Source organism: Dunckerocampus dactyliophorus, chromosome 16, assembly GCF_027744805.1.
Source record: "Dunckerocampus dactyliophorus isolate RoL2022-P2 chromosome 16, RoL_Ddac_1.1, whole genome shotgun sequence".
NCBI lineage: Eukaryota > Metazoa > Chordata > Actinopteri > Syngnathiformes > Syngnathidae > Dunckerocampus > Dunckerocampus dactyliophorus.
The window spans coordinates 24586049-25085599 of NC_072834.1; the positions used below are offsets into that span (position 1 = coordinate 24586049).

Below are 499551 nucleotides of genomic sequence, written 5' to 3' on the forward strand. Positions count from 1 at the left end.
TTTTCCGGGTACTCCCGTTTCCTCCCACATTCCAAAAACATGCATGTTAGCTTCATTGGAGACTCTAAATTGTCCATAGGTATGAATGTGAGTGTTTGTCTATATGTGCCCTGCCATTGGCTGGACACCAGTCCAGGGTGCTTGTTTGTCTAGTAGAGTTAGACCAATATGTTTTTTTTAGGACTGATACTGATACCGATTATTAATAGCTAAGGAAGCCAACCAATTATATTTGGAGCCGATATTTCTTTGCAGTAAAAGTGTAAAAATGTTGAATAATACAAACACTTAAGTTGGTTTATTTAACCAAAGAAATATAAAAATAGCTCCAGAAGAGCATGATGTTCTTAGACTCAGAGGCATCTTTTAGATTTTGAAGAAAAACGTACACACGGTGCCCTGAAATGTTTCCACAATAAATAAAATAACATTTATATCTAACTTATCTTTTGCGTGCTTCCCTGCAATAAAACAAGTGAATTGAGTTTTTGACGCAGTCTCTCTCAATAACACGCATGCTTTTACTGTTTGACTGTCCACATTATCAGCAGCCTTCTTTCAAGTCATTCACAGACATGTCAGGGGGTGCTATGAGCTAGCAGAGCTGCCGCTAATGTGTACTCGGCTCTTGACGGTATTGTGCTGCTCGCTGTAAGGTTAGTAGTACTTGTGAGATGTAGAGCCCCGGCATGTTTATTACAATTTCCAGAGAGTTTTCTGCGTTTACCTGGACATGTGTGTTTGCTCTCAGGATGTTCTCCACATGAGAAAACTTCCCTCTTCGCTCTGGCTCTGCCACTAACGCGTGCTGTGGCTTGCTTAACCTATCAGATAGCGCCATGCAGCAATGGAGCAATGCCGGAGACAGAAGTTGTAGTCAGTTGCAGGGAAGGAGGGAGAGAGCGGCGCGGCTGCATCTGAGCCGAAATAACCCCGTTTTAAATTGATCTCCTGATATCGGCCAGTTGGGTTTAAATAAAGTAAAATTCCCAATATTGGCCCCTATTGTCTATATGTGCCCTGCCATTGACTGGCCACCAGTCCAGGGTGTACCCCACCTCTCACCCAAAGTCAGCTGGTATAGGCTCCAGCATACCTGGCGACCCTAGTGAGGATAAGCGGCATAGGAGATGGATAAATGTTATCGCGTTAAGACATGTCTAAGAGCCAGACGTGGTCATCGAAAGAGCCACATCTGGCTCCCGAGCCATAGGTTCCCTACCGCTGTGGTAGCGCTTGCTGACAAAGTGCATGTTGCGTGTGCACGTGGGCAGGTCAACATGCAATCATGTTCAACGTGGAGTCTAATGAACTCTGGGAACGGCATGATGGCTGCCAAACCTTGAGGGAGATCTATTGAACTTCCTTTGGGTGCAGTGTGTGTGTGTGTGTGCAAAGGGAAGGAGCTTATGTGCACGGTGGCATGGCTCAGGTGGCACAGTGGTCGTCTCCCAACCTGATGGTTGCTGGTTCAATCCTTAGGTGGTGAAGAGAGTTCAGCACATTTTGAGGATATTTCAACAATCATTCGACATTTCAGTTCATCTTCAGCATTTCTACACAAATGGCTTGATGGAAGTGGAAGTAGTGTTAGTACGCCAGAAAGACGTGAATACGGTGAAGGTCACGCTTGTATTGAATGACATGAACTGATGGAAGAGAAAAAACAGAAGTAAAAGGGCAAACGTAGCAGTAGAATAAGTCAGGGTCACAGAGGGGTTATTCCTGAATTTGCGTTACTGACGCAGCCTTTTCTTCACCAAGTCATTGTACTCAACACAAGCATCTGTCCTGTTTTCATGTCACTCTGCCCTTCACTACACTTACGTTCTCTGTCATGCACACACACACACACACACACACACACACACACACACTCTCCTTGCTCTGAATGTTTGACTGGGGCTAATCCCATCAGATTTCCAGAGATTATGAGTCATGTCCAAACAGGAAGTATTTCCTCAGACTAATGCTCAAAGGTGGCAAGGCACACACACACACACACACACACACACACGCACACACAAACACACACACACACACACACACACACACACACAAGCAATCTGTCTCCTGTCCAACTTTTCCTGGCTGTGCATGTGTGTGTATATGTGATGCACATGCACAAACAAGCAGCATGTTTATCCGTCATATCCTGTCTGTGTCTCGGAAGCTTAACTTTGGCGAGTGCTGAAATAAACACGGCCGAGTGAGTCAACGTGCAGTCACATGACCTCGTAAGCAGTGTGTGAGAGTGTGACAAAGGTGTCAGATGTCCCGTGGTAGTTGACATGATTGAATTTCTGCTTCTTTGTGTGCGTGCTCACATGTAGAGGCGTGTAGTTGGCTGCGAAGGATGTCCTCCTGATCGTCCCATGCCAGTCCTATTTAGCCACTCAAACGTGCCTCTCTCTAGCCCTGCTTATGTAACCTGCTGCAACACTATCATGCGCAAGCCGGAAGGCGGACGTTCTGTCTCTGTAGTTCATGACCTCTCCGCCCAAGAAGGGTGGCTTCATTTTTTCTGATTTGCAACTTCCAGCCAACAATTTGTGGGACATCAACTTGGATTTTTATAATGGCTATCAAGTCTTCCAATGATCATAGCACCCATTGGCCCATCTGGATCTGGATCTGGTCAATTTAACCTTTTACTGTGTTCAATGTCTTGTATCTCTGTCTCCTCCAGATGAAACGTAACCTTATTTTTCTATGATTGGTGGGCTTTACGTGACAAATGTTTAAACCTTGATTTCCCTGCTTTCAGATGTGTCAAAAAGAATAAAGCGCTCCTGAATATGCAAGTCAATGGGAACGGGCATGAGGACATGCATTCTCGCTACCCAGTTTTACCCCTACGAAACCTTGGGGGCCCCCCGGCTGCAACCACCGCGCCTTATACCCTCCCTGGCACGCCCACCCTGTTGGAAGAGCATAGCATCATTAAGAGTGAGTCACGTGCACTGTACTCTACGTATACACATACTGTACATCTATTTCTACCTTGCTCATCTGGCAAACATGACTTCAAGGAAAAGTACACCCATCCTTATGTGTGACATGAACACACGTCTTTCTCTTTTCTGTGCCTTCTAAAGATATAAAAACAGGTCAAAAGAGGCAACTAAGAATGGCGCACACCTATTCTGCCTATGAAGCCTTCTGAAAAAAACTCCAAAAAGCACCAACAAGGCTCCTTTTTCATAATGTGAGCTGCATACTAACCAAGCTACAGTCACATCGTTAGGAGATACATCATGAATACTTTATTCATCTCCAAGAGAAATTCACGTTTCAAGCAGATCTCCAAAAATGTCATAATAACTTAACTTAAACACTCAATCACAAAATAAACCAGTCAAGGCCAGACAGGAGAGATAAGAAAATAGAATAAATTCATGAATAAATAATATGCTTCACTTCCAATTTGTAGTGCAATAATAAATAATAAATAGCAATAATATTACATAATAATAATAATACATAATATGGTTAAAAAGTCCAGTCTTGGGTGTGTTTTCATCGCTTGTTTTTATCTGCTGTGTTGAAAAGCTGCCTGCTGTTGGGGAGGAATGATCTGCTCAGTCTTTCAGTTCAGCAGGACAGTGATAGTAATCTGCCACTGAAACTGCTCTATTTTGTTGTTATTAACATTGTTACGCCTGAGAACTACGTTACTGGCGTAGTGACACCTTGCCACACCACAGCGGCTAGCTACTAGCTTCACCACACACTCGCTCACAATGCCTCAGGCCACTAGTGAAAGGTAACGCTACATATTGGAATGTTTTTTTCTGACGCTAGGGTTAGTGTTCCTTTCTATGTGAAATCAATGCACCCAGGAAGGAAGTTCCCAAAATACTACAAGTATGACATGTTATCATGGATGTACCTGTTACTACACGCTCACAGCATGGATGGAAAATCACTAAACCTTCTTGGAGGTGTTTTCATAGGCTGGATAGATGCGTCCCATTACGTGCATTCATTAGCTGCCTCTTTTTACCTGTTTTTGTATCGTTAGAAGGCACAGAAAAGAGAAAGACGTGTGTTCATGTCTCACATAAAGATTGTGGATGATAGGCCTTTAAATGTACCGTGTTTTTGGATTATAAGTGAGTGTCATGGCGACGAAATTAAATTCATAAGAGAAGAAGACAAAGTGTAGAAACGTTTGAAATATTTGTATTTTAACCAAAAAAAACATAATTTTTGTGGAGGAGGAGGAGGAGGAGATATTGAAAAAAAGGACAAATGGTGGTGGTGGTTAGACTCTTCTAAAAGAGGTCGTGTTCTGTGGGTGGTGTAGAATTAAACAGGCCTATTAACTCTTCATCAACTTTAATCACACGCTCTGTCCGGGTTGTATCATTTAGCTTTCCATTTAGCTTTACACTGTATCTCCCCAGTCTAACTCTTCCTCTGTTGGTCCCATTAGCAGTGTCACAGTGCCCTCTACTGGTCAAGCATGTACAGTAGCAGTAGAAATACTGATTCAGCGACTACAAGGCAAAATAAAATAAAACATTGACCAGTCGGCTTGTGTTCGTATCCGCGAATGTTCGCTAGTCAGGTGTTCGTAAGTTGGGGACCTAGTGTATTCCGTAACAAAAAGCGTCCAATCTAAACTACAGTCCAAGATGTCTTTTATTATGTAAATAATCTATAAGTGGATTATTTTCTAATGTGCACAGTGAGTGTGACCACATTTCCATGGTCACTCGCGTTCATTGATTCATCCTTTGTCTTATTGCTGCAATACAACACAATTGATTTCTGTGCACATCTCTTCATGGAATAAACCTCCTGTCTGCTTTTGGAACATTTTTCATGAAAATAGTTTCTCAACGTCTAGATCACGTACCAGTACGCCGGAGCTCTCCCCAAGCGGTGAGGCGGGACATAGGCCTGGCAGTCACTCACAGGTGAGCCCTCGTCCCTCACGCCATGCATATTCTAATACACATACGTCTATGAGGAGTTTATCTAATAGAGCTAGATCTATGAGGAGGAGGTTATCTAATACAGCTAGATCTATGAGGAGGAGGTTATCTAGAGGAGGTAGATCTATGAGGAGGAGGTTATCTAATACAGCTAGATCTATGAGGAGGAGGTTATCTAAAGGAGCTAGATCTATGAGGAGGAGGTTATCTAGAGGAGGTAGATCTATGAGGAGGAGGTTATCTAAAGGAGCCAGATCTATGAGGAGGAGCTCACACATGGCCCGTGTCTCACTGTGCAGGTTCTCCACCAAGTCGTGGCTGTCTCAGACATGTCAGGTGTGCCAGAAGAACATGATGTTCGGGGTGAAGTGCAAACACTGTCGGTGAGTGGATGCCTTTGACGTTACGGTGAAATATTGCAAGGTCAGGTTGAGTCATCGCTGGCTGGTTTGCGTGCAGATTAAAGTGCCACAACAAATGCACAAAGGAAGCCCCGTCCTGCAGAATCTCCTTTCTTCCAAGTAAGTTTTTCTGTGGGGTCGGCAAGTGAAGCACACCAGCGATCATGTCTTCATCTTCTGTTTCAGTTGCCAAAATCCGAAGGACGGAGTCCGTGCCGTCGGACATAAACAACCCGGTAGACCGGCCGCCCGAAGCGCCGCAGTTTGGCACGCTACCAAAGGCCATTACCAAAAAGGTAAAAAGGACGAGGCAGGGAGGTGCCAGACCAGACTCTTGTCTAGCACTTTCGTGTTTGTATGTGTGAAATTTCACAACACTGTGGCACAGATGTCCTCTGTGTCTGACTCTTCCCCGTCTCTTTGCTTCAGTGTGAAAGACAAATACTGTAGCGCTGCAGGTGACGCATCTCCGCCTTCTCCCACTGCTTTGCGAACGCCACAGAAAGGTTGCAGCTCATACGATACTTGCATCAGTTCAGACTTCAATATTTCATACTTCACATGTTTAAGTGTTGAATGTGAATTCATATTGACAAGGCGTGAACATTACCGTCGACAGACACAAGAGGGCGCTCTAGGCTTGCTAGGATAAAGATTTGACAGCGTTCAGTGATGTGCACTGAGATCAGGAGCTCGGTGAACTTGCTTACCGGTGACTTTCTTGCTGGACTCGCAGACTTGTTATATTCATTTATCCCGTTCAGACCCCCAGGTATGTTTTTATGCTATTGTGTAGCTGAATCACCGTTAACGTGTCAACACACCAGACACTCATTCAGCCTGTTGTTCTGTGTGCTGTTATAATGTATTATTATATTTATATGTGTTCTATATTATACTGTATTATAATAATCTATTCCTAGTCTTTTCTTTTTACATGAAGACATGAATGCAACTTATACTCCAGTGCGACTTCAATGTTTTTTTTCACCTTATCATGACACATTTTTGACTGATGACTGATGCAACTTGTACTTCAGAGTGGCTTATAGTTGGGAAAGTACGGTAGATGCCGTCGCACGTACACACAAAACAGTCTCTGAGAAGCAACAGTTTGCAGTCATGCTTTTGCACTTCGTGACGGCTAATGTTAGCTGAACTTTGACAAACTGCTATCATGAGCTGACAACAAGCATAGCTAATGTGCGTGCGTGTGTTATGTGCGGCGTGGCTTACATGCTTGGAGGGGGAGGATGATGCTAGAAGGTTAGCAGCAGATTTGTAGATGCAGCAGTTTGTATGTTTTTCCCATTGTGAAGGCGTACCTAATAAAGTGTCCCGTTAACACAATGCGATGTCTTAGCTGAGCAGAGTGTCGCTTGTCACCCAGGATCACCCTCCTGTCCTGAACCAGCTAGACTCCAGCAGCAATCCGTCCTCCACGACCTCGTCCACGCCCTCCTCGCCAGCACCCTTCCAGCAGAGTAACCCTCCGAGCGCCACGCCGCCGCCCAACCCCTCACCCAAAGGCCATCGGGACAGTCGCTTCAACTTCCCAGGTGCGTCTTAGAAAGGAAGTCCAACATGCACGCTAGCATGCGGTGTACTGATGTTTTTCCTCCTGTAATAAAAAATATACTTCCACTCTATATGGAAATAATTGATAACTGATGATGCCTTTTTTCTTTCAAATAATGTCTCTAACCAAGAGCCTCTCTCCCTTTCCTCTGCCATGCTTGCTGGCCTATCCTTTTTTTTTTTTTTTTTTTTTTAACAAAAGCTGCCTGCTACTTTCAGCATAGACAGCAGTTTATCTTCCCTGGTGAGTCCTGACATGTCACACTGCATTGTTAGCGTCCCATCATCCTACATGCCCTCTAGCTGCATCTCTTGTGCACCAGCGCCATCATGCTTGATGCTTTTAAAGCTCTCACGCCATCTGCTGGCGGTAGTGGGAAACTTCATGACCACGCGGCGTGTCGACTTGAATAGGAATACTCGTGCTTAAGTTTCCCATTTCTCTGCAGATGTTTCCAGCCCCGCTACGTTACAAGCTGATGTTCTCCAAGACACCGTGTAAGGCTCTTATTCCCGTCTCACACATATTAGCTCTAATAATTAGCATTCCTCTCACGGAAATTGTCTGCATGGCAGTAGTGAGATGGAGCAATCGGCGGATGACGTTCATGACGAGCTGGTGGAAGATGAAGATGAAGAGGTATGACATGCTAACATTGATTGTAATGTAAACCCATTTTAAATTCACAATCTCCAAACCCTTTTAGCGGAAGACTCATGAATGCATCGTGTAATGCCACAGCACTTGCACGTAGACGAATGATTACCAACATAAAAGTATTGCAAGCAGCTAGCGGTGGCACAAGATCGACATTAGATGTCTCATTCAGAAAAAAACAAGTGTGGCGGGCACGAGGCCTGGGACGATGAATAAGTAAATAAACAAATGAATCACACAATAAATGAAAATTAAGTGGCTAATCAATATATTGCCATGGTGTGTGTGTCAGGCATTGCTTTCAGCACCTTGGCACATTTGTTTCGTAGAACAACTCCATGAACGGAGTGAACACTTTTGTCAGTCATACGGTCTTTTGGGTGGAGGCGGGGCTGCTAGCATACACACAGAGTGCACAAGGGTGTAACGTAGTAAATGATATCAGTTGATTGTAATATTTTGGCAAATATTTTGAACTTTTTCTTTCTTTCTTAAAAGTAATGTTAAAATCTTGTCTGCTCTCGTTCTCAAAGGCCCAATCTTGTGCATCGTCGTCTCGTGACACCCCTACAAGGAACATGAAGCAAAAATTTGCCTTCAGTAAATTATCTGACTTTAGGGTGAACAAAAGTCCTGTTTTCCCAGGATGTGTGGTGTTTTCACATCCTGTCCTGCTTTTAGGCCTGTCCCGATAACACATTTTGCAGGTCAATAATTGTTCTACAAATTATCATTGATAATCGATATTGTCAACTACATTTTTGTACCTGTGTGAGCTGCATTAGCTTGACATAGAAGTTATGTGTATACCGCCTCGCAAAGCTAACTGCTAACCCTCGGTATCCACTCGCTAGTAGCCCCGCCTCCACAAAGAGGCTGAATGAAAGGACAGGAGGGTTCACTCTCTCCATTCATTCCACTATGGAACCAACACGCACAGACGCATGCGTCGTGAACCCTTTTGTCATCCAGCCCGTGTGGCACAGAGAAACGAGCAGAAGGAACACACGCATACATGCACATGTCCATTCATCAAGGACATCATCATAATTGATCTGTTTTTTGAATTATTTGAGTAATCGATTTATTGATTATCGTGACAGGCCTTCCTGCTTTTGTTTTCCATTGGCTCATGAAATTGCCGCATGTGACACATTCCCTGAGAGGCCGCTATGTGGGCTCACCAAACAGCCAAAGAAAAAGAAAAACACATGCATGCATGCACAGCGGTGGTTCCAAGTCCCAAGGTCTTGCAACTTTCAAGGGCACATTCTGCACATGAGTCCAAAACTTCACAAGCATTTGACCTCAGGTTCCTGCGTCCTTCTGCCTTTGGAATCATTTTCCTGCCAGTTTATATCTTTGGGTGTAGGTAGTTTTTTATGATGTAACAATGTTCTATTGCTCTTCTAGGAAGGAGAGGAGGACATTGAGGTTGAAGATGAAGACCCTGACGTTGAGGAGTACAACGAGGATGAAGAGGAGGAGAACTGCGATGAAGGGGAGGATGAGGAGGACGGGGAGGACATGCGGATGAACATGGGCTCTGACGGCGAGTGCGAAGGCGACAAGCTGGACGACCTGCCCTGCTCTCGGGGGAACCAGTGGAAGGTCCCCATCTCCCGCAAAGCCAGCCAGACCAGCGTCTACCTGCAGGAATGGGACATCCCTTTTGAGCAGCTGGACCTGGGGGAACTCATAGGGAAGGTGAGGATGCACTCATACGCCACACGGTGTGAAAAGATGCTTTGAATTTGGATGTTTGCGCCTCCAGGGCCGCTGGGGCAAGGTGCACAAAGGTCGGTGGCACGGCGAGGTGGCCATCCGACTCCTGGAGATCGACGGGAACAATCAGGACCACCTCAAGCTCTTTAAGAAGGAAGTGATGAACTACAGGCAGACGAGGCACGAGAACGTGGTGCTCTTCATGGGGGCCTGCATGGCCCCGCCCCACTTAGCCATCATCACCAGGTGAGCTCACATCTCAAAATGCATTCATTAAACATTGAAATGACTCAATACTTCCTTCTTTTTTGTCTGCTCAGTTTCTGTAAAGGCAGGACGCTGTACTCCGTGGTTAGAGATACGAAAAACACTTTGGATATCAACAAGACCAGACAGATCGCCCAGGAAATTGTCAAGGTATTTTTTACTGTCCCACCATCAAAAAGAAGTACTATTCACCTTCATTTCAGGTACAGGTGATTGCTTTCAGTACACACTCCAGTAAATATGACATTCCCGCCATTTTTAGTCAGCTAAAAACAAATGAATTGCTGCCGCTACTGGTGAAAAATCATGTAAGGGTTTGCATTACAGTGTTCCCTCGTTTATCACGGGGATAGGTTCCTAAAATATCCCGCAATAAGTGAAATCCGCCAAGTAGCCAACTTAATTTGTCTCCAATGATTCAGCATACACTTTGTACAGGTCACTGGCATGGTTGATCAACTTTGCTTAAATACCTTCTATATTTGTTTTTCTTTAAGCAAACAGTAAATTTGTACAAATTACATTTGTGTACATGGCGGGCAGCCGTTATGAATTTACGGCCCAGAAAAGGGGCGTTTCCAGAAGTGACGTCGGTGAAGGCGGAGCTCTCAGCTAAAGCCTCATAAGCAAGTTTATAGTTGGTAGCGTTAGCTTGTGTTTGTTCAGTGTATTTTTCATCAAAATAGTAGTCATGCCAAAACATTGTGTTGGTGCTGCCGGTTCACAGTGTCTAAGTATACCGTTTTCGTTCCCAAAATACGACAACTTTAGGACTACAGAGAACAGCAGCCAAATGGACGCATCACCTTGCATTCTGTTCTTTGCAATGTTCATTTCACTGAAGCCTGCTATTAAAGGGGACCTATTATGCTTTTTCTCTTTTCTGACCTGTAAATGTTGTTCCAATCTTGTATTCTGGTGTTAAACGATGCCAACACGTCAGATAATGAGGTTTGCATTCGGAAGTGACCACTGATAGCAGTTTTGGATGGCTCTGCACGCTGTGTTTAAAGAGGTTTTTCTTTTTAACACCGAGTTCCACTGACGTCTCCGCAACCCGGACTCCCTTGTATGGGCATGCACTGGCAAACGCTGTCAGCCTGCCTTCCCCCTGCTTCGCTCTGCTCTGTTTACCCTGTTAGCACGTATGGCTCCCAAGAAATGTTTGTGGGGGTCTGCCTAAAGAGGCAAACATCAGGCAGGAGCAGTTGGAGTTGCTGATTCCTGGACGGCAAGAGAAAAATGTGCTCATGTGTCAACGGCACTTCACACGGGACTGTTTTGTGAACATGGGCCAATGTGAAGCCGGACTACCTGCCAAACTGTTGCTGAAGTCCGACGCCTTTCCGACGTCACTTGGTCGTGTTGAAGAGTCAGAAGAGCAAACTATAAGTTACAATTTATCAGCGTCCTAACTGTGTATTTTGTGTAAGTTACAACCATGTTGTAGTCACTAGGTCACTATGTATTCTTTACTTGCGTATCTTGCTTGCTGCTGTAACAAGTGAATTTCCCTGCTGTGGGATAAATAAAGTACAATACAGTACAATACAATACAATGGTGAGTAGCTGCTCTATATTAGTATAAAATTAGTATAATTAAGGGACACCTTCACAAGAAGGATTTGTCTTGAAAGTACGCTATAAATGCATTTGGATGCTAGGATGCTATTCCTGATGCTATGCTACACACGAAGGGACAAGAACAACCACGTCAAAGTTGCCACAGAACAATAAGTCATATTTACATTTTGTAAACACTATGCCACCATAGCGACAAGCATTCCACAAGTTGGAAAACACATTTTCACAGCCACAGTGAGGATGAGCGCCATACAAAATGGATGGACGGCGGGGGCAGCAGTGACAATGAAATACAGTCTAAAAAAGGCTATCAAGAGGCCTTTACGCTCATTAAGAAGCCCATTGAAAACAATAAGCAACTCCAAGGTAATTCCTCATCAGACACGCTAGTTTTATCGTTCAAATAAATATGGCTTAATTCCATGTTCTTCAAGTTCTCTACTTCATCTCCAGATGTTTCTTCCTCCTTGAAAAGTATCGACACCTCGCTCAAATCTGTGCTAAAATCTCTGTAAACGTGTGGTACGCCGCCATGTCTGTTTACGTGTGAATGCGCCTTCACCGACGTCACTTCCGAAAACGCCCCTTTTCAGGGACGCGACAAGTACTTGCTCCCGCCATGTACTAAAAATGCAATTTTTATGAATTTACCATTTGCTTTCAAAAAACAAACAACGTAGACATAATTACAAACAATATAGAACCTGATGAATCATGTCAGTGACACTTTAACATTTTCTCACATTTCTCTCTGGTTTAAACTCAAAGATCAAATTTCTTTTGAATTTTAATGATCAACCGACGAGCTTGAACACAAGAAATTATCAAGAGACTCAACGTTTCGTTGACATTGTGGGTTTTGTTGGGGAGAAAACATGCAAACATACAGCGTTCAGAGTCACATGTGCTTAGCTTCTTCTGTTTCTTCTTTTGTTTACAGTATTGGGTTAGCAAGCAGCTCACACGGTTAGCTAGTTTGCTAGCCATGACCACAACAGGAGACAGCACGAAGGAGATTAGCTGTAGACCACTGTCACACAATCAATCAGGATGCAGAAGACAATGGGCGGTGGAGGCAGCACTACACTCAACTTCTCACAATGCAATTCTTCTTAAAGGGCCAGGCTTGGCCTGTAACAGTGTTCATACACTGTAAAACAAAAAACAACAACAAAAACACTAAAATTGCACTAAAAAGTCCATCAAAGGTGAACCACGATGGAGCGTGTGAACACGGTACTGTAATATTTCCACTTGTTCTACAGGGTGACATGACCCAGGTGGTAGATTGGTCGTCTCCCAGCGTGATGGTTGCTGGTTCAATCCTCAGTCTGTGAACATTTCTAGGATATTTCAACATTTATTTGACATTCTTTAGCCTTCACACACCCAGACTTTACTGCAATCTCTTCATCTAGTTGAAGTCTAAGATCAGACTTGCACCAAAACCCCAGGAAGGAAGCTCGTACGCAACCCGAGGAGCGGCTTGGTCGTTTAGAATGCAGATGATGCAGCTGTCCATGTCTGTCTCCCAATTCAGGGAATGGGGTATCTGCACGCTAAAGGCATTGTCCACAAAGACTTGAAGTCAAAGAACGTTTTTCACGATACCAACAAGGTCGTGATCACAGATTTCGGGCTTTTCGGGATCTCTGGAGTTGTTCAGGAAGGAAGGTAAGGAGGCACCACACGGTGTGATTGACCTTTCTGTTCTCACTTGAACTTTTCCTGTCCATTTCTAAATTGTTTCCAGGCGCGAGAATAAGCTGAAACTTCCACATGGATGGATTTGTTACCTGGCCCCTGAAATTGTGCGCAAAATGAGCCCAGGCAACAACGAGGACCGCCTGCCTTTCTCCACCGCGGCAGACGTGTACGCCTTTGGGTAAGTTGACTTCCGTGCACCTACGCCACACCGCCTGTCCCACGCCTGCTTAAGCTGCTCCCCCTTGCATTTTCATAGCACCATTTGGTACGAGCTCCAAGCGAGGGACTGGCCAATCACCAATCAGCCTGTAGAAGCAACCATCTGGCAGGTCGGGAGCGGAGAAGGTATCAAAAAGATCCTGGCACAGATCAGCCTGGGGAAGGAGGTCACTGTGAGTGCAACATGTCAAAACTCTCGGGCGCTTTGTCGAGCGTGCTGACCCGCAGCCCCCCCCTCTCGTCTCAGGAGATCCTCTCGGCCTGCTGGGCGTACGACTTACGAGAGCGGCCCACGTTCACGCAGCTGGCCGACATGCTGGAAAAGCTGCCCAAGCTCAACCGCAGGCTCTCTCACCCCGGACACTTCTGGAAGTCTGCAGAGTAGGTATCTTCCAGGCCGTGGCCAGGTGATCCGCATGGACGCTTCTTTCTTTGGTACATTGGCTCCGTCTCAGGAATGATTCATTAGCCATTTTTATTCAATATCTGTATTCCCTTTAGCTTTTCCTTTCATGACCTCACGTCTGTCCAAATGGACCAGACCAGCAGAAAAAGCACATTATGACTTCAAATGAACGTATATTTGCTCAATAGCTGGGATTGAAGTGCATCTCTGCAGGTCGCTGTGGTGTGTGAGGGATGGGAAGAAAAGCTCTGCTCGCACTTGTTGGCTTGCATGTATAAAGCTCAAGCTCCAATCCGTTTATTGTGTGGTCGTATTGAGTACCTGTATGTGTCCACTTTCTTATCTTCAGACATTCTTGTAAGGTGTATGGTAGCATGATGGTGTGTGCTGCATATATTACGCTACATGGCGGGGGTGTGCATGTCTGGTGGCCCTCTGCACTTTATAAAAACATGATGAAACAAAAAAATGAAAAAAACAAAAATGGAAAAAAGAGCAGTCATTTTACAAGAATAAAGACAAAATATTAAGAGAAAAGAACATAAAGTTGACAAATGAAAGGAAAGAAGTTTTAATCCATTTTTGGATGATTACTTTGGGAAGAAGTTATAATTTTACAAATAGTTCAAGTCAAACTATTATGAGAATAAAGGGGTAATACAGTGTTCCCTCGTTTATCGTTGGGATAGGTTCTCAAAAGAAGTGAAGTAGCCAACTTGGTTTGCAGTGATTGTATATGTTTTAAGGCTGTAAAAGCCTCACCGTACACTTCATACACTTTTCTCCGACAGGCATGAACATTTCTGTCTTCAAAGTTCAAATTTTCTTTGAATTTGAATGATCAACCTACTAGCTTGGACACAAGAAATGATGTCATGACTCCCACGTATTTCACTCCTCTGACCGTGCCTCTGCGTCCAGTTTGGCTGTACTGCAGTGTTTTTGTATCCTTGTGGAAACTTATTACTCCTCCTCGTCCGTGAACCGAAGATTAATTTGCAGTATTCCGTAACGGCGCCCTACAGCCGCAACGTCTACATTCCTTCAACATGTCCTGAAGTCCTACTTTTTGTGTGATGGCTGGCTTCCTCTGCCTTTTGGGTGCAGAACGTTTCATTGACATTGTGGGCCCGCGGGCACCACGTTGGTGACTCCTGCTCTACAGCCAATCAGGATGCAGAAGACAATGGGCCGTGCAGAAGAGAGAGAATAGAAGGAAACACTTCCGCCTCGTGCTAAAGCACAGAACTGCAACACTCAACTTCCCCCAATGCAGTTCTTCTTAAAGGGCCAAGCTTGGCATTACCATCCATCCATTTTCTATACCGCTTCATCCTCATTAGGGTGGGGGTGTATGCTGGAGCCTATCCCAGCTGACTTCGGGCGACAGGCGGGGTACACCCTGGACTGGTGTCCAGCCAATGGCAGGGCACATATAGACAAACACTCACATTCATACCTATGGACCATTTAGAGTCACCAATTAACCTCACCTGCATGTTTTTGGAATGTGGGAGGAAACCGGAGTACCCAGAAAACCCCCCCACACACACGGGGAGAACATGCAAACTCCACACAGAAATGCCCAACGGAGATTCCAACCCAGGTCTTCCCATCTCCTGACTGTTCCTGTGTTGGCCAACATGCTAACCACTAGACCACCGTGCGGCCCGCTTGGCATTATGCTGTTAAAATAATAAAAAAAAAAAAAACAGACTAAAATTGCACTTAAAAAATCAGTGAAAGGTGAAGCACGATGGAGCGAGGGAACACCGTACTAAGAGAAAGATGGTCAAAAAAGATTGTCTAATTATAAGAATGTATAAAGATCACACAAACTGGGGTGTACAAGTGTTGGCCCCTTCCTGTTTTCTTATTTCTTTGCATGTTTGTCCCACTTCAATGTTTCAATCATGAAATAAATGTAAATATTAGTCAATGACAACACAACTCAACACGTGATGCACACAGGGCCGTGTAGGGGTTCTCCCTTAGTAATAAAATCTTTCATTTAAGAAGTGCATAAAGTGTTGTCACTGACTAATATTTCAATTAGCTTGAGGATCTGAAACATTTAAGTGTGACGAAATCAGGGAGGGGGCAAGCACTTTCCACACCACTGTGTGTCCCACTAGCCTCATGATTGTGGGGAAAGAATACCCTGGAATATTTGGGTCAATGCAGTCATTCAAAAAAACAACAATAAATTGAATTTGTAACAAAAATTCCATGTGCCAATTTAATCATAGCCTTTCTCTAACATGTCCAACGTTGCAAATATGTAAAGTCAAAAAGATCACGTAGTGCTGCCAATCAAGTTCTGTTTGTTTACTCCTTTGTGGGCGCTTGTCTTCATTCAGTGATTATCTTCTGTCATGCCCCCCCGCTAATATCTATCTATTGATCTGTACTGTACAGCCTGAACTGGAAACTGAAAGCAGGAAAAGCAGTGAAGCATACAAGCGTATTCAGGAGTCACATTGCATGTTGAGTACAATAAATTTGTACAAGTTGGCAGGTCTGAGCTAACATCGAAAGTACTCCCTGCCTCTCACGCCCCCCCCGGCAGTTCAATATTTGAGAAGTACTGCGTTAAATGAAGTGGATTCTTACTGGGATGCAAGCACTTTTTTCACTTCCAAAGACGTGAAATACTGTAGTTGTTTGCAGATGGAACAATTGTCTTTGAATGTGTGCTTTTAACAGAATGACTAGCAGACTAACTAACTAACTAACCATGGCCTCTTCCCTTGTGCTCTCTTGTCTTGTGTTGCCTGCAGGTTGTAGCAGCAAAGCTAAGCAATGCAACACAAAGCCTGGGTCTGCCTTGCATGCTCCTCAATCCTTAACACCCACAGGATTGTTCAAAGCGTTGCCTCAGATACTCTGCTTCCACTTCCTGTCTGTCTTCTTTCACAACCAGAGCATCAGCAGGCTGCACATTTGCGTCTTATTTCTCCTTTCTTCTGTTCTCTTTTGCTCTGGAGTTCTTCTTTGAGGCTTTTGAATGACACGTTCTGTGTTAAAGAGTGTGTGCACGCTCACCACCTGTGTGCTGCAGTGCTGTGGTCGGGACCACACCGCTCCTTCCCTTTGCACGCACGCGCACACACACACACACACACACACACACACACACACACACACACACACACACACACACACACACTGCACCCAAAGGAGGTTCAGTAGATCTCCCTCAAGGTTTGGCAGCCATTGTGACGTTCCCAGAGTTCATTAGACTCCACGTTGAACATGATTGCGTGTGATTGCATGTTGACCTGCACACGTGCACACCCAACATGCACTTTGTCAGCAAGCGCTACCACAGCGGTGGGGAAACTATGGCTCTGGAGCCAGATGTGGCTCTTTCGATGACCACGTCTGGCTCTCAGACATGTTTTAACGCGATAACATTTCTCCATCTCCTCTGCCACTTGTCCTCGCTCGGGTCGCGGGGTTATGCTGGAGCCTATCCCAGCTGACTTTGGGCAAGAGGCGGGGTACACCCTGGACTGGTCGCCAGCCAATGGCAGGGCACATACAGACAAACGCCATAAAACGTATTTATTTTAATTTTTTGCTGATATTTTAAAGTGAAGCATTCCAGAAATCAGTGTTAAAAAATAAGAATCAAAATATAAAACTTTCTTATGCATTTGAATGCATTTTCCAGCACAATGCGGGTGGCCACAGCCAATGCCAGCTGCTGTCCTTATATTCATATTTTCCGGGTCAGACAGTAAAACGTGATGATTATTGGATAACGTGGTAACCTACCCGGGCCACTGAGAGGTCAAGAAGTCAACTTGCTCATTTTGCAGAGCAAACCCTTTGGATGAAGAAGATGGAGAAGAGAAGGAAAGAAAGATGCCATGCAAAAGCACCAGAAGGCGCATTAATGAAAAGAAGTATTTTATTGATTATTGATTCTCTACAGCATAACAACGTTATTAAAAACAATAACTTCAGAGACGTATTGTTTTCTAATCATCGTTGGCCTTGCTTAAAAATGCTCACATTTAGTTGTGCTAAATGTGAAAGAATATGAAATGGCTCTCATGGAAATACATTTTTAGAACTGTCTTTCATGACTCTCTTAGCCAAGAATGTTCCCGACCCCTGATCCCTGACTTGCCTGCTCTTTTTTTGCTTTCTCATATTGCAATTTCAAAGTACAGTAGACGCCCCTACAACATAAATAATCCGTTTCGAGAACCTTTATGTTATACGAAGCGTAAAATACATGTAAATAGCTAATCCGTTCCAAGATCTTCCCAAACTCACCCCTTTGGCACTTCAAAATATTCAAAGTCCACCAAATATGGTGGGAAAATGTAAGAAAACGTTAGAATAAACATAGTAGAGTAACATTCCAATATAAAATAAGGTAATAAATAAGATTACTGTAAATGAATAAAACTGAAAAACAAAAACAATCCTACCGTTCACGAGATGTCTTGATCAGGAGCGCAAGTGGAGGCAGGAAGGAGGAGGAGGACTAGCCTGAGTCGAAACGCGACTCAAAGAGTCTAAGAGTCAGCTGGTCTCAGACAAACGCACACGCACTACACGATAATGCTGTGTGCAAAATTTTAATTTGTAACTTAACTTAATTGTTTAAGTTAGTTTCAGGGGGACTACGAAGAGGAAGGAGTTTGAAGGGAGCAGCCTGTCTCTCACACAAACTCACGTACGTGCTGGATAACTCAGCCAATGAGATGAGAGCAGAGGCGGTGCCCCGATAATCAGCCAATGAGAGCGTGATGCGTCAGAAGGTGTCACCAAGTGTTAGACTGAATGTGCACCGACGTGAGGCATTAATAAAGTTGATTGGGAAAAAAAAAAAGACTTGCACTGACTTGACGCTTTATGTTATATGGAATTTCTTCTGTAATACGAAGCAAAAACTTTACATCAATTCTTTATGTTCAGTGGAATTTATGTAAAAGGAGGTTTACGTTATGCGAGGTACTACTGTACAATCCAGCCATCATGCTATTAAAAAAATTGCAAAAAATGTTTATTTTTTTTATTTTTGGTCATTCGTGAACCAAACAGCATTTTTTGTGGCATTTTTGCATAAATTTTTTTTTTTGTGGTAAACCAAGCATTGCAGTTTATTCTTTTTCTTTTTCCCATTTTGGGGACTGATATTTTATACATATATATACACATATATATATATATATATATATATATATATATATATATATATATATATATATATATATATATATATATATATATTTATTTATTTATTATTATTATTATTATTATTATTATTATTTTGAATCCACAATGAATTTCTTATTTTAGGAATTATTTTGTACCATATTTATTCAGCGTCCCCCCAGGAATAAAAAGTACTGTAAATTGTTTTCACGCTGTCAAGTGAAGCTTATTTAAAAAAAAAAAAAAAAAAAAGAAGAAGCAAAACCAGGAAGGTGGCACACCAGTGTGGTGTATGTTGGTCCAAGGTCACCCGTGGTGTGTTTTTGGTTCGTCAGTGAGGGTGGTGTCCAGGTGGGCGTGTGTTTTGGTGTATGTGCGTGTGCGTGTGTGTGAGGTTTTGTGTTTGCTAAGTGGTGTAAATACTTTATTTCATGTACAGCAATCTTCTAATATTTGTACAAACATTTTCTATGTAAAAGGCATCACCACCTTTTTTTGGGTACGTCCTGCCGGGACCGCTGCAGATGTGTATATATATTTATATTTTTCTCATGTAAAAAGGCTGTACAATTTTTTTCTGCCCTTTTTTTGAATGTTTTTTTATGTTGTAAAAATGGATATTTTTGTATTGCATGTGACGACTGTTGTTGTGTTTTCATCCATGGAAGACAATAAAATGAGCCTTGTCATGTGACCATGCAACGGCGTGTGGTTATTACTGTAAGTTGGAGTCACATGAGCATTTGCTCCAACTCTAGGTGGCACAAAGACCCCACAGAGGGCACCTTGCCCTCTCCAGCGTGCAAGAGGGTCATCCAAGTATGGATGGGACAGAATGCGCATTGATCTAATCTACTGCGCTTGCATTGGAGCAAACTTTCAAGCGTTGGAAATTCCTGGCGTTTCACCTTCCGACAGCCTCGTCCAATCAATCACGCGTCCCGGTTGCTGTCGGGAAAATGACAAACACTGACAAGATAAGAAGGATGGATGGATTTCCACGCACTTATACTGATCCCTTCTGCGGGGGAAAGAGGGCGGGGCTAGATCATATGACCTTGCAGGGGGGCTGAGGCTGGACGCAAAATGGCATCTTTCTCTGCTGGGCTGTAGCGTGACAAATGGTGATATTATGTGCTGCTAAAGGGTGTAAAGGTGATAAATGCTAGCTTGCATCTATCAGTTAAGCCCCTTTGATGTCCTCCGCTACTGACGCTCTCAAAAGGCCACCACAGTCATGATACTGTCCTCTGATTGCTGGTACAGTCCATCGCTCCAGGGACTCTTCACTTCCTTTCACATTTATTATGCAGTATTATGTCATTTAGTATCATTCAGTACCACCTCATTTAGTATCATGCAGTATCACGCTGTATCAGATCATTTAGTGCTATCATGCGGTATCAGGTGATGTGCTGTGTGAAATGGGTGTTGAAGTGTCAAACGGGCCAATCAGGGAGCTGATGTTGCGTGTGAGGATCACGTCCAGCATCACAGGACTCCACAGATGTTAAAAAACCCCAAGACTTCCTTGTGTGTATTCTTGACCAAATGGAGAAGTGAGAGCGAGACAGGTTTTGCATGCCGCAGGTTTGTTTCAGTGTAAGTGAAACATCTTTTTTACACGTCCTTCAGCTTTTCTCTTACACACAAAAAAACACAACACGCTTGTCATATCGGAACAAAGCAACGTAAGTATCTCTCTTCTTGTTTTCACCTTTTATTCCATATTTTTCATTTGTCTTTTTAGGTTTTGGTAAGGAAAACTAACTCTTTCGCTAGTACTGTAGTATTGTAGTACTGTAATACTGTACACTAATCCCTCCTTTATGGCCATTCATCATAGTTTCATAATTGGAGCATAGAAAACCTGTTTATCACCTTCTAAATAACATTATTACTATTTTAACATGATTAGAGCCCTCTAGACACGAAATAACACCCCTATAGTCACCTTTACACTCCTATTACCCAATATAGTAGACATAATAGGAGAAAATAGGACATAATATAGACTCACAAGTTTTAGTGTTCCTTTTTTGCTTCCTGTTCTGTGCAGGTTATTGCTTCATTGATGTAACATTACTGACACTTACAGTACTTACTGCCTTCTGTTTTGCTTCTAACACACAGCAGCTGCAAAGCAGGAAGCTAGGCTATACTGTAGTTATACGTTCGTTAGGTATTGATATCTAAACATGTGGTGTCCAGTCATCACAACTGGTATCACTGTCATATACAGTGCCGTGAAAAAGTGCTCTCTTCCTGATTTTTTTTTTTGTTTGCATGTTTGTCCCACTTAAGTTCCAGATCATCAAGCAAATGTAAATATTAGTCAATGACAACACAACTCAACACTTTCTATAGTTTTTAAATGAAACTTTAAATTGTTAAGGGACAAAAAAAAATCCAAAGCCACATCTCCCTGTGTGAAAAATTGCCTCCTCCTGTTAAAACATAACTGAGATGAATTGAGATCTATCAGTGTGAAAAAGGTAATAAAGCCATTTCTAAAGCTTTGGGACTCCAGCCAACCACAGTGAGAGCCATTATCCACAAATGGCCAAAACATGGAACAGTGGTGAACCTTCCCAGGAGTGGCCGGCCAACCAAAATGACCCCAAGAGCGCAGTGACGACTCATCCGAGAGGTCACAAAAGACTCCACAACAACATCCAAAGAAGTGCAGGCCTCACTTGCCTCAGTTAAGGTCAGAGTTCATGACTCCACCATAAGAAAGATACTGGGCAGAAACGGCCTGCCTGGCAGAGTTCCAAGACCAAAACCACTGCTGAACAAAAACAACATTAAGGCTCGAAAACATCTTGATTATCCCCAAGACCTTTGAGGAAATATTCTGTGGTCTGACCAGACAAAAGTTGAACTTTTTGGAAGGTGTGTGTCCCATTACATCTGAAAAAGAACATCATAGCAACAGTAAAATGTGGTGGTGGTAGTGTGATGGTCTTCAGGACCTGGAAGACTTGCTGTGATCAATGGAAGCATGAATTGTGCTGAAGGAGAATGTTGGTGACCTCAAGCTGAAAACAACTTGGGTTGTGCAGCAGGACAATGATCCAAAACACACCAGCAAGTCCACCTCTGAATGGATGAAGACTTTGGAGTGGTCTAGTCCAAGTCCTGACCTGAATCCTATTGAGATGCTGTGGCATGACCTTAAAAAGGAAAAGCCTCCAATGTGGCTGAATGACAACAATTCTGCTAAATCCCTCCCCAGCGCTGGAAGAGACTCATTGCAAGTTGATTGCAGTTGTTGCTGCTGAGGGGGGCCCAACCATTTTAGGGGGCCATCACCTTTGCCACACAGGACCATGTAGCTTTGGATGTCTTTTCTCCCCTAATAATAAAAAGTTTCATTTAAAAAGTACATAAAGTGTTGAGTTGTGTTGTCATTGACTAATATTTACATTAGTTTGATGATCTGGAACATTGAAGTGGGACAAACATGCAAAGACATAAGAAATCAGGAAGGGGCCAACACTTTTTCACACCACTGTACAGTCAAACCTGTCTTAGCGGCCACCTGTATAGAACGGCCACCTGCCTATAGCGGTCACTGAAAAATCCCCCGCAGGAAATGTACATGTTATAGACCCTGTGTATAGCAGTCACCTGTCCAACGCGGCCAGCGGCCACCCATTTTGTCTCCCTTGGTCAATATCTGACCACATATAGCGGCCAAATTACCGACTCAAGTAGAAGCCTAATGCACAAAAAAGTTTAGTTTTTCAATCAATGAAGCCGTCGTGTGTAGACTTTAATTACTGAGTCCTAGCTCAGTCACAATCATTCACAAGATCCACACAAACTGTCAGTTGTTCCACATAAAAAAGCCGTCTTCTTTTGAGCTTGCTATTTCCTGGTCAAACATGTAACTTTAAGAGCATTTGCACCAAAACATTACCGCAAAGTAGGCTGGGAACAGGACGTGCTCCCAGCGACGCTACAATAAAAAAAACATACGCTAGCATGCATGCGGCAGCGGGAGCAAAACTGAGTTGGGTTGTACTTAATTGAAGTATTTTAGAATGTACTCACGTTATTTTTCATCAATCCTCATCCACAAATCCATCAAAGTCCTCATCTTCTGTCTTCGACACAAACAAAGCCGTCTTCTTTTCCGTTCACTACTAGTCTGTTAACTTGTCAGTGTTATTCAGCTCCGAAGCAAAGAAGGAAACTTCTCCTGTTGCTTCTGCCAACTTTATTTATTGAACGCGGCCACCAGACAGCAGCTCAGAACACACACACATCTCTCAGCATCGTCTCTCCTTCCTGCTTGCCCACAAGGCAAAGGTTAAACAAGCCCCACTACATAGCTGTCCAGCCAATGCCTGTAAGAAATGACACCGTTTATTTCCTGGTGTGCACTGGTCAATACTGTAATGCCGCTTGTTGTGGGGAAGGAGAGACTCACGTCGCCAATGCACTTTAATGGCTTTATTAACAGCGGAGAACACTGCAGGACTTTACATCCACGCCAACATAAACACACTTCCAACTCTCTCCAAACTCACAGCTAGCACTGAGCCTAGCTCTCCTGCTCGGGACGCCCACCGTCACTTCCCGTCACTTCCTGATGAACTAAAGCTGTAATGACACTCTGCCGTATAAAAAGTAAAATATTAAAAACAAGCGTAAGACATTACTAGCATAGCTTTGTTCTGTGGGTCGTGGATAATAACAAGCCTAGTAGTGCTGTACAACTTTTATCCGCAGTCCCATAGTGCACTCTATTGGTCAACACTATTTTTTTCCCCCTTTTTTCTTTTTTTTCCCTCTACTGGTCAACATTCAAAATGGCCACCAACCTGTCTATAGAGGCCACCTGTCTATAGCGGCCACTTTTGCAGTCTCCCTCTAGTGGCCGCTATAGACAAGTTTGACTATATTTTGGTTTTATTTGCCACAATTGTTTGTGACGGAGCACCAATTTTTAGTCAGCGTGTGTCATATTCTTGTTTACATGCGTAGTATTTTGTTCCATATGAGTGCTTGGTTCAATGTGGATTGATTAGCATGCTTGCCAATGTGTTATGTATGAAATGCTAGTATTTGTTGACCTACTTAGCTAACCACTTGTAATTGTTTTCAGCAAGCATGAAGGGCCCCACCATCCTCAGCGTCCTCAGCGTTCTTATCCTCAGAGCGCTGCTGTGTGGTGCTCAGAACAAATCCTCGAGTTTGCCAGCCTTCACCCAAGGAGAAAAGGCATCCAGCCGCGCTACGTCTCCAGACCCAACATCCTCACCGGCCACCTCTCACCTGGCGCTTCATCTCACCTCTGCTGCCAGCAGTACCGCACCCGTCAGCATGTTGGAAAGGAAGGAGTGTCTCCCCCTCTTGATGCTAGCGGCGGGCCTGTCCCTCGTCTGTGCCCTTCTGCTGCTTTCCACTTTCACACTGACCTGCAAAGTATGCCAGATGAGCAGACGCATCAACGTGCTGGCCACCAAGTCCCTAAGCTGCACCCAATCGGCCGGGGGGAACAAAAGGAACTTGGAGATGGATGCCAAAGAAGCCGGCATGTTATTGGCCCGCTTGGAGGGAGGGGACATGAGCGGCCCCCAAGCAGAAAGGGAGAAGGTGCAAGAGAATGAAGAAAAGGGAGAAGAGAAGCAGAAGGATGCAGAAGAGAAGCAGAAGGATGCAGAAGAGAAGCAGAAGGATGCCGAAGAGACAAAGGAAGCAGCTAAAGTTGATGAGTCGGCATTTCCAAAGCAGCAAAAAGGAGAGGAAAACACCTCAGATGACCCCTCCTCTCATGGCACAGAGGAAGCATTGTAGATGTGGAAACTATACGACCTTTTAGTGCTGCCAGGCAGCTTTGGCTTAATGAATAAACAAAGTTGATCAACATTAAATTATGCAGCTTTTGCACAAACCTTTTAGCCCCAATAGCTTGCAACTGACACAAATAAAGATGCTAGCAAACAATGTTTAGCGTCTTTTCCTACGCTGTAATACACCTTCCATATACCTCCATATACTTTTATTTAAATAATATACCAGTACACTAATTGATTTGAAAATGGCTAAAGATATATGTCAGATAGCATTTCAGTTGTATACTTCTATTTTATGCTAGTGTAGCATGTGACCAGCCTCAGGGCTGTTATACAACACAAATAAACAAACCCATGAATATTAGGATTCTTTTGACTTAAAAACAAAGCTACATTCTCACAGCAAACAACCCCGAATTTTATAAAAATCGTAAGTTTTTAAAATCATATTTCTAACAAGGATATAATATAATGATCACCATGCATCACCATACATCACTGTACACCACTGTAATCACCATACATCACTGTATATCACCATACATCACTGTGCATCACCATACATCACTGTACATCACAGTGATCACCATACATCACTGTATATCACCATACATCACCATACATTACTGTGCATCACCATGCATCACGGACATCACCATACATCACTGTAATCACCATGACTCAAAAATAAAACGATAAAAAATACTAAATATCATAGAAATTTGTGGTGTGGGCTTCCCTACTGGCACTGCTGCCCCGCCACCCAGATAAGTGGAAGAAAATGGATGAATTTAAATTATTCAATTTACCTAAGAGTATGCAGGTACGTGGTGTATTTATTGTCAATATATATATATAATTTATATTTAATAAATATAAATCTATTTAAATGGCTTATACTTATCTAGATATTTTTATGTTATTATTGATTTTGCTGCCATTTTTACAATACAATTAAACTGCACATTTTGGAGTGGCCTTTTATTGTGGCCAGGCTAGGTCTGATCAGCATCATGAATTACGCTCTTTCAGCATTGGTTATTCAATGCAGGAATAAAATGCCACACTTGGCAAAGTTTGACACGGAGTTTCTCTCCATTCCAACACCCCGACCCCTGCCCCCCACCCCAATACCCCTCTGCTCTGACAACACTCTCCCCACTCAACCCGCCAAGTAACACAAGAGAGAAACTCCAGAGGAGCACAGTTTGATCACAGCCTCCACAAAGGATCCGTACCAGTAAAGACCAGATGAGTGTGCAGGGGTGAGATAGTTCTAGTGGCAGCTGGTCCCAGGCTTGGGTACATCTGTGGCGTGCGACAGAGCTGGGATGTTACAATGAGGAGGTGAGTGGACTTTTTCTGCATGAAAAGCAGCTGAATGGTTGAGGAGCCCCCACCTGAGATGTTCAGGTTCTTGGTGATGGTTAGTATGCGGGTACGTGGTGTATTTACCTAAGAGCATGCAGGTACGTGGTGTATTTACCTAAGAGTATGCAGGTATGTGGTGTATTTACCTAAGAGTATACAGGTACGTGGTGTATTTACCTAAGAGTATGCAGGTACGTGGTGTATTTACCTAAGAGTACGCAGGTATGTGGTATATTTACCTAAGAGTATACAGGTACGTGGTGTATTTACCTAAGAGTATACAGGTACGTGGTGTATTTACCTAAGAGTATGCAGGTACGTGGTGTATTTACCTAAGAGTATGCAGGTATGTGGTGTATTTACCTAAGAGTATACAGGTACGTGGTGTATTTACCTAAGAGTATGCAGGTACGTGGTGTATTTACCTAAGAGTATACAGGTACGTGGTGTATTTACCTAAGAGTATGCAGGTACGTGGTGTATTTACCTAAGAGTATACAGGTACGTGGTGTATTTACCTAAGAGTATGCAGGTACGTGGTGTATTTACCTAAGAGTATGCAGGTATGTGGTGTATTTACCTAAGAGTATGCAGGTACGTGGTGTCTTCCAGGAGTTTATTGTCTGCATTGCCAGTCCACATACGTTGCAGGCATCAATCAGCGTAAGACAAGGGGTCATCTTGTGTGTTTCAGTTGGCGTGCTGTGCAGAAAGTGTCCCCTAACGAGGCCCCTCTGGGGCTGCTGCTTGACTTGTTGCTGGGGTTATGAACCCTCGCCGTGTGCCCCACCGCCTGCTCCTGCAGCCGCAGCCACAGGGAGGCCGACTGCTGCTTGCAGGCCCTGTGAGAGCTGCCCGCTGGCCTCCAGGACAACCTGCGTCGTCTGGACTTGTCCCACAACCCACTTTTCGACCTGGACGGGGCGCTGGTCGCCTACACGCACCTCCGTGTGGTGGACGTGTCTCACAACCTTTTGAGTCGCCTGCCGGCACGCTTGCCTCACTCCCTCTGGTGGCTGCACGCCGCCTCCAACCGCATCGGCCGCCTAGACAAGAAGGACACAATGCACCAGTGGAACCTGAGTGTGCTGGACATCTCCAACAACCAGCTGGAGAGGACGGTTTTCATCAACAACACTCTGATCAATCTGTGCACAGTCAGCTTGAGCTCCAATCATCTCTGGACGTTGCCCACCAACATGCCTGCATGCCTGGAGATTGTGGACATCTCCCATAATTGGCTGGTGAAGATGTTGCCAGGTTCACTGGACCGACTTCCCAAGTTGACCTTCTTCTATCTTCACATCAACCGCCTCTCCAACCTGCCCTTTGGAGCGTTGGACAAGATAGCTTCCCTTCAAGTGCTCACTCTGGGAAACAACCCCTGGGCCTGTCACTTCCAGGAGGACATACGCTACCTCCTCTCCTGGTTGCAGCGTACCCCCGCCCTGGTCGTGGGTTGTCCTTGCCACACCAACCCCATCTGTGGAGGAGTGCACCCTGGTCAGGATGGAAGGTGGAACTTCTCCTTGTACAACTTTCACACACAAGACGCGAGCTCAGCATCCCATGAAACACAAGCCACCACAACAAGAACATCCACACCTCCAGATCTTTGCATCTCCACCCCATCACCCACGCCACAACACGCCCGCCGCCTCACTCATCACCAAAACACACTTCATCACCACGACAGAAAACACTTCCATCCAAACCAAGAAGTGTTAGGAAGCATAACGACCACTTTACTTTCTCCTGTCCAGCCTGGGCAGCCTTCTCTGGCTCGCTCAGCCACCAGAACACTTCTTGACATGACATCCCTCCTTTACATGCCTCCTTTACATCCTTCCTTTACATGCCTCCTTCAACATGCTTCCTTTACATGCCTCCTTCAACATGCTTCCTTTACATGCCTCCTTTACTTCCTTCCTTTACATGCCTCCTTCAACATCCTTCCTTTACATGCCTCCTTCAACATGCTTCCTTTACATGCCTCCTTCAACATGCTTCCTTTACATGCCTCCTTTACTTCCTTCCTTTACATGCCTCCTTCAACATCCTTCCTTTACATGCCTCCTTCAACATCCTTCCTTTACATGCCTCCTTCAACATGCTTCCTTTACATGCCTCCTTCAACATCCTTCCTTTACATGCCTCCTTTACATCCTTCCTTTACATGCCTCCTTTACATCCTTCCTTTACATGCCTCCTTCAACATCCTTCCTTTACATGCCTCCTTTACATCCTTCCTTTACATGCCTCCTTCAACATGCTTCCTTTACATGCCTCCTTCAACATCCTTCCTTTACATGCCTCCTTCAACATGCTTCCTTTACATGCCTCCTTCAACATCCTTCCTTTACATGCCTCCTTCAACATGCTTCCTTTACATGCCTCCTTCAACATGCTTCCTTTACATGCCTCCTTTACTTCCTTCCTTTACATGCCTCCTTTACATCCTTCCTTTACATGCCTCCTTTACATCCTTCCTTTACATGCCTCCTTTACATCCTTCCTTTACATGCCTCCTTCAACATGCTTCCTTTACATGCCTCCTTTACTTCCTTCCTTTACATGCCTCCTTCAACATCCTTCCTTTACATGCCTCCTTCAACATCCTTCCTTTACATGCCTCCTTCAACATGCTTCCTTTACATGCCTCCTTCAACATCCTTCCTTTACATGCCTCCTTCAACATCCTTCCTTTACATGCCTCCTTCAACATCCTTGGTCCTTCAACATGCTTCCTTTACATGCCTCCTTCAACGAGCTTCCTTTACATGCCTCCTTCAACATGCTTCGTTTACATGCCTCCTTCGACATGCTTCCTTTACATGCCTCCTTCAACATCCTTCCTTTACATGCCTCCTTCAACATCCTTCCTTTACATGCCTCCTTCAACATGCTTCCTTTACATGCCTCCTTCAACATGCTTCCTTTACATGCCTCCTTTACTTCCTTCCTTTACATGCCTCCTTCAACATCCTTCCTTTACATGCCTCCTTCAACATGCTTCCTTTACATGCCTCCTTCAACATGCTTCCTTTACATGCCTCCTTCAACATCCTTCCTTTACATGCCTCCTTCAACATGCTTCCTTTACATGCCTCCTTCAACATGCTTCCTTTACATGCCTCCTTCAACATCCTTCCTTTACATGCCTCCTTCAACATGCTTCCTTTACATGCCTCCTTCAACATGCTTCCTTTACATGCCTCCTTCAACATGCTTCCTTTACATGCCTCCTTCAACATGCTTCCTTTACATGCCTCCTTCAACATCCTTCCTTTACATGCCTCCTTCAACATTCTTCCTTTACATGCCTCCTTCAACATGCTTCCTTTACATGCCTCCTTCAACATGCTTCCTTTACATGCCTCCTTTACTTCCTTCCTTTACATGCCTCCTTCAACATCCTTCCTTTACATGCCTCCTTCAACATCCTTCCTTTACATGCCTCCTTCAACATGCTTCCTTTACATGCCTCCTTCAACATCCTTCCTTTACATGCCTCCTTCAACATCCTTCCTTTACATGCCTCCTTCAACATGCTTCCTTTACATGCCTCCTTTACTTCCTTCCTTTACATGCCTCCTTCAACATCCTTCCTTTACATGCCTCCTTCAACATGCTTCCTTTACATGCCTCCTTCAACATCCTTCCTTTACATGCCTCCTTCAACATCCTTCCTTTACATGCCTCCTTCAACATGCTTCCTTTACATGCCTCCTTCAACATCCTTCCTTTACATGCCTCCTTCAACATGCTTCCTTTACATGCCTCCTTCAACATGCTTCCTTTACATGCCTCCTTCAACATGCTTCCTTTACATGCCTCCTTCAACATCCTTCCTTTACATGCCTCCTTCAACATGCTTCCTTTACATGCCTCCTTCAACATCCTTCCTTTACATGCCTCCTTAAACATCCTTCCTTTACATGCCTCCTTTACATCCTTCCTTTACATGCCTCCTTAAACATCCTTCCTTTACATGCCTCCTTTACTTCCTTCCTTTACATGCCTCCTTCAACATGCTTCCTTTACATGCTTCCTTTACATGCCTCCTTCAACATCCTTCCTTTACATGCTTCCTTTACATGCCTCCTTCAACATCCTTCCTTTACATGCCTCCTTCAACATCCTTCCTTTACATGCCTCCTTCAACATGCTTCCTTTACATGCCTCCTTCAACATCCTTCCTTTACATGCCTCCTTCAACATCCTTCCTTTACATGCCTCCTTCAACATCCTTCCTTTACATGCCTCCTTCAACATGCTTCCTTTACATGCCTCCTTCAACATGCTTCCTTTACATGCCTCCTTTACTTCCTTCCTTTACATGCCTCCTTCAACATCCTTCCTTTACATGCCTCCTTCAACATCCTTCCTTTACATGCCTCCTTCAACATCCTTCCTTTACATGCCTCCTTTACATCCTTCCTTTACATGCCTCCTTCAACATGCTTCCTTTACATGCCTCCTTCAACATCCTTCCTTTACAAGCCTCCTTCAACATCCTTCCTTTACATGCCTCCTTCAACATGCTTCCTTTACATGCCTCCTTCAACATCCCTCCTTTACATGCCTCCTTTACATCCTTCCTTTACATGCCTCCTTCAACATCCTTCCTTTACATGCCTCCTTTACATCCTTCCTTTACATGCCTCCTTCAACATGCTTCCTTTACATGCCTCCTTCAACATCCTTCCTTTACATGCCTCCTTCAACATGCTTCCTTTACATGCCTCCTTCAACATCCTTCCTTTACATGCCTCCTTCAACATGCTTCCTTTACATGCCTCCTTCAACATGCTTCCTTTACATGCCTCCTTTACTTCCTTCCTTTACATGCCTCCTTTACATCCTTCCTTTACATGCCTCCTTCAACATCCTTCCTTTACATGCCTCCTTTACATCCTTCCTTTACATGCCTCCTTTACATCCTTCCTTTACATGCCTCCTTCAACATCCTTCCTTTACATGCCTCCTTTACATCCTTCCTTTACATGCCTCCTTCAACATGCTTCCTTTACATGCCTCCTTCAACATCCTTCCTTTACATGCCTCCTTCAACATGCTTCCTTTACATGCCTCCTTCAACATCCTTCCTTTACATGCCTCCTTCAACATGCTTCCTTTACATGCCTCCTTCAACATGCTTCCTTTACATGCCTCCTTTACTTCCTTCCTTTACATGCCTCCTTTACATCCTTCCTTTACATGCCTCCTTTACATCCTTCCTTTACATGCCTCCTTTACATCCTTCCTTTACATGCCTCCTTCAACATGCTTCCTTTACATGCCTCCTTTACTTCCTTCCTTTACATGCCTCCTTCAACATCCTTCCTTTACATGCCTCCTTCAACATCCTTCCTTTACATGCCTCCTTCAACATGCTTCCTTTACATGCCTCCTTCAACATCCTTCCTTTACATGCCTCCTTCAACATCCTTCCTTTACATGCCTCCTTCAACATCCTTGGTCCTTCAACATGCTTCCTTTACATGCCTCCTTCAACGAGCTTCCTTTACATGCCTCCTTCAACATGCTTCGTTTACATGCCTCCTTCGACATGCTTCCTTTACATGCCTCCTTCAACATCCTTCCTTTACATGCCTCCTTCAACATCCTTCCTTTACATGCCTCCTTCAACATGCTTCCTTTACATGCCTCCTTCAACATGCTTCCTTTACATGCCTCCTTTACTTCCTTCCTTTACATGCCTCCTTCAACATCCTTCCTTTACATGCCTCCTTCAACATGCTTCCTTTACATGCCTCCTTCAACATGCTTCCTTTACATGCCTCCTTCAACATCCTTCCTTTACATGCCTCCTTCAACATGCTTCCTTTACATGCCTCCTTCAACATGCTTCCTTTACATGCCTCCTTCAACATGCTTCCTTTACATGCCTCCTTCAACATCCTTCCTTTACATGCCTCCTTCAACATCCTTCCTTTACATGCCTCCTTCAACATTCTTCCTTTACATGCCTCCTTCAACATGCTTCCTTTACATGCCTCCTTCAACATGCTTCCTTTACATGCCTCCTTTACTTCCTTCCTTTACATGCCTCCTTCAACATCCTTCCTTTACATGCCTCCTTCAACATCCTTCCTTTACATGCCTCCTTCAACATGCTTCCTTTACATGCCTCCTTCAACATCCTTCCTTTACATGCCTCCTTCAACATCCTTCCTTTACATGCCTCCTTCAACATCCTTCCTTTACATGCCTCCTTCAACATGCTTCCTTTACATGCCTCCTTTACTTCCTTCCTTTACATGCCTCCTTCAACATCCTTCCTTTACATGCCTCCTTCAACATGCTTCCTTTACATGCCTCCTTCAACATCCTTCCTTTACATGCCTCCTTCAACATCCTTCCTTTACATGCCTCCTTCAACATGCTTCCTTTACATGCCTCCTTCAACATCCTTCCTTTACATGCCTCCTTCAACATGCTTCCTTTACATGCCTCCTTCAACATGCTTCCTTTACATGCCTCCTTCAACATGCTTCCTTTACATGCCTCCTTCAACATCCTTCCTTTACATGCCTCCTTCAACATGCTTCCTTTACATGCCTCCTTCAACATCCTTCCTTTACATGCCTCCTTAAACATCCTTCCTTTACATGCCTCCTTTACATCCTTCCTTTACATGCCTCCTTAAACATCCTTCCTTTACATGCCTCCTTTACTTCCTTCCTTTACATGCCTCCTTCAACATGCTTCCTTTACATGCTTCCTTTACATGCCTCCTTCAACATCCTTCCTTTACATGCTTCCTTTACATGCCTCCTTCAACATCCTTCCTTTACATGCCTCCTTCAACATCCTTCCTTTACATGCCTCCTTCAACATGCTTCCTTTACATGCCTCCTTCAACATCCTTCCTTTACATGCCTCCTTCAACATCCTTCCTTTACATGCCTCCTTCAACATCCTTCCTTTACATGCCTCCTTCAACATGCTTCCTTTACATGCTTCCTTTACATGCCTCCTTCAACATCCTTCCTTTACATGCCTCCTTCAACATGCTTCCTTTACATGCCTCCTTCAACATGCTTCCTTTACATGCCTCCTTTACATCCTTCCTTTACATGCCTCCTTTACATCCTTCCTTTACATGCCTCCTTTACATGCCTCCTTCAACATCCTTCCTTTACATGCTTCCTTTACTTCCTTCCTTTACATGCCTCCTTTACTTCCTTCCTTTACATGCCTCCTTCAACATCCTTCCTTTACATGCCTCCTTAAACATCCTTCCTTTACATGCCTCCTTCAACATGCTTCCTTTACATGCCTCCTTCAACATGCTTCCTTTACATGCCTCCTTTACTTCCTTCCTTTACATGCCTCCTTCAACATGCTTCCTTTACATGCCTCCTTCAACATCCTTCCTTTACATGTCTCCTTTACATCCTTCCTTTACATGCCTCCTTTACATGCTTCCTTTACATGCCTCCTTTACTTCCTTCCTTTACATGCCTCCTTTACGTCCTTCCTTTACATGCCTCCTTTACATGCCTCCTTTACATCCTTCCTTTACATGCCTCCTTTACATGCTTCCTTTACATGCCTCCTTTACTTCCTTCCTTTACATGCCTCCTTTACGTCCTTCCTTTACATGCCTCCTTTACATGCCTCCTTTACATCCTTCCTTTACATGCCTCCTTTACATGCCTCCTTCAACATTCTTCCTTTACATGCCTCCTTTACTTCCTTCCTTTACATGCCTCCTTTACTTCCTTCCTTTACATGCCTCCTTCAACATGCTTCCTTTACATGCCTCCTTTACTTCCTTCCTTTACATGCCTCCTTAAACATCCTTCCTTTACATGCCTCCTTTACTTCCTTCCTTTACATGCCTCCTTCAACATCCTTCCTTTACATGCCTCCTTCAACATCCTTCCTTTACATGCCTCCTTAAACATCCTTCCTTTACATGCCTCCTTTACTTCCTTCCTTTACATGCCTCCTTCAACATCCTTCCTTTACATGCCTCCTTCAACATCCTTCCTTTACATGCCTCCTTTACATCCTTCCTTTACATGCCTCCTTTACATGCTTCCTTTACATGCCTCCTTTACTTCCTTCCTTTACATGCCTCCTTTACATGCCTCCTTAAACATCCTTCCTTTACATGCCTCCTTTACATGCTTCCTTTACATGCCTCCTTTACTTCCTTCCTTTACATGCCTCCTTTACATGCCTCCTTAAACATCCTTCCTTTACATCCCACATTAGGATTCCATATTTATAAATTGAATATTTTGGTAGTTGAAAATAGCATAGTAGCATAGAAAAACCTGTTTACAACCTTCTAAATATGCTTTTTAACATGATTAGAGCCCTCCAGACATGAAATAACACCCCTATAGTCACCTCTACCCCCCTATTACCAAGTATAGTAGTATACTTCATATATTTTTGGAAAAACTGTGATGTCTGCCTTGTTTATCATGAATAATTGCTTCCAGATCCAACCGTGATAAGTGAAATTTTTCCCAAGTAGGATTCCTTAATTATAAATTGAGGATTTTTTTTATAGTTAGAACACAGAAAACCTGTTTACCACCCTCTAAATATGCTTTTTAACATGATTAGAGCCCTCCAGACATGAAATAACAGCCCTATAGTCACCTCTACACCCCTATTACCAAGTATAGTAGACATAATAAGGCTTGTGTTCCTGGAAGTGATGCTGGAGGTTGAGAGTTGAGTTTTATCTTGGCGTGGGTTACAGGTGCAACAGTAGTCGTGTTAGGGATTACTGTGTCTGTTGTGAGATCATTCAAACCTGCAATAAAAGCCATCGAGTCTGGTGCTTGTGTGTCTCAGCCAACATGACAGTAACATGAATAACACCAAGTGGCCAGTGTACAATACTACATATCATCACAGCATCTTTCAGTGATATTTCAAGATATTTTTGTGCTTGCTAACGCTTCATTTCCGCCAAAAATATGTCAAATTTGCTCAAGTTTGCACAAATAATCGTGCGTATTCAACCTTCATTTCTGAATGAATCTATTTCTGAAGAAGTGTGATGGAGTGAAGCTGTGAAACACGAAGCAGGAAGTAGCAAGGGATTACTGTATTCATCTTGGCTTTCTATAAAATTGTCCCTAATAATAAAATATCCTAAAATGGTCACTGACTTGTGAGTGGCGTCCTCACTTTTGCGAGATAAAGTGGTTCCCAGCACATTGGCAGTTCCAAATTCACAACACATTGGTGACAATTTTTCATTTGGATTTATTTCTGGAATAAACAAATCTGTGATAATGTATCTACTGTTTCTGCATGTTTATGTCAAGTATTGACATTTTGCTCTTTATGTGGCGGTCCTTGAACACACCATGGTTTTTTGGCTATGTTAGCATTAGCTTCCACAGTCAAAGGTGAGGTGAACACAAGCTAACCTGTGATGCTAGCCTGTAGCGCAAGCTGGACGAGCAGGCTAAAGGCTACATTCCACATGTTCAATCATTATCATTGAGGAGTGGTGAGTATCTGTACATTTTATACGCGTGTGAGGAATATTTACAGATTAAATGTGGATTGTGAGGTGAGCAAAGAGAGAAGGGGAGGATTTTGGAGCCAAATCTAATCTAATAATTCCAACAATCACATTTATTGCAAATGTTGGGAGGAGAACATCAACACCAAGCTAGCAGGAGGGTTTGTAGGGGCAGGTCTGAGCCGTGTGTCAAAAAGAGACATTTTTATGGGAGTTCTGCTAAAAGCGGGTATCTGCTGTACTGTCGGTACTCTTGGAAGTAACCCAGTTCAATCCAGTAAGTGTGATGCTGGTGATCTGGATCATCTTCTGGCTCCAGGAATTTTTTTTAAAGGATTCTTTAACATTGCGAGGTAGGAGCATTTTCAGCATTTGTGCATATAACTCCACAAAAAATGGTCAGAGGACTTGGGAAAAAAATACAGGACACGTTTCCAACAGGCTGTACAAAATATCAAAGACTGATCCAGATAATGGATTCATTCCGGATGCTATGATCCAGAATATGAAAAAATAGGGGAACTTTGGAATGTTCATCCTAGGAAGACAAGAAATGAAGCTATAAAGATGCAGCAAACACCATTATATGTAGCCTATATATATCATAAATATGTATATAGTATATGTGCCTCCTGCATCCCTGGGCAGGGTGGCCCTGTGTCGGGGGTCGGGCGGGGGTTGGCCCGGGGCGGGCCGGGCTCCGCTCCCTGGGGGTGGGGGTGGCAGTGGGCGGGATCTGGCGCTTCCGGTACGGGCGGGCTTCTTTCCGGTTGTGGAGGCGTCTCTGGGCCTGCCGGTTTGTGGCCCCCGCTACCCGTCTGCCTTTGTGGGGTGTGATCTCTCGCTGGTCTCAGGGGTTGGCAGTCCTCCGGCCCGCCGGCGCCCTGTCCTTGGCTGGGATTACCTCTCTTCGGCCCCTTGCTGGTCTTCCCGGGGGGGAGGGCTCTCTGGGCTGGCTCTTGAGGAACTGATCTTTGTGCTGCCTGCCCCTGTGGGCCTCGTGGCCTTCTGGCGGCGGGGGCTCTCTGGGAGGTGGAGGGCGGCCCCTTTCCTTTCATGCATTCTCAGTGACAATTACACGCCCACACATTCTTGCACCTTTATATATATGAAGACTTCCCCACATACAGAGATACCTGTACATATGCACACTCACAGTACATACGTACTTCCCCACATTACTCACTGAGTTATCCAGGGTGTTATTATGTTGTTGCTTTTATTACAGCGACGGTGATATCAGCAGTATGACTATAGTTTTTTTTACAATGATGTGCATTACGGTAATTATCATTGTGATCACTATCATAGTTCATCATTTCATTACTACTATTATGTGTGACTGTTTCAATGCAGTATTATCATTGTGATCACTATCATAGTTCATCATTTCATTGCTACTATTATGTGTGACTGTTTCAATGCAGTATTGTCATTGTGATCACTATCATAGTTCATCATTTCATCACTACTATTATGTGTGACTGTTTCAATGCAGTATTATCATTGTGATCACTATCATAGTTCATCATTTCATTACTACTATTATTGTGATTGTCATTGACAGCGTTATCATTGTGGTTGTTGATATTGTTTTGTCCTTTGTCCTTATGTCCTTGTTCGTCTTTATAGTCATCACAGACATTTATTTGCTGATGTCGTTCTGTATGTTTCTGTTGTTCTGTTCTTGTTGTCACAATTGTTGTTGCTGCTGCTGTCCTTGTCTCTCGTCTCTCTTTTTTTGTCCCCCTCTTTTCTTTTCTCTTCTTCTCTGTCCCCTCCTGCTCCGGTCCGGTCGCTCCAAATTTGCTTAATAACAAGCATCAAAGTCAAATAAATTCTGCAGAGTAAATCTGTTGAGCACTTGGGGGCATTTAGATCTACAATTCTATCTGCTTTAAAGGCTGGACAGGACAGGGGGGGAAAAAATAAAAAAAAAATAAATATGTATATACATAGCCAAGACACTGTGGAATCAAAAGCGATGGAGAAAGATCCAGAAGAAAACCACCATTATGGAAAATGCCATTTTTGTGAATAACTACTGAACTAATATTGATATCATTATGAACCCAATTGCTAATGCTATGTCTTCATGGTCAAGGAATGTAAATATGTAGACCAAATACATGTCGGACTAATATTTATGCTGATGATTTGGGGGGAACTGTGGCGCTTGGTGATCTGTGCTCTGCGAGTGCTTTACTAGTTAAAGTGTAGAAAACCTGTTTATGATTTTCTAAATGCGCTTTTTAACATTAGAGCCCTGTAGACATGAAATAACAGCCCTATAGTCACCTTGTAATGGCCACATGGTTCCATAAGTGGGTCTCGAGATGTCACTAGTGATACTCAGCTGGAAGAAAACTTTTACAGGTTATCAATATCATATACCATCATCATCTGGCTAGAATAGTTAGCGTGTCCTGGGTATAATGTGGTTTTCAAAAACGCGCTGGGGGGTGGTGGTGGTGGGGGTGTATTTAAGCAACGCAGGTGTTGTGCGCCCCGGCCGGGCGCAAAAAGAGTGACGTCACACGCCAACCTGGGATCCTGCTTGTCGGTGTTGATGCCACGTAGTGTAACTACTGGCATACGTGAGACCAGTGGAATACTGGGACATTACGTGAGACCAGTGGAATACTGGGACAATACGTGAGACCAGTGGAATACTGGGACAATACGTGAGACCAGTGGAATACTGGGACAATACGTGAGACCAGTGGAATACTGGGACAATACTTGAGACCATTGGAATACTGGGACAATACGTGAGACCAGTGGAATACTGGGACAATACGTGAGACCAGTGGAATACTGGGACAATACGTGAGACTAGTGGAATACTGGGACATTACGTGAGACCAGTGGAAAACTGGACATTACGTGAGACCAGTGGAATACTGGGACAATACGTGAGACCAGTGGAATACTGGGACATTACGTGAGACCAGTGGAAAACTGGACATTACGTGAGACCAGTGGAATACTGGGACATTACGTGAGACCAGTGGAATACTGGGACATTACGTGAGACCAGTGGAAAACTGGACATTACGTGAGACCAGTGGAATACTGGGACAATACGTGAGACCAGTGGAATACTGGGACAATACGTGAGACCAGTGGAAAACTGGACATTACGTGAGACCAGTGGAATACTGGGACAATACGTGAGACCAGTGGAATACTGGACATTACGTGAGACCAGTGGAATACTGGGACATTACGTGAGACTAGTGGAAAACTGGACATTACGTGAGACCAGTGGAATACTGGGACGCAGGGACGGACGCCAGCTGGATGATCAAGTGGATGCGAATGTTGGTGAGTGGAGCTGCGGCTTAGTTTCACGTCCTCTGTATGAACTATATCTAGCTTGCATCACCTTACTGGTGGGACTGTGGGGACATTCGGGTGGTACACTGGTGGGTCATTGGTTTCATGGGGGGTTGACTTTTATGTTTGACTGTGGGAAGTTGGAGGTGGGCGGGGTGTTGATACGTTGGTTTCCCAGGAAGGGAATGTCGTGTCTAGGATGGATTTCTTGGAAGTGAACAACCTTATTGGAGGAAATCCAACATTGTTGTGTTTTTCACTCCCATCTCATATGTGCTCCTTCATCTGCACTTGGCATTGTAGCTGGGACACTTGCAGAAGGAAGCGCACTTGTTCCAGCCTTTACACTCCTATTATTCTTCTTTATATTACATTGCAGCTCTTATGCTACAGGGACTCGAGATGCCGCCCCCGCATCCTTTAGATCCGTGATCCCCAACACCCGGTGTTTGCTACCGGGCCGCACAAAAAGAAAAAATAATTTCCATTATATCCTTTTTTTAATGTTTTATTTTGAAAAGTGGCCGGATTCTCTCTGTTACATCCGTCTCACTTGACGCATGTCCATTGTGGGTGTACTAACTTTATCTCATGCTGCACAGATAGACTACTACTGTATTTGTACCATTTTTCTTTCACCTCATATGTGGTGTAAATGCTGATACTATGTGGGAATGCATGAAGGTAAGTTTGATGACTTATTGACTGCTAATGTGCACATTTGTCTCAAGTGAATTCATGCTAGCACTGCCTTTTAGCACACACGTCAAACAGCCATGTCATCATCTCTCTGGAAACACTCCAGGCTTGAACTGGTGGATGGTGGGTCGCCATTCATTTTGTGCTTTTAATTTGATGTTATCGATGTCTTAGTTTTACACAATATATCATAAATAAGATAAATTAGATCACTATAATGTACGACCCCAAGCCGGTCCGTGGGTCAAAAAAGGTTGGGGACCACTGCTTTAGATAGATAGATAGGCTTTTTTAAAGCATTTTTTTTTATTGGAAAAGGAGTTCCTTTTTAACTTCCTGTTCTGTACGGTACTTCCTGTGGTGGATATTGTCTCATCAATGTAACATTACTGCCACCTAGTGGCCAATGTACAATACTAAATATCATCAGCACCTCTTTGAATGGGTCTTCTGAATGCCTTATGTTTTGTATTTTACTTCATTTAGACATTTTTATGCTTGAAAAGCCTTAATTTAGGGGAAAAATAATGTAAAATGTGCATATTTTTGGGCTAATAGGGCGTATTCAACCACAAAACTGTGTTGATTTATTGATGAATTTAGAAAAGCAGTGAGAGTGAAGTGGTGAAAATCAAACTGCAAAGCAGCAAGGGGCGACTTCAGATGTAAAGAAGAGCACCGAGATTGCTATTTGAAGCTGTGCGGTAATCCATTTTAGACATTTCTGCATAAAACAGCAAAACAACAGAAGTATACCTTCCATAATGAACAATGCTTGATTATCTATATGAGTAAGGTTCCCTTCCATAATGAACAATCTTTGATTACACGTGGCAATACATTAGAATATTTCACATGTGAAGTCCTTCCTTCGCAAGGATGATTGACTGTACAAACAAACGTATGCTGCAATGTCCACTTTTAAACACATGATGGCGCTATACATTCATCTTCCACTGGGTGCTGCCTTCAATTAGGTTCCCACGTGCAACAGCAGCCTGGTTGCCATTTTAAACAGCTTAGAATTATTATTATTATTATTATTGTTATTATTATTATAGTTATTATCATGCATGTTTTATCTTCATTATTACTGTGGTCATTTATTTGACTTCATTTACGTCCAATCTCAAGCTGGAAGTGTCCCATCACTCCTATTTCATACCTTGCCTTTCAAAATAAGAGACATTCTCTGTAAAACACGGGAAACATTGCCTACCGACAATATAATGGCGATAATAATAATAATAATACTAACAATAATGATAAGGACAACAACAACGATGATGATGATAATAAGTCACCATTCCTACCTGCATTAAAGCCATTTTGGGTGAAAGTTAAAATAGTGTCAATTTACAGGGAAATATTTCAAGAAGAGTTTCCTGGGTGTGTTTTGCCGGCATGACGTGGAGAGCATCTGACAATATGACATGTCCTTATAGCGTCATGTCTCATTTAGCGTGATGATTGGCTTTCTAGCCACGGCGGTCGCTTGCATGTTGGATGCTGGATGGGTTACAGCCAAAGAAAATGTCTTTTTTTTCGGTTTTGTCGCTATCGTGTCGCAAGTTCTTTGCAGAAGACCTTGTTGTGCTTCACAGTGTGATGAATGATTCAGCATTTCCATCTCCCATGACCAAACATAAAAGCATTCATCCTGGCCACAGTAATCACAGCTTGCTACGTATAGTATATCTACACGCTTTAAAAAGGTCATCACGCAGCACTCACTCCCAAAAACTGGACACAAATGAAGTAGCAATAGAGAGCAAGCACGCCCCTGTTAAAATGGGAATATGATTTCTCTCATATATTACATGGCTGCAGAATTTACTTGCAAAAAATATATCACCACCAAGCTCCAATCACCAAATAGTAGAGTAAACCCTCCCCCCACACCCCACCATGATAAAGTAGCCTTCCTTATTTATACATACAGTATATTTTCAACCTGTTCACCACCTTCTAAATACACTTTCTAACATGATTAGAGACCCCTAGACATGAAATAATACCCCTATAGTCACCTTTACACTCCTATTACACAATATAGTAGACATAGTAAGAGAAAACAAGACGTAATATTGACTCACATATTGGCATTGGGAGAGTGACATTATCACCGTAACATGACTGCCACCTAGTGACCGGTGTAGAATGATACATGTGGTTATGAATACATCTTCTTGTACTATGCTTCTTTTTTTGCTGAAAAATGCTTCATTCAGGGAAAAGTATGTGGTTGTTGGAGTAAAATACAAATATAAGGCATTCAGAAAATCCACTCAAAGACTGAAAGCAGCCTCCATCTGAAACTTTGATAATGTCAACTTTTTTGCTCATGTTTGCAATAAAAAATATATTTTTTCAAATATTTCCTTTATTGTTGTGAAACTTTTTTTTTCCTCATAATTTTATGCCGTTCTCCCAAATATTTGGACTTTATTGGAACATTTTTCCCAGCCTTACTGAATATGAATTCCTTTTTGTACTTTCTCTCCTGACATTACGGCATTTGGAAAAAAACCCATCATTTTTATCTTTAATGTTTCAACTTAATGCTTTTAAAATCATTTTTTCCCTCTGAGCATTCTGACTTTATTCTCGTAAAATTGTGATGTTTTTTTCTTTTAAGATGACCACTTTTATCATAACTTTATTCTCCTGATATTTTAGCCCCATTCTGCTCTTTTCTTCCATAGTTGCTGTTTTGTTTTTAGAATTGTTTCTTTGAGGGCAATTTAGAAAACATCTGTTGGCACCCAATGGACCCCGGGCCGCACTTTCGACACCACTGAAGTAACGGCATCACCTCCCTCTTAAACGTCTTTGATTGACGGGAGGATTTGTGTGCATTCATGCAAGGCTGCTATTATTGCGAGAGCATATAAAACAGATTAAGTGCGAGTGGGATTTTATTTGCATCTTTTTATGCTTTGTGGTTTTCCACAAATACACCCCAAGGAAAAAAGGACACCGTAGATGCGCTGAAGAATTGTAATAAAATATGATGATGTTGCATTTGGATGCATACAAACATGCATCGCCGTAACCCTTTCATAAATGAGTCTTATTGTTTTTTCCAGCCTCTTTTAGCTTGAAAAGTTGATGACAGCGCCTTGAAAGAGTAAGAGTACTAAAGGAGTGCAGGCCTCATGCTCGCCAATTATTTTCCTTCTGCAGACAACACAAAGTCATGTCAGATTTCTCTTCTGGCCTCTCCTAATAACTGACAAGGTGTAGCGAGCTGCTATCATTTACTGCTGCCATCTAACCCCCCCATTTCTCCGTCTGAGGTTGTTTGCTCGCCTCCATCACAGCGACCATCACGCTCGACGTCTTCTTTCACTTTTCACTGAAATAAAGCAGCTTTCCCTACAACATGCATGCATACAACACGCTATGCCAGGGTGCTCTTCCATTGGCATGCAACACATCCACACGGCGCGTTCTACAAGACCACTACAAATGGAAACATTCAAGTCTTTTTTTACATTTTTATACATCAGGGAAACAAATCTAACAAGAAAATCTGTAATTTTCTGAGAATAACCACGGGAAAATAACTTCATTCTAGTTGCATAAAGCTGAAATATTAAAGAAAAAATGTATTTTCAGTCTTAATATTATGAGAAACAAGCAAAACAATGAATAGAGTTGGAATCCTTGGAAAATGGAGTTGCAAAAAAGGTTTTGACACAAGAATCAAGTCCAAATGTTCTGGGAATAAAATCATAATTACAAGAAGAAAGTTGGACGTTGGAAAATTAAAAACAACAGCAGGAATGGAAAGAAAACAGCTGTCATTTTAGAAAAATTAAGTCAAAATATGAAATAATAAAGTTGTATTCTAGCAGGAAAAAAGTCCCAATTTTACAAGAATAAACTGGTAATTGGATGAAAAAAGTAATGTCGTCTTAGTAGCGTGGAATTACTACAGTATATTAAAAACAAGCTCTATTTTAAAAGCTGTTATTTTATGAGAGAGAAACAAACAGAATAAAGTTTAATCCCTGAAAAATTAGGTTGCAGAAAAATGTATGATGTCACAAGAATCAAGTCCAAATATTTTGGGAATAAAGTTACAAGAAAAACATTTGCAAGATGAAAGTTGAAATAGTTGGAAAATTAAAAAAACAAAACAAAACAAAAACAGAAAAGAAAAAAAACGGCTGTAATTTCACAAGAATTAACTTTACAAGAACAAACTGGTAAGATAAAAAATGCTGTCATCTTAGTAGCATAGATTTACTACATTAAAAATAAGTTATAACTTATATATTTTAAAAGTTGTCATATTATGAGAAACAAACAAAACTAAATTAAATAACAATTGGGTGGGGGAAAAGTTTTTCAACAGGTTTTCTATGTCTTATATGTCTTATTGTCTCCTATTATATCTACTACATTATATTGGGCAATAGGAGTGGAAAGGTGACTATAGGGGTGTTATGTGATGTCTGGAGGGCTCTAATGTTAAATTGTAACTTGCGAGTCTATATTATGTCTTATTAATGTCCTATGTGTCTCATTGTCTCCTATTATGCCTGCTATATTTGGTAATAGGAGTGTAAAAGTGGCTATGGGGGTGTTATTTCATGTCTTGAGTGCTTTAATAATGTTAAAATGTGTATTTGGAAGGTAGTAAACAGGTTTTCTATGTCTTATGATGTCTACTATATTGCGTAATAGGAGTGTAAAGGTGACTATAGGGGTGTTATTTCATTTCTAGAGGGCTCTAATCATGTTAAAATGTGTATTTGGAAGGTGAGAAAATGGTTTCCTATTTCCTATGTCTTATTTTGTCTTATGATGTCTACTATATTGCTTAATAGGAGTGTAAAGGTGACTATGGGGGTGTTATTTGATGTCTGGAGGGCATGTGTACATCCATATGTGCTTAACAGTTGTCCATATTGCCATTTTTTAATACTTTTACTTTGATGTCATATTCATATGTGTAGACATATTTAAATACTACTTTTATTTTGATGCGTCATATGCAGCAATAAAGATGTGATGGTGATAGTGGTCCATCATGGGACGTCCCACAGGGCAGCATGGTGCAGGTGCTTAAGAGTTGGTTTGTTTGTTGGATCGTCCATCGTGCCATGATCATGTAGGTATCGTTGTGCAATGAAGATAGTGACCCCCCCCTCGTAGGTGGTGATGCTGTGTAAATGTGCTAACAGTATCAAAACGCTTTGAGTACGTCGAAGGTAGAAAAGCAGTAGAGAAGTGAAAGTGATGTACATTGAAAGGTATTATTGTTATTATGATATCAAAGTTGAAGGTTTTTTGAGGCAGTTGCTGAGTGCCAATATCAATGGGAAGCTAAAATCAGGCTGTTAGCCAAGCAAAGGACGCTCCAATGTTGCAGATAAAGTTGATCTGATAAAGCTAATCTGTATCGACAGCTTGGGTCTATATGCCAAGGCTCGCCATCGCTCTCAGCCAAGAGCAATGTTTTCCCGTCTGGGTGCTGATCAAGTGAGAAAGGGAAAGTGTAGGAATTGGGAAATAACAAGGCGTGCTCCAGCAGCAGCAGCAGCAGCACGGAGACTGATGAGACAGGCAAAATTCAAGCCTGCAGCATAGTTGTGGGGGTGGGGGTGGGTGCTGTGGATGCGGATGTGGTGTATCTCGCTTCTTGTCTGGATGGCGCAGACAAGGCAAGGTCATTGTTAAGGTCATTGCTTGCAGAATGGGAAGGGAATGCATGGTGGCAGTCAGTTAGCGGGGGAAATAAAGTCCAAAGGAAAGAAAAGGCCGGGAGTAGTCAAAAGTCAAAATGAAGCACAGGACATTTCAGACGTGTTGCCTACAGAAGCTGCTTTCAATTTCCACACAGCCGACACACTCTTATACCAACTAACTCCAAACACGCGTGAAATTGGCAACAATATTCCTACAAGCTATCAATCCATGCTACCACACTTTGCACAGAACAGGAAATTATTATTATCATTTTGTTTCAAGATTGTGTGAAAATGTCTGTATGCTCTAGAAATATACTTCTAGAAAGACTCTGGTCGTCATAGTGCACAGTGTAGATGTAAAAAAAAAAATAGTACAAATTTACATGAATGTCAGTAGAAATTGCGTGTGAATGCAGAATGAATGCAGAAATATCCTCAACATCTCTTGAAACCGCAACCACGCACAGAATGGTACACACATTTAATATCAACTCATTCAAACATTTAAAATGGCATAGAAAATATCCAATGATGCAATTTTTAGAGAAGTCTTGAATGAAGTGAACATTTGAGATGTCTAACGGAGATTCCAACCCAGATCTTCCACATCTCCTGACTGTGTGGCCACCATGCTGTCATATAAACACACACAAAAAGTCCATTTTGATCATTTAGGATTAATAATCCATACAAATGAGCACAAATTTAAGCAAGATTACATGCAAATTAAGTCATTGTTTAAAGTAAATCAACATTACTACTTTGTTTTTGCAACAGACGCGCACACATGTAATGAATTGTAAATGGTGCTTTTAAAAAAGATGATTTATCCAAGTGAAAAGAGGCACAAGTGGATGCTAAATTGTATAAAAAAAATTCTATGGTCAGTCAGATAGAAAAAAAAAGCATAGAATTAAGAACGTAATCGTCCATAATCCTACTTTTTAGCAACAACAGTTGCAGAGACACGAAAGTGGTGTAGCTTTTGCTGTGAAAGGAAATGCATCAAGCAGAAAAGCGCAGCAAATAGATGCTAAATTGCATAGAATTGGGGCGTGTATTCGAATAACGCAGAAAAGGTGCTGCATTAGCATGAGAATAACATGCAGGACAATACTCTACATCAGGGGGCCCCAACCACTGGGCCGTGGTCCAGTACCGGTCCATGGGTGGGGCAAAACCAGACCACGGGAAGCTTTCAGGTGCAACGATAAATTAAAAAAAGACACTTGTAAATAACTACATCTAATTTTATGTAAATGCATATCAATTTCGGAAGTAAGGGTCATTATTTAAAAAAAAAAAATAATATACAGTTACAAATCCCATAGTTTTGGCATTTATATCTTATTTGTTGCAAGCGGCGACCCGTCCCACATTGTTCGACGGTCCCTGAACGCACCATCATTCGTGTGCTAACTTTGTCTCATGCCGTACAGATAGACTACTATACTGTATTTTTACCGTTTTTCTTTCACCTCATATGTGGTGTAAATGCTGATACTATGTGGGAATGCATAAAGGTACGTTTGGATGACTTATTGACTGCTAATGTGCACATTTGTCTCAAGTGAATTCATGCTGGCACACTGCCTTTTACCACACACGTCAAACAGCAATGTAATCATCTCTCTGGAAAATAAACTCCAGGCTGGTACTGGTGGATGGTGGGTCTGCATTCATTTTGTGCTTTTAATGTGATGTTGTTCCTGTCTTAGTTTTACACAATTAAAAAATTGTCCGCGGGAGATTTGTGGGAGCACCAGCCGGTCCGTGGGTCAAAAAAGGTTGCAGCCTGCAAGCCACAATAGGCCCACCAAACGTCTTAATCCTTTTTATTAAATCTTCAACATCAAAACTGCCGCAAGGCTTGCTGGGTAGCTTGAGGCATTCTTTCTCCAAACATGTCGCCGTGTTTGTCGCATTTTTGCTTGATTGCAAAACATGTTGAGGAGGCCGTCAGGGAAGTAAACAAGCAGAGACGTTCGGTTTATCATTCATACGTCATATTGTTGTTGCCACAGGACTACCCAGCATGCCCTGCGGCCACTTGCCAAAACCAGTTTAACTTACAAGTTATTTTTAGTGCTTAGTTGTTGTTCATTACCCAAGCAGTAGCAGTAGTTGATTTATGCGATACGTTAACTCGCTGTGGATGTGTTGCGTTTAGGCCTGTCATGATAAGCGATAAATCGATTAATCAAACGATTAAACAAAAAAACAGGTCGCTAATTATGACGCCCTCAATAAATTGGCATGCTTGTATGCATGTGTTTGAGTGTGCCACACAGGCTGGATGACAAGAGGGTTCACTCTGCATGCGTCTATGTGCATTGGTTCTGTAGTGGAATGAACCGAGAGATTCAGTCTCTTTGTGGAGGCGGGGCTACTAGCTACTAGCTTACTACCCTAGCAGCAGTTGGCTTCGTGAGCCAGCATACACATTAACGACAGCACAAAAAGGATAGCTTTTAAGGTGAATGCCACATCCACAGTGTGGGAATGTTTCAGTTTTAAACAGAATGAATACGGTGAGCGCATGAACACAGACAACCGACACGGACGGTTTTCTCAACTGGGAAAAAAACTACCAATGGAGGTGCTCGGGCAGCGGCGCCTTCGTCCTGACAGCCAAGGTGTACTGAGGCGTTTGGTCTACAAATATAAACAAAACAGTGGAAAATGGTGCTCGCTCACAGACAGTGTTGCTCCAACATTGCAAAAACATACATACAGCAACTTCTGCGTCAAGCTAATGTCTCACACAGGTACACAATACTTGAGTAACATCTAGTGGTTCAAATGGGAATTACACCTCTCATAAAAATAATTGTCTCAAAAAATGTTTCCGATTAAATCGATAATTTGTACACAGTTAATGACCAGCAGAATTTGTTAATGTGGCAGGCCCAGTTGTGTTTTTTCGTTGCACCGTGAATAAGTATGTCTTTCTGTTTGATGACCGCCTATATATATAGAGATGGCACCTCGGCCAAATTTTTTAAGCCAACGTGGCCCGCGAGTCAAAAAGTTTGCCCACCCCGCTCTATGTGCATACATATACATACTCTCTGTACACATTCTAGTCCAAAAACAACACTTTGACAGGAAAAAGAACACAAAATGATGCAAGGCTTTACAATTTTCCCCAGTGAGTCAATGAATCTCTGACTGACGCAACCACCTCCAGTCTCTGCATGCAGATGTCCTCCATCTCCACACGCGTCTCCAAAATGTCCCTCACGCCGCCTCCTGCACGAGGGCTGGGACGACTGCAGGGTTGGAACAGCGTTCTCCATTACGCTCTCGCTGGAGTCATCAGAAGCTCCAGGAGCGGTGGGGATATGGTGTGCTTATCTACCAGCCCAGTGGAGCAGCTAAATGATGTCATTCTCATACAGCAGGTACGGAGCAGCGCTGGCGCTGGTGATGACTTCCAAAGGAAGACATCTTTTCAGATGAAGAACTTCAGGACTACTTTGACTTCACTTACGTTGTCTTTTAATGCAACAGCACTTTACACTGTTTTTAAAATATGTTTATTCGTTTACAAAGCATAGAAAAAAGAAACAACAACCCCAGTCCAGCTCCACAACACCCCAAGAGACAAAAATCCACACAAAACAGTCAAAAAGTGAAATGACCACCACCAAAAAATACAAACAAAAGCAATTATAACGACAACAAGAACAATAAAAATAATAACAGCAATAACTTAAGCATTAAAAAACCCACAGTAATAAGAGAGGAAAAAAACTCCATCAAAATAAATGACAACTGTCTTACAATCCTCATCATGACTACGTTCCCACCGCCATCATTAAGAACAATAATGGTCACAATGGCTGACACTTGGGGGGTATTCTGCCAACGTGGCTCAACCCACCCAGGGTTTGCTTTGTGCTCAAGATGCAACTCAACAAAATTTAAATTCCCCAAACAGAACTGAGGGGTACTTCAACGGTGGTTATCAACTTACTTTGTCACGTCGGGTTTTGGGCTTCGTGCGAAGTACGCACGCTCATCAAAGGGGGCGTCTCACATCATATTATTCTACTTCCGCTAAAAAATGTAGCCATCTGGGGTTGTTCTGTACAAAAAATGGGGGAACCAATGAGATTCTGATCAAAAGCCTCAAGACAGCAGAGAAGGGCCATGATTGTGGAGGAAGTGGCTCGAGCAGAACAAGAGCAGTATCTCATCAAGGCGGTGTCCCAGGGAAAGCAAGGGGCATGGACCAGGTGGGAGGACACCATCCACAGGGACATAACCTGGCAAGACATCTGGCAAGCCCCACAGGCACGGCTTAGCTTCATGGTCAGGGCAGCGTACGGCACCCTCCCGTGCCCTCAGAACCTCTCCACATGGTTTGGGAGTGAGGACAGGTGCCCGCTGTGCGAAAGTGACAAAGTAGGCCTCCAACACATCCTGGCATCATGCAAAGTGGCACTGTCACAAGGACAATTCAGATGGCGGCACAATCAAGTGCTGAGGAAGTTGGCAGAGCTCCTGGAGACAAGAAGAACAGCTGCTAATGCAACAGCAAGAAGCCAAACGACTAGCATCTCCTTCGTACGACCAGGGGAGACCCAGGAAAAGGCGCAGGGCAGTCAGGCAAGATCATTGCTAACCCTGGGAAGTCGTGGGAGATGCATGTCGACCTGGACAGGCAGCTCATCTTCCCAAGCGAGACTGTGCAATCAACCCTAAGACCAGACATCGTGACGTGGTCCACAGCTGCCAAGCGCGTCCTCATCATTGAGTTAACCGTGCCGTGGGAAGAGGGAATACCGTCTGCACACGAGACCAAGTGGCTCAAGTACACCGAGCTGGCAGCAGAGTGCAAAAAGGCAGGGTGGGCAGCATCCATCCACCCAGTGGAGGTCGGGTGCAGGGGCTTCGTTGGCAGGTCAGCGATCCAGCTTCTCTGCGCTCTAGGAACAACAGGGGAAAAACTATAGCGAGCAACCAAGGAGCTAGCAGAAGAGGCAGAAAAAGCAAGCTACTGGTTGTGGTTAAGGAGGAAAGATAGTAAATGGGGTCAGACACCCCATTAGGGTCAGATGCAGGGAGTGGTAGGGAGACGTCCCAAGATGCCACTTGCCCCCCCCACCTGGAGATGTACTGGCTAGGGGGCGAAACATCAGTGAAAGGTGGCACCAGCTGACGACCCTGCATCTGACCCAAAGTGCACTGGAGGAGGTGCGACAGGCAAAATGTCCAGCAGGAAATACCATCTCAACCTGTATATACTACTCCTACTAGTCTTCATGGATCAACATCATACTAGTATATCCTACTAGTCTTCATGGATCAACATTATACTAAGTGTATCCTACTAGTCTTCATGGATCAACATTATACTAGTATATCCTACTAGTCTTCATGGATCAACATCATACTAGTATATCCTACTAGTCTTCATGGATCAACATCATACTAGTATATCCTACTAGTCTTCATGGATCAACATTATACTAGTATATCCTACTAGTCTTCATGGATCAACATTATACTAGTATATCCTACTAGTCTTCATGGATCAATATTATACTAGTATATCCTACTAGTCTTCATGGATCAACATCATACTAGTATATCCTACTAGTCTTCATGGATCAACATCATACTAGTATATCCTACTAGTCTTCATGGATCAATATTATACTAGTATATCCTACTAGTCTTCATGGATCAACATTATACTAGTATATCCTACTAGTCTTCATGGATCAACATCATACTAGTATATCCTACTAGTCTTCATGGATCAACATTATACTAGTATATCCTTCTAGTCTTCATGGATCAACATCATACTAGTATATCCTACTAGTCTTCATGGATCAACATTATACTAGTATATCCTACTAGTCTTCATGGATCAACATCATACTAGTATATCCTACTAGTCTTCATGGATCAATATTATACTAGTATATCCTACTAGTCTTCATGGATCAACATTATACTAGTATATCCTACGAGTCTTCATGGATCAATATTATACTAGTATATCCTACTAGTCTTCATGGATCAACATCATACTAGTATATCCTACTAATCTTCATGGATCAATATTATACTAGTATATCCTACTAGTCTTCATGGATCAACATTATACTAGTATATCCTACGAGTCTTCATGGATCAATATTATACTAGTATATCCTACTAGTCTTCATGGATCAACATCATACTAGTATATCCTACTAGTCTTCATGGATCAATATTATACTAGTATATCCTACTAGTCTTCATGGATCAACATTATACTAGTATATCCTACTAGTCTTCATGGATCAATATTATACTAGTATATCCTACTAGTCTTCATGGATCAACATCATACGAGTATATCCTACTAGTCTTCATGGATCAACATCATACTAGTATATCCTACTAGTCTTCATGGATCAATATTATACTAGTATATCCTACTAGTCTTCATGGATCAACATTATACTAGTATATCCTACTAGTCTTCATGGATCAACATCATACTAGTATATCCTACTAGTCTTCATGGATCAATATTATACTAGTATATCCTACTAGTCTTCATGGATCAACATTATACTAGTATATCCTACTAGTCTTCATGGATCAATATTATACTAGTATATCCTACTAGTCTTCATAGATCAATATTATACTAGTATATCCTACTAGTCTTCATGGATCAACATTATACTAAGTGTATCCTACTAGTCTTCATGGATCAACATTATACTAGTATATCCTACTAGTCTTCATGGATCAATATTATACTAGTATATCCTACTAGTCTTCATGGATCAACATCATACTAGTATATCCTACTAGTCTTCATGGATCAACATCATACTAGTATATCCTACTAGTCTTCATGGATCAACATTATACTAGTATATCCTACTAGTCTTCATGGATCAACATCATACTAGTATATCCTACTAGTCTTCATGGATCAACATCATACTAGTATATCCTACTAGTCTTCATGGATCAACATTATACTAGTATATCCTACTAGTCTTCATGGATCAACATTATACTAGTATATCCTACTAGTCTTCATGGATCAACATTATACTAAGTGTATCCTACTAGTCTTGTCATGGCTCAATGCTCAGCATTGCACCACTTTGACATAGTAACACTTAGCCTTTTAAAAAATAAATACATTGGAGCCACAACTTTCATTTTTCATCTTTCATTTTCATGAAGTATTTTTAAAATGCTTCATCTGGTTGTTCCTCCCACATTCTAGAAGCATGCATGTCAGGTGAATTGGCGTCTCTAAATTGTCCACAGGTATGAACGTGGGTGTCTATATCTGCCCTGCCATTGGCTGCCCACCAGTCCAGGGTTTACCCTGCCTCTCGCTTGACGTCAGCTGGGATAGGCTCCAGCACACCTGCGCCCCTAGTGAAGATAAGCAGCATAGAAAATGGATGGATGGGTGGGAGGATCTGGTTGTGACCACTAGATGTCAACGTTTTGTGTGTAACGTTATCAGGTGTAAATGTCACAGGAGTCCTTGCGTGAGTACTCAGCCCGTTAGTCTTCTTATATTACGATATTTGAGGGAGGAATAAACATGCTGAGGCATCAATCAGCTGCAATAAAACACTTGTTCTATTAGAACAAGGAATACATTGAAAAGGTCGCCACAAATACATTGCCCCAATGATTCATATTTCATGTTGCATTTTATTCCTGGTGCTCCCCTCAAAAAGTGAGCATATCTTGCGTGTTCCCTCGTCTGAAAATCTATCTCGCTTTTCGATGGATCATATCATCAGGGAACATATCATCTTTTTTTTCTCCATGTCCCATCAGGAACCTCGTGGGTTCTCAAACGGTGACGCCATCTCCGAATTAGCTAAGCAGTGAAACAGCGCCACTTTCATAGCTGAAAGCATGGATGTAACCTGGTGGCACCAGGTTATGAGTTTAGCCTAAGTTGCCATGGCGATACAGCTGCGTTTAAAGACAGCTACCTCCGCTGAACAAGCAAGTCCGGCTTTCCACTCAACACAGCTCGCTAACCCGCTAAACTCACTTGGCGGAATCTCTGCTTTCATTGCATCCCACAAGCACAGCACATTCATTCATTTATATTTAAAAATCATACAATTCCGCTGACATAAGGAAGAAAACTTAGATTTGAAGTCTGTTTAATAATTACAATAAATTCATATCATGGATCCCATGTAAGACTCCCGATTTAATGCCGTTCTTTCCAATGATATCACCTCCGTAGCGTGTGCACACCCGTCGTTAGGAACTGGACTCTCAGCGTCTATCCATTTTTTCATTGTTATACTTTTTGTCATGATGCATATTGACAAAAATGCATTCTTCTTATTCTTTGATGGCACGTGGCTAAATTGATGCAGCTCTCCAAGATTACGGGTGTGTGGAGTCATCGGGATGTCTATATTTAAGAATGAAATGGCCTCTCTTCCTGTTCTAGAGCACAGTTCTTTTATTCTTCCCACCATGCCCTTATGCCACATTATGCACCACTTTCCATCTACTGTGCCCATTTGAAACAACTGAGAAGATGTCAAATCCAATCTATTGAGAATTTGACACTGACACAGCCTGTTTTTAACGCACCTACAAGATATCATTCCATCATATATCATTTTCTAAACTATGTAAAGGGGTGATCCATGTCTTATATATTATTACACTATTTTGAAAAAAGTCAAACATTCATTGTGATCTGCTCCCTCATTCCTGTCGGAGCGCACGCCGCTGATTGCATAAACTACATAAAAGCTACGCTGCGTGTTATGAACACCTCGACCTTGACAGAGGTCAGTGCTATTCCAGCCTAGAAACACGATGCCGCCGTGCAACCGTGTAGATCTGACATACCGTGGAACCTCCAAAGTCAGACGTTTGCTCGGGAAAGAGAAGTAGTAGTATTTTGCCTCATTTCCAAGATGGTCTTTAGCCTTAGATAGGCTTCAAGTCACGGTATCACTCATATCAGACTCTTTCCTACTGTATATCCACATTGCCTCACGTCCCCGAAAAAAGCCAAAGAAAAAGCTAAACATTTATGTAGTTCATCCATCAACATGCAAGTTTGTCTTGGACTTTCGAGGAGTATTTTTCCGGAAAATACTCCAAGCCAGAGCTGGCCAGCTCATTAGGCCATGCGGTAGTCAGCGCGATACCGCTGATATTGTTTCTGATCCGGCACCTGATGTTTCAGGTACATTTGTGTGCAGTATTTCATATCACAGCAAAAAGAATACATTACATTATTGCAATACATTATTCTTTCAATCAAATAAATGCAAGAAGTACAGTATATGAAGGTAGTGAGGTGTTTACAATGTAGCCAAGCTGACATACAACCACACACAAAATCATATCAAATAGGTATGTGAAAATGTACAAATAGGTCAAATAAAAATAGCATAAAAAAAAATGATTCATTGTGAACTACTTCAAGAATAAAAACTTTATTGACTAGTGACACACGGCTCCGTTTACCATCGATCATCCTTCCAACACACAAACATGACCTCAAATGACTCAGGTATCAAAATAGCCATTTTCATTTCAGAGCATGAAGATCTGGTATCGGAAGTATCGATATTTCAGTATCGACCACACATCATGGGGCAGATGCTAAGGGTGCTCTGGCCTCTGGGGGGCAAAAAATCAGGGACATTCACCTCGACGATATGGCTATTAAAATGAGTCATAAAACGTCTTAAAATGGAAAAACTCACATTCAGTCGAATGCAAAGCAATTGATATTATTATATACTTCTTATATTTATGATATACTACAAGATTCAAGATTCAAGACTCAAGCTTCTTTGATGGTGTAAACGTAGCTGTTGTGCCCTATAGAGTTATTTTGTGTCAACTGCTTTAAGTCTCGACTTAAAACTCACTTTTATTCTCTGGCTTTGAACTCGGCGAGAGTCGTGTGGTCATCTGTGTCTTTTATTCTTGTTTTAGTTTTCATGGTTTTATTTCTTTTAAGTTAATTAAATTAATGAATTTATTTATTTATTTTTTACCTACTTCTTGAATTTATTGCTTTTACTGTTTTTACTTCTTGTTTGAAATATTTTACTGTTGTATGTTTGTTTTTATTTGATCTCTTAGTTTTTACTGTGGTCATTTTTACTTGTACTTATTATTGATGGTTGTCTAGCCTGTGCAGCACTTTGGAGACGCTGTTTAGGAACTCTGCTATATAAATCAAGTGGATTGAATTGGATTATTTTCATGTTTGATGTTGAATGTTGTATTGAGAATTTCACTTATGACTTACTATTATTATTATTTTTTGTTTTAGTGCAGGATTTTTATAAGGTAAGATGTTTTTTGTATTTAGAGTATTTGTCATTTTTTAACCGTGTAAATTGGAGGGCGGTGCCCTGTAAAATCTCACCTGGGGTGCCACTTTGGATAGGACATATTTGAAAGCATGTAACCATATAAGCATATAAATTGGAGGGGGGTGCCACTTTGGTTAGGGCCAGCTGTGCGCTGCAGCCAACTTTTTTGTCCATAGTTTTGCATATAATGGAAAAGGTGGCATGTAACCATATAAGCATGTAAATTGGGGGAGGCGCCACATATAAAAGCATGTAAGTCAGAGGGGGGTGCCACTTTGCATAGGTCTTATATCTAAGCATGTGAGTTGGAGGGGGGTGCCTCTTCGGATAGGGCATACGTAAGCATGTAAGTTGGAGGGGGGTGCCACTTCGGATAGGGCATACGTAAGCATGTAAGTTGGAGGGGGGTGCCTCTTCGGATAGGGCATACGTAAGCATGTAAGTTGGAGGGGGGTGCCTCTTCGGATAGGGCATACGTAAGCATGTAAGTTGGAGGGGGGTGCCACATAAAACCCTCAGCCAGTTTTTCCCATCAACATTGGACTTTCATTTCTTAATAATGCGAATGTGTGCATATCAGAGTGGCCTCATCTACACGGAATGTTAGCGTGTAGCCGCTGGCACAGCTTAATGAACTCGTGTGTGTCGTTAAAGCAGGAATAATGGAGGGAATCATTTATCACCAGAACATCCTTGCCACTGATCCGCCTTCAAATAGTTTCTGTGCTCTAACAAAGGTGTGCACGGGAAAAGCAACACATGGGGGGTGAAAACACAAATGACTCCTTCCATTCGCCAGCTTCAGCTGATCATTTATGGCTAAAATGGGCTTTTTAAGCAAGATGAAAGGGCTGACAGACTGCAGTTTGGTGGGTGGCTAATTCCTGAAATAGGACTGTCAATTATGCATGTTACAGCCTGACTTCCTCCCTGCAGTCGGGGGCTGGCTGGGTGAAGTTCAGCAGAAAGGAGAAGACGCTAGAGGGAGACAGTTTGTGCACATCTGCAGCTTTCAAAGCTTCACAGATTTTCCCCCTACCCCGTAATAAGCCCTCCAGAGGAAAGCATGATGACTCAATCCATAGTGATCAATGGAAAAGCACCAAAGGATAACATTCTATCACATTAACAAACTCATGAAAGGTGTTTTTGGAGGGTGTGCACAATGTGGGGAGCATCTGCAACAATTATGCAAATGACAGTGAAAAAAAATCTGTGAAAAATCCTACTCTTTTTTTTTTTTTTTTTAAATCCAAGCAGGAATCAATGCAGAGAAAAAAGTCACATGAGTCACACATGAGCCCAGAACAATTGGGCCAAGGTCAAAGTAATATTGAGAGGGTTTAAAATGATTACTGCAAGAGGAAAGAGGACGCCTGCTCTTGAAAACGCCACCTCATAACTCTGTTGCTTCTCTCGCTTTCATTCTCCTCTCAGCTCCTTCACACGCTATCAATTTGACTTCTCTCTAAAGACCAAATCCTCCACTTTTCATGCAAAGGCTCCATTACGTACAAGCGCTTCTCCATGCCGGGTCCCCCCCGCTTCTCAAAAGAGGGTTCATCTTTTTGGCAGTGAATGCCTTTTTACACTGACACAACTATGCTTTCACAAGTCCTTGCAATCCCAAAATATGTCTGTAAATGTTTTATTATGCTGGCACGCACGCACTCAGGATTGACCCTTCACTCCCAACCAAATGTTTGCTGAGGATGAATGGTGTTCATGTGCTAAAATATCACATGCTAGCTGCTGCTGTGCATATTAAAAATAAGGTGTGCTGCCCCCCCCCAATCAAATATTGTGAGATGTCACACTTGCTGCACCATCTCTTGTCACGTTTGGCTTCTCCCTCACTGAATAGAAAGCATTGATAACGATGTTTAAAAAACACACACACACTTATTCCAGCATAAAAACAAAGATGCTTTTCTTGAACTGCTATGAAATCATCTTTTTTGGGGAATGTAACCCATCATGCACAATCCTTATGTGAGACATGAACACACGTCTTTCTCTTTTCTGTGCCTTCTAAAGATACAAAAACAGGTAAAAAAAAGGCAGCTAAGAATGCACGTAATGGGACACACCTATCCCGCCTATGAAGCCTTCTGAAAAACTTCCAAAAAGCGCCAGCAAGGCTCCATTTCCATCATGTGAGCCGCATATGAAGCACATTGTTATTATTATTGTTATTAACATTGTTACGCCCAAGAACTACCTTACTGGCGTAGTGACACGTCGCCACACCACAGCGGCTAGCTACTAGCCGGCTAGCGGCTAGCCTCACAACACACTCACTCACAAGGCCACTAGCCAAAGCTAACGCTACGTATTGGATCTGCCGCCACTGCTGCTGTGTTTTTGTTTCTGACGCTAGGTGTAGCGTTCCTTTCTATGTTGCTATGTGAAATCAATGCACCCAGGGAGGAAGTTCCCAAAATACTACAAGTATGACATGTTATCATGAATGTACCTGTTACTACACGCTCACAGCATGGATGGAAAACCTTTTTACCTGTTTTTATATCTTCAGAAGGCACAGAAAACAGAAAGACGTGTGTGTTGATGTCTCACATAAGGACTGCGTATGATGGAAAAAATTCCAAAAAAATGTGATTTTCCTTTCAATGTATGAGCATAGAAATATAGAAATCTATCATAGAAATATGGCATAGAAATCTAAACTGAAGCTTTTCATCTTCTTTGACACTCGTGTGCTTCAATGAATTGCTTTTCTTTTCCAAGACGGCTGCAATGTGCGGCCACCTGACTGGCGGTATCGACTCAAATGCACACCCCCCGCCCCCAAAAGAAAAGTCATTGTTTGGGAAACATGCTGCCAGGCAAGATAAGCAAGAGTCTGGTATAAACTCCGCATAAACGGACCTATTCACCAAAAACTTCTGTGGATGTAAACGATAGCAAGCGAGCAGTCGTCACGTTTCAGCCAGAAGCTGTGAGTCCAAATAGTCTGAAGATAATTTGGGATTGTGCAGTGCCAATCTGGCATGGGTACAAGGTTGCATTTTGCATGTACAACATTTCAAACATCAATGGGGGGGTTTGGGCTGTCCGTCTCAATGTCACAATTATGCAAATAACCTGCAGGCATGCTGGAGGGGTACCACAAGGGCCAAGGAATACTCACATCTCTTCTTTTGGTGCATCCGCTGGACTTCGTAAAACATGAGAAAAAAATAATATTCACTAATCTCTCGCTTCATTTGTCATGTTTAATCCGTTCCAGACTGGACCCAAGTAGGACTAGAATATTTTGGTAGTTAGAGCATAGAAAAACTTTGTAAATAAGGTTTTCAGCATGATTAGAGCCCACCTTGACATGAAATAACACCTCTATAGTCACATTTACACTCCTATTAATATGTAGACATAGTAAGAGATAATAAGACATAATATACTGTAGACTCACACACGTTAGCACTGGAAGAGTGACATTATCACTGAGTACTTCCTGCGGTGGCTCATGTCTCGTCAATGTAACATTACTGACCCCTGGTGACCAGTGTAGAACACTACATATCATCACAACGTCTTTGAATGCGTCTTCTGAATGCCTTGTATTTGTCTTTCACTTTATTTAGACTTGCTTAAGTTAGACCAAAAATATGTAGTTTGCTCACATAGCATATCACATTGCATATTTTTGACTAACGAAAGCACAGAAAACCTTCTAAATATGGGTTTTAACATGATTAGAGACCTCTAGACATGAAATAACACCCCTATAGTTACCTCTACACTCCTATTACCCAATATAGTAGACATAATAAGAGATAAAAAGACATATGAGACATAAATAAAAATATAGTCTCACACATGTTACCATTGGGAGAATTTTTTGTTGTTTGTTGTTTTGTTGTCTTTTTTTTACCTCCTGTTTCTGTACAGCACTTCTGTACCTGCACACTTGATGACCAGTGTAGAATACAGTAATCCCTCCTTTATTGCAGTCAATTGGTTCCACACCCAACTGTGATAAGTGAAGATCTGTGAAGTAGGATTACTTATTGATAAATGGAATATTTATGTAGCTACAGCATAGAAAACATGTTTCCCACCTTCTAAATGCACTTTTTAACATGATTAGAGCCCTCAAGACATAAAATAACACCGCTATAGTCACCTTTACTCTCCTATTAGCCAATATAGTAGACATAATAAGAGAAAATAAGACATACAGGATGTATATGTTGAGGTACACATGTGTATCCCCCGCAAAAAGTTGGGTGACATTTCAGGATGAATCTAAAATGCACAAAAAATGATTGATGTGTTATAATTCCATTAGCATTGTATTGTGTAGAATGTAAATGTGATCTGCACATGCACGGTACACAGTACACAGTACACACTTAACAAGTACATAGTCTGTGTGACGTAATACATTCTCCACAGTATCGATCCCCGTGGGAAAACGCTAGCTACTTGTTCCTAATGAATATAGATGTGAAAGGCCGTGCCTCAGGGTCAGCAGTAAGGATTTGATTGTTAAATCTTTCGTACACTTTAGACTTGCTTGAATTTAGGTTGGAAGGCTCAGGGGATTTACTCAATAATCAGCTAACCCTGTAAACTAAAATGAGGTAACATTTTGCGCTGCTTCCCAGTATATTGCAGGCTGTTTTTCAAGTGTAATCATTTGTGTTATTGGTTTATTGAGGCGTTGTTATGTTTTGATTTAATGGTGTACATGGCGTGGTTAATAAATACAGGCTTGCAGCAGAAATATAGCATAGCACGCTGCGTGCTTAAATCTGGAAGGCCCATTATGTGCACATACTGTAGTATTCAAATGCACAGCCGACGATAGCAACATCACTACTTTAATCATGCTAGCACTTTCACTAAATGTCCTCTCTCAGTTGCAGCCGAACAGAATGTATACCAGCAATGTGCAAAACCACCAAAGCACACCTGGAATGACGCTCAGTAGACACACAGACCTCCGCCAAAGTCAAACAAGCCAAATTTAAAGGTCCGCTATTATGCATAATAGACTTTTTAATGATGTCCTCACAGTAATATATGTCCCTAGCGCCTCCAAACGTGAGAAAAATCCATCATCTCCCCTCACTATTTTTTGAGAGAGGAGGCGCTCGGGTTGTCCGTTTTGAACTTCTAACCTCCTTCCTTATGGACATGATACTGACTCCGCCCCACGCCCTCTCCTACCCTGCGGATGCACCCACCAGTTCACTGTGGAAAGCTTTGTAAAAACAAAACAAAAGTGCAGGCTTCGTTACACTCCGTAAAGTAAATCCTGGAGCTCTGCCAACTACCAGTCCTTAAGGTTTACCATGCTGTTTTCCTTAAGTGAAGGCTAAGCTAGCATGTGATGTTAGCAGTGTATAGCGCACATAGCGATGCTAGCGTTTGTGTCTTACCTTCCCACTCCTTCATGTTACGTTGAACCAATGCAGAGTTACAACCTCCGAGTTTTTTGTCCACTGTAAAAAAAAAACAATGCTTTTGCCCTGCACTGTAAAACTGAGTGCCCAAACAAAGCACCCTACACGCTGCTGACTCACTGTCAGTGTTTTCTTTCAGTGAATGTGGACTGCTAAATAAATAAGCAAATAACTAAATAACACGCCAAGAGGCCAAAAAATGCTGCCAGGGCCAGTTATTTCTCACCGGGATATACGGGAAGTCCACATCAACAAGAAGTTCCATCTATTGGCCATTTACAATCATTTTGCATGTCAACTGTACTTGTTATTCTCTGTAACATGGATTTTCTTTTGTTGATATTTTTGGCTCTCTGGAAAGGATTCTTTTCTCTGGGAAAGACTGCCTATGCATTTCATTTTTTGTCCAACCTTTTGGAACAAATTAATCACAAAAAGGGAGTAACCACTTGCTTCTTGGTTGGGCAAACACGGCTCATTAGCATTAAAGCTGCAGACACACAAAATAGCGCGTTCCCTGTTGTGCTTCGCAAAGCACGTTTAAAGTGCTAAATTCCAGCATCCAGCTTAGATTTGGTGCAACACAACTTGAATACTTTTTAAAAATGCTTGAAAAATAGTATAATATGAGACCTTTAAGCCCACCTGACCTGTACCGTTCCACTCCAGTCCTGTAAATGGCAATAATGTGCTTTTACAAGAGTGGTTTTCACTGCCGGCCGCACGGTGGTCTAGTGGTTAGCACGTTGGCCAACACAGTAACAGCTTGGAGATCGGGAAGATCTGGGTTGGATTCTCCCCTGGGCATTTCTGTGTAGAGTTTGCATGTTCTCCCTGTGTGTGTGGGGGTTTTCTCCGGGTACTCCGGCTTCCTCCCACATTCCAAAAACATGCAGGTGAGGTTAATTGGCGACTCTAAATTGTCCATAGGTATGAATGTGAGTGTGAATGGTTGTTTGTCTATATGTGCCCTGCCATTGGCTGGCCACCAGTCCAGGGTGTACCCCGCCTGTCGCCCAAAGTCAGCTGGGATAGGCTCCAGCATGCCCCCGCGATCCTAATGAGGATGAAGTGGTATAGAAAATGGATGGATGGATGGTTTTCACTGCCACTGCAGCACCATCTTCTGCCTCTGTCATCACTGTCTTACTCGGTCCCCACTGCAAGCAGACTATAACAGCTTTCATCTACCGCTTTACAAAACATGTCATACATGTGTCAAACTTGTAGCACACATTTATATTTTGGTGCGTTTTTAACCCCAAAAATACGAAAATAATGGTGTTGTTCGTATTAAACGGGGACTCTTTTGTACAGCAGAAGCCTGGGTGCATGAAAATGTTACATTCCACGCTTGTCCCTCCTGTTCTGCACTTTTTCTGCCCTTTCCTTCTCCTCCGCTTCCTGATTGTTTGCAGCTGGGGGATGCCGGTTCTTTCTTACATACCCCGAGGACGCTCTCGGTTGGATTTCCTCTTTTTTGGGATATTTAATAGTTGTTGCGTCTTCTAGTAGTACGCCTTGTTGTTGGACTGCCTCTGTTCTGTTCTAGCTAATGACTTTTTGTCATCCCGTTGGAGCTTCTCATGCTTAGCAAATGTTCTGTTGGGTGTTTGAGGGAGCCGTGGTCTTGCAAAAATCCTCATAATGCGCCATGAGGTTGGTCCTATTAAACGTCCACCGTTCTGTGCCACCACGGGAAACTTGTGCATAACAAGTTTTGCACTCAGTTGCAACGTGTTTTCCAGACTCTAACTTCTTGATCGTGTTAGCATGTTAGCACATGCTGATCACATGAGCTCTATCCGGACGCTGCTGGAGTCTGGAATGGACTGTTAGTATCGGAGTGCCAATATCGGAGGTTTTAGTTGCAGGACGATATAATCTGATACCTGTTTTTGTGCTGATGTTGGACCAATATCAATATTGGATTGGGACACCCCTATTGTTTTCTGTTGGGTTGTTCAAATATATTGTATATATTGTTACAAACTGAGAGAATAACTTCTTGGGCACAGGAGGGGATTTGGGGGCAAAAAAACAAAGAATAAGTTGTAGCTTTTGTTGACTTATTTTCTAATTGTATGTAATAAAAAGGAATAATTGTATTATCATATAACTCTAATTTAGTTACATTGTCCTATGTATTGTAAAGTCATACAAGTGTTGTAAAATATTTGTCCACAAAATGATTAAATGATCTTGAAAAATGTCCAAGTATCGGTATCCGGTATCGGCAATGCTGGCCTTATACACGGCATTTAGAGCTACATTTTTTTGCATGTTTTTATACTCAACATTTCATTGAACAAAAACTTGTAAACAAAATGTATGTGTTTTGAAATTCAGTTTATTTTAATACGGACTTAAAACATTCTGTTTGCTAAAATATGGTGTTATAAAAATCAGTTTGTAAAAATTCAGTGCCAAAAAATGGAGTGCAAATAAATTTGTTGTTCCAGGATGGTGTTTCAGGGCCAGCCAATCGGGTAGAAGGTGCAAAGTCACGTGACACGGCTCTTCAACAAAACAGAAGTGTCTGTGGGAGTGAAATGATTTGCACTGATTTTATTTGTTTTATTTTTATAAAGTGAAATTGTATGAACGGAATATTTTGAAACAAATTCTTCAAACACACACGTTTCATATGAATTTTTATTCAATTACATTTTCAGCATAATTTGCAAAAAAAAGGCAAAAAAATGTAAATACATGAAATGAGAGCGTAAAAAACAATAAAGAAAGTAATTAACCTTGATATCGGATCGATAGTATCGGCCAGTGGCTTGGAGGAGCAGGAGGACACGTTCACCCCTCAGGGTTTAATGAAATGACAAATAGGAGGCTTGCTTTGCAGATTGTCTGAATTGACGTCAATTGGATTGGTTAGGTGACAGCTGTAGGCCCCGCCCCCTGTGGGCCAAGGTAGCGTTGTGCGTGGAGAGAGGGAGGGGAGGAGGGAGCAGGGGGCTGAGCTGATCCCACGTGTGACGCTGTCGTTCCCGGCTCAGTAATATTCTCATAGCGGGGCTTTGCGTATCTCCTGCCTGGCTCTGTGTCTCGCACTCTCTCGGTAGTCCCAGCCGATAGTTTTGGAATAGCTATGGAAGGAGACGGGAGTCAAGCCACATCCGGAAGCCTAAATGACTCACACCATGACCCGGGGTAAGAAGATTTGCTGTTTTTCCCTAAACGTAAGCTTCGTGTTGTAGTGCAACATCTTGGAGAGGACTTGGACTGGCGAGCTGGATGGATTCGTCCTACACAGTACGCACTTAGTGCCTTTCAAGGGGGCAGTTTAGAGAGCTTTTAGCGAGAGTGTCCTTCCCCCTTTTTTATACACCAAGCGAGACTGTTATTACAGCCTCGCTTTATCCTTTAAGGTCGCTCTTAGAAGTAGTTAGTCGTCAAAATGGCCGAACTGACATCTGGACTGACTTGTGTTGTGTTTCCCCCTTACAGTAAAATGTTTATCGGTGGCCTCAGCTGGCAAACCTCACCAGGTGAGACCGTCGTAGCGCCAATTGTCCTCTATTTCTTCTTCTTTCTCTGCTCTTGGCACCGCGGTTGTGTGCGAATGTGTGTGTGTGTTCGCTATGGGATGTCTCGGTGTGTGCGCGCGTGTGCGTGTGTGCGTGTGAGCGACGTTATTCCCGATCTTCGTCCATCTCAAGTCCTCTATTCGACCCCTATGCGCATCGCGGCGGCGCTGTGGTGGAGGGGGAGTGTTGTCTTTTTTTGAAACGCGGTGACAACATCGCGCACGTATGTGTTGTCTGTATTATGACCCCGTGTGTGTGTTTCCTGTGTCCACAGACAGCCTTAGAGACTATTTTAGCAAATTTGGAGAGATAAGAGAATGTATGGTGATGAGAGACCCCACGACGAAACGCTCAAGGTAAATAAAGGACTCGTCTACTTTGCCTCTCCAGTGCATGCAAGCGATATCGCTTTACTTTGTTTCCTTGCTTAATCCACTGTGTGTGTGTGTGCGTGTGCGTGCGTGTGTGTGTGAGTGAGAGAGAAAGAGAGAGAGTGCGTGTGGTTTCGCAGCGAGCCAGATAAGCTTAAATGCTCACTGCTGTAAAGCTGCGACCGAATGCAATTTGACATTGACTTTGTGACTGCAGCACAGTGTGGCGAATAGCCTGCTCACTTTCAGTTTCTTCCACAGGACGTCCGCAATCTGGATGTCTAAATGCATGTGCTGTGCCGACACAAGAGACAATATTGTCATGAAATAGTCATAATAAGCACACTAAGGTCAACCCACGGGAACAGCAGGACAAGCGTGCATGTTGTTGTTTTGGCACGGGTGGGCTTTGGAGTCGGTCACAAGTTGTGTGTTTTGGTTTTGCAGGCATGCATTGTATTATTTTAACCTTGTTGTTGTTGTCTGTGTGTTTGTTTTGCAGAGGATTTGGGTTTGTTACATTTACAGACGCTGCCAGCGTAGATAAAGTCTTAGCTCAACAACACCACGAATTAGACTCCAAGACGGTGAGTTAATTTCTTTTACACTTTTCTCATTTTTCAAAGTTGGAGATCCCCTTTGAGTGTGTGTGTGTGTGTGTCTGTGTGTGTGTGTGTGTTTTATTTTGTATTTTTTTTAGCGCTGCCCAAGGCCTTATGGGAAAGCCCCGTGGGGTGTTTGCGCTCAAGGTCATGAATAAGGGCTAAATGCATGATGGTCCTTCAGCACTAATCCTGGTAATAAAACACAACTCCAGAATGAATATTAGATGAATGGGACAGACATGCCCCCCTCTTGGCTCTGGTCACACACACACACACCACGTACATTGAGGAGCGTGCGTGCCCCCCTCACTTCTATTTGACCCGTGTGTGTTCACACAGGAGGTTTCACGAGGTCGCTTGATGTCTGAAACGTCGCAAGACACAAAGTCTGTTGTTTTTACCAGCACCATTTATAATTAAACACACACTTGAACATATGAGGTCATTTTCCTGGCATTAATTCAGATAAATAAACACGCTCATTCATGAGGAAGCGCCGCACTATTGTGGATTCTTCCTGCCGTTTGAAAATTTGTCAGCAGATGAATAATTAAACAGGCGAGTGTTTTTTTTTTTTTTTGCACGATGTCTGCATAGTGACGGATTAGATGGGTGCATTTCTACGCGGCTGGGATTTCTGCTCGGCATGTGGTAATATCTGTAAATTCCCACATAACCCTGGAAATTGAATAGCGCATGCTGAGAAAGCATACTGTTTACTTTGGCTAAAAAAAGCATAGCGTATTAAAATAGGATGGAAAATGGTGGCAGTGTTCGTATAGATTTTAAAAGATAAATAGGTTGAAGTCTGTGTTTGACTGGCAGGTGTTTTTAAGAGAAATATAATGATTTTCACCAAACATTTACAACCACACCCTTCCTGTTTTTGTCTTTTTGGTCTCAGATTAGCCGTTTGCCCACACTAGTTGCCTTTATGTAGCGACATGGCCTTCAGCTCCACCTATGACGTTGATAAGATCACACGTTGGTCCACATGTCTCCAATTAGTGAGACGAGAGACGGGGAAGTTGTGGTGAGCTGAATGAGCAGTAAGTTACAACTGATGCTATCACCAAACTGTAAAACAGTCTGGATTTAGAGGCTGCCTGAAGAAACAAGGTACTCTAACTCTCCTGTGAAATATTGAACAATATCACAGCCCCCGGACCTGACGCTGTTAGAACTTTGCCAAGACAGAGTTGTTTCTGTGCTGAAAGCAGTCGTGGAATTCCAGGAAACAGTTAAATTCCATGTGCACTTTTGAATTATTCTGGTAAGCTCTTCATAGGATTTAACCTGAGGACCTTGTGCTCGTTCTTTTTACCTCCTGCTGACTTACTGTAATAGCTGCCCCTGCAGTAAACATGCACTTCACATGGACAGAAGGACCACAGCTACCATCCTACAAAGCAGCGCTCATGTAGCCCTTTGGTGCTTTCACTTGCTTTGGCTTTGTCATAATGGTAGCGTTCCTACCAAGTCTTCATTTACTTAGCTGACTGATGTCATACGACATCCACAAAGTGACGCGTACGCGATCGACCCAAACTACCTTCGTGGTCGACCGGTAGCTGGTGATCGATGTAATGGGCACCCCTGGTCTCGCCTGTATTGCTTTAAAAAGGGCCATCGCCATCTACTGGTCGGGCGTACGTATTACAGCATTTTCAGCTCCTGTTCAAAAATGTCATTATTAGGAATATCAGAATATAACACAAAATTACTTGATTAAATAGGTTCAGTTATTTTGCCGAATTATTGGCAAGCCACACATCTCTGTTATGACGGCAAACTGATTCTGACCTGAACACATCAACAGCAGTGCAATTCCAACAACATGTAATACGTACTCGTGCTCCACCGCACTACCTCGAGGTGCATTCACAGACACTCCCAACATCTTTCTTATGCTTTAAATCAAATGGAGGGCAAAGAGAAGCAGTAAGTGGATGTCCTTATCACCCACTAATGCAGAACTCCTAATGCAGAGGTACAAAGTGCTGCATTAAATCTCCAAAAATACACTCAAAACGTAAATTCAACTTAAATGACGTGGTGTCTTTGAACGCAACCCCTCATTGCTCATAGTAACAGGATGAAAGTGTGAAATGTTGTGCTGCTATTAAAGAGACAGAATAGATTGTCAGACGTGTGCTACCTTTTAGCTTGTTTTAAATTTTCACATCATTTGGAGATGTTAATGCTTACAAATAAAGTATATATAATCCTGTCCTGTCATTTATCTTTCTGTTAATACAATGCAGGAAAAACAGGCATATTTCAGACATAATTGCAAATGGTGATTAATCGTGATTAATTCATTTGAAAACTGATTAACTGGATTTACAAATTGTAACAATTTGACAGCCTGCCTAACTCTATTAAGTCTACTGTACAAAGGACGTTTTGACTCTTTGCTGGTTGCAAGTAGTACATTTTCAAAGAAATATAGAAATAACAGACTTAAAAAAATCGAGTTAAACGTATTGGCAGTGAGTGGTGGCATTTCAATGTATTCGCTGCACTCAAGGCTCTTTTCTTTAATCCTTTGCATTTTTGAAGCTAACACAAATAAATAAAAACAATTGCGTGATTTTTCCCTGCACGAGGTGACATGCCAGAGACGAGGAAGAGACGCTCAGCTGGACTCGAAAGGAGAACACATTGTGATTACACGGTCAGCGTCTTAAACTGCTATTCCACTGGGCTGCTTGAAATTAATTGTTTTTAATGAGCATTATCACAGTCAAATTGCTGACTTTTATAGAGTCTGGAGTTAAAAAAAGACCACATTTACTTGCTGTCCTGTGAAATATGGCCTCCGGGATATGTACATTGCTCAGCATCCATAAGAAAAAAATAATGTGATTCTTTTCTCAGTCAATATGAGCACATGCTTGACTGAAATGAGTGTAGGTAAGAGCCGCACGATGGCCTAGCGATGGTTTCAGTCGCCGTTTGGGCTTCTCAGTGTGGAGTTTGCATGTTCTCCCCGTGCACGGCTACTCCAGCCTCCTTCGCCTTTCCAAAAAATATAGAATAGGTGCAGGTTTGTATACGTGCCCTGTGATTGGCTGACGACCAGTCAAGGGCGTACCCCACCTCTCGCCCGGTGTCTGCTGGGATAGACTCCGGCATACCGTGACCCCAACGAGGACAAGCAGTACTGAAAATGGATGAGTCTTATAAAAATGTTATTTTATGTACTAGAGCTGCAAGACTTCATCTATTTTGGTATTCAATTAATCATTGTTTATTTACAAATGTAAATATCCTCTGATTTCTCCGAATATTTTTGAATGCCCGTAGTCATGCATGAAAGCAGAGCTAATATGTTGGTGTTTTAGGTCAAACAAGATATTCCCACACATCAGCTTTGACTTTGGAAAACACTGAAGGACATTTTTGCCTCTTTTCTTGACTGTATGTTGCGTACCAAAGCACTAACTGCTTCACATTGGTTAGGTGGGCGTAGGGTCTACCCATTACTCCATTCATCCAAACAACAAGCTTCAGATGATTAGATGCAGCCCGATTATGTCCCGTGAAGGTGCAGTCACCTGCCATAACTACGATAAATATTTACTATACTCATTACTTGGCCGTTATTTTAAATAATTTTATCTTTATCGGTGCTATGACGCGCTCTTTGACTCCAAATGAGACTACAGTATACAGTATACAACCCATGAAGGTTCCAATGAAGAACATGAAGGTTCCAATGGAGTACATCTCATGAATCATTCTTTCACAGTTCCACATGTCCAAAAGGAGTAGGAAGAAGCAAAGCTTATTTAATCCTACCCCCCATCTATTCTACATCTAGTACAGTACATGTTGTTCACTTCCTGCATTCCATGTCATGCTTTCAGTGATAGTCAGGATAACACATAATAGATAACGGTAAGATAGCCCTCCCAAAGAAAAAAAAAAAATATATATATATATATATATATACACATTAATAATAATAATAATAATAGATAAATAAATAAATAAATGCTTAAAATAAATATGAATAAAGAACAAAACTTTTTTTTTTTTTTTACAAAAAAACCCCCAAAATAATAACAAACCTGACAGAACATCATTGTGATGATCAAGACTCTTCTGCCTTGTATTTAGCAAACATCAACTGCTTGTATTGCTTTTTGAATGTGCTCATCTCTGTACATTGTTTGAGTTCTTTACTCAATCCGTTCCATCATTTAATTCCACACACAGAAATGCTGTTTTAAGTTTAATTTTCCTCTAAGATCATATTTCTCCTCTCTGATTGAGAAATACTGTATTAGGTTTTTGGGTAACGAGTTGTTATTAAGTTTATACATTATTCTAGCGGTTTGAAAGTGTACTAAATCTGCTAATTTTAATATCTGTGATTTTAAAAATAGAGGGTTTGTATGTTGTCTATACTTGGCATTATGAATTATCCTCACCATCTTTTTTGCAGTACAGTGAGTGAGTAAAGATTGCTTTTGTAATTATTTCCCATATCTCCACACAATACATTAAATATGCTAATACTAAGGAACAGTACAGAGTGTGGAGTGATTTATGATCAAGAACATATTTTGCTTTATTCAATATAGAGATATTTCTCACCACCTTTTGTTGTATATTTTTAATATGAGATTTCCAACTCATTTTTTCGTCTATTATGACGCCCAGGGATTTATATTCTTCCACTTTTTCAATATCCACTCCATTTATTTGTATTTAGTCGTACGTATCCTTTCTGCTATTACCGAATAATATTATTTTACTTTTACTTAAATTCAGGGATATTTGCTTATCAACCCATTCAATTCCAGCCATTTTTCCTAAATTCAACCCCCTCAGTAGCGGCCATTTTAGATGATTCTGACTGATTTTTCAGGGCACACAGAATATTGTGTTGTATGGTTATATAAACATGGAACCTACTGTACCACAAGAAACATCACACTCCCATCTTTCATCAGAAAAAAAGGTGTGTTTCTACCGTATTTCTGTTCTTTTAGTAATCAGCAGTAGAACATAGGTAAGGTTCAGGAAAGTATCAGAATTCCAACTAACAAAAAAAGGGAGAAAAGCAGCTTTTTGTGAAAAGATACATTTCAAGCATAACTTTCAGTTTGACACAAATATTTTTTGCTTTTGTGACCGCTGAAATATCTAAACAACTACACTAACTACACAACACAACAACGGTTGTTTTACATCCAAATAACATCTTTTATAACACCATCAACTATTTACAATTTTTACATTTGGAGCTAAATTGTGTGCACACAAGTGCACACGTGTGCACACAAGTGCATGCGTTAAAGTTTCCTTACAATGCGTAACCTTCTGCACGCTACACTCCTGCATGCTCTTCCACGTCCTCCTTGCTGTTGAGTGCGTAAATACATGCAAAAGATCCATGCCGAGCTCTTATCAGATGCACTTCTCCCACCTTGTAGCCGTGTTTATGGCTTAAAACTGCATGAAACGTGACCTCTTTTATTGTGCACTTGCGTCATCACCTCTTTTTGCCTCTTGTGCAAAAAAACCTAAAAGATGTGTAAATACGTCTTTGGGAGTGAGCGTGTGGGTTTAAGAAAACATACAAATACGTCTATGGTATTGAATGAGTTAAGAGAGGCCCTTTTCCATTATTTTCCATTTGTTTATCCTGCGGTTAGAATATGATTTGGAATATGATTTATTTGTTTGTTTGTGAGAAATATTTTACGTAATGTTTTAGATTGAATGCTGATATAACGCGATGACGGATGAAACGATACATTCTATGGTGCCTTTTATGCCGGTATTGCAAAAACAAAAGAACTGTGTAAACGAGCACAATCTCTATCTTCTAATTCAGATGAATGTCTGACCCTGTGATTGACACACCGGCGTTGCGACAGGATCCTGATGACTTACAATTTGTTTAGAAATAGATTTTCCCAGCTGCTCAAGTGTTGTGGAAACGTGCTGCAGAATGGAAGAAACCCGAGGCGGTTTTTCTGCGTGCACTTCCTCGTCATTCGTCACTGGCCACTATGTTGCTGTTGCGTTAGCACAACAGTCACACCAGCATCAGCATGCGTTAGCATCCCTCACATCTCCAGCAAAAAGAACCAGGCTTGCAAGCGTTCTTGATTTGTCCGTTTGATTCGATAGAAGCGTAGGACTTTTGCGCAGCCGTCCGATGAATCCCTCCTCGCCGATGTCTCTGTCGCGGGTCACCTTGAATGGGCGAGCTGTGAGAGGCCGCAGGGGCTGTGACTGTGAACAAGCTGACTCATATTGTGAGCCTTCGCAAAGGGAAAGTGGAAATCATCCCTAATTTACATTTGTTTTAAGATATAATTGGATCTGTGCATTAATTCAGTGAGCACCAATCATTTCTGACTTTCTTTGCATCCGCACTGCAAACAGGATTTCACTCTGGATCATCAGGTTTGTGGTTAGGAGCTATGGAATCAATCATAACGGGAAATACTGCATAAATATAGTCTCAGCTTCACAATCCTCGTGTTATTCTTTTGATATTGTGTTTTTTTGGTGCTGCTTTTTTCCCAACCGGTTATGAAAACACTTGGATAGAGATATGAAGGAGACATATGGGGAAGCACAGCCTCGGGCTTCACAACACACATGCTGGTAATTCGGAACATATTTCTCATTTTCCCCATTGCTTTGTTGGAAATATGTTTGCCCCTGATGATGTTTGCAACACTTGAAGATGTAGCACTTTGAATGTTTTACTAGGCAGGCTGCTCGATTGATTGTACATTTAATTGTGACACAACCCTCACTGAAATGATATTTCACTGTAAAACATACAATAATGTACAGCTGCAGCACAGCCAAAGGACTCCATCTTATCTTATGCTAGATTGCACATTTATCTTTGGGAGGATGAAGGGTGGATTCTAGGCTGCTGATTGACCTATGATTTGTTCAGATTAAAAACAAAAAACAGACAAAAACATTAAATACATCATGTATATACAGTGTTCCATTGTCTATCGCAGGGGATAGGTTCCTAAAACAGCCCGCAATAAGTGAAATCCACGAAGTAGCCAACTTGATTTGTTAACAATGATTCTATATGTTTTAAGGCTGTAAAAGCCCCCACCATACACTTCATACACTTTTCTCAGACAGGCATGGACACTTTCTCACATTTCTCTCGTTGAAACGCGATCAAAGTTCAAAGTTTCCTTTGAAGAAATGATTAAGTGACATGCGTATTTCACTCCTCTGGCCGTGACCTCTTCATCCTGGCACTGTTGCACTGTAGTGTTTTTGTATCCTTGTTAAAACATATTGCTCCTGTCGTCGTATTTTCCTCCTCCTCTTCGTCCTCCATGAACCGAAGGTTCATTTATTCCGTAATGTCGCCCTACAGCCACAACCTCTACCTTCCTTCAGCTGTACTGAAGTCCACATTTTTTTGATGGCTGCCATCTTTCTCTTCCTTTTGGGTGCAGAACGTTTCGTTGGCATTGTGGGTTTTGTCTGGGAGAAAACTTTCAAACATACAGTATTTAGAATCACACTGTTAGCTTCTTCCGTTTCTTCTATTGTTTATTGGCGGTTAGCAAGCAGCTCACAGCGAGACCGCACAAAGGAGATTGATTGACAATGGTCTACAGCCAATCAGAACGCAGAAGACAATGGGTGGTGCAGACAGAAGAGAGAGATCAGAGAGAGACACCGACACCTGCTGCTAAAGCACAGAACTGCAACACTCAACTTCCCACAATGCAGTTCTTCTTAAAGGGCCAGGCTTGGCCTGTAACAGTGTTCTTATGCTGGAGCGAGGGAACACTGTAAGCATAATTTAACATACAATCATCCCTCGCCACTTTTTGGACTTTTTGACTTTTTGACACTTTTTGATTTTGTGGATTCAGTCTATCACAGCTTTTCAAAAATACATTACTAAATCATGCTCTTTTGTGGTTGACTACAGCCTATTATTAGTCCAAAAATATGTATATTTAAGCACATGGAACATATAAAAATGGCAAAATTAAGTCAAATACAAATGCATTCAAAGATTTTGTGATCATATGTTCATATTTTTGCACCCTCGATATTCTTGTAAATAATGCTGTCATTCTAGGCTTCTGTTTTGATTTGTGTCTTATACTTTTTATTTACTTTGGTATTTCTGGCATTGCGTGAACTATACCTGGCAGTAAATAATATATTGTCATTCTGATGTAGTATTGTGCACTGGCCGCTAGGTGGCAGTAATGTTACTTTCATGCGACAATAGCCACTGCAGCAAGTACTGAACAGAAACGGGAAGTGAAAAAAGAACAACAAGGAACCTTTGTCTTATTTATGTCTAAGTTTGGTAATTGAAGTGTAAAAGTGACTATAGGGGTGTTGTTTCATGTCTAGAAGGCTCTAATGTTAAAAATCATATTTAGAAGGTTGTAAACAGGTTTTTTAATGCTAACTATGAAAATATTCAATTTCTAAATAAGGACCCGGAAGGAAGGACCAAAAGGACAAGATGGCGGTACAAGCGCCCAAAATGAGTTTTCTCCGTAGGGTGGCTGGGCTCTCCCTTAGAGATAAGGTGAGAAGGCGATGTCATGCGGGAGAAACTTGGAGTAGAACTGCTGCTCCTCCGTATTGAGAGGAGCCAGATGAGGTGGCCTCGCTGACTCCTCCCTCGGGAGGTGTTCAGGTACGTCTGACCGGTAGGAGGGAATGCCTCGAGATCTGCTGGGAGGAGACGGAAGTTCCTGCTTAGGCTGCTGCCCCCGTGACCCCACCTCAGATACGCAGAAGAAGATGGATGGATGGATGGATGGAATCCTGTTTTTTGCTCTGACCTATGGTGCCGTTGCCGGTGGGTTATGCTAACATCTTGAGAAACATCAGGTCTGATGAGGTTTTATCTTGCAATGTCCTTGATGTGGTGACCCGAGGTGACCTTGAAAGTTGTAGCTGGGAATTGTTGTTCAAGTAGAAAGTAGAGAAAAGGGAGCGGATGAGCCGCTGCCCTAAAAAAAATAATCTAAAGCTTATTCATCACATAGGATTTGCAAGGAAAGTCAAATCAATGATGTGAACTCTGATGTGGCCTTGTGTTAGCAGGAGCGCTGTCTTGTGGTTAATTATGGCTGAAAGTGTGATTAGTTCATGCTGGCTGTGTGTCTCCTCCGTACTTTTAGTGGATGGCTGCAGCTAATGACTATTTCTGCTGTTGATTCATGTCCACGTCATTTTGTCTTTGTTAAGTTGTCACCAAAACACAGAAATGTGTGGTTCTTAAGCCCGACATAATGGCCTCAAATCAGTTTTATTCAAAAGACAATGCTTTAAATTAAATGTGAGACTGAGACAAAAACCGAAGCGTCATCACACCCACTAATATTATATTTAGTTTGTTTTAAAGACAATACCCAAATGGATTTATGCATAGAAATTGTCAACTCTGTTCATTGTAAGACATGACTTGTCAGGCTAGATGTGTAATATTTAGCAGAAGAGCAAATATCCGTCATTCTGATGCAGATTTTTAGGAAAGGTCAGTGTGTTTGTTGTCTTTGACTTTGGTGAAATTGCCCTGATTGATTTAGGAGCATAACAAACAGCCTCTTTCAGCTGTTATTTGGCCACAAAGATCAGCAAAGATTGACAGTCTAGATAGGAATCATTTATGCTTGAATTCCATGTCTATTCTGCATGGTATCGCACACACACACCTGTGGACCTTCTCAGAGGCCTAAATTGGGAGAAGCTGCACACTTTGATAAGCGCTTCCCTGTAAGCTTAAACAGCAAGGTGTTGTGCGAGGGCAGATATGTGTTCATCTGGTGAAATACTGCCTCTTTTTGTGGACCGTTTTTTTCCATTTGGGCTGTTTCCCAACGCTGATCTCACACAGCGCCACACAGCCTTTAGAGACCTTTCTTGTCCTAAAACGCTGTGGAAGATAAAGGATGGGGTAGCTGGCGGTGGAGGGAGGGTGTCATGACCTCTTGGTCTCTTCTCATTTTTTTATTACTTTGACACTGCAGGTTGGGAGGATGTCTCCAGGGGCCCCTCTTTTCTTCCGATCATTTCCATGAAGCACAACTATGAATTAAGCGCGTCATGCAGCTTTCTGAACCAATAGACTGGGCTCAGACTGGGAGTCTCAGACTACTCACGGTCCGATACAACACGTGATATGGACGTACTGTGCTTGCAAACACTGAAAACTGCTTCCTTGCTTCAAGGAAATGTGAACCTTTTGGGGGAATTATGCTCCTCATCCACAAACCTTATGTGAGACGTAGGGGTGTCACAAGACCTCTTCAGATTAACAAGATTGACAAGATTTCTCATTCAGAAAAAGGCCTGCGATGATAATAAATTGATTTTATCACGCAATAGATGAAAATAAGGTGGATAATCAATATATTGCCATGCACATGCGTGTCTCTTTTCCTCTAAACACACAGGAAGAGCTTTTTGGAGGTGTTTTAATAGGCGGAATAGGTGTCCCGTTACGTGCATTCATTAGCTGCCTCTTTTTACCTGCTTTTATATCTTTAGAAGGCACAGAAAAGAGAAAAAAGAGACGTGTTCATGTCTCACAAGAGGATTGTGGGTGATGGACAACATTCAACCAGAGCGAAGGTCTCAGAGGGGTGAGATGTCTCCTAGGGTGCAATCAAAGGTATACTGTAGATGTGTGTCCAACTTAAAGAACACGACAGGTTTGGTGGATTGATTTGCAAGCCGTGGTGACAAGCTGTGGTAGACAGTGCTCTATTTGGCATGCCGCCAGCCCAACCACGCCAAAACAACATCAGCAAACTCAACTTTCCTCTGTGCACGCACACACACACACACACACACACACACACACACACACACACACACAGTCAGGACATGTCACGTTTACTAAACATGTAACTTCCAGGTTGCTGATTCTCTGCAAGCGACAGTAATTATCCAGCAGTGTAGTGGTCTTATTGTTGACATGGAGAGGCTGCTCGGGCTTTTATTTTGTATTACTGTTTCATGTCATTGTTTTGTTGTATTATTTACCAGTTGTGGATTTGTGTCTTTCCACTGAAATGAAATGTAAAGTTGCAGTAAAGTATGAAAGAATTCTTTGAGAACATCTTGCAGGAAGGCCATGTTGTTGCATGCCAATGAAGTCAATCAAGTTTTTAAAGTTTTTTTTACCCCCACGTTCCGAAATGAACATTGCAACCCAGTGACCTTCACACTTCCATGGCATGAAAACAATAAACAAAAGGTAAATGCTAGGTGTTAAGCTTCTTAATAGCATTTCAGCAGCTAATCCTGCAAGCAATAAAAGCTAATGTTCACATTCACAGCACATTCTTCCTTCTATGCTGCTTACTTTACTGCACCAAACCTTCTGTTCAAGTCTAACTCACTTTTCTAGTCTACTAATTGAATATGTTCATCAGGAATCATCGTTTTTTGGTGTCCACATTAGCCAGGGGTCGTTCACCAACGATCCGCCTTAAACGATCGGCTCTTTGAAGTGAAGCGTATTTTGCTGTTAAAGCTGCACATGATGGGTGACAACACACTACCACAGTAATGACATAATAATGATATTCCTAATAATGACATGACCAGGCCAGGGTGTACCAGGATCCAGCATGCAGAAAATGGATGGTTGGATATTACAGTAGATGACATCAGGTACAGGATGGTGACTATACAAGCCGGAAAGCTGAGCAAAAGGAGCAGCAGGAAACAAAAGCTGAGGCACTTTGTGCTTCTCAGTGCCAGTCTTTGCTAGAGATGAGGAATGATGCTTACCTTTTATTTATACTTTTGCACATTTTCATTTCTATTTATTTGTTGATGTTGTGTTGCTTTACTGTAAATAGGATTCAATGCTATAATATAACATATAATCATATGATAATACTATATTATGCAGTATAAATACTGCACACAATCAGAGATTGGACCCTTTTTTGTTTTTGTATTTTATGATTAATCTGTTCCATGTTGAGCATATGAATAATAAATATTTGATATTAAATAATCCCTTGTTTATGGCGGGTAATTGGTTCCAGACCTGACCGTGATAGGTGAATTACTTATTTAGAAATGGCATATTTTGGTAGTTATGCCATATTAAAACTGTTTAAGACCTTCACTATTTAACACTATTAGCGCTCTCTAGACATTAAATAACACCCCTATAGTCACCTGTACACTCCTATTAGCCAATATAGTAAGAGAAAATAAGCCATTTAAGACATAAATATGACACATGCTTGTGCGTGTTGCTATAAATGTCTTCCCTAGGGGAGTTGAGTGGGGGGGAGTGGACGGGATGTGATGTCGTGGATTCAGAGTTGAGTTTCAACTTGGCATGGGTTACCTGTTATGTGTTTTTATTTGGGATTATTGTATTAATGAAGTACATTTACATAATTGAGATCATTGAAAGCGGCAATAAAAGCTTGTCTTTCCAGTGATCAAGTCTGGTGCTTGTGTGTCTAACCAAACATTACTGCAACATTACTGCCACCTAGTGACCAGCATACAATACTACATATCAATTTGATGACTTTGAATGTGTCTTGTAAATGCCTTATATTTGTATTCACTTCATATACTGTAATATACTTTGGAGTGAGTCCCACAAAGTTGGAACTGTGAAGTGGCGAGGGATGACTGTAATTATTTCTTTACATTCAAAATTCAATAATATTAATAATAAGTAATCAGAGGAACCATTTGGGGGCCGAAAGAGTCTGTTCTTTTCAGGAAGCTGAGCCAAAAGAAAAATTCCAATCACTAGCCCACCTTTTCTGTAAAAATGTGACATCTGTGCAGTTTTTTTTGTTTACTAACGTGTACATTTAGGAGAAAAGGTTCCAGGTGAAACGGAGAGGACGTAATTGGTGGCTGACGGGTTAGCCAGTGCAAAGGGGTGGCGTATTTCATATTTCAGCTGAGTGGCCTCAATGGGGCAGACAGTTTGGAAGCAGCAAATCAAATACATGCCATGTGATTGGATGGCGACCAGTCCAGGGTGTACCCTGCCTGTCGCCCGAAGTCAGCTGGGATAGGCTCCAGCCTGCCCCCGCAACTGTAATGAGGATGAAGCGGTATAGAAAATGGATGGATGGATGGATGGAAATCACATACAGTATGCACAAGTATGTAAAAACACCTCAACTGCCCTTGATTTCAATGTTGTCAAAGGATTCATTCATCATAAGTTATGACCTGAAAAGGTGCAGCTGCAGGAGTTCTCCAAAGGTTGTCCTTGCCTAATTTGTCTGCATGGTTTAAACCCTGGTTAGCTAGCTGGTGCAAGATGTGTATGAAGCAGGCGCACCTCCCTACCTGACTACTCCGTCTGAAGGGTTAAATCTCCCCCGTTGAAGGAGACACCTCTAAGTCACCAGGCATTCACAGCCGGTTAGTGCAGAGGTGGCCCCGCTGCATCCGGACCAGAGAAACTGCTTTATGTTATACGTGACACACTTTGTTGCTATTGACAAGGACCTGTTACATATGTTGTATTCTAACTGTGTTTTTTCCTCTGAATTCTCGTCTGTTAATTAGATTCAAAAAGACTTTGAGCACCACTATGACTCTGTCAAAAAAGAAAAGAGGTTGTCAACATGGCAAGACAGTAAACAGTGTGTGCTGCCTGACCTCCCAGTCAGATCCAGGAATTTAGAAAGTACTGGAATTTGGTATTCCAGGCATGAGGTGTTGTCTTTGCTCAAACAAGGTGTGCAAAGTAATTGAGTTTCAATTGGTTAAGCCTGAGGCTAAGTGCTAAAACAAATCTTTAAATGAAATTCATTACAGGCAGGGTTGCCATACTCGGCTCTTATTGAATTCATTTCTCATTTTGACCTGATTTACACAGATAACAGTAATAACTGACGGCATCATGGCTTCCCTTCAAACACATTAAAAGCTAGTCTGTCTCGTTGGCTTAATTGAGCTGTGCAGATGCTTCTCTCCTTCACTTCATTTCTGCTCTTTTCCCCAGAAGGGTATGCATTTCTTAAATGGGATCCATCTGCGCCAAAGGAATAACTTTTATGAACGCTCACGAGCGATGTCTGAACGCAGTACAGACATCAACATTGCAATGAAAATAAAAAGAAAAGATCACATATACAGCACTGTCTATACAGTATGTGTGTGTATAAATAGCTCTGCAGTATATGTAGGGGTGCAGCGGTACAGGTAACGATGCTGATGATCAGCCCGCACCTCGGTGTTTGGCCTTCAGTTTTGGTACTTCTTTATGCATAAAGAGAACCAACTTTTTTCTCTCTTTATTTCGTATTCTTATTATTATTCCATCCATCCATCCATCCATCCATTTTCTTCCCCATATCCGGGTCCGGGTCGTGGGGGCCGCAGTCTCAGTAGGGAAGCCCAGACTTCCCGGTCCCCGGACACCAAGGTGTTCCCAGGCCAGCTGTGAGGCATAATCCCTCCAGCATGTCCTTGGTCTCCACGGGGCCTTCTCCCAGCCAGGTGTGCACGGAACACCTCACCAGGGAGGCACTAGATGCCCGAGCCACCTCAAATGGCTCCTCTCCATGTCAAGTAGCAGCAGCTCTACTCGGAGCCCACATGACCGAGCTCCTCACCCTAATTACAGTATTAATAATGAACCCTAACTAACCCATTATTATTATTATTGTTATTATTATTATTATTATTAAATGATTGGTGATGAAGCATGGCAATGAAATTGCAAGTTTTCCAATAACAAAAATACAAATATTGAAAAAGCATATGTGCATGGCTCAGATCAAGGGTACCCAAGTGTTATATTTTGGGTAAAATTTCAAACTGGTGGATAGACCTTGGTAATGTTATAAACACAAACTTCAAACATTGCAAAACACACACCCAACATACCAGAGCTCGAGACATCTTCCATTTCCCAAAGCAACCCTCCGAAGTTCACTCTTTCTTAAATGTAAAGTACATAACTCGGTGTTTTTTTCACCGCTTCGTGCACGTACATAACTAGGACACAAACAGCTAAAATTTGTAACTCACCTGACGAAAAAAAAACATTTCAAAGTGCAAAAAGATCTTCTCCAATGTATATAAAAATGAAAAATCTTACCTTAGACTTGACAATGGTTGTTAAACCGCTGATTGCTCGCCGAATTCAATGATACTGCTTCTCTGAAATTGTGACTAAACGTACATTACGCTGACACAAAATGGCGGACACTATTACACATTCCCCTGCTGAACGCGTATTTGGCGAATAACCGGTGGAAGGACACAAGTTTTGTTTGGCCCAAGACGGCACTTTTTATTTTCTAATTCAATATTTACTAGCAATACGCAATTTACACTGTGAGCTCGAAGTGTACGTACATAACGGGCCGGACACAAAATTTGGGTGTGTTAGACTTTTGTTCAAATAATCTTATTTTACTCTTTTATACACAAAAAGTCACTTTAGTTGCAGAGTTGAGTAATTATTCCATGAAAATATACCATTGTAATCATCATAGGGTTTGTTTTTCCATGGAATTATGTTCTTCACAATTTTCATCGGCAGGCGGACACGAAGGTTATGTACGTTTCACTAATGATTACACGACAGTTATTTTTTTTTATATATTTGAATAAAACACATTAGAAACCAATTTCAGTCATCATTCTTTAATTCTAAGTAGAAATCATAACAAAATTATCAGAGAAAATATTGTTAATTTCACAACAAAAGTAGACATGCTTTACATGTAACATTTCAATGTCCAAATATAGACACTTTTTTACAACATAGCCGTGCTAGCTCAAAATAAAAACATGAACAGGCTTAATTTATGGTTTGGTAAGCTTCCTGACTCTATAAACGTCAGAGTGATAGGGATAGTACACATTGTTAGAGCAACAATTTCAAATACTACTCAAGTGAAGTTGAAGACAGCAAAGGGTACCCTTGATCTGAGCTGTGCATATAGAGAAAAATGAAAGGATGTGGGGCCACTTTAAAGATGCTAAAACCATTCCAATGTAGGCCAGTATATTGTACTGTAAGCTGTGGAAGACAGTCATATCTAATAATATATCTCATTAGCAAGAACAACATCTGAGGCAAAAATGGCCCCTGGTCTGCAGTTTGGACATCCCTGGAATACAGTGTTTCTTTTTAGTTGAACATAGTTGAAGAGATTCGCCAGGGCTGATTCGCCTCAACACATGGCTGACACAGGCGGGAGGGGCCACGCGGCTGTTGTCACCTCGACTCTCGGATCTCCACCCTGTCCTATACTGCCGCCAATTGCAGTCATGCTGGTGTTGCAATAGGCGATACAGTCATCCCTCGTTGATGGCGGTTAGTTGGTTCCAGACACAACCACGATAAGTGGACTTCCTTGAAATAGGATGCAATATTAAGAAATGGAATATTTTGGTAGTTGGAGCACATACCTGTTTATGACTTTCTCAATACGGTTTTTAACGTTATTAGAGCCTACGTTATTATGCTTTATTCTAAACTTAAAGTCTTTCAAAGGGAGTGGGAAGGAAGGACAAAGAAGCCAAAAACGTACCACTTCCGCACAGAATGAGAGGAGAACCTTGATGTGTCCGTCTCGGCCATGGCATGTCCATATTGGCCATGGCACATGTGTCTCAGCCATGGTGCGTCCATCTCAGTCATGGCATGCCAATAGGCCACAGTCAACCACCAAACGGCATCATTTATTCCTTCTTTTTTGAATATACAGTGAGGGAGTGATGTTTGCTATAGCAAGGGATGATTGTACTTTCAGTGGTAGCTGACATTAGTAGCATGGCTATTATTAGCTGACAACAAACATAAGGAATGCGTGTGTTATGTCATACGTAGTCCAAGCAGGTAGAGGCGGGATATATAAAACACTATTGTTGGAGGAATGCGCTGCATACAGTCCCTTTAATTGTCAGTGCAAAGTTGACGAGACCCCCCCCGTCCCCCCCGTCCAAAACCTGCCATACCTCCATAGCAATTAAATTAATGGGTAAAACGAAGCTAATAACATAACAAGCAGGAGACGGGAAACGCGCTCATGTGATGCATCCTGCTTATTATTTGGAGGCGTCACCAGCCTAGGATTCTCATTTTCTCGCTGTCATATTCAATCAGCGATTCCTGGTCAGAGTAACAGCCAGTCTCCACCATCATCACCACGGCCAGTCCAATGCTCCACGTGCCAAACTTATTCCTTTTCTAATTCTTACTTGAACATTCACTATTTGACTATTTGATTATTTTTACATCCACTGGCAAGTGGCAAGGCATGAATTGTGGAGCGGAGATTGTTAGACACTGATCAGCAGTAATGAACGTGATGTTTCTAATGCTTCATTGCCCAGGCAAATGAACGGATGTTGTGTCTTGAATGCGGTAGAGCTTTGCCATGGAAGGTAACGAACAGACACAACTTGGCCAGCAAATGGTCTGAATAAAATCTAGCACTCAAGATGTAAAGTTTGCGTAAAATGAAATGAAACTTGAAATGAAAAGCATTAGGTGTTCATATAAATAGGAATTCATCTCATCAGCCAAAAGTCAATTGGATTGCTGGCTGCTTTTTCATCAGGCTTTGTGTTGTAACGTGGTTGAGTCAGTGCGTATGAAATGATGTTTTACGAACCACCCGCTCATTTCGATCATCGACCAAGTCTCAATGATCAAACAACATTCAGTCAGATGGGGGGCAGACACACGAATTATGCTTGTATTGTTCAGCAAGCGTCTTGCATTCTTCTACACCATGAGCCAAAACAAACTAGTCATCCCTCCTTTATCACACCCGATCGTGATATGTGAATTTCCCCAAAGTTGGATTCCTTCCTAGTTTGAGCATAGAAATACTCTAAATACTTCTAAATACTAATTTTAACATGATTAGAGCCCTCTAAATATGAAATAACACCCCTATATCCACCTTTACACTCCTATTAGCCAATATAGTAGACATGATAAAAGACATACATAAGACGCACACACAGAATATGCTAGGTCTGCTTATTATAAGCGACTTTGAGCTTGTTTTTTTGTAAAGTTGCTTGCAATTTCCCAATTTCCGTGTTGTTTTGGGCTCTTGTATTGGGTTCATTGGTTCTAGACATGAGTGGGATAAGTGAATCATCCCCAAGTAGGATTCCTTTTTTATAAATGAAATATGGAACATAGAAAACCTTTTTACCACCTTGTAAATACCTTTTTTTTTTAATTATTGGAGACCTCTGGACATTAAATAACACCCCTATAGTCACCTGTACACTCTTATTACCCAATAATAAGAGACAATAAGCCATATAAGACATAAATAATATAGACACACACAGGGTTACTACATGCTTATATAGTAGTCTTACACACAGCCACTAACCTGTGAAAATACTGCAACCTGATGATGATGATGATACGAGTCAGTGATACCACTTATATTCTTATTGGAGTAATCTGAGGCTGTTCTGATGACTGGAGGAATGGGGGACAGCCTGGACAGAGCAAGTCAATATGACGCAAACACAAACAGTTAGCAACATATCATATCAGAAAAGAGGTTAAAATGTCCAACAGTCTTTTCCACATGTGTGGGAATATCTTGGTTGACCTCAAACACAAACATAATAGCTCTGCTTTCATGCATGACTAAGGACATTTGAGAAGCTGAAATTGGAGAGATTAATCTTTATTTATTGATTAATTGCAGCAGCTCAACTTGAAAATGCTTCATTTAGGTCAAAACACATCAACTTTGCTTGAATATGCTTATTTCTAATCATAATAATTAGAGATGCTCCAATCAGGGTTTTATGCTGCCGATGCCGATGCCGATGCGGATACGATCATCCAGGACTGAAATCACCTGGTACCAATACTGATATTGATCACATGAATTAATTATTGGGACGACTGTAATCTCAATTTTTAGTTTGATGAGTTTACCTGCCCTTGGCCAATTGAAGCAAACGTATGGTGGACGACGGAAGGAAGTCGTGATGTGGTATTGAGCAGCCCTTCTGTCATGTCTTTTAGTGTACTTACTTAGAGAGTGAGTGATTGGGAATGCAGCCTTCGTTTTCAAAGCAGATTGCATGTCTAACCACCTCCTGATTATGCAGCATTTCCCAACCTTAAAGGCTTGCCCAAGTTATCAGTGTTCATAAAAAGTCCCATTTGAATGTGCTGAAGAATGAATATTTATTCTTGCTTACAGTCGGGTGCCCGTGTGACTGATTGCACTCTGGGGATTTTTGTGGGATTAGAGTGAAGAAATATGAAGTTGAATATCTTAACATCACTGTTTCCTTTCTTTTCCCTCAGATTGATCCTAAGGTTGCCTTTCCACGTCGCGCCCAGCCTAAGGTAAGAAGAAATTGCTCAGCAGGCCAGCTTGGGGAAAATGATTATGTCTCATGTCACCAGCGTACCTAATTTTCTGTGGCCACACAGCAGATTCAAAGAGGCAGGGCTTGTCTGTTTGCTTTAGAGAAATACCTTGTCTGGCTCCATTGTTCTCACCTGCTCTCTTCCTTTTATCTTCACTCTCTTCCTGCTAGCCTGCATCCTGGTGCTTAGACGTGAAATGCAAATGGTTGTATTTGCATTGGGGGACTAAATGGTGCACGCATTCTTAGGGGTGTCCCCACTTTACCACCTCCGACACAATACACATACTGTATTGCAGCCTTGAGTGTCGGCCGATACCGATGTCAATCCGGTCCGATATCAGCACAAATCCTAAAACATGCATGTAACAAACCCAGGAATAGTCAGCAACAGTAAAACATACTTTGTCACGCTGAGCGGATGTTTTGGACAGCAGTGGTTGTTTGGGGGGGTTGTTTTGAGAGGATCCTCATTCTGTTTTTGTGGTGCTGCTTCAGGTGCACGAAGGGGTTGGTCCTGTTGAACCTCCCTGCTTCTGTGCATGGCGGGTTTTGCATTCGGCTGTGACGTCGGTCCTGCTCCCTCCTTGCTAGCGCTCTTGTTGCGATCACGTGGGGTCTGCATACTGGAGGTGCTGAAACACAAACTGAATCCTCGTCTTGCCTGTTTGGAGGCGGGAGACGAGGGAAACAGACAACATCACGTGGGGTCTTCACACTGGATAGAAGTGCTGGAGCCCGTTCTGGAACGGACTTGATGCAGGCCTATATAATCAGATACTTATTTTTGTGCTGATATTGGAGCGATATCAATATTGGATTGGGACACCCCTAGGCATTGTTTGACTTTGGTGTGAAAGAAAAGAGCGTTCATGTCCTGTTTGTTGTCTTCAGCTTGAGAGGAGCACATCCACGTCAAACATTGTGGATGAATGGCTTGGTATCGCTTGGTATCACTGGTAGAGTGTATTTCTTTAATGTTCAGAGTCAAAGGGGACAGAGTGGACTGACATAAGTGATTTAGAAATAAATCCAATGTGGAGGCTGCGTGTAGACGTTGTCACAATTAGCGTGGAAGGAAAGGTGCAATCAGGATGCATATCTTTTCTTTCTTGATTGCTGGTCTTCAGCAGCTCTATTGACAGTTAAATATGCAACGCGTGCAGATGGTGCAGCAGTACAGTCAAGGGCTTTGTTGACATGCCCTCTCACACCACACCACCCCCCCAGCGTTGAATGTGAAGGCTGTGTGGTGCAGCGTTTGCTGCTCAGGGCTTTTAACTGGTAAAAAAAACCCCAACAGATTTTCTTCTTCCCTGTGCATCAGAAAGTAGATTTATGAAAGAGTCGTCAGGTTTCATGTGTTGTCATCAACATTGACTTTTAAAGCCAGCCAAGATGGTGATTTCATGGGAGATTAGTGGCAAGTTTTGCACTTGTTCTCCACTAAGCCAGACTTATTAGCATCATCCTAAATGCAGTAGATCAAGCACACTGAGCTTTTTCTTGAACAGAAATATGTTGCGTTTCTTAAGACAGATTAGCATTGTCTTTGCTGTTTTCCAAGAAATTGTAGCTTCCCATTTAGGAAGTCCTGCCTGTTTTGCATTTTTCCTTCCAGCGCCATGCACCTCCCCTCTCCCCGCTCCCTGCTCGCCTGCTTGGCTGCTCACATGCAGCTTTTGAATTGACCCCGTTCCAGTTTAAAAGAGCTCAGCTCGGCAGGTGCATGAACGACACGGGCTTCGGGATCCACATTGTGACGGCACCAATCAGCTCTAATGTTCTCACGGCTACCAATGACCTCATCAGTAACCCTGACAATATGACAATAACCCCTTTAGCAGCCGGCGCTGCAGCAGGGTAGAAGTCTGCATTATGTACGGCACGTAGACTAATGCTGGAAACAGACAGGAAGTGAAGGTGAACACAGAGGACATTTGGCTGTAAACAAGTGAAGGTGTTTGCACCGGGATGACAGGATCACAGGAAAAACAACTTTTATCAGACGCTGCTGCTCCCTGCGGCCAAAAACATGGACGCTTCCACGCCAAGGAGGAAGACAAAAGCATTTGGGCAGCAATTATTAAAAGATGGAGAGAAAAGCATGACGCTACCTCACCTAAGGGAAAGATACAAGAAGGAAAATGGTCCAATCCAGTGGTTAAGGAATGAAAATGATGAAAGCAGGCTTCTCCTGTGCATTTGCAGCCGGTGTATACGTCTGATCACGTGTGACCTTCAGTGGATCTGAATCAGTAAAGGTTAAAAATGGGAGACAAGCCCATATCCTGCACATCCAGTAAGACGCTAAAGAAATGCAGCCTGTCGTCCATATTACAAAGAAACTGTCACAGGACTCAAGCTTATCTGCAATATTTCTAATAAGAAATAGCTGATGCGCTGGCGGGGCAGGTCTAAGGTATCAATGCTTCTGAGAGTGATTGACAGATTGATTGGTTGGCTTGTGAAGGGATTGCACCACGATGTGAAGTAGTGTTTTACAGCTACAACAACTAATCAACAATTAATCAATTAATCAACAACTATTATGGTTTTCAATGAATAGTTTTTTTATGTAAAAATGTAAATATCCTCTGATTTCATTTGTTGAATGTCCTTAGTCGTGCATGAAAGCAGAGCTATTATTTTGTCTTTTAGGTACAGTAAAACAAGATATTCACACACATTTGGAAAACACTGATGGACATTTTTGCCTCTTTTCTGATGTGTTGCTAACTGTTTGCTTGCTTCATGTGGCTTTGCTCCGTCTAGGACATAACCCATTACTCCATTCATCCAAACAACAAGCTGCAGGTGAATCAACCAGGAAAATAATGGTTACTTGCAGCCAAAGAGTGTTTTGTATATGTGCAGGAGGGTTTAAGCAAGGCTTTATTCTTGAAGCAGCCTTGATAAAATACCCGAAAAATGTTTTCATTTCTACTCTAAGTGGCAGCATTTCCATTCTTTTAGTGAAATAAATAAAAAACCTATCCCTGTGTTAGGTTCAAATGCTACTGGCCTTTTTAGAAATATGCTTAGGAATACAGATATAGTATTGTTATACAGTATTGGCATTATACTTGCTAATGTTCAGGAAATTGGTGTGTAGATGTGGCAAGTAGTCGGTGACAACAACGGCTGGAGGCTTTTCTAGTTTTTCTGATAAAGCCACGTCCCTCTCGCCCCCCAAGTAATGAATGTGAGGCAAATGTACACTACAGTAGATCAATTAATCACCTGCTAAGCTGAAGCCTGGTTCATCGCATCTCATCATTATGATGGCTGGCACAGTCACATGGTTGTGTGAGTTCCCTGATGCTCAGTGGGGGCACTGCATTTTAAAGTGCTTCCTAGCGGAGTGGGCGGCTCCTTTCTTCCTTTTTCTTTTACTCTATGACGCCTGGAAAGGCCACCATTTTAGTGTTAACATTTGTCAAGGGTTCACTCTGTTCATGCCGTTGTTCTATGGAACAGATGTGCTGAGGTGCTGACAGTAATGCACAGAGTGAACTTTCTTCCTGCCTGACACGCATGCACATGGCAATATATTGATTAACCACTTAAATTTTCATTTATTGTGTGATTCAGTCATTCATTTAATATCGTCCCAGGCCTAGTGCCCACCACACATTTTTATTCTTAACAGGAACTCTTGCCAGGTCTTAATCTCGTGAGATCTTGTGACACCCTTCCTATCTACCCTTCCACAAACCTTTGTAGTGTGTAATCCTGATCCCAATCAAAGAAAGACATGGGGATGCTTCTCGTATACAATAATAAATGTAGATCCTATGGGGGAAACCCAAAGCATGTCCAAGAAGGCACAATAAGTTGAGCAGAAATGCACTTCACAGTTCTGAGTTGATGTCCAGAAAACACATTTCGATTGCGAGGCTTTTTCCTGCCGCTTTGCCTTGCTTGATGTTTCCCTGCAAGTCTCTCGGTGACACGTGTGACAAGGCCCGCTCTGTGTTTCCTGCAGAAATCAAAGCAGCATCTTCCAGTGACATTGCTGGAGATTTACCATTCAACGGTAGGTGTCATTACCGCTGCTGTTGCTGCTTTTGTTTGCCACAGTACAGCGGCACACAATCATGACAGGTCCCAGCATGATTTTAATTGCCAGTGGGACTGTGGCCACTTGAGTGGGAGATGAGTTGTGATGGCTTGTTATGGAAATGAAAGGACGGAGTGGCATCTTTTTAGAGAGCAAGGGGCGTACCTTCCCTTTTCCCTGGCACCTCACTAAGGGATTTGCCTGGGAGGCCCTCCTGCTCTGCTTGTTGCTGTGTCTTTGGGAGATTTTGGCATGCAGAAAGGAGACGTGCACAAATAAACGTGACCTGAGCAGGGCCAGCTGTGACAACACTCAAAGATACAGTATGTTTTCTACTTTGTTTTTCCCCCTGGAAATGATTCTGCATGTTATTAATGTCAGTTAAGATAAAGGCTTAGCATGCTTGTACATTGATTGAGGTAATTCAAGGACATAATGTCAAAGCGCTGTCCTATATTTTACTCCAGGCTGACACCTGTGCTTCCTTTTTTAACAGCAGACTGTCAGAGCTGCTCCATTGCTGGCAGCTATGTCTTAGTTCTCCTTTTTCATTTCACACACTGCTCTTTTTTTATCCATTTGCCTATTTCATTTCCTCTCTATCTTGCATTCATTTTCTATGACTGGCAAATTGACTGGTCTCCTCACTTCCTCCACTTGCCTGTGGTTTGCACATCGCTCTCTGGGACTGTTTGCTTTATGATCTAACATGCACAAAAGCCTCTCCTGTGGATTGTGGTTCAAGAGATTCACGCCTTACATTTTAATACATTCTAATAACCATGCTGTGGGAAGTAAATATATCCCCTGGCTTTCTGTGTTGGTACAGTTTTTGTGACTAATCCGTCTTAAACCAAATTGTACCAAAACTGGAAGAATTTTTCCCATGGGAATTGCAATTTATCTGTTCCAGACACTCAAAAATATTAACACAAAACTAAAAATAATCCTAGTTTTACAGGCAGAAAACGAAAACTCTTGTTGGCAAAGACACCTTTGTGTTTTGCTATGACTTCTTTTTTAGCAAAATGCTTGCAACTTTCTTTGGCCCCATCTTGGCTTATTTTGCAGCCATACACTATAAAGGAACAGAGACTTGTGGTGTAGCTGTGTTAGTTAGCAAATAATTACAGAGTCAACCTGTGACGACGTCATAGATGGGCGATGCAGCTGGGGGACAATGACTTCCGGTTACGGTTTCCATGCTAACATGCTGCTAACAGGGACAATTTGTCATAAAAATAACTTACAAACACAGTTGGATCCATGCAGTGTATCAATAACACAGTTGGACTCATACAGCGTATCAATATCACAGTTGGACTCATGCAGTGTATCAATAACACAGTTGGACTCATACAGCGTATTGATAACACAGTTGGACTCACGCAGCGTATTAATAACACAGTTGGACTCATGCAGCGTATTAACAACACAGTTGGACTCATGCATCGTATTGATAAGACAGTTGGACTCATGTAGTGTATTGATAACACAGTTGGACTCATGCAGCGTATTGATAACACAGTTGGACTCATGTAGTGTATTGATAACACAGTTGGACTCATGCAGCGTATTGATAACACAGTTGGACTCATGCAGCGTATTAACAACACAGTTGGACTCATGCAGCGTATTAAGAAAACAGTTGGACTCGTGCTCCGTATCGATAAGACAGTTGGACTCATGCAGCGTATCAATATCACAGTTGGACGCATGCAGCATATTAATAACACAGTTGGACTCATGCAGCGTATCAGTAAGACAGTTGGACTCATGCAGCGTATCGATAAAACAGTTGGACTCATGCAGCGTATCAATATCACAGTTGGACGCATGCAGCATATTAATAACACAGTTGGACTCATGCAGCGTATCAATAAGACAGTTGGACTCATGCAGCGTATCGATAAAACAGTTGGACTCATGCAGCGTATCAATATCACAGTTGGACGCATGCAGCATATTAACAACACAGTTGGACTCATGCAGCGTATCAATAAGACAGTTGGACTAATGCAGTGTATTAATAACACAGTTGGACTCAAGCTGTGTATTAATAACACAGTTGTACTCATGCAGCGTATCGATAACACAGTTGGACTCATGCAGCGTATCGATAATACGCTATGAGTGAATCACCAATGCGTGGGATTCTTTGTTTGGGCAGTGGAGCTGGTGGAATGGTATGCGGGCCAACAGACTGGTTGGTGTAATATCGGTGTGTATATTTGCGTTTACCAAACGAACGGGCCATGCAGGATACCCTAGTATGGTAACATTTGGTGTGGTGTGTGTGATCCAAGGTGGCTGAATACACAACAATGCTAGGAGTAGTCTGTGTGTATCTGTGGTAATGCCACATGTGAAAGTTTGTTTGCTGAAATATTGTACAATAACCAAGACAGTGTGCGAGACCCGTGGCAACATTTTGTTGGAAATGTTTGAGGAACCCTGCGTTTACCGCAGTTGAATATTCTTGTCTTTCTTGGTCTCACAGTAGCTGACTCTATTGCACGCTTCTTTTGGGATTACACCAGCATGTCTTACACCTTGTTGAGTTATTTGTTGTAGACTTAGCATTATGCTATTCCCCATCTCCGAGTGATCTTTATTTGGAATGACATAGCTCACTGCTGGGTAAATGAAAGCTGCGTGGCTGCCACCCCCTTTCAATGTCTCTGGGAGTTTATTAAAAGCACCAGTTTGCCGTTCCGACTCTTCACAGCTGCATGAGTCTGAAAGAATAATCAAGGACAAACGTCCTGAATGAAGAACAGTGTGATATCAATATCTTTTGTTCAACTTGACAATGAGCCCTCCCAGATATTTGTCATGTGAAGAGGGATCGTTTTTTATTAGACCTTCCATATTTCAGTGCATATTCACTCACAGCAACGAGATGAATGCAACAGCATTTTTCTTTTTTCCAAACTTGACATAGCATTTCAGGCTGTAGGGCACAGCACTTGTAGTGTAGCTGCAAATAACCAAGATGTCCCACAGGAAAGACATTGCTTTCATTTCTCAGGATAAATGGGATTTGAAATGGCTTTTACATACTGCACTGGAACCAACAGTCCACAGTGAGGAAAGGCATGCCAGACACAAGCTGCTTGATAGGAAATATTCATTATCACAAACACGTGTGCAGCTATTGTCCATAAACTCTCTGCCAGATGAAGAATGGAACCATGAGTGAGACTTCCACGGAAAATAAGTTGCTGGGTGAAAAAGGGTGGCTTTAATAGCGCTCTGACTTGGCACACACCTATTCAACTGTCAGCCTTTCAACACACAAGTGGACACGAGACATGACTTGATGTAAAGGTAAAATACCACTGGTTGCCTTCTGCAGCCTACCTGCTGCACAAACAAAAGATATGTACAGTAGTCCCTCGCAGTATCGCCGTTCAGTTATCACTCCCTCACTATATTGCCTTTTCAAAAATGAATGAATGGATAAATGATCACTGTTTCATGGTTGAATATGACCTATTATGAGTACAAATATGCATATTTAAGTACATTGTACTTATTCTTAGCCTATATGAAGCATTTTCAGGCTTTTTGCGGACTTGCTGACGTCTGTGTGAGCATTGACATTTATGTTGTGTTGTGTTGTGTCTGTAATAATCTTTTCTTTCCAATGTGGTCCAAATACTTCATAATTTTGCAAAATATTTGGTGTTCCACCTGAAATTAGTACCGCAAAAACCACACCAAACTTGAAACACCCATGCATGGATTTATATTCCTACCATCCAACTACATCCATCTGAGTCCAGCAAAGTTTCCATTCAGGACGGCATATATCCATCTAGCATCCTTTAAAAGGTAATCAATCGATGGAATCCATACTAGGAAATAAAGCCTTGGATTTAAGCACTGCAGGCTTTATGGATGCATGTGTGTGGTTTTCATGATAAAGACGTTGAACTCGTGGCGTAAGAGTGACTCTAGACGCCGTACACTTCAGATGCTACACTCCATTCAGTCTGCCTGTGATGTCATCGCCAGGCGTTGTACTGAATTTATACTTACGTACTTTATAGTTATATAGTTATGGAACATATCGAGTCAGTTTGAAAGTTAAGTCCAACTTTAGATATGCCGTATCTAGTACATACATCGCAGATATGCAGTATCTAGTACATCACAGATATGCAGTATATATGTATGTATGTATAGTACTTTATCAATCCCACAGCAGGGAAATTGACTTGTTACAGCAGCAAGCAAGATACGCAAGTAAAGAATACATAGTGACTACAACATGGTTCAGGTGGTGCAGGTGTTGTAGAGCCTGACAGCGGTCGGTATGAAGGACCTGCGGAACCTCTCCTTCTTACACCGTGGGTGTAACAGTCTGCTGCTGAAGGAGCTGCTAAGGGAACCCACAGTGTCATGTAGCGGGTGAGAGGTGTTGTCCATGATGGATGTCAGCTTAGCCAACATCCTTCTCTCCCCCACTTCCTCCACGGAGTCCAGAGGACCGTCCAGGACAGAGCTCGCTCTCCTGATCAGCCTATTGATCCTGCTCCTGTCCCTGTCCGTGCTGCCCCCTCTCCAGCAGCCCACAGCATAGAAGATGGCTGAGGCCACCACAGAGTCATAAAAGGTCCGTAAAAGAGTCCTGCACACACCAAAGGACCTCAGTCTCCTCAGCAGGTGGAGACGACTCTGGCCCTTCTTGTAGAGGGCGTGGGTGTTGACGGACCAGTCCAGTTTGTTGGTAAGGTGAACACCCAGGAATTTGTAGCTGTCTACCAACTCTATGTCCACTCCCTGGATGTTCACCGGTGTGAAGTGAGATGTTTTCCTCTGGAAGTTAATGATCATCTCCTTTGTCTTGCTGGTGGTGAGTTGTAGGTGTGTCTAGGTGTGTGGAGGTGTGTGGAGGTGTGTGGAGGTGTGTCTAGGTGTGTGGAGGTGTGTGGAGGTGTGTCTAGGTGTGTCTAGGTGTGTCTAAGTGTGTGGAGGTGTGTCTAGGTGTGTCTAAGTGTGTGGAGGTGTGTCTAGGTGTGTGGAGGTGTGTGGAGGTGTGTGGAGGTGTGTGGAAGTGTGTGGAGGTGTGTCTAGGTGTGTCTAGGTGTGTCTAGGTGTGTCTAGGTGTGTCTAAGTGTGTCTAGGTGTGTCTAGGTGTGTGGAGGTGTGTGGAGGTGTGTCTAGGTGCGTGGTGGTGATGCCTTGAAGTCGGTGACCTGTCAGCTGTTTATCTTTCAGTGGCCACAGTGGAAGGGCTCCAGATGAAGGTGTGTCTAGGTGTGTGGAGGTGTGTGAAGGTGTGTCTCGGTGTGTCTAGGTGTGTCTAGGTGTGTGGAGATGTGTTTAGGTGTGTGGAGGTGTGTCTAGGTGTGTCTAGGTGTGTGGAGGTGTGTGGAGGTGTGCCTAGGTGTGTGGAGGTGTGTGGAGGTGTGTCTAGGTGTGTGGAGGTGTGTGGAGGTGTGTCTAGGTGTGTGGAGGTGTGTGGAGGTGTGTGGAGGTGTGTCTAGGTGTGTCTAGGTGTGTCTAGGTGTGTGGAGGTGTGTGGAGGTGTGTGGAGGTGTGTCTAGGTGTGTGGAGGTGTGTCTAGGTGTGTGGAGGTGTGTCTAGGTGTGTGGAGGTGTGTCTAGGTGTGTCTAGGTGTGTCTAGGTGTGTCTAAGTGTGTCTAGGTGTGTGGAGGTGTGTGGAGGTGTGTCTACGTGTGTCTAAGTGTGTCCAGGCGTGTGGAGGTGTGTGGAGGTGTGTGGAGGTGTGTCTAGGTGTGTCTAGGTGTGTGGAGGTGTGTGGAGGTGTGTGGAGGTGTGTCTAGGTGTGTCTAGGTGTGTGGAGGTGTGTGGAGGTGTGTCTAGGTGCGTGGTGGTGATGGCTTGAAGTCGGTGACCTGTCAGCTGTTTATCTTTCAGTGGCCACAGTGGAAGTGCTCCAGATGAAAAAGAGGCCAAAGCGCAGACAAATGAAGGAGTGTTTGTTTGGTGGTCAAACACAATCGGCAGCAGAGTGACCCAGTTAGCGGCCAGTCAAAGCACTTGATTCATGCGTGTGTTTTTGTGTGTTTTGTGTTATTTCTGTGCCAGCGTTTCTGCTTGCACAGAGGGATAAATCATGTGCAAATGTAAAACCCTAGTTACTGTTTCTTGTGTGGATAATTGTTAGGTCCCTTGAAAGTGGAGTGCACATTTGTGTGATTCCTCTTTCCTCAACCTCCTTTCTGCTCTGGTCTCCTTGGTTGCTAGTGGAGAGTAATTAGGTTTTCTAGGGGATTGAGGGGGTTCTTACAATGCTTAGCAATGGCAGCAGTCAGGCAGGGAAGCGCTGGCAGGGCAGAGAGGACAGGGGGCTGTGCAGGAGCCTGCCACTGCTAAACCTGATGCTGACTGACAGTAATGAGGACAGCGATCCAGTTAGGACGCAGGGTGAGCAGCACAGAGAAGGACGTGGTCTTTGACGACACCTCTCAAGACCTCTTCTCAAAACCTTTTGATGAACTCCACATGACCCCGGAGATACAAACAACACATTCACGCACGCATCAAAACACAAGTTGAATGTGTTGGTGGGGTGTGTCGGGATGTGTGGTATTTATTAGCATACTGGTGTTATACGTGGAAATGGCAAAATACACGCTCGACTTTCTCTGTTGTCTCCAAGACAATTAAATGCAAATGCTTTTAGTCAGCACAAACTCCAACAGCAGCACTGACCTTGGCCCTCTGCACTCCAGCAGTCCTGAGCTAGCTTATATTAGCGTGCTACGTGACAGGTGGTAAAGTCAGCCATTTTCTGCTTTCGCAATCTTAATTATTGTTTAATAGAAGCACGGGATGGCTGGCTCTTAAAAAGGCTTCCCTTTTCCTACGTGTTGCCTTAAGACCATGCCTTTGTGCAACCTTTTTCATGTTGGACCACAGCTGCAACAATTCATCAATTCATCACTGATTCATTGAATAGTTAAACAAAAATGTTTTTTCAAATGAAAATATCCTCTGATTGCAACAATTCATCAATTCATCACTGATTCATTGAATAGTTAAACAAAAATGTTTTTTCAAATGAAAATATCCTCTGATTTCAGCCTCTCAAATGTCCTGAGTCATGCATGAAAGCAGAGCTGTTATGTTTGTGTTTTAGGGCAAACAAGATATTCACACACATCAGCTTTGACTTTGGAAAACACTGATGGGCATTTTAGCCTCTTTTCTGATATGTTGCTTACCAAACCCATCTACGACATAGCCCATGACTCCATTCCTCCTAACAACAGCATTCACATTCACTGAGTTAGTTAGTTATCTAGTTAGTTAACTGCAGACTTTGTGTTTAGGGTTGGTATCATTTACATTTGATCCGATACTGGTGCCAAATGGGTACTTTGAAACAGTCCCTGAAGTGGTACTGGAATTTGTGACATGCAAATTGAACTACTGCTAAAATAAAATGCACCTGTGTTCATTGGCCGTGACATACTGCTGCCAACCGTAACCCCGCCCCCACCGTGGGCCAATCAATGGGCAACACAGGTGCATTTTATTAATGATGCGTAGAGATACCATGATGAGATCCTGAGGCTGACTGTTGTGTCATTCATCCATAGATGAAGCGCTCCGGTTTTCATGTTGTTTTCACCTCTAAATGCATCCAACACAGGTAAAACCTATCCCACCCAGTGTGAAAGCGAGCAGAGACGTTCAGTGCTATTGACTGATTCCAATGCTTTTGTCTCACATGAAAAATGGGTGTCTTCTAATTTGCGGGATGTAAATACCTGGAAAAAAAATCTGAAATGTTGTCTTGTCTCATATTCGTCTTATGACATCACACCCAAATGTTTTCATTCTCCAGCCAAAGCGAAGGAATTGATCCAGGACACTGTATCAGTATCACGATCCCTTCCTGATAAAGTATTGATACTGTACTTGATATTGTAGCTGATATGCCCACAGATCACCATTGGCTGTGTGATTTGTCCATTAAAATTGAATTACGCTGGTTTGAAGTTAAATGAACGTTTTTTTTCACTCTGATCCCATAGACTATACACCATGCAAATGATACAGTACATACACTATATTTACTATTAAGTGTATATCCATAGAGGTGACTATTTCTTGCTAGTGAGTTTTGTGCATTTCCAGTTGTCATTCTGCATTGGTACCATTTCTACCTGAAGCGAGAGCCTCATCAATGCTCCTCTTCCTACTGCTGGAGCGCAGCACAGTCCTTGTTTAATAGCTTCCAAAGTGTCCCAGTGACAGACATGTGCACTGACTTGTTGGTAATAAGCAGCGGAGGGTTGAGATGTAAGAAAGCAGGGTGAGATGGATATGCACGCTTACAGAGCGTGTGGCGTGTCGCTCCACATTTAAGGAGGACAACCTCAGCATGCAGACTTCCACCACAAAAGAAGCAAACAATGCGGAATGCTTGGCGTGTGACTTTACGATAAGGGTGATAGACTGTGTGCTTCACGTGGAAAAGAGCCTTAATGGCGTCTTACTGGATCGACGCGGGGCGCTAAAGAGCTTGGCTGTTTCCCAACATAATGTTGCGGCCCTCATCTGTGACCTTTATCTTCCGCACATCATTCACCATTTTACTGCTGACATGTTGGCTCATGCCAATCATTTTTCATCGTCATCCCCATCATATTTTATCATCTCTATACATTTGTGTCATGTTCTCACGTAGCCCGCCGTCATCTCCCAGAGATGGAGCTTTGCATTTAATTCCACTTCACAAGTCCACACAATCTGGCAGCTGTGGAAGAGCACTGAAGTAAACGTGTGCGGTGTCGCACACGCCAGTAAATATACACCAGTGTATTTATAGAAGCACATTTGTGCACACACAACCAAAAAATAACAAATGAGAGGAAGGAAATGCTTTGGAGGAAAAAAGTAGGATTTAATGTGTGATTGTCCAAGCAAAATTATTTTCCAAGTAGGAAGAAAATGAATATTTGTTGCTATTTGATTGGAAGAATTAGACTACATAAGCCTGCCTTGTTCTTTGGCTGCTAAATCTACAGGGAGTGTATGTACAACAGGCTGCTAGCTGATGTTTAATGACGGAATTAAGCGTGTTTATCGTGGACAAATACAAGTCCTATGTTTCCTTAGCAGCACATTTTACCCAAATGTGCTGCACAAATGGCAAATGTGTGGCTGTACCACTTATCTATTCAAAATGTAAAAACTAGAAACATTTTGTTGGCAGTGTAGGACTTCAGTGCCCTCATTTGAAATGAAGTCATTACGGCACATGATCCATTCTAAGTCATAGGAGTTCAGCTTGAGAGGAGCTGAAGCGGTTTCTGTAGCAATTGTGTGTGAAAGCTGAAGCTGAACCGAAATGCTGGAGAAATGTTCTAATCTTGAAATGGAGAATGAATGTAGAAATACAGTACTAGAGTCAATCTCGCAATGTTGGAAACATGCTGGAATGTGAACAATATTATGCCAACAGTTTTCCACCAGGAGGGGGCAACAAATAAGCAATGTGCAACTGGTGAAAGTGTCCATTGACTTTCAATGGGGAAAAGTCCTGATAAATAGCCCATTTTTTAAAAGATATTGCAGCTCTTTGCTGCTAAAATGACATTATTTTTTCTCATAGTTGATTCTTTTTTTTCACAATACAGTTTTCATTTACATTTTTTGTCTAAATATTTTGACTTAATTAGCATAAAATTACAACTGTTTTTTTTCTATTTTTGCTGGGGTATTTTTTTTTCATTTTTCCCAACAATTTCCGTGTTTTTCTTGAACATTTTCTTCTTGTAATTATGACTTTATTCCCATAATATTTGGACTTTATTCTTGTAACATTATAACTTTTTACACAACCTAATCTTCCAAACATTCCAACTTTAGTCGTTGTTTTGTTTGTTTCTCATAATATTTCAACTTAAAAAAAAACAGCTTTATGCTAATGACGTTATTTTTCCTCCTAATATTACGACGTTATGGTGATCATGTTTAGTTTTTTTTCTTAAATTCTATTTGTGGAGTGTGAGGTGGGCCACAGGCTGCAAATGGCCCCCAGCCGCACTTGTTAAAATGTGAAATGATTTTCCACCAGTAGGGGGCGCCAAATAAATGGTCACACCGACTACTCGGAGCGTGTGTCTGAATACAGTGCACCTTGCTGGGCCACAGCAGGGGGCTCCTCCCGCTCCTGATAGCGCCTGGTTCTCCTGATAGTAGTGATGTCATTATATTTGATTAGGACAAATCAATCAAATCCTAATTAGTTCCAATCCTTCTTACCTCCAGGTGTGCACAAACTACCTCTACTTTTTAAAAAGTAGTTATCAGTATCAAGCAGAAAGTTATCGGTATCGGTTTGAAAAAAAAAGCAGCTATCATGCATCTCTAGTGTGAATTGTTGTCAGCGTGGACACGGTGAGAAATCATGTGACTTGCCATGGTGGTTGAATCCTTTTCCAAGGCAGGTGCTTTGGCCTTTTGGCTGTCATTTAAATTCTGGTGAAAGTGTACGCATGTGCAACACGGCGTACAGTTCATCGAGTGTGGTTGACACAGGCCCGGCCACATCTACCCATCATTTATTCCATTCAATGCATCTTCTTTTACAACGGCACTGCAGGTGTGCCGCGGCCGTGGGAGCATCTTCGGCCACCAGTGACCCAAAATGGTGTACAACATTGCCGTTGCTACTGTACGTGCTCCGAATGCAGGCTTCCTCTCAGAAAATATCGTAGAATTCTCTCCTATTGCCAAAGAAACCCACAAAGAGCATTTATTTGTGTCCTACTGAAAAAAAGTGTCTAATGGGGAATAATCACACAGACTTAATGCATAAGCAAGTCAAGTCGAGCTTGTTACGCCGATTTTACAACTCCATTTTCCTCTGTGTTATCAGACAGTAATGAAACGTGTTGACAGATTCATTTCCTGCCTGCTACTGCCCAACGCCATCTCGTGATTTGTAATTGATTGCTACATGCAGCAATTTTACAGCAGCGCAGCATTTTATAGCCTTTTTAATTAGTCCAACTTTGACCTTATAGGCTCTTTGCATTTATATTGGCCCAAATTATCTTCACCTTCTTCCCTCATTATTTTTCATTTTAAACGGATGCAACAGTCCACATCTGCGCTGTGTGGAATATGATGAGACTGTGGGAATGTGTCACTTTAGGTGAGGCATAAAAAAAACTCATATTGGATTCATTAATTTCCCATTGAGTACATACCTGTGTGTGTGTGTGTGTGTGTGTGTGTGTGTGTGTGTGTGTGTGCGTTGGAAATGAATATTAGGCAGATGTTAAGTGAGACAAAGTCAGGGACAGTGTTAACTGAAAAAGGCTAAAAACTTGTTTTTTTTGCTCATGTATACGACAAATAGCATTTTGGTGCTGGAAAAATGCACTTTTGGATACGTTTGGCAAGACATGAAGATGTTGCAGCTCCGTAGCTTGGCAAGGTAAATGTGAAAAACACTGCTTTGTCAGGTAGGGGTGTCATCAGAAGAGACAGTACACTAGATCGGGTCTACCAGAACGAGACGAGCCCACTTTAACACTACTTTGAAGAAAAGTACAACATATGACAATGTATTGCAATCTACTAATATCATTTCTACTACCTTACACTCTTCTGCACTCTGTTTGTATGCTAGTGGGCTCGCCTCCACCCACCGAGACAAAGAGACTGTATGACTTATAAAAGGGCTCACTCCGTTCATGCTGTTGTTCTGCGGAACAAAGGTGCCTAGGTGCTGAAAGCAATGCGCAGAGTGAACCTTAAACGACAAGCAGGCAAACGCAAGCCAAGGCAAGATTTTAGCAAACACTTTGGTTGTTAACCAAAAAATGCACTAAGCGGGGAGGACATTAACTGAGGTACCACTGTAGTTGATATCATTCACAAACAATTCACAATTGCATTCAGTATGGCAATAAAGATAATGACACGTCACCAACAGTTCATACCTGCCAGTGAAAATGGCCACGTAGCGTTCATCAGGCGCACGCTTCATGTGTTACGTCCAGTTAGCATTTGCTATCAAACGTTACACATATACAAGAAATGAAAATGATGTCAAGGCGACATATTAAAAAGGTTTCAGCAATGAACACATTTTCCAAGTCATCATGAAATAATAGTTTAAGCAACATTTCTATAGTGGAGTTCAGGATGTGAAGCAAAGCCATGGAACTATTGGCTTTGTTTCTATATAACTAGCCGCTACAAGTCAACACATAACTTTTCTTATAGATGTAGAAACCTTACCGTTCACTTAGTTTATCCGTAATCACTGTAATATGGATGAAAGTTGCATCTCCGTGTGTAGACCACTGAAAAGAAATCTGGAGTAACATTTCCTTAAAAAAGCTCTAACTTTTTCCACAAAGACAATCTACAGTAAGTCATTCTCATGGAAACTATACATCATTCTCAAGTAAGCTCTACTTGCTTTTTAAGAATGATTAAAAAAAACATTTATTAGCATATTGCTTTACCTCATACAACTTCAGAACAATGTGTAGTTATTTTTACTTGCTTTCAAATTATTGACATTTTTTCAAGTAATCCCTACTTGCTTATTAAAAATGTCCTACAAAAATGTCTTAATGAATATTTACTTTAATTCCCAGTGTATTTTTCTTAAACTTTGAACCCTGTGGCTTATACAGCGGTGCAGCTAGTTTATGACCATGTTGTAATCTCGTGATATCTCATAGACTTTAGAACTACAACTAATCCTGTAAATGTTGTGCCGCTCGCAAGTCAGTAGCTCATTCTTCAGCAGGGGCCAATCCTGAGTTATAAGGGAACCCTCAAGGAGCTTGTCAAGCCATCAGGAATTGCAGGAGATCATAGACTCAAACAGCTACAAAGAACGCTAAAATCATCACACGGCAACTTAACACTCAAAAGGTAGCAAGTAAATATACAAGACAAGTACACTGTAAAATCCAATCGCACTCTCAACTCAGATAAAAAGTAGAACAAACTTATTTATAATAAAAAGTTCCTCTCACGAGTGTACAAAGTAAAATGTAAACTTCTATTGTGCTCAGCTAGAATTATTAAATTCCATTTACTTGGTTTTTTTCAATGCAATCGGTTTGCATGTTTTTTTTAAGTGAGGTTAACTCATGGATTTTACAGTTATCAATATGAGTTTCAAGGAACAACAACAACAGCTATTTGAATTTTTACCCATAATGCATTAGTCCCAGCAGAGCAGTTCATTGGCCAACGGTAGCTCCCTCTGGTGGTCGTCACCATATGAACTTTGTAGTACATTTTACTTGGTATTCTCAAAATGTGTTCTTACTATCATTGGTAAAAATGTACATCACAATGGACTACTTAATACTACGTAAAAACATTCATATTACAAAGATTTCTTCAAATAAATACATTAACTACGGTTTTCTCACATGGTTTCCATGTATAAGTAAAGTGACATTTACTGTGGCAAAAATCCTTTTTTCCAGTGCTTGAAAGGTCTGTTCACCACTTCATGTTTGCCGTGGGGGAGCAAGAGCGAATCAGGAGGCGAGATTAATGTCACATGACATCTACAAAGTGATGTTCATGCGGTCGACCCACATCGCCTCCGTGGCTGACCGGTAGCTTGTGATGGACGTCATGGGCACCCCTGGTGTAGAGCACGATGGACGAAAAGTCAAATGTATGATATCTGCCTTAGCTAAAGTATCCAGTCGTTATCCAGCCTCTTGCTTTTATAACTGCCATTCTTTCATTTCCTTACCTTAATTGAAATTCACATTTTTTATCACCATCTGTCTGGTGGCTGTGTGTGTGTGTGTGTGTGTGTGCGTGAGGCGGGCGGATATTAGTAGAGATGTATTTTCATTCTGCAAGTGGCAAGTGATGGACAGAATCTCCCGGACAATGGCACCCTTCCCCGCCTCTCAATCTTTTTGTCTCGCACACCTGTCTTTTAGATACCTTTCAACCTTTACTCCGTATTCCCTTATTCCCAAGTCTTCTCCTGCTGGATTGCAGCTGCCTGATAAAACCGATGCTAAATTTAGAGACACATTTGTGGGACTAGACGGAGAAAAGCACCAGGCCGTGGGCCGCCATAATCCATATTTATCATCTTTTATTTTGAAAAACGTGAGGTCTTGGTCCCTTTGTCTCTTGTACTGGCAGAACTATTGCAGTTTTCACTTCTGTTATCCATTAAATGTCAGCGGCCACATTTTAGTCTCAGAAGACTGAATTGAAGGAGGCAAAGTGTGTGCATATTTAAACGACATCATTCCAGCTTCGGGAGATTAGGGGCTTGTTGTGGTTGCAGTAGAACATCTTGGCCGTTTCAATGAAAGCGGATGTCATCGAACACGGCCACCATTAAACTCCTTTTATTCACCAAAGTCTTTGTTCCACCGAAACATTGTTCAGTGACAATATAGCTCTCAGTGATGCGGGCAGAAGCAAAGTGTGTCTGCAGTGGAGAGGTTTCAGCTGCAGCCTCCTCTCACTTATGAGTAGCGACATGTGGCGTGTTATCAGATAAAGCACCTAAACATAGACATGGATGCACAAAAACTCTCTAATCTCTCAAGCACCATTACTCTTTGCTATAATTATTTATTTTCCACACAGTCAAAGAACATATTGAGCTTCCCAGATGGCACATTGTCTGCTTCTGTAGTATGCTAGGCCTACACAACAACCATCACACAAAATATAATACAAGGGAAAGGAAATCCTGATATGAGCAGCCATCCACACGGAGACCTTCCTGAGGTTTTTTTGTTTTTTTTGGCAAGTTGAAAAAAAATGAGCATCCACACTGTGGCCGATTAGTAGATAGTTGCATCCGGACGTGAACGGATGACTGGGTGAAAAGGATGTAACACACAAGGCACACCTACGTGTGGCGCTGTAAACACACACACAGATGAAACCACGTGACACCAAATGATGGAAGAAGAAAGAGCGCATGCGCATACAGTATGTCCGTCCAAGGCTCATCTAGACTTACGACCAAGTGGAATGACTTCTACGAGTCATTTTGGAGTACAAGACAGCAACATGTCGGGAGGATGTGGACTGGGGTGAGTCATCCCAGACCAGATATTCACATATTATGTTGGCTTGTCGTCAAAGCTCACTTCTGGTCACGTGACGGTGACGTCATCGTTTTTGTAAAACAGCGGTTCACTTGTCTATGCGAAAATGACAATCCAACTTCATATTTTCCCAATTTCCCAAAAATACCCAGATCGCCGTTTCCATGTGGATGAAAGGCTGAAACCATCAAATGCCGTAAAAATGGGTTTGCCGTTTTGACCTGAAAACATTTCTGTGCGGACAGCGCCTCAGATGGAGTGGAACCTTGGTTAGCATGGCACGTCTTGTCTTTATTAATACACTGCGTGAGTCCGAGTGTCTTGGTGGCATGTTTTTATCATAAAACGCTCTGTTAGCGGCATGTTACCATGGACACCAGAACCAGAAGTCATCGTCCCACAGCTCCGTCGCCCGTCTATGATGTCACCAGCGGTTGACTGGAGTCAGTGTTTTGCAGGTCTCAAGTCTTGAGTCAAGTCTCAAGTCAAGACATGCAAGTCCAAGTCAACTCTCAAGTCAAGAGAAGACTGGTCAAGTTGAGTGTGAAGTCATGGGAGTCCTTCCAAGTCGTAAGCAGTGTTTTGTAAATAAAATATCATTTGAATCATTTACCAGTCCAGTCTAGTTTATTTTTTATTTGGAAATCAAATAAGCGGTGCGACAAGACCTAGTCACAGGAAAATCGTGCTGACAGTGCATACAGGATTTATGTAAGCCACACCCTCTTGTTTGTTCTCAACCCTGATTGGACAGAGGCAGATTCTATGGGGAAATATGGAAATAATGGAACACTTTGAATGGGGACACATTTTACTCAACACACTCGCTGAAAATCTAGTTAGGTATTTTCAAGTCATTGGACTAAAGTCCGATTCAAGTCTGGAGTTATTTGGCAAGTATTTGATGATATTATCAAGCCCAAAGTCATCAAAATTGTGACTGGAGTCTGACTGAATTCCAAGTCATGTGACTGGAGTGCCCGCCTTTGGATGACTTGGTTGCTAACTAACGCACTTCCCAAAAATAAAAGAACGCCAAGAAATGGTCCACGGATAAGAAAAAACAACGGTGGTGTCCGTGTGGATCTCGCTGCCTCATAGCCAACAATCAAGTGGTCCATCAAGGCACAAGTGATGTTCATCTTTCAGTCATCATTTGTATTTCTTGTTCAATGGTTTTCTGCGTATAAAAGAATAATAGTGAAACTATAAAAGGGGTTTTTGTGTGTCTGGAAGGGATGAATTGGATTTTCATGATTTCGTATGGAAAATGTTTGGGATTGAGTGGGAAGGGTTCTGGAAGGGAATAATGACGCCAACCAAGGTGCCACCGTGCTCGTGCCCATCTTCAGCTTGGTGGAATATTTCATACTTGAACGAAAGCTCTTCCAAACTCCCCTACTTGAGCTGCTGGTGAGAAGTAGCGTGCTTGGAGGACAATGATACATGAAGATACAGTATGCATGAGGCTTGTGTTTCCACAGAGATAGTTTGTAATTACAGTGCACTTTCCCTGCCTTGTTCTGGCCAATATAGTGATGGATCAATTGCCACAACAATGCACACATTCCTCGCTGTGGTGTCTCCAGCAGCAAGGTAATGGCTTGGACAGAAAAGCCAGTCCTCTCTCCGTCTCTTTTTACTCTCTCTCTTTCCCTTCTGCCTTCTTATCTGCCTGTTGCCAGTAATACTGCTCATTTATCCTCTATAGCCCATCATTTGCCTCTTGCTTATGTAGAATATGAAGGGTGGAATAGTGAAGTGGCATCCAGCAGGGGCCCTCCACTGCTGCACTGCACATTTTTCAGAGATGGAGTGTAATTAGTCCGCGTGCTATATGGATCCAGCGTGGAGCTATCCGTGAGAGTGCTGCATGGTCAGTCTCTCTCTACTTCCCTTCCTGCCTGAAAAACACACAAAAGCAGTAAATACAGTGCATCCACAGCTCACATTCAAGAGTTTGCTGCATGGATGAAGATAAAGCCACATTGTACGCAAACTGAAGCAACATTTTTGCGTGAATTTGACACTCTGGGTCGACGTTCCACTGTACCCATGTAAAAACCAACAATTGTATGGAAATCATCTTGTTATTTGATGTTATTCACTTCTTAAATGTCCCTAAGGACATCCGGTAAACGATAAATACACACACAAGAACACAACCAGCAGCTAGCATCCTGTGTGTTACCAATAGCCCTTTCAAAGAACACACTCAACAAAAACATGTTTCTCTTTTGTACAATTACAGTGGAATCTCAGTTAGCGTATGCCCAGGGTACCTTGTCTTTTGGCTGACGTCAAAAGTTAACACCAAAATGATGCCTCAGTTTGCATACATTTTCCTTTTAAGGCACACGTCTTGTCCTGCGATTGGCTGGCGACCAGTCCAGGGTGTACTCTGCCTGTCGCCCGAAATCACGTGGGCAAGGCTCCAGCATGCCCCCGCGACCCTAAAGAGGAGAAGCGGTATAGAAAATGGATGGATGGATGGCACACGTCTTGTTGCATTATTAATACACTGCATGAGTCAAACTGTGTTCTTAATGGGGTTTTTTTTATCACTTGTTAGCATCTATTAGCCTGCTAATTCATGGAAACAGAAACCGGTAGTCAGCTACAGTAGAACCTTGGTTGGTGTTGAAAATTTACAGAAAAAAATTGCCTTGGTTAGCGTATATGCCCTGTGTCTTGTCGTTATTAACGCATTCAATCGCAGCCGTTTTTGAAAAGACAATCCCTTCAGTAGCGGCACTTTTACACCATTTGGACTGATCTTTCAGGGCACACAGGATATTGTGCTGTATGGCGATATAAACATGGAACCCACCAAAACAAACATTAGACCCTGTCTTTCATCAGAAAAAACAGTTGTTGCTACATTTTTCTGTTCTTTAGTAATCAGCAGTAGAACATAGGTAAAGTTTCAGGAAAATATCAGTTCCCGACTAAAAAAGGGAGAAAAACAGCTTTTTGTGAAAAATAAACCACAATGGAGCCAAAGAAAGTTGCAAGTGGCAGCATTTTGATAAAGAAGGTGAGAAACACTATTGAATTCAAGAATAACTCATAGCAAAACAGGAAGGTGGTACCACATGGTGTCTTTGCCAACAATCACATCTTCAAAGAAGGTGTTCATTTATCCCTTTCATACATCATTTTTATGCCTTTACATTTCTTTTCTGTGTTTTGGCTTTGTGGAACAGATGAATTGGATTTGTAAAAATTGATTGTAAAAGTTGGAGTATTTGTTTACAATTGGAGCCTGTGGAAGAGATAAATGGCGCTAGCCAAGGTTTTAGTGAAGTACAGCAGTAACACTGCATAAAAAGTTGTGTATGTTTCGGTTCTGTCCGAATAAGATGATTGGTGGGTATTCATGCACGTGTTCGTACAGCCAAAGCCGTGCCAGAGAGGCCATCAACAGTTGTTGCTGAACGATGGATAACTTAGCCACAACAAACACGTGGGGGGAGCGGGGGGATACAACACTTTCATGAGCACCCTCCAGGCATCCATCCTTGTCCATCCTTGACATCCAGCCGCTTTCATTCTGTGTTTTACAGGAGAGGCGTCGTTGAGCTGAGGTGTAGACTTTTATGAAATGGATGCTAAGAGTTTTTTCTAATTGGACGAGTGACAATGAAGGCATTGGTATTCATTGCGCCATCCTCTGATGTGCAGTCGCCGCATTGAAAACTGGCCTTGCACTTGACGTTTGGCATTTCCCAGTGGTTGATCGATGAGCTTTCCACCGGCTCCTTCTCTCTGTCACTGACGACTCTGCAACGATTGCGGAGTTAGTGCCCCCTTTTCCCTGAAGAGACCAGGCTGATTCCCCAGAGGCCGCATGCAAAGCAGACATGCACCACGGTGAATGGCTGCACATTAGCACCACTGCATTCCTGCCAGAACACCAATGATTGACTACCTTGTCATCATTCCCACTGATTGATTCACGTCACCATCCTACCTTTCACTGGCAATCAAACGTTCAAAAGAGCAGCACAGGACAACTTGTGAGGGAATCATCCTAATCTCTCATTTTCAGGCTATTTGACTTTTTAATCCAGGGCTTGAACAGGATTTTGTTTTTTGTGGGAAGAGGAAAAGCTTAGATCACGTACCATCAGTCTTTCTCATGTTCAATTCAGCTTTGTTGGACCTTTTAGAAAGACTTTAATGAGCTTAACTAAATCGTTTCATTGACACACTTAGCTCAATTATTTCATCATCTGTAAAATTCCACCAGTAGCACCCCCTCATACTAATACTGCATACGACATGCAGGTGCAAACATACGTGACTTACTGCAGTAATCCCTCCTTACTTCACACTTTCCATTTGAAATAAATCATTGCTGTTTCCTGGTTGGATGCGGCCTATTATTAGTCAGAAATATGCATATTTAGGCAAATTCTGACACATGTTTTGCCTAAATGGAGCATTTTCAAGCATAAAAATGTCTATTTGAACTAAAATACAAATATTAGGCATTCAGAAGAATCATTGAAAGAGAAGGTAAGTCATAAAAGATAAGGGTATTTCTGCAAAATAGGATTACTTTGCATAGAAAACCTGTTTACCACCCTCTAAATATGCTTTTTAACATTATTAGAGTCTGCTAGACATGAAATAACACCCCTATAGTCACCTTTATACTCCCATTACCCAATATAGTAGACATTATAATAGACAATAAGACCTAAATCAGGCATAAATAAAACTCATACTCATGTGTGTTGCTGTAAGTATGTCCTGATGGCACGGACAGGAAGTGATGTCGGGAGTTCAGAGTTGAGTTTTAGCTTGGTGTGAGTTAACAGTAGCCGTGTTAGGGATTATTGTGCCTGTTGTGAGATGATTCCAAGCTGCAATAAAAGCCTGTTGTTCTGCTGCTTGTGTGTCTCAGCCAACATTACAGTAACATTACTGACACCTAGTGACCAGTGTACAGTACTACATATCATCACAGCGTCTTTCAGTGCGTCTTCTGAATGCCTTTTACTGTATTTGTATTTTACTTCTTTTATTGAGGAAAAAATGTTGTACTTTGCTTAAATATACATATTTTGTCTAATATTAAACCACAGTTTAGTAGTGTGAAGAGCGAAGCTGCAAATGTATTAGTAGTCCATTGGGTAACACTTTACATGAAGGTGCTTGTAATAAGCTTTAACAAGCAGTAATTCAAGTTAATACCTCTTATGATATAAATAAGATTATATATGGAATGTTTATTTGCATTAATAAGCCTCTACATACAGGTTTATTCAAGAATGTATTGATATTTCAGGTAATGGATAATAATGCCTTATAAATGCTAATAAATGCTGCTATTATGAAATGCCTCACAGAACATTGTTGGGGCAGCCCTCCCCTCACTGCAAGACATTTATAAAACTAGAGTCCTACGAAGAACACACAACCTCATCAAGGACAGCACACATCCACAACACTCATTATTCACACTCCTACCGTCAGGCAGACGCTACAGGAGTTTGAAGTCCAGGACCACAAGGCTGGCAAACAGCTTTTACCCACAGGCCATCAGGCTTCTCAACGAAGCACTCACACACGCCGCACACAACACACGCACACACTCATAGCACTTTATTTATTTATTTATTTATTTATTTATCTGTATTAATGTCTCTTCTGTTGTTGTTGCTTAATTTATTGGTATTTATGTTTCTTATGTTCTTATTCTTTTTCTTGTGTTTTTCTTTGAATGAACAGAATAAGAATTTCATTGCTTAGTATAACTGTCCGTTTTACTATGCTGTGACAATAAAACTCTCGAATCTTGAATCTATTATGTTCTTATTAACAGGTAGCAATGCTGCTGTGCACCTACCAAAACATGGGACTCTTATGAGCTATCTTTGTTGTCATTGTTATATTTGCCCTAACAAAGGTACCTTTAGTTTTATCAGGCATGCAAATGAACAAGAAACTGAACAAACAAGGGCCCTCTAATCATTGTTTCCATGATGTCATATTTTCATTTTCTCTTAAGTCTACTATATTAGGAGTGTAAAGATGACTATAGGGGTGTTATGTCATGTCTAGAGGGCTATAGTCATGTTAAAAAGAGTATTTAGAAGGTGGTAAACAGGTTATCAATGCCATTTAGAAAAAGGGAATCCTACTTTGTGGAAATTGACTTATGACAGTCTGGTGTGGAACCAATGAACCCTGATAAAGGAGGGATTAGTCTAGTCGTTTTTAGCTTTGGTTCTCTAAGTAGTACTTGTAAGGGCTGGTTGTGTATGTAACACTAGTAAGTGTATGTAGTACTAGTAAGGGCTGTTTATGCATGTAATACTACATGTGTATGCGGTACTTGTAAGTGTACGTAGTACTAGTAAGTGTATGTAGTACTTGTAAGGGCTTTAGAAAGTGAGAGAGGAGTTGTGGTAGATAGATGTTGTTGATGTAGAGCAGGTAGCAGGTAGCAGGTAGCAGGTAGCGTAGAGTGGGCGTGAGGTGTGGTGTGATGCAGTGCATTGTGTTGTGAGTGAACATACTGTAGTGGAAGAGGAAATGCAAGCGTGTGAGTGACCTACATTTCAAGTGTGTGTAATAGTTTTGTGGTCATTCCATCCAACGTATGCATGTAAACACTGGGCTTTACTGTTGTGGCCATCCAGATCATCCAGCCGTTTAGAGGCAGATACCCTGCAGAGAGGAGCAATAAACATGACCTTTGCCCTTGACAGTGGACAAAGGGACAGGAAGTTGTGGTTTTCATGTCTTTTGTGCAACATTGTTTCCCTAACATGGGAAGCAGGAGGCAGCTGAGAAAGCAAAGAGGATTTCTTTTGGGCTCCTGCGTGGGGCTCGGGGCTTGGAGGATGAAACGGGGGGGAAGTAAATGCCAGCACCCTGCGGTGCAGCAGGCATGAAGCCCTTTTGCCTCAGTTGCCATGTTACTGGCCTTTGGTCACAGGTATCCTCTCCCTGAGGCGCACAAATGGAGACCAAGGAAGGCGAGGGACGAAAAGGGGCAAAGTCCACGGCACAGAAAAGGATGACGGGGTGGACTCCCAGGGTCTATGCTTAGTTGGGTTTTATACCTGTTTTTTTCATCTCAGGCCCGAAGCGCTAATAAGAATGGAGCGATTGAAAGCACAGCCACTACATTGCATCTTCCCCTGTGTGTGTTCACTGCTTGGAATCCAAGCATTTGGTAACGCAGATAAGCTTGCAGCATTCAAGAGAAGTCTATTGTTCCTTTTGTCTGAACTTAAAATACATTTTAATAACGGAGCGTGATGTTTGAAAGGACCGGCTGACATCTGGGAGTAGTGTGGAGATGAATGTACGCAATGATTTATGATGCTACCAACATGCAGAATGTGTGTGTCAATAAGCCAATACCTTACTTTCACACACATCACCATGGAAATCATCATTTGATTTTATTTATTTGATTTTCTTGCAGGTAGGGGACTGAAATTGACAAGCCCAGAATGATTTTACACCTGGGGTGTCACGTTTAAATGCTAGAGATGGTCTCTCAACATTTACTTTGAGCCACTCAATCCAAAAAGGTTCCACAAGGCACCGTCTCATGAATCAACTTAATCCATGTCCATGTTGACAGTTCATGTACTTGTTGTTTATTTCCCACTGTAGTACTGCTTGTAGTAGTACTTGTAGTTGCCCTCTTTACTTACCTCTTACTTACCCTGTGCTGTCATGTTTAATGGCTTGATCGACTTCACTGTGTGACAAGCTCACTGCAAGGTCAAAGGTCAGCATTGGCTATTCCTTGCCCAATTAAACAATGATAATATGAGACATGAACAAACACATCTTTCTCTTTTCTGTGCCTTCTAAAGCTATACAAACAAGTAAAAAGAGGCAGCTAATGAATGCACGTAATGGAACACACCTCTTCCGCCTATTAAAACACTTCCCAAAAGCTCCAACGTTTAACACGAGCGTCAGTTAGCACTTTGGCTTTCACGTAGTTGAAAGTAAGAATGAGTTGGACAAGAGTCTGACAATATGCAAGCTTTGTCAGACAAGCTTCAGATATTTTGGGAACACGACAAATATGAGAAACCACATAGCACGTTTCCACCCCAACCAGGAGGAAAAACAGCCAGCTGAAGTTGAGAACCATCCAGCAGGTGGTGATGCACTACACTGCTCATGGGGATGTCATGCAACTCCATGACAAAATATCCCAGCTATGCCTTTCCTTTAAGCAAGCTAAAGTGCACATTTCCACTACAGAATATAGTGGACGGTGGGATTGAGACCCCTGGTTTACACGGTGGTTAGGTTCTTCAGGGTCATGGTGGGGTGAAGTGACTACAGCAGTGGTTCTTAACTTGGGTTAGATCGAACCCTATGGGTTCGGTGAGTCGGTCCCAGGGCTTCGGCGGAGCCTCCGCCACGGAGGTTAAGACACACCAGACCCATCGTGCCAATTCGTGATGACACGCCCGCTGAGCCATCACTGGCTGCAGATAATCACATGACATTGCTCGCCTTGGCCAATCAGTGCTGCGAAGAATTTAGCTCACTCATGGTGCGTTCCATTTGAACTTGGAAGTCTGAATTTCTGAGTTCCTAGCGGGAACACCTGACTGAAACGCCCCCCGAAGTCGGAATGTTCAACTTGGAAGTCAGAGCATCCACACCACCTCTGAGTCAACAATCAATGATGGCTGCCTCGTGTGTAAATGCTAAATAATCAATAAATAATTTATAAAAAATATTGCTATAGTGTGAAGTTTTTCTGACTTGGCATCTGGAATGCTTTTAACTCGGAGATCACGTCACTCTCATTCCGACTTCCCAGTTCCGAGTACAAATGAAACGTACCATCAAGTAGTCAACGTGTGACTGATGTGGTAGCACGTCCTGTGATTTCCTTCTTAATATTTGTATCCATACTAACCATGTCCAGCAAAAAAAGAAAGTGGTGGGATGAATATGTACAGCATGGATTCACATGCATCACGGACCGTGATGGGAGTCAGCGTCCTGTCTCCGTCATTTTGTGCACCAGTAAACAAACATATGCCTATGTATTGAATTTAAAAAAATAATATTTTATTTTTCACTAGCGAAGGGTTTGGTGAATGGGCATATGAAATTGATAGGGTTCGGTACCTCCAACAAGGTTAAGAACCACTGGACTAGAGCGTGTGTGTGCAATCCTGAAATAGAAGCACATGAATATTGTGTGATGAAATCATCACTACATGGAATACTGTAGTCTTTGTTTGTTGTGAAGACTCATTATCCTGTTTGCAACGTGTTCATCAGCAACACAGATAGTGTGTTATTGTCAAGGTCATTAAAATAGTTTGTTAGGCGTCTTTGTGCCAATGAGCTCCATTTGTATCACCAATAATTGGACTGTTGCTAATGATTACGACTTATGAATGATGATTGCCTTGAAAGCAATTAATAATGTGATTTATCTGATTGTTTTATTGCATATTGCTGTGATTACAGCAGAATATATCTTCAGTCTTAATTAGTATTCATTTTCAGTTCGTTTGTGGAGTTAGTTCTTCTCCTTTTATTGCGTGATGAAAAAGGTGGTGGTGGTGGGGGGTGGGGGGCATGAGTTGTCATGCATAAAGCAAAAGCAAACGCGTTGTTTAAATAGCATCCATCGCTGAAACATCATTTTCATCTGCAGTCACCTACAAATTGCTGTTGAAGTGGGTCAGCCTATTTGTTGTGTAACGGAGTATTGTACAGTATGTATTTACATCATATCTCACATATAATATGTTTATTACTCTATGGCCACGTTCACTTTTGATCAAACATTGGACTCTCCTTCAGTTTTTCAATATTGACACATCTTGTTTCTAAATGTCAAGCGGCATGGGAGTAGGAATGTTGAAGGTGTAAATAGTTTATTTACGCTTGCGCTGGTCACCACTCAAACAAGAAATGCTGCAGACATGAATATTCACATGGAGAGTTCGCCTGCAGGTCCTCCACACCCTCAGTGTGTCAGCACGCATGCAATATGTTCCCTCAAACGCACGCCACACCTCAGGCAAGAGCACAATCAGCCTTACTGCCTGACTTACCTTCAGTTATTGCAGAAAAGAATCGTATCTTAGTATCTTATGGAGGTGTGCTTAAGTGCACATAAGAGGTACTGCAAACACTCAATTAGACCTTACTTAAAGAAAAGATTTGCAATATAAGATTTACTTACCAATCCTGTTTAGATTTCATGTAATAAAAGCAAAGACATTTACATCATTTACACTTGGAAAGTTTCATTACGAGGTCTTTGTGCAAAATCTTACCAACACGTAAATGTTACTAGTTTTTTTTCAGTGTATCAAATGAAAGAAACCATGGGCAAGGTGTGTGTGTGTGTTCATATTACAGTATTTTCTCTTATGATGTCTGCTATATTGGCTATTGGGAGTGTAAAGGTGACTGTAGGGGTGTTATTTCATGTCTAGCAGGCTCTAATAATGTAAAAAAGTGCATTTAGAAGGTTGTAAGCAGATTTTTTAGGATATAACTACAAAAATATTGCATTTATAAATAAGGAATCATACATTGCAGAAATGTCTTTAAGTGATGAAGCGTGATAAAGGAGGGATGACGGTATAGGTAACTTGAAGAGTTCTAAGGCTCAGAATGCAGCTTGAAAGCGTCTTGTGGTAATTGTACTTATGAAGTACAGCAGTGTGTACAGGTACTCTATGTAGATAGATAGATAATAGACAGATGCAAAGGTGTCCTACGAAACGTGATCACTTCAAAATAAAACAAAGGAAAATAGGAGAGTTAAAAAAATAAGAAAATAGAATAAGAAGAAATCAATAAATATGTCACATTTAACTTCAGTTTAAATAATACATAATAGTTATAACAATAATAAAACGTAATAAGTTATGTGTGTTTTCATGGCTCCCCTCTGTTGAGTTGAAAAGTCTTAAGGCGTGGGGGAGGAGCAGAGCAGTGATAGTCATCTGCCACTGAAACTGCTCTTCTGTCGGGAGATGATGCTGGCTGTCCATGATGGAAAGCAGCCTCCTCTGTGTCCTTTGCTCTGCCACCGATGCCAGGCTGTCCAGCTCAGTGCCGATGACAGAGACCGCCTTCCTCACCAGTTTGTCCAGGCCTCCTTCCTCTTGAATATCTTGTTCGGGAGTGAATTCACGTTTCCCATGATGGTAGAAAGCACCGAAGGCTTGAATCTCCACTTCCTTGCTTCGATCTTAGGTCCGGCTCTGCAGCCTCGATATGGCGCCTTTACCTCACTGGGTGCACTGGGAACCACACCCGTGTGGGACCTCACTTTCATGGCACGTAAACATGTGCTTGAATAGGCAAGTCCAGACGTGGATGAATGAGTCCATATCCACAGGAAAGAATATATTACTTCAAAGAGGAGAAAAGCAGGAGAAGACACACAGCTGCTGCAAAGGTGGCCACTGCCAGCGACGCCATTTTGAAGAAAAAAAAAGTTTATCGTGTACCCTCCTTTTGTTAGGCGCATGCAAATGTTTTCATTCATTCATTTAGTACATTTTCTACAATTCTGTTTTCATGTGAAAAAATGTGTTTTTAAACGCAGCTAATAACCAAGAAGCAAGTATTCTTTGGTTTTTGTTTGACCTCCAGTGTATGAGTGTATGTAATGCTTCTTCCAGCCTGTCAATAAGCACACGGCTTGTCTCGTCTTGTCCGTTCAGGGACCAAAAGGAGCAGGAATATTAACCCTGACGGTGTGTTTCTGTCTCTAACCTTTCACCTTTCACCTGCCCTTTTACCCACACGCGTGTTCCACAGGGCTAATGAAGACAAATGCAGCCTTTAATCTTTAGTGGCACAGCGTTTGATGATGCATGCTAGTGTGGCTTTGGCTTCTGTACGATATGCCTGGAATGGAATGAGATGCGCAGTAGCAGAGGTTAGAGAGTGAATCTTCTCAGGTGAATGCTGGCTGCTGATAGTGCGCCTTTCAGCTTCAACCTCCTGTCAGCCTAAAATCACACCGGCTTTTCTTGGCATTTCTTTTCCTAATGCCGTACTAACTGAATTACACTTTTTTGGGGGATAGAATTTCATGTAGGACTCGATGTAAAGGTGATGGCTGTGGATAAGATATTTCACAGCGGATTACGGCACATGCAGCACCTTTTATTCACCCACAGGCTACTTGTTCACGACTGACAATAATACCTTCATTCTCACTCACACGCTGACTTTATTGACATAATAAGCTCAAGTACACGTGCAACAATTCATGGATGATTCACCAATTAGCCAATTCATCAACAACATCCACACACATTTGGAAAACACCGATGGGCATTTAACAAGTGAAACAAACAACAAATACAAAATAAAACAACAACATAAAACATGGCAGACATTTAACTGGAATAATGTCAAAATAAAAGAGAAAAAGTAAAGAGAACAGTACGGCTGTCACGAGACACTCGGTTCACGAGACAAGATTTGTCATTATGTTTAAGAAATGTAGAAATATATGACAATATATTGCAATCCACTTATACCATTTCTACTACCTTACACTCTTCTGCACTCTGTGTGTATGCTAGTGGACCCGCCTCCACCCACTGAGACAAAGAGACTGTATGCCTGTTCTATGGAACAATGTCACCAAGGTGCTAAAATCAATGCACAGAGTGAATTCTCTTCCTGCCTGTGTGGGGGCGAGAGACACGCACGCGCATTGGCAGTATATTAATTAGCCACTTCATTTTCATTTATTGTGTGATTCATTCATTCATTCATTATCATCCCAGGCCTGGTGCCCATCACACATTTTTTTGAAAAATCTTGTTGCACTTTCATCTTGATCTTTTGACATCCCTAGAGAATAACCTAATGTTATGAGGAAAAATAGCATCACTTTCCTAGCATGAATACAGTATATAAAAAAATGCTATTTTTTTAAGTTGTAATATTATGAGAAACAAGTCAAACAAAATAGTTGTCATTTTTGGACAATTAGGTTGTCAAAAAAGCTCAAATATTATGGGAATAAAGTCATAATTATTTAGAAGATTTACAAGCAGAAAGTTGAGATAGTTGGGTAAAAGAAAACAGTAGAAATGGAAAGAACAGCTGTAATTTTACAAGAATAAAGTCAACATATTACACAGTCTAAAAAGAAAGAAAAGTTGCAATTTTACGAGAATGAACACGTAATATTGTGAGGAAAAATAATTTCATTTTAGTAACATAAAGTTCAAATATTAAAGAAAAAATGTTATTTTTTTAAAAGTTGTAATATTCTGAGAAACAAAACAAAATAAAATTGTCGTTTTTGGAAAATTAAGTTAGTGCAAAAGTCAAAATAGTATGGAAATAAAGTCGAAATATTTATGGGAATAAAGTCATAATATTAGGTCAAGAAAATGCACCAAGATGATTTAAGAAGAAAGTTGAAATATCAAAAAACAAGAGCCAAGCGTGAAGTTGATGAAATATATCCTAATCTAACTTGTTAGCATATCCACACATGTTGCTCTATAAAATATCAACTATGTGGCCCTCGTCAGGGGGTAAAAGTTAGGACCCCCCGGGTGTAGGGCTGATTCGTGATAAGTGGATGAATGCCTGAGGTGAATGGATGAAGAAAAGAAAGAATGGTTATAGGCAGGTCAAGTAGTTGGTAGTTTGAAGGCCTTTATTGTCATGCTTGGGACTAAGCTGAGGTGCAGTGGGAGTGTTTAGCGCTCTGCTGTACTTGTAGGAATTATCAGCCAGGCTCAGCGTTGTGGCTTTCCCGCTTTAGAGAGGACAGACGAGGAGAAGGGGTGAGAGGTGGAGGGAGTCCTGTGTTGTTGGCAACGGTAGACCATATCCAAGTGGTCTTCAGAGACGGCCACGCTTTGTCTCCAGCGTCATTTTCCTGTGCAAACAAACAGGTGTGATGCAAGCGCCTCTCAAACAAACACAGAAGTGAAGGAGGCAGACTGAGGAATTGATGGGGGCGCTTTGGGCAGCCAAGGGGGAAAAAAAAGGATATGTGAGAGGGCGGGGGGAATAAATTCTTCTTGTGTTGACATCAACTTGAATCTTTTTCTTCTTGCTTTTGTGTTATTCCAAGGTGTTGGCTTTATATTTTCTTGATTTTCACGTTCACAGTTTAGAAAATAGATGTTTTTTTTCTCACCTTGGCTAAAAACGCCTGTTTTCACTCTCGTTCACTCTGGTGTTGACAGCCTCTTACCTTCTCTGCCGCTTCATCACACCTCTCTCTCTCTCTTGCACTGTCACATAAGTCAGTATTCGAGTCTGGGCTAAGTGAAGGGGGTCTGTGCCGTGGCTGCTGTAGACAAGCCTGAACGGTGCTGCACTGCTTTACTGCACCCTGCTCGCCCTCTAATCCCACCCTATTTAACCCTTGCTGCTTGCAACAGAAAGCAGAAAAACACACACAGACTCATGCAGTGAACCCATTTACATCACACACCATGCCGCTTTTTGAGGACCTTAGAGTCATTTTTATACCCCCAAAAAGAAATAGAATTCCTAACTATCTTCACATGAAGTCAATCTGTGAAAATGAATGGATACAAACTTAGGCTGTCAAATGACAATGGCAAATGTTCATCTGATTAATCACAGTTTTCAAAACAATTAATCATGATTAATCACCGGCTGCAAGGTGCCCTAGCAATTAGCATGTTGGCCACACAGGAGATCTGGAAGATCTGGGTTGGAATCTCCGTTGGGCATCTCTGTGTGGAGTTTGGATGTTTTCCTCGTGCGTGCGCATGGGTGGGTTTTCTCGTGGTGCTCCAGTTTCCCCCCACATTCCAAAAACCTGCATTTTAGCTTCATTGGAGACTCTAAATTGTCCATCGGTATGAATGTGAGTGTGAATGGTTGTTTGTCCGTACTGTATGTGCCCTGCTATTGGCTGGCCACCAGTCCTGGGTGTACCTCGCCGCCTGCCCAGAGTCAGCTGGGATAGGCTCCAGCATACCCCCGTGACCCAAATGAGGATTAAGTGGCATAGAAAATGGATGGATGGATGATTAATCACCATTTGCAACTGTGTGTGAAATATGCCCATTTTTACTGTCTCTTACTAACAGAAAGCTCAATGACAAGACATGATTAGTGCTGCAACTAATTAGTGCTGCAGTATTCTTCAATACAGTAATGGCTTTGGGCCTGCACCACACACGAAACCATAGAATTGTTAGCACATTTACCTACGGATGACCTTTGGCACTGTTAGCACATTTACATACTGATGACCTTTGGCACTGTTAGCACATTTACCTACGGATGACCTTTGACACTGTTAGCACATTTACAAACAGATGACCTTTGACACTGTTAGCACATTTACGTACTGATGACCTTTGGCACTGTTAGCAAATTTACCTACGGATGACCTTTGGCACTGTTAGCACATTTACATACTGATGACCTTTGGCACTGTTAGCACATTTACATACGGATGACCTTTGACACTGTTAGCACATTTACATACTGATGACCTTTGACACTGTTAGCACATTTACCTACTGATGACCTTTGACACTGTTAGCACATTTACTTACGAATGACCTTTGACACTTAGCACATTTACATACTGATGACCTTTGACACTGTTAGCACATTTACATACTGATGACCTTTGACACTGTTAGCACATTTACTTACGAATGACCTTTGACACTTAGCACATTTACATACTGATGACCTTTGACACTGTTAGCACATTTACATACTGGTGACCATTGACACTGTTAGCACATTTACCAACTGATGACCATTGACACTGTTAGCACATTTAAATACTGATGACCTTTGACACTGTTAGCACATTTACAAACTGATGACCTTTGGCACTGTTAGCACATTTATCTACTGATGACCTTTGGCACTGTTATGACATTTACCTACTGATGACCTTTGGCACTGTTAGCACATTTAACTACTGATGACCTTTGGCACTGTTAGCACATTTACATGCTGATGACCTTTGACACTGTTAGCACATTTACAAACTGATGACCTTTGACACTGTTAGCACATTTACCTACTGATGACCTTTGGCACTGTTAGGACATTTACCTACTGATGACCTTTGACACTGTTAGCACATTTACATGCTGATGACCTTTGACTCTGTTAGCACATTTACATGCTGATGACCTTTGACACTGTTAGCACATTTACATACTGATGACCTTTGACACTGTTAGCACATTTACATGCTGATGACCTTTGACACTGTTAGCACATTTACCTACTGATGACCTTTGACACTGTTAGCACATTTACATGCTGATGACCTTTGACACTGTTAGCACATTTACCTATGGATGACCTTTGACACTGTTAGCACATTTACCTACTGATGACCTTTGACACTGTTAGCACATTTACATGCTGATGACCTTTGACACTGTTAGCACATTTACCTACTGATGACGCAGCATCAGGAGCAACTGGAGGTTCATTATCTTGCCCACAGATCATGGGAGGATGGAGGATTGAACGTCTACCACCTAGCCATGTGCTGGTATGTATTCACAAAGCATTGAAATCGTTAGTACACATGTCTGGAAATGAATAGACGTCCAGTCTGTTTAGTAGCAGCAGTGCATTGGAATCACACAAAAGAGTGTTATTATTGACAGCCCTGATAAAAAGACTACAGGTTATTTAGGAAGAGCAGTGTAACATGAGATAGACTTGCTGCTGGGTCTCGTTGTGTGAAACTTTGAGTGGGAATATGAGCGGGGACACGTGTAGGAGTGTGGCTTTTCATGTAGGGATGAGTGGTGTGTAAGTGTGACGTGCTGTAAATAGTCAACAACAGTAAACAAGCAGCAATGCAGCACCCAGTATCAGCTCAGCCCTTCAATTATCTTCATCATTTGCGATGTAGACACTCACCTGTACTTCTACTTAGACAAACCAATAGCTAGCCTGTGGACAGATGGGACCGTATATACTGTACATGTACAGTATAAATTGTTTTATATAGACATACATACACACATATACAGTATCTATCTATCTATCTATCTATCTATCTATCTATCTATCTATCTATCTATCTATCTATCTATCTATCTATCTATCTATCTATCTATCTATCTATCTATCTATCTATCTATCTATCTATCTATCTATATATACAGTGGTGTGGAAAAGTGTTTGCCCCCTTCCTGATTTCTGTTTGTCATACTTGAATGTTTCAGGTGATCAAACAAATGTAAATATATTAGTCAACACAAATGAACACAAAATGCAATCCAAAGCGACATGGTCCTGTGTGAAAAAGCAATTGCCCCATATATATATACAGTATATATAGATAACTTTATATAGATATACTGTGTGTATATATATATAGCTTTATATAGATATTATACAGATATTATATATATACAGAAGATGTGATAGGAGGTTATACTAACATGCTTTTCTTGGACCAAAACAATAAAAATGCCAGTGCCGGCATAATTAACATGATCATGGAAAGCAAACAAAGATGGCGTCGGTGTGTGTGTGTACATACTATATGCTGTTGGACTCTATGGAGGTAATTCCATGATATGATATAATGATACGTCAGGGAGCTGTGCTGGGACAAGAGAGGAAGGCAGTGCGGTCGGTAGAGCAGGGGTGTGATTTATGGCCAGGATAAATGATGCAGTGGGTGTCTGCCTGTGTAATAGTGCCGGGCTGTGCACACCTCACTTTCGCTCAGCTGTAGTTTATACTGTGATATGTGATGGGGATAAATGTCAGCCTGGCTTACCTAAGAAGATCTGATGTGACTTTTAGCTCCTCTCAAACATTGTGACATTTGTGCAAAGGAGAGAAAAAAAGAATAGTGTAATGTCATAAGTGAAAGGAATACACTTGTGGATGTTGATGTTAGGCCACATGAATGCATGCATGGTACTATATGTTCTATATGGTCAACGCAACTGCCATCATAATATGCACTTACAGCACATGCCTTTTTAATACGGCTTTCAAAAATAACATTCTATTATTTCATTGATTACATAAAACATTTTTGGAAAGCCACACCTCTCTGTCATGACGGCAGACGGAAGAAGAGTGTAGCATCCCCACAGTCTTGTGTAACTTTCTTCCTATCTTCACTCATCAACAGCAGAGCAAGTCCAACATCATGTTTGTATCCCACCTGGCAAACACATCAGTCCTTGGAACAACACTTCCTCATTCTCCACCACACTACCACGAGGTGCATTCACTGACACTCCAGACATCTTTATTATGCCTGGTTGAAATCAACAAAGTAACTCACTCGCCTATTGGTCCACACAACGCACACAAAGCATGAACCCCTCCATAATGGTCTCCTTCCTTTGTGTCAGGACAGGATTGAACTAGGACTGTGTGCTCCGTGCCGACTAGGTGCTGTTCACGTGATGATGCTGTCGCTGGCACTATGTGACCCTTAACATAGAAGTACAATTTCCCATAAATACACTCAAAACATCTGAACTCAACTTAAATGATGTGGTGTCTTTGAACGCAAACCCTCATCGCTCATAGTAACTCACCCAAACGGTGATTCAAATGCTCTGCTTCTATTAAAGAGAGCTAGTTTGAAATATTCACAGCTCTTAACATATACAGTACACATATATGGTAATGGCAATGCTAATGGTTTAATTCATCCTGAGCATGCACACAATTTACCACAGCACATTGTTTTGGTTTTACTTAGGTTTCGGGATAGGCTATTATTATTGAACCATCTTTGTATGTATATACATACTGTATGTGTACCTATGTGTGTGTGTGTGTGTGTATATATATATATATATATATATATATATATATATATATATATATATATAATCTTGTCCTGACAAATAAGTCTATTCATGAAATACAGTCAAAATTGGCATATTTCAGACATAGATTACATTGATGGTAATTAAATAAAAATGGTGATTCATCTGATTAAACATTTTAATGATTTAGCAGCCCTAATAATGTATAATATTCAAGATTCAAGAGTTTTATTGTCATATGCACAGTAAAACTGGTGGTTCTGCTATGCAATGAAATTCTTGTTCTGTTCATTCTCCCCAAAAAAAAGAAAGAAAAACAGAAGAAAAGAATAAGAACATCAGAAACATAAATACCAATAAATTAAACAACAACAACAGAAGAGACATTAATACAAATAAATAAATCAATAAATAAAATAAATGAAGTGCTATGAGTGTGTGCGTGTGTTACGTGAAAATTTAATGATGCTGGTGTTGTTCTGGGAGGCCACGCAATCGTAGGTGAAGAGCGTGTAGAGGAGCGAACTCAGCACACACCCCTGTGGGGTCCCAGTGCTCACAATTCTTGAGCTGGATGTGCGGTTGTGGACTCTGACTGACTGGGGCCTGCCTGTTAGAAAGTTAAACACCCAGTTACAGAGGGAGGGTGACAGGCCAAGTGTGAGGAGCTTATCTGTGAGTTTGTGGGGGCTGACTGTATTAAAAGCAGAGCTATAGTCTATAAATAGCATTCTGACATATGTGTCCTGGCCCTGCAGGTGAGAAAGGGCTGTGTGGATGGCAGTGTTGACTGCATCATCCGTGGACCGGTTCTGGCGATATGCAAACTGTAGAGGGTCCACAGTTGCCGGGATGCTCTTTTTGATGTGGGTCATGACTATTCTTTCAAAGCACTTCATAACAATAGGAGTGAGTGCTATAGGGCGATAGTCATTCAAGCAGGTCACGTTGCTCTTCTTGGGTACGGGCACTATGGTGGTGGACTTAAAGCAGGTTGGTACAGATGCTTGTGCAAGCGACAGGTTAAATATGTCAGCAAGCACATCAGCTAGCTCTGATGAGCAAACCCGAAGTGCACGTCCTGAGATGTTGTCTGGCCCTGCTGCTTTTCGTGGGTTTGTTTTGTTCAGAACCCTGCGCACATCAGCTGATGTCACCATGAGAGGTGAGTCCTGTGTGCTCCCCAAGTCCAGCCACCCTCTCTGCTCATCAGGAGTTTGGGTGTCAAAGCGGGCATAGAACTCGTTCAGCTCATCAGGAAGTGTGGTTTGGCTGGACGTGGCTACGCTACTCCGCTGTCGATAGTCTGTGATGTGCTGGAGCCCCGCCCACATGCGCCGAGGGTCTGAGGTGGAATAGTTGCCCTCCAGCTTCTGTCTGTACTGTCTTTTGGCCTCTCGTATGGACCTCCTCAGGTCATATCTGGCCTTTTTGTAGTCCTCAGCGGTGCCCATGACAAATGCAGTCGAACGAGCACGTAGCTTAGCCCTTACATCACAGTTCATCCACTGTTTTTGGTTAGGGTATTTTCTGTAATACTTGGTGGTGGTAACAGGCTCTATGCATGTGCTAATGTAGCCAGTAACAGCAGAAGCATATTCATCCAAATCAACAGTACAATCTTCCCTCCCCGCTGCAGTTTTAAACACATCCCAGTTTGTGCAGCCAAAGCAGTCCTGAAGTACTTGATCAGTTTCTTCATTCCACACTTTAACTGCTGTACTTACAGGGGGAGCTTGCTTTGGACATTTTGGACATTCAACGCACTCACGCAGTACATTACAACAGAGAGACACTCTTGAACATCGGCAGGGTTCATCATGAATTTTCATTCAGCCTCAAAGACTTTCTTCTGCGCCGGGAGAACGCAGCAGCCTGCGGGGCTTGGTGAGCTGAATGCCCGGCGAGCAAAGCATCCAAGGCGGAAACAAGGGGCGGCCTGCATGCTAGGCTAAAAGCTAGAGCGACGAGGCCACCGCTACCAAGCCTGCTGCTAGCCAACGTCCGCTCTCTTGAAAACAAGATGGACGAACTAAGAGCAAGGATTACAGCTCAACGTGAGATCAGGGAATGCTGTGTCCTCACCTTCACCTAAACCTGGCTGAGGATATACTGGACTCGGCGATCCAGGTTGCAGTGGTTGAAATCGCTAGATATAAGGAATACAGGTTTTTTGAAAATCACTGTACCTTTTAACAAATACTTACTTTCTCTTTATTTCAAATCTTTTTTGAAAATTAATTGGCATGCTTTTTTACAAGCTTACAGCATCATTTGCAATATGTTATATTTTACTAATTCATAAAATTTCAATAGTTTTAACTGAAGAATAATGGATTTGTTGGGTCTCTGTATTGTTTTCTACTGATTATTCTTATCGCTCTTTTTTGCAAAATAAATATTGACTGAAAGCATTTCCCCATACTTCAATACAATAAGTCAGATGTGGAACAATCATGATGTTGTACAACATATACATTGCTTTGTTATCCAGTGAATCCTTTACTTGATGTAACAATGCTATTATTTTAGATATTTTTACCTTTGTGTACTGTATATGTGATTTCCAACACAACTTCTCATCCAGAATTACATCCAAAAACTTGATTTCTCTTACTCTACTAATTTCAATACCATCTATATTAACTGAAGCACCAGAGTCTATCCTTCTGTTACTGAATATCATGAAGTTTTTTTTTTCCACATTTACTAATAATTTGTTTACGTCTAACCACACTTTTATTTTTTTTTAATTGTATGTATTGTATGTTGTATGTATGTACCTATCTATGTATGTACAGTGTACGTATGTACGTATGTATGTATGTATGTATGCATGTATGCATGTATATATGTATGTATGTATGTATGTATGTACGTATGTACGTAAGTACATATGTATGTACGTATGTATGTATGTATGTATGTACGTATGTATGTACGTATGCATGTATGTACGTATGCATGTATGCATGTATGTATGTATGTATGTATGTACATAAGTACATATGTATGTATGTATGTATGTATGTATGTATGTACGTATGTACGTAAGTACATACAGTATGTATGTACGTATGTATGTATGTACGTATGTACGTAAGTACATACAGTATGTATGTACGTATGTATGTATGTATGTATGTATGTATGTATGTATGTATGTATGTACGTAGGTATGTATGTATGTATGTATGTATGTATGTATGTATGTACGTATGTACGTAAGTATGTATGTATGTATGTATGTATGTACGTATGTAGGTATGTACGTATGTACGTACGTATGTATGTATGTACGTATGTATGTATGTATGTATGTATGTACGTATGTACGTACGTATGTACGTATGTATGTGTGCATGTATGTATGTACGTATGTATGTACGTATGTATGTATGTACGTATGTATGTACGTATGTATGTATGTACGTATGTATTGTCGAGTGACCTAGGTACAACACCTCATAAAAAGCCAACTTTTATGCCAAAAGTACTTGTAATAATCAAGGAACAAAGCACAGTCCAGCATCAAACACTCGCTTTTAGGAATGTAACCATATAATACACAAGTTAGTTGTTACCTCATGATAATATACATGTGCATTTATAGGGACAAACACACACACCATTGCAATACACAACATTAGGGATACTTGCATAACTATCGCAAAGCTAAGCACTTATATTATAATAAAGTACTAATCAGTATTATTCAGCAACATAATTTAATAGAAGCATATAGTCCTATGGCCTTGAGATGTATGTACTGTATGTATGTTTAAATGTGTATTACCTGTGCGTGCCTTGAAAATGGTGGATTTCCCTAGGTTGTGTGGAGATGAGGATAAGCAGGTGTGCCTTCAGGGATCAGTGTTTTCTATTTGGAAGCCCATGCTGCCTTTTATTGGCAAACAATGGGCTTTGGATTTGTATTGCAACCCGTTGTCAAACTTGACCTGGACCGGTGTGAGGACTTAGTCGCTTAGTCCCCCGTCATGACCAGCAGCATTATTTGTGGTCAGAGGGGAAGACATTGGTTTTGTAATCCTCTCCTATGTGCTTGTTTGTGCGCTAATACTGAAATCAAAATCAGTGAGTGCCAAACACGGCAGATGACCTGGTTGCTTTGCTTTCCTTGCACTTCTGTGCGCTAATTTCTCTGCCTTGGCCTCCCTCATGCCTCTTGGTAATGAGAAAATGCGATGTTGTCTTTGTTTACTGAGCCAGCCTGTCTCGCTGCAGCTCTTCACATTGTTTGCATATAAACAGGAGCAAAATGACTTGCTAAGTTACATCAGCACACAGCATGTCAGGAAAGTATACACAACATGCAGTACAGTATGTACACCCTGCACATAGTCTGGAGATGATTAATTGCTAGAAGGTAATCAGGCCAAATGCAAAAATGCAGACAATCCCTGCAGTATAGCGTCTGACGTCTGAGATAACTGTGCTGCTTTTTTCCTCCGTTGATTGTCAGCAATAATGAAATCAACCCCCCCCCCCCCCCCCCCCCCCACACACACACACACACACACACACACACACAGAACATTCCTGATACCTGCACTTTTAAAGGCAAAACGTATTTGGCACCAAATGTGAATCCAAATATTTGAAATGGTTATTGATCTTGTATAAACATGCGAAGGCATCTCATGTCAGATAGAAAGTGTCAAGATAAACCCTTGGAACAGACTTTTCAAGGAAATTGCTGACTTGACATTTAAAGCTTTGATTAAGTTTGCTGCTTTTTTCTTTGGAATAAAGTTTCGTCGGAAATTTGCCTGTCAAGATGATATCTTCCATATAGCACTTTATAGATTGTGCTATATTTCTATGTTCCTATATTGTGCATATCCACAGCAGTTTATGTATGACTTGATTAGCTTTATTATACTCTGAAAATGAAATGTCTTTCATACTAGACGTTATGATGATACAGTATGTAGTATACTGTATGTATGGATAGTATCACAGCCTACCAGTCAATCGCAAAGGTCGTTTGGTTCGATGGCGTAAAAGTCAAACAACGAGGAACTCTCCCAATGCTAACATGTATGCATCTTATTTATGTCTAATATGTCTTTTTTTCTCTTCTTTATTCATGAATTATGTTCAAATTTGTACCCATAATTAACACGTCATAGCAAGCCACACAAGGTTAGCGTCCTCACAGATGTTTTTTCTTTTTTTACCTTTATTCCTACCTTAACCCTTCAACAGCAGTGCTCAGTTCCAATTCCAATATGCTGTACGTACAGTAGCTCCAGCTCTCCATCCTCGGAACAACGCTTCCTCCTCATTCTCCACCGCACTAACGCGAGGTGCATTCACAGACACTCCCAACTCTGAACGCCAACCAAAGCAGCCTGGAAGAGACCGTTGGACATCAGTGAGTTTAAGCTCATTCAGGCGATCTCCTATTGGCCACACTAAAAAGACAATGGCTGAGATGGCCTAATTTAATTGTGTAGAATATTGTGTTTTTTACACAGTAGTACTGTTGGAAACACACTAGCTGTAACTGTAGCCTATTGCCAAGGTCAGGGATGCAGTTGATGTTATATTACATTTTAGATTGACTTCCACGTTCAGTTCGTTTGGAGTTATTAATAAACATACATTATGTATGTTAAATATGATCATTCTGTTATGTTTGTGTGAAGAAATACAGCTATAATGGATGTTTTGTCGATATAGTTGAAAATGGTGATTAATCATTTGTAAACTGGGATGAATCCGATGAAAACTGTTGACCAGCATGCACATTTCCAACAACTGGAAGGGTAATTCTTTGACACAGTGAACATAGGTAGCTGCAGGGGCAGTGTAAGAAAATCCATGCAGTTAGATGAAATATATTTATACCGTGTGCCAGTGTATCAATAACATTATTGGAATATAACAGCGCATTGATTTTTTTTTTTTTTGGTCCTGACCCTGATTAACACGCTGACGTCCAACTGGAGTGAGGAGGTAAATGAATCACCCTAGCGGTACTTAACGCTCCATCTCACCCATTTCCAATGTGAAAGCCATCATCTCCTTGCCTGCTGTCTGTACTTCCAGAAAGCTCGTGTTTCATGCTAGCAGGCTGTAAATGCAAGTCATCTTCTTTTCTTTACTCCCGTTAGTAGTCCTTATTCAAGTGCATTGGGCATCATTTGGGAGCATTTCTTTGACTTTTTAGATGAATTTGACAAATGGAATGGACAAATGGAATGAGTATTAGCATGTATGAAGGTATGCATGTGTGAGTTAGTGCATAGATGACATTTGAGTGTAAAGGTAAATGACTTTTTATTGGATTATCTGCATTGTCCTCCATTTTATTGATTTATTTTTTATCACACGGTTGGAAACATTTCCCTGAAGGATAATCCAAAATGCCTCATGCCTCGCAAGTTGTTTCCGTTTTCTTTCTTGTTATTAGCCGTGATAAATGTTTGGCCAGGTTTCTTCATCTATTGTGTCTTGGATATTAAAAGCACTGCCTTTTTCCAATGTGCTGTATTTGCAGCATGTCTTGCCTTATACTGTGTCTACAGTACTGCGCTGCATTCATTCCAAGTCTAAACATGGAATGTAACAATGCAGCTAACCATTACTTTCTTAGTCCATTCATCTCAAGCTTGTTTGGATCCATGGCATCGTCCTTCGACCCTAGACCAGGGGTGCCCATTGCCAAATGAGAAATAAACATGTAGCACCAGTCCACATTTATTGAAAGAAAGGAATGTGTGAGAAACATTGTGGGTGAAATGTCATATTGCCCTTAAACTCTCAGCAATTATTGCTCCATGAAGCTGTTATATTTGCTTTTATTCACTTTGGTTCGTTGATGGATTTCTATGACAGATGCTCCGATGCGTGTGCTGGAGAGCCAAGAGGAGCGCTCCAGATGAACACCACCTGTGGTGTGACTTTGTTATTTGAAGCCGTGATCTAGAGTTGCCTTTCCGACCCTCTCATCAGCACTCGCTGCTGACCCTCGCTGGTCGTGTCCTCCGACTGGTGCAATTAAAAAGAAGCCACTTGAATTCACTTACCTTCTTTCTGTGTCAAGAGCTGCCCAATCATTGTACTTCATAGCATCTTTCACAGCAAACGCTGCATCTCTCCTACTCATAAAATACCCTGCTTGTGTGTTGTTGCTCTCTTCAGTTTAGAGCTGCAGCAATTCATCCATGAATCCATGATTCATTGATTATCCATCGACTTATCAAACACTACTTTGGTACCTTGGTACTTTGGCCCTCGCAGTTCAATGATCACTCCCTTGCTGTCCAGAAATGTCATGGGGGGGGGTACGTGAATAAAAATGAAAAACAATTTATGCCTAATACTCAAAATTACGAGTGCACCTGAACAGCCCAGCTTCATGTCAGATGTCTGAAGGGGAACCATTGTCCCACATGATAGAGTGAAAAGTTATCCTCCCATCCGTGTGGAAGTGGTAAGTTTTTCGCTTCTTAGCTTGAGAAGAAATAAATTCAAGGCTTACTGGTTATCTTGCTAGCTAGCTAGCTAAGAGTTGCATTGTGATGTAAACAAAGAATAACAGGGGTGTAGAGGTAACTATAGGGGTGTTATTTCATGTCTACAGGGCATGTCTACAGGCTAATAATGTTAAAAACTGCATTTAGAAAGTCATGAACAAGTTTTCTATGCCCTAACTACCAAAATATTCCATGTATTAACATCGAATCCTATATTGTGGAGATTCATTTAACGGGAAGGAGACAGGAGTGGAGGATAAGCGCTAGAAAGCAACAAGCACTTAACAACATCTCCGTTGCTAACAGCAATCACATGACCTGCAAACGCAAGTTTGTGGAAAAGTGTGACCTGCCACGATGAAATAAAAACATAACATTAGCAGTCTTTTTATCATTTTTGTTGGGACATTCTTGATTGCTTTTATTTGCATTTTGCTTTCTTTTCTTTTTCTAAGAAAATATTTAGTTGAGGTGCAGGATTAGCCACACTAGATGATTTATTTAGAAAGATTTCACTTATTTGTTCTTATTTATTTCAAAAACATATGCTCCACTTCCATTGTCTTATATTATATGGTTTAAAAATGACTCTTTTAACTTTGACTTTCGTCTCTTTTCAATAAAGATGCAGTCATGGAAACAATGATTAGAGGGCCCTTGTTTCTTCAGTTTCTTGTTCATTTGAATGCCTGATACAACTAAAGGAACTTTTTTGGACAAATATAACAATGACAACAAAAATAGCTCGTAAGACTTCCATGTTTTGGCAGTGCAATCAGTTATTATCAAGAAAAGCATGGATGTTGCTAGATATCAGCTCTTATTATGAGCTGCAGTATATTTGTCCAAACAAATATAGCTTTGGTTGTAGCAGGCATTGAAATGGATCAATCAACTGAAGAAACAAGGCTGCTCTTGTCATTATGTTGTAGCTGTAATGATATTTTAGCCCAAGGGTATCTATCATACCATCAGCTCATGCCTCGTGTCCACACAGAAACAACAATGAAAAGTTGGGGCTGAGTGTTTGGCATGGAAAGTACTAGAAGTAGTTGTGCTATCCCCATAGGTGTGTGATGAATGTGTGTCTTACATGTCCTACATGTGTTTGGGTTTGCAGGAGGGCTGCTCAGGGCCGGTGTTCTGTATGAGCTACGTGACTCATGTGGCAGGACCAAGCACTCCTGGTTAGCACCATCAGGTGGCGCTGTGTAATCTCAGCGCTTCAAGGCTCCTTATTGTCCTTGTCCGCATAACCTCAAAGTCACTTAACTTCATGAGTCATCCCATTCTGCCTCTTGATGGAATTCCTGCTCTATGTTATCTTTCCTGCTTCCTCTGCTTCACTCTTTATTTACACACAAGTGGGGCACCAAGACTGCGCCCAGATAAGAGTGCTTTTTAGGACTTAGCACAGGGAATGCCTTTTTTCTTTCGTATTTTCACGACATGCAGAAATCATTTCACTTCATTCCTGGCAGACGTGGAACAATATAGGACAGTCAGCATTTTATTAGTCAGCGCTAAACTTTCAGATGGTTTTTTGAGGACTATAAATATTGACTCCTGGCTTTTAACTTAAAAAAAGCATCAAGGTCAACAGCTTCAAATGCACAACATGACACGCCTGCCTTCAATGTGTCTAACCCCATTTGTTCAATACGCGCTTCCAAATGGGCTTGGCTAAAAGCAGAACAAAGCCGGAGACAGTAATTCCATCTTGTTGGGAACACTATTACAGGTGAGGGAATGTACTGAGTGGGTCCTGTGGGAATTCCATGACGCAGTCGTCATCAACACCACTTAATGCTGCCAAATCAACTGGGCTGCTCCAAGACAAAATCATGCGAGAGCTGATTGTGTTAATTAAGTATGTGGGCAGGGTGCTTGGTTTAAATGGCCTTGTTAATTGCGGCTGCCTGGCTAGTGGCTTCACATGCAATATGCTGGCCTACGTGGGGCACAACTGGCTGCCGTTCCAAAACACCAGCTCGGGACCACATATAGCTCAGAAGAGATTACATTTGCAACACCTTATACCTCGTACTACCACGTAGCCATTAAAAAAGCCACCACCACCGATACTGTATGTACTGCATATTCTTGGGATATAATCAACATATGCTGCTTTTAATACTTGGGTGGTGTGTTCCACTTTATGCACAAAGCTAACGCACCCTGAAGTCCATTATGGAAATGTGCTTTTCTACACTTACTTGCTAGTATTCATTTCATTTTATGAGCAACTGAAAACAAAATCCTTATTTTGTATGTGTTGCCTGGACCTGGCTTGTATTGTTATTAGAGTTATTTCATAATGGTAATGTTGAATAGCAAACTCAATGTGCACATGAAGTGTGGAAACAATGAGCGCTATCTACTTGGATTGAAATAAAAACTGAAACTAATGCTCCTCATTTCAGTCAAACACAAGTTAAGAAAAGTATGTATCACACTCATGGTGATGAAAAAGTGAGCACTAGGCCTGGGACGACAATAAATGAATGAATGATTCATCACACAATCAATGAAAATGAAAGTAGATAATCAATATATTCCCATGTGCATGCGGGCCAGGCAGGAAGAGGGTTCACTCTGTGCATTGCTTTCAGCACCTTGGCACATTTGTTCCATAGAACAGCAGCATGAGTGGAGTGAGCCCTTTAGTCAGTCCAACAGTGTCTTTGTCTCGACGGGTGGAGGCGGGGCCGCTCGCATACACACAGAGTGCAGCGTAAGCGTGTAACGTAGGAGAAATGAAATGAGTAGATTGCAATATACTATTGTACTTTTCTTGAAAGTAATATTCAGATCTTGCTCTGGTGAATTTGTGAACTGAATGAACACACTTAGTTTTCAGTTAAGAGCGCCTGAAGGACGATGCAAGCTGACATGTGTCATGAAAAAGTTAGTCCTAACATGCCATCCGTTCCCAAACCGATGCAGGCCGATGCTGATCATGCAGGGCATGTTGCAAATGTTTGCAACTCCATTGTTTCTGCAGTTGTTGTCTGTGAGGATTTAGCCAACGTTTGGAGCGGAGTGCTCCTCAGGCAACAACTCTGCCCCACAAATGGCCTTGCCATGGAAAAAGATCTAAATATAGCAAGTGCGGGTGAGGCTGGTACTGTAGCTGTGATGCCAGTAAGAAAGAACGGCACCCCCACATGCAGTGGCTACCCCAGAAAGATGTGAATGCGTGTACAGGATGGTCGGTGTCACACCTGTGTTACGTCTCAGAGCCAAGCTCAACAAGCCCATCAAGGAAGGAGTTCTTGGTGGCGTAAAGGGCTGGTATGCTGCATGATGGTGAGGTACTCGGTGTCAGGAGGCCTAATTATACCAACCAAGACTCATCATGTCAGATAAATGAAGCTTTGTGGCCTCAGCCAGCCCATGCTGGGGAAAGCATAGTTTTCTTTGTGTGTACTTGCAGGCTAATGGGACTATAAGCTCTCCTAGCTACTACGCTGGGTACCATCATTCATCACACACCACTGGACACAATCCTGTGCAGCCTCTAACTCAAGTTGATCCTGTGGGATTCGTGGCACTTTAAAACCTCGTAGCTGAACATTTAATACAGTCTCATTGTCTGCCTCGCAACATTAAGAGGTGTCGTGACCTGGGCTGGCCACTAAGTCAGTCTGTGTTCTGGTATTCTTGCTTGCGCTGCCACTTTGGCTTTTAATGACCTGCTATCATCCTTCTTCCAACTTTGGACAAAGCAGATCTGTTGTGGAAATCCTCCTTCTATAAATAACTTGGCTGGAGTTGGGCTCTCAAGCGGTGCTTTTGTGATGAAAGAAATACTTCTATATAAGGCTGGAGGAAAGGAAAGAGGAAAACCTGGAGGGAAGGAGATGAGCGTACGCAGGTGAAGATGAGCTCATCTTTGCCTTTCAACTTCATCTGCTATGTCCTCTCATTGACTTGAAGTGCTGCTTAATTGTCATTGCCTCCACGGCTGTTTCAAGGTGATGACAGATGACCTTCACCATCGCATTCTTTTCTCTAAAAGACACATTACATTTGGTTTGAAAGGAAAAGTGCACTTTTTTGGGAATTTTGTCCATCATCCACAATCCTTATGTGAAACGTGAACACACACGTCTTTCTCTTCTTTGTGCCTTCTAAACGTATAAAAACAGGTCAAAAGAGGCAGCTAAGAATGCACGTAATGGGACACACCTATCTTCTGAAAAAACCTGCATTTCCATAAAGGGACCTGCATATTAACCAAGCTACTGCTACAACAGGGTTGTGGGCCCCAGAGCAGAGACGAAGGCAAACATGGTAAAAAGATATTTCATGACAACCAAAAAAACAAAGTACAACAAAAGCGGGAAGCTAAAAGTACAAACAAAAGCAGAAAGTAGCAAATAAGGACAGACTAGATTGCGCAAGTACTTACAGGGAAGAGTAGGCAGCAAGGAATACAAGTACACAAGGTACATTAGCAAAAACACACAAAGCATGCACTATGCAGTCAAGACCAGGCAACAATCTGGCGAGCAATCAAAGGGGCATGGCTTAAGAAGGTCTAATGCAGGGGTGTCAAACTGGTGCCATGGAGGGCCGAGACACTGCAGGTTTTCTTTCCAGCCAGTCACTAAAGCAGGTGATTTTAATGATCAACACCTTCAGTTTGAGGGAAGGAGCTCATCAATTAAATCACCTGCTGAAGAAACTGGTTGGAGAGAAAACCTGCAGCGTCTCGGCCCCCCAGGGCACCAGTTTGACACATGTGGTCTAATGGCTGATGATTTGCAGGTGCGCAGTCCAGGCGAGCGGGGAGGAGTTTTCTGCAGGACAGCAAAGACAGTCAAAACAAAACAAAACAGAGTACAGATCATGACAGCTACAGCAACATTGTTATTATTATTGTTATTAACATTGTTACGCCCAAGAACTACGTTACTGGCGTAGTGACACCTCGGCACACCACAGCGGCTAGCTACTAGCCACCTAGCCACTAGCTTCACCACACACTAGCCAAAGGTAACGCTACATATTGGCATATTGGCTGTTTTTGTTTCTGACGCTTGGTGTTTTTGTTCCTTTCTATGTTGCTATGTGAAATCAATACACCCAGGAAGGAAGTTCCCAAAATACTACAAGTATGACATGTTATCATGAATGTACCTGTTACTACACACTCACAGCATGGGGGCTTTTTAGAGGCGGAATAGGTGTGTCCCATTATGTGCATTCATTACCTGCCTGTTTTTAGCTGTTTTTATATCTTTAGAAGGCACAGAAAAGAGAAAGACGTGTGTTCATGTCTCACTTAAGGATGACGGGTAACATTGAAGTAAAAGTGTAGTTTTCCTGTGAGACACAAATGATGAGCATATAACATCCTACCCGCTACATCACGTGAAAAAGGTGAGAGGTTGGATGAAAGACGCTCCTGATGAAACGTGACAATGTTGTCTTGTCAGGTTGAGGGTGGAGCGTGAAAGTCAAAATGGGAATGCCAAAGCAATGTTTTCTTCAAAATATGACACCTCACATGTTTTATGTGAAGCAACTATCCATTATCTTCTTGAGCCTTGTTTACGCTTGCACGCCCTTTGTCTCCTCAGTGGTACGCAATTTCGTGTGCCAATGGCGTGCCAACGAGTAAATTGGTGGTAAGCGGGTGTGAAGTATGTGTAAAGTGGGGGGGGGCTGCAGGCCAGTGCGCAAACAAAATTGTGGAACACATGATTTCCATGAAGTAGTCGTGAATGTAACATGAACGCACCGTGACCTGTATGTCTAAACAATGTGGATGCGTATCATAGCATGCCTCAACCTTCCCACCACCTCTTGGAACAATTCTCAAGTCATTTTTGTAGCTTCTTGGATCTTCATTTTAACTGTTAATAAGTAATCATAATGCCCAAAGTCATGTCTTCTAGTCAGCAATTCGCTCTCCCACACGGCCTGCTGCCTCTTTTTTTCCTGGTTTATTGCCTCCTTCCTGCTCTTTGCACATTCTCTACCTGCAGACTTACCTTCATCTTGTAGGCTCCTCACCAATGGAGGACTTAATGAGGGTATGGGGGTGATGCCTGCCAGGTCTGCTTCACGGATGCAGGAAGTGGTGGTGACAATTAGGGATGCCTTTATGCTGCCGATACCGATACAGATCATCCATGAGTGAAATCGTCCAATATCGATACAGATGTGGATCACATTGATGAAGTGTAAATGTTAAATGTGCTAAATTAATGGTTAGCTTTAATTGGCTATATAATGTCCAAGAGTTCCTCATCTTTGTAACATTTCTTTTCATCGCTTATTTCAAGCCAAGCAGCCAATATGCTTGTTTTAGCACAACATCAACAACATGCTGCTACCCACAACTCACACTTTGCATTTCTCGACCGTTGATCACATTGCAAGCCGTGAAAATTCACCACACCATCTTCCGTCATGAATTGTGTGCCAAGTGCATAATTTATGCGTAAACAGAAGACAAAGTAGTCTTTACACTGTTCAGGTGTGCCCGTCATACATAAATACGGTAGATGACGGAAATTATTACCACGGAAAATTGCAGGACAGTGTGGAGGCAAAATGCGTGCAAGTGTAAACGCCGCTTTAGTCAATTCATCTGAACCTTGTTGTTTGGATTCATGGAATAACGACTTAGACGCAACATAGGAGGACATGTCCATCGGTGTTTTCCAAAGTGGAAGCTCTTCTTCTTCTTCTCCTTTGGGCTTTTCCCTTCAGGGGTCGCCACAGCCAATCAATTGCCTCCATCTAAGCCTGTCTTTTGCATCCTCTTCTCTCACACCAACTACCTTCATGTCCTCTTTCACTACATCCATAAACCTCCTCTTTGGTCTTCCTCTAGGCCTCCTGCCTGGCAGTTCCAAACTCAGCATCCTTCTACCTACAGTATATATTCCCTATCTCTCCTCTGGGCATGTCCAAACCATCTCAGTCTGGCCTCTCTGACTTTATCTCCAAAACCTCTAACATGTGCTGTCCCTCTGATGTACTCATTCCTGATCCTATCCTTCCTGGTCACTCCCAGAGAGAACCTCAGCATCTTCATCTCTGCTACCTCCAGCTCTGTCTCCTGTCTTTTCCTCATGGACGCTGTCTCTAGACCAAACACCATTGCTGGCCTCACCACAGTTTTGTACGTGGGTTTAACCCAAAACATACTAGCTTTGCTTTCATGTATGACTGAAAACATTGAAACACTCACATTTGAGAGGCTGACATCAGAAGATATTTACATTTTTACATGAAAAACAATACATCCAGTACCAAGATGGTGGTTAATTGGATCATGGATGAGTGATTGTTGCAGCTGTAGTGGTTTGATCATCATGAAAACACGCTGATGATAAGAAATAAAGGAAGAGAAAAGAAGTTCATTTGTTCCTCTTGCAGTGTGACGTGAAAGTGGTGCTTTTGTACGCTGCAATTCCAATTATTTGGAGCTAACAAAGCCCAGCAAGCATGTGTTCCAGCCTCTTCTCACATATGTTTACTGTAGTACAATGCTGTGCTAACTAATGCCCTAATTAGTCAACAGCTGACACTTGCAAGTAATTTGGGCTTCATGTCAACTATAAGGCAAAGTAAGGCAAAGTAGTGCGTTTATGGCCCTATGTACTGTACTACTTGCTTATATGTGTGCATGTGGACACGGACAATGAATGTAGCTGGAGTGTTTTGTGGTGAAACTTGTGTCGTATGTAGCACAGCACACCCTTCCTTTTAGCTTGAACATGCTAGCTCCATTCACGAGGCAACATGCACTGGAATAGCAGTTATTGCACAGATTGGTAGAAAGCAGCTTTTTAAAATGCACGTGGCTAATGGCTCCAGATAAAGAAACAATCGATCCTACACAGGAAAGAAACCCTCACCACTTCTTGCTTCAAATTTCACAGCTTCACTCCATCACGGTTTTTCAAATATGTAGCAATAAATCATGCTGTTTCACGGATGAACACAGCCTGTTCGTAGTCCAAAAATGGCTGATTTAACCAAATTCTATGTATTTTTTTTGCCTCAATTAAGCATTTTCTAGCATAAAAATGTCTAAATGAAGTCAAATACAAATAAAAGTCATTCAGAAGACGTGTTCAATGACTGTGATGGTATGTAGTATTCCACACTGGTCACTAGGTGTCAGCAATGTCACATTGATGACAATATCCACCAGCAAGTACTGCACAGAACAGGAAGTAAAAAAACAAGAACAAGGAAGTAACGTTTGCGTCTGTGTTATGTCTTCTTTTCCCTTATAATGTCTTCAAATGCGAGTGCAAATGTCTGGAGGGCTCTAATCATGTTTAAAACATCTATTTAGAAGGTGGCAAACAGATTTCTACTTGTATGCTCTAACTATGAAAATATTCACTTACTACGGTCAGGTATGGAAGTCATGACCTGTGTTGAGGGATTACTGGACAATCAAACCTCATCTTTTGTATGATTTGGTTTTCATGAAAAATTTGCCAGGTTTTGGTAGACTGTTTTGATTTTTGCCTGGTAGTGCACGCAACAAACTCGTATGTCCTTCCACCGACTCAAGTGCCCAAACAAAGCACCGTGCATTATTTATAGCATGCCTCCAAAGAAAGTTGCGATCGTATTGAATTCCATCTCGCCAGGATGTACGATAAGTCCACATCTACTCTACAATAAGTTCCACCTGTTCCTCATTTATTTACCTCACGTTGCTTTCCGCTGGTAATTACAATTATTGGCAATAAAGTGTATTTTGTGTTGATATTTATTATAGATTTATATTTCAAACATTTCTGTAGCTTTGTTTTTTTGTGGTTCAGACGTCATTGAGGTGGAATCCATGAAAAGTGTTCAAACTAATTCACCGCGCAGAGGAAATAATAATAGTTAGTGTCAAACTCACCATCAAAAATAATAATACTTATGTCAAATATACAATTAATAATCATACTTATGTCAAACACATCATAAATAATAATACTACTTTTGTAAAAGACTCCCTTTCATTCTGGTTTGAAGAGTGTTTGGTTTTATGTTATAGTGTTTTAATATTGTTTGTTTTCTTCTTTCTTGAATGGAATAAATGTTTCAATCAATCAATCAATCAACGTAAAACACACCATAAAAAATAATAATACTTATGTCAAACACACCATAAATAATAATAATACTTATGTCAAAAATACAATAAATAATAATACTTATGTCCAAAGTATAATAAATAGTAATAATTATGTCAAAGGTATAATACTGTAAATAATAATAGTTCTATCAAAGGTGTAGTAAATAATAATAGTTCTATCAAAAGTATAATAAATAATAATACTTATGTCCAAAGTATAATAAATAATAATAGTTGTGTGAAAAGAGTCATTCTTTCTAACTCAAGGAGCTGTGAGGAGTGAAAGTGCAGTGAAACTTAAGTTTATGTGTTGTGTTAATGTCAGGCTGATGATGATAATGATGATGATGATGATTATGATGATGATGATGCCTTCATGTACAGTAGCTGCAATGTGGACGTTATCATCTAAAAGGGACTACTTTGCATTGCGGATGGATACTATGGAACGCTAGCTGATAACAAGCTGCATGTGAATTGAGTGTGTTTGCCATCCAGTTGGACTAAGATGTTAGCATCGGGACATTTGGTGTGTGTGTGTGTGTGTGTGTGTGTGTGTGTTAGCGTGCATGGTGGCTGGTTAGATGAGTGGGTACGTTTTCATTCACTCTGTGATGTGGAAGGTGTTTTTAAACTGTTTTCCAGTGTAGAGAACCAACAGTATTTTTATCTGCTATGAGTTGATAGAATTATGCAAGCTTTTATTTCAATGTGGAGGTGCGGGTGGGGGCGGGGCTGTGTCTGTTGTTCCCGTGTGCGTCCAAGCGTGCGCTGATTCACTGGGCCTTGTTCAAGGTGTTGTCATCCTAAAATAGAACATTCTAATCAGCTTGCCTCAGCGTAGGGCATAGATGCTCCGTCCATTTGTCTCACAAGAGACCAGCGTGGGACACACTTTTGAGGCATCACCGGACCGCTAGTTTGGAAACATTTTCTGTCGTCCAATACTCAACCGGGCTAAAAAGCTAAACAAGTGTGGATGAAAGGGCAGAAGTGGAGAAGGTAAAAAAAGAAGGCGGCAGCTGCAGGGGAGCCTCTCTGACATGATGATGCAATGTATTCATTCTTACTTATGCAAGACTCCAGAGGTGATGGTGATGGTAAAAGAGCTTGTGTTTGCACTGACTAGCGTGTGTGTTCCGTGCCGCCATGTCGCTTGGTCAGCCCCATCTGCAGGGACGAGGCAAAATGTAAAGCAGGACCACACACCCCCGTGTGTTTGTTTTGCTTTGACTGCAACACGGCAATGCCTGCCCTTTGGAACGTGTTTGTTTGCGTGTTTGCACAGAGGAAGATCTCAGATAGGCAGGATCTCCAGGGAGGACCCCAAATCTTTGACCTCAATACATATCTCAATACTTCATATTTCACATTTCCACCTATGAACTGGGAGCCAGGGAGCCCTGCTCAAATGGGACAACGCCTGCTTTTATGCTTCCTTAGACAATAGATACACCCTGCACCCACATTACTGCATACATAATATACCCTACATGCTACATATATAATATACCCTACATGCTACATACATAATATACCCTACATGCTACATATATAATATACCCTACATGCTACATACATAATATACCCTGCATGCTACATACATAATATACCCTACATGCTACATACATAATATACCCTACATGCTACATACATAATATACCCTACATGCTACATATATAATATACCCTACATGCTACATACATAATATACCCTACATGCTACATATATAATATACCCTACATGCTACATACATAATATACCCTACTTGCTACATATATAATATACCCTGCATGCTACATACATAATATACCCTACATGCTACATATATAATATACCCTGCATGCTACATACATAATATACCCTGCATGCTACATATATAATATACCCTGCATGCTACATACATAATATACCCTGCATGCTACATATATGATATACCCTACATGCTACATACATAATATACCCTACATGTTATATACACAATATACCCTACATGCTACATACACAATATACCCTACATGCTACATACATAATATACCCTGCATGGTGACGGTAAAACTATTGGGATGTTTATCAATCTTAATTTTCATGTAGACAATTTCTGACAAACAACTGTCAGCACAGCTCCACTAATAAATCGTCCACTTGGAATATTCCAAAAAGTTCATCATCTTCCTCAGTGTTCTTCATGACTTTATTCCCATTATTATATTACTTTTCCCCCCACCTAATTTTCCAAAAGTTACAACTTTTTGTTTTGCTTTTCATAATATGACTTAAAAAGCATATTTTCCTGTAATATTTCAAGTCTGTGCTACAAAAATGACATTTTTCTCATAATATTGCATGTTTATTCTCATTAAATCAAGACTTACAAGTAGTTTGTCATTGGAATATGACTTTTTTCTGTTAATACTTTGACTTAATTTTCGTAAAAATTCCAGCTGTTTTTTTTAAAATCAACTATTCCAACTTTCTTCTTGCAAGTGATTCAAGTCCAGTGAATAGCTTGAAATGGTACAAAGGTGGCACAGGTTAAAACAAAGGTTAGCTTAGCCAAAAGTGAAACATAATGTGTATTTCAGAATGATGCTGTTTCAGGGAACACAAAACGGGTCAAGAATTGAAAGCTGTTGTGCAGAAATGGAGGTTGATCAAGCCTTGGCAGTTGGTGAAAGTCATTCCTACAGGAGCGCTTACTCCCTCCTCTGTCTGCATTTAAACATGCTGTGGTACTTCACCCCCGTGAACATTAGGTGAGCAGCAAAGTACCGCAGAAAGTCATTTCTTGCTACAAAAATGAGAAGAACAAAGGCAATAAACAATGGAAGAGAGACACACCATCTTAACACTTCAAAATGGAGATTTTCCCTCCACACGAATTGGACGGTTGTAAAACTTGTGAGCCCTAGTGTACATTTACCACACCGTGACTGACTGGGGGATGTACGCCCAACGGGGCAACATTTAAAAAAATACGCTAAGAGTGTGGCTTAAGGAAGTTGTCCTTCAAGCCAGCCACATTCAGCCCGTTTAGCTCCGCCCAAATACTCATTTGCGCAAAATAAATGTGTACAAATAAATGCCTGCAACTTTCTGCAGTTGTGTTAATAAACACTTCTCAGCCACAGGACTGATTGATGTTGTTGATGTGAAGCTGCTGCTGCCTACTGGCTGCCACAAGGGAGCACGGCCTGGAACAAGAGGCCTTTATGTGTGTGCAGGTGTGATGGTCAGAAATTGGATTGAAGGGCCTGCCAGCTCCAAGCATGACCTCATTAATGACATCTGTCAGTGATTCCCCGCAGACGTGTCTCCTGCTCTTTGCATGCTGCCACTCACAAGCCCACCAGTCAGTCAGGAAATTCTCTGCCCGGGGTTACACAACCTGCGGGTGTCTGCCCGTGGCGCTGGCACGGGGTGGGTGGGGATGGCGGGGGGTGGGGAGATAAAGGTGAGCCGGCCGTGGGTGTACAGTAGATGAGAGATGAGCAAATTCACGTGAACTCGCTGGAGCGTGCACACTCACGCTCACAGCCAGACGCCTCAGCGCCGTGCGGCCGGAAGAAGTTGATCTTTATTTCAAATCCCAAATTATATCTGATTAAAAATGGATAGAAAGGCGTTCATATGAAAGCTGGCTGCTGCGCAGGCCGCCCTGTGATGTCTAATTGGTCTGAAGGTTGCCAAGCCTTTGAACAAGGCAGGACGGAGCATCGAGGCTGCCTGTGTGATTAGAATGAAGATGTGCCTGTTTACCACCCACCCCTCTTTACCCCCCCACCGTCTTGTCTTTCCACAAGAAAACACAAACAACAGCAAAACGTGAAACATCAGCACTCATTTTGCAAGAAGGAAGTCAAAATATGAAGAGACAAAAGTTGTAATTTGACAACAAATCATTTCATTCTAGTAGCAAACAGTTACAGAGAAAAGACATTATTGTTTATTATTATTATTGGAATAATGTCATAATATTATGGGAATAAAGTCATAATATGATGGGAATAAAGTCATAATATTATGGGAATAAAGTCATAATATTATAGGAATAAAGTCATAATATGATGGGAATAAAGTCATAATATTATAGGAATAAATTCATAATATGATGGGAATAAAGTCATAATATTATGGGAATAAAGTCATAATATGATGGGAATAAAGTCATAATATTATAAGAATAAAGTCATAATATTATAGGAATTAAGTCATAATATTATGGGAATAAAGTCATAATATTATAGGAATAAAGTCATAATATTATAGGAATAAAGTCATAATATGATTCAAGAGTTTTTTTATTGTCATGTGCATGGTAAAACAGCAGTTATACCATGCAATGAAAAACTTATTCTGTTCATTCTCCCAAGAAAAGAAAGGAAACACAAGAAAGAATAAGAACATAAGAAACATAAACACATAAACATATATACCAATAAATTAAGCAACAACAACAGAAGAGACATTAATACAAGCAAATAATACAAATAAATAAATAAATAAATAAATAAATAAATAAATAAATAAAGTGCTATGAGTGTGTGCGTGTGTTGCGTGCGGCGTGTGCGAGTGCTTCGTTGAGAAGCCTGATGGCCTGTGGGTAAAAGCTGTTTGCCAGCCTTGTGGTCCTGGACTTCAAACTCCTGTAGCGTCTGCCTGACAGTAGGAGTGTGAATAATGAGTGTTGTGGATGTGTGCTGTCCTTGATGAGGTTGTGTGTTCTGCGTAGGACTCTAGTTTTATAAATGTCTTGCAGTGAGGGGAGGGCTGCCCCAACCATGTTCTGTGAGGTCTTGATCACCTGCTGGAGTGCCTTCCTATCACGTGTTGTACAGTTACCGTACCAAACAGTGATGGAGGCGGTAAGGACACTTTAGATAGTGCATCTGTAGAAGCAACTCAGGATTGTGGTGGACATGCCAAATTTCCTCAGTCTTCTCAGGAAGTACAGTCTCCTTTGGGACTTCTTCAGAATTTGTTGGGTGTTGTGAGACCAGGTGAGGTCCTCGCTGATGTGTGTGCCAAGGAACTTGAAGGTTTTCACCCTCTCCACCTCAGTCTCATCAATAAACAGGGGTCTATGCGGCTCCTTTTCCCTTGTTCTTGGGTCAATGATCATCTCTTTAGTCTTATCTGTATTGAGAAGGAGATTGTTATCACGACACCAAGCTATGAGGTCCGCCACCTCTCTTCTGTATGATGTTTCAACACCACCAGTGATCAGTCCGATGACTGTAGTGTCATCCGCAAATTTAATGATGCTGGTGTTGTTCTGGGAGGCCACGCAATCGTAGGTGAAGAGCGTGTAGAGGAGTGGACTCAGCACACACCCCTGTGGGGTCCCAGTGCTCACAATTCTTGAGCTGGATGTGCGGTTGTGGACTCTGACTGACTGGGGTCTGCCTGTGAGAAAGTTAAACACCCAGTTACAGAGGGAGGGTGACAGGCCAAGTGTGAGGAGCTTATTTGTGAGTTTGTGGGGGCTGACTGTATTAAAAGCAGAGCTATAGTCTATAAATAGCATTCTGACATATGTGTCCTGGCCCTGCAGGTGAGAAAGGGCTGTGTGGATGGCAGTGTTGACTGCATCATCCGTGGACCGGTTCTGGCGATATGCAAACTGTAGAGGGTCCACAGTTGCCGCCGGGATGCTCTTTTTGATGTGGGTCATGACTATTCTTTCAAAGCACTTCATAACAATAGGAGTGAGTGCTATAGGGCGATAGTCATTCAAGCAGGTCACGTTGCTCTTCTTGGGTACGGGCACTATGGTGGTGGACTTAAAGCAGGTCGGTACAGATGCTTGTGCAAGCGACAGGTTAAATATGTCAGCAAGCACATCAGCTAGCTCTGATGAGCAAACCCGAAGTGCACGTCCTGAGATGTTGTCTGGCCCTGCTGCTTTTCGTGGGTTTGTTTTGTTTAGAACCCTGCCCCCAGGTTCAGCCACCCTCTCTGCTCATCAGGAGTTTGGGTGTCAAAGCGGGCATAGAACTCATTCAACTCATCAGGAAGTGTGGTTTGGCTGGACGTGGCTACGCTACTCTGCTGTCGATAGTCTGTGATGTGCTGGAGCCCCGCCCACATGCGCCGAGGGTCTGAGGTGGAATAGTAGCCCTCCAGCTTCTGTCTGTACTGTCTTTTGGCCTCTCGTATGGACCTCCTCAGGTCATATCTGGCCTTTTTGTAGTCATCAGCGGTGCCCTTGACAAATGCAGTCGAACGAGCACGTAGCTTAGCCCTTACATCACAGTTCATCCACTGTTTTTGGTTAGGGTATTTTCTGTAATACTTGGTGGTGGTAACAGTCTCTATACATGTGCTAATGTAGCCAGTAACAGCAGAAGCATATTCATCCAAATCAACAATACAATATTCCCTCCCCGCTGCAGTTTTAAACACATCCCAGTTTGTGCAGCCAAAGCAGTCCTGAAGTACTTGATCAGTTTCTTCATTCCACACTTTAACTGCTGTACTTACAGGGGGAGCTTGTTTAAGAAGTTGTCTGTATGTTGGATAAAGGAATATAGAGATGTGGTCAGCCTTTCCAAAGTGGGGTCTTGGAACAGCCTTCAAAGCACCTTTCATGTTGCAGTAGACTTGGTCCAGGATGTTATTTTCCCTTGTGGGAAAGCTCACATGCTGGTAATATTTGGGGAGGACAGTCCTGAGGTTACAGTGGTTGAAATCGCCAGATATAATGAATACAGCGTCTGGGTGTTTGGTCTCGTGTTTATCAATGATGTCATGCAGGAGGCCTAGTGCGTTAGCAGTGTTAGCTCGTGGTGGGATGTAAACAGCAGTTAAATACACAGCGCTAAACTCACGAGGCAAATAAAAAGGTCTGCATTTCACCATCAGCAGCTCAATGTCCTGCGAGCAGTGCTTTTCCATCGTCTGTACGTCTGTGCACCACCGTTTGTTTACGTAAACACAGACGCCGCCACCTCTGTGTTTACCAGACGCTAAAGTCCGATCTCCCCGGTAAGCAGCAAATGATTCCAACTGGATCGCCGAGTCCGGTATATCCTCCGTCAGCCAGGTTTCTGTGAAGGTGAGGACACAGCATTCCCTGATCTCACGTTGAGCTGTAATCCTTGCTCGTAGTTCGTCCATCTTGTTTTCAAGAGAGCGGACGTTGGCTAGCAGCAGGCTTGGTAGCGGTGGCCTCGTCGCTCTAGCTTTTAGCCTAGCATGCAGGCCGGCCCGCTTGCCTCGTTTACGCCTCGGATGCTTTGCTCGCCGGGTATTCAGCTCACCAGGCCCGCAGGCTGCTGCGTTCTCTCGGCGCAGAAGAAAGGCAAAGTCTGAGAGGCTAAATGAAAGTTCGTGGTGAACCCTGCCGATGTTCAAAAGTGTCTCTCTGTTGTAATGTACTGCGTGAGTGTGTTGAATGTCCAAAATGAACAATAAAATAGCAAAAAATAGAAAAACACGGGAGAGTGTCACAGAGACGTCTGCCACGGAGGGCGCCATCTTTGACTTTATGATGATGGGATATGGGATATGATGGGAATAAAGTCATAATATGATGGGAATAAAGTCATAATATGATGGGAATAAAGTCATAATATGATGGGAATAAAGTCATAATATTATAGGAATAAAGTCATAATATGATGGGAATAAAGTCATAATATTATGGGAATAAAGTCATAATATGATGGGAATAAAGTCATAATATTATAGGAATAAAGTCATAATATTATAGGAATAAAGTCATAATATGATGGGAATAAAGTCATAATATGATGGGAATAAAGTCATAATGTTATGGGAATAAAATCATAATATGATGGGAATAAAGTCATAATATAGGAATAAAGTCATAATATGATGGGAATAAAGTCATAATATTATGGGAATAAAGTCATAATATTATAGGAATAAAGTCATAATATGATAAGAATAAAGTCATAATATTATGGGAATAAAGTCATAATATTATGAGAATAAAGTCATAATATTATAGGAATAAAGTCATAATATTATAGGAATAAAGTCATAATGTTATGGGAATAAAGTCATAATATTATAGGAATAAAGTCATAATGTTATGGGAATAAAGTCATAATATGATGGGAATAAAGTCATAATATTATAGGAATAAAGTCATAATATGATGGGAATAAAGTCATAATGTTATGGGAATAAAGTCATAATATTATAGGAATAAAGTCATAATGTTATGGGAATAAAGTCATAATATGATGGGAATAAAGTCATAATATTATGGGAATAAAGTCATAATATTATAGGAATAAAGTCATAATGTTATGGGAATAAAGTCATAATATGATGGGAATAAAGTCATAATATTATAGGAATAAAGTCATAATATGATGGGAATAAAGTCATAATGTTATGGGAATAAAGTCATAATATTATAGGAATAAAGTCATAATGTTATGGGAATAAAGTCATAATATGATGGGAATAAAGTCATAATATTATGGGAATAAAGTCATAATATTATAGGAATAAAGTCATAATATGATGGGAATAAAGTCATAATATTATGGGAATAACGTCATAATATTATGGGAATAAGGTCATAATATGATGGGAATAAAGTCATAATATAGGAATAAAGTCATAATATTATGGGAATAAAGTCATAATATTATAGGAATAAAGTCATAATATGATGGGAATAAAGTCATAATATGATGAGAATAAAGTCATAATATTATAGGAATAAAGTCATAATATGATGGGAATAAAGTCATAATGTTATGGGAATAAAGTCATAATATTATAGGAATAAAGTCATAATATGATGGGAATAAAGTCATAATATTATAGGAATAAAGCCATAATATTATAGGAATAAAGTCATAATATGATGGGAATAAAGTCATAATATTATAGGAATAAAGTCATAATATGATGGGAATAAAGTCATAATATTATGGGAATAACGTCATAATATTATGGGCATAAGGTCATAATATGATGGGAATAAAGTCATAATATAGGAATAAAGTCATAATATTATGGGAATAAAGTCATAATATTATAGGAATAAAGTCATAATATGATGGGAATAAAGTCATAATATTATGGGAATAAAGTCATAATATTATAGGAATAAAGTCATAATATGATGGGAATAAAGTCATAATATTATGGGAATAAAGTCATAATATTATAGGAATAAAGTCATAATATGATGGGAATAAAGTCATAATATTATAGGAATAAAGCCATAATATTATAGGAATAAAGTCATAATATGATGGGAATAACGTCATAATATTATGGGAATAAGGTCATAATATTATAGGAATAAAGTCATAATATGATGGGAATAAAGTCATAATATGATGAGAATAAAGTCATAATATTATAGGAATAAAGTCATAATATGATGGGAATAAAGTCATAATATGATGGGAATAAAGTCATAATATTATAGGAATAAAGTCATAATATGATGGGAATAAAGTCATAATATTATAGGAATAAAGTCATAATATGATGGGAATAAAGTCATAATATTATGGGAATAACGTCATAATATTATGGGAATAAGGTCATAATATGATGGGAATAAAGTCATAATATAGGAATAAAGTCATAATATTATGGGAATAAAGTCATAATATTATAGGAATAAAGTCATAATATGATGGGAATAAAGTCATAATATGATGAGAATAAAGTCATAATATTATAGGAATAAAGTCATAATATGATGGGAATAAAGTCATAATTTGATGGGAATAAAGTCATAATATTATAGGAATAAAGTCATAATATGATGGGAATAAAGTCATAATATTATAGGAATAAAGCCATAATATTATAGGAATAAAATCATAATATGATGGGAATAAAGTCATAATATTATAGGAATAAAGTCATAATATTATAGGAATAAAGTCATAATATGATGGGAATAAAGTCATAATATGATGGGAATAAAGTCATAATATTATAGGAATAAAGTCATAATATGATGGGAATAAAGTCATAATATTATAGGAATAAAGTCATAATATGATGGGAATAAAGTCATAATATTATAGGAATAAAGTCATAATATGATGGGAATAAAGTCATAATATTATGGGAATAACGTCATAATATTATGGGAATAAGGTCATAATATGATGGGAATAAAGTCATAATATAGGAATAAAGTCATAATATTATGGGAATAAAGTCATAATATTATAGGAATAAAGTCATAATATGATGGGAATAAAGTCATAATATGATGAGAATAAAGTCATAATATTATAGGAATAAAGTCATAATATGATGGGAATAAAGTCATAATTTGATGGGAATAAAGTCATAATATTATAGGAATAAAGTCATAATATGATGGGAATAAAGTCATAATATTATAGGAATAAAGCCATAATATTATAGGAATAAAATCATAATATGATGGGAATAAAGTCATAATATTATAGGAATAAAGTCATAATATTATAGGAATAAAGTCATAATATGATGGGAATAAAGTCATAATATGATGGGAATAAAGTCATAATATTATAGGAATAAAGTCATAATATGATGGGAATAAAGTCATAATATTATGGGAATAACGTCATAATATTATGGGAATAAAGTCATAATATGATGGGAATAAAGTCATAATATAGGAATAAAGTCATAATATTATGGGAATAAAGTCATAATATTATAGGAATAAAGTCATAATATTATAGGAATAAAGTCATAATATGATGGGAATAAAGTCATAATATTATAGGAATAAAGTCATAATATGATGGGAATAAAGTCATAATATTATAGGAATAAAGTCATAATATTATAGGAATAAAGTCATAATATGATGGGAATAAAGTCATAATATTATAGGAATAAAGTCATAATATTATGGGAATAAAGTCATAATATTATAGGAATAAAGTCATAATATTATAGGATAAAGTCATAATATAATGGGAATAAAGTCATAATATGATGGGAATAAAGTCATAATATTATAGGAATAAAGTCATAATATGATGGGAATAAAGTCATAATATTATAGGAATAAAGTCATAATATTATAGGAATAAAGTCATAATATGATGGGAATAAAGTCATAATATTATAGGAATAAAGTCATAATATGATGGGAATAAAGTCATAATATTATAGGAATAAAGTCATAATATGATGGGAATAAAGTCATAATATTATGGGAATAACGTCATAATATTATGGGAATAAAGTCATAATATGATGGGAATAAAGTCATAATATTATGGGAATAAAGTCATAATATTATGGGAATAAAGTCATAATATTATAGGAATAAAGTCATAATATTATAGGAATAAAGTCATAATATGATGGGAATAAAGTCATAATATTATAGGAATAAAGTCATAATATGATGGGAATAAAGTCATAATATTATAGGAATAAAGTCATAATATTATAGGAATAAAGTCATAATATGATGGGAATAAAGTCATAATATTATAGGAATAAAGTCATAATATTATGGGAATAAAGTCATAATATTATAGGAATAAAGTCATAATATTATAGGATTAAAGTCATAATATAATGGGAATAAAGTCATAATATGATGGGAATAAAGTCATAATATTATAGGAATAAAGTCATAATATGATGGGAATAAAGTCATAATATTATAGGAATAAAGTCATAATATTATAGGAATAAAGTCATAATATGATGGGAATAAAGTCATAATATTATAGGAATAAAGTCATAATATGATGGGAATAAAGTCATAATATTATAGGAATAAAGTCATAATATGATGGGAATAAAGTCATAATATTATGGGAATAACGTCATAATATTATGGGAATAAAGTCATAATATGATGGGAATAAAGTCATAATATTATGGGAATAAAGTCATAATATTATGGGAATAAAGTCATAATATTATAGGAATAAAGTCATAATATTATAGGAATAAAGTCATAATATGATGGGAATAAAGTCATAATATTATAGGAATAAAGTCATAATATGATGGGAATAAAGTCATAATATTATAGGAATAAAGTCATAATATTATAGGAATAAAGTCATAATATGATGGGAATAAAGTCATAATATTATAGGAATAAAGTCATAATATTATGGGAATAAAGTCATAATATTATAGGAATAAAGTCATAATATTATAGGATTAAAGTCATAATATAATGGGAATAAAGTCATAATATGATGGGAATAAAGTCATAATATTATAGGAATAAAGTCATAATATGATGGGAATAAAGTCATAATATTATAGGAATAAAGTCATAATATTATAGGAATAAAGTCATAATATGATGGGAATAAAGTCATAATATTATAGGAATAAAGTCATAATATGATGGGAATAAAGTCATAATATTATAGGAATAAAGTCATAATATGATGGGAATAAAGTCATAGTTACAAGCTAATCATTTACAAGAAGAATTTTGACATTTTTGGAAAAAAAAAAATGAATGCAATAAAAGCTTTAATTTTGTCAAAATAAAATCTAAATATTAAGAGAATATTTGTATTCTAAGGAGGAAAAAAACACTTTTAAAAGAATCAACTTGTAGTATTATGAGGAAAAATAATGTCATTTTAGTTACAAAAGAATATTGGGATGGGGAAAAAGCCATAATGTTTTGGGAATGAAGTCATAATTATGGACATAAAATGTAGAAGAAGAAGAAGAGAAGAGTGAAGTCGATATGAATATGTCTATGACAAAGCTGAGATGAAATATGCAGTATATTTATGTATAACTTGTTAGCATATCTACATGTGTTGCTTTACAAAATATAAAAGTGGCATCTTTTTATTTTTCAGTACGTGGCCCTCGCTGGAGGGACGGCGGTGTGACGCTTGAGATGTTCTGTGTGCATTTGATGGTTGGAGCAGCTGCAGAAGCTCATTTAGTGGGGTAGAGAAATTGGAGGTCCATGGACTGGGGGTGTATGGGCTTGCATGAGAAGCTGTATTTGCCACTGGTGTTGTACGTGCGTACACAGACATACAAATGAGCGTGCATGAAGATGTGCGGTTCTAGCGCTCAATGGCAGGCCCTCCTGCTGGCCCAAAGCACGGAATAGCACATTTGTTTGTTTATGCCTGCTTTTCCTTCCCTGAACTCTATTAACATTTATATTGCAGCTGAAGGTGTTGGAAGTCCCTCCTGCAGTGGAGGAAAGTCAGCTTAGATGGGAATGAGCTTCGGTCAAGCCTTCCTAGGCACACTTGTGTGTTTATCCAGCTATTCCCCAACTGCCTCTTTTCTCTTGCTAGCTTTTTTTCCCCTTTCTTTTGCCACTTCATATCACCTTTTCCTCAGCGCGCCTCTTATGTGACTCTTTAAACATTTATCTCTCTCCAAGGTAAATTGATTGCTTGGGGAAAAAAAAGAGAATGTGGTGGGAAATAGTTTGGGATTGGGCCGCCTGATTGGGTATTAGCATATGAATAGCACAGCCACTGCTCATCACGTTGGAGGAAACATCCGCTACACGTCTGTCTTTCTCATGTTTCCCTGCTTGCCACACTTCTTTCTGATGGAATATTCCAGCATGCAGGCTTAGTCTATACACTCCTCATCCACATCTTAACAATGTACATTTTGCACTGCTGCATCCTAAGGAGGTTCCCTTCTAAGTAGAACTTCAACATGCAAAAAGAAGAAATGGGAGTGAGAGAAACAAAGAAGCATTCAAGTGAAATAGGCTGTTCATCTGATCATCAAAAGTTTAAGACCACAGCTCAAAAAAACCCTCAACCCCTCCCCTAAAAAAGCCAGTCAAAACCACCTTTCAGTGTCCCATGTTTGGTGCTCTCCTGCACATCCCAAACCTTGAAGGACACAAGCCCTTTGAAGATGTTTCTTCTGTGGCAGATGGCTGATGGTTATCGGACTGCACTCGGCACCAGTAACAACCTTCACTTGGGCCGAGGATGGTCCCGTGTCTCGACAAACAACCACTCGGGTCCTCCAGTGACATTTTTTTGAGTCTACCAGTTGAACCTCAGGATGTTTTTCTTAAATTTAAAGACTGTCAACCTCAGCAGCAATGGTGCGCTGCGAGATAGATGCCTTGCTTATGCGGCTCAAGTATCCCAACGCCTTCAAAGAGAGAAAGCGTTTTTGCCTTTGCCATCAAGAGATTATGACGACACTAAATCGCATTCAATCCACATTTTTACCAACGTTTTCCCTTATAAAGGCTGTGCTCTTCAACTTTTGATGAACAGCCTTTTTCTCATAGCTGGAAAATGTTTGGACACCCCTGACTTAGATGTAGCAAATCAATATGAAGCAACGACAACATCAGAAAAGAAGCAAAAATGTCCAAAGGGAAGGCTGATGTGTGTTTTACCTGGAACACAAACTTAATACTGTAGCTCAGCTTTCAAGCGTGACGAAGGACATTCAACAATATTCTCATTGGAGAGGCTGAAATCACAGGATATTTTTCCATGAAAAACCATCAATGGAATACGGTCATAGATGTGGATGAATTGCTTCATTGTTGCAGCTGTAGATGAGACTGATCTCCAGCAGCCTCCCTGCCATTGTTGCATAAATACATAAATACAGAAATGCACTGTTTAAGAAGTAATTATGCCTGGCACGCTTATTAAACTAATTCCTTTAAAATGCTAAAATGTGTGTGTGTGTGTGTGTGTGTGTGTGTGTGTGTGTATATATATATATATATATATATATATATATATATATATGTATGTACTCGCTTAAGATTATTGATAGAACAGTAAAAAGTAAAAAAAAAAAATTAAAAAAAACAATATCGATGTGAACAATCACACTTTTATGCCAATATTTTGTATTTATAAATGATTACCAACTTAGCGTTTTTGTGTGTGGTCGAGAATAAAAATATATATTTTTGGACCAAAATTCTGCAAATTTTTGGGGATGCAAAAGGTGAATGGTGAATGTGTGGGAATGACATATAATGTCATCTGATGTGACAGCTACAGGATGTACTCATGTACTCATGTACTCATGTACAATGTAAAGTAGGACAACACACACTATAATAGTTATCATAATCATAATAATCATAATGCCATGCCGGGCACAGCCATGCCTCTATTGTAACAGTGACATGGATGGATGAGTACGTATTAGTAGTAGTAAAATGGATGCATGGATGAGTAGTAGTAGTAGTAAAATGGGTGGATGAGTAGTAGCAGTGGTAGTAGTAAGTAGTAGTAAGTAGTAACGTTGAGAAGAGGCGGGTGGGTGTGAGAAGTGACAAGTGAGAAGCTGGCAGAGTTTGGGTGAGTGAAAGGGAAGCAGTGAGGGTTGTTGTCAGTGCAATTTAGTGTTTCCAGCAGTTTACTGCGCTCTCTTAAAACTCTTTCCTTTATTGATTTTTCCACAAGATTGTTAGTAAACAGCAAATTATGGGCCCTCAGAGGAGTCATTGAGAAATGATTTGTACTTGGAACATTTTTCTATTTACTTTTCATTCTCAATCTATCCTCCACTATCTACATCTCTTCTTTTTGAGTGTAGCCACACCGTGCACGTCATTATGGCGGGGGTGTCAAACTCAATCCCACAGGGGCCTGACATTTCAGGTGAACTTAAATATTGATAACATGTTATCTTACTGCATTATTTTTATTATTCATCCTGATATTTCTGCATGTTGAAAGTAAGAAATGAATGTACAGTTGTACACTCATACAGTATGCATCATCAGAGTACACACACACACACACACACACACACACACACACACACACACACAGGAGAGCACACCAAGAGCCCATTTTTTGTATTTTTGCCCGCGTGCACCGCTGCATCATTTTGCTGATGAATTCCTAGCGCCAGCAGCAAAGTGTTACTTTTCTTGACTTTGCTAATTTGCATTGGTTCCGTTCCCCGGCCTGATTCTGGGCATCGGTGCCCACGAGCTGAATGTCAGCATCTCCTCCCAGAATACAAATATGCCCCTGATATCATACGTCATGTATACTCGCAGACACCTCGAACATTTGATAATACCCTTGATATTATTCAATACCGTGTGATGTACCCTGAGCACATCTTCCTGCGCTAGAATCGTCTTTAATGCCCGCACCTGGAAGACCTGCCAATGCTGTCAAAATCACCTCTTTTATGATGATGGATTTTGCAATGACGACAGGTATTAACTTTGTTGCATCTTGAATAAAAAGACAATTAGCTAAACGCATGGACGTGTGGTGTCCCAAAAAGCTCTTGTCTTGAGGATTTGGAGGCAGCTGGAGACTGAGCGCGGTATAGGTGATCTGCCATGGCCCCGTCTAATCTGATTTGCATGCCAGAGAGAATTATGTAATTGGCATTTATGCAGAACAAAGAAGGATGAGCGCATGGAAAAGAAGGCTTTTCATGTACAAGTGTGTGTCTAAGCCTGTTTTCTACACGTCTACACTGCCTACGGTTGGCAGCCCAGCACAGCCTGTGTGTGTGTGTGTGTGTATGTGTGTGTGTGTGTGATACGCATACACTACGTGATATGTTGTATCGGTACCAGTCCAGCTGGCACATACAGTATCTTCCAACAAGGGAATACTTACTAATAAGACACCACATTTCATTCCTAAAGATCCAATGATTCCATGCCAAAGTGTGAAAAACATCAGAAAGCATACGTGGACGTTGGAATGGTGTCACATCATAAATGTTCAGCTCATTCCTTCAATTCCCACGTTTGCTGTCATTTCACAATTTGGCTGACAATTGGAAATGTGGAAAGTGGAAAATAGTTGTACATTTCCCTTACTGTAACATTCAGGGGTGTCCAAAGTGCGGCCTGGGGCCATTTATGGCCGAAGACGCTGAAGTGTGTATACTAATAACACATAATAAAACAAAGCTTTTTCTTTCAATCTATAGTAAATACAGAAGAGTTTGACTAATTCTTTGTAACCTTTGCAGTCAAAGTTTCGACACCCCTGGTCTATAGGGTGATGTGAACTGATGGTTGCTGGTTCAGCGTTCAACATATTTATACATATTTAGGCGCGCTAACTCCTCCCACATTCCAACATCAAAATGTTGCACTCATTCCGGACATGTAGGCTATCCAAACTTCAATGTTTTCTCTGACATTTTTTCCCATTAAAAATGAATGCGCAATTTCATGTTGCCCCCTGTTGGTGGAAATGAATGTGACATTGCACGTAACAGTCTGCTCATCCCGTGCATGTAGAGTGGCTGACTCCCAGCCTGAGGGTTGCTGGTTCCATCCTCAGTCAGTGACGAGATTTCGAGGCATTTCTATAAAAAAAAATCATGTTTGGGTGTCGGGAACGGACGAGTCGGACTTGCATGACTTCTTAAGGGGAAAATGGATTCAGTGAAAAGTAGCTTTCAGTTTGAGTTGGACCTTCTGAAATGGATTCATGAGGAACGCATACGTTCCGCCAAATCTCAGTCTCATCACACTTTATGGGATGAACGACACTCTTGGGATCAATTCTGTACATACGGGAAAGAAATCCAAAAATGTATGCCACCCAAGAGCTGCAGTGTGAAGTCAGCAGCAGCCGTGAGTGTTAGTTCATATTTGATCAATAAAGTTGTTTGTTAATAGATGAAAGTCTGACCTTCCTATTTTGCACTTGGCAAGATGAAGACAAGTATATGCTGTTAGAACCTTTTGTCCTGCATGCCATGCTAATAGAATTATCTTGATGAATTTCACACTAATTATCACATTTCATATGCACGAGGAAATGAAATTCACGAGGAAGACACTTTGGCAAATTAAATATCGCAAATGACCCTGCGGGAAGACGTGAAGAAAGAGACATGATATTTTTTCCTAAAGATGACAACCAATTCTTTTTCCATGATTATTTGATTTCCACAGAAAGAAATAACTGCTTTGTTGGGTTGAGATGAGTTTTGCTGCGTGTCAGGGAAGAACAGAAGCACGACCGCCGATGCAGGATTGATTAGCTTTACAACGCTGCTGAGTAACACCTGGAACTCCCCCAAATCTGGAACATGGCCCCTGGCCAAAGCTCCCACGGCGAGTGTGCACGCTAATTGGACACACTCTCCCAACACCTCCTATTTCACATGCGACTGTTGATGTTTACGTTGGTGCTCTTGTGTGCACGCGTCCATTCAGACGCTAAACTCCAACTAGCAGTAATGCTAATGCTTTCATTTATTTGGAATTACAATTTGATCCAATGCAAAGCCACTTGTCACAGGCAAGCTGCATGAGTCTTATTAGTTGGTCTGACTGCTGTGTGTTCACCTGCCATGTGCGTTTATGCAAACGATGCTGCCCCGCCTGGCCCAGGAAGTTGAGCCAAGCAAAAGGTGACAAAGAAGCTGTGAATTCATAAATAAGGATAGTTGATCCTCCGCAATAACCGTGCCGCCTCTCAAGCTCCGTTTTGTAAAGGTCAAAATATTTGCTGGACAAAAGGGATCATTTTTCTCCCAGAATCGAAGAAGTAAAGGTGTGTTCTGGGGGGGGGGGGGGGGGGCGTCAGACCAATGCATCTCCAAAGCTCTGATAAGCTTTTATGACCCTGTAAAATTGGGGCTTCATTCTCATTTGGTTTAAAATTGCTGGATGTTAAGACTGTGCAGAGGAAAAAAAAAGAGAGCACTGTGGCGGCCATTGCTTTAATGACTGAACTCACAGGAGACAGTCCAGTCTGTCTCGTCCTTGCAAATATAAAACGCTCACTTTGTGACTCCAATGCTAATGTTCTTAGGATGAGTCTGAGCAGTTCAACATCTGACTGAAACTGACCACAGATCAAAAGGTGTGGAACTCTCAGGAATTCAAGTATTTTCAGTGTGGAGTGGAAGCTGGCGTAGTCAGTACACCCTGGTTGGCATTCTCAGTGTACACCCTTCCCTCGCCACATCGCACTCCCGCTTTCACGGCTTGACTAGCACGGTTGATCCAACATATAATCGTTCATAAATCATGCTGACCTAGGAGAATCAAGTCCAAATACTAAAGTCATCATTACACAGAGAAAATGTACAAGAACAAAGTTGAATTAGTTGCAAAAAAAACTCGCAGCAGCACAAATGAAAAAACAGCTTTCATTTACAAGAATAAAGTCAAAATATTTAGAGAAAAAAGTCATGTTGAAATGAGAACAAAGTTGCAGTTGTACAAGAATAAATTGGTACTAATAATAATAATTATCCAAGACTTTTTAAAAAGTTGTAATGTGAAACACAAACAAAACAAAATAAAGTAATATTTGGAAAATTAGGTTAGAGAAAAAGTTCTGATATTATGGGAATAAAGTCTTTATATTTTAAAAGAAAGTTCAAATATTAAAAAAAACAACAGCAAAAATGTGGACAAAAAGCTGAGGGTGAAATGAATATTACAAATCTCTTTTCACAGATGTGACAAGCTGAGATGAAATCTACCATACATAACTTGTTAGCATATCTGCATGTGTCGCTTTACTAAATGTCCAAGTGCCAAAGTTGCAACCTTTCATTTTTCATTATGTGGCCCTTTGGGGAAAAGTTTGGACACCCCTCGTTTAGGTTGATCCATCCATCCTTCCGTCCATCCATCCTTCCATCCATCCATCCATCCATGCATTCATCCATCCATCCATCCATCCTTCCATCCATCCATCCATCCATGCATCCATCCATCCATCCATCCATCCATCCATCCATCCATCCATCCATCCATCCATCCATCCATCCATCCATCCATCCATGCATCCATCCATCCATCCATCCATCCATCCATCCATCCATCCATCCATCCATCCATCCATCCATCCATCCATCCATCTTCTACCGCTTATCCGAGATTGGGTCGCGGAGGCAGCAGCCTCAGCAGGGAAGCCCAGACTTCCCTCTGCTCAGCTACTTCGTCCAGCTCCTCCTGGTGGATCCCGACCCAGATCCTGACCCAGGCCTCTCAGCTGGCCTGGGTCTTCCCCGAGGCCTCTTACTAGTCAGACGTGCCCTGAACACCTCCCCTGGGAGGCATCCTGACCAGATGCCCAACCCACCCCATCTGGCTCCTCTCAATGCCAAAGAGCAGCTCCGAGTCTCTCCCGGATGACAGTACTTCTCACCTTATCTGTAAGGGAGAGTCTAGCCACTCTACGGAGAAAACTCATTTCGGCCGCTTGTACCGAGCTCAACTCCCTCTTCCCCACAACGGACCGATGCAGAGTCCGCATCACTGCAGACGCCACACCAATCCTCCTCTCCATCTCGTGTTCCACTGGTGAACAAGACCACAAGGTACTTCAACTCCTCCACTTGGGGCAAGATCTCATTCTCGACCCGGAGATGGCACTCCACCCTTTTCCGGGCGAGAACCATGGACTCTGACTTGGAGGTGCCGATTCTCATCCCGGCCACTTCACACTCGGCTGAGAAGCGATCCAGTGAGAGTTGAAGGTCACGACTACATGAAGCCAGCAGAACCACATCATCTGCAAAAAGCAGAGACCCAATCCTGCAGCCACCAAACCGGATCCCCTCAATGTCCTGGCTGCTCAGGCTGTTGGGTCAATGAAGCGGTATGAGGGAATTAGGAATGAATAATCTCCTATTGTGAGGAAATTCTTTCATATTTTCATGAGTGCGCGCCAACAACGATTCAACTTTTTGCTTTAGTATAAATGTGCGTGTTGGTACTTGACACCAATCAATAAGCGAGACCTTTCTCAGCAATTTTTTTTGTTGTTTATTTCTTAAACTTTTTCCTTTACGATGCACCATCTTTTTCCAGAATCCTTATTTGAATGATTTCCACATGCAAGAACAGAACGAATGCGCTTGCCTGCATCCCATCAACAGGACGTGACGTGATGTGCGACCCGGCAATTCCGACATGAAGTACCATCAGCTCCCGTGTCTCGGCCAGGCCAGAGGCAAACAAGAAACGAGGCCATCCGATGAAGCTGTGACCCTTTGTTGATCCTGTATTGCTCTTTCAAATGCTGAGCTGTCAGCAAAAGGCAGGTGAGGCACTCACCACTCATGGACGCGTTTCATCTGCACCTTTCTGGAGGTCAGCAGTGAATGACAGCTGGTGTTGGGGTCACGCCCACCGTCCAGCTTAAGCTGGAGAGTGAAGTGTAGGTGTGGCAGCTGGCCTGAGTCCAGGATGGGTGTTGAAATTGCATCCCAGCAGCTTGTTAAAAGACTTTTTTGCACTTTTTAAAAAATTATGCCCATCATCCACACACAGTTCCTTCCCTTTTCCGTGTGCTCTAAAGAGAGAAAAACAGCTAGCATGTGGGAGCTAACAATGCACATAACAGGACACGCCTATTTTGACTATAAAGCCCCCAAAAAAGCCCTCAAAAAACACCCCCAATGTTGTATTTACATTGGTGACACCATGTTGCTACGGCCAATCAACGCACCCAAGAAGGAAGTTCCAGTAATGTTTGAAATGATGGAAATAGGGAAAAATAGTGTAAGTATGACATGTTATCATGAAGGCAGCTCTTACATGGATAGAAAACCAGGGCTTTCTAGTCAAAATAGGCGCATGACGTGCATTGTTAGTGCCCTCATGCAACTGTTTTTCTCTCTTTAGAGCGCAGAGAAAAGAGAAAGACGTGTTCATGTTTCACATAAGGATTTGGATGATGGGCAAAATTCACATGTGGATTGTGTGTGGGAATCTGTCAGTGTCAGTGGTGTGATACATGTGATGTGGAAGAGCTGCTTGAACACCCAGCAATAGTCTTCAGCTTCTTTGGACAGCACATCCTTGAAGGAGTAGGACTGGAGCTCGCCAAAGAAAAAGGCTGCAGTGTCTAACGTGCTACTTTCATATGACGAAATGTTTCAAGCCATTTCTCTTTCTTGGAGGAAATGAAACAGACACAACAAGTGGAGGAAGAGAATTTTGTTGGGCTCTAACACTGCCCAGGGGGCATAGATAGAAGATTGGGAGATTGTTTTTGGAGCGAGGCATTTTCGGGTCCGTTCACTCCCCAGCTGTGTCCTCCACTAGCCCACAAGGTGTTTATTTAATTCCAGAGAAGAGAGCTCAAAATCTCTTCAAGCCCCTGAAAGTGGAGATTCTGTGTGCCGTATTCTCCAGTCACCTGCTGACAGTGCTAGCTTGGATGCTACACGCGCGCAAGCATTGCCACACGCAGACAATCGTGGTGTAAACACGTACTTTTACATGACACCCAGCCCCGCGGATTGGGTCTGCTCTTTCATGCATCACCGGCTGCTCAATGATTTTGTTTGGTGGGAGGGGTGTCCTTGTAACTGGACCCTGGTCATGGGGGTGAATGGAGCCACACCACGGTGAAAGACCTTGGAGGAGTTGAGCCTTGCTGCTGAGTTATTCTGAGCGTTCTGAAGAGCTGTGAATTATTCCACTCATTTCTGGATTCCTGTGAAGCATGACAGAAAAACCAAGTGCTTCATGCCCTCCCGCTTCAGCTCCTGAGACTTTGCTTTCAGTTCAGTAAACACTCAACTTGATGAGCATTCATTACATCAATTAGGTTGACCCCAGCTTTTGGCTGAGGCCGCTAAAACCCCTGTGCCAAAAAGACACTGGCAGGACACAATCATGTAACACACACACAGGCACACACACGCACATGAAATGACTTTTAGAGGATGCGAATGAAATGGTAACACAGTGGAACCTTGCTTTTGGAACATCTCTGTCTTTGCATGAATACCTTCAGCTATTCAAATGAATTCTGCTGCTATTTGGATTGGTGGCGCCAAATTGTGGAACCAGATGACATCAATCAGCCAACTGAGCCAATCGATCAGTCACTCTCTAGTCATCCTGTACCATCTTATCAATCCACAACTTTAGTGACTCTCATGTCCTATTTCTTTTTTTTTATTTATTAAAATGTATTTTACTTTTGTCCATCCATCCATTTTTTTTCCGTATATCCGGTCCGGGTCTCGGGGGCAGAATTCTTGGTAGGGAAGTCCAGACTTCCCAGTCCCCCGGCCACATAATCCCTCCAGCGTGTCCTCGGTCTGCCCCGGGGCCTTCTCCCGGCCGGGCGTGCCCGGAACACCTCACCAGGGAGGTTTCTGGACTAGATGGTTTCTGGACCTCGACTGGCTTCTCCCCATGTGAAGGAACAGCAGCTCTACTCCGAGCTCCTCGCCCTACCTCTTAGGGGGAATTTAGCCGCTTGTATCCACAATCTCATTCCTTCCGTCACGACCCGACACTCATGACATAGGTGAGGGTGGGAACGCTCACGACCGATAAGTTGAGAGCTTTGCCTTCCTGCTCAGCTCTCTCTTCACCAGAGCGGTCTGGTACAGCGACCGCATTACTGCAGACGCTGCGCCGATCCGCCTGTCGACCTTCCTTCACTCGTGAACAAGACCCTGAGGTACTTGAACTCCTCCAACTGGGCCAGGACCTCATTTTCAACCCGGAGGTTGCAATACAAGGGTGGATTTTAGTTTTAGTCTAGCTCAAGTCAGCTGAGTTTCTTAACGTTTTAGTCAACAGAAATGACACACGTCGTTTCATTCCCAAGGTATCATTGGGATGTAAATCCTTCAAATATCTAAAATTGTTTTTAAATCTCATAAAATGCTGTAAATATGAATTTGAAAGATGTTCTAAATGTATTCATGTTAGTTTTATTGAAAACAAAGGCATAAACGTCATTCTAGCTTTGAAATGTTTGTACTTATGGGGATGCTACGAGAAAAACACCGGAATAACGGAAGTAAAGTACCTGTGCATCCTGGTCACACTTCATGTGTGTCCACCACTTTCCGCACCGACCTTCCTTCGTGTCTTTTGTACTTTTGTGCCACTATGGATGTGAATGATTTGCTGATGAAACTGTCATCATAGGTCTTATCAACATGCATTTGTTTTCATGAGTTATGAAATTGCCAACCAAATGAAGACTGGTCCCTTGTCCTAATTTTCCTCCAAACCTTTTGGAACTGTAGTAGTTTGACCGCCAGGTGCTAATAGCTTGGAAATGACGTTAGAGGGTTTGACATTGGAAGGATAATAAGCTCATTTCAAGGCTGATTCCGAGCTGCGTAACAAGGTCCATTTCAAGTCCAGTCGGGTTGTGCAGTGTCTTCGTATACGTCTTCTTATTCTCTGGAAGAGCAGGTCCATATGAGGTGTGTTATGCTGCCATCTACTGTACGGAATCGTAACGACAAGCTACATTCACAGGCAGTCCCATCATAATGTGTTTATGAGGTAGATTCAAATCTATTTGTATTAGTGGCAGGTAACCACAAAGAGAGTGCAGCTTTTCTGGTTTACATCAGTTATTTGTTCCAGAAAGTCAAAAATGTTAACACAAAACACATTTTCATAGTTTTACATGCAGAGAGCATTGACAACAAAGGCGACATAGCAGACTTCTGGTCCCTGTTACCATTTGGTAGCATGCCAATAGGCTGCTAACAGGGATGTTTTGTTTGTACCGTATTGTATGCTAACTGGGAAATGCATGCAAAAATGAGGCAATATTTTAAGTTTTTGTTGAAAAATTTGCCAAGTGTAGCGTATGCTACCCGAGGTTCCACTGCAAGTGAATGCATGGAAACCACCATGCTGTGCTGTCCCAAATAGTTTTGTGATGTGGACTTGCGTAGCCCGCTAGTGCTGAAGGTGAACTGCTGCAAGAAAAGTGGTGTAAAATCCCCCAACGCTGCTGAAGGCAAGATGAAATCATGTTTGTGAGGATGCTGAATGATTGATGACCTTGGTTGTCATGCATAATGATGTGCACTTAACCGTTTATTTTTGGAACACAATGATCCACATAATTAACTTTGTAGTACAATAAATTGTGCTTCCATCATCTTGACACTTGCCTGAAGTTTGTTTTACGTAGAAATGATTAACTGGGTTGGGATGGGTTAGTCAATTTTGGCTGCTTTTACGCTGAAAAACAATGATGCTGCTGCCTGTGTGTGTCCTGCTAGCCTGTCCGATTCAAGTGCTTGCTGATACTCTTTCCATATCGCATCAAATATATGGGAATTTAGAAAAACAAATTACTCTCAGAGCTGGCTTTTTGTGTGATTGTGTTTTTGATGAACATTTTTGTCATCATTTTGGTAAAAAAGAAAAGAACAGAAAAGAAAGGTATTGTTTTATTATGTGACTTTACCCTCCCCTGTTTATCTGTGGTGTGTTTATCTCCTCCTCCTGCCTTTGTGCTTGTGTCACTCACACAGACACAGTTGCAGAGATGCAAGATCCAGGATCATTAGCTGCATTGTGTTCCCAAAGTGTGTGTGTGTGTGTGTGTGTGTGTGTGTGTGTGTGTGTGTTGATCAGAGAGAGAAAGAAAGAGAGACACACAAGGAGAATGTTAAAGGTGCATTGTTGGAGTGCCTGTCAAAAAGCCATTAATGTAATTGGAACTTAAAATCCCATTCTTTTCTCCTCTGGAGCTTACTGTCACTGAGCGTAAAAGTTGAAAATCAACTTTTGCTATCAATATCAGGCGTCATGGAAGAGAGCGTCATCTTATTGAAAATGCTGCCACTCAAGTCGCGTTGTGGAGGCAGCAGAGATTTAGAGCACGGTGATCTGCTGTCATATTTCTGTTTTATAATATCCCCCCAGCCCACTGTCAATATTGTTCCTCATTAATACATGTTTGACTGGTGTGTTTTCCCATTCGAAACATATAGTGTGTACATGGAACCTCCTCTGTTGCCTGTGCTAAGCCACCTCCACCCTGCAACAGGAAATACAACAATAGCACTTCATCATTCTCACCGATTCCTTATCTGCTTTGGCTACAAGAAAGGTGACAGGCTATGTTTGCTCTTACACTCAGCAAAAATATCAGCGCAACACCCATTTTTCATGAGCTGAACTCAAAGATGTAAAACGTTTTCTGTGTACACAAAAGGCCCAATTTTCTCAAACAAACTCATTTTAATTCATCTTAATTCATCTCATTCATCATCCATCCACCTCACAGGTGTGGCATATCAAGATGCTGATTAGTCACAGGCGTTCATGAGGCTGGCCACAATAAAAGGTCACTCCAAAATGTGCATTTTAATGTGCATTTGGAGGTCTGAAAAACAGTCAGTATCTGCTGTGACTCATCCAGCACATCCCAAACATGCCGAATGGGTGACACGTGGGCTTGGTATGTGGGCTGAGTATGCTGGCATGTTTTTTCAGCTTCCAGGAATTGTGTGGAGATTCTTGAACATGGGGCCGTGCATTATCATGCTGCAACATGAGGTGATGCTTGTGGATGATTGACACAACAATGAGCCTCAGTCTCTCATCACAGTGTCTTCAAATACACCTGGATGTCTTGGATGGACCGGCCCATGGTGGGGGTGGGCTTATGGGATGGATAGTGGGGTTATGGGATGGGCAGTGGGGTTATGGGATGGATAGTGGGGTTATGGGATGGGCAGTGCAGTAATGGGATGGATAGTGGGGTTATGGGATGGATAGTGGGGTTATGGGATGGGCAGTGCGGTAATGGGATGGGTAGTGGGGTTATGGGATGGATAGTGGGGTCTTGGGATGGGCAGTGGGGTTATGGGATGGGCAGTGGGGTTATGGGATGGGCAGTGGGGTTATGGGATGGGCAGTGGGGTTATGGGATGGATAGTGGGGTTATGGGATGGGCAGTGGGGTTATGGGATGGGCAGTGGGGTTATGGGATGGATAGTGGGGTTATGGGATGGATAGTGGGGTTATGGGATGGATAGTGGGGTCTTGGGATGGGCAGTGGGGTTATATACCCTCTGTAACTGGGTGTTTAACTTTCTCACAGGCAGACCCCAGTCAGTCAGAGTCCACAACCGCACATCCAGCTCAAGAATTGTGAGCACTGGGACCCCACAGGGGTGTGTGCTGAGTCCACTCCTCTACACGCTCTTCACCTACGATTGCGTGGCCTCCCAGAACAACACCAGCATCATTAAATTTGCGGATGACACTACAGTCCTCGGACTGATCACTGGTGGTGTTGAAACATCATACAGAAGAGAGGTGGAGGACCTCATAGCTTGGTGTCGTGATAACAATCTCCTTCTCAATACAGATAAGACTAAAGAGATGATCATCGACCCAAGAACAAGGGAAAAGGAGCCGCATAGACCCCTGTTTATTGATGAGACTGAGGTGGAGAGGGTGAAAACCTTCAAGTTCCTTGGCACACACATCAGCGAGGACCTCACCTGGTCTCACAACACCCAACAAATTCTGAAGAAGTCCCAAAGGAGACTGTACTTCCTGAGAAGACTGAGGAAATTTGGCATGTCCACCACAATCCTGAGTTGCTTCTACAGATGCACTATCTAAAGTGTCCTTACCGCCTCCATCACTGTTTGGTACGGTAACTGTACAACACGTGATAGGAAGGCACTCCAGCAGGTGATCAAGACCTCACAGAACATGGTTGGGGCAGCCCTCCCCTCACTGCAAGACATTTATAAAACTAGAGTCCTACGCAGAACACACAACCTCATCAAGGACAGCACACATCCACAACACTCATTATTCACACTCCTACTGTCAGGCAGACGCTACAGGAGTTTGAAGTCCAGGACCACAAGGCTGGCAAACAGCTTTTACCCACAGGCCATCAGGCTTCTCAACGAAGCACTCGCACACGCCGCACGCAACACACGCACACACCCATAGCACTTTATTTATTTATTTGTATTATTTATTTATTTATTTATTTGTATTATTTATTTGTATTAATGTCTCTTCTGTTGTTGTTGCTTAATTTATTGGTATATATGTTTATGTGTTTATGTTTCTTATGTTCTTATTCTTTCATTTGTTTTCTTTCTTTTCTTGGGAGAATGAACAGAATAAGATTTTCATTGCATGGTATAACTGCTGTTTTACTATGCACATGACAATAAAACTCTCTTGAATCTTGAATATTAAGTCTATTATCAATTTAGTCTATTAATTAGTTATTAATTCTATTAATAACACCCCTATAGTCACCTTTACACTCCTATTACCCAATATAGTAGACATAAAAAGGGAAAATACGACATATGCGACATACTGGAAATAAGATGGTGTGCGTTACTGTAAATGTGTTCCCTATAGGACCTGAAAGGGATGCGGTGTATTTACCCCCAGTTGCGTAATACCCCACATTGTTTTATTGTGTTGTTGTGAGTTACTGATGTTTGTGTGATTGTTAGGTGATGGTGGTGGTATTAACAGGTGAATTTGGTCCCCACTGAAGGTTCAGGTTGTAAATGCACCCCCCACCACTGTCGGGTGAAAACAAAGAGGTGGAGGTAATATCATGATCATTCAACTCTCAGCAAATTTGCTTTCCCTCTCCATCCAAATAAATATATCCTGTTCAATTCAATTCTACGAATGTTAAAGCACTTATTTGAATGTTTCTGGCAGGTCAGGATGGAGTCAAAAGGAGCTTGATCATTTCAGTATCCACCGTGTTCCCATCTCCACATGGTGAAGCCTCGCTGTGTCTCACAATCTTTCAATATTCAGGCTGCTTCACAATCAATCATTTAGGAAATGTTATTCAATTTGCTGCAGCGTGCTCTCTCCAATGTCCCACATTCGTCCACAAGATAGCATCTAATTAGCATAACATTCATGTTTGTCTAAAGCTCCTCAGACCACTGCTGGCATGGTGGCTTTCACATTTACACGTAGTACTGTAAGGCCTGGCATGTACCAGTTTCACATTTACACGTAGTACTGTAAGGCCTGGCATGTACCAGTTTCACATTTACACGTAGTACTGTAAGGCCTGGCATGTACCAGTTTCACATTTACACGTAGTACTGAAAGGTCTGCTCAGTGCCTTGCCCGTGCCTGGTGATGGCATGCTGCTCTGATTGCGAATGCAGCGTGAATGTGCAGTTTGGGTGCGGGCCCATGCCTCTCCAGGGCCGTATAATCAGCTCTAAGCTGCTTCTATCAATCTTCATAAGAGTTGTGGGCTGAGGAGGGAAGTGCAGCTAATCACGTCTAACTGGCCCCATGTTCAGCCTGCCTGTCGGCGTTCTAGCAAGGCCATATGCAAACACGTGTGTCCCTGACTTACTCGGGGGGGCGATCCGCAGGTGGTTTGGAGCGGCGTGTGACTTTGAGTGAGTCGCTGTTAGTGTAGGTTAATGTAGGACTGGTGGCCCTGCAGCAGTGGCAATCACAGCTCTGATCAGAACGCTGCTTCAAAGACGTCTGTGCTAGTTGAAGCCAGAGTTGTCATTAGCTTCTGCCCTGTGCTTGACAGCCTTCACCCTCCCCCATCTCTCTCTCTCTCCCTCTCTCCCTCATTGTCTCTCGCTCTTATCGCTCTCATTTTCTGGCCGTGTGCAAATGGCTACTGTAATCCTGTCTGCTTGCTTGGGCCTGTCACTCCACATTTGCACTAAGCATGTTTCCTTCCCTCATCTCCTTTGGCCTAATTGTATTGTAATAAGCAATTACGGATCTATTTATGCACACTAGAGCTGAGATTGGACCACTTTTTAAAAGGACATGTCGAGGAGTGGAAGCGGACCTCATCTTTAACTTGTTGCTGGACAAAGACACTGCCGCTGCTAATCACTGCGCTTCCTCTCCTTCGCCTACTGATGCTCTAATCCGCCTCCCTATCATGTGTTTTCTCTCCAAAGCAGAAGCGATTGTGCTGCTGTTTGTCATTTATTGGCTGTGTTTTCTCTCGGTGGGTCTGCTCCAGTGATGCAAATGAGCAGTGGCAGTGTTTACCTGGCCATGTTTTGCCTGCGTATGTACGTGAGCGTGCACACCACGCCTGCACGTCTCAGGCTCCGGCTTTGATCATGCGACATTGCATTGACAGATGCTCTCCAGTGGTTCCTGCTTGCTTATGATGCGACAGACGGGCTCTGAATGCCGGTAATTATATCCCAGCACAAGAAGCATAACTATTGTGGCTCCTGCGACAATGCGCCGTGGCTTTTCACTATCTGTCCCATTATTTTCCAATATGAGAAACGACCTCCAAATCTCCCTGCCGGATTCCAGCCTATCAGAAGCTCTGTGTTTACAGCTGTTCCTGACCCAGTGTGTGGAAGAGGTGAGGGCTGTAATAAAGGCTTACACCTTGTAATCATAGTTTGATGTGCAACCTCAACAACACAGGAGCACCGGGGCAGTGGGTGGCTGAAAGATCCGCAACAGCAAATTAGCATAAAAGAATCCATCTCCACTTTAGCACACAAGTGGCATTTCTGAGCATTTCTCTGCTCGGTCATACTATTGGGGTGTGAAAACCCAAATGAGCCTCAACCAATGGGTGCAGCAAAAAGCAGTAAAGTGCTAACTGCTCTCGGAGAAAGACTTTCCTTTGCAGGGTTACAAAGGTTGTTGTTGGAAAGTCTGTGTAGCTTAGATGTCTTTAAGTAAGGCCGTGTGATTTAGACTACTTTCCTCTCGAAACGCAAGTGAAAAGATACCAAGCTTTCTACCTGTGTACTGCATGGGGGCGCTAACGTTTCCACAAAATAGATCCCACCCTCTCCCCGCTCAGCCATTACTGCTAATCGTTGATATGTATTGTACGTGCGAGTCACAAGTGACTGACTCCTTTGAATGCCACAACACCAAAACTCATTTAGTTTACCTAGGAATTGTGAAAGGTCGTTGCGTTAACTGCAGCCTGTTACCCATCCATCCATGTTCTATGCCACTTGTCCTCATTAGGGTCACGAGGGCATGCTGGAGCCTATCCCAGCTGACCTCGGGCGACAGGCGGGGTACACCCTGGACTGTTGTCCAGCCAATGGCAGGGCACATATAGACAAACACTCACATTCATACCTATGGACAACTTAGAGTCTCCAATGAAGCTAACATGCATGTTTTTGGAATGTGGGAGGAAACCGGAGTACCCGGAAAACACACACACACACGGGGAGAACATGCAAACTCCACACAGAAATGCCCAACGGAGATTCCAACCCAGGTCTTCCCCACTGTGTGGCCAACATGCTAACCACTAGGCCACCGTGCGGCCTACAGCCTATTATTTGTTCAAAAATATGCATATTTAAGCACATTTTTTTGTATTTTCAGCCTAAATGAAGCATTTTCAGGCATAAAAATGTCCAAATGCAGTAAAATACAAAGATAAGACATTCAGAAGAGACAATAGCCACTGCATGAAGTACTGTACAGAACAGGAAGTAAAAAAAGAACAGTAAGAAACTTCCCCAATGCTAACACGTGTGAGTCTATAATATGTCTTATTTTCTCTTATTATGTCTCCTATATTGGGTAATAGGAGTGTAAAGGTGACTATAGGGGTGTTATTTCATTTCTAGAGGGCTCTAATCATGTGACAAACCGTATTTAGAAGGTTGTAAACACGTTTTCTATGCTCTAACTATGAACATATTCCATCTATTATATATATTATATCTATTAATATATATATTTGCGCAAATTCACTTATCACGGTCGGGTCTTTAAAGGATGTGCGCAGGTTCTGAGAAGGGCTTATGTTGATGCTGGACTTGCAAGTGATGTTCCTTTTGTTTCAGGACATCCTGTTTAACAAAGCAATGGAGAAAGGCTGGACATCCCCAAATAGATAGAACAAAAAGAAATAGATAAATCAGTCTTTCCTGGTCCCAGCATAAATGGTGTGATCTTAGATGTTTGCCAATAAAAGTGCTAAATGTCTTTATCACCATCTGCCAGTGATTAGCATGATTAGCATGTGGTCCTGAGTGGAGTTTAACATTCTGCTGCTGCTCGGGTGCAAAATCACAAGATTTCTACAAATATGTTGCACGTTTTTCTCCTTGCGCTCCGTCTCCTTCTGTCATACATTTGATTTAGTTTCACACTATAATCATCTGGTCTCATCCTTCTTGGGGAGTTAATAACATTCACAGCTTCCCTTTGCGCTTCCCGTTCTCCATGTTCAAAACACTAATAGCTTTTTGTCGCTGCGTCGCCGAGGCTCTTTGAATTTTGTTTGCTGCCACAGGTCGAGCTCGTGAAATTTCCACAAATAGTAATATTATAGTGTATTGCAATATCAGCTGCAGGCTTATCTTTTTCATCTTCCTGGGCACCTGCAGCATTTATATCCCACTGTTATTGAGCACAGTCAAAGCAGCGGCTCAGTATTACCAGAATGTACATTGCTTATTCAATATGGCAAAAGATAAGGAGAACAATGACCTAACTGTCTTAACTTGCAATTAATAGTCCACGACTTGGCTTACAGCAAGTTTCTGCAAAGTAGGTGAACACAGAACATAGAGCATGGAGAACATAGAGCAGTGTGAGGTATACTACCAAATGCTTCTTTGGGGTGGCCAAGGTGAGACCATTACTCACATAAATTGATACCTGAAATGTCTAGATGGCCAGGGGGTGGCCGGAGAGTGACCAGGGCGGGGGTGGCCATATACTAAGATCAAAGATGGCGCCCTCCATGGCAGACGTCTCTGTGACACTCTCCCATTTTTTTCTATTTTTCTCTATTTTATTGTTCATGTTGGACATTCAACACACTCACGCAGTACATTACAACAGAGAGACACTTTTGAACATCGGCAGGGTTCACCATGAACTTTCATTTAGCCTCTCAGACTTTGCCTTTCTTTTGCGACGGGAGAACGCAGCAGCCTGCGGGCCTGGTGAGCTGAATACCCGGCGAGCAAAGCATCTGAGGCGGAAACGAGGCAAGCGGGCCGGTCTGCATACTAGGCTAAAAGCTAGAGCGACTAGGCCACCGCTACCAAGCCTGCTGCTAGCCAACGTCCGCTCTCTTGAAAACAAGATGGACGAACTAAGAGCAAGGATTACAGTTCAACGTGAGATCAGGGAATGCTGTGTCCTCACCTTCACAGAAACCTGGCTGACGGAGGATATACCGGACTCGGCGATCCAGTTGGAAACATTTGCTGCTTACCGGGGAGATCGGACTTTAGCGTCTGGTAAACACAGAGGTGGCGGCGTCTGTGTTTACGTAAACAAACGGTGGTGCACAGACGTACAGACGATGGAAAAGCACTGCTCGCAGGACATTGAGCTGCTGATGGTGAAATGCAGACCTTTTTATTTACCTCGTGAGTTTAGCGCTGTGTATTTAACTGCTGTTTACATCCCACCACGAGCTAACACCGCTAACGCACTAGGCCTCCTGCATGACATCATTGATAAACACGAGACCAAACACCCAGACGCTGTATTCATTATATCTGGCAATTTCAACCACTGTAACCTCAGGACTGTCCTCCCCAAATATTACCAGCATGTGAGCTTTCCCACAAGGGAAAATAACATCCTGGACCAAGTCTACAGCAACATGAAAGGTGCTTTGAAGGCTGTTCCAAGACCCCACTTTGGAAAGGCTGACCACATCTCCATATTCCTTTATCCAACATACAGACAACTTCTTAAACAAGCTCCCCCTGTAAGTACAGCAGTGAAAGTGTGGAATGAAGAAACTGATCAAGTACTTCAGGACTGCTTTGGCTGCACAAACTGGGATGTGTTTAAAACTGCAGCGGGGAGGGAAGATTGTACTGTTGATTTGGATGAATATGCTTCTGCTGTTACTGGCTACATTAGCACATGTATAGAGACTGTTACCACCACCAAGTATTACAGAAAATACCCTAACCAAAAACAGTGGATGAACTGTGATGGAAGGGCTAAGCTACGTGCTCGTTCGACTGCATTTGTCATGGGCACCGCTGAGGACTACAAAAAGGCCAGATATGACCTGAGGAGGTCCATACGAGAGGCCAAAAGACAGTACAGACAGAAGCTGGAGGGCTACTATTCCACCTCACACCCTCGGCGCATGTGGGCGGGGCTCCAGCACATCACAGACTATCGACAGCGGAGTAGCGTAGCCACGTCCAGCCAAACCACACTTCCTGATGAGCTGAACGAGTTCTATGCCCGCTTTGACACCCAAACTCCTGATGAGCAGAGAGGGTGGCTGAACCTGGGGAGCACACAGGACTCACCTCTCATGGTGACATCAGCTGATGTGCGCAGGGTTCTGAACAAAACAAACCCACAAAAAGCAGCAGGCCCAGACAACATCTCAGGACGTGCACTTCGGGTTTGCTCATCAGAGCTAGCTGATGTGCTTGCTGACATTTTTAACCTGTCGCTTGCACAAGCATCTGTACCAACCTGCTTTAAGTCCACCACCATAGTGCCCGTACCCAAGAAGAGCAACGTGACCTGCTTGAATGACTATCGCCCTATAGCACTCACTCCTATTGTTATGAAGTGCTTTGAAAGAATAGTCATGACCCACATCAAAAAGAGCATCCCGGCAACTGTGGACCCTCTACAGTTTGCATATCGCCAGAAACGGTCCACGGATGATGCAGTCAACACTGCCATCCACACAGCCCTTTCTCACCTACAGGGCCAGGACACATATGTCAGAATGCTATTTATAGACTATAGCTCTGCTTTTAATACAGTCAGCCCCCACAAACTCACAGATAAGCTCCTCACACTTGGCCTGTCACCCTCCCTCTGTAACTGGGTGATTAACTTTCTAACAGGCAGGCCCCAGTCAGTCAGAGTCCACAATCGCACATCCAGCTCAAGAATTGTGAGCACTGGGACCCCACAGGGGTGTGTTCTGAGTCCGCTCCTCTACACGCTCTTCACCTACGATTGCGTGGCCTCCCAGAACAACACCAGCATCATTAAATTTGCAGATGACACTACAGTCATCGGCCTGATCACTGGTGGTACTGAAACATCATACAGAAGAGAGGTGGCGGACCTCATAGCTTGGTGTCGTGATAACAATCTGACTGAGGTGGAGAGGGTGAAAACCTTCCAGTTCCTTGGCACACACATCAGCGAGGACCTCACCTGGTCTCACAACACCCAACAAATTATGAAGAAGTCCCAAAGGAGACTGTACTTCCTGAGAAGACTGAGGAAATTTGGCATGTCCACCACAATCCTGAGTTGCTTCTACAGATGCACTATGGAAAGTGTCCTTACCGCCTCCATCACTGTTTGGTACGGTAACTGTACAACACGTGACAGGAAGGCACTCCAGCGGGTGATCAAGACCTCACAGAACATTGTTGGGGCAGCCCTCCCCTCACTGCAAGACATTTATAAAACTAGAGTCCTACGAAGAACACACAACCTCATCAAGGACAGCACACATCCACAACACTCATTATTCACACTCCTACCGTCAGGCAGACGCTACAGGAGTTTGAAGTCCAGGACCACAAGGCTGGCAAACAGCTTTTACCCACAGGCCATCAGGCTTCTCAACCAAGCACTCACACACGCCGCACGCAACACACGCACACACTCATAGCACTTTATTTATTTATTTATTTGTATTAATGTCTCTTCTGTTGTTGTTGCTTAATTTATTGGTATTTATGTTTCTTATGTTCTTATTCTTTCTTGTGTTTTCTCTCTTTTCTTGGGAGAATGAACAGAATAAGCTTTTCATTGCATGGTATAACTGCTGTTTTACCATGCACATGACAATAAAACTCTCTTGAATCTTGAATCTCTCTTGTATACTAGCACAGTTGGCACCGTAACAATGCTGGATGGTTCTGGTACCATATGCAATAAAATGCACACACGAGAGATTGTGTGTTTATTATATCCGGTTGACCCTCACCACTTGACACTTCTATTTCCCAGCTTCACACTATCACAGTTTGACAAAATATATTCACTCATAAATCATCGCTTATTGTGCTTGACTATGGTGTATTATTAGTAAAAAAATATGTATGTTCAAGCAAATTGCAAGTATTTTTGGCTTAAATGAAACATTTTCAAGCATAACAATTTCTAAATGAAGTCAAATCCAAATATAAAGCATTCAGATGATAGGCTGTGCAGTATTCTGCACTGGTCACCAGGTGTCAGTAATGCTATATTCATGAGACAACGGCCATCGCAGGAAGTACTGTACAGAACAGGAAGTAAACAAATAAATCTCCAATGCTAACATGTGTGAGTGTATTTTATGTCTAATATGTCTTATTTTCTCTTATTATGTCAACTATATTGGGTAATAGAAGTGTAAAGGTGACTATAGGGGTGTTATTTCATGTCTAGAGGGCTCTAATGACGTTAATATGTCTTATTAATGTTTAATATGTCTTATTTTCTCTTATTATGTCAACTATATTGGGTAATAGAAGTGTAAAGGTGACTATAGGGGTGCTATTTCGTGTCTAGAGGGCTCTAATGACGTTAATATGTCTTATTTATGTTTAATATGTCTTATTTTCTCTTATTATGTCAACTATATTGGGTAATAGAAGTGTAAAGGTGACTATAGGGGTGCTATTTCATGTCTAGAGGGCTCTAATGATGTTAATATGTCTTATTTTCTCTTATTATGTCAACTATATTGGGTGATAGGAGTGTAAAGGTGACTATGGGGTGTTATTTTACGTCTAGAAGGCTCTAATGATGTTAAAATGTGGATATAGAAGGTGGTAGAAAGGTTTTCTATGCTCTAAGCATGAAAATATTCAATTTCTAAATAAAAAAATTCCACTTTGGGGAAAGTCACTTATCACGGTTGGGTCTGGAATGGATTGTAGCCGTGATGAAGGAGGGACGACCGTACTGCTTAACTGGTCACCAATCACTCGGCCCACCAGACCCACATAGTGAGGGTGTTGAGTAATTGACCAGACAAACAGCTATGATGTGATTGCTTCAGTGTGCTCATCATCAGGGACAAGTCTTGAATATTCAACATGAACACTTGAATTTGAACGCACATAATACATAATACATAAAAGGAGGCTGCAGCTCGTCATGTGCAATGATCTCTGACAGACCAAAGCTAATCGTGTGACTCGTCTGCTCCTTCCACTAGTCTGACTAGTAATGGCTTGTCCTTATCATTTACTATACTTTTAAATCTTTATGTACACTTCTGACAAACATTCCAGTCTTGCAATGGGGCCACGTGGAAATAGTTGTCAGTGGTACAAGCACACAGTCCAATGTAGAAGACGCAATAAGACATACATAAGACTTGTGTTGGTGTGTGTTGAAATAAATATGTTCCGAATGTGTACAGGACAGGGAGTGATGTCAAGGGTTCAGAGTTGAGTTTTAGCTTGGCGTGGATCACGGCCCGAGTTGCCTGTCTTATTATTAGGATGATGATTATGATGATTACTTCTGTGCCTGTTGTGAGAGTCTGGTGCTTGTGTGTCTCAGCCAACATTCCAGTAACATTACTGACACCTAGTGACCAGTGTAGCATACTACGTAACACAACGTCTTTGAGTGCACCTTCTGAATGCCTTATGTTTGTATGCTCTGAAATGCTTCATTTGATATCATTTTTGATGAACAATAGAACCTTTTCAATTGCGAAACAGTGATGATTTATTCATGTTTTTGAAAAACCATGATAGAGTGGTTATTATACATGCAATAACAACCCTAGAGTCACCTCTACACTCCTATTACCCAATATAGCAGACGTAATAAGACATAAATAAGACATATTTTGAAAAAGCATGAATGAGTGAAGCTGTGAAATCGGAAGTGAAATGTGGCGAGGGGCGACTGTATGCCTTATTGTTCTCTTTGGGAGCTAAAAATGCAGCAATTTTGCTCTACAAATAGATCAACATGATGGGGATTTGCAGCTTAAACGTTTGTATTTACTTTTGTGGAGCTGCTGAAGTGTCTTTGGTTGGAGTTTTTTTCTTGAATTTGCAGTTAAGAAACTGCCAGGAGAAACTTTCTAGCCCAGAACGCAGCATGAGCTTCTCCATGGAGGACACACCCAACATTTCTTGTGTTTTCACGTTTGCTTTGCACCAAAGTGGCGTTCCACACACTGTGACCCACCACTCACTTGCACTTTCTCTACGTCTCCTTACGGCCTCTTTGGGACGTGCAGAAATAGCTCAATGTTTGGAAAATTGGGTTAAGGAAAAAGTGGGTTGAAGACCTTGTTCAAATATTGTTATAATGTTAATATTATAATAATATTCCTTGTTCAAATATTACAGCAGTACTCAAATGACTTGCTTGATCTCAGTTTTACTCTAAAGTATGGTCGGGCCGATATGAGGGAATTATGACGTCAGACCGATAAACTGAATAGCACTAAAAATAGCTCAATCAAACTTCATTGATGTAGTCCCTTACATCGGCTGCAGCTGAACCAAAGTGCAATAAAAACAGCCAAACACCCCACTCTTTGTACAGGAATTGGACCGAGGGACCTCAAGCAGCTGTTGGTCGGCAGACGGCAGAGCTCTGCTAGGGCAATGAATGTTTCAAAGCTCACAGACATAAGACGGCGCAAAAACAAAGATTCAATGTTAAAAATCAACTCTAAAATGGACTGGAAGCCAGTGCAGAGAACTGGAGTGATGTGGTTCTGTCTACAAGTGTTGGCCAAAATCTGCACAGCAGCATTTTGTACCAGTCGTAAACGTCAACATACACGCCGTCACAGTCATCAGTGCGAGAACTAATGAACGCGTGCATGGCCCTATCAAGCTCAGATAACCCATCATTTCAAAAAGGATCCAATCAGGTGAGATTACCCGTACTGTACAGGTTAGAAAATCAAGTGCTCCCTTTTTTCTCCCACCTGTGTCGTAACTTCCCCTGAGCCTACTTGTACACAAACGTCCACATTCCAAGGAAGACATTTTGCGTGCTCGTTGTGGCAAATGCTCCTTGATGAAGGGAAACAACCCCATGGAGCACACAAAAGACCTTATCAGCCACCTGAAATGTTTTAAAAGTTGCCGGAGACCTCTGCGGCGTCACACCGGCTGCTTGGAGCATGTGCCTGAATACAGTGCACCTTGCTGGGCCACAGCAGGTGTCTCCTCCCCCTCTATACTATACAGGAAGACTTGTCTCCAGAAGCAATACATCGTTCAAAGATGCTAACCCCATTAAGTTTTACCGTATTGCACCATGAGCCGTAATGTCCTCTGTCACCACAGGAACAAAGAAGGAAAGTAATTGTGTTATTACAGCAAAGCCATCAGCTTCTCAGGAGAGACACAAGGTTGAAAAGTTGACAGGTTGGAAAGAAGAAGATGGAAAGATGACCAGCGAACAGGCTAGCCATGAGGGAAACATGTGATGTAGAGGGTCAGCCCAGATGAACATTGGCGTGTTTATTTATCTCTTTCTTTATTTTACCTCGATTTGCACAGATAAAAGTGAGTGATGGTGATAAATAGTTGCACAGCCGGCTTATCAGCAGCTGTCTGGCCTGGGGTTGCCGGCGGTTGGCATCCAAGGCTGATAACCCCCAAGGCCTGAGGGATGATGTTGGCGAGGAGGAGGAGGAGGAGGAGGATGCAGCTGCTGGGTCTATTCTTGTGTACAACCCTCAACCAGCCAGTTGATACATTGCAAAGGGGGGTAAAAAAGATGCCAGCCATTAGCTTCAGTGTGAGGAAGCTCAACCTTCAGGAGCTAGTGATTAAGATGACCGTGTAAAGTCAGACGTGGGTCATTTTCTCTAAAGGCAGGATGCAATCACACAATAACGTCACCCTCTGCTGGTCTTTACACATACAGTCAAACTTGTCTATAGCGGCCACGAGAGGGAGTCTGCAAAAGTGGCCGCTATAGACAGGTGGCCTCTATAGACAGGTTGGCGTCCAGTTTGAATGTTGACCGGTAGAGGAAAAAAAAGAAAAAAAAGGAAAAAAGAAAATAATAACAATAATGTTGACCAGTAGAGGGCACTGTCGGACTGCGGATAAAAGTTGTACAGCACTACTGATGTTCTTATTCTTTTTCTTGTGTTTTCTTTCTTTTCTTGGGAGAATGAACAGAATAAGAATTTCATTGCTTAGTATAACTGCTGTTTTACTATGCATATGACAATAAAACTCTTCAATCTTGAATCTACTAGGCTTGTTATTATCCACGACCCACAGAACAAAGCTATGCTAGTAATGTCTTAGGCTTGTTTTTAATATTTTACTTTTTATACGGCAGAGTGTCATTACAGCTTTAGTTCATCAGGAAGTGACGGGAAGTGACGGTGGGCGTCCCGAGCAGGAGAGCTAGGCTCAGTGCTAGCTGTGAGTTTGGAGAGAGTTGGAAGTGTGTTTATGTTGGCGTGGATGTAAAGTCCTGCAGTGTTCTCCGCTGTTAATAAAGCCATTAAAGTGCATTGGCGACGTGAGTCTCTCCTTCCCCACAACAAGCGGCATTACAGTATTGACCAGTGCACACCAGGAAATAAACGGCGTCATTTCTTACAGGCATTGGCTGGACAGCTATGTAGTGGGGCTTGTTTAACCTTTGCCTTGTGGGCAAGCAGGAAGGAGAGACGATGCTGAGAGATGTGTGTGTGTTCTGAGCTGCTGTCTGGTGGCCGCGTTCAATAAATAAAGTTGGCAGAAGCAACAGGAGAAGTTTCCTTCCTTGCTTCGGAGCTGAATAACACTGACAAGTTAACAGACTAGTAGTGAACGGAAAAGAAGACGGCTTTGTTTGTGTCGAATACAGAAGATGAGGACTTTGATGGATTTGTGGATGAGGATTGATGAAAAATAACGTGAGTACATTCTAAAATACTTCAATTAAGTACAACCCAACTCAGTTTTGCTCCCGCTGCCGCATGCATGCTAGCGTATGTTTTTTTTTATTGTAGCGTCGCTGGGAGCACGTCCTGTTCCCAGCCTACTTTGCGGTAATGTTTTGGTGCAAATGCTCTTAAAGTTACATGTTTGACCAGGAAATAGCAAGCTCAAAAGAAGACGGCTTTTTTATGTGGAACAACTGACAGTTTGTGTGGATCTTGTGAATAATTGTGACTGAGCTAGGACTCAGTAATTAAAGTCTACACACGACGGCTTCATTGATTGAAAAACTAAACTTTTTCGTGCATTAGGCTTCTACTTGAGTCGGTAATTTGGCCGCTATATGTGGTCAGATATTGACCAAGGGAGACAAAATGGGTGGCCGCTGGCCACGTTAGACAGGTGACTGCTATACACAGGGTCTATAACATGTACATTTGCTGCGGGGGATTTTTCAGTGGCCGCTCTATAGAGGTGGCCGCTAAGACAGGTTTGACTGTACTTACTTCACTCTACTGGATGCATTCATAGACCAGCTCTAGATCCAATACAAAGAATTTACCTCCTCCAAAATGCATTCAAATACAAAAACAGCTGGAAAATGGCAAGAAGGTACATTTTGCAATGTGGGATTTTAAAGGAAAAATGCCCTTTTCTTGGAATTTGTCATCCACAGTCCTTACGTGAGACATGGACACACATCTTCCTCTTTTCTGTGTGTTCTAAAGATATAGAAACAGCTCAACAAAGAGGAAGCTAAGAATGCACGTAATGGGACGCACCTATTCCGCCTCCAAAAAGCGCCAACAAGGCTCCATTTCCATCATGTGAGCTGCATATGAAGCACATTGTTATTATTATTGTTATTAACATTGTTACGCCCAAGAACTACCTTACTGGCGTAGTGACACCTCGCCACACCACAGCGGCTAGCTGTGTGTGTGTGTGTGTTTGTGTGCGTGTGTGTGTGTGTGTGTGTATGTATTTTGGCTTTGTTTTGGCCAAAAGTAACCTGTTGATTTCAATAAAGTGATTGTTGAGGAACCACCTGGTCTGGGCAAACGCACCAGTGTTTTCTGTGGCAGACGGCATGTAGTGCACGTGTGTGTAGAATACAGCACACGGCAGATCCCGGGTCAGTCAGGAGCACAGCAAAAGAATTGTTCAGCCCTCCCTTTGAGCCATTTGGGGTACCCACTGTAATTTTGCCAGGTTTGGTAGACATGGCTAAAGTGTGATGCTATTGGACAGTGCTCAACAGCGTGTGTTTTTCTTACGTGTAAAGCACGCCTGTGAGATGTGAGTGCGCTTGGAAAGCCCTTGACAGATGTTGGCTTCAGCTGGAGCTGAATCTTGCGTCTTTTCCTCGCTGTTAAACCTCTTTCATGCATTGAAAGTGTTTGGGTCAGCGTTTTGATCTAGCGTGTTTGTCTCGTCCATTCATCTCTCTTGCTGTGTTATTCCACAGAATAGTTATCAGGTTAGGTGCTTTTTGAGGGGGTTTGGGGGGCAGTTTACTGGATTACCAATGCATGAAAATCTGCTAATGCAATTCCCATCGCCAATTCATCAAATGGGAAATGTTAAGAATTCATTGAAAAAGGTTGGGGCAGGAACACAGGAAGAAGATAAACACAGCATCAACACAGCTGAGCTCTACTTCCAGGATGCCAGCGTTCGGCTCATCTTTCACTTGATTTCATGCTTTGTTCGTGGCAACATTTCATTTGAGCTGACATCACTGACACCTGATTGGTTTCTTCACTACGTAACAAAAAGGGCCACACTTTGTTGAATGGAAGGACTAAGGGCAGACGCGCTGTCCCGTCATGCTCACCTGGCATGAAGAACCACACGAGAGCGGCAGCTGGCAATCCGGGAATCCATGATACAATTAATCAACAATGATTTTGGTTTTCCATTCATCGTCTTTTCATGCAAACATGCAGATATCCTCTGATTTCAGCCTCTCTAATGTGAATGTTTGTTCAAATGTCCTTAGTCATGCACGGAAGCAGAGCTCCTATGTTTGTGTTTTAGGTCAACAAGATATTCACACACACCAGCTTTCACTTTGGAAAACATTTTAACCTCATCTTTGCTATTACTGAGATTATACTTTGGGAATATTACCACTTTATTCACATCAACTTTTTTTCTTGTTATAATGACTTTTTTTTCTCAATATTTCAAATATTTCACTTTAATCTAATCTAATCTAATCTAATCTAATCTAATCTAATCTAATTTAGTTTCCATGATATTTGTTGGATTTTATATTTGTAACATAACTTTTTCTGCAGCCTAATTTTCCAAAAATTACAATATTATTTGTTGTTTTGATTGTTTATATGACTGCTTTAAAAAAATAAGATCTTTCTTTAATATTTCAAGTTTATGCTACTGAAAATGGCGACATTGTTCCTCATAATATTACATTATTCTCATAAAAATACAGATTTTTTGTTAAGGTCCATCTTTTATTTTGACTTTATTCATGAAAAATGACTGCTGATTTTTTCTTTTTCTTGTTAAATTCTATTTTTAGAATGTGCCACCGGCCAATAAGAAACCAGCCGCGGGCTGCCGTGTGGAATGTTGCTAGGGTGTGGTTGTGTGTGCCCACGCGTGAGGGTTTGCTGGTGATTGTATGATGGTCATGTGGAAGACAATCAACTCATCAGCAGTGATGACTTGTTACCATTTTGGTGCTGTGGGTGATAATCCTTCATGTGGTTGCTGTTTGGAATGAAGCGAGGCTTTCATGCACCCTGGTTCCATACTGCAGCGCTCATTCAGTGTTTCATAAATGATTGTACCTTTGATTCTATCAAACTTTTGGAGGATGATCTTGCTGCCTCCTGGGACAGAGAACAATCACCAAGTGTGTTTATTCTCTTCTCCTGTCCAAAACGTCCAGGCTTGTGACCTTCACCGTCACCAGTAGTGCTTTGGAACTTGATGTAGTTGTTTGCATTCGCTCCTCATCAGCCGTGCCGCTCATTACAAGTGTGGTGCCATGCAGTCAGAGCTCTACCGCACTAATCCCAACCTTTTTCTTTTTTTCTCTCCCTTTCAGATGGTCACAAGAACAAAGAAAATATTTGTGGGTGGCCTTTCAGCCAATACGGTAGTGGAAGACGTCAAGCAGTATTTTGAACAGTTTGGGAAGGTAAGGCTGCTTTTCTACTATACCTGGAAAGATGAAGCTGTTTGTACTGGTAATACCTGGAAAGATGAAGCTGTTTGTACTGGTAATACCTGGAAAGATGAAGCTGTTTGTACTTGTAATACCTGGAAAGATGAAGCTGTTTCTGCTGGTAATACCTGGAAAGATGAAGCTGTTTCTACTGGTAATACCTGGAAAGATGAAGCTGTTTCTGCTGGTAATACCTGGAAAGATGAAGCTGTTTCTGCTTGTAATACCTGGAAAGATGGAGCTGTTTGTACTGGTAATACCTGGAAAGATGAAGCTGTTTCTACTGGTAATACCTGGAAAGATGAAGCTGTTTGTACTGGTAATACCTGGAAAGATGAAGCTGGACAATGTGCTTAAAGGAAAAGTGGACTTTTTTGGGGGGAATTTTGCCCATCATCCCATCCACAATCCTTATGTGAGGCACGAGGGCACATGTCTTTCTCTTTTCTGTGTGTTCTAAAGATATACACACCTAAGATAGATATACACACCTAAGATAGATATACACACCTAAAACATGTCCAAAAAGCTCCAAGAAGGTTTAGTGGTTTTCCATCCATGCTGTGAGCGTGTAGTAACAGGTACATTCATGATAACATGTCATACTTCCTTCCTGGGTGCATTGATTTCACATAGCAACATAGAAAGGAACGCTACACCTAGCGTCACCTTTCGCTAGTTTGTGGTGAAGCTAGTCACTAGCCGGCTAGTAGCTAGCCGCTGTGGTGTGGCGAGGTGTCACTACGCCAGTAAGGTAGTTCTTGGGCGTGACAATGTTAATAACAATAATAATAACAATGTGCTTCATATGCAGCTCACAGGATGGAAATGGAGTTTTGCATTCTTACCTGCCTCTTTTTATCTGTTTTTATGTCTTCAGAATGCACAGGAAAGAGAAAGACGTACGTGTTCATGAGGATTGTGGATGATGGGTAACATTTAAATCAAAGTGCACTTTTCCTTTAAGAAGATAAATGAGTGCACTAAATGAGGTAGTTGGACTTGCTGGGTTCATGAAAAAGGGTGCAGCAGGGTTCTGTGAGTGTGGTCGGGTACGGAGAGCTGAGGGAGGCATATTTGCGTGCCCTTTAACACAAGGACATGCATGCCACACACAAACAGGCTTTGATACAGTGGCAGCATTTCACAGATAATTTCCTCACACTGAGTGCAGATCCATTTCCCTCATGTCATATTCCACATCAGTCAAGGTCACCTTCAGCTGATGCGGTCTCAGAGACATCGGCACTTGACCTTGAGTTGAAACAGTTTCCGTGAGGATGGATTTTTCACGGGCACATAATGCAGCGTGTCCTCAAAGAGACAAAAGAGCTGTTATGAAATAATGGAAAGAGTTATTTTTGGTTCAGACCCAGTATGCGAACGACGGAGCCCCTCCCTCCAAAGCCAAGTGGCAGGAAGAGAGCAAGATGTGTGAGTTTGTTTCGATGCTTAGAAGGTCCTTCCAGGCGAGGCATGCATGCTTTTATTTGCGCGGTACAAGTCAGCACGCGAGTATGCAGCACGACTTTGCAATCAATGGATCTGAGAACGGGCTCCAAATCATTTTCGACTTGATTGAATGACATAATTGACTTGATTATACCAAGTTTTTCCCTCCTTGAGGAAACCTCAAATGCTTAGGAGGAAACAAACAAATCAGGCTGATTGAGCGAGATCTTGCGCATGCTTTCTAGTCTACTTGTACGTGTATCTGCCAGGATATGTCTTGCCTTGCCGTCAAGTGTATTTATACGTGCACAGGTCTGTTGGAGCTCCTCAAAAGAAAAACCAGAGTAGATGTTGGCGGGGCCAAAAAACACATGTGAAGATTGAACTAAGGTGTCTATCGGTGCTGTCTGTGGTCTGCATACACACCGTGCTCCTGTATACACAATATACATGCAGTGCGTCTCTGGAGCCACGGTCTCATTGGCCAACACGTTAGCTGCCACGACACAGTCTCATGGGATGCAGGCAAGAATCATGCTTTATATTCATGATGGGGAGGTGTTTGTGTAACAGCATGCTAGTCGTGCCATCCTAGACTGCGTACCGTGGAAACTCACTCAGCGTCATTAATCTGTTCTGGAAGGTCCGACTCAAACCGGAACATACCGGAACAAACCCAGTCAATGTTTCCCATAAGAAATCATGGAAATCCAATTACAGTAACTTTGCACTGCAAATATATTCATGTATAAATCACCACTTTTCGTGCTGGACTGCAGCCCGTTATTAGGCAAAAAACATGTTCAGATATTTCTGGGCCAAGTCGTAGCCTTTCAACTTGTGTGTCTTGTTCAGGGGTGGTGGGGTTTCAGCCTTTCTTACCTTGGCCATGTCTCTGAGCACTGAACACCATGTGCCGTACTTCTGGACACCCCAGGTAGATTACAGTTGTGGAATATGACAGCACCGGAGGAGAATGGCAGCTTCCTGGCAGCTTCACCTTTGATTTTTCTCAAATGTTTGGTAGTTGTTTTGCAAGTTTTTTCTCTCCACACGGGTCTTGCGACCCTTTTGTGTACTTGCAACAAAACATTGAATGATTCTGTGGTCACGTCTTGATATCTTGGCAAGGTCAGGTGTGCTGAACTATGAAAGATGTTTTACACTTCTTGACTTTTCAGAGTTAAATCTCTTTTCTGGCCCATTTTGCCAGAGGAAAAGAAGCTGCCTGATAATCGTGCACCTAATAAAGGCTGTTTATCTCCTAAGGCCACACCCTCCCTCAGTACACACATGCCTCAGCTAGTAGGCTTAAACCCAATATGCATTCAAGTTTATTCAACTTGGGCTTGGAAAGTATGTATAAAAATGACAACATGCCCAAAACACTGACTTGCATAATAATTGTGCAAGTCAGGGATGTCCATGGTGTAAGGTGGGATATTTACACAGAAAGACACACTATAAACCTTGCAATTCACTGCTCCCAGCATCACTTGTTAGCTCCGATGATGAGATGTCAGATGTTAGCAGAAGCTGTCATCATTCTACGCTTCATCAATCTTACTTAACATTTGTCACACCGAAACGTCATGTTAGCACGTCATATATCGCATATCGCTGTTCAACAGTCTAGAATTCATAATACCAGTCACATGTTTTTGTAATGTGAACAACTCCATGAAAAGATGGGATGTGAACATAACATTCAAATTGGGCATCACAGCCTGGAGTGTGAACGTAGCCTCTGACCTCCAAATGGCACACTTTCGGAACGCCTGAGCCTAACGTTAGAAAAATATGTTTAGAATGCAAATGTTTTGTCGTATTGCGGTCGTCCCTCGCTACTTCACGATTTAAACATCGCTCCTGCACTGTATTGCCGTTTTTACAAAAAACATGAATGAATAAATGATGGCTGTTTGGTGGTTGACTTGGGCTCATTATAAACAAATTTTATGTTTTGTTTTTTTAATGCCAAGTCATATGCTTGCCATATGCAAGCCATGTCTTGCTTGCTTGCTGCTGTAACAAGTAAATTTCCCCGCTGTGGGATCAATAAAGTATATACAATACAATGAGTAATCTTACACTGCTGAGACATGATCTTAGATTAGATTACCTTCATACTGCTTGTAGCCATGGACGCAGAGTGTTCTCCCATTCCACGTGGAAGTGGTACATTTCTAACTTCTTGCTTTGTAATTCTTCCGCACTCAGTTCCAAAGCCTTTCTTAAGTTTAGAATAGATCAACTGGAGTTAGCATGGTAGCTTGCTAGGCTTAAAGTGGTGGCCATCTCTTCTGTCCCTGCAGAGATCCTGTAAGATCATGAGTGTAATAGTTGCACAATGTGGTGTGCAGAAGGAAAGTCGTATTGCAGCAGTGCCCATGTGTGTATGCATGTCACATTCATGTCAGATGGCTGTCCTGGATATCAATCAAGTGACAAACATTACAGCGAGGATGGATGATAGGCTGACATCAAGCTCTTTTTTTAATGCCATGTGACCCACATTACGCCACAGCAACAATGCTAACATGTGAGTTATGATGTCTTACTATTGCTTACCATGTCTACTCTATTAGGTGACTGTAGGGATGTAAGTTCATGTATACAAGGTTCTAATCGTGTCAAAAAGCATATTTAGAAGGTCATAAACAGCTACAGCAATATTCCATGTATTGATATAGAATCCTACTTGATGAATTCACTTATCACAATGGGCTACCACAAAGGAGGGGTGACTGTCATGAAATGAGAAGTGGGACTAGTAAGGATTGAAGCGATGGTGTTTTTAAGTCCAAACGTGTTGCTTTGAAAGCACGAATGTAGGCAAACAGAAAAATAAATCCTTCTGCTGCTCCTGAGGAACACAGATGGAGAACTTTCAAAAGTCATGCCTCTTCTTCAGATGGTTGAAGGAGAGCTTTACATTGACGTTGCCATCAGACTCTCTTCATTGAGTGTTTAGTCGCCATCACATCACACTTCTTCAACACAGAATCAGGCCTTTCCGTGTGCGTGTGCATGTGTGTGTGCATGTGTGTGCGTGGGTGTGCATGTGTGTGTGTGTGTTTGTGTGTGGCCGCGTGTGCGTGTGCGTGTGTGTGTGTGCGTGCGCGTGCACGTATGCGTTTGTGTGTGTGTGTGTGTGTGTGTGTGCATGTGTGCGTTTGTGTGTGTGTGTGTGTTTATGGCACCATAAGCCAATTAGCAGGATGTGGTGTGCAGCGGTGTCGGGGGTTGGGAAGCGGTGGAGAGCAAACAGCTTGTGTGGCCACAACTGGGTCACAGGTTCTGTGGGTGACCTCAGCACCCCCCTCCTCTCCCCTCGCTGCCACCTCAGTCCCCCCTCCGTCTATCTCCACTCTGTCTCCACTCTGGGGATGTGGGGGTTAGCTTGATAGTTTTCCTCGGATGTGAGAGAGTGCATCGGTCTCCCCCCGCTGTCACCTTAAGGATGCAGAACCCGCCTGCTGTTGGCACAACTTGAAAGCCATCGCCGCATCTTTGTGGCCTTCATTCCACACTGAAGGCGTGCGTATGAAACGCTGATTTGAGCAGAAGTGTGCTTGTGTTTGAATGATTGTCATGCCTCTTCCATGGATCCTAATACCAGGGTAATGCTGACCGCATCCTCCCCCCAGGACAGTACACTGGGGGTCAGTTGAGAACATCATATCAGTGTCTATAGAAGCAGACGTTGCCTGTAGACTTTTTCTCACATATTTTGATGTAATCAATGACTGATATTGTTATTGTTGTTCATTTATCACTGACTAAGTCAACAAACACGTATGACCTCCAGCCGTTTTCAATTCAATGATGAATCCAAAAAAGCTACTTTTGCTGTTAATAGGTCTATTTGGTACCTTTCTACCCACTGTGATGCGTTCAGGCGTCATGTCACAAATTAAAAGTGTCTTCTTATGGGTTTCTATTGTAGCTATTTACTTTAAAAATACAGGTGTCCCTCGCTATATCACGGTTGATGATTCATGAATAAATGATGGCTGGTGGTTGACTATCATTAGTCCAACATCTGCAGTTGTATGTAGGACTGTGGTCACTAGGCATAGATTACATTACCTTTCATACTGCATGGAGACCCTAGCTCACATACCATGGCTGCGACGGGCATGCCACTATAGGGGTGTTATATCATGTCCAGAGGGCTCTAATAATGTAAAAACCAGTATTAGAAAGTCATAACCATGTTTTCTATGCACTAACTAGGAAAGCATTCCATTTATAAATACTGAATCCTACTTCCTAAATTCACTTATCATAGTCGGATGTGGAACCAATGAACCGCCATAAACGAGGGACTGTATTGTCCATCCATCCACCTTCTACACATTATCCAAGGTGGGGTCAGGGGGGCAGACTTCCCTCTACTTTGTCCAGCTCCTCCCAGTTGAGAGACATAGTCTCTCCAACGTGTCCTGGGTCTTTCCCGAGGCCTACCGGTCGGACGTGTTCCCAGATATAAATAGGATTCGTCCCCCCATCCAGACAGATAATATCCAGTGACATAACGTGTCTGGGTTCTTCACACGGTGGTGGGGTTCCTAATCAAGTGGCCCGTTTTCAACTTTGTTGATCCGATGAATTACATCGCCACGGTTACACAGACCCTGCGATTGGCTGGCGACCAGTCCAGGGTGTACCCCGCCTGTCGCCTGAAGTCAGCTGGGATAGGCTCCAGCATACCCCCGCAACCCTAATGAGGAGAAGTGGTATAGAAAATGGATGGATGGAACGGATGGATACACAGAACGTTTGACACTATAAATAGCACACTGGCCGCCATCCTCACCTTTCCAGCCGTGTAACGTGTGCTTTGTTCCGCATGTCTGGCAGCGGACTAAGATGGAAGAATGACAAATATATCTCGTATGGTTTGAGAAATAACAGGCGGTGCTGGGCTTCACTGGCAGGCCCATGATTATGTGAGAAAGATACATCCCCAGAAAATCAAACAACCAATTTCAAATGTGTGATGGAGCTGATTTTGGAGCAAGAAAATCATAAAAATACCCGATAGGAATCAAACACCTGTTAACATCCCCACTTCCACATCCCCCACTCGATTAAAGATGCGTGTTGGTGTGAAGACACCTTGTAAAATGGGATGTGACGTAGGAGCTGAGAGAAAGTATCATTAGCTCTGTGACTAATGCTTCCTCATTGCTTTATTTTCATCAGCTTGGAGAACATCTCACACTGGTCTTTAGCCCCCCCTTCCACTTCAGTCACTCAGCGGGGCTTTGCAGCGCAGGCCTCGAGCAGACTTTTATTTCCATCGGAGCTACTTGCTTCCATGTCACTCGCCTTCCACAATCGTCTCTTTATGTCCGAGCCGCCCCGCTTCTCATGCTCCACTGGTCTAGAGCCAGCCAGAGGTGTAGCGGAATGGGAGGAGGAAGAGGAGGAGCTTAACCAGTTGACTGCCACTGGGCTCAGGAGGGATCAAGGTAGACACAAAGGTCAGCAGTGAGTCAGACTAGCAGAGCATAGCCTTCACTCCTTAAAGATGACATTGATATGATAGTTGAAGCAAATGTCAGCACAGCAAATATACTTCGATGGGAAAAGATCACACAGCACATATTCTTCCCTCACACTCCAACCCAAAAAGGAGGCAGCTGGGACAATGAAGTGAAATTAGAAAAGCATCAGAAACAGATTCATTGCTTAGTGCGTGACATTTGTTCTGGGGCTTTGGTAATCTAATACCACAGCTGACATTTTGCATGCTCTTAGACTTTGGAAATGGCACTAAAATAACTCTGAGACCATCTGTGAAGATTCCTCGTGCGTACCTGTCTAGCCGTTTTGCATCGAAAAATAGCAAAGGTTGTCAGGTATGCCACATAAAAAATGCATTCACGATATTTTTATATTTCACCGATCTCTATCAATTGTTACGAGCCGTCATTTGGAGCACCATGGCAATGCTGTGCTGCCACAGAGGTGGAGCTACAGTATGAATGAAGAATAACATGTGAGTTTATTTTTAAGATGCAGTAGCTGATGACAGGGACAGGATTCATTTTTATCTACGTGTTACGTCAGTGGCTAATTCATCAGTGGTTTCCTTTGTTGGGCCGCCATGACGTCACTCTCTCTCTGCGGAGCCAACAGAGCTTTCCGCCATCTGGACCGGACGTCATGCGAGGGCCACAGTAAAAGGAAAAGTGACTTTGATATTTTGTAAACTATGCTAAGACGTCACATATATTTCAAGGAAAAGCAGCTGTGTGACATTGGTGACAAAGCATACTGCAGTGTTTTTCCCATTTTTTTTTTTTTTTAAATGTTCCAAATATTTCCACTGTCTTATGAAATTATCTTTGTAAATTTTCTGGTCGTAATATTAGGACTTTATTACTTGAATATTTTTATTATATTCCCATAATATTTCCCCAACCCAATTTTCCAAAAATGACTCCCAGATTTATTTTGTTTGTTTTTTTCTAATATTACAACTTCAAAAATATTTAATGTTCTACTAAAAGGACATTGTTTTTCCTCATAATATTACAAGTGTATTCTTTTGACTTTATTCTGCTAAAATGACAGCCCTTTTTTCCATTCCTGCTGTTGTTGTTGTTTGTTTAATTTTCCCGCTATTTCAACTTCCTTCTAATACATTTTCTTCTCGGAATGATGGCTTCCACAACATTTTGATTTTATTCTTGTTACATTACAACTTTTTCCACAACCTAATTTTCCAAAAATGACAACTTCATTTGTTGTTTTCTTTGTTTCTCATAATGTTATGGCTTTAAAGAAATACTCTATGCGACTAAAACGATGCAACAATATTACATTATTCTTGTAAATTTACTTCTTGTTAAATAACTTTTTCTGTCTTATTCTTGTAAAATTACTGCTGTTTTGTCCATTTTTGCTGTTGTTTTTTTTTTTTAGAATTCCCATGAAATTATATTTTTAGAATGTGCTGCCACGGGCCACAAATGGCCCCCAGGCCGCACTTTAGACACTTGACAGTACTCCATACTACACACTATCACTCCATAGTACAATGGAGAGCTGAAAACAACTGCAGTCATGGAAAAAGTGATGAGAGCAGCCTTGTTTCTTCAGATGATCGATCAATTGTAATGCCTGCTACAACTGAAGCTACATTAAAGCTACAAACAAATATCATGATAACAAATATAGCTCATAATAAGAGCTGATCTCTAGCAACTTCCATGCTTTTCTTGATAATAACTTCTTACATGAATAGCTATAGCATTATACTGTCAAAACATGGAACTCTTATGAGCTATTTTTGTTGTCATTGTTATATTTGTCCAAACAAAAGTACCTGTAGTTGTATCAGGCATTCAAATGAACAAGAAACTGAAGAAACACGGGCGCTCTAATCATTGTTTCCATGACTTTATATGGTTTGATTATTGCAAATTGCTAAGCGTCTTATTGCCAAAATGGTAGCTGAATGTGCACGTAAAGGGCTTCAAGTGACAGGTGCTCGAAGGAGAGCGACAGGCGAGTGTGTATCACGTTCAAGCGGCGAAACGGTAACACACAAATGACAAATGCATAAAAATGCACTTTAAAAGAGGGAAAGGAAGCTAATCAAAAGGCCACAGTCCTTCACGGCACTTCCTGAGCTGGTGCAGGTGCACATTTGCATGCCATCTACATGGCAGCTCACAGTGACCACCAGCTCTCCAATGACGCCGTGTCCATCATCAGCTGACGTTCTGTGATTGTTTTTCCTGCTGCCGCGAGTGACCTAATCAGTCGGGTGATATTGTGTGGTTCCAGTGATTATAAGGAGTGATCAGAGCGGCCGTGATGGAGCTCGTGCCGCTCCTTGCCGATTTGGCCGGAGGCTTCAATCTCATTGCAGTCACTTGTAGTTAGTGAGGGAGACTAGCGGAGAGAAGGGCAGAGCAATATAAATGAATTGGCTATGAATGTGGATATGCTAGCGGTGCTGCGGGGACACATGAGAGAAAAGGGCCGGTTAGACAAACCATTTTATACCCCCTTTGACCTTTATTTGCCCAGTGGCCCAGCAACATTTCCAACAGCTTTTTAAACGGCCGCTGAAGAATTGAGCATGGTGCACGACTCCCATCCTTCTTGGTCTCGGTGCATGGCTGATTGCTTGTGAGGCTCTCTTGCTGACAGTATTTTTACCTTGAGGGACGGACCTTTCATTTAACATAAGACAGATTTTTGACAATCCTTAGAATTACCTATCACACACAGCCTCCTAGTTGACGCTGTGCACTATAGGCGGCTGACAAAGAGAGGAGATTGACACCTTTCTGTAGGTCCCCAGTCTCATCTCCCAGCTGTCGGTCCTGAAATGGCTCCCGTGGGATAAGCTGGGATTGGCTTGATTGTGTTATCGGCGACCGATCGGGTGATTGAATCATGAAATTCTGAGCCCGCTGTTCTGCTTAAAGAATGAAATGTTTAAAGAAGATTGGCTGTGATTGGATCAAAGCCGGCACCTGCTCAAAGGGGTCAATCAGGTGGCGGCAGGAGGCTGTGGCGCCATTGTGACATGAAATGGGGGGGCGCAAATGCACAGTCTGGGTTTATTGTTGAGGGTTTTGGGCGGATGCTCGCATGCGTCGTGGATGCCGTTCAAGCAGGCAGCAGTTGAAAAATGTCATAAGAGGATTTGCCCAGGTAATTTACAGCAGCCTCAACATCATTAATGCACAGGCGTCCGTATCATCACCTCCACCTCCACCGCGTGGGAGAACAGGTAGCTGGGAATTGGAAGTCAAACAAGTCCAGTGGCGAGAGCTTGGCAGAGGATGCATCCAAATGGCACAGAGGGAATGTTTGACTTATACCCAACCCAACGATCCTGAAATCATCTAAAAAACTCATTTTAAGAAAAGTACAATGAAAAATATGACTAAATAATTTAAAGGAGTCACAAAACAATGCAGGTGTGTTTTCAAATGTTTATTGTCCCACAAATGAATGCTAAACAGTATTGCTGTCAACATTTTTGGAAACCAAATGAACTACTGTGTGATCATTTATAATAAACGTAATGAAGGACAGGCTTCTTGAGACGTCATCTGTACTTCTGTGAAGAAGGTGTCGGACGTTTCGCTCCTCATCCGAAGCGCTTCGTCAGCGAACTAACAAGTGCTGGTAGCCTAGGCCTTAAATACAGTAAGAGTGGGCGGAATTGGTGTGCCAACACCCTCCCCCTATTGGTTCCTTACACTAAGCCTGGGAGGAGTTGTGGTCTAACCCTCTCCTGCCATTAGCACCTCCGATAAAAGGGAAGTGTCGCTCCCTGAGTTGGGTATGAACGGCTCTGATACTGGCTTGTTAGCATCTATTGTTCTGGCTCGGCCCTGCCTTCACCTCATTTGCAAGACTAAGAGCTGTGGGTTTTGGTCTCAGTAACCTGCTGAACACAGGGTCCAAATTAAACCTCAAACCACCATTCCGATTCAATGATGGGTTCTGTTGTTTGACAAAAATAGCTTCCTTTACTCCTCTTTCAAACCATCTGTCTATAATAAACGTACATATGATAATAATGCAGTATTTCCTTTCATGTGTCTTAAGTTCCACAAGTTGTGGAAGTGCTGTTGGTGACATGCATGTTCTCGCAGGCAGTCGGTACTGTTTGTCAAAGGTTTGCAGCATTTCTTGAAATGCTGGCTTTTCAGTTGTTTTCTGTTGCCGTGAATTTCTGTGAGTGCACACCAGTTCTCGCTGTTCTGTTTGTATTTAATTTGTCGACCAAACGTTGCAGTCAGTGTTGACTGTCGTGACAAACCTCTGCACTGCATCTGCATGTGGAGTTTTTTTTTTTTTTTTTTTTTTTTTCCCCAGATGGCAAAACTGGATCGGATGGGTTGGATGTGTTTGAGGTAGACAAGTTTGTTTCGTTGCCTTTTATGCTGCTACCAGGTTTGAATAAATCGGGCATACTGGCTCGTTGGTGTTGATGGGCTGACCTTGCTCGTGATCAATATTCCCATACGGGGGCTGTGGCATTTGGCTTTGCAAGCATTTTTTTTTCCTAACTGCTACTACGTTACCTTGCATTCCTCCTCAAAAAGCTCAATTCTTTTGCTGTGTGTGTATGCTGGCGGCCCCGCCTTCCCCCACAGAGACAAAGTGGCCACCTGACTGACAAGAGGTCTCACTCTGTTCACCCTTGTTTCATGAAGTGTCTAGGTGCTGAACCAATGTACAGAGTGAACTCTCTTCCTGCCTGTTTAGAGGCAGGAGACCAGGAAAACAAACACACATGCACATGGCAATACACAGGGGCCAGCAAAATTCTTATTGTCATTTATTGTGAGATTCATTCATTTATTTACTATTGTGAGACAGTTTTTTTCTGAACAAGAAATCTGCATTTTAAAGTTATTCCTGCTGTAATTGTGTGAAGTAGCACCATGCCTCGTACCCTTATGTCGAAAAAGTACCTATTAATGGCCATCTTTGAACGTCAACAAAGCGTAGGTTGAGAGAGAATGTTGTGGAAGTGGTTAGAGTTGCTTAGACATAGACAAATGATAGCAGCGTATGAGTGACGGACCTTTTGTCTCTGCATGTCACAGCCAAATGAGAAACAGCATAGTGGTGTCAAATTTCCAAATCTTATCTGATAGACTTTCAGGGACAAAGCAAATCTTGATAACCCTTTTTCTATCCAAACTACACATCTGGTCCATCTAAGCATAGTACTGTAAATGTTACACTTTTGGACCATGACTCAGCACCACCTGGAGGGCAGCAAAGATACGACTGTACATTGCTCTCATTGAACCCAACCTGCGCTGATACAAGCTGTTTGTTTTGTTCTTGTGGGTGAATTATCTCAGTGAGACGGCAAAGAATTCTTCCAATTGTAATGTTTATGTTTGTGTTGTGTTTTACGCTTATAAAACAACGTATCTTCCAAGGCTTATTGAGCTTTTTGGCACCAGCCGTGGATCTTGCAAAATGATTCCAAAGCTATCCGCAGAAATCCAGTATGAAGAGAACACGTGCAGACTTGTCTAGAAAAATGGGCTCAGCAGATTTCCTACCAAACAGCAGCGTTCAAATGGGATGGTATCCTCCATATGTGCTTTTCTTTTGCCAGTTAAAGTTGCAATGCAGCAAAAAAAAAGTGTAGTTCCCCCAAGTGTGTTCTCTAAGTGATGAACTTAAAGTGTTGAAAAATGTCTGAGTAGCCTGCTGACTTTCTTCAGCCACCTACAGGAGTGCGATCAGGTCCACAGGCAACTCCAGCTCCAGTCTGACTTAAAGTGCCTCCTACACGTTGCATTGTCTTATTCAAATCAGCGACTAAATGCTCTGCCATAGAAATGTTCACTATGTGCTGTAGTTTGATGTGAAGGGCTAATGGTGTCTCAAAAGTTTCACTGATCTGAATCACTTGTGTGCATGTCTACATCGCCTCCGGTTTGGTGAAATCATTAGCGCCTTAAAGAAATCCATCACCATAAATACACTTGTTAGCTGAAGGTTCGACTCAGACCAAAACCAACTCTTAACTGAATGCATTTTTCCCATAAGATAATCCGCTTCAGACACCCCAAAATATTCACACAAAACATGATACATTTATACGTTTACTTTTTACTTTTGATAGTTTTACATGCAGGAAACAATGACAAATTAATATCAATGACCAATGAAAAGGACAAATGAGCGTCTCACAACGCTTTCAATGAGGCGGTGAAGGGATCACAAACTGGCAGACCACTGCCTGAGTTCAGACCCAGACGCTGTCCTATACGAACCTGGACCTCTGGTCAATCAGTATTTGAAATTTTGATGGGGTGCTTCTATTTTCTTTTTTACACTTTACGGTACTAATTGATCAGCTCAGGAAATCCACTGACCGATTGAATGTGAGCTATGCCATGCCATGAGACACAGAAAAAGAAGTGAAAGTTGTGGGGAAAGCAGGTAGAAATGAGTGATAGATACGGATAAAGAGGACAGAGAAACAAGTGAAAGTTACGGTGAAATAAGATAGAAATGAGTGATAGATACGGATAAAGAGGACAGATAAACGAGGGAAAGTTACGGTGAAAGAAGATAGAAACAAGTGATAGATACGGATAAAGAGGACAGAGAAACGAGTGAAAGTTACGGTGAAAGAAGGTAGAAACGAGTGATAGATACGGATAAAGAGGACAGAGAAACGAGTGAAGGTTACGGTGAAAGAAAAGTAGAAACGGGTGATAGATACGGATAAAGAGGACAGAGAAACAAATGAAAGTTACGGTGAAATAAGATAGAAACGAGTGATAGATACGGATAAAGAGGACAGATAAACGAGTGAAAGTTACGATGAAATAAGATAGAAACGAGTGATAGATACGGATAAAGAGGACAGAGAAACGAGTAAATGTTACGGTGAAAGCAGGTACAAACGAGTTATAGATACGGATAAAGAAGACAGATAAACGAGTGAAAGTTACGGTGAAAGAAGGTATAGACGAGTGATAGGTACAGATAAAGAGGACAGATAAACGAGTGAATGTTACGGTGAAAGAAGGTAGAAACGAGTGATAGATACGAATAAAGAGGACAGAGAAACGAGTGAAAGTTACGGTGAAAGAAGGTAGAAACGAGTGATAGGTACAGATAAAGAGGACAGAGAAATGAGTGAAAGTTACAGTGAAAGAAGGTAGAAATGAGTGATAGATACGGATAAAGAGTAGAGAGAAACGAGTGAATGTTACGGTGAAAGAAGGTAGAAGCGAGTGATAGGTACAGATAAAGAGTAGAGAGAAACGAGTGAATGTTATGGTGAAAGAAGGTAGAAACGAGTGATAGATACGGATAAAGAGTAGAGAGAAACGAGTGAAAGTTACGGTGAAAGCAGGTAGAAACAAGTGATAGGTACGGATAAAGAGGACAGAGAAACGAGTGAATGTTACGGTGAAAGAAGGTAGAAACGAGTGATAGATACGGATAAAGAGGACAGAGAAACGAGTGAATGTTACGGTGAAAGAAGGTAGAAGCGAGTGATAGGTACAGATAAAGAGTAGAGAGAAACGAGTGAATGTTATGGTGAAAGAAGGTAGAAACGAGTGATAGATACGAATAAAGAGGACAGAGAAACGAGTGAAAGTTACGGTGAAAGAAGGTAGAAACGAGTGATAGGTACGGATAAAGAGGACAGAGAAACGAGTGAATGTTACGGTGAAAGAAGGTAGAAACGAGTGATAGATACGAATAAAGAGGACAGAGAAACGAGTGAAAGTTACGGTGAAAGAAGGTAGAAACGAGTGATAGGTACGGATAAAGAGTAGAGAGAAACGAGTGAATGTTACGGTGAAAGAAGGTAGAAGCGAGTGATAGATACGGATAAAGAGTAGAGAGAAACGAGTGAAAGTTACGGTGAAAGCAGGTAGAAACGAGTGATAGGTACGGATAAAGAGGACAGAGAAACGAGTGAATGTTACGGTGAAAGAAGGTAGAAACGAGTGATAGGTACAGATAAAGAGGACAGAGAAACGAGTGAAAGTTGTGGGGAAAGAAGAGCGAGAGCACTGGACTGGACCTTAGCTTGAGGACATTTTCTGTGTGTGTATGTATTTGGAATTTAGTTGAATCCCCCTGCAATAGTGTTTCTGCCACTTGCTACTTTCTTTTGCTCCATTGTGGCTTATTTTGCAGCCTTGATCAATAAGAAAAGAGAGAGTCAACCGGTGGTGACATTGGTCTCCAGTTCCGACAAAATACGGTTGGACTCAAGCAATGTATTAATAACACAACAAAACACACTGCAAATTGTGCAGGAAATGTACACAAACCCAGGCCAAATTGTTGCGTACATTTTTGACGAAAGAAAAATACGCTACGAGTGCCGACCAATACTGGCACTGGCAGGCTCATCGCCTTCACACACATTTAGGTGCCAGAGAGAAGGTAGGTTAAACAAAATGCAACACTTGTAAAAAGATGACATTGCAGCGCCTCCCACTACTAGTCCCCTTCTCATCTCTTATGTAGAAACTTTGTATTTTGCTTTTTACACACAGGTTTTGAACATTTTGTGTGGAAACTGGCATTGTGCTACATGCATGTGCCAGGGCATCATTGACGGAGACTTTAATGAACAAGTAGCAACAACTACAACTACTGCAAAAAAAGTGGAAACCTTTCATTCCTTCATCCTGCATTTCACTATTATTTACTCCACATAGTAAAAAATGAAAGGATGCAACTTTGTCACGGTAATATTTTGTAAAGTTACATATCTTTCAATATATTAATTCTTACTTTGCCGCTTGTCCTCTTTGGGGTCACACTTGGGTATTTTGTAATATGCTAAGAAGTTATATATACTGCATATTTCAAGAAAAAACTTCATTCTTGACTTGTTTCCCATTTTTGTAATGAGTGCTATGAGTGTGTGCGTGTGTTGCGTGCGGCGTGTGTGAGTGCTTCGTTGAAAAGCCTGATGGCCTGTGGGTAAAAGCTGTTTGCCAGCCTTGTGGTCCTGGACTTCAAACTCCTGTAGCGTCTGCCTGACGGTAGGAGTGTGAATAATGAGTGTTGTGGATGTGTGCTGTCCTTGATGAGGTTGTGTGTTCTTCGTAGGACTCTAGATTTATAAATGTCTTGCAGTGAGGGGAGGGCTGCCCCAACAATGTTCTGTGAGGTCTTGATCACCCGCTGGAGTGCCTTCCTATCACGTGTTGTACAGTTACCGTACCAAACAGTGATGGAGGCGGTAAGGACACTTTCCATAGTGCATCTGTAGAAGCAACTCAGGATTGTGGTGGACATGCCAAATTTCCTCAGTCTTCTCAGGAAGTACAGTCTCCTTTGGGACTTCTTCAGAATTTGTTGGGTGTTGTTACCATCATTGTCTGGGAGTTGCTATCATTGTCTGTGATTTACTATCATTGTCTGCACCAGATGTACATACATTATGAAATAAAGTGTACATTAGGAACAAGCTGGTAGTAGCCTGGATATCACCACACTGCATTTCAAGGTACTCTTAAATGTAATGCTGATCCATCTAATAGCTCTAAAAGGCATTTAATGAGTGTGTAGAAGTGTACAAATACCACTTGGAAATATCACAGGCGCTCTAAATTTTTATTGCACAAAATGGTGACGATATGCAGAGGAAGGCAAAGGTTAATTATAAATGTGGTGTCAACACCACGTCTTAAAAATGCTGAGGTGCTCTCTAATCACGTTATACAGCCTTATTGGCTGTTAAAACAGAAAGCACTTTTATTGGGTTCTAATGGGGGGTAAGCATTGGATGCAGGTGATGCATTTTGTTACGCATTTTTGTCGTGTTGCTTCGATCAGTGGGAAGCTGTTTGGTTGCCTTTCTCTGCAAATCAATATTGTATGTCTCCTCAAGTCATGTTTCAATATGCAAAGCGCATTTTGGAGCACATTATTAAGAAACTACAGTAAGCACATCAAATAAATTGCACAAAACAAATAAGATCTGATATTTCCATTACATATCTGAATTAAACACACATTGGGAAGGAACAAGTCAACTGCAAATACAACCAGATTATGCAATTTCAGTCGGAATTGTGTGAAATGTATTAATGTTGAATGTTGACTGTTGTGGAATGCATGTAGGAAGAGTTTGAAAGCAAAAGAGCAGAAGCTGTGCTAAAACATGAAATGTATGAAAGGTGAAATGGAGATATGGCAAAAATGCTAATATGCTAACTGTTAAAATGATAGCACCTCGCATGATACTGCCAAGTAACTGTCAAAAATGCTAAAAATGGCTAAAATGCTAACAAATAGCTAAAACGCGAAAACGCTAACAAATGTTACCAAAGTAGCACTTAACATGTCAACACTAATTATTGATCTAAGTTCATACCTATGAAAATGACAAACATGCTAAGATGCTAACTATTAAATAAGTTATTTCTTGAAGAGTTATTTCTTGAATCGAATGGTGTTTCTCACCTGCTTTATCAAAATGTAGCCACTTGCAATATTGTTTTTGCTCCATTGTGGGCTATTTTGCAGCCGTGATCAATAAGAAAAGCAGAGACTTGTGGTGTTAGCAAAAAACTGATGGCGTCCTAGATGGGTGATGAAGCTGGGGGACAATGAGTTGTAGTTCTGGTTTCCATTTTTTTGTGTGCTAAGGGCATTTTGTAAATATGTTTACGAACTCAGTTGGACTCACGCAGTGTGTTAATAACACCACATGACGTAGAAAATGTACACAAACCGAGGCACAATTTTGGTGTGGATTTTCCACCTTAAGTGCTGCACGTTTATGGTGCTTGCCTTTCAAAATAAAATGAGTATCAAAGTAAAGTCTGAGATCAGATGTGCACTGAATATTTGAAATGTATTTGGCCAAGTGTTCTGAAGTGTGCTTCCCCGCAGAGAAGAATAATGCATCAGCAGACATGCCTGCCAAGTAATATATATCGTGAAACGTTATCTCATGGCTGGGCTTGAAAAATCTGCAATGTAAATAAGTCAGCTTGATTGAAACAGTGGCACGGAGCCAGGATGTGGCATCCAGTCTGGCAGCCTAATCTTTTGGTCACGGACACATTGACCAGGCACAATCACACCCACTCAAGCCACTTCCTGATCAGGAAGCTTTGAACCCAACGTGTGGCCCATAAGTCCTATCCACAGGTAATTAGGTTTGATGGTTAGTTGAGCAGAAGCATGGATGTTATCCTTTTCCAGACTTGCCACCTGGAGGGTTTCCTCAAGTTGTTTTTTGAGCCCCACTGCCAGCCCAGCATCCTCTCTTCCAGCTCAGCACACATTGTAAACGCCACCAAGGAGCACTTCATTCCCTTTGAAGATAAATTATCCACTAAAATAACATGATGGAGACTGAAAATGAATTCAAATCCTTGTTAAACAAACAGCATAGCCAATTCCAAACAATCGCTTTAACGCAGCAGCACCTCCGGAAACCCAAGTCATGCATTAAGTAGCTATGTCAGCTGCTGCTACCTCGTCAGGGGAAACACATCAATTACATTTCAAACATATTTGAATTGGATTTGATTAGAGTATGATTTGACTGTGATGCACTCGCATGGACAGGCGGTATCATGCTCGAGTGACGGGTTGATTGCATTTCATCATCTGCCAGCAAGTCTTCCAGCTGCCAACTCACTGCGTTCAATGACATAATAAGAATTGGTAAAAGTTAAACAAAAAACAAGAAACAGAATACAATTCGGAATTCAACCAATGCAGTGGTCAATAAAAGTGACCCTATTTATACCTAAATGACCACCAAAGTCACTCACACTGTACACAGAACTAGTAGAGTGCATACAAAATACACACATGCAAATATGAAATGGTTAAGAATGAAATGTGCTTGCTTTGCGCACGGGAAGGGGCGAGACACAGGCTTCTTGAAAGTATTTGAGGCAGGAGGAGCTGCAGGAGACTCTCAACGCACGAGCAACCTCTCCATCTCAAGAACGAGACCATGTACCTGCTTCTCCAGCGATTGTCATATTTACCAAGCAGGCAGTTTTCAAGTACAGTTGGCCCTCGCCACTTGCACAGCTTCACTCTATCACACAAATACAAATACATTCATTCAAAAATCATATTGCAGTTCCTCGCTCTTTTGTGGTTGACTACAATTAGTCAGAAATATGCACATTTAGGCACATTTGACATATGTTTGGCCTAAACAAATCATCTTCAAGCATAAAAAGGCTAAGTGAACTAAAATACAAATCTAAGGCATTGAGTAGACATACTGTACTCGTGCATTCAAAGGCAAAGGCCTCGGGGCACGTATCTAACGGAGCATCATCAGCCAACTAGTTGCAGTATTTTCACAGGGTAGTGCTTGTGTGTAAGAACTATGTGTGTGTGTGTGTGTGTGTGTAAGTCTATCTTATGTCTTATTGTTTCTTATTATGTCTACTATATTGGGTAATAGGAGTGTAACGGTGACTATAGGGGAGTTGTATCATGTCTAGAGGGCTCTAATCATGTTAAAAGAACATTTAGAAAGTGGTAAGCGGGTTTTCTATGCTCTAACTATGAACATATTCAATTAATAACTATGTCATTCTACTTTGCGGTCGAGTCTGCAACCGATTAACTGTGATAAACAAGGGACTACTATGGGAACAGGCTGTAACCGCAAAATCTGATGGTAACGCAAACAACGATGGTAACTCTGGCAGACAATGACGGTAACCAAGTACCCCCTGTACTTAGCTGTTTTTAGGTTTTTCACAGGTATTTTTAGACCTGCCTGCCCAAAGATGTATGTGGCACATCATTAAACATGTTATGAATAACATCACTAATCAATATGGATGAATGTTAGGGCTTTCACCTGCGTTTACCCCACAATGGCAAACAGGTCAAGGACTAAACATAGGATTTGTAAAGAGGACTTGCCACTTTTAAAAAGGGGCTGATATTTTTGGAAGCAGTGATCGTCAGTGACGGTGCATCTGCTGCAGCCAAGGACTCTGCAGGGCTCTTCGTACGTGTACTTCCCTACATGGGATTTAACAAAAACACATTTGCTTCAGTCTCTAAGAGGCGCATGACTCTTGATGTTTCTTTTCCCCAAACAGCAAATAAGGCAGCTGCTGCATGCGGCCACGCAGCCTGAAAGAATGCAAAATGCATATCAGCGTTAGATGATGATGACTAAACATGAGATGTGTGTTTTAATATCAAGTTGGAACTCTATTGTGATGTATGGTGTAGATATGACGCACGGCCTTGCTTGTTCTGGTTCCGCCAAGCGAGCCGCTGAGTGCTTGGGCACACATTTGGCTGCGAGCAACGCTGGCGATGACCACTTCAGCTGCACACACAGAAGAGTGCACTTGCTATTATTATTATGAAGTGTTCCTGAAGCTGGTGGCCATTTATAGACAGTGGATAATAATAAACTATTTGATTCCATGTTGGACTTGCACAGTTCCATACCATTTGCAGCTTATCAGGAGCATGATGTTTCACAATTAATCCATCAATATCTATTTTTATAATGCATTCTGAATCATAATCATAGTCGGCTGTTTTGCTTTTATAACGCAAAACAAAATGGGTTTTGCTTTATTGCTGAAACTCAACCAGCAGTGTTCCTCTTAATTAGGAATAATTTAACTAAATTACCCCATTACCATCTGGTTTGCACATAAACCACATGCAACAGACACACATCTCCCATGTCTAAAAGTGGCAAATGAGACCATTTTATGGAGTTTTTAAAGTTTATTGTGTGCCGTAGAGCAGGTTGGGTAAAAAGAGTCCTTTGTATTGTCTCCCAACCAACCAAAAGCTCCCCTGTTAGGTACTGTATGCTATGATCTCATCCTCCACTAACAGTCAGAGAAATCATGGTGTCAACAGCAATCATTTCTAAAGGCAAAATGGAAAGGCTTTTCTCTGCGTTCTGCAGCCTCATGGACAAATGAACCCTCTGCCTTTTTGCCTGCCTGCCTGCCTGCCCGGTTGGCAGGATGCCCGTTCATTGGCAGCTTGCACATGTGACCCAGCTCTAAATCAGATTCAGACTTTCCATTGAAGTGTCCCACTCAGGGGACTGGACTGGCCTTTAGTCTGTCTGACCTTGCTTAGGAAAAAGCAACACGAGGGAGATAATGTTGCACCCAACGGAAGGGTGCTGTGTCACTTACATTTGATTAAAATCTCACCTCCTGGCATTTGAGATAATTTGGCCATCTTTGGCACATGTTTTGATCTTTGTGTGCGCCATAAATCATCCAGTGTCCTTTTTATGTGTCAGTGTGTTTTAGGTTGGACTCCAGTGTGCTGTTGTCTGAGCCCTGTTTTGGTCTTTGTGCTCCACACAGTGGAAGACTTTGGCAGTCCTTGAAACCCCCTCGGCCCCTCCTCCTCTTCCTCATCCTTGCTCTTCCCTTCACATCACACCTGATTGCATTTGACAAATGCCCCTATTGGCTGGATATCATCAGGTGCGGTGGAGGCAGCCTACGACTAGCCGTATACCACATCTGTTCTCCATTTTACATGGGTGGCACACCTGCTTCTGCCAGGTTTAAATCAGGCCAAGACATTGTCCATGGACCAGCTCCAAGACTCCTTGCCCCTGTTGACAAAGAAAGATCTGGTCCTGCAGCAGATTGTGCATTGCCTCTACCGATCATTATCATTTTCTTCTTTTTGTTGTTGTTGCTGATTTAGTGATATTGTACTGAGCAGCCAGGACAAAGATGTGTGTACAGCTCACCTTGGTCACAAAGAGCTCCATATCCAGTTTTATGCTCATCCATGGTCACATGTCTGTGGTGGTATAATGCTTGTGGATTTAGACCATTGGATCGGTGGCCACCGACCTTTTTGAGTCAAACATCCCTGCTCTCGGCCATAAGCCAATGTGAGATCTACCTTTCTTGGAGGTGTAGGTTGCCGCCTCTGGGTATCAGGGACTGGGCTCAGGGCTGGGGCTGGCTGGGTCCGTGGTTGGAGAGCAGCAAGGCTTACTGGCGTATTCGTGGTCAAAATGCATTCATGTTGACAGTTGTGTTAGTCACTCTTCTGGAGGGAAGGTCACAGATTCAAGAGTCAAGATTCAAGAGAGTTTTATTGTCATGTGCATGATAAAACAGCAGTTATACCATGCAATGAAAATCTTATTCTGTTCATTCTCATGTGATAATGCATGTAGTTTTCTCAATATGTTTGGCCTCAAGCATCAACCTGTTGAGCGTGATCGACGGGTTGACGACATCTGCTTTTGATGGTGAACTGACCTCTGGATTATTGTGCAAGAAATACCTTCTGGTTGAATTAGAAATTGATTCCGGAGGTTTGTAGTACTATTACCAGTAGTAGTACCAGTAGTTTTCACTGTTGAATTCCTCCAACCTTGTCTACAATACCGTAGCTTAATATGTTTACTGGTAGCTTGAAGGTAAAGACACTGTATGGGAGATTGAAGAACACTGTTGTGCTACCTACCAGGTAGAATCCATGATGGACTGTCATGGCTGACGTCTCATCAGCCGCTTGGCTCCACCATCACCATACAGTGGCAAGGTTAGGTCACATCATCCCAATGAAATGTTCATGCTGGAACAAGCCACCACACACGATGTGGTCACTTTACCGTAAGTTGAATCCAGAGTCGTTTTCATTGTTTGTCGATTAGTCACATCTGTCAGATCATCTACTAAGTTGTTGTGGCTAACTTTGTGGGTAAAATTACGTTTTGTTTTGTCATACATTCATTGGTTTGACGTGTCTTAGGTTGTGTTCACACTTGTCATGTTTCATTTGGTTCAAATAAACTCTAGTGTGTATTCTCTGCTCCAAACTACGGTGCACACCAAACAACCAAACAAGGACCACAAGTGCTTGAAGAGGTGGTCTAGATCCACTTACAAGCCAGTTCTGGTGTGGTTTGGTTCACCTCAGCTCAAGTGTGCGTGATGCATGAGTCAGCGTATGAATAACAGAAAAACACATATCCACAATATCGAACAGTAAAACTTGTCTGTGGTGGATGCGTTTAAAAAAAACAAACTGTAAAATAATAAGAGGATATAAACCTACAGACACACGTACTCTGCCTAGAAAGGCAGCTATGAAAACACGTCCAAAAAGCCCCAAGAAGGTTTAGTGGTTTTCCATCCATGCTGTGAGCGTGTAGTAACAGGTACATTCCTGATAACATGTCATACTTGTAGTATTTTGGGAACTTCCTCCCTGGGTGCATTGATTTCACATAGCAACATAGAAAGGAACGCTACACCTAGCGTCAGAAACAAAAACACAGCTCCAATATGTAGCGTTACCTTTGGCTAGTGTGTGGTGAAGCTAGTTGCTATCCAGCTAGTAGCTAGCCCAAGGGTGGGCAAACTTTTTGATTCGGCGGCCACATTGAGCTAGCAAAATTGGCTGGCAGGCCAGACTATATATTTGATACACTAGTTTAAGTTTATAATTCCAACAGTCCACCTGGAATGAATTATTTGCCTTATTTTATTTGTAAAAGTGTCATCCAATCTGCTATATGTGCTTGTGTCCCTTTTTTCAGCAGCACGTTAAACATCAGACCACATCAAATTACAAAATTGAATTTTACAGTGTTTTTTTTACTGAGTAAGACACCCGGAATGTACATGAATAAAGGATGTTTGATGTACAATATGAACTAGGAAGGATAAAACATGGACTATTAAAGAGTATGTGAACATCCTTCTTTTTTTTTGACGTCCCAGACAGTGCAGTGGGTAGGTTAATTTGAGTGTCAAATATTTGTTGACTTGTGTTTGTTTGGCACCATGGCAGAGGTAGTTGTCTGGATGGCTGCATGTGGAAAGCTACTTTGACTCTTGTATGTTAACACTTTAAATTAAATACTTTGGAAGCAACTGGCGGGCCGGATTCAAACGCTTGGCGGGCCGGATGTGGTCGCCGGGCCGTAGTTTGTCCACCCCTGAGCTAGCCGCTGTGGTATGGCGAGGTGTCACTACGCCAGTAACGTAGTTCTTGGGCGTAACAATGTAAATAACAATAATAATAACAATGTGCTTCACATGCAGCTCACATGATGGAAATGAAGCCTTGTTGGCGCTTTTTGCAGGTGGAGTAGTTGCATCCCTCTACGTGCATTAATTAGCTGCCTCCTTTTATCTCCTTTTATATCTTTAGAAGGTGCAGAAAAGAGGAAGACGTGTGTTCATGTCTCACGCAAGGATTGTGGATGATGGGCAACATTCCCAAAAAAGTCCACTTTCCCTTTAAGGCTCTAAGGCTTAGATTTTTGTGTTTTTGTTGATTTATTTTCCAGTTTTGTCACACATGAGGTCAGGTTGTGACTATGTTGGTACAAATCTTATGTGACGATACGCTAGAGACAAAAGAACTATGCCTTTTATCTACCAAGTTCCTGATTTGAGTTATGTTCTCTCATGAGTCAAGCAGAAACAGCACTGCTGGGTGCTAATTGACGGGCTTCTTGGGGGAGATGTCCACAGCTCCGCTTTGCCTCAGGGTCATCCTCACCAGCCTGTGCCTGTTCTAATTGGCACAGCATATTGCCTAGTTCATTGTACACTCCTACTTGGGCTTTAGGGATGTTAGCAACTTACTGCTGATTGTTTAACCACCCTGAAGACTTGAAACTAATCAGAACAATTGTGTATTTCCTAAAAGAACAGGTTAGACACAACGTCTGATAGCATTTGTGTTTGTGTATCAAGCGATAGAAAAAAGTCTCGTTTGGAGCAAAGGGGGAATATCACCGTTAAGGCACACACACTGTAGGCCATCCATCCATCCATCCATCCATCCATCCATCCATCCATCCATCCATCCATCCATCCATCCATCCATCCATTCATCCATCCATTCATCCATCCATCCATCCATCCATTTTCTATGCCGCTTCTCCTCTTTAGGGTCGCAGGGGTATGCTGGAGCCTATCACAGCTGGCCTCGGGCGACAGGCGGGGTACACCCTGGACTGGTCGTCACTTTTGACCCGAGCCCACATCACACTCATCCTCAAAACTCTCCACTGGGTACCTGTCCCGCAGCGCCTTCATTTTGAAATTCTGTACAGGGCCAGCAGGCCCCAGCGTACGCTGCTACCCTGATCAGTCCTACAGCTCGGCTCGTAGCACCTGCTGATGCTCCCTCGCACCTTTTGTAGCACACGAGGCGACAGATCCTTCAAAGCAGAATGACCTCCCACTGTCTCTCCTGGTCGAGGACTCTGTAGAGACTTTTAAAGTCCACCTCAACACATTTGGTCAAACAGGCATTTTCAAAGTCCTAATCGAGTCACGTCTGCGAAAACCAACTGCACTTTGTTTCTATTGCACTTTTCAATGTTTTTATTCATTTGAGTATCTTTTTTATTATTCTGACCATGTTTTTACTGATAGTATCTTCACTGCTGTTTTATTGTATCCTGCAATGTAAAGCCTTTTTATGTGAAAAGTCCTGTAGAATTAAATTGGACTTACTTACTTACTGACAGTAGGTCGGGGTATTGGACGGCATCTGAGTCCGAAGTCGGACCGTGGTGGGCCAGTTAGTGATCCCTGGTCTAGCGTCTGCATTAATGATGATATTGGACACGCTGGTTGTAGCTTGGTATTTCTCACAGCCCACACACATAGTCCAAAAGGGGGGCTGGGGGTGGGGTGCACATGGCGCCATATGGTAGGCCCTTGACTGTGACAGACTGACACATTAGTCATTGATGGCTGCCAGCCTCTGCAATGATAAGCAGTCGAGCTCCAAATACGCACACAGATGCTCACGCACCTAATTGATCCTGAAAGACGGCTATTGAAGGTACAGTACACACGTTTCTTCATGTCCGTGTAGTCAGCCGTGTGTATAAAAATGGGGAATGGACATTGAGGCGCATGATCGTATTGACCACTTTGTTAAAAAGAGCAAACTATTTCTCCAACATCTGAAATGGAGGGACTTGAAAAACAGCTTTTACCTTTTCTTTTCTTCTAAGCCCAAAGCACAGCCAGCCAGCGCATTAGCACATGAGAAAGCTAACAGTCGGTTTGTCTCCTCTGGTTTTTACTGTATGTGATGAGGTCAAAGGTGAGCTCCAGCTCAGGTGGCCTGGAGCAGCGTATGAGCAGCGTACGGGGTCACAGCTGGGATGAGTTGTGCAGAGGTGGATTTGATTGACATCAGCCTTGGAGAGCTTTAAGCTGTTTCCCTACTTGGAACTCTCCTCAACAGCAAACTGGCCGCTCGCACATCCTGTTTGAAATGTCTCATCAGCTGTCCTGGCAGGTGTGCTGTCACACGAGCCTCTGAGGTGACAGCACTTCTTACCTGGAAAGGTCACTGTGGGACTGGGTTAAATGTCCCCTGAAGAAAAGAGCAGCAACCCCCACCATTTCATTTCTGACTTCTTTTACTGTGCAGCTGAGCAACTCTGGATGACCTTGACCAATTCCACACCCTCACTTTAAGTTTAGAAAAGTGTTGCACCACCATGTGCCAAATGTACCAGCAGTCATTAGTGCCAGTTTGATTGGGGATCTGAAGAAAGTAAAACAAAATTAAAAAGGAGCTGATTAGAGGTCAAGTCATCAGAGCAACAACACACAAAAGTCTGTCGTCTGTTTTGCTTTAATCCAATTAGACATCCACTGAAGCTTTGCTTGCTTTCAGGCAAGCTTGATTAACGTTTTGTTATGCGTGTTCCTCTCTCTTCCTTCTCCTTTGTTGTCTTTGTAAATAAATCAAGAAATAAAGAAATAAGCCTTTCCTGACATGAATGTGCTACGTTGAATCTGGTTTACTTTTCCCACCACAATTCATATTGGGCATATTGCTCTTTCATTCATTATGAATTCACCTTGTCAATAAATATCCATGCTCTGAAGCCAGTCAACTGAACCGACAGTGAGAGTAGTTAGCATATAAGTTCAGCACTCCAGTGGTTTGCACAGAAAATAGCACGTACAGAAAAAAACTACAGAAATAACTAGAAAGAAAAAGACATTTCCAAAGCACTCAGAAATGGGAATGACACAAGATATTCAGGAAATATATATTTCTATGTTTTTTTTTCATTTATGAATTACGATCTATAACTTCTAACATAATTATATAATCACTTTAAAACAGAAAATATGCCTGTATTGAAAAATACATGAAGCCTTCATTTTTATCTTTTGCCACTGTCTAGTCATTTCTATGCATAATTGTAATCAATATGTATCACTTTGCTCTTCTCATTTTCATTCATCCATCATTATTTAAGAAACTATCGCTCTATATCCTCATGCGTCACGATCCTTTTGTATTCTTTGCAGTGAAAAAAATCATTAAAACAATCAAATTGACCTAAGACTTTTGCACAGCACTGTATTTTATAACATTGATAATATTAATTAATACTTAAGTGTCATGGTTTGATACATTTTTATACATAAAATACATTTGCAATGCCTTTTTTAACTTGCATTTTATTGAAATCGCCAACATTTGTTTCAACTGAAACGTAGAGTATTGAAATGAAATGAAATGCATGCGATGCTTCACTTTCTGCTGTGCTTACTTACAAGTTGGAAGCATATCAAACAAAAACAGTACCAACGGTACTACAATGAATTCAACATGGCAAGGAAGATATTTACAGATAATTCATCAGTAGTTGTGTTGATAGATTCAATATTATTTCAATGTGTTTGCTTTTTCCACACTTCATGTACACATCCTGTTTACTATTAAACATGACAATTGTGACGATTATTGGAGTGGCTACAGCTGAACCCACGGCAACAGTTAAGTGTAGAAAAGCACATTTCCGTAATGGAATTCAGAGTATGCATGTCAGCTGACTAATATCATGTAACATCAACATCTAGGTTACAGTATCGTTCAATTATGTAAAGGCTATTTCTATGCTATTGTTTGGACTGTGTTGAGAAGTAGTCAATGATCACACAATTGAAAAGGTTTTAATTTGTATTAACAAATAGATACTGTATATAATATATTTGGTTACAGTGCTGGACTCTTATCATCAATGAGGAAGATTGAGGAAAGAGCCCAGAGGGAAAACACACAGAGTATACCATATATAGCAATTTCCACACACCCCTACAAAGTGAAACTTAAGCCTGTGTGCCTGTGTGAAAGTGACAGTGAAGCTGGTGTAAGTGAGAACAGCTTTTGGCAACATGTGTTTCCCAGTCATTTCCATGAGTGTTAAGTCTTAAGACCTGTTGAGTCTTAAGTGTTGCACAACTCTGATTGTGCTAGGTGAGTGTCTATGTGTGTATTGTAAAGGCTTCCTTCATAAGCAAATGACAGTGCACTGACTGAGCTATTATCTATATATATATGCAATGGTTCGATACAGATGCATGTATTGTTGCACCCCTAGTAATAACGTATAAAATATGATACTTCAATCTTGTTGTTTGTGTGTTAGATCGTTTGCTATTAAATGATTTGATATCATAGCCAAGAGAAATGACATGATAACATATAAAGTACAGTAAGTATTGCACGTGCAGCCCCATAGCACGCTTTCTCTGAAAAAGGGTTCTGCAGAGCATTGTCACCTGTGTCTACCTGTCGGTTTACCTCCCTGTGGGAGCCACGCATGCAGCGGTCAGCTCCCACACGTCTTTGTGCGTGAATAAAGCAGATGAGATGATGGCTGTGATTTGCACTCCTCGCTGAAATAGAAGTGGTGCCATCAGTGCAGCTCACTGATTGCCAGGAGAAAGAGCGGCTATTTAACCGACTGTGGTCAGCCCGATCGGCTGAGGTCATTTGGTGATTTGTGCTGCTCAAGTATGAATTCATGATTGGTATTTTTGCTCATGATGATGATGGTAATTATGATGTTTTGTGCCACTCGACTGTGTATTGGTCGGAGGTATTTGTGTTTGCGATAATGATCGCGTTAGACTCATTAAGAGCAATTTAGCCATTCTTCTCATGTGGAGGAAATCTGATTTGAAATGGCTATGAAAGCCAAAGTGGTGATTATTGAGGACACTGTCTTCTGTTGGATGTCTTGATTTTTGTCATGTATCTTCTTCGTCCTCGTGTGTGACGTGTCTCCATGGCGCGCTCCCCCCTGCCTTTTAAAGACGCCGTTTGAAATTCATGGCCAGAAGCCGGCATGCAGATTTGGAAAGGCTTTGATTAAAGCTTTAACAAGCACTTGATGGTTGAGGATATCACATTTCCTTTTGTTTTAATGCACTCTGTTAGGCTCACTCACAGTTAATAAGTCACAATCAATCTACCTGCTGTACGCAGTGAGGCTTTGTAAGAGCTTAACAGGACCCCTGAGAGATGGAATAATTTCACTTCTGTAACAGACTGACAGAGCGAGCTCGCACATGCATTGATGTTTGTGTCTGTGTGGGAGCATAACAGCTTCCATTGTGTGCTTTTCTGCCGCTCTACGAGGGTGGAAGGGAGCTCTGTCAGTGCGAGACAGGTGCGCTATGCTGTCTCCTCTCCATCTTGGCTTGAAAGAGTGGGTGCAGCCGCCTCCAGCTATTCTATCATATTTGATGACCTCAGAAGCAGCATGCTTATTGTCCAAGTCATCCCATTTCTTGCAGGGAAAATGGGAGAGCAAACACTGCATGTGACAGACGTTCAACAAATGCCATGTAGCACGCTCATATCTCCAATATGGATGCCAGAACACTACAGGTGTTTGCATCCACATGTACTGTACATCTCCAAGCACAGGCCACAGGACATCACTCCATAGTTCCTTTGTAAAAAGTATGTGCATCATTTTTTTTGACAGTCAAGATCTAGACCACAGGTAGTACCAGGAGTCAGAACTGGATGGTACGAGACACCAAGGCACGGCAACGCTGCTCTGGGAAGGACTTCATTGCTCAGTGGCACGGAAAGTCATGATGTCAAACACAAAATGAAACATTTGCGCAAGCGTCAGAGACTTAAGGACAGTTTCAGTTTTCATGTTGGCGTGAAATGGTCTAGGCTGGTCATCCTCAACCACCCTACGAAAGAAACAGTCAGCTGCTTGTATCCGTAACCTCGTACTTTTGGTCGCAACCCAAAGCTCATGACCATAGGTGGGAGAGGGAACATAGATGGGGGAGTAAATTGAGAGCCTTGCCTTCCAGCTCAGCCCTGCTACCCTCGTGACCTTGATCCAGATAAGCGTAAGAAAATGGAATGGGTTGCAGCATGATGTGCGTGCCTATGCAGTCGTGTAACCGTTGCAAACAGTGCCTTTACATTGATAATTGAGAAGTTTGAATTGAAAAATGTACGCAGTGTAGCTCACTGCTTGTCATTGAGGGGGGATGGTGGATCCCACATTCAAACCAGTTAAGAACCACTGGGCTAAACAGGTAATTGCTGGACTTAATGATGCTCAAATTCTATGAGAATCTAACCCTTTAAGTGTTTTAAAAGGTCCTTTCCCAGCTCAAGGAAGCTTTTCAATTGAGGTATTTTTATTTAACAAAACCATCAATTCATAAAAGAACCTCAGTGTTGAATTCAAATAGAGAATGCCCGTAGCTGCAAAACCAGCACTAATATTGCAGGGCCATTATTTACATTCAGTTTGGTATCAATAAAACAAGCAAACAAATACTGTACATGAACACTTTCAACTAGTCATGTGTATTTTTTTGTGTAACCTGCAAAGAAACAGTTGGGTTTTGTATCAGCATACACACATCCTATTAGAAGTGTTATTATGTGTCTCAGACAAACACGAGACTCTTCTCAGTTAAGCAATTAGTCACAGTGGCTTTATGGGCCATGATTGATTCCATCTCTAATGGAGGCCATGCTCACACAAACATGTTTTTTCTGTTTTTATGTGCCCGAAAGGAACCGGAGTGTCAGGATTTGAACTTTACATTCCAGTATGATAGTCAGGATTCAAGTATCAGCCAGTATCAATCTACATTGGAAGTTCACTTAGCTTACACCCGTGTTAGCATAGTTTCTGGTTTATGTTGAAAATTAACTAGAGCAGCAAAAATGAATTGATAAATTGATGATTCATTGATTATTAAATTAATCCAACTATAAACTATTTTGATATCAGATTAATTGTTTTTATGTAAATATAAATATATTTAAATGTAAATATCGCCTGATTTCAAATATGAATATTGTTGAATGTCCTTTGTCATGCATGGAAGCAGAGCTAGTATGTTTGTGTTTTATTATTCACATACATCAGCTTTCACTTTGGAAAACACTGATGGACATTTTTTTGCACACCAAAGCACTAACTCTTAGTGTTTGCTTCATAATGATTTGGTCCATCCCGGGCCTAACCCAGGTTTCGGCAACCTGTACTATCAAAAGAGCCATTTTGCCGCCTTGGCCACTAATGCCTTGAGAAATGTGCAGTACACGTTTTATTTTAGCTCACTGGCTAGCGCTGCTCGACTCAACTGTCAATCAGTGGACTTACGTGGACGCCGGTTCAAGCCCAGCGGGTACAGGACTGGACTGCAGGGATGACCACTGTTACTGGCGTTGCCCCGATCGATCGGCCACCCGTCAGTATCGGACGATTCCCATAAAAAGCAAGTATTGGCAGATGCCTATTCATATGGTAACCATAAGCAAGCAAGTATGCCAATGCTTGCTTTTTAACCTTTAGCCTTTCAGCTCCGCCCCCATTGCAGCATCCAGCCAAGGTTGGATGCCACAAAAAACAATATCTGGCCGGGGTGGTGCCTGAAAAAGTTTTCTTTTGGTGCAGCATTTGGGGGGCACTTGGCAGGGTGTGGTGAATTTTCGCAGCTTGTGATGTGATCATCGGTCACAGCCAAATTAGCCAAAACGCAGGACACGTGCCCTTGTGTGCGTGGCCTAAGGCGGATAGCCCGAAAAGTGGTTGGATTTGTCGGATCGGATGGCTGGCCGACTGCCTGGAGGTCCTGCTGGAACCTTACATCCAAAGTCTCCTAAAAGAAGGTGCCTGATCGTCAAAGTTTCACCAGTGATTTTGAAAAAGTAAGTCAAATATGTTTTTGTCACGGTTCACCTTTCACATCATGTAGCCCGGGGGTCACCAACGTGAGCCCCCCCACGACCACATGAGGCGCCTGCAAGCCTGCTTTTCATTCCGGTTTTCAGTTAATAATATGAGAACGCTAGAAAGAAATGCTAAGTGTGAGATGTGTGTAGCAGCATGATGTTGATGTGCTAAAACAAGCATATCTGCTTGGCTTGAAATAAGCGATGAAAAGAAATGTTACAAAGATGAGGAACTCTTGGACATTTTATTGTTGCAAAAGTAGCTCTCACAAGAAAAACCCTTGGTGAGCCCTGATATAGCCAACAGCACATTTAACATTTACACTTTATCTATGTGATCTATGGTATGGGACGATTTCACTCATGGATGATCCGTGTCGGTATCATTCCATTCCATTTTCCTCCGCTTATCCGGGTCCAGGTCTCGGGGGCAGCAGTCTTAGTAGGGAAGCACAGACTTCCCGGTCCCCGACTACCTCCTCCAGCTCCAACAGGAGGACACCATGGCGTTCCCAGGCCAGCTGTGAGACGTAATCCCTCCAGCATGTCCTAGGTCTTCCCCGGGGCCTTCTCCCGGTCGGGCATGCCCGAAACACCTCACCAGGGAGGCGTCCGGGAGGCATCTGGACTAGATAACCGAGCCACCTCAGCTGGCTCCCCTCGATGTGAAGGAGCAGCGGCTCTACTCTGAGCTCCTCCTGGATGACAGAGCTCCTCATCCTATCTCTTAAGGTGAGTCCTGCCACCCTACGAGGAAAACTAATTTCAGCCGCTTGTATCAGCGATCTCGTTCTTTCGGTCACGATCCAAAGCTCATGACCCTAGGTGATGGTGGGAACATAGATCGAACGGTAAATTGAGAGCTTTGCCTTCCGGCTCAGCTCTCTCTTCACCACGATGGTCCGGTACAGCGACCGCATTACTGCAGACGCTGCGCTGATCCGCCTATCGACCTCACGCTGCAACCTTCCTTCTCTCGAGAACAAGACCCCGAGATACTTGAACTCCTCCAGCTGGGGCAGGACCTCATTCCCAACCCGGAGGGAGCAATCCACCCTTTTCTGACTGAGAACCATGGCCTCGGATTTGGAGGTGCTGAGTTTCATCCCAGAAGCTTCACACTCAGATGCAAACCGTCCCATTAAACGCTGCAGGTCACAGCCCGATGAGGCCATCAGCACCACGTCGTCCGCAAATAGCAGAGACGAGATCCGAAGGCCCCCTAACTGGACTCCCTCGACACCTTGGCTGCGTCTAGAAATTCTGTCCATGTAAATTATGAACAGAATCGGTGACAAAGGGCAGCCTTGGCGGAGGCCAACGTTCACCGGAAACAGGCTTGACTTACTGCTGGCAATGCGAACCAGGCTCCTGCTCCGATTGTACAAGGACCGAATGACACGTAGTAGCGCGCCAACAATCCCGTACTCCCGGAGCACCCCCCACAGGACACCGCGAGGGACACGGTCGAATGCCTTTTCCAGGTCCACAAAGCACATGTAGACCGGTTGGGCAAACTCACAAGTACCCTCCAGTACCCTTGCAAGGGTGTAGAGCTGGTCCAGTGTTCCGCGACAAGGATGAAAACCACATTGCACCTCCTGTAGCCGAGGTTCGACTAACAGTTGTACCCTTCTCTTCAGCACCCTGGAATAGACTTTCCCAGGGAGGCTGAGGAGTGTGATTCCCCTGTAGTTGGAACACACCCTCTGGTCACCCTTCTTGAAAAGGGGGACCACCACCCCAGTCTGCCAATCCAGAGGTACTGTTCCCGACTTCCACGCAATGTTGAAGAAACGTGTCAGCCAAGACAGTCCCTCAACATCCAGAGCCTTCTCTGCCGCCCGTGCCTCCGCTGGGTGGGTGGAGGGTGTGCCTCCTGCATCCCCGGGCAGGGTGGCCCTGTGTCGGGGGTCGGGCGGGGGTTACCTCTCTTCGGCCCCTTGCTGGTCTTCCCGGGGGGAAGGCTCTCTGGGCTGGCTCTTGGGGAACTGATCTTTGTGCTGCCTGCCCCTGTGGGCCTGGTGGCCTTCTGACGGCAGGGGCTCGGCCTGGCTATTTGGGGCGGGGCTCTCTGGGAGGTGGAAGGCGGCCCCTTTCCTTTCATGCATTCTCAGTGACAATTACACGCTCACGCATTCTTGCACCTTTATATATATGAAGTCTTCCTCACTTCCAGAGATACCTGTACATATGCACACTCACAGTCCATACGTACTTCCCCACATTACTCACTGAGTTAACCAGGGTGTTATTATGTTGTTGGTTTTATTACAGCGACGGTGATATCAGCAGTATGACTATATATATATATATATATTTTTTTTTTTTTACAATAATGTGCATTACAGTAATTATCATTCTGTTCACGATCATGGATAATCATTTTCATTACTACAATTATGTGTGACTGTTTCAATGCAGTATTATCATTGTGATCACTATCATAGTTCATCATTTCATTACTACTATTATGTGTGACTGTTTCAATGCAGTATTGTCATTGTGATCACTATCATAGTTCATCATGTCATGACTGCTATTATGTGTGATTGTCATTGACAGCGTTATCATTGTGGTTGTTGATATTGTTTTGTCCTTATGTCCTTGTTCGTCTTTATAGTTGTCACAGACATTTATTTGCTGATGTCGTTCTGTATGTTACTGTTGTTCTGTTCTTGTTGTCACAATTGTTGTTGTTGCTGCTGTTGTCCTGGTCTCTTGTCTCTCTTTTTTTTGTCCCCCTCTCATCCCCGCACCCCCCCCCCCCCCCCCGTTTCCTTTTCTCTTCTTCTCTGTCCCCTCCTGCTCCGGTCCGGTCGCTCCAAATTTGCTTTATAACAAGCATCAAAGTCAATTAAATTTTGTATAACAGGGGAAGTGTATATCACACTTCTCCCTGGCAGAGTAAATCTGTTGAGCACTTGATGGCATTTAGATTGACAATTCTATCTGCTTTAAAGGCTGGACAGGACAGGGGTAAAAAAAAAAAAAAAAAAAAAAAAAAAAAAAAAAAACATCCAGAGCCTTGAGGAATTCAGGGCAAAACTCGTCCACCCCCGGAGCTTTGCCACTGGGGAGAGTTTTGACTACCCCAGATACCTCAGCCACGGTGATGGAACTGTCCGCGTTCGTGTCCTCAGCCTCTGCTTCCTCTATGGAAGGTATGTCAATGGGATTGAGAAGGGCCTCAAAGTATTCCTTCCACCGCCCAACTACTGTATATCCTCAGTCGAGGTCAGCAGGCCCCCGTCCCCACTGTAAACAGTGTGGACTGGGCACTGCTTCCCCTTTCTGAGGCGCCGGACGGTTTGCCAGAACCTCTTTGAGGCCGATCGAAAGTCGTGTTCCATAGCCTCACCGAACTCCTCCCACACCTGAGTTTTTGCCTCGACCACCGCCGAAGCCGCGTGCCGCTTGGCCTGCCGGTACCTGTCAGCTGCTTCAGGAATCCCACAAGCCATCCATGATCGATGGGACTCCTTCAGCTTGACGGCAGCCCTGACCTCTGGTGTCCACCATCGGGTTCGGGGCTTACCGCCACGACATGCACCGACCACCTTGCGGCCGCAGCTCCGATTGGCTGCCTCAGCAATGGAGGCACGGAATAGAGCCCATTCGGACTCAATATCCTCGTCCTCCCCCGGGATGCAGGCGGAGCTCTGCCGCAGGTGAGAGCTGAAGACTCGACGAACAGGAGACTCTGCCAAATGTTCCCAGCACACTCTCACTACACGTTTGGGTCTCCCGGGTCTGTCCGGCATCCTCCCCCGCCAGCTAATCCAACTCATCACCAGATGGTGATGAGTTGACAGCTTAGCCCCTCTCTTTCCCCGCCTGTCCAGAACATGCGGGTGCAGGTCTGATGATACGACTACAAAGTCTATCATAGACCTGCGGCCTAGGGTGTCATGGTGCCATGTGCACTTATGGACATCCTTATATTCGAACATGGTGTTTGTGATGGACAAACTGTGGTTCGCACAGAAGTCCAACAACATCACACCGCACGGGTTCAGATCGTGGAGGCCGTTCCTCCCAATCACGCCCCTCCAGGTCACACTGTCATTGCCCACATGGGTGTTGAAGTCTCCGAGCAAAACGACGGAGTCACCAGTTGGGGTGCTCTGCAGGACCCCTCTGATGGACTCCCAAGAAGGCTGGGTACTCTGAACTGCCGTTCGGCACGTAGGGCGTGGGGGGTCTGTCACGTCTCAACAAACACAGGCAGGCAAACACTGGCTCCCCCTCCCTTCCTCGCACTCATCCAATCACCAGTCAGAACTCAGCCATGATCAATTCATGGTCTTACAGAAAGTCCGATAGTTTTAACTCTTTTGCACATTTTCCACGCTTGGGTGTTTAAAAATAATTTAGCATTACGAAGGGAGCCACAACAAAGAGGTTCTGTAGCCGCGGGTTGCTGACCCCTGGCGTAACTGATAACTTGATTCATGGAAACAACAAGCTTCAGATGGATTGATGAAGAAAATCATTGTTAGTTAAAGCGTCAAAGCGCTTTGGGTGCCTTGGCGGTGGAAAAGCGCGATACAAGTGAAAGACCCTTTACCATTCAGTCGCAGCCCCAACATTTTCACAAAAATGTTGCCTCTCTGTGCGTACCTTTCCCAGTTAGCGTTCAGTGTGATCGCTGATGCCATTTTTATGCCATGATGGGACATCTCTGATGAAAAGCTCTTATTGCCATTACTCGTGCTTTGGCACATTTTCATGTTTATTTGGCAACACGTGCATGTGTGGACGTGCAGTAACAGCACCTTTTGTTCATCTCACTGCACTGCTGTGGTGCTTTGTGGATCTGGTCGAGCGACACCACACGGTGCCAGTCCATGCTTTGTGCATCACACACCTTGCCCTGATGACTGCACTCTGTTCTCACACGTTGGCTTCACACCTGTAAATAAGTTCTCCATCTCCGTGTATATCGCCGCTGGATGCAATCTCCCTGGTGCTCAGAAGTAGGATTTCATCCATTTACACTTCAAGTGTTGTGTCAAACAACAAGGCTGTTTGCGGATAAAGTTCAATGCTGGGATGTTTTTGTTGAAAATTGTGCATAGTTCTACTTTATACAAGTTCTTGTCTGATCCTTCCCTCACGACACAAAGCAGCCAAATGCAACACTGAGCTGGATTTTTCTAGTTCTGTCAGAGGGAGATTAGAGGAGGATGTGATCTTTTCAAACCTTTCCCTCACATCATTACTTCAATCCTGCTTGATGGACGCTGGAGGAGATAAATGAGAGAGTGAGATGGATGCTGTTTGTTGGGCCAGTCAGCATGGACCTCAAATTCCCACAACCAAATAGCACAATGATGGCATCACCTCATGGAAAAGGTTCACATGAATGAAAGGCCATGGATTTTTTCCTTCTCTGGCACGTCCCCAGATGCTCTTTTCCTTTTTCAAGATGAAACCTGCATGTGTTCCTACGTTATTGAGAGAGTTGATGTCACAGCTTGAGCAGGGAAGGTTGCTTTTGATTTTCAGGAAGGTTTGGTGACAATTTGACAGAGGCCGAGAGGACATGGAAGCAAATCCTTTGATACTGACTGTCGACAAAAGGCAGCTGCCACATACAAATAGCTATTTATCTTCTCCTCTCCTCTCCTCCCCTCTTCGTCTCGTCTCCTCCCTTCATCTTGCGAACAGTTAGTGCTGGGCTTGTCTTCTCACGTTGTCCAACTCATCACAGTCATGCCACAGCAAGTGATGCCACGTTGCATCCGTGCTCGGTAAACTAGACTTGATGGGTAAGGTTATAGCGGTCAGGAGAAAAACCTGCAGCAACTAATCTCCTTGCACGCCAGAGGAGCTTTGCACGCTTTCCCTCACAACATTTTTTATGCACACAATGTCTTGTGTCACACCACACCCTGCTCTTATTTGGAGATCACTGAAGTTTGACCCTTTTACTCACATATGAATTGCTGTGTTATCTAAAGCTGATTATTCCTGACAAAGATCAACATCGTGGGGCTCACAAAAAAGATTTGAAATCAGGCTCACAGATGATGAAGCCTATTTCTCATGTTAAGACTTCTAGAACGTCTCATCCTGATGCTCATTTAAGCTTGCTTTTGTTGAGCAGAATTGGGCGAGAGAGAAAAAAAATAAAAAATTTGGATTCCCCTGTCCCCTGGGATGTCCTAAATTGCGACATGTTAAATATAGCCCAATTAAAGGACCCTGCACAGAAATTCCTCCTCATTTCTAGCACAGAGCTTGCTCTTTGTTGAGAAATATTTTTTTATGAACAAGAAACCTTTACACTCAAGCCTTGAGTGTAAAGGTTAAAAAAAGGTTAAAAAAATATTTTAAAACCAACATCTTGCATTGCGTATTTTCCCCATCCTTGAGGTCATTAGACAGGTGAACATCGGCAGCAGGTTTGATATGTGTCGTATATACTCTATACCTTTATGTTCCATGTATGTATACAGTATACATATGTATACATATGTATATATGTATAAGTGTTCCCTGGCTTTCCTAATGGTGTTGTAGCATTAGACAGGTGAACATCGGCAGCAGGTTTGATATGTGTCTCTGTTGCTTTCCTTGTATTCCACGTCGGCCGTATGATCTCAGATAGCGTTTCAACTAGCAGATTACATCTTGCTTTGTTAAATCTTACTTTCAATGAGAGGAACAATTAGGAGCAGTGATGGGATTTGTGTATGAAACCACACTTGAAGATTTTCTGTCTTTTTAAGAATTCTTTCAAGTCCCCCAAAGCCCGCTCGGATTGCAGTGTGATTACATTGGGCCGTGCAGAAATGGCTGAATTGGAATCTTATCTTCTTCCATCTTTCCCATTACGGGCAGATTGAAAGCCCTGCAGCGGTGCTCTGGCTCAGTCCCCAGTCAGGACTGCTTTTTAGACTATAATTTGACAGCTTCTAAAAATGTCACATTTTGTTGTTAAGATGCACTGCCAAGCACTTGAGCCATACATGTGATGCGGTGGCATCAGCACCACTTCACTTGTGAAGCTTCACTGACCTTCCCTTCTCTCCTGGGTTCACCCCTGGCAACATGCCTGTCTCCCGATGGCACCATGACATTATGAACTGAAGAGTCGGATCGGTACCAGGCGGCCTAAAGCCACGTTTACAGCCTCATGGAAGGAAGAAAGACAACGGTGTCATACATATTACACTGCTACCTCGGTTTTTACTCTGTTCCAAAAGTTCCGACAAAAATCGAATCATATGAAAGCCAAAGCAGTTTTTCTCATGGGAAATACTGTCAATCCAATTAATCCGTTCCAGACACCCCCCAAAAAATACCTTCATACCTTTAAAACCATCAGCTTCCTTGATTTCTTTTTTTTCCACCAGGATAGAACTTACTTTTCGTACATCCTGGTGGGATCCTAGTGTGGTGCTTTGCCATGAGTTCTTTCTTCAATTTAATTTCTCACTTCTTTATCAATTTGCTGGCACTCACAAATTTCTTTGTGTACTCGTCTCTTCCGAACGATACAGTGCAGGGCAAACGGATTTGTCTGTTACCTGCAACTTGTACAATAGCCGAGAAAACCAAAGAAATGTTGGTGAAAATGCTCATTGATAACAGAATCATAGAAACTGGACCATTCAAAAAGTGAGGTTTGAGTATATACTGTATGTGTTCCAGTTACCTTAACCTTGAAAAATACAAACATACCGCAATAATTCATTCCTCAAATGTATTTTGTAAATGTGCTGACAGTATAAAGACACTTTGAGTACCTTGAGGCTGGAAAAGTCCACTTACCATTTTTTTACCAAAGCTTCACTGGAGCCCTCAATGCGTAATATATTATTAGCATTCATGTAGTTATTTCACACAAGAGCATAGATATGACCCTTCATGTCAATAATACAACTGCTGAACACAGACCCTGGAAAGCCAACTGGGTACGTGAAATTATCCTAAAATATCTGTCATTTTATCGTTGATTTCATTTGGTTCTTTGTTTTGATTTGGAAATGATGATGTCAGGGTAGCATTCCTGAAAGAGATGTTTGAAATGGACAGAGATGTGCAGGACCTGCTTGTGCCATCTTTTGGTGGATTGGAAGGAAAGTTTCTTGCTAACAAGATGAGTCTTCCTTGAAAGTGAAGTTGTTTGTGTTTCTTTCTTCCACGTGGAACTGCTGTTCGTATACATTGGTTGTCCATCATTCTGCTTTAGTCATTCTCTCCGAGGGACGTATGGACCAAAACTGCATCTTAGACACCCCAGAGGGACTTCAGTGACACAGGACGTGTTGGGGGCCCCCTGCTGTCCACCATCTGTGCAACTGGAAGGCTTATTTTATGCCAGGATGGTAACCGCTGAGGAAAGAGGGCACGGGGGGCATAGCGGGAGCCTGCGAAGAGAGACAGAAGGGGGCATTTGCAGACACAGGTCATTCTCTCTTAGTAAAAGAGGCACTCAGTAACACCTGTGCTCCCACTCCCCTCTGCCCCACTTAAGATGTTCTGTCAGAAAGCCTGTGCTCAGCAGAACTACAGGCTCCAAACAAAAGAGTTTGCAGGCTTGGCAGCGTGAATGCAGGTGAATAACAATAACCACTTGTTCAGATATTCATATATTCATATTTGTGCTCAAATTTAGCCTTCGCTGTGAGGGTGATGAAGAGCGTGCCATGCTGACAACAGGGACCTGGCATGGTTTTGGTCTCGTTTAGTGTGAGGTAGATACTGTCAAGTGACAAGGCTGACTGGTCAAGGTGTCTTTTGGGAGGAGTTTTGTCTTTGACTTGCAGGGTAAGCATTCTTTGGTCAGTCAGTCACGTATGTTTGACTGGTAGATTAGCCACTGAAGGCTAACTCACACTATCGGAAGACAGACAGCAGTTACCCATAAATGTAAGAGCTACTCAAACTGTGTTTCCTGGCTGGCTGCCCCCTAGAGACCATATCTATACCCCTGCCTCTGCAAACCACTGCTTCCAATCCTGTATCTCTCAGTCCAGGTGAGGCTTGGCTGGAGTCCAGTGCACTGTAAGAAACAAATCGATCCCTCTGAAGCAGAATATTCAATATTCAAGATTCAAGATTCAAGAGAGTTTTATTGTCATGTGCATGGTAAAACAGCAGTTATACTATGCAATGAAAATCTTATTCTGTTCATTTGTAAATGTCCCGAGCTGTGTAGCGATCCAGCAGCCCCGACCGACGTTCATGGATCAAGAAGTACGTAAGCACCAGATAGCATTTAGCCTAGGTTTTAACTAAAGCACTCAGACATTCACTTCTCTGCAGCCCTGTAATTCCCGCTGAGTGGTCGGTGCGAAAGTGAAGCACCATTATCAGCCTCTACCAAATGTGTTAGACCTCCTTTAGCCTGCTGAAACGGAGCGCCTTGTTGAACGGAGGTAATGAAGAACTTTACAGTTTCCTGCCCCCTAATGGCCGGTAACTCAATGGCTTCATAGTCATTCCCTGTAATATTGAATGAAAAGCAATATATCGCTGTCAGTCAAGAAGATTAGATTGATATCAGCCACACTAATAAGATATGTGATGACACTGCAGACTGGAGGACCATTGAGCACTTTTTTCTGCATGGATTGGGAGCAATGGGCAAGGATGCATACTTTGGAATTGCACAGAGCCCGACTGATTTACATGTTTTATCTAAAGTTGTTATAAATGTGCTGGATGTATACCATGTGGTTTTCAAGCATGTACAAAAGGGGAATGTTGTACAATTACACTGTAAAACATTTTAGTCCATTCAAATAGCAAATATAAGTTCACCTGCTCCCTTGAAATTGCTGTCTTTGGTTTGACTAACAAACATTGACATTTATAAAGTACCCAGACCAGGATTTGAACCCTGTTCTCCCGTGCCTTAATGTGTTTATATACCCAATAAATCACGCAAATGAGCAACCGACGACCAGAGCGTGCACGGTGGGTATGTGGAAAGCCAGATGTCCCTTTGAACTCTTAACATCTTAGTCCAACTGGATGAGAAAAGAGTCAATTCACAGGTTGTTATCAGGTAGCGCTTCATATTATTCATCTGCAGTGGAACGTACTGTAGGTCACGTCCACATTGTAGTTAATGAAGGCATCGTGATCAGCCTGAGGTTAACGCAACACATAAACTTGAGTTTCACTTCAGAAAACATGCAAACTTAAGTTTCAAATCCAAGCCCTTTGAGTTAAGAAGAATGATTCATTTGACATAACTATTATTATTCGTTATGTATTTGACATAACTAAAACAGGCTGCTGTGTTTTCCAGTGTTCAAGTTTTGTAAATGGCATCAAAAGTCAAACAAAAACTGCTATCGTACATCATTTTTCACAGACACACAGTACACTCATTTATTTAATCAACATTGATAAAATAGTATCACTGTTACTTGATTAGATTTGTATTTACTTTCATTTTCTCGTGCTAGTGGTCAACAGCACATTACACTTAAATGACAGTGTTGGGAATGTTAAACGGGTACTTAGAACTATGGCTGCGGCCGTCGATTATTTCCATAATCCAGTGATTTATTTTTTATTTTGTTCGCTTAATCAAGTCATCGGATAAAACACACTTCATAGCAGGGGTCCTCAATTAGCTTTGTCCAAGGTCCGGAATTGTTGTTGGCAGACACTGTGAGGACCAAATGGTAACGTACATGACATGCATGTTAGGTTCATTGGAACCTAAATTGTCCAAAGGTGTGAATGTTGTTTGTCTATATGTGCCCTGCCATTGGCTGGCCACCAGTCCAGGGTGTACCTCGCCGCTCAGCTGGGATAGGCTCCAGCATACTCCCACGACCTTAGTGAAAACAAGTGGTATAGAAAACGGATGGATGGTATATTTTATGTCCATTATTATTTTATGTTCCGTGTACAATGTGTAGTCGGCATGGGTCGGTATGGGATTGTGATGGCATGATAACCTTTGACGCTTTCACAGTATTATAATTACAGCTCTAAACTGTGCCATTTTGAAATATATTTATTGAAAAGAGAAGTCAAAACAGTCCTTTTTAAAGCATATCATATAACACAGTATGTAGTGTAGTGACTGTGCTGGACCTCCACTTTCTCTCATGTCGTAGTGACATTTCCCTGCTGTGGTATACCTGGAAACTGCTAACCGGCCCATGCCTACTTAGGAGTTAATTTAGCTGTAATTAAGGTCTAAGATCTGACTTACACCAAACGTGGCCTTACATCACAGTCTAGGAAGGGAACCCGAGGACTGTTTCATATTGAATTCATGGATAATATTTGTCATACAGAGACAACGTGACAAAGGATACATTTGAGTCCAGTGGAGGTTGTTGTCTCTTATGTGATAACAGTTTCAGGGAGGTTGTGACCTTACAAAGATAAGGTGCCGGTGGAGGTTTTCCTCTCTTCCCTATAAACATGTCTGGAAAAGCAAATCAACTCTGTAGTGTACTGTGTAGTGTACTGTTTGATTTGGATGAATTATATTGACAAGCTGCTAAAGCACAGAAAAAATGGGCTTATTTTCTCTTTTTGTAAAAGTTGACAACAATAAAAGTGGATTGCAACAATAATGGCCGCCATGGATCAACACCTCGAAATATTTCACTCTGCTGATGTGGACATGAATGAGATCCAAAGTCATGTCTCCCTGTGGCTGACTGCCAGGACCTTCGCGGGCGCTTTAATAAATGGTTTGTACCAACAGACGGTCCTTGGCCCGCGTGTGTGTGCGTGCAGGTGTCATTGTGTGTTTATGTGCTATAGGAATTTTAATAAGGACTAAGTGCACAAGAACCCCCCAGGGAGAGAGAAAGACCAATAACCTACAGTAGTGCATTGTACTACTAAAAGGGTTTGAAGAACACGGAAGGGGAGGAAGCAGAGGTGTATTAGATATTTATTCGTAGCACTGGGGTGCACATGAATTATTCAGACTGACATTCATTCATAATTAACTTTTAATGGGTAAATAAATAGACAAAATTGTAGCACAGGAATGTTCTTTTACATGACTCATGTGGGTATGACTTAAAGTCATATTTAATGACACAACTCAAGTGTGACGTTAATGAGGGGAAAACTATAGTCGCTGTTAACCTAATGCATAAAACAAAACAGCGTGAAAGGGCCGGGTTAGTGATGCTCGGCATGGAGACGATGGAGAAATTAGTTCAGTAGGTGGGCTGCCTCAGGGACAGGAAGCTGCCGCTTGAATACTCGCAAAGTGTATGCAAGCCTGAGGTATAGCTGTACCAAGACCTTGAAGTGGAGCACACATCTCTGCTGCATTGTCTAGATAGCTTGGGAAGTGGTGTTCATGGCCCGTCTGTTTTTAATGGCTGCTTTTAGCTTCAAAATCCATATGTCATCTCATACTTCCTTATGTTACAAACTGCCCATGCAAATGCCAAACCCCTTGGCATCCAATTAGATCAGGGATCGCGAACCGATTCCAAATTCAGAAGCCGTCCAATATGGACCCAGACCAACAGTATCATCAATAAAATTATTTAAGTATTTGAAGTTTTGATGGAGCGCTATACGGACTTTACGGTACTGGTTGATCAATTGGTCCCACGTGATGCTACTCAGCCAATCAAGTTTGTGAATTGCCGCTAAACATTGCCACTCTAAGTACAACAGCAACAGATGAAAGAGGAACACAGAGGGAGTTAAACGTACAGGGAAAGGAGATGCAAATGAGTGATAGCTACTGGTAAAGAAGACAGCGAGAAACTAGTGATAGCTATGGATAAAGAGGACAGCGAGAAATGAGTGAAAGTTAGGAGGTAAGAAGAGATATCTGTCTCCTTTCCGGACTGGATTGGACCTCATCTTGAGGAAATGTTCTGTGTCTGGATTAAAATTTTTGTTCAATACTTCTATTTAAATCATCACAACTGTTCCTTGTTGAGATAAGTGGGAATTGTACTCCTACAGAAAATCTAGTCACTATTTTTAATATTTTAAGCAATGACCCAGAGAAGAGCATTGGTACATGTCAGGTGATTAGAGAATATCTGTTTTTTTCCCTCACGAGCTGTCCTTACCAGAATCATAGTAGCCAATATGTCATTCAACAGAACACACGCTATTAGTGTGGACCAGCGGTGAAGCTAATCAGTGAGATCGGCCAGTCAGAATCACAATCAATGAATCACAATCAATGAATCAGAAATGTCACACATCACAAAACATTGTTCATCTTTCTCATCATTTGTCATCGCATGGGATGATTGCAAAACATGAATATTTTCACACTGACAGCCATCTGTTAGGACCATGCAGGCCAAAGACCAAAAGGTCCAAATGAGCCAAATGTTGATACCAGTGGAGTATTGACTGGAATATTTGCAGTTCTTTAGCCCACACACACGTGACACAAAGCCTTTGTTGACTGACACGTCTTCTTTGGTGTACAAAGGGGTGTACAAAAACTGAGCCTCCACTGTACCAGAGTTTCACTTGAGTTCCACTGTACTACAATTTCACTTGAGGTTCTACTGTACATAAATGTGCTAGTGGATGTAAGTAGCGAAATAATGAATATATTTTTAAATAATTACAGTCCTCCCACACCATGGTTCATGGTTGACTACGGCCTATCGATTGTCTTACATTTGCATATTTGTTGTCTACTGATAGGCCGTAGTCAACCATGAAGCAGTATGATTCATTGTTTCATATAATATTATTACAATTCATATATTTCTGCGAGAAATTGAAACTGCAAAATTGGAACCGCAATGTGGCGAGGGAGAACTAATTATTTAAAAATGTATTCATGATTACAGTACTGAATGAAATATTTAATTGATCTGACTTGAAACATTTCATGACTTTATTTAGTCCCATTCATTGATGAGACATTTAACAACACGTCTATGCTTTTGTATTGAATTGATGGGACATTTAAATCATCATTCAAAGATGTATTCCATTGTTTGATTGTGTCCCAGTTGAGTCTGCATATTATCCACATCCTCGTTCTTCCTTGGTCCGTGTGCCACACCTCTACAAAGTCAGGTGGGAATATGTTTTTACTATAATCCTGCAAATTCGATCCCATCTACTCCTATATTGTGTGAAAATGATCGCGTTGAAAAAGTCCATTCCGAAAAAACAATTTGAACCAGTCCTGTACATTTATGTCACCGAGTTGTCTAGTAACGGGTTTATGGTGTGTTGTATCATAAAGTACTTTGCTATGACATCCACGAGTACATTTATGAATGAATATTCACGTATTCTGTTCCAGTTGCACGACCTTTCAGTATTGGAAGTTCTCTTCTAAATAACAACGTTAGCAGGTAATTGCTTAACAGTGGTGACATTCTTATCAGGAAAAACAGTTAACGTGTCAGGGATTCCAGCCTGGTGGGGGGTGGCGGGCAGGTGTTCGGGTTCCTTCGGGAGCTGGAGGTCACATTAGCATACAAAAGCCACTCTGCTGGGTAACCTTTCCATGCGCTGCTCCCCAGCCGGGGGGCCAGCGGTCACATACTGGCACTGCCACAAGAGCTGCATCACCACCCAACACACACACACATAGATGTACACAAATCTCTCATATTCAGCCCCCCCGTCCTATGTGACAGAAACATTGCTTGTATAGTGACATGATATATTTGTCTCCAGGGGACATAAATCAGCAGGGACAGCTCTAAAGCAAAACAAATACTATGATATGGTCCATTGCCATCATAATGCACACTAAAGAAAAGGCATTCATGTGGAATTTAGATCCAAAGCCTAACATTTTATCTTCACCAGCAGTGTTTCGCACAAATCAGCACCTTTCCCCTCCCTAAATCCCCACGGAAGAATGGCTGTTGTCATTGAAGCTCCACTCTATTTACAAGCGTGATGCCATGTGTACAAGGCTCAGCAGCCAGGAATGGTCGTACACGGGAGACAAGAGATCTACATCGACTTGGTCTGCTAGCATGTGGCGCTTTTCCTGCTTGAGAGGAGGAGGAAGTGAAGCGAGTCGGAGAGTGGAAAGTAGAGGGAGGTGCTGTATCGATATAAGGGGGTTGGGCTGCCGCTGCAGGTGGTCGTATTGATGGACGGCAGCACAAGCAGGGATATAAGTGACTGTTAAAGATGCAGTGTTGTTCCGTGGGGGTGTAGTGTATGAATGTTAAGAATATATCATTTATTGTAAACCTGTAAAGTAGTATTTAAGAGTATATAAGATGTAGTATATAAGAGCATTTTCGTGTTCCAACAACATTTCAGCTTTGGTTTCATTGTCAATGTAGCTTGTTGTTGTCACCTTTCTCTGTGTTTTTTGGTTGTACCTTCAACCTTTACTTTAGTAATAACTTTATTCCACTATCCACATTTCAGTGATTTTTACTCTGACTTCACTTGACGTTTTGCTACGACTATGCACGTGTGGCCCCCGTCTGTTTGCAACAGCATGTAATGGCACATGCAGACCAGCAATTCCTTTCTGATACGGGAGTGATGGGCGATACCAGGTGCTTCCATTCCATGCCGATACCAAATAAAACACACGAGAAATACTGGCTCTTTGACAACTTTAATGCGTATCTTCCGTAACATATTAGTCATATATCTTTTATATTTATATTTACTTTCTGTATTTATTGTTGCACCATCCCACCAGAAGAAATATACCTGGCAATAAACCCGATTCTGATTCTGATGCTTCATTTTTACACGGTGTAAACTACTGTAAATAGTTGAATAATAAATATGTCATCTTCAAAAATCATAACAATAATAATTTTCATATCTTTGGTCATCAGTTTGGTCATGGATGAAAGACTCTCTTCTATATATGAAATGATTTTATGCTAGCGGAGGGTGTTGCAGCACAAAAGCCTGCTTGTAATAAGTTACCCTCAAAGACAGGGAAGTGTCACATGCTTTTTTAAATTTATTAGTTAGTATTGGGGCTGCACGGTGGTCTAGTGGTCAGCATGTTGGCCACACAGTCACAGTCTGGAGATGGGGAAGACCTGGGTTCGGTTCTCCCTTCAGTTCTCCCTTGTGGAGTTTGCATGTTCTCCCTGTGCATCCAACATTCCAAAAACATGCATGTTAGCTTCATTGGAGACTCTAAATTGTCCATAGGTATGAATGTGAGTGTGAATGCTTGTTTGTTTATATGTGCCCTGCGACCAGTCCGGGGTGTACCCCGCCTGTCGCCCAAAGTCAGCTGGGATAGGCATGCCCACGCGACCCTAATGAGGAGAAACGGTATAGTGGATGGATGGATAGTTAGTATCCATACTTGATGAGAATCTTTGATAGTTATTCGATTCATGTGTGAGCCATGGCCATGGCGATACGCCCATCACAATTGTAAAAACGCCATTACGTATTCATGCATAATGGCGGCATGTTCTGTGACATGAAATAGTCCAACAGCCACAATTGCTTTCAACACAACATGGCAGGGGAAGTGAATGTTGGGCGTTGAAATGAACAACCCGGTTCCAGGCTTTGTGGAATACCTTTAGTCTTTGTTTCCACTCTGTTACTTCCACCAAAGACAGAATATTGCCAGGTCGACTGAACAGAACTATCTAGAACAGTAACACAGAAAAAGGCAATAGCCTCATTCCTCGATGATGGCAAGTCATTGGTTCCAGACCCGATCCTGATCAATGAATTTCCACAAAGTAGGATTCCTTATTCATACATTTTTGCAGTCACAACTTAGAAAAGCTGTCTATGACCTTCTAAGTACACGTTTTAATATTATTAGATCCCTCTAGACATGACATACCTGTATATCATATATATCCTATATCACCTTTACACTCCTATTATCCAATATAGTAGACATAATAAGAGAACATAATACATATAAGACATACTTGTATAAATAATGTCTATGACCTTTTTTATGCACTTTTTATTATTATTAGAGTTCTCTAGACATGAAATAACACCCTGAGATCATTCAAAGCTGCAATAAAAGCCTGTTGTTCCGCCCATCAAGTCTGACGCTTGTGCGTTTCAGCCACATGACAATAACATTACGGACACCTATCGTGGCCAATGTACAATATTACATATCATCACAACATCTTCCAGTGCATCTTCTGAATGCCTTATATTTGTACTTGACTTCATTTAGAGATTTTGATGATTGAAAATGCTTAATTTAGGCCAAAAGTACATAACATTGGCTTAAATGTGCATATTTTTTTACTAATAATACACTGTAGTCAACCACGAAACAGAATGATTTATTGGAGGGATTACTGTAATCGGGTATATGCAGTGTAAAGGTCAGGTAAAAAAATAAACAGTTCATTTTTTAGCAGACCTAATAATCCAAGAGGAAGCTAACTGCACTCTTCAATTAACCTTCAGTGTCAGCATGGATATGAAATACAAAAATGAATCAAGGAAAAGAAAAAAATCCCAATATATTTTTGCCTGTTTGCACCAAGGTTCCTACGCAGGTGTGGGAAGTATGGAACATGGAAACAAGTATGGAAAAATGTTGATGTTTTCAAGACTGTTTCCACTATTCTGTTTTTGAAAGGATAAAATTGCCAATAACAAACAAAAAAAAAGGATCAGTCTGTTTCTCCAAGACGTTTGCTAGGGCAGCTAACATGTTTGTGTGAGAGCACACAGTGGACGACACATCCTGAAAAACGTTTGGGAAGAAGCTGAGGTATGTGAATATCTTATTTTACCTAAAGCACGAACACAATAGCTCTGCTTCCATGCAGGAAGTTGAAGTCATACTATATTCACTATATTCACAACTATATTCACATTTGATAGGATGACATCAGGATATTTACATTTTTACATTAATAACAACTGATCAAATGCTAAAATAGTTGTTGATTACTTGAATAATTTATTAATCATCCATTCATTGGTAAACGATTGCAGCTTCAATGATACAGATACATTTACTGAGTCTGGAAAAAGTCAGAAATTTTGAAATGTGTAGGAACACTGTTGCAAGGTGAGGTTTGACATACCCACCTCCTGTTGCAAGGTGAGGTTTGTCATACCCACCTCCTGTTGCAAGGTGAGGTTTGACATACCCACCTCCTGTTGCAAGGTGAGGTTTGTCATACCCACCTCCTGTTGCAAGGTGAGGTTTGTCATACCCACCTCCTGTTGCAAGGTGAGGTTTGACATACCCACCTACTGTTGCAAGGTGAGGTCTGAGATACCCAGCTAGTGTTGCAGGGTGAGGTTTGACATACCCACCTCCTGTTGCAAGGTGAGGTTTGACATACCCACCTCCTGTTGCAAGGTGAGGTTTGACATACCCACCTCCTGTTGCAAGGTGAGGTTTGACATACCCACCTCCTGTTGCAAGGTGAGGTTTGACATACCCACCTACTGTTGCAAGGTGAGGTCTGAGATACCCAGCTAGTGTTGCAGGGTGAGGTTTGACATACCCACCTCCTGTTGCAAGGTGAGGTTTGACATACCCACCTCCTGTTGCAAGGTGAGGTTTGTCATACCCACCTCCTGTTTCAAGGTGAGGTTTGTCATACCCACCTCCTGTTGCAAGGTGAGGTTTGAGATACCCACCTCCTGTTGCAAGGTGAGGTTTGACATACCCACCTACTGTTGCAAGGTGAGGTCTGAGATACCCAGCTAGTGTTGCAGGGTGAGGTTTGACATACCCACCTCCTGTTGCAAGGTGAGGTTTGACATACCCACCTCCTGTTGCAAGGTGAGGTTTGACATACCCACCTACTGTTGCAAGGTGAGGTTTGAGATACCCACCTCCTGTTGCAAGGTGAGGTTTGACATACCCACCTCCTGTTGCAGGGTGAGGTTTGACATACCCACCTCCTGTTGCAAGGTGAGGTTTGACATACCCACCTCCTGTTGCAAGGTGAGGTTTGACATACCCACCCAGTGTTGCAAGGTGAGGTTTGACATACCCACCTCCTGTTGCAAGATGAGGTCTGAGATACCCAGCTAGTGTTGCAGGGTGAGGTTTGACATACCCACCCAGTGTTGCAAGGTGAGGTTTGACATACCCACCTCCTGTTGCAGGGTGAGGTTTGACATACCCACCTCCTGTTGCAAGGTGAGGTCTGAGATACCCAGCTAGTGTTGCAGGGTGAGGTTTGACATACCCACCCAGTGTTGCAAGGTGAGGTTTGACATACCCACCTCCTGTTGCAAGGTAAATTTTGAGTGATTCTCAACTGGTGGGTCGTTTTTCGTGGGTCTCGGGTGTTTTTGTGGGCGAACAATAATAGTAATAATGACCTGCTGTCTGTGAATGCACGTGGCGTTCTTGTCTGTGCTATTCGCTTGCTACGTCAGCACGAGGTGCACCCCAGGCAGACACGTATGCTTGAAAGCAGTCCCTGTGGAATGCAATGACTGCAATGTGGGTCAGCCCTTGTCACTGATGGGTTCTGGTGGATCCTGCAGAAAACAATTGAGATTTAGCTGAACTTATACAAACGCACTTTTCAGTTTGAGGTGCTTTTGTGATCCATAAACGGAGAAAGGGTGTGTGTAGACGCCAGCTCCAGGTAACACATGCTCACCACGTAATTACAGTCATTACACGGCAGGCTGTGGATCTGCATGATATGATAGTAGACACTAGAGGAAAAATGTGTGGATTGTTGACAGCCTCGTGGCTCAGTGGCTCTGACAGTCAAGCACATTGTTTATGCTGCAATTACCAAGACTCAATTCAATCAGTCAGGCCAATACACTTTTTATTGCAATTATGCAAAAGACCTCAGAGCTCACTGTGTGCAAAAGCTTGGATGTATGACTTTATTTGGAAAATCAAGTCCTTAAGAAGTCTGCGCCCCGCCCTTGTGACAGCCTAGAACAATACAGTAATCACTCGCAAGATCACGGTTCCATTATTGCCTCCTTGCTATTTGGAGGTTTTTCAAAAATGTATTCATCAATAAACGATCACTGTTTTGTGGTTGAATATTGCCCATTAGTCGTAAAAGCAAATTGTACTGATTCTTGGTCGAAATGAAGAATTTTCAAGCATAAGAATGGCTAAATGATGTGAACAAAATGAACTGAAATGAAAATACAAATACCAGGCAGAACAAGCTTCGTAATTGAGAATGTAGTGCTGCATTCTACATTGGCCACTCGGTGTCAGTGTTTGGTGAGACAGGCACTAGACTCCTCACTAAGGTTCCCCGGGGAACACATTCATTGTGACACTGCTCCAGCAGGAGTTTATTTATGCCTTCCACGGTTTATTTACTCTTATTCTGTCAACTATGTTGGCTAACACGAGCATAAAGCCATTTAAAGCCGCAAGGAAGTTTGCTGAACGTATGCTGACCAGATAAAAAAACAACAAGAAACTGCTCATGTGTGAGTCTTTTATCTTCTTTATGTCTAATATGTTTTATTTTCTCTTATTATGTCAACTATATTGAGTAATATGAGTGTAAAGGTGACTATGCGGTGTTATTTCATGTCTTGAGGGCTCTAATCATGTTATTTAGAAGATTGTAAAGAGGTTTTTTATGCCAAGACTATGACTATGAATATTCCATTTATTGCTATTGACTCCTAGTGAATCGAATTCATTTCTTTGCGGCCGGCTCTGGAAACAATGAACCGTGATAAAGGAGGGTTTACTGCCTAGCTAACCTCTTTATATCACTGACGTGATACGGCACATGACACGATACGGTAACACAAAACATGTTATGAAATGAAGTAGCCATTGCCGAGCTGTAATGAAGCACTTTGATCCAGCTAATTACAAAGCGTAAATGAGTAATGGAGCTGTTATGAAAATACTAATACACTCGTAGATGTAATTGCGAGGCATTGTGCACTTAGTGTGATTGTCTTGTATCAATGTTATCCACACATTGACCACAATGTGCCACAGAAGGAACATGAATATGGCAAGATGGAGCCCTGCTCCACTTTGTCACGCCCCACTACACATTCTAATGTTAACAGTGGGACCCTGCAGTCTGACTGCGCTAATGGGGTGCCATCCTATCTGGCCATGCACCCAACCACAACATTCAGATAGATTGTCCACATCAAGACTTTTGGAAAATGAGCTAGCACGTATTAAAGTGTGGCATTCTACTTAAGCTGTCGAAATAGAAGTATTTTCTTAGTGGCCACTCAACATCCATCTCTACTCCACAACCACCACACGCAACCATAAAGCTCTCAGCCGTGTCATTTACATGTCACAACAGACCAGTGTGGCTGAATTATAGCATAAAACTTACCATCTAACACCTGACTGAACGTCAAGCTGCATTCATTGAACCAAAGATGATTGGCGCCTGAATCGATGTGCCGCCGCTGTCATGAGCAACAAATGATGGGACGTGGAGTCAGTGCCACTTGTCATCAGCTTTACACACATTACACTTTACATTTCCTTTCTAAGCCACATCACGTGTACCAGTGTGTACTTTGGTACCCACACTTACACTCCTCATCAAACTCTTCAAGGAAAAGTGCACTTTTTGTTTCAAAGGTTACCCATCATCCGCAATCCTTATGTGAGACATGAACACACGCGTCTTTCTCTTTTCTGTGCCTTCTAAACGTATAAAAACACTTCAAGGAGGCAGCTAAGAATGCACGCAATGGGACACATCTATTCCGCCTAAGAAGCCTTCTGGAAAAACCTCCATTTCCATCATGTGAGCTGCATATGAACCACATTGTTATTAACATTGTTACGCCCAAGAACTATGTTATTGGCGTAGTGACACCTCGCCACACCACAGTGGCTAGCTACTAGCCGGATAGTGACTAGCTTCACCACACACTAGCCAAAGGTAACGCTACATATTGGAGCTGTGTTTGTGTTTCTGACGCCAGGTGTAGCATTCTTTTCTATGTTGCTATGTGAAATCAATGCACCCTGGAAGGAAGTTCCCAAAATACTACAAGTATGACATGTTATTATGAATGTACCTGTTACTACACGCTCACAGCATGGATGGAAAACCACTAAACCTTCTTGGAGCTTTTTGGACGTGTTTTCATAGGTGGGATAGGTGTGTGTCCCATTATGTGCATTCATTAGCTGCCTCTTTTTACCAGTTTTTATATCTTTAGAAGACACAGAAAAGAGAGACGTGTGTCACATAAGGCTTGTGGATGATGGACAACATTCCAAAAAAAGTTTGTTTCCCTTTAAGAGCAGTTGAAAAATGTCAATAATTTACATTTTATTTTTTAATGTGCATTTAGTTAATGTACATTATTTGTACATTCATTTTTAATATGTATTTTGTATTTACACAAAGTATTGGTATTGGATCGGTATCACCGATACTGTCACACTCCGTGACTCTGTTTGCTGTTCGGGGTTTTCCTTTTGTTATTTCCCCTTTATACACTCCTATTTTGTGTGCACTTCCTGTTGTCATGTGCAGCCGCTTCACACATTGGAAGGGCAGTGTGATACAGCTGGTTGCAATCATCAATCAGTGTGACTCTTAAGCCCAGCAAAGTGTCAGGACTTTGCCGATCCATTGTCAATGCCAGATGGATTGTGTGATGTCACCAGCCTGGAGGATCCCATTGGCTGTCTGTCGAGACACTGGACCATCCTCGGCTCAAATGAAGGTTGTAACTGGTGCCGAGTGCAGTCTGATAGCCATCAGACGCCATCTGCCAGAGAAGAAGGCCTGGTCTCCTTCAAGGTTTGGAATTTGCAGGAGAGCACCAAACATTGGGCTTTGAAAGGTGGAAGAAAGTTTTCTTCTCCCATGACCGTCCTGATGGCTGCCAACGTTGCTGGCATGACAAGGAGATCCCACCGGAGATGTTTTCCACCATCATGGTCCTTCAGTGGAACAATGGAGCTTCAGGTTGCGCAGGGGCGTCAAACGGCAGCCGGATATGTGGAGATGTCGCAGGGGGCATCCCTCATGACTGAAGGTCCTGGTTTGTGTGGTGATGACTGGCTTCTTCAACAGGACAACGCTACACTTCACTAAGAGGAATAAGCTCACTCTTTTGGAGCATCCTGCGTGTTCCCCTCATCTAAACCCAATGTGGAACATTTGGGGATGGATTTACAAAAATGGACATGAGTTCCATACAGTGGAGCAACATTCCCAGCAGCCTCCTGGAAACACTGGCATCAAGCATGCCCAAAGCCATGTTTCACCTCATGAACAAGACTGGCACAGCAACTCATTACTCACTCCTTTTTAGACATTTGATTTCTATTTTAGGGGAAGATGTTTTGTTTTGTAGCTGTGGACTTAAACGTTTGATCAGCTGATGAACAGCCTATTTCACTTCCTTGCAATAATTGGCTTTCTTGTTCCTCTCCCATTTCTTCTTGTTGCATTGTGAAGCTCCACTGAGAACCTCCTTAAGATCCAACAGGGAAAAATGTACATTCTTCACATTTTTCAACTTTAACGTTTTTAACATTCTTATCAGGAGCGTGCTTACACCAACCTTCTGGGATCATTTTGAATAAGTTTGCCTTTTATTGGAAGTACTTTGGCGTTTATACTGTGCAGCCAGAACATGTTTAATAATTTGTATCCTTATTAATAATTGACATCAATAAACATTGAGAAGTAATAGCATAATTGTCCAATCTAGAAGTCCAATTACTAAAAAAACGTGACTGCCATGGTATATTGGGTTTTTGCAGTGATGATTCCAGTAATAATTCCTCCTAAGCCCAGTCCATTTGTCTGCAGGATGTTCAGGTCACCTTTTGTATTTACAATGGAATCTTGAGATGAATAAAGAAGCACATTTTCTCCACAAAATTGCACAAGTATGAATGGAAAAAGGAGGCTATCTGGTCGGGTGAATGATGTTTGACTGTAGCTAGCACTTGTGGCTTGAAGTATGCTAAAGAATAGAAGACACATGCAACCATCCTGCATTGGTCACCTTCAGGAGACGTAACAAGCTGTAAAAAACTATAAAGAACATTCTGCCAACGGCTGTTATTAGACAGCATTAGCACCAAAACTTAACCATATTTATGTTCTACACCTGCTTCTAACTAATGGTTGCACATTTTAAAGCAGACTTCCATTCATCTTAGTGTCAGAATGAGGATGCAGTATATGCAGTATATGAAGTATATGCAGTATATGAAGTATATGCAGTATATGCGCTATATGCACTATATGCGGTACATGCGGTACATGCAGTACATGCAGTACATGCGGTATATGCCGTATACGCAGTATATGCGCTATATGCGGTACATGCGGTACATGCGGTATATGCCGTATATGCCGTATACGCAGTATATGCGGTACATGCGTTACATGCGGTACATGCGGTACATGCGGTATATGCCGTATATGCCGTATACGCAGTATACTCTACAACACCTGCACCACCTGAACCATGTGTAGTCACGATGCTTTACTTTACTTTACTTTACTGTTCTCTTTACTTGTCTTGCTTGCTTGCTGCTGTAACAAGTAAATTTCCCCGCTGTGGGATGAATAAAGTACATACAATACAATACAATACAATACAATATGCGGTACATGCGGTACATGCAGTGTATGCTGTAGAACCTTGGTTAGTGTCATTAATCCCATCCAGAAGGTCCGACTCAAAGTTAAACGTATGCTAACCAAATACATTTTTCCATAAGAAATCATGTAAATCCAAATCATCCATTCCATACAACGTTAACATAAAACATTTGATTACTTTTACAATTGGAAATGCATAAACATGACACATGAAAGAGTCCAATCTTTTCCCAATGAGGGCCACCGAGTGCAAAATGAAAGGATGACGTTTTGTAAAGCACCACATGTAGAAGAAGATATGTAGAAGTAGATATTTCATCTCAGCTTTGTCATGTACAGTAGCTGAAAGACTTATTAATCAGCTTCACTCTTTGCTATTGCTCTTTTTTCACCATTGTTGCTTAATTTTTCAAATACTTCAACATTGTTAAGTAATCTTCGGGTTTTTTTTTTCATATTTTGACTTTATTGGCATAATATTCAGATTTTTTTCCTAATTTTCCAAAAATTACAACTTGATTTGGTTTTGTTTGTTTCTCATAATATTACAACTTTTCTTTCATTTTTCAATTCAGTGCTACTAAAATCACATAATATATTGAAATAGCAGCACGGTGGTCTAGTGGTTAGCATGTTGGCCACACTGTCGGGGGATGTGGAAGACCTGGGTTGGATTCTCCCTTGGACATCTCTGTGTGGAGTTTGCATGTTCTCCCCGTGCATGTGTGGGTTTTTTTTCCTCCCACATTCCAAAAACATGCATGTTAGCTTCATTGGAGACTCCATAGGTATGAATGTGAGTGTTTGTCTATATGTGCCCTGCCATTGGCTGGACACCATCCAGTCAGCTGGGATAGGCTCCAGCATACCCCCGCTACCCTAGTGAGGACAAGTGGCATAGAAAATAAATGAATATATTGAAATATCTCTAACTTTACAAAATATCAGAGTGGCAAAGTTGCATCATCTCGTGTTTCACTTTGTGGCCCTTGCTGGAAAAAGTTAGGACACCCCCGGGTCTGGGTCTAGACAGAGCGAATCAATATGAAGCGAACACAACAAAAATGTGCATCAGTGTTTTCCAAATGTGTGTGAACATGATAGCTCTGCTTTCATGCATGACTAAGACTTTATAAATATTCACATTTGCAGGCTGAAATCAGAGGAAATGATTAGTTGGCAATGAATCGGGTCATGGATGAATCATGGATGAACTGATGAATTGTTGCAGCTCTAACTTCCATCGGCGGCTTTTTATGCCAAAGTGATTGTTCCCATGCACGTGCAGATCTCCGATTGACGTAACGATGCCTGATGCAGCAGCAAGGCAAAAGAGGAAAAGAAAGTGGCGTAGACGTATGGTTGTCACTGACATGTACCCGTGTTCCACTCCATTGCTTCCGGAAAAGGCGCGATCCTGGTTTCTGTTTGCCTATGGCGCAGTTCTACACTGGAGTTGTGGGCAGCCGGGAGTGCTTGCAGATGAGCGGAGGATCACAGAGAAAGAGTTTTTACATCAAACAAGGCTTGTGTGAGCTCAGGATTTTCTCGCCTTTTGTTGTAGAGCCCCGTTTGTGGAATAGCAGATCAAAGCTTCCCTCGGTGTGCCTCACATAACATCATTTACACATCTGTGAAATCTACAATCACCCACAAGACGGCCAAACCTCTCCCGCATTCATGAATGGACCAACTTTGACCAGAGACAAAGGTTAGGCGGAGGACGGAAGCAGCGGTGTGCGTTCTGAGCGGCATTCAAAACATTCACCAGCGCTCATTAATTCCATTTCTACATTGCCTATTGGCCGTTTGCTTTCTTCTTTTCACACGAGCAGCCTCTCAGTTCATTAGCTGATCCAGGACGGAGCGTGATGAGGGTATTATTCCATGCTAGATTGTCAGTGGCCAAGGCCACAACTCATGAAATATGTATCTGTTGAAAAGGTGTTCATCTCAGCAGCTGCTTGATATGGTCGTGATGGAGATCGGGCCTGGCAGTTGCCGGCGTCACTCAAGGACGAGGCCTTGTTGCTGTTTTTGCTCACATTGATTGTCGTGTTGATTTCCTTCAAATAAATGCTGCACTGTGCGGAGTCAACAGCAGGGTGTGTTTTTGGTTTCAGGGCTAACTTTAAAACAAAAAATAGAAATATCAAAGCAACTGAACAATGAAATAGCCACCGTTTCTCAGGTAGCAGCGAGGCCTGGACATCCACAAATCCAGAAAGGCATTTCCACAGACGACCTCCAAGGCTGCAACTTTGCTACTTTCATATTTTCGATGAGACATGCTAAGAAGTCATATCCAGCGTATTTCAAGACAAGATAGCCTGCGTCTAAGCTTTGTCACATACGTTAGGTGGAAAAGCATATACACCAAGTCCCCAACTTACAAACACAATTGGTTCCAGACGACCGTTCTTATGTCGAATTGTTCTTAAGTAGGGAAAAGGTAATATTACCAATGATATAGGTACTACATGTACGTGTATACATATACAGTATATGTGTATGTATGTATGTAAATATGAGTTTGGATGCAGTAGTAATATTAAACCAGGATAATGAATGAAAAAAACTATAATAAAAGTGATATAATAATACGTAATGATAAATGTTATTTACCTTTGAAGAGGAGTGGTCCAGCATGGAGGAGGAGGAGGAGGAGATATTGAAAAAAAGGACAAATGGTGGTGGTGGTTAGACTCTTCTAAAAGAGGTAGTGTTCTGTGGGTGGTGTAGAATTAAGCAGGCCTATTATCTCTTCATCAACTTTAATCACACGCTCTGTCCGGGTTGTATCATTTAGCTTTCCATTTAGCTTTACACTGTATCTCCACAGTCTAACTCTTCCTCTGTTGGTCCCATTAGCAGTGTCACAGTGCCCTCTACTGGTCAAGCATGTACAGTAGCAGTAGAAATACTGATTCAGCGACTACAAGGCAAAATAAAATAAAATACTGACCAGTCGGCTTGTGTTTGTATCCGCGAATGTTTGCTAGTCAGGTGTTCGTAAGTTGGGAACCTAGTGTATTGGTATCAACTTCACACTTTGCTCTTTTTTCCTTACTTTTGCTCATTCCAAGTATTTCATCATATGAACACACTAGTTCAACTCCATGCTGCTAACATGACATTATTTTTCTTCATAATATTACTATGTTGTTCCTTGCTGTAAAATGACAACTTTTTCTCATTAAATTACCAATTTTTTCTCTTAATATTTTGTCTTTATTCTTGTAGAATTACTGCAGAGTTTTCCAGATTTGCTGTTGTTGTTTCGTTTTTTTAGTTTCCTCGTTAAATTCTATTTCTAGATTGTGCTGCGGCAGCTGTGGCCTGCAGTTTGGACACCCCTGCCTGAGACGGAGCAAATCATTGTGAAGCAAACACAAAGAGTTGGTGCTTTGGTACGCAACATATCAGAAAAGAGGCAAAAATGTCCAACAGTGTTTTCCAAATGTGTTGTTTGACCTACAACACAGGCCACATGGTGGCCTAGTGGTTAGCATGTTGGCCACACAGTCAGGAGATGTGGAAGACCTGGGTTGGAATCTCCCTTGGGCATTTCTGTGTGGAGTTTGCATGTTCTCCCCGTGTGTGTGGGGGGGTTTTCTGGGTACTCCGGTTTCCTCCCACATTCCAAAAACATGCATGTTAGCTTCATTGGAGACTCTAAATTGTCCATAGGTATGAATGTGAGTGTTTGTCTATATGTGCCCTGCCATTGGCTGGACACCAGTCCAGGGTGTTTTCTACAACGCTGTAGCTCTACACGAATGCCTGCGTTTTGTTGGAACTCTGAGGTTGATTTAATTGACTCGAATTAAACCTAAGCCAGGTGGAAATGGAGACAGAGAGAAAATCTATCATGCTGATCTATAAAAGCCTTGAGGGCTTCGATTGGGATTATGTAGATGATTTTGCTGTCTGGTCACAGTCACACTTCAGTCTTATCGCTGGAGTCTACCCTCTTTATTTATTGTTTAACAACTGGCAATCCAGCCCATTGCCACCGACTTTCAAAATGTTTCATTTGGATGTGAAGTTTCATGATACCCCACCATCCTTTTGTCTTGTCACCAAGCTAGTAAGCACCAGATCGGGGGGATCAGAACCACAAGTCAGTAAATGACCTTATTGAGTCAAAGAGGAGGTGTTTATTTTGTTCTCAGATCGGAGGAGGACTCCACTGGATCTGCCTTGTCCCTTTCTGTACAGTTGATGTACAGCATGTTTCATGTATACAGTACGTTTAATGTATACAGTACGTACATTTAATATATACAGTACTACATTGCATCAGTGCATCATACGCATGCTAGATTATTTCCACTGGCCGGTTTCCATCATTAGACCCTGATAAGATCAATGGGCCTCATTCACGAAACGTTCTTACGCACAAATGTGTTCTTAAAGCCTTCTTACGAAGATTTTTGGCATTCACGAAACGTGTTCTTAACTCCCAGTTCTTAGATCTAAGAACAAACTCCACGAACGCTCAGGAGGACTCTTACGCACAAGCAAAGCTTGCCTTTCAATGCGCAATCGCCCTCATGATGGATTTTGCAACCTGATCCCAAAAAATGTAGTGCAAATAAAATATCCCAACAATGATTTATCATCAAAACAACTAAAATATACTCCATGGATAAATATATATGCAAATCCCAATTCATCAAAAAAAAAAGGCTGGCTGGACGTGCGCTGCGCAGAGAGAGAATGTAAAGGGACCATTAGATTTATTTGCTGAAAGCCACCAATATTTGATGTCCCGCTTCAGGCTTCAGGCTTCCCTCTCTGTTCTTGCAGGGGTGCAGGATCATCAGAATAACATCGCAATGAAACGTGGTGTGTCTATTGCGCACGGAGCACCCCCAGATAACGACATGCGCCCCCAGCCACGTCTTGAGCCAGAGCACGGGGCTGCTGTATTAATTAGGCAGCGTCTAATCAAATGTAACCACAGAAAAAATACATTGTCACACACAAACTATGTATTTTGACTTTATTTTTCCATCATGATTGTGTAAATATTTTCTAGAGTTTCTGAAATGGTTTGGTTTCTGATTGATGGCCCACCTCCCGTTTCCTCCAGATCCCTCCGGTGCAGTCCAATCTTTTTTTGAGTCTATTTTAAGTCAAAGCACTTTTTTAACCTCTGCGGTGGCGCGTTTCTCCGTGGAAACGGCATTTATGTTTCCTGCAATGGTGCTCCATGCCGACTCTTTTTGGATGGCCTGATGACCGGTGGATACACGTGAAAATAAGGTGGTCTTGTGTTCGCTCACTCTTTGTAAAAGCACCTCTATTTCAGTAGAATTGAAGTTTTTCTTTCGTTTGTTGTCCAGCTGCTCCTCAGTCTTGCCCTTGCGCGTTGCCATCTCCGCCTCCAGCTGCCTGTTGCGCACGGCACATTTTTTACCTTGTATGGGAAATAATAGGCGGTGACCTATGCAAATTAGGCCTCACATGCACGGGCATCGCAGTTGGCATTCATCAACCTAAGAACACCGGTGCGAACGATTATCCCTACTTAAGAACGTGTCGTGAATGTTTCGCAGTTTCCAACCCGCGCCTTCTTAAGTACACTTCTTAAGAAGACTTTTAAGAAGATTTTTGTGAATGAGGCCCAGTAAGAATAACATTTGACACTTGATTAAAGAAGAACAGCAGAAGAATATGTCTAAAAGCATGTACACACAACCAACATAAGTTTGGGGAGACAAAGTGCTAAAGTGCTAAATTGCTAGGTTGTGTGTAGTAGCTGTTTAAATCCATAGTGTCTTACGCTGGAGGGCTAAATCATATAAAATCCTGTGTGTGTTTCGTTGTTAATCACATCTTGAATTGGCACAACACCTTCCCACACATGTTCCCAGCATGCCTTGCGGGCACACAGGTTGTTGTTAGCACTTAGTGGTTGAATGGTAGTTGAGTGCTGTTGCATGTTGTGTTGTTTATTTGTTGGTTCATACCGTGAGTAAGTCTGTGGTTGTGTTTGAGGACCGTCTGCCTGCTTTACACTGTTGTCAAGCTAGTTGTTGCAAATTAAAGAGCACCTCTCTTGTGCATGCTCACATGACTCTGCAACTCAAGAATGCCACAATGTTGATGCACAGATGCCTTATGATGCGCTGCCACGTTACCAGATGTGTAAGTTATTTGTGTGGGGCGCGTAGGAGGTGTGTACAACAGCACAGTTAGCATGCCATCAAGCTATGCAGGTACACGGATGCTTCCATTCCAGTGTTTTAAAAGGAGGGCATACAAATGTAAACAAAACTTCAAGCCCACCTGATTATGAGAAATCCAATAAATGATTAAATAATCCTACACCTTTTGAGAGCATTGATTTTTGGGGGTACACAGAGATTTCTTGACAAAAAGTGCAGTGAGAAATGACGCTGGGCCGTATTGATGAGCTGTGTGCTTTCAAATGGGACGGATAGCATTCGTCAGATCACTTTCAAAGTGTCTGGTCTTTTCTCAATAGTTTCTATTTGTTCTTCAAGTCAAGTCAGTTTCTTGATAAAGCAGCAATTCACATCACAGCTGATTTGGAGGCAAGCACAGAACCTGCGTGAGCCAGGAAAGCAATAACCTTCACCCCAAACTCAGTGCTGTCTACCTGCATCAGGTGACTAGCAGGGCAGTGATGGAGGAGGACAGAAGGCTAGACAAAGAGAGCAAAAAGGGTGAGGGGATGAGACAGTGCTTAGCTTACTTGCTTTAAGACTCATGCCGGCACGGCGTTGGGCCCACTAGGGTGACCAGACGTCTTGGCAGCGAGCGGCGGTCACGTGGATCCGCTGGTGGTTGTTGTCGACAACGTCGGACCAGCGGGTATGCAGTCAGCCACACGCTGTTGTGCTTTTGGCGTAACGTGACAAGGACGTTTCCTCGTTACCATCATGGACAGCGGCCAACGGTCAGTCTTTGACGGGGCGGAGGGGCTGCGACTCTTGATGCCAACGGTCTGGAGCGCAGAAGCATCAAGAGTGTCCTCATGCCGTCACAGTGAGCCAGAGAACCCTCACAGACTTGAGTGAAAAGATGGCAGCCCCGTTGTCTGCCTGCTGATGTTTAGTGGCTGTGCTGCATAAAAAAGGCGTAGAGTAATCCTGCCATCATCAGCAGGTTGCTGACACACGTACGTTGATGGCTGCCAGTGCACACAAAGTCGTGCCGCCAGTTGACCTTTAAAAGCAAGTACAAGTAAAGGAGCTTATCTCAATGTGCTGGGCTACATTTTGGCATATTTACACAAAGGCAGGAGCAGGATCTCGCCACGTCTTTCCTAGTCTGTATTTGTCTTGCTGTCTTGATTGTGTGCTCTTTCTCTGTATTTCATGGCTGTTTCAGCCCTTTGCTCCCCTCTTAGCCCACTTTTCCATTCTACTCCCATAACAGGCGTGTCATCTCCTAAGAAATCACCTCTTGTTCTTGACTATTTCAAGATGACACATTGAGATGTTTCAAATGCTATGATTAGCTGGCATTGTTGGAGGGTTCCCAGAACAAAGCAGCTTAGGGGCCAAAGATAAATCCATGCTGTATATTTATCTGCTTCTATGCAAGCCTTCTTGCTACTGTGACAGCAGGAATGATCCAAGATGCTCCTTTTCTGCTGTGTTCATATCGTCTTACACTGTCAGCTGGTCATTGCTGCTCAACCTCTTGATGAAATGAAATATTACGCAGCTAATGTTGATTAATGTATATGCCACAGTTAGCTTTGCTTTGGTCTACAAACACATTGTGTATCCTATTAAATAATACAAGACGTGCTTGGTTCAGTTGGGGTGCCATCGGGTTTTCATTGCCTTTGACCACCCCCCCACCTGTATACAACTGTAACTAAATAAATGACCTACACACATAAAGGAAATAGCACATATAGCTATATAAAATATCTGTATACAACTGTATGCAAAACTAGGTGCAAAAAAAGACTTCTTTGTTATTATGTAGTTTGTCGTAATAATTGGGCAATGCTTTACATTTCATTCAATGACAGTTTTTTCTATTTTACAAGTGAAATAGTAATAACTAGTTTCAGCCCTTGTTTATGCTGGTTAATTGGATCCAGACCCGACCGTGATAAGTGCATTTCCGCAACGTAGGATACCTTATTTAGAAATGGGATATTTTGGTCGTTAGAGCTTAGCAAACCTGTTTACCACCTTCTAAATATCGGGAGAATGACATAGTGACCAGTGTACAATACTGTGTACTGTTGTCTTTGAATGCATCTTCTGAATGCCTTATATTTGCGTTTGACTTCATTTAGCCATTTTCTATGCTTGAAAATACTTCATTTAGGCAAAAAATACATGCGATGTGCTTCAACATACACATTTTTGGACTAAGAATAGGCTGTAGTCAATCACGAAACAGCAATGATTTATTCATGAATATATTGAGATGGAGTGAAAGTGTAAAATTCCAAGTGTGGTGACTGAATTTTTAGTCGTGTTTGGATAAAGTCAGTGTTTGTCACATGACCATAGCCTCCAGGAAGCTTCATGACATTAGGATGGAATCAAGGAATGAGGAATCTTACTTGTCAGTGTTTCCATACAGCTATATGCATTGCGTGTAAAAATCAAATAAAAACATACAAACATGTAAGCTATCTTAGTGCACATGAGTAGCGGAAGGAGAAAAAGAGGACTTTCACTCTGTCCTGAGCTGTGCAGCTGCCGTACCACACTATTTCACCAAGACAGGATGCTTTCTACTGTGGGGTGAGACCAACACGTTTCAGCTTCTTTGTTGGGTCCTCTTCGCTAGGTGAGCTGTACTCAGGCGCCAGGTCAGGTCAGATGTAATGTGGACGCCCAGGAACTTGATGCTGTCAACACACTCCACCGCTTCCCCTTTGATGAGAAGAGGAACATGCTCTGTCCTCCTGGACCTCCTGCAGTCCACAATGACCTCCTTGGTCTTGTTGGCGTTCAGAACAAGGTTGTCATCTGAACACCACTGAATCAGGTGCTGGATCTCCTCTCTGTAGTGGGTCTCATCATTGTCCCATATGAGAGCCACTCAACAAGTGTGTTTGTGGAGTGGATGGCCGTGCAGTCGCTGGGCTGTGGACGATGTCCTGTGTCCCATTGTCACCCTCTGAGGCCTACCGTATGCAACTAGGTCACCAGACAAAGACCATTAGCAGGTTCAAATGCTTTGTTTTCATTTCTAAAACCATACATTAGCAGACATCACCAGCAGCTACCGTATCCTTATGATTTCTTCCAAGAAGCATTTTAACTTCTGTTCGCTTCTTCTTTTGTTTTCTTAACTGCCTCACTTCCTGTAGAGTCATTTCTAATGGTTGCTTTTCCTGCAGGGGACATGAGGTCCTTGACTGTAGCTTGACATGTCAACACATGAAAAATGGTAAGCTAATGTGCATCCATTCATTTGAATCAAAGCTAAATGAATTCCTGTGCAGATGTTGGCGCACCTGTCACTGAGGTGGAAGAACACCTAATGTCGTCTGGCTTTGCACATTTCAAGAGCCACCGCTATCCATTTGGAAATATTACATGGCTCTCCCAGACTCAGCACATTTGTGTGCCTTGGCCGTGCCATCTTTTTTCCACTGAATTGAAGTGAGTGATGTGCATGTTGGAGTCATATGCGAAAGAGTGTGCAGGCACTTTTTGCTGCATTGATAAAAGTCCATGCCACGTATTACGGATTAGATGTTTTTTTGCCAACCAAAGCCAAATTTATGTTAATCTCTTGAATGAAAATTCATATTCACTTGCAGAACAAGTGGATTTGCATCGGTGTTGCCTGGTCAAGCTTGGGTAATAACTTGAGTGCATATTCCAGGCATGGAAAAGGCAAATACTCTTAAGATGGAGCTAAATCACCTTGTGTTATGAAAGTGTTGATGTGACTAGACCCGCACCTTCAGGATACATTAGATGATACAATCGTCATTCTGGACAAATTCTCAATGACTTTCTTGTCAGGTTTTCATGAAGCAGTTTTCGGGAAGAAATAGAAAATAAAACCACTGTGTTGCTGGTAGGGCTGCAAGGGGTGTCTGAGAATAATCAATTATTCGGAGTGTGGAGTGTGAATTGACCATCAACCTCGCAGCTGAATTGTATGAAAATGTCGCGTGATCAAGATTGTAGCATTCTGACTACCTGGGGGTGCCCACGGCTATGTTAATAAAGAATAGAAAATGATTCAATGTGTTTATAATCACACACTTTAAACACAAGACCTATGCAGTAAGCCCTCGTTTACGGTTCTTAATTGGTTGTGATAAGTGAATTTCCGCAAAGTACGATTCCTTATAGAGGAATGGAATATTTTCAAAGTCGGAGCATAGAAAACCCGTTTACCACCTTCTAAATGTGCTTTTTAACATTATAAGAGCCTTTGAGACATGAAATGTAGTCACATTTACACTTCTATTACCAAATATAGTAGACATCATAAGAGAAAATAAGACTTGTGCTTGTTTGTGTTGCTATTTGTGTTCCATGGGGGAGCGGAGCAAGTGGTGGGCAGGAAGCGACGTAAAGTGTCCAGAGTTGAGTTTCAGCTTGTGTGGGTTGTGCCCGCAACAGCAAGCCATGTTTTTATGAGGGATTATTGTGCCTGTTGTGAGATCATTCAAAGCTGCCATAAAAGCTTCAAGTCTGGTGCTTGTGTGTCTCCGCCGACATTACAGTAACATTAGTGACACCAAGTGACCGGTGTGCAATACTGCCTTAGCATTTTTGAATGTATCTTTTGGAAGCTGGCCGCACGGTGGTCTAGTGGTTAGCACGTTGGCCAATACAGGAACAGCCTGGAGATCGGGAAGACCTGGGTTCGATTCTCCCCTGGGCATTTCTGTGTGGAGTTTGCACGTTCTCCCCGTGTGCGCGTGGGTTTTCTCCGGGCACTCCGGCTTCCTCCCACATTCCAAAAACATGCATGTTAGGTTAATTGGTGACTCTAAATTGTCCATAGGTATGAATGGGAGTGTGAATGGTTGTTTGTCTATATGTGCCCTGTGATTGGCTGGCGACCAGTCCAGGGTGTACCCCGCCTGTCGCCCAAAGTCAGCTGGGATAGGCTCCAGCATGCCCCCGCGACCCTAATGAGGATGAAGCGGTATAGAAAATGGATGGATGGATGGATGGATAACATTAGCTTAGGTATACATAGGTTTTGACTAATAATATTCAACCATGAAAGAGCATGATTTATTCTTTCAAATTTTTTGGAAAAACCTTGAGAGTGAAGCTGGAAAATATGCACTGTGGTGAGGGATTACTGCACGTGCATGAATGAAGTCACTTGCTGCAGTTGCACAGTCCAAAGGACCACCCCCAGCATTGACTGACTTACTGGCCCATAATAGCTACTAAAAAAAACCCAAGTATTTTGAAACGGTAAAGTCAAGTGCAACTTGTGTCAGCATCTTCTTACATAACAACCAACATGGCGTATCACTTCAGTCGGGTAAGGCTGTTACGCCATCTTGCGTTTATAACCCCATGGTGGATTTTAAACCAATACATGAGGCTGCTAACGGAGATTTCTGGCAGGTTGTTTTTCAAGCCACGTAGTTCCTATTTGATGTGCGCTTTGCTGACGTGTGAGTAGTTGCTGCTTCCGCTGAAGCCATTTCTAACCTAGCTCCTCGGGGGTCCAACTGTGTCGGAAGATTATGATGATAGAGTTTAAGTTTTAGCCAGAGAAAAATGTTGCACAAGAATTGTGTGATGATGGAAACCCAACAGCTGCAGCTAGGCAGGAGAATGCCAAGCCCAACTGTGCTGGGAAAGACATTGCCAACAAAGTGTTTATTGCGTCTCAGATTTGTTGAAAATAAAAGAATTGCAATTAGAATGGATGCAAAGAACATTAATCACAGTCGAGACTGATAACATGTAAATGAAATCCCGTCAGCGCAGACGTTACGGATAAGTGCATTGTGGTAAATGAATAGAAAACGTGTATTTTTACAGCGTTTTCAAGTGTCTTTAGTTTGCATGCATGTACGCACATTTGTGCATTTATTTGTGTGTTTTGCTGGTTTACGTGTGTGCATGCTCCCAGAGGGGAAGCAGGCTGTGTGGGGTGTTATCTGCGTCTGCAGAGGGTGACAGCTAATCACCAGCCCTGACAAACACTCGGGGAGAGGGGAGGGAGGAGAGATGACAAACGAGAGCGAGAGGGGGAGATGGCACCGGGCAGGGGGATTGACATTCGAATTCCATGGAGTAACCACAGAGTGCCTCGTATCCTGTCATCACGGCGCCGTAGAAGTTTGCAGTGGCGGTGGACAACTGCGGAGCCTCCAAGCTGGCCCACTGACAACTAATAAAGGCCATCAGTGCAGGCCCACACCACCAAAGAAAGCCACTAAGAAAACAGTGATGACTTGAATAAATCTTTGTGTTTGCCAAGTCTGTCAGCACCAGCTTTGATCTCCTACCTGCTGCTCGTAAATTCCCAGCCTCACTGAGACTAGCAGGAAAAGGCTCGGGTGGCTGCCTGGTGTCACCACCAAAGCCACCTTATGGAGCGTTACCTTGTCAGCTGAACATCACCTCTGATTCTGCCTACTTAAAGCAGACGCTGGAGACGTCTATGTAGTCTGCCCTGCAAGTGGGGGCCGTGTGTTGACACAGAGATCACAGGGCTCGGGAACATGAGTGATGCTGTCATGAGATAGACAGGAGATGAAGGAAGACAATTTTAGACGTGTTCCTTATAGTGGGTGTCAGGAAGCAGAGTATTCCCATAAAATCATGTATCAGTGATATGATCAAAAGAGCATCCCGGCGGCAACTGTGGACCCTCTACAGTTTGCATATCGCCAGAACCGGTCCACAGATGATGCAGTCAACACTGCCATCCACACAGCCCTTTCTCACCTACAGGGCCAGGACACATATGTCAGAATGCTATTTATAGACTATAGCTCTGCTTTTAATACAGTCAGCCCCCACAAACTCACAGATAAGCTCCTCACACTTGGCCTGTCACCCTCCCTCTGTAACTGGGTGTTTAACTTTCTCACGGGCAGACCCCAGTCAGTCAGAGTCCACAACCGCACATCCAGCTCAAGAATTGTGAGCACTGGGACCCCACAGGGGTGTGTGCTGAGTCCACTCCTCTACACGCTCTTCACCTACGATTGCGTGGCCTCCCAGAACAACACCAGCATCATTAAATTTGCGGATGACACTACAGTCATCGGACTGATCACTGGTGGTGTTGAAACATCATACAGAAGAGAGGTGGCGGACCTCATAGCTTGGTGTCGTGATAACAATCTCCTTCTCAATACAGATAAGACTAAAGAGATGATCATCGACCCAAGAACAAGGGAAAAGGAGAGGGTGAAAACCTTCAAGTTCCTTGGCACACACATCAGCGAGGACCTCATGTGGTCTCACAACACCCAACAAATTCTGAAGAAGTCCCAAAGGAGACTGTACTTCCTGAGAAGACTGAGGAAATTTGGCATGTCCACCACAATCCTGAGTTGCTTCTACAGATGCACTATCGAAAGTGTCCTTACCGCCTCCATCACTGTTTGGTACGGTAACTGTACAACACGTGATAGGAAGGCACTCCAGCGGGTGATCAAGACCTCACAGAACATTGTTGGGGCAGCCCTCCCCTCACTGCAAGACATTTATAAAACTAGAGTCCTACGCAGAACACACAACCTCATCAAGGACAGCACACATCCACAACACTCATTATTCACACTCCTACCGTCAGGCTGACGCTACAGGAGTTTGAAGTCCAGGACCACAAGGCTGGCAAACAGCTTTTACCCACAGGCCATCAGGCTCCTCAACGAAGCACTCACACACGCCGCACGCAACACACGCACACACTCCTAGCACTTTATTTATTTATTTATTTATTTATTTGTATTATTATTTATCTGTATTAATGTCTCGTCTGTTGTTGTTGCTTAATTTATTGGTATATATGTTTATGTGTTTATGTTTCTTATGTTCTTATTCTTTCTTGTGTTTTCTTTCTTTTCTTGGGAGAATGAACAGAATAAGATTTTCATTGCATAGTATAACTGCTGTTTTACTATGCACATGACAATAAAACTCTCTTGAATCTCTTGAATCTTGAATCTTGAATGATCATTAAACATTTACTTAATGGACATTCATGACTGCTCACTTTGATTAACAAAAGCTGGACTGAAATATCAATCTTCTCCTGGTGGTCCATTGGCTTCTGGCCTCCATATGGGTTCTGGGGTTCTTCCCAGAACCAGGCGTGGGTGGCATTATTTTGACCAACTGTCGTCTGTCTGGGAAGCCGTGGTGGGTGTCATGCTGGGGGCCTCCACACCGAGAGGCCCTCATCTGCTCACACTGTCACACCTCTCACCACTTTGCTCTCTCAATCTGACCCTTTCACCGAGGCACCGAGTGACAGATACAGCGAGAGAGAGAGAAATCGCGCCAGGAAGTGAAAGAGTGGGCGGTGCATCCTTTCAGACGCAGACGAGGATGAAATCCTCTCTAAATAAAATCAAAGATAACTGTCAGATGCGTTTACCGAGCACGCTGCTTGAGTGCATGCAAATGGCGCCATCAGTTAACAAGTCAGAGGTCCAAGGCAATTCACGAATTGAAGTTGTCTTCCGTTCTTCTAAGCTTCAGTGTTAGCCGTGTGTTTCACTATCCCACTCTTAGAAGTCCATAGAAGACTGATGGGACAACACAATCCCTCCCGTGCTGTTCTTGTGGGCTTGGAATCTCATATCTTATCCACAGATGCTTTGTGGCACTTTAGTATGTGTGACCGCATATCACGGACGTTTGGGTGTGTGCTTGTTTTGTGTTGGGTGCTAATGACTGTTGGCATTTGGCCGCTATCAGTGGATTGTTAATTAGTATTGAGAGGTTTGGGGGAGATGCACAGATTCTCTTCTATCTCAGAAGCAGATGTGAGTTTGATCTGTTCACCCCACTCACCAACTCATAAAAGTGAGCCCTAGGGAAGGCCTAAAAGCTATACCACAGCCTCTAGCCACAGCCAGACACACTCATCAAAATGTTTAGAGCAGTTGAAAAATGTCAGGAATGTACATGTTGCACTGTTGGATCTTAAGGAGCTTCTAAGTAGACCTCCAACATGCAAAAAGAAGAAAAGGGAGTGAGACAAAAAAGCAATTTATTGCAAAGAAGCAGTGAAATAGGCTGTCATCAGCTGATCAAAAGTTTAAGACCATAGTAAAAACAAAAACACCCCCCTAAAATAGAAATAAAATGTTGAAAAAGTGTGAGTGATGAGTAGCTGTGCCATTGTTGTTGATTGATTGATCATTTTGAGCCATCAAAAAAACACACATTGTACAATGCTGTGCACACACCGGTACTGGTAGAATAAACAGGGGGAAAGGATCTTTAACTCTATTTGTACATATATAGCAGATACACAGAACATCATCAAAATACACATCCATCCATCATTTTCTATACCGCTTCTCCTCTTTAGGGTCGCGAGGGCATGCTGGACTTTGGGCGAGAGGCGGGGTCCACCCTGGACTGGTGTTCAGCCAATGGCAGGGCACATATAGACAAACACTCACATTCATACCTATGGACCATTTAGAGTCTCCAATGAAGCTAACATGCATGTTTTTGGAATGTGGGAGGAAACCAGAGTACCCGGAGAAAACCCCCCACACACACGGGGAGAACATGCAAACTCCACACAGAAATGCCCAAGGGAGATTCCAACCCAGGTCTTCCCATCTCCAGACTGTGACTGTGTGGCCATCATGCTAACCACTAGACCACCGTGCGGCCCCAAAATAAACAGAAAATAATTTGGCGTTTATTATTTACACCCACCCCCTATTTGTACCACAAAAACTAGTTATATTAACATATACATATGCATTACATACGTTATAACACATATTAATATCAACATAATACACATGCACACACATATGTAATATGTCTTCTTATTATGCCATCATACATCTTAGCAATAGTCTTATGACATTACTCATTATTACATCACAGAACATCATCATCATATCAATCATGTGTTCTTGGGGTTATATATATGTTTATGTATACATGTGAAATGTAATGAATAAGTATATTGGTTAGTCGTGTTGATGGTTGGGTTGGAGCATGTTGTGCATTAAAAGAGGCAAAGTGTTTGTGGACCTGCTGAAAAATGGCTTTGGGCATGCTTGATGCCAGTGTTTCCAGGAGGCTGGTGGGAATGTTGCTGCAGGTGCTGAAGATGGCTTCACCAAGGGCATCCACTGTCTGCAACTGATAAACCTTCCTTGCCATCCATCCCCAAATGTTCTCCATTGGATTTAGATGAGGGGAACACGCAGGATGGTCCAAAAGACTGAGCTTATTCCTCTGGAAGAAGTCCTTTGTGAAGTGTTGAAAAAGCCAGTCATTGCCACACAGACGAGGGCCTTCAGACATGAGGGATGCCCCCTGCGACATGTCCACATAGCCGTTTGACACCCGTGCACAACCTGGTTTACAATGACGTTTATCGGACTGCACTAGGCACCAGTGATGACCTTCATTTGGGCCGAGGATGGTCCCGTGTCTTGACGGGCTTCAATGGGATGCTACGGCTAATTCTTTTTGGGTCTCCCGCTTGACTTTCTTGCTCCATGAGCCTCAGGATGTTTTTCAGAAGTTTGAAGTGATCGTCTTACTGCGTCCAACCTTAGCAGCAATGGTGCGCTGCAAGAGAGAGAAGCCTTGCTTATGCAGCTCAACTATCCCACCACCTTCAAAGAGAGAAAGCTTTTTTGCCTTTGCCATCAAGACATCATGACAGTGTGAATACCTGACACAAAGTCACATTCAATCCACATTTTTACCAACCTTTTGCCTTTTAAGGACTGTGCTCTTCAACTTTTGATGAACAGCCTATTTTGTTGTGGTGCTTCTTTGCAATACATTGCTTTTTTGTCTCACTCCCATTTCTTCTTTTTGCATTTTGAAGCTCTACTTAGAACCTCCTTAAGATCAAACACTGCAAAATGTACGTTCTTGAAATTTTTCAACTGGTCTTAACATTTTGATCAGGAGTGTAGTAAGTCTCACTCACTCATTCATTTATTCATTTATTCATCCATTCATTCATTCATTCATTCATTCATTCATTAAGCAGAGCATAAAATATATCATTAATGCATTTGGCTTGCTGCTCTCCAGCTGGTGCTGGTGCTGTCAAAAAGGCATTATACAATGTAATGATATGCATAATCTGATATTTGTATTGATTTATTTCTATTTCTTAAGTGAAGGTAAGTGTCTTTGTCAGTAGCAATACAATGTAGGTCAGTTCACAGAATCCTTTCCAATGTCTCCCATAATGAATTTCTTTGTAGTCATTCACCACAGAAAGAAAGAGAAATACAATTAAAAAGAATTCCATACATTGAAAGCCAACCTTTCACAAATCTCTACAAACTCTGAGACAGCTAAAATATTCTTCTTGCGCTGCGTAATGTCAGATCCTTTGTCTATTCAGTTAATTGTAGAATAGCTGTCCTGATGGAATTGCTCTGTGACCTTTTAGTATTTTTATTTCCTCAGCCCATATATTTGCTAAGTGATGGTATTCTGGCTGATTAGCACACCATGGTCCTCCAGACACACACATGGATACACACACTATTACCAAACACAATGTATTCACTCCCAGAACCCTGCTTCCATTGTTCTGCTTTATAAGACTGGCAAAGGAGCATCAGTCAAGTATATTAGCTGGATCCTATTACTGTCACCAGATTGCCTCTCTGAGCCATCTTAAAGAGCCCCCAGACAAAACTTCCTGTCATGTTAATCCAAGCTTTAATAAATAGAGGGATGTGTAACCGTATTCAAATAGGGGCTCCCGTATTTGTGCTGACAAAGAGAGACTGGCTATCGCAAAATAACAGATGAAAGTGGTTTTCATGAAGAAAAAACTTTTCTATCATTGCTCATTGTATCAAAATCTGTGGAGAATTGTCAAATTCTCCAAATGTCCTCGACAAAAGGCTTGAAAGACCAAGTATTCATTAGGAACGGTGGCCATTGTGAGTACAATACGTGGTATTTAGCTCACCTGGTGTGTGTTTACTATTCATCTCCGAGTACATCACACACATCTTGAATAGAGCTGTTATTCAGTCCTTGCATTGATTGCTTTTTTTTACAAATTTATTTTATATTTTTTTTCCCTGTCCTGTCCAGCCTTTAAGGCAGATAGAATTGTAGATCTGAATGCCCCCAAGTGCTCAACAGATTTACTCTGCCAGGGAGACATGTGATATACAGAATTTATTTGACTTGGATGCTTGTTATTAAGCAAATTTGGAGCAACCGGGCCGGAGCAGGAGGGGACAGAGAAGAAGAGAAAAGAAAACGGTGGGGGGTGTGGGGGGAATAAGAGGGGGACAAAAAAAAAAGACAGACAAGGACAACAGCAACAACAACAATTGTGACAACAGAAACAACAACAGAAACATACAGAACTACATCAGCAAATGTCTGTGATGACTATAAATACCATGATGAAAAGGACAACATAATATCAACAACAATGATAATACTGCATTGAAACAGTCACACATAATAGTAGTAATGAAATGATGAACTATGATAGTGATCACAATGATAATACTGCATTGAAACAGTCACACATAATAGTAGTAATGAAATGATGAACTATGATAGTGATCACAATGATAATACTGCATTGAAACAGTCACACATAATAGTAGTGATGAAATGATGAACTATGATAGTGATCACAATGATAATTACTGTAATGCACATCATTGTAAAAAAAACTATAATCATACTGCTGATATCACCGTCGCTGTAATAAAAGCAACAACATAATAACACCCTGGTTAACTCAGTGAGTAATGTGGGGAAGTACGTATGTACTGTGAGTGTGCATATGTACAGGTATCTCTGTATGTGGGGAAGACTTCATATATATAAAGGTGCAAGAATGTGTGAGCGTGTAATTGTCACTGAGATTGCATGAGAGGAAAGGGCCCCCCGACCCCCCACCCAGAACCGCCCCGCCCAGGGACGCAGGAGGCACCCCCCCCGCGCCCACCCGGCGGAGGCCCGGGCGGCAGAGATGTATCGCCCAGCACCTGACCCCACGGAGCAGACCCCTGTATGCCCCCTTCCCCCAAAATAAATAACAAAAATAAATAAATAAATAAAAGAACCCACACATACGCATGGACGCACATATACACACACACACAAACACACACACATACACGCACGCATACACACACACACACACACACACACAGTGATCGACTGCCCGACACCCGGAAGCCTCGCTCCCGGACATCCCCCGTCGGCAACCCAGGGCGCAGCAGAGCCGGGGATCCCGGGGTCCCAGACACACAACCCAGAACCTGTGGCGCGGAGAACGCGGACCACCAGGGAGGAGGAAGACCCCAGGCCACCCCATCCCAACAGCAGGAATGCCGCCAGCAAGGCAGACAGAGGAGCCGGCGAGGAGGAAAGCGTGCAAATGAGCAAGCGGGCGGGCACACGGGCGAGCAGCCGAGCGAACCACCACACAGCTCCAGCCGACACCCGCGGGGCAGCAAACCCCGGGGAGGGAGTGGGAGTGTCGTACCCCAAGCCGCAGGGAGGCCAAGCACCAGAGTCGAGAAGTCCAGACCAGTGGCAGACCAGCAGCCGGACCCCACCAGCCACCGGGAGCCAGACCGCCACATGCCACCAGAGCAGACGGCGCACCACCCGCGCACCGGAGCCCCGCCCCTGACAAGCCTGCAGACAGACAGGGGGAGGCAAAGACAAAGACAACGGCCCAGCAGAGCACACAGACCGGCGGCGACCAACGCCCGAGTGCCCGGCAGAGCACCCCCCCCCCCCCCCCCCCCCCCCCAGCAGGCCTGGCCCCAGCGCGCACGTGCTGGGACTCAGTGTCCCTGAGTGGTGTGTCTGTGTGCATGTATGTGATAGGGGTGTATGTGGGTGATAGCTAATGATGCAATTAAAATGGGGGGACAGCTGCCGTCCAGTGGGCCCCTCACCTGACCAGCCCCCCCAAACCCTAAGTGTCTACTGTGCGATTAAAATTGGGAGGCGACAGGTCAGTGGCATGGCAGGTACCAAGTAGCCTCCGCAAGGCAACTCCCCCCCGACCACGTCCGACCGTAGACCACCCCCCAAAGTCCTATATGTATGTGAGGTGGTGCAGCGGAACAGGAAGGACGAGGGCACATGCCCACGCACATGCCCACGCCCCAACACCGCCCAAACCGAGCAGGGGGGGACCAAGGACACATATATCATATCAGGACAGGATAACACAAACAAAGTACTGTGGAACCTTGGTTAGCCTCATGAACCCAATCCAGAAGGTCCTACTCTCATTGCAGCTAATGGAGACACAAAGCCTGTGTTGATCTCACTGCCACATTCAGTGAATGTATTTTTATATCCATTTACAATTGTTTTACGCATGTAAAACTATAAATGTGCAACTATAAAAAGGTGTTTGGTGTTAACATTTTTGAGACTTTTGACCGCGATTTTTTACATTATCCGAAAAATTGGCGTACGCTAACCAAGGTTCCGCTGTGCTTGAACCTATCCCTTAGAAACTTTATGAAGAATGGCAATGACGAATAACTCATACGATTTTAGTTTTGTTTTTTGTTTTTTAGTAATGCAGGGGTACTGATCAATCACCATGCTACCATCACTAGCCTGCATGCTAACTTTACTACCCAGGCTGTAGTCATGATATTCAGTTTGCAAAACGTATAAGTGCACACCTATAAATAATGCTGTTTCTTTGTACAACAAAAATGCTACAAAACTGGACTAAAAATGGCCAGAACACCCCGCTATCCTCACTTGAGGGCTGTTTCATCAATAATGGTGGCGATTACCAGTAGCATCCTTTGTGGCCTGCACAGACTTCTTTCATCTCATTCCACTATGTAAAGCCAAGCATCCTTTGCTTTTTTATGCCTAGGATACCCTCAATGTATCATAGTATCTTCTGACCTCTTTGGCCCCTCGCTCATTCCTTCCTCAGGCTATTTTGAAATGAACAAAGAAGAGGGAAAAACGTGCATGACTTTGTAAAAAGGTGTTGTGTGTGTGTAAGAAAAATCAGATCGGCTTTGCGGGGAGGAAGGAAATCATTTGAAATAAGTTCTCTGTGTTAAACGCTTTGCTCTGGGGCTTAAGGATCGCTCACCTCTACAAATACTATTTTAGCTTGAAAGCCCAATATTTCCCTGCCTGAGCTTCCGTGGGAGAACCAGGGAAAGCCCAAGTTGAAAGCTGCAGCTTCATGGAGGTGGCTTGCAGGCATACTCTCATTCCTACAGAAAGAGGAGACCCTATTAATAAAACAAGTCCATAATGGCGAGGTCTCGCTGCTTGGCAAAGAAAGACAAGATGATTGATGGGTGGGACCGAGGCCTGCATCCTCAAACATACAGAGTTCAACTCTGGAAGGCCAAACGTGGGAGCCAGCCCCCCGACGTACATAGGAAGACACGGCCTTCAAAGTCATTTCCAGCTTTGTATTAAGGGTCAGAGTGACTTTCAAACACACGTGTGCGTCCTGCCGGCTGGTTGGATTGGATTTCATGTGAAAGGTTCAGACACAGTTGAAATATGTCAGGGTGACCAGATGTCCGTTTATGGGCTTTTTATTTGTATTTTTTACATTTCTGTTGTTTGTTTGTTTTTTGTTTTTTTTAAAGGAACTGCTAATACAGCCACCTCACACTTTACATTTTGCAACTTCACTCATGTTTTTTTTTTTATATAAATGTTATAATACATTATAACTGCAAGAAATATTCATGTCTAAGCAAAGGTTACATATTACATAGATATACAGTATATGGACAAGTCCGCAGAAGATAGGAACTAGGAAGTGTTGATTGCCGGGCCATTGCCGGGTCAAGTGTCCTGGTTTTTGGACACACCAACCCTAACCCTAAATCCCATAACAATAAACGTGCCAAAATAAACATGATTCCCTGAAGGGGAAGAAGTGATTTATGATTATATAATTGGGATTACTTCAGGGTTAAGGCGCCCGTAAAATGATATTTGGCAGAAAAAAGGAAGAATAGAGTGTCTCTTTTTCAGCAGTATTATATTTGTCTAACTTGGATGGTATTAAGTCATATTTTACCAAACAATGTCCTCTCCTTAAAACTGTAGCCTCCTCCTAAAGGCATTTTCCTTTCATAACATTTCTTTGTAAAAGTACAAAAGCAGAGAGGGTGGCTGAACCTGGGGAGCACACAGGACTCACCTCTCATGGTGACATCAGCTGATGTGCGCAGGGTTCTGAACAAAACAAACCCACGAAAAGCAGAAGGCCCAGACAACATCTCAGGACGTGCACTTCGGGTTTGCTCATCAGAGCTAGCTGATGTGCTTGCTGACATATTTAACCTGTCGCTTGCACAAGCATCTGTACCGACCTGCTTTAAGTCCACCACCATAGTGCCCGTACCCAAGAAGAGCAACGTGACCTGCTTGAATGACTATCGCCCTATAGCACTCACTCCTATTGTTATGAAGTGCTTTGAAAGAATAGTCATGACCCACATCAAAAAGAGCATCCCGGCGGCAACTGTGGACCCTCTACAGTTTGCATATCGCCAGAACCGGTCCACGGATGATGCAGTCAACACTGCCATCCACACAGCCCTTTCTCACCTACAGGGCCAGGACACATACGTCAGAATGCTATTTATAGACTATAGCTCTGCTTTTAATACAGTCAGCCCCCACAAACTCACAGGTAAGCTCCTCACACTTGGCCTGTCACCCTCCCTCTGTAACTGGGTGTTTAACTTTCTAACAGGCAGGCCCCAGTCAGTCAGAGTCCACAACCGCACATCCAGCTCAAGAATTGTGAGCACTGGGACCCCACAGGGGTGTGTGCTGAGTCCACTCCTCTACACGCTCTTCACCTACGATTGCGTGGCCTCCCAGAACAACACCAGCATCATTAAATTTGCGGATGACACTACAGTCATCGGCCTCATCACTGGTGGTGTTGAAACATCATACAGAAGAGAGGTGGCGGACCTCATAGCTTGGTGTCGTGATAACAATCTCCTTCTCAATACAGATAAGACTAAAGAGATGATCATAGACCCAAGAACAAGGGAAAAGGAGCCGCATAGACCCCTGTTTATTGATGAGACTGAGGTGGAGAGGGTGAAAACCTTCAAGTTCCTTGGCACACACATCAGCGAGGACCTCACCTGGTCTCACAACACCCAACAAATTCTGAAGAAGTCCCAAAGGAGACTGTACTTCCTGAGAAGACTGAGGAAATTTGGCATGTCCACCACAATCCTGAGTTGCTTCTACAGATGCACTATGGAAAGTGTCCTTCCCGCCTCCATCACTGTAACCAATAACGGTGCTGTGATTACAGCAGAGTGCTATCACTATACGAGTCGCATCGCTCCAAAAATGCCCCACCACAAGGAAAAAACATAATAAGTCGCATTTACCCGTATTTATCATCATATCGAAAGTGTCCTTACCGCCTCCATCACTGTTTGGTACGGTAACTGTACAACACGTGATAGGAAGGCACTCCAGCGGGTGATCAAGACCTCACAGAACATTGTTGGGACAGCCCTCCCCTCACTGCAAGACATTTATAAATCTAGAGTCCTACGCAGAACACACAACCTCATCAAGGACAGCACACATCCACAACACTCATTATTCACACTCCTACCGTCAGGCAGACGCTACAGGAGTTTGAAGTCCAGGACCACAAGGCTGGCAAACAGCTTTTACCCACAGGCCATCAGGCTTCTCAACAAAGCACTCACACACGCCGCACGCAACACACACTCATAGCACTTTATTTATTTATTTATTTATTTGTATATTTATTTGTATGAATGTCTCTTCTTTTTGTTGCTGCTTAATTTATTGGTATATATGTTCATGTTTCTTATGTTCTTATTCTTTCTTGTGTTTTCTTTCTTTTCTTGGGAGAATGAACAGAATAAGAATTTCATTGCATGGTATTACTGCTGTTTTACCATGCACATGACAATAAAACTCTCTTGAATCTTGAATCTTGAAGTACGTTGCTGAATTGTTCCTTTGCTGGTCTGTGCTGGGATGTGTGGAAGCAGGCGTTCCTTGACACAAGAACCTCTCTGCATGAACATCGCTTTGTATCACCATAGCGACCTCCTTGGATGCAGAGCAGGGGACCTCATAAATATGTAATTGTGACACATTTGAGGAATTGTCTTCCTCAAGTGTTTCTCTCAAGCCATTTTGTTAATGTCAACATGAAGGAAAGTCACTTGAATAACTGTTGACATTCCGCCCATGGTGTATATCATTAATAATTACACAAGCATTACTGTCACATGATTGCTTGAAAAACATGTTTTTTTCTACACTCCACAGTAATTAGCTTTTGTATACGTGGCCTGTCAGGAGATGTGGAAATATGTGAGCTCGAATCACCATTAGGCATCTCTGCATGGAGTTTGCATTTTCTCCTTGTGCGTGTGTGGGTGGGTACTCTGGTTTCCTCCCACATTCCATAGAAGCATGTTAGCTTCATTGGAGACTCTAAAGGGTCCATATTTATGAATGTGAGTGTTTGTCTATATGTGCCCTGCCATTGGCTGGACACCAGTCCAGGGTGTACCCCGCCTGTCGCCCGAAGTCAGCGGGGATAGGCTCCAGCATACCCCTGTCATCCTAGTTAGGATAAAGCACAGAAAATGGACGGATGGATAGCTCTTTCATACAGTATATGCTCTCATCCAGAACCATACAGTGGAACCTCGCTTTTCATCATCAATTCTTGTTCTTGTGTTTTCTTTCTTTTCTTGGGAGAATGAACAGAATAAGAATTTCATTGCATAGTATAACTGCCTGTTTTACTATGCATATGACAATAAAACTCCTGAATCTTGAATTTGTCCAACAAAAAATGGAAAATGTCTTTTGACTTGTACACTAGGTCCCCAACTTACGAACACCCGACTAGCGAACATTCGCGGATACGAACACAAGCCGACTGGTCAATATTTTATTTTATTTTGCCTTGTAGTCGCTCAATCAGTATTTCTACTGCTACTGTACATGCTTGACCAGTAGAGGGCACTGTGACACTGCTAATGGGACCAACAGAGGAAGAGTTAGACTGGGGAGATACAGTGTAAAGCTAAATGGAAAGCTAAATGATACAACCCGGACAGAACGTGTGATTAAAGTTGATGAAGAGTTAATAGGCCTGCTTAATTCTACACCACCCACAGAACACGACCTCTTTTAGAAGAGTCTAACGACGACAACGATTTGTTCGTTTTTTCAATAACTCCTCCTCCAACTCCACCACAACGACGTATGCTCGACCACTCCTCTTCAAAGGTAAATAACATTTATCATTACGTATTATTATATCACTTTTATTATTGTTTTTTTCATTCATTATCCTGGTTTAATATTACTACTGCATCCAAACTCATATTTACATACATACACATATACTGTATATGTATACACGTACATGTAGTACCTATATCATTGGTAATATTACCTTTTCCCTACTTAAGAACAATTCGACATAAGAACGGTCGTCTGGAACCAATTGTAGGGAGGACGGAGGATCGAACCAGCAATGCTTAGGTTTTCAAGATGACTCTGCCACCTGTGCCGTGCCGCCTCGAAAACCCAAATGTACCTAAACCCAGGCCATTTTTCTAGTAGGAAATCATGTAAATCCAATTACAGTCTCCCCTCTCCACTTTGTGCTTTGAATTTCATAGCTTCACTCTATCACGGGTTTTCAAAAATAGATTAATAAATCGTGCTGTTTTGTGGTCGAATATGGCCTATTATTAGTCACAAATCTGCATATTTAAGCAAACCTTACACATTTTTTTTTTCCGAAATGAAGCATTTTTAAGCATACAAATGGCTAAATGAAGTAAAATATAAATACAAGGCATTCAGCAGATGTATTCAAACATGTTGTGATGATACAGTATGTAGTATTGCACACTGGTCACTAGGTGTCAGTAATTTTACTGTCATGTCGGGTGACACACAAGCACCAGACTTGATGGGCAGAACAGGCTTTTATTGCAGCTTTGAATGACCTCACAAGTGACAATAATCCCTAATGAAAATCCCAAATAAAAACACGGGCTACTGTTGCGGCTGTAACCCACGCCAAGCTTCTGAACCCCTAACGTCACTTCCTGTACACGCACTGAGCTCCCTCTAACACCAGAACACATTTACGGCAACACACACAAGTCTTATTTGTGTCTTAAATGTCTCATTTCCTCTTATTATCTCTACTATATTGGGTAATAGGAATGTAAAGATGACTATAGGGGTGCTAGTTCATGTCTAGAGGACTCTAAGGAATAAAGAACCAATTAACCACCATAAACAAGGAATTATTGCAATCCATTCCAGACACTCAAAACTACATATTTGTAGTAAACGATACAAGGCAGGCGGACTAGCTTGAGTCCAATAATCTGCAAAAACCGAGGCAACAACTTAGCAAAGATGTTTGATGAAATGCAAATTGATGAAAAGCCAGGTTTGACTGTACTTGCCAATAAATAGAGGACTGGATGAGTATCATCCCAAATGCGGTTGGGGGTGCAAGATAACTAAGATGATGCATCAGGTGATGAAACTACCACCACTGCCACAATCTACTTTATTAAACAAATCTGTTTGACAACTCGCACAAATAAACATTTGGGCTTTCCTGAGAAACATTAGAGCTTTTCTGTGTGCGCAGGTTCTCAGTCATCCAGGTCATGGTATTCCAGAAGCGCTTGAATGGAGGCGACTGGACTCTTCTTGTTGGTTGAAGACGTTTCACCTTGAATACAAAAGGCTTCTCCAGTTCAAAAGTTTTTCCCGTGGGGGTGGGTGTTGTAGTGGTGGTTGGTGTGGCCCGCTGATATGGTTGTCCACCAGATGGGAGCATGCAGAGTGGTCTCCGGGATGGGTTGGCGGAGTGGGACACAATGCTGGTGGCCTTGCAAACAGACTAGGAGCTGAAGATATGTGTTCCATCCCAGATAGTGAGACAGCTGGTTGGAACACTGCTCATCGTGACCTTAGATACGGTGGAACCATGAGTCAGCAACACGTTGGGTGCTTAGTCTGGACACAGTCCAGGGCAATCGGACTGTTTGTTACGTGCAATATTGAAAATGAAGACAGTGTAAGAAAACTGAGGCATACGTTTTGACGAAAATGGGGGCCATGAAAAGCGAGGTTTGACTGTAGTTGTGATGATGAGTGAAAGGAGCATCATCAATGGCGGGTAAGGACATCTGTGCCCAAGAACCTGGTCATCGTCGTGCGGTTGATTCTGAGAAGGACTTCTTCCTCCTGGACCTTCAAATGACTTGACTGCCTATTTCCTTGCAGCCTGGGATCTCAGTTGCATGGCCAAAAGCCACCCGTAGGCGCACAGAAGCCCAAATGTGTAATTAAAGGAACTAAAAGGAAGCACAATTTTTGCCCTCTACATTTTTTTCAAGACAGCACTTGTTAAAGCACTCAAGCGTGGATGCAGAGCTGCGCACAATTCAACATCCTCAGACAGTGATATAGACTCTCTGTGCAAAAGAACAATTGAAAGGGTTGTTACAAATTTGTCCATTGTCACTGGGCCGCTATCATTTCTCTCTTAATTGTCATCATTGAAATAGAATATCGGCTAATGTACTTTGCAAAGACAGTGTTGATGAAGGGGCAGTGCCAGCTGAGCTTTCTCCTTGACCATGACCCTTATTTGTCATAATGCTAATGATCCTAATAATGGGACACTTCATTGAGCTCTCTAGGGAGGTTTTTCACCCCCTTTTGCCTCTCCTCTTTTGCAAAGCTGCCTTTGTTGCAGCAGAAGCACGCCAGAAGCCGGGGAAGGAAAATGGATGCTTGACAACAAGGAGGCTTAGAAGTGTGCCTTCTGAATTTTGTGCAGCGTATACGTCGGGGTTTTGTTCTTGATGGTCTGTGTCAGTATTAAATGTAGATCAATAGCAGAAAGCAACCAGGATTCTCTTTTCTGAACCAGGTCTGGACCAGTCACAGTGGAAAAGGGGTACACTTTTCTTGACAGAGCATATTCATTATCACTGCATCATTGCAACTTTTGAGGATACGCGGCTAGAAATGGTGACAATAATCACATAGTGTTGGTTTAGCCGTGGTTCTCAAGTATCTAGAAGCCGAAACCAGGAAAACACAACAAAATGGAGAGCTGTGAAGCATACAAGCGTATTCAAGAGTCAAATTGCATGTTGAGTACAATAAATCTGTACATGTTGGCAGGTCTGTGGTAACACTGGAAGTACTTCCTGCCTCTCATTCCCCCACCCCACCATTTGAGAAGCCCTGGTTTAGGTTGTTGCTGCGGCTTACCACTGCCCGCTGCAGTATTGGGACTCCACAGTCGCGGCTTTGCTGCAGGGGTTCGTGTTCTTGCTGCTCCCAAATAAGTTTGTTAGCAATTTAACTGATGTGTTAAATGTGCTGTGCTTTGCACAGTTTCCTGCAATTAACAAGGTGGTTATTCTAAGTGCAGGAACAGCAGCTATTACCAAAGTTTGCAAACTTGAATGTGTGTCGTGCTGGCAGTCCAAAGCCCCTCATCACAAGGATGTCGCCAGGTCACCGTGTGTGAGGTTTAGACCCGCCTTCGTTTGCCATCAGCAATGACCAATATCAGTGCCACCCCAAATTGCAGAGAAAGCCCCTCTGCTAGCTTTCCACCACGGCTTGAATGTAAATGTGCAGTTGACACCTATCCCAGTGGCTGTCATAATTCATTTGTGCAGCTCTTCAATCTCTCCCTGTCACCTGGCACGTATGCTGTTTTCCGATCCAAACATAGCCGTTATTGATGCCTTTGTCCTTTGCTACATAATTCATCAGTCACAAGACATTTTTTTAAATCACCGTATATCTGTCTGTTGATATGGATTTGCTATTGTATAAACAAAGTAATATCAGCTAAGACTTGTCCGTTTTTCAGGCCATGACTTCCTAAATTCTTTGATATACTTAAACACTAATCCCTCGTTCGTGGCTGGTAATTGGTTGCAGACCTGACCGTGAGTGAACTTCCACCAAGTAGGATTCCTTATTTATAAATGCAATATTTTCATAGTTAGAGCGTAGAAAACCTAACTATGCTTTTTACCACGATTAGAGCCTTGGAGACATTACATAACAGCCCTATAGTCACCTTTACACCCCATTACCCAATTTAGTAGACATAGTAAGAGAAAAATAAGACATATAAAACATAAATAAGACTCCTGCTCATATGTGCTATAAATGTGTTCTGGTGCTAGGAGAGCGGAGCGGTTGGCACACAGGAAGTGACGAGGGGTGTTCTGTGAACACACACACACAGACAGATGAATGGATGGACGGATAGATGGCTTTCAGTGGGAACTTAAGTGACCCAATTCACCACTTAGCTGACCCTGTGAGGTAAATCTGAAATCTGATTGGTGAAAGAAACAGCCCCATTTCTAATTTCCAATATCGTTTAAGTCAAATGGACCAGCACTCAACTGGGAAGATTAGCTTGACATAGCAACACATCGAAGCTGAAATGTGATTGGACAACCTCTAACATCCACATACTGGGAACAGTCCTCAGAAGGCAGAAGGTAGACTCAAGGCAGCTGGACTCTTGTGGGAGCGGTGCAGCCAAGAGATGCACGAGGAAATGAAGATAAGGATCGGCTGTTGGGAACAAATGAATGCAATTTCATAGAACAAAAGCTAGAATTCTACATTAGAATTCTACATGTAGGTCAGTGCTGAGAAGGCCTTCCTGGCCCTGACAACCTACCACTGCATTTGCATATCAGAAGAGGAGTTGGGTGGCTAAGTATTCTTAAACGTTGACTTTTTCAAATGAAAAACAGGACAGCAAAAAGTGAATAAGCCAACAATGAGAGAAATATGCTACGTTCTGCCCTGAGAGACACTGGTATCAGCAAAGAAGTGGGAGCCAAGACATAGTTGGACTTATGAGACAATGGAAACGAGTACACATGGAAAGGAAAGGAGTATATTGTAGTCGTAGTACTCAGTGTGTTACATAAGATGACGTGTGCTCCCTGCACTTCTTCCGTTTCTGCTATGTGGCCTTTTCATCCTCCTGCTGCGACTGTGCTAGCAGCTCACAGTCATTTGGTACAATCAAAGAAAATCCATTTGTTGGCTTCATTGCAAATGTGTTGAAATGTTGATAAAAGCTAAACGTTGACCATCAAATCCCACGTGGTTTGGTGGGGTTTTTTGCCGCAGGTTTAGTTAAGGAGCCGCCTGGCCCCCTGGCAGCAGTTTAAGTGTTCATGGATGGTTCCAGTGCATACAGCGCAGCAAAATAGACTTTTGCTCTTTTCTTCATTGTCACAAAGGCCAGCCACTTTGCTGGAGTTCCCTCTCCCCTTTTACATAGTGATAAGACAGCCATTATCCTTTCAACCTTTCTTTTCACCCAGCCCGCAGAAAAGGAAGAGAGAAAGAGGAGGAGGACAGAGAAAGATTTCTTCCCTGAGGTGAGCCCGGCCTCACCTCCGTGTGGCGGGCTTTTTTGTGAGCAGTGAAGAGGTCCTTAACCTTCTATCAGATGGAGGCACACAGTTGTGTTCTGCTTGAATAACTACATTGAAAAGCCCTCAAGCACAGGAGATGCTTCTATAGAGTCTGCTAGCGCTGCAGAGAGAGACGACCTGCCGGAGTGTGACCCTCGCATGATGCACATGTTCTCTCTTCAAATGCCCGTCAGTGCTTCACTGTGAATCAGTGTTCCTTCTTGTATGACAGCCTTTCTAATGAAATCACAGCAACATACATTCATACAGCACTAATCCACTTCCTTTAACACCTCTCACTCAGCTCTCTTACGACGCCCGCATAGCGTCACTATCACAAACACTGCAAGCCTTTCTCCCGTCAAGGTCTCTTGGTGTTGACATCGTTCAAGCCACTTACATTCACATCCAATAGCACCTTGATACTCCACCAGCGCTGTCCAAACCCCTAGCCCCCCACCATGACCACGTAGTGAAAAGTGAAAGCATGTGACTTTGCCACGTTTATGCTAACAAGTTATATATATTTCAAGAAAAAAAGTGCATCTCAGCTTTTTCATATAGGTGAAAAAACATGTTTCCTATGCATTAACACAAAAGTTCAAACCTTCATTTTAGTTATTTTAGTCCAACCTACTAGGTTGGACACAAGAAATAAGTGACTTGAGCGTATTCCACTCCTCTGACCGCGCCTCTTCATCCTGGTGCCGTTTGGCTGTAATGTAGCGTTTTTGTATCTTTGTTAAAACATACTGCTCCTGTTGTCGTATTTTCCTCCTCCTCATCCTGCTCCTTTAACCGCAGATTCATTTAGCTGGTTAGCTTCTTCTTCTTCTTCCATTGTTTATTACTGGTTAGCTAGCAGCTCACACAGTTTGCTAGTTTGCTAGCAACTATTGACCACATCAAGAAACAGCACGAAGGAGATTGACAATGGTCTACAGCCAATCAGGATGCAGAACACAATTCCGGGTTCACCCTTAGCCCATAAGGACTGTTGCGGCTCTATATTTAGCATGCTATTGTCTACTGTGGGTTCCTACTATGCTGGCACAGGCATGTAAACACATACTGAGACCAGGTAGAACTCTCACATGAGTATGCAGCACCCTCTACTGGTAGGAGTAGTAAATACAGTAACAGACACATACAACAGTGCACCCATAGATGGCTCTAATGTACCACAAGGACGCACAGCACAATGCACGTTCATATGCAAAATTGCACAGCAAAATTTGAGGGAACACTGTGTTATGAAGTTATTCCCATAATATGAAAACCCTTTTCCCATCCTACATATCGGAAAAATTATACCTTTTTCGCCTTTCTTTTGTTTTCGTCCTAAAATATTTAATTAAATATTTTTTGTTTAATATTTCATCTGTCATTATGCTACTAAAGTGATATTTTCATAAAATCCTTGTTAGAATACGAGTGAAATAGAAGAATTTTCTTTTAATTTTTTATTTACTATTTTATTCTAAAATTACAGCTGCTACTTTCTTTTCTGTTTTTTTAAAATATAATTTTCCAACTATTTTAACTTTTTTCTTTTACATTTTCCTCTGGTAATTATGACTTTGTCGTAATATTTTGGCTTTATTCTCATAATGTTTTCACAACGTGATTTTTCAAAAAGTACAAATGTATTTGTTGTTTTGTGTGGTTTTCATATTACGACTTTTAAAAAAGTCTTTCTTTAATATTTTATTTTATGCGATGTCGTTATTAAACTCATTCACACCCTTTTCAAAATTCAACCCCTTCAGTACCGGCCATTTTAGATGATTTGGCACACAGAATATTCATTAGTAATCATCAGTAGAACATTGGTAAATTTCAGGAAAATATCAGCTCCTGACTGAAAAAGGGAGAAAACCAGCTGTTTGTGCAAACATACATTTCAAGCAGAACTTTCATGTTGGCATAAATGTTTTGCTTTTGCGACAACAACAATACCAACGTAAACAACACAGAAAATGGTTGTTTTACATCAAAATAATAATGTATTTACAAATATAACACCATCAGCCATTTACAATTTTCACAATTGGAACTACTGTGTGTGTGCACGCATGTGTGTGCGTGTGCATGCGTTAAGATTTCCCTACGATGCCTAACCTTCTGCAGGCTACATTCCTCCACGCTCTCGCGCTTCCTCCTTGCTGTTGAGTCTGTTTTATATATATGTATGTATGTATAGTACTTTATTAATCCCACAGCAGGGAAATTCACTTGTTACAGCAGCAAGCAAGATATGCAAGTAAAGAATACATAGTGACTACAACATGGTTTAGGTGGTGCAGGTGTTGTAGAGCCTGACAGCGGTCGGTATGAAGGACCTGCGGAATCTCTCCTTACACCGTGGTTGTAACAGTCTGCTGCTGAAGGAGCTGCTAAGGGAACCCACAGTGTCATGTAGCAGGTGAGAGGTGTTGTCCACGATGGATGTCAGCTTAGCCAACATCCTTCTCTCCCCCACTTCCTCCACGGAGTCCAGAGGACCGTCCAGGACAGAGCTCGCTCTCCTGATCAGTCTATTGATCCTGCTCCTGTCCCTGTCCGTGCTGCCCCCTCTCCAGCAGCCCACAGCATAGAAGATGGCTGAGGCCACCACAGAGTCATAAAAGGTCCGTAAAAGAGTCCTGCACACACCAAAGGACCTCAGTCTCCTCAGCAGGTGGAGGCGACTCTGGTCCTTCTTGTAGAGGGTGTGGGTGTTGACGGACCAGTCCAGTTTGTTGTTAAGGTGAACACCCAGGAATTTGTAGCTGTCTACCAACTCTATGTCCGCTCCCTGGATGTTCACCGGTGTGAAGTGAGATGTTTTCCTCTGGAAGTTCATGATCATCTCCTTTGTCTTGCTGGTGTTGAGTTGTAGCTGGTTAAGCTCACTTCAGCTGACAAACTCCCTGATGACCGTCCTGTATTCCAGATCATTCCCCTCTGAAACACAACCAACAACAGCTGTGTCGTCGGAGAACTTCTGGATGTGACACTGTGTGGAGTTGTGTGTGAAGTCCGAGGTGTAGAGGGTGAAGAGGAAAGGGGAGAGCACCGTACCCTGAGGGGCACCTGTGTTGCAGAGTACCATGTCAGACACACAGTGATGGAGCCTCACATACTGTGGTCTATTGGTGAGGTAGTCTATAACCCATGCAGTCAGGTGTTGGTCAACTCCCACACTCTCCATCTTCACTCTGAGTAGTGACGGCTGGATGGTGTTGAAGGCACTGGAGAAGTCAAAAAACATGACCCTCACAGCGCTCCCGCTGTCCTCCAGGTGTAGCAGTGATCTGTGCAGCAGGTAGATCACTGCGTCGTCCACTCCGATCCCAGGCCGGTAAGCAAACTGCAGGGGGTCCGGCTGAGTGCCCACCAGGGGTCGCAGATGCTGCAGGATAATCCTCTCCATGGTCTTCATAAGGTGAGAGGTCAAGGCAACAGGCCTGAAGTGGTTAGGCTCCTTGGGGCGCGGCGTGTTTGGTATTGGGACCACACAGGAGGTCTTCCACAGGGCCGGGACTTTCTCCAGGCTCAGGCTGAGATTGAACAAGTGCCTGAAAACTCCACAGACACACACACTTTTACATGCTAAAGATCCCTGCCGAGCTCTTATCAAATGCACTTCTGCCACCTTGTGGCCGTCTTTATGGCTTACAACTGCTCTAACAGTGACACATATTAGTGTGTAGTTGCATCATCACCTCTTTTTACCTCTTGTGCAAAAACAACCCTAAAAGACGTATAAATACGTCTTTGAGATCGGACCTTCGGGTTTATAAATACGTCTTTGGTACCGAATGAGTTAAATTACGTTATAGTTCCTCATTCTTGTAAAATTGTCTTTTTCTGCTTAGATTACAATGTTTTTTCTTTTAATGTTTTGACTTTATTCCTGTAAAATTACTGCTGATTTTTCCATCTTCGGTTGGGTTTTTTTTCTTGTTAAATTTAATTTTTGGAATTTGCTGCGGGCCAATTAAAAAAAAACAGTTGTGATCCGCAAATGGCCCTCGGGCCACACTTTGGACACCACTGTCGTAGATGAAAAAGTCAAATCATGCACATATTTCCTTCATGTTGAAATAAACACCTTCTGTCAGCACTGATTTTTCCAAATAAATCTTGGTTGGTTTGCAGGCTCTTCCATGGTTGCAACTCAGCCGTGGTCCTGTCACGCTGGCATCATGCACGCATGACATGCATATACGAACCAAAAAAACAAAATATGTTCCCACATATAATTTAATGACAGTATGCTCACTGGCTCACCACTCAAACACTGGCTCGTGTTTCTTTCTAGCCGAAACCAGAAGGGTCTTTTTTTATCCAAAAGGCAATGAATTCACCATCTCCTCAACTACAAAAGTGCACTTATCACACTCTCTCTCTTTCATGGGATTTGTGGGCGATAACGTGAGGCAGACGTTAGCCCAGATGACATTAGAAATAACTGCTGGTGTTCTTGCTTGCTAGTAATATGAGATGATTATTTTCTACTCGAGTAATCGGTTGTGTCCTAGACCAGGGGTGTCCAAAGTGCAGCCTGGGGGCCATTTAAGACTTTTTTATTCACCCTTAGCACATTCTACAAATTAACCAAAAAATGGAAAAAAGAGCAGTAATTGTACAAGAATAAAGACAAAATATTAGGAGAACAAATAATATTAAGAGAAAAATAGTATTAAGTTAAAATATGAAATAGTCACCCATTCATCTTCTGTGCCGCTTCTCCTCTTTAGGGTCACGGGGGTGTGCTGGAGCCTATCCCAGCTGACTTTGGGCGACAGGCGGGGTCCACCCTGGACTGGTGTCCAGCCAATGGCAGGGCACATATAGACAAACAGTCACATTCATACCTATGGACCATTTAGAGTCTCCAATGAAGCTAACATGCATGTTTTTGGAATGTGGGAGGAAACTGGAGTACCCAGAAAACCCACACACACATGGGGAGAACATGCAAACTCCACACAGAAATGCCCAAGGGAGATTCGAACCCAGGACCGAACAATCATTGTAATGATCAAGACTCTTCTGCTTTATAATGATTGCCCCATATCTCCACACAATACGTTAGATATGCTCATACCAAAGAATAGTGATTTGTCATCAAGAACAAATGCAGCTTTATTCAATATTGTAGTATTTCTCGCCACCTTTTGTTGTTCCATTCCATTTTCCTCCGTTTAACCGGGTCCAGGTCACGGGGCAGCAGTCTTAGTAGGGAAGCCCAGACTTCCCGGTCCCCGACCACCTCCTCCAGCTCCACCGGGAGGACACCAAGGCGTTCCCAGGCCAGCTGTGAGACATAATCCGTACAGCGTGTCCTAGGTCCTCCCCGGGGCCTTCTCCCGGCTGGGCATGCCCGAAACACCTCACCAGGGAGGCGTCCGGGAGGCATTCGGAATAGATTTCCGAGTCACCTCAGCTGGCTCCTTTCGATGTGAAGGAGCAGCGGCTCTACTCTGAGCTCCTTCCCGATAACCGAGCTCCTCACCCTATCTCCTAGGGTGAGTCCCGCTACCCTGCGAAGAAAACTCATTTCAGCCGCCTGTATCCGCGATCTCGTTCTTTCGGTCACGACCCAAAGCTCGTGACCATAGGTGAGGGTGGGAACATAGATCGAACGCTAAATTGAGAGCTTTGCCTTCCGGCTCAGCTCTCTCTTCACCACGACGGTCCGGTACAGCGACCGCATTACTGCAGAAGCTGCACCGAGCCGCCTATCGACCTCACGCTGCAACCTTCCCTCACTCGTGAACAAGACCCCGAGATACTTGAACTCCTCCACCTGGGGCAGGACCTCATTCCCAACCCGAAGGGAGCAATCCACCCTTTTCCGACTGAGGACCATCAGATTTGGAGGTGCTGAGTCTCATCCCAGAAGCTTCAGACTCAGATGCAAACCGTCACAGTAAATGCTGCAGGTCACAGCCCGATGAGGCCATCAGGACCACATCGTCCGCAAATAGCAGAGATGAGATCCTAAGGCCCCTGAACTGGACTCCCTCGACACCTTGGCTGCATCGAGAAATTCTGTCCATGAAAATTATGAACAGAATCAGTGACAAAGGGCAGCCTTGGCGGAAGCCAACATTCACCGGAAACAGGCTTGACTTACTGCTGGAAATGCGGACCAGGCTCCTGCTCCGGTTGTACAAGGACTGAATGGCACGTAGTAGCGTGCCACCAATCCCATACTCCCGGAGCACCCCCCACAGGACACCGCGAGGGACACGGTCAAATGCCTTTTCCAGGTCCACAAAGCACAGGTAGGCAAACTCTCAAGTACCCTCCAATACACTTGCAAGGGTGTAGAGCTGGTCCAGTGTTCCGCGACCAGGACGAAAACCACATTACACCTCCTGTAGCCGAGGTTCGATTAACGGTCGTACCCTTCTCTCCAGCACCCTGGAATAGACTTTCCCAGGGAGGCTGAGGAGTGTGATCCCCCGATAGTTGGAACACACCCTCCGGTCACCCTTCTTGAAAAGGGCGACCACCACCCCAGTCTGCCAATCCAGAGGTACTGTTCCCGACTTCCACGCAATGTTGAAGAGACGTGTCAGCCAAGACAGTACTTCAACATCCAGAACCTTGAGAAATTGAGGAAAAGGAGCTTTGCCACTGGGGAGCGTTTTGACTACCCAGATACCTCAGCCACGGTGATGGAACTGTCCGCGTTCGTGTCCTCAGCCTCTGCTTCCTCTATGGAAGGTATGTCAGTGGGATTGAGAAGGGCCTCAAAGTATTCCTTCCACCGCCCAACTATATCCTCAGTCGAGGTCAGCAGGCCCCCGTCCCCACTGTTTACCGTTTACACTGCTTCCCCTTTCTCAGGCGCCGGAAGGTTTGCCAGAACCTCTTCAAGGCCGACCGAAAGTCGTGTTCCATGGCCTCACCGAACTCCTCCCACACCCGAGTTTTTGCCTCGACCACCGCCGAAGCCGCGAGCCGCTTGGCCTGCCGGTACCTGTCAGCTGCTTCGGGAGTCCCACAAGCCATCCATGCTCGATAGGACTCCTTCTTCAGCTTGACGGCAGCCCTGACCTATGGTGTCCACCATCGGGTTCGGGGATTGCCACCGCGACAGGAACCGACCACCTTGCGGCCGCAGCTTTGCTCGGCTGCCCCAGCAATGGAGGCACAGAATAGAGCCCATTCGGGTTCAATATCCTCGTCCTCCCCCGGGATGCAGGCGAAGCTTTGCTGGAGGTGAGAGCTGAAGACTCGACGAACAGGAGACTCTGCCAAACGTTCCCAGCACACTCTCACTACACGTTTGGGTCTCCCGGGTCTGTCCGGCATCCTCCCCCGGCATCTAATCCAACTCATCACCAGGTGGTGATCAGTTGACAGCTCAGCCCCTCTCTTTATCCGCGTGTCCAGAACATCCAGGACATCCTTATGTTCGAACATGGTGTTTGTGATGGACAAACTGTGGTTCACACAGAAGTCCAACATCACACCGGGTTCAGATCGGGGAGGCCGTTCCTCTCAATCATGCCCCTCCAGGTCACACTGTCATTGCCCACATGGGCATTGAAGCCTCCCAGCGAAACGATGGAGTCACCAGTTGGGGTGCTCTCCAGCACCCCTCTGACGGACTCCAGGAAGGCTGGGTACTCTGAACTGCTGTCTGTTGTTGTATATTTGATATGAAATTTCAAACTCATTTAGTCTATTGTGACCCCCAGAAATGTATTTTCTTTCACTCTTTCAATGTCCACTCTGTCTATTTGTATTTGTATTTGTATTTGTACTTTATTTATCCCGCAGCGGGGAAATTCACTTGTTACAGCAGCAAGCAAGATACGCAAGTAAAGAGTACAGTGTAAAGAATGCATATTGACTACAACATGGTTCAGGTGGTGCAGGTGTTGTAGAGCCTGACAGCGGTCGGTATGAAGGACCTGCGGAACCTCTCCTTCTTACACCGTGGGTGTAACAGTCTGCTGCTGAAGGAGCTGCCCAGGGAAACAACAGTGTCATGTAGCGGGTGAGAGGTGTTGTCCATGATGGATGTCAGCTTAGCCAACATCCTTCTCTCCCCCACTTCCTCCACGGAGTCCAGAGGACCGTCCAGGACAGAGCTCGCTCTCCTGATCAGTCTATTGATCCTGCTCCTGTCCCTGTCCGTGCTGCCCCCTCTCCAGCAGCCCACAGCATCGAAGATGGCTGAGGCCACCACAGTCATAAAAGGTCCGTAAAAGAGTCCTGCACACACCAAAGTACCTCAGTCTCCTCAGCAGGTGGAGGCGACTCTGGCCCTTCTTGTAGAGGGCGTGGGTGTTGACGGACCAGTCCAGTTTGTTGGTAAGGTGAACACCCAGGAATTTGTAGCTGTCTACCAACTCTATGTCCGCTCCCTGGATGTTCACCGGTGTGAAGAGAGGTCGTACGTTTCCTTTCTGCTATTTCCAAATGGCATTATTTTAGTTTTACTTAAGTTCAAGAATAATCTGTTTTTATCAAACCATGACTTTAATATGACCTTTTCATCCTTGACCTTTATAATGAGTTGTTGTGTGCTTTCCCCACAACAAATGGCAGTGGTATCATCTGCAAATAATACCAACTTTAAGTCCTTTGTCACTTTACAAATGTCATTGATGTACAAATTAAACAGTTTTGGTCCCAATATTGACCCCTGGGGTACTCCACATGTGATATTTAAACTCCCAGATGTGTATTCTCCTAGCTTTACAAATTGCTTCCTGTTTGCTCGGTAGCTTTTAACCCAATTCAAAACGAATCCTCTAATTCCGTACCTTTCTAATTTTGATGATAAAATATTGTGATGAATTGTATGGAAGGTTTTTGTAAGATCCATAAATACTCAATCTGCACACCTTCTGTGGTCTATAGCATGAGTCATTTCCTCCGTGATTTCCATCAGTGCCATAGAAGTTGAAATGTTAGCTCTGTATGCGTATTGACTACCTGCTAGTACTTCATTCTTATTAATGCATTTGTCCAACCTGTTATTAAATAGCTTCTCCATCATTGTAGAAAATGGGGGTAAAAAGGAAACTGGTTGGTCATGAGTAAATTGATGTTTATCTTCATTTTGGAAAATTGGAACCACTTTAGCAATTTTCATTTAGTTAGGAAATGTTCCAGTCTGAAATGATAAGTTACTAATATATGTTAACGCTTCTACAGTAGCATTGCTGAACCTTTTCATTGTTTCCAGTTCAATTCCATGACAATCAGTTGATGTTTTTGCTTTGAAATTGTTGACAATGTCAGTGTTTTACTTTTTAGTTCCATCAGTAAGAAACATGGGATTGAGTTCTATCTATGGTTTCATTCCATTCCTCCATTGTCTGGAGGTTTGGAATGTCTTCTTCCAGTTTAGCTCCAATATTCCCTAAATAATTGTTGAACATTTCAAGTAGCTCATTCATATCATCCTTATTAGTGTTTCCCAGCATAAAATAGTCTGCTTTCTTAGTGCTGTTCCTTAGAACACTATTTAAGATGCTCTCATGTTATTTGTATTCTTATCTATTAAATGACTAGAATATTCCCTCTTGCACTCTCTACATTGTTGTCAGCTTCTTTCTTATACAGTATATTTGTTGTGCTTCTTTAGTTTGTAGAATGATGAATGTCCTGTATGATGTCTTCTTCTTCTTACAGGCGTTTTTTAGTCCTTTTGTCATCCATGGCTGCTGGTTTTTCTTTTGCTTCTTGGACTTTTTGTGTTCTTAAGGTAGAGCTCGATAGAAAGTTGTCATATGCTTCACCCACATCTTTTGCACTGTAGATACTCTCCCATCTTTGTTCTTCTAGATCTTTCCTGAGAGCGCTGACGCTATCCTCTGTGTGCAGTCTTTGTAGCCAGCACCAGTCTTTTATGCTAATGTTCATTGTAAATGATAAACACTGGAAGATGATGATTGATGAACAGGCCACTAGTTGTGGTCTGATCCAAGTCATTGGTGAATATATTGTGGATAAGGGTGGCACAGTACTCTGTTGTTCTGCTTGCTCTAATCAGTTTAGGATATACACTCAAACTGGTCTAGGCGGAGCAAATGAAGATGAAGCAAAGACAAAGAGTTACTGCTTTGCTACGCTACCAAAATGTCCATCAGTGTTTTCCAAAGTCAAAGCTGATGTGTGGGAATATCTTGTTTGACTTGAAACACAAACATAATAGCTCTGCTTTCATGCATGACTAACGACATTAACAAATATTCACATCTGAGAGGGTGAAATGAGAGGATATTGACTTCAAAAAACGATGAATGGAATACCAAAATAGTTGTAGATAGTTGTAGTTGTAGAGAATTGGATAATTGATGAATCGTGGATTGATAGATTCATTGTTGCATCTGTACAACAAGGTAGAGGTGGTGCCATGTGGCTTATGAATGAGTTTGACACCAAGTTGAATTTGAATGGGGACTCATGAACACACAGAAATAAAAACACTCAATAAACTGCAAAAACAGCCATACTCGAAAGAAGCCCAAATGATATTAAAATGAGACAACTTTTCATATTTCAAGCAAAAAATTCTGCCAGTGGGGTAAGCAAAAGTTGCTTGGCTAGAATTCTTATAACTAGAATATTCTTCTTGTGACTTTTAAGAATATAATGAGTCCTAAAATAAGCAAGTTGTTCTTAATCACATAGCTAGATTGAAGTCAAATGTTCTTATGACAAGGTAAGAGAAGAAGATTCTTAAACTGAGATCGAATTTGCTTTTCTGAGTTCTGCAGGACCAGCCAAACTACAAAAAAACCTGTGAAAAATAGGCTATTTCGTTTTGTCAGTGAAGAGAGTGAGTAGTGAGTGAAAAAGGTTAAGTGTGGAGGAAAAGGGGCATCATTCATCCATCCATCCTTCCTTCCTTCATTCATTCATTCATTCAACAAATTCCATGAGCTCGTGAGGCCAATCAGATGATATAAATGAAAAACAAAGGCTTTGACAAGTTAGAAAAGCCAAAGTAGTCGGACTTAACTGCCTCTGTCAGCTCCTGCAGAACAAATTAGGAAATGACAGCAATAACCCTCATTTGTCATTGCGACCTAAAGCGTGACAACGGAGGAAAACTGCCCTAATCAGCAAGTCTGGACAGATAAGCCCCTCCACTAGAAACATTAAAGTCGTGTGGAGAATGGAAGAAAAAGCTGGTTGTAGACAGCCAATCCTGGCCGCATATCAGCGAAAAGCCTGCCTCTTTGGTTTGTGAGGTGAAGTGTCTGCAGTGTTAATTGTAGTTGTATTTATACTTTTTATTTATTAGCTATGCCACGTACATCATGCCTCAGCCTCATATGAGAGCTACATTTGCAAATATTTTGCAGAGGCGCTGAAAATACAAAAAAAGGCCCTGAGAGCTGCATGCAGCAAAGAAGCAGGTTGGTTCCGCAGCCGTGCCAGCGCCGTGCCCGGCAACGTCAACATGTGTGCCAAATGTGCAGCCAGAGTGTGGCGGGAGCGCTGTGCCAGTCTGCCTGCCAGCCAGACTACTTTTTATCCAATCAGACAGTTCTGCTTGAATGAGACTCTTATTCTTTTCTGGTCCCATCTTCTCCCAAAGCTTTACCAGCCTCCCATGAAAAACACAGACACAGGCCTGTGCTCACGCATTTCCCCTTGCACGGCAAGAAGCCTCGGAGGTACGTCGTCACACTTACCTAGAAACCACAACCAGGAAGAGAAGAGTGCAATTTTCTGCTTGCTTCCCCGTCCTTTTTTATTCCCCTCAAGACAAAATTAGGGAGTGAATGAGCATGCCTCACTCTGTTTTTAAAGCACTTCTTCAAAGATATAAAAATCACAGGTTGTCTGCAGATAGGAGACGTGTGAAGGAAAAATGCAGGCTGCCTATCTGTGTGTGGCTTTATTGGACATGATGAGGGATGATATTATGGTGGATGCTCCTGCTGCCGCGCCTGCGAGATGAGGACGGATGGCCATTTGTCTCACTTGCGCGTAGCGTAATGCATTTATCTGTCTCCCTCCCCAAGACTGGACATTGGTGTTCATCAAACAAATTGTCCAAACACTTCTCCATTTTCCTCAGCGCTTGTCATTATTGTCATTGTGTGCCACTTTTCTCTCACATCCTTGCTGCATCATAAGGGGGAATGTTAACCAATAACGGTGCTGTGATTACAGCAGAGTGCTATCACTATACGAGTCGCATCGCTCCAAAAATGCCCCACCACAAGGAAAAAACATAATAAGTCGCATTTACCCGTATTTATCATTATATGGAAAGTGTCCTTACAGCCTCCATCACTGTTTGGTACGGTAACTGTACAACACGTGATAGGAAGGCACTCCAGCGGGTGATCAAGACCTCACAGAACATTGTTGGGGCAGCCCTCCCCTCACTGCAAGACATTTATAAAACTAGAGTCCTACGAAGAACACACAACCTCATCAAGGACAGCACACATCCACAACACTCATTATTCACACTCCTACCGTCAGGCAGACGCTACAGGAGTTTGAAGTCCAGGACCACAAGGCTGGCAAACAGCTTTTACCCACAGGCCATCAGGCTTCTCAACGAAGCACTCGCACACACCACACGCAACACACACTCATAGCACTTTATTTATTTATTTATTTATTTATTTATTTATTTGTATTATTTGTGTGTATTAATGTCTCTTCTGTTGTTGTTGCTTAATTTATTGGTATATATGTTTATGTTTCTTATGTTCTTATTCTTTCTTGTGTTTTCTTTCTTTTCTTGGGAGAATGAAAAGAATAAGATTTTCATTGCATAGTATAACTGCTGTTTTACCACGCACATGACAAAACTCTCTTGAATCTTGAATCTTGAATTTATGGCGGAGTGCCGCTCCTCACATTAAATTCACAAGAAGACAAAGCCAGAGGGAGGGGGCAATGTTCAGCAAGGAGACACAAGCTGATAGAAGTGCTGAATCAATGCCAGAAGACACTTTTAATACGAGATGTGATGCCTGGATGCATCCCGGTGTGTGGAAACCTGACAAACGAACATATTTTAACACCAAAACTCAAATGAATGCAAATGCAGTAATCTCTCACCACCAAATTGTGCTATTGTGTTGCCACCACTGGCACGGGTGCCAGGTGACAAAGGCAGGAAGGTGTCAAAAAGCTATTTGATAATAATAAAGGCTGCGCACACAGGAGAAAAGACAAAGTACAACAAAAGGCACTGATGACAAAAGGTCACCGGGAAACTACAAACAAAAGGACAAAGTAGCAAATGAAGGGAAAACACTGGAAATCCCCAACAACTTACAGGTAATAGTTGGCAGTGGGGAAAAATGGCAGAAAGAGAAATACTAGCAACACACGACACTGGTGAAGGTTCAACAACAACCTGGCACCGACTGACTAGGCAGCACTGCTTAAGAAGAGCTTGATTGCTGATTGGAGGCAGCTGCGCTCATTAGGAGAGCAGGAGAGCAGATCCCTCTGCAGAGCTGAAACGAGACAGCAGAGGGCAGCAGACCAAGCAGAGTGACATATTATTAGTCCAAAAATAGGCACATTTCAGCAAATTTGATGCATTTTTTTCCTAGGTGAAAAAATGTCTAAATGAAGTCAAATACAAATGGAAGGCATTCAGAAGATGCATTTAAAGACATTGCAATGATGGTCACTAGGTGTCAGTCATGTTACAATAGCCACTGCAGGAAGTACTGCACAGACACAAGAAAGACCTCTCCTGATACTAAACGTGTATCAATTTATCTCAATCAAATCAGCTTTATTGGCCAAATCTGCTTACACAAAGCAGGAATTTGACTTGGGTTAAATTAGCTCTCACTGTACATAAACACACTTACATTAAAGAAGTCAATAATGAGGAAGCAATTAAAGAGTAAGATTGAGATGTGCAAAGGGATAAGAATGATATAATGACAGTGCAATTCAAGTAAGTAGGTGTGTGATGAATCACTGAATAATAATGACCTGCATTTAAACAAACCGCAGTATTTACATTGAAGAAAACCTGATGATCAACAGTGATGTGTTCAAGTGTAGAACGGCCTGGGAGAAGAAAGTGTCTCTGTGCCTGGCTGTTTTGACGTACGGTGCTCTGTAGCGCCTACCTGAGGGGGGGAGTTTGTGTCCGGGGTGTGAGTTGTCTGCAGTGATGTTCCCAACAGGTCACAGGCCACTTATGGAGGGAAGGTTGACTCCAATTATTTTTTCTGCAGATGTGATCTTTCTTTGTAGTCCGTTCCTGTCCACTTTGGTTGCAGATCCAAACAGGACAGTGATGGAAGTGCACAGAACAAACTACTATATTGGGTAATAGGAGTGTAAAAGTGACTATAGGGGTGTCATTTCATGTCTAGAGGGCTCTAATCATGTTAAAGTGTATTTAGAAGGTGGTAAACAGGTTTTCTATGTCTTATTTTCTCTTATTATGTCTACTATATTGGGTAATGGGAGTGTAAAGGTGACTATAGGGGTGTTATTTCACGTCTAGAGGGCTCTAATCATGTTAAAGTGTATTTAGAAGGTGGTAAACAGGTTTTCTATGTCTTATTTTCTCTTATGATGTCTACTATATTGGGTAATGGGAGTGTAAAGGTGACTATAGGGGTGCTTTTTTTATGTCTAAGGGCTCCGATCATGTTAAAAAGTGTATTTAGGAGGTAATAAACAGGTTTCCTATGCTCTAACTACAAAAATATTGTATTTATAAATAAGCAGTCCTATTTTGTGGAAATTCACCGACCACAGTCAGGTCTAGAGCCAATTAACCACCATAAATGAGGGATTACTGTAAACTGAAAATCATATGTGTGTATTTAGTTCGTCAGTGGCTAATGCAGCAGCTACAATCTCCAAACTAAACAACACTGCTGTGTAAAATAGCACATTTCTCAATGATGTATGTATTATGTTGCACATTACTTACAGACACATAGAGTCCAAGGCAGAAGTGTAGCAGAAAGTATTTTGTAACAAAAAGCATCCGGTACGTTTTGTATCATTCAGTTTGCACGTCAAACTGTGTGACAAATCAATGAATGATTGTGGCCACTAGTTGTCACCAAAAAAACCCCTTTAACTTCAGGGCAGCGCATGTTGAATTGTGTATTGCATATGTTGTGATAGATCAGTCACACCTGACTGGAAGTCACAGGACCAGCCAAACTATGACTTCTAGTCTGGAAAACACGCGATGACTTGATGAGAAGGTGATGCCAGACACTCCAAAGTAAAACCAGGCTGTCTTGTCTCTTGCAGGTGGATGACGCCATGCTAATGTTTGATAAGACTACAAACAGACATAGAGGTGAGTACACAACATATAGTCACGGTGTGGTAACACACAACGCTTCCATTTCACATGATATTAGATGTTCCATCTGTTGAACAACGGGAGCGTGTCAAACTGATCAATAAGCTGCTGGGACTGGGTTTGGAATGTTGCAGCATTAGCTTTGGTGTGTGTGTGTGTGTGTGTGTGTGTGCTTAAAGGATGTAAGATTGGGAGATGCCGGGTGCTGTGCAGTCAGATAACAGTGTCAGATAACGGCCAGGAGAAGCACTGACGTTATCGCACGCTCATCACCATCTTATCTTTAGATGAGGGAACGTTTCTCTCTCAAGCAGAGGACTTTCCAAAGACAGGTTTCCTCCTCGCAACGTACGCCAGCGCTGTGTGTTTAAGCCAAACGGCACACTCCAAGGCTGGATTTAACCACCGCTTGCCACATATAGGCCTGTCATTTATCTCCACTGCTATTGGCTGTGAGAGCAAGTTTAAAGAAACAGCTTGCCTCGCGCCGTGTGCGTGTGCATGTTAGTGAGTAAGTCAACATGCACTGACGGGTATTTCCACAAGAGAAAGATGCACATCACTCAGTTTCCTTGTTTACCATCGCAGCTTCACATTGAGCTGAGCCAAAATGAAAAAAGACTCATCTTCAACGCCATCAGCACACTTGTTTTTGGTAAATGGATTGATTGGGGCAGAAGGTTGACGATTGGGAATCAATTCCAGGATTTTGCGATCACGCCAAATTTAACCGATTCTCACAAAATGTGCAACCTCTCAACTTTGTCCAATCCCCACAACTTCCCCGCACTCTTCAACAGCAGATTAAGAATATTTGTCTTAAATGAACAATAAAAGTGGTTTCTAAATGTTCTAAATTTAAGAATGGACTCACACACAGAAAATAAATGTAAAGATTTGCTGATTTGGGACCAATGTGAACGCTGCACAGCAAATTTCGTGATTTATTAAGATTTATTTATTTATTAAGATTTATTACATGAAATCTCGTCATAATATCTGTGTAAATGTGTACAATTATTCAACTTGATTCAAGAAAATATGACTTTTCATCTAGTTTAGAAATGTAAAAACGAGTGAATTCACATGCAGATCATGCCAGAAAAGAATTGTGATAGCATTTATGCCAACAGGTTAAAATGAATCTTAGATACAATTACACTTTTTTCTTTTTAAATAAAAAAAAAATCATATAATTTGCTAAAAAAAAGAACACTTTTCTGGCAAAAAATAACTTCATAAGAATTGGCTAGCTATACTTTTTAAATATAAGATTATTTTTCTGATGTGAAAATTGCAGAGTTGGTCCGAAATCAGCAAATCTTGTGTATGAGTCCATTCTTAAATTTAGACAGTTAGCACTTTAATTTAAGGCAAATATATATGAATCTGTTGCTGAAGAATAATGAAAATTAAGTTTTCAGCTTGTTATTAGAAAAAAATGAACTAATTTATGGCAAAAAAATATATCTTGAAAATAATTGGCTAGCTACACTTTGTTAATATAAGATTATTTTTCTCAAGTGAAAATTGCTGGACATTTTTTTTTTCTTTTTAGGAAAAAAATAAGAAATGGTTGCTTAAAATAGGACTTTTCACTGTCTTGAAGGTTTTGCAGTGCAGGGAGATCATGCAAACTCCACACAGAGGTGTTCCAATGGAGATAGAAAGCCAGCTTGTTTCCACGACGCAGTAGTTTGCTATTGTGCTAATTTGATGGTATTGCCATAATATCGGAGCTGAAGTGTCCCACTGTTGCTTTTACAAAGGAAAAACAACAGCACACACTTCTGCTGTTTCTGTCATAATTAGTGAAAGACGCCGTGTGGCTGTTTGTTGTGATGTCACTGTGTTTACGTAGGTGACACAACTGGCTGTGCTGGTGTGCACTGGGAGGCAGGACAGTGTGCATTGCACTGCTTTTTGCCGGCTACAGTATCTGTGTGAGTATGCTGTGCAGACAAACTCTTTGAGCCTGGTAAACACTTTCCAAGTGTGGAACATGTGAACCGGAGTGGAAGTGATCTGTGGCTTTGAGGGGATTTTGATGTGGAGTGACAGAACCCAGTGTGGGGTCTTTGAGACCACGGCGTCTTCCCCGTCTTCTTTCCTCCCCCGTCTGCTGCACAGGCACAGAGGATGGATTCAGCGCTCGGGGACGTTGTTAGACGTTTGCCTTTGGGCAGCAAAATGCCCTTCAAATGAAGACACTGATGGAGAAAAAGCCTCCTTGGTGTTTTTTTTTATTTTCTGATGACAACAGCCGTATTTATATTGAGTGTGACAATGAGGCAGGAGGCAGGTGCCGTTTGGTTCTTCGCTGGCTGCTTCTCTTAATAGCATTTTGATCTTTTGTTCCAGTGGGAATTTGAGACAGTAGACATTTACCGCTTTTATCTTGAGTAGACAACAGGTCTCCCAGATGAAACACACTGAATATTACAGACCCATAAGAAAATGTGAATAATTCATCAGCGTGTAATATTAATGGCTCCGCTGCTTCCATGATCATAAAGGAAAGGGCATTAAATATATTATAAGCCAAACCAGTGCCTTGGTCCGCTGCCTGCACATCCAGTGCAAATCAATCTGCCACCTGTGTCCACTTTTATCCTACACATTGACTCATGAAAAAATAAAAACTAATTTCTAGCCGTCTGAAAACATTCACAGCTTCACTTCACCACTGAAAATGACTGACAAAATGGCTGTGAAAACATCATCATAAATACATGTTGCTAACACACAACTACCAGAACAATCTCAGAGGAAAATACATGCTTTTGCTCCCATTTTCTATGAGCTAAACTCAGATGTGAAATGTTTCTCTATACAGTAATCCCTCTTTTATTACTTTATGATTTATAAATGGAATATTTTTACTGAAAAAAATCATAGAAAACCTGTTTAGAACCTACTAAATACACTTTTTTAACATGATTAGAGCCCTCGAGACAGGAAATAACACCCCCATAGTCACCTTTACACTCCTATTACCCAATATAGTAGACATCATAGAAAATAAGACATACACAAGATATAAATAATATAAATGTACATGATATAAAATAATGTATAGAAATAATATATAAATGTGACAGTCCAGGGATTATTGTGCCTGTTGTGAGATCATTTAAAGCTGCAATAAAAGCCTGTTGTTACAGTGATCAAGTCTGGTGCTTGTGTGCCTGAGTAATTTACTGACACCGAGTGACGGGTGTAGACAACCAGTCTACCACCTGAGACATGCCGCCCCCACCTGAGCCATGCTGCCCCCAGCGTGATTTATTCATTTATTTTTGAAAACCCGAGCTAGAAGTGACCAGGGATGACTTTAGGCAAAAGGTCTCTCTTTTCAAAAATGGTTGTTTTTGTGAGCATTGATCGCTCATAATCCATCCACCTGACAGGTGTGGCATATCATCATGCTAATCAGACTGCATGGTTCTCGCACAGGTGTGTCTTAGGTTGGCCACAATAAAAGGCCACACCAAACTGTGCAGTTGAACACACAGCGCTTGTAGGGTCAGCAGGGTCGCAGGCGAGCTGGAGCCAATCCCAGCTGACTTTGGGTGAGAGGTAGGGTACACCGTGGAGGGGTCACCAGCCAGTTATATTCATATGTTCATATTCATATGTTTACATTCTAATATTAACATGTTCATATTCATATGTCCATATTCATATGTTCACATTCTAATATTAACATGTTCATATTCATATGTTCATATTCATATGTTCACATTCTAATATTAACATGTTCATATTCATATGTTCATATTCATATGTTCACATTCTAATATTAACATGTTCATATTCATATCTTCATATTCATATGTTCACATTCTTATATTAACATGTTCATATTCATATCTTCATATTCATATGTTCACATTCTAATATTAACATGTTCATATTCATGTTCATATTCATATGTTCATATTCATATGTTCATATTCTAATATTAACATGTTCATATTCATATGTTCATATTCATATGTTCACATTCATATGTTCACATTCATATGTTCATATCCATATATTCATATGTTCATATTCATATATTCATATGTTCACATTTGTGTGTTCATATTCATGTGTTCATATTCATATGTTCACATTCATGTGTTCACATTCATATGTTCATATTCATATGTTCACATTCATATGTTCACATTCATATGTTCACATTCATATGTTCACATTTGTGTGTTCATATTCATGTGTTCATATTCATATGTTCACATTCATGTGTTCACATTCATATGTTCATATTCATATGTTCATATCCATATATTCATATGTTCACATTCATATGTTCATATCCATATAGTCATATGTTCATATTCATATGTTCATATTCATATGTTCACATTTGCGTGTTCATATTCATGTGTTCATATTCATATGTTCACATTCATGTGTTCCCATTCATGTTCATATTCATGTGTTCACATTCATGTGTTCACATTCATATGTACATATTCATATTTTCATATGTTCATATTCACATGTTCACATTTGTGTGTTCATATTCATGTGTTCATATTCCAGCATTGCCTTGCCTGTGTGAGTGGATGATTGTCCCCTGATTGGAAGTGTGATATCTGTGGGCTGTGGGGACAAACGTCACACTCGACTAGTAGCAGCGTTGTCCTTCAGACGGTCCCCGTGAGGCCGAACAAACAACAGCCAGAGGAGACATTCGCCAACCTTCCCATTATCGCCCCCCCCCGTCTTATTCTTTCCTGCTTTATTTTACACAGTGCGAGTAGTTTTGCCCCACACCCCACCCTGCCCTGACTCCCACCACCTCTCGTTTTTCTGCCGTCGTGTCTCCTGCTTAGAGGACACTCGCCGTAAGCATGGGCTCCCACAAAGGCGCGTGTAGAGCACCATCTCCTTGGCATTTAAAGGAGTAGAATACTGCCGATTGTGTTGAAAATTGAACTCTCCAAAGCCTCTCTTGCCTCAGCAGCCGCTCATTGTGGATGACTTGAATGTCTCCGGTGAGCAGCTTGGACCGTCCGGGGGTTGATGCCAGAGGGCATCTATTGTTCAGCGCTTTACTGCAGTCTCCTTGCCGCTCCACCTCCATTCCACCTTCCCTTTTCTCTCGGAACTCATTTTGTGCTCAAAAGAAAAGCAAATATGTTTTTTTGAGAATATTGTTTTTGTTCAGCAGACTTTGGGACGGCCACAAATAGATTTCACCCTCATAAACACGTTAGGATGAGAATGTCTGCGCTGTGAATGTAGCTTGTGGTTAAGTCTGTATGGTACAAATGAACTTATTACAACCAGCAAGTCTTCAAGGTCACGTGACCTTAATTGTTCATTTATCCCTTCGTTCTTCATTTCTGCGCATTTACACTTGGTGTCGGCACGTAGGACTTTCTGGAACAGATACTGCAATTATTTGCTATCCTACTAAGTGTACACCTTGAACACCTTTCTGCTGGTTTGGTCGTACATCTCAGCTACACTCCTGATGGAAATGTTAAGAGCACTTGTACATTTTGCACTGTTGGATCTTAAGGAGGTTCTAAGTAGACCTTCAAAATGCAAAAAGAAGAAATGGGAGTGGAACAAGAAAGCCAATTATTGCAAAGAAGTGAAATAGGCTGTTCATCAGCTGATCAAAAGTTTAAGTCCATAGCTAAAAAAAAACAACCAATCTCTTCCCCTAAAATAGAAATCAAATGTCTAAAAAGGGGTGAGTAATGAGTTGCTGTGCCAGTCTTGTTCATGAGGTGAAACATGGCTTTGGGCATGCTTGATGCCAGTGTTTCCAGGAGGCTGCTGGGAATGTTGCTCCACTGTATGGAACTCATGTCCATTTTTGTAAAACCATCCCCAAATGTTCCACATTGGGTTTAGATGAGGGGAACACGCAGCGATGGTCCAAAAGATTGAGCTTATTCCTCTTAGTGAAGTGTAGTGTTGTCCTGTTGAAGAAGCCAGTCATCACCACACAAACCAGGACCTTAAGTCATGAGGGATGCCCCCTGCAACATCTCCACATGCCGTTTGACGCCCCTGCGCACATTGTTCCATTGAAGGATCATGATGGTAGAAAACATCTCAGGTGGGATCTCCTTGTCATGCCAGCAAAGCTTGAAGCCATCAGGACGGTCATGGGAGAAGAAAACCTTCTTCCGCCTTTCAGTGTCCCATGTTTGGTGCTCTCCTGCAAATTCCAAACACCCAATGTTGTGGCCTTGAAGGATACAACATTTTTTCTTCTTCAATCCCTTCTCTGGCAGATGGCATCTGATGGTTATTGGACTGCAATAATGTGCTTTTGAATGGCACCGTTGGCAATGCTGTAAAATCAGACACTATAGTCATTTAAAAGGAAGTTTGACTCACCGCTGAGTGGATAGAAGCCACGGTGATGAGCAACAGCTGCAGCAAGAGGAAGAATAACACAATGACTTCATGGAACTTCCTGGAACTTCCTGGAACTTCCTGGAACTTGCATCCTGCTGCAGCAAGCTAGTGCTATGTTACACCTCGGAACATGTTTTCTCCCACTCCAATTTCTTCTTTTTGCATTTTAAAGTTCTGCTCAGAACCTCCTTAAAAGCCAACATTGCAAAATGTTCACTCTTGACATTTTTCAACTGCACTTAACATTTTGATCTGGAGTTTACAGAACAAGTATATTCTATCATCTACAAAGCAATGAATATAGTATATGTGCTGTAAGTGTGTATTATGTATATGAACAGGGGCAGCTACTTTTAAAATGACCAAGTCCCAAAGATCTACCTCGTACGAGAAATATAGAAAATACATTTACTGTATAAATCTCTGATCGGCTGGCAACCCGTCCAGGATATACCCCGCCTCTCGCCCGAAGTCAGCTGGGATAGGCTCAAGCACATACCCCCGTGACCCTAGTGAAGATGAGCAGCATAGAAAATGGATAGATGGATATATTTGTAAATATGAGTATTTCTGTTTGTTATGCGTGTATACCAGGGGTGCACACACTTTCAGTATTTCACATTCACACTTTCACAGTTTACAGGTCGTCAAAGTAGTTGATATCCTTCAATAATTCACAATTCCATTCAGTATGGCAATAAAGATAATGACACATAATTCCTCAATAGTTGTGTACATAACCTGTCAGTGAAAATACTGTAGCAAATGCTAACTGGACGTAATACATATAGTATTACGTCCAGTTAGCATTTGCTATCAAACATTACCCATGTGCAAGAAATGAAAATGATGATGTAAAAGAAGTCAAGGCAACATATTAAAAAGCTTTCAGCAATGAACACATTTTCCAATTCATCATGAAATCATAGTTTAAGAAAGGGAAGTGTAGAAAACACACATTTCTATAGTGGAGTTCATGATGCCAAGCAAAGACATCAAACTATTGACTTTGTTTCTACATAACTAGTCGCTACAAATGAACACATAACTTTTGTTAGAGAGACTGTATAGACATCTTAGCACTCACTCACTTTATCCATAATCACAATAATAAATGGCCAGGGTCAGGGTTAGGGTTGCATGTCTGTGTGTAGTTTGAGTCGTCTGTTCACCACTTCATGTTTACTGTGGGGGAGCAAGAGCAAATCAGGGGGGGAACTTAATGTCAGCTGACTGATGTCATATGACATCTACAAAGTCACGTTTATGCGATTTATCGAAAAATTATCTTCGCTGTTGACCGGTGGCTGGCATGGACGTAATGGACACCCCTGCCAATGAGCTTGTAAGAAGCTCTAATTGGATGATCCTTAAATCTTTTGGATGTATGAGTCATTGTTTGCTGATGAAATCAACTCCCATCAGGATGTTTTCCTCACTTTCTTGACGTCATTTGGTTCTTTTCAGAGCTGCAAGTAAAAATGTTAAAGGTGGCACTTTTACATATTTATTTTGAGGGATCTGCACCTTCTCTCTCACCTTTTTCTTTTAGATACACCATTAACAAAATGATGAAATCTCTGCGTAACTTTCTTGAATGTTGCGGTGTAAAAGTTAGCACTGGTTAGTGTGGCTTTAACCGTGTGACTGATTTGAAGGCAAATGTGCTTGAAGTGATGCAAGTAGCAGTAATGTGCAACAGATTTTGGGGGTAGGATAAACATTAGTGTCTGTGTCGTGCATATTAGAAAGCATGTTCCTGTAGAAGAAAGGAAGGGATGGCATTGTGTGAGGACGGGCACGGTACGCCATGCATGTGTGTGCAGCCATTTTTCCGCTGTTTGTCAGGCCTGTTTTTCCCACCTGGCAGAGGAACAGAAGACTGTATTGTGTGTCTGTAATCTCTTTACCTGAATTGGCAGAAAAAGCTTGCAAGTGCAGCTCCCAGAGTGGAGTTGGCAGGGAGAAGTCAATGTCACACTGAGCGAGCTGCCGTCCAACCTATTCCAAACTGGTGGTGTGAATTTATAGCAGAGTTACCTACGTGCCTACGTAAGCAACACTTTGGTTTTGTCCAAAGTCCTCCTGCAGCTAACATTTTTTTCTTAGTCGATTCATGTGAAGCTTTGATGAAGGGAGTCATCGGTTAGGTCCTCATGCAGGGGTGTCCAAATCTTTTCCACTGAGGGCCACCAACGTGTAGATATCCCATTTATGCTGTTGTTGTTTTTTTATTTTACAAATATTTCTACATTCTTCTTAAATCATCTTTTACATTTTCTTTTCATAATATCATGTCTTTATTCCCATATATTATAACTTTTTCCCCAACCTAATTTTGCATAACTTGATTGATTGATGGAATTGAAAAATATTCAGATTTGAGAGGCTGAAATCAGAGGATGTTTTCATTTATAAGTAAAAAAAAAACAACATTTAGGGGCTTGTCGATTAATTGGCTCATCAATTAGTCATTAATCATGCATTCATGGATTGATCGTTGCAGCTGTACTCCAAAGCAGTGACCATGCCACAATATCAAATTCATATTTTGAGTTTCTGGTCCTTTTGGGTCGTTATACAACCACCGTTTGACATAAACTCTGGGCTCTCGCCTCACTGCGTGAGAAGGGAAGTATAATTGGCTTTATTATCTTTGGCATCTTCCATTCGTTACACAAAGGCTGCCAGTCCATCCAACCCAAGAAGCGGAGCTGTGCCTCCACAGGTTAACTGTTGCTCCCAGAAAAGCCTCGGTGTTTGACGTCACCACGATGCCTCATCAGCCAGCGGTGTTAGGGATTGAACATGGCCGACTGAGCAGAGGATGTCTGGCTGCAAAGTGATTGCTGGCTCATTGACTGCGTAGGAGCGGGGTGGGATGGGGTTGGGGGGGCGGGGACACATGCTGTTCCAAAAGAAACGGGAAGTGGAAAAAAAAAGAAGGGAGACTCAGAACAAGGAGAAGGAGAGTGATGTCATGGTGAGGGAGAGGAGGAGGAGGAAATAAAGAAAAAGGCAAGTGCCTCAATGGGGAGCCTCCCCCTGCTAACTCCTCTGGCGAGAAACTGCTGCCGATGGCTTCAAAAGAGCGCCAGGTGACCTCGGCCTCCGCTTCTAGCAATTAGAGATCACTCCAGCGGATACCTCCTGGCCAGCCTGCAAATCCCTCCAAAATACCCTCTGATTACTGCTGCAGGACACAGGCTGTTTACCAAATGGATCTCACCATGGTTGAGAGGGAGCTTTGATAATGGCTTCTTTTTCTTCAGACAAGCGATGGAGACCACTCATTCCAGTTTTAAAGATGGCACCACTTAAGACAAGAGAGGAAAAGTTAACCAAGTTGTCGTCCAAGTAGTCTTGCCAGCAAATGGCCGGCACCATTATCGTTACAAGAGCACAAAAACCATTTGGACGCCACTCAAACACACTTTCTTTTCACAAGGCCGTCCACAAGGTCCGCTTTGATTGTGAATATTCTCCACTGGCAATGCCTTTTTAAACAACCCCGATCCCACGTGGTTCCCCTGCAGTTGTGGTGTTTACTTCATGTGCTCTGCAAGGACTCCGTGGCTTCACCCGTTCCATGTGCCCATTGACGTGGCGTCATTGGGATCTACGTAGGCTTTCTCTGAAATCACTCACCTTCACACGTTAGCAGCCAGCGTGAATGTCCTTTAAATGGCAGAGCTAATCGTACGCTCCGAGTCTACCTCCACCTGGGGGCCTCCTGTCATGGCCTAATCGCACTCACAGAGAAGATGAGGTGTTTAGCCACTCTTAGGCTCATGTGCTTGTGGGCTGGCCAGTTAGCATGGTGTCCAGACACACAACCCGACCGATTTTCACAACAGGTCTGAAACACTTGTTCAACTGGATATTTGTCATAACAAACCATCTGAGCTGAGCTGGACAGCCTGGCATCTGTGGCAGCGCAAAAGACACCGAGGAGGCTCGTCTCCTTTCCATCCTGGACAACCAGCAGATTTCTACCACTGCCCTGCTCAGAAGAAAAACTGAGCACATCATTCCTTCCCCACACCATGCGGCTTTTCAACACAACAGAGGGGGAGCCATAAGAACACACACAGGACTGGACTTATTACCTTATCATGAATAATACGCCCTCTACAAGAAGGGCCAGAGTCACCTCCACCTGCTTAGGAGACTGAGGTCCTTTGGTGTGTGCAGGACTCTTTTACGGACCTTTTATGACTGTGGTGGCCTCAGCCATCTTCTATGCTGTGGGCTGCTGGAGAGGGGGCAGCACGGACAGGGACAGGAGCAGGATCAATAGACTGATCAGGAGAGCGAGCTCTGTCCTGGACGGTCCTCTGGACTCCGTGGAGGAAGTGGGGGAGAGAAGGATGTTGGCTAAGCTGACATCCATCATGAACAACACCTCTCACCCGCTACATGACACTGTGGGTTCCCTTAGCAGCTCCTTCAGCAGCAGACTGTTACACCCACGGTGTAAGAAGGAGAGGTTCCGCAGGTCCTTCATACCGACCGCTGTCAGGCTCTACAACACCTGCACCACCTGAACCATGTTGTAGTCACTATGTATTCTTTACTTGCGTATCTTGCTTGCTGCTGTAACAAGTGAATTTCCCTGCTGTGGGATAAATAAAGTACAATACAGTACAGTAATTACTATTATGTATTGCTATTGTTATTATGTATTATTATGCATTATTGGACTACAAATTGGAAGTGAACCATTGGAGATGACTAAAGTATCTAGCTGCAGTATAACTGTCTCCTATTGGTCACAAGAAGGTCCATCAAACATGGATGAATGAAAGTGCTGGACTACACTCCACAAATATTAGAAGAGTCAAGCCAATTCCTTCATTCTTCTTGGAGACTCCAAACATTTGGCTTTGACATCGGAAGAGACCAGAGAACATTTCAATTTTTATTACCTGCTATTTAGATCTGGTTCCCATGGAACCCACCCTTCTTTCATGTGAGCAAGTATTGGACCAGGTGCGTGTTGCTGTCCAGGTGTGTTCTATCACATGACTTATTTCATCTGCATGACTTTTTTCAATCAGTAAATAACACTGAATGTTTATGCTCACTTGCACATTAAGTAGGATAGTGTTTACCCGTGTAGACTACATTTAGAGGTGAAAATGACAGAAAGATTGTGAGAGCTGAAAAGAAACAACACCGGTAACAGGAGTGAAGGTATCGCTATCGACAAAAGTACAATCATACACCACAAGATGCTAACCACTCATTAGCAAGAAGAACAGGAAGGCCAGGTTGGAATTTGCTATCAAGTACTGACATAAGACAAAAAAAATTCTGAGGCAAAAGTATTATGGACTGAGTCTCATCTCAGTACCTTTCGGTAAATTCCAGCCTGGCCTTCCGGTTGAGTGGTTAGCCTCTTGTGGTGTGTCATTGTTCTTTGGTTGATGAAGACTTCTATGTTGTTTCTTTACAGCTCTCACAGTCTTTCTGTCATCACCTGCTGATCTTGTCCTTGCTCTACGTCTGTTACTTAGTACACCAGTGTTTTCTTTGCTTCTTCAGGACATTGCTCAGTGATCAATGTTTGATTTTCTGTCTCCTCTCATTGTCAATTGCTTGGTTTCCTCCATAGACACCTCTCTGGTTTCCATGTTGTTTTCACCTCTAAATGCAGTCTACACGGGTAAAACGTATCCTACCCAATGTGAAAGTGAGCATAGACATTCAGTGTTACTTACCGATTGAATAAGTCATCTCATCTGCTTTTAACAAATGTCAAAAGAAGAGAGTAGGGAAAGAAACCCAAAAGCCCACAAGTAAAAAGGAGAGGAGTGGTAGTCCCTTATGTAGCGGGGGTCTCTGAAAAACTCCAGAGGATCTTATGGCAACACAAAATTCCTACCTATTTCAAACCAGTAAATACCCTGAGACAAAAATGAGTGCATCCTAAAGACAAGGCTCCAAACCAAAAACAGAGCAATGTGGTCTATTCCATCCACTGTAAAGATGAGGCATGCAAAGAGCACTACATTGGGGAAACTAAGCAAATGCTCCAAAAAAGGCTTTATCAACATCGCAGGGACAATTCTAGTGGTCCTCAATCAGCAGTACATCTACACCTTAAAGCAACCAATCACTCTTTTGAGGACAGCGAGGTAAAGATTTTGGCCAAAGAAAACAGATGGTTTGAAAGAGGAGTAAAGGAAGCTATTTTTGTCAAATATCAGAACCCATCATTGAACCAGAATGGTGGTTTGAGGTTTAATTTGGACCCTGTGTTCAGCAGGTTACTGAGACCAAAACCCACAGCTCTTAGTCTTGCAAATGAGGTGAAGCCAGGGCCGAGCCAGAACAATAGATGCTAACGAGCCAGTATCAGAGTCGTTCATACCCAACTACAGGGAGCTACACTTCCCTTTTATCGGAGGTGTTAATAGCAGGATAGGATTATACCACTACTCCGCCCAGGCTTAGTGTAAGGAACCAATAGGAGGAGGGTGTTGGCACACCAATTCCGCCCACTCTTACTGTATTTAAGGCCTAGGCTACCAGCACTCATTAGTTCGCTGACGAAGCTCTTCGGATGAGGAGTGAAACGTCCGACACCTTCTTCACAGAAGCACAGATGACGTCTCAAGAAGCCTTTCCCTCGTAAGTCATCTCATAGGACACACCTGCCACTCACATGGAAAATAGGTGGGTTGAAACAAAAGGTGATATCTTCTAAGCCGTGCATCGTAAATAAAAGCTGAACTGTTGCTCTCGGCTCTCATATTCATCTTTTGCTGTCAAAGCTGAATGTTTTCAACCTACAGCGAAAGTAAAGACATTTATTTACCTACCAGTTCCAATGTATGAGTATGTATATGAGGGAATGTATTCATGATGTAAACAATCTACCAGGCTGCCAAGCACTTTAAAGGGAAAGTGCATTTTGTCATCCATAATCCTTATGTGAGATTCTTTTCTGTGCCTTCTGACGATATAAAAACAGGTGCATGGTCAGAGAGTTACCCCCCCACTTGGTCCCACAAGTCTAGTTCTGGTGGGATTTCCGTGACGTAAAGAGTTTACATCAGGGGTCACCAACGTGGTGCCACGGGCACCAGGTAGCCCCCACGACCACATGAGGTGCCCGCAAGCCTGCTTTTCATTCAGGTTTTCAGTTAATAATGAAAGAACAGTAGAAAGAAATGCATTCTGAAATACAACATGTGAGTTGTGGACACCAGCATTTTGTTTATGTTCTGGTAAAACAAGCATATTTGCTTTGTTTGGGTTTAAAATAAAATCTGAAAATAAATGTTACAAAAATGAGTAGCTCTTGGCCATTTTCATTTTGTAAAAGTAGCTCTCACAAGGAAAAACGTTGGTGACCCCTGGTTTACATGTACATTAAAAAATAAAGAGTTTGGCTTCTCAAAACAATATGCCTTCAAAAGTTGAATACATTTGCATCACAAAGATGCCCTCTCAAAAAAATCAGACCTCACAAATCGCTCGGTGTGATAGTTGTCTCCCGCCGCATCCCTGCAAACTGACGCCTGTGCATTTGTGTGTACGTCACTGTTGACGCTGATGGGGATGTCATGCAGCTTCATGTCAAAAATCCCAACTGTCCCTTTAAAGGAATGTGTATTATACCTGTACTGTGTTGGTGCTCTACGCTACCTGGCAACCCGGGTGCTTCCAGTTTAGAATTAGATTCTGCTGTGAGCACTGCACAGGAAGGAGGATGAAGGCAGGAGATTGTGGAAGAAGGCCTGGGGTTTTAATCTCTTCACCATGTTTATCTGAGCACCAGGAGACAAAGCATGTGCCATTAAAAACATCAGCTGCTCCCACTGCTTGGCCACACAGCTGCACCCCACAAGACGTTTCAAGGACAAAATGAAAAAGGATGACAAAAAAATGTCCAGAAAGGCACGTTTGTGTGTTGTAGGTGTGGTGCGATAGGATGCCTTGTAGAGATATTGATGAGCATGTTCTCTGGATGTGTATGTGGCATATGACTGGGGGAGTCTTTATGTGGCACATCAAGCATCTGTGCTGTGCTCCACATGCTGGAGAAAATACAAAGATCTTCATCCTCAGCTGCCAGGAGGAATCACTTTATTCAGGAAATGGAAATTGTCATCATATTGAGAGTTAGGCAGCCTTTGACCTTGTAATACCCGCACAGCTTCTCTGTTGGTGACCTGCCGGATGCTTTTAGAAAGTGAAAGCATCGTGGAGGATCTACTGCTCACATCATCATTCTCACAACACCTAATAGTGGATTTTCCAAAGTGAAACCTGCTGTGAGATTGACCCAGAATACGCAGGTTGACATCTACCAGCCCACAAATGTGCACACAACCTCAGACATAAGCTTCCATGTTGGCAACACGGCTTCTTCATCTGAGTAATACATCTTTTTTACAACGTGTCACAGTCAAGACATGTACAAATCATTATTTAGGGAACATTGTTCATCCCTCTGCAGTGTCCCCGCTACACTTCCAGCCTGATTGGTGCTTACCCAGGCGTCTTACAGCTGAGCACAGCACAGGAGGGAATTGGCTAAATGTCCGCCACGCCGCCTCCCTGAAATATGTTGCCTTTGGAACATTTGGAAAAACATGCTGATCACACCAACAAAGGCACTCCATTAGTACGCTCCGCACCATGTGCTCACAGTACTCAGTACTCTGTACTCACACAGTATACTGTGTACTTACATACTAGCAATTTCTGCTTTATTCCGTCTTTTTTGGTTGGTTTTTTTATTTCAACATTGCTCTTCAAATTGGGTGTCTTCCAAATTGACACCTCATGCAATTTCATCAACCATCCTCCCCATTGGCAAGCTTCCATTGTCACCTGCACGCTGTCACGGTGTTGGGGGTTTTATTAAACCGACTCCCGGCCATTGTTGCTCCAACTTGCTGCTGATTGGCCTCCTGCAGCCCTGCAGGTTTACCACTTAAACACTCATAGAAAGCTTTTGATTTGTCTTTTTTTCAAGTCTAAACAATCATCACACTGCAGGAGACGTCCCGGCATGGTGCCACACAAGTCAGACTTGATTTGGTGCTTTTGCGGGAAAAATAACAAAAATTCACACTACTCCAAAAAAGCAGGCACAGAGCACATTTGACGACGTCGAGAAGAATAAATCATGATAATAAGTAGTCAGGAGGGACATGTGCTGTCTGTCAGCATATTCCTGGGTGGGGGGTATCAGACTGATGCAACACCATCCAACAATTCTGGTGATTTGGTGATCACGAGCAGCAGAGATGTTTCATGCACCCCATTACACAGCGTAGGATGACCTGTTGGTGTGTGTGTGTGTGTTTGTGTGTGTGTGCGTGTTATAAGTGTTGCCAAGCCAAGCGTACTGTAAGTGTCAGGGTGGAGATGCCTGCTTCATTAGGTACCATGGCAGGAGAATATATGAACAGGGCTGTCCAATGCGTGCACAGGTAAGGGAAGAGATAGAGTGAGCAGAAAACAGTCGGGTAGCCATTGTTCCTGTGGTTTTCCACCGCCGCGTTTTTCCCCAAGTTCACTTCTTTGTGTGCTTGCAAGCGCCAGGGGGATGTTGAGGCTCCCCGGTCACGTTAGGCCCCGTTTTGTGATGCAGAGCCCATTGGGTTTATACCATAATTCCTAATTCATTTATGGCTTTATTAGATTGAATTGATTGCGTCTTGCATGATGCTTGTTTAGCAGCACTGCTGCTGGATTGACAGGTTGCCAGTCATGCTAAGATTCCATATCCCATTGGCGTCACGCAGCAGCACGTTGCTAATTGAGTTGAATGCGTGGCTCGTCTCTCCTCAGTGACTCCATCTGTCGGCGTCTTGTCATCAGTTTGTTTGCACTTGACAGGTTCCAAGTCGGCCTTTGTGCGCCTCTGTGGAGGTGTGCGCGTGTTTTCACTTCTTTTTGTCTGTTCTTCTTAAACATTGTATGCAGGAGCACCAAGAGAGTACAAACCTCTGCTTAAACAAGGTTAAAACATTTGTCGACTGCATCGTCTTATTTGAAGAATACAAACATTGTTGCGGATTCAAAGGAATAGGAACACAAATTCTCACTCCAATGCAAAATGTAAGCATTTGGACATTTTTAAAGGAGACAGACTGTAACAGAGAAAACAAATGCTATATTATTATTTTATAATGTTTTACAAATATATATATATCAAAATTATATATGCACTGTATATAGAATTATATTTGGCAAAATTATATTCATTTATTTTTTATGTATTTGTTTTTATCAGATTAATCACAGATTACAAGTGAATTAATCATAATTGATCACCATTTGCAAGTATGTGTGAAATGTGCCCATTTTCACTGTATTTTATTAACAGAGAGACAAATGACAGGATTATTTCTATTTCATACACTCCTGATCCAAATCTTCAGACCAGTTGAAAAATGCACATTTGCACATTTGGATTTTAATGAGGTTTTAAGTAGAGCTACAATATGCAAAAACAAGAAGGGGGGGTGAGACAAAAAGCGCTTTGAAAAGTAAATTATTGAAAACAACAAATAAACTGAAATAGGCTGTTCATCAGCTGATCCAAAGTTTAAGACCATCGCTCAAAAATACAGAAAAACGCTCCAAAGCAGAACCAAAAATGTTGTCAGTAGGACTCAGTAATGAGGAGCTTCACCGTTCTTGTTCATCACTTCCAAAATGGCTTTGGGCATGCTTGATGCCAGTGTTTCCAGGAGGCTAGTGGGAACATTGCTCCAAGTGGTGAAGATGGCTTCACCAAGGGCATCAACTGTCTGGAACTGATGGCCATTTTTAGAAACTTCCCTTGCCATCCATCCCCAAATGTTCTCTATGGGATTGAAATCAGGATGGTCCAAAAGAGTGATGTTATTCTCCCTGAAGAAGTCCTTGGTCAAGCTAGCATTGTGAACTGCAGCGTTGTCCTGTTGAAGAACCCAGCTGGTACCACACAGATGAGGGCCCTCGGTCATGAGGGATGTCCGCCCCAACATCTGCATCTGTTTGACGACCCTGCACCACCTGAAGCGCCGGTGTTCCACTGAATGAAAAAGCACCCCAGACCATGATGGACCCCCCTGTGCCGGGTAGAAAACATCTCAGGTGGGATCTCCTTGTCATGCCAGTAACGTTGAAAGCCATCTGGACCATCAAGGTTACATTTTTTAGCGTCTGATGGTTACTGTGCTGCAGTCGGCACAAGTAAGGCCTTCATGTGGGTGGAAGACCGCCCTGTGTCTTGATGGACAGCCAATGGGATCCTCTGGCTCAGCGCAGGTGTGATTATTTTGGGTCTCCCACTAGACTTTTTTGTTCCATAATGCTCAGGATCTTTCCAAAAAAGTAGAATGACTGATTTCCTGCTCCCAACCTCAGCAGCCATGGCACACTGCGAGAGGCAAGATCTGTCGGATGATGACTTATCTATTTATAAAAGATATATAAAGGATGATTACCTGGAAGACGGCCAATGTTGGGAATTAATTTTAATCATTTCTTTGAAGTGAAACTGACGACATCAACAAGCTGCAATATATGTATATACAGTCAAACTTGTCTATAGCGGCCACTAGAGGGAGTCTGCAAAAGTGGCCGCTATAGACAGGTGGCCTCTATAGACAGGTTGGCGTCCAGTTTGAATGTTGACCAGTAGAGGGGAAAAAAAAAAAAAGGGGGGAAGGGGGTGGGGGGGGGGGGGGGATAATAATAATAATAATGTTGACCAGTAGAGGGCACTGCGGACTGCGGATAAAAGTTGTACAGCACTACTAGGCATGGTTTTAATCCTGAACATGCATATGAGTCAAACAGTAGCACATCACATAGTACAATTCACAATTTTGCATGTCCAAAAAGGAGTAGGAAGAAGCAAAGCTTATTTAATCCTACCCCTCATCAGTTTCACATCAGTTGCAATACATTTATTCACCTCTTGTTCTTCCAAGTGTACTTTGTAGGTCTACATGACAATGTAGTGCAATCATAGCCAAGGTTTTTACTTACTAAAAGGAAGCTAGAGACTTAATAATAACTGATAGAATATATCCACGACCCACAGAACAAACCTGTGCTAGTAATGTCTTACACTTGTTTTTTATATTTTACTTTTTATACGGCAGAGTGTCATTACAGCTTTAGTTCATCAGGAAGTGACGGGAAGTGACGGTGGGCGTCCCGAGCAGGAGAGCTAGGCTCAGTGCTAGCTGTGAGTTTGGAGAGAGTTGGGAGTGTGTTTATGTTGGCGTGGATGTAAAGTCCTGCAGTGTTCTCCGCTGTTAATAAAGCCATTAAAGTGCATCGGCGACGTGAGTCTCTCCTTCCCCACAACAAGCGGCATTACAGTATTGACACACAATGGGCCTCATTCACAAATATCTTCTTAAAAGTCTTCTTAAGAAGTGTACTTAAGAAGGCGCGGGTTGGAAACTGCGCCGCATTCACGACACATTCTTAAGTAGGGATAATCGTTCGCACCGGTGTTCTTAGGTTGATGAATGCCAACTGCGATGCCCGGGCATGTGAGCCCTAATTTGCATAGGTCACCGCCTATTATTTCCCATACAAGGTAACAAATGTGCCGTGCAACAGGCAGCTGGAGGCGGAGATGGCAACGCGCAAGGGGGAGACTGAGGAGCAGCTGGACAACAAACGAAAGAAAAACTTCAATTCTACAGAAATAGAGGTGCTTTTACAAGGAGTGAGCGAACACAAGACCACCTTATTTTCACGTGTATCCACCGGTCATCAGGCCATCCAAAAAGAGTCGGCATGGAGCACCATTGCAGGAAACATAAATGCCGTTTCCACGGAGAAACGCACCACCGCAGAGGTTAAAAAGAAGTGTTTTGACTTAAAATAGAGTAAAAAAAAAAGATTGGACTGCACCGGAGGGATCTGGAGGAAACGGGAGGTGGGCCATCAATCAGAAACCAAACCATTTTGTAAACTCTAGAAAATATTTACACAATCATGATGGAAAAATAAAGTCAAAATACATAGTTTGTGTGTGACAATGTATTTTTTCTGTGGTTACATTTGATTAGACGCTGGCTAATTAATACAGCAGCCCCGTGCTCTGGCTCAAGACGTGGCTGGGGGCGCATGTCGTTATCTGGGGGTGCTACGTGCGCAATAGACACACCACGTTTCATTGCGATGTTATTCTGATGATCCTGAACACCTGCAAGAACAGAGAGGGAAGCCTGAAGCCTGAAGCCAATCAAACATTGGTGGCTTTCAGCAAATAAATCTAATGGTCCCTTTACATTCTCTCTCTGCGCAGCGCACGTCCAGCCAGCTACTTTTTTTTTTTGATGAATTGGGATTTGAATATATATTTATCCATGGAGTATATTTTAGTTGTTTTGATGATAAATAATTGTTGGGATATTTTATTTGCACTACATTTTTTGGGATCAGGTTGCAAAATCCATCATGAGGGCAATTGCGCATTGAAAGTGCAAGCTTTGCTTGTGCGTAAGAGTCCTCCTGAGCGTTCGTAGAATTTGTTCTTAGATCTAAGAACTGTGAGTTAAGAACACGTTTCATGAATGCCAAAAATCTTCGTAAGAAGGCTTTAAGAACAGATTTGTGCGTAAGAACGTTTCGTGAATGAGGCCCATTGTGCACATTGTCTCACACCAGGAAATAAACGGTGTCAATGATTGTGACTGAGCTAGGACTCAGTAATTAAAGTCTACACACGACGGCTTCATTGATTTAAAAACCAAACTTTTTCGTGCATGAAGCTTCTACTTGAGTTGATAATTTGGCCGCTATATGCAGTCAGATATTGACCAAGGGAGACAAAATGGGTGGGTGTATAGCAGACAGGTGTCTGCTATACACAGGGTCTATAACATGTAAATTTGTTGCGGGGGATTTTTCAGTGGCTGCTATAGGCAGGTGGCCGTTCTATCAACTCCACCACAACGACGTATGCTCGGCCACTCCTCTTCAAAGGTAAATAACATTTATCATTACGTATTATTATATCACTTTCATTATTGTTTTTTCATTAATTATCCTGGTTTAATATTACTACTGCATCCAAACTCATGTTTATATACATACACATATACTGTATATGTATACACGTACATGTAGTATCTATATCGTTGGTAATATTACCTTTTCCCTACTTAAGAACAATTCAACATAAGAACGGTCGCCTGGAACCAATTGTGTTCGTAAGTTGGGGACCTAGTGTATATCTATATCTATATCTGTTCACGAGTGGTGGAAGGCAGATGGGCGCAGGGTCTATGGCGACATGGTTGCTGTACTGCACGGCGGTGCAGTGCTTTGATTTCCACTGCTGAAGCATTTCCTTTCAAATGTAGGATTCAGGATTTTGGTGTGATCTTTCTCGTTCATCTTTTTGTTTGCTTACAGCGCTGGATTCTATCGTCAATGAGAAAGATGGAGGAAGAACCCAAAGTGAAAGTGAAACATGAGCTTGTGTGCCATGAAAGTTAAATTTGTGTGAGTGAGACTGGACTCACCTGGTTCTAACTATGGTGTCTGTCTCCTGTCATCTGTAAGTGTTGTGTAAATCTAGTTGTGCTCTGGGTATGTGTGCTTGTGTGTGTGTGAGTGTGTGAGAGAAGAAGACCGTTGATGAGAAGCTGTTAGACCAGGGAGGTCCAAACATAGTAAAAAATGAAAGGGTGGAACTTTGCCACTTTGATATTTAGTAAAGCAACACATGTCGATATGCTACCAAGTTCTGTAAATGTCATCATATACTGTAGGTGAAAAAGCAGATTACTAATATCTTCACTCTTCGCTTTTTTTCAATCATTTTTGCTGGGTTTTTTCAAATGGCTTCAAATGTCTTAAATATTTTTGTTAATATTCTTGTAATATTATGATTTTATTCTCATAATATCATAACTTTTAACTTCCTTTTCCAAAAAAGTCTACTTTCTTTTATTTCTCATAACTTCAGAACATTTGTCTGTTTTGTTATTTATTATTATTGTTTTTCCTCCTACTATGCCATGTTGTTTATATATATCGTTATAATATGACTTTTAGCATGTCATATTTTGATGGTATTCTGTTTTTTCCATTTCTGCTGGGTTTTTTTTATTTTCAACTTTTTTTTTGTAAATTGTCTTCTCACAGTTATCACTTTATTACCATGAATAATTTATTTTTGTAACATGACAGGTTTTTCCACCACCTACAAATGACAACTTTAATTGTTTTGTTTTTTTTCCTCATCACATTACAACTTTGAAAAAATCCCCTCTTTTGTCTTTAGTATTGTCATTTATGAATTTCTCTTGGAGATGAATAAAGTATCTATTTCAGCTTTATGCTACTAAAATGATGATGATTATTTTTCCTCATGGTATGTCATTCTCCTAAAATTATAACTTTTTCTTGTTAGATTACAATTTTTTTTCTCTTAATATTTTGACTTTGTTCTTGTAAAATTACTGCAGACTTTTCCCATTTCTGTTGTTGTTTTTTTTTTTATTTTATTTTTTACAATGTGCCGTGAGCCAATGAAAAAGACAGCAGCAGGAACCAAATGGCCCTCGGACCATACTTTGGGCCCCCTTGAGACTTTAGACAGAAAATACACTGAGCTAATGTAAATGTAATCTGAATCGAAAGGCGTAATAATAATACCACACAAGCAGCGAAATAATCGTAGGAGTTGTTCAGGAGTCAAAAGCAACGGCTCTTTTTCTGGAGAGTGGTTTGTTTAAAAAGAGGTGGACTTTGCATCACTTTTGGGCACAGGTGTGCATACACTGGAAGGATGGTTGCCAGATAGCCAGTTAGTGATGTTTGAGTATGTCCCTTTGTTCAACTTGGCTTGCAATGTTTACCGAACATGATGTTGTTTGCCATGTAAATGTAGCTGTTATGTGCTGGGAAATGCACCATCAGGCCTTTTGAGTGAGCTGGAAGCAGAGAAGGTGCGTGTGCACTGATGATACCTCTTGCGGCAGCTTGTCCTGGCTTTGATAGCGCCTGCTGTAAGACATGGCGAATAGAGACAAGAGCTCTCTTTGAAAGGTTCGCTGTGCTCGTCTGTCACGCAAACTTTTGTCTGGGACTCTGAGAGTCTTTCTTCCAGCCTCCAGTGGCAAGTGGAGTGCTTGCACACGCCAAGCATGCGCCATCCAACTCCGAACGCACTCCAAATGAGTGCCCGTGTTATCATTCCCGTCTTTTCACGCTTGTGTGAGCTTCATCATAACAGATACGTGAACTGAGGCGGTGGTACGCGTGCTTATGCATACGTACGCACGTGCGCTCTCCAAACTGCTACAGGTGAAGAGCGGTGGCATCAAAGGCAGTTGTCACTCTTCTGGGTTTATCTCCATCTTTCATCTTTTCCTCACCAATGTCACTTGACACGTTTATTCTTTCTGCTTTTTGCCAAGCCAATCTCTTTCCCACCTTTGTCTCTCCCTGCTCTCTGCTCCAGTTACCTGCCAGGGAAAACAGCATGTATTTTTTTACGTTCGTCCTCATCCTGGAGCTTTTTTTGACAGGACACGCTGCCCCAAAGGATCCATATCACATGTTCTTCTCCTTCCACCAACGCTGAAGCCTTGGCCGGCCGTGAGCCTGGCAGACTCCCGTCTCATTTCTCATGAATTAGTCTTACCTGTCACACACTTTCTCCTTTGTTTCTCGTACTCTCACCCATTCCGTTCTCCCCATGCCCTCTCCTGCCTTTCTATCTCTCTCTGGTCCTCACATTTCATTTTTCTTCCTACACATGCCATACAGCAGTCCCTGAAGAAATGTCATTTCTGTCTTCTCTTTTTCTTCTGTAATTTCTCCGTGTCCCTCCTCCTCACTTGGGAATTCCTTTATCGTTGCCTGTTCTTCTGTCCCCGGCCCTCTGATCTCTCTCTCTCTCTCTTGGTCTTTGTCCCCAACACCCTCCGCTCCATCTCTCTTTTCTATTCCCTCCCCAACTCATCCAATGCTCTCTCTCTCTCTCTCTCTCTCTCTCTCTCTCTTTCTCGTACATGCCTGTCCAGTTGAAGGCCCTTCAAAAAGCCACGCTACTATGAATATTTGATGGCATATTATGCTGGTAGTATACTCATTTCACAAAAGAAAGTGTTGTTTGGCTGTTTGGCTCGTCGTCCCTCACTTTCATTCTCTTCTCAGCAGCTGAGTTTGGTTTGGAGTTGGCATGCTGACATCACAGATATAGGTCCTGACTTCAACTTTATATTTGATGGGTGGATTGCTATCATTTAGCTGGAAATTTTTTCTATTTTTTTTTGTTTTTTTTTAAATTTATTTTTCATACATTTATTTGTATGAATGTCTCTTCTTTTTGTTGCTGCTTAATTTATTGGTATATATGTTTATGTTTATGTTCTTACTCTTTCTTGTGTTTTCTTTCTTTTCTTGGGAGAATGAACAGAATAAGATTTTCATTGCATGGTATAACTGCTGTTTTACCATGCACATGACAATAAAACTCTCTTGAATCTCTTGAATCTTGAAACACTGTCGTCCCTCCAAACTTTCTGCTTCAAATTGTGCGGCTTCACTCTGCCCCAAACATTTTCTCACAAATATATGTTTTTCACAAATATATTCATTGATACATTGCTGTGTTCTGCTTGGCAATGACCTGTCATTGGTCAAAAAATAGGTGTTTTTTTAAGTAGTGTTGCCTAAATGCTAACGCGCAAGTCTATATTATGTCTTATTTTCTCTTATTATGTCTACTATATTGGATAATAGGAGTGTAAAGGTGACTAGAGGGGTACTATTTCATGTCTAGAGGGCTCTAATCATGTCGAAAAGCATATTTAGAAGGTCAAGTATAAGCCAGTGTAGGGCAAAAAGTACTTTGATGTTTTTCCTCATTTAGCTGAACTAGAACTGGTCAAAACTGAGAATTTGCTTCAGTTTCCTGTCAGTCAAGAAAATACACTCCTCCCATAACTCATCCCTCTTGTACTGATGTAACAGCCCTTGGCACAGATAACAGCAGAGACTTACAGCATCCTACATGGGATGCTGCTTACAGTATATCACAGAAAGTCAATGCTTCCATTTTTTTTTCTGCTTCATCTGCTGCTCACATGATCCTAAATGCTCTTAAATGCTCCTTCATGCTCCTAAAGGATCCTGAATGCTCCTAAATGCTTCCCTTCATAGCAGGGGAGCAAGCTACATAACTTACCCCCGCTGTTTAAACACGTTTGCTTATGCCAGAGGACTTCTTCTATATTCACTTGACCCATTGATGGAGCACCCAGACAAAATGTGTTTGTGTTTTATGGAAATGGATCACTTATCATAAAAGAGGATCCTCGGCTCAATGCAACGTACACCGTGCAAGAAACACGCCTTCAGGCTAATTTGCTCCATTCTCCTTTTTCACCTTGCATACTTCTGAAACTGTTATTTCAATGTAAAACGCTTCTATAATATTCCTGTAGCCTGACAGAACAGCAGAACTCTTTGGTATTATCTGCGGTGATCCCTTGTTTTTCAGAAATATATGAATGAATACATCATGCTGTTTGCTGATTGAATACGGCCCATTATTCGTCTAAAATATGCCTACTGCTCATTTATGTATTGGATACAATTGGATAAATGAAGCATTGTCAAGCATAAAAATGTCTAAAAGAAGTAAAATACAAATATAAGGCATTCAGAAGACGCATTGAAAGAGATTATGATGATATGTAGTATTGTACACTGGTCACTAGGTGTCAGTAATGTTACTGTAATGTTGGCTGAGACACACAAGAACCAGAACAACAGGCTTATTGCAGCTTGGAATCATCTCACGACAAACACAGTAATCCCGAACACGGCCACTGTTGCCACTGTAACGCACATCAAACTAAAACTCAACTCTAAACCTTAGACGTCAGTTCCTGTCTGCCCCCCACTCAGCTCACCTAGCGGTGGAACACATTTAACGAAACACACACGAGCACAAATCTTTATTTATGTCTTATATGTCTTATTTTGTCTTAGTATGTCTGCTATATTGGGCAGTAGGAGTGTAAAGGTGACTATTGGGGTGTTATTACATGTCTAGGGGGCTCTCATAATGTTGAAAACAACATATTTAGAAGGTGGTAAACAGGTTTTCTGAGCTCTAACTATGAACATTTTCCATCTATAAACAAGGAATCCTACTTCATGGAAATCCAGTTATCACGATTGGGTGTGGAACCAATTAACCGAGATGAACCCTAATGCACTGCAATTGGCTGGCGACCAATCCAGGGTGTACCCCGCCTCTCGCCCGAAGTCAGCTGAGATAGGCTCCAGCATACCCCCGCGACCCTAATGAGGAGAAGTGGTATAGAAAAAGGCTGGATGGATGCAATCCTTATGCAGTCACTGACTCTTACCTGCTTTGGCCAAGATAGACATGACTCCTCCTTGGTGCGTCATCACCATGCGTTGTCATCCAGGCACTTGTGTTCCATCAAAATGCTAATATCATCTGCAGTATTATGGTAGTGCTAATTAGTGCAAAATTTTGTTCATGACTGCACCTGCCCTCCTCACCACTCAATTATTTTTAATTGCAATGGCTGTAATAAAAGGGGACAAATTGTGTAATGATCAATTTTTCTCAAGTGAGCTCACAGTTTGATTCCTTGAGCAGGCTCGTTTACATGTCTGGACTTGATGCTGGATGAGGAACGTCTCTCCTTCTAGTTTAGGACAGCGTGATTTATTCATCCGCCACACGCCGCCATGTTCAAGCCACACCTCCACTTGAGTTTGCAAATATGACAAGTATGACACTTCAGCCATGTGAAGGAAAATCCCTCATTCTTAAACAATCCCTCTCTAAAATTGTCAAATTAACTTTTTTTTTGCAGCAGCAGCACTGAGAGGGGATAATTAATAGGTCCTCCTTGGGTTCTTTTGGGTTTTTCTGGCTGCCTTCAATGTGATAATTCTCACCGGCTGTTGCCTCCGGGGACTGCTCCATCTTATTAACTTGTCTTTGGAGACAGCAGGGATGGAGAAGGACTACTAAGTCTTCTGATGACTTCTCTTGCCCCAAACATGCATATTTCTTAGCATTCACGTGTGTGTGTGTGTATACATGTATATATATAGAGAGAGAGAGAGAGAGAGAGAGAGAGAGAGAGAGAGAGAGAGAGAGAGAGAGACAGAGAGACAGAGAGAGAGAGATATGTATATATATACAGTATATATACACTCCTGATCGAAATCTTGTTAGAATTTGCATTAATGAGGTTTTAAGTAGAGCTACAATATGCACAACAAGAAGGGGGAGTTAGACAAAAGCATTTTGAAAAAGTGGGCCGCACGGTGGTCTAGTGGTTAGCACGTTGACCAACACAGTAACAGCTTGGATATTGGGAAGACCTGGGTTCGATTCTCCCTTGGGCATTTCTGTGTGGAGTTTGCATGTTCTCCCCGTGTGCACGTGGGTTTTCTCCGGGTACTCCGGTTTCCTCCCACATTCCAAAAAAAACATGCAGGTGAGGTTAATTGGTGACTCTAAATTGTCCGTAGGTATGAAAGTGAGTGTGAATGGTTGTTTGTCTATATGTGCCCTGCGATTGGCTGGCGACCAGTCCAGGGTGTAACCCGCCTGTCGCCGGAAGTCAGCTGGGATAGGCTCCAGCATCCCTGCAACCCTAATGAGGAGAAGCGGTATAGAAAATGGATGGATGGATGATCAAAAGTTTAAGACCACAGGCTATAAAAGCCCAAATGTGCTCCAAATGTTGATGTGGTGTCATCATTCCCACTGTCATGCCCTCCTGATGGTGAAGCAAAGAAGCTTTCTCTTTTTCAACGTGGTGGGATTGTGGAGCTGCATAAGCAAGGCCTCTCGCAGTGTGCCATGGCTGCTGAGGTTGGGAGCAGGAAATCAGTCATTCTACTTTTTTGGAAAGATCCTGAGCATTATGGAACAAAAAAGTCTAGTGGGAGACCCAAAATAATCACACCTGCGCTGAGCCAGAGGATCCCATTGGCTGTCCATCAAGACACAGGGCGGTCTTCCACCCACATGAAGACCTTACTTGTGCCGACTGCAGCACAGTAACCATCAGACGCTAAAAAATGTAACCTTGATGGTCCAGATGGCTTTCAACGTTACTGGCATGACAAGGAGATCCCACCTGAGATGTTTTCTACCCGGCACGGGGTGGTCCATCATGGTCTGGGGTGCTTTTTCATTCAGTGGAACACTGGAGCTTCAGGTGGTGCAGGGTCGTCAAACGGATGCAGATGTTGCGGCAGGCATCCCTCATGACCGAGGGCCCTTGTCTGTTTAGTAACAGCTGGGTTCTTCAACAGGACAACGCTGCAGGTCACAATGCTAGCTTGACCAAGGACTTCTTCAGGGAGAATAACATCACTCTTTTGGACCATCCTGATTTCAATCCCATAGAGAACATTTGGGGATGGATGGCAAGGGAAGTTTCTAAAAATGGGCATCAGTTCCAGACAGTTGATGCCCTTGGTGAAGCCATCTTCACCACTTGGAGCAATGTTCCCACTAGCCTCCTGGAAACACTGGCATCAAGCATGCCCAAAGCCATTTTGGAAGTGATGAACAAGAACGGTGGAGCTCCTCATTACTGAGTCCTACTGACAATATTTTTGATTCTGGTTTGGAGAGGTTTTTTTTTGTTTTTTGAGCAATGGTCTTAAACGTTTGATCAGCTGATAAACAGCCTATTTCAGTTTATTTGTTTTTTTCAATAAATGACTTTTTGTCTCACCCGCCCTTCTTGTTTTTGCATATTGTAGCTCTACTTAAAACCTCATTAAGATCCAAATGTGCAAAATGAGAATTCTAGCAATATTTCAACTGGTCTTAAGATTTTGATCAGGAGTGTGTGTGTGTGCGTGTGTGTGCGTGTGTGTGTGTGTGTGTGTGTGTGTGCTGTCACATCAGCTAATACTTAAACAAGACAAAGATTATAATCAGTATTCTGGGCATCTCATGCTCGCATTCATACGGTTATAAATGTTAATTTGATGATTCCATTGTGTCACCTCTGAGTGTTCCCCCCCATATACTGTACACCAGTCTGGACAATCCACCAGTATGGATAATCCATCAGTATGGATAATCCACCAGTATGGATAATCCATCAATATGTATAGTCCACCATTATGAATAATCCACCAGTATGCATAATCCACCAGACTGGACAATCCAACAAACAGTTCTGTTTCAGAAAGGGAGTAGTCAGAGAGTGCCAACATTTGAGGGGAAGAATTGGATGGTTTGAGTACATAAAACGTATGTGGCTATGTTTGTTGTCAATTTGACAAAGTGCCATCTAGTGAGTGGAGCATGGACAGCATGAACAGGAGGTCAATTGAATAAGACACCTATTGATTGAATAAGACACGTATGACCAGCAGAGAGGGTGGCTGGGCTTGGGCACACAGGACTCACCTCTCATGGTGACATCAGCTGATGTGCGCAGGGTTCTGAGCAAAACAAACCCACGAAAAGCAGCAGGCCCAGACAACATCTCAGGACGTGCACTTTGGGTTTGCTCATCAGAGCTAGCTGATGTGCTTGCTGACATATTTAACCTGTCGCTTGCACAAGCATCTGTACCGACCTGCTTTAAGTCCACCACCATAGTGCCCGTACCCAAGAAGAGCAACGTGACCTGCTTGAATGACTATCGCCCTATAGCACTCACTCCTATTGTTATGAAGTGCTTTGAAAGAATAGTCATGACCCACATCAAAAAAGCATCCCGGCCACTGTGGACCCTGTACAGTTTGCATATCGCCAGAACCGGTCCACGGATGATGCAGTCAACACTGCCATCCACACAGCCCTTTCTCACCTGCAGGGCCAGGACACATATGTCAGAATGCTATTTATAGACTATAGCTCTGCTTTTAATACAGTCAGCCCCCACAAACTCACAAATAAGCTCCTCACACTTGGCCTGTCACCCTCCCTCTGTAACTGGGTGTTTAACTTTCTAACAGGCAGGCCCCAGTCAGTCAGAGTCCACAATCGCACATCCAGCTCAAGAATTGTGAGCACTGGGACCCCACAGGGGTGTGTGCTGAGTCCACTCCTCTACACGCTCTTCACCTACGATTGCGTGGCCTCCCAGAACAACACCAGCATCATTAAATTTGCGGATGACACTACAGTCATCGGCCTGATCACTGGTGGTACTGAAACATCATACAGAAGAGAGGTGGCGGACCTCATAGCTTGGTGTCGTGATAACAATCTCCTTCACAATACAGATAAGACTAAACAGATGATCATCGACCCAAGAACAAGGGAAAAGGAGCCGCATAGACCCCTGTTTATTGATGAGACTGAGGTGGAGAGGGTGAAAACCTTCAAGTTCCTTGGCACACACATCAGCGAGGAGCTCACCTGGTCTCACAACACCCAACAAATTCTGAAGAAGTCCCAAAGGAGACTGTACTTCCTGAGAAGACTGAGGAAATTTGGCATGTCCACCACAATCCTGAGTTGCTTCTACAGATACACTATGGAAAGTGTCCTTACCACCTCCATCACTGTTTGGTACGGTAACTGTACAACACGTGATAGGAAGGCACTCCAGCGGGTGATCAAGACCTCACAGAACATTGTTGGGGCAGCCCTCCCCTCACTGCAAGACATTTATAAAACTAGAGTCCTACGAAGAACACACAACCTCATCAAGGACAGCACACATCCACAACACTCATTATTCACACTCCTACCGTCAGGCAGACGCTACAGGAGTTTGAAGTCCAGGACCACAAGGCTGGCAAACAGCTTTTACCCACAGGCCATCAGGCTTCTCAACGAAGCACTCACACACGCCGCACGCAACACACGCACACACTCATCGCACTTTATTATTTATTTATTTATTTATTGATATTTATGTCTCTTCTGTTGTTGTTGCTTAATTTATTGGTATTTGTTTCTTATATTCTTATTCATTTTCTTTCTTTTCCTGGGACAATGAACAGAATAGGAATTTCTTTGCATAGTATAACTGCTGTTTTACTATGCATATGACAATAAAACTCTTGAATCTATTGATTGAATGTGTCACATATTGATTGAATGAGACACGTATTGATTGAATACGACACATATTGATTGAATAAGACATGTATTGATTGAATACGACACGTATTGATTGAATGAGACACGTATTGATTGAATACGACACGTATTAATTGAATAAGACACGTATTAATGAATACGACACGTATTGATTGAGTAAGACGCGTATTGATTGAATAAAACACATATTGATTGAATAGGACACGTATTGATTGAATACGACACGTATTGATTGAGTAAGACGCGTATTGATTGAATAAGTGACGTAATGATTGAATAAGACACGTATTGATTGAATAAGACACATATTGATTGAATAGGACACGTATTGATTGAATACGACACGTATTGATTGAGTAAGACGCGTATTGATTGAATAAGTGACGTAATGATTGAATAAGACACGTATTGATTGAATAAGACACATATTGATTGAATACAGCGCATATTGATTGAATACGACACGTATTGATTGAATAGGACACGTATTGATTGAATAAGTCACGAATTGATTGAATAAGACACGTATTGATTGAATAATTAATTAATTAATTAATAATAAAGAAAAAACAGCTACAAATTCCTGGATGTTCACCTTAACAACAAGCTGGACTGGTCCGTCAACACCCACGCCCTCTACAAGAAGGGCCAGAGTCGCCTCCACCTGCTGAGGAGACTGAGGTCCTTTGGTGTGTGCAGGACTCTCTTACGGACCTTCTATGACTCTGTGGTGGCCTCAGCCATCTTCTATGCTGTGGGCTGCTGGAGAGGGGGCAGCACGGACAGGGACAGGAGCAGGATCAATAGACTGATCAGGAGAGCGAGCTCTGTCCTGGACGGTCCTCTGGACTCCGTGGAGGAAGTGGGGGAGAGAAGGATGTTGGCTAAGCTGACATCCATCATGAACAACACCTCTCACCCGCTACATGACACTGTGGGTTCCCTTAGCAGCTCCTTCAGCAGCAGACTGTTACACCCACGGTGTAAGAAGGAGAGGTTCCGCAGGTCCTTCATACCGACCGCTGTCAGGCTTTATAACACCTGCACCACCTGAACCATGTTGTAGTCACTATGTATTCTTTACTTGCGTATCTTGCTTGCTGCTGTAACAAGTGAATTTCCCTGCTGTGGGATAAAGAAAGTACAAATACAAGACACATGATTGATTGAGTAATTCACGTATTGATTGAATAAGACACGTATTGATTGAATAGGACACGTTATTGATTGAATAAGTCACGTATTGATTGAATAAGACACGTATTAATTGAGTAAGTCACGTATTGATTAAGTCACGTATTGATTGAATAAGACACGTATTGATTGAGTAAGTCACGTATTGATTGAGTAAGACGCGTATTGATTGAATAAGTGACATATTGATTGAATAAGACACGTATTGATTGAATAAGTCATGTATTGATTGAATAAGACACGTATTGATTGAATAAGACACATATTGATTGAATAAGACATGTATTGATTGAATAAGTCATGTATTGATTGAATAAGACACATATTGATTGAATAAGACACATATTGATTGAATAAGACACGTATTGATTGAATAAGACACATATTGATTGAGTAAGACATGTATTGATTAAGTCACGTATTGATTGAATACGACACGTATTGATTGAATAAGACATGTATTGATTGAATAAGACACGTATTGATTGAATATGACACGTATTGATTAAATAAGTCATGTATTGATTGAATAAGACACGTATTGATTGAATAAGTCATGTATTGATTGAATAAGTTGTGCTATAACAGCACACATCTGGGCAACACATGGCCCTTACATGTTCCAATACTTTTGCTCCCATGACAAATGGTTGTAAGAGAAGGTGCTATCTTCTAAGTTGTGCATCCAATCCAGATGGAATACAAACTCTCGCTCCCATATTCATCTTCTGATGTCAAAGCCAGATGTTTTCAGTTTACAGCAAAAATCAAAGATTCCAATACTTGTGTATCATGCTACCTTTCCCCATCATTTCAAAGTGGGTTGCCAGAATATATTTATAAAATGCAATAATACCATAACAGATCCTAAAAGATACATTTTGAGGGCCATTCTGCCAGCCAATAAATTGTAATGAAAAAGGGTTGACTTGAGTTAATTACTTTTTAGCCTAAGGTAGCATCACAGACAGAAATAATTGAACAGCCTAAACACATCAGCTGCATGCCAACAAGTGACTAAAGGCCCAGTTCATCTTTTGCCTCCAAATCAATAGAGGGAATGAAGGTGTCTCTGCGTTCCAAGAGGCCTCAGAATGCCTGAAGGCTTCTTATCCTTTTTCCACCACCGGCCATACATTTCTTCTTCATCTATAAAATACGACACAAAGTTTCAAATGAAATAGGAACCAGAAGCAATTGATGGATGAAATGTCCTAGGCCTGGACTGTGTAAGATCACACACATCATCCTGATTGGTGATGCTGGTGTCATTTCAACGGCGCAACTCTTATATGGAGTCAAAGTACAAACAAAAATCAGAAGACTGAATGTTTGTCTCAATTTGGAAAAGCAGCTGGCAGGTTGTGTTTTTTTGCGTGCTATGTTTATGGGCGGCGTCAGGGGCAGGACACCGAGTGGGGCCTTAACGTGCCGTCCTTCCGACACACAGCTGCAGATGTCTGCTGGAGAACAATAAAGAGAGCTACATCGTCGCACTGCTGTAGTTCCCTGGGGGGGAGGGGGGAGTACCTGTGTGGTAGAGTGGTTATCTCTCAATCTGATCGATCCTCTGTCCTCTCGTGGTACTGTCAAACTGTCCTTGTGGCAACATACTTAACCCCCATTTGCTCCTGATGCTGCGTCATCAGTAGGTAAATATGCTCACAGTGTCAAAGCCTTGGAGGTGAAAGACCATTTACTGGACAGATGCACATCAAATCGTCTGTCACAAAGACATTTACATCCCTACTTACTGTTACGAACGGCCAAGGCCGTGATACAGGAATCCAAAATGCAGAGTCAAATACGTGTAACAGAAAAAGTCTTTAATACAAAATGGATAACAAAAAGTACAAAAACAACACAAGGAAAAAAGTACAACAAAAATACCTCCGGACCTAGTCGCGGGAATAGTAACGAAAAACACTGCTAGCACGGAGAGCTGAGCAGGGAAAAATACAGGCATGTAACGAAAAGAGCTGCTAACAAAAACTAACAGAAGTACCGAAAATACAACTACTGCTGAGAACGTCAAGCAGGTGGTTAGGTACTTACAGGTGAGATGAGCGTGGGTCAGAAAGCCAAAAACACAATGCACTAGAACAAGCTGGAAGGAGCTTAACAGGGTGTAGCAAAGGGACAATCTGGCACTGAACCTAGCATTGCACACAGCTTAAATAGCACTCCCTAATAAGGCACAGGTGAGGATGATCAGATCATCAGGAGTGTCAGGGATGTGCTGCAAGGGAAGACAGAGAGATGGCAGTACCGCAGCACACAATCCTGACACTTACAGCGCTTGACTCAATCATCAATGAGAAATACAAGGAATGAAAGTACACAGAGTCTATGGCAGCTGCTGTGCCCCTCTAGGAAGTGAAACTTAAGCTTGTGTGCCAGAAAAGTTAAGTTTGTGTGAGAGAAACTGGCTCCAACTGGTTGTAACTACGCCGTCTCTGTACTTTTCCATGTAAGTGTGGTGTAAATCTAGTTGTGCTGTGTGAGTGTGTGTCAAGAAGGTTGTCTACGAGAAGCTGTTAGATCAGGGGTGTCCAAACGTTTACATCCAACAAGGGCCACATAGTGAAAAGTGAAAGGCTGCAACTTTGCCACTTTGATTTGTTGATTGTAGATATGCTAACACGTTGTACATCTTTCAACAACTTCGTTCTCTGCTTTCTTTCACATTTGCTCCAAAAATGTGAACCTTCTTTGTAAATAATCTTGGTAAATATTCTTCTGGTAATATTACGACTTTATTCGATTTATAGGCTACTAAAATGATGATGATTATTTTTCCTCATGACATTATGACGGCATTCTCCTAAAATTAGAACAATATTACAACATTTTTCTCTTCATATTTTGACTTTATTCTTGTAAAACAACTGTTGATTTTGCCATTTTGCCATATTGTATGATAAAAGCTTAGCTGCAGCATTGTTTTCTAAAATGACTGCTCACTTATGTAGACAATAAGAAGCTGTAGTGGCGGAACACACGTCTTCTCTTCTTTCCAAACAAACGTAACATTTTTGTAGTCCGCTTCCAACAGAGCAGAAGGACTCGATTTGTCCTCGGTGCCTCCGGAGATTATCTGAGCGTTGGACATAACACGGTGCTCGCTCTCCATCACGCTCCTTGTGCACTGAGAGGATGCTTTCACGCTGCACTGTAGCATTTTGTAAGCTGTGGTCACGGCTGGGGGGCTGGAATGTACAGGGAATAGGATTGGCACAGACAAGCTACATGACATATGAGGAGAGAATCATTCAAGACACCTGAACAAAAAAAAAAAAACACTTTCTCTAAAGCTAACGTGTGAATAGAAAATGGTGTAATCTTTCCCTGAGGAGCTGGTGCTTCTAAGAATTCATTAGGATGTCATACAGAAAATGTCCATGATGATTAGCAGACAGCAGACATATTATCATTTTACCAAAAATTTCACATTTCAAATGATTCTATTCTTAAACCTACTACTAAATGTTGGGAAATAAATTGTGATTTCAATTAGAGCTGCAGCTAATGATTATTTTCATACTTGATTCATGTGAAGCCCAAGTAATCACTTGGGCCCTACACCAGACACGTCCAAATGGTTTCCAGCGAGGGCCACGTAGTGAATGAAATGAAAGGATGCAACTTTGCAACTTGTGGATATGCCAAGAAGTTATATATGTAACATATGTATATATATATATATATATATATATATATATATATCTATAAATACCAAACTTTAAAACAAAAACATGTTTTTTCTACTTTATGCTACTAAAAGGGCGTAATTTTTTCTCATAATATTACAATGTCATTATCATAATATTAGGAGTTTTTCTTATTAGATGACAACTTTGTTTCTCCTAATAGTTTGACTCTCTTTTTTGTAAAATTACTACTGATTTTGCCACTTTTGCTCCTGTTTTTTCATTTTTGTAGTTTTTTTGTTCAATTGTATTTGTAGAATGTGCCGAGGGCCAATAAAATAACAGGCATGTGCAGCAAATGGCCCCCAGGCCACACTTTGGACACAGCTGGCCCAAACAGCAACACAAACAGGTCGTGCTTTGGTGCGCAACACAAATGTCCATCAGTGTTGTCCAAAGTGAAAGCTGATTTGTTTGAATATCTTGTTTTACCTAAAACACAAAAAAAACACATTAGGGAGGCTGAAATTCAAAGGTTATTTACATGTTTACATGAAAAAATGCTTCATGAAATACCAAACTAGCCCCTAGTCAAAGAAGTATTTGTATTTATTTTATGTACACAAAAGGCCCATCTCTCGTAAATATTCTTCACAAATGTCTTGCTTTAGAAAATATCAGTGTTAAAGTTGCATTTATTCATTTTTTCACAGTGTGGCCCACGTTGTGGGGTAAAAGTTAGTTTGGTGTTCATTTGGGGCAAACGGTGCTTTTTGGGACACCACCCCTTTTAAGGGCGAGGGTATTGTCATAAAGAGTAGAATGAAGTGCTACACAAAAAAACAGAAAGGTCTATTTACGCATCGTTGAGGCGAATTTTTATTTGATGAGAAAAGATGGTGCAAATTAGCCATCATAAATTAGCCAGTGCGTATTCATTATGCCAATCTCTGCAGTCTCTTTATGCTTTAACTGCGCTATCGTAAATGTAATCATGGCTTCTATCTTCAAGTCTCTGGTGGTGAAGCACCTCCTCTCTCACCGTTTATCCAAATATGCACGTTATGAACCTAAATGGTTTGTTTAGTCGTCAGCGTGAACGAAGATAACCATTGATTCTAATAACTCCTCACCATCTCTCTCTTTCTTTTTTCCAACTACTTCTTATTCCGCTTGTGTTCAGCTGCCGTGTTACTGTCCTGTCTTTCATGCATCAATAGAGGGATTATTATACATTCTTATTTGTAATTGGAGGGCAGGTTAGACAAGGGGATAATTAAAATAGTGTTTGTCACTACTCCATCTATTTTCCTCCTGGCGTATTTGTCTTTGTGTTTGTGTGCCCTGCTTTGTCCTCCAAGTTAATGCCCATAATGTGCCACTTAGTGTGGACACTAACAAACACACACACACACTTCCATGTAACTGTGCCCACTCATGTACAACAACAACAACAGCCAACCACAGCACTCCACCATGGACACTTAGAGTCACCTACTGTATGAGTGTTTATTTGTTTATAGATACATTTCAGTAATTTTGGAAGACATCTACTGCAACACACACGAGCACGAGCCTCATTTATGTCTTATATGACATTTTCTCTGATTATGTCTACTATATTGGGTAATATAAGTACAAAGGTGACTATAGAGGTGTTATTTCATGTCTAGAGGTCTCTACCGTAACTCCTGACTGAGTTGATTGAGCGTACCTGAATATAAGCCACACCCACCAAATGTAAATAGAATTAGTATGTAGTACATGTATAGGCTGCAGGTGTCCACATGGTGACATATAAGACATTTACCCACACTATAAACCTTGCAATCAGTGTTCCCAGAGTCACTCGCTAGCTCCGGTGAGTGAGGTGTGAGAAGCTGTTGTCATTTTACACTTATCAAACATACTTAACATTTGCCAACAACACTTCACAGCATCTCATATTAGCTTCAACTACTTCTGTTTCAGCACGCTAAGCATCATGGGAAGTGTAGTTCTTTTCACCATGAATGAGCTGCATCATTGCTTAAGAGGCAGAGCTCAAAGTGTGTAAAAAAAGTAGCAGCTTAATGTCCATAAATTATGGTAATAATGTTAAAAAGCATAGTTCAGAAGATCATAAAAAGTTTTGTGAAAATTCAATTATCACTGTCAGAACTGTAATAAGCAAGTGACAACTGTATACCAATATCCCATCTACCAATATCCAATCGGCCAATATCCCATCCACCAATATTTGATCTACCAATATCCAATCTATCAGTATCCAAACTACCGATATCCCCTTTACCAATATTTGATCTACCAATATTCAATCTACAATATCTAATCTACCATATCCAATCTACCAGTATCTGATCTACCAATATCCCATCTACAATTATCCAATCTACTAATATACCATCTACCAATATCTGAGCTACCAAAATCCAGTCTACTGATATCCCATTTACTAACGTATGATCTGCCAGTGTGATATCCAATCTACTGATTGTCCAGCACTTCTGATATCAATATTGGCAGCAGCTCTATACTGAGTCTATATTATGTCTTATATTCTCTTATTATGTCTCTTCTTATTATATTCTCTTATTACTATATTGCGTAGTACAGGGATGCAGGGTGTAGTATAGGGGTGTTATTTCATGTCTAGAGTGCTGTAATCATGTTTCTATAAGGTGGTAAAAAAGTGATTGAATAAATAAGGAATACTTTGGATTAGTTTTAGCATGTTTGATGAAGACAAATGAGAAGAATCATTTCATTTTTGTGTACGTGGCCCATGCTCCTTTTTAGTATCTTATTGTAGAATATTCTGTTAGAAATGGGAGACGCTCACGTTTGTTTTGGAATAAATATTCCCTGGGCCTTTGGAACCTCCCAGAATTGTTTGATCAATTACGCAAAATGATTTGCCGGCCAACAGTCCCATGCTTGCATATGCTTGCATTACAGCATGTATGCTGTTACAGATCGGGCCGAGTCTCTTTTAGAATTATTACATTTAGAATTATTACATTTAGAATTATTACATTTACACAGCAGCTCAAAGCAAGCAAGCAACAAGGATTAGTCGGCCTTTGGATAAGATGCCAGTTGTGGTTCCCGGCTGTTATAGACTGGTTGTACTGGGATGTAGTAAGTATTAGACTGGTTGTACTGGGATGGAGTAAGTAGTAGACTGGTTGTACTGCGGTGTAGTAAATAGTAGACTGGTTGTACTGGGGTGTAGTAAGTAGTAGACTGTTTGTACTGGGGTGTAGTAAGTAGTAGACTGCTTGTACTGGGATGTAGTAACTAGTAGACTGTTTGTACTGGGGTGTAGTAAGTAGTAGACTGTTTGTACTAGGGTGTAGTAAGTAGTAGACTGGTCGTACTGGGGTGTAGTAAGTAGTAGACTGGTTGTACTGAGGTGTAGTAAGTAGTAGACTGGTTGTACTGGGATGTAGTAAGTCGTAGACTGGTTGTACTGGGGTGTAGTAAGTAGTAGACTGGTTGTACTGGGATGTAGTAAGTATTAGACTGGTTGTACTGGGATGGAGTAAGTAGTAGACTGGTTGTACTGGGGTGTAGTAAGTAGTAGACTGGTTGTACTGGGATGTAGTAACTAGTAGACTGTTTGTACTGGGGTGTAGTAAGTAGTAGACTGCTTGTACTGGGATGTAGTAACTAGTAGACTGTTTGTACTGGGGTGTAGTAAGTAGTAGACTGGTTGTACTAGGGTGTAGTAAGTAGTAGACTGGTTGTACTGCGGTGTAGTAAGTAGTAGACTGGTTGTACTGGGATGGAGTAAGTAGTAGACTGGTCGTACTGCGGTGTAGTAAGTAGTAGACTGGTTGTACTGGGATGTAGTAACTAGTAGACTGGTTGTACTGGGGTGTAGTAACTAGTAGACTGTTTGTACTGGGGTGTAGTAAGTAGTAGACTGGTTGTACTGCGGTGTAGTAAGTATTAGACTGGTTGTACTGGGATGGAGTAAGTAGTAGACTTGTTGTACTGCGGTGTAGTAAGTAGTAGACTGGTTGTACTGGGATGTAGTAACTAGTAGACTGGTTGTACTGGGGTGTAGTAACTAGTAGACTGTTTGTACTGGGGTGTAGTAAGTAGTAGACTGGTTGTACTGGGATGTAGTAACTAGTAGACTGGTTGTACTGGGGTGTAGTATGTAGTAGACTGGTTGTACTGGGATGTAGTAAGTAGTAGACTGCTTGTACTGGGGTGTAGTTAGTAGTAGACTGGTTGTACTGGGATGTAGTAAGTAGTAGACTGTTTGTATTGGGGTGTAGTAAGTAGTAGACTGGTTTTACTGGGATGTAGTAAGTAGTAGACTGGTTGTACTGGGGTGTAGTAAGTAGTAGACTGGTTGTACAGGGGTGTAGTAAGTAGTAGACTGGTTGTACTGGGGTGTTGTAAGTAGTAGACTGGTTGTACTGGGGTGTAGTAAGTTGTAGACTGGTTGTACTGGGATGTAGTAAGTAGTAGACTGGTTGTACTGGGGTGTAGTAAGTATTAGACTGGTTGTACTGGGGTGTAGTAAGTAGTAGACTGGTTGTACTGGGATGTAGTAAGTAGTAGACTGGTTGTACTGGGGTGTAGTAAGTAGTAGACTGTTTGTACTGGGGTGTAGTCAGTAGTAGATTGGTTGTACTGGGATGTAGTAAGTAGTAGACTGGTTGTACTGGGGTGTAGTAAGTAGTAGACTGGTTGTACTGAGGTGTAGTAAGTAGTAGACTGGTTGTACTGGGATGTAGTAAGTAGTAGACTGCTTGTACTGGGGTGTAGTTAGTAGTAGACTGGTTGTACTGGGATGTAGTAAGTAGTAGACTGTTTGTATTGGGGTGTAGTAAGTAGTAGACTGGTTGTACTGGGATGTAGTAAGTAGTAGACTGGTTGTACAGGGGTGTAGTAAGTAGTAGACTGGTTGTACTGGGGTGTTGTAAGTAGTAGACTGGTTGTACTGGGGTGTAGTAAGTTGTAGACTGGTTGTACTGGGATGTAGTAAGTAGTAGACTGGTTGTACTGGGGTGTAGTAAGTAGTAGACTGGTTGTACTGGGATGTAGTAAGTAGTAGACTGGTTGTACTGGGGTGTAGTAAGTAGTAGACTGGTTGTACTGGGATGTAGTAAGTAGTAGACCTGTTGTACTGGGATGTAGTAAGTAGTAGACTGGTTGTACTGGGGTGTAGTAAGTAGCAGACTGTTTGTACTGGGGTGTAGTAAGTAGTAGATTGGTTGTACTGGGATGTAGTAAGTAGTTGGTTGTACTGGGATGTAGTAAGTAGTAGACCTGTTGTAATGGGATGTAGTAAGTAGTAGACTGGTTGTACTGGGATGTAGTAAGTAGTAGACTGGTTGTACTGGGGTGTAGTAAGTAGTAGACTGTTTGTACTGGGGTGTAGTAAGTAGTAGACTGGTCGTACTGGGGTGTTGTAAGTAGTAGACTGTTTGTACTGGGGTGTAGTAAGTAGTAGACTGGTTGTACTGTGGTGTAGTAAGTAGTAAGTAGTAAGTACAACAATGACCCACAGCGGCAACAACAACTGGAGTGAGTAAAAGTCTCGGATGCAAGCAGCAAAGCGTTTGCTTTGTGTTTGTTTCTTTGGTTCTGGAGAGCGCTGGAGAGCAGTGCTCATTACAGCGGCTGGCATAAGAAATAAATATCAGAGTTGAGCTGGCAATGTGGGGAACAGTTTTGACAGCTGGCGAAGACAGGCCAGATTATGATGGATGATGACAACAAGCGTGTCTCACCAACATTGTGTGGCTTTCTTTCTAGCTCCTGCTAAAGTGCTAAAGTGTACACCGGTTCCAGCCGTCCGTGTTTGGTGACACGATGGCATAAATGAAGATGCCTGATGGGTGTGTTCCAATGTTGTTTCGAATGATGTTGCAATATTTCATACCTGCAAAATCCATTCATCACTGAGCCGTTGCCTGCGTGACAGCTCCCAAAGCTCTCCTGAAATGGGTTCCCCTGGTGTGATTTAATGTGTAACTAGAACAAACAATGCATTCACTTTTCTTCTTTACATTCCATTTTTCAATACTAATAATTTGCTGGAATTGCACTTTTCTAGTTAATTCCATGTACGTGAATACATCCTTTGACAAGTCAACCCTTAAGGGTGGCTAATTGCCACCTTGTGAACCCCCTCCCATGGAGCTATACAGTGCAACCTGGGTTAGCGTCATTAATTTCTTCCAGAATGTCCGACTCTAACAAAAACGGATGCTAACCCAATCCATTTTCCGCGTAAGAAATAATGCCATTCCAATTCATCCGTTCTAAAATGTAAACACAAAACACATTTTCATAGTTTTACAATTGTACTTTGACATGCTTAAAACAATGTGAAATGCATATAAATGATGAATGAAAGGGATAAATGAACATTTCAGCTTACTTTGACCTTCATTGAAGAGGTGATTGTGGACATTCGTGAAAGCAGGAAGGCGGTGGTGGTTAATCTCGCTGCCACATGGTGTCTTTGGGAACAAACACGTCTTCAATGAAGGTAAAAGTAACCTTAAATGTTGATTTTTCTCTTTCATCCTTCATTTATATGCATTAACAACAGTTTTAGCATGTCAAGCTATCATGGTAAAACTATAAAAAGGTGTTTTGTGTTAACATCCAGTGCCATTTTGTTTAGCTAGCTAAAAGGATGCTAACAGGGAAGGATGTTTTGTGATAACAGAAATACATTAAGAACCCAGTTAGACTCACGCAGCGTATTAATAACGTGACAAGACGTGTGCCATATTGTACGCTAACCAAAGAATGCACGCAAACCGAAGCAAAATTGTGGCGTACATTTTTTACATTAACCGAAAAACCCGCGAAGCAGGGCGGACGCGAACAGGTTTCACTCTAAATCAATCAAGGCAACATCAGAAGGTTTGGCATAGTGACGAGTTAAAGCACATCAGACTTTACTGTATAGGTGGTCCTCAGCTTACGAACGACCTCCTCTGTGACTGTGATGTCAGTTGAATACTTACGGGTACCTCAGTCAGGGCTTTTCAACTTACCCCTACCAAAGTCTAAAAATATAATCTGCTATGGCTCGCATATGACTTGTACTTAACTGTGCTGTACTTTTTAGTGTAGACACAAGGTGGCGCTTCTGTCTTGAACAAGGCAGTCTCCACATTGAAAGCCATCACTGAATACAAATAGTTCCAAGTGACCAGAAATGGTGAAACCAAAGAGACGCGAGATTGAAAGCGAGTGTTACGCGTAGGGCCCTACGGCTTCCGTTTTAACGAAATCATGGCTGGAATCAAATAAAAATGGAATCTACGTGGAAATCATGGACATCATGTGAATGAAATGCTGTCATGGTGAGAAGAAGGAATGTTTGTGTGAGGAAATATTTCCCCAGTGGACTGCTCATTCATGGCGGTGTCACGAACACTAACCAGCCCCCACACTGAAGCACCTGACTGCCACCTAAGTCAACAAAATACACTGACTTGGAAATTCAACTTGTCAGCCATCTCATCAGCCAACTCATCGGCCATCTCATCAGCCGTCTCATCAGCCATATCATCAGCAAACTCATCAGCCATCTCATCAACCAACTCATCAGCCAACTCATCGGCCATATCATCAGTCATCTCGTCATCCATCTAACAAGCCATCTCATCAGCCATCTCATCAGCCAACTCATCAGCCATCTCATCATTCACTCCCGACCTGCATCCTCTTCAGCTCCTCCGCAGCTCCTTGGGGATCTCCGGCCTCTCCGCGCAGAGAGGGGGTGTGTGGCACAAGGCTAACAGCTGATCCCGGGTGTAAACAATGGAGCCTTGGTTGAATGGGGAGCCGTGGCTGAAGAGGTTTCCCACAGTTGAACTGAAAAGTTCAAAGAGCATCAAGGCGCAGACTAAAAAAGTAACAATATCAACCTCCATAACTGCACACTCGACCAAATGCGACCAAAAGAAAAAGTAAGAAGAAGACTAAAATACTCTAAAAACACTAAAAGGTGGAAGAAAAGTACAGAGCTGCTGTAACCGGCAGCCACTCACACGGCGCCATTTTGAAAAAAAAAAAAAAAAAATGAGCCTGGAGAAAGTCCCGGCCCTGTGGAAGACCTCCTGTGTGGTCCCGATCCCAAAGACACCGCGTCCCAAGGAGCCTAACCACTTCAGGCCTGTTGCCTTGACCTCTCACCTGATGAAGACCATGGAGAGGATTATCCTGCAGCACATGCGACCCCTGGTGGGCACTCAGCTGGACCCCCTGCAGTTTGCTTACCAGCCTCGGATCGGAGTGGACGACGCAGTGATCTACCTGCTGCTACATGACACTGTTGTTTCCCTGGGCAGCTCCTTCAGCAGCAGACTGTTACACCCACGGTGTAAGAAGGAGAGGTTCCGCAGGTCCTTCATACCGACCACTGTCAGGCTCTACAACACCTGCACCACCTGAACCATGTTGTAGTCACGATGCTTTACTTTAGTTTACTGTTCTCTTTCCTTGTCTTGCTTGCTTGCTGCTGTAACAAGTAAATTTCCCCGCTGTGGGATAAATAAAGTACATACATACATACATACATACATACATACATACATACATCAACCAACTCATCAGCCAACTCATCGGCCATATCATCAGTCATCTCGTCAGCCATCTCACCAGCCATCTCATCAGCCAACTCATCGGCCATCTCATCGGCCATCTCATCAGCCATCTCATTGGCCATCTCATCAGCAGTCTCATCAGCCATCTCGCCAGCCGTCTCATCAGCAATATCATCAGTCATCTCATTGGCTATCTCATCAGTCATTTCGTCAGCCAACTCTTTAGCCATCTCATAAGCCATCTCGACAGCCATCTCATCAGCCAACTCATCAGCCATCTCATCAGCCATCTCATCAGCCATCTCGTCAGCCGACTCTTCAGCCGTCGCATCAGCCATCTCATCAGCCAACTCATCAGCCAACTCTTCAGCCATCTCATCAGCCAGCGAGTAGTAGTAGTAGTAGTAGTACTTTATTTATCCCACAGCAGGAAAATTCACTTGTTACAGCAGCAAGCAAGATACGCAAGTAAAGAATACATAGTGACTACAACATGGTTCAGGTGGTGCAGGTGTTGTAGAGCCTGACAGCGGTCGGTATGAAGGACCTGCGGAACCTCTCCTTCTTACACTGTGGGTGTAACACTCTGCTGCTGAAGGAGCTGCTAAGGGAACCCACAGTGTCATGTAGCGGGTGAGAGGTGTTGTCCATGATGGATGTCAGCTTAGCCAACATCCTTCTCTCCCCCACTTCCTCCACGGAGTCCAAAGGACCGTCCAGGACAGAGCTCGCTCTCCTGATCAGCCTATTGATCCTGCTCCTGTCCCTGTCCGTGCTGCCCCCTCTCCAGCAGCCCACAGCATAGAAGATGGCTGAGGCCACCACAGAGTCATAAAAGGTCCGTAAAAGAGTCCTGCACACACCAAAGGACCTCAGTCTCCTCAGCAGGTGGAGGCGACTCTGGCCCTTCTTGTAGAGGGCGTGGGTGTTGACGGACCAGTCCAGTTTGTTGTTAAGGTGAACACCCAGGAATTTGTAGCTCCAACTCTATGTCCACTCCCTGGATGTTCACCGGTGTGAAGTGGGATGTTTTCCTCTGGAAGTTAATGATCATCTCCTTTGTCTTGCTGGTGGTGAGTTGTAGCTGGTTAAGCTCACTCCAGCTGACAAAGTCCCTGATGACCGTCCTGTATTCCAGATCATTCCCCTCCAAAACACAACCAACGATGGCTGTGTCGTCAGAGAACTTCTGGATGTGACACTGTGTGGAGTTGTGTGTGAAGTCCGAGGTGTAGAGGGTGAAGAGGAAAGGGGAGAGCACCGTACCCTGAGGGGCACCTGTGCTGCAGAGTACCATGTCAGCAGCAGTGGAACTTCCTGTGTGGTTCTGTGTGTGGAATGATTTTTCCACCGTTGTGTCACCGGCTAGCAGAAGGTTCTAGAATGGAATTCAAGCACTTGCGTGTTTCAATGTGTGAAACGATGACGCATCTTTGAGTAAACTTGGAGTATCTCATTGCCGGGCCGAGTGTCCTGGTTGTCACTAATCACAATATGATCCCCTGATTTTGCGCCCCCCCCAAGATGTCCCTGCTATTTGAGAGGCCGGTCTAAAGTGTGTCCGTACAACAACTGTTAATTTCGCCAGTTTGACTTCAAAGGGGGTCATGGGGTCATAACAAAACCACGGCCTAGTGCGTTTCCTGTACATAATGATGGACGTGTGGGGGGGGGGGGGGGGGGGGGGCAATTGGGGACAAATGAATAGATGAAATGAGAAAACCTAGCAAAGTCATCTTGCACTGATTCATTTTCACGTTCCCGACAGGATGGCAACATGACTCATGTGAGATTACCCGCTTGTCTCTCTCTGCTGCTCTGTGGAGCAGATGGAACGAGGAGAACACTTCATCCGCAGGTTTTCTGCTACTTTTGCTTCCTGTGGTGCTGCCAAGTCATCTTGCTGTACTCATCGGATGATCTGGGCTCTCGCCCGTGATCCTTCCCTCTTGTCGGGCCTCCAAAAACGGACTCATTCAGTCATCCTCTTGCTTTCATTCACTCTCCCCCCCCCTCTTTGGCCACCAGGGAGGTGTGTGGCGCTGGAGCAAGCGTTATTGATAGAGCATCTGTTGCCACATGGTGCAGGATCTGTGGCATGTGGGCGAGCGACTGGGGGTTTGAGCGTGGGACACAATATATGTACAGTGTGTACTGTACGTATACAGTAATACCTCCTTTATCGCAGTTAATTGCCTCCAGATCCCAACGTGATAAGTCCTCTTCCACTAAGTAGGATTCCTTATGTTATAAATGGAATATTTTGGTAGTATAAAAACTCCTAAGTATGCTTTTTTAACATGATTAGAGCCCTCTAGACATGAAATAACAGCCCTATATTCATCTTTACACTCTTCCTAGTAGACATAAAAAGAGAACATGGAAAAACTGTGATGGAGTGAAGCCGCGAAATTGTAAGCGCGAAGTGTTGAGGGATTACTGTAGATGACTAGATTAGTGTAGGCTCACAGGCACGCCCACACCCCCAGATGGCACCATGACGCCAACAGCTCCACCAAGATGATTGTTGTCCTCCAGCTGGTTGTATAGAAGCACTGCATTAATAATGCATATAGCGTGTGCTAGTTGTTGCCCAATGTCCCTTTCAGATGCTCCCTGAGAGCAGAAGACAAGATTTTGGCCTGGCGTCTGCGTTGGTGCAGCCAGACCAATCGAAATAATCACCACACGTCTCCTCTCGACTGCCCAACTTGGCCCAGTAGACTTTCACCCCTGGCAGCTGACAAAATGAGTTTTCTGCTTCCTTTTCACCAAGGGCTAATATGTTTATCACGTTATGTTTATGCACGTTCTTTATAGTTTGTTATAGTGAGGTATTTGCTCGTTCTTGAACATCCTAAAGGCAGCTGCAGGCAGTACGCAGAAATAACTGTTGTGTTTATTCTATTGACCGGGCAAATTGCTACAGATAGCCAAAAGCAAAAAGCTGATTTTTTTTTGCTGCAAATGTTACCTAATGAATCAGACTGTTGATAGAAAGCGGTAATAAAATCTGAATATTCCCTGTGGGTGCTTTCCTCTAAATAACATTTGTGCTCTAATGACTAAATTAAACATCATAACTTCTTTTTTTAAGAAGAGTGTTAATATCAGCCTTTTATGGTTTAGCAAGTAGCACAATGTCGTCTACAAAGACACTTTGTGACATCTGGAGGCAGCATTCTAACTTTTGAATGTGTTTTCATGGTTTAAGTGTGTACATGGATCAATGCACACCTGATCACAGCTTGGTGTGCCAGAGATCAGGTGTGCGCCATCATTTGATCAAATGCAAAAGCTTTCGGTCTTAAGCAGACACACGTCTCTGCGAAGGTGCAGGTGCAAGTCTAGTAATTGCATGCAGCTTGGCTTTTCCTCCGTGATACAGATGCTTTTGCAGCCGTACCTATTTGTGTATGATGTGTGCATGCTGTCACACCTCTGTTTTCATACACCCCAGTTTCATATGATTCTGCTTTCCTCTAATTTTTGCTCAAAATGTTCCTCAGTTTCTGTACACTAATTCATAATTCATAATTCAAGAGTTTTATTGTGTCATATGCACAGTAAAACAGGTAGTTCTGCTATGCAATGAAATTCTTGTTTTGTTCATTCTCCCAAAAAAAGAAAGAAGGAAAAACACAAGAAAATGAATAAGAACTGAAGAAACATTAATACCAATAAATTCAGCAACAACAACAGAAGAGGCATTAGCTTTTCCAAAACGGGCACTTGGAACAGCCTTCAAAGCACCTTTCATGTTGCTGTAGACTTGGTACAGGATGCTATTCGCCCTCGTAGGAAAGCCTACATGCTGGTAACATTCGGGGAAAACAGTCCCGAGGCTCTGTGTCCACCAGACGCTCAAGTCCGATCTCCCCGGCAAGCGGCAAATGTCCCCAACTGGACCGCCGAGTCCGGTATATCCTCCGTCCAGCCAGGCCTCCGCGAGCACACAGCACTCTCCGATCTCACGTAGAATCCTTGCTCGCAGCTCGTCCATCCTGTCTTAGAGAGAGCGGATGCTGGCCAGCAGCAGGCCCGGTAGCGGTGGCCCAGTCGCTCCAGCTTTTAGCCTAGCACGCAGGCCACCCCTCCTGCCTCGCCTCCGCCCCGGACGCTTCGCTCGCCGGGCATTCAGCTCACCAGGCCCGCTGGCTGCTGCGTCCTCACGACGCAGAAGAAAGCCAGTCCGAGAGGCTGAACGAAAGCTCATGTTGAACCCCGCCGATGTTCAAAAGTTGTCTCTATGTTGCAATGCAACGCAGCACGTTGAATGTCCAATATGAGCAACAAAATAGCAAAAAATAGAAAAAAAAACGGGAGAGTGAAACAGAGACGTCTGCCACGGAGGGCGCCATTTTGCTGTTGCAAGATGCATTATTGCACCCAGCTAGTCCATTGGCACCGTACTCTATTGTTCGGTCAAATGCAGTGCCTAAACAAAGCACCCCACGTGTTGCTGACTCAGGGTTGGCGCACTTTTTGTTGAGTCTGCCTCCTAAATAACCCATCATGGGGCCAAATGAAGTTGTGAGGGGCAGCAATTTGATGACGAAGGTGAGAAACACAACTGAAATCCATCTCGCAAGGATTTTAAAGAAAGTCTGCATCAACAATAACGTCCAGCCATTCCTCTTTGAAATTACATTTTGCAATTATTTTGTGAACACCATTTTTCATCCATTTGTTCCTCCACTTTTTCTTATTCCATCTCACGTTTTTCAACCTATTCAGACCAATACAACGTCAAAATGTTCAACTGATTCAGGACACATTGGCAATCCATCAGGACTCCACATTTACTGTAATTTGTTTTGTTTTTCAATGTATTTGGCGCCCCCTATCGGTGGAAAATCATTTTACTTTTTCCATTACTGTAATATTTCCGCTCATTCTGGTTTGATCTTCAGTCGGTGAAGATATTTTTATTTTTGTATATTTCAACATTCATTCTAGATTTCAGTTCAATTTCAGCTTTTACACACAATACCTACTGAAATTTCTTCAGGTTTGCTTGAGGATCCAAGAATAAATTTGTACTGTTGCAAATCTGCCATCCTGTTCATCAGAACGTCAGTGAACACACGGTCCAAACAGAAATACTACAAAGTAGTAGTAGTAGTAGTAAGTACTGTAAATACAGTATGTATGTAGAATGCAGTGCAAACGTGTACATACTGTAGTCAAAGGAGGGGGAATAAGCTCAACTGAGACTATTATCAATTTGCGGATGACACTACAGTCATCGGCCTGATCACTGGTGGTGTTGAAACATCATACAGAAGAGAGGTGGCGGACCTCATAGCTTGGTGTCGTGATAACAATCTCCTTCTCAATACAGATAAGACTAAAGAGATGATCATCGACCCAAGAACAAGGGAAAAGGAGCCGCATAGACCCCTGTTTATTGATGAGACTGAGGTGGAGAGGGTGAAAACCTTCAAGTTCCTTGGCACACACATCAGCGAGGACCTCACCTGGTCTCACAACACCCAACAAATTCTGAAGAAGTCCCAAAGGAGACTGTACTTCCTGAGAAGACTGAGGAAATTTGGCATGTCCACCACAATCCTGAGTTGCTTCTACAGATGCACTATGGAAAGTGTCCTTACCGCCTCCATCACTGTTTGGTACAAGTGTCCTTACCGCCTCCATCACTGTTTGGTACGGTAACTGTACAACACGTGATAGGAAGGCACTCCAGCGGGTGATCAAGACCTCACAGAACATTGTTGGGGCAGCCCTCCCCTCACTGCAAGACATTTATAAAACTAGAGTCCTACGAAGAACACACAACCTCATCAAGGACAGCACACATCCACAACACTCATTATTCACACTCCTACCGTCAGGCAGACGCTACAGGAGTTTGAAGTCCAGGACCACAAGGCTGGCAAACAGCTTTTAGCCACAGGCCATCAGGCTTCTCAACGAAGCACTCACACACGCCGCACGCAACACACGCACACACTCATAACTCTATTTTTTTATTTATTTATTTGTATTATATATCTGTATTAATGTCTCTTCTGTTGTTGTTGCTTAATTTATTGGTATTTATGTTTCTTATGTTCTTATTCTTTTTCTTGTGTTTTTCTTTCTTTTCTTGGGAGAATGAACAGAATAAGAATTTCATTGCATAGCAGAACCACCAGTTTTACTGTGCATATGACAATAAAACTCTTGAATTAATAAATGAGATATTGCAGTTCATTGCCCCTCTATTAATAATGCCGTTTTCATGGCAGCTGCTGATGAAGAGGAAAGTCAAGTAAAATGGCATTAAATCTGAAAATGGAATAGAATAAAACCTTTTTCTCCAGGATTTGGTGATGTCATGCGTTTGTGCCGTGGCAAGTGCCACCAATCGCTATGAATTATGGTTAGTCTGGCAACTTTAGCCAATCGTCGTCACCACGGCAACGTCTGAACGCGTCCCTGCATGGCCCGCCCACTCCTCGTCCTCACTCGCGTGTTTACATTGATAGAGACGTGGACGTGTGATGATTGTCGTTTGTCACCTGTCGTTTACCACCTAACACCAGATCAACGGATGTTCTGTATTAAACGTGAAGGACGGTTTACGAGCAACGTAAAATATACAGCGACTTGTAGACGACAGAGCAGACAGTGGACGAGAATCAGCGGGCTTTTGATGTTTGTTTGGCAAAGCTGCACATCTGCATGGTTGATTCAATGAACAAACGTTCTTCCACTTTGACTCTGGCCCAGTCAGCCCTGACGGTGCCGGTCCAGTTTGACTGCAGATGCTCCCAGTGGTCAGCCATGGCTTTATGGCCAAGCAGGGACAGAAGTGTCTTCCACGCCATTTATTGCGCCTGACCTTTAAGATGATGAAGCACAGGGAGAGTGACCCCATCCGCTTTGTTCAAAGAGCATCCTCTTGGTAATGGGGGGTCCAGAGGCTGGCAGCATGCTGGGGGATTGATCAGACCCTTCCTCAAAGGCCAAACATAGGAAGCTTAGCCAGAAGAGAAGGCCATGCATCCTCTCTAAGTCAAGCATGGAGGGGGAGGAGCTGGACAATGCTGAAGATCCACTCAGAACAAATCGTTCATGTTTCGCCCCCCTACTTTTCACACGTTCCTTTTTCAAATGTTGCATGTGCTTCTCGCTGGAGCGCTTCCTGTGCTCTAGCCCTGTTGCGCAGGATTAAATCTCCTCATTTAGAGCTCACATTGCTTCCACAGATGTCAGCTTTGAGATTGAAATGAGCTCCCCTTCTGCAAAGGAGCCGCCTTGAAAAAGGAAACTTCAGAGAGAAACTAAACAGAGAAACAAAGTCCTTTCAGGTCCCTAAGTGGAGCCAAAGTGAGACTTCACGTGTGCGAGGGGTAGGCTGAGGACTTTAGTGCATATTAAAGTACATTTGATGTGTGATGTGATCATATTACTGACTGTATGTATGCAGCATAGCACAGCATATGGTGATCAGTTCCTAACTTAAGCTTTTGTGGTTCCATCACCAGAGATGATTTCCTCGAGTGTTCTTTGACCATTAAAACAAACACAAATGAAGTAGAGGAATCTTTTCATCAAGGAGATGCTCTTTAGTCAGCAAGATGGTTACGGTCATCCAAGGAGCTTTCTCATCTCTTATAATAGCTCCCCAAAAGCACTGATGAAAGGATATTTTGAAGTTATGAAGAAGCGGCGCTGTGTTGACGATGTGACACTTTCTCCAACCCTGCCGACTAAAAACCTGACAGAGGAGTTCAAAAACAGAAGGAAAAGAAACACAACAGAAGGCATCCAAGGCTCCTCCCACGCTAGATAACGCGCGTGACATGAAAGGTAAAGACTGTTATTGCGTTTCCTAATTTCCTGCCCTTGGCAATAAATGGTGAAAGGTCTTTCACCTGTATAGCGCTTTTGCACTTCCAAGGCACTCAAAGTGCTTTGACACTGTTAGCACATTGACCTACTGATGAAGGTGATGAATGAAATGTGTGTGAGTCCATTCTTAAATTTAGAAAGTTTAAAAAACAGTTTTAGTCTTAATTTAAGACCTAATATTCCTAATCTGTTGTTGAAGAATAATCAAATGAGGTTTTCAGCGTCTTATTAGAAAAATGAATTTCTGGCAAAAAAAATATTGGCTAGCCATACTTTCTTAATATAAGATTATTTTTCTCAAATGAAAATTGCTAGACAAGATATTTTTCTTTATAGGAAGAAAATAAAAAATGTTTGCTTAAAATGGGACTTTTTTTATTTCTTGAAATTGAGTTTTTGCAGTGTACTGGCTTTCAAAGGTTTGCAGCATTTCTTGAAATGCTTGCTTTTCAACTGTATTAAAGAGCAGCATGACTTTCTGTGACCGCACACCATTTAGCACTGTTCTGTTTGTATTTACTTTGCCAACCCAACGTCCCTCAATAAAGTTCTAGTGTCCTTTTTTTTGCCCAATCTCCAGGATCACATCATCAATCAAGAAAAAGATTCATTTTATTATCACTACATCTCAATAATGTAGCAATTCCCACCATGGAATTTCCATTTTGGCTTCCACTAACCATTTGAAAATATACCCGGAATAGAAGATAAAGGGTGAATAAAGAGTGAACAATGAAACAATGCCTGGATGTTGCAGTTGAACAATGCGCTATTCTTCAAGCGGCTCTGATCTTAGTGTGTTTTGATGAACAGGTTGTTGAAGGAAGCGGCGGAGGAGCCGGCATTGATTGCGGGTCAGTGGTATCATGGTGACATCATCACACTGATGTTTGATGGGGCCATGATGTCACGATGGAAGCGTGCGTGAAATGCGCGTGCTTTTTCTTCCACCCTATCTGTACATGCAAGCGGTAGTTTCATCTCGTAGCTCGGTCTCAGCTGATTCTGCTAAAAACAAATGGACTCCAAATGGTGTTATCGTTGTCCTTCAGCTCAGATGAACTCCGTGTGTTTGCTTTATTATAAAAAACGTAATCTGGCTATTGACTTTACTGTAAAACCTTGTTGTTGCATTTCTCTCACTGGAGCTCATCACGCTTCCCCATGCAGCCTGAAAAGTCTTCTCATATGCAAACGTCTTCCTTCTCCAGGGCTGTGCTATTCTTTGCACTTTCATGGGATGCAAGGAATGCTCATTAAGTGGAATGAAACGGGTATCTACTGTATATCAAATGGCCAGCCCACACAAAAGGTGCATATGTGTTTCATTGAATCCAAGTCCTTCATTGCTTCACATCTCAAAAGAAATTCATCAGGATGGCCACAAAAGGCTTTTGGAAAATCCCCTGACCCCATGCCACCCCCCACCCTTCCCCTCCATTGGTTGTTAGTGTACGTGCTAGAGATGGAGACATCTATTAAGCCTGGATTATTTCTTGGCACAAAGGAGGTTGACATTTTGAAATGAAGCATCCCCTTGTGGTCCAAAGCATTTTATCTCTTTTCACCAATACTTGATGGTGTGAACGTAGTGTGAACCACTACCTTTAGGTTTGGTGTGGTCATCCACGTGTCCTGCTGGGTTGGCCATTTAGCCAACAATATTTCTTTTCCAGATATATATAGATTTAGCCTCTCAGACTTTGCCTTTCTTCTGTGCCGGGAGAACGCAGAAGCCTGCGGGCCTGGTGAGCTGAATACCCGGCGAGCAAAGCATCCGAGGCGTAAAAGAGGCAAGCGGGCCGGCCTGCATGCTAGGCTAAAAGCTAGAGCGACTAGACCACCGCTACCAAGCCTGCTGCTAGCCAACGTCCGCTCTCTTGAAAACAAGATGGACGAACTAAGAGCAAGGATTACAGCTCAACGTGAGATCAGGGAATGCTGTGTCCTCACCTTCACAGAAACCTGGCTGACGCAGGATATACCGGACTCGGCGATCCAGTTGGAAACATTTGCTGCTTACCGGGGAGATCGGACTTTAGCGTCTGGTAAACACAGAGGTGGCGGCGTCTGTGTTTACGTAAACAAACGGTGGTGCACAGACGTACAGACGATGGAAAAGCACTGCTCGCAGGACATTGAGCTGCTGATGGTGAAATGCAGACCTTTTTATTTGCCTCGTGAGTTTAGCGCTGTGTATTTAACTGCTGTTTACATCCCACCACGAGCTAACACTGCTAACGCACTAGGCCTCCTGCATGACATCATTGATAAACATGAGACCAAACACCCAGACGCTGTATTCATTATATCTGGCGATTTCAACCACTGTAACCTCAGGACTGTCCTCCCCAAATATTACCAGCATGTGAGCTTTCCCACAAGGGAAAATAACATCCTGGACCAAGTCTACTGCAACATGAAAGGTGCTTTGAAGGCTGTTCCAAGACCCCACTTTGGAAAGGCTGACCACATCTCTATATTCCTTTATCCAACATACAGACAACTTCTTAAACAAGCTCCCCCTGTAAGTACAGCAGTTAAAGTGTGGAATGAAGAAACTGATCAAGTACTTCAGGACTGCTTTGGCTGCACAAACTGGGATGTGTTTAAAACTGCAGCGGGGAGGGAAGATTGTATTGTTGATTTGGATGAATATGCTTCTGCTGTTACTGGCTACATTGCAATTGTGGACTCTGACTGACTGGGGCCTGCCTGTTAGAAAGTTAAACACCCAGTTACAGAGGGGGGGTGACAGGCCAAGTGTGAGGAGCTTATCTGTGAGTTTGTGGGGGCTGACTGTATTAAAAGCAGAGCTATAGTCTATAAATAGCATTCTGACATATGTGTCCTGGCCCTGTAGGTGAGAAAGGGCTGTGTGGATGGCAGTGTTGACTGCATCATCCGTGGACCGGTTCTGGCGATATGCAAACTGTAGAGGGTCCACAGCGGCCGGGATGCTCTTTTTGATGTGGGTCATGACTATTCTTTCAAAGCACTTCATAACAATAGGAGTGAGTGCTATAGGGCGATAGTCATTCAAGCAGGTCACGTTGCTCTTCTTGGGTACGGGCACTATGGTGGTGGACTTAAAGCAGGTCGGTACAGATGCTTGTGCAAGCGACAGGTTAAATATGTCAGCCAGCACATCAGCTAGCTCTGATGAGCAAACCCAAAGTGCACGTCCTGAGATGTTGTCTGGGCCTGCTGCTTTTCGTGGGTTTGTTTTGTTCAGAACCCTGCGCACATCTGCTGATGTCACCATGAGAGGTGAGTCCTGTGTGCTCCCCAAGTCCAGCCACCCTCTCTGCTCATCAGGAGTTTGGGTGTCAAAGTGGGCATAGAACTCATTCAGCTCATCAGGAAGTGTGGTTTGGCTGGATGTGGCTGCATACTTGCTTCTGCTGTTTATGTGGATAATGGACAACTTATTGCTGATATTAAGATTGTTGTATTGATCCTCCGTATAACAGCAGTCATATGTGATGTGAGAAACAAAAAGTGTCCAATTGTAGATCTTGTTGTGGCATATTAAAGCTGCTTTCCTTTTCCATGTTGGGAGACCTCAGTATTCTTCTAGGTCCTTGATGTCTTTGACAGCAAGAACTCTGGCCTCTGGACCTCCATTTGCTTTGATGAAGACTTTGCAGTTTGCACTCCATGTTCCTTGGATCCTTCCTTGCTTCCTCAGATCACGTGCTTCCTTAGCCATTTCAGCATTCCTCTTTGTCAGGTGGTCATTCATGTAGATGTTTGTTCCTTTCAGCTTCTTTCCTTGTTTCAGCAGAGCAACCTTGACTTTCTTGTTAGTGAACTTGAGGATGATGACGAGTGTAGTACTGTTCCTGCCATACAGTGGCATGCAGGTGTCAATGGTTTGGATGTCTACGTCCACCTCCTTAGATTGCAAAAAGGTGACAAGGTGTTGCTGTGTTGAGGCGACATCCATTTCATCTGCTTCGTCATTATTGGCCACTGCCCCGGCATAGGACCTTGGTTTGATCCAAAGCCCCGTCATGACCACATCATTGGTTTGCGTGTTCTGATCCATGTCATCTATGGTGGTATTCAGTTGCTCAATGATTCTTTCTTCAGGCTTTTTTTAGAGTGACTCTCAGTGCTGCATTGCTTTCCTATCTTCTTGCTTTTCCACGATCTCCTGCAACTTCTTTGAAGCTTTCCCCATTTGTACATCAACATTAGTCCATTGACCGATATGAAGTCCCATTGAAAGTGGATCAGGTTCTTCAGTAGTGTGGAGACACATGCATTAACTGCAGTAGACGTCTTCCGGACCATCATACCCACCCGCCTTCTTGGCGACAGACACCCTTTCCTCTGGTGGCCTTTGATCCTCTCTCTGGATTGAAACAAAAAAAGCACCTGAAATCAGAATAGTCTGCAATTCAAATTGAGTAAGGTTCCTTTATGCATTTTTTTTCACAGCAAAGGTCCAAACCTCATTTTGCATCAAACAGACGAGCTTCTATGAATATGAAATGTAATGAAACCCTGCACACCACCCTGTTGTTTCAATACAACACAATTATCTTGGCACCTAAATGACATTGAAAAGAAAACAGGACCAAATTTCACAAAAACAATCAAAGGTTTGACTGTACAAACAATGAATGAACATTTTAAAGTTCAATAACAATGCACCGTTTGCGCTTAAAAATAATAATTTAATCATAATTGTGTCTCTTTAACAGAAAAGCCGCAACAGTACATCCTCTTCAAGTTTGACATATCCTTGGTTATTGCGACATTGGGATTTGCCTGATGCTGTCCCACAATTTGTTTACGTTTGAGTAAGACCTCTGCAGTAGAAGCACTGCTGCACAACTCTCCCATCAGTGAAAGATGTTATGTTTTGCTCCAATGTCCACAGTCTAATCATTGCAAAAACGTCAAGTCAAAGTTGTTTTACCGAACAAGGATTAATCTTAGCTTAGTTGCCTTAACTGCAGTGTTTAGCGAAGTTCATTCAAAGGCAACCGAAAGTCAAGTAAAACTCACCACATCATCTCTGTTAGTCATTTGACTGTAGTTTACTCCTAATAATCCCTTAACCACCCTGCTGCGTGTAAATACTTTGTAGCTAAGGACGTGCTCGTCATAGTCTTGCTTGGCTGTCCGTCCTAGCGTGACTGCTAGTATGAAGAACAGCAGTTCACACAACTTAACCATGTCAAAGTCAAATGCAAAAATGAAGAAATAAATAAAGATAAAACACTCAGCTAGACAACTTGCTGAGCAACTGCTCAATTTTTTACTTACCGTGTTATTTGTAGCTGCACAATCCGACGGATGCAGAAGAAGTCCTGAAGATGTCTTCTTCTTTTTGCCTTTTATTGGCGGGTGGTAAACAACGTATGGTGAAGAAGCAGGACACGTCTGCAATGCTCTGGCAGGAGAACTTTCAAATGTAACAAATATTGTAGCTTGCTGTCATTTACCACAGTAACATACTGTTTAAGACCTGTGTGCTACTGCCCACAATGCACTGCAAACTACAGTATAAAACTGTATTACATGAATATTGCTGTTGGAAAATGGTACTAAATTTGGTTTGGTTTGGTTTAGTTTATTTGAACATGAAGGTTCCAATGGAATACATCTCATGAATCATTCTTTCACAGTTCCACATGTCCAAAAGGAGTAGGAAGAAGCAAAGCTTATTTAATCCTACCCCCCATCTATTCTACATCTAGTACAGTACATGTTATTCACTTCCTGTCATGTTTTCTATGATAATCAGAATAATAATACATCATAAATAAAAGTAAGAAGACAAAGAAAGAAAAAAAAAAAAAAAAATATATATATATATATATATATATATATATATATATATATATAACCTGACAGAACATCATTGTGATGATCAAGACTCTTCTGCCTTGTATTTAGTAAACATCAACTGATTGTATTGTTTTTTGGAATTTGCTCATCTCTGTACTTTGTTTGAGTTCTTTACTCAATCCCTTCCATAGTTTAATTCCACACACGGAAATGCTGTGGCTTTTCAGCGTTGCTCTCGAGTATAAATGTTTTAAGTTTAATTTTCCTCTAAGATCATATTTCTCCTCTCTGATTGAGAAATACTGTATTAGGTTTTTGGGTAACGAGTTATTATTAACTTTATACATTATTCTAGCGGTTTGAAAATATACTAAATCTTCAAATTTTAAGATGTGTGATTTTAAAAATAAAGGGTTTGTATGTTGTCTATACTTGGCATTGTGAATGATCCTCACTAATATGTGATATTAAAAATAAAGGTCTGTATGTTGCCTATACTTGGCATTGTGAATTATCCTCACCATCTTTTTTGCAGTACAGTGAGTGAGTGAAGATTGCTTTTGTAATTATTACCCCAATTAAATTTACAGCAATCATTTACTGTGTACTTTATTAATTATAGATACTTTATTCATCTCCAAGAGAAATGAATGTCAACTCTGATGGGTTAAACTTGGCAACATTCATTCATTTATTTTCTATGCCACTTAATCCTGCACTAGCAGGGGTATGCTGGAGCCTATCCCAGCTGACTTTGGGCAAGAGGCGGGGTACACCCTGGACTGGTGTCCAGCCTGGACTGGTGTCCAGCCAATGGCAGGGCACATATAGACAAACACTCACATTCATACCTATAGACCATTTAGAGTCTCCAATGAAACTAACATGCATGTTTTTGGAATGTGGGAGGAAACTGGAGTACCCAGAAAACCCCCACACACAGGGGGAGAACATGCAAACTCCACACAGAGATGCCCAATGGCGAGTCCAACCCAGGTCTTCCACATCTCCTGACTGTGTGGCCAACATGCTAACCACTAGGCCCCCGTGCAGCCCAAGTTTGCAACATTTTCTTTTCATTTTAGTCAAATACGGGAACAACTGAAAAAAGCCTTCATAGTCGAGTGGCGAAATGATTTCGAAGTAAGCCCACACGTGCACGCTGCACTTTTGCTGTTGGAACAGGTAACATTTGGAAAAGATGAAAACTTTTCAGAGTTTATAAGCTGTGTCATGTTTTGCGGCTTTACTGGACTTTACAGGAAGGAAGGCAAAATGGCTCTTTTGGTGCCAAAGGTTGCCGACCCCTGGTCTGTGGTGTGACCCGGGAAGATCCTCAGGAGAGCTCTGGCTGCCCGTGTTTGTGTAAAGGACATGAACGTCCTTCCTCCAAATGTTTGTTCCTCTCAGAGTTTGCTTCAGTGTGGCTGAAAAAAGCCAAGCTTCTAACGCTCATGTTTATTCAAAGTGAATCTGCCCCCATCTTCCCCTTAGCCCTTTTATGGCCAGTTGCTGTCTGGGTGCCGAGGAGTAAAGGGCTACAGGCTCACCTCTCCATGGGTAATTATGTGCATTGGCTTTGGTGCTAGCAGTCCTCTTATCATGCAGCAGACCCAAATAAACTCAGACATATATGGTGTGGCCTTAATGAGGAGGGAATGTTTTGAAAGCATATACAGTAGTGGTGGGTGGAGAGACACCTCATTTCCCAGGTGCACCCACCACGTTGCTATTTGGATGCACATTAGCTTTGAGCGTGCATTAGCAGGTTGCACGTGTGTTGTGGTCACAGCAGTGAAACCACTGAATGCTCATAGAAATGTCTTGAGCAAGAGTAGAAATAAAGCCACTCTTTAAATGTAATACAAATGATTGTGTGTGTGTGTGTCTTTTAAAGTAGGACAGTTGAAATTGATGGCCAACTCTGAAAGCTGACCTACTTAGAAGCGCAGACAAACTAGTTTCCTCAGCATGCGTGCTGAGCCAAGGCACCGTGCAAGAAGAGCAAGCACAGCACACATACTGGACCCGATACACAGCACATGGCTCCATTACCAACAGCCGGACCCTGTGGACGAGTCCTGCAAGTTAAGACTTGTAGTTTCTTTCATTTTTCAGCACCACTTTATTTGTATTTTCACTTTGTAGGAATCATGTATCATTTGAAAAGGTAACAGGGGAAAGTATTAGTACGCGTTTGTTTTCAGTTACAATTCTTTTCTAATCAAATGTTTTCTCTTGTAATGTTGCTGACTGCTTTTGCTTTTGTGCACCAATTCTTTCCTCACCCGATGCTTTCATGCAGACCACCTCCACATAATCATCACCTTTATGTCTCGTCAAATAGAGCGTTGACACCGTGCCGTCCCAAATGAGATTAATATTGGTCACATTCAAAGGAAGCAATTACATTTGCACACCCACACCAACACTCTTTCTTCTGGTTTTCATAGATTTGCTCTCTTACAGGGCTGTTATTGACAATTCCATTGTCATTCTCCATTCTCCAGCCTAGCATTTCACCCAGAAAAGAGACAAAACAAGGAAACACACTAATCCCTCCTTCATCGCGGTTAGTATACAGTATACAGTATATCGAGATAGATATACATATGGATTCCGCAAAGTAGGATTCCATCTTTAGAAATGGAATATTTTGGTAGTTAGAGCATAGAAAACCTGTTTACCACCTTCTAAATACTCTTTTTAACATTATTAGAGTCATCCAGACATGAAATAACACCCCTGTAGTCACCTTTACACTCCCATAAGAGTGTAAAGGTACGCATGCTTGTACGCATTCCTGACAACGTCGGGGCATGCTCCTAATGAGACTACGGATGGTGTCCTGGGGGATCTCCTCCCAGATCTGGACCAGGGCATCACTGCGGTACCTGGACGCATGGAGGAGATTCCAGGAGACAGGTAGTTACTCCAGGAGAGCTGGACAGGGCCGTAGAAGGTCCTTCAACCCTCAGCAGGATCAGTATCTGCTCCTTTGTGCAAGGAGGAACAGGATGAGCACTGCCAGAGCCCTACAAAATGACCTCCAGCAGGCCACTGGTGTGAATGTTTCTGATCAAACAATCAGAAACAGGCTCCATGAGGGTGGCCTGAGGGCCCGACGTCCTGTAGTGGGCCCTGTGCTCACTGCCCAGCACCGTAGAGCTGGATTGGCCATAGACCACCAGAATTGGCAATTACACCACTGGTGCCCTGTGCTCTTCACTGATGAGAGCAAGTTCAACCTGAGCACATGCGACAGACGTGAAAGGGTCTGGAAATGCCGTGGAGAACGTTATGCTGCCTGCAACATCATTCAGCATGACCGGTTTGGTGGTGGGTCAGTGATGGTCTGGGGAGGCATATCCCTGGAAGGACGCACGGACCTCTACAGGTTAGATAACGGCACCCTGACTGCTATTAGGTTCCGGGATGAAATCCTTGGACCCATTGTCAGAACCTACGCTGGTACAGTGGGACCTGGGTTCCTCCTGGTCCACGACAATGCCCGACCTCATGTGGCTAGTGTATGCAGGTAGTTCCTGGAGGATGAAGGAATTGATCATCAGCCAATGAGATGAGAGCGTAGGCGGTGCCCCGATAATCAGCAAATGAGATGAGAGCGTCGGCGGTGCCCCGATAATCAGCCAGTGAGAGCATGAAGCGTCAGAATTTGTGCATAACTTCCTGTTTCCTTTCGATCGACAACTATTCCCTTTTTTCTTATCCCTTCCACTTGGTTTAGGGCCCATGACTATGGTCATTTTAACACAAAGAAGAGTAATGAAATTAAGAAGAGATTTCAATGCATGCAAACTAGTAAGGGCGACTACGATGAGGAAGGGAGCTCACATACAAACTTGGATGCGCTGGATAAGTCAGCCAATGAGATAAGAGCATAGGCGGTGCCCCGATAATCAGCCAATGAGATGAGAGCGTAGGCGGTGCCCCAATAATCAGCTACTGAGAGCGTGAAGCGTCAGAAGGCGTCACCAAGTGTACTCTTTTAGTCTCTCTGTTGCTTGCACGGACTTGACGCTTTACGTTATATGGAATTCCTTATGTAATACGATGCAAAAAAATTACATAAATTCTTTACGTTCAGTGGAATTTACGTAAAAGGAGGTTTACGTTATGCAAGGTACTACTGTATTTATATTAGTGTGTGTGTGTGAATGTATAAACGAAAGGCACTAACTTCAAAGTAAGTACTTTTATTTGTATTCATTTACAGCGCAGCCTTGCCACATCCAATATGGTGGCGACGTTGACGTAAGCCTCAGAGCTCGATGTGGTGTCTACGTGCTGTATATAGTTTTGACAGCAGCACTTCCTGTTTCCTAGCATGCTTTGCTGTGCTGTTGTTGTAAACGGCTGCTAAGCTGCACGTTTAGGGCTCACATGTGTAGTTGTTGGTTATTCAGCATTATTTGTTGTTAGTGTCTTGTCTGTTGTTATGTACTTATTACGTTGCTGTGTGACGCTTTCTTAGCTCTTTTTTAAACACAGTGAGTATGAATGATATGTGGAAGGGTGACCCCCTTCAATGAAGGTAAAAGTGGCATTAAATGTTCCTTTATCCTTTTCATCCATCATTTCTATGCTTTTACGCATGGAAAACTATCATTGTTAAAGTATAAAAAGATGTTGTTTAGACATGTGGCATGTATCGTGTATCATTAGTTAACTACGAACTACAGATTCCACTGCTGATGACATCATAGACGGTAACGGAGCTGACTTCCATTTCCTGTTTCCACATGTTAGGATGCTAACAAGGACGTTTTGTGATCAAATATATTCCAAATACAGACTCCCACAGTGTATCAATAACAAGACAAGACGTGTGCCATATTTTGTGCTAAGAGAAAAAGGTACGCAAAGCGAGGAAACAAGCAAACCCGCTAAGCGAGGTCGCCTTATTGCAGCTTGCAAAGACGTACTGCACAATAACACCCCAGAGAAAGCACATATTTATACTTCCTCTTTATCTGATGATTGCTGACTTTATTGTCCACTTGAAAAATGAATTCAACATCTTTTCTCTGCAAACTGAAAAGCATGAGAGCAATTGCTGTTATTTGCTTGGGGGTATTTGGATCTCTGTCTGCTCCCTGTGCCGTCAAGGAAATGTTATTGAATGACTGTACAGTATACAGTACTATCCAGTATACAGTACTATACAGTACATACCGTAGTATTCTAGTACTGGCGAGCACAGTCTGCATTTGCAACAACATTCAAACAAGTTCAAAGATGGCGCCCTCCATGGCAGACGTCTCTGTGACACTCTCCCGTGTTTTTCTATTTTTCTCTATTTTATTGTTCATTTTGGACATTCAACACACTCACGCAGTACATTACAACAGAGAGACACTTTTGAACATCGGCAGGGTTCACCATGAACTTTCATTTAGCCTCTCAGACTTTGCCTTTCTTCTGCGCCGGGAGAACGCAGCAGCCTGCGGGCCTGGTGAGCTGAATACCCGGCGAGCAAAGCATCCGAGGCGTAAACGAGGCAAGCGGGCCAGCCTGCATGCTAGGCTAAAAGCTAGAGCGACTAGGCCACCGCTACCAAGCCTGCTGCTAGCCAACGTCTGCTCTCTTGAAAACAAGATGGACGAACTAAGAGCAAGAATTACAGCTCAACGTGAGATCAGGGAATGCTGTGTCCTCATCTTCACAGAAACCTGGCTGACGGAGGATATACCGGATTCGGCGATCCAGTTGGAAACATTTGCTGCTTACCGGGGAGATCGGACTTTAGCGTCTGGTAAACACAGAGGTGGCGGCGTCTGTGTTTACATAAACAAACGGTGGTGCACAGACGTACAGACGCTGTATTCATTATATCTGGCGATTTCAACCACTGTAACCTCAGGACTGTCCTCCCCAAATATTACCAGCATGTGAGCTTTCCCACAAGGGAAAATAACATCCTGGACCAAGTCTACAGCAACATGAAAGGTGCTTTGAAGGCTGTTCCAAGACCCCACTTTGGAAAGGCTGACCACATCTCTATATTCCTTTATCCAACATACAGACAACTTCTTAAACAAGCTCCCCCTGTAAGTACAGCAGTTAAAGTGTGGAATGAAGAAACTGATCAAGTACTTCAGGACTGCTTTGGCTGCACAAACTGGGATGTGTTTAAAACTGCAGCGGCGAGGGAAGATTGTACTGTTGATTTGGATGAATATGCTTCTGCTGTTACTGGCTACATTAGCACATGCATAGAGACTGTTACCACCAGCAAGTATTACAGAAAATACCCTAACCAAAAACAGTGGAGGAACTGTGATGTAAGGGCTAAGCTACGTGCTCGTTCAACTGCATTTGTCATGGGCACCGCTGATGACTACAAAAAGGCCAGATATGACCTGAGGAGGTCCATACGAGAGGCCAAAAGACAGTACAGACAGAAGCTGGAGGGCTACTATTCCACCTCAGACCCTCGGCGCTTGTGGGCGGGGCTCTAGCACATCACAGACTAACGTTTTTCCTTGTGAGAGCTACTTTTACAAAATGAAAATGGCCAAGAGCTACTCATTTTTGTAACATTTATTTTCAGATCTTATTTTAAACCCAAACACAGCGAATATGCTTGTTTTACCAGAACATGAACAAAATGCTGGTGTCCACGACTCACATGTTGTATTTCACAATGCATTTCTTTCTACTGTTCTTTCATTATTAACTGAAAACCTGAATGAAAAGCAGGCTTGCGGACACCTTATGTGGTCGCCGGGGCTACCTGGTGCCCGCGGGCACCACATTGGTGACCCCTGATCTAGATCAAGCCTTCCAAGGTAAATGACAACTTTATCTGAACTAGATACATAGATATAGACATAGATACATAGAGTCATCGATAGATTGATGATTTCTAAGAAAAATCCACATTTCCAGCAGCTCTGCTAAAATGTCATAATGAACTTCATCACTTAAAGCCCAAAATGAATGTAAACAACCTCGGCAAAACAAGAACAATAAGAAATGGAAAACAGAATCAAAGAAGAAATAAAGCAATATGTTGCATGTTCTTAGGAAATAGCGTGGTCACCAGTAGGCGGCCCGGAGTATCTACTGTACATATTCATACTACTCATGTTTTATTCAAGCACAGTTTGTCCCAGACACCGAAGAAATGCTGGATTTTCTTGAGCAAATGTTGCTGTTTCTCTTAATTCCTCAGGTGTTTCTCCTGCTATATTTCTCCCGTAGTCTTGGAGAGTTCCTGGCAGAGGCTGTAAAGAAAGGAGATTAATTCTGGGGGCTGTGGAAGTCTAGTAATTGCACAGAGAAATGTTGATCAAAGGCGTCACACTGTGCCGTGGGTGTCTGCTTCCCTGAAGTACAAAAAGACGGGACCATGGAGGCCGGGGCGCACGTAGCAACAGCTTTGTGTCGTCCGCCTGACAGGACAGGTGAGGGCTTGATCATGCATAATTATTGCTGGGGAGGCAGAGGAGGAATCGTTGGAAGTGCAGGTTGCCAGCAATGAGTGTGCGAGAGAGGGCTGACTTTTAAAAAGAAATGATATCAAGTTAAGCGTGATATCTTCTCTACTTTTTCTTCTGTTTTGTGGCAGAAATAAATCGATAGTGCATTTGCAAGCGTTTGTCCAGCTGCCTCCATGCCTGGGAAGTAGAAAGATAGAATTGAAAGCTCTGATAAGACGTGAAATCTCCATCACAGCATCAACACGAATACGTGAATCTCAGTTTCCTCCATTTTATTTACATCTGCTCTTTATTTATTCCAACTGATTGTCTTTCTCTCAGCTTCTTTGAATGAACAATAGTAGAATCTGTTAGGATCAAACGTGCACGCTCACGCGCGTGTGCAAAGGTTATGCTAGGATGAGCTTTACGTGCTTGCGTGATGGTTGGCACATGGCAGGGCTGCAGCTGGCCAATGTGCACCTGACAACTGCTTTTGCTTTTAGCAAAGAAAACAGATTTTTTTCAGAAGCGTATTTTTAGATTATTATTCGTACAAACAACATTTTTGCTGTCTTTTTACATTTTTGAACTATTTTAACGTTCTTCTCCAATAGTCTTCATGAATGTCATATTCTGACTCTGCCATACTAGTTTGACTTGTTTTTCTGCAACCTCATTTTCCAAAGACTGACTGCTTTGTTCATAGTTGTATTTATTTGCTACTGATGTGCTACTGCTTGACTCATATGCATGTTCAAGATGAATTAAAACCAAGAACCATGAACCATTTCTCATATTATGCCTTTTTAAAGATGCCTTTCTTCAGTACTTCAGTGATATGCTGGTAAGATGACATAATGTTACAATATTCTTGTCAAATGTATCGTTGGATTACAAATCAAATGTTTTCTCTTCATATCTTGACTTTATTCTTGTAAAATTACTGCTGATATTTCCATTTTTTATGTTCTTTTCTTGTAAGTGATATTTTTACAACAATCCTGTTTTCTGATGAGGGCTGTGCAACCTCGGGTGGTCCGCATGGAGGAAGTAGGGTCCGACCAGCATGTCTCTACAAGGCTCTGATGTCAGCAAGGAGATGGCTGTCTCGTGTTTTGGATCAGAATCATTGGGAGAGAGCTGCTGCTATTGTGTCCTGTAGGAGTTATATACTGTATCCTGTGGGAGTTAAATACTGTATCCTGTAGGAGTTAAATACTGTATCCTGTGGGAGTTAAATACTGTATCCTGTAGGAGTTAAATACGGTATCCTGTGGGAGTTAAATACTGTATCCTGTGGGAGTTAAATACTGTATCTTGTAGGAGTTAAATACGGTATCCTGTGGGAGTTAAATACTGTATCCTGTGGGAGTTAAATACTGTTTTCTGTAGGAGTTAAATACTGTATCCTGTAGGAGTTAAATACTGTATCCTGTGGGAGTTAAATACTGTATCCTGTGGGAGTTAAATACTGTTTCCTGTAGGAGGTAAATACTGTATCCTGTGGGAGTTAAATACTGTTTCCTGTAGGAGGTAAATACTGTATCCTGTAGGAGTTAAATACTGTATCCCGTGGGAGTTAAATACTGTATCCTGTGGGTGAGTTAAACATTGGAGTTATGAGTTAATATGACTTAATAGCAAGATTGTGCATTGCTGAGCTTCTTTGGATGATACCAACGTGCTTCATTTGAAAGGGTGGCGGTAGGGACGTGGCGTGTGATGAAGGTGGTAAGAGGCTGTGAAAGTGGCCTCCCTGCCAGTCGGTAGAGCGAGGCAACGAGGCCAAGCAGCTAATAAGTGTGAGCAAGTGCAGTCCAAGCCTCTGCCACACCTATTATTATCAGACAAGCATGCCTTTCCATTTGGCTTGTTGACTGCGAGCGTGATGACACCTCTCTCCTCGTGTCTGTCAGCGCTGCCGCTCTTTAATGGTCCGGTGGAGGCGGTCCTGCGCCACGTGTGGATGCTTCAACACATGAACACAATTGCTGCTATTTTGTGGCCTGTTATTGTCTAGAGAGTATGGAAAATGGGATGGCTGTGCAATGGCAGGTCCAGGACTTCAGGGAGTGGTGAGGGGACGGACGAGGACGCAGGACAGTGTGTCTCATTGTTCTGTTAAACAGATGCAGTCATGTGTAGAAGGGCTGGGCTGGTGGTATCGGTGTGGATGTAGTTCTGACCTGACCCAAGCGGAAATAAGTGGAAAAGTCCTGTCAGCTGATGAAAGAGCGGCAGGGAGGAGTGTGGCGACGGGGGCCGTGTGCGCTAACCTCTTCCCTTGTCACTTCTGTCTCTCTCCCTCCCCCCTCCGCTTTTATTTCCACCTTTTTCTGTTTCCCTACCCCGCCTCCATGTACCCCCCCCCCCCTCGCATTCCCCAGACTCCGTTCCCTCCTCCCACGACCCTGTGTGACAAATTACTCCTGGCGCTTGATTTGTTGCTTGTCAGAAGTGCTCGGTGTGCTGGCATGAAGGGGGGGGGGTGAGCAGGAGAAGAATCTTCCTCTTGTTCCTCATCCTTACCCCGCCCCCTTCACCTGGCACGTCTACACGGCGTTTAGATGCCTGGCTGCAAACTGACGCCGGGTCTCATAAGATCTCATTAGATGAGATGTTTCCACGTCAGAATCGTCTGATGTGTTTCAGCAACAACAGGGAGATGATTGTCTTCATCAAGCCAAGATATGACATGCATGCAGTGGACCGTACACCAAAGCATGTTTATCACTACTTACTTTATATACTACTTGCAGTCTGTAGTACTAACACAGGTTTCACCTTGAGGTTTGTCCACTGCAGTAGGTTAGAACTATGTGGATTTGTGCACTTGCATCCATCCAGTCAACAAGTACATTTGACAACAATACTTACTGTATTGGACACAGCATGACATGTAGCTAACAACACGCGAACCCCCGCATACGCCACTTCATTGCTTCCACCAAGTAGGAGTCCTGATGCATGAATAGAATATTTTCATAGTTAGAGCATAGAAATCCTCTTTAGCACCTTCTAAATACACTTTCTAACATGATTAGAGCCAATATAGTAGACATAATAAGAGAAAATAAGACATATAAAACCTGTTTGCCACCTTCTAAATACGCTTTTGAACATGATTAGAGCCCTCTAGACATGAAATAACACCCCTATAGTCACATTTACACTCCCATTACCCAATATAGTAGACATAAAAAGAGAAAATAAGACATATAAAACCTGTTTACCACCTTCTAAATATGCTTTTGTACATTATTAGAGCCCTCTAGACATGAAATAAGCAACCAAGCAGGACCAATGTCCTTGCATATGAAACTAACCTTATCTACCTCCAGAAAGTCTCAAGTCAGCCGCTTTCTCCTTTGGCTTTGCCAGGCTAAGAGCTAGCAATCAGGCTAAGGCTAAAGGGAAAGGTAAGAGCCAGGCAATATAGTAGACATAATAAGAGAATATAAGACATACATATGACATAATATTAACATGATTAGAGCCCTCTAGACATAAAATAACACCCCTATAGTCACCTTTACACTCCTATTACCCAATATAGTAGACATACTAAGAGAAAATATGACATAAATAAGACATAATATAGATTCACAGGTGTTAGGTTTTGTTGTTTTTTAACTTCCTGTTGTGTATAGTACTTGCTGTGGTATCTCACTGGTGTAATGTAATGGTTGTTAAGGCATTTTTATTGTGTTTATGTTATTGCGTTTGTGTGTGTTGCTGTAAATGTGTCTATGGGGTGTCTGGGGGGGCGGACAGGAAGTGACATCAGAGGGGTTCAGAGGCTTTAGTTTGCCGTGAGTTAGGACCACAATGGTAGTCCATGTTGGGAATTATTGCACCTGTTGTAAGTCCATAAAACCAATATGCCACATTAAGTGAAAAACACAGCAACATGTTAAAGTCCTATAAGAGATAATATGTAATACTGCATCACTGTTGCTTTCTGGAAAACGGTTGAAATGTTGAAGTTGTGTTTCTTGCTGATGAAGCGTCCGGTGAGTTTTCAGGCGTGATCTTCCTGCTGAGTAGATTCCAAGTGTTGCTGGTCATTTGCTGGTGTTCACCCAAAGCTTTGACTTCATCTAAACTCATCTCCTGTCGCTTTCTCTTGCTACTTTATCTACTACACGTTTCCCTTTTGCAAAAGTATTAGAATGGGTTGCACAAACCTTCTCCACCAAGGGGGTCACGTGCTAAAAAAGCCAAGGACTGCATTTGCTAAACCAACCCATGTGGATTTTTCAAGGAAAAACAAGCTGCATCTCAGCTTTGTGTTATTTTTTAAATGAATATTATTTTATTTTAATACAGACTTTACTTTTTCTCCTTATGTTACACTTTATTGCTCTTTTTTTGGTTTTGTATTGTTTTTTTTTACATTTTTTCTTCTTATACTTTTTTGTAATAATGTATTGTGTCTTTCATCTTGTAATATTTTGACTTTATTATTTCCATATTAGAGCTTTTATCCTACCCCATTTTCTTATAACTGCAATTGTATTCTTTGTCTTGTTTGCTTCTCATAACATTCAGACTTTAAAGACTGAAGCCTGCAGTAACATGAGAACCATGGCTGCTTATACACACAGAATTTAATAAAAGGGGAACAGGACAAAAGGCAAAATAAATGTAATGAAATTTCCATGTCTTCTCTTTTTGGGAGGGGTCTTAGAGCACCCTTAACAGATTTCAAGGGAACAACATCTTCCTTTCGAACCATAACCCTGCATCCCTTTTGTTGTAATAATAATAATAATAATAATAATAATAATAATAATAATAATAATAATAATAATAGTAATAGTAATAATAGTAATAATAGTAATAATAATAATACAGCTTGTTGTGCCCTCCATTGAAACTTACTCACATTTTCTCCTCCTTTTTCCCCCCTCCCTCCCATCTGCTTCTCTCTGCACAGGATTTGGTTTCATAACTTTTGAGAGTGAAGACATCGTAGAGAAAGTCTGTGACATTCATTTTCATGAAATCAATAATAAAATGGTAAGTCCACTCTTTTTTTTCAATTGCAGGTGGGCATTGAGGGATTAATATTTCATGTTTTCTTTAATAGCAGAGGTGCTGGTGTGTGTGTGCGTGTGGGTGTGTGAGAGAGAGAAAGAGAGAGCTAGAGAGAGAGTGACCCACGTGCACGTGCACACCACCTGTGGGGGTGTGGGTGTCAGGGATGGGAAAGTGGTGGTGTGTACCCGCCACAGAGCGTGAAATTGTGTGACTGAGTTGTGGCTGTCAGGCTGGGGGACAGGAGGGACAGGAGGGACAGGAGACTGCAACCCGTCCCTCTTCCTATTCCCAACACACACACACACACGCATGCACATGCACACGCATATGCACACACACACAGGTGACGATACCCGAGGAGTGATGGTGCTCGAAGAGGCTGAGTTCATTAGTTGGGGATTAACGCCTTGCTGAGGTTCCTGTGATGCTGTTTTATTTCCACCCGCTTGGTCATTCCATAGTAGTGTTTAACTTAGCACCCACGCTTCTTATGGGTAGTGAGAGGGAGTTTTTGTCCACAGGGATACACTAACACAGTGGAACTACGAAGAGGAGCGCAATCATTTAAAAAAGCAATTCAATAGTGTTTCCCACATTTTTCAACAAAAGTCAACTTTTTTTGCAGCCATATTTCATTTCATTCATGACACAAATACGCAGTGCGCTTGAACATCTCAGCATCCCACTGCGCAATGCTTGAAAGGATGGAGGAAGGAGATGCAAGTTGTTCATTGTTTTGTGTGTGTTCTATGAACAAATAAACCACACATGTAATATATAATGATGAAAGGATTCCCTGGCCAGAATCTGTCTAGAGTGTCCCGACTCTCAAACAACCACCATCCATTCGTCACAGAGACTCAGGCACCAACACATGGTTGCTTTGATTGGGAACTTAACTCTTTTTAAGTTTATTACTTTGTTAGGCACACAACTCCTACAACTTTGTCATTGTTGTTGTCCCCCCTCTTGTCCCAGCACTCACCCCACTGTCCTCTTTACTCTTCTTATCTATCCCCTCCTGCTCCGGTCTGGCCACTCCTAATTTGCATCACAATAAACATCAAATGAAGTCAACTCAAATCTATAGAACAGGAAACGAGTATCTTACACTTTTCCCTGGCAGAGAAAATCTGTTTAGCATCTAAGGGCATCTGGATCAACAATACCATCTGCCCCCAATAAGGGCATCTTTATCAACAATACCATCTGGCCCCATTAAGGGCATCTTTATCAACAATACCATCTTTCCACATTAAGGGCATCTGGATGAACAATACCATCTGCCCCCAGTAAGGGCATCTTTATCAACAATACCATCTGCCCCCAGTAAGGGCATCTGGATCAACAATACCATTTGCCCCCAGTAAGGTCATCTTTATCAACAATACCATCTGCCCCCAGTAAGGGCATCTGGATCAACAATACCATTTGCCCCCCAGTAAGGGCATCTGGATCAACAATACCATCTTCCCCCAGTAAGGGCATCTTTATCAATAATATCATCTGATCGCAGTAAGGGCATCTTTATCAACAATGCCATCTGCCCCCAGTAAGGGCATCTGGATGAACAATACCATCTGCCCCCAGTAAGGGCATCTTTATCAATAATACCATCTGCCCCCAGCAAGGGCATCTTTATCAACAACACCATCTGCCCCCAGTAAGGGCATCTGGATCAACAATACCATTTGCCCCCCAGTAAGGGCATCTGGATCAACAATACCATTTGCCCCCAGTAAGGGCATCTGGATCAACAATACCATCTTCCCCCAGTAAGGGCATCTTTATCAATAATACCATCTGATCCCAGTAAGGGCATCTTTATCAACAATGCCATCTGCCCCCAGTAAGGGCATCAAAATCAAAAATACCATATGCCCCCAGCAAGGGCATCTGGATCAACAATACCATTTGTCCCCAGTAAGTGCATCTTTATCAATAATCTGATCAACAATACCATCTGCCCCCAGTAAGGGCATCTTTATCAATAATACCATCTGCACCCGGTAAGGGAATCTTTAACAATAATACCATCTGCCCCCAGTAAGGGCATCTGGATCAACAATACCATCTGCCCCCAGTAAGGGCATCTTTATCAACAATACCATCTGCCCCCAGTAAGGGCATCTGGATCAACAATACCATCGTTCCACAGTAAGGGCTTCTGGATGAACAATACCATCTGCCCCCAGTAAGGGCATCTGGATCAACAATACCATCGGCCCCCAGTAAGGGCATCTTTATCAATAATACCATCTGCCCCCAGTAAGGGCATCTGTATCCACAATACCATCTTCCCCCAGTAAGGGCATCTGGATCAACAATACCATCTGCCCCCAGTAAGGGCATCTGGATCAACAATACCATCTTTCCCCAGGAAGGCCATCTTCATCAATAATACCATCTGCCCCCAGTAAGGGCATCTTTATCAACAATGCCATCTGCCCCCAGTAAGGGCATCTAGATCAAAAATACCATCTTCCCCAAGTAAGGGCATCTTTATCAACAATACCATCTGCCCCCAGTAAGGGCATCTGGATCAACAATACCATCTGCCCCCAGTAACGGCATCTGCATCCACAATACCATCTTTCCCCAGTAAGGGCATCTGGATCAACAATACCATCTGCCCCCAGTAACGGCATCTGCATCCACAATACCATCTTTCCCCAGTAAGGGCATCTGGATCAACAATACCATCTGCCCCCAGTAAGGGCATCTGGATCAACAATACCATCTTCCCCCAGTAAGGGCATCTTTATCAATAATACCATCTGATCCCAGTAAGGGCATCTTTAGCAACAATGCCATCTGCCCCCAGTAAGGGCATCAAGATCAAAAATACCATATGCCCCCAGCAAGGGCATCTGGATCAACAATACCATTTGCCCCCAGTAATGGCATCTTTATCAACAATACCATCTGCCACCAGTAAGGGCATCTGGATCAAAAATACCATCTGCCCCCAGTAAGGGCATCTTTATCAACAATACCATCTTCCCCCAGTAAGGGCATCTAGATCAAAAATACCATCAGCCCTCAGTAAGGGCATCTGGATCAACAATACCATCGTCCCACAGCAAGGGCATCTTTATCAACAATACCATCTTCCCCCAGTAAGGGCATCTGGATCAACAATGCCATCTGCCCCAGTAAGAGCATCTTTATCAATAATACCATCTGCCCCCAGTCAGGGCTTCTTTATCAATAATACCATCTGCCCCCAGTAAGAGCATCTTTATCAACACTACCATCTTGCCCCAGTAAGGGCATCTGGATCAATAATACCATCTGCCCCCAGTAAGGGCATCTGGATCAACAATACCATCTTCCCCCAGTAAGGGCATCTGGATCAATAATACCATCTGCCCCAAGTAAGGGCATCTGGATCAACAATACCATCTGCCCCCAGGAAGGGCATCTGTAACCACAATACCATCTTCCCCCAGTAAGGGCATCTGGATCAACAATACCATCTTCCCCCAGTAAGGGTATCTAGATCAAAAATACCATATGCCCCCAGTAAGGGCATCTTTATCAATAATACCATCTGCCCCCAGCAAGGGCATCTTTATCAACAATACCATCTGCCCCCAGTAAGGGCATCTGGATCAACAAAACCATCTTCCCCCAGTAAGGGCATCTGGATCAACAATACCATCTGCCCCAGTAAGGGCATCTGGATCAACAATACCATCTACCCCCAATCAGGGAATCTGGATCAACAATACCATTTGCCCCCAGTAAGGGCATCTGGATCAACAATATCATTTGCCCCGGTAAGGGCATCTGGATCAACAATACCATCTGCCCCCAGTAAGGGCATCTGGATCAACAATACCATCTGCCCCCAGTCAGGGCATCTGGATCAACAATACCATTTTCCCCCAGTAAGGGCATCTGGATCAACAATACCATCTGCCCCCAATAAGGGCATCTGGATCAACAATACCATCTGTCCCCAGTAAGGGCATCTGGATCAACAATACCATTTGCCCCCAGTAAGGGCATCTGGATCAACAATACCATCTGCCTCCAGTATGGGCATCTTTATCAATAATACCATCTGCCTCCAATAAGGGCATCTTTATCAATAATACCATCTGCCCCCATTAAGGGCATCTGGATCAAAAATACCATCTGCCCCCAGTAAGGGCATATGTATCAACAATACTATCTTCCCCAAGTAAGGTCATCTGGATGAACAATACCATTTGCCCCCAGTAAAGGCATCTGGATCAACAATACCATTTGCCCCCAGTAAGGGTATCTGGATCAACAATACCATCTGCCCCAGTAAGGGCATCTGGATCAACAATACCATCTACCCCCAATCAGGGCATCTGGATCAACAATACCATTTGCCCCCAGTAAGGGCATCTGGATCAACAATACCATTTGCCCCCAATAAGGGCATCTGGATCAACAATACCATCCGCCCCCAGTAAGGGCATCTGGATCAACAATACCATCTGCCTCCAGTAAGGGCATCTTTATCAATAATACCATCTTCCTCCAGTAATGGCATCTTTATCAATAACACCATCTGCACCCATTAAGGGCATCTGGATCAACAATACCATCTTCCCCCAGTAAGGGCATATGTATCAACAATACCATCTTCTCCCAGTAAGGGCATCTGGATGAACAATACCATCTGTCCCCAGTAAGGGCATCTGTATCAACTATACCATCTCCCTCAGTAAGGGCATCTGGATCAACAATACCATCTGCCCCCAGTAAGGGCATCTGGATCAACAATACCATCTGCCCCCAGTCAGGGCATCTGGATCAACAATACCATTTGCCCCCAGTAAGGGCATCTGGATCAACAAAACCATCTGCCCCCAGTAAGGTCATCTGGATGAACAATACCATCTGTCCCCAGTAAGGGCATCTGTATCAACTATACCATCTCCCCCAGTAAGGGCATCTGGATCAACAATTCCATTTGCCCCCAATAAGGGCATCTGGATCAACAATACCATCTGCCCCCAGTAAGGGCATCTGGATCAACAATACCATTTTCCCCCAGTAAGGGCATCTGGATCAACAATACCATCTGCCCCCAGTAAGGGCATCTTTATCAATAATACCATCTGCCTCCAGTAAGGGCATCTTTATCAATAATACCATATGCCCCCATTAAGGGCATCTGGATCAACAATACCATCTGCCCCCAGTAAGGGCATCTTTCTCAACAATGCCATCTGCCCCCAGTAAGGGCATCTAGATCAAAAATACCATATACCCCCAGTAAGGGCATCTGGATCAACAATACCATTTGCCTCCAGTAAGGGCATCTTTATCAATAATACCATCTGCCCCCAGCAAGGGCATCTGGATCAACAATACCATCACCACCAGTCAGGGCATCTGGATCAACAATACCATTTGCCCCCAGTAAGGGCATCTTTATCAACAATACCATGTGCCCCCAGTAAGGGCATCTTTATCAATAATACAATCTGACCCCAGTAAGGGCATCTGGATCAAAAATACCATCTGACCCCAGTAAGGGCATCTTTATCAATAATACCATCTGTCCCCAACAAGGGCATCTTTATCAACAATACCATCTGCCCCCACTAAGGGCATCTGGATCAACAATACCATCTGCCCCCAGTAAGGGTTTCTGGATCAACAATACCATCTTCCCCCAGTAAGGCCATCTAGATCAACAATACCATCTGTCCCCAGTAAGGGCGTCTGGGTCAACAATACCATTTGCCCCCACTAAGGGCATCTTTATCAACAATACCATCTGCCCCCAGTAAGGGCATCTTTATCAATAATACCATCCGCCCCCAGTAAGGGCATCTAGAGCAACAATACCATCTGCCCCCAGTAAGGGCATCTGATTCAACAATACCATCTACCCCCAGTAAGGGAATCTTTATCAACAATTCCATCTACCTCCAGTAAGGGCATTTAGAACAACAATGCCATCTGCCCCCAGTAAGGGCATCTGGATCAACAATTCCATCTACCCCCAGTAAGGGCATCTAGATCAATAATGCCATATGCCCCCAGTAAGGGCATCTGTATCAACAATACCATCTGCGCCAATGGCTGGACAGGACAAAAAAAAGATCAGAGAGTACATTTTCAAATAAAAAATGATTAATTGAATACCAAAATTGTCGATTAATTAGATAATGGATTCATTATCAATTAATTGGTTATTTTTTGCAGCTATACACAATATTTTAAAACATAAGAAAACCATGCAGCCTTTGACGTCCTCAATTTTAATGTTTTAATGCTGAAAAAGTGGAAGTCTGCTGATCCTGCAGTTTTTGTGCAACTTTTTTCAACCAAATGTGACTTTAAGTCCACACTGTTGGAGAAGATGGATGGATGGACTCCACCTTGTAGGACTTCAGGTTCTGTTGTATTTGAGTGGCTGTGTGCATTGAGTTTGACTGAGGGGAATACTTTTAGCAGGCCTCTCCCCACCTTCTGGCCTTTTCCACAACTTGACAGACTGACTGGCCGTCTGACGGACGGGACCAGTGTAGAAGAACCTTGTTCACCAGGGACCAGCCCCATCCACACATGACCCGTCTATGCTCAGATGCTGCATCCCATTCTGTGCTCAGGCCAACATCCTCTATATCTGAAGTGCTATTGCATAATAGACACACACTGACATTTAGGTGGAGCACACTGTTGACATTTTAGGATGGAATATTAATGGTAAAGAACCTTTTATCGGCCCTAAAATAGAAGCTACTTGTTCATTACCTGTGCTTATTAACACACCATGCTACGTTTATGCATTGAAAAAAGAATGGATTGCATTCATTATCTCTCCAAACAAGACGGGTGCTTCATAGAACAGGAGACCATAGCTGTGATGGAGATGTCCTACGCCCCACCCCCCAGGGACTGAGGAGCCTGTACTAGACCAATAATTTGAATCTCTGTCTCCTAAAACTATCTGTCCCTTCAGCCTCCACGAGAGATACAAAAGGCATGTGAGCTTTCTGGAAGTTTCAGAAACAAAGCAATCAGGATTATTAGGCGAGGGCCACATGTTAAAGAAGCGTCACCAGGCCTTGAGGCCTTTTTGGAGGCTTTAGTCACCTTTATAAGAGGCTGAAATGAATGTCCAAGTATGCAGGAAATAAGCTGGGCCCTCACATCTCCAAAGTGCTGACACGTGGGAATGTGTGCAAAAAGGAAAGGATGTGGAGTGTGTGGAGAGCATTTTTCAAAGACCCTTCAGGTGTTGCCTTAGTTGCAAAGAGGAGAGTGCTGCTGATTCGCTTTCTTCAAGCACCAGCACATAAAATAAAAAATGGCTCTTGTCTTCATCTTTATGAAGTACTATACAGAAATAGACCTCATCCATCCTCCCCGTGAGTCTCATCTAAGATGGTTCTTGAATAATTGATGCGGACAGAGTCCACCCAAGTTGAGAGGGCGGTGCATGTGTAGGGCAGCCCACCCTCCCCTTTGCTCATCTTCTCATGGGCCGTGAAAGTGCAGTGGGTCAACGCTGGCTCGGATGGGAATGAGTGAACCTTAAGTGTGTTGGTCAAACACCCCCGTTCACCCGGTGTTCACGGAGCAGCCAGGCTTTACCCTCAGGAGCGCTTCCTCTCTGTCACTGTGTGCCCTCATTTATAATTCAAATTAGGGCGCTGCTCGGGAAGACGCTCTCTCCCTTCGCTTATGAGCTGCACTGATGTCCACTTTGGCCCCGCCTCTGTGGAGCAACCTGCATCATCTGCAGGACTTCTGCAGCAACACTTTTACCTCACCACCTTTAAGGCGGGACCAGGGACGGGACGCTGGCCACAGGAAGGAGGAATGGTGTCTTCCTTGCTGCGTCTTCCTGACACGAGCAAGCATTCACTGCTCCGACGAGACAAATCAACTCCTCGTCACGGAGGGCACGGAGACGGATTAGACCATGTCATGAAAAGTGTTCGTTCTTATTATTGTCATTGTTGTTCTTCTTCTTATTATTGTTATTTGCTTTCTTTCATCAAGTATGAACCCATATAGCCCCCCTGCACAAGGACAATTCTAATATTTGAACTTTAAAGTCAGAATATTCATCATACACGCCTTGCAAAAACCCCTATATTTCATCATGGAAAATATTCCAATTCATGTCATTCATCTATTCGTATTTATTCATGTAACACATTAATTGTTTCATTTATTATGTGTTTCATTCCATTTCATTAATTAATTAATTTTTCATTTCATTAATTAATACATCATGAATAATATTCCAATATCATTAGAATATCATTTCTAAGAATAATTCTTCATTAATTATAAAGAATAATATGTAAAGATTTCAACATAATACACCTGTTTTTAACTGGAAGACTTTGTGTGTGTGTGTGTGTGTGTGTGTGTGTGTGTGTGTGTCTTTGCGCATGTGATATGTGACAATGTTGCTGAACAAGCATCATATTAGTGTTAGAAAGTGCGACCAAGTCAGTTGTGGGTGCCTTTTCAGGGCACTGAGTGTGTGTTTTTTTATTAGCTACACAGACGGTCCCATTATAATGTGGTTATGAGTGTGGATGAACAAGTATTGCCAAATCTTAAAAAAAACAAAAAAACAATGCATTAGTGGCGGGCTGCAACATGAATAAACTCACAGGAATATCACATACATGACATACAGTGTCATGTATGTTGAGTGCCAACCCACATTAAATCTGTCAGACCAAAGGTAAGACACCAAAGGACGATTTGACGTTTTGATCCGTTTTTGTGCAAAACCATTGCAGATCAGAAGCAATGGAGTTATTGCACCACCTCCAAACCAAGCTGAAAAGCAGTTGTTTGTCTAAGCAAAGCCTTTACTCACTTAATTACTTTTAATTAGTGGCAAGTTGTGAATTGGCAGCTGGACGGCCTGTGCTGTTGCACGTGAACACTGCAAAGCAATCAGTTACGCTGCTGCCGAGCGTCTAGATAAGCAGCATTTCAACCACATGTTCCTGTGTGTGTGTGTGTGTGTGTGTGTGTGTGTGTGTGTGTGTGTGTGTGTGTGTGTGTGTGACACGTACTTGTAAGCCTTCTTACATTGTAAAGATGCCTTTTGGACCAAAGCATTAAAGTCATAGACTAAATGTTGTATTGTTGTTTTTGTCTGACAACCTCCAGAACAAGAAAATGAGCTAGCTGTGTTTGCTGTGTGTTTTTTGCAAATGGAACTGTTGAGCAGTGTTGGTACATCATGTGCCTAATGAGGGAGAAGGGGCACTGTTTGGAGGAGTCACTTCCACTTGGAGGGCTGCCTTGTGAGTAATAGATGTTTACACTTCAACAAGAAGACCACGCAGGAAAGCTATGAGCGCCAAAGGCTGTAAACTTTTTTGGGGGACATTAGAGGAGCGCTCAAACGCTCTTCAAATCTGCACAAGTAATGGAAGCCATTTCACATCAACCTGATGATGATGATGATGATGATGATGATGATGATGCGTGAATGGAGCCATTATCATCTGGCAATATGGAAGCACTGCAGGGAGCTCCTATTCTTTGGCTTTTAAACAAACATCATGCTCCTTCATGCTCCTCTGACATTCTTCAAGGTGTTTTACTCCATCCAGATATTGTCCAAGCATTGTCTTCCTGTTAACCTTACCAACCACACGTGCAGTAAACATGCTTGCACTTGTTGCTTTCTACACTATACTGTACTTGTTTGGAGGGGATACAATTCAATCAAGGCACACAATGACTTCACAGAGTCTAAGCCACATACCGTACATACCGTACATACCATATATACTGTACATACTGTACATACTGTACATACCATATATACTGTGCATACTGTACATACTGTACATACCGTATATACTGTACATACTGTACATACTGTACATACCGTATATACTGTACATACTGTACATACTGTACATACCGTACATTCAAGATTCAAGATTCAAGAGTTTTATTGTCATGTGCATGGTAAAACAGCAGTTATACCATGCAATGAAAATCTTATTCTGTTCATACTCCCAAGAAAAGAAAGGAAACACAAGAAAGAATAAGAACATAAGAAACATAAACACATAAACATATATACCAATAAATTAAGCAACAACAACAGAAGAGACATTAATACAAGCAAATAATACAAATAAATAAATAAATAAATAAATAAATAAATAAATAAATAAATAAATAAAGTGCTATGAGTGTGTGCGTGTGTTGCGTGCGGCGTGTGCGAGTGCTTCGTTGAGAAGCCTGATGGCCTGTGGGTAAAAGCTGTTTGCCAGCCTTGTGGTCTTTGATCTACATACCATATATACTGTACATACTGTACATACGTATATACTGTACATACTGTACATACTGTACATACCGTACATACCGTATATACTGTACATACTCTACATACCATATATACTGTACATGCTGTACATACTGTACATACCATATATACTGTACATGCTGTACATACCGTACATACCATATTCAAGATTCAAGATTCAAGATTCAAGAGTTTTATTGTCATATGCACAGTAAGACATGTAGTTATACTATGCAATGAAATTCTTGTTCTGTTCATTCTCTCAAAAAAGAAAGAAAACACAAGAAAATGAATAAGAACAGAAGAAACATAAATACCAATAAAAGAAGAAACATTAATACCAATAAATTAAGCAACAAGAACAGAAGAGACATTAATACAAATAAATAAATATATAGTGTTATGAGTGTGTGCGTGTGTTACGTGTGTTACGTGTGAGTGCTTTGTTGAGAAGCCTGATGGCCTGTGGGTAAAAGCTGTTTGCCAGTCTTGTGGTCCTGGACTTCAAACTCCTGTAGCGTCTGCCTGACGGTAGGAGTGTGAATAATGAGTGTTGTGGATGTGTGCTGTCCTTGATGAGGTTGTGTGTTCTGCGTAGGACTCTAGATTTATAAATGTCTTGCAGTGAGGGGAGGGCTGCCCCAACAATGTTCTGTGAGGTCTTGATCACCCGCCGGAGTGCCTTCCTATCACGTGTTGTACAGTTACCGTACCAAACAGTGATGGAGGCGGTAAGGACACTTTCGATGGTGCATCTGTAGAAGCAACTGAGGATTGTGGTGGGCATGCCAAATTTCCTCAGTCTTCTCAGGAAGTACAGTCTCCTTTGGGACTTCTTCATAATTTGTTGGGTGTTGTGAGACCAGGTGAGGTCCTCGCTGATGTGTGTGTCAAGGAACTTGAAGGTTTTTACCCTCTCCCCCTCAGTCTCATCAATAAACAGGGGTCTATGCGGCTCCTTTTCCCTTGTTCTTGCCTCAATTATCATCTCTTTAGTCTTATCTGTATTGAGAAGGAGATTGTTATCACGACACCAAGCTATGAGGTCCGCCACCTCTCTTCTGTATGATGTTTCAACACCACCAGTGATCAGTCCGATGACTGTAGTAACATCCGCAAATTTAATGATGCAGGTGTTGTTCTGGGAGGCCACGCAATCGTAGGTGAAGAGCGTGTAGAGGAGCGGACTCAGCCCACACCCCTGTGGGGTCCCAGTGCTCACAATTCTTGAGCTGGATGTGAGATTGTGGACTCTGACTGACTGGGGCCTGCCTGTTAGAAAGTTAAACACCCAGTTACAGAGGGAGGGTGACAGGCCAAGTGTGAGGAGCTTATCTGTGAGTTTGTGGGGGCTGACTGTATTAAAAGCAGAGCTATAGTCTATAAATAGCATTCTGACGTATGTGTCCTGGCCCTGTAGGTGAGAAAGGGCTGTGTGGATGGCAGTGTTGACTGCATCATCAGTGGACCGGTTCTGGCGGTATGCAAACTGTAGAGGGTCCGCAGTGGCCGGGATGCTCTTTTTGATGTGGGTCATGACTATCTTTTCAAAGCACTTCATTACAATAGGAGTGAGTGCTATAGGGCGATAGTCATTCAAGCAGGTCACGTTGCTCTTCTTGGGTACGGGCACTATGGTGGTGGACTTAAAGCAGGTCGGTACAGATGCTTGTGCAAGCGACAGATTAAATATGTCAGCAAACACATCAGCTAGCTCTGATGAGCAAACCCGAAGTGCACGTCCTGAGATGGTGTCTGGGCCTGCTGCTTTTCGTGGGTTTGTTTTGTTTAGAACCCTGCGCACATCAGCTGATGTCACCATGATAGGTGAGTCCTGTGTGCGCCCCAAGTCCAGCCACCCTCTCTGCTCATCAGGAGTTTGGGTGTCAAAGCGGGCGTAGAACTCATTCAGCTCGTCTGGAAGTGTGATTTGGCTGGACGTGGCTTTGCTACTCCGCTGTCGATAGTCTGTGATGTGCTGGAGCCCCGCCCACATGCTGTGTACTGTCTGTACTGTCTTTTGGCCTCTCTTATGGATCTCTTCAGGTCATATATGGCCTTTTTGTAATCCTCAGCGGTGCCCATGACAAATGCAGACGAACGAGCATATATACTGTACATACCGTACATACCATACATACTGTACGTACTGTATATACCATATATACTGTACATCCTGTACATCCCGTACATACTGTACATTCTGTACATACTGTATATACTGTACATACCATATATACTGTACATACCGTACATACCATATATACTGTACATACTGTATATACCGTACATACCATACATACTGTACATACTGTATATACCATATATACTGTACGTCCTGTACATACTGTACATACCATATATACTGTACATACAATATATATTGTACATACTGTACATACTGTACTGTACATACCATAAATATGTACATATTGTGCATACTGTACATACCATATATACTGTACATACTGTACATACCGCACATACCATATATACTGTACATACCATATATACTGTACATATTGTACATACTGTACATACTGTAGATACCATATATACTCTACATACTGTACATATTGTACATACCATATATACTGTACGTACAGTACATACTGTACATATTGTAACATTATTGATACCTAGTGACCAGTGTACAATACTACATATCACATCGTGTTTGAATGCATCTTCTGAAGGCCTTATATCTGTATTTTACTTCATTTACTCAGTTTATGCTTGAAAATGCTACATTAGACAAAAATATGTAAAAATAGCTGAATGCATGTGTTTGACTAATCATAGGCTGTATTCAACTGCAAAACAACATGATTTATTAATTATTTTATATTATTATTATATATTATTATTTTATATTATTTAATATTTTTTTTAAAAACCAAGTCTATTGTGGCGATGGATGTAATGCAACTTATTTTAATGAAAAAAAGTACACTTCCAATAAAACTGCTGCTACAACAACATCCATATTAATCTGCTTCACTGTCAGCGGCCGCAACACCAAAACTTCATTCTTGTATTCACAAATGAATAAAAATAGAGTGAAAATCATGCATGTGTATTTAGTTAGTTAGTCAGTGGCTGATGCATCAGCTACGGTCTCCAAGCTGAACATGACTAGTGTTCTAGAATGAAACACTGCTGTCTAAATTAGCACATTTCTCAATCCACACAGCTATCATAACGTTGCACATTACTTACAGACACATAGGCTCCAAAGCAGAAGCATATTAGAAAGTATTCCATTACAAAATGGTATCAATTGTGGATGGTTTGCATCTTGTTTGCATCATTGTACTTTTGTTGATGAAGTCTTCTATGAAGAGTAGATATTGATACCTTCACTCCTGCCCTCTGCATTAAACACTTTGTTCTAATGCAGTCTACACAAAAAAACCTATCTACCTACCTCTCTACCTACCTAGCTATCTACCTACCTAGCTCCCTCCCTATCTACCTACCTGTCTCTCTAGCTACCTACCTATCTACTGTCACGCGGTGGCAATGCGCCCATAATAGGATCCCAGAATGCAGAGACTCTAAGTTTCTGCGTAACAAAATTTATTAACAAGACCACACAAGGTGGAACAACAAAAACTCCGGGCCAAGCCGCGGGAAAAATTTGCAAAACAAGAAGAAAGTAAAAGCGCTGCACACACGGAAAAAGGGCAGGAACGAAAACAAGTCCTAAACAAAAACACACTGTAGACAAAAGGTCTGACAGGAGAAACGTGAGTATAACAAAAACAGGTGCTGGAAAAATTAGCAGAGAAAACTCGACTGCTGCTAAGAACGGCAAGCAGGAAATAACAAGTACTCACAAGTACGGTAACAGGGCAGAATGACCAGAAAGCTAGAATGCTAAGCAAATGCAAGAGCAACAAGACGAAGACAGGGAAGAGGTAATGTGGAGAGACAATCTGGCAACAGGTGAGTGGTAATGCAGGGTATAAGTAGTCCAGGGTAGATTAAAAACAGGTGTGTCAACGCTCCTCCCACAGGTCGGTAGGTGTACTGCAATGACAGACAATTAGGTGGCAGCAGAGCAGCACCCTGGCTCATGACATCTACCTACCTATCTATCTACCTATACCGCCCTATCAAACTATTTATCTACCTATCTACATACTGTACCTCCCTATCAACCTATCTACCTTCCTATTTGCCTATCCACCTACCTATCTATCTACCTATCTATCTACCTACCTATCTACCTACCTACAGTATCTATATACCTATACCTCCCTATCAACCTATCTACCTATCCACCTACCTAGCTATCTGCCTATCTACCTACCTACAGTATATATCTACCTATACCTCCCTATCTATCTATCTATCTATCTATCTATCTATCTATCTATCTATCTATCTATCTATCTATCTATCTACAGTAGCTATGTACCTATATATCTACCTACAGTATCTATCTTCCTGTACCTCCCGATCAACCTATCTACCTACTGTATCTAGCTATCTGCCTATCTACTGACCTAACAATCTATCTAGTTTTCCCATGCAACATGGCTCAATGAAGAGGTTCTATCGTGTAAGGCGTGCATGGGATGCAGATGTAAGTACCTGGAAATAAAAGCTGACATGTTGCACTCATATTCATCTTTTGATGACAAAGGCACATGTTTTCATTCTACAGCACAAATAAAAGAAGTGAACTGGCCTCGCTGTGCCAATACTTGTGCATATCCATACACTGACTTTCTTATTCAATGCGCTCAACAGTTTTGATTGGTTTAAAAAATCCTCTCCCTTTTTATGTAAGCAGAAGCGTTTGATGAATTCCTCTCCCACATGTTTGTTCCACTTCCTGCTCTATCACATTCCAAGCATCCAGTCTGTTTTGACTGTGGAAGTGAGAGTTGTATTAAATGAAACACAATGAATGACACAATTCCTTTTCTTCAACCTGCCAGCCCACTAACGGATCCTTTCATGACTGAAGCTAATAGCTCCACGCACACACGCACACGCACACGCACACGCACACGCACACGCACACGCACACACAACATTTGTCCCTGAAGGACAGCCATTTCCAGTCCAAGTCGCCCACACCTTTGCATTTTACCTACAAGGTTAATATGTATGAGGGATGGATTGAAAAGGTCATAACTGGAGGCTTTCTCTATTCTGTTTGTTAATGCTAAAAAAAAAATCAATTTTTTTATAACCACGGAAACAAATGTCTTTATGTTGGCAAATCTCTAGATATTATTAGTAGTTTTTCAGGGAGGGTTTAATTCATGTATGCCAACAATAATAGCAATATACAGCATTGCAGTGCTTTTTGTGTCATACAATAAACAGTGAATGAAATAAAGTACAATGGCTAGATGGAGTACAATGGATAGATCTTGATGATAGCAAGTGTGCTATTTATAGTTTGTACCGGTGTACCAGACCACCTTTTTCAGGTGGTTCGCTTCCTGTATGACCGGTGTCGGAGCTTGGTCCGCATTGACAGCAATCACTTTTATGGATAGAACTTTGTAGGCGCAGGCACTGTGTTGAGGGGATCTGGGTCGGTGGCTGCAGGATTGCAGATGATGCGGTTCTGCCGGCTTCATGGAGCCGTGATCTTTGACTGAATCGGTTCGCAGCCGAGTGAGAAGCTGCTAGTATGAGAATCAGCACCTCCAAGTCCGAGTCCATGGTTCTGGCCGGATGAGATCCTGCTCCAAGTGGAGGAGTTTAAGTACCTCATGGGCTGCACGAGTGAGGGAAGGATGGAGCAACGATGAACAAATCTGTATCTGTCTCCTTCTTCCCTCCTTTCAAGCAGTGATGAGGCGCTTAAATGCACTGTGAAAGAAGTGGTAGCAAAGTAGGAAGGCTCTTACAGTAGGACTGCAATGCCAAAGTAGGAACCTTTAACACAGGTTGCAGTGGGGAAGGTTTAAGGGAGACACATAATAGAAGGTTTTCTCTGTGCAGTCGTGTTAAATGTTCATCCATCACTTCTATGTATTTTGTATTTTGCTTTGGCTTTTGTGTCATCTTTTGGGGTGTCTGGAACGAATGAATTGGATTTACCGTACATTACCTTTTACATTTTGCTTTTTAATTGAAGTTGATTAGATTTCAATCCTGTGATGATGTGCAATGTCTAACGTTGAAATTAGCAACTGAACGCAATCCAAGTTTCAATTTTGCAACAAAGGGGGCGACTGTTGAGTTTCCTCATCTTAACCAAAGGGGACACAAACAAACTACCTTGCAACACAAACAAAAGTTCAGTGTGTGAAACCTTCCATGCAAGAACAATTTGAATGTTCAAGCTGGCAACTGCTGCAGTGTAGTGCTCCATTATCATGTTCACAATGGTCTATTTTCTCCTTCTTTGACTTGGTTTTCTCTTGAAATCTCCCACCCGTCTCCTTCACACACTCCTGAGTGTTTGAAGCAGGCGGACACCCACACACTCACACCACACCAGACCCTGGCTCTTGGCTGCTCCATGACAAGGAGCCCTCTCTCTGAATATCAAAGAGCCATGTCTGAGAGCATGTAGGCATGACTCACACCTGGGTCTGTCTTTCTGGGGGGCTACCGATCAAACACCGTCGTGATGTGTGCAGAGCTCGAACGCATTTGTTGCCCAGCTAGGATGTCAACCCTCGGAAATCCCCGGCCATGTGTTGACAATTCTTGGAGACATGTTTGTCCCAAGCTATTCCAAAGTCCAAGCTGAGCATCAAACCGAGGACGACCAAAGGCGTTGCTGTGACAGCGGAGGGAACTCTGTTGTTTATAGAAGTGCTCTTCATAGCAACTATTGAAGAAAGACTTTATTCCCACCTCTTCTTCTCTCCATGGCCTAAAACATCTTCCTCTTGATGTTCTCTCTATCGCTTGTCCATTCTGTGGAATTTGGTGAGTCCAGCACGAACAAGGTGACGTTGCAACTAGCAGAGGATGTTATTGATTCGATCCAATCCACTCCAATCCACTTTATTTATAGAGCACATTTTATCAACACTGTTTCCAAAGTGCTGCACACACTAGCAAAACCATAAATAATAAGTAAATAAAGGAATGTAAATGTAAATAATAAGTAAAAATTACGACAATAAAAACTAAAAGATCAAATAGAAACAAAGAAACGTACTACAATAAAATATTTAAAACAAGAAATCGAAACAATAAAAGCCAAAAGTCCAAGAAGAAGGTAAAAAATAAATAAGTAAATTTAATTTAAAAAACTAAAATAAATAGAACCAATAAAAACTTAAAAAATAATAAAAGACACAGAGGACCACACGACTCACGCCGAGTTAAAAGCCACAGAATAAAAGTGGGTTTTAAGACGAGACTTAAAGCTTTCAATTGTGGGGGCCGTTTTTACATGAGGGGGGAGAGTGTTCCACAGCTTTGGGCCGACTACAGAAAAGGCCCGGTCTCCCCTGGTCTTAAGTCTGGTCTTAGGCACCACCAGTTGGAGCTGGCCTTCGGACCTCAAAGTGCGCGCTGGAGTGTAAATTCGGATGAGGTCTGAGATGTACTGAGGGGCCAGCCCATTCAAGGTCTTAAAAACAAACAATAAAATCTTAAAATCAATTCTAAAACGCACAGGCAACCAGTGCAGGGAAGCTAAAATTGGGGTAATATGCTCCCTCTTTTTGGTTGCTGTTAAAAGCCTTGCTGCAGAGTTCTGGACTAACTGGAAGCGAGAGAGTCATTTATGGTTTATTCCCGAGTAAAGCGCATTACAGTAGTCCAGACGTGACGAGAGCGTGCATGGCTTGTTCGAAATGTTGCAATGATAAAAATGATTTGACCTTGGATAAAAGCCGAAGATGATAAAAACAAGATTTTACAACGGCACGCTAAACACACGCTAACTGGGGCGTATACGCTAGCCACGGTTCCACTGGATTGGTTTTATTTATTTTGCAATGACTGGCAGTCAAGTTTCCTTTTGTCTTTAGCATTTTCTGCAATGTAAAATGCTTTTTAAAGCAAAGATGAATCAATTAAGTTGCGTATATTTTTCTCAAGTATTTTCTGTCATCCCAGCGCCAGCCAATCCCAGGGCACATATGACATTAGTATTAGAAATACAGCAAATCCTCAATAATTCGTCAATAATTTGTTCCAAAAGGTCAGACCAAAACCAAACTGTACAAAAAACATGGCCATTTGTAGGAAATATTGTAAATCTAACTAATCCGTTCCAGACACTGAGAATATTTAATAGTTTACTTTCACTTTCTTTATTGTAAAGATACACTAAGTGTCCATGCATCGTCTCGGTGGTCAAATAGTATGATTGCTGTGCATCTGTGAATAGGTTTATGTGTGAATAGCAATGTGCTGGCCTGTTTATATGGATGCCATGCTGTTTCTTAGTTGAGGTGTACAAAGCACGGGCATGCTAGCCTGTCTCTTGCAGCAGGCCAGCATGACATGTGAACTGCAGCAGCCCAGGAAGCTGTGTTTAAGCGAAAGCAGTAGTGTGAAGCAGGGGGAGAAGTCAGGAGGCAGACATATGGACAGTCTGATGCCAAGTAGGCAATGGAGCAAATAGATTGTGCAGCATGGCCAACGCGCACAGCCGATCCAAAGAGCAACCAACAGCCAACCCTCGTCAGGCACTTGTGCCTCTACATAATTCATGCCTGGTATAGATACGTGGTAAATAGGACTCTCATCTTCCGCCTTTCTTCTCATCTGCCCTTGTCACATCCCTCATTTGATATGTGTGATGTGGGAGGGGGGGTACGTCACTCATGCAGGATGGGGAATGAACAAACTTGCATGTGTTAGGAAGAAATGCAGAGGAGACCACTGCAGCCCACACGGGAACACAAGAACACTATTCTGCTTTTCAAATCAACGCAACGTTGTCTGCTTGCATCAAACATCAAGCCAAAAGTGGACGTTTTGATTGTTTCGCCAATTGATTAAACAAAAACCCACCTTTCATTTACCAAAAGTCTTGGAAGTTATTCCCTGCAACATTGAGTATATACATATACTCGTATATACAGTATATATACCCATGTCCAGTATATACCCATATAAAGTCATGGAAACAATGATTAGAGCGCCGTTGTTTCTTCAGTTTCTTGTTCATTTGAATGCCTGATGCAACTACAGGTACTTTTGTTTGGACAAATATAACAATGACAACAAAAATAGCTCATAAGAGTTCCATGTTTTGACAGTATAATGCTATAGCTATTCATGTAAGAAGTTATTATCAAGAAAAGCATGGAAGTTGCTAGAGATCAGCTCTTATTATGAGCTATATTTGTTATCATGATATTTGTTTGTAGCTTTAATGTAGCTTCAGTTGTAGCAGGCATTACAATGGATCGATCATCTGAAGAAACAAGGCTGCTCTCATCCCTTTTTCCATGACTGTATATGACCACCGGAGCAACAACCTTTGATTTAAAGCAGCCACAGCATGATTGGAATGATTGATTGCAATGATTGATTGGAATGATTAGAATGTCTGGAAGCTGTCCACAGGGACGTTCTGCTAAGACAGGGGTGTCCAAAGTGCAAAGTACGGTGCGGGGGCCATTTGTGGCCTGCAACTGTTTTTTTACTGCCCTGCAGCGCATTCTGAACATATCATTTAACAAGAAAACCAAAAAAAAAAAAAAAAACAGCTGCAAAAATGTCAAAATCAACAGAAATTTTACAAGAATAAAGTCCAAATATTCTGAGAAAAAAGTTGTAATCTAATGAAAACAAGTTGTAATTTTATAAGAATGTCACAAAATATAAAATAATGTCATTTTTGTACATAGAGTCTGTGTAGGCTCTCAGTCGTACAGGAGTTGTCCATCGAGAAAAAGGCTTCTTGAGACGTCATCTGTACTTCTGTGAAGAAGGTGTCGGACGTTTCGCTCCTCATCCGAAGAGCTTTGTCAGCGAACTAACAAGTGCTGGTAGCCTAGGCCTTAAATACAGTAAGAGTGGGCGGAATTGGTGTGCCAACACCCTCCCCCTATTGGTTCCTTACACTAAGCCTGGGAGGAGTTGTGGTCTAACCCTCTCCTGCCATTAGCACCCCCGATCAAAGGGAAGTGTCGCTCCCTGTAATTGGGTACCCAGCAAAACGTCCGACACCTTCTTCACAGAAGTACAGATGACGTCTCAAGAAGCCTTTCCCTCGTTTAGTACATAGAGTTGACATATTAAAGAAAATATGTTTTTTTTTAAGTCGTGATATTATCACAAACAAAATAAAGCTGTCATTTTGGGAAAATTAGGTTGGGAAAAACTTGGGAATAAAGTCATAATATTATGAGTACTTAAGAAGAAAGCTGAAAGATTTGGATATTTAAAACAGCAGAAATGGAGAAATATAGAGCAAAGCTTTAAGTTGATACTATTAATAAGAATATAATAATAACAGGTGTTTACAGTGATACACTCGTCTCACGTGTATGGCGGTTCGACCAACTGTGATTAGTTTTTGTAGTTAGCACATAGAAATCTGCTTATGGCTTTCTAAATACCGTATTTTCACGACTATTAGGCGCACTGTATTAAAAGGCACAGTCTCAGTTCCAGGTGCTATTTTTGTATTTAACACATACTCAAGGCACACCGTAGCAACAATGCTTTATTTCTTCAGATAAATTAAGAGCAGAACTCTCATTCAGTTTATCAAAGCCACTTGAAATCAGGATGGTCATCACTCAACACAACAGTCCCAGTCATGGTGCACAACTACAAACATCACACAGCAACGCAAAAACAGACACTACCGCTACTTTTGCAGAACAATAACTAACAACTATGTAGCTCAAACATGTAACTTTAAGAGCATTTGCACCAAAATACTACCGCAAAGCACGCTGGGGAACAGGAAGTGCTCCCAGTGACGCTACAATACGATAGCATGCATGCTGGCTTTTGTGAAAGCTCGAACACCAGTGCATCAGACACGTTAGCCCAAGCATCCACAATCCATTAGTGAAGCTGTGTTTGCTAGCTGTCATCCATCGCTCCCACGCCGCTCGCAACTTCACTTTAAACGCCGTGTTTACACCGATGTCCAGCGGTTGGAGTTCCTTCGTCAAGCCTCCCGGAATGATGGTAAGCTCCAAGTTCATTTGCTGCACTTTGTTTTTCACAGCGGCTGTGGTGATGCGTGGGAAAAAACATCCGGTCTCTTTCCGTACACGTCACTCAGCCACTCAGCCATTTTCTCCTCGTCTTTCCAGCCCCTTTGATTGGTCCGGCTGGAAACTTTTCTTTGGGCAGCATCTTCCTCTTAAAAATCACCACAGGTAGCAGTTTCTGTCCATTACCATGGCAACCAAGCAGAACAGTAAAAGCCGACTTCTCGTGCCCCGTTGTGTGTATCTACCGTGCTTGTCTTTTCTACAGTGTGCTTCACCAGGATGTGGAAAGTGAGCGGCATGTCGTCCATGTTGGTGATGTAGTTGGGCTGGATGTGTTTGTCTGCAATGTTTTTACTGCAGTAGGAGCGGAAGGTGCCCGGCTTTCCTTGTAATCGGCTGGATGTTGCTGCACCACGGTAGTCCTTGCCAGGATGGATAGATGGCGCCGTTTTATAAAATATACTTCCATAACTACTGGGGCGTGCCTTTCGCGTCCTCAGTCACGTCGACCTTTCCTTTCCTCTATACAAGCAGCAGGAGACGCTTCGAGTCAGTCGAGCGGAACGCTCATCAAAGTCACACAGCAACACTTACAGATTTTGGAACTCGGTACACACATAAGGCTCGCCGCATTATAAGGCGCCCCGCCCATTTTGGACAAAATTGAAGACTTTTTAGTGCGCCTTATGATCGTGAAAATACGGTATACTTTTGACCATTATTCTTTGTTTACATCACATTGCTAATGCCCATTCTACAGCATCACTGCAGGGACATAAGAGACAGCCTTAGCTTTAAGCATAGCATGCTAGCGAGCTGTTTGTTTATTCTAAACTAAAGAGATTGTTTCAGAGTAGGGAAGAAGGACAAAGTAAGAAGCCGAAAACCTACCACTTCCACATGGAATAAGAGGAGAACAATGTGGTGTGCGACATGCCATGCAGTATTAAGCTAATGTAATGTAAGCTAATCTCTCATCAATGTAATATTACTGATGCCTAGTGACCACAATACTATATGTAACTTGTCTTTGAATATTTTGGGGTTAATAATAGTCCACAGTCAACCACGAAAGACACATCATTGATTCATCCTTTCATTTGTGAAGCACTTGAGGGAGTTCAAACCGTGATGTGGCGATTGACGACTGAATATGACAAAGATGAGATGCAGTTTTTTCTTGAAATATACACTACCGGTCAAAAGTGTTAGAACAGCCCAACGTTTGCAGTTATTTATTGAAATGCAAGTGATTCAAGTCCAGTGAATAGCTTGAAATGGTACAAAGGTGGCACAGGTTAAAACAAAGGTTAGCTTAGCCAAAAGTGAAACATAATGTGTATTTCAGAATGATGCTGTTTCAGGGAACACAAAACGGGTCAAGAATTGAAAGCTGTTGTGCAGAAATGGAGGTTGATCAAGCCTTGGCAGTTGGTGAAAGTCATTCCTACAGGAGCGCTTACTCCCTCCTCTGTCTGCATTTAAACACGCTGTGGTACTTCACCCTTGTGGACATCAGTTGAGCAGCATACAAGCTGTAGTACTGCAGAGAGTAATTTCTTGCTACAAAAATGAGAAGAACAAAGGCAATAAACAATGGAAGAGAGACACACCATCTTAACACTTCAAAATGGAGATTTTCCCTCCACACGAATTGGAGGGTTGTAAAACTTGTGAGCAGTAATGTGTAACTTGTTAGCATACAGTATGTTGCTTTACAAAATATCAAAGTGGCAAAGTTGCATTCTTTCATTTTTCACTATGTGGCCCTCGCTGGAAAAGGTTTGGACACCCCTGGAGTAAAGTGTGAGGTGCTCGGATTGACTGTCTTGTTTTTTCTCCACGGGAACACATGGCGGGCTCTGCAAGTCAAATAGAAAACTGCCTTAAAGAGCTTAGACAGGCCTGTCAGATCTGTCTGCTTTTGAGTCTACACACTCTAATGCTTTGTGTGTGTGTGTGTGTGTGTGTGTGTGTGTGTGTGTGTGTGTGTGTGCGTGTGTGTGTGTGTGTGTGTGTCTACATAGGTAGAATGTAAGAAGGCCCAGCCCAAGGAGGTGATGTTCCCGCCAGGAACACGAGGGCGAGCCAGGGGTCTGCCCTACACCATGGATGCCTTCATGCTGGGAATGGGCATGCTGAGTGAGTCGTATATCTTTATGAACACACACACACACACACACACACACGCACACACACACACACACACACACACACACACACACTCACCTCCTCACAAGCAATACTGATGCTCTTCTTCACACAGAAATGGCTCCATTAAAGGACAGCTTGGTTATGACAATGTTAGCTTTCACAGCGCCTGCATCGGCGTGGAAAGAACGGATGGTTGCTACCTGTTAGCTTTGTTCTTCACCTGTTAGCTTAGCTTTAGTGTTGGCAATGGCAGCTCATAAAGTCTAAATAGAAACATTTAGGTGTACACTCATCCCTCACCGCTCTACACTTCCACGCCTGGGCTTCACACCTCCATAGTTTTTCCAAATCTATTCATTAAAAATCATCTGTTTGGTGGTTATTATTGCTCATTTATTGCCATCCATCCATTTTCTTCCACTTATACGTATGGAATTCATGGACAATGTCTGTGGCGCTCTGCGGAGCTTGTCAAGCTTTTGAGATGCAATGCAGGTATCATCCTGCCACCCGCCCACACTTTGGGACATACGGGGTCCTGCCCTGTGTCATCCAGCATGACAGCTGGGTTGTTTTCACTGTTCTTGCCTTAGTTCCGGTTTTCATGCTTTTATTTTGTAGTACTTCTTGTTTTCCTCGGTTCTGTTTTCAGCTTTCCTGATTTGACGCACCTGCCGCTCATTTTCTTTTGATTATTTTGGTCAGCCTTTTGCATCTGATGTGTGTTGTGTGCTTGGTTTGTGTTGCCAGATCCATTTTTCTGCTTTGCTGCATTCAGCAAAAGAAATATTTTTACCTGCACTCGGGTCCCGCCTCTGCATTGTGAGGTCATCGCGGGTAGAAGTTGGCTGGTGGCTTGCATGTACACATCATGTATGCAATGAATAGTGTGTCAATACAGTCATCTGCCTTAACCCCCTAACCCAGTGCTTCTAAATGGCCTTCGGTCATGCCCAGCCATTTTATGATTAGTCCCCCCCTGCTTGTCACTGCCCCCATCCCCCACTATTTGAACTTGTTTAGTCTTGGCTAATATGACATGTTGAGCTGTTGAGAAGTGAGGAATGCGATCACTGCATCCTTGCAACAAAGAAAAAGATTCAACCTGGGCAAACTTGTCAAGAAGGGAAAGGGCCATTAGTGGAGCGCCGTCCCTAATTAGGCTGCTTGAAGGTGTGCCACCAGTGGCCACTGTGGTCTATTTCTGGTGGAGTCTGGTACAGGCAGCCCCCGGCCACAGGAGCAGACCAGCACATTAGCAGGCTAAATGAAGAGGAAAATTGGTGTAATGTCATATTAAGGATTCATCACTGTGCCCCCCCTTAATGGGTAATGAAGGGGACACACATGTCAGGGAGAGATCTCATCTACAGGGACCTCAGCTGCTGGTCCACCCCTCTTCATTACCATCCTGCCCATGCCTGTGGCCCTTTTTATTTAACACTATTCCACTCTCCCTCCCTCTCTCTCTCTCTCTGCCCTTCCCATGCATATCATTTGTATGTGCCACCCGCCCAAATGGATTTGCCCTCGCATCAAAGATGTATTTTTTCATTCCAAAGCAAAAGAAACATGCTGCTGATTGCATGAGACTCGTTTTGCTCTGCTCCCTTCCTGTAGCAGGTGTGCGCTGGGCCAAATTCATGCATTTTTATATGGACCAGGTAGCACAATCATCACTTAGGTCTGGACAACTTTCTTATGTAACATGTAAATATGAATGAATATTCCCATATATAACCAGAAGCAATCTGACTGGAATCTGAAAGTGCGTGTCAATGCTGAACTGGACTGGAATGGAGAAATATTGAACACTGAAACTGGCTGAAACCAGGTTGGGAAAGGGCCACTTCATCACTGGAGCCACGCCAAGAATTAGCACCATTTGAAAACTTGGAAATTGTTGAAATGTGTGAATACAGTCATGGGGAACAATTATAGTTTCTTTAGTTTGGTTGCAACACAAATAGCTGTAACTATAAATAGCACAATGACAAGAAAACATAGAAATACAGTCAAACCTGTCTATAGCGGCCACTGAAGGGAAACGGCAAAAGTGGCCGCTATGGACAGGTGGCCGCTATAGACAGGTTGGTGGCCATTTTTAATTTGTGCGCACACATATTAACATGTAATCCCAAAAAGACTGGAGCAAAACCAAGAGACATAGGGGAAAAGGTTCTGTTGACACATAAGCAGGTAGGTAAATCTAGGTAACAGCTCCGCTGAGGAAACTAGTAATATCAATAACAATGAACCAGCACCGCACATTCGACAGCGCTGGCCTTTTATCCGCCACAAATGTTAATTGACCGCAGCTGCGCGGCCACCAGGCATGAAGCGGCTGCCTCTTCCTCCCCGGAGAAGGCACAGCCCCCCAAATAAGAGCGCAGGACAGGGGACGCTCGCTCCTGTCCTGCAGAATGTCACAAAGTTCCATCTTTGTTTTTTTTTAAACCACGATTTTAAAAACAAGAAATAAAAATACTAGTGAACGAGCCCGAGGATATAAGTACAGGATACACGTGAAGAAGTCATGAATGGGTGTGTACGTGAACAATTGAGTGCGGAGGAGGTGCGAAGATCGTCGTAAACTAACAATACCATCGCTCCTTTCTTATTGAATGGGCTTCTAATCTGTAATTAGTCGGCAATTAAGTGATATTTTATGTTTTATTCAGGTGTTTTGGCTATTTTAAAATCTATTCACAGCATTGCAAAGTGGAAAGATGACCGTTTTGGCCATCATTGAATCTTTTCAGGGCGGCATTGCAAAGTAAGAAGACGGCTTTTTTATGTCGAACTAGGACTCAGTAATTAAAGTCTAAACACGACGGCTTCATTGCTTAAAAAACAAAACTTTTTCGTGTATGAAGCTTCTGCTTGAGTCGGCATTTTGGCCGCTATATGCGGTCAGATATTGACCAAGGGAGACAAAATGGGTGGCCGCTGGCCGCGCTAGACAGGTGACTGCTATACACAGGGTCTATAACACGTACATTTTCTGCGGGGGATTTTTCAGTGGCCGCTATAGGCAGGTGGCCGTTGTATACAGGTGGCCGCTAAGACAGCTTTGACTGTAGCTGAAAAGGGTTGAATTTGTTGACAGTGCAATGCCACAGCTAGCGATGTCACGTCAATGTGATGTTGGCTATTATCAAGACACGCATGGGAGCGGCTAGCTTTGAAATCAGCTATTTTTCTTGTCATCATTGTGTTTGTGCAAACAGGTGTACCTTTATTTGTACCAGGTATTAACATGAACAAGAAATATTTGTTCCATGTCTGGATGTTGAATGATTAGATGAGGACTGAGGATCGAACCAGCAACCCTTGGTTTGGGGGACAAGCCATGTCACCCTGTAGAATAAGTGGAATGTTGCAGTAATGTAATATGATTTTTCACCAATAGGGGGCATCATTTAATATGTCCATTCATTTTTAGTTGACTAAAAATGAATTGGAATTGGAAATGGTGTAAAATAAAAATGCAGACTGAATGTTGAAATGTATGTATAAATAAGATGAACGATTGCAGTGGGATCGAGGATTGAACCAGCAAGTAATGGAAAATGGAAAATTATTTTCCATCATTGGGGGCGCCTACCGTAAAGCACCGTGTATAAACCACACTTTTTTCCACTGGTAAGAAGCAAAAAATCGGGGTGTGGTTTATACACGATGACAGGTCTGTGACCAGACACAGAAATTGACTAGAAGCCCATTTTAGAATCGCTGTCTGTGGGTCAGACAGTTGCTTTGACTTTAGCGCCCTCTGCTGTACAGTTGTTGAAAATGCTTGTGTATGCAATTTCTTTCTAACTTATTTGACGGCTGTCTTTATTTTCACACAGTGAAACGATCTCTATATACACTAAAGCTAACCTAAACTTCCATTAAACATTGCAGATGATGTAAAATACAATACAACGTTGGAGTTTATTCAAATTCACACTGAAGCAATGCAGCGTTGTGTTATGTACAATACATGGATAACTGATCTGCATGTGCAGAACACCGCTCGCGTCACCGCTAAACCAACATTCGCTACCGTTAAATCAAGGCTAAAGCAACGCCGGCTTCAGCGGTGCACCGCTAGGACAACGCCCGTGTTTTCTATTTTTTTTTTCCCCATTTTGTGCGCGGTGACGGCCGTTGTCTAAATTCGGCCCCCTCTTCCTACCGTTCAAGGGACGCTACAGCAAAGTTCGGGCCTGTACCCTCTCAAAATGCCACAACGATCTTTCACCACAGCGTTCAAACTCTCCGTCTGCCGGTACGCAGAAGAGTTTGGGAACCGCGCAGCAGGATGGCAGCACAGTGTGGACGAGTCAGTCATCCGGCGTTGGAGAGCGGACATCATCGGCAAGTTGACGGCAAACTTTTCTTACATGAATTCCATTGCAGATGAATTGATGGACGGCAGATTTCTCCTTTCTTCTTCTTTTTGAAATTGCTTAGTACCTTTACGCATGTTGATTTGAGATAAAAAAGTTGGCAAGCATTTATGAACTCAACTTTTTTTTTTCACCGCCGTGAGCCTGAAAATGGGGGTGCGGTTAATACACGGGTGCGGTTTATACACGGTGCTTTACGATATTCATTTTCAATAAGAACATTGTCACAGAAAATATGTAATATTTAGTGAATATGTTGGAAATGTGGGAATTTTTGGAAGGTCCTGCTAGATAGCCAACGTGTCCTCAATAAGCTGAACATTTCCACACGGGATTGCTTTGAATGGCTTGAGAAATGTGGGATGAGTTGGGGAGAGACAAAACATGAGGCGGAATAAGAAGTAGAGCAGGGGTGTCCAAACTGTGGACTGGGGGCCAATTTTACCGATGGCTGATTTTTTTATCATTCCTCTGCACATTTTCAAAATACAATTAGACAAGAAAACTAACAAGAAAAACAAAAACAAAAGTGGGAAAAGAGCAGTAATTTTACAATAATAAAATAGGAATATAAAGTCATAAAGGGAAAGGCTTCTTGAGACGTCATCTGTGCTTCTGTGAAGAAGGTGTCGGACGTTTCGCTCCTCAGCCGAAAAGCTTCGTCAGTGAACTAATAAGTGCTGGTAGCCTAGGCCTTAAATACAGTAAGAGTGGGCGGAATTGGTGTGCCAACACCCTCCTCCTATTGGTTCCTTACACTAAGCCTGGGCGGAGTAGTGGTCTAATCCTCTCCTGCTATTAGCACCTTCGATAAAAGGGAAGTGTCGCTCCCTGAGTTGGGTATGAACGACTCTGATACTGGCTCGTTAGCATCTATTGTTCTGGCTCGGCCCTGGCTCCACCTCATTTGCATGACTAAGAGCTGTGGGTTTTGGTCTCAGTAACCTGCTGAACACAGGGTTTAATTTGGATTATACCACTACTCCACCCAGGCTTAGTGTAAGGAACCAATAGAAGGAGGGTGTTGGCACACCAATTCCGCCCACTCTTACTGTATTTAAGGCCTAGGCTACCAGCACTTGTTAGTTCGCTGACGAAGCTTTTCGGATGAGGAGCGAAACGTCCGACACCTTCTTCACAGAAGTACAGATGACGTCTCAAGAAGCCTTTCCCTCGATGGACAACTCCTGTACGACTGAGAGCCTACACAGACGCATAAAGTCATAAAATATCAATATTAAAAAAAATGTACATCAAAAACATTTTATACTTTGAGAAAAAATAACATTTGCTCAATAATTTTGTCAATATGACTAACAAAACTAAGAATAAAGTTTTGGGGAAAATTAGGTTGGGAAAAATTTGTCACAGTCCGCTGAAATATTTGTAAAATTGCAAAACAACAAACATGGAAAAGTGAGTAATAATATACTTTTATATAACACATATAACCAAAATAAAAAATCATAAAAAAATGGCCAATAACACAAAGTTGAGATGCAGGCTGAGTTTTCTTGAAATATTTGTATCTCTACTAAAACTGTAATAACTAATGTACATAATAATACCTTGAGCATATCTACATGCATTGGTTTCCAAAATGTCTAAAATGAATCCTTTGTTTTTAGCGTATAGGAAAAGCAGCCCTGAAGCGCAGGAATAAAGAGATGACAAATTAGAATGTAGAAGTGTGTTTGTGTGTATGTGTGTACGTGTCTCATGCTTATTCCGTCCTATAGGATGGTGCACCGAAGTGGAATACAATCCATTCCATTCCATGACACTCTTTCATGCACAGATTTGAAATCAAGGAGAAAACATCATCGTGTGCCACTTCTGGTACGACTAGGAACATCCACGTTGACCAGTATTCTGGCTGTCTGTCTCATCAAAGTTCTCATGTGATGTTTGCGGCGTATTTCAAAGGGAACTTGTTGGCACTTGTCAAGCATTAATGTGTCTGCGGAGGAAAGCACTGTTGTCCTCCGCTGGGACGAGGCAGAGAGGCAGTGATGTGCTCATGTAAGAATATTAACAGCCAACTTGTTTAGAGACACTCTTATCTAAATGAAATTGGAACAAGGACAGCCAAACATTCCTTTATATCATTTGCATTTAGAAAATACAAGACCCGTGGCTCATTATTTAAGAAAGTGTAAGCTTCTTTTGTGCCAAATCTCATTAAAGCCTTCCCTCGCTCCTTTGTTTACTGCGTCTAATCGAGGCATTTATCTTTATTGTGTATGTTTGTTGGAATAAATAGACATTTGAGCCTGAGCGAGATCTGGGTGAGCCAGATGGATAATTGATTTTAAAGTGAATCAGAGCTGGTGAGCCATAAAATAGGTACATTAGCATGCATATTAATAAGGCAAATAAGAGCATGCTGAGACACAGCTACCGGGCCAACACAACGGCAGGCATGGATTTAACCATGTCTCCATCACACCAGTTCATGCAAATTCAACCAATCCTCGTGAATTATTTGTGGCCTCGCAACTTCCCCGCACTATTTTTAAAAATAATTATCTATTTCAAACTGTCTTAACTTTTCCTCCCTATACGGCACCCATGCTGGGGGGTACAGTGTTCCACAAAGTGCTTTCCACTTGAGTTGAAAGCTTAATTTTTTCAATGACATTCTATCAGCTTGTGATTTTCGGAATTTCTGATCAATGTTCTTTGGAACTTTAACCCCAAAAAGCATACAATTTCAACAAATCAAACAAAATATGCTTTACCTGAAAACATGGCAACTTTTGCCATAACTTTGTCAACGAGCGTTATAGGTTCAGGCAGCAACAATCCCCCAAAAAAAGCCCACAAAATCCCGGAGTGCCGAATGGTTTCATGCAATTGGTAGCATTTTCTCGCCTCTACCCACCACTTCTGCTCTTCTGCCATCATCCTATTTGCAGTGAGCATGATACACGATAGCATCATAATCCAGTCACCCAAAGAAAAAAAGACATTTCTACCTCCGTGTTTGGATCTCAGAGAAAGGAGCAGAGAAAGGGCCAACTTACATTTGGTAAAGGAAGCTTTGTGGAGAAGCTCTCAGTCTTGAAAAACGACTTTGCCATTTAAGCTGGCAATTTTGGCTTGGCATTTCTTCTGTTTGACAATATCAAACACATAATATCCAATTTTTGCTGCTCTATGATGGCTTTTCATTGTATCACATCTCAATTCTTTTCAGTCCCGACAAACAGTGGGGGCTTTTTGTGAAAGCTATCCATCTGTAGCTTCCAGGTGATGACTTCTCATCACAAGCTAATGAAGATTTCTTTTTTTTTTCCTCATGCATTCATCCACACCAGGTTAACGTTCCCTTCACCGCCTCTTGCATTACTTTTTGTCTGCAAGAGGTGTGGGGGGGCTCAGGCACACACATTTTCCCATTGGGTCAGGAATAAATTGATCTTTTTCATGGACAGCAAACACTGATTAGATATTTATGACCAAGGTCAACCTTTCTGATTCCCGCTGACACCAGCTCTGAGGCATACCGAGCAGAATGTACACGCACACGCACACACACACACACACACACACACACACACACACACACACACACACACACGCACACACAGAAACATCCTTGCATGCAAAGTATGGTGGGATCTGTCATCTGAAATATACAGTGGAACCTCAGTTAGTGTCATTAACCCGCTACAGAAGGTCAGACTCAAACTGAAACACATTCTAACCAAATCATTTTTTTCCATAAGAAATCATGCAAATCCGTTCTGGACAACCAACAATGTTAACACAAAACACTTTCTCTAGTTTTACAATCTAGTTTTACAAACAGTAAACAACTGGAAACACAAAGACATAACAAATGAAAAGGCTAAATGGACATTTAGTGTGACGGCACGGTGTCCTAGTGGTTAGCATGTTGGCCACACAGTCTGAGATTAGGAAGACTTGCGTTTGAATCTCTGTTGGGCATCTCTGTGGAGAGTAGGAGATGTATGGATTTAGCGTCACTTGTACTTTGATTGAAGACTTGATTGTTGACAAAGACGGCGATGACGAGCAGCTTACTTTGCTACGACTTCTTTCAGTTCAATAATGTTTCTCACCTCTCTATCAAAATGCTGAAACTTTGGCTCCATTGTGTTTATATTGTAGCCGTGATGAAAAGAAAAGCAGAGATTTATGGCGTAACTGTGTTAGTTAGCAAAGAACTACAGAGTCACTAGTGAGCTTGGAGCCACTTTACACCAAGCAGCTGCTGAGACTGAGCTTTAGCATTATTCAGGACGCTCTGCACCCCTAAACCACCTGTTCCAATCTGCCATCGGGACAGAGACTGGTGGTCCCAAAATGCAGAACCAAGAGATAAGGGACAGTTTTATCCCAGCAGCGATTGTCTTTCTTAACAGCATGTCCCGTCATCAATAAGGGCTGCTGATGATTTTATAGACGTTTCTTTACTAACATAGTGCTAACAGGGACATCTTGTGATTAAAACACAGTTGGACTCACGCAGTCTATTAAGAACAGAAGCAGGCTATATTGTACGCAAACCAAGGCAAAATTTTGGCATACATTTTCAACTGAAAAATATGCTAACCAGGGTGTACGCTAATCAAAACACACATCTATTCAATTCAGGTTGGAGTCAAATAGTATAAAACTCGTTTCAAACTCATGAAAAAGGCCAAAAATCATGTAGGCAGCCCTTGCAAACAAGGTGTCCCCTTTTTTTACAGGAAGCAATCCTATTAGCAATTATGAAATGTATTAGCAAATGATGTGGATTGTAGATCTAAATGTCGTCAATTGCTCAACAGATTTACTCTGCCAGGGAGAAGTGTGATATACAATTCCCCTGTTATACAGTATTTATTTGACTTTGATGCTTGTTATTAAGCAAATTTGGAGCGACCGGACCGGAGCAGGAGGTGACAGAGAAGAAGAGAAAAGGAAGGGTGCGGGGATGAGAGGGGGACAAAAAAAAAAGAGACAAGGACAACAGCAGCAACAACAATAATTGTGACAAGAACAGAACAACAGAAACATACAGAACTACATCAGCAAATAAATGTCTGTGACAACTATAAAGACAAACAAGGACATAAGGACAAAGGACAAAACAATATCAAAAACCACAATGACAATGCTGTCAATGACAATCACACATAATAATAGTCATGAAATGATGAACTATGATAGTGATCACAATGATAATACTGCATTGAAACAGTTACACATAATAGTAGTAATGAAATGATGAACTATGATAGTGAACAGAATGATAATTACTGTAATGCACATCATTGTAAAAAAATCAAAGATGGCGACCTCCGTGGCAGACGTCTCTGTGGCACTCTCCCGTGTTTTCCTATTTTTTGCTATTTTATTGTTCATTTTGGACATTCAACACACTCACGCAGTACATTAAAACAGAGAGACACTTTTGAACATCGGCAGGGTTCACCATGAACTTTCATTTAGCCTCTCAGACTTTGCCTTTCTTCTGCGCCGGGAGAACACAGCAGCCTGCGGGCCTGGTGAGCTGAATACCCGGCGAGCAAAGCATCCGAGGCGGAAACGAGGCAAGCGGGCCGGCCTGCATGCTAGGCTAAAAGCTAGAGTGACTAGGCCACCGCTACCAAGCCTGCTGCTAGCCAACGTCCGCTCTCTTGAAAACAAGATGGACGAACTAAGAGCAAGGATTACAGCTCAACGTGAGATCAGGGAATGCTGTGTCCTCACCTTCACAGAAACCTGGCTGACGGAGGATATACCGGACTCGGCGATCCAGTTGGAAACATTTGCTGCTTACCGGGGAGATCGGACTTTAGCGTCTGGTAAACACAGAGGTGGCGGCGTCTGTGTTTACGTAAACAAACGGTGGTGCACAGACGTACAGACGATGGAAAAGCACTGCTCGCAGGACATTGAGCTGCTGATGGTGAAATGCAGACCTTTTTATTTGCCTCGTGAGTTTAGCGCTGTGTACTTAACTGCTGTTTACATCCCACCACGAGCTAACACCGCTAACGCATTAGACCTCCTGCATGACATCATTGATAAACACGAGACCAAACACCCAGACACTGTATTTATTATATCTGGCGATTTCAACCCCTGTAACCTCAGGACTGTTCTTCCCAAATATTACCAGCATGTGAGCTTTCCCACAAGGGAAAATAACATCCTGGACCAAGTCTACAGCAACATGAAAGGTGCTTTGAAGGCTGTTCCAAGACCCCACTTTGGAAACCACATCTCCATATTCCTTTATCCAACATACAGACAACTTCTTAAACAAGCTCCCCCTGTAAGTATAGCAGTTAAAGTGTGGAATGAAGAAACTGATCAAGTACTTCAGGACTGCTTTGGCTGCACAAACTGGGATGTGTTTAAAACTGCAGCGGGGAGGGAAGATTGTACTGTTGATTTGGATGAATATGCTTCTGCTGTTACTGGCTACATTAGCACATGCATAGAGACTGTTACCACCAGCAAGTATTACAGAAAATACCCTAACCAAAAACAGTGGATGAACTGTGATGTAAGGGCTAAGCTACGTGCTCGTTCGACTGCATTTGTCAAGGGCACCGCTGATGACTACAAAAAGGCCAGATATGACCTGAGGAGGTCCATACGAGAGGCCAAAAGACAGTACAGACAGAAGCTGGAGGGCTACTATTCCACCTCAGACCCTCGGCGCATGTGGGCGGGGCTCCAGCACATCACAGACTATCGACAGCGGAGTAGCGTAGCAACGTCCAGCCATACCACACTTCCTGATGAGCTGAACGAGTTCTATGCCCGCTTTGACACCCAAACTCCTGATGAGCAGAGAGGGTGGCTGGACTTGGGGAGCACACAGGACTCACCACTCATGGTGACATCAGCTGATGTGCGCAGGGTTCTAAACAAAACAAACCCACAAAAAGCAGCAGGGCCAGACAACATCTCAGGACGTGCACTTCGGGTTTGCTCATCAGAGCTAGCTGATGTGCTTGCTGACATATTTAACCTGTCGCTTGCACAAGCATCTGTACCGACCTGCTTTAAGTCCACCACCATAGTGCCCGTACCCAAGAAGAGCAACGTGACCTGCTTGAATGACTATCGCCCTATAGCACTCACTCCTATTGTAATGAAGTGCTTTGAAAGAATAGTCATGACCCACATCAAAAAGAGCATCCCGGCGGCAACTGTGGACCCTCTACAGTTTGCATACCGCCAGAACCGGTCCACGGATGATGCAGTCAACACTGCCATCCACACAGCCCTTTCTCACCTACAGGGCCAGGACACATATGTCAGAATGCTATTTTGCTTTTAATACAGTCAGCCCCCACAAACTCACAAATAAGCTCCTCACAATTGGCCTGTCTCCCTCCCTCTGTAACTGGGTGTTTAACTTTCTAACAGGCAGGCCCCAGTCAGTCAGAGTCCACAATCGCACATCCAGCTCAAGAATTGTGAGCACTGGGACCCCACAGGGGTGTGTGCTGAGTCCGCTCCTCTACACGCTCTTCACCTACGATTGCGTGGCCTCCCAGAACCTCCTACTCTCTCCTTACCAGGTGACCAGGTGAGGTCCTCGCTGATGTGTGTGCCAAGGAACTTGAAGGTTTTCACCCTCTCCACCTCAGTCTCATCAATAAACAGGGGTTTATGCGGCTCCTTTTCCCTTGTTCTTGGGTCGATGATCATCTCTTTAGTCTTATCTGTATTGAGAAGGAGATTGTTATCACGACACCAAGCTATGAGGTCCGCCACCTCTCTTCTGTATGATGTTTCAACACCACCAGTGATCAGGCCGATGACTGTCGTGTCATCCGCAAATTTAATGATGCTGGTGTTGTTCTGGGAGGCCACGCAATCGTAGGTGAAGAGCGTGTAGAGGAGCGGACTCAGCACTCCTACCTCTCCAGGGAAGGGACTGCTCTCCTTAGTGCTCCCACCTCCTTTCGTCAGGCAGATGCTACAGGAGTTTGAAGTCCAGGACCACAAGACTGGCAAACAGCTTTTACCCACAGGCCATCAGGCTTCTCAACGAAGCACTCACACACGCCGCACGCAACACACGCACACACTCATAGCACTTAATTTATTTATTTGTATTAATGTCTGTTCTGTTTTTGTTGCTTAATTTATTGGTATATATGTTTGTGTGTTTATGTTTCTTATGTTCTTATTTTTTCTTGTGTTTTCTTTCTTTTCGTGGGAGAATGAACAGAATAAGATTTTCATTGCATGGTATAACTGCTGTTTTACTATGCACATGACAATAAAACTCTCTTGAATCTTGAAAAAACAAACTATCGTCATACTGCTAATATCACCGTCACTGTAATAAAAGCAACAACATAACAACACCCTGGTTAACTCAGTGAGTAATGTGGGGAAGTACGTATGTACTGTGAGTGTGCATATGTACAGGTATCTCTGTATGTGGGGAAGACTTCATATCTATAAAGGTGCAAGAATGTGTGGGCGTGTAATTGTCACTGAGAATGCATGACAGGAAAGGGGCCGCCCTCCACCTCCCAGAGAGCCCCGCCCCAAATAGCCAGGCCGAGCCCCTGCCGCCAGAAGGCCACCAGGCCCACAGGGGCAGGAAGCACAAAGATCAGCGCCCCAAGTGCCACCTCAGAGAGCCCTCCCCCCCGGAAGACCAGCAAGGGGCCGGCGGGCCAGAGGACAGCCAACCCCTGAGACCAGCGAGAGATCACACCCCACAAAGGCAGACGAATACCGGGGGCCACAAACCGGCAGGCCCAGAGACGCCCCCACAACCGGAAAGAAGCCCGCCCACTCCGGAAGGGCCAATCCCCCCCCACCGCCACCCACACCCCCAGGGAGCGGAGCCCGGCCCGCCCCGGGCCAACCCCTCTATGCCTCCCCCCCCCCAAAATAAATAACTAAAATAAATAAATAAATAAAAGTACACACATGCACGCACATACACACTCCTACGCCCCCACGCGCATGCACATACACACTCCTACGCACCCAAGCGCACGCACACACACACGCACGCACATGCGCACACACACAGTGGTCGACTGCCTCCCCCGTTGGTAACCCAAGGAGCAGCGGAGCCGGGGACCCCGGGGTCCCAGACATACAATCCAGAACCTAGGCGCAGAGAACGCGGACCGCCGGGGAGCAGGAAGACACCAGGCCACACCCTCCCAACAGTAGAACGCCGCCAGCAAGGCAGACAGAGGAGCCATTGAGGAGGAAAGCGGGAAACTGAGCAAGCGGGCGGGAAAACGGGTGAGCAGCCAGGCGAACCACCACACAGCGCCAACCGACACCCGCGGGCCGGCAAATCCCAAAGAGGGAGCGGGAGCACCCCCCCCGGCACAAGCCCCGGCATCAACAGGCCTCAGAGGGCCACCCCAGGGAAAGGCAGGCGAACCAGACAAAGGCATCCCACAAGCCAGGCCACCCCGGGCGAGCCACCGCGGTGCCAGGCCGCCAGGGTCGGCGGTGTGGCCGGGGGCCTGGCCGTCGCGGTGCAGGCACTAGGCAGAACAGAACAGGCACCAGGCACCCCAATCCAGCCCGCCCCACCCGTGAAGAATGTTCAAAATATGAATAAATCAATGAAATCATCAACCCTAGGTGTAACTGTAACACGTTACAGAAAGTTGGTCTCATGCCAGACTCATTAAGAACACCATATTGTATGCTAACCCGAAAATGTATGCCAACTAAGGTTAAATTTGGGCATACATTTTTGACATGAACCAAAAAAACGAGCTAACCTGGGCGTGTGCTAACCAAGGTTCCACTGGAATGCTTTCTTAGAAAAAGTATTTTGCAAGGAAGCCCCAATAGATCATTTTAGACATGCACCATTCCCCAGGATTGTAACCATACATATACACATACATACATACATACACGCACACACACACACGCACACCCACACACACACCTACACACCTAAATACACACACACACAGACACACACACATACATACATACTGTCAATACATATGTACATGCATACATATATACATACACACACACGCATACATACATACACACATACACACGCACACAAACACACACATACATACATAAATACATATATACATACACACACGCATGCATACATACATACATACATACATACATACACAGGCACACAAACGCACACATACATACATAAATACATATACACATACAAAACACACACATACATACATAAATACATATATACATACACACACACGCATACATACATACATACACACGCACACAAACACACACATACATACTGTACATAAATACATATATACATATAAACACACACATACATACATAAATACATATATACATACACACACACGCATACATACATACATACACACGAACACAAACACACACATACATATATGAATACATACGTATATAGATACATACATATATACATACATACACACATATAAACATGTTATGAACGGTTAAGCCGGAGTTCCGTCCCCAATGCAGAGAGCGACGCTTAGTGGTGAATAAACAGAGGTTTAATGCTAGAGCGTCCACAACAGTGGGCAGAACAAAAAGTACAAAAGAAAGAATATAGTCCAACAAAAGACACAGGCCAAGCCACACAGGGTGAAGACTCACTATACAAAAACTAACAAGTAGGACCAGTCGGCAAAGGTAAGGGCGTGGAAGGTACAAGGCGTGCAGAAGAGCAACGAGGTACAATCTGGCGACTACAGAGTCCTAGAGTCGTGCTTAAATACAAGGTGATGAGATAGGATGCAGGTGTGTCCCGGTAGCTCCGCCCAACAAGCAAGGTGGCTCACTGCAAGACAAAGCAGACAGGAGGCAGCAAAACGACAGGCACAGAACATGACATAAACATACATGCATACATACATATATGCATACATACACGCATATATACATGCATACATATATGCATGCATATATACACGCATACATTTTTACATACATATATACACGCATACATACATGCATACATACATACAGACAAACATACATGCATGCATGCATACATACATACATAGATATATACATTCATGCATACATACACACTATACATACATACATACACGCAAACATACATGCATACATACATGCATACATACATGCATACATGCACGCATACATACATGCATACACACACACATACATACATGCATACATACATACTGTACATACATACATACATACATACATACACACACACACACACACACATACTGTACATGCATACATGCACGCATCCATACATACATGCATACATACATACATACATGCATGCATACATACACACATACATACATGCATACATACATGCATGCATGCATACATACATACACATGTTTTTTGTTTTGTATTTGTGTTATACATACATTCATATGTCTTTAGCTTTAAGGTTTGAGGCATGTTGTCTTGTTGTCTTGTTGTTGACACACAATGAAGAAAGAGTTATGACATATTGTGTGCTGGCCTAAAGGACTTCCTCTTATGAGGTCATTTAGTTGAGAGATATGCTTGCTAGGTGGTCGTAGCTTGTGGAAAACAGATAAAGACTGAGACATATAGCATAATTAGACGCTTAATTATGTTTATATTCCCCTTGATGGTAGTTAAATTCACACGTAGGCCCACTCGCCTCACATGTTCTTTTTTTTTCTCGCCACTCACTCACATGCGTTTCTCAATATGTTGCCCACAGCTGCTTGGGTCTCCAACTGTCCAGCTAATTAACTGGCGAGCGTGCGCTGATAATAAGTATTGTGACAGCAGATCGACAACGCATCTGCTACTTCACTCCACACTCTTAGGGGTTATACTGTATGAGCAGTAAGATATACAAGAGCTGTGCCCTAAGTGTATGTAGGGTGTTTTAGTGCTGTATGATAGTCGCATGAAAGTCAAAGGTGACATCATGGAAAGAAAAATGTTAACATTTCATGTCATTGCCAGAAGATCATGGCACTCGACTAAATTCTGTTCTGTTTTCTTCCTCAGTAATGTATGATTCATATTCACATGGTATCTGGAGTACCGGTATGCTAAACTATGCTGTGACATATTACCTCCAACATCTATCCTTAATAGGATCCTTGCCACCGTGGCTCAGTGACATTACTGTTTTAAAGACTATAAGACATACTTTTTCATAGATTGGCAGGTCCTGTGATTTACATATCAAAATATATAACGCATATACCTGTAATTGAATGTGCTGTCTTTAACTTAAAGTGGGTGATGCTTGGTTTTTTGGCGGCACCTAGTGGCCACAATAATTTATCGAGTTGAGCTTGAGATGCAGCCAGGCACACAAATTGAATGATAGAAATTTAGTTTCAGAATGCTGTCTGTAAGTGATGCGCAAGTATAATGATATGTTGAAATGTGGCTGTTTGATACATTTCTACACACCAGAATGCGTCCAGGCATCATGCCACGTATTGAAAGTGTCTTCTTTCTGGTGCTAAGCTAACTTTTCACTTTAAAGGCAAAATCAATGTATTTTAGTTGATACGGCGAAAGAGGAAGCAGCCTGGGTTGAGCAGAAAACCAGGCCACAGGGGAGTAGAGGAGGCCTCAGCCATTTTATGTTCTCTGAGGAGCAGCTCATTGTGCCAAACTCCGAAAGCCCGTCTTCTATAGTGTTTGCATTCCTCTTATTTAAAGATGTATGATCTTCTTTCTTCATACGCCTTAGTAGCGTCTATAAATCCACTATAAGCTGCCCAGGGGACCACGCTATGATTAAACTGTAAAAAAAAAGTCACATTTTCACTTAAAGAACCTCCACAGCTCTGAATGAATATACATTGACAAAGATGTGTATAACTAGTTCATGTAGACAAGATTCTAAATTGTATGACACCGTAAATGCTGCGGTCGCAAAACAGTCATTCCTCCTTTATGGTCGTTCTGGTTCTGGTTCAGGAAAACCTGTTTAGCGCCTTCTAAATACACTTTTTAACATTATTAGAGCCCTCTAGACAAGAAATAACATCCCTATAGTCCCCTTTACACTCCTATCACCCAATGTAGTAGATATAATAAGAGAAAGTAAGACATAAATAAGACTCGTACTTGTGTTGCTATAAATGTTCCAGTGATGGACAGGAAGTGACATCGGGGGTTTCAGAGTTGAATTTTACTTTGCCATGGGTTATGGCCGCAACAGTAGCCCGTGTTATGATGATGATGAGCATGATGAGAATCATGATTATTGTGTCCGTTGTGAGATCATTGAAACCTGCAATAAAAGCATGTTGTTCCGGTAAAGCAAGTGTGGTGCTTGTCTGACTGAACTATTACTGACACTTATTGAGCAGTGTAGAATACTACACATCATCACAACCTCTTTCAATGTGTCTCCTTAATGCCTCATATTTGTAATGTACTTCATTTTTATGTCTGAAAATGCTTCATGTAGACATAAAAAGATGTACAATTTGCTTAAAAATGCATTTTGTGGAGTAATAATAGACCGTATTCAAACAATAAACACTATGACTTATTCATGAATATATTTTTGAAAATGGTTATAAGAGTGAAACTGCAAAGTGGCGAGGGATGACTGTCAACCCTTGGTTGTCATACGCCCCAGTTTTTGTATGATTTGGTTTTTGTCAACATTTTTTGCACAGAAGGTTTTTGTACACTGTCTTGGTTTTTGTACACAATAGATGCATTGCCCTCACTCACACCAGCTTAACTCTCACTTTCACACAATTTAACTTTCACGAGCCAGGCACACCAGCTTACGTTTCACTTTCACACACTCTCATTTATCAATAACCTCCATCCATTCGTCATTTACAATACTTTTATGTAAAACTAGAATTATTTTCTGTAAAATATGTTTTTTCTTCATATTTGTGAGAACTGATAATTGGATTTCCTATAGGAAAAATTGCCTTGGTTTGTGGTTTGTTTTAGTTTTGAGGTTCGGCTGTTGGCAAATCATCAGAAAAAGACTTGTGTGTTGCCCAATATGAATATGACGGTATAACGCTACTTGTGGGAATACCCTGGTAAACTGGTCCCATTTGAAATGACAGTGACCCAGTCCAGCTTATTTCAGCCACTGCATTATTCGTATACTGTATGTCGTATATGGAGCTCTCTGCTGGGCCCACAGAGCATAAAGTACAGCAGCGTCACTGGAGGGCATCTAACAGGGCTCCCAAAGGGGCTACAAATGTTATTACTCTCTCTTTTGAAAATGCCTGAACATTTTTGCACAATAAAAAAGAACTGAGAACCAATGTTGGCTCCTGGTGGTGCAGGCTAAGTTTCTTCAAGACGCCAAACATGGACTGAAGGACTGTGACTGGGTGATGTGTCAGGAAAACAACAAGCGGCGCTCCATCCAAATTAGTAGCTAATCTAATTAAGACAGTTGAGCATTGATTAAGGGCCGTACGTGTCGTCACTCTGCACACAGCAAATGTTTTTCATCTGATGGTCTATCATAAACATTATGAGCCATGCATCTTTTTATTAGGCTGGAAGCAGCAAAGTAGCTTGTTTTTTTTTCAAACAGCAGCTTAGAAATGCGTAAGTCTGATGCTTTATGGCCATTAAAGAAGAGGACAGTGGTGTTGTGTGTTTGTGTATGGGTGTTATATCTTCCTTCTGTTTTTCTGTAAGGTTACCCGAACATCGTGGCAACGTACGGCCGTGGATACACTGGATTCGCGCCCAGCTACAGCTACCAGTTCCCTGGTGAGTCGCAAGCTTTTACTGGAATTTTAGCGAGCTAGCGCTATTCTTTCTTATGCACTCTCATATGGGAGCAAAATATTAGGACCAAACACTTGACCAAATACTACACTGAATACGATCCAAAACTGAACATTTCAATTTTTAAAAATTCATCAGTGCATTTAAAATAAAAATAAGTGCACAAACATTTTTTTCAGGTTAAATATAACAATTAATTACTCTGGTAATTATTTTTAGTTTATTTTTTTCTCCATTTTTCACTTACATATTTTCATATTTGAGATTCTCTCATTCATGGAATCAAATCGTACTTTTTTACAATTTAATTTTTTTGTACTTTTTCACTCTCTTTTCCGCTCTCGAGACCACACCCACCATGCAAAATCTGGGCCAAAAGTCTGAAAGTGAAAAGAACAAATCTGAACCTGACAAAAAAAAGATCTGAAAGTGTAAAAAATAACTTTGATATTTTTTGAGATTTGAGACTGTTTTTTTCAGATTGAAATGGTATTTTTTACAGTAAAAAAAAAAATCATTTTCACATGCAAGGCTTTCTTTTTCAGTTTCAAATCTTCTCTTTTTACTTTCAGAATTGTGGCCTGCATTTGGCGTGGGCGGGGGTGTGGCATCAACTGAGAGTAAAAGAAAAATCTGGAAGTGGAAAATGGAAAAATTAAACTGTGAAAAATAGACTTTTAATGTAAAACAACACAATCCCACATATGTAAATACATACTCTATGTTGACACTAAGCAGAAGGGTGGGGGGCGTGGAGCAGGAAACAATGCACATTGTTGTTGGTGTGTTGTGTTATTTCATTGTGAATAGTTGGAAATGTAGAAATAATACACCCCATCAGCTGGCATATAATCAAGTCGGGTCTTTTATGTCATACTTGAACATGACAATGAGTCTTGAGTCTTTGAGAGGAAAACTTTAGAATATGAAAAGAATGAATTTGTGCTGGAAGTGTTGACTGTCAAACATGAAGCTACTTTATTGGGGTAGTGGTCCATGGTGCGAGGCCTCCCATTTCATGCTTTATTGAAGGACATCACACATACTTTGTTTGCTGTGCCAGACAGCCCTCCTGCCACTGAGAAGACGGAATGGGAAATGTATGATCTCTGTAATATCTTTGTCAAATGGATCCACGAGCAGGTCCAGCTGTGACCACCTGCAAACCAGACAAGTACTGGATGTGTGCCTGAGTGCGCCAATGTATGGCAGACATGGCATTTCTTTTAGAAATGGCACTGAGCAAACCATAAGTGACGTGTTGTTGTGTGCATTTGGTTCCAAAATAGCACAGCCGCACTTCGAATGCATCGGTCATTCATCGGTACCAGAACAAGCCGTCTTCAAAGGACTGAAGAGACAGATGGGGGGAGGAGCTGTCAGTGTTTATTCAATAAATCTAGTGAAACATGGATTTTTAAAAAAATGTTTACTGTTTGGGGCAAATTAAGTGATATCACCTTCCCCCCGGCAGAATACATTATCCTTTCCATGTTCAACTCAATTTAAAGACTTTGATAAAGCCGCATGATTAAAACAGCGTCCTCTGGGCTCGCTCAGCTCTTGACAGGGTAATTGGAATTTTTTTTTACATAGAAATCAAACCCCCTTGTCCAAATTAGATAACCCCGAGACAAATATTGACGAGTGTCCTTCCTGGGTAAGCTGGTGGAAGCATCCTCGTGTTTTTCTGACTGTACGCACGCTCGCTGAAACCCTTCTACAAATAAATGGACTGCACCCAGCAGACGCCATCCAAGAGACGTACATTCCGGGCTGTCTTCCAAGGTTGTTTTTTTTACAGCCAACAAACCACATGGGTCCGCTGTTACCAGGAACAAGTGTTTCGGCAATTGTTCACTTGTCAAGATAAAGCAGTGCTAAAACATTGATCAGTGATGAAACGCTGAATTGAGTAAGATATCAGTGAGAGCGCATTCACAGAAAGAGAAAAGCCAAGCCGGTGTCCCCGCAGCACAAGTACAGGTCAAAAAACTGAACTGACAGTAAACACAACCTGAACATACTTTAAAAGCACAACCTTCCCCTGTTTTGACTTGAATAACTCCACATAAGCTCCATATCTTTGGTACCTTTTGGCAATTTTACACTTCCCAAATGACAGCCACTCCTGATCAAAATGCTACAAGCAGTTGAAAAATGTCAAGAATGTACATTTTGCACTGTTGGATCTTAAGGACGGGCCGCATGGTGGTCTCCTGGTTAGCATGTTGGCCACACAGTCACAGTCTGGAAGACAGTGGGGAAGACCTGGGTTGGATTCTCCCTTGGGCATTTCTGTGTGGAGTTTGCATGTTCTCCCCGTGTGTGTGTGGGGGGGTTTTCTGGGTACTCCGGTTTCCTCCCACATTCCAAAAACATGCATGTTAGCTTCACTGGAGACTCTAAATGGTCCATAGGTATGAATGTGAGTGTTTGTCTATATGTGCCCTGCCATTGGCTGGACACCAGTCCAGGGTGGACCCTGCCTGTCGCCCAAGTCAGCTGGGATAGGCTCCAGCATACCCCCGTGACCCAAATGAGGAGAAGTGGTATAGAAAATGGACGGATGGGTCTTAAGGAGGTTCTCAGTGGAGCTTGAAAGTGCAAAAAGAAGGAACGGGAGGGAGAAAAAAAGCAATTTATTGCAAATAAGCATTCAAGTTCCTCAGCTGATCAAAAGTTTAAGACCACAGCTAAAAAAAGTAGAAATCAAATGTCTAAAAAAGGCGTAAAAAAGAGTATTGAGTATCTGTGCCGTTCTCGTCAATGAGGTGAAAAATGGAATGTTGTAATGTAAATGTAAACCATTCCATTGGATTTACATCCTAACGCAAAGTAGATGCTTCACTCCTCTCTTACCTTCCATTTCTTCATATTTACAAATCTTTTTGGGGGGTTTGAAATAATATCAGTTGAAATAATTAATTTGTGGAAGCTTGGCATCATAAGTTCAGATTTTTTAAGTAACATTTGAAAGAATTAGAAAAGCAATAATTAGGCATGTGAGCATTTTGGAAGCATCTAATCAGATTGCACAGGTGTCATCCTTATTGGCATGATACCTGGGGAGTACTGTATGATGTACGCTGTGGTTCATTTCTTGCCTTTGCAAGAGCATCTGTCATCACGAAGCCACAATGTAGTCATTCCATGCCCTTCCTACTTAATAAATGATGGGGATTTTATCTGGCCTAATTAGATGATTCATATCAAAAAGCTGTCACACTCTTGAAGGTTTTGACCACCAGCAGGTCAATGTATTCCCTGTTCGTCCTTCATGTGCAAATGGAGCTGGGTGAAATGTGCACAGTGAGCTTGGAGGTGACATGAAATGCACACAACGCATCTGCTAACTGTAACAAGCAATAATGCTGCTGCTGCTGCCGCCCAAAGAATAATGTGTCGGTAAACGAGAACACAAAGGAGGTGACTAATGAAAGCGCTACATGTGTTTTATGACACGGAGAATAAAGTGTGAGCGCACACGCTCAAGTTAAGAAGACCAAGCCGAGAAGCAATTAGTTGGTCTTTACAAACGCCGTATTTCAACCTGATCAGATGTTACGGTTTCAGAGAGGCATCATACTGTCATGCTTTAGCTTGCAAGCTGCATTTCATACCTCATCACTCCACCTTCCCTTCCTGGCGGTACACTGGCATCCTGAACTCAGGGATTTGTCCTGACAATCAAGGGTGAGGAGGCGTACGCATGGTGAAGAACAAGCTGAAGGCGTGTGACGTATGACGTTCATTTCATAGCTTCACTTGACCTCAATTTTTCACAATTATGGCAATTAATAAATCATGACTGCTTTGTGGTTGAATACGATCAGTTAGTCAAGAAAAAGATGCATAGTTACGCAAATCTCATTTATTTTGGCCTAAATGAAGCGTTAGCAAGCACAAAAATGTCTAAATGATGTAAAATAGAAATATCAGCATTCAGATGATGCACTGAAAGATGCTGTGATGATATGTAGTATTGTACACTGGCCACTTGGTGTTATTCATGTTACTGTCATGTTGGCTGAGACACACAAGCACCAGACTCGATGGCTTTTATTGCAGCTTTGAATGATCTCACAACAGACACAATAATCCCTAACACGACTACTGTTGCACCTGTAACCCACGCCAAGATAAAACTCAACTCCCAAAGTCACTTCCTGTCCGCCTCCCACTCAGCTCCCCCAGCTGTCACGTTTCGGCGAGGCCGAGTTCTGGATTCCAGGATGCAGAGTGAACACACAGCGAGTGATATAAAAAAATGTATTACCACAAAAAGGCAATAAATCTAAACGCATACAAAAATACAAAAAGACTCGGGGCATAAGGCCAGGTATCACAGGTATCACAGGTAACGAAAAACACTGCTGTGAAATAAAAGACAGGAAAAAACACACGGGAAAAAACTGAGGAAGCTGCAGTACAAAATGTAGCAGAACTAACCTTAGCGTAGCAATGACAATAGCAGGCTAAGCGCGCAGGAAACAACAAGAAAAGGTTTTTAGACCAGTTAGGAGCCACCAGAGGAGCAGGAATGGCATTAGGTACACAGGTAGGCGAAAGAATAACTGGCACTGGTCTGCAGTCCAGCAGCAGCTGATAAAGTGTCCCGTGATTGGCCACAGGTGTGCATTATCAGCTCAATCAGAGCAGCAGCATGCACTGACACACATGGCAGCCAGGCGGCAGCAGGGCGACAGACACAGGACATGACACCAGCACCGGAGCACATTTACAGGAACACACATGATCATGCGTCTTATTCATGTCTTATGTGTCTTATTTTCTCTTATTATGTTTAGGAGTGTAAGGGTGACTTTAGGGGTGTTATTTCATGTCTAGAGGTCTCTCATCATCTTAAGAGAGCATTAAAAGGTGGTCAACAGGTTTTCTGTGCTTCAACTATGAAAATATTCCTTTTCTAAATAAGGAATCCTACTTTGCAGAAATGGACTTATCAGGGTGGGTGTGGAAGCAATGAACCGTGATAAAGGAGGGATTACTGTAATATTGTTGAAGGTGGACATGGTTCCCAGTCGGGTGTGGAGCCAATGGTGGGGTTTGAACAATAAATGAAATTTAGTATCATGCATCGTAGTTGTGCTGGCTAGTCCATGCCATGTGTTTATGAAATGTAAAGGACTAGTACAAATAACACTTTCATTTTTGTGCTTTGGCGGAAGTTGAGGAGTAGTCCTCAACAACGGAACCTCGATTAGTGTCCACGCCTGTTTCATGTTTTTCGGTTTACGATCCAAGAAATGTTCTGGGTTAGCGTACAATATCATGTGGTTTATTAATACAGCACGTGTTGGGGACATATTTAGTACCAAACATGCCTGTTAGCAGTTTGTTAGCATGGAAAGTGTTAGTCATGGTTGCCAGTTCTGTTTCCCGTCTATGATTTCATCAGAAGTTAACTCTGTAGTTCTTTGCTAACTAAGGCAGTCACGCCACAAGTCTCTTATTTTCTTATTGATCATGGCTGCAAAATAAGCCACGGTGGAGCCAAAGAAAGTTGCAAGTGGCAACATTTTGATAAAGAAGGTGAGAAACACTATTGAATTCAAGAAAAAACAGCTTACTGCCTCCTAGTCGACTTTGTCAACCGAGTCTTCAATGACGTGAAGCATTCATTTATTCCTTTCATTCCTCATTTCCATGCATGTTTTCTGCATGAAAACCTATCAGTGTAAAACTACTGAAAAAGTGTTGTGTGTTAACATTTTGGGATGAATTGGACTTGCATGATTTCTTATGGATAAAATCAACGTAGTTAGCATCCGTTTCCTTGTGAGTCAGACCTTCTGCGAAGGATGAATCATGCTAACCAAGGATCCCCTCTCATTGACTAACTTAGTTTGATTTAAAAAATATATATATTTATTGTATTGTATGTTACGTTAAAGGTTAAGCTAACATAAAGTTAAGTAAAGTAAACTTAATGTTGACATAATGTCACATAAAGGTTAGCATTAATGTACAGTATATTATTACATATTATAACCTTAACATACAGCATACTATTATATAGTACTTGTATAACCTTGATGTACAGTATATTATTACATAAACACTCGCACACACTCATAGCACTTTATTTATTTATTTATTTATTTATTTATTTGTATTATTTATCTGTATTAATGTCTCTTCTGTTGTTGTTGCTTAATTTATTGGTATTTATGTTTCTTATGTTCTTTCTTTTCTTGTGTTTTCTTTCTTTTCTTGGGAGAATGAACAGAATAAGAATTTCATTGCATAGTAGAACTGCTGTTTTACTGTGCATATGACAATAAAACTCTTCAATCTTGAATTTTAACATTAACCCACGTACACTATACTATTATATATTATAACATTAACGTACATTGTATTATTACATTATTATTGTATTATTGTTACCATTAATCGGTTCCATACTCCTCCGTGAGTAAGTAAGTGAATTTTCACCAAGTAGGATTCCTTATTTACAAATGGAATTGAATAGAAAATCTGTTTAGAACTTTGTAAATATGCTTTTAAATATGATTATAGCCCTCTAGACATGAAATAACACCCCTATACGCACCTTATACACACACCCTATACACTCCTGAGACAATATACCTGTAGTAGACATAGGAAGAGAAAATGAGACATATAAGACATAATATAGACTCACACATGCTAGCATTGGGAGACATCCTTGTTGTTCTTCCTTTTTCCTTCCTGTTCTGTATGGTATATGTACAGTCATGGAAAAGTGATGAGAGCAGCCTCCATTGTAATGCCTGCTACAACTGAAGCTACATTAAAGCTACAAACAAATATCATGATAACAAATATAGCTCATAATAAGAGCTGATCTCTAGCAACTTCCATGCTTTTCTTGATAATAACTTCTTACATGAATAGCTATAGCATTATACTGTCAAAACATGGAAGTCTTATGAGCTATTTTTGTTGTCATTGTTATATTTGTCCAAACAAAAGTACCTGTAGTCGTATCAGGCATTCAAATGAACAAGAAACTGAAGAAACACGGGCGCTCTAATCATTGTTTCCATGACTGTATGTACTGACACCTAGTGGCCAGTGCAAAATGCTGCTTGTCTACTGTCTTGGGTAATAGGAGTGTAAATGCCACGCCCTGTTTGTGAATGCCTTATACAGTCGTCTTTTATTTAGGGTGGTTCATTGGTTTCAGACCAAAAAGTGAATTTCCACAAAGTAGGACTCAATATTAATAAATGGAATATTTTCCTAGTTAAGAGCATAGAAAACCTGTTTATGACCTTCTGTTTTGAACATTATTAGAGCCCTCCAGACATGAAATAACACCCCTAGAAAGGGGACATTTATTTACGGCTTGTGCTGTTGTGGCGACAACCCCAGAATGCAGACATGAGACCCGATGCAGGTAAAAAATCTGTATCAGAGATCCAGCATCAGACAGAGCAACAGGCACCAACAAACAATCACATACACGTGAGGAGCAGGTGCATGGGAACAAGAACACAAAGGTGAAGGGGAACTGAACGGAACAGAACAGGAAGTGAATACAAAAAAAGAGCCTGAAAGCGGAAGTAATGCACAAAAGAATAACCAAACATTGCCACAAGCAAACATAGAGGGCGTGGCATTTATCCTCCTATTACCCAGTACAGTAGACATGATAAGTCATAATAAGACATAAAGATTGTTGTTGTAGTATCTGCAATGTGATGTGGGTGGATCGTATGGCATTAAAAAAACATCATCCATCCTAACTATGATGTTTGTCACTTGACTGATGTGCAGGACAGCCAGTCTGAAAGCCAAAAACGTACCACTTCCACATGGAATGGGAGGAGAACTTTTTTTTTTTACTCTATCATGTCATTTTGAGGTACTCCATAGGTCCTAGACAGTACCTATTTGGAGGTACTCCATAGGTCCTAGACAGTACCTCTAAGTGATCATCCATGGCTGCAGAATCCTAGAGTCATGGTTGACTCCAGTTAAGGTAATGTCATGCAAGATAATGTCTCCTCAGTACTGACGCCTAGTGACATGTACATTACGACCTGTACATATGACTCGTCTTTCAGGCCATAGTCATCCACAAAACAGCCATTTATTCATTGATTCATTCGTTCATTTTTGAAAAAGCACCATAAGAGTGAGGGTGCAATGTAGGGATTCAAGATTCAACATTCAAGAGTTTTATTGTCATATGCACAGTAAAACTGGTGGTTCTGCTATGCAATGAAATTCTTCTTCTGTTCATTCTCCCAAGAAAAGAAAGAAAACACAAGAAAATGAATAAGAACATAAGAAACATAAATACCAATAAATTTAGCAACAATAATAAAAAAGCAACAATAATATGTTCAGTGGTATGTGTGTATGAGTGTGTGCGTGCGGCGTGTGTGAGTGCTTCGTTGAGAAGCCTGATGGCCTGTGGGTAAAAGCTGTTTGCCAGCCTTGTGGTCCTGGACTTCAAACTCCTGTAGCGTCTGCCTGACGGTAGGAGTGTGTATTGTATGTATTGTACTTCATTTAGACATTTTTATGCTTGAAAATGCTTGTTAGGCCAAAAATACCTACAAATGTCCTTAATCTGCATTTTTAAGCTAATAATTGGCCGTATTCGACCATGAAAGAGAGATGATTTATGTATGAATATATTTGATAGAGTCAAGCCATGAAATTGGAGGCACAACGTGGTGAGGGATTACTGTACTGTATATTCTACAGCTGATGAAGAAACCAAGAGCGGTATCAACTAGCCAAAGTCGTCATAAAACAGAACACATTTTCAGATAGAAGTTTGAAGACAACATGTATTGGGAGAGATGTCATGGAATAAGTCCTCCTTGTGCCATGCGGTCTAATGCAGCTGATGAATTGCTGTAGAAAAGCCATACAGCACATTTTCTCTAATAACGCGTGGGTGTCATGCTGCAAATGGACAAGGTAGGAGATCCCAAGGCATGCTGCACATTGTTGCACGCTAGTGTTTCTATGCAACAGGCTCATTAGCATCAGCTTCGAGCACCCAGGAGCATATCTTAAGGGGGGTGTACATTTCCTGCTGGAAGTGTTAGAAGATAACTGCATTCCAAATGCAAGCAAGCAGTCGTGGTCAAATTTACCTTTGCAGGATTTCAGTCATCTCCAAGACAAGGTACCCACGCATCCAAATATTCTGAAACCAAAGTTTTATGGACTGGAATTTTTGAGGCTCATCTCTGAACTTTTGGCAAATTCCAGCCTGAACCTTCCTGATCTTCTTGCTAATGAGTGCTTTGCATCTTCTGGTGTATGAAGTCTTGAAGTGGTGAAACCTTCACTCCTGTTACTTTGCTTCTGATTGATTTTCCATCTTCTCTCAGATTGACAACTGCTTGTTTTTCACCCATAGTGAATATCCTGATTCATGCACATCATGCCATTCTTCTCACGGCATTCCATCCATTGCAACTTGTCTTCATCAGTTCATGCTAGGTGGGACAGTCAGACTACATAGGACAGCTATAGTCTAGTTCATGCTCAAAGACTAGGTGGGACACATACCAGTCAGACTAGATAGGACAGCTCTAGTCTAGTTCATGCTGAAAGACTAAGTGGGACACACACCAGTCAGACTAGATAGGACAGCTCTAGTCTAGTTCATGCTCAAAGACTAGGTGGGACACATACCAGTCAGACTAGATAGGACAGCTCTAGTCTAGTTCATGCGCAAAGACTAGGTGGGACACATACCAGTCAGACTAGATAGGACAGCTCTAGTCTAGTTCATGCTGAAAGACTAGGTGGGACACACACCAGTCAGACTAGATAGGACAGCTGTAGTTTGAGTGCCTGGTGCAGGTTCCAATCTATCTGTCCTGTAAAGCAGGAGGCAGGTCCAGTCAGGAATGCTTGGCTCTTCAGTGGTGTCAAATGACGATGGTTAGGGTAGAATGGAGTGGGGCCTGTGCTCGCCAATGATGGAGGTTTGGATGGTATTGTCTTGGTTAGCATCCCATTCAGATGTAATGATGGTCACGGACCCGTCTTCATGTTGTTTTCACCTCTAATTGCAGTCTATCCCACCCTTAGTGAAAGTGAGCATACACACTATTTACTGACTGAATTAATCACGGAGTAGGACACACCTGCCAGTCACATGTTCCAATACTTTTGCTGACATGAAGATGGGTAGCTTCCAGCATCTTCTAAGTTGCAGTGAACTAAATGATCGGTTGCTCTGGTGTACAACCATGCTGCCTGTGCTGAAGCTAACATTGATGACAAAAGCATGCTTAGTCTTCTTCCAACCTCCATTGTGGGAAAGATGTTTGCATGCTAACGGGGATAGCTGCAGGAAGAAAGAGAATGTCATGCATTATGTGTGTAAGAAAGACACAAAGCACTTCTGGATTCATTCTATTGTTGACAAGTCTTGTCTTCTTGGACTGCTTCCGTGGCACACGCATGAATGCAGCGCTGATTGCGCTCACACAGCACACACAAAGAGGCCACATTCATAAGAGGAATTACATTCAGGAGCCTTGTGTGAAGGGAAGTAGAGAAACTTAACCAGGAGCTTCACTCTGCTCCACCGTCTTCTTGGGCAACTTGCTGCCTCCACAGCTGTGCCCTCAGAGCCTCCCCCGACATAAATGGCCATTATGCTTCCATTAGGGCCGCTACTTTGAGGTCATTATGCTCCTCTGAAAAAGCAGAGATGAAGATGTTAGTGGGCTCCCATCAGGGCAGAGAGACTGACAGTAAGAGAGACGCATTACAATCAGTCATTGCGCTACTGAGCTACTGTCATGGCAGACAAACACCAATATGGATCCTCCGAGTCAGCTTTTTGCTTGTAAAAGAAATGGAAGGAAACGATGATTAACAAGGAGAGAGGGAGGATAATGGCAGGTCGTTTTGGGGTACCTTAATACCAAAGAGATGAATCAAATGGATTCCTTATAACATGTGTGTTTGTGCGGGACCTCAGCGCAAGCAAGTCACTGCTGGGACGCTCTCTCGAGATGAGCATTTGATTCATCCATCCATCCATCCATTTTCTATGCCGCTTCATCCTCATTAGGGTGGGGGGGGTATGCTGGAGCCTATCCCAGCTGACTTCAGGCGACAGGCGGGGTACAGCCTGGACTGGTGTCCAGCCAATGGCAGGGCACATATAGACAAACACTCACATTCATACCTATGGACCATTTAGAGTCTCCAATGAAGCTAACATGCATGTTTTTGGAATGTGGGAGGAAACTCTCACACACACGGGGAGAACATGCAAACTCCACACAGAAATGCCCAAGGGAGAATCCAACCCAGGTCTTCCCATCTCTAGACTGTGACTGTGTGGCCAACATGCTAACCACTAGACCACCGTGCGGCCCACATTTGATTAAATCTACTATAAAGAGCGGATGGCTTGTGATTTGTCTTTTTAAAAGTACAGTGGAACCTTGCTTAGTGCTATTAATTCCTTCCATAGGGTCCGACTCTAACCAAACAGAAGTTCATTTTACAACAGACACATGACCGCAGCAGTGGGGCTTGCAAGCTTCAGCACCACGGATAGCGACTACGTTATTTTCAAGTCCTTCAAACGGACATGAAGTCTAACTAAAAGATTAGGCTGCAGGCTCACTAATAATAAAACAACACAAATTCAAAGCAAGTCAGCACCACGGATAGCGACGGTGTCATATTGACATGAACCCTTTCAACTCGGAGCCTGTATCAGCTGCTAGAATGTTTAGTCAAACCGGCACATGTTCACAAACACAATGTACATATGATGTTTTTGTATTTGAAGGACATACGCCTTGCGCTCCACGATGCTGTATACAATATTTCCATTTTCTTTGCTCTCCTATCGTCCACTCAGTCTGTCCTGTCAAACTTGCTCCCCAGGTGCTTTTTAATGAGTTTTAACACCAAGAATGAGCGCCCAGAAGTTGCAACGGCGACGGGAAGAGGGCCCGGCTGGGCCAGGTATGTGATGCCCCCCAAAGAAGCCCCACCTTCTACCTTCGTTGAAGACATGATTCTTGTTGTGACTGTTCCCAAAGACACAATGTGGCAGCAAGAGCAACACCTTCCTCTTAAACACCACCTTCCTGTTTTGCTATGAATTATTTTGTGAATTCAGTCGTGTTTGTATCCAAAGAAACCACTCATGCCAAAAGAGGAAGGTGGTGTGGAAGACAAAGGTGTTGATCTCGCTCTCACGTTGTGTCCTTTGGAACGTAAAAGTCATGTTCATTTATCATTGACATGCACATGCACTGTAAACATGTGTTTCGTTTTTGAGAGTCAACATTCAGTGACTTCCGGTTCCTATTTCCATGTATTAGCAAGATGCTAACAAGGACATTTTGAGATCAAAATGCGCTAAGAACACAGCTTGACTGACATGACAAGACGCGCACCATATTGTACGCTAACTGGAAATTGCATGCAAACCGAGGCAACATTACGGCATACATTGTCAACGTTAACTGAAAAACATGCGGACGCTAACCGAGGTTCCACTATTTTAACGTGATGGGCGAATCTCTCTCTGAATGACAACTCCTATTTCAATGCCAGTGTCCTGCCATACTTGCCAACATGCACGTACTCGCCATGCACTTTGACCCTTAAATAGGCGTGTACACGTCGCTGCTCTCCAGGTACGTAGCAGTTGGTGTCTGAAAGCCAGAGTTACGTGGTGTGCTTGAACACATTATCACTATGCTTCTGCTATTGCTGCTCCAACATGGAGAAAAGAAGACAGACACAGAAGGTGACGGAGCTGGCTTCCGGTTTGTGTTTCCAGGCATTAGCAAGCTAATTGTAAGCTAACAAGGATGTTGTGTGAAATACAATAAGAACACAGCTGGACTCATGCAGTGTATTAATAACACAATGAGACGCACACCATATTGTATGCTAATTGCAAAATGGATACAAACTGAGGAAAAAGGTTGACAAATGTTTTATGTTAACTGAAAAACACGCTGAGCGTACACTAAACAAGGTTTTCACACGATCACTTTTAGCTGATAATAGTAAACACTGCCATTCTGGTTGCTGCCAAGTTGATTTTTATATTTTCTTGCTTTATTTGACCGGGACAGTGAACATGAATTAGCATTCTGCAAATGCACCAGAATTAGCCAAAAGGCTATTTTTCATCTGTTGTCCCTGGACAGATGTTAAAAAGTGTCTCTGTAAAACAACATTTTTGTAACGATTATAAAGAGAAGAATTAGTAAAAAATGAGTACAAAAATAGATGCATCTGTACAAACCTTTTCAAAGATGCAAACATTGGATAAAAATGACCAAAACATTCCAAATGCTAAACATACACCAAGTCAACGGAGACACAAATGACAGCACAGTTGGGATAACATGAACAAACTTCTAGTGTACTATTAGTGTTGCAGTGATTAATTAGCTAGCAGAATCGGATTCATCAATATGTAGGACCCAGCCTGGCAGGTGGCTGGCACGTTCAACAAGCTCATGGTAATCACTAATACATTGGACAACAATGAACATGCTTGCTAAAATAACGTGGCTGAACGTACAGAAATGAATGCAAGAAATGCGGGTGGCCAGGTTTCTACCCAAGGCTGAGTTTGTATCAGTAAATCATGATGATCAGGCTGCAGGCTGCGGGCTGCGATGGCGATGGCGATAGCATTTTAGGCACCAGACAAAACTGAAGTGCTTGGCGTACATGAGGCTTTTTGTATTCAAGACGTTTGGAAGGTGATCATACAGAGAGTGAGAGGTCTTCTGATTGGTGTGTTCACATCTGGAAACACAACACTTGTCTTCTGACAACACTCAGAAGACAAGTGGGGGGGAGGGGATGTTGGGAGCAGCTGTCTTCTCGCCGCATAGCATATACTGTAGGTAAAGAGCCTCTCTGACCTGTGAGTCTGGCGTGATGGTTCCTGAGGGTTGCATGTCCCTTTAAAGTGGGGCAGAAGCAACCAAGCGTGTGATAAATGCACAACAGGTCACTGCAAAGCATTGGCCTGAAACACCAGGTAGCCTCCCAGGGTTCTGCATGGGAGATGGAAAGGTGCTGACATGGACTGTATAGAGCCTTCAGCTTTTCAAGCAAAGAATGCATCAGGACAGGCGGTAGCTTTGGGAGTATACGTGTATCTTTCATCAGGAAAAACATGTTCTGCAATGTTCTTTGAGACAGACTTGGAAGAAGAACACTGAAAGAACAATGAAAGACTTCCTTTCCAACTGCACTCACTTCCTGCTGGTTATCGCTCATTAATTCCTGTGCTTACCTTGTTGTAATTTGGGACACCATGTGCAGTCATCACCAGCGTGTCCACAGTTTCCCCCCAATGTTCAGACAAGCTCTCTTCCCCCCATGTCAGTACAATAACTGCCCGATGTCTTGGCAACACCGCTGGAACAGGTGGGCAAAGTCACTGGCCTGGAGCTGATGAGGAGGTTAGCAGTTCCACGGCTATGCGCCACAATGAAGCACAGCTGCCTCTGCGTTGTCTTCGGAGAAAGTCTGTGTTGAACTTCAGCTCGGCAGCAGATTGTTCTTTGGATCCTGTGACCATCTCGCTACAAGCTGGGCGAGCTGTGACCCCAGCAAGTGGTCCCACAGGCCAAAGTAAGTGCTACTGGGCTGGAAGCAGATGGCCCTCCTGATGCCGCTCTGACTCACAGATAGGTTTTAATTGCCAAGGCTGATCATTAGCCCGATGGCTCTGTAGAGGCCGGCGCACTTCATGAGTTGCAGGCCTTAAAATAGGGCGAGCTCATCGACTGGAATGAGCAACCCATGGCATCTCCTTCTCGTGCACACACGCATAAAACGGACACAATCAAAGACTCTTCGACGCCAGCATCGGAGGCACTTAACTAGCAGCCTCTCTGTGCTTTGCTGTCTGTCTGACTCACTGTAACCCCATGTGATGCTGACTGCACACACACACACACGTAAACGCAGCAGTCCCCAGGCCATGACTCCATTCCGGGTGACAGCAGTGGGCATGCTGCTCTGACGTCACCGGACAGGACTATATGTCACGCCTGGGCGGCTTCTGTGCATGCACTCATGGAGCTACATCGCTCCCAGACTATTTCTGCTCTCCATTAATCACCCCTGAATATGTTCTTTGTGCGTGTGCATTGCTCTGCCAAGGGGTTTTGTCCAAGCACTGAAGTCCAAACACTGATTCAACATGTATAGTCTTCCTTTACACTAAAGAGGGAAGCCTGCTGTAATGGCTGCTGCTCACTCATTACAAGGATTCAGTTTCTAATCAGGGGTCACCAACGTGGTGCCCGCAAGCCTGCTTTTCATTGAGGTTTTCAGTTAATAATGTGAGAACACTAGAAAGAAAAGTATTGTGAAACATAAAATGTGAGTTGTGGATACCAGCATTTTGTTCATGTTCTGGTAAAACAAGCATATTTGATCTGTTTGGGTTGAAATAAGGTATGAAAATCATTTCTACGAAAATGAGTAGCTCGTGGCCATTTTCATTTTCTAAAAGTAGCTCTCACAAGAAAAAACGTTGGTGACCCCTGACCTAGAGCTTCTCCAGCGAGGGCCACATGTGAAAATTGAAAGGATGTAACTTTTCCACTTGGATATTTAGTAAAGCAACACATGTAAGTATGCTAACAAGTTATATAAACAGGATGTCAGTGCATCTCAGCTTTCTTATATAATAATAATGGGTTCCATTTTATAGCTTTTCTTGGCACCCAAAGCGCTTCACAATGAAGTGAACCCATCATTCATTCACTCCTCAGTCATGCACTGGTGCTGGTTTTCTACATCTGTCGCAACAGCTCCCCTGGGTTAGTCTGACAGAAACATGGCTGCTGACCTAAAGCCTCTCCGATCACCACAAACGTTCACTGAAGGCATCCATGCACGTTCATACACCAGTGTGGGCAGCGCTGGGGGCATCCATGCACGTTCATACACCTAAATTAGCGACCTAAATTACAGCTTGTGACTTTAAGCATCCTTTTTCTTTTCAACTTCAGCTTCAGGTTTCAGCTTCATGCTACTTCATGCTACACTGTTTTTCCCACATAATATTACATTATTCTCGTAAAATTACACATTTGTCATTACATTACAACTTTTTTCTCTTGATTTTTTTACTTTATCCTTGGAACATTCTAACTTTTTCTGCAACCTTTTGTTGAACTACAACTTTATGCGTTGTTTTGTTTGTTTCTGAAAAATATTGCAACTGTAAAAAAGTCTTTCATATTTCAGCTCTCCACTCCTCAAATGATGTCATAATATTACAACTTTATTTTGTCAAATTTTTCTTGTTAGATTACAACTTTTTTCTTGTAATATTTTGCCTTTATTCTTGTAAAATGACTGCTGATTTTTCCAGTCATGGTGTTTTGTTGTGTTTTTTTTGCCACCAGCCTCACTTCAGATGCCCTTGGGCTAAAGTTCCCCCCAAGCTGGACGGTATGTTTGGCCTGGGTGGAGTTCATCATTGTTTGGGTGTATTTCCAAATGCTGTACGATGACACGTCCATGTGAACATGTACCTCACATGTACATGTACGTCCTCTTGCGTGTGAGCACCTGTCTCCTTCCACAGCAACAATAAAAGTTGTCTATTGTGTGAAAGTGCAAAAAAGAAAAGGCTAACCTCATTTGCCCAACATCTGAGCTCACCTCAGGACAGCACGCTGACAGTGAAGCAAGAACAGTCTGCCATGACTGAAGGCCTGTGGAGGCGAGGATGAGCTGTAGTAAGGAGCTAGAGTGGCAATGCAGAAGCTCATTATGTCTTAAATGTGGTACTAAAGCTCGAGTCGCCTTGCCCCGCTGAATGCCTGATACCTTGGGACACTGCTGGAGATTAGAGGGGGATGAAAACGGAGGATAGACATGGAAATTGTCAGAGGAGAATATGTGTGTGCACTCTGTCTCCAGTGTTGTTTTGATGCCACCCACTGTTCCAAAGCTCCAGGCCCAACCGGTTTTGTACTTGCGGGATCTCCATCCGGTTGGCCCGTCCTTCCATCTTGCCTCCCGGCCCCCCTCCTGCTGGCTGTGCCCATAGCTCTCCAGTTTCTCCTCACTCATGTCCCCGGTGGACACGCCCATGCAAATATTCATGGTGATAGCTCACAACCTGCATGCATGCCAAGCTTCTCACTCACGTTAGCGTTGTTCTTCTTATTTCTTTCACTTCCTGTTGTGTACAGTCCTTCCTGCAGCGGCTATTATCTCATCAATATAACATTACTGACACCTAGTGACCAGTGTAGAATACTACATATCGTCACAGCGTATCTTCTATTTGTATTTGACTTTATTTTGACTTCATTTTCATATTTGCTAATGCTTCATTTAGACAAAAAAATACGTAGGATGTGTGTTCTTACCTTTCATTTGTATTTCAAACGCCAGCAAAACTTCTGATACTTTGTTGTAAAAGTCTGATCACCTTCTGGTGAACTTGAATGTATAGTCCTCCATCTTGGCAGTCAAATTCATTCATTCGTTCATTCATTCGTTCGTTCATTCATTCATCCATTCATTCATTCATTCATTCATTCATTCATTCATTCATTCAGCAGAGCATAGCAATATATTTAATACATTTGACTTGTTTTTCCTCTGTGGAGTACTGCAGTATCTCCTCGTGAGACGTTTCTGTGAATGAAATTCTGGTTCTGTTCATTCTCCCAGCAGAAAGAAAGAAAGAAAAACACAAGAAAATGAATAGGAACAGAAGAAACATTAATAACAATAAATTAAGCAACAACAACAGAAGAGACATTAGCTTTTCCAAAACGGGGACTTCGAAGAGCCTTCAAAACACCTTTCATGCTGCTGTAGACTTGGTACAGGATGCTATTATATATAAATATAAATATCTATCTATCTATCTATCTATCTATCTATCTATCTATCTATCTATCTATCTATCTCTCTCTCTCTCTCTCTCTCTCTCTCTCTCTCTCTCTATATATATATATATATATATATATATATATATATATATATATATATATATATATATATAAAGACACGTAAGGGTGTATATCATAGAACAGAATAATCCATGAAAGGCATTACACAGGCTGTAGAAAGTCACGGCGTATCATAAATGTTTCTGCAACATGGTGTTCTAGTCCACATGCTGGCAAATAGAAAGTGGCAGGTGCCATGATCCAACTCGAGGAGGTTTCTGTCCTGTATTTGATCAGGAAATGTGCAAAATTCAGCCATTTTTACTTTACAAAATGGTTAAAATGACTGGAATCATACAGAAAATATATGTATAATACATATGACTATTTCTTTTTTTTCTCTGTCTCTGCCTGAGCACGTGTCACTGATGAGCAACGCTAAATCATGAATACCTTGAAGTGCTAAACAACAGCAGCACGGTGCATGATTTCACTTTCCATCAATCATCAAGTCAACATAAATCCACAAACGCACATTCTCACCGGGTGAAATGACATTTAATACACTCGCAACCACAAAATTAGCCGCCTTCATCAGTCAACCGTCGCCCGTACTGCTGCTCAGAGAAGTGGGTGATGGACATTAAAATGCATCTAAAATTAAGGCTGTTTACTTGGACACTAATGAGAAGAGGCTTAAGTAGTCCTGTTTAATTAGTTTGATTGGTTCCATGGGGACCACGCAGCTGATTCACTGCGCGCTCACAAGGCCCTTTCAAATCCTGAGTATCACAGTTGATGTGTTGCCTTTACTGATCCTGGGACGTGAAGGAGCTCAAGCAGACCATGACATAAGCAGAGTCACCTAATAGACCACCCTACTTGCCTTTGAGAACCACAACCACACCCTATTCAGTGTTCCAAATGAATTCAAACGCCTTATCCGTTCCATAATACGTTTGTGCCCTCCTTTCGGCCTCCTTTCATCTTCAACTGCTGTTTGCCAGCGACTGAGAGTAATATTGATTATTGTGTGGAAGCACACGTGTTGAGGTGTGCTGAGATGGGTTCTGCGGCACGGGAGAAGTTTCCTTTTACCTAAGTGCATGGGAAGGAGTACAAAGGCGAGGTGGAAAGTGCAGCTCCACGTCCATAAAGAGCCTAGTTTGCCCTCTTTGATGCTGCCTTGCACCTCCGCTACAAAGAGCTCACGCTCTTGTCACTGAGAAGTGCACTAACACACGGCGTGCTTCACTCGCTTACCACGTCCCACCATGCACTGCTGCACCAGGTAAGCAGTTTATAGCTAACATGAATGGAATCCGGGCCGCACGGTGGTCTAGTGGTTAGCACGTTGGCCAACACAGGAACAGCCTGGAGATTGGGAAGACCTGGGTTGGATTCTCCCCTGGGCATTTCTGTGTGGAGTTTGCATGTTCTCCCCGTGTGCACATGGGTTTTCTCCGGGTACTCCGGCTTCCTCCTACATTCCAAAAACATGCAGGTGAGGTTAATTGGCGACTCTAAATTGTCCATAGGTATGACTGTGAGTGTGAATGGTTGTTTGTCTATATGTGCCCTGCCATTGGCTGGCGACCAATCCAGGGTGTACCGCCTGTCGCCCGAAGTCAGCTGGGATAGGCTCCAGCATGCCCCCGCGACCCTAATGAGGATGAAGCGGTATAGAAAATGGATGGATGGATGGATGAATGGAATCCACTCACCAGGTCACAAGGTCCACATCCTGCATACGTACATAAACACACTGTAGCATCCTGCATGCTTAGCACAGCTAACAGGTCTCTCTTTGAAGTAGAAGAAGAAGAAGCTACTATATTTATGATGGAGCTATCATCAGAGGGAGGGAGGTGTCATGACGCCGCGCCGAGCAACATGAAATTCATAAGAGAAGTTTGTGTCAGGTACCATTTCATAACAGTTGTACGCAAGGAGACAAATCAATGCAACCCAAACAGCAAACAACATATGCCAGGGGAGGTGGTGACCCCTGTGGGGTGCCTTCTGTGAGGGACAGAGATGATGAAGGGGCAGATGAACATGCGTACACCCCCAAAGCCATCGGAATCAGGTGATAAGCATGTGGAGGACTTGTTTTGGAGACAAGAGGCCTTCAGCCTCTAGATTAGGGGTGTCCAGACGTTCCACAGAGGGCCACATAGTGAAACATGAAAGGATGCAACTTTGCCACTTTGATAGTTTGTAGAGCAACACATGTTGCTAAAAACTTATGTAAGTATGTTATGTAGTTCAAGAAAAATCCTATTATTAGCTTCAACTTTGTTATTCTTTGCTTCTTCTTTCACATTTTTGCTTTTGTTTTTTTCATTTTCCAAATATTTCAACTTTCTTCTTCAATAATTCCTTTCATATTATGACTTTATTCCTTTCATAATATTATGTCTTTATTCCCATATGATCACTTTTTCCCCAACCTAACTTTCCAAAATTTACAACTTTATTTTGTTTTGTTTGTTTCTCATAATATTAGGATGTTTTCAAAATAGCATATTTTGTCTTGAATAGTTAAACTTTGTGCTGCTAAAATAACATTTTTACTGATAATATTATGAGTTTATTCGCTGGGGGGGTCGTGCTCTGCCGGGCGCTTGGCGCTTTGTGCTCTGCTGGGCCGCTGTCTGTGTCCTCGCCTCCCCCGGTCTGTCTGCGGGCTTGTCGGGGGTGGGGCTCCGGTTGCGCTGTCGGCTCTGGTGGCATGTGGCTGGTCTCCGCGCCTGGGTTCTGGATTGTATGTCTGGGACCCCGGGGTCCCCGGCTCCGCTGCTCCTTGGGTTACCAACGGGGGATAGGGTGAGGCTTCCGGGTGTCGGGCAGTCGACCACTGTGTGTGTTCGTGTGTGTGGGCGTGTGTGTGTGTGTGTGTTCTTCGCCCGCGCGTGTGTGTGTGCGCGCGCATGTGTGTCCGTGTGTGTGTGCGCGTGCGTGGGTGCGTAGGAGTGTGTATGTGCGTGTGTGTGCTTTTATTTATTTATTTGTTTTAGTTATTTATTTGGGGGGGGGGGGGTATACAGGGATTTGCTCCGTGGGTTCGGGTGCTGGGTGATACATCTCTGCCACCCGTGCCTCCGCCGGGTGGGTGGAGGGTGTGCCTCCTGCATCCCTGGGCGGGGCGGTCCTGTGTCGGGGGTCGGGCGGGAGTTGGGCCCGGGGCGGGCCTGGGGGTGGGTGTGGCGGTGGGGGGGATTGGCGCTTCCGGCGTGGGCGGGCTTCTTTCCGGTTGTGGGGGGCGTCTCTGAGCCTGCCGGTGTGTGGCACCCGGTACTCGTCTGCCTTTGTGGGGTGTGATCTCTCGCTGGTCTCAGGGATCGGCTGTCCTCTGGCCCACCGCCGCCCTGTCTTTGGCTGGGATTACCTCTCTGCGGCCCCTTGCTGGTCTTCCGGGGGGGAGGGCTCTCTGGGCTGGCTCTTGGGACGCTGATCTTTGTGCTGCCTGCCCCTGTGGGCCTGGTGGCCTTCTGGCGGCAGGGGCTGGGCCTGGCTATTTGGGGCGGGGCTCTCTGGGAGGTGGAGGGCGGCCCCTTTCCTGTCATGCATTCTCAGTGACAATTACACGCCCACACATTCTTGCACCTTTATATATATGAAGTCTTCCCCACATACAGAGATACCTGTACGTATGCACACTCACAGTACATACGTACTTCCCCACATTACTCACTGAGTTAACCAGGGTGTTATTATGTTGTTGGTTTTATTACAGCGACGGTGATATCAGCAGTATGACTATAGTTTTTTTTACAATGATGTGCATTACGGTAATTATCATTGTGATCACTATCATAGTTCATCATTTCATCACTACTATTATATGTGACTGTTTCAATGCAGTATTATCATTGTGATCACTATCATAGTTCATCATTTCATGACTACTATTATGTGTGACTGTTTCAATGCAGTATTGTCATTGTGATCACTATCATAGATAATCATTTCATGACTACTATTATGTGTAACTGTTTCAATGCAGTATTGTCATTGTGATCACTATCATAGTTCATCATTTCATGACTACTATTATGTGTGATTGTCATTGACAGCGTTATCATTGTGGTTGTTGATATTGTTTTGTCCTTTGTCCTTATGTCCTTGTTCGTCTTTATAGTTGTCACAGACATTTATTAGCTGATGTCGTTCTGTATGTTTCTGTTGTTCTGTTCTTGTTGTCACAATTGTTGTTGCTGCTGCTGCTGTCCTTGTCTCTCGTCTCTCTTTTTTTTGTCCCCCTCTCATCCCTGCACCCCCCCCCCCCCCCCCCCCCCCCCCCCCCCCCCTCCTGTTTTCTTTTCTCTTCTTCTCTGTCCCCTCCTGCTCCGGTCCGGTCGCTCCAAATTTGCTTAGTAAGGAGAAGAGAAAAAAAAAAGAATATAACTTATCATATTTTGATGTAATTCTTGTAAAATTTGTTCTTGTCATTTTTTTCTCATAGTGATGACTTTATTCCCATCATATTTCAACTGTATTCTCATAACATTATACATTTTTCTGCAACCTATTTTTCCAAAAATTACAACTTTGTTGTTTTTGAAAAATAACATATTTTATTAATAACTTTACTTACAGTATAACTTTATGGTACTGATTTCATGTCATTTTTCTTCAATGTTATTCTCGTAATCTTACTCCTTTTTTTCGTTCGATGACAACTTGTTTCTCTTAATATTTGCATGTGATTTTTCCATGAAATGATATTTATAGAATGCGCCGCAATGTGAATGCTAATCCTAGCAGGAATGCACGAGAAGTGCGTTATGTCACGAGGATAATCTCACAAGGTTTGACTGTCAATACTGAATCAGTTGTGTAGGTTTGTGTGGTGCCGTGCACGTAGAAGTGTAGCGTAGAAGTGTTACGTAAGAAGAGAATCAGGTGCAGCAGATGAAGCTACTGTACGTGCAATCTCACTTCAGTGTGAGGGCTGACATTTTAGTGTGGAGATTGCCATCACTTCCACACCACACCGGCGCCACCCACGTTCTTCGGTGTTCTTGAGCACTTCATCTCTAGCAGGGATGCACTTCACTTCACCCTCACCTCACCTTTGACCTGGTGCAGAGTGAGCAGTGCGATTGGTGTGAATGCATCAGTAGAGGTGAGATATGCCTTTATGGGGTGTCCAAGGTGTGCTCTCTTAAAGGATTGTGTAGGGCAGGATTCAGGATGATGTTCAACCAAGCTTGTCCAGGTCTGCATGGCCTCCACAATCACATGATCTTGATCTGTGAAGGGACGGAGCATTTCCCCAACAACATGTTTTTCGTTCTCTCGTTGAGATTGCGGCATATATGTCTCCTTCCTGACCTCATCTTTTCAAAGGTACGCTGTTGCAAGTGCAATTACTCACATAAAGCCAAGCTCTGCTCTCTCCACGTATGGAATTGACTTTTTCTCTTTCCAATCACAGACTCCAAAGTCTTAATGGCAAAGGATCAGTGTGCCAAAATGCTTTCATGACACAAAAAACATTTAGCTTGGTGAAAAAGCAGCCAATGTGCTCAGGTAGTTTGTCCAGGTGGAGTTCTGTTCCTACCAAGCATAAGCGGAATTTTAAAATGAACACGTAAGTCTTCCGCACACCATGGACATAAACTTCAGTCATAAAAACACGACAATGAAACCACCCTTTCTAAGTTACTACTTTCACTTTCATAGGAGCCCATACCTTTTTTTTTCAACAGATTTACTCTGCCAGGGAGAAGTGTGATATACACTTCCCCTGTTATACAAAATTTATTTGACTTGGATGCTTGTTATTAAGCAAATTTGGAGCGGCCGGACCGGAGCAGGAGGGGACAACAGCAGCAACAACAACAATTGTGACAACAAGAACAGAACAACAGAAACATACAGAACTACATCAGCAAATAAATGTCTGTGACAACTATAAAGACGAACAAGGACATAAGGACAAAGGACAAAATAATATCAACCACCACAATGATAACGCGGTCAATGACAATCACACATAATAGTAGTCATGAAATGATGAACTATGATAGTGATCACAATGATAATACTGCATTGAAACAGTCACACATAATAGCAGTCATGAAATGATGAACTATGATAGTGATCACAATGATAATACTGCATTGAAACAGTTACACATAATAGTAGTAATGAAATGATGAACTATGATAGTGATCACAATGATAATACTGCATTGAAACAGTCAAACATAATAGCAGTCATGAAATTATTATCTATGATAGTGATCACAATGACAATACTGCATTGAAACAGTCACACATAATAGTAGTGATGAAATGATGAACTATGATAGTGATCACAATGATAATACTGCATTGAAACAGTCACACATAATAGTAGTCATGAAATGATGAACTATGATAGTGAACAGAATGATAATTACTGTAATGCCCATACCCATAGGAGCCCATACCTTAGCATGCTCAAGGAGACGGGAGCAGCCTGGAGTTTTATGTATTCCCACTGCTGAGTGGAGACTGTGGAGTTTGCTGATGTTGTCGCCAACGGGAGTGTGTTTTATTTGGTAAAAAAGCAGCCTGTTATTAGTAAAAAATATCAAGCATAAAATGGCTAAATGATTTTTCTAATGTGCATTAGAAAGTGTCACACATTTTTTTTAACCACAGCCCCATCTGCTGGTTCCGCTAGGTGGCTTCCCCACTTGTCCTTCTAGTAACGGGCCATGGACATGTCCAACCCGCATGAAAATGATGGCATTGTTGAATTTGTAAAGGCACAATTGTCGATCATTTGAATTATGAAGGAATTTTCTTATAGTTAATTGACTATAGTTAATAATTTTCACCTTCTTTTTTAATGTCGGGAACTAGGACTTTAAACAGCAAAAGAAAGCCAACAAATGTTTCATGTCAATGATTGACCAGCACCCCAGCTATCGTAATCATGTTCTTCCCCCGATGAGGACTTGAATGTGAGCAATAGAACCCAGTGAAGGTGTTTACATGAGATGTGCTATAATATACCCATCGGATTAGCGCGCTTCTAATTGAATTATTAGACGGGGTATAAATGTTCTTTCTCTCCCTGGCTGGCACCGTCTGCGCTCTGCACGAGGCACATGTTGGCGTGTGCTGTAGGTGTGTGGCGCTCAGAGGAAAGGTGAGACAAGAGCATCTGTGCAGCAGTTCATATGAAAGCCACCTGGCTCTCCACGGCTCTGTGATTTATGCCTTTGATAACAACAAACCCGCCACGCTTTCAACGACAACAAAGTAGCGCAGAGAGATGACAACAATGGGATACTTGTCAGTCTGCAGATGAAAAGATGTCTTGCTAGGTGCCAGTCTCTTTTGGAACTTTGATGTATAATTGTTCTTTCTTTTTGTTCATTTGTCTCCACGTGTTTGTCGCTGAGCTACCGGGGGTTACAAATGGGGCCAAATGTGAAGCGGGGTCATGGTTTCCCTCTGTGGCTACGAGCAGGCGGCCGTGTGCTCCAATGCCCCCGCTGTGACTTATCAACACGCTGACTTGGCCTTCTTGCTGTCACACTGACAGGAAGTAAATGCGCTGCAATAATATGATGCATTTGTGCATTTGCAAATTCAAACACTACTGACAACCACCACGAGGCAACATTTAATGTCTACATTACTGGTTCGCATTGCCAGCAGTAAGTCAAGCCTGTTTCCGCTGAACGTTGGCCTCCGCCAAGGCTGCCCTTTGTCACCGATTCTGTTCATAATTTTCATGGACAGAATTTCTAGGCGCAGCCAAGGTGTCGAGGGAGTCCAGTTCGGGGGCACTAGGATCTCATCTCTGCTATTTGCAGACGATGTGGTCCTGATGGCCTCATCGAGCTGTGACCTGCAGCGTTTACTGGGACGGTTTGCATCTGAGTGTGAAGCTTCTGGGATGAGACACAGCACCTCCAAATCCGAGGCCATGGTTCTCAGTCGGAAAAGGGTGGATTGCTCCCTCCGGGTTGGGAATGAGGTCCTGCCCCAGGTGGAGGAGTTCAAGTATCTCGGGGTCTTGTTCACGAGTGAGGGAAGGTTGGAGCGTGAGGTCGATAGGCGGATCGGCGCATCGTCTGCAGTAATGCGGTCGCTGTACTGGACCATCGTGGTGAAGAGAGAGCTGAGCCGGAAGGCAAAGCTCTCAATTTAGCGTTCGATCTATGTTCCCACCCTCACCTATGGTCATGAGCTTTGGGTCGTGACCGAAAGAACGAGATCGCGGATACAAGCGGCTGAAATGACTTTTTTTCGTAGGGTAGCGGGACTCACCCTAAGAGACAGGGTGAGGAGCTCGGTTATCCGGGAGGAGCTCAGAGTAATGCCGCTGCTCCTTCACATCGAGAGGAGCCAGCTGAGGTGGCTCGGGCATCTAGTCCAGATGCCTCCCGGACGCCTCCCTGGTGAGGTGTTTCAGGCATGCCCAGCCGGGAGAAGGCCCCGGGGAAGACCTAGGACACGCTGGAGGGATTATGTCTCACAGCTGGCCTGGGAACGCCTTGGTGTCCTCCCGGTGGAGCTGGAGGAGGTGGTCGGGGACCGGGAAGTCTGGGCTTCCCTACTGAGACTGCTGCCCCCGCGACCCGGACCCGGATAAGTGGAGGAAAATGGAATGGAATGGAATTACTGGATCGTGTTGGATGTTGCTTATTATTATGATGATTATTACACTTTTAGGTTCAGTCTCATAGCTTAGTGCAGGGTGCAGAGAAACATCAGCTGTAATTTTACTGGAATAATGTTAAAATATTAAGAAAAAAAAGTTGTAATCTAACAGGAAAAAGACGTAATTTTACAAGAATCATGTCCTAATATTATGATGAAAAAAAAAAGCATTTTAGTTGCAAATATTTAAGACAGTAATGTTATGAAAAGCAAACACAACAACAAATAAAGTTGTCACTTTTGGGGAAAAAAATAGGTTGCAGAAAAATATATAAAGTTAAGCCCAAATATTGTGGCAATAAAGTCAGTTATGAGAAGAACATTGCAAGAAGAAAGTTGAAATGGCTGGAACATTTTATGAGAGTAAAGTCAAAATATTAAGAGAAAAAACTTTTAACAAGAAAAAACAAAAACAATTTTAGGAGAATAAACTGGTAAAATTATGAGGAAAAATGTCATTTTAGTAGCATAGAGTAAAGTAGCATAGACTCGAAATATTCATAAAGTCGTAATATAATGAGAAACAAAATAAAGTTGTCATTTTTGGAAAATGTGAAGAAGAAAGTTGAAATATTTGGGAAAAAAAGGCCAGATGGGGAAAAGACCCAACTTGATGTTAATCATGTTAATATGCCAAAGCTGAGATGAAATATATGCTGAAGGAGGAGATGGTTAACAGACACGCTGGGGGGGAGACGTCATCGCAGAGATACTGTCTCACCAACGTAGCATTACTGACACCTAGCGACCAGTGTGCAATGCTACATATCATCACAACGTCTTTCAATGTGCCTTGTATTTGGATTTTATTTCATTTAAACATTTGTATGCTTTTATGTGCATATTTGTGACTAATAAGCATCTCCAAAATGCTTTATGAATCTAGTTTTGAAAATCCGTGATAGAGCAAAGCTGTGAAATTGGAAGTGTTGCGGGACGACTGCACTTTCAATGATAGTATTCAATAGCGTTTGGAGCTAAACTTTGCTATTATTAGCTAGCATCAAACATGACTAATGCGTTACATGGGGCGTGGCTTGCAATGAAGAGGTCGGGATATACTGTAATGCTTGCAGTACGTTTGAAAGTTGCACAATGCCTCCTTGTCCTTATCTGGTTGCAAATGAAGGAACAGTGCCTCTGCTGGTGGCAGCCAAGCATTGCACTGCACTGCATCAATTGCTTGAAAAGATCCACAATCAGCTCCAAATGCTTGTCAGCAATCAGTGAAGTGATGACGATGCCCGTGTGACGTTGTAGCAGCACTTCAGTACTTGTGTTTCTTATCATCAATGAGACCATGCCCAGTGGGATACATCGCCGGCATCTACAATGATGCACTTCTACTTGTATGACTAGCATAAAACACATGGTGCGTTCGACTGTGCTCTACTGTGCTATTTTTACCCCGCTCCTTGGAGAATTCCACGAGAATGAATTGGACGCTGGTGTTCTGCCCTTATTTCTTCCTCCATTTCTCATTCCACGGCATTTCCTCTCTTTGTCTTCCTTTGCCGCCGCCCCCCTCCTTTCATCTGTTTCACTCGTCTCTGCTCGTCGGTCTTCATCTGTCTCACTCTCTTTTTGTGGCCCCCCGAAATGGACAGGAGCAGCACGCTTGAAAAACTCGCTTCAGTGCTAAGCAGCCTCCGTCTCAAAGCGCATTAGCTCGCGTCACCTGTTGCTGTTGTTGTCATTTCTAGGCAACAAATAATCCCTTCACCCATTTCACCTCTGACCTTGTGTGTCACTTGAAAATAATGCATCAAATAGACGGTGTTGATCTGTGTGCCTTTTTGCAAGATGGGGCACCACGGCTCGGCACTGGAGTGGGTGTCTTCCAAACCGAAGGTTGCTGGTTCAGTCTTAACCAAAACCTCAAAGTTGCTGGTTCGTTCACCCGCAAGTATGCAGAAGTATCCTTGGGCAAGAGGCCGAACCTCCAGTTGCTGATGTTGCATCATCAAGAGGTAAATGTGCTGACAGGGTCTCGGTGCTTGGAGCACCTTGACGGTGGAAGAGTGAAAGTGCAATCACTGCCGATGATGAACCTTTGTCCTGGTCTGCATTGTGAACGGTGCTTGGTGAGCCATAGCCCAGAGCGTCAGTTCAGCTCAGACGTACGAGTGTTTAGACAGCAAGCCAGCACTGGTCCACCACTAAATGTGGCAAACGCTGTGAGACTGCACTAATACCTGGAAGAGTTAGTCCCCCCGTGATCCCTGCACGCTGGCAACAGCAGCCCTGGAAGTCTTGTTGCCTAAACGTGCCTCTAATAGCTCAATGAATCCACATTTTGGAGCTCATCCAGTGTCGGAATAGCAAGCCTTCCGCTCCAATGGTATGTTGAGGAAAAGGATGATGTTGCATCTGTTGAGTCATCATTAGTATTTCTGCAGCAGCGCAAGTTATAAAAAACATGCAATAGGTAGCACAGATGCTAATAGTGGTTAATAGTTAGCCAGTGTCTTTCAGGCAGCTGTCAAGATGCAGCCATAGGCTACTTGATGCATAGAGCCTCCATGGAAACAGCAGCTGTCCCCAAGCTGGCCCACTGCGGTCGACACTTGACAGTCTTCCTAAAGCAGAAAGGAGCAGAGTGCTCTGTGACTGATGGACTTCCTTTGTCAATGATGGGTGAGCTGCTGCTGGCAGTTTTGGGCCAAAGAACAGTGCAGATTACATGAACATCAGTCAAGCCGTTCTCAGAGCAGTAAGGAGAACCTTATTGGCGCAAAAGGCAGCAACTTTTCATCACAAAGTTATGGAAAGCAGGGCTAATCAGCAGAGGTTGAAGTGTGAAAATTGCAGTGTTTCGTATTTGTACTTGTTGGTCCGTGTTAGCATCCATGTTAGTCTTGGATCAGTAAAAACAGAAAATAAGTTCTGCTTTGGAACACCATTTATTATGCAGCATGTGCGTTTATTAGCAGGCTACTCTGATTCATGTAGGATGACGTAAGATCTTGACAGTAGACCTAAATGATCTACCCGCCTTTCGTATGCCCATCATTCATTTTTTATTGGCAAAAATATATCTTTTTTGTCCACTATGTCAGCGATTGGACGGCCAAACAAAACATTCCCGCATTGTGGCTCAGTCTTTCTGAAGAATGGATCTGGTTCTTTTAGAGTCAGGACACTACAGACAGATTCTAGCCAGGGAATCCTTTAGTTGTGTTCATCCTGCGTGTGGTTTATTTGGTCATAGAAGGCCCGCAGGATGATGAAAATGACAAAAAAAACGAGGTTCCTAGCTGCCACATCATGTCTTTTACAACAATCGTATCTTCAAAGAAGGTAAAAGTAACCTCATGTATCCCGTTCATCTGTCTCCAAGAAGTACGGAGCCAAGCCGCTTTTGTACTCTACTCTCTTTTGGTTTACATGTTGAAAATGGATGCCACAATTTATTACCACCACCTTCCTGTCTTCAGTCCCCTCAAGAATCATGTGTTCAAAGAAGGTCAAAGTAACTTTATCACTTTCATTCATCATTTATAAACTACAATTGTAAAACTATAAAACATGTTTTGGCTTTTTGGAACGGATCAATTGGATTTACATGACTTCTTATGGGTCACATTGATTTAGTTTAACGTCCATTTTGGTTAAAGTCGGACCTTCTGGAACAAATGAATAACGCTAACCAAGATTCCACTGTATTAGCAAGCCAATGGGATGCTAACAAGGATGTTTTGGGAGAAAAATACATTAAGAACACAGTTGAAGTCATGCAGTGCATTAAAAGCATGACCAGATGTGCGCCATCTTGGATGCTCAGCGGAAAATGCACACAAAACAAGGCAAAATGGTGGCGTACATTTTGGATGTCAACTGAAAACCACGCTAGCTGGGGCGTTCGCTAAAGGAGGTTTTACTGTATTTGTATTCTGGGCCAGAGAGGTCAGTTCCGATATGAAAATACATTCCTCGTTCCATATTTGTATGCATGTTGAAATAAAACAAAACTATAACCAGAATGGATTCTTTGTGAGTACAGTGTTCCCTCGTTTAATGCGGGGGATAGGTTCTCAAAATAGCTCGCAATAAGTGAAATATGCAAAGTAGCAACTTCATGCTTTTTTACATGATATGTTTTTTTATTCTATACTGTATGTTTAAGGCTGTAAAAGCCTCACCATACACGTTATACACTTTTCTCAGACAGGCATTAATTAAACAAGTTCGAACCTTCATTTGAATTTTAACGATCAACCTCCAGGTTGGACAGAAATTATCAAGGCACTCACGCATATTTCACTCTTCTGAATGTGCCTTTTCGTCCTGGCACTGTTCCGTTGTACTGTAGCTTTTTCGTATCCTTGTTAAAACATATTGCTGCAGTCCTCCTCCTTCCAACCGAAGATTCATTTACAAGCTAGCAAGCAAGCTAGCGATGAGTGATCAGTGAAACTGATGAGGGGTAGGATTAATTTCCTACTCCTTTTTGGACATGCAAAATTGTGAATTGTACTATGTGATGTGCTACTGTTTGACTCATATGCATGTTCAGGATGAATTAAAACCATGAACCATGACACTGGAGACACGCAGGGCGGTACGAAGGAGACTAGCAATGGTCTACAGCCAGTCTCTCAACTTCCCACAATGCAATTCTTCTTAAAGGGCCAGACTCGGCTTGTTACAGCGTTAATATGCTGTAATAAATAAATAAATAAACACTAACAAAAATCCGCGGAACAGCAAAAGGTGAACCGCGATAGAGCAAGAGAAAACGGTCCTGTACGCACCCTCAATCCTTAGAATGAGTTATGTAGTCTTAGCGTGATCCAACACAGCGTTACGGGTCATACAACCCGGTTTTGTCACCTTTCTCCAGGATTTGTTTAGATTCAGCTCTACGTTTTTGTCTCGGTATGAAGGGAACTGCTGACATGAGCAGCAATGTGTCACCGCTTGTGGGCCAATCACAACATTTTCTCATGTGGCGCTTTTGAAGCAAGAGGTAACTTTGGCTTTGGACTGGAGTCTGCGTAAGGCAGGCAACAAAACACCCAGGAAGTCTGCACACCAAAGACTATTTGATCACCCGTGACCACCCTGCTGCTTCTCCTGCCTCGCTTGCACTACACACAGACTCACAAATGCATGCACTTGCAAGAAAAGACGTGGTGTGCCCTGAAGGAAAAGTCCTTAGCCATAAAGCGCCTGTCGTTGTCATGAATCTAGAGCTCGTTCAGCAGCACACACTTGGCTGTGACCTTTTAGCTGCTTTAGCAAATGAATTGTTCCACCGGCTTCAAGCGTAGAACACGGCAATAGCGCACACACAGTGACAGTTCTCTTCATGTCTGTCAGCCGATTAGAGCCATGTTAAGGTTTTAAGGGATGTTTGGAGAGTGCAGACTGTGTTGCTGTTTCTAACCTGAGATGAAATGACTAATAATGAAGAATAATATCTGCTGGATGTGGATTTCGGAGATTTGCAATGGTGTAATACTGCCTGCTTCATAGCGAGAGACCTCTTATATTAGATCTTTTGGGACTGTGCGTGTGTCTTTAGAACAGGGCATCCAAAGCGCGGCTTGAGGGCCATTTGTGTCCCACAGCTGCTTTTTTATTGGCCTGTGGCACATTCTAAAAATATAATTTAATAAGAAAACTTTACAAAATTGTAAAATCAGCAGTAATTTTGTGAAAATAAAGAAAAATATTCCGAGAAAAAGCAAAAATGGAAACAACTGCTGTAATTTTACGAGAATAAAGTCAACATATGAAGACAAAAAAGTCTGATTCTAATGAGAAAAAAGTACCAATTTTATAAATAAAAATAATTTCATTGTAGTAGCATCAAGTTGAAATATTCAAAAAAGATATATAGTCTTTAGTAATATTATGACAAACAAACTAATTAAATTCAAATAAAACAAAACAGACAAAAAGATCATTTTTCAAAAATCTGTTTGGTGGAAAAGTTCTAATATTATGGCAATGAAGTCATCCTTTCAGGAGAGGAACATTTACGAAGGTTTTTTATGAAATTAAAATACGTATTTGGAAAATTAAAGAAAAGAGCAAAAGGAGATAATAAAAATAATAAGAAGGCATTTCTGTCACAAAGCTGAGATGGATTTTTGAAGCATATTTGTTGCTTTACGAAATATCAAAGTTCCCCTTTTTTTCACGGTGTGGCCCGCGCTGGAATGTTTGGACCCCCCTGCTTTACAATAAGCAAGACTGATATAAGCCGGTCATCCCCAGGAGGCTGGTTGTGGCTTACTGTGTGTCCTGCATTAAAAAGGCTTTTATTTTGGTGCTCATGAGGCATGGTGGTGTTGACAAGTAAAGTAGCGTTGGTGTTTATGGAGCCGTTCTCTCTGAAGTGTTCATTAGAAAGTCAAGAGGGTCTTTGACACTTGCGCTCCATCACTGTCTTTTTCAGACCATAAAAATGAGTTGCTCTTCAATAACCCTTTTAGTGCAGACCCCCCCCCCGCCCCCCCAATGATGTCACTAATAATAAAACATACTTTCCTTCTCTTGTTTTTCTTTTCTAATTCCTGTTTGGTGTCACATGGCACAATGTTGTGTGTGTGTGTGTGTGTTCCAGTGCACCACCTGTTCCACGTGCTCGTGCACGGGTGAGTGCATTCTGATGAGCCACATCTATCATGACTTTATGATGACTTATCAGGTCATTTATCATGACTTTATGGACAATGTCTGGGGACGTCTGTGCTGTGAAGCCTAGCAAACAATGGCTTTGTTTGAACTTTGCAGCAGATGCTCTGGTGAGAACATTTCACATTTTTAGTTTCTCTTGCTAAAAAAAAGTCGATAAGATATGCCACAGTGCCCGTCTTCATTCAGGTCCAGTTTTTCTTCATTTCCGTGGCTGAATTTGTGCGCCGCAGTCTTGTGGGGGGGAAGCTGAGGACAGTTCCCCCGAGTGCAGACAGCAAGGCCCCCGGGCCTGCACAGCCCATGAACAGATGTGTCCTTGTCCCCAGCCAAGTGCAGCCACTCAAGTGGCAAAGCCGGGGCCCAATAATTGTGAAGAATTGAAAGCTAAATATTGGCTTTATCTCCTCAGTAATAAAAGGGCCATGAAATTGATTTAATGCCGCAGCGCTTCTCTTGGGTGGCTTCTTACAGCGTGAGCACAAAACAATGAGCAGCAGCCATCTATTAATTAACCCACCTAATCCTGCAAAGTTAATCTCTCACCACAACTTTGCTGGCAACTAACTTCCAAGCCAGCGGGTCTACTGGGGTGTCATGATATGGGGGTATGGGGGCTGCACAAACAGCCTATGCAGGCACACTATGAAAGGAAAAGCGGTAGACGGTAGGACTACATGTGGAAATAGCATTTTTATTGTCTTTTTATGATTGTTTTACTTCTTTACTCACCGTGCCTCTTTATTACAGTACTCCCTCCCGAGCCGTGTGTGCAAATTGTGTTTCTCTCTGCCGTCTTGCCGCTCGCAGCACAGTGGCATCATGCACCCGACGCGACACAGTCACGGTCATGTTGTGTCGACGGAGTTGTGAATTATCCCCCCCCCCCCCGCCGTCTGATGAAAAGCTACGTGTTTTTCTCATCTGACCCTTCCCTCTCACCCCCTCCATTTCGTCGTTCTTTTGTGCGAGCCCCCCTTCATGGAATAGCACTCGCGGGCTGCCTCAAAAATAGGTCACCTGCCGCCGCAGCTTTGCAGAAGCTATCCTCGGAGGCGTCCCGTAACGTCCGAGCTAGGCTGAGAGAGACGTGCCTTCTGCAAAAATTCAGTGAACAAATCAGTAGCGACTCCACTTGAGAGGATTTGAAGCTCATTTCTTTTGCAAGAGAGGCAGCATATCCTGTGGAGATAATTTTAGGAGGCTGATTAGGCGTCGACGGCGTGGAGCCCAGAGTGAGGAATCTCATCAGCAGTGCTAATGACATGCCATTCCTGTGTTGAAAGAAGAGCCCGGGCCTTGGGCATGGACCAGCTCCTGTCACCCACCTCTTGCTAGCATGTTCATTAAGCCCCAACAATGTAATTACAATTCACTGATACTGCTTTGGATTCATTGCAGGCTGATTAGCAGGCTGATATTTCTTAGCAATCATTAGATTCCAATGAATTGCATTCATATTTACACTCTATCCGTGTCTTTACTCCATTAGGGCATTCTGCTCTTGCAAATCTAAACATGAAAGCGTTCATGTTTTTTGGGCCTTTCTTCTGTCCTGAAGAATACCCAGAATGCATTGGCAGCATCTTTACTTTTGCTGTAGCTGACTGCAAACATTTGGGTTTGACAGCAAAAGACGAACACGAAACCAGCCAGAGATTTTCATGTCAGCAAAAGTATTGAAACATGTGAGTTGGCAGGTGTGTCATCTGGAAGGTCTATACTTACCATCTATACTTCTACATCAGTCAGAATAAGTCATGTGGACTTATTCAAGCAATAAATAACACTACGCTCACTTCCACACTGGGTAGGACAGCTTTTGCCTGTGTTGACTGCATTTAGAGGTGAAAACAACATGAAAACCAGGGACCTGTCTATGGGTGACCCTTTCTGCCTCTGCCTTCTGCTTAGTGTCCCTGCAGGCATGCGCTGACAGCGGTGAGTGGAAGCCATGAACCCCAATCATTTTATTGGGCCAGGCAAAAATGTTTACTTACATGACACATATTAGACATATATACGTATATTCTTCTTCTTCTTACACTGCCACGAACCTGCTGAACCTAATTGGGGTAAATGGGAAAAACTTGAAGCATGTATTGTAGATGCAGCCTGGAGTATGTTTTCATGTGAGGGAAAAAGAGGAGAGATTTCCATGCGCTCATAATAGCAAATCATCCAACAGATGTCTCCATCTGTTTGCAGGTAGTGAAACAGTACAACAGATCTCCCGGCTCATCACGCCTTGTGTATTGCGTGCTTCTAAATCCTCACAAGCTCTCAGTAATTGGGGGAGCACTGTGGAACAAAATGCAGGGATTGTGCCCAGAGGTAGGGCTATCATGCACGCGGGTGTGTAGCTCAGAGGTGGTTGTAATCTTTCATACCAGCGTGTGACATAAACACCCCCCCCCAGAGCAACGTTATTTCATTAATGTAATCAGCGACGTGCAAATTGCAAACCCACCTGAAGCCAGTTTACTCACAGATTTATGCTTTAATAGGAGTGCCAATGCTTTGAGTTTGAAAGGAGACGATGTACTTATCGATGGCTTATTGTAATTAATGCCATCACCCTGCTAAACTGCTGTTGTTCACCTCTACGTACCATATCATTAGGTACACCTGCATTCATCTCATTGAACACGAGCAAAGACACAACGTTTGGCTTCTGTGTGGATGTGCCGTGCATATCACACAGCTAAAGAAGATTCAAAACACTTGAAATATTCATGTTTATCAAGTACTAACAAGTGTGAATATGAGAAAACTCTCTCATAAGCCAGATAAAGTCCTTCCTGGGGGATTATTATTACCTAACAAGTCAATCATCTCAATGCTTTTACTGTAACTGATAAGAATTTTGTATGGTTTAGTGCTTTAGCGCTCACATCTTATGTCTCAGCTTCATCCCTACATCTGCTGCATTCTTGTTGGCCGTGCTGCCGTGCTGCTGTGCTGTTGTCTACCTTCACTAGTTTTGTTTCCCTCCTCTTCACTCCATTGGGGTAACTCCTCATCAATTTTCTCCAAACCGCGCCAACAAGCTTGTTTTGGGTCTTGTTTTCCAGGATCAGCGTGCACATGTAAGAGTAACACTAACGTGGAATAGTCCATTGCATGAGAAGGGGGGGAAGCGGTCGAAGCGCTCCTGATAGATTACGCACTTTGATGTTTTAAGCATGTCGATCAAGACTGAAACAGTAATTTCTACTTTAAATCAATGAAAAAAAATCAACAATCCGTTTTTATGAGACGTTTGGGGGCCCCTGGAAACTTTGGGGCCCCAGGCAATTGCCTGTGTTTGCGTCATGGTAAGTCCTCCCCGATCAAATGTTGCACATAATTGATTTAATTGAATGAATTGATCTCATTTAGGCCACACATTTGTGAACAACCCAAAACAGAAACATCAGTTTCAGTGGTGCTTCTGGCTATTTTCACCTGTGGGGCGGCAGCATTGTGACTGTGGCCTTGGCTTCGCTGACATGAGCCCCCGCCTCTGACAGCTGGTTTTATTCCGTAGCTCACTTCTGGTGTTAACATTGTCCTGTCGCTCTGGGAGGAAGTGATGCATTTGTGTGTGTGTGTGTGTGTGTGTGTGTGTCTGCAGGCTTCCCAGCAACAGCGTACGGACCGGTGGCGGCGGCGGCAGTAGCAGCAGCGCGTGGCTCAGGTAGGGGGGCCCGTGGAAGAGGCGGCTACTTGGCGTACCCACAGAGCACAGGGCCAGGTAAACGCTCTGTCCACGTTCTGTGTGGCTGCTGCTCTCTCCAACTTCTCCTGCTATGCTTCCTGCCATAGACAGTCACCTCTTTCGCCAGTGTTTACAATACAGCGGAACCTCGCTTTTCCTCAATAATGCGTTTCTAAAGGTCCCACGAAAACCGAAACGCACGTAAACCAAATTGATTTTTCCCATGAAAAACAATTGGAGCTGTGTTCTTGCTGACTTGAACTTCATTGTAAACGTCAGCTGCAGCTGAAGCTTGTGTCCCGGTTAAAGCATTCCCCCCGCATCCTGTGTTAACTAAGGAACCTTTCCTTACCTTCGTACTTTGCAACAACTTCTTTCTTTTTTCAATGAGGGTCATATGTATTTGTTTATGTATTATTTATATACATCATTTATCCCCCTTATATATGTATTCATTGAATTCTGTTAGATTTTTTTTTATTTATTCAGTACTGTTTCTCTCCTTCTTTAGTGTTTGGGGGTTTTTTTATGGCATTGCAAACTTTTTTTGCAGCCGTCCAAAATAAAAAAACATCACTCAGAAATAAAATACACAGTGCACATGCATCCCTCATCAGCGCACGGTGCAGTGCTTGGAAGAAGGAAGGCGATAGATCCGGAGTTGTTCATTGTTCTGTGTGCCATCTATAAACAAAGGCGCTCCTCAGCGCCCTTGTTGGGGCTCCCACGATGAGCTCTGTCATTTCTTTTTTGACACAGAACCGGAGGAAATGTGCGTTTTCAAAAACAGTATGAAATATACGACGCACCGCAAGTCTGTGAAAGCACCTACACTGCGTTCTGACTGATTGAATGAGCAAGGGAGGGGGGAGGTGGGCCAGTGTAAGCAGTCTGAGTCCAGTGGTATGTGAACTCTGGTTGGATTTTTTTAATGTTAAAGTTGGCTCCGTTTTCTTTTTGAGTTCTGTATTCAACATAAACTTTTAAAAGTTTATAATCTGTTTAATGTTTTGCGGCTCCAGACCATTTTCCTTTTTCTGGAAGAGGAGGCAAAATGGCTCTTTCGATGCCAAAGGTTGCTGACCTCTGGTCTATAGTGTCCCAAGTCCAAAAGCAGAGAGACTGAGTCACCAGCACGTGGATGCTTCTTTTAGGCTCTGTTTGGCCATACGATAATGGAGACAGTGTACGAACGCAATCACTTTTGTTGAAAACCGAATCCTACGAAAACCGGGATGTATGAAAACTGAGGTTCCACTGTATAGATCGTAATGTAGACCTTTGCAGAGGTAGTCTCCTGCTACACACGCTAGTCTGACACTGAGGAAGGTTTAGCAGCATACACAAAGGGTGCAGGTGTGGTACTTGAGGTGACTTCATGGATTGAGGCACAATAACTTGAATTCATCAAACATAATGTAACCAAATTCAATTGCCACAAGTTTCTAAGCCAAATCAAAGCTGTACACAAATGTCCTTGACCTTAAAAAAAAAAGGTTACACTTACTTAACATTTGAGGATGCGGGAATTGATTAGCTTACAGTCGTTTCTTGCAGTTAGCATTTGAATACGTATGAGTCACAAAAAAGCCCAAAGTAAAGGAACCTACTTTGGTGATCCATGGCAATATCCATCCATCCATCCATCCATTATTCCATCCATCCATCTATCCATCCATCCATCCATTCATTATTCCATCCGTCCATACATCTATCCATCCATCCATCCATCCATCGATTATTCCATCCATCCATCCATCCATCCATCCATCCATCCATCCATCCATCCATCCATCGATTATTCCATCCATCCATCCATCCATCCATCCATCCAACCATCCATCCATCCATCCATCCATCCATCCATCCATCCATCCATCCATCCATCCATCCATCCATCCATCCATCCATCCATCGTCTGTTCAATGCAGTAATCCCTCCTTTGTGGCGGTTCATTGCTTCCACAATTAAACCTGATAAGTCAATTTCCACAAAGTAGGAATCCTTATTTATAAATGGAATATTTTGGTCATTAGAACATAGAAAACCTGTTTACCACCTTCTAAATACACATTTTAACATTACTAGAGCCCTAGACATGCAATAACACCCCTATAGTCACCTTTACACTCCCATTACCCAATACAGTAGACATAATAAGAGAAAATAAGACATATAATACATAGAAATACTGTTTACCATCTTCTAAATACACTTTTTAACATTATTAGAACCCTCTAGACATGAAATAACACCCCTATAGTCACCTTTACACTCCTATTACCCAATATAGTAGACATATTAAGAGAAAATAAGACATATAAGACATAAGTAAGATTTTGCGCCAGATTATGACAGCACCGTGTTATTATTATTATTATTATTATTATTTATTTATTTTTTAAAGTATTTTTATTATCAATAAAAAAATGGCGTCGCGTGAGAGACTGCTGGCTACAGCAGCTTCATACTTTTTTTCCCACCTTTTAGTGTTTTTAAAGTATTTTAGTTTTCTTCTTACTTTTTCTTTTTGTCGCATCGGCACTTTTAGCGAGTGTGCAACTATGGAGGTTCACATTGTTACTTTTGTAGTCTGTAGTCGTCTTTCCTTGCTGTTTTTTTTTTATTTTTTGTCCCGGCTTTGGGAAACTTCTTCAGCCACGGCTCCCCATTCAACCAAGGCTCCATTGTTTATACCTGGGATCAGCTGTTAGCCCTGTGCCACACACCCCCTCTCTGCGCGAAGAGGCCGGAGATCCCCAAGGAGCTGTTGAGGAGCAGAAGAGGATGCAGGTCGGGAGTGAAGTGCAAGAAGCGGAAAAGACGGTACAAGCCATGTCTACCGTCTGTCATCATGGGGAACGTAAGATCTCTCCCCAACAAGATGGAAGAGCTAATGGCGCTGACCCGACTGCACAGGGAGTACCGGGAATGCAGCCTCATGTGCTTCACGGAGACGTGGCTGAGTGAACTTTCTCCGGATTCACACGTCACACTGGACGGATTCCAGCTGGTATGAGCAGACAGGAATGCAACGGAGAGCGGTAAGAAGAAGGGAGGGGGAATCGCTGTGTTTGTGAATGACAGATGGTGCCACCCGGGACACATCTGTGTGAAGGAGCAACTGTGCACCAGAGACGTGGAACTGTTAGCGGTTCGCATGCGGCCGTACTACCTTCCGAGGGAGTTTTCATGTTATTGCTATGACTGTGTACATCCCCCCCTCAGCGGTCGCTGCTGCAGCTATAGAGCAGATCCACACCATCGTCTCTCAACTTCAGAACCAGCACCCCCAATCCCTCCTCCTCATCTCCGGTGACTTCAATCATGCTTCCCTGTCCTCTGCTCTTCCCACCTTCACCCAGTATGTCAAATGCCACACTAGAGACAATAAAACTTTGGACCTCCTGTATGCAACCATCAAGGATGCATACACCTCATCCCCCCTCCCCCCGCTCGGTCGTTCTGATCACAACCTTGTCCATCTCGTCACAGACTACACTCCAGTAGTGAATAGACAACCCCCTGTGAAGAGGCCTGTGAAGAAGTGGTCCGAGGATAGCAGTGCTAGGCTCAGAGACTGCTTCCAGACAACAGACTGGGAAGCGCTCTGCAGTCCCCATGGCAGTAACGCTTGACAGCATGACGCACTGCATCACAGACTATATTAACTTCTGTGTGGAGAGAACTGTGCCTTCCAAGTTGGTGCGGTGTTTTCCCAACAACAAACCCTGGGTGACCTCTGAGATTAAGGCCCTGCTGAATAAGAAGAAGAGGGTCTTCAACTCGGGGGACAAGGAGGAGCTGTGCAGAGTCCAGAGGGAACTCCGGAATAAGATCAGGAAGGGGAAGGACTGCTACAGGAGGAAATTGGAGAAGCGGCTGCAGCAGAATAACGCCAGGGAAGTCTGGAGAGGGCTGCAGACCATCACAGGCCATGGTAAAGGTGTGGGGAGAGACCAAGCCAGTGGGGACAAGATCTGGGCAGATGAACTCAATCTGTTTGTCAACAGATTTGAGTCTGCCCCCTCTCCCTCCCCTACCCCTCCGCCCCCTCTTCACACCTTCCTGGGACAGCTCCCCCTCCCCCTCCACTCCTCAGCCTGCCACCCTCAACACCAAACCCCCACCAGCCCACTGCCCACTCCTCCCCACCTCACCACCTCACCACTCCCCTTTCAACCCCCCTGAGACTCTCACCACTCTTCACCCCCACATCCCCCAGCCATCCTCTACCCCCCTCTCCATAACTGATGATCAGGTGAGGAGTCAACTAAAGAAGATTAAGGCAAGTAAGGCCCCGGCACCGGACGGCTTCAGCCCTAGAATCCTTAAGGACTGTGCTGACCGGCTCTGTGGAGTTTTCAGGCGCTTGTTCAACCTTAGCCTGAACCTGGAGAAAGTCCCGGCCCTGTGGAAGACCTCCTGTGTGGTCCCAATACCAAAGACACCGCGTCCCAAGGAGCCTAACCACTTCAGGCCTGTCGCCTTGACCTCTCACCTGATGAAGACCATGGAGAGGATTATCCTGCAGCACCTGCGACCCCTGGTGGGCACTCAGCTGGAACCCCTGCAGTTTGCTTACCGGCCTGGGATCGGAGTGGACGACGCAGTGATCTACCTGCTGCACAGATTACTGCTACACCTGGAGGACAGCGGGAGCGCTGTGAGGGTCATGTTCTTTTACTTCTCCAGTGCCTTTCACACAATCCAGCCGTCACTACTCAAAGTGAAGATGGAGAGTGTGGGAGTTGACCAACACCTGACTGCATGGGTTATAGACTACCTCACCAACAGACCACAGTATGTGAGGCTCCATCACTGTGTGTCTGACATGGTACTCTGCAGCACAGGTGCCCCTCAGGGTACGGTGCTCTCCCCTTTCCTCTTCACCCTCTACACCTCGGACTTCACACACAACTCCACACAGTGTCACATCCAGAAGTTCTCCGATGACACAGCTGTTGTTGGTTGTGTTTCAGAGGGGAATGATCTGGAATACAGGACGGTCATCAGGGAGTTTGTCAGATGGAGTGAGCTTAACCAGCTACAACTCAACACCAGCAAGACAAAGGAGATGATCATTAACTTCCAGAGGAAAACATCCCACTTCACACCGTTGATCATCCAGGTTGCGGACATAGAGTTGGTAGACAGCTACAAATTCCTGGGCGTTCACCTTAACAACAAACTGGACTGGTCCGTCAACACCCACGCCCTCTACAAGAAGGGCCATAGTCGCCTCCACCTGCTGAGGAGACTGAGGTCTTTTGGTGTGTGCAGGACTCTCTTACGGACCTTTTATGACTCTGTGGTGGCCTCAGCCATCTTCTATGCTGTGGGCTGCTGGAGAGGGGGCAGCACGGACAGGGACAGGAGCAGGATCAATAGACTGATCAGGAGAGCGAGCTCTGTCCTGGACGGTCCTTTGGACTCTGTGGAGGAAGTGGGGGAGAGAAGGATGTTGGCTAAGCTGACATCCATCATGGACAACACCTCTCACCCCCTACATGACACTGTGGGTTCCCTTAGCAGCTCCTTCAGCAGCAGACTGTTACACCCACGGTGTAAGAAGGAGAGGTTCCGCAGGTCCTTCATACCGACCGCTGTCAGGCTCTACAACACCTGCACCACCTGAACCATGTTGTAGGCACTATGTCACTTTACCCCCTCTGTAACCGTACTTATAGTATTGGTTACTTACATTGTATTAGTTTTTATCTCGCTTAATGTGTACATTACAGTACTGTTTATAACAGGGTTACTTTTACAGTACCTCTATTTCTATTTCATGTGAAATAAGTACTTTTTATATATTTTTATACCTACATGTTCCCATCCATCCATTTTCTATACCGCTTCATCCTCATTAGGGTCGCGGGGGCATGCTGGAGCCTATCCCAGCTGACTTCGGGCGACAGGCGGGGTACACCCTGGACTGGTCGCCAGCCAATCACAGTACCTACATTTTATTTTATCTTATTTTTGTATTCTTTACTTGCGTATCTTGCTTGCTGCTGTAACAAGCGAATTTCCTCGCTGTGGGATTAATAAAGCACAGTCTAATCTAATCTAATCTAATCTGTGTGGTGAGGTCGTTTAAAGGCCGATCAAGTGTGGTGCTTGACTCACTGACACCTCGTGATCAATGTAAAATACTACATTCACTATTTTATATTTGTATTCTACTTCATTTATCCATTTTTATTCTTGACAATGCTTCATTTAAGTAAAAAAATACATTATATGCATAACAAAAATATGTATTTTTTGACGAGTAAGTAAGAGGACTTATTAAACCCCGAAACAGCATAATTAATTTGTTAATATATGTTTGACAAACCATGATAGAGTAAAGCCGCTGCGAGGAAGAAGTGAGAGGTGGTGACTGTATATTGAATATTTGCACATTGAATATGTGTTTACCGCCTTCTAAATACGTTTTTACAGAGCCCGCTAGACATGAAATAACACCCTTATAGTCACCTTTACACTCCTATTACCCAATATAGTAGACATGATAAGAGAAAATAGGACAGAAATAAGACACAATATACAGTAGATAGCATTAGATATCAAGTTAGCATGGGGAAAGTCACATTATCACCAAGTACTCATCAATGTGACATTACTGACACCTAGTGACCAGTGTAGAATTCTACACGTATTTGAATGCATCTTTTCAATGCCTTATGTTTGTATTTGACTTAATTTAGACTTTTTATGCTTGGAAATGCTTCATTTAGGCAACAAAATGTGTCAAATTTTCTGAAATATGGATATTTGTTGCCTAATAATATTCAACCATGAAACCAAGCCATGACATTGAAAGTGTGAAGTGGCGAGGGATTACTGTACTTCTCGTCTTCAGGGTCATGAGGTTTGGGTAGAAGGTGGACTACATGCTGGACCGGTTGCCAGGTGTAGTAATATTGTTATTTTGTCTTAAATACAGTCTGACTTCTAACTGTAGCGGAAAAAACACACACGTTATCGTTGAAGTAACGATAACTCACAGGGGTGCTGTGGTTATCTCATGCTTGACAACAGATGCATCTCCAGGCTTAGCTATGACTTGGAGAAATGATGTGCCTTAGAATAGAAAAGCTTTCATAGATGAACTTTGGTTCCAGTTTGCACTGGTTGGTCGGTTGGTCTCAGATTAAGCGTGTGTTCTCACTTCCTGCTGTAACTGCAGCAGGCGCCAGTGCATGAGTAGATCACGTATGATTGATTAAGTAAGTCATCAAATGAAAAGAGAGTATGTCTTTTTGCTGTGCTGTACGACACCATCTATGTCCACATCTGCGCTGATGGATTCATGCACGGGCCAACATCAGACTCCTGTTTCTAAACAACAGCTTAAGAAGCTCGTTGGTTACTCCAAACAAAACAAGCACACCGGCAGCTTCTGAGACGAATAGGCCTTCCATTTCATATCTATTTGCAGAATTAAAAGACCCCTGATTTGCAAACTGGTATCAGCTTTTGTAAGAAGAGTGTGTCTGGAAAAGAAACGATGCCATGCTGTCTCGGTGGTAAACGATGCTGTGTTATCATGATACTGACATTTCCAATAGAACTTGACACGTGTAAAAGTAAGTTAACTATCATAGTAAAATACAACAAACAACCTGTTTGATTTTATTCATGAAAGACAAATGCATAGTGCAAAGGTGAATGGTTTGACAGGTGCGCCTCAGGGAAGTGTAAAAAGAAGTTAACCACGGCTGATAGTGAGGCTAGCTACTGTGTTTTCCGGGGTATAACTCAAAAATGGGTCAAAAATGCATCATGAAAAGAAAAAAAACATCTACAAGTCGCACTGGACTGTAAGCAGAGACATGCGGTGAGGTTCATGGCTGATGAGGCACTGACTCTTTTGTGTCAGGTATCGGCCTGCGGCCGGCACGAGGATCCCAAGATGCGAGAGCCAGCAGGTGGTGCAAGAGGATTTATTACAAAAAGGATGCAACTGAGGAGCCAAAACAGGGACTAAACCAAGTACAACAAAATATCACTAGGAGGGGTCACAGGAAAAAACACACTAGGGCTAAACTAAAGGAGCTACCGAAAACGATGAGGTAGAACGGCAAGGACTATAATTACACTAACAGAAAACACTAGCAGCAGCACAGGGCTAGGCAAAACAGTATACACACCGCGGCAGGCAAGCGAGAGAAAAAGGTAACAAAAGGAGCAGCAAGTAGCTGAGATAAGATGCTGGAGGAATAGCAGGTCGAGGCGTAGGAGGTGGCTGGTGCGTCGTAGACTGTTAGCTAAGAGCTACAACGAACTGGCACCATGCTGCAGGACCCTGCTGCTTATCAATTGTTCTCCTTAACGAGCTGCAGGTGTGCCAGGAGGGAACTAGGTGGTAGGAGGTGCGCTGAAACACAGAGCAGAGGGAGAGCAGGAGAGAGAGCGGCGCACAATTCCTAACAGTACCCCCCCTTTTATACGACGCCCCCTGGCAGCATACCTGGTTTGTTAGGGTGGGACGAGTGGAAGTCGCGGACGAGGGATGGGTCCAGGATACAGGAGCGGGACACCCAGGAGCACCCAGTTGGCTGGCCATCAATGATGCGCGGCGGAGGCGGAGCCTCGGCAGGAGGGCACAGCGGGCTGGTTCTCACTGGTTTTAGGTGGGAAATGTGGAAAACGGGATGAACCTTGAGGGCGGGCGTCAGCTTCAGTCTAACAGCAGATGGGTTGATGATGGCCTCAATGGGGTAGGGTCCGACGAATCTAGGAGCGAGTTTTCTATTTGTGCCCGCCAAGGGGAGGTCCCGAGCCGAGAGCCACACCTTCTGTCCACGACGGTAGGTGGGTACCGGAGTTCTGTGCCGGTCCGCCAGTTGCTTGTTGCGGGTGGCGATGCGGGACAACGCGGCCCGGGTGTCTCACCAGACACTGTGGGCCCGCCGGAGGTGTAGGTGTAGCGCAGGGATGGCAATCTCGGCTTCCTGGGAGGGAAACAGTGGGGGTTGGAAACCATAAGCTGCTTTAAAAGGTGACATACCTGTGGCCGTGCTGATCTGGGAATTATGGGCGTATTCGACCCAGGGGAGGTTTGTAGCCCAGGCGGAGGGGTGCCGGTGGCAGACGCAGCGGAGAGCCGCTTCCATGTCCTGATTGGCCGTTCGACTCGGGGTGGTATTCCAAGGTGAGTCTGGCCTTGGTGCTCAGTGCTTTGCAGAATCCCTTCCAGACGCGGGATGTGAAGTGGGGGCCTCTGTCGGAGACGATGTCCATGGGAATGCCGTGAAGGCGAAATACGTGTTGAACAAGCAGGTGGGCCGTCTCCAGTGACGATGACGATGGGAGCTTCGGCAAGGCTATGAGGTGTGACATCTTGGAGAATCTATCGATGATGTTGAGAATAACGGAGTTGCCGCGTGAGGGGGGCAACCCAGTGACGAAGTCCAGCGCAATGTGCAACCAAGGGCGTGGTGACACAGGCAGTGGTTGCAGGAGTCCTGCCAGTGGGCCGTGTACGGGCTTGCTTCTGGTGCAGACAGAGCAGGCTGCGACGAAGCTCTTTATGTCGGCTGACATCGACGGCCACCAAAATCTCTGAGTGGTCAGGAAGTGTGTTCGTCTAATTCCGGGGTGGCATGATATCTTGGAGGAGTGAGCCCATTGGAGAACTTCGGACCTGAGAGCATTGGGGACAAACAATTTACCTGAGGGGCAACCCTCCGGTACGTCCGTGTCCGTAGTGGCCTCAGATACGCGCCTCTCCACCTCCTCCAAGTATTCTCTGTCACGCTCTTCTGATGGGGTGGTCGGGAGCTTGCGCCGAAAAGCCACACCTTTGCTTTCTTTCCTGCATTTGATCAGGAAATTTGCAAATTTGGCGGTTTTTACTGAAGAAAATGTTTAAAAGAATTGCAATCATACAGAAAATAATAATAATAATAATAATAATAATAATAATAATAATAATAATAATAATAATAACAATGCAATTCAAAGGGAAAATATTATATATACTATTTATTTTATCTTATGATTGTTTTTTGTGTTTTTCCATCATCCACTGACCACACGTCATTTACCAGTCAGGGGTGCATTTGCAGCATTTATGATCACGCTATCATCAAAGCCAGCTTTTTTTTAGGAGTGTCATTGTGTCGCTTCTCAAAACTTTAAATACACTTAGAAGAAGATGAAGCTAGAGGGAGGGGGCTATGTTTACACCAACAAGGAGACTAGGTGTTGGTCATGTTACGTCGATGAGAGAAAAGCCACGGCGGGAAGTACACAGTGATCATGTGGCTCTCCCAATGCTAATGTGTGAATCTATATTGTGTCTTATTCATGTCTAATTTTCTTTTAATATACTGCTCAAAAAATAAAGGGAACACATCCATAACACATCCTAGATCTGAATTAATGAAATATTCTGATTAAATACTTTTGTCTTTACATAGTTGAATGTGCTGGCAAGAAAATCACACAAAAACGATCAATGGAAATCAAATTTGTTAACCCATGGAGGTCTGGATTTGGAGTCACACTCAAAATTGAAGTGGAAAAACACCCCACTTGTTGTCTATTCCATTTGCTCAACAGATTGTGAAATTGATTGTCAATCTGTGTTGCTTCCTAAGTGGACAGTTTGAATAACGGCGCAGCACTTTTGACTGAGTGTGAATTGAGTGTTCCCTTTTTTTTTTGAGCAGTGTGTTATTTCATGTCTAGAGGGCTCTAATAATGTTAAAAATGTATATTTAGAAGGTGGTAAACAGGTTTTCCATGATCTAACTAAAGAACCCAAATATTCCATTTATATATAAGGAATCTTACTTTGTGGAAATTCCCTCATCACAGTCGGGTCGGGAAGCGATGAACCGCCATAAACGAGGGATGACTGTAAGTCATTATTGACAATCCAAAGGTGAAACTTGGGAATAATATCACACACTGAGCTTGTTCCTCGGTGCAGTTTGTTGAGGTCTCACTCACAGCAAAAAATATGATCCGATATTTTTATGTCAGTATCGGCCATCCTTAGTTATCACACCTCAGTATGGAGCAGAAATTCTACCCAGAAAAAAGGAAACAGAAACAAAACAAAGCTGCAAGCTATGAAATGCCAAAAATGCATCATATACATACATGTTGTGTATATAACTTATAAAATGTGGATGTGGACATCCGTCCATCCATTTTCTATGCCGCTTATTTTCACCAGGGGCGTGGGGGTATGGTATGCTTGAGCCTATCCCAGCGGTACACCCCGGTCGCCAGCCAATGGCAGGGCACATATAGACAAACAACCATTCACACTCACATTCATATCTATGGACAATTTAGAGTCTCCAATTAACCTCACCTGCATGTTTTTGGAATGTGGGAGGAAACCGGAGTACCCAGAAAACCCACGCACACACGGGGAGAACATGCAAACTCCACACAGAAATGCCCAAGGGAGAATCGAACCCAGATCTTCCACATCTCCTGACATGCTAACCACTCGGCCACCGTACGGTATGAGCTACAAGTGCACTGTAAATACACAAGGCAGGTATATTTGTATGTAATATGTATGTTATCACTCATGCCAGTGAACATCTACCAAGACATTCGGATGCAAGCTCCTGTCAGTGTACAACAGAGTTTCTCTCTGTGTTTAACACGGCATCGATTGACTTGTCGGCTTCATTTAGACAGCTTGCTTTTCCCCCCTTACAACTGTAGATCATTCAATAGCTGTCAATAGCAGCTCCCCTGACTGAACACTGCAGCCTGCAGACTCTAGCGAGGCACACCACCCTTTACCAGACATGCCGTAGGAAGCTTATGGGAGAAAACATCACTTTGAATTGTAACTCTGATATTTGTAGCATGTATGCTGTACGGTGGGCATACGTGTGTAGACAAACTGCCCTTCATTTCAATCATCTTATGTCTTTCCCATCAGGGTGTTTGTATTTTCAAAACAAACCATTTGCAAAACCATCATGGCAATGTGAATCATTAAGAAGCAGGAATGTTGATTTGGAGTTAGCGGCAGCCAGAAAGCAAATGACGTGACGGCAGCCATCATGAACACTTTATGTGTGACGGCTGCTAATGGAAGGGAGTTAAGTATCATAATGGACAGGGGCTGATAAACACTGACATCAGGCTTTTTGTCAGGGCTTTCTCTGTGTATGCTAGACATACTGGAAGTCATGTATGTTCGCCCATTTTTACACGGAATTAATCAATCATCACTGGAGCGTCCAGCGGTCTGCTTTCTTTTGTACTTACTTTTTGCTAGGTCCATATCTAAAATTGCACCTAATAGCACATCAGCAAAAGTTGTTTCCTCATTTTGGTGCTTTTTTTTTTTTTGCTTACCTGGTGACGCATGAGTGGATTATTTGTGCTTTGACTCCACCTACAGTTCCCACAGAGCACCACATTCAGAATAGAGACTGCTTGTATTCTTTAAAAGCTGAGACTAACTGATCCCAGCTGTATGACTTTTGGCTCCCTTCTGTTGAGGCTGAGCCAGCTGGCCCATTAAGCAATATAAGCAGATGTTAAGATGGGTGCCAACATATCTGGGAAAAAAAATCATCTTTAATGTTCTATTAAAAGTAGTTGTTATAGTTATTACTAGTTATATAATACTCACATTGATTCAAATGTATGGCAATGCCCAATAAATAATAATATTTTATTAATTATTAATTGTTATTCTACAAGCAGTCTCCCCGCACCCATCATTTTTGCACAAAATTTTGCATTTAGTTGTGCAGTCACCCCTCGTTTATTGTGCTTAATTGGTTTGCAGAAGTAGGATTTTTAGTAATAGTAGTAGTATTTATATACTGCCTCTGTCCACCAGAGGGAGCCAGAGGAGCCCACAGCCCCGACGGAGGCTGACATCATTGCAGCGCTCCAGCAGGAATAACAATTAAATGCTGTGCTGGGACTAAATGCATTATGAGAAAAAGTTAAAATCTTTTTTTTTTTTTAATTTTAAACTCGTATTGGTACTTGTATTGTACAGCCATCCATCTTCTACCGCTTATCCAAGATCGGGTCGCGGGGGCAGCAGTCTAAGCAGGGAGGCCCAGATTTTCCTCTCCTCGGCTACTTCGTCCAGCTCCTCCCAAGGCGTTCCCAGGCCAGTTGGGAGACATAGTCTCTCCAACATGTCCTGGGTCTTCTCCGAGGCCTTCTACCGGTCGGACTTGCCCCGAACACCTTCCCAGGGAGGCAACCGGGAGGCATCCTGACCAGATGCCCAAGCCACCTCATCTGGCTCCTCTCAATGTGGAGGAGTAGCGGTTCTACTCCGAGTCTTTCTCAGATGACAGTGCTTCTCACCTTATCTCTAAGGGTGAGCCCAGCCATCCTATGGAGAAAGCTCATTTTGGCCGCTTGTACCCGTGATCTTATCCTTTTGGTCACTACCCAAAGCTCATGACCATAGGTGAGGGTACGAATATAGATCGGCCAGTAAATTTTGAGCTTTGCCTTTCGGCTTTGCTCTCTCTTCACCACAACAGACCGATATAGAGTCCGCATCACTGCAGACGCCGCACCAATTCGCTTGTCGATCTCGCGTTCCATCCTTCCCTCACTCGTGAACAAGACCCCAAGGTACCTAAATTCCTCCACTTGGGGCAGGATCTTATCCCCTACACGGAGATGACACTCCACCCTTTACCGGGCAAGAACCATGGACTCAGACTTGGAGGTGCTGATTCTCATCCCGGCCGCTTCGCACTCTATAAACCGATCCAGTGAAAGTTGAAGTTCACGGCTCCATGATGCCAGCAGGACCACATCATCTGCAAAAAGCAGAGACTCAATCCTGCAGCCACCAAACTGGAACCCCTCAACGCCCTGGCTGCACCTACAAATTCTGTCCATAAAAATAATGAACAGAATGGGTGACAAAGGGCAACCCTGGCAAAGTCCAACCCTCACTGGAAATGGGTCTGACTTATTGCCGGTAATGCGAACCAAACTCTGACACCGGTCATACAGGGAACGAACAGCCTGAATTAGCTGGTCCGATATCCCATATTCCCAGAGTACTCCCCACAGAATTCCTCAAGGAACACGGTCGAATGCCTTCTCCAAGTCCACAAAACACATGTAGACTGGTTGGGCAAAATCCCATGCACCCTCAAGGACCCTGCTGAGAATGTAGAGCTGGTCCACAGTTCCACGACCAGGACGAAAACCACACTGCTCCTCCTGAATCCGAGATTCAACTATCCGGTGGATCCTCCTCTCCAGAACCCCTGAATAGACCTTACCAGAGAGGCTGAGGAGCGTGATTCCACGATAGTAGGAACACACCCTCCGGTCACTCTTCTTTAAAAGGAGGACCACCACCCCGGTCTGCCAATCCAGAGGTACTGTCCCCGTTGTCCACGCGATGCTGCAGAGTCGTGTCAACCGAGACACGCCTACAGCATCCATGGCCTTAAGGAACTCCGGGCGGATCTCATCCACCCTCGGGGCCCTGCCACTGAGGAGCTTTTTGACAACCTCAGCAACCTCATCCCCAGAAATAGGAGAGCCCACCATCGAGTGCCCAGGCTCTTCTTCCTCATAGGAAGACGTGTCGGTGGGATTGAGGAGGTCTTCGAAATATTCTTTCCACCGATCCACAACATCGTGAGTCGAGGTCAGCAGCACACCATCCTCACCATACACGTTGTTGACTATGCACTGCTTTCTCCTCCAGAATCTCTTCAAAGCCGTCCAGAAGTCGTTCTCCATGGCTTCTCCAAACTCCTCCCATGTCCAAGTTTTTGCCTCAGCGACTGCCAAAGCCGCAGACCGCTTGGCCTGCCGATACCTGTCAGCTGCTTCCGGAGTCCCATGAGCCAAAAAGGCCAGATAGGACTCCTTCTTCATCTTGACGGCATCCCTCACCACTGGTGTCCACCAACGGGTTCTGGGATTACCGCCACGACAGGCACCAACAACCACACAGCTCCGATCAGCTGCCTCGACAATAGAGGCACGGAACATGGCCCATTCAGACTCAATGTCCGCCACTTCCCTCGGAACATGGTCGAAGCTCTCCCGGAGGTGGGAGTTGAAACTCCTTCTGACAGGGGACTCTGCCAGTCGTTCCCAGCAGACCCTCACAATACGTTTAGGCCTGCCAGGTCTGACCGGCATCCTCCCCCACCATCGGAGCCAACTTACCACCAGGTGGTGATCAGTTGACAGCTCCGCCCCTCTCTTCACCCGAATGTCCAAAACATATGGCTGCAAGTCCGATGATATGACCACAAAGTCAATCATGGAAGTACAGCCTAGGATGTCCAAGTGCACATGTGGACACCCTTATGCTTGAACATTGTGTTTGTTATCGACAATCTGTGACGAGCACAGAAGTCCAATAACAAAGCACCGCTCGGGTTCAGATCAGGGGGGCCGTTCCTCCCAATCACGCCTCTCCAGGTCTCACTGTTGCTGCCAACGTGAGCATTAAAGTCCCCCAGCAGAACAAGGGAATCGCCTGAGGGAGCACTCTCCAGTACTTCCTCTAGAGACTCCAAAAAAGGTGGGTATTCTGAACTGCTGTTTGGCGCATAAGCACAAACAACAGTCAGGACCCGTCCCCCGACTCGAAGGCGGAGGGAAACTACCCTCTCGTTCACCGGGTTAAACTCCAACATGCCAGCCACAAGCCGGGGCGCAACAAGAATTGCCACCCCTGCCCGTCGCCTCTCACTGCTGGCAACGCCAGAGTGGAACAAGGTCCAACCCCTCTCAAGAGGACTGGTTCCAGAGCCCTTGCTGTGCGTTGAGTCTGACTATATCTAGCCGGAACTTCTCAACCTCATGCACCAGCTCAGGCTCTTTCCCTACCACAGAGGTGACATTCCATGTCCCTAGAGCTAGTTTCTGTAGCTGAGGATTGGACCACCAAGGTCCCTGCCTTCGGCTGTCACCCAGCTCACTCTGCACCCGACCCTTTTGGCCCCTCCCATGAGTGGTGAGCTCATTGGAGGGAGGACCTATGTCGTCTCTTCGGGCTGTGCCCGGCCGGGCCCCATGGGCGTAGGCCCGGCCACCAGACGCTCGCCATCGTGCCCCTCCTCCAGGCCTGGCTCCAGAGGGGGTGACCCGCGTCCGGGCAAGGGAAAATGTGTTTTTTTGTCATCATAGAGGTCTATTGAGCTACTCTTTGTCTGGTCCCTCACCTAGGACCTGTTTGTTACCAGGGGCATAGAAACCCCTGACAACTTAGCTCCTAGGATCATCCGGACACGCAAACTCCTCCACCACGATAAGATGGTAGCTCAGGGAGGAGTATTATTATTATTATTATTTAGTTACTTATTTACAGGATTTTTATTTTGCGTTTAGGGTATTTACTGTATATCCATCCATCCATTTTCTATACCGCTTCTCCTCATTAGGCTTGTGGGGGCATGCTGGAGCCTATCCCAGCTGACTTCGGGGATATTACATTTCATATTTTTTTGGTATTTATTTGTAATTTGCTAAGCATGTAAATTGGGCGACACGTTACCTTACCTTACAGTTCAGAGCCGAGTGTGAAGCAGCTGGGATGAGAATCAACACCTCTAAGTCCGAGTCCATGGTTCTCACCTGGAAGAGGGTGGAGGAATTTAAGTCTTGTTAATGATTTAGGGAAGGATGGAAGCGAGATGGACAGGCGGATTGGTGCGGCGTCTGCGGTGATGCGGGCTCTGCATTTGTCCATTGTGGTGAAGAGGGAACTGACTCCAAAGGCAAAGCTCTCAATTGTGGTCATGAGCTTTGGGTAGTGACTGAAAGGACAAGATGGCGGGTACAAGCAGGCCGAAATGAGTTTTTTTCCGTAGGGTGGCTGGGCTCTCCCTTATAGATAAGGTGAGAAGCACTGTCATCCAAGAGAAACTCGGAGGAGAACTGCTGCTCCGCCACATTGAAAGTAACCAGATGAAGTGGCTTGGGCATCTAGTCAGGATGATTGTCGGAAGCCTTCCTGGGGAGGTGTTCAGGGCACTTCTGACGAGTCGGAGGCCTCGGGGAAGACCCAGGACACGTTGGAGAGACATATCTCTCAGCTGGCCCGGGAATGCCTCAGGATCCGCCAGGAGGAATAGGACCAAGTAGCCAGGGAGAGGGTGGTCTGGGCTTCTCTGCTTAGGCTGTTGCCTCCACGACCCCATTTTACAGTTGGAAGATGGCTGGATGGAGCGTACCTTACAAATGAAAGACAACAGTAAAAACAATGCTACTGAATTTCTTTGGTAAGCGCATGTAAATTGTCAGTAGAAGGAGGCGCCATATAAAATCTTGACATGAATCTTGGCATGAACCAACTAGGTGACAACAAAAAAACATCATTTTGGGCGGCTTCCACCGTTGGCCTTTATCATTCTTAGATGTGTTGTGCTGAACTTGGTGGAAACATTTAACCAAAGAGAGAGAGAGCTTGAATTGACTCTCCAGAACAAGACAATCAGTGTTTGATTTGTTTGTAGGTCGGTCAGTGACGTGTCAGCATTGTTAGGAGGAACATGGAAGATATTTTCTGTCCAGGTCACAGGCCACTGGACCCCATGCTCAGCAGACAGACAAAATGACAGCATGCTGACAAAATCATCACAATCAAGATGTACTTGAACTGCTCACTCTGGCCTTGCCCTGTAGACAATAGTTCTCCTGTAGTTTTTCATGGCGCCACATCTTTCAAGGAGGGTCACAGTGTGGACAGCTGGATGTGGAGACACAGGAGGGTTTCGTTGACAGTTCAGTCATTAGGAAGTGTGTCCAGAATTTAACATTTAAAGACCAATATTAAGAAAAGTGTTGCGGTTTGGCCATTTATCATGGAGGGAGTGTCATGGCGCCACTCCGAACAACATTCAACTCACAAGAGAAGAAGACAAAGCCAGAGGGAGGGGGCAATGTTTACACACACAAGGACACAAACTAAAGCTACACAAGATGAAATAAGTTCATTTTTTAAATGTATGGATACAATAAAAACATATATGTTTAATAAATGTCAGAATGTTCTCAAAGCAGACATGACACCAGGACGCATCCCTGTGTGTGGAAACGTATCAAACAGCCATATTTGAACACCAAAACTCACAAAATAGACTGCAAATCATATTTAGTATTTACGTAGTTAGCGAGTGGCTGACACAGCAGCTACAATCTCCAAGCTAGACATAATTAAGTGTCCTGATGAAACAACAGTGCTGAAAAAATAGCACATTTCTCAATCATATCATTATAGTTGCACATTACTTACAGACACATAGCCCCCAAGGCAGAAAGTATTCTGTTCTTTATCATTCAAGTTGTGTGCTGAACTGTGTCCCAAACTCACCTCAGTGAGTTTTTGTGGCCACTAGGCGTCCCCACTTTAACTTAAAGCATCACATAAAAAGTGTGACTACACTTTACACTATACAAAATTAGAGGCTTCGTGCCCTCATGCAATGCGTGTGTGTATTGCTGCACACAAACAGAAACAATAATCCCAATGCCTTTGGTTGAATCCCAGCTCATGACATGCTTTTATTTTGTTTGTCGACCATAAAAGTTACACAAATAGCCTGTGCTTTTAGTGTTGTCGAATAGAAGCACAGCAAAATACAAAGAAGGATGAAGAAGGTTCCAGCAGGTCCCAGGCTGCTTTGTTAAGTGTTTTTCTGATCCCCTCGGAGCTTCCTGGTAAGCTCAAATGTTGGCCTCAGATCTCAGCTTCACCTCCACCGCTCAGAAAGTCCAATTCGGGTGCCAGTGTTTTCTTTGTACAGTAGGTCTGCTGAGACTGCGGCGGTGACTGCAGAAATAGCACTCCATTGTAAACTAGTCTGTTTTAATCACATTCCCACCTCTTTGTTACATGCTTTTTGTTCCAATTAGGCATTCCCCCTCCTCACCACTGTTGCCTGCCTTTAATTCCCATGAAAAGGAGGAAAATGTACGTGACAGTCATTTCCGAAAGAAGGTCTTTATCAATTTCTTCCCAAATAATTCAGTGATCCTAAACAGTGCCCGAAAGAAGAGCAGAAATGGCTGCGTGCTCTTGGCTCAATCAATCTGCCTTTTAGCGAGCTCGGGTCCATTTGTTGCACATGTTAATAGTTCAGCTAAACTCTGGTGCCAGAAGCATTTACATGTATTTGCTGCTGGATAACAGCAGCGGCCATGCCCAGACAGTCCCACTTGGCTTTTTTGTGAGTCCCAGGAAAAGTTGTGACACACAGGAGAGGGCGTAATGTCCCTTTGTGCTTCTTCGACGAAGCGCTGGCTGCGGCAGCTGTGGGGAGCAGATGGTTAGAGGTTACAGGCGTAGGCCTTTAGGGACATCACGGCTTTGCCCTCCAGGGTCTGCATAGGACAACACTCTTCAAAGAAACTATGCTCCAGGCTTCACGCAACAGTGTGGAAAATTTGTTTGTTTTGATGTTCCCCCTGCAGATGTTTAGTGTAACTTCCTCAGTGGTCACTCTGCTTAACACAAATCAACAGCAATCAGAATGCATTTTACAGGCCGATCTAGGGCAACTTGGTTAGGAAATGCACACATTTCTCCAGCAAACAGCTGTTTGCATTTTGTAAATGACATTCTTTTCTGACCTACAAGAGAGCTAATGTGTTGAATAGTGAATATTGGTTGAATGTCTAAAATCTCATGAACTGCAGGCTCAAACAGCAAAGACATGATCAAGAACTAAAGAAGCAAATAGGAAAGCCCATGTTTTTAGTAGTGTACAACAAAGTGTATACAGTTCCATCCCAAAGGTCAAACACCATCCATTCCAGTTGAACTTTGAAACTTTACTTCCAGTGGTGTGAAAAAGTGTTTGCCCCCTTCCTGATTTCTTCTTTTTGTGCATGTTTATCACACTTAAATGTTCCAGATCATCAAACAAATGTAAATATTAGTCAAAGATAACACAACTCAACACTTCATGCACTTTTCAAATGAAACTTTTTATTCTTAAGGGAGAAAAAAACACCCAAAGCTACATGGCGCTGTGTGGAAAAAGTCATGCCTCCTAAAGCTAATAAGTGGTTAGCAGCAACAACTGCAATCAAGCGTTTGCCACAACTTGCAATGAGTCTCTTACAGCGCTGTGGATTAATTTTGGCCCGCTCATCTTTGCAGGATTGTTGTCTTTGCTGTGCTAATTAAGACTTTTTCTAGGTAAATTACAACTTTTTTCTCCTAATATTTTGGCTTTATTCTTGTAAAATAGAAAAAGTGCTTCTTACATGTTTGCTTTTTTTTGTTTGTTTTCTTGTTAAATTTTATTTTTAATCATAAAACAGCCACAGGCTGTAAATGGCCCCGTGCTGCACTTTGGACACCCCTGGTCTAAACCCTCCCTTAGCCACTAAATATTAGTCGAGTTCGTCCATGAATGGAAAAACTGTTGAGGTTTGAAAATGAATAGTAACAAAAGACAGGCATGAGTATGGGTGAGTAAATGCAAGAAGAAATCATCTGTTAAAATTCATTAGCCAAGCTTCTCTGAACACAAAATGACAAGACATTAAATATGTATTATTTATGAAATGTCTGTGCTCTCTGAAAAGGCTGTCTAGTGCTGTTAATTACTCAGCCGTTGGTTCAGAAAAGATTATTTCAAATGGAAAGTGAAAGCAAGGCAAGACAGCAAAAAGAGCTGTTAGTTTATTTCACACATGGAAAATGGAAAAGCTAATTATGGGAGCTCGACAATGCAATGCTAATTTGAGAAGCAGCATGTCAGGTTTATTGACATCTTCTGTAGGGTGATGTGCTTTGATGGCCACCGAGGAATCTGACTGGCATCGCGACAAAGGCGTGCAGGAAGAAGTATTCCTTGTAGAAATGAGCAGAGCGCTTTGATATTCACTGCTTAAAGTGTGCAAGTGAACCCCTGCACTCGCACCATCAAGTCCTAATAATGATAATCACAATAATATATGACATGACATGGCATGAGTCATTATCTCATGTAAGTAAAAATAGCTCATCCCATTTCTCATCTTATGTTATTTTCCTTTATTATTTCTTCCCATCCATTTCACCTGTGGCCAAATATAAATGAAGTTACATACTTACTCATAAATGTGGCGAGCCTGGTCACAAAGATTGTTTGACATTTCATTGACATGATTATTTGGAGTGTTTATTTGCTAAAGCTGTTGTTTTCTTTGCACTTCATCGTATTCACCAACAATTCAATCTCGCCGCTTGACAAGACCCATGGGATTTCTTTTTTTCTTGTAAATGACCTGTACACTCCCACTGTGGTTGTAGCTACTCGTTACTTTGCCCAAAAGTTACTCTGCAAGTCAGTAATTAATGTAATTGGTTAGAATATAATAGCTTTATTGTCTTTATAGAAGGTACACTGAGATTAAAAAGGGCGTCTCCTGTTTCAGTAAAAGTGAAAAACACTCTATAAACAATGGATTGCACAAAAGTGTTGCACAGAAGTACAGTTTCCCTACAGGAACAGTGAAGGCGTTTTGTAGACAGCAGCAGTAACAGGAAAGGCATGTCAGTGTTTTTACATGGGAGTGTTCAGGATGGTTGCCAGATTACTAAGTAATTATTGCAGTGCTTTTGTTAAAAACAAAAAAGCTTCAAATATGTCAAAGGATGGCAATTTAGCTTTGTAGCAACATTGATAGATGTTTGATGAGATGAGATCAGGGGTGTCCAAACCTTTTCCAGCAAGGGCCATATAGTGAAAAATGAAAGGATGCAACTTTGCCACTTTGATATTTTGCAAAGCAACACATGTACACTTGTACAGTGATGTGAAAAACTTTTTTCCCCCTCCTGTTTTTATTTTTGTGCATGTTTGTCCCACTTCAATGTTCCAGATCATCAAACTAATGTAAATATTAGTCAATGACAACACAACTCAACACTTTATGCACTTTTTAAATGAAACTTTTTATTCTTAAGGGAGAAAAGACATCCAAAGCTACATGGTCCTGTGTGGGAAAAGTGATGGCCCCCTAAAGTGGTTGGGCCCCCCTTAGCAGCAACAACTGCAATCAACTTGCAATGAGTCTCTTCCAGCGCTGGGGAGGGATTTAGCAGAATTGTTGTCATTCAGCCACAATGGAGGCTTTTCCTTTTGAAAGTCATGCCACAGCATCTCAATAGGATTCAGGTCAGGACTTGGACTAGACCACTCCAAAGTCTTCATCCATTCAGAGGTGGACTTGCTGGTGTGTTTTGGATCATTGTCCTGCTGCACAACCCAAGTTGCTTTCAGCTTGAGGTCACCAACATTCTCCTTCAGCACAATTCATGCTTCTATTGATCACAGCAAGTCTTCCAGGTCCTGAAGACCATCACACTACCACCACCACGTTTTACTGTTGCTATGATGTTCTTTTTCAGAAAGGCCAGATCTAATGGGACACACACCTTCCAAAAAGTTAAACTTTTGTCTGGTCAGACCACAGAGTATTTTCCCACAGAGTATTTTCCCAAAGGTCTTGGAGATTATCAAGATGTTTTCGAGACTTAATGTTGTTTTTGTTCAGCAGTGGTTTTAGTCTTGGAACTCTGCCATGCAGGCCGTTTTTGCCCAGTGTCTTTCTTAGGGTGGAGTCATGAACCCTGACCTTAACTGAGGCAAGTGAGGCCTGCACTTCTTTGGATGTTGTTGTGGGGTCTTTTGCGACCTCTCGGATGAGTTGTCATTTTTGTTGGCCGGTCACTCCTGGGAAGGTTCACCACTGTTCCATGTTTTGGCCATTTGTGGATAATGGCTCTCACTGTAGTTTTCTGGAGTCCCAAAGCTTTAGAGAAGGCTTTATAACCTTTTCCACTTGAACTCAAATGTGATAAACCACAGTTAAATTTTGTTTTATCAAAAAGTTTCATTTAAAAAGTACATAAAGTGATGAGTTGTGTTGTCATTGACTAATATTTACATCTTTTTGATGATTTGAAACGTTGCCTTTTCTAAGTGCACAAGGCTCATGTACCGTAGGTTGGGCAAACTCCCATGTACCCTCCAGGATGAAAAGCATATTGCACCAACCAAACTGTGGAAAAAAGTATGACAAATACTGTACCTCAACTCTTAGCATGAAATTGTACTCTACCTTTAGTCCATCAGCAGTATTTATGTGTCTGTTGGCCCTCAGCCCTGAAGGACCATTAAAAAAAACTGTGGTCTGCATTGGCTGATGGAGCATGGCAGCTGTTGGATATTAGTGCAGAATAACATGCTGCATTTCACTTCCTGTAACTGTAGCGTCGTTGTAGCGTTTGAAAGAGTAATTCATTAGCTTAACCGTTATTGGAAAACAGTAACGCCGTGAGTTGGAGCTGCTGTGATTACCGCAACGACAGGTATGTATATCACAAGAAAGGTCAGACTCTTTGGCTTGAGAAACCATTGCAGTCATGTATTTAAGGCTTAGGGACATTTGAAAATATTATAGCTACGGCTGTGATGTTTCTAAAAATCGAGTCTTATTTTGTTCAGGTCTGGTATAGCAGGTTCCTGAACACGCTAGTCAACATATGCTGAAGTCCTGAGAGGAAGCGGTGGTTGTATATGGTGTTGCGTTTCACCATCAGTGTGATTAGTTTCATGTTCCGACTGGTGAGGACAATCAAGGCGGCGGTGCTTTCGAGGTTGATGCTTCCTCCTTAAAGGCAGTCACCTGGCAAAGTGGCGAGGAGAGCAGGACATTTATCCACTTGCAGAGCGCCACCCTGATGATGTCAGAAACAGATGACTGCAGGACCCTCCCCCTTCTGTTGCCTCTCAACCAGCTTTGGTCGCTGAGGGCAGGAGGGAAAGATGACGTGGGGCGTGTGGGAGTCAAGATAATTATCAGTATAAATGAAGCCCTGTGAATGATTTGCACTGCTGGGTCCCCTGATCTCGTCTCCAAGGCAACCTCAGCACGCTCATTTGTTTTGTAGATGAGTAATTACATCCAATTAGTGGCCAGTGGAAAAAAGGAGCCCGAGAAAGGCCCATTGTTCTGGATAGATTGTTTGAATATTAATAATGGGACGGTCCGCGGCTCCCTGATATGATCGGTGATACTTCTGCAGCTGTGGGCACAATCTGCCCAGTCTCATCCTGCATAACGGATCAGATAACCGCTGATGAAAATATATGGCTCTGAGAATGTTTGTGCATGAGTGTCTGAGTAGTACTTTTGTCCAGCAGCCTCGTAGGCTGCCAGCAAAACACTGCTTAGCGACAAACACTGCAGTCTAACTTACTCAATTATTCTTTGTGTCTTGCACGCGTTGAATACTTAGTTGTCACAGCTGCAACGCTAACGCTAATGCTACAACATATAACCAAACACAGGATGGCCAGTGGGATACATTTTGCTGGCCAACGGACATTTGTAGTAATGATTATAGTAGTAGCAGTAGGTCATCATGCAGATGAGTGGGTTCACTCTTTGCTCTTTTTTTTACCATTTTTGCTTTTTCTTTCATTTTTCAACTTTCTTCTTAAATAATATTTGTAATTTTTTGCACAATATTATGACTTTATTCCCACAAAATTTGGACTTTCTTCCCGTAATATGATACGACTTTTCCCCATTCAAATTTTCCAAAAATGACGACTTGATATTGTTTTGTTTGTGTCTCATCATATTGCTGCTTGTGTATTCATGCACTACCAACTCTCCTATCTTTCCCTCGTTTTTGTTTCATTTCCAAGTGTAGAGTACACACGCACTTACCTGAACGGCACGAGCTCCTTTCAGGTTCATTCTCAGTAATTATGTGTCCGTCCGGTCATGCGCCAAGGTGAAACTTGGTGTGCATGTGAAAGGAACCGTGGAAAGTCTGGTGCCAATTGTGTGTTCCCAGTAACACGGTTAGATTTATTGTGAAATGTTTCGACCCTCCATTACAATGATTCCATTGATCCAGTCTTCCCTCATTAGCGAGGCCAATCAATTTGTGTGACATTAGTCTAAGTGAACCAAATGTAACGACTGCTGTGTTCAACGTGTCAGCCGTTATGTGACGTACGTGGGAGCCTGCAGCATTTGGATCCTATAATTTGACGAGTGGGCCGACGAGCCCGCAAGTGGCGAGATCAGAGTGCTAGAAAGCTCTGACGGGAGAAACGGGGGCCGCTGCCGGCGTTCTATTTGGCACAAGTGGACTTTGTCATTGTGAGTGCGTAGAGGTGAAGTGGCTTTGAATAGCTGTTTGCTCCGTGGGCCAAATAAAAACACAAACACAGCGGGGCGGGAGAAGTTGGTGTCACCGGGCTGAGTCCCTCCTGAGTAGATTAAGGCTGCTATCTAGCAGGCGTGAGGAGACGTTTGCTTTAATTGCCCTCTTTCCACCAGCAGCTTGTCTCCGATTAAGAGGACATGCAATAAATGTCAGCACGACTTACTGCTCAATGACATTTTCTAAACTGTTGATAATCCACCATCTGTGTCAAAGAGAAGGTTGGTAGAAGTGATGCAGGTGGGGGTGGGGGCTTGCAACAGCAGTACATCTCATTCACACACCTTATCGAAGAGGAGCCATTCCATTCCTGATTGATTTGTGTTTCTTTCATTGCGGGATGTCAGGAGGCCATTGTTGCTTTGAAATGAGAAGGTGTTTCTAACGCTGCAAACACAAACACAACCAGTCATCGTCCACAAACGCAGAAATGGCAGAGCGGAAGGAGGGGTCATTGTGTTTATGATGGAGCTGAGCGTGTCAGACACGGTTGGGGGGTGGGTGACCTTAGTGCCATGGACAAACGCAGGAATCTGGACATTGACTTGACATTGATTTTCCACAATGATGGAGTCCCCTCCCCACCTTTACTGTATCTCCCAGGCCTCCCCGATTATGGGTTTTACTCTGCGCCCAGTGACCAGAGGGGGGGGCCCTGCTCCTTTGCTGACTATGGCTCCCTGGGGCCCCAGTCCGCTCAGATGCTGCACAGTGAGCATGCCACCTCCGCCTGCAACTCCCCCCTCCAGCACCTACACAGCCCGGATCAGTTTAAGAACCCAGGTTTGTATCTTCTCCACCTTCCATGACATTCATGCAGCAGGGCTAATCTTTTACTTTCCACTTATTGTTTTGGACTTATTTTTCCCTGCGCTTGTCAATGAAAAAGACCCCCCGCCCCCGACCGGGGGGAGCAAAATCAAACTGTCTTGCTGAGAAAATGCATGTTTTCCTCCCTTTTTGAAAAGTTGCTTTGTGTTTCTTTGAGAAGTGGACACATTTGCATGTTGAGCTCTACGAGCACCGCTGACGTCAAAGATGACACTTGCCTTTGCAGCACGCTTCGCATCGACCTCACTTGCAGTCAAGCAAGTCTAAGCCTCATTTTTCTAGCGTGGGACTTTTTACTGTTTGTGAATGAACATGTATCTTTTCCTCCCTTATTTAAGGCCATGCAATATATTGTAAAAAAAACCCACCTTCCTGGTTCATTCAAAGCACGGCTGTCAAAAATACCACTTTAACGGCGGTAAATAAAAGCGTTTGGCGTAATGAACGCATGCGCGTCGTGTCCCCAGACACTCGCTTACAAGTTTATTCCTACCTTAACACGCTGATGTATGATTTGAAATTGTCAGGCATGTGCGGTAGCGGCGTGATTGACAACATGGCAACAACGCAAAAACAGAATCATGTCAAATATATGCGAACAAAGGAAATAAGCCAATCGACGATTGCGATCAGCTGCGATTTCAACCGACCGTTTTATGGTGATATCATTTACTTTCCGTGTTCCTGTTAATGTTAACATGACCTCAAATGATGGAAGTATCACAGTAGCCATCGTTTGATTTGGAAACATAAAGATCTGGTATCAGAAGTATTGATATTTCAGTATCAATCCGCATATCACCACACTATCACCGTTTCTCAAATATATATTGATGAATAAATCAGGCTTTTTCGTGGTTGAGTAGTAGTCAAAAATATCAAATTGTACAATTTTTTGCCTTAATGAAGCATTTTCATCAGAAAAATGCCGAAATGAAGTAAAATACAAAAGACACATTCAAAGATGATATGTAATATTGTACACTGGCCACGAGGTGGCAGTAATGTTACTGTCATGTTGGCACCACAACAACAGGCTTTTAGAGCAGCTTGGAATGATCTCACAACAAACAGGCACAATAATCCCTAACACGACTACTGTTGCACCCTCAACACACGCCAAGCCAAAACTCCTAACGTCACTTCCTGTCCCGTAGAACCGGACCATACTGACAACACCACACATGAGTACGGGTCTTATTTGGGTCTTATATGTCTTATTTTCTCTTATTATGTCTACTATATTGGGTAATAGGCGTGTAAAGGTGACTATAGGGGTGTTATTTCATGTCTAGAGGGCTCTAATCATGTTAAAAAGCGTATTTAGAAGGTGGTAAAAGGGTTTTCTTTGCTCTAACGACCAAAGTATTCCGTTTATAAATAATGAATCCTACTTGGTGCAAACTGATTTATCATGGTCGGTCCAGAAGCAATTAAGCACAATAAACAGGAGGTGACTCTAAATCAGGGGTGTTCAAAGTGCGGTCCAGGGGGGACACAAAAAATCCTGAAAAAAAAGAAAATGAGCTGTAATTTTACAAGAATAAACTGAAAATATTAAGAGAATAAAAGTTGTCATTTAACAAGAAAAAGTGGTAATTTTCAAGAATAACGTAACATGATGAGGAAAAAATAAATTACTGTTGTAACATAAAGTTGAAATATTAAAGAAAAAAGACGTTCTTTTTTAAAGTAATATTTATTATGAAATACAAAACAAGTTGTCATTTTTGGAAAATTAGGTTGTTGAAAAAGTTATAATGTTATGAGAATAAAGTCTACATATTATGGTAATAATGTCTTTATATTATTTTACACTCCCAATTTGTTGAGAATAAACTCATAAGAGTTGAAATATTAAAGAAAAAATATATCAAATATAGAATATTAAAATAATTGTTTTCTTTTCACTTTGTAAGATGAGAAACAACACAAAATAAACACAAAAAAAATGTAATGGTGAAAAGCTAGAATATTATGGGCATAAAGTCCGAAACCTGTGTTACGGCAATAACGTCAGAATGTTGCGACAAGAAAATCTATGAAGATCATTTAAGAAGAAAAAATAAATATTTTGAAACTGTAAAAAAACAACAGCAAAAGAGGCAAAAGGAGAGCAAAGAGTGAAGTTGCTGTTGAAAAGATGCTTTTCAGCTGCTGCAGGTCCAGTATAGTCCAGGTCCAGGTCCAGGTACTGTACAGTCCAGTATGTGAGGTATAAAGCTGAGATGACATCTATGGAACGTGTTAGCATATCCGCACATGCTGCTGGTGGCGACCTTTCATGTTTAGACACCCCAGCTCTAAATGGACTCCACATGTCCATTCAACCTCACGGATTGATCATCATCACAAGGTTCAAGTGTTGAGACGTGTGAGCACACGCATGACATTACGTGCTGCACATACGCTTTGTACACTAAATAGAGTGAGAATGGCACACATGATTGCAAAGAGTGATTCATCATGATTGTTGATTTGAAAAGTGTGATGAATCTGCTGCAAACATTTGACAGCCCTCCGTGCAGTCGTCATCGGCTCAATCTTGGCTGACTGGCATCAGAAGCCAGCAGCAGCAACGGCACGTTGTGGGCGTTGGCCTACGCGTGGCGCTGAGCTGCAGTGTCTCTACAGACTCACACACGCTTGCTTGCCTTGTTACCCTTAAAACAGTGACTTCACCTTCACGAGATGTGTGGGTGCTGCCGATGGCCTTTGCAGTCCAAAGCCTCCCTTTAATAGCTCCAAGTGTTGGCCAGCTGCCTCGGGCAGATGTTGACATTTCCTCCTGCCTGTCTGTGCAAACAGCAGACACATGCAGGCAGATGTGATGGCTTCTTCTACATGTGCTACTTCATATTATACACAGGACGCATCATCAGAGCATCCTTTGCTTCCTATAGACCTTTGCTTTGTGTTACTGCACAACGGGGGATCACTCCCACTGAACACTCACGTATTGGACTGTACAGCGTGTGTGCACATGTCTGCTTGTGGCTTTCCAGAAGAGCTGATGGAGGCGTACTCCCTAACAAAAGGTGTGCAGGTGATGTACACGAGGTTGTTGGGAGCCTAATGAAATTCATCCCAATTAGATTGGAATCACATGCAAAAGCTTGAATTAGGTGAAGAGTCTTTTGTTACCTGCAAAAACACATCAAAACACATCGTGTTTGTGCCTCTTTTTGAGAAATGTATAGCGAAAAAAGGTATGATTGTTTATGTATATATTTTTACAAACTATAAAATGATGCAACAACGATGACTTGCATGACGGGCTTGCACAATATACATTTTTTTGTACTCCTGAGTTGATTGGACTTCACAACACTTAGAGCTGGGGTGTCTAAACATGAAAGGTCGCCACCAGCAGCACGTGCGGATATGCTAACACGTTCCATCGATGTCATCTCAGCTTTATACCTCACATACTGGACTGTACAGTACCTGGACCTGGACCTGGACTATACTGGACCTGCAGCAGCTGAAAAGCATCTTTTTAACATCAACTTCACTCTTTGCTCTTCTATTCCCTTTTTTGCTGTTGCCCGCCCCCCTCCCCAATATTTCAATACTGTAATATTTGTACATTTTCTGTAGGACTTTATTCCCATAATATTCAAACTTTTCCCCAATCTTATTTTCCAAATATTACAACTTTATTTGGTTTTGTTTCTCATAATATTACGAGTGGTTCCACTCTGTTACGAAAATGGTGAATGACTTATCCTCCAAATATTATGAGTTTGTTTTCATTAAATTCCAACTTTTTTTCTTAATATTTTGACATTATTCTTGTAAAATTACAGCTAATATTATGAATTTAGAAAAATTGCGTCTTTTTTCATTTATATTGCAACTGTATGCTCCCACATTATTTTTTTCTTTATGTTTTTTTCTCATAATATTGCATCATTTTTCTCTTTAAATTATAACCTTTTTTCTCTTGATATTTTCAAATTATTCTTGGAAAATTACAGCTGATTTTTCCATTTTTTCTTCGGTTTTGTGCTAACTTGTATTTCTAGAATGTGCCGCAAATGGCCCCTGTGCCACACCTTGGATATCGGTGCCTTAGAAAGATAGAAATTTACACCAAACAATTGAGAAGACAAGTGTTAATACCACAAAAAATAGTATTAATGACATCAGCAATAATGCTTAATCATAATAACAGTCCTTTGTTTTGCATTCAACACAATAAGAAAGAAAACACAAGACAAAAAGTGCATTAAAATGAATTACAATAACAACAACAATATGTATCATTATTATTATCGTCGCTGATCATCATTAGCACTAATAATGATAATAATAATAACAACGATGGCTTACACTTGCATTATATACAATAATGATATGATATCATGATATGATGCAATCATGATATTACAGGGAATCATCTGGAGAATAAGTGTCATCAGTCGTCATGCAGAGGAAGAAAACCAGCAGTATTTATGATGAAGTATTTTACGATGAAGCTATCGTCAGAGCCAAGTTCTTTTTAGGGGTGTTATGGCGCCGCTCCTGACATTCAGAAGAGAAGAACACCACGCCAGAGGGAGGGGGCAAAGTTTACACCGACACGAACAAAGCTGGACTCTGTGAATTATTGTGGCCACTAGGTGTCACCAAGGAGCCGAGCCCCACCCCACTCTACCGTGACGGCGGCATGTTCAATAAGCAAGACACAACACATGTATTGTATTGTATTGTATTGTATTGTATTGTATTGTATACAATACAATACAATACAATACAATACATGTGTTGTAAAATGTAGCTTTAATTGTAAGGTGGCACCTTGGAATTACCTGTGACAAGAAATGAATACGAATATTCCAAGTTAGCCAAGTGGGGTGTGTGCAGCCGAGATAAGAAGCTAGGCGGTGAAACAGCAGCTCCGTCCATTAAAGGCCTATTTAGTGGTCTTGCATTAATATGATAGCCTGCAGCTAAACACATACACACGTTCCCTGTAGTTTAGGAGCAGAAGATCCAGCTTTTTCTCCATTTCTGTTGCTTTGAAAGCAGCTTTTGGCGGCCTGAGAATGAGGGCGAGACAAAGGCGGCATGTGAGGCTGACAGCAGAGGAGATTGCTGTGAAGGAATTCACATTTTCTCTATCGCCAGCCGTCTTTTTCTTCTCTCCCTCTTGCCTTCCTGTGGTGGCGCCGATACGGCCTTTCGCGTTGGTCTGGGTCCTCCAAAGACATTTCATTAGTCTGACTTGCTCGTTCTCGCAGGGCAAAGGTGGTAAGACATCTTCTGTGGGTTTGGACCTGCAAATGAAGTGGGGGTCAAGCTTTTAAATTTCCCCCCGGTGCCTTCTTCCTCTTTTCTCGCTGACCTTTCACTCCTGAAGTCAAACGCAGGACTGACAAGTTGACACGCCCCTCAAAGCGTCGGCAGATGTTTCTTATTTTAGCCAGTACTTGTCGTGCGTGCAAGCCAAGCCATCCTACGGCTCAAATAGGAAACACGTAGTGCATGACAGCACTGACACTGCAAGCTCACTTGGAGTGGCAAAGCATGCTGGGAGTGTTTCTAGCAGTGTGCCTGCTTGCGTCGTGCATGAAGTTACCCTGAAGGCAGCATGTTGAGCTAACACGTCACACTGGATTCACTTATCACTTCATGTGATTGGAAAGTCTAAATCTGGCACCAGCTGGCTGTCTCTCCTGACCTGAATCCAGTGATGACCTCATGCAGTTGATCATAAGATGGTTCTGAGCTGCTCCGCTCCGCACTGTGTTTGCATGCAGGCGCCAACCCGTCGAGGCCCGGAGCTTTCCACGGCGCCAACAGCCCGGGGCCTGTGGCGGATCTGTACGGACCCAGCAGCCAGGATTCAGCTGTGGGCAACTACATCAGCGCCGCTAGCCCTCAGCCCGGCTCCGGGTTCGGCCCCAGCATCACGGTGAGTACTTGCGCCTTTGCCTCAGTCTGACTGCGCTTTGGTCTACTCATGTTTCTCGCTAGCTGTCGCGTCATTCTTAGCTCAACACGACTCAAAGCTACCTCGTCATGTCAATACGTTTAAGTATGCCTTCTCCGTATGGATAGAAAGTAGTTCTAGTCAACCCTCGCCACAAAATAGAATGAATGAATAATGTATGAATGAATCAAGAATTGTGTTTTGTGGTTGACTATTGGTCCAAAATATGGTACACATTTTCGTGCATATGTTCCAATGAAGCTAAATGAAGTCAAATGAAAGTGTAATGCATTCAGAAGACACCCACGCTTTGAAAGACAAAGGCCTAACGCAGCATCATCATCATCGTCAAACAGTAGTGCTGCAGGCTAGTACATGTGTGTAGTAACTGGGTGTGTAATTATAACGTAGGCCGCTTGGCACTTTGCAAGCTACTACCAAAACATCAAGCTCAAAGTCGCTTATAATAAGCAGACCAGTGTAAGGGTGACTATAGGGGTGTTGTTTCATGTCTGGAGGGCTCTAGTCATGTTAAAAAGGTACAGCATTTCGACTGTGGTAAACAGGCTGTCTATATATGAAAAGATTCCATATTTAACAAGGAAGCCTACTGTTAGAAAGAAACATATCACGGCAATTAGCCACAATAAACGAGGGACTTGCTGGACAAATAAACAACTCAAACAATATGAAATCATATTAGCTGTATGGCCCATTGAGAACCATCACGTTCTAAAGATATCCCATACGTCTTCATTTACCTGCTGTCACTCACGTCAAACGCTGATGTTTACTCCCCCCACTTCAGCCAAATCCATGTTATCTTTAGAAAGCCTCGGGACACGTGTGGCCGCCAAGCAGGTTTCCTGTCCAAGTTGGTGTTGGTGTTGCGTGACTGGTTAGCTGCCACTTGCTTTGTCAGCCGGGCAGTAAGAAAACAGAAGCATCAGCGCTCGGCATACGTGGATTCCAACAACGCTGAACACATGATCGAGCTTTTAGTCTTTTTCATGAATAACACCCGATTGACCTGAGTCTGAAAAAGACTTGTTCGGCATCCGGAGATGAATCCATGCAACCCAACAGGTAGCACCAACCGCTTCTCCCCAAGCGAGTCAGAGCTTTTCCCCCCTGTCACTCACACAGAAGTAGATTCCGCTTTGACTCCTAATAAGTCATTCGGATGTTTACGCTTCCAGTCATGAATCTGGAAGCCTTTAAAGCGGGGGTGTCCAAACTGCCACCCGGGGGTCCATTGGAAGCCCATGGCTGTTTTTTTGATTGGCCCCACTCTACATTCTAAAACTATCATTTAACAAGAAAACTTTAACAAATAAACAACAGCAAAAGCTCTTTTACAAGAATAAAGTCACAATATGAAGTGAAAAAAATGGTAATAAATGAGAACAATTTAACAAGAATAACATCATAATATTATGGAATACAGTCCTAATTGTGAGAAGAACTTTTAGAAGAAGAAAAACTGCAAAAATGGAAAAAACTGCTGTTATTTTAGGAGAATAAAGTTTTAATATAAAGAGAAAAACGTTTAATGAGGGAAAAAGTGCCAATCTTATAAGAATAAGCTTTAACTATTATGAGGGAACATGTCATTTTAGTAGCATAGAGTTGAAATATTAAAGTTATTTTAAAAGTCATAATATTAGAAGAAGAAGAAAATGTATTTGTGAAAAAAGTACAAATGTTTGTGAAATTAAAACTAACAGAGCGAATACCAAAGTTCATAATAATAACAAAATAACCTTCATTGGTGTGATGTGAAAAGGTGTTGGCCCCTTCCTGATTTCTTATGTCTTTGCATGTTTGTCCCACTTCAATGTTCCAGATCATCAAACTAATGTAAATATTAGTCAATGACAACACAACTCAACACTTTATGCACTTTTTAAATGAAACTTTTTATTCTTAAGGGAGAAAAGACATCCAAAGTTACATGTCCCTGTGTGGGAAAGGGACCCCAGCCCCCTGTTAAAGTACTGAAATTCATAAGTGAGATGAATTGAGATCTATCAGTGTGGAAAAGGTTATAAAACCATTTCTAAAGCTTTGGGACTCCAGCCAACTACAGTGAGAGACATTATCCACAAATGGCCAAAACATGGAACAGTAGTGAACCATCCCAGGAGTGACCGGCCGACCAAAATGACCCCAAGAGTGCAGCCACGACTCATCCCAGAGGTCACAAAAGACCCCACAACAACATCCAAAGAAGTGCAGGCCTCACTTGTCTCAGTTAAGGTCAGAGTTCATGACTCCACCATAAGAAAGATACTAGAGAGAAACGGCCTGCATGGCAGAGTTCCAAGACCAAAACCACTGCTGAACAAAAACAACATTAAGGCTCGAAAATATCTTGATGATCTCCAAGACCTTTGGGAAAATGCTCTGTGGTCTGACCAGACAAAAGTTGAACTTTTTGGAAGGCTTGTGTCCCATTACATCTGGCGTAAAAGTAACGCAGCATTTCATCATAGCAACAGTAAAACGTGGTGGTGGTAGTGTGATGGTCTTCAGGACCTGGAAGACTTGCTGTGATCAATGGAAGCATGAATTGTGCTGAAGGAGAATGTTGGTGACCTCAAGCTGAAAGCAACTTGGGTTGTGCAGCAGGACAATGATCCAAAACACACCAGCAAGTCCACCTCTGAATGGATGAAGACTTTGGAGTGGTCTAGTCCAAGTCCTGACCTGAATCCTATTGAGATGCTGTGGCATGACCTTCAAAAGGAAAAGCCTCCAATGTGGCTGAATGACAACAATTCTGCTAAATCCCTCCCCAGCGCTGGAAGAGACTCATTGCAAGTTGATTGCAGTTGTTGCTGCTAAGGGGGGCCCAACCACTTATTAGCTTTAAGGGGCCATCACTTTTCCCACACAGGGACATGTAGCTTTGTTATGATTACTATTATTATCCATCCATCCATCCTCTATACCACTTATCCTCATTAGGCTCACAGGGGTGTGCTGGAGCCTATCCCAGCTGACTTTGGGTGAGAGGTGGGATACACCCTGGACTGGTGTCCAGCCAATGGCAGGGCACATATAGACAAACACTCACATTCATACCTATGGACAATTTAGAGTCTCCAATGAAGCTAACATGCATGTTTTTGGAATGTGGGAGGAAACCGGAGTACCCAGAAACCCCCCCCCACACACACACGGGGAGAACATGCAAACTCCACACAGAAATGACCAAGGGAGAATCCAACCCAGGTCTTTCTGACCTAAAGACTGTGTGGCCACCGTGCTAACCACGAGGCCAACATGCTAAACACTAGGCCAACATGCTAACCACAAGGCCAACATGCTAAACACGAGGCCAACATGCTAAACACGAGGCCAACATGCTAACCACGAGGCCAACATGCTAAACACTAGGCCAACATGCTAACCACGACGCCAACATGCTAACCTCGAGGCAAACATGCTAAACACTAGGCCACCGTGTGGCCCCCTGCTCGCACCACCAAGTTAAAATAAATGAAACAAACATCCAAACAAACGTGTTTTTGGAGGGAAAGCAAAGCCGACATGAATTGTTTTCGGTCTGCTGGCTATCTGCCATAATCTGCTGGCAAAATATTTATCATGAAAGCTCAGGCTGGCGCGTTTTGAGGCAGATTTAGCAGCAAACACAGAAATGAATGTTTTGGATTCTTTTCCTCTCATTGTTGGTATTTACAAAATGCAGTAAAAAAAACATTGATACATCATTTTGGGCAAATACGTGAAAAACACCCCTTTTCATACCTTGCTGTTCATATTTTAGTCAGGACCTGTTGGATGCACAAAAGACTTTATGATCGTATTGGCGTGTACCTTTGTTTGAACAAGAACTATATCATATGTAATAATATTTAGAATATCATGTATAAGACGCATCAGTCAAAAAACTGTATCATGAAGACCAAAAAAACATTGCACTGGACAATAAGTAGCACTGAGCGGTATTTACGATGGAGCTTTTTATTCCTAACAGCATTCAGTTCATAACAGAAGAAGAAAAGGAACAAAGTAAAGCTACACAAGCTGAAAGAAGAAGTCCTTTTGAAGTATTTGATCCAATAAAAACCTCAAACTGCCACATAAATGTCCCAATGTTGTAGAAGAAGATACTTTTAATACGTGACACAACACCTGCATGTGCGCAAACAAACGCATCTGACACCAAAAGTATTGCATCAGTCAGTATTGACGCAGCAGCCAGCGGAAGAAAACGGCCCCCTGGCCGCACTTTGGACACACCTGCTTTAGCCCACGTCAAAATAAAAGCCGCAGTGATTTGAATAAGCAAGACGATTAGGATGCAATTAGCTGGTGGAGGTGATAAGAGTGTCTAATCACAGCTGAAAGCGCCAACCTGTCAGCTAGCCTGATTAGCTCGCTCTTGTTTATTATCTCGCCATCTGATCACTGACGCCAGTGTTTGTGTGTGCATTTGAGCTTACTTGAGCCATATTTGGCGTATCTGTTAGATGCTCGTATTGTAACATGCTTGATTTTGAGGAGCCCATTCGAGGAGCCACAACAATGCACAAGCGATGTGGTTTGCTGCTGTGCTGTGATGATCCAAAGGAATGTCAATGCAAACATCCATCGTAGCTTTGAGACAAGATGATATGATTCTCACTCTTCTTTCCTGGAGATGCATACTGACAGCAGCACTAACTGTACACTTTTAGGGCCCCTTGATTGCCACAGCTTTTACAAATGGATACCATTGAACAGGTGGCCCGCTTGCCATCTCATCAGAGGTATTGCATTCTATTTACTGTGCATCTATATCATTCTACTTCATCTCATCAGTCATCACCCTCTCCTCCACGCGACAGAGCGGCCAGTAAAGTGTGAGTGCGACTCAGCAGCCGCGTGGACGCCAAGCAGGTGCGCTTCCTTCACTTGTCTGGCTTGAAAAGTCTGATGTTGAAGCAGTAAAAGCCTCTGACATGCAGGGGAGGCGTCATGAAAAAGTAGAAAAACAAATATTAGTAGTCATCCATTCCAATAGTTTTCTTAAGTAAAGATCACCGGAGATCATTATACTTGCTAAGACAGAGAGATGTCACAGAACAGCATCCTGAAGCAGTAGGGGCGTGCGATAGCTTGAAGGTGCTTGTCACTGCTGTCCTTCCATAGAGAGGAAAAGTCAGCCGCCTATGCCAACAAGCCATCTGTGCTAAAAAGTGGAATAAATACACACTGAATAATATTTGAATAAGTCCTGCAATCGTGGATTTGAAGTGTGTTACCCAAAATCTAGCATTGATGGGAACACACAAACACTAGCATAGCTATGCCATGCTAAACTGCTAACATGACACATTACACATTTTAACAGCAACCTCCCAAACTTACAGCTGCCACATCTGGAGTTGACTGACAGACAGTTGGCAGAGCACTGGGCTTTATTTTCAGATGTGTAGCGAAGCCTGCCTTGCTTTGCTTTTTTTTTTTATTAAAGCTGTTCTGTGTGAAGTGTTGGGGGCATACGCCTCTTCTGTCTCAAATAGATTTTTAGTGCTAATAAACTGTTTTGCCGCCAGATGTCCCAAATGGTTAGAGGCTACCAATTAGCTTGGGTTGAAACAGTGTCGTGCAGGCAGGGGAGGCAATCGTTTTTAACATTTTCTTCAGTAGAAATGGCTGAATTGGCACATTTCCTGATCAAATACCGGACACAATCCTAAGATAAGGCTGCCACAAGCGTCTCCTCTCGGCCGAGTGTGCAAGCCCTGCCTAACGGGAGTTGGATCATGGCAAGCGGCCGTCTCTCTTTGTCAGAATGTTTGCAGAGACAGTTATGATACACCATTGGCTTTCATGTCAGCATGACATCATTGTTCTCGCTAATCAGACCATAAAATGTCATACACGGAGTAGTGCAGTACTCGCCTCCTCCTGAAGGGGTGGGAAGGCCATTGCTGGTCTTCCATAGAGAGGAAAAGCCAGCTTTTTTTGTGATAGCAGCAGCACCAGCTGGAGAGCAGACAGTCAAAAGCATGAAAGATCAATGTTATGATCTGCTGAATGAATGAATTTGATTGCCAAGATGGAGGATTATCTATCCAAGATCACCAGAAGGTGATGAGACTTTTCCTGGGGAGGGACAGGGTGCATGTACTTCATATACAAATCAAAGCTTTTTCGGGACAAGGAAGGTTGATAAGAAGATATTTAACAAAAGTGAATTATGATCTTGTTCTTCTTATCGTCCTGAATGTACCAAAGTACCAAAGCAAATGGTACCGCTTGGTGGAAACGAGGCACAAACGGGAAGGTGGTTTTATGAGTCACATTCACACGGACTTCCAGCTCTTGTGTAGTCTAATCAAAGATCCTTCCTAGCCCGTATTAGTTTCCATGTCATCATGTTGCCATCGTGGTGCACGCATACAGCATGTGCCCGCCCCCTCAGCATGAGCACCATTCTTGCCTTTTTTTGCACGCGTGCGCTTTGTGGTTGCAACCAAGATGACCGCCGCTGTGGCCGCGCTCTCCTCTCTCTCCAGCAGAGTTTACCCGGCAGCCCAGGAAAGACGGGACCGAGTTTCTAATTGGCTTTGTGTGCAGGTGGCGCTACTGAGACACGGCGGACAGGCTCAAAGAACGAAAGTGGGAACCACATGAAGAAGACAAGAAAGGCAATCTGGGAAAAAGAACAACTGCTGTACAATATTCCAAACCTCCTGTAACGTCGGCGCCTGCTTGGGTTTCTTTCCTTTCCTGTGTTTGCGTCTTTGCTTTTAGTTCCACATGACCCTGGCGTCATCTTTTCCTCTGCTGTTGAAAGTGCAGGCGACATAGCGAAGAAACCCGCTCGTAACGTCTTTGTCTTGTTAGCTTGAAGGAGAAAATCATATTTAAAAAAAAAAGAGTCGCTGTGCAAGATTTGTAGATTTAAAAACAAACAACAAAAAAAAATCTATCAATTTTAGGGAAAATCGGATACGAGGGTATCAAAGTAATCAATCTTAGTAGTGCTTTTATTTCTTGTGATGTCTCATCTATTTTTGGGCAATACAAAGAGGACTCCAATATTTTTATGGTCCTTTTTTTATAAGTGTTGTTTTTTTGGGGGTTGTTTAGAATATAAATAATATATATATATATATATATATATATATATATATATATATATATATATATATATATATATATATATATATATGCTATAACAAATTTCATATAACGACATTGTGAACTGAAACTTGAGAAAAAGAAATGTAGCTGTAAATATTATTCCCGTCACTGCGTACAGTATAACCAACTCAGTGAGAGAATAGCATATTTTTGTGATGTTATACCGTGTGACTAGCAGACCGTCGTTATTCAACTTCAACTTACCATTACGATAACGAGGAGATTTTATTGCCCCCGCCCTGCTGGAAGACAGAGACCAACACGCGCTCGCTCTGTAAATAATCATTTTACAAACCAGCAAACTGAAAAAAAAAGAAAAAAGATGCGGATTGGTATCTTTTGTTAAAGCGTAAAAAGAAGAAGAAAACAGATTGGAATCCAAAGCACACTGTACTTTTTGCGCATATCCGGACACTTTTCTACTTGTCTTGTTTCTTTCATCCTGCTCTTTCCCAAACTCTTTTGGGAATGAGACAATATTTGGGCTCAGCGCGCGAGCCTTGCTTCTTTTTTCTCATTTTTGGACTGAATTAGGAAAAGTGTTTTGATACCATACCTCAGCCTTGCAGGCAGGTTTCATTGATTCTCACGTCACGGAAAACACTGAATGGTTTCCAAATGAAGAAGAAGAAGAAGTGATTGCACTGTGAGTAGTCGAGTACAGGCCGTGTCCTATTTGCACATTTCAAAAGGCGGCCCTGTGCTCTGGGATGAGCGTGAAGGATTTTTGGATTCATGTATTCAAAAATCGACAAAACGCCTCACAGTTGTTGTGAGCTGACTCACAAAATAGTCGCTGACACGCTTGACCTGTGTTTTTATGAGACCCACGACTCATCTGACGCTATTTATTGCGGGTCACACACTGAACGAGCCGCCATTAGTAATAAGAACCGAGCGTCGTCTCGTGGCCGCAAGGTCACGGACGGAGCCAGCGGCGTGTACAGTCGTCCCTCGAATTTGATCACGCTTTTTCAAAATATATGACACATTTTCAAGCATAAAAATGAAGTCAGGTCCAAATACAAGGCATTCAGAAGGTGCATTCAAAGACACTGTGATGATACGTAGCATTCCACACTGGCCACTAGGTGGCAGTGATGCTACTGTGAGACACACAAGCACCAGGCCTGAGGCACAAAAACCCAGAGGTGATGACTCAAGTCACATGACTTGGACTTGTCACAATTTTGATGACTTTGGACTTGATTTGCAACTGACTTGGACTTTGACCTCAGTGGCTCGGGATCTGACTCGAACTGGAGTCTAATGACTTGAAAATCTTCCATGAGCGTGTTGAGTAAAACAAGTCCCCAGTCAAAGACTTCATCTAACGTGGTCGTCGTTACGTCATTTCCAGCGAGACAACAAATTTCCCCATGGCATCTGCCTGAATTGAACGCATCTATTAACGTCCAGTCAGGTAGAAGAACAAACAAGGAGGGTGTGGCTTACATAAATCCTGTAGTTAAGTCTATTTCCTTTCAAAAATAAAAGAATTGAAGATGCGTTGTTGTCAAATAAACAGATTATTAGTATTATTCTTGTTCTTTTATTTGCTTATCACTTGGATGGACTCCAAAATGTCAAGCCTGTGACTTCAGACTCGACTCGACCCGTCTTGTCTTGACTTGAGACCTGACATGGACTCGCACAGCTTTACTTGAGACATGACGTGAGATCGGAGATCTGAGAGTTACTTGACTTTCTCCGACCTCTGCAATCATCCCTAATAAAAATGCCCAAAGTAAACAGGGGCTGCTGTTAGCAAGCTAAAAACTCAGGCCAATAAGCCTGCATGATAAACGAGGGATGACTGTACAGCGCCTGACAGACGTCTTGTTGCTTATCCGATGCACCGGCCCAACCAGACATGAACGTTACGGAGCTGGTTTGGGCTAAGATGAAGAAGATGAAAGCAAAGAATCTTGATGACGTCTTGATGGGAGGTGCAAGATGCTTTCTTTGCCATCGCAGGTGGTATCTGCCATTGCTGAGACATGTGGACCTCCTCCACCATCATGATGGAAGTCAGACACAACATTCATTCTTCTTACTTGATGTTTGTGAAACAATCATTTCTGCCATGCATTATTTTGCTCTACGGCTTCTAAGACTTTTGTCCAAGCACATGTGATCGTTCTGTCCTAATTCAGTGATAAACATCAATGACAGATATCTTGCTCTAGTAAGCACCATCTAGAGGCTTTGCTTTTCATATTTGTGATTCCAGATGAGCAACCGAAAGTCAAGTGATTATTTATTGTCCCTACAGCCTGGATAAGCAACGAGGCGTCTGCCAGGCGCTGCGTAATAATGTAACATAATCATGTTTTTACACGTTTCACCCGCTTTGATTTGCTTTTTGCAAACAACCAGGTCAAGAAATATGCTGGATACTTTGAAAGTACGGAGTTGTGATAAAAAAAAATGTCATTGTAATGTTCACATGTAAAAAAAAAAAAAAAAAAAAGGCAAAAAGATACTTCTTTGCTGATTTGCAGTTGAATTTTGTTGTGGTTTGGATATGAATACTAATTGTACTATACTATGAATTAAAATGTACTGTGCATCCATCGCTCTCTCTCTCCATCCTCTGAGGATCTTTTGTTGCTCATTCATGTATTTCATGGGTGTGTAAAGAAATAACGTGTAAACACAGTGCTGTCTTTGCTCGTGCGTCATTGTTGTTCTCCCTCTGCGCTACCTCTTTCCCCCCCTCCTCCTCCCCCCGTCCGCCCTCCTCTAAGTGCAAGTAGATGTTCTGTAGCGCTCATGAATTAATATAATAGTGGTAGTGACCGTAGTGGACATAGGACCAGTCGAGATATACGCTAGACCATTCTCTTGGTGACCATCTTCAAACTCGGACCTTTTCGTTGTTCTTCTTGTTTTTTCCTTGCCTCTCTCGCACACGTGGTTTTCAGCAAACCAAAGCTCTGGTGGATGGACGACAAAGAGAAACACTTTGCTGGGAGGTGGAATTGTAAACAAGGCATTATTTGGATATCCCACCCTTGAATGTTTTTAAAGGGGTGTGCCATACTACCTTAAATGCTAACGCTAGATATGCAAAATGTTTGTTTTCTACGTCCGTAACAAGGCGGTCCTGATTACAGGGGCATTATTGTGATTCAGCCGCGTGAAGGAAGTGATCCTCCCACTGAAGCAGCAGTGCTTACGTTGTCCAAGCGTTATTTGGGGGGGGCCCTTTATTCAAATGTTTGAACGAACGTGCAGCGGAGGCCGAGCAGGCGAAGCGCGCTAGCAAAGCTGTGTCCCTTGCGGTTTGGACTTGCTGCACGTGTCCTTCCAACCCAGCTCTCATGGCTTGAGAACAGAAGAAAGCCAAAATGCGCGCACCTTTGTACCCCGGAGATGCAGCGGAATCTCAGTTGGCGTCATCAAGCCCTTCCGACTCTTTTAGCTGAAACGTACCGAATCCATTTTTCCCATAAGAATTCTTGTAAATGCAATTCATCCCTTCTGGACACTCAAAAATGTTAAAACAAATACATTTTCATCGTTTTGCTTCCACAAAACAATAATGAACGCACATAAATGAAAGGCATACATGAGTATTTAAGATTACTTTTACCTTCATCCAAAACGTGATTGTTGCCAAAGACACCATGTGGCAGCAAGATTAACACGGAGGCTATGAGTTCTTTCTTGAATTCAGTAGTGTTTCTCACCTCAAGTCACTGCTTTTCTTTTGATCGTGGCTGCAAAATAAGCCGCAATGGAGCCAAAGAAAGTTGCAAGTGCCAGCATTTTGATAAAGAATGTGCGAAACATGATTTCATTCAAGAAATAACTCATAGCAAAACAGGAAGGTGGCGTCACAGGAAGCTGCCACACGGTGTCTTTGGCAACAATCATGTCTTCGATGAAGTCAAAAGTTGTGTTAAATTTGTCATTTATCCCTTTTGTTCGTCATTCGTATGTATTTACATTTTTTATGGATGTAAAACTGTAACTGAAAAACTTTAAAAATGTGTATTGTTTTGTGTTAACATTTGTGAGACTTGTGGCGTAACTGATAGCAAAGAACTCCTAAAAAGTACATTAAGAACACAGATGGATTTTCAGCGTTAACTGAGAAACACGTTAACCGGGAGGGGCGCACACTCACTGAGGTTGCACCGTAATTGTAAAACTATAAAACTGTGTTTTTTTTTGTTGTTTTGTTTTTTAAACTGTGTTTTGCGTGAACATTTGTGAGACTTGTGTCGCAACTGTGCTAGCTAGCAAAGAATTACAGTCAACCACTGATGACATCATAGACGGGTGACGGAGCTGACTCCCACTTCCTGTTTCCACGTGTTAGCAAGCCAATAAAAGGCTAACAAGGATGATCTCAGTTGGATTCAACGGTGTATTAATAACACTTAATAACTGTTGGCTGACTGGAGCCAAGTAATGAGTAATTAGTACGTGTTAACGTTTTGTGTGGAAATGCTAACGCGCACCGGAGCGAGCCAAACCAAGCTTGTTGGCAGAGTGGTTGGATTCATTGAGACACGGCGTCAAATAGAGCAGAGGCCACTATTAGAGGAAGTATGGCGTTAATAGCATGAATGCAGGAATATTTCACCAATAATGCCATCGGTCAACTGTGGCTACATTTTCACGCTCCAAAAATTGCAGACATTTCAAGCTTGTTTTGCCTTCCGCCTGACAGGGTACAAGAAAGTGTTCCTTCTCTAACTTTAGTACAGCACCTAGATTTGCCTGCAAGTAAGAAAGACTTGAAGGTTTCTTTGCCACCACTGGCCTCCATAGTAATAGTAATAGTAATAGTAATAATAGTATAGAGTAGTAGTACTAGTGATAGTGATGCAGTTAAGGTAGCATGGCTCTGTTGCTCTCCTTTCAACTCAAACTGACAGCGCTTTGCAGCTGATGAATGTTACTCATTTTAGTCGACTTAGCTTCTCCATTCAGGGAGAGGGGACTTGGTTTATGAATATATATATATATATATATAAAAACAAGAAAAAGAAGGTGTTGACGTTTGTAGTGTACGTACTAGCGTATCCATTTAAACTTGAATCTTGAGGCAAGTGCTAGGCAATGACCACACCTGCACACGCTGACTCTTCTGTCGTCTTGTCGCTTCCTTCCACAAGCGGCAGATCCTCATCCTGAATGTTGTCCATCTTGTCCACCCCTAAAGAGGTTTCTTCCTAGCGGTGCTAAAAGCAACGGAGCAGCGGTGACCGCCGAGTCGTCCTGGTCTCTTTCACGCGTTCACACTGTGAAGCCTTCAAGGTGACAGAAGAAGCACTGTTGTCGTCTTAGGGTGACTTGAACGCATCACCACCTCCCATGCAATAGATCTAGACGTTTTAGATATGCATTGTCTGTTTCATCAGCTCATGTACTTGAGTCCATCCCAGGAGCATTGTGGGACTTAGAAGCTCGCACTTTGCTCTCGGAACATTCCTAACACTTGCCCCGTTTGATGTTTTTTTTATTCTGTTAACCGACTTTTTTATGGCGAGAGACGGACAGACGGACTTGACTGACATCTGAAAGCATCTTTCAGGTTACCATATAGGCTTGCTAAAGCCCTGTTGTAAAATATACGGAAAATAATAATGGCTGGCTGGATGGGGGTCTCTCACATATCAAATGTGGAAATTCTAATTTTATATTTGTATTTTCAAATAATAATATTGACAAAAAACTGTCTGTGAAAGGTTTCCATCCTCTACTGTGGTCCAGAAATTGATGTGTCTGTCTGGAAAATAAATACAATAAATTGAATTGTTATATGACTTGTTTTGTGGCTTTCATGTTCTTTTCTTTTGTCGCTATTGCAACCACAGCATGAAGTTTCGCGCGCTCTAACGCTGACTGTGCAGTTCTGCTGCCACCCAGCGGCCACACCCGGTACTGTGCATGCACGTCAAGGACTGCTGTATTTCTCATCAGCATCATCAACAGCACCGATATTAGCTGAGGCTCACTGGCTAAATGGCTTTACATGGACTATGTGGACGAGTCAACACACACACACACACACACACACCATATTTATTTATTTATTCCGTTTTATCAACTTTTATTTAACCAGGATAAAAATATCTTGATTACTTTTGCCAGTGCCGGTGTCCTGACCAAGATGCAGCACGTGTACAATAAAACAATATAAGAAAAAGGAAAGCAAGATGAACTAAAACTCACTTGCAAGTTCAGTTCAAAGAGTCATGAATGCGTTAAGTCTTGTACTTTCAAATCTCTCTGGACTTCATTCCCAAAATGAGGTGCTGTGAATCTAAAAGCCTTTTTTCCAATTTCAGTACCAACTGTGGGCACGGAGAGCAGAAGCATGTCCTGAGAGCGCAGACTGGAGCTGCTGCTGCTCCTCGGTTCTGTGAGGTGATGGAGATGGAGATAGGGAGGGGGCGGTCCAAGAATGGATTCATAAATTAAAGCTAACAGTGCTTCGGTCTCCAGAATGACAGACAAGACCAGCCTAATTTAGAGTCCAGGACACAGTGATGGCTCAGCGGCTTCAAATTTCTTATACAATGCAATGCTCCGTGATAGCAGAGCAGCAGAGGTAGCGTTCATATACTGTACAGTGGTGTGAAGTAGGCTTTGTACCCTTCCTGATTTTGGTTTTTGTTTTTTTTGCATGTTTGTCAAACTTAACTTGTTTCAAATGTAAATATCAGCCAATGACAGCACAACTCAATACTTGAAGAAATTGCAAATGAAAATATTTATTATTAAGGCAGAAAAAAAATCCAAAGCTACATGGCTCTGTGTGAAAAAGTGATTGACCCCCCGGTTAAAACAAAACTTATCTGTGGTTTATCACACCTGAGTTCAAGTGGAAAAGGTTATGAAGCCATTTCTAAAGCTTTGGGAATTTTCTTCCCAAAGTGGCCCCAAGAGTGCAGCCACGACTCATCCCAGAGGTCACAAAAGACCCCACAACAACATCCAAAGAAGTGCAGGCCTCACTTGCCTCAGTTAAGGTCAGGGTTCATGACTCCACCATAAGAAAGACACTAGACAGAAACGGCCTGCATGGCAGAGTTCCAAGACCAAAACCACTGCTGAACAAAAACAACATTAAGACTTGAAAATATCTTGATGATCTCGAAGACCTTTGGGGAAATGCTCTGTGGTCTGACCAGACAAAAGTTGAGCTTTTTGGAAGGTGTGTGTCCCATTACATCTGGCGTAAAAGTAACGCCGCATTTCATCATAGCAACAGTAAAACATGGTGGTGGTAGTGTGATGGCTTTCAGGACCTGGAAGACTTGCTGTGATCAATGGAAGCATGAATTGTGCTGAAGGAGAATGTTGGTGACCTCAAGCTGAAAGCAACTTGGGTTGTGCAGCAGGACAATGATCCAAAACACACCAGCAAGTCCACCTCTGAATGGATGAAGACTTTGGAGTGGTCTAGTCCAAGTCCTGACCTGAATCCTATTGAGATGCTGTGGCATGACCTTAAAAAGGAAAAGCCTCCAATGTGGCTGAATGACAACAATTCTGCTAAATCCCTCCCCAGCGCTGGAAGAGACTCATTGCAAGTTGATTGCAGTTGTTGCTGCTGAGGGGGGCCCAACCATTTTAGGGGGCCATCACTTTTCCCACACAGGACCATGTAGCTTTGGATGTCTTTTCTCCCTTAAGAATAAAAAGTTTCATTTAAAAAGTACATAAAGTGTTGAGTTGTGTTGTCATTGACTAATATTTACATTAGTTTGATGATCTGGAACATTGAAGTGGGACAAACATGCAAAGACATAAGAAATCAGGAAGGGGGCACCACTGTAAATGACATCACTATAGTCAAGAGCGGGTCAAAAAGTAGCAGAAACAAGTTTCTTTGGAGCGTTGAAGGACAGACACGATGTAAAACAAAGTAAAATCCCAATTTGAGTTTTAATCCATGAACCAGTTTTTTAATGTGAGAATTAAAAGATATTTGTATCGTGTGACCAACTCTATTTGATGAGCATTATTGATGTGAAGGTGGGTGCTTGGGATTTTCTTTGGATTTGGAAAATTTAGAATTGCTAATTAGCATTTTATCTAAAGTGCTGATGCCAACAATAAAAAAGTGGTCCAAGGATTGAGCTCTGAGGCACACCTGATGTAACTTTTAGAAAGTGGGCTTTTTGCACCTGAACACTTACACTTGGCGTCCTATTGGTCAGGTAGTTCTGGAACCAATCTGAATTATGACATGTCATTCCAATGCTAAAAAGTTTTTGTAGTGCACAGAGCGATCAACAGTGTCAGTAAAACGTACGGCACAGTGGGGGTTTACTGTCTGAAGCAGGGATCAAACATTCGAGGGCTCAACTTCTATCTTTCTTGTTCCTATTTAAAGCAAATAATCCAAATCAATTCATGATTTATAGTTCATTTCATGTACTCAATGAACATTCAAATCCAGAGAGGTTTCGTTTGTGGAGAGCGTGCTACAACCAACCTGAGTTGTCATCTCACTGAAGACCACAATCGTACAGCGGAACCTTGGTTGGCGTCGTTAATCCCTTCCGGAAGGTCCGACTCTAACCGAAACATACTCTAACCGCGCCGTGTCCAAAGTGCGCCACGCAGGCCATTTGTGGCCCTTGGCTTTATTTTTTTTTTTATTGGCCTGCGGCACTTTCTAAAAATAGAATTTAAAACAATCAGCAATCATTTTACAAGAATAAAGTAAAAATATTAAGAGGAAGAAAGCTGTAATTTAACAAGAAAAAGTCCTACTTTTGAGAATAACGTAACATACAGTGATGGGCAAACTACGGCCCGGGGTCCACACCTGGCCCGCCAAGTGTTTATTTAATTCACACTGTTAGCATATAAACTGGCAACACGACTTGCAAGCAGTCAGAGTCGATTTGCGACAACCTTTTGATGGTTTAAGGAGCTTTAAGCTTCACTTGCAGCCGTCCAGACAACTACCTCACCCGTGGTGCCAAACAAAACAAGTCAACAAACAACTTCACCTACCCGCCGCACTGTGTGGGAAGTCCAACAGGTGGAACTTTGAATATCGTTCATATTGTGGATCACACATCCTTCATTCATGTGCATTTATTCAGCAAAAGACTGTAAAATTCTATTTGGTTATTTGATGTGATTGTTGGACACTTCCACAGATAAAATAAGACAAATAATTGCAGCTGGACTCTTATAAAGTTACATTAGCGTGCGTGTAGCAAACATATAGTATAGTCTGGCCCCCCGGACAACAATGCAGCCCGTGAGTCAAAACGTTTGCCCACCCCAGGGATGGCATTAGAAATTACGAAAAGAACATTTACAAGAAGAAAGTTTAAATAGTTGGAAAGAAACAGCAATAATGGGGAAAATGCTTTCATTTTCTGAGAACAAAGTCCAATTCTAAAGAGAAAAAAAGGCCCAATTTGAATTGGAATATTATGAGGAAAAAGAATGGCATTTTAGTAACATAAATATTAAAGACAAATATATGTTTTGGTTTTTTAAAGTAAACCAAACAAAATATAAGTTGTCATCATTGGAAAATGAGGTAGGAAAAAAGTTATGAATACGGAATTATGTCATATTATTATGGTATGAAAAGAACATTTACACAGATTATTCATTTGGAAAAGTGAAAACAATTCAAATAAAAAAAAAAACATTAACAATGTTTCAGCTTTCCAACAAAGCTGACATGAAATAGACAAGTTATCATATCTTTGTGTTGCATCCTTTCTTTTTCACTATGTGGCCCTCGCTGGAAACGTTTTGGACATCCCTGGATTAGTGCTGGACCTTTACACTCCATCGAGCTCTAATTCCAAGCGCCGTTAAGATGTTCACGCTGAACATCGAGAGACGGTCAGCAAATGTTCATACAAGCAAAAAACACACCTTTGTTTTATGGTACAGGTCATGTGATGAACCGGGTGAAAATGGATGGTGAGGCAGCCGTGGCCTGCATGGAGGTGGGCTGAAGAGGCGTGTCAGACAGCTGAGAAGTACCTGGACGTGCAGATTCATCATGCACCACACACACACACACTGGAAGCATTTATCCATGGTAATTAAGAAACTTAATTGGCAATTACAGTACAGATGAAAATGACACCTATTTCTATAGAACCTAAACCATCCTAAATGATAAGCCCCAAAATGCAAAGGAATGATTGCAGGAAGTCCCACATAATGAGCAGGGTTCAATGCACCAGCCGCTACCTGCACCACTACATTATCTCCCCACACAGCCATGTAATGCCCACTCCTCATTGGGACCGGAACATCTTTTTGACACAGCTGTGTAATGGAGTCGTGTGTGTGTGTGTGGCACTCAGGTGGCGGCCGCCTCCCAGAATGCAGCACTAATGTGGAGCCCGCCATGCAAATTGACGTGACATTGATGGGCACTCTCTCGCCCGCGCCTGCACGGCCTCTCCATTCACTAATAATTGCTTATTAAAAAGCAGTTAAGAGTCCATGAAAACGCAAATGTGCATTAACCAAACGACCTTGGGGGATGCACGCTGTCACACGACTTTTGTTCTTAAAGCCAAAAGCTGTTGATAAAAATACTAGTAAGCTTTATTAGTTACTGTACAGGACATGACATACATAACATTACGTATGGTAGCACTCATCTATTCATATACTGGAGGAATGCTATCATTCTGCAACAATATACTTTTAGTCCGCACCATCTAATACCTTATTTGAACACTTATGGTATATGATTTGAATATTAAAATGATCACATTTCTTTCCTTTTGTCTTACTGCACAACATTTTTTCTATTCTTATTTTTGTGCGTAAAAAAGGAATGCTTGAACGACCCTGCCTTCATAGCAAAATATTCAGATTGGTTCTAACCTCATCAAATAAAAAGGTCATTTGTGTGGGATTTTAAGTCATTAGTCACAATATGGGCTCAAGGTCGCACCCAAGGTCAACTGGATCATCACTCAATGGACGTAATGAAGGATGTCGAAGGTGTCCAAGAACACATGGTCTCATCAGGCCTCGCTGCCGTCACACGAAATATTTTGCTAATGTTGACTAACGTACGCACAATTCCACCAACACAACCAATGCGCTGAATGGCAGCTTTTTTTTCAAAGAACATCTCATTGGTCCTTAGCTATGGAAAAGCAGTCACAGGCCTGTACCTGTGCCTCCACACTCACACATTCACAAACATGAAGACGGGTTATTTATAAATGTCAGATTTTAATGGAAACTAAAATTGTGACACTGGAACTTTTTTTTTTTTAATACTATAACATTGTTTGCAATTGCAGGTTTTTCATGCTTTAAAGAAATGGCAACGAAACAGCTCGTGTCAGTTGACTTGTTTCTTTAGGAGGGCATGATGGTAGGACACCGTACCCTCTGAAGTACAGACAATACATTTCAAAAACCTAATCCATGATGCAGTGGGTTTCCAATACGTTAAGTGGTTCGGAGTAGAGCTCATACTTGGCATGAAAAATAACTAAACAGGCATTTATTCCTTTTCATTCCATCCTACTTGTGCATCTAAGTTAGAAGTTAGTTTAAACCTGGAAAACAAAAACATGGTCAAATATTCATTTGTTAAAATGAGGTCTACTTTAGCCATGAACTTGACAAATGGAACATGCCCGAAACATTGCTGACTGATTTGGGCTTTTGCTGGCATGTAACCCCCAACACAAGCCGGTAATGGTTGTTGTTTTCTTTCTAATTCTTTAACTCTACAAAACAATGAAAATACTATTTGCTTTCAGCTGCGTTCGTGTCGCTCAAAAGAAGAAATGAGCTCCAAAGAGCATTGCAAGACGTGGAGAAAATAGAAAAGAAAATGGCACGGATATACGCCGGAAGCAGATTGGAAACAATCAAAATTGCTGTAAAAGTAGATTTGTTTTCCACACAGGCACCTGAACGTTAACACAACAGTGGGGGTATGAAATATGTGGAACTTGCATATTAGAACAATTGGGGCGTCTCGCTACGCCCTAAAAACTCCCAGTAAAGAGGCTAAAGTCATCTCTGTTGCTATGGAAGCCTGCATCAGCATCCTCGAGGTGATTGCACATCCTGATAAGTGGAGAACTTGACGCCACTTGATCAGGCCTGACTTTCCAACACACACACACACAATCCTGTTTTTGGTTTGCAGGCTGAACTGCTACTAACTATACTCTTTCAAAGCATATTCTACTTAAGTGCTTGGAAAATTAAGAAGCGTCCCAATCCTTTTTTTTTTTTTTTTTTTTTTTAAATACAAAAACCATGAACAAGGGACTACAGTAACATCACTTGCTCTCAACACCCCGTTTTTGCTCTTAGAAGCTGTAAGATGCCCAACGATACCGCTTTCATCCGTTTACTAAGAGTGGGAACCTGATTGTGTCAAGCTCATTCCCTCCCCCACACACTTACCATATAGAACCATACATGTGTTCACAGGGAAGCATTCCAAAACAAAGCATTTGTACCAGGAAGCCGACAGAGATTAGACACTAAAGTATGACTTATACAAAGAAAAAAGGGCGGGGGGCACCCGTGCAGTGAGGCCTAATCAGGCCTTAGCAGCAAGAAGTGTACTTGAGAGCTGGGAACCAGATTGGATGCTCGCTCAGGGGGGAAAAAAAAAAACAACCAAAAAAACCCCAATGACGAATACTTCATCAAGAAGACATCAAGAGCAAGTGAACCCTCAGATTGCAGGCTAGCTTACATTAAAAAAAACACCACATACTTTCAAGAGGAAGAGGTTTGAGTGATGACCACACCTTTGGCTAAAATCTATTTGATGTTTTGTCAGATTCCAATTGAAGGACATGAAGAGAAGGTATAACATAGCCATGGCTTCATCAACACTACCTGAGTGAGTTCCATTGAATCATTGTGTTTGTTGTGAGGAGTAACAGCCCACAGCCATTCTTTCAAGGATGTTAAAAGACCTCTAAAGCAATTAATTAGGTTACATAAAGTGCTAACATACCACACATTAACCATATCGGAGCAAAGACACCGCAGCTGCTGGACTAAACCAATACTGATTTGGAGAAGGTGATGACAATTTGGACTTCCTAGACTTATATTTTTAGGCTTCCAAACGGAACACATCACCTTAGAACACTCACGTGGACGCCAACAATGTTAGCCACAGTTAAAAAAAAAAACACTATCTTCACATTTCAGCACAGTTGGGCAGAAGACACCATTGCAAGCCTTGCTGTGTCACCGCCAGTGGCGACATCTGTCATTTCCACGAAAACCAAAAAAAAGGTGTCAAGAGAGCTGACGCAAACACAGACAAAGAAATAAGCAATATGAACCCTAAACACGTGATGCTGAAGGACAATGACAGAAAAGTGAGATGTTACCACCTGGGTTGTATTTCGGTGAAGACAACACACATCGGGTGAAACACGAGAGCAGGGTTGTGATTTACACTGCAGATGTAAGACAAGATCCTGGCCTCCACTGAAAGTACACAGTCGGACTTAATTGCACCACTCAAAGGTGTCGATTCAACGTGTGTTCACTGTGCATTCAAGCACAACTCATTTGAAAGGAAATGATTTGAAAGGAAATGCAAGTGTGTCACATCCCAACGGGATAAAGGCTAAGGATGTGCGGTCCACAACACTTTCTCACATGAGTATCATCTGACCCCCAAAGAGTGTATGGGTCCGGTTGTCGTGTTGAATAGGCACCCGATTTATCGTTCCTTCGTAGCATCAGTATGTTTTTCCAATGCCTTCCAAGAAGCCAATGACTGCCAAGCGGTTAACTAGCAAGTGTTTTCAGTTTCTTCCACTCCAACAGGTGAGCATGATCCCCAAGGAAGATAACCTCAGCACCCAGAAGAGACGTAGTCACAGTTCAGTCCACGTCTACCTCACTGATCAGGTCCGTCCATGGTCTCATCATAAACCACTACTCTGTTTGGATCTGCAGCAGAGGGAGGAGACAGGAAGCACATGCTGCAGTTATTGTGCATCTCAGAAAGGTTATCATTTCAACGCTTTCAGAGGGTCAGCGGCCAGGCAGTTACTCTTTACGTAGAGTTGTGTGATTCCCAAACATCTTTGACCTAACATATGTCCTGACTCGGTGTGTGCGGATGGTTGAGTTTGCCAACAGTAGCGTGCTTTGTTTTTGCCATGAAGAGGTTGCTGATGGACCACCTTCTCGCCATCTTTACAACACCAGGTAGACCACCTTTGTTGTCAACGACGGTCGCGACAGTCCAGTGTTGAGCAGTATGGCTCACATGTTCCCACAGGGTGGTCTTTTTCTTCTTCTAGACCACCAAAGTGTTAACAACCAAAAATAACTTATCAGCTTACTGAACGCATGAATGATTCTCATTTGACTTTGTGAAAAAAAATATCGAGATATATATCGTATATCGATATTCAACCTAAATATATTGGGATATGACTTGTAGTCCATATCGCCCAGCCCTAGTGCACGGCAACCAAAGCTACACTTTGATGAGAACTGCACCATACAAAAACAGTAAAAATGGAATAATATACCGTAAATCACGGTGTATAAACCGCACCTTTTTTCCACCGGTAAGAAGCAAAAAATCAGGGTGCGGTTTATACACGATGACAGGTCTGTGACCAGACTCGGACTGAAAAACAATATCAGACAACGCTTCTACAACGCTTCAGCGGAAGATCACTCGTACTACAAGCCCGGTCACACCGCCTGAACTTTGCTGTAGCGTTCCTGGAGCGGCGAAAAAAATTCAGCACCGTTCGTAGCCGTTCACCGTTTCACAGAAGTTGGCCCCTGTTAAGGCAACGCTGTATTCGCTCGGCCACCGCTGATGGTCCCTCCCTACCGCTCCGAAAGTTTTGAGCTGCACAAAAGCGAGCGGTGAGGAGCAGCCAATTTTCCGCCACGGCAAAGTTCATCACCGCTCCAACAACGCCAGTCAAAGTTTGGCGCCGCTAGACGCAAGTTCGTGGACATTTGGGTCCGCTAGGCCAGAATTTGGCTATAAATATGGGGAGAAATTGATCAGAAGCCCATTTGGGAATAGCCGTCTTTGGGTCAGACAGTTGCTTTGACTTTAGCGCCCTCTGCTGTACAGTTGCTGAAAATGCTTTTGTATGCAATTTCTAACTTATCTGACGGCTGCTGTCTTTATTTTCACACAGTGAAACGATCTCTATATACACTGAAGCTAACCTAAGCTTCCATTAAAACATTGTAGATGTAAAATACAACGTTGGAGTTTATTCAAATTCACGCTGAAGCAATGCAGCGTTGTGTTATGTACAATACATGGATAACTGATCCGCATGCGCAGAACGCCGCTCTATCACCGCTCGCGTCACCGCTAAACCTTCTTCTTTTTTAACTTGCTTAGTACCTTTACGCATGTTGATTTGAGATGAAAGAGTTGGCAAGCATTTATGAACTAAACTTTTGATTTTTTCCCCCCGCTGTGAGCCTGAAAATGGGGGTGCGGTTAATACACGGGTGCGGTTTATACACCATGATTTACGGTAGTCTCCTCTTTGCAGCGGTAACAGATTCCACTGGTGACAACTACAGCATTGTTCAACGTGTGGAAAGCTTTCTAATCCCATTCAAACAGAAAAGTCTTTCTTCTTCCTCATCAAACTCATTTCTACCTGTGGGCCTTGTGCAGTGTGGAGCAAAGGAAAGCATAACAGAACAGCAAACGGTCTTCCACAAACTGTTCCCACGAAGTAGGAAGCTTAGAATTGTGAAAATTTAAGATTTTCACCACAATAACACTGTTTTCTTTGGACAGCGCATACATACTGTACATACAGTATATACACGTATACATGTATATACACATATACATACACATACACAAATATATATACTGCTCAAAAAAATTAGAGGAACACTTGAAAAACACATCAGATCTAAACTGGGGGGAAAATTATCTTGAATATGTTTCCTGATAATAAGTGGGTGATGTATTGGTAACAAAATGATGCCACATAATTTAATAGAAATGAAAATGATCACCCTATAGAGGGGGGAAATCAAAGACACCCCAAAAATGAAAGTGAAAAAATGATGCAGCAGACTGGTCCATTTAGCTAAAATGTCATTGTAGCAACTCAGAATGATTCTCAGTTGTTTGTGTGGCCCCCACATGCTTGTACGCATGCCTGACAACGTGGGGGCATGCTCCTAATGAGACTACGGATGGTGTCCTGGGGGATCTCCTCCCAGATCTGGACCAGGGCATCAATGAGCTCCTGGACAGTCTGAGGAGCAACCTGGCGGTGCCGGATGGACCTAAACATAATGTCCCAGAGGTGTTCTATTGGGTTTAGGTCAGGTGAACATGGGGGCCAGTCAATGGTATCAATTCCTTCATCCTCCAGGAACTACCTGCATACACTAGCCACATGAGGTCGGGCATTGTCGTGGACCAGGAGGAACCCAGGTCCCACTGCACCAGCGTAGGTTCTGACAATGGGTCCAAGGATTTCATCCCGATACCTAATAGCAGTCAGGGTGCCGTTATCTAACCTGTAGAGGTCCGTGCGTCCTTCCAGGGATATGCCTCCCCAGACCATCACTGACCCACCACCAAACCGGTCATGCTGAATGATGTTGCAGGCAGCATAACGTTCTCCAAGGCATCTCCAGACCCTTTCACGTCTGTCGCATGTGCTCAGGTTGAACTTGCTCTCATCAGTGAAGAGCACAGGGCACCAGTGGTGTAGTTGCCAATTCTGGTGGTCTATGGCAAATGCCAATGGAGCTCTACGGTGCTGGGCAGTGAGCACAGGGCCCACTACAGGATGTCAGGCCCTCAGGCCACCCTCATGGAGCCTGTCTCTGATTGTTTGGTCAGAAACATTCAACAGTGGCCTGCTGGAGGTCATTTTGTAGGGCTCTGGCAGTGCTCATCCTGTTCCTCCTTGCACAAAGGAGCAGATACCGATCCTGCTGAGGGTTGAAGGACCTCCTACGGCCCTTTCCAGCTCTCCTGGAGTAACTACCTGTCTCCTGGAATCTCCTCCGTGCGTCCAGGTACCGCAGTGATGCCCTGGTCCAGATCTGGGAGGAGATCCCCCAGGACACCATCCGTAGTCTCATTAGGAGCATGTCCCGACGTTCTCAGGCATGCGTACAAGCACGTGGGGGCCACACAAACTACTGAGAATCATTCTGAGTTGCTACAATGACATTTTAGCTAAATGGACCAGTCTGCTGCATCATTTTTTCACTTTCATTTTTGGGGTGTCTTTGATTTCCCCCCTCTATAGGGTGATCATTTTCATTTCTATCAAATGATGTGGCATCATTTTGTTACTAATACATCACCCACTTATTATCAGGAAAGATATTCAAGATCATTTTTCCCCCAGTTTAGATCTGATGTGTTTTCCAAGTGTTCCTTTAATTTTTTGGAGCAGTGTGTGTGTGTGTATGTGTATGTATGTATATATTTTCAAAAGCAAATGTCGACAAATTGCCTCAAATGACAATTTGTCAACTTTGTAACTAATACTTCACTATATTGGTCAAATGAAAACGGATCAGGAAGGATAAAAAGCTAAAAAAAATCCAACTTACGTTGTTTTTGCAAACTGAAAATGTATTCCATTTCTGTCGAAGAAAAGAAAACATGAGTGAATGTGCAGCAAGTATTGGTCAGGAAGCATATTTAATGCAGAGATTACTGCTTCGATTAAGCATAAAAATCTCTCGAAACCTGCCATGTGTTTTGGGGAGATTAGCCACAGCTAATTTCACCACAAACCACAGCTTCACATGTACACAAGTAACTAGAGGCTGAAAGAGTAAAGTTACCTTTAGTGTGATAAGTGACAGCAGCTTTGACGTCGAAGGAGCCCCAGCTGCGCCGTCGGCCCACATCTTTAGAGGAGCCAAACACCACGGTGGTTATCTGGCCCTGTGCAGGCTTAGCACCATTGTCCTTACAAGGGGCACACACAGCAGAACCTGAACTCTTAGCATCAACAGTCTTTTGTGTGTCACATGGCTGCAGCGTGTTCTCCTCCTCTTCACCTGAGACGCTAGGAGGAGGTGGAGGAGAACGAGCGGTAAACATGTTGCACGGGCTGCAAGTCCTTTTCTCTGCGCCGGGCTCCAAGAAGAAACATGGCTGGCCGGCGTTGGCTTCAGCAGCCCGACACTCCCTTGGAGGTCTCACCACAGTTGTGTTGTCCTCGGTGGGCACTGGCCTGCTCACCGCTTCTGGCCACATGTTGGGCTCATTAATAAAGGAAAGCCCCCACTGATTCTGGAAGATTTCTCCCAAGGATTTTTGATTTGTCTGAGCAGTGGGGGGATTGAGGTGACGAGCACTGGGGAGCATGGGTTGCATATTTAGAGGGTAAATGAAGAGAGAACACTTTCTCAGTTCATGCGCGTCTCCCTGGGACGTGGGACTGCTAGTAGAGCTACAGTTACTTTCCAAAGGAGACGCTACATTCTCGCCACTCGCAGCAGCAGGAACACTGCCAGCAGCAGGAGCAAAAAAGGTACCCACTGACAGGCAGCCATTTCCACTCGCAGAAACAGGCCCATTGGTAAAGCTCGCTGATGTGATGGTTTTCATAGCAGACATGGGGACCTGGGAGGGTCTCACGGGAAAAGGAAGTGTTTCTGCTCCACTTTGAGCTACTTTGTTGAGGTTCTCTTTGACTTTACTTGCATAACTGATCTTGGGAACAATTTTAGCACTGCTATTGTCCACAGGAAACACTGGAGGGGGCTTGAACAAAGTCCACGAGTCCTCTTTTGAAGGCAAGGAAGCCTTGGCTTTGTGCCGTTCTTCAGTCTTTTTACCTCCTGCTTTCGCATCAGAGTTCTTTCTCTGAGGTTCCCCCACCGAGGCCTCAGATGCCACAACCCGTCTAGGCGTCGACTGAGTCTCTGCTTTACGAGCAAATCGAGAAGTCCCTCCCTTCTCAGTTGCTTCGACATGAAAAGCTGAGGGCTCCGGCGCAGCGTCACTCTGCTCAGTGTTCTTCATGTTGTTACATCTGGCCTTGCGTTTCTTGGGTGTGGAATACCCGCCTTCTGAGCCGCTGCCATCGGTGTCTTTGCTCGAGTAGCCGTTGATAATGACGGCGCAGTGCGCAATGCCATTTTGAAGCAACACAGAGTCTTTCTGATCATCGTGATGATTCAAGTCCACGGCCTTCCTGTCATTTTGAAGGTCTGTGGCCTTTTTGTAGTCCAATCCTTTGCTGCTCGATTTGGGAACCGCTGTGCATGGTTTCGGCATTGCATTCTTATTCACGTTTGTATGACTCGTGTGTCTATTTCCATTGCTGTTCAGAGGATGCGGCATGCCGACAGTATCTGGCGAACGCGTACTCTTCTCCTCCTTGGCGACGCTCATTTTTCTGTTGCCTGCAAGGGAGAAACCATTTTAAAGTGACATCAAACGCCAATGTGAACAGAAGGAGACATTACAAGTTACGGCCATGTTGTTTGAATAAATAGCCCCTCATCCCATTTAAACTGCAGGGATGAGAAATGCCTCACCTTGAGGTCACAACGTGATTACGGTCGTCACTCTGAATATGCCTGCCTCCTCTAAATGGGTCACAGCTGGAATTTCACCTCAGTCATTCTTACCTTTAAAACCAAACAAGACACTGCTGAATAAATGTAGAAGCGTCCGCAAGCAGCTCTTGATTTATCTGTCAAAGCTTTCCATGTTTAGCTGGATAAAAGCCATTAAAGAGCTTTTGCTCCTTCAAAGCAAACCTTCCTGTTCCTCCCTGGCAACTCAAGTTGAGGTCAAAGTTCACAAGCACGACTTAACACTGTAAGAGAGAAACGCTGGTTTAAACGTGAAGTGACCAAAAAATGCAAGTTGACACCTCCAAGGATGTAATTGGGAGGAAAAAATACAAATGATTAGCGCCTGTAGTTGCCCGATGGCTAATGAGCGTGAACAATGAACCCATAAAAGGTGTGTCCGTTGACCTGCTGTGCCAACGTGGGACTTCCCATTCAAAGTCCAACGGAAACTATCACACAACCTCGCCCTGCTCACGCACAGAGACTAGAGTGTTGACATTATACGAAATGATATAGTGACGTTTAGTGTCATTTTCGCTGTCCAAAGCTGCATTTTTTAAAGTTAAAACTCGTTAAGTAGTTGAGCGTTTTGCAGCGGCGATACAACATGCAACAGGCCTGTCAATGCTGGCTAGCATTAGCAACGTCAACGAGCTACGAGTCCACACATCCGTGCTCCAAAACGCACATTATATCATTACCTGGTCACCTGGCGGCACCAAGCTGGACAAGACGATTCGTGTTCATGTACATGCCACAGTGGAGGGCGCCATTGTGGTAAATCAAAACTTAACTAACCGGCTAACTATAGCATTAGCTCTCAGTTACGTTCCAACATGGCCGACAGGAAATGGCAGCTCAGAACATTCCAGCGAAGCCGGCTGCTATTCCCAAACGGGACAAGAGCGTTCTGAAACGAGCAAATCTATGGCCACGATTGCAACTTGTAGTGACTCCAAGGGCCCCAGTGATTCCATGTAGTAGAAACACAGTGGGCGTAGAGACCGGCGCGCAAGGTCAATTCCCGACATGTCAAACCACCACCAGCCACAACTGTCACGCAATGTCAGCTCAGCTTCGAGCTATGTATCAAACTTAAGTGCCTCTGAGACTGTGGCCAATTATGGTTTTTAATCGATATGCAACTTGTCGTGTGGGGCGCCACCTAAATCCAGCCGGAAAACACACGAAAAACTTGAATTACGAGCTAGCAAGTAGGCTTAGTCCCAAATTGCACTGGTTAGCATTAGCGAGTGTGGCTAGTTGACATTAGCTAAGGCTAGCAAGTGATAGCTAACTTTTCCGGATGGCCCAACCTGTTTTCTTCGCGTTCGCTTCCTGATGCTGGCGCTTGAAGTGGCTGTTATCATGTTTTAGGCAAGCTGTCGGCCGAGAAGGGCTCGTGTCGTCTCCGCGTTGCTGGTTTAGACTGTCCCGTGCCCGATCTTTGGGCTGTTCCTCCATTGAACAGTACAAATTGTGGGACTTGTTCGAGCGCTATGTTAGCTCGCCGGGGAAAGCGCGGAGCAGTCCAATCACTGCCAGAGCCAAACGGAAGCTATTTGCAGACTGTAAACGTCAGCATTCAACGTCTAAAAATGGTCACCGTTTACTATATTACACATTTAGTCTTTGTGCAGCGTTGCAAAGCAGATGCTCTCAAAGGTGTTTGAAAGATCTGGCACAAAATCAAAGGACATTTGACAGCAATATAAGGCTAGTGGTGATTTACAAATCTCGGGTGGGGTTGGTGTTGGACTCAAATCATATAACCGGAGGCGCTGCCACGTCTCCAACACATTTTAGTGCAGGGTCCCCTTTTATACAAGGGAAAATTAAACAAAATGGTAAAATATATTTTTTAAACCTGTCGACGGACATTTTTCTCAGCGGAGTCCTTATGGTTGGGAATGAAACAGCAGGGCACATGCATGTACATCTATTCAGTATCTACTAAAAGTGACGACATACGCCCCATCCATTATTGTCTAAATAGCTGGCAACACAAGTGGGAACATATCCCAATGGTGTCCTAAGTGTATGCGCAGGGTCGCCCCTGGTCAATGTGGGGCCGTAAGCATATTATATAGTATAGCAGTATTATAGCCATATTATGAATCTCTGTTCGTGGCTTTCAAGACAAAGTAAAAGCAATTCTGCGTGATTTCAAATAAAACTTAGATGAAATCAAGTGAGGAGACGCGGTATAGAAAATGAATGGATGAAATCAAGTGTTGCTCTAAACACGTTGCTGAACGTCAGTAAAATAATAGAAGGAACAACACCACCATCCAGCGGCAGAAACTGCAAACACTCATCCATTCGCTCCAAAATGTAGCCCTGAACGTTCCGTTGCAAGTAAAAACAATAGTGGGGGAAAACCAACTAGATCACCACAAAATACTGGAAGAAAAATATACAAAATGCAATAACAAATAATACGTTATCATATTTGTTCTTAATTCGTTGTGTATTGAGGTAAGAGTCCAGTGAAGTAATCGGTCGCTATGGGTCACGTGGGCAATTCCCCAGGGTGGCATTTTCTAAGGGGCGCCAAGAATGAGGGGAAAGAAAAAAATATCCTAAGTGTTCATGTTCAGCTCATTTGCTCATCAAGCCGGGATATGTGTGGCTGCTGGGCGCCCGCTACAGGCGGGATACCCTCGCCCCATGCTGCTCAGACGTGAGGAAACGTCCACCACGTGACGTAGATGAAAGCAAAGCCAGGAGTGAGGTAAGCACCGCTGGGCCATTAGCCCACAGGTTAATTCCAAGGTAAAAAAGTAAATTATAACAGTAAGTGCTCAAAAATAAAACATGTTTCATGCTTAATAATAATAACATCCATCCATCCATTTTCTATGCCGCTTCTCCTCATTAGGGTCGCGGGGGCATGCTGGAGCCTATCCCAGATGACTTCAGGCAACAGGCGGGGTACAGCCTGGACTGGTGTCCAGCCAATGGCAGGGCACATATAGACAAACACTCACATTCATACCTATGGACCATTTAGAGTCTCCAATGAAGCTAACATGCATGTTTTTGGAATGTGGGAGGAAACCGGAGTACCCAGAAAACCCAAACAAACATGGGGAGAACATGCAAACTCCACAAAGAAATGCCCAACGGAGATTCGAAGCCAGTTCTTCCCCATCTCCAGACTGTTACTGTGTGGCCAACATGCTAACCACTAGACCACCATGCTTAATAACGTATTATATGAATTATATCGCAGACCGAGAGTTTCAAACTCATGCTATTTCACTACGAAAATGTTAAATACAATCAAGGGAATTGTCAATGAGTCAATATGAGTTGGTTTAGCCTTGACTGCCTGTTGCGTGACGGTGGAGGATGGCGATTAACTGTCATTTGTGTCAACAAAACATGGAAACGAGAAAGTCAAGGCAGTTGGTGCACAATTTAGAGGAGAAAGCGGCCAAAGATAAAGGTGTGGAGCGATTCTGTATGTATACCATATTATGGAATAGCATGTGATCAAATAAGCTAACGTTACTTGCTGGCCCTAGGCTAACTGCTCTTCATTTGTTTTCTTGACTGAGAGTTTTAATTGTGTAAATAAATATACTGCATTCCAAATGCAATTTAAGAGAAGCTTGTGTATTTTGGAGCACATTCTGTGGTTAAAATGAGGAGTCACCACATCCTCAGTCACACAGAAATAAATGACTTTGGACACTTGAGGTGTGTGTGTAAATATCTGCTGCTACCTTAACGCATGCTGTCTTTTCATACTTAATGTTGTCTATTCAGATCTTAGCTGTGTCATGTCCTGTCAGGCCACACTGTCAGGAGATCGGGAAGGTCTGGGTTCGAATCTCCGCTGGGCACCTCTGTGTAGAGTTTGCATGTTCTCCGGGTACTTTGTTTTCCTCCCAAATTCTAAAAACATGCATGTTAGCTTCATTGGAGACTCTAAATTGTCCATAGGTAATGTGAGTGTTTGTCTATATGTGCCCTGCCATTGTCTGGCCACCAGTCCAGGGTGTACCCCGTCTCTCGCACAAGTCAGCTGGGATAGGCTCCAGCATAACCCTGCAACCCTAATTAGGATAAGCGGCATAGAAAGTGGATGGATGGATGTTCTGTCTGCTGTTCTGCTGCTGCCTGTCTGCATTGTGTTGCAGTACACTGCTGACTCTCCGGGAGGAGTTACCTGTCCACACCTGCAGCCAATTAGTGGGAAGACTAGTATGCTGCGCTGTCTGGTTACTCTTTTGCCAGATTGTTTTCCCTGCTCCTCGTCAGATGCCTGTTATCCTTGCCGCGTGTTACCCCTTGACCTGTGCTTTCTGGTCCACGTATAGTCAAGTATTCTAAGTACCTTGTTAGTTGTTCCCTGCTTGGCTTCTCCAGCTTTAACATTTTGCATTTTTGGCTTCAGCCTTGGCTGCTCTGTTCTCGGCAGTCCTTTTTTGTTCTTGTCTTGTTTTCATCTGCTTGTTGCCACAGCAGTGATTTTTAGTTTTGTAGATTATCTTTTTTCCTGCTTAGTTTTTCAGCAAAGTTTTTTGTTCCTATTTTTCCCGTGGTGCGTCCCGGTAGTTTTTGGTTGTACTTTTCCCTTTTTGTGTTTTTGCGGACACCCTTTTTTTTTTGTAATACATTTTTGTTTTTGGAGTGACTCTTCTCTGCATTCTGGGATCATGTATTCTGTGTCCTTGGCTGTTCGTGACAAGCTGCTTGTATTTTAGTAGCAGTCGTTGACGCTTGGTTGTTAAATGTTTTATCTGAAATATAAGAATTCTATGTATTTTATTATTACAGTAGTATAGTATCATCGACTACTAAATTAAGTAAATTCAATATTAATTCTTGAAAGTAACTTGATTTAAAGTGACCAAAGTTATTCAAAGTAATGTGATTATTTCTGTGTATGTGTGATGATGGAAGTAATACTTGTGTCCACTGACCCGCCTAGCTTTCTTCGGGTCTGATGGACAGAATTGGAATGTTTCTGCTTGGAAGAGGAGCAAGAAAGGGTTGTTTTACGGACGAATGAGGGAAATGGAAGAAGTTGCCAGCACCAATGCTTCAGAAAGACACTACAGTGGGGAAAATCTCCCAAGAAGTTGTTTCGTGTACTCAAAGATGCTAATTTGCACTTATTGTAGTATATTTTGTTCTGACGGATAATAGACAGGTAACAGTTGTGGGAGTGTGTGTTGACTTTGAGGGATGGAGGGTTCAGGGGGTTGTATTTGCAAAAAACAGTGCTCCATTCTTTTTGTGCTGCATGAATGTAGTTTTTCTTAGGTATTTTTTGTGGCAGTGTATAAGGTAATAGAGTATTATGTTTTTAAAAATTGTCTCTGTAAAGAAATACTCGGTGTGTGAATTTGTGTTGGGTGTTGGGGGGTGCCACAGTGTCAGTCCGGCATCACTCAAGCCAGAACCGCCACTGGAAATGATTAGGGGTGTAACGATTCATTTTAATAACGATGCAATTCATATCATGATTTGTGGTTGCCGATACAATTCAAGGACGATATTGATTCATTTAGAACGATACGACCCGAAACGATTCAGTAACTTTAAAATCTATTCAGTAACTTTTCAGCCAAAAACTCAAGCAGTGTGATGGTGAAATAAAAAACTGGATACTGGACAGTGCAGGTGAAGTTTCCTAGATTCC

At 42.7% G+C, this 499551-nt stretch overlaps 5 protein-coding genes across 21 annotated transcripts in view; 4 read left to right on the plus strand and 1 right to left on the minus strand.

The window, feature by feature from the left end:
* Positions 1–18656, plus strand: part of LOC129168953 (kinase suppressor of Ras 1-like) — a 53134-nt gene extending 34478 nt beyond the window's left edge. Inside the window, exons 5-21 of one of the 2 annotated variants that reach the window (XM_054754827.1) lie at positions 2768–2949; positions 4856–4925; positions 5243–5326; positions 5403–5464; positions 5531–5640; positions 6735–6903; positions 7125–7166; positions 7372–7420; positions 7499–7562; positions 8994–9287; positions 9355–9551; positions 9626–9722; positions 12697–12830; positions 12910–13041; positions 13120–13255; positions 13330–13463; positions 16269–18656. In XM_054754827.1, the coding sequence (XP_054610802.1) occupies positions 2768–2949; positions 4856–4925; positions 5243–5326; positions 5403–5464; positions 5531–5640; positions 6735–6903; positions 7125–7166; positions 7372–7420; positions 7499–7562; positions 8994–9287; positions 9355–9551; positions 9626–9722; positions 12697–12830; positions 12910–13041; positions 13120–13255; positions 13330–13463; positions 16269–16275 (1963 nt within the window). In that variant the 3' untranslated portion in view covers positions 16276–18656. The other variant, XM_054754828.1, reaches the window with a different exon arrangement.
* Positions 18657–20210: 1554 nt separating this feature from the next.
* LOC129169247 (uncharacterized) lies at positions 20211–24580 on the plus strand. 2 transcript variants are annotated; one of them, XM_054755478.1, is made up of 2 exons: positions 20211–20265; positions 23780–24580. In XM_054755478.1, exon 2 carries the CDS (start codon positions 23785–23787, stop codon positions 24469–24471), a length of 687 nt encoding a protein of 228 aa, XP_054611453.1. In that variant the 5' UTR covers positions 20211–20265; positions 23780–23784; the 3' UTR covers positions 24472–24580. The 2 variants fall into 2 exon arrangements, with proteins under 2 accessions (XP_054611453.1, XP_054611452.1); XM_054755477.1 differs by having other exon boundaries at positions 20238–20354.
* Positions 24581–26429: 1849 nt separating this feature from the next.
* Positions 26430–27569, plus strand: omgb (oligodendrocyte myelin glycoprotein b). The gene is given in 3 exon segments (XM_054755808.1): positions 26430–26435; positions 26552–27394; positions 27453–27569. Coding segments are annotated over 3 exon segments (966 nt in total).
* A 36302-nt stretch (positions 27570–63871) lies between these two features.
* Positions 63872–474294, plus strand: msi2b (musashi RNA-binding protein 2b). Of its 12 annotated transcripts, none has more exons than XM_054754385.1 (15): positions 63872–64065; positions 64363–64403; positions 64717–64798; positions 65316–65400; positions 84731–84772; positions 182953–183045; positions 285445–285493; positions 355459–355541; positions 379013–379127; positions 398180–398254; positions 435133–435252; positions 461015–461194; positions 467008–467162; positions 471887–471958; positions 473775–474294. In XM_054754385.1, the coding sequence occupies exons 1-14, from the start codon at positions 64004–64006 to the stop codon at positions 471926–471928; spliced, it is 1224 nt and encodes a 407-aa protein (XP_054610360.1). In that variant the 5' UTR covers positions 63872–64003; the 3' UTR covers positions 471929–471958; positions 473775–474294. The 12 variants fall into 12 exon arrangements, with proteins under 12 accessions (XP_054610360.1, XP_054610362.1, XP_054610359.1 ...); XM_054754387.1 differs by having other exon boundaries at positions 435133–435195; XM_054754384.1 differs by lacking the exon at positions 471887–471958.
* Positions 474295–487688: 13394 nt separating this feature from the next.
* nufip2 (nuclear FMR1 interacting protein 2) lies at positions 487689–495615 on the minus strand. Of its 4 annotated transcripts, none has more exons than XM_054754374.1 (5): positions 495212–495357; positions 493854–493946; positions 492147–493718; positions 491910–491942; positions 487689–488270 (listed from the first exon to the last, which is right to left on the minus strand). In XM_054754374.1, the coding sequence occupies exons 3-5, from the start codon at positions 493705–493707 to the stop codon at positions 488218–488220; spliced, it is 1647 nt and encodes a 548-aa protein (XP_054610349.1). In that variant the 5' UTR covers positions 493708–493718; positions 493854–493946; positions 495212–495357; the 3' UTR covers positions 487689–488217. The 4 variants fall into 4 exon arrangements, with proteins under 4 accessions (XP_054610349.1, XP_054610350.1, XP_054610348.1 ...); XM_054754375.1 differs by lacking the exon at positions 495212–495357 and adding an exon at positions 494597–495204; XM_054754373.1 differs by lacking the exon at positions 493854–493946 and having other exon boundaries at positions 495212–495615.
* Positions 495616–499551: the final 3936 nt, after the last annotated feature.

Excerpts from the sequence above, each read along its gene's own strand:
- LOC129169247 (XM_054755478.1), top strand. The coding sequence starts at position 23,785 with ATGAAGGGCCCCACCATCCTCAGCGTCCTCAGCGTTCTTATCCTCAGA.
- msi2b (XM_054754384.1), top strand. The coding sequence starts at position 64,004 with ATGGAAGGAGACGGGAGTCAAGCCACATCCGGAAGCCTAAATGACTCA. Across the intron at positions 64,404-64,716 it reads CAGCTGGCAAACCTCACCAG|ACAGCCTTAGAGACTATTTT; the intron begins GTGAGACCGTCG and ends CTGTGTCCACAG. Across the intron at positions 435,253-461,014 it reads CCCACAGAGCACAGGGCCAG|GCCTCCCCGATTATGGGTTT; the intron begins GTAAACGCTCTG and ends TGTATCTCCCAG.
- nufip2 (XM_054754373.1), bottom strand. The coding sequence starts at position 495,359 with ATGGAGGAACAGCCCAAAGATCGGGCACGGGACAGTCTAAACCAGCAA. Across the intron at positions 493,719-495,211 it reads AGCGAACGCGAAGAAAACAG|GCAACAGAAAAATGAGCGTC; the intron begins GTTGGGCCATCC and ends TCTCCCTTGCAG. Across the intron at positions 488,271-491,909 it reads TTTCAGTTTGCAAAAACAAC|ATCCAAACAGAGTAGTGGTT; the intron begins GTAAGTTGGATT and ends CCTCTGCTGCAG.